Here is a 576,716-nt window from a genome sequence, read left to right as displayed (position 1 = left end):
AGCATTCCCTCCTGTCTGGGTGCTCAGTTCTCTTGGAAGGTGGCAAGTCCTGAAGGCCGTCATATTGTTCATTTAATGGTCTGATCATTATTTTTACCTCTTTCTGGAAGCTTGAATCAATTTCTCCAGGAAATAATTTAAATTTTTTCTTATAATTTGATATTCTTCTGATTTTAATACCAATGGTGCCAGGTAATTTTTTTTTTTACTTCTGTATCTCTAATTTCATTCCCTCAAAAAGAGAGAGTATATAATCTTTATCTACTGCAAATCTAACCTTGAACTTTCTGGTATTGCCCTAGGTAAATGTAAAATATTGAAGTTGGGGGCCAGAGAATTCAGTTTCCTTTTACCTTTCCTGTCTCTTTACTCTTATGTTTTTGTTGCTGTTGTTTTAGGGCAAAGAACATGATCTTCACACTGTTTTTTACTCTCCTCACCTTTCCGAGGGTTTCCATCCTTATGAAACTTGGATTTACATCAATTTCTCCAATGCTTTTTCTTTCTACCCATAGAACATAATTTCAGAGGATGTTTTTTCTTATCTTTAATCCTTGAGGTCTGCTCTTCACTTTTACACTCATGGTTCATATGTCCTGGCTTACCACAATAAAAGCATAAGCCTTTTTTTTCTTTCTATTTTTTCAAGTTCTAAACATAGACGTATAAAGACATATAAATATTGCCCTTACATCACAGCAGCATAGGTCATACCCTAAAGAACTGCTAGTGAGGTGTCTATACATGATTTGACATAGCCTTGCAGAGCCTCTCTTTTTCTGATTAGTCTAATTAGTTCCTGGCAGAGAGTATCGACATTTTTCCATTCAAGTTGTTTTACTAGCTTGTACTAACCATCAGAGGGAGGAACCATCCTGGCTAATCCTTCTTGCAATCAATCTAGCAATGAAATTTTATATGGTTCTTTTTTTGTTTAATTCCTGCTAATCCAGTTGTCTTACCACCAGCAGGATGCCTTTTCCAAGCAGCTACAGCTATCTTGTATTCTTCTTCCAGTACTTCTTGTTTTAGACCTACTTGTGCTTTAGGGGAGGCCTAGCCCTCTGTACCCAAGAGCATTGACATCCTAGGTTTATTCATTTTTATTTTGCAGGCATAATTTTTAATCTTGACTACCCTCATATTAAGTCCTCCATACTACAAAGATTCCTGGGTTAATAGTGGACTTTGTAGTCTAATGCCAATCATAACAAGTTATCCACATGCTGCCTAAAATTTCCATAATCTGCAAAGTGTGTGGAGTTCATCCTAATGCTCTTAACAGAATGTGCAGTTCTTTAAGAGTTTTCAGAGGAAGAGGTTTTCAATGGGATGTTGCTCCCTCCAGAACATTTACTGTAAGACAAAAAATCCAAATCACCCTTTTGCCTAGATTCTCTTACATCTCCTAAAAATCTCCTATTAATTGGTACTTTCTTTTAAACTTGGCTGGATTTGTTTTGAAAGGAGGAGAAACAGTAGCCAAAGCAAAAATGTCCTCATCTATTTCTATTTCTGTCCTAGGAGAATTTTTATCATAAAAATGATTCCTTCCTTCAATATCATCATACTCCTCGGCTTCATTATACAGTTCTTAATGTTTCTCATCACTTTGCCAATCATCCCTTGGCTGTACCATGAGAAAGTTAGCTGCAGATGAGAAACCACTATATGACTTAGTTTCTGTCCTCAGCGGAGCTACCTCTGAAGGCACTTGTTTTTCAAAAATACTATTTCTGGTTTTACAAAAAGAAGGTCTTTGATTTGTACCCATAATGTAAATGCTTGAACACATATCTGTTAGGAACATGGCTTTGATAAAACTTCCTCATCTCTTATTGTACCCTTTTCCCATTTTCTACAAACAGGCTTTCTTCCTCTGGGAAATCATGGACTGACATAAGTACAAAGTCATAAATATGTGTCCATGCTTCTTTGAGGTTTTCACACCACTTCTTTCTAAGAAATAACGAGATACTGTCCGTAACAGGCCTCTGTTTTTAGACTGTGAATGCCGCATGATCCTTACCATTCTCTCATCTTAACTTGATGTGTCTCTATCAAGAAGTCTGCAGTGTTCTGACAAGGTCCTATCCTTACCTGAAAAATATTGTGTTAAGAAAAGAAGAGAGAAAGCTGACCTGCCTCAAAGCCTGTCCTTGGGCACTAACTTCCTTGGACTACCCCAGCCAGATATGGATTTCCCTGGGACATGGGTTTTAGAAGACTAGTATGGTAAAGATTCACCTGTGAAAAACAGAAGCAAATACAGAGTCAGTTTGAGTGTATTTTGCTTATTTCAAACAGGATTTTATGCAAGATAAACAGGTATTACAATTCTAAAAGATGTGTCCATGGAAGCAGCTAAAAGAATAACTTTCATAATCATCTAGAGTAAGAAAATACAAAATCATTCAGGTATTACAATTTTTAAAAATTGAGTTTCAAAGAATCAGTTACGAATGAAACAGATAACATGAAGGGTTCAAATGCATTCTTAATATCTAAAGAGATGATCATGTGTTTTTTCTTTGATTTTGTTTATACACTGGATTACATTGATAGATTTCTGTATACTGAAACATACTTGCAACTCCGAGATGAAGTCTACTTTATTATGAGGAAATATTGTTCATATGTGTCTTGATTTGGTTTGCAAGATTTTATTCAGTATTTTTGAATCAATGTTCATGATGGAAGTTGGTCTAAAGTTCTCTATTTTTCTAAGGTCTAGGTGTGGATTAGTAATGAGCTTAATTGTGAAATAGAAGAATGAGTTTGGTAGTATTCCTTCTGTTTTTATTTTGTGGAATAATGTGGACAGTATTGGGATTAGGTCTTCTATGAATTTCTGATAGAATTTTGCACTAAACCTATCTGGTCTTTTATTTGGTTGGGAGGCTTTTGATGGTTGCTTCTATTTCTTTAGAGGATATAGGGTGGTTTCTAAAATTTACATGTTCCTGATTTAACTTTGATAGTTGGTATGTGTCTAGAAAATTGTCCATTTACTCTAAACTTTCCAGTTTTCTTTAGTATAGTCTTTGTAGTAGGATCTGATTATTTTTTTTTAATTTTCTCAGTTTCTGTTGTATTGTATCCTCCTTTCTTTTCTGATTTTCTTAATTTTGATACTCTCTATGTTGTCTCCCATTAGTCTGGTTAATGGTTTATCCATCTTGTTGATTTTCTCAAAGAACCAGCTCTTGGTTTTGTTGATTCTTTCTATAGTTCTTTGTATTTAAATTTGGTTGACTTCAGCTCTGAATTTGTTAATTTCCTGTAATCTCTTCCTCTTGGGTGTATCTGCTTCTTTTGGTTCTAGAGCTTTCTAGTGTGTCATCAAGCTGTTAGTGTATGCTCTCTCCAGTTTCTTTTTGGAGGTTTTCAGAGCTATGAGTTTTTCTCTTAGCACTAATTTTATTGTATCCCATAAGTTTGGGTATGGTGTGACTTTATTTTTGATAATTCTAAAATATGTTTGATTTCTTTCTTTATTTCTTCCTTGACAAAGTTATCATTGTGTAGAGCATTGTTCATCTTCTATGTGTATGTAAGCTCTTTTTTGTTTTTGTTAAAAACTTGTAATGATCAAAAATTCAAGGTTCATACTTAAACATAGTAAAGCAATATACAGCAAACTAGTAGCCTACATCAAACTAAATGGTGAGAAATTGAAGCATTCCCACTGAAATCAAGACTAGACAAGACTGCCCACTCTTTCCCTACCTTTTCAATATAGTAGTAAAAGTACTAGCCAGAGCAATCAGATAGGGAATAAAAAGTACATAGTGATACAATTGAAAGGAAAAATTCAAATATCACTATTTGCACACAATATGATAGTATAATTAAGTGATCCCTGAAAATTCCACAATAAAATGTTTACAACTGCTAAGCAACTTCAACAACGTGGCTGGATATAAAATTATCTCAGCCAAATCAGAAGCCTTCCTCCACTCAGAAAATAAACAAACTGATAAAGAAATTAGCCATGTGACACCCTTCACAATAGTCACAAAAAATGTGAAATACCTTGAGGTGACCTTATGCAAGCAAGTAAATGATCTGTAAAACAAGAAATTCAAGTTTCTGAAGAAGGAAATTGAAGAACTCAGAAGGTGAAAAGTTCTCATGTGCTCATTGATTGGAAGGATCATCATAGTAAAAATGGCAATCTTGCATAAAAGTTCTACAGGTTCAATGCAATCCCTATTAAAATACCAACCCAATTCTTCATAGAGTTAGAAATAGCAACTTGCAAGTTGATTTTTAGTAATAAAAGACTGAGAATAGCAAAAAATCCTTCTCAACAATAAAAGAATTTCCTGGAACTCACCACCCTTGACCTCAAGGTGTATTACAAATCACTTGTGAAAAAACCACATGACATTAGTACAGAGACAGGCATATAGATCAGTAGAATAGAATTAAAGACTCAGAAATAAACACACACATCTAAGGTCACTTATCTTTCACAAAGAAAGAGAAACATTCAATAGAAAGAAAAAAAAATAACCTCTTCAAAAAATGGTCCTTGTTCAATGGGCAGTCAGGTTGCAAAGGAATGCAAATCAATCCTTTAATATCTTCCTGGACAAAGATCATATCCAGCTGGATAAAACCCAAGTAGTAATAGAACAGAATGTGGTAAAGAGGTTAGAACACATAGGCACAGAAGAAAATTTTCTGGACAGAACATCAGTGCCTTATGCTGTAAGAGAAAGAATCATCAAATGAGGCCTCATAAAATTGAAAAACCTCTGTAAGGCAAAAGGATAAAATGGAAACCAACATATTGGGAAAAGACCTTTACCAATTCTACATCTGATAGAGGTCTAGTGTCCAATATATACAAAGAACACAAAAAGGTAGACTCTAGAGAATGAAATTATTCTATTAAACATGGAGTATAGAGCTAAATAAAGAATTCTCAACTGAGGAGTAATGAATGGCTGAGAATTACCTAATGAAAAGCTCAACATCACTAGTAATCATGGAAATGCAAATCAAAACAACTCTGAGATTCAAACTCACACCAGTCAGGATGGCTAAGATCAAAAACTCAGGTGACTGCAGATTCTGATAAGTATGTGGAGAAAGAGTAATACTTCTCTACTATTGGTGGGATTGTAAGATTGTACAAACACTCTAGAAATCAGCCTGGAATTTCTTCAGAAAACTGGACATAGTACTAACCGAGTACTCAGCTATACCATTTATGGGCATATACCCAAAAGAAACTCCAACACCTAACATGAATACAGGTTCCACCATGTTCATAGTAGCCTTATATATGATAGCAAGAAGCTTTTAGAACCTAGATGTCCTTCAACAGAGGAATTGTGGTACATATATACAGTGGAGTTCTACTCATCTTTTAAAACCAATGACTTCATTTATTTCCTAGGCAAACAAATGGAATTTGATGCTATCACTCAGAGTGAGATAACCCAATTACAAAAAAATCACTTATGGTATATATTCACTGATAAGCAGATACTAGCCCAAAAAGCTTGGAATACACAAGAAACAATTCTCAGAACTTATGAAGCTCCAAGGGAAGGAAGGCCAGAAGGTGAATGCCTCAAACCTTCTTAGAAGGGAGAACAAAATGCTTAATCTCAGAAATAAAGGGACAAATAGATATGCAGGGATCTGACAAAAGATCTTTTAGAGACTGCCTCATTTGGGATTCCACCCCATATGCAGGCACTAAACCGGAACACTCTTGATAATGCCAAGTAGTGATTACTGTCAGGAACCTGATATACATGCATCCTCAGAGGCTCTGTTAGAGCCATGCTGATACAGATGTGGATGCTCAAAGAGAACCATCAGACTGAACAGGAGGAACCCAATGAAGGAACTAGAGAAAGCACTGAAAGGGCTGAAAGTGGCTGCAACCCCATGAGAATAACAATATGATCAACTAACCAAAACCACCATGGCTCCCAGGGACTAAAACACCAACCAGTCTTTCACATGGGGAGACTCATGGCTCCAGTTGCATATGTAGCAGAGAATAGCATTCTCTGGCATCAATCTGAGCAGAGGCCTTTTGTCCAGGATAGTCTTGCTTTCCTAGTATAGGGGAATGTTAAAATGGGAGAGAGAGAGAGAGAGAGAGAGAGAGAGAGAGAGAGAGAGAGAGAGAGAGAGAATTCATTGAGGAAATAAGAGGGAGAGGGGGAAAGGGATTTGGGGATGAAGATAACATCTGAAATGCAAATGCAGAGAATAACCATAAAAATGTTTTTTAAAGAAATACAAATGAAACAGATAACATCATTATCACTTAACAGAACAAAGTACAAAAAAAATCACTTATACTTGATGGCAAACTTTGAGGAACAGGTTTGAAAGGTCTACAGGGGTACTTGGTTATGACCCCTAGGTCCTTAACAAGTTAGTAAATTTCCATGAGTAATCCTTATCTAACATCTAGCTTCTGTCGTATAAAAACCCCTGAAGTTCAATTTTAAAGTGTACTTATAAACAAACCTTTTTATACCAAAATGTCAGAGCCCACCTCAATAACACACACCTAGCCACAATAGTTTATATATTGTTGGGAGGGTTTTCTTCAAAGTACTATTATGGAATTATGTAAATGATTATGAAAAAAGTGTTGGATATCTTGGAGAAAAGGTCATGTGCAGTGACCCCATCTCAAAAGGTTGATTCTCATATAATTTTTTCAATTGAAATCTTAGCCCAGGCTAAAAGGAGCATCTTATAAATATAGAAAAGAAATATAAGAAGATAAAGCAGACACACTGCCATGAGAAATATGGCTCAATCTTTTTCTCTGCCATGCTCTTTGCCTGGAAGTTAAAAAAAAAAAAAAAAAAAACTGTAGGCGGTCGCGGGCTTGAGTGGCAGGGGGCGGGTGGGGGGGTGCCCTCGGAATGGGCGGAGGGGCGGGGGGAGAGAGGCGCTCCAGAGTGAGGGAGCGGAATGCTCTGGGAGCGGAAGGGGGCTGGGGGAGCTGGGCCGCGGGCGCCGCTGCCTCCACCGCCTGGGACGCAGGGGTCGGGGAAGGACGAGCCCCGATGATGGGGGAGACTGAGGAGCCGCGATCCCCGGAGCAGCAGGACCAGGAAGGGGGCCCGGTAGCGGCGGCCGACGCGGCTTCAGACGTGCTCCGGCCCGGCGCGGCGGCGGAGGCGAAGCCTGCAGAGACCGCGAACAGCCCCGTGCTGAGGGAAGGTCGGGACCACTGCCGGAGCGCTGCGGCCGCCGCCGCCGCCGCTGTGTCCCGCCGGAGAAAGGCCGAGTATCCCCGCCGGCGGAGGAGCAGCCCCAGCAACAGGCCTCCCGACGGTCCCGGGCATCAGTCCGCGGCCGCGAAGCCCCCGTCTCCTGCTCAGGGCAAGAGTCCGCGACTCCAGTGTATAGAAAAAATAACTGATAAAGATCCCAAGGAAGAGAAAGAAGATGATTCTGTCCTCCCTCAGGAAGTATCCATTACTGCTACTTGACCTAGCTGGAGCTGGAGCAGTAGTAGCAGGACCTCTATCTCTCGCCTTCGAGACCTTGAGAATACTCGGAGCTCTAGGTCCAAGACTGGCTCATTGCAACTTGTCTGCAAGACAGAACCAATTACAGATCAACTTGATTATGACGTTCCAGAAGAACATCAGTCTCCCAGTAGCATTAGTAGTGATGAGGAAGAGGAGGAGGAAGAAATGTTAATCAGTGAAGAGGAAATGCCATTCAAAGATGACCCAAGAGATGAAACTTACAAGCTCCACCTTGAAAGGGAAACCCCAAAGCCACGGAGAAAATCAGAAAAGGTGAAAGAAGAAAAAGAAAAGAAAGAAATTAAAGTGGAAGTAGAAGTAGAGGTGAAAGAAGAAGAGAATGAAATTAGGGAAGATGAGGAGCCTCCTAGGAAGAGAGGGAGAAGGCGAAAGATGACAAAAGTCCACGATTGCCCAAAAGGAGAAAAAAGCCTCCAATCCAATATGTCCGTTGTGAGATGGAAGGATGTGGGACTGTTCTGGCTCATCCTCGCTATTTGCAGCACCACATTAAATACCAGCATTTGCTGGAAAAAAAAAAAAGTATGTCCCCATCCCTCCTGTGGATGACTCTTCAGGCTCCAGAAACAACTTTTGCGTCATGCAAAGCATCATACAGATCAGAGGGATTATATCTGTGAATATTGTGCTCGGGCCTTCAAGAGTTCCCACAATCTGGCAGTACACAGAATGATTCATACGGGCGAGAAGCCATTACAATGTGAGATCTGTGGATTTACTTGTGGACAAAAAGCATCTCTTAATTGGCACATGAAGAAACATGATGCAGACTCCTTCTACCAGTTTTCTTGCAATATTTGTGGCAAAAAATTTGAGAAGAAGGACAGTGTAGAGGCACACAAAGCAAAAAGCCACCCTGAGGTGCTGATTGCAGAAGCTCTGGCAGCCAATGCCGGTGCCCTCATCACCAGCACAAATATCTTGGGCACTAACCCAGAACCCCTGACACAACCTGCAGATGGTCAGGGGCTTCCACTTCTTCCTGAGCCCTTGGGAAACTCAACATCTGGAGAGTGCATACTGCTAGAAGCTGAAGGAATGTCAAAGTCATATTGCAGTGGGACAGAACCGGTAAGCCTTATGGCTGACAGGAAGATCTTTGTGGGAAGTGGCAGCAATAGGGGCACTGAAGGGCTGGTCATGAACTCGGATATACTTGGTGCTACCACAGAGGTTCTGATTGAAGATACTACTGGACCCTAGTGCAAAGGAAGACTTTGGGCACTGGGACAGTGCAGACTTTGTATTTAAAAGATAAAAAGGACAAAAAAAAATTTTAAGCATTTAAAAACCTAGTAAAAAAATAACTGAAGGGCCTGCTCTTTGCATTGTGGATCACAACACACATACACACACAGAGAGAAACAACCCCCATTCCCTGAACTCCCTCTCCTCATCCTTAAAATATTGATGTAGCCTTTACCAGAAAGGTTGATGAAAAATCAACATAATAGGTTCCAGCCAGCAGCAGAGTTCCTGCTCATTGGCAGATCTCCTTTTCCCAACCAATAACTCTAATGTGCTCTGGATCAGCTTTGAACTCATAATAGTATATTACTATCATCTAAATCTTTTCTCCTTTACTACTGCCCTATGGCTCTGGCTTCTCCCCACTGCAACAACCAACACTTAATCCTCAAATATTATATAATTCTATTTCCTAGAAGCTGGCAGTTTAACTTGGCACTTTAGGGCCCCTTGGCAGGATGCTGTTAAAACAGCACACATCTCTCACCCCTCTTCTATTACTCACTGGGTTTGGGGAAGGAAGGATACATGGAACCACCTTTCTCCCTTTCAATGGATCCCAACACCTCAGTTCCCCCCACTCCTGAACCTCCATAATGCTCTTAATGGTGCTCACTTGCTTGGAAGCAGGCTCCCAAGAGAGGGGACTGCCCTTCGTACAGTCTTTCTGGCTGTAAGATAGGGCACTATGTCAGTGAGAAAAGTCCCAGGCTAATGGCAGAAATTTGCACTTTGAACATGTGTGTTTTTGTGTTGTGGAATCTGAGATTCCTTATTTATTAATGGAAAGTCTGATTTTGGAGGGGAGGGTCTTGTTGCTATGTTTTGGGGGGCTGGGAGAGTAGATTATTCTGACATGGGATCCTTCCTACAAGAGGTACTTTGAAGGCAAGGCTTAGAGTTTAAAAAGCACAGCCAGCCTCTAAAATCATAGTTCTCCAGTGGCTTTTAATGAAAGCTGGTCCTCAGCACTAACAAAATCACTACAATAGCCTAGTGCTTTTTTGGAAGCCTTAGGGAAGTTTGATAGGTTTGTGGTAACTAGTGTGCTCTTTGAGATTTTAAGAGCATTGAGATACAAGAGTTTTGAGGGGATGAGGAATGTTGGTCAAAGTCTGAATCACACATAAAAGATTTTCTTCTGTGAATTTATCTTTTCTTGTCTTCACCATTTCTTTGCATAAATTATATATCTCCCTGCTAGCCCCTGTTTTGATTTTGGTTTTTGTTTTGTTAGTGGTCATTCCAGCTCTCAGTGGAAGACCGGACCTTGTCATTTATGAAGGAACAAAATATAAAAGTTCTAGATATTTGGTTAAGAGTAAACTGTCTTATCTCACCTTTAGAAGAGATAAAGCTCCAATAGACAAAAACAAAAGTGAAAAATCTGTACAATAATGTTTTTTGGCTTTCCCCAGAATTATCTATTTTTCTCCGAGTAGAGATTTTAATCTAATGCCTTGTGGATTGCTTATTACTGTCAGTGGGAGCCAAGGATCGTGTTTTTACATGCTTATAAATCTCATAAACACTAAAACCCTAATTCAGCTAATTTTTTTGAAAATCAGAAGTACTGTGTACTTCAGAATCAGCCATTGAAGACTTGGCCAGTTGTTGTCAAAAATACATGATGACTACTGGGAAAAATACCAGTCTGACTGAGAATAAAATAAGGAACAACTTGTTTTTCACAAACACTAAAACTGTAGAGCTTATCAAATATTCTCTGCTAGATTTTTTTCCCCAAAAGGAGAATAACAAAATGTCATCTCTGAAAGACGCTTACTGTACACCCACCTATGTCAGTGGTTGGGAAGCCAAGGAGGAGGGAGGAAGACACCTACAGGAACAATCTTATACACATTGTTTCCTCTAGGGTATTGCAGACTTAGCCATCCCTCCCATGTGAGGGGAGAGAAGGCAGTGAAGACAGGCTTTCCTTTCCCACAGAGTTTGCAGTTGATTTTTGGTACATGGTGTAGATTTGAAAATACTGTAACGGAAAGGCGGCTCGTACAGGCTGAGCAACTGTGACCGGGAACAGATCTTAGGAACTTCTGTTCCCACCCGGAGATGACTTCAGGACGCAGAGCAGAGCCTGGTCCAACTGCCAGCCGGAAAGGCGGCTCGTACAGGCTGAGCAACTGGTGAGTGGGAGACCTAGGCTGCTGGGGAGCAGAGGGATCTCTGCAGAGTGCACATGGAAAAAGCACCCCCTGCCCTGACCTGCCCTGTCCTCCCTGATCCAGTGACCTGGAACAGATCTTAGGAACTTCTGTTCCTACCCGGAGACAACTTCAGGACGCAGAGCGGAGCCTGGCCCACCTGCCAGCCCGAAAGTTGGCTAGGAGAGGCTGAGCATCTGTGACCAGGAACAGATCTTAGGAACGTCTGTTCCCACCGGAGGCGACTTCAGTACGCAGAGCAGAGCCTGGCACAGCTGCCACCCAGAACCTGGGCTGCCGGGGAGTAGAGAGATCTCTGCGGAGTGCACACGGAAAGTGTACCAGGGACACAGACCAGATACAAGGGAAAGGCAAGAACATATCACTGACAACAAAATGGCAAGAAGAAAGAGAAAGAGTATATCCCAAGGAAACCAAGACAATCTAGCAACACCAGAACCCAGCTCTCCGATACTAGCAACCATCGGAATTCCAAACACTCCAGAAAAAGAAGACACAGACCTGAAATCATGCCTCAAGACGCTGATAGAGTTACTTAAACAAGAAAGGGAGGAAAAGCTTTTAAAGAAGAAACAAGAAAAACACTCAAAGAACTTAAAGAACGAGAGGAAAACAGAACCAAAGAAATAAAGGAATGGAAGAGGGAAATTAAAACAGAAATTGACACAATAAAGAAAGCGCTAAAAAAGATAACCCTAGAGTCAGAACACCAAAAAAAGAAATCAGGAGTCACAGAAGCAAGCATTTCCAACAGATTACAAGAGATCAAGGAGAGAATCTCGGGGGCAGAAGACAACATTGCAAACATAGACAAAACAGCCAGAGAAGATGCAAAAAACAAAAAGCTCCTAACCCAAAATGTCCAGAAAGTACAAGAAACAATGAGAAGACCGAACCTAAGGATAATAGGAATAGAAGAGGGAGAAGAGTATCAACTAAGAGGCACAGTAAATATCTTCAACAAAATCATAGAAGAAAACTTCCCTACCCTCAAGAATGAGATGACCACGAGCATACAAGAAGCCTTCAGAACTCCAAATAGGTTGGACCAGAAAAGAAATACCTCCCGACACATAATAGTAAAAACATCAAGTGCCCAAAGTAAAGAAAGAATACTAAAAGCCGTAAGGGAAAAAGGTCAGGTAACATATAAAGGCAGACCAATCAGACTCACACCCGATTTCTCCACAGAGACTATGAAAGCTACAAGAGCCTGGACAGACATCATGCACTCCTTAAGAGAGCACAAGTGCCAGCCCAAGCTGCTATACCCAGCAAAACTATCAATCACCATCGATGGAGAGACAAAGATATTTCAAGACAAATCAAAATTCACACAATATCTGACCACAAACCCAGCACTACAACGAATTATAGGTGGAAAACCCAATACAAGGAGGGAAAATACAGCCTAGTAAAAACAAGAAAACTCATAAACAAGAAAACTAAAAGAAGAAAAAAACACAGACACAACTCAACCCAAAAAAGCAAAAATGGCAGGAAATAAAAACAATTATTCCTTGATATCTATTAACATAAATGGTCTCAACTCCCCAAAAGAGACATAGACTATCAGACTGGATACATAAACAAAATCCAGCCTTTTGCTGCATACAGGAAACTCATCTCAGAGACAGAGACAGACACTATCTCAGAGTAAAAGGGTGGGAAAAAAACTTTCAAGCAAACAGCTCCAAGAAGCAAGCTGGAGTAGCTATTCTAATATCGAATAAAGTAAATTTCCAACCAAAAGTTATCAAAAAAGATAAAGAAGGACACTTTTTACTCATTACCGGAGAAATCTGTCAGGAGGAACTCTCAATCCTTAACATATATGCTCCAAATAAAAAATCACCCACATTCATAAAAGAAACTCTACTAAAGCTCAAAAAATACATTTCACCCCACACAATAATAGTGGGAACTTTAATACCCAACTCTCACCAATGGACAGATCATGGAAACAGAAACTGAACAAGGACACTGCAAAACTAGCAGAGACTTTGAACCAAATAGAATTAATACATATATACAGAACATACTATCCTAAAGTAAAAGAATACACCTTCTTCTCACCACCCCATGGCACCTTCTCGAAAATTGACCACATAATTGGACACAGAATGAGCCTTCATCGATATAAGAAGTTTGAAATACTCCCATGCATCCTCTCAGATCACCATGGTCTACAGCTGGTCTTTAACAACAACAAAGACAACAAAATGCCCACATAGACATAGAAACTAAACAACGCTCAGTTAAAGGATAGCAGGGTCAAAGAAGAAATAAAGAAAGAAATTAAGGACTTTCTAGAATTCAACGAAAATGATAACACAACATACCCAAACCTATGGGTTGCAATGAAAGCAGTATTGAGAGGAAAACTCATAGCCCTAAGTGCTTCCAAGAAGAAACTGGAGAGAGCTCACATCAGCAACCTGACAGCACAGCTAAAAGCCGTAGAACAAAAAAAAAGCAGATATACCCAAGAAGAGTAGTCGGCAAGAAATAATCAAAATTAGGGCAGAAATAGACCAAATAAAAACAAAACAAAAAAAAAACATTGAAAAAATCAACAATACAAAGAGTTGGTTCTTTGAGAAAATCAACAAGATTAATAAACCCCTAGCCAGACTAACTAAAGGGCAAAGAGAGAGTATCCAAATTAACAAAATCAAAAAGGAAAGTGGTGACATAACAACTGAAACTAAGGAAATTCAAGAAATCATCAGATCCTACTACAAAAACTTATACTTCACAAAATTGGAAAATCTGGAGGAAATGGACGAATTCCTAGACAGATACAAGGTCCCAAAGTTTAACCAGGACCAAGTAAACCATCTAAATAACCCTATAACACCTAAAGAAATAGAAGAAGTCATCAAAAGCCTCCCAACCAAAAAAAGCCCAGGTCCAGACGGGTTCAGTGCAGAATTTTATCAGACATTTATTGGGGATATAACACCAATATTCGCCAAACTATTCCAAAAGATAGAATCAGATGGAATATTACCCAACTCATCTTTTGAGGCTACAATAACCCTCGTACCTAAGACACACAAAGACCCTACAAGGAAAGAGAACTTCAGACCAATCTCACTTATGAACATTGATGCAAAAATACTCAACAAAATCCTTGCAAACCGAATCCAAGAACACATCAAAACCATCATTCATCATGACCAAGTAGGCTTCATCCCTGGGATGCAGGGATGGTTTAACATAAGGAAATCCATCAATGTAATCCACCATATAAACAAACTGAAAGATCAAAATCACATTGTCATCTCACTAGATGCTGAGAAAGCATTCCACAAAATCCAACACCCCTTCATGTTAAAAGTCCTGGAAAGAACAGGAATCCAAGGCCCATATTTAAACATAATAAAAGCAATATACAGCAAACCAACAGCCAACATCAAACTTAATGGCGAGAAACTTGAAGCAATCCCACTAAAATCAGGGACTCGACAAGGCTGCCCACTCTCTCCCTACCTATTCAACATAGTACTGGAAATCATGGCTGGAGCAATTAGACAGCAAAAGGAGATCAAGGGGATACAAATCGGAAAGGAAGAGATAAAAACATCACTCTTTGCCGATGACATGATAGTGTACTTGAGTGACCCCAAAAATTCCACCAGAGAACTCCTACAGCTGATAAACAAGTTTAGCAAAGTGGCCGGATAAAAAATTAACTCAAACAAATCAGTACCCTTCCTATACCAAAAGGAAAAACATGTGGAGAAAGAAATTAGGGAAAAGGTACCCTTCACAATCGTTACAAACACTATGAAATACCTTGGTGTGACTCTAACTAAAAAAGTGAAGGACCTGTATGACAAGAACTTCAAACCTCTAAAGAAAGAAATTGAGGAGGATCTCAGAAAATGGAAAGATCTCCCATGCTCATGGATTGGAAAGATCAAGATCTTAAAAATGGCCATCCTACCAAAAGCAATCTACAGATTCAATGCAATCCCCATCAAATGTCTGACATGCATCTAGGATCTTTTAGCTTTATGGAATCTGTTGAGAAGTCTGGCATAAACCTAATAGGTCTGCCTTGTATGTTACTTGATCTTTTTCCCTTACTAATTTTATTTTTTTTCTTGTTTTGTGCATTTGTTATTTTGACTATTATGAGACAAGATGGAATTCTTTTGTGGTCCAATCTATTGGCAGTTCTGTAGGCTTCTTGTATTTTATGGGCATCTCTTTCTCTAGGCTAGTTTTCTAGTTTTCTCTATAAAAGTTTTCTTCCATAGTTTAGTTCAAAATATTTACTGGCCTTTTTAATTGGAAATCTTCACACTCTTCTACCCCTATTATCCTTAAGTTTGATCTTCTCATTGTGTCTTGGATTTATTTGGTATTTTAGGTTAGAGGCTTTTTGCTATTCTCATTTTCTTTGACTATATTTTCAATGGTTTCAATAGTATCTTCTGCCCCTGAGATTCCCTGTTCACTCTCTTGTATTCTTTTACTTATGTTTACATCTAAAATTTCTGATCTCTTTCCAATGTTTTAAATCTCCAGGGAAACTTTTCTTTGTAATTTCTTTATTGTTTATATTTTTGGTCTTAGATCTTGGAAGGTATGGTTCAATTTCTTTACCTATTTGGTTGTGTTTTTCTGTAACTAATGGTTTTCCTGTTTCCTCTTTAAAGGCCTCTACTTATTTACCTGTGTTCTTTTGTAGTTCTTTAAGGCAGTTATTTTTGTCCTTGTTTAAGTGTTCTATCATCATTATGATGTGTGATTTTAAATCAAAGTCTTGTTTTTCAGTTGTGTTGGGATATCCAGTACTTGCTACTTTGGGAGAAGAGGTTTCCGAAGTTGCCAAATTGTCTTGGTTTTGATTATTCAGATTCTTGTGCTTGCCTCTTTCCATCTAGTTTTTGTGATGGATAGTTGATCTTGTTGTCTCTGACTGGAGTGTAGGAAGCCGTTGGCGCCAATAGATGACGCCAGCTTCCCGCCCATTGTTCAGCCTACAAAAACCTTTCTCCTCATGTTGCTTGGCAACCACATAAGTCATAGCCCAATCTTGGGGCACCTGAATGAGCTACAGGAGGATGCACCAATCAGGTAGCAACACAAGTCTCTTAGGCATATATAAGCAGTGCATTTCTCCCCCACGTGGAGAGATGGCAGAGAGATCCCACATGGAGAGAGACCCGGTGGGGAGATCGCAGAGAGAGAAGACCTGGTGAGAGGAGATCGCACATGGGAGGTCGCACGTGAGAGATCGCCCATACAGAAGACCCCGGTAGAAGTCCCCTGCTCAAAGGAGTAGTCCCCTGCTCAGGGAGATCCCCTGCTCAGAGTATTGTACAATAAAGGTTGTTCACAGAAGAATCCTGTTGTTGCACGCCTTTTCCTGCCGGCGGGAAGTGGGGCGTGCGACACTGGAGCTTATCTCTCCTGTGGACCTATGAGTGTTGATCTCAGGAGTGGACTCTCTCCTGGGAGACCAGCTCTCTCCAGGCATGTTTAGGGTCAGAAGGGCTATGGGAAAGCCTTAGTTTTGGACAGAGATGCAGGCTGGAAGGATCCTGTCACGTGGCTTCTATGGCCCATGCAATCCTGACAGGTCTCTCCTTAGAATGTCAGTGGAGTGAAAGTATGGTCCCATCTGTGGGCTTAGGCGTGAGAGTGCTTCTTTAAAACCAGCTCTCTGTGGGCAAGTTTTGGGTCCAAACGACTGGGGGGCAGCCTCAGCTCTGTGTACAGATGGCGACTGGAATGTACCATTCTCAGTTGTCCCTCTGGTTCCTGCGCCATGCGTGCTGCTGACATTTCTCTCTTTGGACAGTCAAGGGCAAGTGCGGTCCTACCTATGTTGTCCAAGCAGTGAGTGTGCTTCTGCAGGCAGCTTTTGGGTCTGAGTAGCCATGTGACAGCCATAGCTCTGGGTACCGACAGAAACCATAATCACCCAGTTCTGGGCAGCCCGACAATTCTTCTGCCCCATGTGTTCCTATCAAGTCTCTCTTTGGACAATCAGTAGAGAGAATACGGTGTCTCTCCTATGGGTTTAGGAGTGAGAATATTCCTGGGAGATCAGCTCTCTGCAGGCAGGTTTTGGGTCTGGAGGGCTATGCGACTCCCTACCACTGGGCTCAGATGGAGACCTGGACCCATGGGTGTTCTTGATGGACAAAATAGACGTTGGTTCCAAGCTGTTTATTGATAACAATGGTAAATTGCTATATATCAACTTCTCAGGATTGACTAGTGAGTAAATATCTTTTGTAGGGAAGAATGCTCAGGAAGAGAAGCTTATTTGCTGAACCCACAGTTTCTAGATTTCTCATTAACATGGAGAACATATCTGTTTTGGGCCACATGATCACAGTTAATATTGCCTTATGTGGGAAGGGTGGCATGTGTTCCAGGCCAGGAATCTGGCAGGGAATGGGGAGAAACCTGTCATTTCAATAAAAATACCAAGTTACCTAGCATGGTCCACTGTCACAAAGAATAGTACTTTTGAATTTTTCTATAATGTACTTAAATATTTCTATGTTTACCAGTGTACATGTGGAATCTCTTCCATTCTGTTTAGTAATTCAATTCATGGAGTGTGGACTTCAGTTATATAGCATGCTTTTGATAGGAGGAGATTGACTAAAACTGTACTTTCTCTTGCTGAAGCAATTGTTTTACTTTTTGAAAAAAATAAGATGACTTACCAAATTAATGTTTATTATAATATGATTTAAATACTTTGTTTTCTCAGGTAACTAGTGATTTAATTAAAATCATGAGACTTAATAAATACTGACAGTTAGCAGTTTTATCTGAACTATAAATATTATAAACATTGTAATACATGATATTATATTTAATATATTACAACCAATCATTATAGCCCAGGATAACAAGCTGATATGAATGTTAACTAAGAAAAGAAAACATAATCACTTCATATATTATTAAAATATTTATTCAAGTCTCTGCATTCCTTCTACTCCTCCCTATTTTCTTCATTCTTTTTTCACCACTTACAACTTTACTTTTTAAAAAGAGGGATACATCTACAGATTTTCATGGCATTTTGGCATACCACTACATGTATATTTTGTCAGAACTTAATTCTTTTACAGGTTTGATAGCATGCATTGAAATCCCACTAGTTACCATAAGCATAAGGTACATGTAGGACAGATAGTAACATGGATACAGATTTTTTGGTGAGTATAGATTATACGTAATTATCTTTGAATACAAAAAAAATGCCACAAAGCTATATTCTTAGCCCTTGGAATATTAATGATTTAAAGTCCATGTGTACCACAATCTGAGGAGGTGCTATACATTTTTTTTTCCTAAGTAGGAATTTTTGGCCTAACTCTCAATTTTTGGCCTTTGTTTTTCTTGAGCTTCATAGATCCTATGAGTTTTTTCTGGGTATTCAGAGCTTTCTAGGGTTAGTATCAAATTATCAGTGACTGCATATTATGTCTGTTTTTCTGTGACTGGGTTACCTCACTCAGGATGATATTCTCTAGATGCATCCATTTTCCTAGAAATTTCATAAAGACATTGTTTCTGATAGCTGAGTAGTATAATTGTGTAAGTATACCACAAATTTTGTATCTATTCATATACTGAAGGACAACTGGGTTCTTTCTCACTTCTGGTTATTATAAATATGGATGCTATAAATATTGTGGTGCATGTGCCCTTACTGTAGGTTGGAGCATCTCTGTGGTATATGCCCAGTACTGGAATAACTGGGTTTTCAGGTAAGACTATGTCCAATTTTCAGAGGAACCACCAGACTGATTTACAGTGTGGTTGTACCAGTTTACAAGCCCACCAACAGTGAAGGAGTTTTCCTTTTTCTCAGCATCCTCACTAGCATCTGCTTTCATCAGAGATTTTGATCTTAGCCATTCTGACTGGTGTGAGGTAAAATCTCAGGGTTGTTTTGATTTGCATTTCACTGATGACTATGTATGTCGAGCCATACTTAAGATGCTTCTCTTCTTTTTGATATTCCTCAATTAAGAATTTTTGTATAGCTCTGTACCCCATTTTTAATAGGATTGTTTAATGTTCTGGCATCAAACTTCTTGAATTATTTCTGTACATTAGATATTACGCCTCTATTACATGTGGGGTTGGTAGAGATCTTTTCTCAGTCTGCTGAATGCCAATTTGTTTTCTTGACAGTGTCCTTACCCTTACAGAAATTTTGCAATCTTATCAAGACCCATTTCTCAATCTTTGACCATACAGCACAAGCTATTGTTGTTTTGATCAGGAAATTTTCCCTTGTGCCTATGTGTTCTAAGGTTTTCGCTATTAGTCTCAGTGTACCTGGTTTAATGTGGAGATCTTTGGTCCACTTGCACTTGAGCTTTGTACAAGGAGATAAGAAAGGATCTATTTTCATTCCTCTGCATGCTGAGTGCCAGTTGAACAAACACCATTTGTTGAAGAGGCTGACTTTTTTCCATTCAATGTTTACAGCTCCTTTGTCAAAAATCAGGTGACTGTATGTGTGAGGGTTTATTTCTGGACCTTCTATTCTGTTCCATTGAGTAATGTGCCTATCTCTGTACCAGTGCCATATGGTTTTTAACACAATTGCCCTGTAATATAGCTTGAGGTCAGGGATGGTGATTCACACACATGTATTCTTGTTGTTCAGGATGGATTTCGATGTTCTAGGTTTTTGTTATTCCAAATCATTTTGCACATTGATCTTTCCAATTCCATAAAGAACTGGGTTGGAATTTTGATGGGTATTGCATTGAATATGTAGATTGCTTTTGATAAGATGGCCATTTTTACAATGTTGATTTTTCCAATCCATGAGCATGAGAGATCTTTCCAACTTCTGAGTCTTCTTCAATTTCCTTCTTCAGAGACTTAAAGTTCTTGTCATACATATCTTTCATTTGCTTAGTTAGAGTCACACCAAGGTATTTCATATTGTTTTTGACCATTGCAAACGGTATCTTTTCTTTGATTTCTTTCTCTGCATGTTTGTCCTTTGTGTAGAAGAAGACTACAGATTTGTTGGAGTTAATTTTAAATCCAGCTACTTTGCTGAAGTGGTTTATCAGCTGTAAAAATTTTTGGTGGAATTTTTAGGGTTACTAACGTATACTATAATGTCATCTGCAAATAGTGATATTTTAACTTCTTCCTTTTTGATTTGTATCTTTTTTTATTTCCTTTTGCTCTCTAATTTCTCCAGCCAGAATTTCCAGTACTATGTTTAATAGGTAGCAGAAGAGTAGGCAGCCTTGCCTAGTTCCTGATTTTAGTGGGATTGCTTCAAATTTCTCACCATTAAGTTTGATGTTGGCTATTGGTTTGCTGTATATTGCTTTTATTATGTTACGTATAGGCCTTTGAGTTTGTTTATAGGGTGGATTACTTTGATGGATTTCCATATGTTAAACCATCTCTGAATCCCAAGGATGAAGCCTACTTGATCATTGTAACTGATTGTTTTGATGTGTTCTTGGCTTCTGTTTGCAAGGATTGAGTTGAGTATATTTGCATCAATGTTTATAACTGAAATTGGTCTGAAGTCCTCTTTCCTTGTAGAATCTTTTTGTGTTTTAGAATGGAAGATTATTGTAGCCTCAAAAAAATGAGTTAGGTAGTGTTCCATTGGATTCTAATTTTGGAATAGTTTGGAGAGTATTGGTATTATGTCGTCAATGAATGTCTGATAAAATTCTGCACTGAACTGATCTAGACATCGCTTTTATTGGTTGGGAGGCTTTTGATGACTGCCTCTATTTCTTTAGGTGTTGTGGAATTGTTTAGATGGTTTACCTGGTCCTGATTGAACTTTAGTATTTTGTACCTGTCTGGAATTCCTCTATTTCCTCCAGGTTTTCAAGCTTACTTGAGTATCGTCTTATGTATTAGGATCTGATGATTTCTTGAATTTCCTCAGTTTCCGTTGTATTTCTCTACCTTCCTTTCCGATTTTGTTAAATTGGATAGTCTTATTTTGCCCTCTAGTTATTCTGGCTAAGGGTTTGTCAATCTTGTTGATTTTCTCAAAGAACCAGCTCTTGGTTTGTTGATTCTTTCAAAGGTTCTCTTTGATTCTATTTGGTCTATTTCTGCCCTAAAATTGATTATTTCTTGTCATTTCCTCCTCTTGGGGCTATCTGCTTCATTTTGTTCTAGAGCTTTCAGTTTTGCTGTCAAGTTGCTGACGTATGCTCTCTTCAGTTTCTTTTTGGAGCACTCAGAGCCATGAGTTTTCCTCTCAGTGCTGCTTTCATAGTATCCCATAGGTTTGGGTATGTTGTGATTTCGTTTTCATTGAATTCTAAAGAATTCTTAATTTTATTCTTTATTTCTTCTTTGACCCTGCTATCGTTTAATAGAGCATTGTTTAGTTTCCAAGTTTATGTGGGCATTTTGTTGTCATTGTTGTTATTAAAGACCAGCCTAATACTGTAGTGATCTGAAAAGATGCATGGGAGTATTTAAATCATCTTATATCGATTGAGGCTTGTTTTGTGACAGATTATGTGGTAAATTTTTGAGTAGGTGCCATGAGTGGTGAGAAGAAGATGTATTCTTTTGTTTTAGGATGATATGTTTTGTAGATATCTATTAATTTCCTGTGTAATGAGTAAAAAGTGTCTTTCCTTATCTTTTTTGATAAGTTTTGGTTGAAAATCTACTTTATTCAATATTAGAATGGCCACTTCAGCTTGCTTCTTGGAGCCATTTGCTTGGAAGTTTATTTCCCAACCTTTTACTCTGAGATTGTGTGTGCCTCTGTCTCTGAGATGGGTTTTCTGTATGCAGCAAATTGCTCGGTTTTGTTTATCTATTCATTCTGATAGTCTTTGTCTTTTTATTAGGGAATTGAGTCAATTGTGTTAACAGATATCAAGGAAGTGTGGTTGCTATTTTCTGCTATTTTTGCTTTTGGAGTTTGAATTGTGCCTGTATGTCTTTTTTCTTTTGGTTTTCTTGCTTAGGAGTTTTCTTGTTTTTCTTAGGATGTAGTTCCCATGGTTGTATTGGGTTTTCCACCTATAATTCATTGTAGTGTTGGGCTTGTTGTCAGATATTGTGTAAATTTAGTTTTGGCTTGGAATATCTTAGTCTCTCCATCTATGGTGATTGAGAGTTTTGTTGGTTATAGCAGCTTTGGCTCGCACCTGTGTTCTCTTAGGGTGTGCATGATGTCTGTCCAAGCTCTTCTTGTTTTCATAGTCTCTGTTGAGAAATCAGGTGTGTGTGATTCTGATTGGTCTGTCTTTATATGTTACCTGGCCTTTTTCCTTTACTGCTTTTAATATTTTTTCTTTGCTTTTGGCACTTGACGTTTTGAATATTATGTGTCGGGAAGAATTTATTTTCTGGTCCAATCTATTTGGAGTTTGTTAGGCTTGTTTTATGCTCATGGTCATATCATTCTTAAGAGTAGGGAAGTTTTCTTCCTAGATTTTGATGAAGATATTTACTGTGCTTCTTAGTTGATATTCTTTGCCTACTTCTATTTCTATTTTCCTTAGGTTTGGTCTTCTCATTGTATACTGGATCTCCTGGACGTTTTGGGTTAGGAACTTTTTTGTTTTTGCATTATCTCTGACTGTTTTGTCTATGTTTTCAATGTTGTCTTCGGCCCCCGAGATTCTCTCTTCCATCTCTTGTGGTCAGTTGGAACTGCTTGCATCTGTGACTCCTGATCCTTTTTTGGTTTTCTATCTCTAGGGTTGTCTCTTTTAGTGTTTTTTTTTTTTTTTTTTTTTTTTTTTTGTGTCCTCTGTTTTAAATTCCTTCTTTCATTCCTTCATCTCTTTGGTTTTGTTTTCCTTTAGTTCTTTGAGTGTTTTTCTTGTTTCCTCTTTAATAGCATCTTATTATGCTTTTCCTCCCGTTCTTGTTTAAGGATCTCTATCATCATCTTGAGGTATGATTTTAGGTCTGTGTCTCCTTTTTCTGGAGTGTCTGACATTCAGCTGCTTGCTGTGATGGGAGACCTGGGTAATGTTGTTGTCAGGTTGTCTTGGTTTCCCTGAGGTAAGTTCTTTCCCTTTCCTCTTTCCATCTTGTCTGTCTTGTGTCCCTTGGTCACTGCTGGATCACTGATGGATCACCACTGGCTCACCGTTGTTCGTGTAATATGTCCCGGAATCATCACTGGCTCACCGCTGTCCCAGTCCTGTGTCCCTGAATCACCTCTGGATCACAGCTGGCTCACAGCTGTTCCAGTCCTCTGTGCCTGGATCACTGCTGGATCACCGCTTGGGTTGTCTATTTTGTGTTTTCTTTATTGATTCTATTTTCATTTTCAGTTCCTTTTTGTCTTTGGATCAGTTTTCCTGTAGTTCTATGATTTCTTTGAGACTTTTCCATGTTTCCTTCCTAAAAGCTTTTTTTTTTTTTTTTTTTTTTTTTTTTTTTTCTGAAGTGTTTGCCAATCCACTGCTTGCTGTCGTGGGAATGCTGGGTTCTGATGTTGCCAGGTTGTCTTGGTTTCCATTGCTTATGTTCTATTTTTTTTTTTTTTTTTTTTTTTTTTTTTTGCCATCTTGCTGTCTGTGAATACACATGGTCTTGTTGTCAATGATTAGTACCTGTCTCTCCCATGGACCTAAGGGCACATGGTTTCTGGAAGAAAATTGCTTCTGAGGATTTGGCTTTTGGTGGGAAGACAGTGAGCTCTTGTAGCAGTGACTCAACTCTGTTTGTGGTCTCAGATGTGGGAACACTTGTGAGGCTGCTCTGGTAGCTCAGCCCTGCGCCCACATATCCTGAGTACTACTGGCAGGGACCTGTCCCTTTCTCTAGGCCACAATGGACCCTTTTCCAATAGTATAGTACTTTCTATTCTCTAAGGACTTCCAATTTGCTCTCCCTGCGCCTATGTGTCAGACACCCCTCTGGTCCAGGTGTAAGTGGGTCTGTAGAGTTGGACTTCAAGAACTGCCTTTCCCAGGCAAATACCAGCTTCCACTGACAAGGGCTTGTGCCTTACTGTGGGCCTGTGTGTCTACACTTTGAGCTAGGGTTTTTCAGGTGGATCCCGAGTCCCTATGGCAGAGTTCTGCCTCCACTGAACCAACAGGAGGGTCATATTTTCTGCCTGCTCTGCTTCGCCCTCTCTGTGCTTTGGTTACTTACAGTGCAGTCTTATCAGGCCTGTGTCCCTGTATCTCCACTGTTCCATGTGGCAATGGTCTCAGCGTTTGGTCCATGACCGAGGGCTTTCTGGTCAGATCCTGAGTCCCTATGCCTGAGTTCCAGCTCCACTGAAATGGAGGGCTGCATTTTCTGTGTGCTCTGCCTAACCCTGTCAGTGCTTTGGTTACTCACAGTGCAGTTTCACAAGGCCTGTGTCCCTGGATCTTCATTGTTCCATGAGGCAAATGCTCTTTTCTTCATTTTTAATATGTTTATTTCAAATTCCTCTATAGGTTAAAGCAAGCTAGATACTGTCAATGAAACTTTTTCTAATATTCGTTGTCAGGGTCTAACATGATACTTTTGTGAAATAAGAGGTATATGCAAATGCTAACAGATTGATTAGAACATAAATGTTTCTATAAAATCTTATGAACCTCGCAACATTGCATCCACCTCATGCTGTCATTTAGGAGAAAGGTGTCTTCTAATTATGTTAAAGATGTCTTACCTGTGTGACTGAAAGGAAGTGAGCAGATGCCTTTCTGGTGCTCCTACACCTCAATGGTCAGATACAAACCCATTTGGTAAAACCCATTCTTCCCAGAGTATGGGAAGACACCACAGGACATCCTTGGTAAGAAGTGTCATGTGCAGGTTTCCAATATCCTTCCTCTATTCCCAATGATAAGTGCCTGTCAGCTGGCCTGCAATTATCAATAAAACTTTCTTTTATTCCTTATTTTCTAATACTTTTGTATAATAAAATAGCTACTAGTTACGTATAGAATTATTTATCTGACTGTATATATTTGACGCATTAACAAAATTATATAGAATAATTTATGAACTAATATTATTAAGTTTAAGAGTGTTTAATAAATATTTGTTTGTTGCAAAAAACAAAACAAGTTAAATCCTATGAAAAAGATGAAATGTTGCAAGTCTACAACCAAATAACCTCAGTCCATCTTATTCCCTTGTTTGAACTTGCTCTAAACTCTGCTGTGACCTACCTTCTTTTTGACTGTTAAAGTACCTTTTCAGATATATAAATATATCCCTGCTTTCTACCAACTAAAGTGCTCAAAAAATACCAAATTTTCTAAAGCCTTTGCCTGAGATTTCTCTTCATTTTATATCCACTTTACTTAACATATCCAATGATAAATTTGACTAAGATCTTAATTCCTGGTTTCCTTTTTTTCTTTTATTATAACACTACAATTAATTTTTATTAATCATTTTATTAATTAAATTTCAAATGATATCCACCTTTCTGGTTGCTTCTTTACAATACCTCATCACATTCCCCCCTCCCCTTCCCTTTTCCTCCTTAAGGGAGCTTCTCGAACCATTCACCCACTCTCATATCACTTTTCTAGCATCCATCTAACCTGGCATTCAAGCCTCCCTTTCTTCCTATGAATGTCAAATAAGGCCATTCTCTTCTAATTGTGTGTCTGGCATCCTGGCTCCCTACATGTATACTCTTTCATTGGTAGTTTCGTTCTTGGGAAGTCTGGGTGGTCCTTTTAGTTGATATTGTTCTTCTTATGATCCACCAATTCCTTTGGGCTCCTACAGTCCTTTTCTTAGCTTTTTCTTTGGGGTGTCTGGTCTCAGTTTGGTGCTTTGCTGTGTGTGTTTTTATCTGTATTAGTCAGGAGCTGATAGAACCTATCAGGCAACAGCAATATCAGGCTTCTATAAGCAAACACCTTTGAGCATCAGTCATAGTATTGGATTTAGTATCATCAGGATTCCTAGGTAGGGTAGTCTATGGATGACCTTTCCTTCAGTATTTTTTCCATTTTGTATCCCCATCTCTCCTTTGGACAGGATCATTTCTGGATTAAATTTTTTGAGATGTGTGAGTGGCCCTATGTCCTTACTGTGGGCTATTTCTATCTACTGCAGGTGGCCTCTACAGGTTTTATTTCCTCTTTGTTGGATATTTTGGCTAAAGTCATTGCTATTGGCACATGAAGTCCAGTTGTATGGTTGTGGGACCATTGTCTACTCTGCCACAGAGCGTGTCTACTGCTTGGTAAGGTAAACTGAGGGGAGTCTAACTGTTCTTGTCTCATTCCATAATGAGCAGATGCTGGGGTATAAGGAAACACATGGGTACCACATAGCTTGGGAAAGGGCAGTCAGAGGCATGGGACAGACGGGAGGTGACTCAGGGTTTCCCTTGCCTGTGAAGAGGCTGGGTATTCAGGATCTTGAATATCCAGGCACCACTGGAAGTCACAGAATAGCTGATAATTAAATATGGCTCTGAGGGCTGTATCTAACTGAGCCAGGTGGTGGGAGCAATAGTTGGGAAGAATGTCTTGAACTATAACCACATGTCATATCTCCTTTCAATTGGCCTTGGAATGAGATGTTAGTGAGGCATCATCTACATGTGTGGGGTGTTGACCTTAAATGAGTAAAGTTCACAAATCTATGAGGGCAGTGATAGGGTCTGGTGCCCAGGAACAGGTGAAGCTCCTACCATTCTTCAGCTTCTCTGGGGCTTAAAGGAAACCCAACTAGAGTAATGGAATCCATAGGCAGCCAACATGTTTAAGAACAACCTCTTATCTAGTTGTGAGGGAACCCACTTGAAAACCAAGCTCCTTATCTCGTACATATATGCAGGGGTGGAGGCATGTTTAGCACATGCTTGTTCTTTGGTTGATGGTTTAGTCTCTGGGAATCCCCAAGGGTCTAAGTTAGTTGACTCAATTGCAGTTACCATTTTTTTGTGGTCCCTCAATACTTTCCCCAACACTTTCACAAGAATTTCAAAGCTCAATAAAAATTTTACTGTGTAGGTCTCTGTATTTGTTTCCATTGGCTCCTGGGTGGAGCCTTTCAGAGGACATTTATGTTAGGCTCATGCCTGCAAGCATAGCAAAGTATCCTGAATAGTGTCAGGGATTGGGATATGCCCATAGAATGGGTCTTAATTTGGTCCAGGCATTGGTTGTTCATTCACTTTACCTTTGATCCAACTTTGTCCCTGCACATGCTGTAGTCAGGATACCTATTAAGATGAAAGTCCTGTTGTAGAGTTGCTTTTTTCATCCACTGGGAGTCTTGCACAGCAATAAACAGTAGAAATTTCAGATCTATATCACCCACTGCTAGCAGTCTCAGGTATAGTCACTCCCACAGACTCCCTGGGGCCTTCTCTTTGTATTATTTCTTAAATAGAGATTTTAGTCTATGACATAGGAAAGGGATTATTTCAGAAGAGGAAAATGACAAATAATTATTTTAAGAAGAATCAACCTGTTAAAAATATGTGATTATAATGTCCAAGTCATAATGATATGAATAAAATAGCAGCAAAAATTCTATTAAATTATGTAATGGATATGCAGTAATGATTTTCTCATAAAATATCAAAATATTCTTAACAATAAGTGAAGATGAGCAATGAGATAAGTTAGTAAATTAAGTAAAGGGTCAAAAAATGTTTTTAAAAGAGACAATTCACATTCAATAGGTGAACTGGTGGTTCTCTATGCATCATCAACAGATCTTTTCTTTGAACTGAAAGCTAGTTTTGCACAGAGGGCCATCTATTTATAGTGTTTTACAATTCTGATATTTTATATTAAAAAATTAGACCCAAAGCTTCACACTGACATAAATAATTGAAGTTGAACCTGAACAAATATCTCTCCAGGTGAAAAAGAAACATGAGTTTGGCTGATCCATATCTCTTACTTTTGAGGTTTTTAGAGTAATAAAATATGTAAGCAGCAAATTAGTTCTTACTCTGCCATAAATAACAAAAGTAACCATGAAATTGGCTCATTGACCTTCTAAACATTACAAAATAAGCAAACATTTGACTTCTTACATAAAACAATGAATAATTAACTAGTTTCATGCTTTCTGCTAATGATAGTGGTTATGATCAATGTAGTGCTATAGTGCACAGTAAGAAATTGGAGGTATAATTGTACTGAATGCTTTTGTGTAGGGAAGGGTGAAAAATGCAACAGAATGTTACATTAGAAATGTTCCCTTTGGCTCAGTAATGGAACACTTGGCACCCAGTTGGTGGTGCTATTTGCTGATGTTATCTGGTACCAATTATTGTTACTTTGTATGGAACTGTGCTTAGTCAGTTTCACGTGTGCATCAGTGCAAAGTGGAGAATCCTCAGACTTTTCTCTAAGAATCTCTTATAAAGTCAGGGCAGAAGATCTGCTCATTAGTCACAGGGAATTCTAAATTCTTCCAGCTATGAGCTGTGAGACACTGACAGTTTTTTTTGTTTCAGCAGCTTTAGCACAAGAATACAGGTCTTTCATGCTTTATTAAAGATGTGTGACTGACATGTTTTTTTTTTCTTGGTTTTATATTGGACAAGAGTGAATTAAGAAGCTATAAAGCTTACATTATTGAACAAAATACATTGCTATGTTTAATATAGCAAAAAAATAAGTATGGGTTATCATGTGTTGCATAATTGTATTTCTAGCTATTGAGGCAATGTATCAGAAGAATTCTCAGTTAAAAACGTAACTTAAGTTATATAGGATGACTTTGTTAAATTATAAACATATTTTATAGAATATATCAATATTCACAAGTTAAATATGACATGAGTTATATATGACTACCTGGCCACTAACCTGAGATGTAATGGTTGAGGAGTTCCCTAGTACTTCAAGGTTAATCTACTACTACTTCTGAACTCACTGCACATTAGAAATGTGTTTGTTTATTTTATTAGCAGTGCTTGGACACCAATCTTTCTGTACCGTTAACCATGAATACAAATAAGCACCCTGGAAAGATTAAGACTAAATAACATCTTATTTTTATCTCTATCAAATAGACTTGTTTACTTGAGAGGAAGAGAGAGAGGAAAACAGAGAGAGCGAGTGAGCGAGCAAGAGAGAGAGAGAGAGAGAGAGAGAGAGAGAGAGAGAGAGAGAGAGAGAGAGAGAGATTTTAAAGAGATTAAAGATTTTCTAATGGATTTGTCAATGGTTCTCAAAGAGGAGCATGCTGTTTCAGTGTTATAAAAGCTCTGTTCTACCTGATCACAACTGTATTTATAAAGAGCATCTCCATGGATCTGGTTGCATTCCTAGTGCTTACTCTCTTCTCTCTCATTCTCTTCTTACTATGGAGACAGAACTCTGGGAGAGGAAATCTCCCTCCTGGCCCCACTCCTCTCCCAACTTTTAGTAATTTCCTCCAGATAGATGTGAAGAACTTCTACCAATCCTTAACCAACATAAGTATTTTTGTGCTTTTCTAATACCTTCATAACAAAGATAAAATGGAAGTTGCTTAAATTATAATGTAGTACTAGAAGCATTAAAGTTACAGCTTACCATAAGGTTATACCTCTTGCAAGGTATTGCATATCTTGGACCTTTTACAGCTGGCACTTGTTCAGAATTGATTAATGAGCAAGGTTTAATGTTGAAGAAATTTATGTCATTCCATTTATTTCATTAATTAATTTAGTTACAGCCCTACTGAAGCTTGTGCTCTATCCTCCTAGTTGTCTCCCCAACCCACTTAACGTATTATCCCTCTCTCCTCTGAGAAGTCCATGCCTGTATATCAATCAGACTAGTCATAATAAGTTACTGTTGGACTAGGAACATCTTTTCCTTTTGAGAGTAGAAATGCCACCCCCAGTTGGGGGAAATGTATCTAAAGGTAGGCTGTTGAGTCAGAGGCATCCCTTGCTTCTCCTCTTAGGTGTCTCAATGAAGATAAAGCTGCACAGCTCTTTCATATGTATTATGGGCCTAAGCCCATCCCATGCATGATCTCTGGCTTGTGGTTCACTCTGTCAGCTACTTTTTACCCAGGTTATTCTATTATGTAGATTTTCTTATGGTGTCCTCAACCTATCTTGCTTTCTCAATCCTTCCTTTCCCTCTTCCACTAGATTCTCTGAGATCTTCCTAATGTTTGGCTGTGAGATTCTATCAGTTTCTATCAGTGGCTTGGTTAACCTTGGTTATACTTCTGTCTGCAAGTATAGCATATTATCATTAATGGTGTCAGATGTGGATTCTTTCTCATAGCATAGGTCTCAGGTTTGTCTGTAATTGTTTAGCCATTCTTTCAAATTCAGTTCTATCTTTACTCCTGCATATCTTGTAGACAAATCTTGTCAAATTGTGGCTTGACATTTTGGGGACTAGTTTGGTAGCCCAGTTCCTACATTGGAAATCTTGACTGGTCATAGGAATTGGCCTATGGAATTTTAGGTTCTATATACTGTATTACTATATACTGTTAGGTACTGTATACTGTGAGTAGTTTTGGCTAGGGTCAACTTCATAAGATTCTTGAAGTTTCTATTTTCCTAGGTTTCTACTTGTCCCAGAATGATTTTGTTTTCTGTTCCAATCTAACTGGTTTTCTGTAAGCTTCTTATATGTTTACAGGCTTCTTTTTCTTTAGATTGGGAAATTTTTTTATGACTTTGTAGAAAATATTTTTATGTGCCTTGAAGTTGGCAATTTAACTTTCTTTCTTCTCTCAGATCACTGATTCTAATAAAGAAAGCTTCTGGCAATTGACTACTACTGATAGCAGTTGGGAATAAAGAAAAAAAACTTTATCACTTGGGATATTTACACTTTGACTCAGGGTCTTTTCTATTGCCAGATGAGAGACTCAGAGTTAAGTAACTTTTCCTGAGCCAGAAAGAAAGAGAAAAAATTAGGCATACACATAGAAAAACACAAACTAGATGCATTAAGCAAGGGCTACATTACTTCATTTTTGTTCTCAGATTTTTACAGCATTTTGTACTTAAATGTCTCTATGTAAAAAAAATACTTCTTAAAAGAAAGTTATAGCAGAATGTAAACTGTGAGTTCAAAAGAGTTATTTATTTTATAACTTATTCTAATTTAAAAGCAATATTTTTACATGGTCTTGCTTTATTATAATGCTCACCTCTGGCCTCATCCTTGGACCTGACCTAGAATGCATATTTTGTTGATCATTAATATGTTTTTTTGCTGTTACAATTTCATGTTTATGATTCATAGTGCTCATTGTGCTTCTTTCTCTTACTCATACAGCTTTTGCCAGTCTGTGATGAAGGGGAGGGGCATTTTGTTTTTGACTCTACTTGTAAACTTTCTATTAGCTGCATTACAGTAACTTCTCAAAACTCTCTATATCAAACTAGCTTCTTAAAACCACTTAAACCAAATCAGGAATTCTATAAAATAATTATTTTGTATAAGAAGAATTATTTCAAGAATTTTCATATTTATGCTGTTCTGTAGGAAACTTGCCCAACAGATCTGGTTATTGCCTCGATAGTAATCATACCAAGCTATTGTCAGTTTTCCAATATCTCACACCCATCCAAATGAATGAGTAATATGTTAATAACAAGCATGAGAAAGCACAGTAGAAAGAAGCAATCCTGGAGTGAAGTTTTAAGCACCATGCCTTTCAAGAGCATGCCCATTTTAGCAGAGCAAGATAGAGGGCTCTCTTCTGTAAGCCCAACACATCATGTTAGTCTGTGTCTTTTTATTAGGAACTTGAATCTATTTACATTGAGTGATATCAAAATGATCAATGGTTATGAATTCTTGTTATTTTGATGATGGTGGATGAGGTATGTGTATGTGTGTGTGTGTGTGTGTGTGTGTGTGTGTGTGTGTGTGTGCATGTGTATGTGTGTGTGTGTGTTGATTTTCTCTTCTTTTGTTTTTTTGGTGAAAAATTCTTTTTTTCTTGCGTATTGTTGGATTCAGTTGACTTCCTTGAGTTCAAATTTTACTTATAGTATTTTCCCTATGGCTGGATTTGTGGAAAGATATTGTTTTAAATTTGGTTTTGACATGAAATATATTGTTTTTTCCATCTGTGGTGATTGAGAGCTTTGCAGTGATTGGTAGTTGACCTTGTTATCTGTGGTTTCAAAGATTCTACAAGAAGTTTTCTCAGTCCATCTCACTTTTAGAATCTCTATTCAAAATACAATCCACAGACCGCATTAAGCTTAAGCAGTTGGACGACCAAAGAGTACAAGTTTCAGTCCTTCTTAGAAGAAGGAACAAAATATTCTCAGAAGGGAATACAGGGCCAGAGTCTGGAGCAGCAACTGAAGGAAAGGGCATCCAGAGACTTCCACATCTGGGGATCCATCTCATATTCAATCACCAAACCATGACAATATTTTGGAAGCCAAGAAGGTCAATTGCCTGTTATGGTTGTCCCCTGAGATTCTCTGCCAGAGCCTGAAAAATAAAGACTTAGATGCTCTCAACCAATCATTAGACTGAGAATGGGGTCCTTGATGAGGAGTTTTATTTTAGTTTAACTGTGCAAGTTTATCAAGTGCTTGCTGTACTAGGATATCTAGGTTCTGGTTGTGCCAAACTATCTTTGCTTTTGTTGATAGTGTTATTTTTTTATTTTTTTATTTTTGCTATTCCTCTGAAAATTTTTATTTTATTTTATTTTTACAGTCAAGATTTTATTCCCCTTTCTCATACTTTTCTACGTCCCATACCAACTCCCAGACTATCCCCTCTCCCACACTGACTCTATTAAAATGTCCTCACCCCACACACCCCTCCAAACCTCTAAACTTCCTGGTGCCTCTAGTCTCTTGAGGGTTAGGTTCACCTTCTCTGACTGAACCCCGACCCCTCTGAGAGTATGTGTTGGGGGCCTCACATTAGTTGGTGTATGCTGTCTGCTTGATGTCTGAGAAATCTCAGGGGTCCAGGTTAATTGAGACGGCTGGTCTTCTTACAGGATTGTCCTCCCCCTCAGCTTCCTCCAGATTTTTCATAATTCAACCACAGAGGTCAGTATCTCCTGTTGATTGTTAGTGTGCAAATATCTGCATCTTACTTTCAGCTGCTTATTGTTTTTTTGTAGTGCAGCCATGATAGGCCCCTTTTGGTGAGTGCTTGGTGCCTCCCCTTGAGCTGGATCCCCTTTTGTTCCTTTCCCTGGAACTTCTATTTAGTTTTTTCTCCACTTCCATCCTTGTAGTTTTTTGTTTTGTTTTGTTTTTGTTTTGTTTTTTTTTTCAGACAAGAACAATTGTGAGTCAGAATTTTTATTTTCGAAAACTAACCTCATCCTTCACTTGATGCCTTGTCTTCATGCTGGAGGTAGACTGTACAAGTTTCCTCTCCCAACTGTAGGACATTATATCTAGGGTTCTCCCCTCTTTGAGTCCTGAGAGTCTCTTCCCTCCCAGGTCTCAGGTACATTCTGAAGGTTTCTCCCAAGATCCTAGCTCCCAAGTGTTCTGTTTCTATTCCTTTTGTTGGCCCTCAGTCCTTTTTCCCCACAGAATGCCATATCATGTTCCCCTTCCCCATCCTGTTTCTCTCCCTTCTTCCCTCTTTATGGTTTCTTTTTTTTTATGCTTTCTTTTCAGAACCAATTGGGACTGAGGTATCCTCACATAGGCCCTTCAGATTGTCAACCGTTATGGGTCCTCTAGATGGTATCTTGGGTATTCTGTACATTTTGTTGGCTAATATTCACATTAGTGAGTACATATCATGCATGTCCTTTTGGATTTGACTTACCTCAATCGGGATGATATTTTCTAGTTCGATGCATTTGCCCACAAAACTCGAGTTGTCTTCATTTTTAATGACTGAGTGGTATTCCATTGTGTAAATGAGCCATATTTTTTGTATCCATATTTCTGTTGTGGGAAATCTCTGTTGTTTCCAGCTTCTGACTATCACTTATAAGGCCTCTATGAATGTAGTGGAACATGTACCCCTGTGGTATGGTGGTGCATTTTTGGGTATAGTCTCAAGAATTGTATTGCTGGGTCTTTACTTAGATATATTTCTAATTTTCTGAGGAAACTCTTCTATAAATTGAATTTCAGAATGGTTGTACCAGTTTGCAATCCCAAAAAAAATGGATGAGCATTCCTCTTTTTCCTCCTTCTCACCAACAAGTGTTTTCTCCTGAAGTTTTGATTTTAGCCATTGTGATTGGAATAAGGTAGAATCTCAGTGTTCTCTTGAATTGCATTTCTTTGATCACTAAAGACTTTAAACTCTTCTTTAGGTTCTCTTGAGACATTTTATATTCCTTTGCTAGGAATTCTCAGTTTAGGTCTATACACAATTTTGTGATTGAATGTTTAGTATTTTGTTGGTTAGTTTCTTGAGATTTTTATACATTTTGGTTATAATATATAATATTATACATGTTCATATATATTTGAATATAGAGTTAGTGAAATGTTTCCCAGTATGTAAGTTGCCAATTTGTTTTATTGACTATGCCCTTTGCATTACAGAAGCTTTCCAGTTTCATGAGGTGACATTTATCTTAGAGTGTGAGCCATTAGAGTCCTCTTTATCAAATTTCCCCCAGTGCCAATGAGTTCAAGGCTATTTTCCGCTTTCTCTTTTGTTAGATTCAGTACATCTGGTTTTATGTTCAGGTCCTTGATCCACTTGGACTTCAGCTTTGTGCAAGGTGACAAATGTGGAACTATTTTTATTTTTCTACATACACACAACCAGTTAGACCAGCACCATATATTGAAAATGCTTTCTATGTTTCATTGTTTGATTTTGCTTTGTTTTCAAAGATCACGTATGTATAAGTGTGTACTTTTATTTCTAGGTCTTCAAATTTATTCAATTGATCAACCTGTCTGTCTCTGTACAAATACTATGCCATTCTTTTTATCATTATTGTTCTGTTGTAGACTTTGAGGTCAGGGATGGTGATTTTCCTAGCTGTTCTTTTACTGTTTAGAATTGTTTCACTATTATATTTTATTCCAGATGAATTTGAGAATTTTTTTCTATGTCTTTGAAAAATTGTGTTGGTATTTTCATGGGGATTGCATTAAATTTGTAGGTCGCCTTTAGTAGGATGGGCTTTTATTATCTTAATTCTAACAATCCATGATCATGAGAGGTCTTCCAATTTTCTTTTCTTTTTTAATCAGATATTTACTTTTTTTTACATTGCAAATGTTATATCTTTCTAGGTTTCCTCTCTAGAATCTGCCTATGCCATTCACCCTCCCAATACATATATGAAAAGTGTTCCCCAAACAATACATAACTCCATCTCAGTTCACATCACTGAATTTCCATAGGAAGAACAATATCAGCCAACAAAACCCTCCATTTTCTAAGATTTTCTTTGACTGCCTTCTTGAGAAATGTGAAGCCATTGTCATATAGACCTTTGAGATTTTTTGGTTAGTGTTACCCCAAAATATCTTATACTATTAACATTTTTATTATTTTTTTAATATTATGTATTATATCTTAATAATATGATATTGATATTAATTATTACCTTATATTATCTTTTCATTTAAAGTTTGATAGTATGCATTGTGATTTTTCTAGTTACAATGAGCATGAATTACATGTAACATAAGATGTAACCTGGAATTAGACAAGGTTCTCTTGGTATGTAAGGATTAAAAATAATAATTTTTTCTTTTTTTTTTTTCTTAAACTTCATATAGTCTGTGCGTTGACTATGGGGTATTCAGAGCTTTCTGGAATTAGTATCCAATTATCAGTGACTGCATATTTTGTCTGTTCTTTTGTGACTGGGTTATCTCACTCAGGATGATATTCTCTACATGCATCCATTTTCATAAGAATTTTAAGTTATTGTTTGTGATAGCTGATTAGTACATTCTTCTGCATGGTGAGTGTTAGTTGAAACAACACCATTTGTTGAATAGGCTGTCCTTTTTTGCATTGAATGTTTATAGATAGCTCCTTTGTCAAAAAAACAGGTGACCATATATGTGAGCACTCATTTCTGGATCTTCTATTCTATTCCATTAATCCACATGCCTATTTCTGTAACAGTACCATGCAGGTTTCAGCACAATTGCCTTGTAATATAGCTTGAAATCAGGAATAGTGATTTCCGCAGATATTTTCTTGTTGAGTATATATTTCTCTATCCTAGGTCTTTTGTTATTCCAGATGGAATTACATATTGCTCTTTCCAGATCAATGAAGATTTGGGTTGGTATTTTGATGGGTATTGTGTTTGGTAAGATGGACATTTTCACAGTGTTGATCCTTCCAATCCATGAGAATGGGAGATCTCTCCATTTGCTGAGATCTTCCTTAATGTCCTTCTTTAGAGGTTTGAAGTTCTTATCATACAGGTCCTTCACTTGCTTAATTAGAGTCACACCAAGGTATGTCATATTTTTTGTGACTATTGTGAAAGTTATTTTTCCCTAATTTCTTTCTCCTCATGATTGTCCTTTGAGTCTAAAAAGGCTTCTGATTTGTTTGAGTTAATTTTGTATCCAGCCACTTTGCTGAACTTGTTTATCAGCTATAGATCTCTGGTGGAATTTTTGGGGTCACTTAACTACACTATCGTGTCATCTGAAAATAGTGATGTTTTTACTTCTTCCTTTCCAATTTTTATCCCTTTGATTTCCTTTTGCTGCCTAATTGTTCCAGCCAGGATTTCCAGTACTATGTTGAATAAGTAGGGGAAGAGTGGTCAGCCTAGTTGAGTCCCTGATTTTAGTGGGATTACTTCAAGTTTCCCACATTTAAGTTTGATGTTAGCTGTTGGTTTGCTGTATATTGCTTTTATTATAATTAGGTATGGGCCTTGGATTCCTGTTCTATACAAGACTTTTAACATGAAGGGTTGTTGAATTTTATCAAATTCTTTCTCAGCATCTAGTGAGCTGACCATGTGTTTTTTTTTTCTTTGAGTTTGTTTATATGGTGGATTACATTGATGGATTTCCATATATTAAACCATTCCTGCATCCCAGGGATGAAGCTTACTTGATCATGATGAATGATCATTTTGATGTGTTTTTGGATTCGGTTTGCACAGATTTTGTTGAGTATTTTTGCATCAATGTTCATAAGTAAGATTGGTCTGAATTTCTCTTTCCTTTTAGGGTCTTTGTGTGGTTTAGAAAAGAGGGATATTGTAGCCTCAAAAAATGAATTAAGTAGTGTTGCATCTGATTCTATTTTGTGAAGTAGTTTGGAGAGTATTGGTGTTAAATCGTCAATAAATATCTGATAAAAATCTGCACTGAACCCATCTGGACCTGAGATTTTTTTTTTATTTGGGAGGCTTTTGATGACTGCTTTGATTTCTTTAGGTGTTACGGGATTATTTAGATTGTTTACCTTGTCCTGATTTAACTTATTATCTTGCATTTGTCTAGGAATTCATCCATTTCCTCCACATTTTCCCACTTTGTTGAACATAGTCTTTTTTAGTAGGATCTGATGATTTCTTGAATTTCCTCAGTTTAAATTGTTATTTCTCCACTTTACTTTCTGATTTTGTTAAGTTGGATACTCTCTCTTTGCCCTCTAGTTAGTCTGGTTTTTCTTTGAATGGTTGGTTGTTTTTGTTTCTCTTTGGTCTATTTCTGCCCTAAGTTAGATTATTTCTTGCTGTGTACTTTTCTTTTGTGTATCTGCTTGCTTTTGTTCTAGAGCTTTTAATTGTGCTGTCAAGTTGCTAGTGTATGCTTTCTCCAGTTTCTTTTTGGAAACACTCAGAGATAAAAGTTTCCTCTCAGTCTTGCTTTCATTGCATCCCATAGGTTTGGGTATGTTGCATGTTCATTTTCACTGAATTCTAGAAAGTTTCTTATTTCTTTCTTTATTTCTACTTTGACCCTGCTATCATTTAATAGTGCTTTGATTAGTTTCCATGTGCATATGGGCTTTTTGTTGTCTTTGTTGTTATTAAAGACCAGCATTAGACCATGGTGATCTGAAAGGATGCATGGGAGTACTTCAATCTTCTTATATTTATTGAGGCTTGTTTTGTGAACGATTATATGTTCAGTTTTTGAGAAGGTGCCTTGAGGTGCTGAGAAGAAGGTGTATTCTTTCGTTTAAGTTAATATGTTCTATAGATATCTATTAATTTCAGTTAGTTCATAACCTCTTCGAGTTTACAGTGTCTTTGTTGAGTTTCTGTTTCCAAGATCTGTCCATGGTGAGAGTGAAGTATTGAGGTTTCCCACTATTATTGTGTGGTGCAATGTTCTTTTTGAGCTTCAGTATGGTTTCTTTTATGACTATGGTTGCTTTTGTATTTGAGCATTTGTTAAAGATTGGGAGTTCCTCCTGACAGATTTCCCCTGTAATAAGTAAAAAAGTGTTCTTCCTTATCTTTTTTGATAGCTTTTGGTTGAAAATCTACTTTATTCGATATTAGAATAGCCACTCCAGCTGGCTTCTTGGGGCCATTTGCTTGGAAGTTTGTTTCACAACCATTTACTCTGAGATAGTGTCTGTCTTTGTCTCTGAGATAAGATTCCTATATGCAGCCAAATGCTGGGTTTTGTTTATGTATCCAGTCTGATAGCCTATATCTTTTTATTGGAGAATTGAGTTCATTTATGTTAACAGATATTAAGAAATAGTGGTTGCTCTTTCCTGCTATTTTTGCTTTTGGCGGTAATATTGTGCCTGTGTGTCTTTTTTCTTTTGGTTTTCTTGCTTAAGAGTTTTCTTGTTTTTACTAGGATGTAGTTCCCCTCATTGCATTGGGTTTTCCAACTATAATTTGCTGTAGTGCTGGGTTTGGAGTCAGATATTGTGTAAATTTAGTTTTGTCTTAGAATATCTTAGTTTCTTCATCTGTGGTGATTGAGAGGTTTGCTGGGTATAGCAGCTTGGGCTGACACTTATGCTCGCTTAGGGTTTGCATGACTGCTATCCAGAATCTTCTAGTTTTCATAGTATCTGTTAAGAAATTGGGTGTGACTCTGATTGGTATGCCTTTATATGTTACCTGGTCTTTTCCCCTTACTGCTTTTAGTATTCTTTCTTTGCTTTGGGCACTTGGTGTTTTGACTATTATGTCTGGCGACGTATTTTTTTTCTGGTCCAACCTATTTGGAGTTCTGTGGGCTTGTTTTATGCTTATGGTCATCTCATTCTTAAGGGTAGGGAAGTTTTCTTCCACGATTTTGTTGATGATATTTATTATGCCTCTTAGTTGATAATCTTCACCCTCTTCTATCCCTATTATCCTTAAGTTTCGCCTTTTCATTGTGTCCTGGATATCCTGGACATTTTGGTTAGTATCTTTTTGGTTTTTGCATCTTCTCTGACTGTTTTGTCTATGTTTTCAATATTGTCTTTGGCCCACGGGATTCAGTTCTATCTCTTGTAGTCTGTTGGAAATGCTTACATTTGTGACTCCTGATTTCTTTTTTAGGTTTTCTACTTCTAGGGTTGTCTCTTTTAGTGTTTTCTTTATTGTGTCCATTTCTGTTTTAAATTACTTCTTCCATTTCTTCATCTATTTGGTTCTGTTTTCCTCTAGTTATTTGAGTTATTGAGTGTTTTTATTTTTCCTTTTTAAAAGCATCTAATTCTTTATGCTTTTCCTTCCATTCTTGTTCAAGTATCTCTATTATCATCTTGAGATATGATTTCTCATCTGAGTCTTTTTTTCTGCAGTGTTTGGTTTCCGCTGTTTGCTCTGATGGGGGAACTGGGTTCTGTTGTTGCCAGGTCATCTTGGTTTCCCTGGGGTACATTCTTTTGCTTTCCTCTTGCCATCTGTTGTCTGTGTTTATACTTGGTCTTATTTTCAGTGATTGGTTCTTGCCTTTCCCTTGTACCTGGCCTGTGTCCCTGGATTCCAAGTGTTCCTGGTGATAGATGGCCTGAGCTTCTATACTGTATGTATGGTCCACCGGCTGATAACAGACAGGCCAATGCAGGGTTCCTGATTCCCTGAACCAAGTGGGGGGGATGCACTTTCTGCGTGTTCAGCAGAGATCTCTCCTCCCTGGCTACCCGGCTACTTGGAAAACCTTCTCACCAGGCCTGTGTCTCTGGATTTTCGCTGTTCTTGGTTATGGACGCCACCTGTTCGGTACCCAAGGACCACCGGCTGGAAACAGCCCAATTCAGTGTTCCTGGTTCCCTAAACCAAACAGGGCAGGGGATGCACTTTCCACATGCTTGGCAGAGTACTCTCTGCTCCCTGGACACTCAGAATGCCTTCTGAACTGGCCTGGATCCCTGGATCTCCGCTGTTCCTCTCCCTAACTTATTTCTCAGCCTGTTTATCATTTGTATAAACTAAAGCTACAGATTTATTTCAGCTAATTTTATATATAGCCAATTTGCTGAAGTTGTTTATCCGCTAGAAAAGTCCTGGCAGAATTTTTGGGTTGTTTATTTATATTATCATTTGCACATAGTGATACTTTTATTTATTCTTTGCCAATTTCTATCTCCTTGATAAATTTTTGTTCTTTTATTGTTCTAGCTGGCATGCCAAGTACTATATTAAATAGATAAGGGGAGAGAAGGCATCAATGACTTTCCCTGGTTAATGGAATTGCTTCAAGTATCTCTCCATTTAATTTGATATTGGCTACTGGTTTGCAGTAAATTGCTTTTATTATGTTTAGGTATGGGTCTTGAATTCCTAATCTCTCCAATACTTTATTTAGCATATATATATATATATATATATATATATATATATATATATATATATATATATAGTTTTCATATGGAATGATAACTTTAAAAATAAAGATGCTATAACTGATTTGTTTAAAAAAAACAAGGAAAAAAATCCCTTTACACCTCAAGCTTCCTGCAGGCCTAACTTTATTTCTGCATCATTTTGTCTACTTAATTGGTCTATTTATTTATACTCTGTTAGTAGTATATCCCTATCGTTCTATATTACAATTTGTCATGTGGTATTGTTATACCATGTACAGTCTTTTTTCTCCTTAAGAATTCCTTGACTGGGTATTTCCTTAATCCTGAAGCTAACGCTGTTCTACAGTTCTCTATACCCAGACCATGTTGGGAGAGAGCTGGTCTCCAATAATTGCTGAAACATCTGAGAGCACAGATAAGACCACCATTTCTGCTCTGTGGATCCTACCCAGACCCTTAAGGGCACAACAAGCAATGGGCAGACTGAGACATGGTCCTTCTGCTTTACTTCTCCTCCTAGAACTGTTGTCATGCCAGAGCATATAGAACAGAGACCCACTGGAAGAGAGCCAGTCTTCAGAGCACCATCTTCTCAGCACCTCATGGTACTGTCTCCAGAGCTTACTATATAATCAGTCACAAAATAGATTTCAAGAAATACAAGAAAAATAAAAACATCCCATAAATCCTATCAGATCAGCATGTACTAAGACTGATTTTTAAAAACAACAGAAAGCTGACATATACATGGAAGATGAACAAAACACTACTAAATGACAAGTTGGTTAAGGAAGGAATAGAGAAAGAAATTAAAAACTTTTTTAGAGTGTAATGAAAATAAAGATACAACATACCCAAACTTCTGGGACACAATGAAAGTAGTGCTAAGCAAAATACTCATAGATCTGAGTACCTTCAAAAAGCAATTAGAGAGAGCATACACTAGTAGCTTGACAGCTCAACTTAAAGCTCTAGAAGAGAAAGAAGCAAATGCATCCAAGTGTAGTAGACAGCAGGAAATAATCAAACTTAGGACTTAAATCAAACAGGTAAAAACAAAAATGACTATACAAAAATCAACAAAACCAGGACCTAGTTGAGAAAAAAAAATATATATATATATAGATAGATAGATAGATAGATAGATAGATAAACCCTTAGCAAGACTAATCATAATACACAGAAACAATATTCCAATCACCAATATTAGAACTGAAAAGGGAGACATAACAAAAAAAGGAGATAATTAAAAAAAAAAAAACTCAAAGGATCCTACAATAAAAGCATGTACATAACAAAACTGGCAAATCAGGATGAAATGGACAATTTTCTAAACATATACTAGATACCAAAATTGAGTCAAGATCAGATAAACCATCTAAACAGTCCCATAAATCCTAAAAAAAAAAAAAAAAACGAAGTCATGAAACGTCTCCAAACTGAGAAACCCAGGACCAGATGTGTTTAGTGCAGAATTCTGTCATACCTTCAAAGATGACCTAGTCCCAATACTCTTTTTATCCTTTCACAAAAATAAAACAGAAGGAAAACTACCTAATTCCTTCTATGAAGCCAGTGTTCTGCTCATACCTAAACCATACAAAGATCAAGAAAGAAAACTATAGACCGATTTCCCTTATGAATATCAATACAAAAATAGTGAATAAAATTCTCAAAACCTAAGCCAAAACACATCAAAATCATCATCCAACATGGTCAAGTAGGCTTCATCCAAAGGTTGCAGAGATGCTTCAATAAGTGGAAATCCATGAACATAATCCACTGTATGAACAAAATCAAAAAAAAAAAAAGAATGATTAAAGTCATGATAATCTCATTAGATGCTGAGAAAGTATTTGACAAATTTCAACATCCCTTCATGTTAAAATTCTTGGAAAGAACAGGAATCCAAAGCCCACACCAAAACATAGTAAAAGCAATATAAAGTATGCCAGTAGCCAACATAAAACTAAATGGATTAAACTTGAAATAATCCCATTAAAATCAGGGACTAGGCAAGGTTGCCTACTCCCTCCCTGCCTATCCAATATTATACTCAATTTCTATCTTGAGCAATTAAAAAAGGAGGAGGAGGAGCAGAAGCAGAAGGAGACAGAGAAGAAAAAGGAAGAGGATGAGAAGGAAAAGAAGAAGAAGAACAAGAAGAAGAAGAAGAAGAAGAAGAAGAAGAAGAAGAAGAAGAAGAAGAAGAAGAAGAAGAAGAAGAAGAGGAGGAGGAGGAGGAGGAGGAGGAGGAGGAGGAGGAGGAGGAGGAGGAGGAGGAGGAGGAGGAGGAGGAACAAGAACAAGGAGAAGAACAAGAACAAGAAGAAGAACAAGAACAAGAACAAGAACAACAAGAACAAGAACAATAACAATAAGAGCAAGAACAAGAAGAAGAACAAGAAGAACAAGAAGAACAAGAACAAGAACAATAAAACCAAGAACAAGAACAAGAACAAGAACAAGAACAAGAACAAGAAGAACAAGAAAAAGAACAACAAGAAGAAGAACAAGAAAAAGAAAAAGAACAATAACAAGAAGAAGGTCAAAGGGATAAAAATTGGAAAGGAAAGTCAAAATGCCATTATTGCAGATAATATGATGGAACAAAAAAACTTCCACCAGAAAACTTCTAGAGCTAATAAACAACTTCAGCAAAGTGGCTGGATATAAAATTAAATTGAACAAATATATAGACTTCCCATACTCAAAAGATAAATAGCCTGGGGAAGAAACTAGAAAAATGGAACCCATCACAATCATCCCAAATAAAATGAAATACTTTGATATGACTCTAAGCAAGCAAATGAAAGATCTGTATGACAAGAACTTCAAGTCTCTGAAGAAAAATATCAAAGATGATGTCAAAATATAGTAAGATCTATCATGCTTGTGGACTGGTAGAATTAATATAGTGAAAATTGCCACCTTGCCAAAAGCAAACAACAGGTTCAATGCAATTCCCAACAAAATTCAAACTAAATTTCTCATAGAGTTAGAAAGAGCCATTTTTCAAATTCAATTGCAATAACAAAAAGCCCAGGATATGGAAAATTATTTTCAACAATAAGAGAACTTCTGGAGGAATCATCATCTCTAATCTCAGGCACTATTACAGAACAATAGTGATTAAAACTGTACAGTACTGGTACAGAGACAGGTAGATCAATGCAATAGAATTTAAAATCCAGAAATACACCTACACACCTCTTGTCACTTGATCTTTGGCAAAATAGTTAAAAACATCTAGTGGAAAGAAGATAGCATTTTAAGCAAATGATGCTGGACAAACTGGCGGTCAGCACATAGAAGTCATACTTATATCCCTGTACAAAGCTGAAGTGCAAATGGATCAAGGATATTCACATAAAACCAGATATACTCAAACTAATAGAATAAAGTGTGGAAGAACCTTAAACATATCCTTACTGGGAAAAATTTCCTGAACAGAACAATAATAACTTCTGATCTAAGATTGAGAACCAATAAATTGGACCTCATAAAATTGCAAAGCTTCTCTAACACAAAGGACACTACCATCAAGACAAAATGGCAACCAACAGATTGGAAAAAGCTCTTTACTAGTCCAACAATCGATTGAAGGCTAATATCCAATATATACAATGAGCTCAAGGCATTAGACTCCAGAGAATCAAATAATCCAATTAAAAAGGGGTACAGAGCTAAACAAAGAGTTCTCAACTGATGAATACTGTATGGCTGAGAAACATGTACAGAAATGTTCAACATCCTTAGTCATCAGGGAAATAAAAATTCAAACAACTCTGAGATTCTTTTTTACACCAGTCAGAATTACTAACCTCAAAACCTCAGGGGACAGCAAATACTGACAAGGATGTGGAGAAATGGGAACATTCCTCTTTTGTTTGTAGGACTGCACACTGGTACAACTGCTCTGGAAATCGTTCTGGCAGTTCCTCGGAAAATTAGAAATAGGACTACATGAGGACCCAGCTATACTACTCCTGGGCATATACCCATAAAATGCTCCAACATATAACAAGCACACATATTCTACAATATTTACAGCAGCCTTATTTATAATAGCCAGAAGTTAGAAGAACCCTAATGCCCTTCATCATAGAAATGGATGCAGAAAATGTGGTACATATTTACACAATGGACTACTACTCAGCTATTAAAAATAATGAGTTCAGGTAATTCTTAGGCAAATTGATGCATCTAGAAAATATCCTGAGTGAGGTAACCCAATCATTACAATCCACCCATGGTATGTACTCAATGATAAGTGGATATGAGCCCCAAAGCTCATATACCCAAGATACAATTTATGGATCACATGAAGCTCAACAAGAAGAATGACTAAAGTGTGGATACTTTAGTCATTTTTATAATGGAGAACAAATATTCTCAGGAGGAAAGATGGAGACAAATCTTGTATAAAAAACTGCAGGAAAGTCCATTCAGAGACTGCCCCACCTGGAAATCAAACCTATATTTAGCCACCAAATCCCCCAAAAATATTGCTGATGCAAAGATTTGCATGCTAACAGGAGCCCGATATAACTGTCTCCTGAAAGGTTCTGCCAGAGCACAGTAGATACACAGGCAGATTTTTGCAGTCAACCATAGAACCCAGAACAGGATCATTATTGGAGGAGTTAGAGAAAGAATTGAAGGAGTTGAAGGGGTTTGGAACCCCATAAGAACAACAATACCCACCAACCAGAGCTTTCAGAGATTAAACCACTATCCAAAGCATACATGTAGATAGACCCATGGCTCCAGCTGTACATGTAGCAGAAGATGGCATTGTTGGGCATCAATGAGAGGAGAAGCCTTTAGTCCTGCAAAGGTTTGATTCTGCAGTGTAGGTGAAAGTCAGGGTGGGGAGATGGGAGTGGGTGGATGAACACCCTCAGAAGCAGGTATAGGGGTATAAAGGTGTAAGGGTGGTGTAATATGGGATATGGAGGGTAATCCAAGAAAAACAACAACATTAAAAATGTTAATAAATATATCCAATAAAATCAGAAAAATAAATGGGAAAAAGAAATCAGAAAAAGAAACAACAACAACAACAACAACAACAACAACAACAACCACAACAACAACCAAAAAGAAACAACAATGACAAAATTTTTTTTTAATTAATTTTTGTCCTTTACAATGGAATATGAAGACCTCTGTGTAAATATGTTTTTGGAGGCTTGATATATAGCAATAAATCTGTAAATTAAATTTTGTATTATGTGTGGTTTGTTCATTGACTTCTCTTTTGTGTTTTTATTCTTGTCTGAATGGCCTGTGGTTGAGTAGAAGATCTGCCCAAGTTGTGGTCAGGAATCCTGCAGAAGATCATGTCCATGTTGAACAGGACATTTCTTTTCATGTTAGGAGATTGAACAAAATGGGGAGGGTGAGAGGCATGATTTGAGTTTCAGTTGATAGGCACTGAAAAAGTGGGCAAAATCTATAGCCGAGGCATAGCTTACCTGGAGTTCTGGTGGCTAATGGTTTGATGTAAAAATTCATTGTAATCTTTGTGTAACATCCACCTGAAGCTGAAGCTATTACATGGCACACTACAGGCAATTAATAACTGGTAATTACCATAGTCATATAAATAAGATACAGAACCATTTGAAAGCAAGTTTGCATAAATAAAAACATTAAAATAAGGATTAAGCATAATGTTTTTTATTTTCTTTTTTTTTCTTGAACTTTATATAGTCTGTGAGTTGTTTCTGGGGTGTTCTGATCTTTCTGGGGTTAGTATCCAATTATCAGTGACTCTATATTATGTCTGTTCTTTTGTGACTGGGTTATCTCACTCAGGATGATATTCTCTAGATGCATCCATTTTCTTAAAAATTTCATAAAATCATTGTTTCTGATAGCTGAGTAGTACTCCACTGTGTATATGTACCACAATTTTTGTATCCATTCATCTACTGAAAGACATCTGGGTTCTTTACAGCTTCTGGCTATTATAAATAGAGCTGCTATGAACATTGTGGTGCATGTGTCTTTGTTGTATGTTGGAGCTTCTCTGGGGTATATGCCCAGAAGTGGAATAACTGGGTCTTCAGGTAGTACTATGCCCAATTTTCTGAGGATTCACCGGGCTTATTTCCAGAGTGGTTGTACCAGTTTAAAACCCCACCAACAGTGGAGAAGTGTTCCTCTTTCTCCACATCCTCGCCAACATTTGGTGTCATCTGAAGTTTTGATCTTGGCCAATCTGACTGGTGTGACAAATTCCAGGTTGCATCCAGTTTTACATGTACTCTATGCTCATTGTAACTAGTAAGATCTGAATGCACACTATCAAACCTTAAAAAAAAAACCCAAGCACTTCAAAAATGTATTCATATACATTTATGCAAAAATGCTTAAATTTTGTACATTTATCTTTGTTTTTTAAAAAAAGTTGTTCAATAAAAAAATTAAAATAAAGAGATAGTATCAGTTTGAATGAGGATTACATTATGCAGATTAAGGTTACATTTGTTTGCCTGTATTTGCGTTTTCTTTCCTGTTTCCAGTTCTCAAAACCTATGGCCCTGTGTTCACTCTATTTGTGCTTACAACCCACTGTCATATTTCATGGGCATGAAGCAGTGAAGGAAGCTCTGATTGGTCACGGTGAGGAGTTTGTTGGTAGGTAAAAAATTCCAGTGGCTGAGAAAATTAATAACAGTTTTGGTATGTAAGAGTACATATTCATGTGTGTTCTGCTCAGTGTTTATGATGAGACATAAGATTGAAAGAAAGGGATGGACTTCCTTCTTAGGTAGTTGGGGCCTCTTTATGGTTTCCACTCTCATCTGTTCCTAGAACCTATTGTTAGTATCTTCTCATTTCTTTTTTTAAATTTGAATGCTTTATTTACATACATACATAAAAGTGAGAAATGGCAAACAAAGCAGTTTTCTACATCTTTCATGGTCAGCCTTGGTAGCAAGACTAGATTACCTGACCTACGTATCATCTGGGGGAAGAAAAACCTGATATGTTTGAATTTTTCTTAAAGGTGCCCCCATAGTGCTGTCAGATGGTGAAGAAGAAGAAATGATCATTTCGAAGCCAGAGAAGATTTCAAAGAAAATAAGGTAACAAATTTCTGGTCTCTTTCAAAGGGACATCTTGAGTTCCAGTGATCCAATCCAGGACCAATGGATACAGTGAGCTGTCATATTACTTTATTCACAGAACTCAGACCAGTGCAAGCCAGAAGGAACCAAGTAAAAGTCAAGGGAAAAGGAGGAAAAAGAAGAGAACTGCCAATTAAACTAAGGTGGCAGATTTGTATATATATAAAATATATAACTACTGAGGATACTCAGTGCTGCCAGCTCTGGATTTTTTTTTTATCTTAAAAGTCTATTATAAGCTGAACTTCTTGGACTGTTGTCTTTAACGTTAGGCTTTGAATAAACATGTGAGAGCTGAATTTCAATATCAAAATTTGAAGGTTTCTTTCTCTGAAATATTTGTTTTACGCCCCCCCACAGAACAATAAAATAAATTAGCTAATAGTGATATCATTCTCATTTTTACCTCAAATTAACTTTGACTTGCAAAGATTTCCAAATCAATTTATTCTTATCCTGACAGTTGGCAGCACCAATGTTAACAAACCAATTAAAATTAGCCAAATATCTAAGACACATGTACAAAAGATATACAATTTAAAACCATTTTAAAAGCAATGGATACCATAATTTGTCTGTGGATATACCATCTACATTCAGGAATGATTGTGAAATTAAATTCCAAGATAAAAACTGTACAGCATGGATTCTGAGCAACTCCCATTTCAAAGGCAGTCAGTCTTTTGCTCTCACAAATTTAGTGTCTCTGGTGGGTTGAGAAGAGAAACACCATGATATTTTGAATGCTTATACTTTTCCCATATTGACTGTTGGGCATGCTGTGGTGCTCTGAGGTAGGTCTGGTGAAGGTCCATGAGACAAGGCTTAAGACTTTCTAGGGTATATCCAGGCTTTTGTACCAATGACTCAGGCCAACTTTGTCCTGTTACTGTATAGAGAGCTAAGTGAAAGGCAGCTCCAGCAGTAAGTGATGGCAAATACTTGAGGTATGGGTCAGCATCTATCAAACTTAATTCTCCCTAAAAACATCGCTAAGCTTTCAACCTTGCAGTTTGCAGGCTGCAGGTGCAGGAAGTACTGGGTAAGGAACTGGTTTACTGTTGGTGCAGCCAAGTCAAAAGCAAGGACTTTCAATACTAGGTGCTCCATTCTCAAAACCTGCTTCTTTGAATAGGTATTGTCTGTAATATACACAAATTCTGCTACTTCTGGGGTGTATATTTCTTCAAACTTTGAAGCTAGCAGCATAGCAGCCGTGTCCACAAGCTGAAGCTTTCCTCTTAACACAAACATGGAGGAGAGGAATCTATCAATGTAGTTAAAAGCCAAATGCAAAGTCTCATTCTGGAGTTTATATTCTTCTCCCACTTCAACTAGCCAGTCCACAAGGATGGCCCGCATACTGTTCGTGATGTCTGACTGTCTCTTCATATAACTCACTTTAAGTTTGCGTTTAACCTCCATTTCCCTAAGGTATGTGTGAATATCTTCATGATAGTCAGATACTTCATTAACATTCACTGGCTTTTCCTCTTCTTCCAAGACAATAGACATATCCATAGCATGTAGTGATTCAAAACTGCCATCCATTAGATAATCAAGAGGTACCAGTGACTTTCTTGCTCCGGGTAAAGAGATAGCTGCATTAAAAGCCAGGGCATCTTCACACTGTGTTTCTTTATGCTCAGTTGGCCTCTTCTGAGTCTCTTCTGCTTCATCAACATGAATGGTGAAGGCAGGCTGTTTACTGACTGCTTTCCATGAAGAAACAGCAACGGATTGCTCATCATTTATAGGAAGGTCCTTAAGAGGCGCAACCCGCTGAGTCTTGGGCTTCTGCTGTGGCAGGAGTCCCCGCACATTCCTGGCCTTCATCACCACCTGCTCCCGAAGCTGCTGGGCGGGGGTTGACATTCTCCTGGTCATCCTGCTGCCAGGAGAGCAGGGCCGAGCCTGCCTAGCGACCCAACTGTCAAGAGTTGCCCAGCATCGTGACTCTGGTAGGGATCTTCGGCGGCAGAGCGTGCACTGCGCCCGCCGCTCCCGGGCTGAGCGAGAGCCTGGTGGCCAAAGCGCGGAGCAGGCGCTGCAGGCGGGAGGAGCACAGAGCCCAGATAGCGGAATTTGTGTATATTACAAAAAAGAGCTGTGCGCCTCTTGTCATTTCTTAAGGCATTACTTTTAGCAATAGAAACAGATTGAAAGAGATAAGAAGATTCACACTCATGACCCTGAGGAATTTGGGCATAGGAAAAGAACATTGAAGACCATGTTCAAGAAGAAGTACAGTTCCTTGTAGAGGAACTGAGGAAAACCAAAGGTAAATACAAATTTATATACTTGCATCTTAGTTTAAGTATGTGTAGTTTTTTTTAAATCATTTTTATTGGATATTATGTGTATTTAAATTTCAAATGTTATCCACTTTCTTACCTCCAATGCCCACTCTCCCCTCTGGCTACTTTGCTTAAGCTGTATATCAGCTGTAGAAGTTCTCTGGTAGAAGTTGGGAGGTCACTTATATACACTGTCTTATCACCTGCAAATAGCGATACAATTACTTCTTCTTTGTCTATTTGCATCCCCTTGATCTGTTTTAGTTTTCTTGTTACTTTAGCTAGAAATTTGAAAATTATATTAACTAAATATGGGGAGAGTAGGCATCCTTGTCTTCTGGATTTTAGTGGGATTGCTTCAAGTATCTCTTCATTTAAATTCATATTAGCTGTTGGTTTGCTCTATATTGATTTTGGTTTGTTTAGTTACAGGGCTTGAATTCTTGATAACTTAAATACTTGTTCAATTTGTTCAAATGTTTTTTTTTTTTTTTTTATCATCTAATGAGGTGTTTCTGTGATTCTTCAAAAATTTTAATTTGTTTATATAGTGCATTTCCTTAACGTATTTTTGTATATTTAACCAACATTCTCTGGAATGAAGCCTACTTGTTTATAGTGAATAATCATTTCAATGTGTTCTTGGATTCAGTTTGTAAGAAATTTATTGAGTATTTTTGCATTGATATTTATCAGTGAAATTGGTCTGAAGTTCCCTTTTATTGTTGGAGCTTTGTGTTGTTTAAGTATCAGAGTAATTGAGCCATAATAGGATGAAATAGGTAGTGTTTCTTCTGTTTCTGTTTTATGAACAAGTTTGAGCAGTGTTGGTATTCACCCTCCTTTGAATGCCTGTTAGAATTCTACTCTAAAGCCATATGGCCCTGGGATGTTTATGGTTAGAAGCATTTAAATTATTTCCTTCTTTTCCTGACAGGATATTAACCTGTTTAATTGTTTATGTGTTCTTTATTTAATATTGTTACATGCTATATGCCTAGAAATTTTGTCTACATTTTTAGGTTTTTTTTCAAGTAAATGTTTTGTAGTAGGATCTGGTGATTCTTTAGATTTCATCAATTTCTGTAGTTATTTCTCCCTTCTGGATATTGTCTCTAGGCCCTTTATGTGTTTGGTTTAAGGTTTATCCATCTTGGCGACTTCAGGACGCAGAGAGAAGCCTAGCCCATCTGCCATCAGGAACAGTGGCTTGTAGAGGCTGAGCAACTGGTGGGTGGGAGACCTGGGCTGCCAGAGAGCAGAGAGATCTCTGTGGAGTGCACACAGAAAGTGCACCACCTGCCTTGCCCTGCCCCGCCCTGCCTGACAAGCGACCAGGAACAGAACTTTGGAACTTCTGTTTCCACCCGACAGCAACTTCAGGACACAGAGCGGAGCCTGGCCCATCTGCCACCAGGAACAGCAGGTCCTAAAGGCTGAACAACTGGTGAGTGGGAGACCTAGGCTGCTGGGGAACAGAGAGAGTTCTGCAGAGTGCACACGGAAAGTGCACCCCTGCCTTGCTCTGCCCTGACATGCCTGATCCAGCAACCAGAAAGAGAACATTGGAACTTCTGCTCACACCCGACGACTGTGAGGCATAAAGGAGGGCTTGGCCCATCTGACACCTGGAGCAGTGGAGAACCAGAGTCACAGACCAGAGACAAGAGAAAGGCAAGAACATATCACTGACAACAAAAGGGCAAGAGGAAAGAGAAAGGGTATATCCCAAGGAAACAAAGACAATCTAGCAACACCAGAACCCAACTCTCCCATAACAGCAAACATCGGAATTCCAAACACTCGAGAAAAAGAAGACACAGACCTGAAATCATACCTCAAGATGCTGATAGAGATACTTAAACAAGATAGGGAGGAAAAGCAAAAAGATTCAGAAGCTTTTAAAGAAGAAACAGGAAAAACACTCAAAGAACTCAAAGAACTAGAGGAATACAGAACCAAAGAAATAAAGGAATGGAAGAAAGAAATTAAAACATAAATTGACACAATAAAAAAAAATACGCTAAAAGAGATAACCCTAGAGTCAGAACACCAAAAAAAGAAATCAGGAGTCACAGAAGCAAGCGTTTATAATAGATTACAAAATATCGAAGAGAGAATCTCGGGGGCAGAAGACAACATTGCAAACATAGAAAAAACAGCCAGAAAAGACGCAAAAAAACAAAAAGCTCCTAACCCAAAATGTCCAGGAAATCCAAGACACAATGAGAAGACCGAACCTAAGGATAATGGGAATAGAAGAGGGAGAAGAGTATCAACTAAGAGGCACAGTAAATATCTTCAACAAAATCATAGAAGAAAACTTCCCTACATTCAAAAATAAGATGACCACGAGCATAAAAGAAGCCTTCAGAACTCCAAATAGGTTGGACCAGAAAAGAAATACTTCCCGACACATAATAGTAAAAAAATCAAGTGCCCAAAGTAATGAAAGTATACTAAAAGCAGAAAGGGAAAAAGGTCAGGTAACATATAAAGGCAGGCCAATCAGACTCACACCTGATTTCTCAACAGAGACTATGAAAGCTAGAAGAGCCTGGACAGACATCATGCACTCCTTAAGAGAGCACAAGTGCCAGCCCTAGCTGCTATACCCAGCAAAACTATCAATCACCATCGATGGAGAGACAAAGATATTTCAGGACAAATCAAAATTCACACAATATCTGACCACAAACCCAGCACTACAATGAATTATAGGTGAAAAACCCAATACAAGGAGGGAAAATACAGCCTAGTAAAAACAAGAAAACTCCTAAACAAGAAAATTATAAGAAGAAAAAAACACAGACACAACTCAACCCAAAAAAGCAATAATGGCAGGAAACAGAAACAACTATTCCTTGATATCATTAATATAAATGGTCTCAACTCCCCAATAAAGAGACATAGACTATCAGACTGGATACACAAACAAAATCCAGCCTTTTGCTGCATACAGGAAACTCATCTCAGAGACAGAGACAGACACTATCTCAGAGTAAATGGGTGGGAAAAAAACATCCAAGCAAACAGCTCCAAGAAGCAAGCTGGAGTGGCTATTCTAATATCGAATAAAGTAAATTTCCAACCACAAGTTATCAAAAAAGATAAGGAAGGGCACTTTTTACTCATTACTGGGGAAATCTGTCAGGAGGAATTCTCAATCCTTAACATATATGCTCCAAATAAAAAAGCACCCACATTCAAAAAAGAAATCCTACTAAAGCTCAAAAAATACATTTCACCCCACACAATAATAGTGGGAGACTTTAATACCACACTCTCACCAATGGACAGATCAGGGAAATAAAAACTAAACAAGGACATTGCAAAATTAGCAGAGACTATGAACCAACTAGAATTAATAGATATCTACAGAACATATCATCTTAATGTACAAGATTATACCTTCTTCTCAGCACCCCTTGGCACTTTCTTGAAAATTGACACATAATTGGACACAGAACAAGCCTCAATCGATATAAGAAGACTGAATTATTCCCATACATTCTCTCAGATCACCATGGTCTAAGGCTGGCCATTAACAACAACAAAGAAAAAAAAAAAAGCCCTCATACATAAGAAAACTAAACAATGCTCTGTTAAATGATAGCAGGGTCATTGCAGAAATAAAGAAAGAAATTAAGGATTTTCTAGAAGTCAGTGAAAATGAAAACACAACATTCCCAAACCTATGGGATGCAATGAAAGTAGTACTAAGGGGAAAACTCATAGCTCTGAGCACTTCTAAAAAGAAACCGAAGAGAGCACACATCAGCAACTTGACAGCACAGCTAATAGCTCTAGAAGAAAAGGAAGCAAATACACCCAAGAGGCGTAGATGGCAAGAAATAATCAAACTTAGGGCAGAAATAGAACAAATAGAAACAAAAAGAAATTAGAAAGAATCAACAAAACCAAGAGCTGGTTCTTTGAGAAAATCAACAAGATGGATAAACCCCTAGCCAAATTAACTAGAGGGAAGAGAGAGTATACAAATTAACAAAATCAGAAAGGAAAGTGGAGGCATAACAACTGAAACTGAGGAAATTCAAAAAAAATCATCAGATCCTACTGCAAAGGCCTATACTCCACAAAGTTGGAAAATCTGGAGGAAATGGATGAATTTTTAGAGAGATACAATATCCTAAAATTCAACCAGCACCAGGTAAAGCATCTAAATAATCTTATAACACCTAAAGACATAGGAGTAGTCATCAAAAGCTGCCCCACCAAAGAAAGCCCAGGTCCAGAGGGGTTCAGTGCAGAATTTTATCAAACATTTATTGGGGATATAACACCAACACTCTCCAAACTATTCCACTAGGTAAAATCAGATGGAATACTACCTAACTCATTTTTGAGGCTATAATAACCCTTCTTCCTAAACCACACAAAGACCTTACAAGGAAAGAGAACTTCAGTCCAATCATACTTATGAACATTGATGCAAAATACTCAACAAAATCCTTGCAAAATGAATCCAAGAACACATCAAAATGGTCATTCAACATGACCAAGTAGGCTTCATTCCTGGGATGCAGTGATGGTTTAATATAAGGAAATCCATCAACGTAATCCACCATATAAACAAACTCAAAAAACAAAATCACATGGTCATCTCAGTATATGCTGAGAAAACATTTTACAAAATTCAATATCACTTCATGTTAAAAGTGCCGGTAAGAACAGGAATCCAAGTTTCATACCTAAACATAATTACAGCAAGATACAGCAAATCATCAGCCAGGATCATACTTAACGGTGGGAAACTTGAAGCAATCCCACTAATATCAGGGACTCAAAAAGGCTGCCCAGTCTCCCCCTACCTATTCAACATAGTACTGGAAGTCCTGGTGGGAGCAATTAGACAACAAAATGAATTCAAAGTGGTTCAAATAAGAAAGGAAGAAGTAAAAACATCACTCTTTGCAGATGACATGATAGTGTACTTGAGTGACCCCACAAATTCCCCTAGAGAACTCTTACAGCTGATAAACATGTTCTGCAAAGTGGCTTGATATAAATTTAACTCAAACAAATCAGTAGACTTCCTCTACTCAAAAGAAAAACATGTGGAGAAAGAAATTAGGAAAAAGATACTCTTCACAATAGTCACAAATATATGAAATACCTTGGTGTGACTCTAACTAAGCAAGTGAAGAACCTGTATGACAAGAGCTTCAAACCTCTTAAAAAGGAAATTGAGGATGATCTCAGAAATTTATTTTAATGTCTGAAAAAACAGTACAGACAAAAATGTATAATTTTAAGCAAAAAATGTTTAAAATCTTTACATTTATCTTATCTTTGTTTTGCAAAATAAAGTTGTTTAAAATAAAAAAAGAAAGAAAATGGAAAGATCTCCCATGCTCATGAATTCGAAGGATCAACATTTTAAAAATGGCGATCCTACTAAAAGCAATGTACAGATTCAATGCAATCCCCATTAAAATTCCAACCCTGTTCTTCACTGAGTTGGAAAGATCAATGTGCAACTTCATCTGGAATAACAAAATACCTAGAATAGCAAAATCCATCCTCAACAACAAGAAAACATCGGTGGGAATCACTATCCCTGACCTCTAGCTATATTACAAAACAATTGTGCTGAAAACTGCATGGTAGTGGTAGAGAAATAGGCACGTGGATCAATGGAATAGAATAGAAGATCCAGAAATGAGCCTTCATGTATATGGTCACCTGATTTTTGACAAAGGAGCTGCAAACATTAAATTGAAAAAGGACAGCCTATTCAACAAATGGTGTTGGTCCAACTGGAACTCAGCATGCAGAAGAATGAAAACAGACCCTTTCTTATCTCCTTGTACAAAGCTCAAGTGTAAGTGGATCAAAGATTTTCACATTAAACCATATACATTGAAACTATTAGATGAGAAGGTAGGAAAAACTTTAGAACTCATAGCCACGGGAGACAATTTTCTGAACAAAATACCAATGGATCAAGATCCAAGGTCAAAGAATAACAAATGGAACATTATGAGATTGCAAAGTTTCTGTAAAGCTAAGGATGTTGTCAAGAATACAAAATGGCAGTAAACAGATGGGAAAAGTTCTTTACCAACTACACATCAGATAGAGGCCTAATATCTAAGGTACACAAAGAACTTAAAAAGCTAGACACTACAAAATCAAACAACCCTATTAAAAATGCGGTACAGAGCTAAACACAACATTCTCAATTGAGGAAAATCGAAGGGCTGTGAGACATTTCAGGAAGTGCTCGACATCCTTACTTTTTCAGGTAAATGCAAATCAAAACAACACTGAGATTCCACCTCACACCAGTCAGATTGGCCAAGATCCAAAACTCAGATGACAGCAGATGCTGGCGAGGTTGTGGAGAAAGAGGAACCCTTCTCCACTGTTGGTGTGGTTGCAAACTGATACAACCACTCTGGAAATCAGTCTGGCAATTCCTCAGAAAATTGGACATAGTACTACCTGAAGATCCAGCTGTTCAACTTCTGGGCATATACCCCAAAGACACTCCAATATACAACAAAGATACATGCACCACAATGTTCAGTGCAGCTCTATTTATAATAGCCAGAAGCTGGAAAGAACCCAGATATCCTTCACTAGATGAATGGATACAAAAATTGTGGTACATTTACACAATGGAGTAGTGCTCAGCTATCAGAAACAATGACTTAACCAAAATCAGAATATCATGCTGAGTGAGATTACCCAGTCACAAAACACAGACATAATATGCAGTCACTGATAGTGGGATGCTAACCCTAGAGGCTCAGACTGCCCCAGAAACAACTCACAATATGTGTGAAGTTCAAGAAAAAAATAAAACAAAACAAAACAAAATACAAAAGAGATTATGCTCAATCTTTACACACCAAGAAAACATTGACTAATTCCGGGTTACATCCTGTTTTACATGTACTTTTTGCGCATTGTAACTAGTAAGACCTTAATGCAGAGTATCAAACCTTAAAAAAAAAAGCCAAGCACAGACACAATTGTATTTTTATACATTTATACAAAAATGTTTAAAAAATTTTTCTTCTATCTTTGTATTTTAAAATAAAGTTTAAAAAAACAAGTACTGACAAAAATGTATTTCTTTACTTTTATGCAAAAATGCTTAAACAGTACATTTATCATTGTTTTTTAAAAAAAAAAGTTTTTCAATTAAATAAAATAAGTTTTTGTAACTTGATTTCTCTTTGTGTGTTGTTCCAGGAACCAACGGTAATAACATCACTAACATCATTGCTTCATGACAGTAAGGAGTTCCCCAACCCAGAGATGTTTGGTACTGGACACTTTATAGATGCCAATGGAAACTTCAAGAAAAATGACTACTTCATGCCTTTCTCAGCAGGTAATAGAGACTATTTTCCATGGTTTCTGTGAGAGGAAGATTTGTGAAGACTACATAGTGCCTTCCAATTGCTGGTAGACTTGTAATTTATGCCCAATTAGCAGCGTGCTTATCCACGTCTCAGTGTCCATCCTAGGAAAAAAAAAAAAAAAAAAACTTCATTTATTCTTTACACTCTTGCCACAGAAACAAATTCATAAAAATTTATATTTATGCCTCTTTTGCTGTGTCACTCAACTTTATGGTCAGTTAGGCAATTACAGGTATCAAAAGTTATAGAAAATTATCAGAGATCCTCAAGTATTCTTGGTCAATGCATGAGAGAACATTAATTTTTATACTTCTGCAGGACAGGGTAATGAGAAAGTCTCCCAGTTCTTGCAGTTATTAAGAAGATAATGTCAAATTTCCTTCTAATACTTTATATTTTAATATTCCACAGAATATTTTGAGAAATGATATAAATGACATTCAAGCTGCCTCAGGACATGGGTAATAGATAAGTATAAGAAAAAAACCACATATCAATAAGCAACTATTAGATCACGATGTTTCTTGCAGTTCACATGCCAGAAAACTCCAGATTATCATGAGATGATGTAAGACTGTATTTGGGACAGGGTATTCTTAAATGATCATGGAAACCTGGCTTCTCCCCATTCATGATGAGGAAAATAAATTTTTGAGTGTATATTTCCAATTTTTATACTGCCTTTGGAAATGTAGAGATTTTTCCCCTCTATTTTGTTATTTTGGTAGTGAATACAGAATCTTTCTTTTTCCGTCTTCCATGTAGTTTCATTACAGGTGTGAACAAACACAGCTCCCTAAAAATAATTTTTGTACAATTTATTACTTAAGAGTATATGTTAGTTTGAAAACAAATTAGCTCCCTCTCTGGTTGTCCCGTTGTTCTTTGGTCATTCATCCATCTAACCACCAATTCAATGACTCACCATTTATTCATTATCTTTTGTGTCAGTTACAAGTACAGTGCTTTACACATTTATAAATAAGGAATAGTAATCTTCTGTGACTTTCTTTTTTATAGGAAAACCAATTTGTATTGAAGGGAGCCTAGCACGTATGGTGTTGTTTTTATTCCTGACCACCAATTTATAGAACATTAAACTGAAATCTCTGGTTTATCCAAAATACATTCATATGACACAAGTGTTGAATGTATTGGTTTCTGTGCCACACTCATACCAGCTATGCTTTCTTCCTCTCCAAAGAAATAAGATTTTCTGTCCTCTCCTGTATTATCTTTTGCAATCCACTTCAGCTTATTATGCACCTATTATCCTATCAGGGATGAGCCATCCTTCACCTTGACTCACAAAACCCTCTTCTTTCAAGACCCAGGAAACAGAGAATCTAGAGTGATAGGACAGACCCACGTTTATTTTCTCTTTTATATATCAATAGCTTGATCCCTTGTGTAATATTCCACTCTCAGAAAAGGACAGATCATGGAAAAAGAAACCAAACAGTGACACAGTAAAAATTAACAGAAAATATGAGCCAAATGGACTTAACAGATATCTACAAAACCTTTTCCCTTAAAACAGAAAGACATACATTCTTCTCACCATTTCATGGTTCTTTCAATAAAATTGATCCTTTAATTGGTTGCATAAGAGGCCTAAACAGATACAAGAAAATAGAATTAATTCAATGGATCCTATGAGATCACTGTGGACAATGATTAGTCTTTCATAACAACAACAAAATAAACAGAAAGCACACATACATATGAAAGCTGAACAAATTTCTACTCGATGATAACTTGCTCAACAGAAAAAAATCAAGAAATTAAACGCTTTCTAGAATATAATGAAAATGAACTCACAACTTACCAGAACTTATGAGAAACAATGAAAACAGTGATAAGATGAAACTAATAGCTCTTGATGTCTCCAAATATATGGAGAGAATATACACTCACAGCTTGAGAGCAAACCCAAAAGCTCTAGAACAAAGGAAAGCAAATACAATCAAGAGAAATAAACACAGCAAAATATATAAACATGGGGCTGAAATAAACTAAGTAGAAAAAAAAATAACGATACAAAAAATCAACAAAACTAAGAAATGGTTCTTTGTGAAAATGAACAAGATAAATAAACCTTTAGCCAGACTAACCAGAGGGCACAGAGACAGTATCCAATTTAACAATATCAGAAATTATAAGGTAGACATTACAACAGAAACTGAGGAAATTTAAAAAATCATATGATCCTACTACAAAAGTCTATACTCACAAAACTGGAAAATATGTATAAAATAGACACTTTTCTAGACAGATGTCAGGTACTAAAGTTAATTCAGAATCAGGTAAACCATCTAATCAGTTCCATAACTGCTAAAGAAATAGAAGCAGTCATTAAAAGTCTCAAAACCAAAAATCTAAAAACCAGATTGGTTTAGTATAGAATTCTATCATATCTTCAAAGAAGACCTTATACCAATAGTATTCAAAATATTTCAGAAATTAGAAACAGTAAGAATACCACGCAGCTCTATTAAGCCACAATTATGCTTATACTTAAAACCCCAAAAGACCCAACAAGGAAGAAGTTTAGACCCATTATCGTTAGAATGTTGATGAAAATAATCCATTAAAAATTCTCTCAAACTGAATCCAAGAACAGCAAAATAATTAACAATCCTAATTCAGTATATTTTATCCCAAAGATGCCGGAATTGTTCAATAAATTGTTCAATAAATGGCAACCATTAATGTACTATACTATGTAATCAAACAAAAAAAAACTACATGACCTTTCTATATACTAAAAAAGCATTTTGCCAAATTCAACACTCCTTCTTGGTAAAAGTCTTTGAAAGATGAGAAATTTATGCCCTATACATAAATATAATGAAATCAATATACATAAAAAAAACAGTAGCCAAAAAAAAAAAAAGACTGAATGTAGAGAAACTTGAACCAAACTTATCAAAATCAGGGACTAGACAAAGCTGCCCAATCTCTCCCTATCTATTCAATATAGTACTTGAAGTTTTAGCCAAAGAAATTAGAAAACAAAGAAAGATCAACAGGATACAAATTAAAGAGGATGATATGACAGTATAGTCAAGTGACCCCACTAATTCCACCAAAGAATTTTTATCCTAATAAACAACCTGAGTAAAATGTCTGGATATAAAATCAACTCAAACAAATCAATAGCCTTACTAGAAAAAACAGCTGAGAAATAAATTAGAGACATGACACCCTTCACAATTGTCACAAATAATATAAAAGAACTTGGTTTGACTCTTACCAAGCAAGTAAAAGATCTTTAAGACAAGAGCTCCAAGTCTCTGAAGAAAGCAATCAAAGAAAATCTCAGAAGATGGAAAGGTCTTCCAAGCTCATGGATTTGCATAGTCAGTATAGAAAAAATGGTCACCTTTCTGAAAGCAATCTAGAGATTCAGTGCAATCTCCATTGAAATTCTAACTCAATTCTTCACAAACTTGGAAAGAGCATTTTGCAAATTCATTTGGAATAAAAAAACAGTATATTAAAATTATTCTCAGCAATAAAATAACTTCTGGGGAAATCAACATCCCTATTTTCAAGCTGTACTCCATAAAAATAGTGATAAAAATGTATGGTATTGGCACAGAAACAAGAAAGAATATCAATGAAATAGAATTAAAGACCCAGAGATCAACCTATATCTTATAGTCACTTATGGTCACTTAATCTTTGACTAAGGGGCTAAAAACATCCAGTGAAAAAAAGCCAACATTTTTTCAACAAATGGTTTTGGTTCATCTTGTGGTCAGCATGTAAAACATGCAAATTGATTTATTTTTAGCTCCTTCTACAAAGCTCAAGTTCAAGTGCATCAAGAACCTCCATATGAAACCAGATCCACAGAAACTAATAGAAAAGTAAGTGTGGAAGAGCCTCAAACACATTGGCACAGGGGAAAGTTTCCTGAACAGAACAGAAATGTGTTATGCTCTAAGGTCAACAATTGACAAATAGGACCTCACGAAATTGCAAATCTACTGTAAGGCAAAGGACAGTGACAATGGGACAAAATGGTAACCAACACTTTAGAAAAAGATCCTTGCCAAACCTACATTTATTAAATGGCTAGTGTCCAATATATACAAAGAAAACAAGAAGTTAGCCTCCAGAGACTCAATTAATGCTGTTAAAAATGGGGAACAGAGCTAAACAATAATATCACAAAGAAGGAATAATGAATGGCCTAGGAGCACCAAAAGGATTATGGCATATCCTTAGTCATCAGGGGAATGCAAATGCAAACAACCCTGAGGTTCCACCTCACACCAGTCAAAATGGCTATGGTTTAAAACTCATGTGACAGCAGATGCTGGTGAGGATGTGGAGAATAATGAACACTTCTCCATTTTTGTTGGAACTGCAAGCTGGTATAACCACTCTGGAAATCAGTCTGGCTGTTCCTCAAAAATTGGACATAATCATAACTGAGGACCCAGCTAAGTGATGCTTGAGCACTCCACCATATAACAAGGGCATATGCTCCACTATGTTCATAGCAGTTTTATTTATAATAGCCAGAACCTGGAAAGAACCCAGATATCCATCAACAAAGGAATGGATAAATGAAAAAATTGGTACATTTACACAATGGATTACTAATCAGCTACTAAAAACAATGACCTTATGAACTTCTTAGGCAAATGGGTGGAACTAGAAACTATCTTCCTCAGTGAGGTAACCCAGTCACAAAAGAACAGTCATGGCATGCACTCACTAATGTGTAGATATTAGGAAAAAAGCTTAAAATACCCAAGATAAAATTCACAAGCCTTGTGAAGCTGAAGAAATAGGAAGGCCAAACTGTGTATCTCTATTTTCATTTCTGATTTTGTTAATTGGAATACTGTCTCTGTGCCTTCTGGCTAGCCTAGCTAAGGGTTTACCTATGTTGTTGGTTTTCTCAAAAACCAGCTCCTGGTTTTGTTGATTTCTTGCATACTTCTTTTTGTTTCTATTGGGTTGATTTCTGCCCTGAGTTTGATTATTTTCTGTTGTCTACTCCTCTTTGTTGTAATTGCTTGATTTTGTTCTACAGTGTTCAGGAGTATTGTCAAGCTCTTAGTAAATGCCCTCTCTAGTTTCTTTTTGGAGGAACTCAGAGCTATGCGTTTCCCTCTTATAACTGCTTTCATTACTTTAATTAAATTCTATAATGTATTTACTTTCTTCCTTTATTTCTTCCTTGAACAAGTTACTATTGAGTAGAGGATTGTTCAGCTTTCATGTGTACGTGGGATTTTTGGGTTTTGTTGTTGTTGTTATTGAAGACCAGCATTTGCCCACAATTATCTGATCAGACGTATATTACTTCAATCTTCTTGTATCTGTTTTGTGACTGGGTTATCTCAACCAGGATGATATTTTCTAGATGCATCCATTTTCTTAAGAATTTAAAAAAGTCATTGTTTCTGATAGCTGAATAGTACTCCATTGTAAAAATGTACCACAATTTTTGTATCCATTCATCTGCTGAAGGATGTCTTGGTTCTTTTCAGCTTCTGGCTATTATCAATAGCATTGCTATGAACATTGTGGTGCATGTGTCTTTGTTGTATGTTGGAGCATCAATGGGGTATATTCCTAGAAGTGGAATAACTGGGTCTCCAGGTAGTACTATGCCCTATTTTCTAAGGTATAGCCAAACTAATTTCCAGAGTGGTGGTACCAGTTTATAACTCCACCAACAGTGGAGAAGTGTTGTTCTTTCTCCACATCATCGCCAGCATCTGATGTCATCTGAACTTTTGATCTTGGCCAATCTGACAGGTGTGAGGTGGAATGTCAGGGTTATTTTGATTTGCATTTCCCTGATGGCTAATGACGTTGAGTACTTCCAAAGATGCTGCTCAGCCATTCAATATTCCTCAATTGAGAACTTTTTGTTTAGCTCTGTACCCTATTTTTAATAGGGTTGTTTGATTCTCTGGTGTCTAGCTTCTAGAGTTCTTTGTATACCTTGGATATTAGGTCTCTATCTGATGTGGGGTTGGTAAAGATCTTTTCCACTATGAACTACAGGACATCAGCCATCGCTAGAAAAGAATCCGGCCTTTTGGAGGCATCACTTCTGTTTCCGTCCTGGTGTGAAGGCCCCGGAGGTTTGGGTCTCAGCCACCTTGGACAGGGATAAAATTCAAGGAGCTGGAGAAAGGGCTGGGGTGGGGTAGGGTGGGGTCCTGTAGGGTAGGGTGGGGTGAAAGTGGGTAAGTGGAGGGTGGGGGGTGTTCTTGAAAAGGACCCAGTTGGATTTCCAGCACCCACACGGCTGAACACAGTTGTCCAACAAACCTACATCTTAACTTCCATCCCCCTCTATTCTTCCCTTCCTCCCTTTCATTCCTCCATTCCTCTTTTCCATTCTTCTCTCCCTTTCTCTCTCCTCTCCTCCCTCCCTTCCTTTCACTCTACCTTGTTGTAGCCTTTAGCTAGAAATGGGGCCACTCTGCCTTTGGTCCCAGAACTCAGGAGGCAGAGATGGGCACATCTCTGGGTTCAGGGCTAGCTTGAATATTAAGACTTTGTGTCAGAGAGAAATAGAATATTCTCTAGACAAAATGAGAGACTATGGCCCAGGAATACAGATTATAACTGCAAGTTCTACATGCAAATATGCTGTTTCATGAAGTTATTACAGTAACAAAGAGAATCATAATGTGAGTGACAGATTCCTAGAGTTTAGCACAGCTGGCTTCATGGTGGAAGTACTACTCAAGTACTATTCAGCACATAGACGGACCCACTAGACAAAATTAAAACAAAGACCTAGTCCATCCAAGTCCATATTTCAGGGATAGTCTTTAAAGGTACAAACCTTGCTTCTTAGCTTTTGTAGCGCTCCTGACTAACTGTTCTTGTTAACTGAAGTATTTCAACCAGGATATGGTTTTTGTGTTTAAAAGCTCACCCTGAGAAAGGCTCAGGACTACAGTGGAATCCCCAACACCCACTGTAATAAAGGCCCAGCTAATGAAGACATTTTTGGCTTAAAAAAAAGATCTTTTCCCACTCTCTTGGCTGCCATTTTGTTTTCTTGACAGTGTCTTTAGCCTTGCAGAAACTTTGCAATCTCATTAAGTCCCATTTGTCAAACTTTGACCTTAGAGCATGAGCCATTGGGGTTCTGTTCAGAAAATTTTCTCCTGTTCCTATGTGTTCTAAGGTTTTCCCTAATTTCTCATCTACTTGTTTCAGTGTACCTGCTTTAATGTGGAGATCTTTAATCCACTTGCACTTGAGCTTTTTACAAAAAGATGAGAAAGGGTCTATTTTTATTCTTCTGCATGCTGTATGCCAGTTGGAAAGGCACCATTTGTTGAATAGGCTCTTCTTGTTCAATTTAATGTTTGCAGCTCCTTTGTCAAAAATCAGGTGACCATATATGTAAGGTCTTATTTCTGGATCTTCTATTCTATTCCATTGATCCATGTGCCTATGTCTGTACCAGTACCATGCAGTTTTTAGCACAATTGCTTTGTAATATAGCTAGAGGTCAGGGATAATGATTCCTGCAGATGTTTTCTTGTTGAGGATGTTTATCGCTATTCTAGGTCTTTTGTTATTCCAGATGAAATTACGCATTGCTCTTTCCAACTCAATGAAGAATTCAGTTGGTACTTTGATGGGAATTGCACTGAATCTATAGATTACTTTTGGTAAGATGGCCATTTTTACATTGTTGATCCTTCCAATCCATGAGCATGGAAGATCTTTCCAACTTCTGAGTCTTCCTCAATTTTCTTTTTCAGAGACTTAAAGTTCTTGTCATACAGATCCTTCACTTGCTTAGTTGGAGTCACACCAAGTGTGACTATTGTGACGGGCATCTTTTCCCTAATTTCATTCTTCACATTTGTCCTTTGAGTAGAGGAAGGCTACTGATTTGTTTGAGTTAATTTTATATCCAACCACTTTGCTGAACTTGTTTATCAGCTATAGGAGTTCTCTGGTGGAATTTGTGGAGTCGCATAAGTACACTATCATGTCATCTGCAAATAGTGATGTTTTTACTTCTTTCTTTCCAATTTATTTTCCTTTTGAACTCCTTTTGATGTCTAATTGCTCCAGCTAGGAGTTCCAGTCCTATGTTGAATAGGGTGAGCATGGGCAGCCATGTCAAGTCCCTTATTTTAGTGGGATTGCTTCAAGTTTCTCACCATTATATTTGATGTTGGCTGTTGGTTAGCTGTATATTGCTTTTATTATGTTTAGGTATGGGCCTTGGATTCCTGTCCTTTCCACGACTTTTAACATGAAGTGGTGTTGAATTTTGTCAAATACTTTCTCAGCATCTAGTGTGACGACCATGTGGTTTTTTCCTTGAATTTATTTGTATTGTGGATTGCATGGCAGATTGTATGAGCATCTGTTCTGCACCCAAAGACTGCTGGCTGTAACAGACAGCCCAATGCCGGGGTCCTGGTTCCCTGATCCAATAGGGGTGGGGCGCACTTTCAGCTTGCTCTGCAGAGATCCCTATGCAACCCAGCTATTCAGAACGCCTCCTCATCAGGCCTGTGTCCCTGGATCTCTGCTGTTCCTGGTAGTGAAGGTTCTGTGTGCCTGTTCTGCACCCAAAGGCCTCTGGCTGGGAATAGCCCAGTGCCAGGTTCCTGTTTCCCTGAACCTAGCAAGACGGGGTACACTTTCTGCTCACTCAGCAGAGATCTCTCTGCTCCCAGACTACTTGGAACGCATTCTCACGAGGCCTGTGTCCCTGGATCTCCTTTTTGACTCCAATTTTGTCACTGACCTTTACACCTGGCCTGCAGAGAGATGTTTACGGGATCTTTGGTTGTTAATTTGCTTGTTCCTGGACTCAGAATTGATGTTACCTTTCTGCATATAATCAAAGAGATTTAAAAGAGGATAGAATAAACAAATATTCACTTCAGCCTCAAATCTGGCTGATGTCATGTGACAATTTTGATTACCCTTTTCTTTATTGTTTTCAATCCTTGCTCTGGCCCTGGGGAACCTGTTGTCTGACCAAGCTGGTCTCAGACACTGTATTCAAGTGATTAATAGTAAATGGGCATGGTTTAATATTTATGAAGTGAATCGTAATGATTGCTAGATTTTAATCTTTTAAGTTGTCTTTTGAGATTTTAATGAGTCCTTTCTATGATAACCTAACCTTGTGAGTTATATAGCATTCTCGTTTTGTGTTCTATACCCCATTGACTTCAAAACTTTGCAAAAGCTCAAGAAGTATGAGCTGCAACATTATCAGTTTTAATTCTTTTCAGCACAACTAAAGAGGAGAAGCATATGATAAGATATTATATGCCATCTTTCTCAGCCTCACCAGTTCTTGCAGTGGTCATAACCACATGAGAATAAGTATCTACAGTAATATGTACATGGGCCAATTTTCTACATTCTGAAATATGAGTCAAATCTATTTGACACAATGAGGTTTATTGGATTACCTCACAGTTTAAATGAATGATATACATGAGGACAATGTTTATGATCCTTACAATCTGCCCATCTTATTCTCTTGGTAAATTAAACATCCTTCTCAAGGACAGTGCATTCTGTTGATATAAAGTATGACTGTCTAATGCTTGTTCAGCCACACTAGCAATCAGGTGTTTCTTTGTTAATAAATCTGCCATAACATTTTCTAAAGCCAATGGACCTGGCAGGCCAATTTGTCCTCTGATATTTGCTATAAATTTTTGCCAGGAGCTGACAGAATTAAATAATTCCCTTAGCCTGAGTAACACTACTTTACATAGACCTCAGCCTAGGTTTTTGTTTCCCAAGGTAAGGCCTTTTCCCAGAAACTATGTGATCTCACTTTGGTCAGGTAGCTGGCCCAGTAGAATGGTCACCCAGGCAACAGATGCTGCATGGCAGAATATTCTCTCCTGCACCTAAGTAGTCTTCCACTTTATGTAATTCTCCACAAAGGGTATTGTGAAAAGTCCTTTAGCTGGAAAGTGTGGGGCACTGCCTGCACATTCTCCATTCCAAGATGGTGCTGACATCCGCCTGGAGTTAGCAGTAAACAAGTCTTGTGCGCATGTGCTGGGTAACTTTTCACTCCTTGAGCTCTGCCTCTCCCGTGGTGTCATAGGGCCTGATGAGTTTCAACCAATCAGGGGGCTCCACGTCCAAGGCGAGGACTGATCCCCTAATAAGGGGATGGGCTAGATAGTTCGGGGTCTTTGTCTTAACATGTTGCAAGCTTATGCTCTGCCTCTCGAGAGCATTAAAGAATCCTATTTCGTGTGCTGCTTCGTTCTTGCTGGCGAGACAGTTGCTCGTGACATCTGGTGCCTGAACCCGGGAACTGGACCACTCCATCGTCTGCACCACCGAAGACCCCCTGTCTCCGGGCAGGGAGGATCCAGAACTGCGGGGAGATAAGTTAAGCAAGGTATGTCTGACCCTGGATCTTTCTTTAAATTTGGTTTAAATCTTCCACGGGTGTGAAAAGGGTCCGTAGAGGCTCTGGTCTTTGTCAGTGCAGTTTTTATTCTCTTCCTCTTAATGTCCTCTTGTGTCCAATGGGGCTGGTGTTAATTTTGTGCTTAGGTCGGACATAGATAAGCCACAGCACCCCTGTGTTCCATAAGTATTTTGTAGATAAAAAAAGCAGAACACGCTGAGACTAGCCTTTCAGTTTCACTTTGTGCAGTGACATAAATAAGCCGCGGGCATTACATCGCTGTGATGGGATCTTCACACTCGACTGTTACAGCCCTACAGTCAATTCTTAAGCAGAGTGATCTAGAATTGCCCACCCACACCTTACAGCATTTCATAAAAGAGGTAGAGCGTGCTGCCCCTTGGTTTGCGGTCTCTGGGTCTCTCTCACCAGCCTCATGAAAAAAAATTGGGTAGAGATTTAGACTGTGCGCAGACTGCTGGAGACCTCGGGCCCGGGACCAGGGCCATTTGGACGATGGTACAAAATTGTTTAAAAGATGAGAGTTGTAGGCCCGCTATCACTGCGGGGCAAGAGGCATTGAGTGAAGTCCAGGATAGACTATCAGAAGCCGAACAGAGCAAGAGGATGGGCGCACGAAGGAAAAGATATTTCCCCCCTAAGGAAAACGCACCTCCAGGTACGCTGCACAGTGGGAGAGTTGTTACCCACAAACCTTCAGATTTTCATTCCCTTATGCCCTCTAATATTAAGAAAAGGGGAGTCAGCTTGTACCCTGTAGAAAACTTTGAGGCTCTTAACATTGATAGCCCCAAGACTTCAGATGATGATGATGAGCGAGAAGGCTTAGACCCAGAAGAAGAAGCAGAGCTAGATGAAGAAGAAGCTAGATATGAGGAAAAAAGATACTATCCTGATGAGCGGTGCAGGCCCATGTGCTTGTCCTATATTGTTCCGACAGTGCCTCTTTTACCCGTGGCCCCCCCTCCTTGTGTAGCATGAACGCCTGTAAAATCCTTCTCGTTCCTCCCAAAAGGGTGAGAAGGCAGATGTGTCTTGCTTTCCCTGTGTTTGAGACAGCTGAGGGTGGCAGCGTTGATGCCCCCATAGAATATAATCAAATAAAAGAATTGGAAGAGTCAGTCAGAAAATAAGGGGTAACCACCAACTTTACTATCACTCAGCTTGACAGATTGGCTTTCTCTGCCTTAACTCCCTCTGATTGGCAGAAAATTGCCAAGGCTGCTCTACCGAGCATGGGAAAATATATGGAGTGGAAGGCTCTTTGGTATGAAGCTGCCCAAAACCAAGCAAGAGCCAATTCTACGGCCCTGACTCCAAAGGTCCAGATTTCTGATACCGGTCAATTTCTAGGGTCTGTGGCATTCCCTGATAAGATTGTCCCTCAAAAGCTCGAGATAAGAAGAGATCACCTCCATATTCTTAATGATTTTCAAAAATTACTGGGAGACATCAATTGGCTTAGACCTTTTCTTAAGATTCCTTCTGCTGAACTTAAACACTTATTTGGTATTCTAGAAGGAGATCCTCATGTCTCCTCACCTAGAAGTTTGACCTTGCAAGCAGAAAGAGCATTACAGTTGGTAGAAGAAGCTATAAAAGATGCACAATTGGCTTGCATAGATTATGATAAACCTTTTTCATTATGTGTTTTTAAAACGAACAGACTGCCTACTGCTGTGCTTTGGCAACAAGGACCATTATTGTGGGTACATCCTAATGCCTCGCCAGCTAAAATAATTGACTGGTATCCAGATGCTGTGGCACAATTGGCGCTGAGGGGACTAAAATCTGCCATCACATATTTTGGCACTGAACCACATTTGCTAATTGTTCCCTATAATGCCATACAGGTTTCCACTCTTGCTGCCACTACGAATGATTGGGCTATCTTAGTCACCTCCTTTTTGGGAAAAATAGATAATCATTACCCAAAACATCCAATTTTACAGTTTGCTTTAACCCAACCTGTAGTTTTTCCTAAAGTAACGTACTGTAGTCCCCTAAAAGAAGGGTTAGTGATTTATACTGATGGTTCCAAGACCAGACTGGGGGCTTTTGTGGTTAAGTGACAGGTCTATTCGAGGCAGTACACAGAGGCCTCTCCACAGGTGGTAGAATGTCTAGTGGTTCTTGTGGTCTTACAACGTTTCTCAGAACCTATAAATATAGTGTCTGATTCATCTTATGTTGTTAATGCTGTCAATCTGCTTGAGGCGGCTGGCATTATTAAACTGTCTAGCAGTGTTGCCTCAATTTTTGCGCAAATCCAAAACTGCCTTCTAGTCAGAAGATCACCCTTTTTTATTACTCACATTAGAGCTCATTCTAGATTGCCAAAACTTATGACTCAAGGCAATGATTTGGCAGACAGGGCTACAAAAATGATTGATATAGCCATGTCTTTGCCTCTAGAGGCTGCTAAAAGTTTTCACAAAGACTTTCATGTAATTTCTGAAACTCTGTGACACCGCTTTTCCATTTCCCAAAAACAGGCTCGCGATATTGTTGTCAATTGCCAAAATTGCAGTCAGTTTCTGCCTGTGCCCCACTCTAGAGTTAATCCTCAGGGCATCCATCCTCTTCAAATATGGCAAATGGATATTACCCATGTCTCCTCCTTTGGTAAGCTGCAATATGTACATGTATCCATTGACACCTGTCTGGGTGTAATTGAAGCCACTCCCTTATCTGGAGAGAAGGCCTCACATGCCATCTAACATTGTTTGTAGGCTTGGAGTGCTTGGGGTAAACCAAAGTTCTTAAAGACAGATAATGGACCTGCTTATACCTCACAAAAATTTTAACAATTTTGTAGCCAGATGGCTGTGATTCATCTTACAGGTTTGCCGTATAATCTAAAAGGACAAGGTATTATGGAACGTGCTCACCGCACCCTTAAATCATATCTAATAAAACAAAAAGTGGGAATTATGCAGGCTTTGCCCCTGTGCCTAGGACCGCAGTATCCATGGCACTATTCACCTTAATTTTTTTAAATCTTGATGACCACGGCCATACGGCGGCTGAAAGGCATTGCCTACCCATGGACAAACTAAGAGAGATAGTGAAATGGAAAGATGTCATAACTAATAAATGGAAAGGACTGGATCTTGTGTTCATTAGATATAGGGGACCTATTTGTGTTTTCCCTCAGGATGAAAATAATCCCTTCTGGGTCCCCGAGAGACTAACTCGAAAAATGGTGGAGACTCCTGATGACAGCCCTGCTCCTGATGGTTTGGAACCAGAGAGTCAGAGGAGAGGCGAGATGGGCGATTCTGTCGGCATTCCCGAAACCAATTCCAGTGGAACATGACAGTCTTCCCTAAGTTTTTTACCACTGATATCAACTTGGGTGGGGGTGGGACTCTTTTGAGCAATCCTTTGCTGTGGACTTGTGTTGCTTCTCTGGCTGCTTTGTAAGCTCAAGGCCCAAACAAAAAGAGAGACAAGGTGGTTATTCCCCAAGCGCTTGTCGCTCTAGAACATGGAGCATCAGCCGATATCTGGTTGTCTATGCTTGAGCAGTAGGTCGCCAGCCACACAGCTTTTGCACTCCTAGAACTTCAGTTCATTGCACAGGATTAGAGTGTCTGGTTTGAGCAGCCCATGAGGGATGCCGAGCAAAGCATCACACTGAGAGCCCCTTGTCGCAGGGTATCTCTGGGAGATATGTCATCTGGTGTGAGAGTTGCCTGACCCTGTGTCTCTCCCTCAGAAAAATGGCAGAGTGACAGGTCAAGAGTACTACGGGCTACAAAAAGCCTAGCGGTTACTCCTGTACATGGTCTTTATACACCTTAATGAGGACTTGACTTCTATCTCCGCCCTCCTAATATGGGTGTCCTACTTTGCTTAAAGAATAAAAGAAAGGGGGAGATGTGGGGCGCTGCCTGCACATTCTCCATTACAAGATGGTGCTGACATCCGGCTGGAGTTAGCAGTAAACAAGTCATGTGTGCACGTGCTGTGTAACTTTCCACTCCTTGAGCTCTGCCTCTCCCGTGACGTCATAGGGCCTGATGAGTTTCAACCAATCAGGGGGCTCCATGTCCAAGGTGAGGACTGATCCCTTTATAAGGGGATGGACTACATAGTTCGGGGTCTTCGTCTTCACGTGTTGCAAGCTTTTGCTCTGCCTCTCGAGAGCATTAAAGTTTACCGCAGAAGAATCCTATTTTGTGCGCCACGTCATTCTTGCTGGCGAGACGGTTGGGTTGCGCGGGACAGGAAAATTCCCTTAGATCCATGACTTACTTTCCCATGCATTACTTATTCTTCTACCTGTATAAAACTAGCATGTGAAAAATAAAACTTTGTCAGCGTGATCAGTCCTCTTGACTTACTGTTTATTCTTTGGGTCTATTGTTTCCCTCATTCTTTCCTAGGTTATTCCTGGTTACTCTTACTGTTCCATGGGTCAGGGCATCTGGCATCCAATGGTGAGGCCATCTGGCTTTTCTCTGGAGAGAATGCTAGGCATCCAGTTAAGGAAGGCCTTAGGTGTTGATCCAGAGAGACATAATTTGACTACAAGACCTACCTTTCAGTAGCTCAGCTCAGAGAACATATTTGTGGCACAGATCCTTAAAAGTAAGATGATGAGACAAGCATTCTCTCAAAAATCCCTTTTTATTTCAGGACTTAAAGAATCTCTCAAGATGTGAGGAAACAGGGTTAAGAAAAAAGATCTCAAAAATTTTTTTTAAAATGTGTTGTTAACATATGTCCTTGGTTTTTACAAGAGGGCACCAATGATGAAATGGCCTGGCAGAGACTCCTTTAAGAATTATTCAACTTTTGTCCCTTAAAATATTCTGGTCACTGCTTTTAGTTATTGGAACCTTATTAATGACATACTTAGAACTATACCAGAGTGGCCAGATTTACAACAGTTAGTGTCAGAAGTGGAAAAGTCCCTCAGGGAGACTGCTTCCTATTCCACTTCAGTAACTTCCCTCAGGAAAAATGCTTTCTTCCCCTCTTCAGTAACCAAAACTAAGGCAACTCCACTGAGTCTCCTCCTACCTTTGCAATCATTGACATGAGGAAGGAGCATTAACGACTCCGCCTGACACACACTGCTTCTCCACTCACTTGATTAATAAATCCAAGCCATTTCCCAGACAGTTGAACCCCTCCATTTTAAACATCACACTGGGTCTACGGCCCAGTGATCTCTCTCCAGGGGTCAAAGGAGGCCTAGAGGAAGAGGCTTCAGAGTATAGGTCTGAAATCTATGGTCTAGACCTACCCAAGATTGCTACAATTGCCCTCCCTACAGTCCCTCCAGTCAAGGATGATTTTTCCTTTCCACCATTTAATCCGCCAACCCCCATACAAGACCCTTGATATTATTTTTGGATCCATGCCATTTCTGCCACAAGTCGGCAACTGACAACAGATTTAGTTTTACTTTGCCTCATGGTCACCACCAGGCAAGTCAAATACAGCTTCTCTTGGCTCTCAAAGAGTTAGACTCACAGTTAGCTGATCTGAGTTCCCCTCCTGGGATCCCCTCTAAAAACAGGAGAGGAAAAAAACAAGTAAAAAGGAAAAACCCATAATCCCCACTTTCCCTTTAACACACAGGAGTGGGGCTACAGTTCTGCCTGAGACCACTGCCCCTGCAGAGGCAGAGAGATCAGAGCCCAGTGATGTAGAGGAAGGAAAGGAAGAAGAAGGGACCCCTCCAGATACTCAAACTCTGTAGACCACAGAGCCTGCCACACTAGATACCCCACGTGTGTAGGACACAATAGATAACCCATGCACTGCTCATCTGGCCCGCCACTCGCAATATACTCATCAATCCCTAGATATTCAAGTCTTAGAGAAAATCAAATCGGAGGTAACTTCCTACAGTCCTGTGGCTTACTTTACACTCACCAAGCTAGAATCACTTACAGAAGGCAGGCAAATGCCAATAAAATTCGCTCAGCTGGCCAGAGTGTCCTATCAGGAGGTAATTATGTCATCTGCAGATTAGAAATGGCAATCATAGCAGATGAAATTGAAACTAAAACTGCTTGCTTTCCGAGACTCAGTTTTGGATGGCAAGAAAGATTTTAGGTGAATTCCCTTACAATTCCATAGAGGCACAAATTAAGTATTCCACAGGGCTATTGGCTGAAATCTACCAGGTCTGCCTGAGGGCTTGGAAAAAGCTGCCACTAAAATCAAGACCCTCTGCATCTATGAACAAAATCTGTCGAGACAGTGAGGCTAGCAGTACTTTTATTGACCACCTGACTCAGGCAGCAGATCACCAGTTTGGCACTCTAGACACAGGAAATCTATTTATGAAACAGCTTGTTTTCGAGAATGCCGATCCCATTTGCCACAATGTTCCTAAACACCACTGCTCAAAAGCCCTGGCTGAATATGTCCGCCTTTGTGCTGGGGTGGTTGCGAATTGCAGCATATGGCTTGCAATTGGCTCAGCCTTGCAGAAGGCTGGCATTGGTGGCTCCCCTAAGACTTGTTACAATTGTAAGCAGCCCAGAGATTTCCAATGAGAGTGTTCCCATGCCAGACCTGACTGACAGCCTGTAACTGAGCCACGAGGACAAGGACCACTGGGTCACATTCCACTGACCACTTTTTGTTCTCGCTGTTGTAGAGGACGTCATTGGGCAAGTGAGTGCAGATCCAGGACAGATAACCAAGGCCGTTCACTCCCTCCTTGCCAATTGGAAAAATTGTCGCGGGGGCAGCCTTTGGCCTCCACCACCTTAGACAGAACCCCGGGCGTTTTGGTCTGTCTCCCAATCACGACAACCTCTCTTACAACAATACCCACAATTCCCAGCTCCATCCCAGCAGTCCCACCTCCCAAACCAAACCCAATCACCCAGCTATGGCAGGCCACTAGAGGTAGCACAGTATTGGACCTAAGTACCTTCTCCTTCACAATATTGGGGCCCAAGGATGGAGTTCAGTCTCTGCCAAAAAGAACTTTTGGACCCCTTGCCCCCAATAGTTTTGGACTAATTTTGGGACCTGCTTCCCTCTCCCTTAAAGGATTTTAAGTTATACCCACTCCTGTTGACCCAGAATATCCAGACAAAGCTATGATACTAGCTAGAGTGTTAGGGGGCGCTATAGATCTCTCTCCTCCACGACCCATTTCCCAACTCTTTCTCCTACCTAAACCTAAGCTACAAAATCCCTATCATACAGATTGGCTACTCCAGTCTAATGATGACTGGGCAGTTGCCTGTGATTCCTTTGCTGGTACAATTGACAATCATTACCCAAATGATCCTCTTATACAGTTTGCAAAACCCTTTGGTTTTTCCTAAAGTAAAATCTCAGAAGCCACTTCTAGATGGCATAACTGTTTTTACTGATGAATCCTCAACCATGCTCTGTTTGTCCTCAACTTTCTAACATTGGCCAATAGAAGAAAAACAGTGGCACACTAACATTGGCATCCAACATCTCAGGATTCACACACCTTAGTGCATTGAAGAGACCCCATCACGGGACAATGGAAGGGATCTCATCCGGTCCTCAGCCTGTGTTTATGATTAAGAATACTCAGAGCCAAGGTGGCTCCCCAAGAGGCTTATTAAACCTGTTAACCCACCACTGTCGAGAACGGAGCAGCTGTCTCCTCCTGAGAATGTTCCCTTTTTTTTTTTCAGATGCTGCTCCCTCAAAGGAATGGCGATGATTCTCTAGTAGCAACCTGTACCCTACTTCTTCAAACGGCCATGCCACATAGACACATGCCATAGAATTATGTTTGAGCCGTTCTGTCAGAAAGAAAATAGGTCATCTGTTTCACCTCTAAAATATCTACCTCAACTTGGTGGCCAGAGACATTGACCCTGATTTCTGTAACCTGGTCCTTGGAGCTGCTGACCCCTGGGGTCTTGCGCACCACCTCGAAATAGATACTGCCCCTGAGGAAATCATACTCAATACACAGTCACACTTCCCCCAAAATCTTCTCATTTCAGTATTAAGGTCTGCCAAACCCAGCTGTGATAACCTATTCTGCCACACACTCCTACAAGAAACAGATTTCTATATCTGTCCAGGGTGGCTTCATGACCCTTCTCTCCAGCATAAAAGCTCTTTCCTTTGTTTGACTGATCGTTTTTTGTAAAAGCTGGGGATGTGAGACAACAAGGAGTACTTATTGCCACCCTTCTTCCAGCTGGGATTATATAACAGTGACTAGAGAATTACAAAAGCCAGCATCAACACTAATTGTCTCTTCAAAATGTAAAGCTACCAACAATACTCATGAATGGTGTTTCCCTTTAACTATTAGAATCTTAGATAAGACAAAAGATTGGACAAAAGGTTTCTCCTGGTGACATAGGCTCTACTAATATCACACCAACACAGGTCTAACTTCCACTGTCAAGCTCCTTAAAGGGCTAGTATACAGTAACAGCCCAGTTCCCATTGGACCAAGCCATGCCTTAATCCCCAAATATCTGTAAGCTTTTGACTACCCCATGCCTCACCTACAAAGGGCACTTTCTCTCCAGATTTAGGACACGCTGGCTCAGCCATACTTTCTGCTGGTCCTTTCATTACTACCTTATCTTCTCTTCCTTCCATAACCATTAAAAACATTAATGCTCAATGCAATCTCCCCCAGTGTGGTAAATGATTGTTGACTGCGTTATTACTACCAGCGACCATTTTATGAAGCTGTTGCTGTGTTTGGTGATTCTGTCTATGGCAATTCTTCACAAGCCTGTCAGTGGTAGCCCTCAAAATGGCAAAAAGAAATAAATAAAGAAAAAAAAGTCCCTATCACAAGTATCAGGCCTATGGGTCTATGCTGGCTCCTCCAATCCACCCCTTCACTACTCACACATCTGCAATGTGACCTTTACCCCTGATAAGGCCCACACTTTTGTTGTCCCCCTAATGATACATGGTGGATTTGCCTAGATAGCCTGACTCCTTGCCTTTCTACCTCTGCCTTCTATGATGACAATCTTGATTTTTGCATTCTCTTTAAGATGGTATCTGATTAACCTACTACCATGCTGGTGTATTTTTCATCTCTTGGATCAGTCTTAAGACACCTTTCCTATCCTGATTGAACAAAGGAGAGAGCCCATTTCATCTATAAACATCTCTGTCCTCCTTGACCTCAGGGAAGTAGGAACTAGAACAGGCATTTCCTCCCTCCTATTTTCACATTTAAGTTACAGAAACTATAGATAGGCATTGATGAAGATATACAATGTGTCCAACAGAGGATAAATGAATTGTCTAATTCCCTCTCCTCTTTGGCAGAAGTTGTTCTACAAAATAATTAAGGGCTCAACATCCTGTTCCTGCAACAGGGAGGCCTTTGCGCTGCCTTAGAGAAGAGTGCTGTTTTATGTAGATAAAACAAAAATAGTCAAAGTAAGTATGAAAAAGGTCAGAGAAGAAGTAGGAGAGAGAGAGAGCGAGAAGAGAGAAGAGAAGAGAAGAGAAGAGAAGAGAAGAGAAGAGAAGAGAAGAGAAGAGTTGGTACAGTTCTGCCTAGCATTCTAGGACCCGTGGTAGCATTACTTCTGCTTGCTTTTATTTTTGTTTGTTTGTTTGTTTTGGACCCTGGGCCTTTAATAGATTAATCATCTTTATTAAACAAGAAATAGATAAGTTAGCAGAAAAACCAATTCAGATACATTATTCTAGGATAACTATGGAATTTGGAAGAAGAAAATATAGGCACAGATCTCCCACAAGCCATTTTCCGTCAACCCAAAAGAAAAGACTTCATCCTAGGGATAAATAATAGGGTTCTTGTTTATATTGTGGTAAGCAGCGCCAGTTGAGAGACCCAGAACAGGGCCCTCCAAAATATCCTCTCCATAAATAACTTCCTCACAACAACAAGTATATTGAAGTCTAGATTAAAAAGTTACTTCATCTTGTAAAAAATTTTACCAGGCCATTCAGGCCACCTGCACAAATTTTGCAGTCAGGTTGCTGAGTAACATATTCTGCTCTGTTGTTTTTGCTGAAATTTTTACCCACTTCTCCAATATCTTAACACCCTTCCCCCTTTCATTCTTGGCCCATTAGTTGGTTTCCTGATACTGTTGCTGGTAGCAAATTGACTCCATGGCATGCAAACCTATACACATTAATTGCCACCAATGTGACCTAACATACCATGGTCTCAATGAACCCATAGCAAGTAGGCATCCTACAGGATGTGCATAGAACTCAGATCTATGCATGCTTGCTTATGAGCAGTGTGGACACCAGTGAGAGGTGTGAGGCAAAGCACAGTAAGAAGAGGACCATGCATTCTGTCTCTGAGTACCCTGTGAAGCAAACCTGGTTACAAAGAGGTTGGTGTTCAGAGGTCCTCCTTGGCCATTTTTGAATCTCTGACTACCACACTTAGGCCCTCTTCTCCTCAAAGAGACACCATGTAAACCCATCTAGGAGGATCAGGTCAATACTTCTACTCTCTGGTTAAAGTACACCTTCTGCAGACTGATATATGTTCCATCTCCTACATCTACATGATCATAAAACAAATAAAAATGGAAGATATGCCAGAAGCAGACAGAATTTTGAAATTACCTTAACCTGAGTAAAACCATTTTACATAGATCTCACCCTAGGTTTCTGTTTCCCATGGTAGAAGCCTTTTCCCAGAAATTACGTGAACTCCCTTTAGTCAGGTAGCTATCTGTGTAGAATGGTCACACAGGCAACAGATCCTGCATGGCACCTGGGTAGTTCCCCTCATCATGTAATCGTCCACAAATGGTATTGTGAAAAGTCCTTAGCTGGAAAGTTTCTTTAGTTTCATGCCTTACTTTCCCATGCTTTACTTACTTCATCTACCTGGTTAAAACTAGCATGTGAAAAATAAAAATGTGTCAGCTTGATCAGACCACTTGATTTGCTGACCATTCTTTGGATCTCTTGTTTCCCTCATTCTCTCCTAGGTGATCTTTGGTTCCCCTTTGACTCTCCCGTGGGTCGGGGCATTTTTTTTTCTTTTTCTTGATTGAATTATATTTTGCATTTGAAGCAAGAGTTATATAATTTTGGAACTTCTGGATATAAGGGCATTCTCTGTATCAGGAAACAAATGAACAGCTTATTTTGAATCTGTATAAAGGTTAAATTCTTCAGATACATGTTGAAGGGAAGAAATAACCTCAATAATTTTCACCTGCTGTGCAGAAACTTCTTTTTCTATTCTGATAATCACAGGTCTATCTTTTATATAAACAGCTGAAGTTTCATTTGATGATCCATATATAAATAACAAAAGGGCATTGGAAATAGGTTCCAATGCTATTTTAAAAGAAAAAAAAATTATCTAAATCTTCCCATATAATGTGCTAATACAATTCTCCAATCATCTGCAGTTTGAAGTAAATACTACAATCGTTTTTTTATTATAGGGAATGCTAATTTCCTTCATTTATTTACCAAATAATTCCCTGGATCTTAACCTTTCTTTAAAAATTAATTGGTTACACAAGGAAGAATAAAAGGATATTATTTTTATCTGAGTATGAGAGAGATGAATCCATTCTAGTATACCTTATTTTCACAAACATGCAGTAGGTGTGTAAGATGTTTAAGTAAAATAAGAGACTATGTTTTAAAATAATTATTTGCTTAACTTAGGCATCTTGCATCTTTTTCTTTATCAATTCTAGTTGTTCTAAAGCTTCTTTTGTAAGCTATTTTTCAAAATTTAGATCAGAGTCTCCTTTAGGAATTTCAAATAATTGGTACAGTTATCCTGTTGTAATCTATATAAAAGGTATAATCTAACTAATATTTCCCAATGCTTTCTGAGAATCATTAAGTGTCTTCATCTTATCAATCCTAAGTTGCAGTTTTTGAGATATGATATATCCATTATGAATTGTTCTTCACAAATAGCTTATTGTTTCATTATGTATGATTTTATTAGGAGTGATAATTAGTCTGTTCTGAGTCAATAATTCACTCAGAGTTTTCAAAATCAATTCAGTTAAACCCCTTGTTTTGCTATTAAGATATCAACCATATAATGCTGTATAAGTCTTTTTATATTTAGCCTTAATTCATCTAAAAGCCTAATCGAATATTTTCTGACAAATAGTGGGACATTTTTGCACCTTTGGAAAAAACCTTCCAGTGATACCTGTTGAAAATTAACAGAAGGGACACTAAAGGCAAACTTCTGTGTGTCTTCTAGTTGTAGTTTTGTAGTGAAAAAGCAGTCTTTTAAATATATAACTATAGGATAATAATTCTCTGGGACAGCAACTGGGAATGGAAGTACCAGCTCTAAAGCCCTGATATCATGCATTGTCGTATTAAAAACCCTAAGATCTTATAAAAATATCCACTTATGTGATTAATTTTTAATAAGAAACAAAAGAGTTTTCCATAGACTATTATTAGATTCTTTAATATGTCCAAGTTGCAGCTGTTCCTCTATCAATTGTTCCAAAGTCAGTATTTTCTGTTGAGTTAGGGGACATTGATCCAGGCAAACATGCTCATCATTGATCCATGAGACTCATCAGCATGTGACCCTTCAGTAGGTCCTATAAAAACTGATGATCATTTTATAGTTTGTCTGTTGTTAATTTACTTTCATTTTTCCAAAGATATCTTTTTCCAACATGAAAATTAGAAAGAGAAAATTATGTAAGGTTGAAAATTAATACTTTCCCTTCGAATATCCATTTTAGAATCTTTAAACTTTGAACTACAATAGAAAAACCGAATCCAAAAAAACATCAAAACAATCATTCATCATGATCAAGTAGGCTTCATCCCTGGGATGCAGGGATGTTTTAATATATAGAAATATACCAATGCAAACCACCATATAAACAAACTCAAAGAACATAACCACATGGTCATCACACTAGATGCTGAGAAAGCATTTGACAAAATTCAACATCCTTTAATGTTACAAGTCTTGGAAAGAACAGGAATTCAAGGCCAATACCTAAATATAATAAAAGCAATATACAGAAAACCAACAGCCAACATCAAACTTAATGGTGAGAAACTTGAAGCTATCCCACTAAAATCAGGGACTCGACAAGTCTGCCAACTCTCCCCCTATATATTAAACATAGTAATGGAAGTCCTGGGTGGAGCAATTAGACATTAAAGGGAAATCAAAGGGATATAAATTGGAAAGGAAGAAGTAAAAACATCACTATTTGCAGATGACATGATAGTGGACTTAAGCGACCCCACAAATTCAACCAGAGAACTCCTACAGCTGATATAGAAGTTCAGCAAAGTTGCTGGATATAAAATTAACTCAAAAAAATCAGTAGCCTTCCTCTACTCAAAGAAAAAACATGCAGAGACAGAAATTAGGGAAAGGATACCCTTCACAATAGTCAAAAATCTAAGAAATACCTTGGTGTGATTCTAACAAAGCAAGTGAAGGAAGGACCTGTATGACAAGAACTTCAAACCTCTTAAAAAGGAAATTGAGGAAGATCTCAGAAAATGGAAAGATCTCCCATGCTCATGGATTGGGAGGACCAACATTTTAAAAATAGCCGTCTTACCAATAGAAATCTACAGATTTAATGCACTCCCCATTAAAATTCCCACCCAATTCTTCCTTGAGTTGGACAGAGCAATGTGCAAATTCATCTGGAATAACAAAAGACCTAGAATAGCGAAATTCACCCTCAACAACAAGAAAAATTCTGAGGGAATCACCATCCCTGACCTCAAGCTATACAATAAGTCAATTGTGGTAAAAACCACATGGTTTTGGTACAGAAATAGGCACATGGATCAATGGAATAGAGTAGAAGATCCAGAAATGAGTCCCCACATATATGGTCACCTGATTTTTGACAAAGGAGCTGTAACATACAATTGAAAATGGACAGCTTATTAAACAAATACTGTTTTCCAATTGGCACTCAGCATGCAGAAGAATAAAAATAGACCCTTTCTTATCTCCTTGTACAAAGCTCAAGTGTAAGTGGATCAAAGATCTCCACATTAAACCAGGTACACTGTAACTATTATCTGAGAACGTAGGAGAAACCTTAGAACACATAGGCACAGGAGAAAATTTCCTGAACAAACCACCAATGGCTCATGCTCTAAGGTCAAAGACTGACAAATGGGAATTAATGAGATTGCAAAGTTTCTGTAAGGCCAAGGACACTGTCTAGAAAACAAAATGGCAGCCAAGGGAGTGGGAAAATATCTTTACCAACCCTACATCAGATACAGACCTAATAACCAAGGTATATACAGAACTCAAAAAGCTATCCTCCAGAGAATCAAACAACCCTATTATAAAAATGGGGTACAGAGCTAAACAAAAAGTTCTCAATTGAGGAATATCGAATGGCTGAGAAACATCTATGAAGTGCTTGACATCCTTAGCCATCAGAAAAATGCAAATCAAAACAACTCTGAGATTCCACCTCACACCAGTCAGAATGGCCAAGATTCAAAACTCAGATGACAGCAGATGCTGTCGAGGATGTGGAAAAAGAGGAACACTTCTCCACTGTTGGTGGGGTTGTAAACTTATACAACCACTCTGGAAATCAGTCTGGAGTTTCCTCAGAAAAATGGACTTAGTACTACCTGAAGATCCAGCTATTGCACTTCTGGGCATATACCCCATGACACTCCAATATACAACAATGATGCATGCACCGCAATGTTCATAGCAGCTCTATTTATAATAGCCAGAAGCTGGAAAGTACCCAGATGTCCTTCGGTAGATAAATGGATTCAAAAATTGTGGTACATTTACACAATGGAGTTCTACTCAGCTATCAGAAACAATGACCTAACTAAATACTAAAGAATATAGTGGAATCTAGAGAATATTGTCCTGAGTGAGATAACCCAGTCACAAAATTACAGAAATAATATGCAGTCAATGATAATGGGATACTAACTCCAGAAAGCTCTTAACACCCCAGAAACAACTCACAGACTGCGTGAAGTTCAAGGGAAAAAAATCATGCTCAATTCTTACACACGAAGAAAATTTTGTCTAATTCCGGTTACATCCTGTTTTACATGTACTTTTTGCTCATTGTAACTGTATTACCTTAATGCATACTATTAAACCTTTGAGAAAAAAAAAAAACCAAGCACTGACAAAAATGTATTCATATACTTTTGTGCAAAAAATGTTTAAAATTTGTTCTTTTATCTTGGTTTTTTAAAATAAAGTTGTTCAAAAAATTTACCATAATAAAAAAATAAAAATAAAAGTAAAAATAAAAATAGTGTCAAAAAAAGAAAGAAAATAACCCCAATCTCACTGAAGTAGAGGTCGTATAAAGTATAGGACATGTCCTAGGCCAGTTTTTTCCTGCAATGCAGGACCTACCTGCTCCTGTGTCCAATAATCCTGATTATTTTCCCTTCTACTCTTACAGTATTTAAAGGTCTTGGTTCAGTTATTTCCTGAGTTCAAACTGCCATTTTGTGGAACAAAACCCTTTATCCCTTCTAGTTTGTTATAATATTGGATTGGGTAGTTGTATATAAGGAAGTAATATCATCTAACCTTCCTCTTGGTTTTTATGTAACTGCATTTTTATTTCTTTTTGTAATGTTTCAAACCTTCTTTATTATTTTTGGTAAAATTCACTATAATTGATAATGTCTCTGCTAAAATTTCTTTATGCAATGGGCTTTGGTAATGCCCTCTGTGGCTTTCCCTCCAATTAAAGCAGTCATCTCTAAGTGATCTTCAAATAGAGGAGATCTAGGAATTTCCTATTTTTAAAATGTTAAGAAATTCCTTTTGTTAAGTTCTGTTTCATAATCTCCATTAACTCTGGTTTGTTTATCAAGTCAGGGCTTGTGTTAGTGACCAAGTCAGCCTGGTCATTAAGTTGCTGAGCACTTAATTCCTCAGATGTAAAGGAAGGTGCTACAACTCTAGGAGGCAAACCTAGAAGAACCAGAGTTACTGAGACAGATCATCTTTGTATGAGGCTCTCTGTCATAACAAAGTTTTTTTTTTCTTCTTTTTTTATTAGATATTCTCTGTACTTACATTTCTGGTGTCATTCCCTTTCTATCAATGACATCCCCGTCTCCCTCTGATTGCCTCCATGAAGGTGATCCCTCTCACAACCACCTTCTCCCTCCTCAGTGTCTTTGCATTCCCCTACACTGGGAAAATGACCATTTACTGAACCAATGTCCTCTCCTCTCATTGTTTCCAGAAAATGATATCCTTTGCTACATATGCACCTAGAGCCAAGGGTCTCTGCACAAGAACCCATTGGGTTGTGTGGTGGTTTTGGTTAGTTAATAATTTTGTTCTTCCCATGGGGTTGCAAACACTTTCAGCTCCTTCAGTCCTTTCTCTAGCTCCTCCATTGGTGTCTCTGTATTCAGTCACAGGAAAGCATCATCCTCTGTATCAGTATGGTTCTGGCAGAACCTGTGAGGTGGCATCCATAAGGGTTCTTGCCAGTAAGCACTACTTAACATTAGTAATAGTGGATGGGTTTAGTGGTTGCATAAGGGATAAATACCCAGATGCATCAGTCTCTGGATTATATGTTCTCCAATGCCTTATCTTATTTGTCCCATTATTTCCTCTCCTGCGGTTGAGTTCTCCCTTCTATAAATGGGCTGAGAGACATTCACCTCCTGGCCTTCCTTCACTTTGAGCTTCATAATTTCTGTGATTTGTTTCTTGGTTATTCCGAGCTGTCTAGGGTAGTATCCACTTAAAAGTGAGTACATACCATGAGTATTCTTTTGTGGCTAGGTTACCTCACACAGGATAATAGCTTTAAGTTCCATCCACCTGTCTAGGAATTTCATGAAATCATTGCTTTTAATAGCTGAGTAGTAATACATTATGTAAATGGACCAAAATTTCTGTATCTATTCCTCTGTTGAAGGGCATGGGAGTTCTCTCCAGCAAGTGGCTATTATTGTTAAGGCTGATATGAAACATCATGGACCATGTGTCCTTGTTAGATATTGGATCTTCTTTTGGGTATATGCCCAGTATTGGTATAGCTGGTTCCTCAGGTCGTACTATGCTATATTTTCTGAGGAACTTCCAGACTGATTTCTAGAGTGGTTTTACAAGCTAACAACCTCACCAGCAGTGGAGGAGTATTCCTTGTCCTCTAAATACTTGCCAGTGTCTGCTTTTATCTGAGTTTTTGCTCTTAGCCATTCTGACTGGTGTGAGGTGGGATCTCAGGGTTGTTTTGATTTAAATTTCCCTAATGACTATGAATGTTGAGCATTTCTTTAGCTTTTTCTCAGCCATTTGGTATTCCTCAGTTGAGAATTCTCTTTTTAGCTTTGTACACATTGTAAATAGAATTATTTGACTCTCTAAAGTCTAACTTCTTTAGTTCTTTGTATATATTGCATACTAGCCTTCTACCAGATGTAATATTGGTAAAGATCTTTTTACAATCTATTGGTTTCCATTTTGTCCTTTTGGCAGTGTTCTTTCCCTTACAGAAGCTTTGCAATTTCATGAGGTTTCATTTGTTGTTGCTCTTAGAGCATAAGTCATTAATATTATGTTCAGGATTTATTTCCCTGTGATTATGTGTTATAAGCTCTTCCTCGATTTCTGTTTTATTAGATTCAGTGTACCTGGTTTTACACGGAGATCTTTTATCCACGTGGACTTCAGTAATCTACTAGGAGATAAGAAAGGATAAATTAGCATTCTTCTGCCTGTTCTCGCCCTGTTTAACCAGCACCATTTGTGAAGAGAGTCTTCCTTTTCCATTGAAAGTTTTTAACTTCTTTGTCAAAGATCAAGTGACCTAAGGTGTGTAGGTTCATTTCTGAGTCTTCAATTCTATTTCATTAATCTAACTTCCTTTCTCTGTATCAATACCATGCAGCTTTTAGCACATTAATCAGTAATACAACTTGAAGTCAGGGATAGTGATTCCACTAGAAGTTTTTTGTTGTTGTTGAGAATAGTTTGTGCTATCATTGGTTGTTATTATTCCAAATCAATTTGCAAATTGCTCTTTCCATCTCTATGAAGAATTGAGTTGGAATTTTGATGGGGATTGCATCAAAACTTTAGACTGCTTTAGGTAAGATGGTCATTTTTACTATGTTGATCTTTTTAATTCATTAGTATGGGAGAATTTTTCCACCTTCTGATTCAAATTTCCTTCAGAGACTTGAAATTTTTGTCCTACAGATCTTTTGCTTGCTTGGTTAGGGTCACACAAAGGTATTTTTTATTTTTGTGACTATTTTGAAGGGTGTCCTATCTCTAATTTATTTCTCAACCTGTTTATTCTTTGAATAGTGGAAGGATAATGATTTCTTCAAGTTAATTTTCTATCTATCCACTTTTCTGAAGTTGTTTTTCAGCTGTAGTTCTCTGGTAGAATTCCAGAGAGGTCACTTAAGTAGACATTCATATCATCTGCAAATAGTGCTACTTTGACTTTTTCCTCCTTTCTAATTTGTATCCCTTTGACTTGTCTTTGCTTTATGATTGTTCTGGAGAGTACTTCCACTAATATATTGAATAGTTAAGAAGAGAGTGGGAATCATTGGAAAGCCCCTGATTTTGGTGGAATTGCTTCAAATTTTACACTATTGATGTTGGCTACGGGTTTGCTCTATATTGATGACTTTTCCTATGTTAAATATGAGCCTTGACTTTCAGACATTTCCAAAACATTTAACATGAATGGATTTTTGAATTTTTTCAAATGTTTTCTCAGCATCTAAAGAGATGATCATGTGGTTTATTTTTCTTAGAGTTAGTTTATATAGTGGATTATATTGATAGGATTCTATATATTGAATGGTCCCTACATCCATAGAATGAAACATACTTGATATTGGTGAATAATTGCTTTGATATATGGTTTAGAAATAAACTGTAAGTTTGATTATTCCCTGTTGTCTTTTCCTCCTGGGTGTATCTGCCTCTTTGTGTTTTATGGCCTCCATGTGTGATGTTGTTATTGTATGTTCTCTCCAGTTTCTTTTTGAAGGAGTACTGAGCTATGAGTTTTCCTCTTAACACTGCTTTTATTGTGTCTCATGTTTGGGCATGTTGTGCTTTAATTTTCATTAAATTCTAAAAAGGCTTTGATTTCCTTCTTTATTTCTCTCTTGACCAAGCTATTTTTGAATAGGGCATTGTTCGGTTTTCATGTGTTTGTGGGCATTTTGATTTTTTTTTTTTTTTTTGGTTGCAATTAAAGACCAACCTTAATCCATGGTCATCTGATAAAATGCATGGGATTATATCAATGTTCTTTTATCTGTTAAGACCTGTTCTGTGAATATTTTTTTAGTCTTGGAGAATGTGCCATGAGGTACTGAGAAGAAGGTATATTCTATTGTTTTAGATTAAAATATTCTATGGATATCTCTTAAATCCATTTGATTCATAACTTCTGTTAATTTCACTGTGTCTCTGTTCAGTTTCAGCTCTCATGATCTGTCAATTGATGAGGGTATGGTATTGAAATCCACCACTATTATTGTGTGTGGTATAATATATGCTTTGTGCTTTAGTAGAGTTTCTTTTATGAATGTGAGTGCCCATGTATTTGGAGCATAGATGTTCAGGATTGAGAATTCATCTTGATAGATTTTACCTTTGAGGAATACTAAGTGTCTTTATTATCTTTTTGATGACTTTTGGCTGAAGATCTATTTTATTTGGTATTAGGATGGCTACTCCAGCTTGTTTCTTGTGACCCTAACCTAAGGGGTGGCTTCTTATTTAATTTTCTCTCTTAAATCTTAGCCCAGTCTAACAGGAACATCTTGTAAATATAGAAAATGAATAGAAGATAAAGCAGACATACTGCCACGAAAACTATGGCTCAATATATTTATCTGGACAGAGAGTTCCACAACCAGTTCCAGGAGATCACTTACATTAGGCTCTAATAGCTTAGGCACTGGAACTTGTCACAAAGAATATACTGTGGTTGGTGTGGCAAACCTGGGCCGCAATTTGCATTCTCATAGGGTGTGTATGACGTTTGTTTAGGATCTTCTAGCTTTCATAGTCTCTGTTGAGAAGTCTGTTTTAGTTCTTACAGGTCTGCCTTTATATATTATCTTGCATTTTCCCCTTATTGCATTTAATACTTTTTCCTTGTATTGTACATTTGGTATTTTGATTATTATGTGACATGAAGAATTTCTTTACTCATCTTATCTATTTGCAGTTCTGTAGGCTTCTTGTATGTTCATGGGCCTCTCATTTTTTTTTTACCTTAGGAAAGTTTTGTTCTATAGTTTTGTTGGAGATATTACTAGCCATTTTATTTGGAAATCTTCATTCTCTTCTATACCTAATATCCTTAAGTTTGATCTTTTCATTGTTTCTTAGATTTTTTAGCTGTATTATGTTAGAAGGTTTTTGCTTTTTACATTTTCTTTGACTATTGTGTTAATGTTTTCAGTGGTATATTCTTCACCTGACATTTTATCTTCACTCTCTTATATTCGGTTGCTGATGCTGCATCTACAATTCCTAATTTCTTTCCTAGATTTTTAGTCTCATGGGATGTCTCTCTTTATGAAATTTTTATTGTTTCTATTTCTGTTTTTAGTTTCTGGATGATTTTGTTCAATACATTCACCCCTTTCTTGTGTTTTCTGTAACTAACCCATTTTTGTGTTTTTTTTTTAAGGGCTTCTACTTGTTTACCTATGTTCTTTTGTAGTTCTTTACGAGAGTTATTCATGTTCTTCTTAAAGTCCTTTACCATTATCATGAGATTTGATTTTAAATCAAAGTCTTCCTTTTCTATTATGTTGGGATACCCAGTACATTCTGTAGTGTGAGAACTTGTTTCTAATGTTGCCATATTTTCTTGGTTTTGATTGCTTCAGTTCTTGTGCTTGCCTCTTTTCATCTTGATATCTGTAATGATAATTGTTCTTGCTCTCTATCTCACTGGAGCTTGTCCCTCCTATGAAGTTGTTAGTGTTGATATCAGAAATGTTATTACTCCTGGGAGACCAGCTCTCACCAGGCAGGTTTAAGGTCTGAAAGGCTGTGGGTCAGACTTAGCTCTGGGCACAGAAGTAGACTGGAAGGATACTGTCCTGTGGCTTCTGTGGCCCATGAAATCCTGACCGGTCTCTTCTTGGACTGTCAGTGGAGTAAAAGTGGATTCCTACCTGTGTGGGCCTAGGAGTGTGTGTTCCCCTGGCAGGCAAATTTTGGGCTCTTATGGCCATGGGAAATCCTAGCTCTGGGAAATGATGGAGACCAGAATCTTCAAGTCCTAGGCAACCCCAAGATTCCTGAGCCCCGTGTGCTCCTTTCAAGTCTCTCTTTGAACAATCAGTGGAGAGAAAGTATGGTCTCTCCTGCAGGGTTTGGAGTTAGAGTACTCGTGAGAGACCAGCTTTCTGTGGGCAGATTTTGTGTCTGAAGAGCTGTGGGACATCCCATACCTGGGTGCAGATAGAGAACTAAACCTATGGGAGTTCTTGATGGACAAAATATTCCTTGGTTCCTAACTGTTTATTGACTGCTCATCATGGTAAATTGTTTTATACAACTTCTTAGGGTTGAGTAGTGAGTGAATACCTTTTATAGGTAGAAATGTTCAGGAAGATGAGCATATTGCCTAAGAACAGAAAGACTCTATATTTCTCATTAACGTGGAGAACATACCTATTTTGGGTACATGACCACAGGTAATATTTCCTTAGGTGGGAAGTGTAGCATGTGGTTCAGGCCAAAAATCTGGCAGGGAGTAGGGAGCAATCTGCCATCTCAATAAACCTATGAAATTTCCTAGCATGGTCCACTGTCACAATTTGTAGTACTCTCAAAATTTTTCTATTATGTACTTAACCATTGCCAGTTTGTCAGTATTCCTGTGGAAGTTTAGAAAGTTTCTCTCTCACTCCATTCAGTAATTCATTTCATGGAGTGAGGATTTCAGTTCTGGAGCATGCTTATGACAGGAGGAAATAGATTAAAACTGTACTTTCTCTTGCAGAAGAATTTTTTTTCTTTGTGAGCAAATAAGACAACTTACCGAATAAATGTTTATTATAATACAAGAAATGGAAGAGAGAATCATGGGGACCGAAGACAATATTGAAAACATAGACAAAACAGTCAGAGAAGATGCAAAAACCAAAAAGCTCCTAACCAAAAATGTCCAGGAGATCCAAGAAACTATGAGAAGAAGAAACCTAAGGATAATAGGAATAGAAGAGGCTGAAGAATATCAATTAAGTGGTACGGTAAATATCTTCAACAAAATTCTAGAAGAAAACTTCCCTACCCTTAAAAATGAGATAATCACGAGAATAAAAGAGCATAAAAGAAGCCTACGGAACTCCAAATAGGTTGGACCAGAAAAAAAAAATTCCTCCCAACACATAATAGTCAAAACACCGAGTGCCCAAAGCAAAGAAAGAATACTAAAAGCAGGAAGGGAAAAAGGTCATGTAACATATAAAGGCACACAAATCAGAATCACACCCGATTTCTCAACAGAGACTATGAAAGCTAGAAGAGCCTGGACAGACATCATGCAGACCCCAAAAGAGCACAAGTGCCAGTTCAAGCTGCTATACCCAGCAATACTATCAATCACCATAGATGGCGAGATAAAGATATTCCAAGACAAAAATAAATTCACACAATATATGACCACAAATACAGAACTACAATGAATTATGGGTGGAAAACTCAATACAATGATGGGAAACACCCCATAGTTAAAAAAAAAAGAAAGAAAACTTCTAACAAGAAAACCAAAAGAAGAAAGACACACAGACACAATTCAATCTACCGAAATAACAATAGCAGGAAACAGCAACCACTATTCCTTGATATATATTAACATAAATGGACTCAACTCCCCAATAAAAAGATATAAGCTATTAGAATGGAAACATAAACAAAACCCAGCATTTTGCTGCATATAGGAAAATCATCTCAGAGACAAAGACAAACACTATATCAGAATAAAAGGTTGGGAAAAAATTTGCAAGCAAAGGGCCCCAAGAAGCAAGCTGGAGTGGTCATTGTAATATCTAATAAAGTAGATTTTCAACCAAAAGTTATCAAAAAAATAAGGAAGGTCACTTCTTACTCATTACAGGAGAAATCTGTCAGGAAAATCTCTCAAACCTTAACATATATGATTCAAATACCCATATTCATAAAAGAAACCCTACTAAAGCTCAAAAAATACATTTTACCCCAGACAATAATAGTGGGAGACTTTAATACCACTCTCTCACCAATGGACAGATCATGGAAAGAGAAACTGAACAAAGACACTGTAAAACTAGCAGACACAATGAACCAACTGGAATTAATAGATATCTATAGAACATATCATCCTAAAACAAAAGAATACAGCTTCTTCTCAGCACCTCACAATACCTACTTGAAAATTGAACATATAATTGGACAAAGAATGAACCTCAATCTATACAAGAAGATTGAAATACTCTCATGCACCCTTTCAGATAACCATAGACTAAGGCTAGTCTTTAATAACAACAAAGACAACAAAAAGCCCATATGCACATGGAAACTAAACAATGCTCTATAAAATGATAGCATGATCAAAGAAGAAATAAAGAAAGATTTTAAGGAATTTCTAGAATCCAATGAAAATGAAAACACGACATACCAAAACCTATGGGATGCAATGCAAGCAGTACTGAGAGGAGAACACATAGCTCTGAGTGCTTCCAAAAAGAAACTGAAGAGAGCACACATTAGCAACCAGACAGCACAGTTGAAATCTCTAGAACAAAAGGAAGCAGATACATCCAAGAGGACTAGAGAGCAAGAAATACTAAAACTTAGAGCAGAAATAGACCAAATAGAAACAAAAAGAACCATTGAAATAATCAACAAAACCAAGAGCTGGTTCTTTGTGAAAATTAACAAGATTGATAAACCCTTAGCCAGCCTAACTAGAGAGCAAAGAGAGAGTATGCAAATTAACAAAATCAGAAAGGAAAGTGGAGAAAAAAGACTGAAATTGAGGAAATTCAAGAAATCAAAAGATCCTACTACAAAAGCCTATACTCAACAAAGCTGGAAAATCTGGAGGAAATGTATGACTTCCTACACAGATACAAGATACCAAAGTTAAACCAAAATCAGGTAAACCTTCTAAATAATCCCATAACAACCAAAGAAATCGAAGCAGTCAAAAAAGCCTCCCAACCAAATGAAGCCTAGGTCCAGACAGGTTCAGTGCAGAGTTTTATCAGATATTTATTGACGACATAATAGCAATACTGTTTAAAATATTTCAAAAAATAGAATCAGATGGAAAACTACCAAACTCAGTTTTTGAGGCAACAATAACCCTCTTTTCTAAACCACAGAAAGATCCAACAAAGAAAAAGAACTTCAGACCAATCTCACTTATGAACATTGATGCAAAAATACTCAACAAAATTCTTGCAAACCAAATCCAAGGACACATCAAAATGATCATTCACCATGATCAAGTAGGCTTCATTCCGGTGATGTAGGGATGGTTTGATATAAGAAAATCCATCAAAGTAACCCACCATATAAACAAACTAAAAGAAAAAAAATGTATGGTTATCAAACTAGATGCTGAGAAAGCATTTGACAAAATCCAACACTTCGTCATGTTAATAGTCGTAGAAAGAACAGGAATCCATGGCCCATACCTAAACATAATAAAAGCAAAATACAGCAAACCAACAGCCAGCATCAAACTTATGGTGGGAAACTTGAAGCAATTCCACAAAAATCAGGGACTCAACATGGCAACCCACTCTCCCCCTACCTATTCAACATAGTACTAGAAGTGCTTGCTGAAGAAATTAGACAGAAAAAGAAAACCAAAGAGATACAAATTGGAAAGGAATAAGTAAAATCATCACGATTTGCAGATGACGTGATAGTGGGCTTAAGCGACCCCACAACTTCCTCCAGAGAACTGCTACAGCTGATAAATAAGTTCAGCAAAGTGGCTGGATATAAAATTAACTCAAAGAAATCAGTAGCCTTCCTATACCCAAAGTAAAAACTTGTGAAAAAAAATTAGGGAAAAATGCCGGTCACAATAGTCACAAAAACTATGAAATACCTTGGTGTGACTCTAACTAAGCAAGTAAAGGACCTGTATAACAAGAACTTCAAACCTCTAAAGAAGGAAATAAGGAAGATCTCAAAAAATGGAAAAATTCCCATGCTCAAGGATTGGAAAAATCAACATTTTAAAAATGGTCATCTGACCAAAAGCAATCTACAGATTCAATGCAATCCTCATCAAACCTCCAACCCAGTTCTTCACTGACTTGGAAAGAGCACTGTGAAATTTCATTTGGAATAACAGAAGACCTAGATTAGCAAAATTCATCTTCAACAAGAAAAATACATCTGCAGGAATCACTATCCCTGACCTCAATCTATATTACAAGGCAATTGTGCTGAAAACTGCATGGTATTGGTACAGAAATAGGCACATGGATCAATGGAATAAAATAGAAGATGCAGAAATGAGCCCTCATGTATATGGTCTCCTGATTTTTGACAAAGGAGCTGTAAACATTCAATGGAAAAAGGACAGCCTATTCAACAAATAGTGCTGGTACAACTGGCACTCAGCATGCAGAATAGACCCTTTCTTATCTCCTTGTACGAAGTTCAAGTGTAAGTGGATCAATGATCTCCACATTAATCCAGGTACACTGAAACTATTAGATAATAAAGTAGGAAAAACCTTAGAATTCATAGGCATAGAGAAAATTTCCTGAACAGAACTCCAATTGTTCGAACTCTAAGGTCTAAGATTGACAAATGGGACTTAATGAGATTGCAAAGTGTCTGTAAGGCTAAAGACACTGCCAAGAAAACAAAATGGCAGCCAACAGAGTGGGAAATGATCTTTACCAACCCCACTTCAGATAGAGGCTTAATATCCAAAGTATAAAATGAACTCAAAAAGCTAGACACCAGAGAATTAAGCAACCTCATTAAATAATGGGATACAGACTGAAAAAAAAAGTTCTCAATCAAGGAATATTGAATGTCTGAGAAACATCTAAGGAAGTGCTCAACATCTTTAGCCATCAGGGAAATGCAAATGAAAACAACCCTGAATTTCCACCTCACACCAGTCAGACTGGCCAAGATCCAAAACTCAGATGACAACAGATGCTGGTGAGGATTTGGAGAAAGAGGAACACTTCTCCACTGTTGGTGGGGTTGTAAACTTATACAACCACTCTGGAAATCAGTCTGGAAATTCCTCAGAAAAATGGATATAGTAATCCCTGAAGACCCAGTTATTCCACTTCTGGGCATTTACCCCAGAGACGCTCCAACATACAACAAAGATACATGCACCACAATGTTCATTGCAGCTCTTTTTATAATAGCCAGAAGCTGGAAAGAACCCAGATGTCCTTCAGTAGATGAATGGATACAAAAATTGTGGTACATTTACACAATGGAGTACTACTACAATGACTTAACCAAATTCTTAAGAAAATGGCTGCATCTAGAGTATATCATCCTGAGTGAGATAACCCAGTCACAAAAGAACAGACATAATATGCAGTCACTGATATTGGGATGCTAACCCCAGAGGCTTGCACTCCCCCAGAAACAACTCACAGACTGTATGAAGTCCAAGAAATAAAGAAAACAAAAAAAATATACATATATTTACAAAACAAGAAGACTTTGACTATTTCCATTTTGCATTTTGTTTTGCATGTACTTTATGCTTATTGTAACTATTAGGTTTTCAATGCATACTGTCAAGCCCTTGAAAAAAATCAAGTACTGACTAAAAAAATATATTCACATGGTTTTATGTAAAAATTATTTCAATGTCTGAAAAAACAGTACTGACAAAAATGTATAATTTTAAGCAAAAAATGTTTAAAATCTATACATTTATCTTTGTTTTGTAAAATAAAGTCATTAAAAAAATTATACATTTTTCAGTACTGTTTTTTCAGATATTAAAATAATTTCTACATTAAACTATGTGAATATATCTTTTAGTCAGCACCAGAAGAAATATATTTCCAGCCCCCCCTCAAAAAATCTGAGATTGATTATTCAGCATATCTTATTTTTGAGGTTTATAGAATAATAGGATATGAAAGAAACAAATTAGTTCTTACTCTGCTATAAATAGCAAATAAATCATGATGTTATCTCATTGGTATTTTACAAAATAAGCAAACATTTTACTTCTTACTTAAAGCAATGATATATTTATTAACTAAATTCATGTTTGCTGTTACTGATAGTTGTTATGATCAAAGTAGTGTTATAGTACACATTTTAGAAATTGTGGGTGTAAATGTACTGAATGGTTTTGTGTAGGGAAGAGTGTAAAATGCTACAGGGTGTTACATCAGAAATGTGCCCTTTGGCTCAGGCATTTGAACACTTTTTACACAGCCAGTGGTGATATTTGTGGAGGTTTAGCTGATGCCAATTATTGTCATTTTTCTGTATGGAACTGTGCTTAGTCAGTTTCACATGTGCATTAGTGGAAAGTGAAGAATTCTAAGACTTTTCTCTAAGAATCTGTCATAAAGTCAGGGCATAAGGTCTTCTCATTAGTCACAGTGAATTCTAAATTATTCCAGCTATGAGCTGTGAGACACTGATAATACTTTTGATTTCAGCTGAGTTAGCAAAGATTAGAGGTCTTTAATGGTTTAGTAAAGATGTCTGACTGATATATATGTTTTCTTTTCTGAATTTTCTATTGGACAAGAATGAAATCATGATTTATAAAGTTTATTTTATAGAACAAAATATGTTGGCATGTTAAATATAGCAAAAAAATTTAAGTATGCATTACCAGGTGGTGCATAATTATTTTTTCTGGATATTGAGACAATGTAGCAGAAGAATTGTCAGTTAGAAGCCTACCTATTTTATATAGTATGACTTCGTTAAAAATAAATGTATTTCATAGAATATATCAATATTTACAAGTTATATATGACATGAGTAAAATATTACTACCTAGACACTTACCTGAGATGTCATTGTTGAGGAGTTTCTTGAATTTCAAAATTAATCTATTACTGCAAATTAGAAACATGTCTGTTTACTTTTATTTGCAGTACTTGGACACCAATCTGCACTTTAAACCAGAAATTCAAAGGACACCCTGTAAAGATGAAGAGTAAATAACATCTTATTTGCCTCTCTATAAAAGGGACAAAGTTTACTTGAGAGAGTGAGATTAAATATTTCCTATCTGATTAGTCAATGATGGTCAAAGAGGAGCATGCTGCTTCCAAGTTATATAAGCTTTGTGCTGTCTGATCACAGCTGTGTCAGTAAAGAGGATCTCCATGGATCCAGTCACAGTCCTGGTGCTTACTCTTTCCTCTCTCATTCTCTTCTCGCTATGGAGACACAGCGCTTTGAGAGGGAAGCTCCCTCCTGGCCCCACTCCTCTCCCAATTATTGGTAATTTCCTCCAGATAGATGTGAAGAACTTTAGCCAATCCTTAACCAATGTAAGTATTTTTGTGCTCCTCTAATACCTTCATGACAAAGTTAAAATGGGAGTTGTTTTAAATTAAAATATAGTACTAGAAGCTTTAAAGTTACAGATAATTATAATGTTATACCTCTTGCCAAGTATTTTGTATCTTATGACTTTTATAGCTGGGACATGTCAGGACTAGAGTAGTGAGCAAGGTTTCATTTTGAAGAAATTTAGATCATTCCATTTATTTCATTAATTAATTGAGTAACTCACATAGAGACTGAGGCATCCTCTGAGCTCTTCCTAACATTTGGCTGTGAACTTCCATCTGTCTCCACCAGCTGCTTATCAAATCCCATCAGATGACATTTATGCTAGTCTCCTGTCTGCAAGTATAGCAGTATATTATTAAAAGTGTCAGGGGTAGACTCTCTTCGAAGGCATGGAGCTCAAGTTGGGTCAGGTATTGTTTGGTAATTCCCCCAAATTTTATTCCAACTTAATCATGCAAACATTGCAGACATAATATATTGTGATTTGAAGGATTTGTGGTTGGGTTGGATCACTGCCCCTTTACTGGAAATCTTTCCTGGTCTTAACCTGTCACCATTTCAGGTTCTATATCACCTAATATGAATAGGTTTGTCTTTGGTCACCCTTGCAGACTTCTTGGAGTTTCTATTTTACTAGGTTATTGCTTGTCCTAGATGGATTTCTTCTATTCTCTTTTCAGTTATTTCAATGAAATAATTTTATTTGTAAAGTGTAATTAACACAGTAAATAAAGTGAAAAATTAATACCATATGTTATCTGCCACTAATATAGAAAACTGTACTGTGAATGCTGTTGTTGGTGTGATAACCCTTGTTATTTGCCACATGGATGAACTTCCACCCTCTGTTAGCAGGTCTAGTGGGAGCCTGGCCTCCATGGACCACAGTTGCAGCATTGTCTATGTGTAGTTAGCTTTTGTTGAGGTTGTTTATTACATCAACAGAAAAGTACAGTCTTTGCTCAAGATTGTTCATCTAACCTGGGTATATTCATGTCCATACAGTTATTAAGATTATTTTTTTACATATCTGTATAAAATAGCATTGGATTTACAAATTTTGTATTGGTTATTTTGTTTATTTCAAATGTTATTTCACTTCGTGATTCCCCCTGCAAAATTCCCCCATTCCACCCTTCTACCCCCTGAATTCATGATTATGCTATATCACCCATCCCACTTTTTCCTGGCCCATTATTCTAGCATTCTTCTTTACTAGGAAATTACTCTTCACAGGACCAAAAGCTTCTCCATACCATTGATGCCAGACAAGGTCATCCTCTGTTTAATATGCAGCTGGAGCCATGGTTCCCTACATTTATATTCTTTGGTTGGTGGTTTAGTCCCTGGGAGCTCTGGGCCATTGGTTGGTTGATTATTGTTGTTCTTCCTATGTGGATTCAAACCCCTTCAGCTTCTTTTCTTACCCTAACTCCTTCATTAGTATCTCCATGCTCAGTTCAATGGTTGGCTGCAAGCATTTGCAATTGTATTAGTCGGGCTCTAGTAGATCCTGTCAGGAGACATTCATATTAAGGTCCTATCAGCAAGCACTTTTTGCCAACAGCAAGTGTCTGGGATTTGAGTCTGTATATGGAATGGATCCCCAAGTGGGTCAGTCTCTGGATAGCCTTTTCTTTAGTCTCTGCTACACTCTTTGTCCCTGTATTTCTTCTAGGTAGGAGCAATTATGGACTTTTTTTTCTTAAACAAATAGCTTTATTATTTATGGGGATGTTATTAATAATGAGCCTCTTGTATACTTGTACAAAAATTTATTAGAACTTCAGAAAACAAGGATTCACTATCATACCTAATACATAATTTGAATAATAAAATATTCTCTGTTTTTTTAAATAGAGAAAATTTATATCCAGTAGCATGCTTACTGAAAACTGAAATATTTCATTCATTAAAAATGTATCAAGAAAATACATAATAAAGTATAATTTGTAGCATAAATATAAGCTAGTAAATTCATTTCCATTAAGTACATTATGATTACTTTTATAAACATAAAAGTCTACTATTTTAAATCATTAATAAAGGCAGAAATACAGAACTTATTTACAGGAATTCTCAAAAATAATGATTCCAATAATAGTGACTATCACAGCTCATCAGTATTTTCTTTGCACTGTGGATCCAACATCAGGAGACAGACTGGCCCTTGGCTGGCTGCTCTGTAAGAGAGTTCAGAGGGTTCTCTTAACTGTCATGTCCACAGATGTTCAGAGGACATTCTCTTTTCAGATCATGGCTTTTAAGAGAACTAAAAGTTCAAAGCAAAACAGTACATTCATCAATTTCAATAATGCTGTACCCCTCACTTTGTAGGGCATCATATGGATAGTAGTAATTCACAATCTTCATACTTTACTACAGGTAATCTGTGCTTTGAAGGAATTTCCTTTGAGTGTGCATGTGGCATGGTTGTGTGTGAGCAGATGTGATTGTCTGCATGTGCATTTGCAGGCCAGAGGTTAGCTTTAGGCAATTTTTTTCTCTTTCCAACTTATTCTATTGTTATTACTTTTTTTGGGCCAGGGTCTCTTCATTGAACCTGAAGATCACCATTTTGACTGACTGGCCAGTGGAGCCCTGAGGGCTGACCCACAGACTATAGTTACCTCTGTATAAAAGGGTGTTGGGATCTGAACTCAGGTCCTCATTCAGTGCAGTACTTCACGACCGAGTTACCTCTCCAGAGCCAGGTGTGGTGTGTACCCTATACTGTCAGAGATCAGAGGCAGGAGGACCAAGTAGTCATGGCTAGCTATATAATGTCCTGTCTCAAAACCACAACACAATGCAGACAAACGTTTTGTCCTCTGTTGTGTAAATGGCCAAGTGTAACCAACCTTCCTCCCTTCTTTCCTTCCTTCCTTCATTTTTACAGAAACACTTGGAAGCCTTGTAGGATTCTGGGGATGTTTAACATATATTTTAGGTCAAAGAAATAATTTGCTTCTTAAAAATTCATTAAATTTATTTTATTTTAAAACTAAATATGATACTCTAAAATGAAAATTTTAAGATTTGCAGGGTTTCTGCTTTGATAATTTACACCTAAGCAATTATAAGGCCATGGTGAGATCATGGTGACTTTGTTACACTGGGCAGTTCACCTGCTGTCTTGGAGCTACCTTCTTTTTCCTAGCTGTGACCCTATCAGAGTGCCAGGTGCACAGGAAGAACCAGAGTTGGTCAGACTGGAGAGAGGTCAACATGGAGAAAGCTTGGGCTGAAACTGGCTTCCCAGATGGAAGCTTGTAGTCATACAATTCCTGAAGAATGAACAGAAAAAAGGCAGGTAAGGTGGCAAGAACAATGGGGACCCCAAAGAGTGCCAGGATAGAGGACAAGTTCCCAGGGAACAGAGTGAAGCTGCAGAGACCAAAATGCCTCTATCTGGCATTAAAAATAATTTACAATTTTGCCTGCTCTTAGGATGCTTCTTCCTACTGGGTTGCCTTCTCCAGCACTGGTGTGAGACCTTTGCCTTGTCTTATTGTATCTTCTTTTGTCCTGTTTGGTTGTTGTCTCTTGGAGGCCTCATCTTTTCTGAAGAGAGCAAGTGCGGGAATGGATCTGAGGGAGAGAGGAGGTGGGAGGGGAGGAGCAGAAGTGGTATTAATTGTAAAGTATTTTTGATGGAAGGGTTTTTGCGAATTGCTTCTTGCACATAGTATAGCCTTTCATCAAGGTGATGGAGAGACTGTAAGATCTTATGCTCTTCGGCTGACAGGGCACTGATACTGGATGTTTGGGACAGGTTTGGTTTCTGTAGCAGCTTGTTGTTTATGGCAGTCAGAATTTCATCGTCAGGCACTGAAGAATTCACAAGGTTTTCTGCCACCAAAAACTCAAAAGGTCTATCTGAAACTTCTTCAGATTTGACACCTCTTGTAGCTTGTGTTGGTTCATTTGTACTTGGTGGGACATTTTGTCCAAAATGCGTTATTTGTTCAGTGTGCTTCATTCCTGTAGATCCAGAGGTTTTCCTTTCCTGCTCTAACAATTTTTTTCCATTTATTTTCAACAATTTGCTTTCTTCCTGTAACAGCAGAATCAGTGGTCCTCTCATTTTGGCGTCCATTGATTTTTCTTCTCCATTGGAGAACTAATTCCTCTTCAGTATTCTTATGAGTCAAAGACTGGTAGTTTTCTTCACAAACAGGGCTTCTTTGGGCACAATATACTGCTCCGTCTTTCTGGAAAGCTGTACCATTTGAATTAGCTTTTGCTGAGGTTTGGCACTCAGAAGTGTAAGGAGTTGGTAGCGCTGGGTTCACAGCATGGAGGTTAGAACAGGTGTCTGAGAATGGGAGATGACATTCTTGAGTCCCTCGGTTCAAATGGTACTCTGATGGAAGCTCAGATGCTGAAGTTACACAGCTCTGTGTTAGGACATTTTGAGAATGTTCAGGTATGGCTGACTGACATGGAGACATGTGCATATTTTTACCACTTTTAATGTTTGTTGGTGGTTTAGGTGGAGGACGAGGTATAGTTAGTTTACCCTGAGTTTGGGCCAGTGTGTTGGCTTTGCTTGAAGACTGTGGCTGGCTGACAGTGAGTTTTCTGTTTATATATGTAAGGCCTTTTTGGACCTTTGCAGACCCTGTTCTTCTAGTGAATTTTGTTCCTCTCTGAGGCTTAGCCTTTTGGGTCTTAGAGTCACTAGCATGTACAGGGGCTTTACTCTCTTCCCTTTTGCAAGCCGACCAGACTTGTTTGGCAAAGCTACTGTCTGAAGATACAGAAGAGTTCAAAGGTACACTGTCCATTTCATATCCTCCTAAATCAGTAACATTTTTAGAGACAGAATCAGCCTTGGCTTTCTTTCCACTAGTAGAATGTACAGGACATTCAGGAAAACTTGTCAGGTTGCAGGTACCACTGTGGTTGTAACAGTACTGTAGCCACTGTGGAGTCGTCCCTGCTCTGTTCCTCACCGTGTGGCCATCATCCACACCATTTTCTAGGTTAGCACTTTCATCAAACCACCGCAGTTTTTTACTAGTCTTTGCAATTTCTGTACCTTTTCCTTTCTGTTTTGTTAATTCAATACTATCTCTAATAGTTTCTGCCTTTTGGTGTCTAAACTTAAAAACTTGATTCATAACTAATGCTCTCAAATAATTATGTTCATATCTGGATTCTTTCTTTAATATACTCTTAAGCAGCCGCACCGCATTTTGTTCAGGGATGCCATGTTTCATGCTGTGCTGGTTTGGCAAGTCACAGTCAGGAGGGCTGTTATATAGTGGTGCTGATGGGTCACTCTTTTTTTTGGACTTTTTATGGACTATAATTTTGAGAAGTGTGGGTGGCAACATCCCTTCTCCAGGAAACTTGCCACACCTCTGGATATGGTTTCTACAGGTGCTCTTTCTCCTCTGTTGGGTATTTCAGCTAATATCATCCCCATTAGGCCCTGGTACCAACTGCTTTTCAGGGATCTGGGACTTTATGGTGGCTATGTCCAGTTCCCCATCCTCCATTCATTGCTGCACACCTCTGTTCCATTTCCTGTCCTTCTGTATATCTCCCCTATCTCCTCTCACACTTAATAGAAACCTCATTTTGCTCCTCCCCTCCTCTAATATTCCTACGTCCCTCCCACCCTCTACTTCCTTCAAGTATTCTGTTTCCTCTTCGAAGTAGGACTGAGGCATCCACATTATGGTCTTCCTTATTTTGACCTTCATATGGTCTGTAAGTAATATCATGTGTATTCTAAGCTTTTTTTCTAATAACCACTTAACAGTAAATACACCGTGTGTGTTCTAATATCCAAAATATTGAATGAACTCAAGAAGTTAGACTCTAGGGAGCCTGGCCCAACTGCCAGCCGGAAAGGCGGCTCGTACAGGCTGAGCAACTGTGACCGGGAACAGATCTTAGGAACTTCTGTTCCCACCCGGAGACGACTTCAGGACACAGAGCAGAGCCTGGCCCAACTGCCAGCCGGAAAGGCGGCTCGTACAGGCTGAGCAACTGGTGAGTGGGAGACCTAGGCTGCTGGGGAGCAGAGGGATCTCTGCGGAGTGCACACGGAAAGGGCACCCCCTGCCCTGACCTGCCCTGTCCTCACTGATCCAGTGACCGAGAACAGATCTTAGGAACTTCTGTTCCCACCCAGAGACGACTTCAGGACACAGAGCAGAGCCTGGCCCAACTGCCAGCCGGAAAGGCAGCTCGAACAGGCTGAGCAACTGGTGAGTGGAAGACCTAGGCTGCTGGGGAGCAGAAGGATCTCTGCGGAGTGCACACGGAAAGGGCACCCCCTGCCCTGACCTGCCCTGTCCTCCCCGATCCAGTGAAAGGGAACAGATCTTAGGAACTTCTGTTCCCACCCGGAGACGACTTCAGGACTCAGAGCGGAGCCTGGCCCACCTGCCAGCTGAAAAGGTGGCTCGGAGAGGCTGAGCATCTGTGACAAGGAACAAATCTTAGGAACGTCTGTTCCCACCCGGAGGCGACTTCAGTACACAGAGCAGAGCCTGGCCCAGCTGCCACCCGGAACCTGGGCTGCCGGGGAGTAGAGAGATCTCTGCGAAGTGCACACCGAAAGTGTACCAGGGACACAGACCAGATACAAGGGAAAGGCAAGAACATATCACTGACAACAAAATGGCAAGAGGAAAGAGAAAGAGTATATCCCAAGGAAACCAAGACAATCTAGCAACACCAGAACCCAGCTCTCCGATAGTAGCAAACATCGAAATTCCAAACACTCCAGAGAAAGAAGACACAGTCCTGAAATCATGCCTCAAGACGCTGATAGAATTACTTAAACAAGAAAGGGAGGAAAAGCAAAAAGAAACAGAAGCTTTTAAAGAAGAAACAAGAAAAACACTCAAAGAACTCAAAGAACGAGACGAAAACAGAACCAAAGAAATAAAGGAATGGAAGAGGAAAATTTAAACAGAAATTGACACAATAAAGAAAGCGCTAAAAGAGATAACCCTAGAGTCAGAACACCAAAAAAAGAAATCAGGAGTCACAGAAGCAAGCATTTCCAACAGATTACAAGAGATCGAGGAGAGAATCTCGGGGGCAGAAGACAACATAGCAAAAATAGACAAAACAGCCAGAGAAGATGCAAAAAACAAAAGGCTCCTAACCCAAAATGTCCAGAAAATAAAAGACACAATGAGAAGACCGAAATAAGGATAATAGGAATAGAAGAGGGAGAAGAGTATCAACTAAGAGGCACAGAAAATATTGTCAACAAAATCATAGAAGAAAATTTCCCTACCCTCAAGAATGAGATGACCACGAGCATAAAAGAAGCCTTCAGAACTCCAAATAGGTTGGACCAGAAAAGAAATACCTCCCGACACATAATAGTAAAAACATAAAGTGTCCAAAGTAAAGAAAAATACTAAAAGCAGTAAGGGAAAAAGATCAGGTAACATATAAAGGCAGACCAATCAGACTCACACCCAATTTCTCAACAGAATCTATGAAAGCTACAAGAGCCTGGACAGACATCATGCACTCCTTAAGAGAGCACAAGTGCCAGCCCAAGCTGCTATACCCAGCAAAACTATCAATCACCATCGATGGAGAGACAAAGATATTTCAAGACAAATCAAAATTCACACAATATCTGACCACAAACCCAGCACTACAACGAATTATAGGTGGAAAACCCAATGCAAACAGGGAAAATACAGCCTAGCTAGCCTACAGCAAACAGCTCCAAGAAGCAAGCTGGAGTGGCTATTCTAATATCGAATAAAGTAAATTTCCAACCAAAAGTTATCAAAAAAGATAAAGAAAGACACTTTTTACTCATTACCGGGGAAATCTGTCAGGAGGAAGTCTAAATTCTTAACATATATGCTCTAAATAAAAAAATCACCCACATTCATAAAAGAAACTCTACTAAAGCCCAAAAAATAAATTTCACCCCCACACAATAATAGTGGGAGACTTTAATATCCCACTCTCACCAATGGACAGATCAGGGAAACAGAAACTGAACAAGGACACTGCAAAAGTAGCAGAGACTTTGAACCAACTGGAATTAATAGATATATACAGTGCATACTATCCTAAAGTAAAAGAATACAACTTCTCACCACCCCATGGCACCTTCTCGAAAATTGACCACATAATTGGACACAGAACAAGTCTTCATAGATATAGGAAGATTGAAATACTCCCATGCATCCTCTCAGATCACCATGGTCTACGGCTGGTCTTTAACAACAACAAAGACAACAAAATGCCCACATACACATGGAAACTAAACAACGCTCTGTTAAAGGATAGCAGGGTCAAAGAAGAAATAAAGAAATAAATTAAGGACTTTCTAGAATTCAACAAAAACAATAACACAACATACCCAAACCTATGAAATGCAATGAAAGCAGTATTGAGAGGAAAACTCATAGCCCTAAGTGCTTCCAAAAAGAAACTGGAGAGAACTCACATCAGCAACCTGACAGCACAGCTAAAAGCCCTAGAACAAAACGAAGCAGATATACCCAAAAAGAGTAGACGGCAAAAAATAATCAAAATTAGGGCAGAAATAGACCAAATAGAAACAAAAAGAACCATTGAAAAAATCAACAAAACAAAGAGTTGGTTCTTTGAGAAAATCAAAAAGATTGATAAACCCCTAGCAGACTAACTAAAGGGCAAAGAGAGAGTATCCAAATTAACAAAATCAGAAAAGAAAGTGGTAACATAACAACTGAAACTAAAGAAATTCAAGAAATAATCAGATCCTACTACAAAAACTTATACTCCACAAAATTGGAAAATCTGAAGGAAATAGACGAATTCTTAGACAGATACAAGGTCCCAAAGTTTAACCAGGACCAAGTAAACCATCTAAATAACCCTATAACACCTAAAGAAATAGAAGAAGTCATCAAAAGCCTCCCAACCAAAAAAAGCCCAGGTCCAGACGGGTTCAGTGCAGAATTTTGTCAGACATTTATTGGGAATATAACACCAATATTCGCCAAACTATTCCAAAAGGTAGAATCAGATGGAATATTACCCAACTCATTTTTTGAGGCTACAATAACCCTCGTACCTAAGCCACACAAAGACCCTACAAGGAAAGAGAACTTCAGACCAATCTCACTTATGAACATTGATGCAAAAATACTCAACAAAATCCTTGCAAACCGAATCCAAGAACACATCAAAACGATCATTCATCATGACCAAGTAGGATTCATCCCTGGGATGCAGGGATGGTTTAACATAAGGAAATCCATCAATGTAATCTACCATATAAACAAAATTAAAGACCAAAATCACATGGTCATCTCACTAGACGCTGAGAAAGCATTCGACAAAATCCAACGCCCCTTCACATTAAAAGTCCTGGAAAGAACAGGAATCCAAGGCCCATATTTAAACATAATAAAAGCAATATACAGCAAACCAACAGCCAAAATCAAACTTAATGGCGAGAAACTTGAAGCAATCCCACTAAAATCAGGGACTCGACAAGGCTGCCCACTCTCTCCCTACCTATTCAACATAGTACTGGAAGTCCTGGCTGGAGCAATTAGACAGCAAAAAAAGATCAAGGGGATACAAATCGGAAAGGAAGAGATAAAAACATCACTCTTTGCCGATGACATGATAGTGTACTTGAGTGACCCCAAAAATTCCACCAGAGAACTCCTACAGCTGATAAACAAGTTCAGTAAAGTGGCCGGATACAAAATTAACTCAAACAAATCAGTAGCCTTCCTAGTCTCAAAGGACAAACATGTGGAGAAAGAAATTAGGGGAAAGGTACCCTTCACAATCGTTACAAAAACTATGAAATACCTTGGTGTGACTCTAACTAAGGAAGTGAAGGACCTGTATGACAAGAACTTCAAACCTCTAAAGAAAGAAATTGAGGAGGATCTCAGAAAATGGAAAGATCTCCCATGCTCATGGATTGGAAAGATCAATGTACAATTTCATATGGAATAACAAAAGACCTAGAATAGCGAAATCCATCCTCAACCACAAAAAAAACATCTGCGGGAATCACTATCCCTGACCTCAAGCTATATTACAAGGCAATTGTGCTGAAAACTGCATGGTACTGGTACAGAAATAGGAAAGTGGATCAATGGAATAGAATAGAAGATCCAGAAATGAGCCCTCATGTATATGGTCACCTGATTTTTGACAAAGGATCAGTAAACATTCAATGGAAAAAGGACAGCCTATTCAACAAATGGTGCTGGTACAACTGGCACTCAACATGCAAAAGTATGAAAATAGACCTTTTCTTATCTCCTTGTACAAAGCTCAAGTGTAAGTGGATTAAAGATCTCCACATTAAACCAGATACACTGAAACTATTAGATGAGAAAGTAGGGAAAACCTTAGAACACATAGGCACAGGAGAAAATTTTCTGAACAAAACACCAATGGCTCAAGCTCTAAGGTCAAAGATTAACAAATTGGACTTAATGAGATTGCAAAGTTTCTGTAAGGCTAAGGACATCATCAAGAAAACAAAACGGCAACCAACAGAATGGGAAAAGATCTTTACCAACACCACATCAGATAGAGGCCTAATATCAAAGGTGTACAAGGAACTCAAAAAGCTAGACACCAGAGAATCAAATAACCCTATTAAAAAATGGGGTACAGAGCTAAACAAATCATTTTCAGTTGAGGAACACCGAATGGCCGAGAAACATCTGAGGAAGTGCTCGACATCCTTAGCCATCAGGGAAATGCAAATCAAAACAACCCTAAGATTCCACCTCACACCAGTCAGATTGGCCAAGATCCAAAACTCAGATGACAGCAGATGCTGGCGAGGCTGCGGAGAAATAGGAACACTTCTTCACTGTTGGTGGGGTTGCAAGCTAATACAACCACTCTGGAAATCTGTCTGGCGATACCTCAGAAAATTGGATATAGTACTACCTGAAGATCCAGCTATTCCACTTCTGGGCATATACCCCAGAGACACTTTAATACACAACAAAGATATATGCACCACAATGTTCATAGCGGCTCTATTTATAATAGCCAGAAGCTGGAAGGAACCCAGATGTCCTTCAGAAGACGAATGGATACAAAAATTGTGGTACATATACACAATGGAATACTACTCAGCCACCAGAAACAATGACTTTACCAAATTCTTAAGAAAATGGCTGCATCTAGAGAAGATCATCCTGAGTGAGATAACCCAGTCACAAAAGAACAGACATAATACGCAGTCACAGATAGTGGGATGCTAACCCCAGAGGCTTGCACTCCCCCAGAAACAACTCACAGACTGTATGAAGTCCAAGAAATAAAGAAAACAAAAACTATACATATATTCACAAAACAAGAAGACTTTGACTATTTCCATGTTTCGTTTTGTTTTGCATGTACTTTACGCTTATTGCAACTAGTAGGTTTTCAATGCATACTGTCAAGCCCTTGAAAAAAATCAAGTACTGACTAAAAAACATATTCACATGGTTTTATGTAAAATTTATTTTAATGTCTGAAAAAACAGTACTGACAAAAATGTATAATTTTATGCAAAAAATGTTTAAAATCTTTAAAAAAATAATAAGCTGTTAGTCTTTTGTGTAGATGGAAATATCTCAAGAAACACTTCTTGTTATGATTAATAATTTGAGTCTTATTTGTAACAGATAAGAGACCAATGTATTTTCCATGTATTTTCATGTTAAAAAAAAATAAATCTTGTTTTGAAGACAAAAAATAAAAGAAAACACAAGAAACAAATAATTTCTCAACAGCAAAATCAACAAAAGGGATAACACGCACACACACACACACACACACACACACACCAGCACATGACATACACCCTCTTAAAAAAGAACAGGAATTAATTATCATTGGTCATCAAATCATTAAAGATAAATGGACTAAATTTCCTAATTAAAAAAAAAAATACCCAGGCTAACAGAATATTGGGGAGACCATACAGGAAGAGCTGCAGTGAGCAAGTAAGCTCTCAGAAGACAGCCTCTATCTTGCTTTGCTAAGATGGGTGCACTCTTGAAAGGCATGATCCCTGAGACTTCTTTTCAGAATTGCTTTTTTCTACTGATGTGCCATATCATCTTTTTCATCAACATATTACACACTCATTAACAGTGAGTGAGGGGACACTGGAAGACTTTAACTGCCAATAGCCTGGTATGGTTAACTTATGAGTGACAGTCCAGTATGTTTGTTGGGCAAGTTTCTTGCAAAATAGAATGAACATTGAAATACTAGAGATAATCTTTTAAACATATTAATTATTATACAGGATTCCTGATTTGGAATACATGGTTTTAAGAAGCTAGTTAAATTTAAATAATTTTGAGAAGTTAGAGGAACTACTAGAAAGTTTAAATCTTGAGTCAAGAACAGAATACCCCTCCCTTGTGTCACAGACTAGCAAAAGCTGTATAAGTAAGAGAAAGGAGTACAGTGAGTACTGTGATTATAAATATGGAATTGTAATAGCAAGAAAACAGGCTTGGAACACAATAATAATCCAGAAAAAATAGATTCTAGGTTAGGTTCAAGGACTTGGCCACAGCTGTGCGCTATGATAAAGCAAGGCTGTGTAAAACTATTGCTCTGAATTTAGAATGAGCAGGTAGAATTACACATTACTTTGAACTTACAATCTACATTCTGCTGTAACTTTTTGTGGGGATTTTTTTTTTCTTAAAGAGAAATGTCTGTCTAAAAGCCTAGAAAAATCTGAAAGCAAAAATAAAGGTTCAGTGTAGTCCTTGTCTGTTTCATCTAGTATGTGTTTGTCTCTCTGTGTGCCTGAGTTTTTTTCTTTTCCTTTCTCTCTTGCCCAGGAAGTGTTAATGAACTGCTCAACTCTAACCTGGCCAAGGAAATGCACCTGAGATGAAGTGTAAAAGGCCCAAGTAACTTAAGTATCCTGATTGAAAGTCTTGCTGTGTACAGTAGTTTAGGTTATATGTGTCATTTCAAAGATTGTACAAGACCTATATCTGAATTTATCTCACTATTTGAGTCTCTATTAAGAATTCGGTATTACTCTGTTTGGTATGCCTTTGCATGCTACTTGGTATTTTTTTTCATTGCCGCTTTTAATAGTCTTTGTTTGTTCTTTAGGTTTTAGGGTTAGATTAATATATGGTGGGTGGATTTTATTTTCTGACCCAATCTAGTTGGCAATTTGTAATTTTTCTTTATGTTTATACTCATGACTTTCTCTAGATTAGAGCGAATGTCTTTTATGGTTTCATTGAAATTATGTTCTAGGTATGGAGCTGGCAGTTTTCTTCTTCCATTACTCCTATTAATCTTAGGTTCATTTATAAATGTCTAGATATTCTAGATGCTTTGTATCAGAAAGTTTTAGAGTGATCAATTTTTGACAAATATATTTATTATTTCTATCATATATTTTATGTCTGGGATTATTTCTTTGATCTCTCTCTTATTTTGTGGCTCAGTTCTCTAACTTAGGATTTATCTCTAGTATTTCTGTTTATAGTTATTGTTGTTGTTGTTGTTCTTTTGTTTTCTTTTATTTTCATTTTAAGGTCTTGAACACTTTTATTCATTTTTCTCTTCTGTTTGATGGTATGTTCCTACATTTCTTTACTATATTTCTTTATTTCATTTTTAAAGGCCTCTATAATCTTTATAAGATTGGATGTTAGATCAATTTCTTGTGGTTGAACTATATCAGGATACACAGGGCTTTCTGGAATAGGAAAGCTGTGTTCCGCTGTTACCATAATGTCCCAACTTTGGTTGATTGTGTTATTATGCTGGCTTTTAGCCACGAGGTTATTCTAGGGATTGGCAGGCCTCCAGTAATGCAGACTGAGTTGTGGACTGAAAATTGGAGAACAGAAAACCAGGTGCACTTTAGGACGAGTTTGTGTGATCTAGAGAAACTTGGTCTGTAGTTAATTTGTGGGTAGTATTTTTCCTGATTTTCTCTTGTTTTTGTAGCTTAAGGGAAAGGAGAAACATGTGGAAAATGAAGGAGAAGGGACAAAATGCAGTTTATTTTTGCTCAGTGAACCTAGGTGACTTGGCAAGCATGCACAATAGGGCATGTTCCTACCAGGTTAACCCTAATGCTTGCAGGTCTCTAGAAATTCAACCAGAGCTGTGGGTCAGAAGAAATAGCTCATGGAACAGGGCATAGATCATGGGAAATGGGCATATAAGACAATGAAGTCACACATTGTAGGCAGGGTCCCAATGAGTTATTCCTAGTGCTACCAGACCTTCAATGATGCTGCTGAACCACTATGAGTAGGGATTTAGTGACCCAGTTCGATATAGATTTTTTAAAAATAAAGAGTCTACTTATACTGAAAATTTTGTGTATAATTCTTTCCTATTTAAAAGGCAGCTTATCCCATTAGCTTTATTTAAAAGGCAATAGTAACATTCAGGTCAAGAAGTCATGTATATTTTAGACATGTATCTTTACTGAGGTTATCTACTTGACACTAGACTCTAGAGAACTAACAGATGACTAACTTAACTAAATACCAACAGACATGGCATAACACAGGAAATGCAATAAAACCCCAAACTTTCAACATATTTATGATATTCATATACATTTTAGTTCATGCAAGCAGAAGTCTGGAGGTAAGAATGCTGCCAGTTAAGTGTCCATTTTTTCAGGAAGTACTGAACACCTGTGGTACAGCTTCTGGCGTGCCTGCTTTCTGTGTTTGTAGTAGTGGTAAGCCAAATTTGCACTGTTCAATAGCATCATTTGTGTTGACATAAATCTATACTTCAAACTGTAATTGGGTCTATTGTTGCTGCTTTGTTTCTTCATCATCTTTTGTACACCATTAGCCTTCTTGTCTGTGTCATGTGAGTATCAAACTATTTATAACTCTATAAATCTGCAGTATAACTTGAGATTTAGTATTGTTATAATGTGAACGGTATTTATACTCCTTAAGAATTATTTGAATATTTATGATCCTTTATGGCCCCATATGATGTCTTCTGCAGGTTTTTCTAAAACATGTAAATATTGTATCAGAATTTAATATTTATCATTAAATCTGTCAATTAAATTAAGTAATATGTGTGTTGTGTTCTTTGACTTCTGTTTAATCCTTGCTTCTCTGGCCAAAATGGCCTGTAATTGAGTAGAAGATCATCACCCAAGTTATAGTCTTGACTTCTGTAGATGAGGTAACCTCTGGTTAAGCAGAGAATTTCTGCACACTTTAGGAACTTGGAAAAACTGGTGTGGATGAGTGGGATGATTGTAGTTACAGGGGGTAGGCACTAAGAAAGTTGCAACAGATGCTGTCAATGGGGAGATATTGTGGTTCTTGTCCACCATAATGTCTTTTTATGAACATTTATTGTAACCTTTGTGTAACAGTTGCCTGTACCCTGAGTGTACATGGGCCACTGCAGGAATTAATAACCAAAATCACAATAATGTTATATAAATAGGCTTCAGAACCATTCGAAAGTATTTGCCTAAATAAAAAAAAAATCATTAAAATAATGAGATATTATTAATGTGAATGAGGTTTATACTATGTAGGTTAAGGTTACCTATGTTTGCTAGTATTTGCACTTTCTTTCCTGTTTCCAGCTCTCAAAAGTCTATGGACCTGTGTTCACTCTGTATTTGGGCTCACAACCCACTGTGATATTGCATGGGTATGAAGCAGTGAAGGAAGCTCTGATTGATCATGGTGAGGAGTTTGCTGGTCGGGGAAGCTTTCCAGTGCTTGACAAAGTTATTAAAGGTCTTGGTAAGTAAGTGAATGTATTCATGTGTGTGTTGCATAGTGTTTATGGTGATATAAGATTTAAAGAAAGAGATAGGCTATGTTATTAGGTACAGTGGGACCTCTGTATGGTGTTATTTTTCACATGATCTTAGCATCTATTTCTAGTATCTTCTCAATTCTTTAGGCATTGTTTTAAGCAATGGAAGCAGATGGAAAAAAACACGGCGCTTCTCACTTGCAACTATGCGGAACTTGGGCATGGGGAAACGAAATATTGAGGACCGTGTTCAAGAGGAAGCACAGTGCCTTGTGGAGGAACTGAGGAAAACCAAAGGTAAATACAAGTCATACATTAGCATCTTAATTTAGATGTATATGCTTAAGTCATGGTGAGAATATTCTATCTAAAACATTTTCATTTTTTTAACCACAAATAATAATATATGGTAGATTTTACTGAGTTAAAGTAATGCATTCTCCTTAGCACAAATGTAGTTTTCCAACTGTGGATCATTTTACCAGAGAAGAAATCCTACATATAAAGATGACCGGGGATATTTGTTTCCATTTTCTTGAGCTGCATAGGTTTTACTACATTCATTGAGTATTATAGATTCCTGGGTCCATATTTATATTATTATGTATCAATGCTGTGCTTCATAGTTACCATTTTATAGCAGAGAATAAAGAACTTTCATTAATTATTGTGTCTGTTATACCATGATATAAAATAAGTAGTTAATTGTTTAAAAAATATTACTACTTTGAAAATCTTGTATGTATTTTGATTGTGATCACCCCTACTCTCTTATCTACCCAACTCTATGTTCATGAAATTCAATTTATGCTGACATAAATGCTATATTAGCCAAAGGTATTTCTTGTTGGGTTTGTTATATATGATTTCAAGGCAGAGCATCTCTGCCATGCAGGAGGAAGGACCAATGGCTTTAGAACTTATGTAATGAAGCCCACCAGTTACCACAGCTATATAGGTGGGCCTGTGTTGCACTAAATATTACAATGAATTTGCTTAACTTTTTGGATGCCTCGCCAGTATAGACCGAGTGCATGGACTCTGTCACAAGTTCTGCAAGCTGAAGTCTCCACTCTATTCCTTTCACAGGCGGTTTACTTAACCTGCTCAGTTCCTTCTGTTCCGGGTGAATAAACCCACCCTGAACCCACTTGTCACTTTTCTTTACTGCTTGTCACAAACATGATGACAAAACTGGTAACTTTCCAATCAGGTTTAAGTATTAAATTCTCAGTCCACAAACCCTCTCCACAATAAGATTATAACTAATGGACAAACTGCACTTATATATGAGATAAACTGACTTACAAAAATTCTTAAAAATACTCATATTCATATCACCTATTACAACCACCTGGAAATAGATCCTCCTTCTCAGGCTCCATCTTGATTACAACCTCTGCCTTCTGACTTCACTTCCCCTCCTCATCATTTCCCCATCTATCTCTGTCCTGTGCAATAATGTATGTCCTTAACATAAATCTACAAGCCCTTGTCTGACATAGCCCTGAGGACCATGTGACCAGAGGGCTTTATGCTCTTATTAAGATTGAATTCTTAATCTAAGAGTTACATGAAAACGTTAAGGGGGCTTCCAGTCCATCAATGTGGACTCTTGGTAGCAATCAAAATATTAGTGCTTGATCTCTTTTGGGCATGGCTGCTGGAGCAGAATATGATATTATCACCACCTTATAAAAAATTGAGAGATTTAAATTGCAAACAATAACTACCACACTTAGAAAATGTTGGAAAAAATAAAGTTGTTAGTTAAGCTAGGTTGAGTTTTTTTTTAACTCTGATATAAAAATCATAGGAAACAATATAAAGTTAAGAAAGATAGACTCTTTCTTAAGCTAGGGACCTTTTATGTTTAGGAAACAAGAATATTGGTAGTACTCTCTGTTGTGACTCTCACTGAGGCTACATTGGTGAAAATTGATATTTTATAGCCATTTTTGCCCTCAGCTACCTGAGATTATTTATTAAAATTTTCGATAAGTAGTTGTGCATTTTGAGAATTCATGTTAGATATTCCTAATTTTTTTATAAAATTTAGATTTGTGATTAAGAGTTTTACAAGATTCCTTTTAAAGATAAATACTATTATAATTACTTCTTTCTTTGTAACAGCAAATTCAGCCTGGCAGTAAAAGAAATAGCCTGAAAAAAGCTCTTTTGCTCCCTTCCACTTCCTAATCTATAGAAGTTCCATGCTTATGACTCGATGTTGGTTTTTTTTAGAATAATTTGTTCCCTTTACCTGTGCTATGTAATGTTCTTTTTTCTAAAGGTGTGGGGAAACATACTGTTTCCTCATAGTCATTCATAAGAAGTAAACTAACATGTAATCACATTATAATTGTATACTGCTTGAAGATTTTGCTGGGACATATTAGCTGTAAAAGAAAGAATACTGTATGGTATTGTGTGCATGTAACATTATTTATCCCATCCACCAACTTTGTGTGTGTGTGTGTGTGTGTGTGTGTGTGTGTGTGTACAGTTTTTGTGAATGGGGGTTGGAACATTGTTCCTTATGTCCAGGAGTTGTGTGTATTTATGTATGCATGTATATAAGACTTGGAGCCTGATTTTTGAAACTTTTTTCTAAACATTCTATATGTGAATATATATGTGTATATTTATAAATCTGTATGCATGTGTGTATATCTGTATGTATATATGCATGCGTATTTGTATTTCTGAGGTTGATAAACTCTGACTTTTGTGTCATCCATTCTGAGAGAGACAGAGAGAGAGAGAGAGAGAGAGAGAGAGAGAGAGAGAGAGAGAGAGAGAGAGAGAGCATTTTATCTTCCCTTCTCTTTCTCTCTGCCACCAGGGAGTTAAAAGAGTTCATAGTCTTTGTTTGTTTGTTTTGTTTTGTGTTTTGCTTTGTGCTGGCAACACAGAGTGCCAGTCGCAGTGAATTAAGCTTCCTTCTTATTCTCAGAAAAAAAATTCTGCTGAGCATCTTCTCTAATCTGACTTTAGCAGAAGCCCCTGTAGGTTTCTGGAAACATCTTTGCCAGAGTCTTTTAGCACTGATTCCCAAATGGCTGTCTGTCTAAATTTACCCACTATGTGGATGTCAAATTCAGTAATTGGCATTTAAACACTTATAAAATTAACAATTGGGATCATCATTTGCATAGGGTAATTGTCCTTTCCAAGCAGTCATATGTAGCTCCCTATCTAAGGGTAGCATCTGAACATTTTATCTTCTCATATTAGCACATTTAATGATTCAGTCATTTTTCCAATCCAATTTGCAGACATTTCTAGGAAAATATTTTTCACAATAGATTTCTTTGACACTGTTATTCTTAAAATTTTTTGTCTTCAAGTCTGCGTGTTCTTTGAGCTATGCATGCAGTTGTGATTTAGATGTGTTTGTTGAAATTGTTATCCCAAAAAAATTGTTGGTGTCAACATTGTGGCTTTCTGTGATGGTCCCCATTTACTGTAAGATGAGACATATTTAATAAGGGGTGCCACGTATACTTACTTTTCAAGGAAATTGAATCTGTCTCTTGCAGAAAGTAATGATTTGGAAAAACTTCTTCACTAAATACAGTATATCATGCCCAACCACCATGTTAGAATATATTCTGGCTTTGGCTTGCTCAAGTATTGATCATCCTGTCACATATACTTTTTTTCTTTTTTTCTATCTTAAAAATTTATTTTAAAAAGAGGAATGCATATACAGATTTTAAAGGCAATTTAGCACAACACTATATGAATATTTTTTGTCAATATTTGATTCTTTTAGAGGTTTGTTATCATGCATTGAAATCACACTAGTTACCATAAGCATAATGTACATGTAGGATAGAACGTAACATAGAAACAGTTTTCTTGGTGAGTATCGATTAATCATAATAATCTTTGAATACCAAAGATTGCCACAAGGCTATATTCTTTGCTCTTGGATAATTAGTGATTTAAAGTCCAGGTGTACCACACTCTGAGAGGATGCTATATTCTTTTATTCCTAAGAAGGACTAAGGCTTTCACTTTTTTTAATTTTTGGCCTTTGTTTTTCTTGAGTTTCATATGGCCTGTGAGATGTTTCTGGGGTGTTCAGAGTTTTCTGGTGTACTAACCAATTATTAGTGACTGCATATTATGTCTGTTTTTTTGTGACTGGATTACATCACTCAGGATGATATTCTCTAAATGCATTCATTTTTTTAGGAATTTCATAAAGTCATCGTTCCTAATAACTGATTAGTACTCCATTGTAGAAATGTACCAATTTTTTATGCATTCATCTACTGAAGGTTATCTGGGTTCTTTCCAACTTCTTTTTTTTAAACGACTTTATTTTGTAAAACAAAGATAAATGTAAAGATTTTAAACATTTTTTGCTTAAAATTAAACATTTTTGTCAGTACTGTTTTTTCAGACATTAAAATAAATTTTACATAAAACCATGTGAATATGTTTTTTAGTCAGTACTTGATTTTTTTCAAGGGCTTGACAGTATGCATTGAAAACCTACTAGTTGCAATAAGCGTAAAGTACATGCAAAACAAAACGCAACATGGAAATAGTCAAAGTCTTTTTGTTTTGTGAATATATGTATATTTTTGTTTTCTTTATTTCTTGGACTTCATACAGTCTGTGAGTTGTTTCTGGGGGAGTGCAAGCCTCTGGTGTTAGCATCCCACTATCAGTGACTACATATTATGTCTGTTCTTTTGTGACTGGGTTATGTCACTCAGGATGATCTTCTCTAGATGCAGCCATTTTCTTAAGAATTTGGTTAAGTCATTGTTTCTGGTGGCTGAGTAGTATTCCATTGTGTATATGTACCACAATTTTTGTATCCATTCCTCTTCTGAAGGACATCTGGGTTCCTTCCAGCTTCTGGCTATTATAAATTCCAACTTCTGGCTATTATAAATAGGGTTGCTATGAACCTTATGGTGCATGTGTCTTTGTTGCATGTTTGAGCATCTCTGCGGTATATGCCCAGGAATGGAAAATGGGATCTTCAGGAAGGACTATGTCCAATTTTCTAAGGAAGTTCCAGACTGGTTTGTAAAGTGGTTGTTCCAGGTTATAACCACATGTAGAGTGGAGGAGTGTTCCTTTTTTCTGCACACTGCTCAGTATCTGCTGTAATCTGAGACTTTGATCTTAGCCTTTCAGACTGGTGTGATGTGGAATCTCAGGGTTGTTTGATATGCATTTTCCTGATGGCTAATGATATCAAGCACATCTTTAGATGTTTCTCAGCCATTCAATATTCCTCAATGGAGAATTCTTTGTTTACCTCTGTACACCACTTTTTTTAATGGGGTTGCTTGATTCTCGGGTGTCTAACTTCTTGAGTTCTTTGTATACCTTGAATACTAGGGTTCTATCAGATGAGGTGTTGGTAAAGATCTTTTTCCAATCTGTTGGCTGCCATTTTGTTTCCATTTCAATGTCTTGCCTTACAGAAGCATAGCAACCTCATTAAGGCCTGTGTATTGATGTCTGACCTTAGAGCATAAGCCACTGGTGTTCTGTTCAGGAAATTTTCTAATGTGCCCATGTGTTTTAATGTTTTCCCTACTATCTCTTCTAAAAGCTTCAGTGCACCTAGTTAAATGTGGAGATCTTTGATCCATTTGCACTTGAGCTTTGTACAAGGAGATAAGAAAGAATATATTTTTATTTTTCTCAATGATGAGTGCTACTTGGCCCAACACCAATGTTGAAGAAGGTGTTTTTTTTCCATTGAATGTTTATACGTCCTTTGTCAAAACTCAAATGATCATATAGTGAGGGCTCATTTATTGATCTTCTATTTTATTCCATTGATCCACGTTCCTATCTCTGTACCATTACCAGCAGTTTTTAGCACAATTGCCATATAATGTACCTTGAGGTCAGGGAATGTGATTCCAGGAGATATTTTCTTGCTGATGTGTATGTATTTCGGTATTCTAGGTCTATTGTTATTTCAGAAGAAATTGTACATTGATCTTTCCAACTCTATGAAGAACTGGGTTAGAATTTTATGGGGATTGCACTGAATATGTAGATTGCTTTTGGTAAGTTAGCCATTTTTACAATGTTGATTCCTCCAATACATGAGATCTTTCCATTTTCTGAGATCTTTCACGAATTCCTTGTTTAGAGGTTGGAAGTTCTTGACATACATGTCTTCAGTTGCTTAGTTAGTGTCGAACCAAGGTATTTCATATTGTTGTGACTATTGTGATGGGTATCTTTTCCCTAATTTCTTTCGCAGCATGTTTGTCCTTGGAGAAGAAAAAAATATAGTTATTAGTTTGAGTTAATTTTTTATTCAGCCACTTTGCTAAACTTGTTTATCAGCTGTAGAAGTTCTCTGGTGGAATTTGTGGGGTCACTTATGTACACTATCATGTCATCTGCAAACAGTGATGTTTTTACTTCTTCCTTTACAATTTGAATCCCTTTGATTTCCTTTTGCTGTCTAATTGCTCTGGCCAGAACTTCAAGTACTATGTTAGATAGGTGAGGGAAGAGTGGGCAGCCATGTCTAGTCCCTGATTTTAGTGGGATTGCTTCAATTTTTTCACCTTTACGTTTGATGTTGTCTCTTGGTTTCCTGTATATTGCTTTTATTATGTTTAGGTATGGGCCTTGGATTCCTGTTCTTTCCAAGACTTTTAACATGAAGAGGTCTTAAATTTTGTCAAATTCTTTCTCAGCATCTAGTGAGATGACCATGTAATTTTTTTTCTTTTTGATTGTTAATATGGTAGATTACATGGGTGAATTGCTGGTATTAAGGCATTATTGTTATCTCAATAGATTATCTCACGACTTTTCCAGCATCTGTTTTCATTTGAGTTTTAGATCTTGGCCAATCTGGCTGGTGTGAGGTGGAATCTCAGGGTTGTTTTGATTTGCATTTCCCTGATGGCTAAGGATGTCAAGCACATCCTCAGATGTTTCTCAGAAATTCGATATTCCTCAGCTGACATTGTTTTCTTTACCTCTGTAACCCATTTTTATAGGGTTGTTTGATTGTCTTTTGTCTAGCTTTTTGAGTTCTTTGTATACCTTGGATATTAGGCCTCTATCTGATGTGGAGTTGGTAAAGATCTTTTCCCATTCTGTTGGCTGCAATTTTGTTTTCTTGACAATGTCCTTAGCCTTACAGAAACTTTGCAATCTCATTAAGCCCCATTTGTTAATCTTTGACCTTAGAGCTTCAGCCATTGGTGTTTTGTTCAGAAAATTTTCTCCTGTGCCTATGTGTTCAAAGGTTTTCCCTAATTTCTCATCTAATAGTTTCAGTGTATCTGGTTAATGTGGTGGTCTTTGATGCACTTACACTTGAGCTTTGTACAAGGAGATAGAAAAGGGTCTATTTTCATGCGTTTGCATGGTTATTACCAGTTGGACCAGCATCATTTGTTGAATAGGCTGTTCTTTTTCCAATGAGAGTTTATGGCTTCTTTGTCAAAAATCAGGTTACAATATACCTGAGGGCTCATTTCTAGATCTTCTATTCTATTCCATTGATCTACATGCCTATTTCTGTACCAGTACCATGCAGTTTTCAGCACAATTGCCTTGTAATATAGCTTGAGGTCAGGGATAGTGATTCCCGCAGATGTTTCCTTGTTGTTGAGGATGGATTTCACAATTCTAGGTCTTCTTTTATTCCAGAGAAAATTGCACATTAGTCTTTCCAATTCAATGAAAAACTGGGTTGGAATTTTGATGGGGACTGCATTAAATCTGTAGATTGCTTTTGGTAGGATGGTCATTTTTAAATTGTGGATCCTTCCAATCCATGGGCATGAGAGATCTTCCATTTTCTAATATCATCCTCAATTTCATTCTTTAGAGGTTTGATGTTCTTCTCATACAGGTCCTTCACTTGCTTAGTTAGAGTCACACCAAGGTATTTCATTGTTTTTGTGACGATTGTGAAGGATATGTTTTCCCTAATTTTTTTCTCCACATGTTTGTCCTTTGAGTATAGGAAAGCTACTAGTTTGTTTGAGTTAATTTTGTATCCAGCCACATTGCTGACCTAGTTTATCACCTGTAGGAGTTCTCTGGTGGAATTTTTGGGGTCACTTAAGTACACTATCATGTCATCAGCAAAGAGTGATATTTTTATCTCTTCCTTTCTGATTTGTATCCCCTTGATCTCCTTTTGCTGTCTAATTGCTCCAGCCAGGACTTCCAGTACTATGTTGAATAGGTTGGGGGAGATTGGGCAGCCTTGTCGAGTCCCTGATTTTAGTGGGAATGCTTCAAGTTTCCCACCGTTAAGTTTGATGTTGGCTGTTGGTTTGCTGTATATTGCTTTTATTATGATTAAATATGAACTTTGAATTCCAGTTCTTTCCAGGACTTTTAACATGAAGGTGTGTTGGATTTTGTCAAATGCTTTCTCAGCATCTAGTGAGATGACCATGTGGTTTTGTTCTTTGAGTTTGTTTATACTGTGGATTACATTGATGGATTTACTTATATTAAACCATCCTTGCATTATGGTGATGAAGCCAACTTGGGCATGAAGAATGCTCATTTTGATGTGTTCTTGGATTCGGTTTGCAAGGATTTTGTTGAGTATTTTTGTGTCAAGGTTCATAAGTGAGATTGGTCTGAAGTTCTCTTTCCTTGTAGCCTCTTTGTGTGGTTTAGGTATGAGGGTTATTGTAGGGTCAAAAAATGAGTTAGGTAGTATTCCATCTGATTCTAACTTGTGGAATTGTTTGGATAGTATTTGTCTTATATTTGCAGTAAATGTCTTATAAAATTCTGCATTGAACCTGTCTGAACCTGGGCTTTTTTTGGTTGGGAGGGTTTTGATGACTTTTTCTATTTCTTTAGGTGTTATGGGAATATTTAGATGGTTTACTTGATCCTGGTTTAACTTTAGGATCTTGTATCTGTCTAGGAATTCATCCATTTCCTCCAAATTTTCCAATTTTGTGGAGTATAAGGTTTTGTAGTAGGATCTGATGATTTCTTGAATTTCCTCAGTTTCAGTTGTTATGTCTCCACATTCCTTTCTTATTTTGTTAATATGGATATTCTCTCTTTGCCCTCTAGTTGGTCTCGCTACGGGTTTATCAATCTTGTTGATTTTTCCAAAGAACCAACTCTTGGTTTTGTTGATTTTTTCAATGGTTCTTTTTGTTTCTATGTGGACTATTTCTGCCCTAATTTTGATTATATCTTGCCGTCTACTCTTCTTGGGTATATCTGCTTCCTTTTGTTCTAGGGCTTTTAGCTGTGCTGTCAGGTTGCTGATGTTAGCTCTCTCCAGTTTTTTTTGGAAGTACTTAGGGCTCTAAGTTTCCTGTCAGTACTGCTTTTATTGAATCCCGTAAGTTTGGGTATGTTGAGTTTTCATTTTCATTGAATTCTAGAAAATCCTTCATTTCTTTCTTTATTTCTTCTTTGACCCTGCTATCATTTAGTAGAGCATAGTTTAGTTTCCATGTGCATGTGGGCTTTTATTGTCTTTGTTGTTGTTAAAGACCAGCTGTAGACCATGGTGATCTGAGAGGATGCATGGGAGTATTCCAATCTTCTTATATCGATTGAGGCTTCTTCTGTGTCCAATTATGTGGTCAATTTTTGAAAAGGTGCCATGGGGTGATGAGAAGAAGGTGTATCCTTTTACTTTAGGATGATATGTTCTGTAGATATCTATTAACTCTAGTTGGTTCGAAGTCTCTGCTAGTTTTGCAGTGTCCTTGTTCAGTTTCTGTTTCCATGATCGGTCCATTGGTGAGAGTGGGGTGTTAAAGTCTCCCACTATTATTATGTGGGGTGAAATGTATTTCTTGAGCTTTAGTAGGGTTTCTTTTATGAATGTAGCTGCTTTTCAACTTGGAGCATATGTCAAGGATTGAGAGTTCCTCCTAGCAGATTTTCCCTGTAATGAGAAAAAAGTTTCCTTCTTTATCTTTTTTGATATCTTTTGGTTGGAAATTTAATTTATTCAATATTAGAATAGCCACTCCAGCTTGCTTCTTGGAACTGTTTGCTTGCAAGTTTTTTTTTCACCCTTTTACTCTGAGATAGTGTCTGTGTTTGTCTCTGATATGAGTTTCCTGTATGCAGCAAAATGCTGGATTTTGCTTATGTATCCAGACTGATAGCCTATGTCTCTTTATTGGGAAGTTGAGTCCATTTATGTTGATTGATATCAAGGAATAGTGGTTTCTGTTTCCTGCTATTATTGTTTTTGTAGGTTGAGTTTTGTCTGTGTCTTTATCTTCTTTTGGTTTTCTTGCTTAGGAGTTTTCTTGTTTTTACTAGGATGTAGTTCCCCTCTTTTTATTAGGTTTTTCACCTAAAATAAGTTGTAGTGCTGGGTTTTTGGTAAGATATTGTATAAATTTAGATTTGTCTTCAAATATCTTCATCTCTCCATCTATGGTGATTGATAGTTTTGCTGGTATAGCAGATTGGGCTGGCACTTGTGTTCTCTTAGGGTGTGCATGATGTCTGTCCAGGCTCTTCTAGCTTTCATAGTCTCTGTTGAGAAATCGGGTGTGATTCTGGTTGGCCTGCCTTTATATGTTTACCTGACCTTATCCCCATACTGCTTTTAGTATTCTTTCTTTGCTTTGGGCACTTGGTGTTTTGACTGTTATGTGTCGGGAGGTATTTCTTTTCTGGTCCATCCTATTTGGAGTTCTGAAGGCTTCTTTTATGCTCCTGGTCATCTCATTCTTGAGGGTAGGGAACTTTTCTTTTACGATTTTGTTGAAGATATTTACTGTGCCTCTTAGTTGATACTCTTCTCCCTCTTCTATTTCTTTTATCCTTAGGTTCCATCTACTCATTGTGTCCTGGATTTCCTGGACATTTTGGGTTAGGAGCTTTTTGTTGTTTGTATCTTCTCTGGCTGTTTTGTCTATGTTTACAATGTTGTCTTCTGCACCCGAGATTCTCTCTTCCTTCTCTTGTAGTCTATTGGAAATGCTTGCTTATGTGACTCCTGATTTCTTTTTAAGGTGTTCTACCTCTAGGGTTATCTCTTTTAGTGTTTTCTTTATTGTGTCAATTTCCGTTTTAAATTTCCTCTTCCATTCCTTCATCTCTTTGGTTCTGTTTTCCTCTAGTTCTTTGAGTTCGTTGAGTGTTTTTCTTGTTTCCTCTTTAAAAGCTTCAGAATCTTTTTGCTTTTCCTCCCTTTCTTGTTTATGTATCTCTATCAGAATCTTGAGGTATGATTTCAGGTCTGAGTCTTCTTTTCCTGGAGTGTTTGGCATTCCAATGTTTGCTGTTATGGGAGAGCTGGGTTCTGGTATTGCTAGTTTGTCTTGGTTTCCTTGGGACATACTCTTTCACTTTCCTCTTGCCATTTTGTTGTCAGTGATATGTTCTTGCTTTCTCTTTTATTTGGTCTGTGTCCTTGGATCTCCACTGGTCCAGGTGTCAGATTGGCCGAGCCCTGTTCTGCGCCCTGAAGTCACGGCCAGGTAGAAAAATAAGTTCCAAAGTTGCGTTCCTGGTCCCTGGATCAGTCAGGGCTGGGGGTGTTTTTACTGTGTGCACACCGCAGAGATCTTTCTGCTCCCTTGCTGCCCATATCTCCTACTCACCAGTTTTTAAAGCTATATGAGCTGCTGATCTGGGTGGCAGATGGGCCGCACCCTCGATACTTAGTATTTTGACTATTGTTCTAATAAAACACATAAGAAACCCCAAATCTTTAAAATTCACAGAGGAACTTTGAAAATATTTTTTTTGTGGGAGGAATATAAAGTCATATTTTTTTTATCTTACAACTTTATTTTTTAAAACAACAAAGATACATGCACGAATTTTAAAGGCATTTTGGCATGAATTGTATGAATATATTTTTGTCCGTATTGGATTTTTTAGACGTTTGATAGTATGAATTGAAATCTTACTAGTTAAAATGAGCATAAAGTTCTTGTAATACAAAACATAACATGGAAATAGTTAAAGTTTTCTTGGTGTGTAAAGATTACACATAATGAAAATTATGTAAAAATATTTTCTAACTAAATCATTTTTAAACTAAATATGAACACTCACACTATAGAGTACTACTTAGCTATTCAAAACAAAGACTTTATAAAATTCTTAGGATAATGTATAGGATTGGTAGATATCCTGAGTGAGGTAACTCAGTCACAAAATACACAAGGTATGCACTCCCTGATAAGTGGATATTAGCATAAAAGCTCAGAATACCCATGATACAATTCACAGACCAAATGAAGCTCAAGAAGAAGAAAAGATATAACATGTATGCTTTAGTTTTTCTTAGAAGGTAGGACATACAGAGACAAGGTGTGGATCTGAGCCTGGAGGACAGGCCATCAAGAGACTTCCTCACCTGGGTATCAGTCCATATGCAAAAACAAATTTCAGATACTATTGAGAATGCCAAAAAGTGCTTGCTTAGAGGAGCCTGATATATCTGTCTCCTGACAGGCTCTGTCTGAGTCTGACAAATACAGAGGATGATTCTCATAGTCAACCATTGGACTGAGCACAGGGTCCTAAATCAAGGAGCTAGAGAAATGACTGAAGGAGCTGAAGTGGTTTGAATCCCATAAGAGCAACAATATCGACCAAGTAGAGCTCCCCAGCTTCAGCCCTTCCAAGGATTAAACCACTATCCATGGAGTACCCATGGAATATCCATGGCTCCAGTTGCATATGTAGCAGAGGATAAACTTTTTGGCATCAGTGGGAGAAGAGGCCCTTGGTTCTGGGAAGGCTCAATTTCCCAGTGTAGAAAAAGACAGGGCAGGGAAGCAGGTATGGGTAGCTGGTTGGGTGAATACCCTCACAGAATCAGGAGAAGGGAATTAGGATGGGGATTTCTGGAGGGGAAAGCAGGAAAGGGGATAACATTTGAAATATAAATAAGTAAAATATCCAAATAGGGCATGACATTCGGCAAAATGCATTGCATTCAATGATAAAATGGAAAAAGGAAATCTCTATAACCATGGTTTTGTTTCCCCCCCTAGAATACGTAAGATATAATTTATTTTACTTAACACTATTTTAAAAATTCACAGAGAACAAACTGACTGTTCTTGATGTTGTACAATCTTCCTATGTAACAATGAGCAATTTTTTAATTTTTTAGTATTTTATTAGATATTCTATGTATTTACATTTCAAATGTTATCCCCTCCCCTCACTCTCTTCCTCCCTTCCCTTTCTTCTATGAAGATGTTCCCTCTCCCAAACACCCACTGCCACCTGATCGCCATGAAATTTGCCTACACTGAAGGAATGAGCCTTCACTAGATCAAAGATTTCTCCTCCTATTGATGCAAAACACAACCATTCTCTGCTACATATGTGGCTGGAGCCACGTGTCTTCCCATGTGTACCCTTTCAACTTCTATACTTCAGTCTTATTATATATGGATATAATATATCCATAACCACAATTTTTTTGTTACAGATTGTTGGAAAAACAGTAATGAAAAATTTTATAAGCAAAATAGAAAACAGGATAAATAGTCCTTTCTTTCCCAATTGCATTTGTGAAATCCAAGGATGAATCTAATTTTATCTCTGTTTTTTCAGCAGAGTTACTATGTGCTTGCATACCCTAATCTTTCATGCCCACTTCCTCCTTTTATACTTCCCTCCTTTTCTTTTTTCTTCTTTTTTCCTTCCTTCCTTTAACCCACCCTCTATCTTCTTATTCAATTGTGGTCATGCACATATATTAATTATATTAATTTTAAATGACAGCAAAGCAGGAAAGAGAACATTTTATTTTAGAATGTAATGATGGGTCATTTTATTAATATGTCATAATCAATGTAACGATTGTCATGTCAGACATCAGGCTTGCCTAAAATGTTGTGTTATTTCAGCATGTGACTTAAAGCTACCTTTACTGTCTACTGACGTTAAAAAGAATTCCTTATCTTTTTTAAACATGATTTTCATTATATTAACATATCCTAATTCCATATTATAAAATGAGTATGTCAGTACTGAACATACTCAAAATATATGTGATATGGCCTAGATTTTATTTGGAAAAAGATGTGACCTTGTTAAAGGAGCTCTACACTTATTTCTCATGGTAGTTTGGAATAAGAGCATGAGATGTTCATATGACAGTTTCTGACAACTCTCTAGCTGGCTGTCACACAATTTGTATTTTCCAGTTTAAACAACTCAAATATTACAAAGCTATGCGTGGCTCACTTTCAAAATCTGAGCATGTTGAGGGATACATGCCTTAAATATAGATACTTTCTGAAGATAGTCATTATTAAGCTAGTTATAAATTAATAATTTGTAATGGAACAATTTTTTCCTCTCATATGTAAACTCACCTGCAGTGTTGCTTTTTCCAATTTCTTTGGATCAAAAATTGTGGTTTTGGTTTACTGATTGTGAATACAGAACTTCCAGGTATATACTTTACTATTTCTTTCTGAGAATCATATAGCACATAGGCAGTGCAATAAGATATACTTTCTCAATTTCTGAAATTATATGATTATACTTTTTGCTTGTTTTCTGTCAGTAAAAAATAGAGCTAAAACTTTTGAAGTGGTTTGATAGATGTGCGCCCTATGATTTTTAAATATGTAAGATTATACACATCAATGTGATGCAAAATTTTAAGCATTATATCAGCATAGAAATTTGATAACAATGATTTTGGAAAATGTTTACAAACCTAAAAATCTTGGTTTTCCCCCAGAAATTCACCCCAAATTTAAGATCAAAATGATGTGTCAATTTTATATATAGCAAATAATGAGCTGTTAGAAAAAATGTAGGCAAGATATAGTTTCAAACTCCTAAAAAATTTTTAGGTGTTAACAGAAGCAATGTATGTTCTTTGTCCATTTTAATGTTATTTTTCTAATTGTTTTCTAAATCTTCAGGCTCACCCTGTGACCCCACCTTCATCCTGAGCTGTGCTCCATGCAATATCATCTGCTCCATTATTTTCAAGAATCGTTTTGATTATAAGGATAGGGACTTACTTATCTTGGTGGAAAAAATAAATGAGATTGTCAAGATTCTGAGCTCCTCATGGATACAGGTGAAGTCAAGACACATATGGTGCTTTATGATCACAGATCAAATTCAGAATGAGCAAAAAATGAGATTAAAAAAGACAACTTGGTTCTGACCAATGTATTATGGAAAGGATATCTGGAAGGGAAGCTGACGCCCTTTGTTAGGCAAATAGCAAAAGTAAAGGTCAGAGGCTATTTTGGCTCAATTCTGGCTCCCTATTCATTGACATTCCCATTAATGTACACAGAATTTTAGGTATAAAGTACATATTTACATCTAGAAGTATGACCAATCTTTCACAAGACATATTTCTGTGCAACATTCTTGTTCTCCTTAAATATTAAGCAGTGTTCGACATATTTCTGAGCAAGAATATTTTAGCTTAGAAGTAATATTCTCATAGTTGGATGAATATTAGTGGTAATGAAATCTCTCTTGAAACCAAGAGTTTTTTCAGTAGTTTGAGATTTGAGTCACAATCCTAGTAATGAGGATACGGGTGGAAATGAGAATATGCTATGTGAAGCACAGATATCCTTACATGGTTGTCCTAGCCTGAATTGGCCTCTCTTGAACTCGAGTTAATAACTATACAATCACTGAGAAACCTGTTAGAGGTAAGATGTATATTTGTATACCAAGCCCTAAGGAGCCCCGTTTTTTTCTGAATATTCACTCGATGCTGAGGCTGGTTTTCAGGAGTTAAATATACCTTCTTGCTGAAAATCAAATCACTCAACAGTTCCCTTCTTTTATCACCAGAAAACTATAAGTGACAATAATTTACATCACACTATATTTGTAACATATCAATGTGGGAACCTTATGATCTTTGACCAATTTGTCAGGAATTTTTCATCCAATATTTTGTTCTATCACATTGCATAACATTATTCCATGCATAGAAAAATACATATTTACTTATACTAAACACCATTTTGATTAATGTCTGAATGTGTAAACCCAAGTTAAACATTGTATATACTTTAGATGTATGATTTCTTCCTGTCTGTCCATTTAAAACATTTCTTTGGCAGACATATAGTGAATATTATTATTTATGTATGTAGTAAATTAGCACAGAGGCTGTTTTGTTATCTTAGCTACTTCCCCAATAATGATACTGAGAGAACAAGATAATTTCCAAATTAAAAGACAAAATCTGGGCATTATTTTCTATTATTCTCTAATCTATTCTGGCGGCCTACCAGAAAAATTCTCAAGAATTTGGACTTAGAATTGGTGTGACACTCTGGACTTTAGATGTATACTGCTTTCATGTCTCTCTAGATCTCTTCCTTATGTTAAATCCTCTCCCTTTCTCTTCCTTATCCCTTGGATGGGAAAGTCCAGTTCTATACTTTCTATAACCTTGCTAATGGTGTTTCTGCTTTTATGGAAAAGTCAGAGAATAAATGGTGATCCTTGTTTACAGAAACCTCACATGGGAGCTTCTTAATGTAAGTACTACAATGCTATGTAACCTCAAAACTAGAGAGTGGATTAAGAAAATCAGCATTTGAATGATAGGATATATTTCCACCCTACACAATACATTATTCCTATAGTCAAAGACTGGAGAGATTTATCAGTGATTAATAGTATGTCCTATCTTCAAAAAGACCTGAGTCTGATCTTCAACACCCATGTCTGGTGGCTCACAACTGCTAACTTCATATGATCTGACATGTTTGGCCTTCTAAGGCAAGCCATACATTTATCACATGGATGCATGTGTATGTGTAGACGAACACACACACACACACACACATACACAGATACACAAACACAGACAATGACACACAGAGATAGACAAACACATATTCACACACACACAAACACACACACACACACACACACACACACACATAACTAAAATTAAAGCAACACATAGTAACAAAATAAATTCTTGGTGTGATTGTAGGTCTGCAATAATTTCCCTTCACTCATTGACTATTGTCCCGGAAGTCATCAGAAAATAGCAAAAAATATTAATTATATAAAAAGTTTCCTGATGGAGAAAATAAAAGAACACCAGAAATCATTGGATGTTACAAACCCTCGTGACTTTATTGATTATTACCTAATTAAACAAAAACAGGTAAAAATTTTTAAAAATATTATTTCATTTTTCAAGCATGTTCTGGTTTGTTGAACTTTGAAATGTTTGTCAGAGATGTTTAAAGTCAATATATTTGAACAACATTTCTGTATATGTTAATTTGAGAATGAACCAAACAGATACTGTTAACAGAAAGGAAATTTGTTAACCAGATAACATTGACTTCATTGTAGTTGAAAAGAAAACAAACCAAATTTTAGGTAAGATAAAAAAAAATCTAAAGTGTAGATGCTACAGTCTTACTCAGTAGGGGGAAGAGAATAATTGCTAGGAAATAAAATGGGAGAGGTAGTTCAGAGAGAGATGGAAGAGTAAAAGTGGGCAGTTAAGATATGGGAAGAGATGGGGAGATGTACAGAGGGTCACCAATTTCAAATTAGACATACAGCTTTGGGATAGAGTGAACTGGAAATAGCCATTAGAAAAACTGAACTGCCAGGGACCCAAGAGATTCTCAAGACCCAATGTCGATATTGTTGTTAATTTTCCCAAACAATTGCTAAAAGCTTTTTGAGAATTTTTTGATGACCAATAATGTAGAAGTTCTGTAATTTGTGGTATAAGAAGATCTGTTCTAAAATAATGTCTTCCATTTGAATAATTCACTCAATAGGGGGATTAATTGGAGGCAGAAACAGCCAAATTACCATGCAGTTGGGTTCTATACAATTCTCATATGCATCATGAACTCTTTTCTAGTAAAATTAACCTTCCTTTTTTAGCTGCCTTTGTCTGTCTCTGTCTGAGTCTCTTTATAATATTTAAAACATACTACTTAACTCTTGAGTAGTTACTTCAACAGTGTGCTATAACCAATTAATATCTTTCATTAAACTTCAAAGTCATTAAGAGTTTATAACTGATATATTCTGATCTGGAATTTATGATTTTGAATTTTATTGCTGACTTATTTCATGATATAGATAGTAGATAGATTCTTTTTTTTCAGAGGCAATCTGTAATCGCTAACAAGGTAAACTTTTTTTGTGCCATTTTCTCTAAAGTATCTACATCAGAATCAGCTAACAAAATGGTATCATTGCATTGGTAAATAATAGCTTTATAAAATTGCCAAGTAAATATTTCTAGTGCTTGTGGCATGAAGTAATGAAATAAGGTTGAACTATTTAACATTCCCTGTAGAATAATTTTCTATTGATATTCTTTTAATGATCAAGCCTTATTTATTTGTAAACACTACAAAGGCATTTTTCATTATTTTGATCTTGTAAGAAAATAGTAAGAAAGTAGTATTTAAAATCAATTATTATCATAGGCCTTGCCTATGGAATAAAGAAGGTAGGTTCTTCAGGCAGTAATGAACCTATTTGTTTAAACCTGGTAACAGACTCTGTTTCAAAATAATTTTTGACAAATATAAGGAAATTACATAGGTTAGTAGGCTGGTTCTGCTATATGTTGAACTCTTGTACAGGCTGTTCAAGTGTGTACAGTTATTCTTAGTTAATGACCAATGCTCTACCCACATAAATTTTCTAGTCAACCATTTTATGGATAGGAACCTATTGGACCTCCTCTTATACAATTGAAAACTCAGTCCCTGCAGTGTTCTTTTTGGATAAACTGCAAAGTCTATAGTTGCTCTGGATGGTATTATTTTCTATATTTCCCAAGAAGTATGTTCCATTTCACTCTTTATTTTTAAAGAAAATATTTCATATTGAGGGGATATTAATGTGAGTCCCCAACCACTGTCCCAATAAATTTATGCCTAGGTCAAGCACATAAGGCCTTAACCCTCCTATTTGACCTGGTTGCACACATGTAAAGCATCACAAGTTTGTTTTATGAGAGATCAGTTTTCATTATCTAGAAATTTTCTGAAGTGACAATTTTTAAATCTAAGTATTTTAGTTAGGGTTTTCATGCTGTTAACAAACACCATGACCGAGGCAAGTTTTATAAATAGCAATATTTGATTGAGGCTGGCTTACAGGTTCAGAGGTGCAGTCCATTATCATCAAAACAAAAGCATGGAAGCATCCAGGCAGGCATGGTACAGGAGAAGCTGAGAGTTTTACATCTTCATTTAAAGGAAACCAGGAACACACTGAGTATCCTCAGGTAGCTAGGAGGAGTGTCTCAATGCCCACCCAAAGAATGACACACTTCCTCCAACAAAGCCACACCTTCTAATAGTGCCACTCCCTGGGCCAAGCATTTGCAAACCATCACACCAAGGCTTTTGTAAAATTATAGTTACATTAGTTTTTGTATACACCACATATTCTAATGCAGTATCATTCACTTGCAACTTTAATTTTGGACTCTGATGATTAACTATTGTTGGCAAGAATATTTGTTTTACTATAATTCCAAACTTCTGACCTTTCAACTGGAACATTATCATTGAAATATGGAAACAGTAACAGCCACACAATCCCATCACCTGTGCGAATTTGCACACTTTTATGTATTTATTTCTTTTTCACACTCCAGATTTTACCTCCCTTCCACTTCACCCATTCACTGTTCCACATTCTAACTTCCTCCCCTCATATCCATGAGGATGTCTGCACCACTTCACCCCCACCCCATCCCATGTTCTCTGACTGAACTCAGAATGAGCAGTCCTCTGCTGTATATGTGTTTAGTCCTCATATTAACCTGTTAGGTGATCCAGTGTCTGAGAGACCTCAGGGTCCAGAATGGTATATTTTAGAAGCCATATCATTTGTATTCTTTTTCCTATCTGTCCTTGGGCACTGCCCATGAATTTCATGGTATAATACATTTCCTACATTCTGAATTTTCAGTATTGAATGTTAAGTTATTCAACAACACCTGTCTTCATTCAGGTTAGACATGCTTTTATTTACTCCTGGGATTAATCTTTGTAAAAATAAAAAACATTTGTGAGGCCTTCTCCTGAACCTTGTATAATATTTATAAACAAAGTGGAATTTTTTTTGGTTTATCAAATTTGTTCCAAGCTCTTATACCTTCTAAACGACATAGTTCTGTGATTCTGCCTTCACACTTAACTTGTTATTGTATATTAGCATAATGACCATCAGTTATAACCTGATACCTCACTATATTAATAAATCCACTTGATCTATTGTGTTATTCCAAATTCTAGGTTTTCCTCTTAACCATGACAACCACTGAAATTCAGGGCCAGCATCTAGTATTGCTGTTACCAATCCCCTAGAGTCTTGAGGAATAATTCTACCTTGAACAGCCAAATTATTTAGAGTTTGATTCACATAGGGTGTGTGCACACCATATGACATCATTGCCTCTTTAAAATGCCTTAATTCTGTCTGTTATAAGAAAAGTCATCATATTCTTTCATAACCTTGTCGAGGATTCCCATTAGCAGGCACATGTTTCAGAACTACTTGCAATGCTATTGGAGATTTAGTGGCCTAAAATGCTGCGGATCACTGCTGATCATCCTGATGGTTTACAATGTCTTTGATTTGATAACATTTTCACATAGTTTCTTCTTCTTTCACTATCCGTAGGAAATATCTTATCTCTGGTCCAGTCTCTGGGAACACACCTATTTGTTGGTCTTTTTTTTTTTAATTTATTTTCAAAAACAAAGATAAAAGCAAAAAAAATTTTACAGTTTTGCATAAATGTATACAAATATATTTTTTGCAGTGCTTGGATATTTTTTTCTTTTTATTTCAGGTTTGATACTCTGTATTAAGGTCTTACTAGTTACAATGAGCAGAAAGTACATGTAAAAATGAATTTAACCTGGAATTAGTCAACATTTTCTTGGTGTGTAAGGATTGAGCATAATGTGTTTTGTTTGGTTTTTTGTTTGTTTGTTTGTTTTATTTTCTTTTTTTCTTGAACTTCACACAATCTGTGAGTTGATTCTGGAGCAGTCAGAGCCTCTTGGGTTAGCATTCCACTATCAGTGACTTCAAATTATGTTTGTTCTTTGGTGACTGGGTTATCTCACTCAGGATGATATTCTCTAGATACAACCATTTTCTTAAGAATTTAGTTAAGTTATTGTTTATGATAGCTGAGTACTACTCCATTGTGTAAATGTACCACAATTTTTGTATCTATTCATCTACTAAAGGATACCTGGGTTCTTTCCAGCTTCTGTCTATTATAAATAGAGCTACTATGAACATTGTGGTACATGCATCTTTGTGGTATATTGGAGTGACATGGGGTATATGCCCAGAAATGCAATAGATGGATCTTTTTTTAAACAACTTTATTTTACAAAACAAAGATAAATGTACAGATTTTAAATATTTTTTGCTTAAAATTATACATTTTTGTCAGTACTTTTTTTAGATTTTAACATAATTTTTACATAAAACTATATGAATATATTTTTTAGTCAGTACTTGATTTTTTTCAAGGTTGATAGTATGACTTGAAAATTTAATAGCTACAATGAGCTAAAGTAAAACAAAATGTAACATGGAAATAGTTAAAGTTTTCTTGTTTTGTAAATATTTTTTTGTTTTGTTTTGTTTTCTTTATTTCTTGGACTTCATACAGTCTGTGAGTTGTTTCTGGGGGAGTGCAAGCCTCTGGGATTAGCATCCCATTATCAGTGACTGAATAATATGTCTGTTCTTTTGTGACTGGGTTATGTCACTCAGGATGATATTCTCTAGATGCAGCCATTTTCTTAAGAATTTGGTTAAGTCATTGTTTCTGGTGGCTGAGTAGTATTCCATTGTGTATATGTACCACAATTTTTGTATCCATTCATCTTCTGAAGGACATCTGGGTTCCTTCCAGCTTCTGGCTATTGTAAATAGAGCTGCTATGAACATTGTGGTGCATATATCTTTGTTGTGTATTAAGGTGTCACTGGGATATATGGCCAGAAGTGGAATAGGTGGGTCTTCAGGTAGTACTATATCCAATTTTCTGAGGTATCGCCAGACAGATTTCCAGAGTGGTTGTATAACTTGCAACCCCAGCAATAGTGGTGAAGTGTTCCTCTTCCTCCCCAGCCTCGCCAGCATCTGCTGTCATATGAGGTTTGGATCTTGGCCAATCTGACTGGTGTGAGGTGGAATCTCACAATTGTTTTGATTTGCATTTCCCTGATGGCTAAGGATGTCAAGCACTTCCTCAGATGTTTCTCGGCCATTTGGTGTTCCTAAACTGAGAACGTTTTGCTTAGCTCTATACCCCATTTTGTAATAGGGTTATTTGATTTTCTGGTGTCTAGCTTTTTGAGTTCTTTGTTTACCTTGGATATTAGGCCTCTATCTGATGTGGAGTTGGGAAAGATCTTTTCCCATTCTGTTGGTTGCCGTTTTTTTTTTCTGGCAATGTCCTTCACCTTACTGAAACTTTGCAATCTCATTAAGTCCCATTTGTTAATATTTGACCTTAGAGCTTGAGCCATTGTTGTTTTGTTCAGAAAAATTTCTCCTGTACCTATATGTTCTAAAGCTTTACCTAATTTCTCATCTAATAGTTTCAGTGTATCTGGTTTAATGTGGAGATCTTTGATGCACTTACACTTGAGCTTTGTACAAAGAGATAAGAAAGGGTCTATTTTCATTCTTTTGCATGCTGAGTGCCAGTTGGACCAGCACCATTTGTCGAATAGGCTGTCTTTTTTCCATTGAATGTTTACAGCTCCTTTGTCGAACATCAGGTGACCATATACATGAGGGCTCATTTCTGGATCTTCTATTCTATTCCATTGATCCACATGCCAATTTCTGTACCAGTACCATGCATTTTCAGCACAATTGCTTTGTAATATAGCTTGAGGTCAGGGATAGTGATTCCCTCAGATGTTTTCTTGTTATTGAGAATGGATTTCACTATTCTGTGTCTTTTGTTGTTCCATATGAAATTGCACATTGATCTTTCGAATTCCATGAAGAACTGTGATGGAATTTTGATGGAGATTGCATTGAATCTGCAGTTTGCTATTGGTAGGTTGGCCATTTTTAAAATGTTCATATTTGCAAATCCATGAGCAAGGGAGATCTTTCCATTTTCTGAGATCCTCCTCAATTGGCTTCTTTAGAGTTTTGAAGTTCTTGTCGTACAGGTCCTTCCCTTGATTAGTTAGAGTCACACCAATGTATTTCATAGTTTTTGTGACGATTGTGAAAAGTACCTTTTCCCTAATTTCTTTCTCCACATGTTTGTCCTTTGAGTATAAAGAGGCTACTGATTTGTTTGAGTTAATTTTATATCCAGCCACCTTGCTGAACTTGTTTATCAGCTGTAGGAGTTGTCTGATTGAATTTTTGTGGTCACTTAAGTACACTATCTTGTCATAGGCAAAGAGTGATGTTTTTATCTATTCCTTTCCTATTTGTATCCTTTTGATCTCCTTTTGCTGTCTAATTGTTCCAGCCAGGAATTCCAGTACTATGTTGAATAGGTAGGGGGAGAGTGGGCAGCCTTGTTGAGTCCCTGATTTTAGTGGGATTGCTTCAAGTTTCCCACCATTAAGTTTGATGTTGGATGTTGGTTTGCTGTATATTTCTTTTATTATGATTAAATATGAACTTTGGATTCCAGTTCTTTCCAGGACTTTTAACATGAAGGTGTGTTGGATTTTGTTAAATGCTTTCTCAGCATCTAGTGAGATGACCATGTGGTTTTGTTCTTTGAGTTTGTTTATATTGTGGATTACATTGATGGATTTCCTTATATTAAGCCACCCCTGCATCCCAGGGATTAAGCCTACTTGGTCATGATGAATGATCGTTTTTATGTGTTCTTGGATTCAGTTTGCAAGTATTTTGTTGAGTATTTTTACATAAATGTTCATAAGAGAGATTGGAATGAAGTTCTCTTTCAATGTAGGGTCTTTGCGTGATTTTGGTTCTAGGGTTATTGTAGCCTCAAAAAATGAGTTAGGTAGTATTCCATCTGATTCTATCATCTAGAATAATTTGGAGCATATTGGTGTTATGTCCGCAATAAATGTCTAATAAAATTCTGCACTGAACCCGTCTGCACCTGGACTGTTTATGGTTGGGAGCCTTTTGATGTCTTCTTCTATTTCTTTAGGTGTTATAAATTTATTTAGATGGTTTACTTGGTCCTGGTTTAACTTTGGGATCTTGTATCTGTCTAGGAGTTCGTCCATTTCCTCCAGATTTACCAATTTTGTGGAGTATAAGTATTTGTAGTAGGATCTGCTGATTTCTTCAATTTCCTCAGTTTCAGTTGTTATGTCTCCACTTTCCTTTCTGATTTTGTTAATTTGTATACTCTCTCTTTGCCCTCTAGTTACTGTGGCTAAGGGTTTATCAATCTTGTTGATTTTCTCAAAGAACCAACTCTTGGTTTTGTTGAATTTTTCAGTGGTTCTTTTTGTTTCTATTTGGTCTATTTCTGCCCTAATTTTGATTATTTCTTGCTGTCTACTCTTCAATTCCTTTGTCTCTTTGGTTCTGTTTTCCTCTAGTTCTTTGAGTTCTTTGAGTGTTTTTCTTGCTTCCTCTTAATAAGCTTCTGAATCTTTTTGCTTTTCCTCCCGTTCTTGTTTAAGTATCTCTATCAGCATCTTGATGTACGGTTTCAGGTCTGCATCTTCTTTTTCTGGAGTGTTTGTCATTCCTATGTTTACTGTTGTGGAAGAGCTAGGTTCTGGAGTTGCCAAGTTGTCTTGGTTTCCTTGGGATATACTCTTTCGCTTTACTCTTGCCATTTTGTTCTCAGTGATATGTTCACACCTTTCCCTTGTATCTGGTCTGTGCCCTTTGTTCTTCACTGGTCTAGGTGGCAGATGGGTCGCGCCCTGTTCTGCGCACTGAAGTTGCTGCCGGGTTTAAACAGAAGTTCCAAAGTTCTGTTCCTGGTCCCTGGATCAGGCAGGGCTGAGGGTGCGCTTACAGTGCACACTCCGCAAGAGATCCCTCTGCTCCCTGGCTGCCCCGGTATCCCATTCACCAGTCTTTAAAGCTTTAAATGCTGCTGATCCATGTGGTGGATGGGCCGCACCCTGTTCTGAACGAAAAGCCTGATCTTCAGGTAGTACTATATCCAATTTTCTGAGGAATCTCCAGTCTGATTTCCAGAGTGGTTGTAACAGGTTACAACCCCATCAACAGTGGAGAAGTGTTTCTCTTTCGCCACATCCTTGCCAGAATCTGTTGTCATCTGTGTTTTGGATCTTGGCCAGTCTGACTGGTGTGAGGTAGAATCTCAGGGTTGTTTTGATTTGCATTTCTCTGATGGCTAAAGATGTCAAGCACTTCATAGATGTTTCTCAGCCATTCGATATTCCTCAATTGAGAATGTTTTGTTTAGCTCTGTACCCCATTTTTAATAGGGTTGTTTAATTCTCAGGTGTCTAGCTTTTTGGGTTCTTTGTATACTTTGGTTATTAAGCATCTATCTCATGTGGAGTTGGTAAAGATCTTTTCCCATTCTGCTGGCTGCCATTTTGTTTTCTTGACAATGTCCTTAGCCTTACAGAAACTTTGCAATCTCATTAAGTCCCATTTGTTAATCTTTGACCTTATAGCTTGATCCATTGGTGTATTATTCAAACAATTTTCTCCTGTGCCTATGTGTTCTAAGGTTTTCCCTACATTCTCATCTAATAGTTTCAGTGTATCTGGTTTAATGTGGAGATCTTTGATGCACTTACACTTGAGCTTTGTACAAGGAGATAAGAAAGGGTCTATTTTCATTCTTCTGCATGCTGAGTACCAGTTTGACCAACACCATTCTTTGAACAGGGTGTCCTTTTTCCATTGAATGTTTACAGCTCCTTTGTCAAAAATCAGGTAAGCACATACGTGAGGTCTCATTTCTGAATCTTCTATTCTATTCCATTGATCCAAGTGCCTATTTCTGTACCAGTACCATGTGGCTTTTAGCACAATTGCCTTATAATATAGCTCGAGGTCATGGATGGTGATTCCCTCAGAAATTTTCTTGTTGTTGAGGATGGATTTTGCTATTCTAGGTCTTTTGTTATTCCAGATGAAATTGCACGTTGATCTTTCCAACTCAATGAAGAACTGGGTTGGAGTATTGATGGGGCTTGCATTGAATCTGTCGATTGCTTTTGGAAGAATGGCCATTTTTAAAATGTTGATCCTTCCAATCCATGAGTATGGGAGATTTTTCCATTTTCGGAGATCTCCCTCAATTTCCTTCTTTGTTCCCTATCCTGTCTATTTCCTACTGTGCTTTTTTCTAGTAACTCATTCTTTTGTCTGATTCCACCCACATCTTTCCAGATGTTTAGTCATTGTTTTAAAGATAAATAGCCCCAAATGAAGCTAAGGAGAAAACAAAAACTGCTGCAAAAACTATGTGAGGCTTCTCCCAACAAATGCATCAGCAAATACCCTGTTTCTTTTTAGATTATTTTCTGCTGAAAAATGTTATATTTAGATTGACTTTTGTCTAATGTTTCTTCTGAAATAACTACTTACATTAGGTTGTTGTTTTTTTCTTTCTAGATTGCATGTGCTTTTCTACATATTTCATAAAGTATTTTTGATGAATTTCAGTAAATTGTATCCTTCCTTATTGGATTGTCCTAATTTGTTTTTTTAATTTAATTGTTCAGATTAAAATTTCTAGCATTATGCAAACAAATTGAAAGCATATGTTCTTAGATTTTATTTTCATACTAAATGTAGATTAAGTTATGGGTCTTCTGCAACAGAGTATACTGTTGATTTTCACTTTTTAAAGATGCTCTTTCTCATATCAAACACATTCCCTTCTATCTACATATTCTAAGTATGTATGACATAAATTCTGTATTAACAATATGCAACTGGTTTTCTGTGTCAAATAGAAAGATTATTTGATCTTGTTTCATCTGTTCTAATAATGTGTTATATCATTATGGCTGATTTTTGTTTTAAGTTAGCATTGAATTTGGATGTCATTCCTATTTGACCATAGTTCGTAACTCTTAAAGTACTTAATATTGTTCAGCTTACATATATTTTTGTTATTCTTTCATATAATTTCTCACCTAATTTTTGGGTTTTATGATTGAAAGTTTAAATTCAACACAATTATGTGTAAATGGTTTACCAGGGAAGCACAGATGATATTACAGTGAGATTTAATGCTACCAAAGTCTTTCTGGCAGTTTTTCAAAGAAAAAAAACCTACTTGCAATAATGTAATGGGATAGATACTAATATACTATTGATGGAAATATGAGTTGTTACCAGAATTGTGGAGAACACTGTCAGAGTTCCCCTCTATCTTTATGTCTATTACAGGACAAATGTACTTCACTACTGAGCACCTATTCAAAGAACATCAGCATATGGAAAACACACCTCCAGATTCATGTGTTTTTCTTACTGTGGTTCTCACAGTAGTTGAGATCATCAACCTAGAACTAAACAAGATGGGATCTTTAACAAATGTGCTGTGGACACACAATAATATATTACTTTCTAAAAATAAGAGAAAATCTAGTTATTAATTTACTAAGAAAGAATGGATGTATTTAACTTTATAGCAAAGAATCTTATTGCAGATATGACTTAGTTTAGCAGAGAAGCCCCAGGGAGTTAGAGTCTTGTACCTTACGCTGCTCTTCTCTATACTAAAACAATAAGTAATTTTATGGATGAATTTGCGTATCCAAAGATCAGACATAGAACCCATTTTTCTTCATTTTAATTTGATAAGAAAAAAATAGATAATGAATCAAATGTTTTGTTTAGGTGATTGTTTTGCCATAAAACAACAAGTACACATATACTTAAATGCAGATAAAAAAACCAAAGGAAAAGTCATGCTAGTAAGTATTCAGGGTTAAATTGAAAATTATATATAACCCAGAAATTCTCCCTTTGGAGAATTCAAACTAATAGAAGTTCTTTGCTTATTTTAATGCTCTTTCATTCAAATCTGACCTATTATTTTTCTATTGAAATTGTTTCTCAATCTGTTTCTTCAAAATTATATCTTATGCCAAATTTGCCCAATTGTATCAGTTTTACAAGTCAGAGCTTCATTTATTATTCTATGTGTCTTCATTACAACTGGCAAAATTTTGAACATGTAATGAGAAATCCACAGATATTTGCGACTGTTTTGCTTCAATCCTGTCTCATTACATTGCCAACTTATGTTTATCAAGTTCCCAAGATGAAAGCTTTCTAATAGAGGGGAAAAATATAAGAATTTTGACTATATTCTCTGGAGTAATATGTTTATTTTTCTTCTACATACTAGGATCTTTGTTACAAACACCATAAAACTTTAAAAAGTTGTACAACGTTTTTTAAAAGTAACCGTGTAAAATAATAATTATGTCATTGTGAATACTATACCCAAAGTCTATTCAACTCAGTGAATTTCTATACAGTTATAACAGATATTTGAAATTGAAACTATGTATTTTCTCCTTAAATTTTATAATTTCAATATCAAATATTTAACTGTACAACTTGTACAAATATAGACATGTAAAACTGTAGATTCATTTTCATAAGGTGTGTTGGTAAATAATTAATTAGATTTCTGCATCAAATTATTTATAGGCAAACTATATTGAACAATCAGAAGTTTCATTTGAAAATCTGGCAATCACCATCCTTGATCTACTCAGTGCAGGGACAGAGACAACGAGCACAACACTGAAATATGCTCTCCTGCTCCTCCTGAAAAACCCACATGTCACAGGTAAGGGAAAAGGTGGTGGACCAAAGTGATCATGTTAGATGCTGGAAAGATGGTATCAGTGTCCTGAATATTGTTGAATCAGACCAAGTTCTTCATATTCTGTGCTACTGACTGTAATGAACAGCAGGACATATAAATGGACTCTGGCTGTAGGAAAAACAATCAAATGCTGGTCAGTGTCTGGATTCCCTGGGAGAAATACTGGGGCCTACATATATATCCTTGTGGATACATATCCTTTCTTTTGATTTTTAATTTATTTTATAATTTATTCTCCAAGTTTTATCCCCCCCAGTCCACACTCCAACTTTCCATATTCCATGAAACCTCTTTGCTCCGATCCCTGTCATCATTAGGATGTCCCCACTTCTCAATCACCCTACCAGTTCATTAAACTCCCTGAAGCATCTAGTCTCTTGAGTGTTAGGTGAATCTTCTCTGAACCCAGACCTGGTAGTTCTCTGCTGTATATGTGTTGGGGTCCTCACATCAGCTGGTGTATGGTGCCTGGTTAGTTATCCGGTGTCTGAGAGATCTCAGGGGTCCAGGTTAAACTGAGACTGCTGGTCCTTCTACAATGTTATCCCACTCCTCAGCTTCTTCCAGATTTTCTGTAGTCAAACCACAGAGTTCAGCAGCTTCTGTTCATTGCTTTGGGGCAAATATCTGTATCTGTTTATTTCAGCTGCTCTTTGTGTTTTTCAGTGGGCAGTGAAAATAGGTCTCTCTTCATGAGTGCTCCATAGCTTCAGTAGTGTTGTTAGGCCTTGGGGCCTCCCCTTGTGCTGGATCCTCATTTGGGCCTATCAATGGACCCTCTTTTCTTCAGGCTCTTCTCCATTTCCATTTCTTCAGTTTCTTCAGGCAAGAACAGTTATGAGTCAAGTTTTGTCTGTAGAATGACAACTGAGTCCCTCACTTGATGTTCTGTCTTTCTGCTGGAGGTGGGCTATACATGTTCTCCATCCCCACTGTAGGCATTTAATTTAGGGTCTTCACCTTTGAATCATGATAGTCTCTCACTTACCAGGTCTCTGGTACATTCTGGATGATTTCCCCAACCTCCTACCTCCTGGGTTCACCTGTTTCCATTGTTTCTGATAGTGCCCAGGTCTTAATTTCTTGTTCCTCAGCAAATCAAAATCATGTTTCCCTCTACCCTGCCCCATTCCCTCAAAGGTCATCATGTCCTTCTTCCCTTACGTTTTTTTTCTTCACCCTCACAATTGAAACTGAGGCCCTTAATCTTATTGACATTTTGGTGCTCTGTGGACTGTATCTTGGATATTCTGTACCTTTTGTTGATAATATCCACTTATTTGTGAGTACATAGCATGCATGCCATTTTAGAATTAGAAGATACATATCCTTTCATTCTAAAATGTTTCCTAAAAAGTGTGTAGATTCGTCAAAATCTTATGGTCTCCTGTCCTTATTTTAAGAAATCTAACATTAGGGTGGAAAAATATTACTTCACTGAAAGATAAGCTGAAGCCTAGAATTTGATATTACTGAGATAATGTACATACTAGATTATCTAGTAATATGTTCTTCTTCATGCAGAGTATTTAGATAATTATATCACACTATAAGTCTATTTCCTTAATCTTCTCTTGTACAATGATTTTTTTCAACTCTACCAATGTTTTCATTTACAATGTATTTTAAAACAGATCCAGTTGTTCATCATAAATGAAATCCACTTTCACTCCCGTGCCCAGTATTTTCTTTAGAAAATTACAAATGTGATCTAAATTCATATATTTAATATGTGATAAAAGTAAGGCTTCTCAAATTTACTAAAGCAAAATATGATGTTCCAGAAAAGAGAAAAGCAGAGATTTAAGCATAAATGTTAAATGAAAGCACATGCATTAGTAAAACCAAGTAATGGATGTATATCTATAGACATGTAAAGACTACTGCTGTTCAACAGTAATAAAAGTTTAAGTAGAGATCAGCATTATAATAGCATGCTCATCTTACTGACACTTCCTTCCTGTTCTCATTCACCAGAGGACTTACAATTCAGATAAACTGAATTTTTGTCATTTTTATTGGATATTCTATGAACTCACATTTCAAATGTTATCCCTGTTCCCACCCTCTTGCTTCCATAAAGATGCTCCAATTCCCAATCACCCTCTCCCACCTCATCGCCTTGTCATTCCCCTACACTGGAAAAATGAACATTCACAATCTGTTTTTCCATTTTTGAAAATTATTTTTTTTCTCATATACTGGATCATGATTAGAGTTTTTCCTCCTTCTACTATTTATTATTTCTTTTTGTCTCCCTCAACATTCATATGTACTTTCTTTCTGCCTCTCATTAGAAAACAAACAGGCTTGTGAAGAACAATAATAATAAAGTAAAAATATACTAAAATAAAATGTAATAAGATTCAATGAAAAGTAACATCACAACTGGCAAAAACAAACAATGGTAAAGAGCCCAACAGAAGGCTCAAGAAGCAAGGACCCATTCATTTTCATAACAATGATACCCATAAAAACACTAAACTTTAATCCATAATATATATCCAAAGGACTTCTTAGAGACCTGTGCATACTGTTTCACTGTCTGAGTTTATATGTCTTTTGGCTATATTGATTTCATACAGCCTTTTTTTTTGTGTGTGTGTTCTCAGTTCCGGCTCTTACATTGATTGTTTGGAGATTCCCCTGGGAATTCTTTGGCTACTAACTCAGTAAAATGTGCTGTACCCCTGGACCTGAAAGTTTCATTTGGTGGCATGAGATATACAGTCTGGTTTATGAATCCCCATTACTTGGAGATTCTATTTAAGTCATCTTACTAGATGTTTTATGTATATTAAAGAAGTTTCTACTGTAACTCAATTCCATACTAAACTTTAAATGCCCCCTAAATTTTGCTGTTTCTTTCTGTATTCCTTCCCTCATCCCTCTATCCCCTCCCTACTTGTAACCTAATTTTCTTTTCATAACCCATCTATAACTGTCTATATAGTCCGTTTCTCTCTAATCCTTTGATTTCTCCATAATCTCTGTAGTTCTACAGGTTTTAGCTTAGTTCTCATTTATTTGAAAGCTAATAACCAAATATAAGAAAATAACAGTATATTTGCATTTCTGGGTCTGGATTACATGGTGATACTTTTCTAGTTTCACTAATTCACCATTCAAACTATTTCATGATTTCACTCTCTTTTTAATAGGTAAGTATTACTTTAATGTGTAATTTTTTCACTTTATAAAATCTTTACTCAGTTTAGGAAATTCTACTTTGTTTCTAAATTATGACTCTTATTAATAAGGTACTAATGAACATGTTTGTGCATGTGTATCTCTGTAGGATGAAGCACACATAATATGTATGCAAAAGAGTAGTACAGCTGGATCTTTAAGTGGGCAGACTCTCACCTCCCTTAACTTTCTAAAGTATAGTCAAAATGGTATTCATAGTGCATGGTCATGTCTGCATTTCCAGTGGCAATGAATAAGTTTTTCCCTTGATCCAATCTTCAAAACCATGAGGTGTCATGTTTTCCTTATTGATCTTCAAACTTTTTTCTGTTGTAGATGAAATCTTAATGTAGTTTTGATTTGCATTTCCCTGATGGATTTTGCAAATTCATTTAACTGCTTCTCTGACATTTGAGTTTCCTCCTTTGAGAATTTTCTGCTTAGGTCTGTCCCCCATTTATTATTGGGAGATTTGTTTGCTTGGTATGTTGCTTTTCAACTATAAAATTATTGGGTGATATGTTGTTGGTAAAGACCCTTTTCCATTATGTAACTACTATTTTATTATAATGTTGGTGTCTTTTGCCATTCAGAAGCTTTTCATTTTTATGAGGTTCCAACATTTTACTATTTATGAAATGAGAAGGAGAAATGTGTGTCTGTGTGCACATAAGTTTGGCATAAATTTCTTCAGATATGTCCATATAGATTATGTAGATTTTACTGCAACTTAATTTCTCATTATCTGAAAATCATAAATGCTGTGCATATGTGGGAAAATAACAAGCAGTCATTTTAAATAGATAGATTTGTTTCAGAAGCAACCAATTAAAAGTTGAACATTATTATCACTAGTTTGTGGGAATACAAAAGATCCTTCAAATAGTGTATATATAGTGCATGTATATTTATACATGAATGTCCATTAGAATGTGATCTTAAAAGAATGAATTTGGATACAAATTTAATATCTGAGATTATTTTGAGGTTTCAGAAATAAGATAGATGAGAAATGTTTAGAGTTAAAAGTTTGTTTCACATTAGAAATATGTACTCAATATCCTGTTGTAAGTTTGTGTAACAATCAGTTTTTTAATATTTTTATCATGATTTTCTTGAATATTTGTAACTTGTGACTATGAGGTATATTTTGTCCTAAAAGAAAAAAAATGTCTCTAAGGGTATGAAATAAAGTTGAGAGAAGATATGTCAGTAAAGCTTGTCCTTGTTTCAATCATTCTTTCTCTGTGTGTGAATGTATGATTTCCCTGAAAGCTACAGACTGTAGGTATCTGGATCCATGGACATCAGTTGCTGACAACACTGACCCTTCATCTGCCACCTCTCTCAGTTTACCCTGTGGTGTCAAAGCTGATGTTTACAAGACAGAGACAGAGAGACAAAGTGATAGAGACAGAGAGAGAAGACAGGAAACAGAGGCAGACAGAGAGACACACAGAGAGACAGAGAGAGACAGAGAGACAGAGAGAGACAGAGAGACAGACACACACAGAGAGACAGAGAGAGACAGACAGAGAGAGACAGAGAGAGAGAGAGAGAGAGAGAGAGTGAGAGAGAGAGAGAGAGAGAGAGAGAGAGAGAGAGAGAGAGGTCAACACCCTTCACTTTAAGTAGCTTGTGTGGTTCAGGCACCATCAAGATCACTCAGCAGGCCTGATGAGTTAGATTTCAGGACACTTATTTTTCTAGTTCCAGAGGAAGATTAAATGTCACTTGTCCCAAATCAAAAAGCAGTAAGAGAAGCGCTTTTAAACCATTAGAATCTGATATCAGAACCTGAAATGATTCAAACCAAAAAGAATTAAGAGAGAGACAGAAAGACAGACAGAGATGGAGTCCAAACTCATATTTGACAGCTTGGGACAATGGGTATGTTCTAAGCATAGGAGTGGGGAGAAAACAAAACCTAACACTAATGACTTTAACCAAGAACTAAAATATACTGACTATACTGTTTTATTTGATATTTCAATTACTTATGATTTCTTTGTTGTTATGGCTACAAAATAATGGGTATGTGCTTCTCTGCCAAAATATCTATGTAGAAGGATAGTGATTTAATCCAGAACACATTTTTTTTCTATAAAATGTAAGTATATATATATATATATATATATATATATATATATATATATATATATATATATATATATGAAATTTATATTTGTAATTTTTCTTTGATATCTCAAAGTAAATTTTAATTTAAAAGGGAATAGTGCCTCAAAGTTCTCTGAAATACAATCTCTATAAAAAATTTAGAACATTACACACATAGTGGCTCCAAATAGTACATTAATGTCAACTGATTTCATAGGACCCATCACACACATTATTACAGTTTATCCTCATGATGAATGAACTATTATCTGCATCCTACATTAAAGGAAATCGGGTAGCTCTGATGAGGTCATTTAGCATATAGCAGAGACGTTATTTAATCTTTGGCAGTGTGATGTTGGGGCTCATGTTTCAAGACATTAGGAAGCATATTTTTAGATTATAAAACCCTAAAATAAATTTTTTACTTTTAAATAAGAGGAAATTAACCTTAAAAGATACACAGTACTACAAGTGTCATATCAAGTGATCTTTGCCGAGAGGGTCATGGCTCTGGTTTGTGGACCTAACCAAGGTAATGCAAATTTTCTCAAGTTCTTGGTGCTAAACAAAGAGTGTGTTCTAGCCTGCTCCACCACATGACTGCCCATTTCATCCCCGTGTGCAACACAACAAATAAAGTCTGAATCTCTTTATGAATAAAAAATGAGGTTAAAACATTGAAAGGTGATTTTTTTGCTATGCATTAGTTATTAATAATGAGAATAAATGTATGGCTAGTGCATTTAAGAGATACAACAAAAAACAATGTAACAGTGTAACCCATTGATTCCAAATGTACACATTTTTGACACAGCTTTCCTCTAACATATTAAGTAATCAAAATACTTCACTGTAGCCATTATCCATAAGACAACCCCCAAGGTCCTTTCTCTCGGTATATTCAGCCTTTCAGAGGTTTGTCTGTGGCCTCTGTCTGAAGTATCTCCATTCCATAGAGTCTTTATTTTGTCTTTTTTAACAACTTTATTTGTAAAAAACAGAAATAAATGTACATATTTTTCAAAGCATTTTGGAATAAATCTATATGAATATATTTTGGTTTGTACTTGCTTTTTTAAAGGTTTGATTGTATGCATTGAAATCATACTAGTTACAATTAGCATAAAGTACACTTAAAATAAACTATTACATGGAAATAGTTGAAGTTTTCTTGGTGTGTAAAGATTAAACATAATAGTTTTAAATAGCAAGAATTGACACAAGCGTCTATTCTTACCTTTGAATTATTAATGATTTAAGGTCTTAATGTACCACACTCTGAGAGAGTGCTATACACATTTTTTCTAAGAAGGACTGAGAATTCCACTTTTTGACCTTTCTTTTTTTGAGGGCTTCACATGGTATGTGAGTTGTTTCTTGGGTATTTGGATCATTCTAGGGCTAGTGTCCAATCATCAGAGACTGCATATTATGTCTGTTCTTTTGTGACTGGGTTACCTCATTCAGAATGATATTCTCTAGATGAATGCATTTTTAAGGAATTTCATAAATGTATTGTTTCTAATAGCTGAGTAGTACCCCAATGTGTAAATATACCACAATTTCTGTATCCATTCATATTCTGAATGTTATCTGTGTTTTTTCCATCTTCTGGATATTTTAAATGAGGCTGCTATGAAGATGGTGAAGCATGTGTTATTATTATATGTTGGAACATCTTTGGGGTATATGCCCAAAAGTAGAATCACTGGGAATTCAGGTAGGACTATGTTCAATTTTCTGAGGAACCACCAGACTGATTTCCAGAGTGATTGTAACAGCTTAAAACCCCACTAACAGTAGAAGAATATTCCTCTTAATCTGTATCCGCACCAGTATCTGCTGTTATCTGAGTTTTTATCTTAGCCATTCTGAGTGGTGTGAGGTGGAATCTCAGGGTAGTTTTGATTTTCATTTCTCTGATGACTAGCAATGTCAAGGATTTCCTTAGGTGCTTTTGGGTCATTTGGTATTCCTCAGTTGAGAATTCTTTGTTTAGCTCCATACCCTATTTTTAATAATATTGTTTGATTCTCTGGAGTCCAACTTTTTGAGTTCTTTGTATATATTGGATATTAGACCTCTATCAGATGTAGAATTAGTAAAGATCCTTTCCAAGTCTGTTGGTTGCTGTTTTGTTTTGTTGACAGTGTCCTTAGCCTTACAGAAACTTTGCAATCTCATTAGGTCCTATTCATCAATTCTTGATCTTAGAGAATAAGCCATTGGTGTTCTGTTAATGAAATTTTGCCCTGTGCCTATGTTTTCTAACCTTTTCCCCATTTTCTCTTCTAATAGTTTCAGTATACCTGGTTTTATGTGGAGAAGTTTGATCCACTTGCACTTGAGCCTTGTACAAGAAGATAAGAAAGAATCTGTTTTCATTATTATGCATGGTAACTGCCAGTTGAACCAACACCATTTGTTGAAGAGGCTGTCCTTTTTGCATTGAATGCTTTTGGCTTCTTTGTCAAAGATCAAGTGACCATATGTGTGAGAGTCCATTTCTGGATCTTTTATTCTGTTTTATTAATCTATCTGCCTATTTCTGTTCCATTACCATACCATTTTAACACAATTGCATTGTAACGTTTTTCTCAAAGAGCCAGTTCTTGGTTTTGCTGATTTTTTGTATGATTTTTTTCTTACTACTTGATTGATTTCTGTTCTAAGTTTGATTATTTATGCCATCTACCCCTGTTAGGTATATCTGTTTCTTTTTGTTCTAGAGATTTCTACAGTTCTATCAAACTCTGAATGTATGCTCTGTCCAGTTTCTTTTCAAAGGCACTCAGAGCTATGAATTTTCCTCTTAGTACTGCTTTCGTTACATTTCATAAGTTTGGGTATGTTGTTTTTTCATTTTCATTAAATATAAAAATCCTTAATTTCTTTATTTCTTCTTTAACCATTGTATCTTTGTGTAGAACATTGTTCAGCTTCCATGTGTATGTGGGCTTTTTGTTGTCTTTGTTGTTATTAAAAACCAGCCTTAGTCCATGTGATTTGATAGGATGTATGGGAGTATTTCAATTTTTTTATATCTATTAAGGTTTGTTTTGTGACTGACTATATGGTCAATTTTGGAAAACATTCCATGAGGTTCAAAGAAGAAGGTGTATTCTTTTGGTTTAGAATAAAATGTTCTGAAGATGTCTGTTAATTCCAATTGGTTCCTAACTTTTGCTAGTATCGCTATATCTTTGTTCCAATACTGCTTCCGTGATCTGCTCATTGATGAGAGTGGGATGTTGAGGTCTCGCACTATTATTGTGTGTGGGGGAAATGTATGTTTTGAGCTTTTAAAAGGTTTTTTATGAATACAGGTTCTCTTGTATTTGGAGCATAGATGTTTAGGATTGAGAATTCATCCTGATAGATTTTTCTTGAAATTATAAAAAGTATCCTGTTTTTTGATAATTTTGGTTGAAAATATATTTTATTCAATGTTAGAATGGCTACTCAAGCTTATATCTTTTGGTCATTTGCTTGGAAGGATTTTCTCTCAGCTTTTGTCTCTGATGTCGTGTCTGTCTTTTTCTCTGAAATGAGTTTTCTGTATTCAGCAAAATGCTGGATTCTGTTTATGTATCCAGTCTAACAGCCTAGGATTCTTTATTGGGAAATTGACTATATTTATGCTAACAGATATTACAAAATTGTGATTGTTGTTTCCTGTTATTTTTGTTGTTAGAGGTATAATTATGTCTGTGTGTCTTTCTTCTTTTGGTTTTCTTGCTTAGTTATTTTCTTCCTTTTTCTAGGGTGTAGTTTCACTCCTTACATTGGATTTTCCATTTATTATCCCTTGTACAGCTGGATTTTTGGTCAGATATTGAGTAATTTAGTTTTGTTCTGGAGTACCTTAGTCTCTCCATGTATGGTAATTGAGGGTTATGCTGTATATAGTTACATGGGTGGCATTTCTGTTCTCTTATGATCAGGATGATGTCTGTCCAGGATCTTCTAGCTTTCATAGTATGTGTTGAGAAATCAGGTATAATTCTGATTGGTCTACCTTTATATGTTACCTGACCTTTTTACCTTATTGCTTTTAGTATTCTTTCTTTGTTTTGCACGTTTGGTGTTTTGACTATTGTGTTTTGGGAAGAATTACTTTTCTAGTCCAATATATTTAGAGTATGTAGCCTTCATTTATGCTCATGGTCATGTCTTTCTTAAGGCTAGGACAGTTTTATTCTATGATTTTGTGGAAGATATATACTGTGCCTTTTAGTTGATATTCTTTGCCCTCTTCTAAATCTATTATTCTTAGGTTTGGTCTTCTCATTGTGTCCTGTATCTCCTGAACATTTGTGGTTAGGAGGTTTTTGTTTTTTGTATTTTCTCTTACTGTTTTGTCTAAGTTTTCTATGTTGGCTTCAGCCCCTGAGATCCTGCTCACTTTCATCTTTTGTATTCTGTTGCTGATATTTGCTTCTGTGACTCATGATTTCTTTTTCAGATTTTCTATATCTGAAGCTGCTTCTTCTTGTGTTTTCTTTATTGTTTCTATTTCTGTTTTTAATTTCATCATCTGTTTGGCTTTGTTTTTCTGTAGTTCTTTGAGTCATTTCTCCTGGTTCGTCAGTAATTGTTTAAGAGAGTTATTCCCATGCTTCTCAAAGATCTCCGTCATTATCATGAAGTATGATTTCAAGTGTAAGTTTTGTTTTTCTGGTGTGTTTGGCAATCCAGTACTTGATGTGGTGGGATATCTGGGTTCTGCTGTTGCCAGGTTTCCTTGGTTTCCATTGCTAAAGTTCTTTTGCTTTCCTCTTGCCATCTTGTTATCTGTGATTTTAGGTGATCTTTTTGTCACTGACTGGTGCCTGCCTCTCTTGTGGATCTGAGGGCCTGCAGGCTCAGGAAGAAAATTGCTTCTGAGTGTTCAGCTTTTTCTGAGAACGTTGTGAGTTCTGATGGCAGTGAATCAGTTTTGTCTTTGTGGTCTCAGGTTTGGGAACTCTTGTGAGGCTATTCTGGGCACTCAGCCCTTTGCCCATAGGTCTTGAGTCCTACTGGGAGATACCTGCCTCTTTCTCTAGGACTAAAAGGACACTTTTCCAGAGAATATAGCACTCTCTGCTCTCTGAGAACTCCTGCTGTGACATCTCTGAGACAATGTACCAGGCTCACCTCTAGTCTAGGTGTAAAATCTCATGTGTAGCTGATCTTCAAGAATTGCCTTTCCTGGGCAGATCCCAAGACTGGATGACATAGGCCAGACCCTCACTGTGGGCTAAAAAAGACCTTTGTTCAGAGAGCACAGCACTCTCTGAGTCTTAGAACTACCAGAACAACCTCATAAGACTTGTGCAACAGGCTCTCTGCTATCTAAGATAAAAAGCAGTCTGTGTGTCTGTTCCACAAGCACTGCCTTTCAGGGCAGGTACAAGTTTCTGCTGACAGAGGCCCTGCCCTCATTGTGGGCCAGAATAGACCATTTTTGACAAGCACCACAAAGCATGTTCTGTGCTCTGGGTACTCATGTGCAACTTCAGCGGTCCTGTGTCCCAGGCTCTCTGCTGCTCCAGGTGGAAAATAGCCTATGAATCTCCACATTTATAATTCTTTTGGATCACATAGAATGAGCAGTGTATGACCCAACATTATGACAAACATGTCACTTTTTCTCTCATTTCCCTGCTTCTTACTATGACCAACCAGCAAAAGTCCAAGAAGAGATTGACTGTGTGGTTGGCAGACACCGCAGCCCCTGTATGCAGGACAAGATCCACATGCCCTACACAGATGCCATGATTCACGAGGTTCAGAGATTCATCAACTTGAGCCCCAACAGCCTGCCCCATGCTGTGACCTGTGATATTAAATTTAGGAACTACCTCATTCCAAAGGTAAGCTTGTGTCTTTACTGTACCTCTGTGGTCTTGGTGCCCCAGGTTCATGGTGTGGTACCAGTTCTCTGATATATTTGTGCATTCCTTCATGATCCAGAAGGAAGCTCTACTGTAGAAACAAATGCAACTTATATTGACATTTCTGTATTTGTTCAACCATCCAAACACTATTGTGCACAGCTTAGATATTTCTGTGTGAATATTTCCAATATGTTATCACTTTTCCAAAACTTTTCAAAAATTTTTATTACTGTAAAAAACTCCAAATTTGAAAAATATCATATCCTGAATACTTCAATTTATCAATGTCATTCCTTTATATATTGGGATGTTTATTTTCTATATGCCAAATTTGTTTTCCATAAAACAGAACACAAATATCTTCTTGGAGTTTTCATAAATGATGAATAACTTTCTGTTACTAATTATTCAATTTCCTCTGACATTTTATTCTATCTAATTAATGGAAACAATTATTTATTCATTTGGTTGATTTTATATCTATCTCAAGGTAATTTTACTGCAATTAATGATATGCATGTAAATGTATGTGGATTTTGAAGGTGTTGTGTGAGCCAATCCTTTTCTATGTAGTTACTGTATCCTGTGTTTTAGTTTCCCTTCAGTGTGATGAATTGTGAAGAGTTATGTGCAGACCTGCTTCAAATGGGCATGGCTTGTGTTATTTCTCATTAGGATGAAGGAACATAATTTTAACATCTCCCTATCAAATTTGATATTTTTGGAAATACAGAGTCATGTTGATCAGATGAATATTTTTAGTCTGATTTATTTAAGGGTATGATACATTTTATTTGGAACCAAGTGTGTGTGTGTGTGTGTGTGCGTGTGTGTGTGTGTGTGTGTGTGTATCCAGTATGTCCAGGAATACATGGCTTTACTTTGATATATTTATTCACAAGTTTTTACATTATTTTCAAATTTTTTTTCTGTAGTATTTTAATGGTTCTATGCAATATTTGCTTTTTAACCACTGACTCTATATGTTAGAAACATAAATATACATTGGATATTTTCTGCCACCCATCGCCTATGAGTTCTATAATAAAAAATCTCTGTCCATACTATTTTCTTCCTCAAAGCTGTTAGAACTGTGATACTAAAATGGAGCTGTCTGTTTAAAGCTTATTTGAAAATGTTTCCTGATGTGCTTGTTTTTATTATTTAATTTTTGTGGTTACATCTATGACAATGAAAAACTTCTGATTGAGTATGTAATAATACAGATAGCACATGAAAAATGTCAAATATTCATAATTATAACACCATTCAAAAAGAGTGCAATGCTATTTCCTGGACAGTCTCATATTTTTCAGTAGTTAGGGTAAAATGACACTGGTAGTGTTCCAGTCACCAATTTCATGTGGAGATGATGAAACTAAATTGCCAGGTGGCAATTGGTCTTCTTGTGTAGTGCAAGGTTTCATATAGGTGTTAGGTACCAGTTTTCACTCTTGAGTCAAATGATGTTTTCTTGAGATATTGTTTTCACTTTACAGTTGAGATTTATTGCTAATATTCAAAACATTTATGAATTTTATTTTTAAAAATCATATATATATATACATATATATATATGCCAATTTTTAAAAGCATTTTGCATTAAATTAAAGTTTTGTCAGTACATAATTTTTAAAGGCTTGATAGTATGCATTGAAATCTGACTATTTACAATGCGCATGAATTACATGTAAAACAAAATGTAACATGGAAAGAGTGAAAGTTTTCTTGGTATGTAAAGATTAAACATAATGATACACTTATTTTTTTTTCTAAGAAGGACTGAGTCTAACACTTTTGGTGTTTCTATTTCTTTTGAGCTTCATGTGGTCTGTGAATTGTTTCTTGAATATTGAGAGCTTTCTGGAGCTAGTATCCAATTATCCATGAATGCACATTATGTCTGCTCTTTTGTGACTAGGTTACCTAACTCAAGATGATATTCACTAGATGCATCCATTTTCCTAGGAATTTCAAAAATTCATTGTTTCTCATAGCTAAGTATACTTCATTGTGTAAATATACCACAATTTCTATATCCATTCATATTCTGAAGGACATTTCGGTTCTTTCCAGCTTCTGACTATTTTGAATAAGCCTGCTATAAATGCTCTCAGAGTGGGGTACACTAGACCTTAAATCAGCAATAATTCAGAAGCTCAAATCGTTTTTTTAAATTTATGTCTTTAGACCCATCTAACTGGCAAATAGAATGAAAGAAAAGATAAGAATCACTTATCTCCAGATAGATTTCGTGAGTTAGGAGTCTAGCATGAGGCTAGTGTTGCATCAGCTAAACTTAACACCCTTCATACTGCTGTTGGTTCATGATATGATTCTAAATATGATAGCATACCTCTACTCAGGCACCTAGCCCTGCCTTTACATTTCTACCATATAAATACAGAAATTGATGGATGAATAAGTAGATGTTGTACATGAGGGAAATGTGTAGTATTTGTACTTCCATATGCTTCCTAATATGCTCAATGAATGAACTATATTATTTAGAACACTTGATGAATTATTTCTTTTGAAATCGATTTATTTGAGGAGTATAGAGACAAATGTAATGAGGTAGAATAGTCAATGATAAGATAAGTAAGAGTCTAATCTGTAGAAAGAGGAAAGAAATTCAGAAATTTTATTTCAAGAACTCATGTGAAATGTCACTAAAAGGCACTGGCCTCAGACTCTTTCCTATGCCTCTCCATAGTGTGTACTTTGAAATGACACTTCTGTTTTTTGTACTTATCAACTTCTAAATAGCAGATTGTGAATAAAATTATTTTCCTACATACTTCAGCTCTAGGAATTTTTATAACTTGGTTTCCTTTTGTGTGTTGTTCCAGGGAACAACAGTAATAACATCACTGACATCAGTGCTGCATGACAGTAAGGAGTTCCCCAACCCAGAGACATTTGACCCTGGACACTTTCTAGATGCCAATGGAAACTTTAAGAAAAGTGACTACTTCATGCCTTTCTCAACAGGTAATAGAAACTCATTTCCATGGTTTCAGTGACATGAAAATCTGTGGAGACTTAACAGTGGCTCTGAATTGTGGGTAGAGTTGCAGTTTAACTATCAGCAGCAGCATGCTTATCCACTTCTCAGTGTTAATCCTAGAATGCAAACTTCATTTACACTTTACTCTCTCACCATAGAAATGATGAAATACATCGGAATTTAAATTCATGTTTCCTTTGCTGTGTCTCTCACCTTCATGCACAGTTAGGCAATAACAAGTCTCAAAAATATAGAAAATCATCATCAGAGTGCCTCAAGGACACTTGGTAATTACATGAATGAATACTACTTGTTACATTGCCAATGGACAGGACAATTAGAAAATCTCTCAGATTTCTGGATTATTGAGAATATATTAGAAAATATCTTGCTGAAACCTTAATTTTTACAAAATATATGAGCATTTTAATAATTGGCTTCCTAATTGTTTCACATGGATATTAAAGAACTATAAGAAAAAACTACATATCAATAAGGAGACATTACATCAGGACATTTCAATGTGGTTTGAATCCTGAAAAATGAAAGATCATTATTGTGTGAGGGAGACGTTGTATTTGTGCCAGGATGTCCTGCAATGATCGCTGAGAAACCTGACCTTCTTTGTTCAATCTGAGAGTAATGAATATTGAGTATAAATTTGCAGTGTATGGACTAACTTTAGATATGTAGCTTTTTTCTTTGTGTATGATTTTGATTGTAAACACAGAATCATTCTTCTTGAGTCTTCCAGGTAGTTTTATTAGAAATGTGAACAGCCACAATTTGTTAACATGTATTATGAACAAATGTAATACTCAAGATTATATGTTATCTAGAAAACAAATTTGTTCTGTTTAACTGTTGAGTTGTCCTTTCAGCTAGCCACTCATCTAACCACATATACAATGACTCACCATTCATTCATCAAATTGTGTGTCATACAGTGTTTTGCAAATTTAAGAAGAAGAAATCGTAATCTTTTTTACCATTTTTTTTTGTAGGAAAACGGATTTGTGCTGGAGAGAACCTGGCCCGCATGGAGTTGTTTCTATTACTGACAACCATTTTACAGAACTTTAAAGTGAAATCTCTTGTTCACCCAAAAGACATTGATACAACCCCAGTGGTGAATGGACTTGCCTCTGTGCCACCCACTTATGAGCTTTCCTTCATTCCTCTCTAAAGAGATCAGACTTTCTGGGCCCTGTGGTATTATAGTCTGCAATCCCCTTCTCATCTGCATTCACCTCCTTCCCTCTATTCTCCATCCTAGCACAGAGAACCCTCTTTTCTCAAGATCCAGCAATCACATGCAGTTTCCAGATGTTTAGTAGAAATGCCCTTTTACTTTCTCCTTTAAATAACAGTTGTATGATCCCTTGTGCTTATGTGTATCTATTCTTAATTTGAAATAAACCTTCACCTTAAAATAATAATTACCATAAAATAATTCCTAGACTTTTTGCATATTTTCAGTAATAATTATACTTGGTTTGTATACTTGTTCTCAGATTTGCTTACAATATTGGTAAGAAAATATTATCCTAACACATCTTTCTGGTTCACATCAAAAGAAGCATAGAAAATGCAATGGGAGTTAATAGTTATGAATATTATTTGCTAAAGTTCTATTGTGCAAACATGAAAAACTGGATACAATCTCTACTCTAGCACACACACACATGTGTGTGTATATATATATATATATATATATATATATATATATATATATCAATTTAAATTATATATATGTATGTATGTATATTAGACATTTTATTTATCAAAAAATATAAGGAAGGATACTTTATACCCATCATAAAATCAAGCAAAATGAATTCTCAATTCTGAACATATTCACTTCAAATGCAAGGGCACCCACATTCATAAAAGAAACTTTATTAAGCTCAAAGCACACATTGAACCTAACACAATAATAGTGGTAGGCTTTTACACACCACTCTCAGTAAAGAACAGATCATAAAAACAGAAACTAAAAAAGAACATGTTCTCAGTTTCTGTTGTATTGTATCCCCCTTTCTTTTCTGATTTTGTTAATTTTGATACTCTCTCTGTTCTCTACCATTAGTCTGGTTAATGGTTTATCCATCTTGTTGATTTTCTCAAAGAACGAGCTCTTGGTTTTGTTGATTCTTTCTATAGTTATTTGTATTTATATTTGGTTGACTTCGGCTCTAAATTTGTTAATTTCCTGCCATCTTTTCCTCTTGGGTGTATCTGCTTCTTTTGGTTCTAGAGCCTTCTAGTATGTTGTCAAGCTGTTACTGTATGATCTCTCCAGTTTCTCTTTGGAGGTTTTCAGAGCTATGAGTTTTTCTCTTAGCACTACTTTTATTGTATCCCATAAGTTTGGGTATGGTGTGCCTTTATTTTTGATAATTCTAAAATATCTTTGATTTTTTTCTTTATTTCTTCCTTGACAAAGTTATCACTGTGTAGAGCATTGTTTGTCTTCTATGTGTATGTGGGCTTTTTTTTGTTTGTTTTTGTTAAAAACTTGTAAAGATCAAAAATTCAAGGCTCATATTTAAACGTAGTAAAGCAATATACAGCAAACTAGTAGCCAACACCAAACTAAATGGTGAGAAATTGAAGCAATCCCACTGAAATCAAGACTAGACAAGGCTGCCCACTCTTTCCCTACCTATTAAGTATAGTGGTAGAAATACTAGCCAGAGCAATCAGATAGCGCATAAAAAGTACATAGTGATACAATTGAAAGAAAAAAGTCAAATATCACTATTTCCACACAATATGATAGTATAATTAAGTGATCCCTGAAAATTCCACAATAAAATGTTTACAACTGCTAAGAAACTTCAACAACGTGGCTGGATATAAAATTATCTCAGCCAAATCAGAAGCCTTCCTCCACTCAGAAAATAAACAAACTGAGAAAGAAATTAGCCAAGTGACACCATTCACAATAGTCAAAAAAATATAAAATACCTTGAGGTGACTTTATTCAAGCAAGTAAATGATCTGTAGAATAAGAAATTCAAGTTTCTGAAGAAGGAAATTGAATATCTCAGAAGGTGAAAAGTTCTCACGTGCTCATTGATTGGAAGGATCATTATAGTAAAAATGGCAATCTTGCATAAATGTTCTACAGGTTCAATGCAATCCCTATTAAAATTCCAACCCAATTCTTTATAGAGTTAGAAACAGCAACTTGTAAATTGATTTTTAGTAATAAAAGACTGAGAATAGAAAAAAAAAAAAAAAACCTTCTCAACAATAAAATAATTTCCTGGAACTCACCACCCTTGACCTCAAGCTGTATTAAAAATAACTTGTGAAAAAACCACATGACATTAGGACAGAGACAGGCATGTAGATCAGTAGAATAGACTTAAAGACCCAGAAATAAACACACACATCTAAGGTCACTTATCTTTGTCAAAGAAAGACAAACATTCAATAGAAAGAAAAAAATAACCTCTTCAAAACATGGTCCTTGTACAACGGGCAGTCAGGTTGCAAAGGAATGCAAATCAATCCTTTATTATCTTCCTCAACAAAGATCATGTCCAACTAGATAAAACCCAAGTAGTAATAGAACAGAATGTGGTAAAGAGCTTAGAACACATAGGCACAGAAGAAAATTTTCTGAACAGAACATCAGTGGTTTATGCTGTAAGAGAAAGAATCATCAAATGAGGCCTCATAAAATTGAAAAACCTCTGTAAGGCAAAAGGATAAAATGGAAACTAACAGATTGGGAAAAGACCTTTACCAATTCTACATCTGATAGAGGTCTAGTGTCCAATATATACAAAGAACACAAAAAGGTAGACTCTAAAGAATGAAATTATTTTATTAAATATGGAGTATAGAGCTAAATAAAGAATTCTCAACTGAAGAATAATGAATGGCTGAGAATTACCTAATGAAAAGCTCAACATCACTAGTAATCATGGAAATGCAAATCAAAACAACTCTGAGATTCAAACTCACACCAGTCAGGATGGCTAAGATCAAAAACTCAGGTGACTGCAGATGCTGACAAGAATGTGGAGAAAGAGTAATACTTGTCCACTGTTGGTGGGATTGTAAGTTTGTACAAACACTCTAGAAATCAGCCTGGAATTTCTTCAGAAAACTGGACATAGTACTAACCGAGTACTCAGCTATACCATTTCTGGGCATATACCCAAAAGAAACTCCAAAACCTAACAAGAATACATGTTCCACCATGTTCATAGTAGCCTTATATATAATAGCAAGAAGCTTTAAGAACCTAGAAGTCCTTCAACAGAGGATTTATGATACATATATGCAATGGAGTTCTACTCATCTTTTAAAACCAATGACTTTATTTATTTCCTAGGCAAATAAATAGAATTCTATGCTATCACTCAGAGTGAGATAACCCAATTACAAAAAAATCACATGTGGTATATATTCAATGATAAGCAGATACTTGCCCAAAAAGCTTGGAATACAGAAGAAACAATTCACAGAACTTATGAAGCTCAAAGAGAAGGAAGGCCAGAAGGTGAATGCCTCAAACCTTCTTATAAGGGAGAACAAAATGCTTAATCTCAGAAATAAAGGGACAAATAGATATGCAGGGATCTGACAAAAGATCTTTTAGAGACTGCCACATTTGGGGATCCACTCCATATGCAGGCACTAAACCGGAACACTCTTGATAATGCCAAGTAGTGATTACTGTCAGGAACCTGATATACATGCATCCTCAGAGGCTCTACCAGAGCCATGCTGATACAGATGTGGATGCTCAAAGAGAACCATCAGACTGAACAGGAGGAACCCAATGAAGGAACTAGAGAAAGCACTGAAAGGGCTGAAAGTGGTTGCAACCCCATGGGAATAACAATATGATCAACTAACCAAAACCACCATGGCTCCCAGGGACTAAAACACCAACCAGTCTTTCACATGGGGAGACTCATGGCTCCAGTTGCATATGTAGCAGAGAATAGCATTCTCTGGCATCAATCTGAGCAGAGGCCTTTTGTCCAGGATAGTCTTGCTTTCCTAGTATAGGGGAATGTTAAAATGGGAGAGAGAGAGAGAGAGAGAGAGAGAGAGAGAGAGAGAGAGAGAGAGAGAGAGAATTCATTGAGGAAATAAGAGGGAGAGGGGGAAAGGGATTTGGGGATGAAGATAACATCTGAAATGCAAATGCAGAGAATAACCATAAAAATGTTTTTTAAAGAAATACAAATGAAACAGATAACATCATTATCACTTAACAGAACAAAGTACAAAAAAAAATCACTTATACATAATGGCAAACATTGAGGAGCAGGTTTGAAAGGTCTACAGGGGTACTTGGTTATGACCCCTAGGTCCTTAACAAGTGAGTAAATTTCCATGAGTAATTCTTATCTAACATCTACCTTCTGTCTTAAAAAACCCCTGAAGTTAAATTTTAAAGTGTACTTATAAACAAAGCTTTTTATACCAAAATGTCAGAGCCCACCTCAATAACACACACCTAGCCATAATAGTTTATATATTGTTGGGAGGGTTTTCTTCAAAGTACTATTATGAAATTATGTAAATGATTATGAAAAAAAAGTGTTGGATATCTTGGAGAAAAGTTCATGTGCAATGACCCCATCTCAAAAGGTTGATTCTCATATAATTTTTTCAATTGAAATCTTAGCCCAGGCTAAAAGGAGCATCTTATAAATATAGAAAAACAATATAAGAAGATAAAGCAGACACACTGTCATGAGAAATATGGCTCAATCTTTTTCTCTGACATGCCCTTTGCCTGGAAGTTAAAAAAAACTGTATCCTCTAGGCGCTGTATTTAATACTTTAAGATTACATAGAGCAACTCCCCAAAGTATGAGACATCTCATAAATATAGAAAAAAATAAAAGATAAACCAGACACATTACCATGAGAACTATGAAACAATCTTTATCTTTGGCCAGAGAGTTTCACATCCACTTCCAGGAGACCTCCTCCCATAGAAGACTAACATCTCAGTCTGTGGAAATTGTCACACACAAGCTACTGGGGGTGGTATGTTAAGTGTGGGCTGCTGTTTGATTTCTGTTAAGAATGTATGACACGCATCTAGGATCTTTTAGCTTTATGGAATCTGTTGAGAAGTCTGGCATAAACCTAATAGGTCTGCCTTGTATGTTACTTGATATTTATCCCTTACTAATTTTAATATTTTTTCTTGTTTTGTGCATTTGGTATTTTGACTATTATGAGACAAGATGGAATTCTTTTGTGGTCCAATCTATTGGCAGTTCTGTAGGCTTCTTGTATTTTATGGGCATCTCTTTCTCTAGGCTAGTTTTCTAGTTTTCTCTATAAAAGTTTTCTTCCATAGTTTAGTTCAAAATATTTACTGGCCTTTTTAATTGGAAATCTTCACACTCTTCTACCCCTATTATCCTTAAGTTTGATCTTCTCATTGTGTCTTGGATTTATTTGGTATTTTGGGTTAGAGGCTTTTTGCTATTCTCATTTTCTTTGACTATATTTTCAAGGTTTTCAATAGTATCTTCTGCCCCTGAGATTCCCTGTTCACTCTCTTGTATTCTTTTACTTATGTTTACATCTAAAATTTCTGATCTCTTTCCAATGTTTTAAATCTCCAGGGAAACTTTTCTTTGTAATTTCTTTATTGTTTATATTTTTGGTCTTAGATCTTGAAAGGAATGGTTCAATTTCTTCACCTATTTGGTTGTGTTTTTCTGTAACTAATGGTTTCCCTGTTTTCTCTTTAAAGGCCTCTACTTATTTACCTGTGTTCTTTTGTAGTTCTTTAAGGCAGTTACTTTTGTCCTTCTTTAAGTGTTCTATCCTCATTATGATGTGTGATTTTAAATCAAAGTCTTGTTTTTCAGTTGTGTTGGGATATCCAGTACTTGCTACTTTGGGAGAAGAGGTTTCCGATGTTGCCAAATTGTCTTGGTTTTGATTACTCAGATTCTTGTGCTTGCCTCTTTCCATCTAGTTTCTGTGATGGATAGTTGGTCTTTTTGTCTCTTACTGGAGATTATCTCTCCTGTGGACCTGTGAGTGTTGATCACAGGAGTGGTCTCTCTCCTGGAAGATCAGCTCTCTCCAGGCATGTTTAGGGTCGAAAGGGCTGTAGGAAAGCCTTAGTTTTGGACAGAGATGCAGACTGGAAGGATCCTGTCATGTGGCCCATGCAATCCTGACAGGTCTCTCCTTAGAATGTCAGTGGAGTGAAAGTATGGTCCCATCTGTGGGTTTAGGCGTGAGAGTGCTTCTTTAAAACCAGCTCTCTTTGGGCCAGTTTTGGGTCCAAATGACTGGGGGTCAGCCCCAGCTCTGTGCACAGATGGCAACTGGAATGTGCCATTCTCAGTTGTCCCTCTGGTTCCTGTACCATGTGTGCTGCTGACATTTCTCTCTTTGGACAGTCAGTCAAGGGAAAGTGCAATCCTACCTATGTTGTCCAAGCAGTGAGTGTGCTTCTGCAGGCAGCTTTTGGGTCTGAGTAGCCATGTGACAGCCCTAACTCTGTGTATCGACAGAAACCATAATCACCCAGTTCTAGGCAGCCCGACGATTCCTTTGCCCCATGTGTTCCTATCAAGTCTCTCTTTGGACAATCAGTAGAGAAAATACGGTATCTCTCCTGTGGGTTTAGGAGTGAGAATATTCCTGGGAGATCAGCTCCCTGCAGGCAGGTTTTGGGTCTGGAGGGCTATGGGACTCCCCAACACTGGGCTCAGATGGAGACCTGGACCCATGGTGTTCTTGATGGACAAAATAGACATTGGTTCCAAACTGTTTATTGAAAACAATGGTAAATGGCTATATATCAACTTCTCAGGATTGACTAATGAGTAAATATCTTTTGTAGGGAAGATTTCTCAGGAAGAGAAGCTTATTTGCTGAACCCACAGTTTCTAGATTTCTCATTAGCATGGAGGACATATCTGTTTTGGGCCACATGATCACAGTTAATATTGCCTTATGTGGGAAGGGTGGCATGTGTTCCAGGCCAGGAATCAGGCACGGAATGGGGAGAAACCTGTCATTTCAATGAAACTACCAAGTTTCCTAGCATGGTCCACTGTCACAAAGAATAGTACTTTTGAATTTTTCTATAATGTACTTAAATATTGCTATGTTTAACAGTGTACATGTGGAATCTCTTCCATTCTGTTTAGTAATTCAATTCATGAAGTGTGGACTTCAGTTATATAGCATGCTTTTGATAGGAGGAGATTGACTAAAACTGTACTTTCTCTTGCTGAAGCAATTGTTTTACTTTTTGAAAAAATAAGATGACTTACCAAATTAATGTTTATTATAATATGATTTAAATAATTTGTTTTGTCAGGTAACTAGTGATTTAGTTAAAACCATAAGACTTATTAAATACTGACAGTTAGCAGTTTTATCTGAACTATAAATATTATAAACATTGTAATACATGATATTATATATGATATATTACAACCAATCATTATAGCCCAGGATAACAAGATGATATGTATCTTAAGTAAGAAAAAAAACATAATCACTTCATATATCATTAAAATATTTATTCAAGTCTCTGCATTCCTTCTACTCCTCCCTATTTTCTTCATTCTTTTTTTCACCACTTACAACTTTATTTTTTAAAAGTAGGGATACATATACAGATTTTTATGGCATTTTGGCATACCACTACATGAATATTTTGTCAGAACTTAATTCTTTTACAGTTTTGATAGCATGCATTGAAATCCCACTAGTTACCATAAGCATAAGGTACATGTAGGACAGATAGTAACATGGATACAGATCTCTGTGGTATATGCCCAGTACTGGAATAACTGGGTTTTCAGGTAAGACTATGTCCAATTTTCAGAGGAACCACCAGACTGATTTCCAGTGTGGTTGTACCAGTTTACAACCCCATCAACAGTGAAGGAGTTTTCCTTTTTCTCAGCATCCTCACTAGCATCTGCTTTCATCAGAGATTTTGATCTTAGCTATTCTGACTGGTGTGAGGTAAAATCACAGGGTTGTTTTGATTTGCATTTCTCTGATGACTATGTATGTCGAGCACTACTTAAGATGCTTCTCATCTATTTGATATTCCTCAATTAAGAATTTTTGATTAGCTCTGTACCCCATTTTTAATAGGATTGTTTAATGTTCTGGCATCAAACTTCTTGAATTATTTCTGTACATTGGATATTACTCTTCTATCAGATGTGGGGTTGGTAGAGATCTTTTCCCAGTCTGCTGAATGCCAATTTGTTTTCTTGACAGTGTTCTTACCCTTACAAAAATTTTGCAATCTCAACAAGACCCATTTCTCAATCTTTGACCATACAGCACAAGCTATTGTTGTTTTGATCAGGAAATTTTCCCTTGTGCCTATATGTTCTAAGGTTTTCCCTATTAGTCTCATTGTACCTGGTTTAATGTGGAGATCTTTGATCCACTTGCACTTGACTGAGCTTTGTACAAGGAGAAAAGAAAGGATCTATTTTCATTCTTCTGCATGCTGAGTGCCAGTTGAACAAACACCATTTGTTGAAGAGGCTGACTTTTTCCATTCAATGTTTACAGCTCCTTTGTCAAAAATCAAGTGACCATATGTGTGAGGGTTCATTTCTGGACCTTCTATTCTGTTCCATTGAGTAATGTGCCTATCTCTGTACCAGTACCATGTCGTTTTTAACACAATTGCCCTGTAATATAGCTTGAGGTCAGGGATGGTGATTCACACACATGTATTCTTGTTGTTCAGGATGGATTTTGATGTTCTAGGTTTTTGTTATTCCAGATCAATTTGCACATTGCTCTTTCTATCTCCATGACAAATTGGGTAGGAATTTTGATGGGTATTGCATTGAATCTGTAAATTGCTTTTGGTAAGATGGTTATTTTTACAATGTTGATCCTTCCAATCAATTATCAGGAGAGATCTTTCCAAATTTTGAGTCTTCTTCAATTTCCTTCTTCAGAGACTTGAAGTTCTTGTCATACATGTCTTTCATTTGCTTAGTTAGAGTCACACAAAGGTATTTCATATTGTTTGTGACCATTGCAAAGGATATCTTTTCTTTGATTTCTTTCTCCGCCTGTTTGTCCTTTGAGTAGAGGAAGACTACAGATTTGTTGGAGTTAATTTTAAATCCAGCTACTTTGCTGAAGTGGTTTATCAGCTGTAAAAGTTTTTTTGGTGGAATTTTTAGGTTTACTAATGTATAATATAATGTCATCTGCAAATAGTGATATTTTAACTTCTTCCTTTCTGATTTGTATCTTTTTGATATCCTTTTGCTCTATAATTGCTCCAGCCAGAATTTCCAGTACTGTGTTAAATAGGTAGGGGAAGAGTAGGCAGCCTTTTCGAGTTCCTGATTTTAGTGGGATTGCTTCAAATTTCTCACCATAAAGTTTGATGTTGGCTATTGGTTTGCTGTATATTGCTTTAATTAAGTTACGTATAGGCCTTTGATTTCTGTTATTTCCAAAACTTTTAACAGGAAGGCATGTTGAATATTGTAGTGTATGCGTCTTTGTTGTATTTCAGGGCAACTCTGGGGTAAATGCAGAGGTGGAATAACTGGGTCTTCAGGTAGTATTATGTCCATTTTTCTGAGGAACCACCAGGCTGATATCCAGAGTGGTTGTATCAGTTCACAACCCCAGCAACAGTGTTGAAGTGTTCCTCTTTCTCCACATCCTCGTCAGCATCTGTTGTCATCTGAGTTTTGATCTTGGCCAATCTGACTGGTGTGAGTGGAATCTCAGAGTTCTGTTGATTTGCATTTCCCTAATGGCTAAGAATGTTGAGCACTTCCTTAGATGTCTCTCAGTCATTCGATATTCCTCAATTGAGAACTTTTTGTTTAAGTATGTACCCCATTTTTAATAGGGTTTTGATTCTCTGGTATCTAGCTTTTTGACTTCTTTGTATACCTTGGATATTAGGCCTCTATCTGATGTGTGGTTGGTAAGTGTCTTTCTTTTCCCACTCCATTGGCTGCTGTTTTGTTTTCTTGACAGTGTCTTTAGCCTTACAGAAACTTTGCAACCTCATTAAGTCCCATTTGTCAATCTTTGACCTTAGAGCTGGAGCCATTGTTGTTCTGTTCAAGAAATTTACTCCTGTGCCTATGAGTTCTATGGTTTTCCCTACTTTCTCATCTAATAGTTTCAGTGTACCTAGTTTAATGTAGAGATCGTTGATCCACTTACACTTGAGCTTTTTATAAGGAGATAAGAAAGGGTCTATTTTCGTTCTTCTGCATGCTGAGTTCCAGTTGGCCAAACACCACTTGTTGTATAGGCTGTTCATTTTCCATTGAATGTTTACAACTCCTTTGTCATAAAATGGGTGAGCATATATGTGAGGTCTCATTTCTAGATCTTGTATTCTATTCTATTAATCCACGTGCCTATTTCTGTACCAGAACCATGCAGTTTTCAGCACAATTGCCTTGTAATATAGCTTGAGGCCAGGGATAATGATTCCAGAAGATGTTTTCTTGTTGTTGAGTATGGTTTTCGCTATTCTAGGTCTTTTGTTATTCCAGATGAAATTGCACATTGATATTCCCAACTCAATGTAGAACTGGTTTGATAATTTGATGAGAATTGCATTGAATCTTTAGATTGCTTTTGTAAGTTGGTCGTTTTTTAAAATGTTGATCCTTTCAATCCATAAGCTTGGGAAGTCTTTCCAATTATTGAGACCTACCTCTATTTCCTTCTTTAGAGGGTTGAAGTTCTTGTCATACATGTCCTTCACTTGCTAGGTTGGAGTCATACTAAGTTATATCATAGTTTTTGTGCCTATTGTGAAGTGTATCTTTTTCTTTTTTCTTTCTTAACATGTTTGCCCTTCGATTATAAAAAGGCTACTGATTTGTTTGAGTTAATTTTATATCCAGATACTTTGCTGAACTTGTTTATCAGCTGTAGAAGTTCTCTGGTGGTATTTGTGGGGTCACATATGTACACTATCATGTCATCTGCAAACAGTGATGTTTTTACTTATTCCTTTTCAATTTGTATCCCTTTGATTTACATTTGCTGTCTAATTGTTGTGACCAGGACTTCCAGTACTATGTTGAATAGGTAGGGGGAGAGTGGGCAGCCTTGTAGAGTCCCTGATTTTAATTGAATTTCTTCAAGTTTACCACCATTAAGTTTGATGTTGGCTGTTGGTTTCCTGAATATTGCTTTCATTATGTTTAGGTATGAGCCTTGGATACTTGTTCTTTCCAAGACTTTTAACATGAAGGGGTGTTGAATTTTGTCAAATGCTTTCTCAGCATTTATTGAGAGAACCATGTGGTTTTTTTCTTTGAGTTTGTTTATACGGTGGATTACTTTGATGAATTTCCATATGTTAAACCATCTCTGCATCCCAGGGATGAAGCCTACTTGATCATTGTAATTGATTGTTTTGATGTGTTCTTGGCTTTGCAAGGATTTAGTTGAGTATATTTGCATCAATGTTTATAACTGAAATTGGTCTGAAATTCTCTTTCCTTGTAGGATCTTTTTGTGTTTTAGGATGGAGGATTATTATAGCCTCAAAAAATGAGTTAGGTAGTGTTCCATTGGATTCTATAGTGTGGAATAGTTTGGAGAGTATTTGTATTATGTCGTCAATGAATGTCTGATAAAATTCTGCACTGAACCAATCTAGACATCACTTTCTTTTGTTGGGAGGCTTTTGATGACTGCCTCTATTTCTTTAGGTGTTGTGGAATTGTTTAGATGGCTTACCTGGTCCTGATTGAACTTTAGCATCTTGTACCTGTCTAGGAATTCCTCCATTTCCTCCAGGTTTTCCAGCTTAGTTGAGTATAGTCTTATGTATAAGGATTTGATGATTTCTTGAATTTCCTCAGTTTCAGTTGAATTTTTCTACTTTCCTTTCTGATTTTGTTAATTTGGATAGTCTCTTTTTTGCCCTCTAGTTATTCTGGCTAAGGGTTTATCAATCTTCTTGATTTTCTATAAGAACCAGCTCTTGGTATTTTTTATTCTTTCCAAGGTTCTTTTTGTTTCTATTTGGTCTATTTCTGCCCTAAGTTTGATTATTTCTTGTCGTTTCCTCCTCTTGTGGTTATCTGCTTCCTTTTGTTCTAGAGCTTTCCGCTTTGCTGTCAAGTTGCTGATGTATGCTCTCTCCAGTTTCTTTTTGGAAGTACTCAGAGCTATGAGTTTTCCTCTCAGTGCTGCTTTCATAGTACCCCATAGGTTTGTGTATGTTGTGTTTTCATTTTCATTGAATTCTAAAGAATTCTTAATTTCATTCTTTATTTCTTCTTTGACCCTGCTATCTTTTAATAGAGCATTGTTTAGTTTCCATGGCTATGTGAGCATTTTGTTGTCATTGTTGTTATTAAAGACCAGCCTAAGACCTTAGTGATCTGAAAGGATGCATGGGAGTATTTCAATCTTCTTATATCTATTGAGGCTTGTTTTGTGACATATTATGTGGTCAATTTTTGAGTAGGTGCCATAAGTGGTGAGAAGAAGATGTATTCTTTTGTTTTAGGGTGATATGTTTTATAGATATCTATTAATTTCCTGTGTAATGAGTGAAAAGTGTCCTTCCTTATCTTTTTTGAATACTTTTGATTGAAAAATTACTTTATTCGATATTAGAATGGCCACTCTAGCTTGCTTCTTGGGGCCAATTGCTTGGAAGTTTTTTTCCCAACATTTTACTCTGAGATTGTGTGTGTCTCTCTCTCTGAGATGGGTTTTCTGTATGCAGCAAATTGCTGGGTTTTGTTTATGTATTCAGTCTGATAGTCTTTGTCGTTTTATTAGGAAATTGAGTCCATTTATGTTAACAGATATCTAGGAGGTGTGGTTGCTGTTTTCTGCTATTTTTCCTTTTGGAGGTTGAATTGTTTCTGTATGTCTCTTTTCTTTCGGTTTTTTTTTTTTTGCTTAGGAGATTTGTTGTTTTTCTTATGATGTAGTTCCCATGGTTGTATTGGGTTTTCCACCTGTAATTTGTTGTTGTGTTAGGCTTGTTGTCAGATATTGTGTAAATTTAGTTTTGGCTTGGAATATCTTAGTCTCTCCATCTATGGTGATTGAGAGTTTTGCTGGTTATAGCAGCTTTGGCTCACACCTGTGCTCTCTTAGTGTGTGCATGATGTCTGTCCAGGCTCTTCTTGCTTTCATAGTCTCTGTTGAGAAATCAGGTGTGATTCTGATTGGTCTGTCTTTATATGTTACCTGGCCTTTTTCCTTTACTGTTTTTAATATTTTTTCTTTGCTTTGGGCACTTGACGTTTTAAATGTTACTTGTGGGGAAGAATTTCTTTTCTGGTCCAATCTATTTGGAGTTTGGTAGGCTTGTTTTATGCTCATGGTCATCTCATTCTTAAGGGTAGGGAAGTTTTCTTTCTCGATTTTGATGAAGATATTTACTGTGCCTCTTAGTTGATATTCTTCGCCCTCTTCTATTCCTATTTTCCTTAGGTTTGGTCTTCTCATTGTAACTTGGATCTCCTGGACATTTGGATTAGGAACTTTTTTGTTTTTGCATTTTCTCTGACTGTTTTGTCTATGTTTTCAATGTTGTCTTCGGCCCCCGAGATTCTCTCTTTCATCTCTTGTGGTCAATTGGAACTGCTTGCATCTGTAACTCCTGATTCTTTTTTGGTTTTCTATCTCTAGGGTTGTCTCTTTTAGTGTTTTTTTTTTTTTTTATTGCGTCCATTTCTATTTTAAATTCTTTCTTCCATTCCTTCATCTCTTTGGTTCTGTTTTCCTCTAGTTCTTTGAGTTCTTTGAGTGTTTTTCTTGTTTCCTTTTTAATAGCACCTAATTCTTTATGCTTTTCCTCCCGTTCTTGTTTAAGGATCTCCATCATCATCTTGAGGTATAATTTTAGGTCTGTGTCTCCTTTTTCTGGGGAGTTTGACATTCAGCTGTTTGCTGTGATGGGAGACCTGGGTACTTTTGTTACCAGGTTGTCTTGGTTTCCCTGAGGTAAGTTCTTTCCCTTTCCTCTTTCCATCTTGTTGTCTGTCTTGTGCCCCTTGATCACTGCTGGATCACTGCTTGATCACCACTGGCTCGCAGTTGTTCCTGTAATATGTCCCTGGATCATCACTGGCTCACCGCTGTCCCAGTCCTGTGTCCCTGAATCACCTCTGGATCACAGCTGGCTCACCGCTGTTTCAGTCTTGTGTCCGTGGAACACTGCTGGCTCACAGCTGACTCACCGCTTGGGTTTTCTCTTTTTGTGTTTTCTTTATTGTTTCTATTTTTATTTTTAGTTCCTTTTTGTCTTTGGATCAGTTTTCCTGTACTTCTATGATTTCTTTGAGACTTTTACATGTTTCCTTCCTAAAAGCTTTTTTTTTTTTTTTTTCTGAAGTGTTTGCCAATCCACTGCTTGCTGTCGTGGGAATGCTGGGTTCTGATGTTGCCAGGTTGTCTTGGTTTCTATTGCTTATGTTCTTTCTTATTTTTTTTCTTGCCATCTTGCTGTATGTGAATACACATGGTCTTGTTGTCAATGATTAGTACCTGTCTCTCCCGGGGACCTAAGGGCACATGGTTTCAGGAAGGAAATTGCTTCTGAGGGTTTGTCTTTTGGTGGGCATACAGTGAGCTCTGGTAGCAGTAACTCAACTCTGTCTTTGTGGTCTCAGATGTGGGAACACTTGTGAGGCTGCTCTGGTAGCTCAGCCCAGCGCCCACATATCCTGAGTACTACTGGCAGGGACCTGTCCCTTTCTCTAGGCCACAATGGACCCTTTTCCAATAGTATAGTACTTTCTATTCTCTAAGGACTTCCAATTTGCTCTCCCTGCGCCTATGTGTCAGACACCCCTCTGGTCCAGGTGTAAGTGGGTCTGTAGAGTTAAACTTCAAGAACTGCCTTTCCCAGGCAAATCCCAGCTTCCACTGACAAGGGCTTGTGCCTTACTGTGGGCCTGTATGTCTACACTTTGAGCCAGGGTTTTTCAGGTGGATCCCGAGTCCCTATGCCAGAGTTCTGCCTCTACTGAACCAACAGGAGGGTCGCATTTTCTGCATGCTTTGCTGAGCCCTCTCTGTGCTTTGGTTACTTACAGTGCAGTCTCATCAGGCCTCTGTCCCTGTATCTCTGCTGTTCTATGTGGCAATGGTCTCAGCATTTGATCCATGCCCGAGGGCTTTCCAGTCAGATTCCGAGTCCCTATGCCAGACTTCCAGCTCCACTGAAATGGAGGGCTGCATTATCTGTGTGCTCTGCCTAACCCTGTCAGTGCTTTGGTTACTCACAGTGCAGTTTCACAAGGCCTGTGTCCCTGTATCTTCATTGTTCCATGAGGCAAATGTTCTTTTCTTCATTTTTAATATGTTTATTTCAAATTTCTCTATAGGTTAAAGCAAGCTAGATACTGTAAATGAAACTTTTTTCTAATATTCGTTGTCAGGGTCTAACATGATACTTTTCTGAATTAAGAGGTATATGCAAATGCTGACAAATTGATTAGAACATAAATGTTTCTATAACATCTTATGAACCTCGCAACATTGCGTCCACCTCATACTGTCGTTTAGGAGAAAGGTGTCTTCTAGTTTTGTTAAAGATGTCTAACCTTTGTGACTGAAAGGAAGTGAACAGATGCCTTTCTGGTGCTCCTACAACTCAATGGTCAGATACAAACCCATTTGGTAAAACCCATTCTTCCCAGAGTATGGGAAGACACCACAGGACATCCTTGGTAAGAAGTGTCATGTGCAGGTTTCCAATATCTTTCCTCTATTCAAAATGATAAGTTCCTGTCAGCTGGCCTGCAATTATCGATAAAACTTTCTTTTATTCTTTATTTTCTAATACTTTGTATAAGAAAATAGCTACTAGTTACATATAGAACTATTTATCTGACTCTATATATTTGATGCATTACCAAAATTATATAGAATAATTTATGAACTAATATTATTGAGTTTAAGAGTGTTTAATAAATATTTGTTTGTTGTAAGAAACAAAACAAGTTAAATCCTGTGAAAAAGATAAAATGTTGAAAGTCTAGAAACAAATAACCTCAGTCCATCTTATTCCCTTGTTTGAACTTGCTCTAAACCCTGCTGTGACCTACCTTCGTTTTGACTGTTAAAGTAGCTTTTCAGATATATGAATATATTTCTACTTTCTACCAACTAAAGTGCTAAAAAAAATACCAAATCATCTAAGGCCTTTGCCTGAGATTTCTCCTCATTTTATATCCACTTTACTTAACATGTCCAATGATAAATTTGACTAAGACCTTAATTCATGGTTTCATTTTTTTCTTTTATTATAACACTACAATTAATTTTTATTAATCATTTTATTAATTACATTTCAAATGATGTCCACCTTTCTGGTTGCTTCTTTACAATACCTCATCACATTTCTCCCCCTCTCCCCTTCGTTTTGCCTCTTTAAGGGTGCTTCTCGAACCATTCACACACTCCCACATCACCCTTCTAGCATCCATCTAACCTGGCATTCAAGACTCCCTCCCTTCCTATCAATGTCAAATAAGGCCATTCGCTTCTAATTGTGTGTCTGGCATCCTGGCTCCCTCCATTTATACTCTTTCATTGGTAGTTTCGTTCTTGGGAAGTCTGGGTGGTCCTTTTAGTTGATATTGTTCTTCTTATGATCCTCCAATTCCTTTGAGCTCCTACAGTCCTTTCCTTAGCTTTTTCTTTGGGTGCCTGGTCTCAGTTTGGTGATTTGCTGTGCGTGTTTTTATCTGTATTAGTCAGGAGCTTATAGAACCTCTCAGGCAACAGCAATATCAGGCTTCTATCAGCAAACACCTTTGAGCATCAGTCATAGTATTGTATTTAGTATCAGCAGGATTCCTAGGTAGGGTAGTCTCTGGATGACCTTTCCTTCAGTATTTTTTCCATTTTTTATCCCCATCTCTCCTTTGGACAGAATTATTTCTGGATTAAATTTTTTGAGATATGTGAGTGGCCCTATGTCCTTACTGTGGGCTATTTTTATCTACTGCAGGTGGCCTCTACAGGTTTTATTTCCTCTTTGTTGGATATTTTGACTAAAGTCATTGCTATTGGCACATGAGGTCCAGTTGTATGGTTGTGGGACCATTGTCTACTCTGCCACAGAGCGTGTCTACTGCTTGGGGAGGTAAACTGAGGGGAGTCTAACTGTTCTTGTCTCATTCCATAATGAGCAGATGCTGGGGTATAAGGAAACACATGGATACCACATAGCTTGGGAAAGGGCAGTCGGAGGCATGGGACAGAGAGGAGGTGACTCAGGGTTTCCCTTGCCTGTGAAGAGGCTGGGTCTTCAGGATCTTGAACATCCAGGCACCACTGGAAGTCACAGAATAGCGAAGAATTAAATCTGGCTCTGAGGGTTGTATCTAGCTGAGCCAGGTGATGGGAGCAATAGTTGGGAGGAATGTCTTGAACGATGACCACATGTCATATCTCCTTTCATTTGGTCTTGGACTGAGATGTTAGTGAGGCATCATCTACATGTGTGGGGATGTGTGGGGTGTTGACCTTAAATGACTAAAGTTCACAAATCTATGAGGGCAGTGATAGGGTCTGGTGCCCAGGAACAGGTGAAGCTCCTACCATTCTTCAGCTTCTCGAGGGCTTGAAGGCAACCCACATAGAGTAATGGGTACCATAATCAGCCAACATATTTAATAACAACCTCTTATCTAGTTGTGAGGGAACCCACTTGAAAACTAAGCTGCTTATCTCATACATATATGCAGGGGTGGAGGCATGTTTAGCCCATGCTTGTTCTTTGGTTGATGGTTTAGTCTCTGGGAATCCCCAAGGGTCCAAGTTAGTTGACTCAATTGCAGTTACCATTTTCTTGTGCTCCCTCAATACTTTCCCCAACACTTTCACAAGAATTTCAAAGCTCAATTAAAAATTTGACTGTGTAGGTCTCTGTATTTGTTTCCATTGGTTCCTGGGTAGAGCCTCTCAGAAGACATTTATGTTAGGCTCATGCCTGCAAGCATAGCAAAGTATCCTGAATAGTGTCAGGGGTTGGGATATGCCCATGAAATATGTCTTGATTTGGGCCATTGGTTGGTTGTTCATTCACTTTAGCTTTGATCCAACTTTGTCCCTGCACATGTTGTAGTCAGGATACCTATTAAGATAAAAGTTCTGTTGTAGAGTTGCTTTTTTTTTCATCCACTGGGAGTCTTGCTCAGCAATAAACAGTAGAAATTTCAGGTCTATATCACCCACTGCTAGCAGTCTCAGGTATAGTCACTCCCACAGACCCCCTGGGGTCTTCTCTTTGAATTATTTCTTAAATAGAGATTTTAGTCTATGACATGGGCAATGAACTATTTCAGAAGAGGAAGATGACAAGTAATCATATGAAGAAGAATCAACTTGTTAAAAATATGTGATTATAATGTCCAAGTCATGATATAATGATATGAATAAAATAGGAGCATAAATTCTATTAAATTGTGTAATGGATATGCAGTAATGATTTTCTCATAAAAATATCGAAATATTCTTAACAATAAGTGAAGATGAGCAATGAGATAAGTTAGTAAATTCAGTAAAGGTTCAAGAAATGTTTTTAAAAGAGACAATGCACATTCTATAGGTGAACTGGTGGTTCTCTATGCGTCATCAACAGATCTTTTCTTTGAAATGAAAGCTAGTTGAGCACAGAGGGCCATCTATTTTTAGTGTTTTACAATTCTGATATTTTATATTAAAAAATTAGACCCAAAACTTTACACTGACATAAATAATTGAAATTGTACCTGAACAAATATCTCTCCAGGTAAAAAGGAAACATGAGATTGTCTGATCCATATCTCTTACCTTTGAGGTTTTTAGAGTAATAAGATATGAAAGCAGCAAATTAGTTCTTACTCTGCCATAAATAACAAAAATAACCATGAAATTGGCTCATTGACCTTCTAAACATTACAAAATAAGCAAACATTTGACTTCTTACATAAAACAATGAATAATTAACTAGTTTCATGCTTTCTGCTAATGATAGTGGTTATGATCAATGTAGTGCTATAGTGCACAGTAAGAAATTGGAGGTATAATTGTACTGAATGCTTTTGTGTAGGGAAGGGTGAAAAATGCAACAGAATTTTATATTAGAAATGTTCCCTTTGGCTCAGTAATGGAACACTTGGCACCCAGTTGGTGGTGCTATTTGCTGATGATATCTGGTACCAATTATTGTTACTTTGTATGGAACTGTGCTTAGTTAGTTTCACGTGTGCATCAGTGCAAAGTAGAGAATCCTCAGACTTTTCTCTAAGAATCTCTTATAAAGTCAGGGCAGAAGATATGCTCATTAGTCACAGGGAATTCTAAATTCTTCCAGCTATGAGCTGTGAGACACTGACAGTTCTTTTTGTTTCAGCAGCTTTAGCACAAGAATACAGGTCTTTCATGCTTTATTAAAGATGTGTGACTGACATAGTTTTTTTCTTGGTTTTATATTGGACAAGAGTGAGTTAAGGAGCTATAAAGCTTACATTATTGAACAAAATACATTGCCATGTTTAATATAGCAAAAAAAATAAGTATGGGTTATCATGTGTTGCATAATTGTATTTCTAGCTATTAAGGCAATGTATCAGAAGAATTCTCAGTTAAAAGCCTACTTATGTTATATAGGATGACTTTGTTAAATTATAAACATATTTTATAGAATATATCAATATTCACAAGTTAAATATGACATAAGTTATATATGACTACCTGGCCACTAACCTGAGATGTAATGGTTGAGGAGTTCCCTAGTATTTCAAGATTAATCTACTACTACTTCTGAACTCACTGCACATTAGAAATGTGTTTGTTTATTTTATTAGCAGTGCTTGGACACCAATCTTTCTGTACCATTAACCAGGAATACAAATGAGCACCCTGGAAAGATTAAGACTAGATAACATCTTATTTTTATCTCTATCAAATGGACTTGTTTACTTGAGAGGAAGAGAGAGAGGAAAACAGAGAGAGTGATTGAGTGAGCAAGAGAGAGAGAAAGAGAGAGAGAGAGAGAGAGAGAGAGAGAGAGAGAGAGAGAGAGAGAGAGAGAGAGAGATTTTAAAGAGATTAAAGATTTTCTAATGGATTTGTCAATGGTTCTCAAAGAGGAGCATGCTGTTTCAGTGTTATAAAAGCTCTGTTCTACCTGATCACAACTGTATCTATAAAGAGCATCTCCATGGATCTGGTTGCATTCCTAGTGCTTACTCTCTTCTCTCTCATCCTCTTCTTACTATGGAGACAGAACTCTGGGAGAGGAAAGCTCCCTCCTGGCCCCACTCCTCTCCCAACTTTTGGTAATTTCCTCCAGATAGATGTGAAGGACTTCTACCAATCCTTAACCAACATAAGTATTTTTGTGCTTTTCTAATACCTTCATAACAAAGATAAAATGGAAGTTGCTTAAATTATAATGTAGTACTAGAAGCATTAAAGTTACAGGTGATCATAAGGTTATACCTCTTGCCAGGTATTGCGTATCTTGGACCTTTTACAGCTGGCACTTGTTCGGAATTGATTAATGAGCAAGGTTTAATGTTGAAGAAATTTACGTCATTCCATTTATTTCATTAATTAATTTAGTTACAGCCCTACTGAAGCTTGTGCTCTCTCCTCCTAGTTGTCTCCCCAACCCACTTAACCTATTATCCCTTTCTCCTCTGAGAACGAAGTCCATGCCTGTATATCAATCAGACTAGTCATAATAAGTTACTGTAGGACTAGGAACATCTTTTCCAATTGAGAGTAGAAATGCCCCCCCCAGTTGGGGGAAATGTATCTAAAGGTAGGCTGTTGAGTCAGAGGCATCCCTTGTTTCTCCTGTTAGGTGTCCCAATGAAGACAAAGCTGCACAGCTCTTTCATATGTATTATGGGCCTAAGCCAATCCTATGCATGATCTCTGGCTTGTGGTTCACTCTGTGAGCTAATTTTTACGCAGGTTATTTGATTATGTAGATTTTCTTATGGTGTCCTCAACCTATCTTGCTTTCTCAATCCTTCCTTCCCCTCTTCCATTAGATTCTCTGAGCTCTTCCTAATGTTTTGCTGTGAGATTCTATCTGTTTCTATCAGTGGCTAGGTGAAGCCATCAGTTAATAATATTGCCAGTCTTCTGTCTGCAAGTATAGCAGATTATCATTAATGGTGTCAGATGTGGATTCTTTCTCATGGCATAGGTCTCAGGTTTGCCTGTAATTGTTTAGCCATTCTTTCAAATTTGACTCTATCTTTACTCCTGCATATCTTTTAGACATGTCAAATTGTGGCTTGAAGTTTTGGGAACTGGTTTGGTGGCCCAGTTCCTACATTGGAAATCTTGCCTGGTCATAGAAATTGGCCTATGGAATTTTAGGTTTTATATAGTGTATTACTATATACTGTTAGGTACTGTATACTGTGAGTAGTTTTGGCTAGGGTCAACTTCATAAGATTCTTGAAGTTTTGATTTTCCTAGGTTTCTACTATTCCCAGAAGGACTTTCTTTTCTGTTCCAATCTAACTGGTTTTCTGTAAGCTTCTTGTATGTTTACAGGCATCTTTTTCTTTAGATTGGGGAAATTTTTTATGACTTTGAAGAAATATTTTTATGTGCCTTGGAGTTGGCAATTTGACTTTCTTTCTTCTCTCAGATCACTGAGTCTAATAAAGAAAGCTTCTGGCAATTTACTACTACTGATAGCAGTTGGGAATAAAGAAAAAAAAACTTTATCACTTGGGATATTTATACTTTGACTTGGGGTCTTTTCTATTGCCAGATGAGAGACTGGGAGTTAAGTAACTCTTCCTGAGCCAGAAAGAAAGGAAAAGAAAATCAGGCATACACACAGAAAAACACAAACTAGATGCATTAAGCAAGGGCTACATTGCTTTGTCATTTTTGTTCTCAGATTTTTATAGCATTTGTACTTAAATGTCTCTACGTAAAAAAACAAAACTACTTCTTAAAAGGAAGTTACAGCATAATGTAAATTGTAAGTTCAAAAGAGTTATTCATTTTATAATTTATTCTAATTTCAAAGCAATATTTTTACAAGGCCTTGCTTTATTATAATGCTCAGCCCTGGCCTCATCATTGGACCTGACCTAGAATGCGTGTTTTGGTTGATCATTAATATGTTCCAAGTCCATTTTCTTGCTATTACAATTTCATGCTTAAGATGCATAGTGCTCTCTGTGCTCCTTACTCTTACTCATACAGCTTTTGCCAGTCTGTGATGAGGGGGAGGGGCATTTTGTTTTAACTCTACTTAGCTACACTAACTTCTCAAAACTATCTATATCAAACTAGCTTCTTAAAACCACTTAAACCAAATCAGGAATTTTATAAAATAATGAATTTGTATAAGTAGAATTATTTCAAGAATTTTCATGTTTATGCTGTTGTGCAGGAAACTTGCCCAACAGATCTGGTTAATACCTAGATAGTAATCGTACCAGGCTATTGGCAGTTTTCCAATATCTCACTCCCAGCCAAATGAATGAGTAACACATTAAAAACAGCATGAGAAAGCACAGTAGAAAGAATCAATCCTGGAATAAAGTTTTAAGCACCATGCCTTTCAAGAGTGTGCTGGTCTTAACAGAGCAAGGTAGAGGGCTCTCTTCTGGAAGCCAACCACATCCTGATAGTCTGTGTCTTTTTATTAGGAACTTGAATCTATTTATATTGAGTGATATCAAAATGAAAAATGGTTATGAATTCTTGTTATTTTGATGATGGTGTATGAGGTGTGTGTGTGTGTGTGTGTGTGTGTGTGTGTGTGTGTGTGTGTGTGTGTTTGTGCATGTGTGTGTGTGTCTGTCTGTGTGTGTGTGTGTGTGTGTGTGTGTGTGTGTGTGTTTGTGTGTGTGGTAAGTTTCCCTTCTTTTGTTTTTATGGTGAAAAATTCTTTCTTTCTTGTGTGTTGTTGGATTCAGTTAACTTCCTTGAGTTCAACTTTTACTTGTAATATTTTCTCTATGGCTGGATTTGTGGAAAGATATTATTTTAAATTTGGTTTTGACATGAAATATATTGTTTTTTCCATCTATAGTGATTGAGAGCTTTGCAGTGATTGGTAGTTGACCTTGTTATCTGTGGTTTCAAAGATTCTACAAGAAGTTTTCTCAGTCCATCTCATTTTTAGAATCTCTATTCAAAATACAATCCACAGACCACATGAAGCTTAAACAGTTGGACGACCAAAGAGTACAAGTTTTAGTCCTTCTTAGAAGAAGGAACAAAATATTCTCAGAAGGGAATACAGGGCCAGAGTCTGGAGCAGCAACTGAAGGAAAGGGCATCGAGAGACTTCCACATCTGGGGATGCATTCCATATCAATCACCAAACCATGACAATATTTTGGAAGCCAAGAAGGTCAATTGCCTGTTATGGTTGTCCCCTGAGATTCTCTGCCAGAGCCTGAAAAATACAGACTTAGATTCTCTCAACCAACCATTAGACTGAGAATGGGGTCCCTGATGAGGAGTTTTATGTTGGTTTAACTCTGCAAGGATATCAAGTAGTTGCTGTACTAGGAAATCTAGGCTCTGGTAGTACCAAACTATCTTTGCTTTTCATGATAGTGTTATTTTTATTTTTTAATTTTTGTTATTCCTCTGAAAATCTTTTATTTTATTTTATTTTATTTTTACAGTCAAGATTTTATTCCCCTTTCTCAAACTGTTCCACATCCCATACCACCTCCCAGACTATCCCCTCTCCCACACTGACTCTATTAAAATGTCCTTACCCCACCCACCCCTCCAAAGCTCTAAACTTCCTGGTTCCTCTGGTCTCTTGAGGGTTAGGTTCACCTTCTCTGACTGAACCTCGACCAATCTGAGAGTATGTGTTGGGGACCTCATATTAGATGGTGTATGTTGTCTGGTTGGTGGCTCAGTGTCTGAGAAATCTCAGGGGTCCAGGTTAATTTAGACTGCTGGTCTTCTTACAGGATTGTTTTCCTCCTCAGATTCCTCCAGCTTTTTCATAATTCAACCACCGAGGTCAGCAGCTCCTGTTGATTATTAGTGTGCAAATATCTGCATCTGACTTTCAGCTGCTTATTGGTTTTTTAGGAGTGCAGCCATGATAGGCCCCTTTTGGCAAGTGCTTGGGGCCTCCCCTTGAGCTGGATACCCTTTTGGTTCTTTCCCTGGAACTTCTCTTTTGTCTTTTCTCCACTTACATCCTTGTAGTTTTTTGTTTTGTTTTTTTGTTTTGTTTTTTTTTTTTTTTTTTTTTTTGCGGGCAAGAACAATTATGAGTCAGAATTTTTATTTTGGAATACTAACCTCATCCCCCACTTGCTGCCTTGTCTTTATGCTGGAAGTAGACTGTACAAGTTTCCTCTCCCCACTGTAGGACATTATATCTTGAGTCCTCCCCTCTTTGAGTCCTGAGAGTCTCTTCCCTCCCAGGTCTCAGGTACATTCTGAAGGTTTTTCCCAAGATCCTAGCTCCCAAGGTTGCCTGTTTCTATTCCTTTTGTTGGCCCTCAGTTCTTTTCCCCTACAGAATGCCATATCATGTTCCCCTTCCCCATCCTGTTTCTCTCTTCTTCCTTCTTTATGGTTGATTTCTTCTCAGGACCAATTGGGACTGAGGTATCCTCACATAGGCCCTTCAGATTGTCGAACGCTAAGGGTACTGTAGACGGTATCTTGGGTATTCTGTACATTTTGTTGGCTAATATTCACATTAGTGAGTACATACCATGCATGTCCTTTTGGGTTTGAGTTACCTCACTCGGGATGATATTTTCTAGTTTGATGCATTTGCCCACAAAACTTGGGTTGTCTTTGTTTTTAATGACTGAGTGGTATTCCATTGTGTAAATGAGCTACATTTTTTGTATCCATATTTCTGTTGAGGGACATCTCTGTTGTTTCCAGCTTCTGGCTATCACTAATAAGGCCTCTATGAACATAGTGGAACATGTACCCCTATGGTATAGTGATGAATTTTTGCGTATAGTCTCAATAATTATAGTGCTGGGTCTTTACTTAGATCTATTTCTAATTTTCTGATGAACCTCTAAATTGAATTTCAGAGTGGTTGTACCAGTTTGAAATCCCAAAAAATGGATGAGCATTCCTCTTTTTCCTTATTCTCACCAACAAGTGTTTTCACCTGAAGTTTTGATCTTAGCCATTGTGATTGGAATAAGGTGGAATCTCAGTGTTCTCTTGAATTGCATTTCTTTGATCACTAAAGACTTTGAACTATTCTTTAGGTGCTCTTGAGACATTTTAGATTCCTTTGGTGTGAATTCTCAGTTTAGGTCTATATCCAATTTTGTGATTGAATGTTTAGTATTTTGTTGGTTAGTTTCTTGAGTTTTTTATACATTTTGGTTATAATATATAATATTATACATGTTCATATATATTTGAATATAGAGTTAGTGAAATGTTTCCCAGTGTGTAAGTTGCCAATTTGTTTTATTGACTATGTCCTTTGCATTACAGAAGCTTTCCAGTTTCATGAGGTGACATTTATCTTAGAGTGTGGGCCATTAGAGTTCTCTTTAGCAAATTTCCCCCTGTTCCAATGAGTTCAAGGCTATTTTCTATTTTCTCTTTTGTTAGATTCAGTACATCTGCTTTTATGTTCAGGTCCTTGATCCACTTGGACTTGAGCTTTGTGTAAGGTGACAAATGTGGAACTCTTTTAATTTTTCTACATACACACAACCAGTTAGACCAGCATCATATATTGAAAATGCTCTCTATGTTCCATTGTTTGTTTTTTGCTTCCTTGTCAAAGATCAAGTATGTATAAGTCTTCAGTTTTATTTCTAGGTCTTCAATTTTTTTCAATTGATCAACCTGTATGTCTCTGTACAAATACTATGCCTTTCTTATTTTTAAACAACTTTATTTTACAAAACAAAGATAAATGTACAGATTTTAAACATTTTTTGCTTAAAATTATACATTTTTGTCAGTACTTTTTTTCAGATTTTAACATAATTTTTATATAAAACTATATGAATATATTTTTTAGTCAGTACTTGATTTTTTTCAAGGTTGGGTTGTATGCCTTGAAAATTTAATAGTTACAATGAGCTAAAGTACATGTAAAACAAAATGTAACATGGAAATAGTTAAAGTTTTCTTGTTTTGTAAATATTTTTTGTTTTGTTTTGTTTTCTTTATTTCTTGGACTTTATACAGTCTGTGAGTTGTTTCTGGGGGAGTGCAAGCCTCTGGGGTTAGCATCCCACTATCAGTGACTGCATATTATGTCTGTTCTTTTGTGACTGGGTTATCTCACTCAGGATGATATTCTCTAGATGCAGCCATTTTCTTAAGAATTTGGTTAAGTCATTGTTTCTGGTGGCTGAGTAGTATTCCATTGTGTATATGTACCAAAATTTTTGTATCCATTCATCTTCTGAAGGACATCTGGGTTCCTTCCAGCTTCTGGCTATTGTAAATAGAGCCACTATGAACATTGTGGTGCATATATCTTTGTTGTGTATTAAGGTGTCACTGGGATATATGCCCAGAAGTGGAATAGGTGGGTCTTCAGGTAGTACTATATCCAATTTTCTGAGGTATCGCCAGACAGATTTCCAGAGTGGTTGTATTAGCTTGCAACCCCACCAACAGTGGAGAAGTGTTCCTATTTCTCCGCAGCCTCGCCAGCATCTGCTGTCATCTGTGTTTTGGATCTTGGCCAATCTGACTGGTGTGAGGTGAAATCTTAGGGTTGTTTTGATTTGCATTTCCCTGATGGCTAAGTATGTCGAGCACTTCCTCAGATGTTTTTCGGCCATTCGGTGTTCCTCAACTGAAAATGATTTGTTTAGCTCTGTACCCCATTTTTAATAGGGTTATTTGATTCTCTGGTGTCTAGCTTTTTGAGTTCCTTCTACACCTTGGATATTAGGCCTCTATCTGATGTGGTGTTGGTAAAGATCTTTTCCCATTCTGTTGGTTGTCGTTTTGTTTTCTTGACGAAGTCCTTAGCCTTACAGAAACTTTGCAATCTCATTAAGTCCCATTTGTTAATTTTTGAACTTAGAGCTTGAGCCATTGGTGTTTTGTTCAGGAAATTTTCTCCTGTGCCTATGTGTTCTAAGGTTTTCCCTACTTTCTCATCTAATAGTTCCAGTGTATCTGGTTTAATGTGGAGATCTTTAATCCACTTACACTTGAGCTTTGTACAAGGAGATAAGAACGGGTCTATTTTCATTCTTTTGCATGTTGAGTGCCAGTTGGACCAGCACCATTTGTTGAATAGGCTGTCCTTTTTCCATTGAAGGCTCACTGCTCCTTTGTCAAAAATCAGGTGACCATATACATGAGGGCTCATTTCTGGATCTTCTATTCTATTCCATTGATCCACTTGCCTATTTCTGTACCAGTACCATGCAGTTTTCAGCACAATTGCCTTGTAATATAGCTTGAAATCAGGGATAGTGATTCCCGCAGATATTTTTTTGTTGTTGAGGATGGATTTCGCTATTCTAGGTCTTTTGTTATTCCATATGAAATTGCACATTGATCTTTCCAATTCCATGAAGAACTGGGTTGGAATTTTGATGGGGATTGCATTGAATCTGTAGATTGCTTTTGGTAGGATGGCCATTTTTAAGATGTTGATCTTTCCAATCCATGAGCATGGGAGATCTTTCCATTTTCTGAGATCCTCCTCAATTTCTTTCTTTAGAGGTTTGAAGTTCTTGTCATACAGGTCCTTCACTTCCTTAGTTAGAGTCGCACCAAGGTATTTCATAGTTTTTGTAACTATTGTGAAGGGTACCTTTTCCCTAATTTCTTTCTCCACATGTTCGTCCTTTGAGTATAGGAAGGCTACTGATTTGTTTGAGTTAATTTTGTATCTGGCCACTTTGCTGAACTTGTTTATCAGCTGTAGGAGTTTTCTGGTGGAATTTTTGGGGTCACTCAAGTACACTATCATGTCATCGGCAAAGAGTGATGTTTTTATCTCTTCCTTTCCGATTTGTATCCCCTTGATCTCCTTTTGCTGTCTAATTGCTCCAGCCAGGACTTCCAGAACTATATTGAATAGGTAGGGAGAGAGTGGGCAGCCCTGTCGAGTCCCTGATTTAGTGGGATTGCTTCAAGTTTCTCGCCATTAAGTTTGATGTTGGCTGTTGGTTTGCTGTATATTGCTTTTATTATGTTTAAATATGGGCCTTGGATTCCTGTTCTTTCCAGGACTTTTACCATGAAGGGGTGTTGGATTTTGTCGAATGCTTTCTCAGCGTCTAGTGAGATGACCATGTGATTTTGGTCTTTAAGTTTGTTTATATGGTGGATTACATTGATGGATTTCCTTATGTTAAACCATCCCTGCATCGCAGGGATGAAGCCTACTTGGTCATGATGAATGATGATTTTGATGTGTTCTTGGATTCGGTTTGCAAGGATTTTTTTTATTATTTTTGCATCAATGTTCATAAGTGAGATTGGTCTGAAGTTCTATTTTTTTGTAGGGTCTTTGTGTGGCTTAGGTACGAGGGTTATTGTAGCCTCAAAAAATGAGTTGGGTAATAGTCCATCTGATTCTATTTTTTGGAATAGTTTGGCGAATATTGGTGTTATATCCGCAATAAATGTCTGATAAAATTTTGCACTGAACCCGTCTGAACCTGGGTTTTTTTTGATTGGGAGTCTTTTGATGACTTCTTCTATTTCTTTAGGTGTTATAGGGTTATTTAGATGGTTTACTTGGTCCTGGTTAAACTTTGGGACCTTATATCTGTCTAGGAATTCATCCATTTCCTCCAGATTTTCCAATTTTGTGGAGTATAAGTTTCTGTAGTAGGATCTGATGATTTCTTGAATTTCCTTAATTTCAGTTGTTATATCACCACTTTCCTTTCTGATTTTGTTAATTTGGATACTCTCTCTTTGCCCTTTAGTTAGTCTGGCTAGGGGTTTATCAATCTTGTTGATTTTCTCAAAGAACCAACTCTTTGTTTTGTTGATTTTTTCAATGGTTTTTTTTGTTTCTATTTGGTCTATTTCTGCCCTAATTTTGATTATTTCTTGCCATCTACTCTTTTTGGGTATATCTGCTTCCTTTTGTTCTAGGGCTTTTAGCTGTGCTGTCAGGTTGCTGATGTGAGCTCTCTCCAGTTTCTTCTTGGAAGCACTTAGGGCAATGAGTTTTTTTCTCAATACTGCTTTCATTGCATCCCATAGGTTTGGGTATGTTGTGTTATCATTTTCGTTGAATTCTAGAAAGTCCTTAATTTCTTTCTTTATTTCTTCTTTGACCCTGCTATCCTTTAACAGAGCGTTGTTTAGTTTCCATGTGTATGTGGGCATTTTGTTGTCTTTGTTGTTGTTAAAAACCAGCAGTAGACCATGGTGATCTGAGAGGATGCATGGGAGTATTTCAATCTTCTTATATCGATGAAGGCTCGTTCTGTGTCCAATTACGTGGTCAATTTTCGAGAAGGTGCCATGGGGTGGTGAGAAGAAGGTGTATTCTTTTACTTTAGGATAGTATGTTCTGTATATATCTATTAATTATAGTTGGTTCAAAGTCTCTGCTAGTTTTGCAGTGTCCTTGTTCAGTTTCTGTTTCCCTGATCTGTCCATTGTTGAGAGTGGGGTGTTAAAGTCTCCCACTATTATTGTGTGGGGTGAAATGTATTTTTTGAGCTTTAGTAGAGTTTCTTTTATGAATGTGGGTGATTTTTTATTTTGAGCATATATGTTAAGGATTGAGAGTTCCTCCTGACAGATTTCCCCGGTAATGAGTAAAAAGTGTCCTTCTTTATCTTTTTTGATAACTTTTGGTTGGAAGTTTACTTTATTCGATATTAGAATAGCCACTCCAGCTTGCTTCTTGGAGCTGTTTGCTTGGAAGTTTTTTTCCCACCCTTTTACTCTGAGATAGTGTCTGTCTCTGTCTCTGAGATGAGTTTCCTGTATGCAGCAAAAGGCTGGATTTTGTTTATGTTTCCAGTCTGATAGTCTATGTTTCTTTATTGGGTGTTGAGACCATTTATGTTAATAGATATTAAGGAATAATTGTTTCTGTTTCTGGCCATTTTTGCTTTTTTGGGTTGAGTTGTGTCTGAGTTTTTTTCTTCTTTTAGTTTTTTTGTTTAGGAGTTTTCTTGTTTTTACTAGGCTGTATTTTCCCTTCTTGTATTGGATTTTCCACCTATAATTCATTGTAGTGCTGGGTTTGTGGTCAGACATTGTGTGAATTTTGATTTGTCTCGAAATATCTTTGTCTCTCAATCGATGGTGATTGATAGTTTTGCTGGGTATAGCAGCTTGGGCTGGCACTTGTGCTCTCTTAAGGAGTGCATGATGTCTGTCCAGGCTCTTCTAGCTTTCATAGTCTCTGTTGAGAATTCGGGTTTGAGTCTGATTGGTCTGCCTTTATATGTTACCTGACCTTTTTCCCTTACTGCTTTTAGTATTCTTTCTTTACTTTGGGCACTTGATGTTTTTACTATTATGTGTCAGGAAATATTTCTTTTCTGGTCCAACCTATTTGGAGTTCTGAAGGCTTCTTTTATGCTCGTGGTCATCTCATTCTTGAGGGTAGGAAAGTTTTCTTCTATGATTTTGTTGAAGATATTTACTGTGCCTCTTAGTTGATACTCTTCTCCCTCTTCTATTCCTATTATCCTTAGGTTCGGTCTTCTCATTGCGTCTTGTATTTCCTGGAAATTTTGGGTTAGGAGCTTTTTGTTTTTTGCATCTTCTCTGGCTGTTTTGTCTATGTTTGCAATGTTGTCTTCTGCCCCCGAGATTCTCTCCTCGATCTCTTGTAATCTGTTGGAAATGCTTGCTTCTGTGACTCCTGATTCCTTTTTTTGGTGTTCTGGCTCTAGAGTTATCTCTTTTAGCGCTTTCTTTATTGTGTCAATTTCTGTTTTAATTTCCCTCTTCCATTCCTTTATTTTTTTGGTTCTGTTTTTGTCTTGTTCTTTGAGTTCTTTGAGTGTTTTTCTTGTTTCTTCTTTAAAAGCTTCTGAATCTTTTTGCTTTTCCTCCCTTTCTTGTTTAAGTAACTCTATCAGTGTCTTGAGGCATGATTTCAGGTCTGTGTCTTCTTTCTCTGCAGTGTTTGGAATTCCGATGTTTGCTACTATCGGAGAGCTGGGTTCTGGTGTTGCTAGATTGTCTTGGTTTCCTTGGGATATACTCTTTCTCTTTCCTCTTGCCATTTTGTTGTCAGTGATATGTTCTTGCCTTTCTTTTGTATCCGGTCTGTGTCCCTGGTACACTTTCCGTGTGCAATCCGCAGAGATCTTTTTACTCCCCGACAGCCCAGGTTCCGGGTGGCAGCTGGGCCAGGCTCTGCTCTGCGTACTGAAGTTGCCTCTGGGTGGGAACAGACGTTCCTAAGATCTGTTCCTGGTCACTGGATTGGGAAGGACAGGGCAGGGCAGGGCAGGGGGTACCCTTTCTGTGTGCACTCCGCAGAGATCCCTCTGCTCCCCCGCAGCCTAGGTCTCCCAATCACCAGTTGCTCAGCCTGTAACAGCCGCCTTTCCGGCTGGCAGTTGGGCCAGTCTCCGCTCTGCGTCCTGAAGTCATCTCCGGGTGGGAACAGAAGTTCCTAAGATCTGTTCCAGGTCACAGTTGCTCAGCCTGTACGAGCCGCCTTTCCGGCTGGTGGTTGGGCCAGGCTCTGCTCTGCGTCCTGAAGTCATCTCCGGGTTTGAACAGAAGTTCCTAAGATCTGTTCCAGGTCACAGTTTCTCAGCCTGTCGTATGTTGCTTTTCTTATGTTTAAGTATGGACATTGGATTCCTGTTCTTTCCAGGACTTTTAACATGAAGGGGTTTTGAATTATGTAAATTACTTTCTCAGCATCTAGTGAGATGACCATGTGATTTTGATATTTGAGTTTGTTTATATGGTGGATTACGTTGATGGATTTCCTTATGTTAAACCATCCCTGCATCCCAGGGATGAAGCCTACTTGGTCATGATGAATGATCGTTTTGATGTGTTCTTGGATTCGGTTTGCAAGGATTTCGTTGAGTATTTTTGCATCAATATTCATAAGTGAGATTGGTATGAAGTTCTCTTTTTTTGTAGGGTCTTTGTGTGGTTTAGGTATTAGGGTTATTGTAGCCTCAAAAAATGAGTTGGGAAATATTCCATCTGTTTCTATCTTTTGGAATAGTTTTGAGAGTATTGGTGTTATATTCCCAATAAATGTCTAATAAAATTCTGCACTGAACCCATCTGGACCTGGGCTTTTTTTTGGTTGGGAGTCTTTTGATGACTTCTTCTATTTCTTTAGGTGTTATAGGGTTATTTAGATGGTTTACTTGGCCTGGTTTAACTTTGGGACCTTGTATCTGTCTAGGAATTCGTTGATTTCCTCCAGATTTTCCAATTTTGTGGAGTATAAGTTTTTGTAGTAGGATCTGATGATTTCTTGAATTTCCTCAATTTCAGTTGTTATGTCGCCATTTTGTTAAGTTGGATACCCTCTCTTTGCTCTCTAGTTAGTCTGGCTAGAGGTTTATCAATCTTGTTGATTTTCTCAAAGAACCAACTCTTTGTTTGTTGATTTTTTCAATCATTCTTTTTGTTTCTATTTGGTCTAGTTCTGCCTTTATTTTGATTATTTCTTGCCGTCTACTCTTTTTGGGTATATCTGCTTCCTTTTGTTCTAGAGCTTTTAGCTGTGCTGTCAGGTTGCTGATGTGAGCTCTCTCCAGTTTCTTTTTGGAAGCACTTAGGGCTATGAGTTTTCGTCTCAATACTGCTTTCATTGCATCCCATAGGTTTGGGTATGTTGTGTTTTCTTTTTCATTGAATTCTAGAAAATCCTTAATTTCTTTCTTTATTTCTTCTTTGACCCTGCTATCCTTTAACAGAGCGTTGTTTAGTTTCTATGTGTATGTGGGCATTTTATTGTCTTTGTTGTTGTTAAAGACCAGCCGTAGACCACGGTGATCTGAGAGGATGCAAGGGAGTATTTCAGTCCTCTTATATCGATGGAGGCTCATTCTGTGTCTAATTATGTGGTCAATTTTCAAGAAGGTGCCATGGGGTGGTGAGAAGAAGGTGTATTCTTTTACTTTAGGATAATATGTTCTGTATATATCTATTAATTCTAGTTGGTTCAAAGTCTCTGCTAGTTTTGCATTATCCTTGTTCAGTTTTTGTTTCCAAGATCTGTACATTGGTGAGAGTGGGGTATTAAAGTCTTCCACTATTATTGTGTTGGGTGAAATGTATTTTTTGAGCTTTAGTAAGGTTTCTTTTATGAATGTGGGTGCTTTTTTATTTGGAGCATATATGTTAAGGATTGAGAGTTCCTCCTGACAGATTTCTCCGGTAATGAGTAAAAAGTGTTCTTCCTTATCTTTTTTGATTATTTTTGTTGGAAATTTACTTTATTCGATATTAGAATAGCCACTCCAGCTTGATTCTTGGAGCTGTTTGCTTGGAAGTTTTTTTCCCACCCTTTTACTCTGAGATAGTGTCTGTCTCTGTCTCTGAGATGAGTTTCCTGTATGCAGCAAAAGGCTGGAGTTTGTTTATGTATCCAGTCTGATAGTCTATGTCTCTTTATTGGGGAGTTGAGACCATTTATGTTAATAGATATCAAGGAATACTTGTGTCTGTTTCCTGCCATTATTGCTTTTTTTGGGTTGAGTTGTATCTGTGTTTTTTTCTTTTTTAGTTTTCTTGTTTAAGAGTTTTCTTGTTTTTACTAGGCTGTATTTTCCCTCTTTGTATTGGGTTTTCCACCTATAATTCGTTGTAGTGCTGGATTTGTGTGAATTTTGATTTGTCTTGAAATATCTTTGTCTCTCCATCGATGGTGATTGATAGTTTTGCTGGGTATAGCAGCTTGGGCTGGCACTTGTGCTCTCTTAAGGAGTGCATGATGTCTGTCCAGGCTCTTCTAGCTTTCATAGTCTCTGTTGAGAAATCGGGTGTGGGTCTGATTGGTCTGCCTTTATATGTTACCTGACCTTATTCCCTTATTGCTTTTAGTATTCTTTCTTTGCTTTGGGTACTTGATGTTTTTACTATTATGTGTCGGGAGGTATTACTTTTCTGGTCCAACATATTTGGAGTTCTATAGGCTTCTTTTATGCTCGTGGTCATCTCATTCTTGAGGGTAGGGAAGTTTTCTTCTATGATTTTGTTGAAGATATTTACTGTGCCTCCTAGTTGATACTCTTCTCCCTATTCTATTCCTATTATCCTTAGGTTCAGTCGTCTCATTGTGTCTTGTATTTCCTGGAAATTTTGGGTTAGGAGCTTTTTGTTTTTTGCATCTTCTCTGGCTGTTTTTTCTATGTTTGCAATGTTGTCTTCTGCCCCCGAGATTCTCTCTTCGATCTCTTGTAATCTATTGGAAATGCTCTCTTCTGTGACTCCTGATTTCTTTTTTTTTTTTTTTGTTTTCTGACTCTAGGGTTATCTCTTTTAGCATTTTCTTTATTGTGTCAATTTCTGTTTTAATTTCCCTCTTCCATTCCTTTAGTTCTTTGTTTCTGTTTTTCTCTAGTTTTTTGAGTTCTTTGAGTGTTTTTCTTGTTTCTTCTTTAAAAGATTCTGAATTTTTTTGCTTTTTCTCCCTTTCTTGTTTAAGTATCTCTATCAGCATCTTGAGGTATGATTTAAGGTCTGTGTCTTCTTTTTCTGGAGTGTTTGGAATTCTGGTGTTTTCTGTTATGGGAGAGCTGGGTTCTGGTGTTGCTACATTGTCTTGGTTTCCTTGGGATATACTCTTTCTCTTCTTGCCATTTTGTTGTCAGTGATATGTTCTTCCCTTTCCCTTGTATCTGGTCTGTGTCCCGGGTTCTCCACTGGTCCAGGTGTCAAATGGGCCGAGCCCTGTTCTATGCCTCAGAGTCATCGGTTGTTACCAGAAGTTGCAACGTTCTGTTTCTGGTCACTGGATCAGGCATGGCAGGGCAGGGCAAGGCAGGGGGTGCACTTTCCGTGTGCACTCCACAGAGATATCTCTGCTCCCCTGCGCATAGGTCTCCCACTCACCAGTTGTTCAGCCTTTACAAGCTACCATTACAGGTAGCAGATGGGCCGGGCTCCGCTCTGCGTCCTGAAGTAACCTCCAGGTGGAAACTGAAGTTCTAATTTTCTGTTCCAATTAGCTGGATCGGGCAAGGCAGAGCAAGGCAAGGCAGGGGGTGCACTTTCCGTGTGCACTCTGCAGAAATCTCTCTGCTCCCCTGCAGCCTAGTTCTCCCACTCACCAGTTGTTCAGCCTTTACGAGCTGCCGTTCCGGGTGATGAATTTCTTTTCTAATCCAACCTATTTGGAGTTCTGAAAACTTCTTTTATGCTCGTGGTCATCTCATTCTTGAGGGTAGGGAAGTTTTCTTCTACAATTTTGTTGAAGATATTTACTGTGCTTCTTAGTTGATATTCTTCTACCTCTTCTATTCCTTTTATCGTTAGGTTTGGTCTTCTCATTGTGTCCTGGATCTCCTGGATATTTTGGGTTAGGAGCTTTTTGGTTTTTACATTTTCTCTGGCTGTTTGTCTATGTTTACATTGTTGTCTTTGGCCTCTGAGTTTCTCTCTTCAATTTCTTGTAGTCTATTGGAAATGCTTGCTTCTGTGACTCCTGATTTCTTTTTTAGGTGTTCTACCTCTAGGTTCATCTCTTTTTGTGTTTTCTTTATTGTGTCAATTTTTGTTTTAAATTTCTTCTTCCATTCTTTCATTTCTTTTGTTCTGTTTTCCTCTAGTTCTTTGAGTTCTTTGAGTGATTTTCTTGTTTCCTCTTTAAAAGCTTCTGATTTTTTTGGCTTTTCCTCCCGTTCTTGTTTAAGGATCTCTATCATCATCTTGAGATATTATTATAGGTCTTCTTTTTCTGGAGTGTTTGGCAATCCAATGTTTTGTGATTGGAGAGCTGGGTACTGGTGTTGCCAGGTTGTCTTGGTTTCCTTGGGATATGCTCTTTCGTTTTCCTCATGCCTTCTTTTTGTCAGTGTTATGTTCTTGCCTTTCCCTTGTACCTCGTCTGTGTCCCTGGATCTCCACTGGTTTAGGTGGCAGATGATCCAAGCCCTGTTCTGCACCCCAAAGTTGCCAGGTGGGAACAGAGGTCACAATACTGGGTTCCTGGTCCCTGGATCAGGCAGGGCAGGGGTGCGCTCTCTGTGCGCACTCTGCAGAGATTTCTCTGCTCCCTAGCTGCTCAGATCTCCTTCTCACCAGACCTTAATCTTTGTGAACTGCTGGTCCAGGTGGCAGATGGGCCTAGCCCTGTTCTGCGCCCCAAGGCGCCGGGTGGGAACAGAGGTTCCAATGCTGGGTTCCTGGTCCCTGGATCAGGCTGGGCAGGGGTGCACTTTCCGTGCACCACCAGGTGGGAACAGAGGTCCCAATCTGCCAAGGAATTTCATGAACTTGTTTATAATAGCTGAGTAGTACTCCAATATGTAAATGTACCACAATTTCTGTATTCATTCCACTGTTGCAGGAAATCTTGGTTCTTTCCAGCTTCTGGCTATTTTAAATAATGTTGCTTTGAACATGGTTTAGCATGTGTCCTTGTTAAATATTTGAGCTACTGTTGGATCTATGGCCAGGAGAGGTAGCTCTGGGTCCTCAGGTAGTACTATATCCAATTTTCTAGGGAAAGACCAGTCTGATTTACAGAGTGGTTGTACCAGCATACAATATTACCAAGAGCAAAGGAGTGTTTCTCTTTCTCCACGTCCTTGCCAGCATCTGTACTCACCTGAGCTTTGGATCATAGTCATTCTGACAGGTGTGAGGTGGAATCATAAAATTGTTTTGATTTGCATTTTCTGATGACTAGGGATGGTGAGCATTTCTTTAGGTGCTTCTCAGCCATCAAATATTCCTCCACTGAGAAGTCTCTATGTACCTCTGTACCCCATTTTAATAGGATTATTTGACTCTCTCAAGTTTAACTTCTTGAGTTTATTGTATATATTGAATATTAGGCCATTATCAGATGTAGGATTGGTAAAGATCTTTCTCCAATCTGTTGGTTGCTGATTTGTCATATTGACAGTGACCTTGACCTTACAGAAGTTTAGCCATTTTATGAGGTCCCATTTGCCACTTCTTGATTTTAAAGCATGAGCCATTGGTATTCTGTTCAGGAAAATTTCCCCTGTACCTATGTGTTCTAAGCTCCATACTTTCTTAATTTCAATGTACTTGGTTTGAGGTGGACTTGAGATTTGTACATGGAGATAAATGAGGATCAATTTGCATTATTCAACATGCTGACTGTTGAAATAGCACTGTTTGTTGAAGAAACTGTCCTTTTACTATCGAATATTTTTAGCTCCTTTGTCAAAGATCAACTGACCATAAGTGTATGGGTTCATTTCTGAGTCTTCAATTCTACTTCATTGGTTTACATGCCTAACTCTGTACCAATACAAAGCAGTTTTAACACAGTTGGTCTGTAATATCAGGGATGGTTATTTCCCTGGAAAATTTTTTATTGTTGAGATTCTGTTTGCTACCCTGGGATTTTTATTATATCAAATATATTCACAAATTTCTCTTTCTAACTCTATAAAGAATTGAGTTGGAATTTTAAAGGGGATCTCACTGAACCTGTAGATTGCCTTAGGCAAGATGATCACCTTTACTATGTTGATCCTTTCAAACCTTTAACATGGATGATCTTTCCACCTTCTGAGGTGTTCTTCAATATCCTGCTTCAGAGACTTGAAGTTCTTGTCTACAGATCCTTCACTTGCTTGGTTAGTGTTAAACCAAGGTATTTTATAATCTTTGAGATTAATGTGAAGGGTGTTGATTCCCTAATTTCTGTCTCTGCCTGTTTATCTTTTCAGCTGAGAAAGGCTATTAGTTTGTTTGATTTAATTTTATATCCAGCCATTTTGCTGAAGGTGTTTATTAGCTGTAAATTTCCCTGGTGAAATTTTTGGGTTGAACTAAGTTTATTATCATATCATTTGAAAATAGTTTCATTTTGACATCTACCATTCGAATTTGTAACTCTTTGATCTCTTTTTGTTTTCTCATTGCTCTGACCAGTACTTCCAGTATTGTATTGAATAGATAATGAGAAAAAGGACTGCCTTGTCTAGTCTCTAATTTTAGTAGGATTGCTTAAGTTTCTCACCATTTAGTATGATATTGATAATGCTTTATTATATATTTCTTTTGCTATGTTTAAGTATGAGCCTTTAACACCTGACCTTTCCAAGATTTTTAACATGAAGGGGTGTTAAATTTTGTAAATGCATTCTAAGCATCTAAAGAGATAATCATGTGATTTTTTTTATTGAAGAACATTATGTAAAAAAAAGAAAATGTACAAATTTTAAGCATTTTTCATAAAAGTAAACAAATATATTTTTGTCTTTTCTTGGCTTTTTATTAATGTTTGGCAGTGTGCATTAAGTTCTTACTAGTAACAATGAACATAAAGTACATGTAAAACAGGATGTAACCTGGAATTAATCAAAGTTTTCTTGATATGTAATGAGTAAACATAATGGTTTTTTCTTTTCTTTTTTTCTTGAATTTCACAGTCTGTGAGTTGTTTCTGGGGTGTTCAGAAATTTCTGGGGTTAGTATCCAATTATCAGTGACTGCATATTATGTCTGTTCTTTTGTGACTGGATTATCTCACATAATATTCTTTAGATGCATCCATTTTCTTAAGAATTTCATTAAGACATTGTTACTGATAGCTGAGTAGTACTCCATTGTGTAAATGTATCACAATTTTTGTACCCATTCATCTAGTGAAGATCTTCTCCAAATCTGTTGGCTGCAGTTTTGTTTTCTTGTCAGTGTCCTTAGCCTTACAAAAAATTACAATCTCATTAAGTTCCATTTGTCAATCTTTGACCTTAGAGCATGAGGCATTGATGTTCTGTTCAGAAATATTCTCCTGTGCCTATGGGTTCTAAAGTTTCCCTACTTTCTCATCTAATAGTTTCAGTGTATCTGGTTTAATATGGAGATCTTTGATCCACTTACACTTGAGCTTTGTACAAGTAGATAAAAAAATGGTCTATTTTCATTCTTCTGCATGCTGTATGCCAGTTGAAAAACACCATTTGATGAATAGGCTGTCCTTTTTCCGTTGAATGTTACAGCTCCTTTGTCAAAAATCAGGTGACCATATATGTGAGGGCTCATTTCTGAATCTTCTATTCTATCCCATTGATCCACGTGTGTATTTCTGTACTAGTACAAAGCAGGTTTTAGCACGATTGCATTGTAGTATAGCTAGGGGTCAGAGATAGAAATTCCCTCAGATGTTTCTTGTTGTTGAGGATGGATTTCACTATTCTAAGTCATTTGTTATTCCAGATGAAATTACATATTGCTCTTTCCAGCTCAATGAAGAATTGGGTTGGTATTTTGATGAGTATTGCATTGAATCTGTAGATTATGTTTGCTGAGATGGACATTTATTTTTACAATGTTGATCCTTCCAATCCATGAACATGGGAGATCTTTCCATTTTCTGAAATCTTCCTCGATTTCCTTCTTTAGACATTTGAAGTTCTTGTTATACAGGTCCTTCACTTGCTTAGTTAGTCACACCAAGGTATTTCATATTTTTGTGACTATTTTGAAGGGTATCTTTTCCCTAATTTCTATCTCCACATGTTTGTTCTTTCAGTAGAAAAAGGAAACTGATTTGTTTGAGTGAATTTTATATCCAACCACTTTCCTAAACTTGTTTATCAGCTGTAGTAGTTCTCTGGTGAAATTTGTGGGGTCCCTTAAGTCCACTATCATGTCATCAGAAAATAGTGACGTTTTTACTTCTTCCTTTACAATTTTTATCCCTTTGATTTTCTTTTGATCTCTAATTGCTCTGTCCAGAACTTCCAGTATGTTGAATAGGTAGAGATAGAGTGGGCAGCCTTTTCTAGTCCCTGATTTTAGTGGGATAGCTTCAACTTTCTCACTGTTAAGTTTGATGTTGGCTGTTGGTTTGCTGTATATTGCTTTTATTATGTTTATTTATTGACCTTGGATTCCTGTTCTTTCCAAGACTTAACATGAAGGGGTGTAGAATTTTGTCAAATGCTTTCTCAGCATCTAGAGAGATGGCCCTGTGGTTTTTTGATGAAGCCTACTTGATCATGGTGAATAATTGTTTTGCTGTTTTCTTGGATTCAGTTTGCAAGGATTTATTTGAGTATTTTTGCATCAGTGTTCATAAGTGAGATTGGTATGACGTATTCTTTCCTTGTATGGTCTTTGTGTGGTTTAAGAATGAGGTTTATTTTAGCCTCAAAAAACGTGTTAGGTAGTGTTCCATCTGAATCTATTTTATGGAATAGTTTGGAGAATATTGGTATTATGTCATCAATAAATGTCTGATAAAATTCTGCACTGAACCCATCTGGACCTGGGCTTTTTTTGGTTGGGAGGCTTTTGATAACTGCTTCTATTTCTTTAGGTGTTATGGGATTATTTAGATGGTTTATCTGGTCCAGGTTAAACTTAATATCTTGTATTTGTCTAGGAATTCATCCATTTCCTCCAGATTTTCCAGCTTCGTTGAGTATAGGCTTTTCTAGTAGGATCTGATGATTTCTTGAATTTCCTCATTTTCAGATGTTATTTCTCCACTTTCCTCTCTGATTTTGTTAATTTGGATACACTCTCTTTTCCCTCTAGTTATTCTGGATAAGAGTTTATCAATCTTGTTAATTTTCACAAAGGACCAGCTCTTGGTTTTGTTGATTCTTTGAATGGTTCTTTGTTTCTTTTTGTAAAATTTCTGCTCTGAATTTGATTATTTCTTACCATCTACTCTTCTTGGGTATGTCTGCTTCCTTTTCTTCAAGAGCTTTCAACTGTGCTGTCAAGTTTTTAGTGTATGCTCTCCGGTTTCTTTTTGGAAACACTCAGAGCTATGCATTTTCCTCTAGTACTGCTTTCATTGCATTTCTTAAGTTTAGGTAATGTTGTTTTCATTAAATTCTAGAACATCCTTAATTTCTTTCTTTATTTCTTCTTTGACCATGCTATCATTTTATAGAGCCTTGTTTAGTTTCCATGTGCGTATGGACTTTTTGTTGTCTTTGTTGTTATTAAAGACCAACCTTAGACAATGGTGCTCTGAAAGGAATCATGGGAGTATTTCAATTTTCTTATATATATTGAGGCTTGTTTTGTGACAGATTATATGGTCAATTTTGAGAAGGTGCCATCAAATGCTGGAGAGAATGTGTATTCTTTTGTTTTAGGATGATATGTTCTGTGCATGTCTATTAATAACAATTGGTTCATAACCTCTGCTAGTTTCAGAGCATCCTTGTTCATTTTCTGCTTCTATGACCTGTCCATTGTGAGTGTGGAATGTTGAGGTCTCCCACTATTATTGTGTGGGATCCAATATATTTTTTGAGCATTAGAAAGGTTTCTTTTATTAATATGTATTCTCTTGTATTTGGAGTACATATGTTAAGTATTGAGAGTTCCTCCTAACAAACTTTTCTGGTAATGAATAAAAAGTGTTCTTCCTTATCTTTTTTGATAACTTTTGGTTGAAAATCTACTATATTCAATATTAGAATTGCTACTTCAGCTTGTTTCTTGGGACTGTTTGCTTGAAAGTTTTTTTCCCAACATTTTACTCTGAGATAGTGACTGTCTTTGTCTCTAAGATAAGTTTCCTGTGTGTAGGAAAATGCTGGATCCTTGTCGCCACCATCTCTGACCAGCAGAAAAGGACTACACAGCATTCTTCTCATAGCAGTTTATTCAAGAACCTTACAGCATGCTAGTGAAAAATCTTTCTGTCCCCCATCTGTCTCTCTTTCTCTCTTCTACTTTCTCTATCTGTTTCTCCTTCTCTTTCTCTTTCAGTTTCTCTTTCTCTTTCTCCCTGCCCCCAAGTGCAGTACTATATTCTGATCTTGAGTCATGGGTGCACCTGCGCAGCTCACATGGTGGGAGTAGCTAATCTCGGGGGCAGGTGTAAGTCAGGTGCTAATTCAGGAGTCCCAAGCATCATCTTGGGACTGCCGCCATACCTGCTCTCCACATCTCCCTTTTCTTTATAATTTTGGCCTAGAGAATGTCTGCCTTTGGTTGCCCCCTGTGGCAGTACCCCTTTTCCGTCATTGGGAGAATGAACTGCATTGGTTCGATCCCTGTCCCTGTCGTAGGTTGATGACATTCCCAGGGAGTCTTTCCCATAACTACTTCTCTAGCATGCCAAGCCACACTTGAGGAGACTGCCCTGTTTCCACCACTGCAAAAACCTGTATCATTAAGGCTTGAGTTCTGTGCTGTCGAAATTGTATACAGCACATGCACCAGAATGGCAGGACACTTATGAGGACCGAGAAAAGGGCTAATCTAGCTTGTCCAGCCCACTCTTTCAGCCTTGAGGTGGTGGTAGTAATCAAAAATTCCTTTTAGGCCTGAATAAGGTCATAGCTGAGGGGTCCTGTACAGGCCAGGGAAGAAAGTGCGACATTCTAGTCTCCACAGTCAAATGACGTATGGATGCATTCAAACACATGCTATAAAAACAATTATCATTACTACAATTTAAAATCCTATCCTCGACGCAGAACGGAGCCTGGCCCATCTGCCACCTGGAACGGCGGCTCGTAGAGGCTGAGCAACTGGAGGGTGGGAGACCTGGGCTGCCAGGGAGCAGAGAGATCTCTGCGGAGTGCACAGGGAAAGTGTACCCCCTCCCTTGCTCTGCACTGTTCTGCCCGATCCAGCAACCAGGAACAGAAATTTCGAACTTCTGTTTTCACCCGGTGGTGACTTCAGGACGCAGAGCAGAGCCTGGCCCATCTGCCACCCGGAACGGCAGCTCGTAAAGGCTGAACAACTGGGGAGTGGGAGACCTAGGCTGCTGGGGAGCGAAGGGATCTCTGCATAGTGCACACAGAAAGTGAACCCCCTGCCTTGACCTGCCCTGTCCTGCCCGATCCAGTGACCTGGAACAGAACTTGGGAACTTCTGTTTCCACCTGGCGACTCTGAGGCATAGAACAGGGCTCGACCCATCTGCCACCTGGACCAGTGGAGATCCAGGGACACAGACCAGATACAAGGGAAAGGCAAGAACATATCACTGACAACAAAATGGCAAGAAGAAAGCAAAAGAGTATATCCCAAGGAAACCAAGACAACCTGGCAACACCAGAACCCAGCTCAGCCACCAGAAACAATGACTTAACCAAATTCTTAAGAAAATGGCTGCATCTAGAGAATATCATCCTGAGTGAGATAACCCAGTCACAAAAGAACAGACATAGTATGCAGTCACTGACAGTGGGATGCTAACCCCAGAGGCTTGCACTCCCCCAGAAACAACTCACAGACTGTATGAAGTCCAAGAAATAAAGAAAACAAAAAAATATATATTTACAAAACAAGAAGACTTTGACTATTTCCATGTTGCATTTTGTTTTGCATGAACTTTACGCACATGGTAACTATTAGGTTTTCAATCCATACTGTCAAGCCCTTGAAAATATATTCACATAGTTTTATGTAAAAATTATTCTAATATCTGAGAAAACAGTACTGACAAAAATGTATAGTTTTAGGCAAAAAATGTTTAAAATCTGTACATTTATCTTTGTTTTGTAAAATAAAGTCGTTTAAAAAAAAGAAAAAAATAAAATAAAATCCTATCCTCAGACTGATTATACAATTGAATACAATTACTATTCTGAAAAATATTGGTAATGATCTGAAAACATAACAATATTTTAAGGGAGGATATTGCATCCCCAAGGGGTGCTATATCCTCATCCCAGGGTAAGAAAGGCAATTGCAAGGAGGTATTAGATGCAAAGAATCGAGGGAAAACTTGTGCTGAATGAGTGAGATGTAAAGGCTTAGAGAACACTGATAGGAGCCTCCATCGCAGATCTTCAGTCTTCACCACCAGGAGCATCAACAGCATCAGACTCATCCACAGGGTTGTTGCTCCACTCATCCTGAGCCAATCTGGTCAACCTCTCTGGGACCCACAGTGGCTGTTGATGTTCATGAGGAAACACACAAACAGACCCTTTCACCCAAACACACACACAAACAGATTCTCTCACCCAAACCAACACCAGATTGGGACCCTGCCATTTGTCAGTCAGGACATCTTTCCACATAACCAGGCCTTTGGAGGAAACATCAAGATTGGTGTGATGCTCAGCAGTGACATGCCCATGCTTGTCTTCATTTAAAAAATTTAAGGTAAAAGAAGCAATAGCCAGTCTCTCCTTAGGCAAAGAACCTACATGGGCAATTCCCCCCTTTTGTTTAACTAGACATACTTTGAGGGTGTGGTAAGCATACTCAATGATTCCTTGTCCTTGAAGATTATAGGGCAATCCATGAGTTACTCCAACTCCCATCATTTTGCAGAAGGACACAAAAGAAGCAGAAGTATAGGCAGGCCCTTTATCTGTTTTTAATTCTTTGGGCTGCCCCCAGGCACTCCATGCTTCAGAACAATGCACACTTACATGATGTGCCTTTTCCCCTGTATGTAGAGATGCAAAAATAATCCTAGAGGCTGTATCAATAGAAACATGGAGATACTTTAATTTTCCAAATACAAGGAAATAAGTGACATCCATTAGCCAGAGCTGTAGAGGGCACAACCCATATGTGTTAACCCCCAAACCAATCTGGGGTAGCATAGGGGCACACTTCTGACACCCTTTTACAATATCCCGTGCCTCATCGCATGTGATCTTAAAGCATGAGGACAGGGTCTTGGAATTAACATGAAACTGTGAATGAAATTCTTGAGCCAATGAAATAGGTGATGTATCAAAAAAAATCAAGCAAGCCCAGGTGTCTTTATTTGCAATATCATTTCCCTCATCTAGGGGACCAGGTAAGTTAGTATGGGCATGGATATGCTGTACAAAAAAGCATGAAGTTCTTTTTAAAATCAAGTCACGAAAGGTGACAACAAGATGTCCAATAGTAGATTTTGAATTGATTTTACCAACTACTTCTAAGCAGAACATCATGTTAACAACATACTGGCTATCAGAAATAAATTTAAAAGGACCTGGAAACAACTCAAATACCTTAATCACAATTTGCAATTCAATAACTTGGGGTGATGCAGGAGGAAATTGTATGGTAACCGGAGAGGAACCTGCCACCACATATGCTCCTTGTCCTGTCTTGGAACCAACTGTAAAGATAAGTGGGGCATCTGGCAAAGGATCCTTTGAAGTGATGCAAAGGAAAACTACAAGATGAGTGGTAATCAACTGTAGGATAGGGTCCTTAGGGAAATGATTATCAAAGTTACCTTGAAAACTGCATCTCAGAATAACCCAGTCACCTATAGTAGATGACAATACTTCTAGTTGTCTCACATTATAAGGGATTATAAGATCCTTAGGTGGAATGCCAAAATACTGTATGCATTATTGAATACCTAGCAAAGCCAATTGTGCCACTGAAGGGGATAATGCACAAGTGTCTTGGCCAGGGTTATCATGGGATGTATCCAAAGCAAAGGATCTCCTTGACATAGAACTCCTGTAGGCTGCACCTCTGTGGGCAGAATACACAGCAAAATGGGTTGTGAATCATACCAGCATTTTAAGGCCATAGTCTAGATGCCCTGCTCTACCAGTTGTAATGCAGCTCCGGCAGCATCAGTGAGTTGTCTGGGAGAGTCAAGAGCAGAATCACCTGGCAGAATATCACAGAGTGGTTGCAGCTGTCTACTAATCAGAGATAAATAGGGTCAAATCCATTGAATACCTCCTAATAATTTTTGAACTTGTGACATCTGCATAACTGCAGCTGCTAGGCCTGCATTAGCCAGCGGCCCTCCTAGGTTGCTGCACAACTTCATCCAGGCTTCTAACCCTTTGCTCTTATATGAGGTGATCACTGCCTACACTCCTTAGTACACTGTTCAAATATGAGCTGTTTCAGTAGAGGCATGGCAGTATCGGGATCTCCAAAAATGCGCCCCCGCTTCCATCATCCTTGCCACAAAGTCTGCAAATGGTTCTGTGGTTCCTTGGAAAATCATAGTCGGATTTCTACTTACCTCCCCTCTATTTGGGAGGGATGTCCAAGCTCTAGTGCCTAGGATATTGATCTGATCGTAAGGATGCAAACTACACCCTTCTGCTCTACTTGGGGCAAGAGGAGGCAGAGTTGGCGGCCCTGGAGCCGACAGTTCAGTCCTTACTGTCACTTTCTCCAAAATGTCGGCTATGCTCTCCAGATCGTCTTCTGACATTTCTTCCTCACTAGACACTTCTCCTGCTTCTTAATTCTGGGAGCACTCTTCCCTAACCTTATACAGAGCCTCATTTCCCTTCTCCAGCTCCGCACTACATGATTCCTCATCTCCTATACATTTTTCATCAATTTCAATACTGGCAGCACTCCTTTAGCTCATACCCCTTGCTCTTCAGCAAACTGCAAATCCTTTCCTAATTTTTTCCAACTAGACATTATAAGATGTCCAGATACCGGGAACCAGGGAGCCATCTGGTCCACTGCTTTTAAAAAATTCTCTACGGTCTTCTGTTTTAGCCCGATTCCTTTCATTTTCAGTAAATACTTCAGAGCTTGGCGAACTGTCTGAACAGTTGTTGTGTCTCCCATAGTGCCAGGTGCAATTTGTCCCTGTACTGGGAAGTTTATTGTCTCAAACCAAGAACTTTCCTTGTCCCCTTTACGGAGAGCTTTATAGTCTCAAACTGAGAACTTTGATTGTCCCACTCACCTGGGAGCTTATGGACTAGTCACCCTGACCACGATGAGTTCTGAACATCAAAGGGGAGTTTCACTGTATGGGACACCACTTGTTGCCACTGTCTCCAACCAGTAGGAAAGGAGTGACTACACAGTGTTCTTCTCAAAGCGGTTTATACAGGAACCTTACAGCATGCCAGTGAAAAATCTTTCTGTCCCCCGTCTGTCTCTCTTTCTCTCTCCTACTTTCTCTATCTGTTTCTCCTTATCTTTCCCTTTCAGTTTTTCTTTCTCTTTCTCCCTGCCCCCAAGCACAGTCCTATATCCTGATCTTGAGTCATGGGTGCACCTGCGCAGCTCACATGGTGGGAGTGGCTAATCTTGGGGGCAGGAGGAAGTCAGGTGCTAGTGTTGGAATCCCAAGCATCATCTTGAGACTGCTGCCACACCCCCTCTCCACAGATTCTGTTTATGTATCCAGTCTGATACCCTATATGTTTTTATTGGGGAAGTGAGACCATTTATGTTAACAAATATTAAGGAAGAGTGGTTACTGTTTCCTGCTATTTTTGCTTTCAGAAGTAGAATTGTGCCTGTGTCTTTCTTCCTTAGGTTTTTCTTGCTTAGTTGCTTTCTTGTTTTTACTAGGATGCAGTTTCCCCCCTTATATTGGGCTTTCCACCTATTATTCTTTGTAATGCTGTATTTGTGGACAGATATTGCATAAACTTAGTTTTGTCCTGGAATATCTTTGTCTCTCCATCTATGGTGATTGAGAGTTTTGCTGGGTATAGCAGCCTGGGCTGACACCTGTGTGTCCCTGGATCTCTGTTGTTCCAGGCATCAAATGGCTTGAGCGTTTGGTCTGCACACAAGGCTTTCTGGGAAGATATCAAGTCCCTATGGAAGAGTTCCTGCTCCCCTGTACCAACCAGAGAACTGTGGTTTCCACATGCTTGGCCTAGCCCTCATGGTGCCCCAGCTACTCACAGTGCAGTCTCACAAGGCCTGTGTCCCTGGATCTCTGCTGTTCCCAGTGGTAAATGGCCTGTGCCTTTGGTCATCATCTCAATGGCTTTCCGGGTGGATACCAAGTCTCTATTACAGGGCTCCTGCTCCCCTGAACCAACTGAGGGGTGGCTTTTCATGCCCTTGGCCCAGACCTCTCTGTGTCCTGGCCACTAATGGCACAATCTCACTAGGCCCACATCCCTGGATCACCACTGTTCAGGCTTAGGACAATCTAATGATCAAAGTAACCACACAGACTGAGTGGACCTGAGTTCCTTGATCTTGTGATTCAGGGATGTGGTAACAGGTTTTTAGTGTACACCAGGTAATAATAATGTTATGAAGAAAAAATAATTCCGGTATAAATATAAGAACAAAAAACATGGTTATTTAGCTTAATCAAACATAACCACAAAAATAAGATGAAACAAAGACAATTTTCTCCTCTGTAAGTACAGATTGTTATAAACCAAACATAGTAAATAAATTGCTACCATACACCTGACTTTTTAAACTTTTTTAATCAGTGACTAAAAATTTCTGCTTTGGGGTCACTTTGAGGCTTTGGAAAGAAAGATAGATGAAAATTGTTTAGTTAGATATAAGTTTTATATTAGAAACACATGCTTTATTTTCTTTTGTTTCATTTTATTTTATTTTATTTCTCCTTTCAAATATTTTCTCTATTCCTTATTTTTATTTGCTCAAATAGTCCTCATCCTGCTTTTCTGTGTATATAGATCCATAAATACATATGTGTATTCGTACACATATATTTTATATATATGTGCATGTATACACATATATTTCTGTATATGTCTGTCTGTAAATTCATATAAATGTACAAATTGCATATATGATAGGAAACATCTACTCTTGAATATACCTCTTCACTTACATTCTTACCATATAAATACAGAGATGGAGGAATAAATTCTGCACATGGAATAAAAGTGCTATTTTTTTAAAATAAATACTCCTTATTGTGCTTAATGAATATTCTATTCCATTTAAAGTTCTTGATGAACTATTTCATTTGGAGTCTGACAAATCTGAGTCAGATGCAATGAGCTGATATAGCCAGTGTTAAGAGAAGCATGAGCCTAATCTCTAGGAAAGAGAGAAGTGACATCAAAATTTTAGTTCAAGTATTCATGTGAAATGTAACTGGAAGGCACTTTGGTCACACCAAACTCAGACTAATTCCCACCCTCCCTCCCCAAATTTTGGCAGTAAAATGTTGCTGCTATTCTTTGTACCTTACTCCTTCTATGGAGCAGAAGGTGAGTTAAGTACTTGTACAGGGATAGGCACGTGGATAAATGGAATAGAATAGAAGATGAATAAATGAGCCCTCACATATATGGTCACTTGATTTTTGGCAAAGTAGCTGTAAACATTCAATGGATAAAGGAAAGTGTCTACAAGAAATGGTGTTGGTCCAACTGGCACTCAGCATGGAGAAGAATGAAAATTGACCCTTCCTTATCTTCTTGTACAAAACTCAAGTGCAAGTGGATCAAAGATCTCCACTTTAAACAAGTCCACTGAAATTATTAGAAGAGAAAGTAGAAAGATCTAAGAACACATAGAAACAGAAGAAAATTTCCTAAACAAAACATCAATGGCTCATGCTCTAAGGTCAAATATTGACAAATAGGACTTAATGAGATGGCAAAGTTTCTATAAGGCTAAGGAAACTGTCAAGGAAACAAAACGGCAGCCAAGGGAGTAGGAGAAGATCTTTAACAAGCCCACATCAGATAGAGGCCTAATATCCAAGGTATACAAAGAACTCAAGAAGCTAGATACCAGAGAATCAAACAACCCTATTCAAAAATGGGGTACAGAGCTAAACAAAACGTTCTCAATTGAGGAATATTGAATGGCTGAGAAGCATCTAAGGAAGTGCTTGACATAATTACCCATCAGGAAAATGCAAATCAAAACAACCCTAAGATTCCACCTCACACTAGTCAGAATGGCCAAGATCAAAAATTCAGATGACAGTAGATGCTGGCAAGGATGCAGAGAAAAAGGAACTTCTCCACTGTTGCTGGGGTTGTAAACTGGCACAACCATTCTGGAAATCAGTCTGGGGATTCCTCAGAAAATTGGACATAGTACGTTCTAAAGACCCAGTTATTCCACTTCTGGGCATATACCCTAGAGAAGCTCCAACCTACAACAAATACACATGCACCACAATGTTTATAGTAGCCCTATTTATAATAGCCAGAAGCTGGAAAGAACCCAGATGTCCTTCAATAGATGAATAAATACAAAAATTGTGGTACATTTACACAATGGAGTACTGCTTAGCTATCGGAAAAAATGACTCAAGCAAATTCTTAAGATAATGGTTGCATCTAGAGAATATCATCCTGACTGAGATAACCCAGTCACAAAAGAACAGACATAATATGCAGTCACTGATCATTGGATAATAACACCAGAAAGCTCTGAACTCCCCAGAAACAACTCACAGACTATATGAAGTTCAAGAAAAAAAAAGAAAGAAAAGAAAACAAAAAAAATAATTTAAAATCATTATGGTTAATCTTTACTTGACTAATTCCAGGTTACATCTTGTTTTACATGTACTTTATGCTCATTGTAACTAGTAAGATATTAATGCACACTATCAAACCTTTAAAAAAAACCAATACTGACAAAAATGCATTTTTTATGCAAAAATGCTTAAAGCATGTACATTTATCATTGTTTTTAAAGTAAAGTTGTTCAATTAAAATAAAATAAATTTTTGTAACTTGGTTTCTCTTCATGTGTTGTTCCAGGGAACAACAGTAATAACATCACTGACATCAGTGCCGCATGACAGTAAGGAGTTCCCCAACCCAGAGACGTTTGACCATGGACAATTTCTAGATGCCAATGGAAACTTTAAGAAAAGCTACTACCTCATGCCTTTCTCAGCAGGTAATAGAGACTATTTTCCATGTTTTTTGTGAGAGGAAGATTTGTGAAGACTACACAGTGCCTCCCAATTGCTGGTACACTTGTAATTTATGTACAATGAACAGCGTGCTTATCCACATCTCAGTGTCCATCCTAGGAAAAAAAAACTTCATTTATTCTTTACACTCTTGCCACAGAAACAAATACATAAGAATTTAAATTTATCTCTCTTTTGCTGTGTCACTCAACTTCATGCTCAGTTAGGCAATCACAAGTATCAAAAGTTACAGAAAATTATCAGAGATCCTCAAGTATTCATGGACAATGCATGAATGTACATTAATTGTGATACTTTTGTAGGACAGGGTAATGAGAAAGTCTCCCTGATCTTTCAGTTATTAAGAAGATAATGTCCCTCGTACATAAACCACACAAAGACCCTACAAGGAAAGAGAACTTCAGACCAATCTCACTTATGAACATTGATGCAAAAATACTCAACAAAATCCTTGCAAACCGAATCCAAGAACACATCAAAAAGATCATTCATCATGACCAAGTAGGCTTCATCCCTGGGATGCAGGGATGGTTTAACATAAGAAAATCCATCAACGTAATCCACCATATAAAGAAACTGAAAGACCAAAATCACATGGTCATCTCACTAGACGCTGAGAAAGCATTCGACAAAATCCAACACCCCTTCATGTTAAAAGTCCTCAAAAGAACAGGAATCCAAGGCCCATACTTAAACACAATAAAAGCAATATACAGCAAACCAACAGCCAACATCAAACTTAATGGCGAGAAACTTGAAGCAATCCGACTAAAATCAGGGACTCGAAAAGGCTGCCGACTCTCCCCCTACCTATTCAACATAGTACTGGAAGTCCTGGCTGGAGCAATTAGACAGCAAAAGGAGATATAGGGGATACAAATCAGAAAAGAAGAGATAAAAACATCACTCTTTGCCGATGACATGATAGTGTACTTGAGTGACCCCAAAAATTCCACCAGAGAACTCGTACAGCTGATAAACAAGTTCAGCAAAGTGGCTAGATACAAAATTAACTCAAACAAATTAGTAGCCTTCCTGTACTCAAAGGACAAACATGTGGAGAAAGAAATTAGGGAAAACGTACCCTTCACAATCATTACAAAAACTATGAAATACCTTGGTGTGACTCTAACTAAGCAAGTGAAGGACCTGTATGACAAGAACTTCAAACCACTAAAGAAAGAAATTGAGGAGGATCTTAGAAAATGGAAAGATCTCCCATGCTCATGGATTGAAAAAATCAACATCTTAAAAATGGCCATCCTACCAAAAGCAATCTACAGATTCAATGCAATCCCCATCAAAATTCCAACCCAGTTCTTCATGGAATTGAAAAGATCAATGTGCAACTTCATATGGAATAACAAAAGACCTAGAATAGCAAAACCCATCCTCAACAACAAAAAAACATCTGCGGGAATCACTATCCCTGACCTCAAGCTATATTACAAGGCAATTGTGCAGAAAACTGCATGGTACTGGTACAGATATAGGCATGTGGATCAATGGAATAGAATAGAAGATCCAGAAATGAGCCCTCATGTATATGGTCACCTGATTTTTGACAAAGGAGCAGTAAACATTCAATGGAAAAAGGACAGCCTATTCAACAAATGGTGCTGGTCCAACTGGCACTCAGCATGCAAAAGAATGAAAATAGACCCGTTCTTATCTCCTTGTACAAAGCTCAAGTGTATGTGGATCAAAGATCTCCACATTAAACCAGATAGACTGAAAGTATTAGATGAGAAAGTAGGGAAAACCTTAGAACACATAGGTACAGGAGAAAATTTCCTGAACAAAACACCAATGGCTCAAGCTCTAAGGTCAAAGATTAACAAATGGGACTTAATGAGATTGCAAAGTTTCTGTAAGGCTAAAGATATCATCAAGAAAACAAACGGCAACCAACAGAATGGGAAAAGATCTTTACCAACACCACATCAGATAGAGGCCTAATATCCAAGGTGTACAAGGAACTCAAAAAGCTAGACACCAGAGAATCAAATAAACCTATTAAAAAATGGGGTACAGAGCTAAATAAAACGTTTTCAGTTGAGGAACACCGAATGCCCGAGAAACACCTGAGGAAGCACTGGACATCCTTAGCCATCAGGGAAATGCAAATCAAAACAACCCTAAGATTCCACCTCACACCAGTCAGATTGTCCAAGATCCAAAACTCAGATGACAGCAGATCCTGGCCAGGCTGCGGAGAAAGAGGAACACTTCTCCACTGTTGGTGGTGTTGCAAGCTAATACAACCACTCTGGAAATCTGTCTGGTGATACCTCAGAAAATTGGATATAGTACTACCTGAAGACCCAGCTATTCCACTTCTGGGCATATACCCCAGAGACACTTTAATACACAACAAAGATATATGCACCACAATGTTCATAGCGGCTCTATTTATAATAGCCAGAAGCTGGAAGGAACCCAGATGTCCTTCAGAAGATGAATGGATACAAAAATTGTGGTACATATACACAATGGAACACTACTCAGCCACCAGAAACAATGACTTAACCAAATTCTTAAGAAAATGGCTGCATCTAGAGAATATCATCCTGAGTGAGATAAAAAAAAAAGAACAGACATAATATGCAGTCACTGATAGTGGGATGCTAACCCCAGAGGCTTGCACTCCCCCAGAAACAACTTACAGACTGTATGAAGTCCAAGAAATAAAGAAAACAAAAAAATATACATATATTTACAAAACAAGAACACTTTGACTATTTCCATGTTGCATTTTGTTTTGCATGTAGTTTACGCTCATGGTAACTATTAGGTTTTCAATGCATACTGTCAAGCCCTTGAAAAAAATCAAGTACTGACTAAAAAAAAAATATTCACATGGTTTTATGTAAAAATTATTTTAATGTCTGAAAAAACAGTACTGGCAAAAATGTATAATTTTAAGCAAAAAATGTTTAAAATCTGTACATTTATCTTTGTTTTGTAAAATAAAGTCGTTTAAAAAAAAGAAGATAATGTCAAATTTTCTTCTAATACTTTATATTTCAATATTCCAAAGAATATTTTGATAAATGTAATAAATGACATTCAATCTGCCTCAGGACATGGGTAATAGAGAATTATAAGAAAAAAAAAAAAAAAACCCATATCAATAAGCAACTATTAATTCACGATGTTTCTTGCTGTTCACATGCCAGAAAACTCCAGTTTATCATGAGATGATGTAAGATTGTATTTGGAACAGGGTATTCTTAAATGATCATAGAAACCTGGTTTCTCCCCATTCATGATGAGAGAAATAAATTTTTGAATGTATATTTCCAATTTCTATACTGCCTTTGGATATGTAGAGTTTTTCCCCTCTGTTTTATTATTTTGGTAGTGAATTCAGAATCTTTCTTTTTCAGTCTTCCATGCAGTTTGATTACAGGTGTGAACAAACACAGCTCCCTAAAAATAATTTTTGTACAATTTATTACTTAAGAGTATATGTTAGTTTGAAAACAAATTAGCTCCCTCTCTGGTTGTCTGGTTGATCTTTGGTCATTCATCCATCTAACCACCAATCCAATGACTCACCATTTATTCATTATCTTTTGTGTCAGTTACAAGTACAGTGCTTTACACATTTATAAATAAGGAATAGTAATCTTCTGTGACTTTCTTTTTTATAGGAAAACAAATTTGTGTTGAAGGAAGCCTAGCACCTATGGTGCTGTTTTTATTCCTGACCACCAATTTATAGAACATTAAACTGAAATCTCTGGTTCACCCAAAATACATTGATATGATCCAAGTGTTGAATGGATTGGTTTCTGTGCCACCCTCGTAACAGCTATGCTTCATTCCTTTCTAAAGAAATAAGATTTTCTGTCCTCTCCTGTATTATCTTTTGCAATCACCTTCAGCTCATTATGCACTTATTTCCCTATCAGGGATGAGCCATCCTTCACACACAAAAAACCCTCTTATTTCAAGACCCAGGCCACACAGAATCTAAAGTGATAGGAGACACCCACTTTTATTTTCCCTTTTATATATCAATAGCTTGATCCCTTGTATAATATTCCACTCTCAGAAAAGGACAGATCATGGAAAAAGAAACCAAACAGTGACACAGTAAAAACTAACAGAAAATACGAGCCAAATGGACTTAACAGATATCTACAAAACATTTTCTCCTAAAACAGAAAGACATACATTCTTCTCACCATTTCATGGTTCTTTCAATAAAATTGAACCTTTAATTGGTTGCATAAGTGACCTAAACAGATATAAGAAGATAGAATTAATTCAATGCATCCTATGAGATCACTGTGGACTATGATTAGTCTTTCATAACAACAACAACAAAAAAAACAGAAAGCACACATACATATGAAAGCTGAACAAATTTCTACTCGATGATAACTTGCTCAAAGAGAAAAAAATCAAGAAATTAAAGGCTTTCTAGAATTTAATGAAAATGAACTCACAACTTACCAAAACTTATGAGACATAATTACAGCAGTGATAAGATGAAACTAATAGCTCTTGATGTTTCCAAAAAATATGGAAAGAGTATACACTCACAGCTTGAGAGCAAACCCAAAAGCTCTAGAACAAAGGAAAACAAATACAATCAAGAGAAATAAATACAGCAAAATATATAAATATGTGGCTGAAATAAACTAAGTAGAAACAAAAATAACTATACAAAGAATCAACAAAACTAAGAAATGGTTCTTTGTGAAAATCAACAAGATAGATAAACCCTTAGCCAGACTGGCCAGAGGGCACAGAGACAGTATCCAATTTAACAATACCAGAAATAAGAAGGTAGACATTATTACGGAAACTGAGAAAATTTAAAAAATCATATGATCCTACTACAAAAGCCTATACTCACAAAACTGGAAAATCTGTATAAAATAGACATCTTTCTAGACAGATGTCAGGTACTAAAGTTAATTCAGGATCAGGTAAACCATCTAATCAGTCCCATAACTGCTAAAGAAATAGAAGCAGTCATTAAGAGTCTCAAAACCAAAAATCCAAGAACCAGATTGGTTTAGTATAGAATTCTATCAGATCTTGAAAGAAGACCTTATACCAATAGTATTCAAAATATTTCACAAACTAGAAACAGTAAGAATACTACGCAGCTCTATTAAGCCACAATTATGCTTATACTTAAAACCACAAAAGACCCAACAAAAAAGAAGTTTAGACCCATTATCCTCAAGAATGTTGATAAAAACAATCCATTATAAAATTCTCACAAACTGAATCCAAGAACAGCAAAATAATCAACAATCCTAATTCAGTATATTTTATCCCAATGATGCAGGAATTGTTCAATAAATGGCAACACATTAATGTACTATACTATGTAAACAAACAAAAAAAACTACATGACCTTCTTTTTATATACTGAAAAATTTACCAAATTCAACACTCCTTCATGGTAAAAGTCTTGGAAAGATGAGGAATTTATAGCCCATAAATAAACATAATAAAATCAATATACAGAAAAAACAGTAGCCAAAAAATAAATAAATGTAGAGAAACTTGAAGCACACTTATTAAAATCAGGGAATAAACAAAGCTGCCCATTCTCTCCCTATCCATTCAATATAGTACTTGAAGTTTTATCCAGAACAATTAGAAAACAAGGAAAGATCCACAGGATACAAATTAAAGAGGATGAAGTCTGATGTCACTATGTGCAGAAGGTATGACAATATAGTCAAGTGACCCCAAAAAGTCTACCAAAGAACTTTTAAACCTGATAAACAACCTGAGTAAAATGTCTGGATATAAAATTAACTCAAACAAATCAATAGCCTTGCTCTATTCAGAGACATGACACCCTTCACAATAGTCGCAAATAATATAAAAGTACTTGGTTCGACTCACCAAGCAAGTAAAAGATCTTTAAGACAATAGCTTCAAGTCTCTGAAGAAAGTAATCAAAGAAAATCTCAGAAGATGGAAAGGTCTTCCATGCTCATGGATTTGTATAGTCAGTATAGAAAAATGGCCATTTTTCTAAAAGCAATCTAGAGATTCAATTCAATCTCCATCAAAATACCAACTCAATTCTTCACAAACTTGGAAAGAGAATTTTGCAAATTCATTTTGAATAAAAAAAAAGTATATTAAAATTATTCTCAGCAATAAAATAACTTCTGGGGAAATCAACATCCCTAATTTCAAGCTATATTCCAGAAAAATAGTGATAAAAATGTATGGTATTGGCACAGAAACAAGAAAGTATGGCAATGAAGTAGAATTAAAGACACAGAGATAAACCTTTATCTTAAGGTCACTTATGGTCACTTGATCTTTGACTAAGGGGCTAAAAACATCCAGTGAAAAAAAGCCAACATTTTTTCAACAAATGGCTTTGGTTCGTCTTGTGGTCAGCATGTAAAACATGCTAATTGATTTATTTTTAGCTCCTTATGCAAAGCTCAAGTTCAAGTGCATCAAGAACCTGCATATGAAACCAGATACACAGAAACTAATAGAATAGTAAGTGTGGAAGAGCCTTGAGCACATTGGCACAGGAGAAAGTTTCCTGAACAGAACAGGAATGTGTTATGCTCTAAGGTCAACAATTGACAAATAGGACCTCACGAAATTGCAAATCTACCATAAGGCAAAGGACAGTGACAATGGGACAAAATGGTAACCAACAGTTTAGAAAAAGATCCTTGCCAAACCTACATCTATTAAAGAGCTAGTATCCAATATATACAAAGAAAAAAGAAGTTAGCCTCCAGAGACTCAATTAATGCTATTAAAAATGGGGATCAGAATTAAAAAATAAAATCACAAAGGAGGAATAATGAATGGCTGAGAAGCACCAAAATGATTATTGAATATCCTTAGTCATCAGAGGAATGCAAATGCAAACAACCCTGAGGTTCCACCTCACACCAGTCAGAATGGCTAAGGTTTAAAACTCAGGTAACAGCAGATGCTGGTGAGGATGTGGAGAATAATGAACACTTCTCTATTTTTGTTGGAACTGCAAGCTGGTATAACCACTCTGGAAATCAGTCTGGCTGTTCCTCAAAAATTGGACATAATCATAACTGAGGACCCAGCTAAGTGATGCTTGAGCATATGCCAAAAGATTCTCCACCATATATCAAGGGCATATGCTCCACTATATTCATAGCAGCTTTATTTATAATAGCCAGAACCTGGAAAGAACACAGATTTCCTTCAACAAAGGAATGGATAAAGAAAAAATGTGGTACATTTACACAATGGATTTACTAATCAGCTACTAAAAACAATGACCTTATGAACTTCTTAGGCAAATTGGTGGAACTAGAAACTATCTTCCTGAGTGAGGTAACCTAGTCACAAAAGAACACTCATGGCATGCACTCACTGATGTGTAGATATTAGGGAAAAAAGCTTGAAATACCCAAGATAAAATTCACAAACATTATGAAGCTAAAAAAATAGGAAGGCCAACCTGTGTTTGCTTCATTTCTTCTTAGAAGGATGAAAAAACTATTCAAGGGAAGAAATAAGAAGATAAAGTTTGGAGCAGATCATGAAGAAAAGGCCATTTAGAGAATGTTCCACCTAGGAAATTTTTCTGTACACAGTGACCAAACTTAGCCAGTATTCTTGATTCTGGGTAATCCTTGCTGACTGGAATTTGATATGTATATTTTCTGATTGGCTCTGACAGATCCTTACAGAATAAGATGCTAGCAGCTCACCATCATACTGAGCACTGTGACCACAATGGAGGAGGTAGAGTAAAAGCTGAAGGGGCTGAAGGAGTTTGTAACCTCATAGAAAGAACAACAGTATTAAATAATCATACCACTCAAAACTTTTAATTACTAAACTAACAACCAAAGAGTACACATGGAGGGATCCTTGGCTCCATCTGCTTATGTCCCAAAGGATAACATTGGCTAGTATTAACAGTAGAAGAAGTCTTTGGAGCTATGATCCCTCCTTTCCCCAGTGTAGGAAAATGCAAAGATGGAGAAGTGGTAGTGGGTGAATAAAAGGGAAACATCCTTCTAGAAACAGGGAAAGGATCAACGGGAGAGTGGTGACACAGGATAGGAGCTATCATTTAAAATACATAACTTTCCAATAAAAAGGAGGGACAAAATACAGGAGGAGGAAATACAGAGACAAAGTATGGAGCAGAGACTGAAGGAAATGTCATCCACAGAATGCCCTACATGGCGATCCATTCTACATACTGTCACCAAACTCAGAGAATATTGTAAATGCCAAGGAGTACATGCTGAGAGAAGCCTAATACAGATGTCTCCTGAAAGTCTCTACCAGAGTCTGATAAATACAGAGACGAATGCTCACAGCCAGCCTTTGACCTGAGCACAGACGCCCCAATGGAGGAGTTAGAGAAAGACAGAAGGAGATAGAAAGGTTTGCTACTCATAGGAAGAACAACAATATCGACCAACCATACACATCAGAGCTCCTGGGACTAAACCCAAACAAAGAGTACACAGGGGAGGGGTGGCAATAGATGCTCTAGTGTAGGAAAATGCCATGGCGGGAAGCATGAAGAAGTGGGTGGGTGAGTGGGGGAGCACCCTCATTAAAGCAGGGGGGGGGAGAATTCTGAGTGAGGCAACTCAGAAACTAAAGGACATGAATGGTATATACTCACTAATAAGTGGATATTACCCAACAACAACTAAAAAGTGTAGGGAATACCCAGGATACAGTCCACAGAACTTAAAAAGCTCAACAAGCTGAATGGCCCAAAATAGAATGCCTCAATATTATTTGGGATGGAGAAGACAGCAACCATAAGGAGGAAAGCTAGGGAGGGACATCAGATGGAAAGGGAATCAGGCAGGAGTATTGATTGGAGGAAAAGACTGAAGCCCTTAGAGCTAGCAGAAAGAATTGTAAGAGGCAATCTCAGGAGGTAGGAGGTTGGGAGGATGGGCACAGACTGGGTGGTGATCCTTCCTATGGCATTGTTTAGGACCACTTAACAATAGCCCCCCATTTCAATATAACTCCCTTCCAGATCCTTTATGTAATCCCAACTCCCTTCACCCCAGCTCTTGACCCCCCACCCACATAGTGCCTTTTCAGGCTGACAAAAATTGTATGGCTTTATTGCAAGCTTTCCAGATCAGCCACAATGAATTATGTCCTAAACTTAGTGATCTAAAATCCCAGAGATTCCACAGGAGTACCAAGCTGGAGATTGGGTGTTGTAAAAGGCATCATGCACAAATCTTGAAATCAAAGTTGAACACCTGCCTTATACCTTGTGTCCAGTGATTTTCGTTGATCTCTCTAGTGGTGGGCCTTGACTCTTGAGATATCCCCACCCTAGAGACACAGAGGGTGGAATTACCCAAATGTAGGGGACAACAAACTTGAGAATCTAAACCACGTCCCAGAAGCAATCTTGGGAGGTGGGGTTTAAGGTGTGGACACCTGAAGTTGAGGAATATCCTGCAAGAAACCCCCATATATTAATGCCCTAAGAAGGGAGAAGCCATGAGCAGGCCCATCAATGTGGGGGGGGGGGCAACCTATTTTTCTGTGCTACTAGGGGTGTGAAAATTGGGAAGTACATACTAGAGACCTAGTTCTTCATGGGATATGATCACAGTGAGGAGGAACCAGATGGGAGCCAGGCTTACTAAGAATCAATGTGAGGAAAGAGAGTAATCAAAGTTGATTTGAATCTCGGTTTAATATCACCCCATGGATGAAAACTTTAATCTCCCCTTTATTGGTTCCCATTTTTATTTTGTTGCTTTCACTAACATTTAGTCTTACATTATTAACAAGCTGATTGCCTTAGAATAAGTACTGTAAAGCTGATGGTTATAAGACAGCAATATAAATTCTTAACTTCACGAGAAGAGTGTGGGCCAGCAAAGCCTTATCCCCCCCCCCCAAAAAAAAAGAAAAAAAAAGAAAACTCCATGATTGGAGGTCACACAAGAAAGGGGGAGGAATAAAAAGATTAAGAAACTTGGGCTGGAGAGATGGCTCAGTAGTTAAGAGCAATGACTGCTCTTCTTCTCTTCCAGAGGTCCTGAGTTCAATTCCCAGTAATGGCATAGTGGCTCACAGCCATCTATAAGGGGATTTGATGCCCTCTTCTGGTGTGTCTGAAGACAGTGACAGCGTTCTTACATACATTATACACATAAATTAAAAGAAAAAAAGATTAAGCAACTCTGACTCAACCCTGAGATCTCTCCAGGAAAGGACATTAGGCCCTAAGGGAGAGTTTCATACTCTTGGCCCCAGGACAATTTTCCAGAATCAAATCTGACAAACCCTTCACAGAAAAATTATAAAATATACTAGCTGACAGCATGTGAGCCCTCTGGGTAACAAAGGTCCCTCCCAGGATGATTGCTGTTACTGTAGTCTGCCCTCTTAAAAATGTATAAAAGTTGGTTGTATCTTAGAATCAGGATTGCCTCTGGTCTCTTGCTTGAGAGACTGCAGAAGATTGATTCTGGTGCACCAGAAAACTAAACCTTTTGCTTTTGCATTAAAAAAAAAAAAAGTTTGTTTACATCAATTCTTGTAACTTACCTGTTGGCTTTGATAATCTGTGAATTTTATTTAGTATAAAATTGCTATTAAATATAGATTTTCAGTTAGTTTTTTGGGACTGCATTGTGTGGGCCAGCATCGGGGTTTGAGACTTTGCTGCTGGTCAGGTGAAAGGTGGGAAGTTTTAGACTGCATTTTTCTAATCTGTGCCCATGACATGTTGTGCTATAGGTTGGGAAAACCCAGTCTAAAATTCAGGAAGTAAAAGCTTGGGTTCCCTGACTCATAGGCATCCAGTTGCAGATGGGAAACCGCACAGAAAAGTCAGGAACTAAGTGTGTATGTCTGTGTGTCTCTCTGTGTGTGTTTCTCTCTCTCTCTCTCTCTCTCTCTCTCTCTCTCTCTCTCTCTCTCTCTCTCTCTCTCTCTCTCTCTCTCTCTCTCTGTGTGTGTGTGTGTGTGTGTGTGTGTGTGTGTATGTGTGTTCAGGGGGTTCGTGGACCCACAATGACCAGACACTGACAAACTCCAGGAAATCCAGGCACAGCTGAGTCCCAAGAGTTGGGAGCAGATTCAGGAGACCTCTGTTAGCTCAGCAGAAAAACTACTCATCTCCCTAAAGCGGTGAAATTTTATTTATAAAAGTTACATTGTATTATAAAATATTACATCCAATTATAAAATTTACTTTTTCTTAAGAAATAATTTTAATTTTAATAATTAGAAATGTGTGGAGAGAGCAAAGGAGAGAACAAAGCTATAAACCCAGGTTGAAGATAAATACATATAATATATGCATACAATCAAGTAGTCTACACATGCATATTTATTCAACAGTGTATAGTGCTTGTTTTACACTTAGTGTCTGGTATATTTCAACTATATTATTTACTTTGTACAATGTTTCATCAGAATACCTTTTAAAAATATATTTAGTTTGGATAGTTTATGGATTGACATTTCAAATGTTATCTTCCTTTCTTCCTCCCCCATGCCTCCCTCACTCCTCCCCTCACTTCCATGAAGATGCTCTCACTCTCATGCACTCTCTCCCACATCATCACCCTGGCATTTCCCTACACTGGGGAAACAAACCTTCACAGAACCAAAGGCTTCTCCTTCTATTGATGCCAGGCAATGCCATCCTCTGCTACATATGTGGCTACAGCCATGAGTCTCTGAATGTGTACACATTGATTAGTGGTTTAGACCCTGGGAGATGTGGGGATGGGGTTTGGTTGATGATTTTGTTCTTGCCATGAATTTGTGAAACCTTTCAGATCCTTCCGTTCTTTCTCTGACTCCTTCATTTGGGTTCCCATGCTCAGGCTAAATGTTGGCTGCAAATATCCAAATTTGTATCAGTATGGCTCTGGGAGGGCCTCTAGTAGACATCCATATCGGTATCTTCTCAGCAAGTACTTTTTGACATCAGCAACAGTGACTTGACTGCATATGGGTTGGATCCCCTGTGGAAGCAGTCTCTGAGGAACCTTTTCTTCAGTATTCTCTACATTTTGTCCCTGTTTTTCCTACTCTGAATATTTTGCTCTCTATTTTAGAAAGGACTGAAGCATCCACATTTTATTTTCTTGAACTCTGTATGGTCTGTGAATTTTTTCTTAGGAATTACAAGATTTTGGACTAATATCACTCTTCTGTGAGTGCATAAAGTGTGGGTTCTTTTGTAAAAGGGTTATCTCACTCAGAATATTATCTATTTCCATCCATTTGCCTAAAAATTTATGTACTAGTTTTTAATAGCTAGTAGTACTGCACTGTGGAAATGTACCACATTTTCTGTATCCATTCCTCTGCAGAAGGACATCTAAGTTTGTTACAGTTTCTGGCTACTATAAATAAGACTGATAAGAACATACTAGAGCATGTGTGATTGTTATATGTTGGAGTGTTTTTTGGGTAGAAGCCCAGGAGTTCTAAAGCAGGGTCCTCAAATATTACTATGTCCAATTTTCTGAGGAACATTTAGACTAATTTCCAGAGTGGTTGTACCAGCTTACAAACCCACCAAGAGTGGAGTCTTCCTGTTTCTCCTCATCCTCACCAGGTGTACTGTTACCTAAGTTTTTGATCTTAGCTATTCAGACTGGTGTGGGGTGGCATCTCAGGGTTCTTCTGATTTGTATTTCCATAATAACTAGGTATGTTAAACATTCCTTAGGTGCTTCTCAGCCAGTTGGCATTCCTCAGAATACTTTAATAAAATATTCCTGAGAAAACTTTATTTAGCACTGTACCACATTTTAATAGGATTATTCATATCTCTGGAGTCTAACTTCTTGAGTTCTTTGAATATATTGGATATTAGCCCTCTATCAGATGTAGAATAGCTAAAGATCTTTTCCCAACTGTTCCTTGCTTTTTTGTCTTATTGAAAGTGGGTGTTCTTTGCGTTATAGAAGCTTTGTAATTTATGATGTTTAATTTTTTGATTCTTGATATTAGAGCATAAGCCATTGTTTTTCTCTTCAGGAAATTTTCCTGTGCCTATGTTTTCTAAATTCTTCCCCACTTTCTCTTCTATTTGTTTTAGTGAATCTTCTTTTATGAGGAGTTCTTTGATCAAATGGAATTTGAGCTTTGTGCAAGGACATAAAAATGGGCAGATTTGTATTCTTCTGCATGCTGAGTGCCAGTTGAAGCTCACCATTTGTTGAAATGCTGTCTTTTTTCTTAGATGTTTTTAGTTCCTTTGTCAAAGAACAAGTGACCATAGATTTGTGCATTTGTTTCTGGGTCTTCAATTCTATTCCACTGATCAACTTGCTGGTCTCTGTAACAATACCATATATAGTTTAAATCACTACAGCTTGATGTCAGGGAAGGTGATTCCCCCGGAAATATTTTTGTTGTTGAGAATTATTTTCACTATCCTGTATTTTTTGTTATTCCAAATGAATTTAAAAATTTCTCTTTCTAACTCTACAAAGAATTAATTTGGAATTTTGCTGGGAATTACATTGAATATGTAGACTGCTTTAGGCAAGATGGCCATTTTTACTCTATTAATCCTGTCAATCAATTGTCTTAGGAGATCTTTTATCTTCTGAGATCTTCCTCAATTTTTTTATTCAGAGACTTAAAGTTCTTGTTATACAGATATTTCAATTGCTTGCTTAGAGTCCCTCCTAGTTATTTTTTTTTTCATTTGTGACTATTGTGAAGGGTTATTTCTCTAATTTCTTTCTCAGCCTGTTTATTCTTTGATTAGAGTAGGTATTGTGATTTGAGAGAATTTTATATCCAGCTACACTGCTGAAGTTGTTTTTCAAGTTTAAGAATTCTCTCAGGAAAGCTTTTACCTTTCATAAGTATACTGTCATATCATCTGCAAATAGTGTATTTTGACTTCGTCCATACCAATTTGTATGTCTTTGACCTCTTTTTGTTGTCTAATTGCTCTGGTTAGAAATTCAAGTACTATATTAAATAGGTAGGGGAGAGTGGGCACATTCGTCTAGTCCTTGAATTTATGGAATTGCTTTAAGTTTATAATCATTTAATGTGATGTTGGCTACTGGTTTTTTGTTTGTTTTGTTTTTTTATTGCTTTCACTATATTTAGGCATGGGCCTTAAATTCCTGATTGATCACAGACTTTTAACTTGAAGGGGTATTGAGATTTTGTCAAATTCTTTCTCAGCACCTAATGAGTTGATCATAATTTTTCTTTTGTTTTTTTATAGAGTGAATTATGTTAATGGATTTCTGTATATTGAACCAATCCCTGCATCCCTGAAATGCAGCCTACTTAATCGGTATGAATGCTTATTTTGATATGTTCTTGGATTTGCTTTGAAAGAATTTTTTGAGTAATTTTTTTATTTATATCCATGAGGGAAAGTAATCTGAAATTTTCTTTCTTTGCTGGGTGTTTGTGTGTTTTATGTATAAATGTTATTGTAGATTTGAAAAAAATTAGGACATGTTTCTTCTGTTTCTAGTATGTGGAATAATTTGAAGAGTATTGGTGTTAGATATTTTTTGAAAGTTTGATAGAATTTGGAACAAAATGCATCTCATCCTGGGATTTTGTTTTGTTAGAAGACTTTTTGTGACTGATTATGTTTCTTTAGTAGTTATGGAACTTTTTAGATATTAGGATCTGGTAATTTTATAAATGAGCCCATATATATATAAGGGCTCATTTCTGGATTTTCTATTCTATTCCATACATCCACGTGCCTATTTCTGTACCAGTACCGTGCAGTTTTTAGCACAGTTGCTTTGTTATAGCTACAGGTCAGGGATAGTGATTACCTAGGATGTTTTCTTGTTATTGAGGATGGATTTCGCTATTCTAGGTCTTTTGTTATTCCAGATGAAATTATGCATTGCTCTTTCCAACTCAATGAAAAATTCAGTTGGTACTTTGATGGGAATTGCACTAAATCTATAGATTGCTTTTGGTAACATGGCCATGTTTACAATGTTGATCCTTCCAATCCATGAGCATGGGAGATCTTTCCAACTTCTGAGTCTTCCTCAATTTCCTTCTTCAGAGACTTGAAGTTCTTGTCATACAGGTTCCTTCACTTGCTTAATTGGAGTCACACCAAGGTATTTCATAGTTTTTGTGACTATTGTGAAGGGTATCTTTTCCCTAACTTCATTCTTTACATTTGTCCTTTGAGTAGAGGAAGGCTACTGATTTGTTTGAGTTAATTTTATATCCAGCCACTTTGCTTAACTTTGTTATCATCTGTACAATTTCTCTGGTGGAATTTGTGAGGTCCCATAAGTACACTATCATGTCATCTGCAAATAGTGATGTTTTTACTTCTTCCTTTCCAATTTGTTTTCCTTTTGACTTCCTTTTACTGTCTAATTGCTCATGCTAGGAGTTCCAGTCCTATGTTAAATAGGTAAGGTGAGCATGGCCATCCATGTCAAGTCCCTTATTTTAATGGGATTGCTTCAAGTTTCTCACCATTATATTTGATGTTGGCTGTTGGTTTGCTGTATATTGCTTTTGTTATGTTTAGGTATGGGCCTTGAATTCCTGTTCATTCTAAGACTTTTAACATGAAGGGGTGTTGAATTTTGTCAAATGCTTTCTCAGCATCTAGTGAGATGACCACGTGCTTTTTTTTTCTTTGAATTTGTTTATATGGTGGATTACATGGCAGATGGTCTGAGCATCTGTTTTGCACACAAAAACTGCTGGCTGTAACAGACAGCCCAATGCCAGGGTCCTGGTTCCCTGAACCAATCGGGGTGGGGCACACTTTGAGCTTGCTCTGCAGAGATCCCTCTGCACCCCAGCTATTCGGAATGCTTCCGCATCAGGCCTGGGTCCCTGGACTTCTGATGCTCCTGGTAGTTGATGGTCTGTGTGCCTGTTCTGCACCCAAAGGCCTTCAGCTGGGAATAGCCCAGTGTCAGGTTCCTGGTTTCCTGAACCTAGCAGGGTGGGGTGCACTTTCTGCTCACTCAGCAGAGATCCCTCTGCTCCCCGACTACTTGGAACACATTCTCACCAGGCCTGTGTCCCTGGATCTCCCCTTGGACTCCATTTTTGTCACTGACCTTTACACCTGGCCTCCAGAGAGATGTTTACGGGATCTTTGGTTGTTAACTTGCTTGTTCCTGGACTCAGAATTGATGTTACCTTTCTGCATATAATCAAAGTGATTTAAAATAGGATGGAATGAACAAATATTCACTTCAGCCTCAAATCTGGCTGAAGTCATGTGACAATTTTGATTATCCTTTTCTTTCTTTTTTTCAATCCTTGCTCTGGCCCTGGGGAACCTGTTGTCTGACCAAGCTGGTCTCAGACACTGTATTCAAGTGATAGTAAATAAGCATGGTTTAATAATTTATGAAGTGAATAGTAATGATTGCTAGATTTCAATATTTTAAGTTGTCTTTCAATATTTTCATGAGTCCTTTCTATGATTGCCTCACCTTGGGGGTTATATAGTATTCCTGTTTTGTGTTCTCTACCCCATTGAATTCAAAACTTTTCAAAAGCTCAAGAAGTATGAGCTGCAACATTATCAGTTTTAATTCTTTTTGGCACATCTAACGAGGAGAAGCATATGATAGGATGTTATATGCCATCTTTCTCAGCCTCACCGGATCTTGCAGTGGTCATAACCACATGAGAATAAGTATCTACAGTAATATGTACATGGGCCAATTTTCTATGTTCTGGAATATGAGTCAAATCTATTTGCCATAATGGACTTACGGTTTCCTGGATTAACTCACATTTTAAATGAATGATATACATGAGGACAATGTTTATGATCTCTACAATCTGCCCAAACTATTCTCTTGGTAAATTAAACATCCTTCTCAAGGACAGTGCATTCTGTTGATATAAAATATGACTGTCTAATGCTTGTTCACACACACTAGCATTCCGGTGTTTCTTTGTTAATAAATCTGCTATAACATTATCTAAAGCCAATGGACCTGGCAGGCCAATATGTCCTCTGATATTTGCTATAAATTTTTGCCAGGAGCTGACAGAATTAAATAAATCCCTTAGCCTGAGTAAAACTATTTTACAAAGACCTCATCCTAGGTATTTGTTTCCCAAGGTAAGGCCTTTTCCCAGAAGCTAGGTGATCTCACTTTGGTCAGGTAGATAGCCCAGTAGAATGGTCACCCAGGCAAGAGATCTTGCATGGAGAATATTCTCTTCTACACCTGGGTAGTCTTCCTATACATGTAATTCTCCACAAAGGGTATTGTGAAAAGTCCTTTAGCTGGAAAGTTCCCTTATTCCCATGCCTTACTTATTCTTCTACCTATATAAAACTAGCATGTGAAAAATAAAAATTTGTCAGCGTGATCAGTCCTCTTGACTTACTGTTTATTCTTTGGGTCTATTGTTTCCCTCATTCTTTCCTAGGTTATTCCTGGTTACTCTTACTGTTCCATGGGTCAGGGAAACTGGCACCCAATGGTGAGGCCATCTGGCTTCTCTCTGGAGAGAATGCCAGGCATCCAGTTCAGGAAGGTCTTAGGTGTTGATCCAAAGAGAGACAATTTGACTACAAGACCTACCTTTCAGTAGCTCATCTCAGAGAAAATATTTGTGGCACAGATCCTTAAAAGTAAGATGATGGGACAAGCATTCTCTCAAAAGTCCCTTTTTATTTCAGGACATAAAGAATCTCACAAGATGTGAGGAAACAGAGTTAAGAAAAAGGATCTCAAAAACTTTTTTAAAATGTGTTGTTAACATATGTCCTTGGTTTTTACAAGAGGGCACCATTGATGAAATGGCCTGGCAGAGACTGCTTTAAGGATTATTATTCAACTTTTGTCCCTGAAAATATTCTGGTCACTGCTTTTAGTTATTGGAACCTTATTAATGACATACTTAGGACTATACCAGAGTGGCCAGATTTACAACAGTTAGTGTCAGAAGAGGAAAAGTCCCTCAGAGAGACTGCTTCCTATTCCAGTTCAGTAACTTCCCTCAGGGAAACTGCTTCCTTCCCCTCTTCAGTAACCAAAACTAAGGCAACTCCACTGAGTCCCCTCCTACTTTTGCACTCATTGACATGGAGGAAGGAGCATTAACGACTCAGCCTGACACACTCTGCTTCTCCACTCACTTGATTAATAAATCCAAGCCATTTCCCAGAAAGTTGAGCCCCTCCATTGTAAACATCACACTGGGTCTAGGGCCCAGTGATCTCTCTCCAGGGGTCAAAGGAGACCTAGAGGAAGAGGCTGCAGCCTATAGGTCTGAAATCTATGGTCTAGACCTACCCAAGATTGCTACAATTGCCCTCCCTACAGCCCCTCCAGTCAGGGATGATTTTTCCTTTCCACCATTTAATCCGCCAACCTCCATACAAGACCCTTGATATTATTTTTGGATCCATGCCATTTCTGCCACCCTTCGGCAACTGACGACCGATTTAGTTTTACTTTGCCTCATGGTCACCACTAGGCAACTCAAATCCAGCTTCTCCTGGCTCTCAAAGAGTTAGACTCACAGTTAGCTGATCTGAGTTCCCCTCCTGGGATCCCCTCTAAAAACAGGAAAGGAAAAAAAACAAGTAAAAAGGAAAAACCCATAATCCCCACTTTCCCTTTAACACTCAGGAGTGGGGCTACAGTTCTGCCTGAGACCACTGCCCCTGCAGAGGCAAAGAGACCAGAGTCCAGTGATGTAGAGGAAGGAAAGGCAGAAGGGACACCACCTGATACTCAAAATCTGGACACCACAGAGCCTGCCACACTAGATACCCCCACGTGTGCAGGGCACAATAGATAATCCATGCACCGCTCATCTGGCCCGCCAGTCGCAATATACTTATCAATCCCTAGACATTCAAGTCATAGAGAAAATTAAATCGGAGGTAACTTCCTACAGTCCTGTGGCTTACTTTACACTCACCAAGCTAGAATCACTTACAGAATACAGGCAAATGCCAATAAAATTCGCTCAGCTGGCCAGAGTGGCTATCAGGAGGTAATGATGTCATTTGAGATTCGAAATGGCGATCATAGCAGATGAAATCAAAACTAATACTGCTTGCTCTCCGAGACGCAGTTTTGGATGGCGAGAAAGATTTTAGGTGAATTCCCATACAATACCATAGAGGCACAAATGAATTATTCCACAGGGCTATTGGCTGAAATCTACCAGGTCTGCCTGAGGGTTTGAAAAAAGCTGCCACCAAAATCAAGACCCTCTGCAGCTGTGAACAAAATCTGTCGAGACAGTGAGCCTTACAGTGCTTTTATTGACCGCCTGACTGAGGCAGCAGATCACCAGTTTGGCACTCTAAACACAGGAAATCTATTTATGAAACAGCTTGTTTTCGAGAATGCCGATCCCATTTGCCAAAATGTTTTTAAACACCACTGCTCAAAAGCCCTGGCTGAATATGTCCGCCTTTGTGCTGGGGTGGTTGCGAATTGCAGCATGTGGCTTGCAATTGGCTCAGCCTTGCAGAAGGCTGGCATTGGTGGCTCCCCTAAGACTTGTTACAATTGTAAGCAGCCCAGAGATTTCCAATGAGAGTGTTCCCATGCCAGACCTGACTGACAGCCTGTAACTGAGCCACGAGGACAAGGACCACTGGGTCACATTCCGCTGACCATTTCATGTTCTCGCTGTTGTAGAGGACGTCATTGGGCAAGTGAGTGTAGATCCAAGACAGATAACCAAGGACGTTCACTCCCTCCTTACCAATTGGAAAAATTCTCACGGGGGCAGCCTTTGGCCTCCACCACCTTGGACAGACCCCTGGTGTTTGGGTCTGTCTCCCAAACATGACAACCTCTCTTATAACAATACCCACAATTCCCAGCTCCATCCCAGCAGTCCCACCTCCCAAACCAACCCGAATCACCCAGCTATTGCAGGCCACTAGAGGGAGCACAGGATTGGACCTAAGAACCTCCTTCACAATATCAGGGCTCAAGGAGGGAGTTCAGGCCCTGCCAACAAGAACTTTGGACCCCTTGCCCCCAATAGTTTTGGACTAATTTTGGGACCTGCTTCCCTCTCCCTTAAGGATTTCAAGTTATACCCACTCCTGTTGACCCAGAATATCCAGACAAAGCTATGATACTAGCTATAGTGTAAGGGGGCGCTATAGATCTCTCTCCTCCACGACCCGTTTCCCATCTCTTTCTCCTACCTAAACCTAAGCTACAAAATCCCTATCATAAAGATTGGCTACCCCAGTCCAATGATGACTAGGCAGTTGTGGTGATTCCTTTGCTGGTACAATTGACAATCATTACCCAAATGATCCTCTTATACAGTTTGCAAAACCCTTTGGTTTTTCCTAAAGTAAAATCTCAAAAGCCACTTCTAGATGGCATAACTGTTTTTACTGATGAATCCTCAACCATGCTCTGTTTGTCCTCAACTTTCTAACATTGGCCAACAGAAGAAAAACAGTGGCACACTAACATTGGCATCCAACATCTCAGGATTCACACGCCTTAGTGCATTGAAGAGACCCCCTCACGGGACATTGGAAGGGATCTCATCCGGTCCTCAGCCTGCGTTTATGATTAAGAATACTCAGAGCCAAGGTGGCTCCCCAAGAGGTTTATTAAACCTGTTAACCCACCACTGTCCAGAACGGAGCAGCTGTCTCCTCCTGAGAATGTTTCTTTTTTATTCCAGATGCTGCTCCCTCAAAGGAATAGCAATGATCCTCTAGTAGCAACCTCTACCCAACTTCTTCAAACAGCCACGCCAAATAGACACATGCCATGAAATTATGTTTGAGCAGTTCTGTCAGAAAGAAAATAGGTCATCTGTTTCACCTCTAAAATATCTACCTCAACTTGGTGGCAAGAGACATTGACCCTGACCTCTGTAACCTGGTCCTTGGAGCTGCTGACCCCTGGGGTCTTGCACACCACCTCAAATTAGATACTGCCCCTGAGAAAATCATACTCAATACACAATCACACTTCCCCCAAAATCTTCTCATTTCAGTCTTAAGGTCTGCCAAACCCAGCTGTGATAACCTATTCTGCCACACACTCCTACAAGAAACAGATTTCTATATCTGTCCAGGGTGGCATCATGACTCTTCTCTCCAGCATACAAGCTCTTTTTTTTTTTTTGTTTGACTGATCTTTTTTTTTTTTGTAAAAGCTGGGGATGTGAGACAACAGGGAGTATTTATTGTCACCCTTCTTCCAGCTGGGATTATATAATAGTGACTAGAGATTTACAAAAGCCAGCCTCAACACTAATTGTCTCTCCAAAATGTAAGGCTACCAACAATACTCATGGATGGTGTTTCCCTTTGACTATTAGAATCTTAGATAAGACAAAAGATTGAATAAAATGTTTCTCCTGGTGACTTAGGCTTTATGAATAGTACACACCAACACAGGTCTAACTTCCACTGTCAAGCTCCTTAAAGGGCTAGTATACAGTAAGAGCCCAGTTCCCATTGGACCAAACCATGCCTTAATCCCCAAATATCTCTAAGCTTCCTACTATCCCCTGCCTCACCTACAAAGGGCACTTTCTCTCCAGATTTAGGACATGCTGGCTCAGCCATACTTTCTGCTGGTCCTTTCATTACTACCTTATCTTCTCTCCCTTCCACAACCATTAAAAACATTAATGCTCAATGCCATCTCCCCCAATATGGTAAATGATTGTTGACTGTGTTATTACTACCAGCCAGCATTTTATGAAGCTGTTGCTGTGTTTGTTGATTCTGTCTATGGCAATTCTTCACAAGCCTGTCAGTGGTAGCCCTCAAAATGGCAAAAAAAAGAAAGAAAAAGAAAAAAAGGTCCCTATCACAAGTATCAGGCCTATGGGTCTATGCTGGCTCCTCCAATCCACCCCTTCACTACTCACACATCTGCAATGTGACCTTTACCCCTGATAAGGCCCACACTCTTGTAGTTCCCCTAATGATACATGGTAGATTTGCCTAGATAGCCTGACTTCTTGCCTTTCTACCTCTGCCTTCTATGACGATAATCTTGATTTTTGCATTCTCATTAAGATGGTACCTGATTAACCTACTACAACTCTGGTGTATTTTTTAATCTCTTGGATCAGTCTTCAGACACCTTTCCTATCCTGATTGAACAAAGGAGAGAGCCCATTTCAGCTATAAACATCTCTGTCCTCCTCGGCCTGAGGGACGTAGGAACTAGAACGGGCATTTCTTCCCTCATATTTTCACATTTAAGATACAGAAACTATAGATAAGCATTGATGGAGATATACAATGTGTCCAAAAGGGGATAAATGACTTGTCTAATTTTCTCTCCTCTTTGGCAGAAGATGGTCTACAAAATAAGTGAGGGATCGACATCCTATTCCTGCAAAGGGAGGCCTTTGCGTGGCCTTCGGAGAAGAGTGCTGTTTTATGTAGATAAAACAAAAATAGTCAAAGTAAGTATGAAAAAGGTCAGAGAAGAACTAGGAGAGAGAGAGAGAGAGAGAGAGAGAGAGAGAGAGAGAGAGAGAGAGAGAAGAGAAGAGAAGAGAAGAGAAGAGAAGAGAAGAGAAGAGAAGAAAAGAGAAGAGAAGAGAAGAGAAGAGTTGGTACAGTTCTGCCTAGCATTCTAGGACCCCTGGTAGCGTTACTTCGGATTGCTTTTATTTTTTTTGTTTGTTTGTTTGTTTGTTTGTTTTGGACCCTTGGCCTTTAATAGATTAACCATCTCTATTAAACAATAAATAGATAAGTTAGCAGAAAGACAAATCCAGATACATTATTCTAGGATAGCTATGGAATCTGGAAGAAGAAAATATAGGCACAGATTTCCCACAAACCATTTCCAGTCAACCCAAAAGAAGGGACTTCATCCTATGGATCAAATAATAGGGTTCTCATTTATATTGTTGTCAGCAGCCCCAGTTGAGAGACCCAGAACAGGGCCCTCCAAAGTAGCCTCTCCACAAGTGAGTTCCTCACAACAATAAGTATATTGAAGTCTGGATTAAAAACTTACTTCAGCTTCTATGATTCAGCTTGTAAAAAATCTTACCAGGCCATTCAGGCCACCTGCACAAATTTTGCAATCAGCTTGCTGAGTAACATGTTCTGCTCTGTTGTTTTTGCTGAAATTTTTACCCACTTCTCCAATATCTTAACACTCTTCCCCCTTTCATTCTTGGCCCATTAGTTGGTTTCCTGATACTGTTGCTGGTAGCAAATTGACTCCCTGGCATGCAAATCTATACACGTTAATTGCCACCAATATGATTTAAAAGATCATGGTCTTGATGAACACATAGCAAGTAGGCATCCTACAGGATCTGCATAGAACTCAGATCTATGCATGCTTGCTTATGAGCAGTGTGGACACCAGTGAGAGGTGTGAGGCAAAGCACAGTAAGAGGAGGACCATGCATTCTGTCTCTGAGTCCCCTGTGAAGCAAACCTGGTTGCAAAGAGGTTGGTGTTCAGTTGTCCTCCTTGGCCATTTTTGAATCTCTGACTACCACACTTAGGCCCTCTTCTCCTCAAAGAGACATCCTGTAAACCTATCTAGGAGGATCAGGTCAATACTTCCACTCTCTGGTTAAAGTCCAACTTCTCCAGTCTGATATATGTTCCATCTCCTACATCTACATGGTCATAAAACAAATAAAAATGGAAGATATGCTGGGAGCAGACAGAATTATGAAATTACCTTAACCTGAGTAAAACCATTTTACATATATCTCACCCTAGGTTTCTGTTTCACATGGTAGAAGCCTTTTCCCAGAAATTAGGTGAACTCCCTTTAGTCAGGTAGCTAGCTGTGTAGAATGGTCAAACAGGCAACAGATCCTGCATGGCACCTGGGTAGTTCCCCTCATCATATAATCCTCCACAAAGGGTATTGTGAAAAGTCCTTAGCTGGAAAGTTCCTTTAGTCTCATGCCTTACTTTCCCATGCTTTTCTTACTTCATCTACCTGGTTAAACTAGCATGTGAAAAATAAAAATGTGTCAGCTTGATCAGACCACTTGACTTGATGACCATTATTTGGACCTCTTGTTTCCCCCATTCTCTCCTAGGTGATCTCGGGTTCCCCCTTGACTGTCCCGTGGGTCAAGGCAATTTTTTTCTTTTTGTTGATTGAATTATATTTTGAATTTGAGCAAGAGTGATACAATTTTGGAACTTCCGAATATAAGAGCTTTCTCTGTATCAGAAAACAAATGAACAGCTTATTTTGAATCTGTATAAAGATTAAACTCTTCAGATACATGTTCAAGGGCAGAAATAACCTCAATAATTTCCACCTGCTGTGCAGACTTCTTTTTCTGTTTTGATAATCACAGGTCTATCTTTTATATAAACAGCTGAGGTTTCATTTGATGATCCATATATAAATACCAAAAGGGCATTGAAAATATGTTCCAATGCTATTTTATTTTTTAACAAATTTATTTTACAAAACAAAGATAAAATGTACAGATTTTAAGCATTTTTTTTGCATAAAATTATACAATACATTTTTGTCAGTACTTTTTTCAGATTTTAAAATAATTTTTACATAAAGCTGTATGAATATATTTTTAGTCAGTACTTGATATTTTTAAAGGTTTGATAGTATGCATTGAAAACTTAATAGTTACAATGAGCATAAAGGACATGTAAAACAAAATGTAACATGGAAATAGTCAAAGTTTTCTTACTGTATAAAGATTTTTTAGTTTAGTTTTATTTTATTTTATTTATTTCTTGGACTTCATACAGTCTGTGAGTTGTTTCTGAGTCAGAGAAAGCCTCTGGGGTTAGCATCCCACTATCAGTGACTGCATATTATGTCTGTAGTTTTGTGACTGGGTTACCTCACTCAGGATGATATTCTCTAGATGCAGCCATTTTCTTAAGAATTTGGTCAAGTCATTGTTTCTGGTGGCTGAGTATTATTCCATTGTATAAATGTACTACAATTTTGTATCAATTCATCTTCTGAAGGACATCTGGGTTCTTTTCAGCTTCTGGCTATTATAAATAGAGCTGCTATGAACATTGTGGTGCATATAACTTTGTTGTGTACTAAGGTGTTCTGGGGTATATGCCCAGAAGTGGAGTAGCTGGTTCTTCAGGTAGTATTATGTCCAATTTTCTAAGGTATTGTCAGACTGATTTTAAGAGTGGTTGTATTAGTTTGCAACCCTACCAACAGTAGAGAAGGGTTCCTCTTTCTCTGCAATCTCAACAGCATCTGTTGTCATCTGAGTTTTGGATCTTGGCCAATCTGACTGGTGTGAGGTGGAATCTCAGGGTTTTTTGATTTACATTTCCCTGATGGCTAAAGATGTCGAGCACTTCCTCAGATATTTCTCAGCCATTCGATATTCCTCAAATAAGAATGTTTTGTTTAGCTCTGTACCCCATTTTTAATAGGGTTATTTGATTCTCTGGTGTCTAGCTTTTTGAGTTCTTTGTATACCTTAGATATTAGGCCTTTATCTGATGTGGAGTTGGTAAAAACCTTTTCTCATTCTGTTGGCTGCCGGTTTGTTTTCTTGACAATGTCCTTAGCCTTACAAAACTTTGCAATCTCATTAAGTCCCATTTTTTAATCTTTGACCTTAGAGCTTTAGCCATTGGTGTTTTGTTCAGAAAATTTTCTCCTGTGCCTATGTGTTCTAAGGTTTTCCCTACTTTCTCATCTAATAGTTTCAGTGTATCTGGTTTAATGTGGAGATCTTTGATCCACTTACACTTGAGCTTTGTACAGGAGATAAGAAAGGGTCTATTTTCATTCTTTTGCATGTTGAGTGCCAGTTGGACCAGCACCACTTGTTGAATAGGCTGTCATTTTTCCATTGAATGTTTAAAGCTCCTTTGTCAAAAATCAGGTGACAATATATGTGAGGGCTCTTTTCTGAATCTTCTATTCTATTCCATTGATCCACATGCCAATTTCTGTACCAGTACCATGCAGTTTTCAGCCCAATTCCCTTGTAGTATAGCTTGAGGTCCGGTATAGTGATTCCCACAGATGTTTTCATGTTGTTGAGGATGGATGTAGCTATTCTAGGTCTTTTGTTGTTACATATGAAATTGCACATTGATCTTTCCAATTCCATAAAGAACTGGGTTGGAATTTTGATGGGGATTGCGTATAATCTATAGATTGCTTTTGGTAGGATGGCCATTTTTTAAATGTTGATCTTTCCAATCCATGAGCAAGGGAGATCTTTCCATTTTCTGAGATCCTCCTCAATTTCCTTCCTTAGAGATTTGAAGTTCTTGTCATACAGGTCCTTCACTTGCTTAGGTAGAGTCACACCAAGATATTTCATAGTTTTTGTGACGATTGTGAAGGGTACCTTTTCCCTAATTTCATTCTCCACATGTTTGTCCTTTGAGTATAGGAAGGCTACTTATTTGTTTGAGTTAATTTTGTATTCAGGCACTTTGCTGAACTTGTTTATCAGCTGTAGAAGTTCTCTGGTAGAGGTTTTGGGGTCACTTAATTACACTATCATGTCATTGGCAAAGAGTGATGTTTTTATCTCTTCCTTTCTGATTTGTATCCCCTTGATCTCCTTTTGCTGTCTAATTGCTCCAGCCAGGACTTCCAGTACTATGTTGAATAGGTAGGGGGAGAGTGGGCAACCTTGTTGAGTCCCTGATTTTAGTGGGATTGCTTCAAGTTTCCCACCATTAAGTTTGATGTTGGCTGTTGGTTTGCTGTATATTGCTTTTATTATATTTAAGTATGGACCTTGGATTCCTGTTTCTTCCTGGACTTTTAACATGAAGGGGTGTTGAATTTTGTCAAATGCTTTCTCAGCTTCTACTGTGATGACCATGTGATTTTATTCTTTGAGTTTGTTTATATGGTGGATTACGTTGTTGGATTTCCTTATATTAAACCATCCCTGCATCCCAGAGATGAAGCCTACTTGGTCATGATGAATGATCATTTTGATTTGTTCTTGGATTCGGTTTGCAAGGATTTTGTTGAGTATTTTTGCGTCAATGTCCATAAGTGAGATTGGTCTGAAGTACTCTTTCCTTGTAGAGTCTTTGTGAGGTTTAGGTACGAGGGTTATTGTAGCCTCAAAAAATGAGTTGGGTAGGATTCGATCTGATTCTATCTTTTGGAATAGTTTGGAGAGGATTGGTGTTATATCCACAATAAATGTCAGATAAAACTGCACTGAACCCATCTGGACCTGGGCTTTTTTTGGTTGGGTGGCTTTTGATGACTTCTTCTATTTCTTTAAGTGTTATAGGGTTATTTAGATGGTTTACTTGGTCCTGGTTTTACTTTGTGATCTTGTATCTGTCTAGGAATTCATCCATTTTCTCAAAATATTCCAATTATGTGGAGTATAAGTTTTTGTAGTATTATCTGATGATTTCTTGAATTTCCTCAGTTTTAGTTGTTATGTCTCCACTTTCCTTTCTGATTTTGTTTATTTGTATACTCTCTCTTTGCCCTCTAGTTAGTCTGGCTAGGGGTTTATCAATCTTCTTGATTTTCTTAAAGAACCAACTCTTGGTTTTTTTGATTTTGTCAATGGTTCTTTTTGTTTCTATTTGGTCTATTTCTGCCCTAATTTTGATTATTTCTTGCCATCTATTCTTTTTGGGTATATCTGCTTCCTTCTGTTATAGGGCTTTTAGCTGTGCTGTCAGGTTGCTGATGTAAGCTCTCTCCAGTTTCTTTTTGGAAGCACTTAGGGCTATGAGTTTTCCTCTCAGTACTGCTTTCATTGCATCCCATAGGTTTGGGTATCTTGTGTTTTCGTTTTTGTTGAATTCTAGAAAGTACTTAATTTCTTTCTTTATTTCTTCTTTGGCCCTGCTATTGTTTAACAGAGCGTTGTTTAGTTTTCATATGTACATAGGCTTTCTGTTGTCTTTGTTGTTTTTAAAGACCAGCTGTAGACCATGGTGATCTGAGAGGATGCAAGGGAGTAATTCAATCTTCTTATGTCGACTGAGGCTCATTCTGTGTCCAATTATGTGGTCAATTTTCAAGAAGGTGCCATTGGGTGGTGAGAAGAAGGTGTATTCTTTTACTTTAGGATGATATATTCTGTATATATCTATTAATTCTAGTTGGTCCAAGGTCTGTGCTAGCTTTGCAGTGTCCTTGTTCAGTTTCTGTTTCCATCATCTGTCCATTGGTGAAAATGAGGTATTAAAGTCTCCCAGTATTATTTAGTGGTGTGAAATGTATTTTTTGAGCTTTAGTAGGGTTTCTTTTATGAATGTGGGTGATTTTTTATTTTGAGTATATATGTTAAGAATTGAGAGTTTCTCCTGACAGATTTCCCTGGTAATGAGTAAAAAGTGTCCTTTCTTATATTTTTGATAACTTTTGGTTGGAAATTTACTTTATTCGATATTAGAATAGCCACTCCAGCTTGCTTCTTGTGGCTGTTTGCTTAGAAGTTTTTTTTCCCACTCTTTTACTCTGAGATAGTGTCTGTCTTTGTCTCTGAGATGAGTTTCCTGTATGCAGCAAAAGGCTGGATTTTGTTTATGTACCCAGTCTGATAGCCTATGTCTCTTTATTGGGGAGTTGAGTCCATTTATGCTAATAGATATCAAGGAATAGTTTTTTCTGTTTCCTGCCATTAATGCCTTTGTGGGTTGAGTTGTGTCTGTGTCTTTTTCTTCTTTTAGTTTTCTTGTTTAGGAATTTTCTTGTTTATACTAAGCTGTATTTTTCCTCATTGTATTGGGTTTTCCACCTATAATTCTTTGTAGTGCTGGGTTTGTGGTCAGATATTGTGTAAATTTTGATTTGTCTTGAAATATCTTCATCTCTCCATCTATGGTGATTGATAGTTTTTCTGGGTATAGCAGCCTGGGCTGGCACTTGTGCTCTCTTAGGGTGTTCATGATGTCTGTCCAGGCTGTTCTAGCTTTCATAGTCTGTTGAGAAGTCGGGTGTGATTCTGATTGGCCTGCCTTTATATGTTACCTGACCTTTTCCCCTTATTGATTTTAGTATTCTTTCTTTGTTTTGGGCACTTGTTTTGACTATCATGTGTCGGGAGGTATTTCTTTTCTGGTCCAACCTATTTGGATTTCTGAAGTCTTCTTTTATGCTCGTGGTCATCTCATTCTTGAGGGTAGGGAAGTTTTCTTCTACGATTTTGTTGAAGATATTTACTGTGCCTCTTAGTTGATACTCTTTTTTCTATTCCAATCCTATTATCCTTAGGTTAGGACTTCTCATTGTGTCCTGGATTTCCTGGACATTTTGGGTTAGGAGCTTTTTGTTTTTTTGCATCTTTCACTGGCTGTTTTGTCTATGTTTACAATATTGTCTTCTGCCCCCATGATTCTCTCTTCCATCTCTTGTAGTCTATAGGAACTGTTTGCTTCTGTGAGTTCTGATTTTTTTTTTAGGTGTTCTACCTCTAGGGTTATCTCTTTTAGTGTTTTCTTTATTGTGTCAATTTCTGTTTTAAATTCCCTCATCTTTTTGGTTCTGTTTTTCTCTAGTTCTTTGAGTTTTTTGAGTGTTTTTCTTGTTTCCTCTTTGAAAGCATCTGAATCTTTTTCTTTTCCTCCCGTTCTTGTTTAAGTATCTCTATCAACATCTTCAGGTATGACTTCAGGTCTGCGTCTTCTTTTTCTGGAGTGTTTGGAATCCCAATGTTTGCTGTTATGGGAGAGCTGGGTTCTGGTATTGCCAGGTTGTCTTGGTTTCCTTGGGACATCCTCTTTTGCTTTTTTCTCGCCATCTTGTTGTCAGTGATATGTTTTTACTCTTTCCTTGTATCTGGTCTGTGTCCCGGGATCTCCACTGGTCCAGGTGTCAGATTGGCCAAGCCCTGTTCTGAGCCCTGATGTTGCCGCAGGGTGGAAACAGAAGTTCCAAAGTTGTGTTCCTGGTCCCTGGATCAAGCAAGGCTGGGGGTGGGCTTACTGTGCACACTCCGCAGAAATCTCTCTGCTCCGTGGCTACCCAGATCTCCTACTCACCAGTCTTTAAAGCTTTAGGATCTGTTGATCCGAGTGGCAGATGGGCCGTGCCCTGTTCTGCGCCCTGAAGTCATCACCGGGTGGAAACAGAAGTTCCAAAGTAGTGTCCCTGGTCCCAGACTTTAAGCCTTTAGGAGCTGCTGCTGGGGGGGGGGGGCAGGTGGGCCAGGCCCTGTTCTATGCCCTGAAATCGCCTCTGGTTGGAAACAGAAGTTCCAAAGTTCTGTTCCTGGTCCCTGGATCAGGCAGGCCTTGGGGTGCGCTTACTGTGCGCACTCCGCAGAGATCCCTCTGCTCCTTGGCTGCCCAGACCTCTTACTCACCAGTCTTTAAAGCTTTAGGAGTTGCTGATTTGAGTGGCAGATGGGCTGCTTTTTGTTCTGCGCCCTGAAGTCGCCTCTGGTTGGAAACAGAAGTTCCAAAGTTCTGTTCCTGGTCCCTGGATCAGGCAGGCCTGGGGTGCGCTTACTGTGTGTACTCCACAGAGATCCCTCTGCTCCCTGGCTGCCCAGACCTCCTACTCATCAATCTTTAAAGCTTTAGGAGAAGCTGATCCGTGTGGCAGATGGGCTGCGCCCTGTTCTGAGCCCTCCCAATGCTATTTTAAAATAAAAAACAATTATCTAAGTCTTCCCATATAATGTGCTAATACAATTCTCCAATTATCTTCAGTTTGAAGTAAATACTACCGTTTTTCTTTATTATAGGAAATGATAATTTCCTGCATTTCTTAACAAAGTAATTTTCTGGATCTTAACCTTTCTTTAAGAGTTAATTGGTTACACATGGAAGAATAACATAATATTATTTTTATCTGAGTATGAGGGAGATGAATCCATTCTAGTATACCTTATTTTCCTAAACATGCAGTAGGTGTGTAAGATGTTTTAAGTAAAATAAGAGATCATGTTTTAAAATAATTATTTCCTTAACTTAGGCATCTTGCATCTTTTTCTTTATCAATTCTAGTTGTTCTAAAGCTTCTTTTGTACTCTATTTTTTAGATTTTGGATCAGAGTCTCCTTTAGGAATTTTAAATAAATGGCTCAGTTATCCTGTTGTAATCTATATAAAAGGTATAATCTAACTAATATTTCCCAATGCTTTCTGAGAATCATTAAGTGTCTTCATCTTATCAATCCTAAGTTGCAGTTTTTGAGATATGATACATCCATTATGAATTGTTCTTCCCAAATAGCTTATTGTTTCATTATGTTGGATTTTATCAGGAGTGATAATTAGTGTGTTCTGAGTCAATACTTCACTCAGACTTTTCAAAATTAATTCAGTTAAACCTTTTGTTTTGCTATTAAAATATCATCCATATAATGCTGTATAAAAGCCTTTTTATATTTAGCCTTAATTCATCTTAAAGCCTAATCAAAAATTTTCTGACAAATAGTGGGACAATTTTCACACCTTGGGGGAAAACCTTCCATTGATACCTGCTGAAAATTAACAGAAGGGATATTAAGGTAAACTTCTGTGTGTCTTCTAGTTGTAGTTTTGTAGTGAAAAAGAAATCTTTTAAATATATAACTATAGGGTAATCATTCTCTGGAACAGCAACTGTGAATGGAAGTACAAGCTCTAAAGCCCCAATATCATGCATTGTCTTATTAATAACCCTAAGATCTTATAAAAAATATTCACTTGTGTGATTAATTTTTAATAAGAAACAAAGGAGTATTCAATAGACTATTATTAGATTCTTTAATATGTCCTAGTTGCAGCTGTTCCTCTATCAATTGTTCCAAAGCCTGTATTTTTTGTTGAGTTAGGGGCTACTGATCCAGGCAAACAGGCTCATCATTGACCCGTGAGACTTTATCTGCATGTGACTCGTCAGTAGCTCCTATAAAAATTGATGATCATTCCATATTTTGTCTGTTGTTAATTTCTTTTCCTTTTTCCCAAGATATCTTTTTCCAACAAAAAAAATGAGAAAGAGAAAATTATGTAAGGTTGAAAAGTACCCACTTTCCCTTTGAATATCCATTTTATAATCTTTGAACTTTGAACTACAATAGAAAAACTGAATCCAAAAAGAACATCAAAATGATCATTCATCATGATCAAGTAGGCTTCATCCCTGGGATGCAGGGATAGTTTAATATACAGAAATCTATCAATGCAAACCACCATATAAACAAACTCAAAGAACAGAACCACATGGTCATCTCACTAGATGATGAGAAAGCATTTGACAAAATTCAACATCCTTTAATGTTAAAAGTCTTGGAAAAAACAGGAATCCAAGGTCCATACTTAAACATAATAAAAGCAATATACAGCAAACCAACAGCCAACATCAAACTTAATTGTGAGAAACTTGAAGCTATCCCACTAAAATCAGGGACTTGACATGGCTGCCCACTCTCCCCCTATATATTCAACATAGTACTGGAAGTCCTGGGTGGAGCAATTAGAGACCAAAGGGAAATCAAAGGGATATAAATTGGAAAGGAAGAGGTAAAAACATCACTATTTGCAGATGACATGATAGTGGACTTAAGAGACCCCACAAATTCCACGAGAGAACTCCTACAGCTGATAAAGTAGTTCAGCAAAGTGGTTGGATATAAAATGAACTTGAACAAATCAGTAGCCTTCCTCTACTCAAAGAAAAAACATGTAGAGAAAAAAATTAGGGAAAAGATATCCTTCACAATAGTCAAAAATCTATGAAATACATTGGTGTATCTCTAACTAAGCAAGTGAAGGACCTGTATGACAAGAACTTCAAACCTCTTAAAGAGGAAATTAAGGAAGATCTCAGAAAACGGAAAGACCATCCATGCTCATGGATTGAAAGGACCAGCATTTAAAAAATGGCCATCTTCCCAATAGAAATCAACAGATTTAATGCACTCCCCATTAAAATTCCCACCCTATTTTTCATTTAGTTGGAAAGAGCAATGTGCAAATTCATCTGGAATAACAAAATCATAGAATAGCAAAATCCATCCTCAACAACAAGAAAACATCTGAGGAAATCACCATCACTGACCTAAAGCTATACTATAAGGCAATTGTGCTAAAAACCACATGGTTTTGTTACAGAAATGGGCACATGGATCAATGGAATAGAATAGAAGATCCAGAAATGAGCCCACACATATATGGTCGCCTGATTTTTAACAATGGAGCTGTAACATTAAATTGAACAAGGACAGCTTATCCAACAAATAGTGTTTTTACAATTGGCACTCAGCATGAAGAAGAATGAAAATAGACCCTTCCTTATCTCCTTGTACAAAGCTCAATGTAAGTGGATCAAAGATCTCCACATTAAACCAGGTACACTGAAACTATTAGATGAGAAAGTAGGGAAAACCTTAGAACACATAGGCACAGGAGAAAATTTCCTGAACAAAACACCAATGGTTCATGCTCTAAGGTCAAAGACTGACAAATGGGAATTAATGAGATTGCAAAGTTTCTGTAAGGCCAAGAACACTGACAAGAAAACAAAATGGCAGCCAATGGAGTGGGAAAAGATATTTACCAACACTACATCAGAGAGAGGCCTATTATCCAAGGTATATACAAAACTCAAAAAGCTAGACTCCAAAGAATCAAACAACCCTATTAAAAAAAAATGGGGTACAGAGCTAAACAAAACATTCTCAAATGAGGAATATCAAATGGCTGAGAAACATCTAAGGATGTGCTCAACATCTTTAGCCATCAGAAAAATGCAAATCAAAACAACCCTGAGATTTCCACCTCACACAAGTCAGATTGGCCAAGATCCAAAACTCAGATGACAACAGATGCTAGAGAGGATGTGGAGAAAGAGGAACACTTCTCCACTGTTGGTGGGGTTAAAAACTTATACAACCACTCTGGAAATCAGTCTGGCAATTCCTCAGAAATATGGACATAGTAATCCCTGAAGACCCAGTTATTCCACTTCTAGGCATTTACCCCAGAGACGCTCCAACATACAACAAAGATACATGCACCACAATATTCATTGCAGATCTTTTTATAATAGCCAGAAGCTGGAAAAAACCCAGATGTCCTTCAGTAGATGAATAAATACAAAAATTGTGGTACATTTACACAATGGAGTACTACTCAGCTATCAGAAACAATGACTTAACAAAATTCTTAAGAAAATGTTGGCATCTAGAGAATATCATCCTGAGTGAGATAACCCAGTCACAAAAGAACAGACATAATATGCAGTCACTGATAATAGGATCCTAAACCCTCAAAGCTCTGAACACCCCAGAAACAACTCACAGAGTGTGTGAAGCTCAACAAAAAAAGAATATATTTTAATTAAAATGAACTGTATCACATCCCCCTTTCCTCCCTACAGCCCTTCCTTGTCTCTCTCCTATCGTCTCAAAATGATAGCCACTTTTCCTATTTTGTTGTAACATGTATACATATGTATGTATATATATCCACAAATAGCTAATTGCCTTAAATACCTTAAAATGAATACTTATACTTTGATGCGAAAAAGTTTAAATTTTTATATTTATTTTTGTTTTTTAAAATAAAGCAAAAAATTTTTTAAAAAAACTGTAAATTCTCTTCTGGAAGAATTTTTTTCTTTTTGAGCAAGTAAGATGACTTACCAAATAAATGTTTATTATAATATGATCTCATAGAGTGGAGCCTGGCCCACCTGCCACCCGAAACATAGGCTCATAGAGGCTGAGCAACTGGGAACGGGAACAGATCTTAGGAACTTCTGTTCCCACCCAGAGGCAACTTCAGGACTCAGAGCAGAGCCTGGCCCACCTGCCACCCGGAACAGCGGCTCGCAGAGGCTGAGCAACTGGTGAGTGGGAGACCTAGGCTGCTGGGGAACAGAGGGATCTCTGCGGAGTACACAAGGAAAGTGCACCCCCTGCCTTGACCTGCCCTGTCCTGCCCGATCCAGTGACCTGGGCCAGATCTTAGGAACTTCTGTTTTCACCCAGAGGTGACTTCAGGATGCAGAGCAGAGCCTGGCCCATCTGCCACCCGGAACAGCGGCTCGTAGAGGCTGAGCAACTGGTGAGCAGGAGACCTGAGCTGCCAGGGAGCAGAGAGATGTCTGCGGAGTGCACACGGAAAGTGCATCCCCTGCCTTACCCTGCCCCGCCCGGTTCGATCCAGCTACCAGGAACAGAACTTTAGAACTTCTGTTCCCACCTGGCATCTCTGAGGCATAGAACAGGGCTCGATCCATCTGCCACCTGGACCAGTGGAGATCCAGGGACACAGACCAGATACAAGGGAAAGGCAAGAACATATCACTGACAACAAAATGGCAAGAGGAAAGCGAAAGAGTATATCCCAAGGAAACCAAGACAACCTGGCAACACCAGAACCCAGCTCTACCATAACAGCAAACATCATAATTCCAAACACTCCAGAAAAGGAAGGCACAGACCTGAAATCATACCTCAAGGTGCTGATAGAGATACTTAAACAAGGACGGGAGGAAAAGCAAAAAGATTCAGAAGCTTTTAAAGAGGAAACAAAAAAAAACACTCAAAAAACTCAAAGAACTAGAGGAAAACAGAATCAAAGAGATGAAGGAATGGAAAAGGGAATTTAAAATGGAAATTGACACAATAAAGAAAACACAAAAAGAGATAACCCTAGAGGTAGAACACATAAGAAAGAAATCAGGAATCACAGAAGCAAGATTTTCCAATAGATTACAAGAGATGGAAAAGAGAATCTTGGGGGCAGTGGATACATTGTAAACATAGACAAAACAGCCAGGGAAGATGCAAAGAACAAAAAAGATCCTAACCCAAAATGTCCAGGAAATCCAGGACACAAAGAGAAGACCGAACCTAAGGATAATAGGAATAAAAGAGAGAGAAGAGTATCAACTAATAGGCACAGTACATATCTTCAACAAAATTGTAGAGGAAAACTTCCCTACCCTCAATAATGAGATGACAATGAGCACAAAAGAAGCCTTCAGAACTCCAAATAGGTTGGACCAGAAAAGAAATACCTCCCGACACATAATAGTAAAAACATCAAGTGCCCAAAGCAATGAAAGAATACTAAAAGCAGTAAGGGAAAAAGTTCAGGTAACATATAAAGGCAGGCCAATCAGAATCACACCAAATTTCTCAACAGAGACTATGAAAGCTAGAAGAGCCTGGACAGACATCATGCACACCCTAAGAGGACACAAGTGCCAACCCAAGCTGCTATACCCAGCAAAACTATCAATCACCATCGATGGAGAGATGAAGATATTTCAAGACAAATCAAAATTTACACAATATCTGACCACAAACCCAGCACTACAAAGAATTATAGGTGGAAAACCCAATACAATGAGGGAAAATACAACCTAGTAAAAACAAGAAAATTCCTAAACAAGAAAACTAAAAGAAGAAAAAGACACAGACACAACTCAACCCACAAAAGCAATAATGGCAGGAAACAGAAACAACTATTCCTTGATATCAATTAACAGAAATGGACTCAACTCCGTAATAAAGAGACATAGGCGATCAGACTGGATACATAAACAAAATCCATCCTTTTGCTGGAAACAGGAAACTCATCTCAGAGACAAAGACAGACACAATCTCAGAGTTAAAGGGTGGGAATAAACTTCCAAGAAAACAGCTCCAAGAAGCAAGCTGGAGTGGCTATTCTAATATCAAATAAAGTAAATTTCCAACCAAAAGTTATCAAAAAAGATAAGGAAGGACACTTTTTACTCATTATCGGGGAAATCTGTCGGGAGAAACTCTCAATCCTTAACATATATGCTCCAATTAAAAAAGCACCCACATTCATAAAAGAAATCCTACTAAAACTCAAAAAATACATTTCACCCCACACAATAATAGTGGGAGACTTTTAAACCCCACTCTCACCAATGGACAGATCAGGGAAACAGAAGCTGAACAAGGACACTGCAAAATTAGCAGAGACTTTGAACCAACTAGAATTAATAGATATATTCAGAACATATTATCTTAAGTAAAAGAATACACCTTCTTCTCAGCACCCCATGGCACCTTCTCGAAAATTGACCACATAATTGGACACAGAGCGAGCCTCAATCGATATAAGAAGATTAAAATACTCCCATGCATCCTCTCAGATCACCATGGTCTACAGCTGGTCTTTAACAAAAACAAAGACAACAAAAAGCCCACATACATATGGAAACTAAACAACGCTCTGTTAAACGATAGCAGGGTCAAAGAAGAAATAAAAAAAAGGAATTAAGGATTTTCTAGAATTCAAACAAAACAAAAACAAAACATAACCAAACCTATAGGATGCAATGAAAGCAGTACTGAGAGGAAAACTCATAGCCCTAAGTGCTTCCAAAAAGAAACTAGAAAGAACTTACATCAGCAACCTGACAGCACAGCTAAAAGCCCTATAACAGAAGGAAGAAGATATACCAAAAAAAGTAGAAGGCAAGAAATAATCAAAATTAGGGCAGAAATAGACAAAAAAAGAATCAAAAAGAACCATTGAAAAAATCAAAAAAACCAAGATAGGTTCTTTAAGAAAATCAACAAGATTGATAAACCTTTAGCAAGACTAACTAGAGGGCAAAGAGAGAGTATACAAATTAACAAAATTAGAAATGAAAGTGGGGACATAACAACTGAAACTGAGGAAATTCAAGAAATCATCAGATCCTACTACAAAAACTTATACTCCAGAAAATGGGAAAATCTGGAGTAAATGGTTGAATTCCTAGACAGATACAAGATCCCAAAGTTAAACCAGGACCAAGTAAACCATCTAAATAACCCTATAACACCTAAAAAAAAAAAATAGAAGAAATCATCAAAAGTCTCACAACCAAAAAAAAGCCCAGGTCCAGACGGGTTCAGTGCAGAATTTTACCAGACATTTATTGGGGATATAACAACAATACACTCCAAACTATTCCAAAAGATAGAATCAGATGGAATTCTACCTAACTCATTTTTTGAGGCTACAGTAATCCTCGTACCTAAACCACACAAAGACCCTACAAGTAAAGAGAACTTCAGAACAATCTCTCTTATGAATATTGATGGAAAAATACTCAACAAAATCCTTGCAAACCGAATCCAAGAACACATTAAAACGATCATTCATCATGACCAAGTAGGCTTCATCCCTGGGATGCAGGGATGGTTAAATATAAGGAAATCCATCAATGTAATCCACCATATAAACAAACACAAAAATCAAAATCACATGGTCATCTCACTAGATGCTGAGAAAGCATTTGACAAAAATCCAACACCCCTTCATGTTCAAAGACCTGGAAAGAACAGGAATCCAAGGTGCATACCTAAACATAATAAAAGCAATATACAAGAAACCAACAGCCAACATCAAACTTAATGGCGAGAAACTTGAAGCAATCCCACTAAAATCTGGGACTCAACAAGGCTGACCACTCTCCGCCTACCTATTCAACATAGTACTGGAAGTCCTGGCTGGAGCAATTAGACAGCAAAAGTAGATCAAGGAAATACAAATCGGAAAAGAAGAGATAAAAACATAACTCTTTGCCGATGACATGATAGTGTACTTGAGTGACCCCAAAAATTCCACCAGAGAACTCCTACAGCTGATAAACAAGTTCAGCAAAGTGGCTGGATACAAAATAAACTCAAACAAATCACTAGCCTTCCTATACTCAAAAGACAAACATGTGGAGAAAGAAATTAGGGAAAAGGTACCCTTCAAAATCGTCACAAAAACTATGAAATACCTTGGTGTGACTCTAACTAAGCAAGTGAAGGACCTGTATGACAAGAACTTCAAACCTCTAAAGACAGAAATTGAGGAGGATCTCAGAAAATGGAAAGATCTCCCATGCTCATGGATTGGAAAGATCAACATTTTAAGAATGGCCATCCTACCAAAAGCAATCGATAGATTCATTGCAATCCCCATCAAAATTCCAACCCAGTTCTTTATGAAATTGGAAAGATCAATGTGCAATTTCATATGGAACAAAAAAAGACCTAGAATAGCTACATCCATCCTCAACAACATGAAAACATCAGTGGGAATCACTATCCTGGACCTCAAGCTATACTACAAGGGAATTGGGCTGAAAACTGCACGGTACTGGTACAGAAATTGGCATGTGGATCAATGGAATGGAATAAAAGATTCAGAAAAGAGCCCTCACATATATGGTCACCTGATTTTTGACAAAGGAGCTGTAAACATTCAATGGAAAAAGGACAGCCTATTCAACAAATGATGCTGGACCAACTGGCACTCAGCTTGCAAAAGAATGAAAATAGACCCTTTTTATTTCCTTGTACAAAGCTCAAGTGTAAGTGGATCAAAGATCTCCACTTTAAACCAGATACACTGAAGCTATTACATGAGAAAGTAGGGAAAACCTTAGAACATATAGGCACAGGAGAATATTTTCTCAACAAAACACCAATAGCTCAAGCTCTAAGGTCAAAGATTAACAAATGGGACTTAATGAGATTGCAAAGTTTCTGTAAGGCTAAGGACATTGTGAAGAAAACAAAACGGCAGCCAACAGAATGGGAAAAGATCTTTACCAACACCACATCAGATAGAGGCCTAATATCCAAGGTAACAAGGAACTCAAAAAGCTAGACAACAGAGAATCAAATAACCCTATTAAAAAATGGGGTACAGAGCTAAACAAAACGTTTTCAGTTGAGGAACACCTAATGGCCGAGAAACACCTGAGGAAGTTCTCGACATCCTTAGCCACCAGGGAAATGCAGATCAAAACAACCCTGAGATACCACCTCACACCAGTCAGATTGGCCAAGATCCAAAACTCAGATGACAGCAGATGCTGGCGAGGATGCGGAGAAAGAGAAACACTTCTCCACTGTTGGTGGGGTTGCAAGCAAATACAACCACTCTGGAAGTCTGCCTGGCGATACCTCAGAAAATTGGATATAGTACTACCTGAAGACGCAGCTATTCCACTTCTGGGCATATACCCCAGAGACACTTCAATACACAACAAAGATATATGCACCACAATGTTCATAGCGGCTCTATTTATAATAGCCAGAAGCTGGAAAGAACCCAGATGTCCTTCAGAAGATGAATGGATACAAAAATTGTGGTACATATACACAATGGAATACTACTCAGCCACCAGAAACAATGACTTAACCAAATTCTTAAGAAAATGGCTGCATCTAGAGAATATCATCCTGAGTGAGATAACCCAGTCACAAAAGAACAGATATAATATGCAGTCACTGATAGTGGGATGCTAACCCCAGAGGCTTGCACTCCCCCAGAAACAACTTACAGACTGTATGAAGTCCAAGAAATAAAGAAAACAAAAAAATATATATACATATATTTACAAAACAAGAAGAGTTTGACTATTTCCATGTTTCGTTTTGTTTTGCATGTACTTTACACTTATTGTAACTATTAGGTTTTCAATGCATACTGTCAAGCCCTTGATAAAAATCAAGTTCTGACGAAAAAAATATATTCACATGGTTTTATGTAAAAATTATTTCATTGTCTGAAAAAACATTACTGACAAAAATGTATAATTTTAAGCAAAAATGTTTAAAATTTGTACATTTATCTTTGCTTTGTAAAATAAAGTCCTTTAAAAAAAAAGAAAAAGAAAATGGCTGCATCTAGAGAATATCATCCTGAGTGAGATAACACAGTCACAAAAGAACAGACATAATATGCAGTCACTGATAGTGGGATGCTAACCCCAGAAGCTTGCCCTCCCCCAGAAACAACTCACAGACTGTATGAAGTCCAAGAAATAAAGAAAACAAAAAAAATACATATATTTACAAAACAAAAAGACTTTGACTATTTCCATGTTCTCTTTTGTTTTGCATGTACTTTACACTTATTGTAACTATTAGGTTTTCAATGCATACTGTCAAGCCCTTGAAAAAAAATCAAGTTCTGATGAAAAAAATATATTCACATGGTTTTATGTAAAAATTATTTCAATGTCTGAAAAAACATTACTGACAAAAATGTATAATTTTAAGCAAAAAATGTTTAAAATCTGTACATTTATCTTTGTTTTGTAAAATAAAGTCGTTTAAAAAAAAAAAAAGTAAAGATCAACATCTTAAAAATGGCCATCCTACCAAAAGAAATCTACAGATTCAATGCAATCCCCATCAAAATTCCAACCCAGTTCTTTAAGGAATTGGAAAGATCAATGTGCAATTTCATATGGAATAACAAAAGACCTAGAATAGCAAAATCCATCCTCAACAATAAAAAAACATCTGGGGGAATCACTATCCCGGACCTCAATCTATATTACAAGGCAATTGTGTTGAAAACTGCATGGTACTGGTACAGAAATAGGCATGTGGATCAATGGAATAGAATAGAAGATCCAGAAATGAGCCCTCATGTATATGGTCACCTAAATTTTGACAAAGGAGGCGTAAAAATTCAATGGAAAAAAGACAGCCTATTCAACAAATGGTGCTGGTCCATTCAGCATGCAAAAGAATGAAAATAGACCCTTTCTTATCTCCTTGTACAAAGCTCAAGTGTAAGTGGATCAAAGATCTCCACATTAAACCAGATACATTGAAATTATTTGATGAGAAAGTAGGGAAAACCTTAGAACACATAGGCACAGGAGAAAATTTTCTGAACAAAACACCAATGGCTCAAGCTCTAAGGTCAAAGATTAACAAATGGGACTTAATGAGATTGCAAAGTTTCTGTAAGGCTAAAGACATCGTCAAGAAAACAAAAAGGCAACCAACAGAACTGGAAAAGATGTTTTCCAACAACACATCAGATAGAGGCCTAATATCCAAGGTATACAAGTAACTCAAACAGCTAGACACCAGAGAATCAAATAACCCTATTAAAAATGGGGTACAGAGCTAAACAAAACGTTCTCAGTTGAGGAACACAGAATGGCCGAGAAACATCTGAGGAAGTGCTTGACATCCTTAGCCATCAGGGAAATGCAAATCAAAACAACCCTGAGATTCCACCTCACACCAGTCAGATTGGCCAAGATCCAAACTCAGATGACAGCAGATGCTGGTGAGGCTGCGGAGAAAGAGGATCACTTCTCCACTGTTGGTGGGGTTGCAAACTAATACAACCACTCTGGAAATCAGTCTGGCTATACCTCAGAAAATTGGATATAGTACTACCTGAAGACGCAGCTATTCCACTTCTGGGCAAATACCCCAGAGACACTTTAATACACAACAAAGGTATATGCACCACAATGTTCTCAGCAGCTCTATTTATAATAGCCAGAAACTGGAAAGAACCCAGATGTCCTTCAGAAGATGAATGGATACAAAAATTGTGGTACATTTACACAATGGAATACTCCTCAGCCACCAGAAACAATGACTTAACCAAATTCTTAAGAAAATGGCTGCATCTAGGGAATATCATCCTGAGTGAGATAACACAGTCACAAAAGAACAGACATAATATGCAGTCACTGATATTGGGATGCTAAACCCAGAGGCTTGCACTCCCCCAGAAACAACTGACAGACTGTATGAAGTCCAAGAAATAAAGAAAAGAAAAAAAAATATTTACAAAACAGGAAGACTTTGACTATTTCCATGTTGTGTTTTGTTTTGCATGTACTTTACGCTTATTGTAACTATTAGGTTTTCAATGCATACTATCAAGCCCATGAAAAAATCAAGTACTGACTAAAAAATATATTCACAGAGTTTTATGTAAAAATTATTTTAATATCTGAAAAAACAGTACTGACAAAAATGTATAATTTTAAGCAAAAAATGTTTAAAATCTGTACATTTATCTTTGTTTTGTAAAATAAAATTAAAAAAATAATAATAATATGATCTCATCAAATTATATTTTCAGAAAACTCTTAATTTCCTTTAAATATGAAGGCTTACTAAACACTGATTTTTAACTGTTTTTCTTAATTATAAATATTATAAGCATTATGATACATAATATTATATATAATGTATATTACAATCAATCATTATAGCTCAGAATAACAAACTGATAGAAGTGTTAACTAAGGAAAGAAACCGTACTCAATTCATATATTAATATAAAGTATTTATTCAAAGCTTTGCATTTCTACTTTTCCCTCATTTCTTCATTCTTAATGTGTTGGTTTCAAATTTCTGTATGTGTTAAAGCAAGCTAGATCCTATCAATGAGAACATTTTTCTAATATTAGTTGTCACAGTCTACTATGATAATTTCCTGAAAGAAGAGGAATATGCAAATGCTGACAGACTGATAACAGCATAAATATCCCCATAACATTTTATGAACTTTGCCGAATTTCATCTAATAGAACATACTATTCTTTAGGAGAAGTGTGTCTTCTGGTTATGTTAAGGATGTCTTACATGGGTGACTGAGAGGAAGTGAGCAAATGTTTTTCTGGTGCTCCTGGCCTTCACTAGTCAAATACATACCATTTGACAAACTCTATTCTTCTCAGAGTGTGGGAAGTCACCTCATGACATTCTTGGTAAGAGGTGTCATTTGCAGGTTTCTGATGTCCTTCATTCATTCTCACTGAGGAGTACTGGACAGCTGGCCTATAATTATCAAATGGGATGAGAAATCTTTTTTATGCCTTATTTTCTAATTATTTTGTATAATAAAAAGCAATGATTTATGTATATACCTTTTTATGTGAATTCATGTATTTGACCCAGAAACAAAATTATGCAGTCTAATTTATGAAATAATATTATTGAGTTTAGAAGTTTTTAATAAGCATTTTTTATTTGTTTTAAGAAAAAAGCATTAAATCTCTAAATAAATTAAAATGTTGCAAGTGTGAAACCAAATAACCTCAGTCCATCTTATTCCTTTGTTTTCAATTGCTCCAAATTCTGATGTTACCTATCTTCTTTATGACTGTTAGAGTAACTTTTCAGATATATAAGTAGATCCCTACTTTCTACCAACCAAAATGCTCAAGAAGTCACAAAGCATCTAAAACCTATGCCTGAGCTTTTTCCTTAATTTTATATCCAGTTTACTTAACACATCCAATGATAAATTTGACTAAGATCTTTATTCATGGTTTCCATTTTTCTATTATAATACTATAATTATTTTTATTAATCATTTTATTCATTACATTTCGAATGTTATTCTTTTTCCTGATTGCCCCTCCACAAATCTCATCACACCCCTGCCCCTCCTCCTTGCCTCCATAAACATGCTCCTATACCCATTCACCTACTCCAACTTACTTCTCTAGCATCCACCTAAACTGGGGGTTGAAGCCTCCCTCCCATTCCATTGATACCAAATTAGACCATTCATTTCTAATTATGTGTCTGAGGCACTGCCTCACTCCTTGTATACTCTTTGCTTTGGAGTTTAGTCCTTGGGAGCTCTGGGTTCTCAGGTAGTTGATGGTGTTCTTCTTATGAGGTTGCAATCCCCTTGAGCTCCGTAAATCCTTCCCTTAGCTATTTCATTATAGTGCCTGATCTCAGTTTGGTGATTGGCTGTGAGTATCTGGATCTGTATTAGTCATGTGCTGATAGAACCTCTCAAGAAATAGCCATATCAGGCTCCTATTAGCAAGCTCTTCTTGGCATTAGCAATAGTATAGAGGTTTGGTGTCTGCATATGGATCCCTAGGTAGAGTATTCTCTCAGATGGCCTTATCTTCAATATTTTTTCAGTTTATGTCCCACCTTTCCTTTGAACAGGAACATTTCTGGGTTAATTTTTTGAAATGTATAGGTGCCCCCATTTCATTACTGGGGACTATGCCTATCTACTGGAGGTGGTTTTTGCAGGTTTTATTTCCACTTTGCTGGATATTTTCACTAAAGTCATTTCTACTGGCTCCTGTAAGCTCCAGTTGCAAGGTTGTATGTCATTTGTCTGTTCTGCTACAGGGCATGGCCACTGCTCAGGGATGTGGACTGAGGGGAGTTTGACTGTGCTTGTTGCATTCAATGATGGTCAGGTAATAGACTGTAGGAAAGCAAAGAGGTACCACATAGGGTGGGAAAGGGCAGTCTGAGGCATGGGACAGCTGGAGGTGATTCAGAGGTATCCAGGCCTATGATGAGTCTGGGACTAAAGGATCTTAGACATCCAGAAACCACTGGAATTTACAGAATAACTGAGAATGAAATCTGGGTTCGAGGGCTGGATCTAGCTGGGCTAAAAAGGGGGTGTATGTGAGGGGAATACTGTTTGGTCCCATGGGATTGATTCCTTGGCTTGACAGTAGCAAACTTGGTGGTGAGAGATTGTGTCTTGGTGTGCAGAGATGCCTTCCATGGGACCTTAGACACTGGTTCTATAGATGCCTTCTCCATTTCCCTTCACTACACTGCCCATTTTGGATCTCAATAAAAAGAAACCGTTTTTGGTTCCAAACTACTTATTGCCATGATGGGTAGTGGATGTGTAACACCAAATGCCATTTCTCAGGGTGGGCTTTTTGCAGAGAGAAATATCTGGGAAGGAAATCTTACTGGCTATGCCTTCAAGGAATCTATGTATCTCATAAGTGTGGAAATTTCTGTCTAAAGCCTATGACTGCAGGTCACATCTCTTTTCATTTTGCTTTGGTCTGAGATGTTAGGGAGGCATCATCTACGTGTTGGTGTGTGGGGGTGTTATCCTTAAATAAGTATAACCACAAATCTATGAGGACAGTGACAGGGCCTGGTGTCCAGAAACAAGTGAAGCTCCTACTATTCCTTCTGGTTCTCCGGGGCTTCTAGTCTTAGCTCAACTAGTCACAAGGCTACCTTTCCCAGTTTACTTCCCTACAACCATCTAACCACTGAGGCAAGACAAAGTAGCACAACTGGGCCAATGGGATCCATACGCAGCCAACAGGTTTAGAAACAGCCTCTTCTCTAGCTATGGGTAAACACACTTGAAAACCAAGCTGATTATCTGCTGAATATATGGGGGGTAGAGGTATATTTAGCCCATGCTTGTTCTTTGGCTGGTGGTTGAATTTCTTGGACTCCCCAAGTATTCAAGTTAGTTGACTCTATTGCAGTTCCCATTCTCTTGTGGTCTCTTAATCTTTTCCCCAACACTTTCACAAGTCTTTTCAAGTCCTATTTAATATTTTGCTGTGTGGGTCTCTGTATTTCTTTGCATTGGCTCTGGGTGGAGCCCTTCAAAGGACAGTTATGTTAGGCTCATGCCTGTAAGCATAGCATAGTATCCTTAATGATGTCAGGGATTGGAGTTTGCCCATGGGTTGGGTCTTAATTTGTGCCAGTCCTTTGTTGTCCTTTCACACCAGCTTAGCTCTTTGTTTCTGCACATGTTGTAGGCAGGATACAATTTAGTTTGAAAATTCTGTGGGTGAGATGATGTACTTATTCTCCACGCCAAGTCTTGCCTGTCAATAGGCACCACATCCCCCCTGCTATCAGTCTCAGGAAGAGTCACTCCCATAGACGCCCTGGAACCTCCACTCTGAATTATTTCTTAAATAGAGAGTTTATTCTATGACATGGTAAAGGCAGTATTTTAGGAGAGGAGGATGACTGGTAATCATAATGATGAAGAGCCAACTTATTAAAAAATGTGACTATAATGTCAAAGTCATGATATAATTACATGAATAAAATGGCAATATTAATTCTATTTAATAGTTAATGAATAAGCAGTAATAACTTTTTCCTTAAAATATCAAAACTTTTTCAAAAATAATGAAGATGAGCAACAAGACCAGATAATAAATGAAGTAAAAGGTCAAGAAAAAGTTTTCACAAGAGATATTTTATTTTCAAAAGGTAAATTGGTGGGACTCCATGCATCCTCACTAATTCATTTCTTAAAAAGAAAAAAAACTAGAATATAAAAAGAGACTTATCTCATTTTAGTGTTTTACAGTTATGATACTTTATATTAAAAGATGATCAGAAACTTCTTACTTACTTATGTATAAATAAAATTGTACAAGAAGAAATATATTTCCAGCCCCCATCAAAAAATCTGAGATTAATTAATCAATATATCTTATTTTTGAGGTTTATATAATAATAGGATATGAAAGCAACAAATTAGTTCTTACTCGGCTATAAATAGCAAAGAAATCATGATGTTGTCTCATTGGTATTCTAAAAATTACAAAATTAGCAAACATTTCACTTCTTACTTCAAGCAATGATATAATTATTAACTAAATTCATGTTTGCTGTTAATGATAGCTGTTATGATCAAAGTAATGTTATAGTACACATTTTAGAAATTGTGAGTGTAATTGTACTGAATGGTTATGTGTAGGGAAGAGTGTAAAATGCTACAGGGTGTTACATCAGAAATGTGCCCTTTGACTCAGGCATTTGAACACTTTGTACACAGCCAGTGGTGATATTTGCGGAGGTTTAGCTGATGCTAATTATTGTCATTTTTCTATATGTATCTGTGCTTAGTCAGTTTCACATGTGCATTAGTGGAAAGTGAAGAATTCTAAGACTTTTCTCTAAGAATCTGTTATAAAGTCAGGTCAGAATGTCTGCTCATTAGTCACAGTAAATTCTAAATTATTCCAACTATAAGCTGTGAGACACTGACAATATTTTTTGATTTCAGCAGCATTAGCAAAGATTAGAGGTCTTTAATGGATTAGTAAAGATGTCTGACTGATATATATGTTTTCTTTTCTGAATTTTCTATTGGACAAGAAAGAAATCATGATTTATAAAGTTTATTTTACTGAACAAAATATGTTGGCATGTTTAATATAGCAAAAAAATTAAGTATGCATTACCAGGTGGTGCATAATTGCTTTTCTGGATATTGAGACAATGTAGCAGAAGAATTGTCAGTTAGAATCCTGCCTATTTTATATAGTATGACTTCATTAAAATAAATGTATTTCATAAAATATATCAATATTTACAAGTTATATATGAGATAAGTTAAATATTACTACCTAGCCACTTATCCGAGATGTTATTGTTGAGGAGTTTCTTGCATTTCAAAATTAATCTATTACTGCAAATTAGAAACATGTCTGTTTACTTTTATTTGCAGTACTTGGACACCAATCTGCACTTTAAACCAAAAATTCAAAGGACACCCTGTAAAGATGAAGAGTAAATAACATCTTATTTGTCTCTCTATAAAAGGGACAAAGTTTACTTGAGAGAGTGAGATTAATTATTTCCTATCTGATTAGTCGATGATGGTCAAAGAGGAGCATGCTGCTTCCATGTTATAAAAGCTTTGTGCTGTCTGATCACAGCTGTGTCAGTAAAGAGGATCTCCATGGATCCAGTCACAGTCCTGGTGCTTACTCTTTCCTCTCTCATTCTCTTCTCGCTATGGAGACACAGCTCTGAGAGAGGGAAGCTCCCTCCTGGCCCCACTCCTCTCCCAATTATTGGTAATTTCTTCCAGATAGACGTGAAGAACTTGAGCCAATCCTTAACAAATGTAAGTATTCTTGTGCTCCTCTAATACCTTCATGACAAAGTTAAAATGGGAGTTGTTTTAAATTAAAATATAGTACTAGAAGCTTTAAAGTTACAGATAATTATAATGTTATACCTCTTGCCAAGTATTTTGTATCTTATGACTTTTATAGCTGGGACATGTCAGGACTAGAGTAGTGAGCAAGGTTTCATTTTGAAGGAATTTAGATCATTCCATTTATTTCATTAATTAATTGAGTAACTCACATAGAGACTGAGGCATCCTCTGAGATCTCCCTAACATTTTGCTGTGAACTTCCATCTGTCTCCACCAGCTGCTTATCAAATCCCATCAGATGACAGTTATGCTAGTCTCCTGTCTGCAAATATAGCAGAATATTATTAAAAGTGTCAGGGGTAGACACTCTTTCAAGTCATGGAGCTCAAATTGGGTCAGGTATTGTTTGGTAATTCCCCCAAATTTTATTCCAGCTTAATCATGCAAACATTGCAGACATAATGTATTGTGATTTGAAGGATTTGTGGTTGGGTTGGATCACTGCCCCTTTACTGGAAATATTTCCTGGTCTTAACCCATCGCCATTTCAGGTTCTATATCACCTAATGTGAATAGGTTTGCCTTTGGTCACCCTCGCAGACTTCTGGGAGTTTCTATTTTACTAGGTTATTGCTTGTCCTAGATGGATTTCTTCTATTCTTTTTTCAGTGATTCCAATGAAATAATTTTATTTGTAAAGTGTAATTAATACAGTAAATAAAGTAAAAAATTAATACAATATGTTATCTGCCACTAATATAGAAAACTGTACTGAGAATGCTGTTGTTGTTGTGATAACCCTTGTTATTTGCCAAATGGATGAACTTCCACCCTCTGTTACCAGGTCTAGTTGAAGCCTGGCCTCCATGGACCACAGTTGCAGCATTGTCTATGTGTAGTTAGCTTTTGTTGAGGTTGTTTATTACATCAAAAGAAAAGTACAGTCTTTGCTCAAGATTGTTTATCTAACCTGGGTCTATTCCATGTCCATACAGTTATTAAGATTATTTTTTACATATCTGTATAAAATAGCATTGGATTTACAAATTTTGTATTAGTTATTTTGTTTATTTACATTTCAAATGTTATCCCCCTTTGTGATTCCCCCTGCAAAATTCCCCCATTCCACCCTTCTACCCCCTGACTTCATGAGCATGAAAACATCACCCATCCCACTTTTTCCTGGCCCATTATCCTAGCATTCTTCTATACTTGGAAATTGAGCCTTCACAGGACCAAAAGCTCTTCCATACCATTGATGCCAGACAAGGTCATCCTCTGTTTAATATGCAGCTGGAGCCATGGTTCCCTACATTTGTATTCTTTGGTTGATGGTTTAGTCCCTGGGAGCTCTGTGCCATCTGGTTGGTTGATATTGTTGTTCTTCCTATGTGGATTCAAACCCCTTCAGCTTCTTTTCTTACCCTAACTCCTTCATTAGTATCTCCTTGCTCAGTTCAATGGTTGGCTGCAAGAATTTGCAATTGTATTAGTCAGGCTCTAGTAGAGCCTCTCAGGAGACATTCATATTAAGGTCCTATCAGCAAGCACTTTTTGCCAACAGCAAATGTCTGGGTTTTGAGTCTGTATATGGAATGGATCCTCAAGTGGATCAGTCTCTGGATGGCCTATCCTTTAGTCTCTGCTCCACTCTTTGTCCCTGTATTTCTTCTAGGTAGAAGCAATTATGGACTTTTTATGGACTATAATTTTGAGAAGTGTGGGTGGCAACATCCCTTCTCCAGGAAACTTGCCTCACCTCTGGATATGGTTTCTACAGGTGCTCTTTCTCCTCTGTTGGGTATTTCAGCTAATATCATCCCCATTAGGCCCTGGTACCAACTGCTTTTCAGGGATCTGGTACTTTATGGTGGCTATGTCCAGTTCCCCATCCTCCATTCATTGTTGCACACCTTTGTTGCATTTCCTGTCCTTCTGTATATCTCCCCTATCTCCTCTCACACTTAATAGAAACCTCATTTTGCTCCTCCCCTCCTCTCTTATTCCTAAGTCCCTCATGCCCTCTACTTCCTGCAAGTATTTTGTTTCCTCTTCTAAGTAGGACTGAGGCACCCACATTATGGTCTTCCTTATTTTGACCTTCATATGGTCTATAAGTAATATCATGGGAATTATAAGCTTTTTTTCTAATAACCACTTAACAGTAAATACACTATGTGTGTTCTAATATCCAAAATATTTAATGAACTCAAGAAGTTAGACTCTAAAGAACCAAATAACCTTGTTAAAAATAGGGTTCAGAACTGAACAGAAAATTCTCAACTGAAGAATCTGGTATGGGTGTGAAGCACTTAAGGAAATGTTTAACATCATTAGCCATCAGGGAAATGCAGATGAAAATGACCCTGAAGTGACACTCCATACCAGTCTGAGGGGTTAAGATAAAAAACTCAAGTGGCAGCAGATCCTGAGGAGGATGTGAATAAAGAGGAGCACTTCTCTAATGCTGGTGCAATTGCAAGATGGTACAACCACTCTGGAAATTAGTCTGGTGGTTCCTCTGAATATTGGAGATAGACCTACCTAAGGACCCAGTTATATCACACCTAGGCATATATTCAAAAGATGCTCCAGAATTTAACAAAGGCACATGCTCCGATATGTTCATAGTAGCCTTATTTATTATAGGTAGAGGGTGGAAATAACCCAGATATTCCTCAACAGTGGAATGAATACAAAAAAATGAGGTACATTTACACAATGGAGTACTTCTCAGCTACTAAAAACAATGACTGCATGAAATTCCTAGGCAATGAATGTAACTATAAAATATCATCCTGTGTGAGGTAACTTAGTCATAAAGAAACAATTTTATTGGATTTTTTTGTACTTACATTTCAAATGATATCTTTTTCTCTCTTTCTCCTTCGGTTTCTTCAGTCTTTTTTCTGTTTCCTTTATTGGGTACCCGATTCTTAGTCCAATGGTTGGTTGATAGCATCTGACATTGTATTTCTCAGACTTTAGAATTGAGATTTTTTATAAACAATTTTAATTTAAATACAGAGATAAATGTACATATTTTATAAGAATTTTTGCATAAAACTATATGAATATATTTTTGTTAGTACTTGATTTTTTAAAGTTTGATAATATGCATTGAAATCTTACTACTTACAATGAGCATAAAGTACATGTAAAACAAAACATAACATGGAAATAGTCAAAATTTTCTTTGTGTGTAAAGATTAAACATAATGATTTTTAAATACCAATAATTACCATAAGCCTCAGTCCTTCTTAATAAAAAAAATAAATGTAGAGCACCCTGTCAGAGAGTGGTACACATAGACCTTAAATAATTAAGAATTGAAGAGATAAGAATATAGTTTTGAGATTTTTAACTGATGTTGCTTTTGATATGTTGATTGTTTTTGGTAGGATGCCTATTTTCATAACATGAATTTTTCTGATACATGATCATGTGTTGCTCTAGTTCTGGAAATATATGTCTATACTTTGTTATGATTGTAATAATAAATCAGCATTACTTGTGTAAATCACAACTAGCAATCACCAGGTTGCATTTTACCATTATAGTCAAAAATGCCCTGGAACTGAATTGTAAGCCTGAAAAGTAACTATAATGAGGATGCTATGATTGAGAAACAGGTTTGATGAGAAATTTTGACAAAAAGTAATGACAATTACCAGCAAGATGGCTCAGCTGCTACCAGTTCATCCAGAAGAGAGCAGATGACCTGAATTTGATTCCAGAAACCTAAAGTAGAAGGGAATTCACTTCTACTTGACACTTGAAAGTTGTCCTCTGACTAACCTACACATACTATGACATGAATACTTGTGTGTTCATGAATGCACATGAGTGTGCAAGCACCCAAATGTTTGTGTATGAACATATATATTATATATAAGTTTTTAATATTAAAATGATTTTAAAATAAGATTGAGTTTGAGAGCAATATTTTTTTGTGTCTCACACTTTGATAAAAGGCATATTTCTGTGTTAATCCAAACCAAATACATGCTGTGCCAAATAGATTTAGCATTCTGTGAGCAGCTCTTCCTGGTGACTTACTTTGAGACTGTGGAAAAATGTATTTAGGTCCAGTGTTTTTTCTTCGACATGTTTTCAAATAATACAAGTAACTGAATGTATCTACTTTCTAAAATGCATATACACACAGACACATTTTTTACTAAAACCATTTTGTGAGCTTAAGAACACAACTCTTAACTAAACGGATGGGGCCAAACACCCACAGCAACATCTTGGTTTCCATAACCCATGGCTGAGAAGTACAGCTTGTTAGGAGGCATAATTGTAACTGATGAGGCTCTGATTTTAGCTACATCTCTTGATAAATGTTCAGAAAAATAATTTTTCCCAACTTAATTTTCTTTTCTCTTCCAATCAAACTGGTTTTCTCTTTGATACTTTTAATTTATAGGATTTCTTCCCTTAGGTTGGGAAATTTTTGTTTTATGATTTCGTTGAAAATATTTTTTGGGACTTGAAACTGGCAATTTAACTCTCTTGCTCTCTAGGACTAGAAGCTGATGGCTTCTGGCAATTCACTCTTGCTGATTGCAGCAGGAGATAAAGAAACTTAAGTTACTTGGGCATTTTACACTGCATCTCAGGTGCATTTCCTTGGCCAGGTGAGAGTTGGGCAGTTCATTAACACTTCCTGGGCAAGAGAGAAAGGAAAAGAAAGAAACTCAGACACACAGAGAGACAAACACATACTAGATGAAGCAGACAAGGACTACACTGAACCTTTATTTTTGCTTTCAGATTTTTCTAGGCTTTTAGACAGACATTTCTCTTTAAGAAAAAAATTCCCCACAAAAAGTTACAGCAGAATGTAGATTGTAAGTTCAAAGTAATGTGCCCTTCTACCTGCTCATTCTAAATTCAGAGCAATAGTTTTACACAGCCTTGCTTTATCATAGTGCACAGCTGTGGCCAAGTCCTTGAACCTGACCTAGAATCTATTTTTTCTTGATTATTAATGTGTTCCAAGCTTGTTTTCTTGCTATTACAATTACATATTTATAATGAACAGTACTCACTGTACTCCTTTCTCTTACTTATACAGCTTTTGCTAGTCTGTGACACAAGGGAGGGGTATTCTGTTCTTGACTCAAGATTTAAACTTTCTAGTAGTTACCCTAACTTCTCAAAATTATTTAAATTAAACTAGCTTCTTAAAACCATATATTCCAAATCAGGAATTCTGTATAATAATTAATATGTTTAAAAGATTATCTCTAGAATTTCAATGTTCATTCTATTTTGCAAGAAACTTGCCCAACAAACATACTGGACTGTCACTCATAAGTTAACCATACCAGGCTCTTGGCAGTTAAAGTCTTCCAGTGTCCCCTCACTCCCTGTTAATGAGTGGGTAATATGTTGATGAAAAAGATGATATGGCACATTAGTAGAAAAAAGCAATTCTGAAATGAAGTCTCAGGGACCATGCCTTTCAAGAGTGCACCCATCTTAGCAGAGCAAGATAGAGGCTGTCTTCTGAGAGCTTACTTGCTCACTGCAGCTCTTCCTGTATGGTCTCCCCAATATTCTGTTAGCCTCGGTATTTTTTTAATTAGGAAATTTAGTCCATTTATCTTGAATGATATGATGACCAGTAATAATTAATTCCTGTTCTTTTTTAAGAGGGTGTATGTCATGTGCTGGTGTGTGTGTGTGTATGTTTGTGTGTGTGTGTGTGTGTGTGTGTGTGTGTGTGTGTGTGTGTGTGTGTGTGTTGTCCCTTTTGTTGATTTTGCTGTTGAGAAATTATTTGTTTCTGGTGTTTTCTTAATTAACATTCTTGAGTTGAAGTCATTCTTCTAGTATCTTCTGTATTGCTGGAATAGTAAAAAGATATTTTTTAAATTTAGTTTTGCCACAGATTATCTTGTTTTCTTAAAGTATCCTGATTGAAAGTCTTGCTGTGTACAGTAGTTTAGGTTATATTTGTCATTTCAAAGATTGTACAAGACCTATATCTGGATTTATCTCACTATTTGAGTCTCTATTAAGAATTCGGTATTCCGTTTGGTATGCCTTTGCATGCTACTTGGTATTTTTTTTCATTGCCGCTTTTAATAGTCTTTGTTTGTTCTTTATGTTTTAGGGTTAGATTAATATATGGTGGGTGGATTTTATTTTCTGACCCAATCTAGTTGGCAATTTGTAATTTTTCTTTATGTTTATACTCATGACTTTCTCTAGATTAGAGAGAATGTCTTTTATGGTTTAATTGAAATTATGTTCTAGGTATGGAGCTGGCAGTTTTCTTCTTCCATTACTCCTATTAATCTTAGGTTCATTTATAAATGTCTAGATATTCTAGATGCTTTCTATCAGGAAGTTTTAGATTGATCACATCTTGACAGTTATATTTATTATTTCTATCATATATTTTATGTCTGGGATTATTTCTTTGATCTCTCTCATATTTGTGGCTCAGTTCTCTAACTTAGGTTTTATCTCTAGGATTTCTGTTTATAGTTATTGTTGTTGTTCTTTTGTTTTCTTTTATTTTCATTTTAAGGTCTTGAACAGTTTTATTCATTTTTCTCTTCTGTTTGATGATATTTTCCTACATTTCTTTACTATATTTCTTTATTTCATCTTTAAAGGCCTCTATAATCTTTATAAGATTGGATGTTAGATCAATTTCTTGTGGTTTAACTATAACAGGATACACAGGTCTTTCTGGAGTAGGAAAGCTGTGTTCCGCTGTTACCATAATGTCCCAGCTTTGGTTGATTGTGTTATTAAGCTGGCTTTTAGCCATGAGGTTATTCTAGGTACTGGTAGGCCTCCAGTAATGCAGACAGAGTTGTGGGCTGAAAAATGGAGAACAGAAAACCAGGTGCAGTTTAGGACGTTTTTGTGTGGTCTAGAGAAACTTGGTCTGTAGTTAATTTGTGGGTAGTATTTTTCCTGATTTTCTCTTGTTCTTGTAGCCTAAGGTAAAGGAGGCACATGTGGAAAAAGAAGGAGAGGGGACAAAATGCAGTTTATATTTGTTCAGTGAACCTAGGTGACTTGGCAAGCATGCACAATAGGGCAGGTTCCTACCAGGTTAACCCTAATGCTTGCAGGTCTCTAGAAATTCAACCAGAGCTGTGGGTCAGAAGGAAGAGCTCATGGAACAGTGCATAGCTCATGGGAAATGGGCATATGAGACAATGAAGTCACACATTGTAGGCAGGGTCCCAATGAGTTATTCCTAGTGCTACCAGACCTCCAATGATGCTGCTGAACCACTATGAGTAGGGATTTAGTGATCCAGTTCTATATAGATTTTTTAAAAATAAAGAGTCTACTTATACTGAAAATTTTGTTTATAGTTCTTTCCTATTTAAAAGGCAGCTTATCCATTAGCTTTATTTAAAAGGCAAAAGTAATATTCCATTCAAGAAGTCATGTATATTTTAGACATGTATCTTTACTGAGGTTATCTACTTGACACTAGACTCTAGAGAACTAACATATGACTAACTTAACTAAATACCAACAGACATGGCATAACACAGGAAATGCAAAAAAAACCTCAAACTTTCAACATATTTATGATATTCATACACATTTTTAGTTCATGCAAGCAGAAGTCTGGAGGTAAGAATGCTGCCAGATAAGTGTCCATTTTTTTAGGAAGTACTGAATACCTGTGGTACAGCTTCTGGGGTGCCTGCTTTCTGTGTTTGTAGTAGTGGTAAGCCAAATTTGCACTGTTCAATAGCATCATTTGTGTTGACATAAATCTATACTTCAAACTGTAATTGGGTCTCTTGTTGCTGCTATGTTTCTGGTCTTTTTTGTACACCATTAGCCTTCTTGTCTGTGTCATGTGCGTATCAAACTATTTTTAACTCTATAGATCTGTAGTATAATTTGAGATTTAGTATTGTTATACCATGAATGGTATTTATACTCCTTAAGAATTATTTGACTATTTATGATCTTTTATGGCCCCATATGATGTCCTCTGCAGGTTTTTCTTAAATGTGTAAATATTGTATCAGAATTTCATATATATCATTAAATCTGTCAATTAAATTAAGTAATATGTGTGTTGTGTTCTTTGACTTCATTTTAATCTTTCCTTCTCTGGCTTGAATGGCCTGTCATTGAGTAGAAGATCATTACCCAAGTTATTGGCTTGACTTCTGTAGATGAGGTAACCTCTGGTTGAGCAGAGCATTTCTGCATACTTTAGGAGCTTGGAAAAACTGGGGTGGATGAGTGGGGTGATTGTAGTTACAAGGGGTAGGCACTAAGAAAGTTGCAACAGATGCTGTCAATGGGGAGATATGGTGGCTCTTGTCCACCAAAATGTCTTGTTATGAACATGTATTGTAATCTTTGTGTAACATTTGTCTGTACCCTGAGCCATTACATAGTCCACTGCAGGCATTAATAACCAAAATCACCATAATGTTATATAAATAGGCTTCTGAACCATTTGAAGGTATTTGCCTAAATAAAAAAATCATTAAAATAATGAGATATTATTAATGTGAATGAGGTTTATACTATGTAGGTTAAGGTTACATATGTTTGCTAGTATTTCCACTTTCTTTCCTGTTTCCAGCTCTCAAAAGTCTTTGGCCCTGTGTTCACTCTGTATTTGGGCTCACAACCCACTGTGATATTGCATGGGTATGAAGCAGTGAAGGAAGCTCTGATTGATCATGGTGAGGAGTTTTCTGGTCGGGGAAGCTTTCCAGTGCTTGACAAAGTTATTAAAGGTCTTGGTAAGTAAGTGCATGTATTCATGTGTGTGTTGCATAGTGTTTATGGTGATATAAGATTGAAAGGAAGAGATAGTCTTTGTTATTAGGTACAACGGGACCTCTGTATGGTGTTATATTTCACATGATCTTAGCATCTATTTCTAGTATCTTCTCAATTCTTTAGGCATTGTTTTAAGCAATGGAAGCAGATGGAAAGAAACACGGCGCTTCTCACTTGCAACTATGCGGAACTTGGGCATGGGGAAAAGAAATATTGAGGACCATGTTCAAGAGGAAGCACAGTGCCTTGTGGAGGAACTGAGGAAAATCAAAGGTAAATACAAGTCATACATTAGCATCTTAATTTAGATGTATATGCTTAAGTCATGGTGAGAATATTCTATCTAAAACATTTTCATTTTTTTAACCAGAAATAATAATATATGGTAGATTTTACTGAGTTAAAGTAATGCATTCTCCTTAGCACAAATGTAGTTTTCCAACTGTGGATCATTTTACCAGAGAAGAAATCCTACATATAAAGATGACCGGGGATATTTGTTTCCATTTTCTTGAGCTGCATAGGTTTTACTACATTCATTGAGTATTATAGATTCCTGGGTCCATATTTATATTATTATGTATCAATGCTGTGGTTCATGGTTACCATTTTATAGCAGAGAATAAAGAATTTTCATTAATTATTGTGTCTGTTATACCATGGTATAAAATAAGTAGTTAATTGTTTAAAAATATTAAAACTTTGAAAATCTTGTATGTATTTTGATTGTGATCACCCCTACTCTCTTATCTACCCAACTCTATGTTCATGAAATTCAATTTATGCTAGCATAAATGCTATATTAGCCAAAGGTATTTCTTGTTGGGTTTGTTATATATGATTTCAAGGCAGAGCATCTCTGCCATGCAGGAGGAAGGACCAGTGGCTTTGGAACTTATGTAATGCTGCACACCAGTTACCAAAGCTATATAGGTGGGCCTGTGTTGCATTAAATATTACAATGAATTTGCTTAACATTTTGGATGCCTCTCCAGTATAGACCGAGTGCATGGACTCTGTCACAAGTTCTGCAAGCTGAAGTCTCCACTCTATTCCTTTCACAGGCGGTTTACTTAACCTGCTCAGTTCCTTCTGTTCTGGGTGAATAAACCCACCCTGAACCCACTTGTCACTTTTCTTCACTGCTTGTCACAAACATGATGACAAAACTGGTAACTTTCCAATCAGGTTTAAGTATTAAATTCTCAGTCCACAAACCCTCTCCACAATAAGATTATATCTAATGGACAAACTGCACTTATATATGAGATAAAATGACCTACAAAAACCCTTAAAAATATTCATATTCATATCACCTATTACAACCACCTGGAAATAGATCCTCCTTTTCAGTCTCCATCTTGATTACACAATCTGCCTTCTGCCTTCACTCCCACTCATCATTTCCCCACCTATCTGTGTCCTGTGCAATAATGTATGTCCTTAACATAATTCTACAAGCCCCTGTGTGACATAGCCCTGAGGACTATGTGACTTGAGGGCTTTATGCTCTTATTAAGATTGCATTCTTAATCTAAGAGTTACATGAAAACGTTAAGGGGGCTTCCAGTCCATCAATGTGGACTCTTGGTAGCAATCAAAATATTAGTGCTTGATCTCTTTTGGGCATGGCTGCTGGAGCAGAATATGATATTATCACCACCTTATAAAAAATTGAGAGATTTAGATTGGAAACAATAACTACCACCCTTAGAAAATGTTGGGAAAAATAAAGTTGTTAGTTAAGCAAGGTTGAGGTTTTTTTTTTAATCTGATATTTAAAAAAATCATAGGAAACAATATAAAGTTCAGAAAGATAGACTCTTCATTAAGCTAGGGACCTTTTATTTTCAAGAAACAGGAACAGTGGTAGTACTCTCTGTTGTGACTCTCACTGAGGCTACACTTGTGAAAATTGATATTTTATAGCCATTTTGCCCTCAGCTACCTGAGATTATTTATTAAAATTTTTGATAAGTAGTTGTGCATTTTGAGAATTCATGTTAGATATTTCGAAATTTTTTATAAAATTTAGATTTGTGATTAAGAGTTTTACAAAATTCCTTCTAAAGATAAACACTATTATAATTACTTCTTTCTTTGTAACAGCAAATTGCTGCTTGCCAGTAAAAGAAATAGCCTAAGAAAGCTCTTTTGCTCCCTTCCACTTCCTAATCTATAGAAGTTCAATGCTTATGACTCGATGTTGGTTTTTTGTTAGAATAATTTGTTCCCTTTACCTGTGCTATGTAATGTTCTTTTTTCTAAAGGTGTGGGAAAACATACTGTTTCCTCATAGTCATTCTTGAGAAGTAAACTAACATGTAATCACATTATAATTGTATACTGCTTGAAGATCTTGCTGGGACATATTAGCTGTAAAGGAAAGAATACAGTATGGTATTGTGTGCATGGAACATTATTTATCCCATGCACCAACTGTGTGTGTGTGTGTGTGTGTGTGTGTGTGTGTGTGTGTGTGTGTGTGTGTGTACAGTTTTTATGAATGGGGGTTGGAACATTGTTTCTTATGTCCAGGAGTTGTTTGTATTTATGTATGCATGTATATAAGACTTGGAGCCTGATTTTTGAAACTTTTTTCTAAACATTCTATGCGTGAATATATGTGTGTATATTTATATATCAGTATGCATGTGTGTATATGTGTATGTATATAAGCATGCATATTTGTATTTATGAGGTTGATAAACTCTGACTTTTGTGTCATCCATTTAGAGAGAGAGAGAAAGAGAGAGAGAGAGAGAGAGAGAGAGAGAGAGAGAGAGAGAGAGAGAGAGAGAGAGCATTCTATCTTCCCTTCTCTTTCTCTCTGCCACCAGGGAGTTAAAAGAGTTCATAGTCTTTGCTTGTTTGTTTTGTTTTGTGTTTTGCTTTTTGCTGGCAACACAGAGTGCCAGTCACAGTGTACTAAGCTTCCTTCCTATTCTCAGAAAAAAATGCTGCTGAGCATCTTCTCTAATCTGACTTTAGCAGAAGCCCCTGTAGGTTTCTGGAAACATCTTTGCCAGAGTCTCTTAGCACTGATTCCCAAATGGCTGTCTGTCTAAATTTACCCAATATGTGGATGTCAAATTCAGTAATTGGCAATTAAACACTTATAAAATTAACAATTGGGATCATCATTTCCATAGGGTAATTGTCCTTTCCAAACAGTCATATGTAGCTCCCTATCTAAGGGTAGCATCTGAACATTTTATCTTCTCATATTAGCACATCTGATGATTCAGTCATTTTTCCAATCCATTTTTGCAGACATTTCTAGGAAAATATTTTTCACAATAGATTTCTTTGACATTCTTATTCTTAAAATTTATGTTTCCTAGTTTGTCTCTACTTCTGCGTGTTCTTTGAGCTATGCATGCAGTTGTGATTTAGATGTATTTGTTGAAATTGTTATCCCAAAAAATTTGTTGGTGTCAACATTGTGGCTTTCTCTGATGGTCCCCATTTACTGTAAGATGAGACATATTTAATAATGGGTGACAGGTATACTTACTTTTAGAGGAAATTGAATCTGTCTCTTCCAGAAAGTAATGATTGGCAAAAACTCCTTCACTAGATACATTGTATCATGCCCAACTACCATGTTAGAATATATTCTGGCTTTGGCTTGCTCAGGTATTGCTCATCCTTTCACAAATACATTTTTCTTTTTTTCTCTCTTAAAATTTATTTTAAAAAAAGGAATATATATACAGATTTTAAAGGCAATTTAGCAAAAACACTATGTGAATATATTTTGTCAATACTTGATTCTTTTAGAGGTTTGTTATCATGCATTGAAATCACACTAGTTACCTTAAGCATAAAGTACATGTAGGATAGAACGTAACATGGAAACATTTTTCTCGGTGAGTATAGATTAAGCATAATAATCTTTGAATACCAAAAATTGCCACAAGGCTATATTCTTAGCTCTTGGAAAATTAGTGATTTAAGGTCCAGGTGTACTGCACTCTGAGAGGATGCTATATACTTTTATTCCTAAGAAGAACTAAGGATTTCACTTTTTTAAAATTTTTGGCCATTGTTTTTCTTGAGTTTCATATAGCCTGTGAGATGTTTCTGGGGTGTTCAGAGTTTTCTGGTGTACTAACCAATTATTAGTGACTGCATATTATGTCTGTTTTTTGTGACTGGATTACATCACTCAGGATGATATTCTCTAGATGCATTCATTTTCTTAGGAATTTCATAAAGCCATTGTTTTTAATAACTGATTAGTACAACATTGTAGAAATGTACCACTTTTTTATGCATTCATCTACTGAAGAACATCTGGGTTCTATCAAACTTCTGGCTATTATAAATAGGGTTCCTATGAACCATATGGTGCATGTGTCTTTGTTGTATGTTTGAGCATCTCTGGGGTATATGCCCAGAAATGGAAAATGGGATCTTCAGGAAGGACTATGTCCAATTTTCTGAGGAAGTGCCAGAATGGTTTATAGAGTGGTTGTACCAGTTTATAACCACACCTAGAGTGGAAGAGTGTTCCTTTTTTTCTGCACACTGCTCAGTATCTGCTGTAATCTGAGACTTTGATCTTAGCCTTTCAGACTGGTGTGACAAGGAATCTCAGGGTTGTTTGATATGCAATTCCCTGATGGCTAATGATATCAAGCACTTCTTTAGATGCTTCTCATCCATTCAATATTCCTCAATGGAGAATTCTTTTTTACCTCTGTACACCACTTTTTTAATAGGGTTGTTTGATTCTCGGGTGTCTAACTTCTTGAGTTCTTTGTATACCTTGAATACTAGGGCTCTACCAGATGAGGGGTTGGTAAAAATCTTTTTCCAATCTGTTGGCTGCCATTTTGTTTCCATGACAATGTCTTGCCTTACAGAAGCATAGCAACCTCATTAAGGCCTGTATGTTGATATATGACCTTAGAGCATAAGCCATTGGTGTTCTGTTCAGGAAATTTTCTAATGGGCCTATGTGTTCTAAAGTTTTACCTACTATCTCTTCTAAAAGCTTCAGTGTACCTAGTTTAATGTGAAGATCTTTGATCCCTTTGCACTTGAGCTTTGTACAAGGAGATAAGAAAGGATCTATTTTCATTTTTCTCCATGCTGAGTGCCAGTTGGACCAACACCAATGTTGAAGAGGCTGCCTTTTTTCCATTGAATGTTTATATGTCCTTTGCCAAAACTCAAATGATCATATAGTGAGGGCTCATTTATGGATCTTCTATTTTATTCCATTGTTCCACGTGTTTATCTCTGTACCATTACCATGCACTTTTTAGCACAATTGTCATGTAATGTAGCTTGAGGTCAGAGAATGTGATTCCAGGAGATGTTTTCTTGTTGTTGTGTATGGATTACAGTATTCTAGGTCTATTGTTATTTCAGATGAAATTGTATATTGATCTTTCCAACTTTATGAAGAATTGGGTTGGAATTTTTATGGTTATTGTACTGAATATGTTGATTGCTTTTGGTAAGTCGGCTATTTTTACAATGCTGATTCCTCCAATACATGAGATCTTTCCATTTTCTGAGATTTTGCAGGAATTCCTTGTTTAGAGGTTTGAAGTTCTTGACATACAAGTCTTCACTTGCTTAGTTAGAGTCAAACCAAGGTATTTCATATTATTTGTGACAATTGTGAAGGGTAACTATTCCCTAATTTCTTTCGCAGCATGTTTGTCCTTTGAGTAGAAAAAAATATAGTGATTAGTTTGAGTTAATTTTTTAATCAGCCACTTTGCTAAACTTGTTTATCATCTGTAGAAGTTCTCTGGTGGATTTTGTGGGGTCACTTATGTACACAATCATGTCATCTGCAAACAGTGACGTTTTTACTTCTTCCTTTACAATTTTCATCCCTTTGATTTCCTTTTGCTCTCTAAATGCTCTGGCCAGAACTTCAAGTACTATGTTAGATAGGTAGGGAAAGAGTGGGCAGCCATGTCTAGTCCCTGATTTTAGTGGGATAGCTTCAATTTTTTCACCTTTAAGTTTGATGTTGTCTCTTGGTTTCCTGTATATTGCTTTTATTATGTTTAGGTATGGGCCTTGGATCCCTGTTCTTTCCAAGACTTTTAACATGAAGAGGTCTTGAATTTTGTCAAATGCTTTCTCAGCATCTAGTGAGATGACGATGTATTTTTTTTCTTTTTGATTGTTAATATGGTAGATTACATGGGTGGATTGCTGTTATTAAGGCATTATGGTTATCTCACTACATGTTGAGAAAGCATTTGACAAAATCCAACATCTCTTCATGTTAAAAGTCTTGGAAAAAACAGAAATCCAAGGCCCATACCTAAACATAATAAGAGCAAAATACAGCAAACCAACAGTCAACATGAAACTTACCGGTGAGAAACTTGAAGCAATCCGACTAAAATCACGGACTCGACAAGGCTGTCCATTCTCTCCCTACCTATTTACCATAGTACTAGAAGACCTGGTTGGAGCAATTAGACAGCAAAAAAAAAAAAATCAAAGGAATACAAATTGGAAAGGAAGAAGTAAAAATATCACTATTTGCAGATGACATGATAGTGTACTTAAGGGACCAAATAACTTCTACCACAGAACTCCTACAACTGCATTCAATGGAAAAAGGACAGCCTATTCAACAAATGGTGCTGGTCCAACTGGCACTCAGCATGCAAAAGAATGAAAATATACCTTTTCTTATCTCCTTGTACAAAGCTCAAGTATAAGTGGATCAAAGATCTCCACATTAAACCAGATACACTGAAACTATTAGATGAGAAAGTAGGGAAAACCTTAGAACACATAGGCACAGGAGAAAATTTCCTGGACAAAACACCAATGGCTCAAGCTCTAAGGTCAAAGATTAACAAATGGGACTTAATGAGATTGCAAAGTTTCTGTAAGGCTAAGGACATCGTCAAAAAAACAAAACGGCAACCAACAGAATGGGAAAAGATCTTTACCAACACCACATCAGATAGAGGCCTAATATCCAAGGTGTCCAAGACACTCAAAAAGCTAGACACCAGAGAATCAAATAACCCTATTAAAAAATGGGGTACAGAGGTAAACAAAACGTTTTCAGTTGAGGAACACCGAATGGCCGAGAAACATTTGAGGAAGTGCTCGACATCCTGAGCCTTCAGGGAAATGCAAATCAAAACAACCCTAAGATTCCACCTCACACCAGTCAGATTGGTCAAGATCCAAAACTCAGATGACAGCAGATGCTGGCAAGGCTGCGGAGAAAGAGGAACACTTCTTCACTGTTGGTGGGGTTGCAAGCTAATACAACCACTCTGGAAATCTGTCTGGCGATAACTCAGAAAATTGGAAATAGTACTACCTGAAGACCCAGCTATTCCACTTCTGGGCATATACCCCAGAGACACTTTAATACACAACATAGATATATGCACCAGAATGTTCATAGCGCCTCTATTTATAATAGCCCCAAGCTGGAAAGAACCCAGATGTCCTTCAGAAGATGAATGGATACAAAAATTGTGGTACATATATACAATGGAATACTACTCAGCCACCAGAAACAATGGCTTCACCAAATTCTTAAGAAAATGGCTGCATCTAGAAAATATCATCTTGAGTGAGATAACCCAGTCACAAAAGAACAGACATAATATGCAGTCACTGATAGTGGGATGCTAACCCCAGAGGCTTGCACTCCTCCAGAAACAACTCACAGACTGTATGAAGTCCAAGAAATAAAGAAAACAAAACAAAAGAAAAAAAATATTTACAAAATAACAAAACTTTAACTATTTCCATGTTACATTTTGTTTTACATGTACTTTATGCTCATTGTAACTATTAAGTTTAAAGGCATACTATCAAACCTTGAAAAAAATCAAGTACTGACTAAAAAATATATTCATATAGTTTTATGTAAAAATTATGTTAAAATCTGAAAAAAAGTACTGACAAAAATGTATAATTTTAATCAAAAAATGTTTAAAATCTGTACATTTATCTTTGTTTTGTAAAATAAAGTTGTTGAAAAAAAAAGTTAAGCAAAGTGGCAGGATTTAAAATTAACTCAAAAAAATCAGTAGCCTTCCTATATCCAAAAGAAAAACATGTGGAGAAGGAAATTAGGGAAATGATGCCCTTCACTATGGTCACAAAAACCATAAAATACCTTGGAGGGACTCTAACTAAGCAAGTGATGGACCTCTACGATAAGAACTTCAAACGTCTAAAGAAGGAAATTGAGGAACATCTCAGAAAATGTAGAGATCTCCCATGCTTCTGGATTGGAAGGATCAACATTTTAGAAATGACCATATTACCAAATCAATCTACAGATTCAATGCAATCCCCAGCAAAACTTAAACCCAGTTCTTTTTTTTTAACAACTTTATTTTACAAAACCAAGATAAATGTACAGATATCAAGCATTTTTGCATAAAATTATACAATACATTTTTCTCAGTAGTTTTTTTTCAGATTTTAAAATAATTTTTACACAAATCTATATGAATAGTCAGTACTTGATCTATTTAAAGGTTTGACAGCATGCATCAAAAACCCAATAGTTACAATGAGCACAAAGTACATGCAAAACAAAATAAAACATGGAAATAGTCAAATTTTTCTTGTTGTGTAAAGATTAATTTGTTTTGTTTTGTTTTGTTTTCTTTATTTCTTGGACTTCATACAGTCTGTGAGTTGTTTCTGGGGCAGTGCGAGCCTCTGGGGTTAGCATCACAATATCAGTGATGCATATTATGTCTGTTCTTTTGTGACTGGGTTATTTCACTAAGGATGATCTTCTCTAGATGCAGCCATTTTCTTAAGAATTTGGTCAAGTCATTGTTTCTGTTGGCTGAGTAGTATTCCATTGTGTAAATGTACCACAATTTTTGTATCCATTCATCTTCTGAAGGGCATATGGGATCTTTCCAGCTTCTGACTATTATAAATAGAGCTGCTATGAACATTGTGGTGCATATATCTTTGTTGTGTACTAAGGTGTCTCTGGAGTATATGCCCAGAAGTAAAATAGCTGAGTCTTCAGGTAGTATTATGTAAAATGTTCTGAGGTATCGCGAGACTGATTAACAGAGTGGTTGTATTAGTTTGCAACCTCAATAACAGTGGAGAAGTGTTCCTCTTTCTCCACAACCTCGCCAGCATCTGTTGTCATCTGAGTTTTGGATCTTGGCCATACTGACTGGTGTGAGATGGAATGTCAGGGTTGTTTTGACCTGCATTTACCTGATGGCTAAGGATGTGGAGCACTTCCACAGATATTTCTCAGCCATTTGATATTCCTCAACTGAGAACATTTTGTTTAGTTCTTTACCCCATTTTTAATAGGGTTATTTGATTCTCTGGTGTATAGCTTTTTGATTTATTTGTATACCTTAGATATTAGGCCTCTATCTGATGTGGAGTTGGTAAAGATTTTTTCACATTCTGTTGGCTGCCGTTTTATTTTCTTGACAGTGTCCTTAGCCTTACAGAAACTTTGCAATCCCATTAAGTCCCATTTCTTAATCTTTGACCTTAGAGCTTGAGCCATTGGTGATTTGTTCAGAAAATTTTCTCCTGTGCCTATATGTTCTAAAGTTTTTTCTACTTTCTCATCTAATAGTTTCAGTGTATCTGGTTTAATGTGGAGATGTTTGATTCACTTACACTTGAGCTTTGTACAAGGAGATAAGAAAAGGTCTATTTTCATTCTTTTGCATGCTTAGTGCCACTTGGACCAGCACCATTTTTTGAATAGGCTGTCTTTATTCCATTGAATGTTTAGGGCTCCTTTGTCAAAAATCAGGTGACCATATACATGAGAGCTCATTTCTGGATCTTCTATTCTATTCCATTTATCCACATACCCATTTCTGTACCAGAACCATGCAGTTTTCCTCACAATTGCCTTGTAATATAGCTTGAGGTCAGAAATAGTGATTCCCACAGATGTATTCTGGTTGTTGAGGATGGATTTAGCTACTATAGGTCATTTGTTATTCCATATGAAATTGCACATTGATCTTTCCAAGTCCATGAAGATCCTTGTTGGAATTTTGATGAGGATTGCTTTGAATCTGTAGATTGCTTTTGGTAGGATGGCCATTCTTAAAATTTTGATCTTTCCAATCCATGAGCAAGGAAGATCTTTCCATTTTCTGAGATCCTCCTCAATTTCCTTCTTTAGAGGCTTGAAGTTCTTGTCATACAGGTCCTTCACTTGCTTAGGTAGAGTCACACCAAGGTATTTCATAGTTTTTGTGACGATTGTGAAGAATACCTTTTCCCTTATATCTTCCTCCTCATGTTTGTCCTTTAAGTATAGGAAGGCTACTGATTTGTTTGAGTTAATTTTGTATCCAGCCACTTTGCTGAACTTGTTTATCAGCTGTAAGAGTTTTCTGGTGGAATTTTGGGGTCACTTAAGTACACGATCATGTCATTGGCAAAGAGTGATATTTTTATCTCTTCCTTTCTGATTTGTATCCCCTTGATCTCTTTTTCTGTCTAATTGCTCCAGCCAGGACTTCCAGTACTATTTTGAATAGGTAGGGGGAGAATGGGCAGCCTTGTTGAGTCCCTGATCTTAGTGGGATTGTTTCAAGTTTCCCACCATTAAGTTTGATTTTCGTTGTTGGTTTGCTGTATGTTGCTTTTATTATGTTTAAGTATGGACCTTGAAATCCTGTTCTTTCCAGGACTTTTAACACGGAGGGGTTGTGAATTTTGTAGAATGCTTCTTCAGCATCTAGTGAGATGACCATGTGATTTTGTTCTTTGAGCTTGTTTATATGGTGGATTACATTGATGGATTTCCTTATATTAAACCATCCCTGCATCCCAGGGATGAAGCCTCTTAGGTCATGATGAATGATCGTTTTGATGTGTTCTTTGATTCTGTTTAAAAAGAATTTGTTGAGTATTTTTGCATCAAGGTTCATAAGTGAGATTGTTCTGAAGTTCTCTTTCCTTGTAGGGTCTTTTTGTGGTTTAGGTACTAGGGTTATTGTAGCCTCCAAAAATGAGTTAGGTAGTATTTCATCGGTTTCTATCTTTTGGAATAGTTTGGAGAGTATTGGTGTTATGTCCACAGTAAATGTCTGATAAAATTCTGCAATGAACCCATCTGGACCTGTGCTTTTTTGGTTGGGAGGCTTTTAATGACTTCTAGTATTTCCTTAGGTGTTATAGGGTTATTTAGATGGATTACTTGATCTTGGTTTAACTTTTGGATCTTGTATCTGTCTAGGAATTCATCCATTTCCTCCAGATTTTCCAATTTTGTGGAGTATAAGTTTTTGTAGTAGGATCTGATGATTTCTTGAATTTCCTCAGTTTCAGTTGTTATGTTGCCATTTTCCTTTCTGATTTTCTTAATTTGTATACTCTCTCTTTGCTCTCTAGTTAGTCTGGCTAGGGGTTTTCAATCTTGTTGATTTTCACAAAGAACCAACTCTTGGTTTTGTTGATTTTTTCAATGGTTCTTTTTATTTCTATTTGGTCTCTTTCTGCCCTATTTTTGATTATTTCTTTCCGTCTACTATTTTTGGGTATATCTGCTTCCTTTTGTTCTAGGGCTTTTAGCTGTGCTGTCAGGTTGCTGATGTAAGCTCTCTCCAGTTTCTTTTTGGAAGCATTTAGGGCTATGAGTTTTCCTATCCATACTGCTTTCATTGAATCTCATAGGTTTGGGTATGTTGTGTTTTCGTTTTTGTTGAATTCTAGAAAATCCTTAATTTCTTTCCTTATTACTTCTTTGACCCTTCTATAGTTTAACAGAGCGTTGTTTAGTTTTCAGGTGTATGTGGGCTTTTTGTTGTCTTTGTTACTGTTAAAGACCAGCCGCAGACCATGGTGATCTGATAGGATGCATGGGAGTATTTCAATCTTATATATCGATTGAGTCTTGTTCTGTGTCTAATTATGTGGTCAATTTTCGAGAAGGTGCCATGGGGTTCTGAGAAGAAGGTGTATTCTTTTACTTTAGGATAGTATGTTCCGTATATATCTATTAATTATAGTTGGTTCAAAGTCTCTGCTAGCTTTGCAGTGTCCTTGTTCAGTTTCTCTTTCCATGATCTGTCCATTGGTGAGAGTGGGGTATTAATGTCTCCATTATTGGGGGGGTGAAATGTATTTTTTGAGCTTTAGTGGGGTTTCTTTTATGAATGTGGGTGCTTTTTTATTTGGAGCATATATGTTAAGGATTGAGAGTTCCCCCTGACAGATTTCCCCGGTAATGAGTAAAAAGTGTCCTTCCTTATCTTTTTTGATAACTTTTGGTTGGAAATTTACTTTATTTGATATTAGAATAGCCACTCCAGCTTGCTTCTTGGAGCTGTTTGCTTGGAAGTTTTTTTCCCAGCCTTTTACCCTGAGATAGTGTCTGTCTTTCTCTCTGAGATGAGTTTCCTGTATGTAGCAAAAGGCTGGATTTCGTTTATGTATTCAGTCTGATAGTCTATGTCTCTTTACTGGGGAATTGAGTCATTTTATGTTAACATATATGAAGGAATAATTTTTGCTCTTTCTTGCTATTTTTGCTTTTAGAGGTAATATTATGTCTGTGTGCCTTTTATTTTGTGTTTTCTTGCTTAGTTATTTTCTTCTTTTTTCTAGTATGTAGGTTCCATCCTTTTGTTGGGTTTTCCATATATTATTCTTTGTAGGGCTGGATTTGTGTTCAGATATTGTGTAAATTTAGTTTTGTCCTGGAATATGTTGGTCTCTCCATCTGTGGTGATTGAGAGCTTTGCTGTATACAGCAGCCTAAGCTGACTTTTGTATTCTCTAAGGGTCTGTCTGATAAATGTCCTGGATCTTCTAGCTTTCAAAGTCTTTGTTGAGGAGTTGGGTGTAATTCTGATTGGTCTGCCTTTAGATGTACATGACCTTTCTTCACTTTCTACTTTCAGTATTCTTTTTTTGTTTTGAACACTTTGCATTTTGACTATTTTTTGTCAGAAAAATTTATTTTCTGGTCCATTCTATTTGGATTTTTGTAGGCTTCTTTTATGCTCATGGTCATCTCATTCTTAAGAGTAGGAAAGTTTTCTTCTATGATTTTGTTGAAGATGATTACTGTGCCTCTTAGTTGATATTTTTTGCCCTTTTCTATCCCTATTATCCTTAGTTTTGCTCTTGTAATTGTGTCCTGCATCTCCTGGATATTTTGTGTTAGGAACTTGTTGGTGTTTGCATTGTTTCTAAATGTTTTGTCTATGTTTTCAATATTGTTTTTGTCCCCTCAGATTCTCTCTTCCGTCTCTTATATTCTGTTAAAGATTCTTGCATCTGTGACTCCTGGTTTTTTTTTTTTTTTTTACGTTCTCCACTTCCAGGTTTGTTTATTTTGTGTTTTCTTCATTGTTTCTACTTCCATTTTCTATTTCTTTATCTCTTTGTTTGTGTTTTTCTGTAATTCTTTTATTTCTTTGAGTTTTTTTTTTTGTTTTTCCTCTTTTTTTATTTTTTATTTTTTAAACAACTTTATTTGCAAAACAAAGATAAATGTACAGATTTTAAACATTTTTTGCATAAACTATACATTTTTGTCAGTACTGTTTTTTCAGACATTAAAATAAATTTTACATAAAACCATGTGAATATGTTTTTTAGTCAGTACTTGATTTTTTTCAAGGGCTTGACAGTATGCATTGAAAAGGTACTAGTTGCAATAAGCGTAAAGTACATGCGAAACCAAACGCAACATGGAAATAGTCAAAGTATTCTTGTTTTGTGAATATATGTATATTTTTTGTTTTCTTTATTTCTTAAACTTCATAAAGTCTGTGAGTTGTTTCTGGGGGAGTGCAAGCCTCTGGGGTTAGCATCCCACTATCAGTGACTGCATATTATGTCTGTTCTTTTGTGACTGGGTTATCTCACTCAGGATGATCTTCTCTAGATGCAGCCATTTTCTTAAGAATTTGGTTAAGTCATTGTTTCTGGTGGCTGAGTAGTATTCCATTGTGTATATGTACCACAATTTTTGTATCCATTCGTCTTCTGAAGGACATCTGGGTTCCTTCCAGCTTCTGGCTATTATAAATAGAGCCGCTATGAACATTGTGGTGCATATATCTTTGTTGTGTATTAAAGTGTCTCTGGGGTATATGCCCAGAAGTGGAATAGCTGGGTCTTCAGGTAGTACTATATCCAATTTTCTGAGGTATCGCCTGACAGATTTCCAGAGTGGTTGTATTAGCTTGCAACCCTACCAATAGTGGAGAAGTGTTCCTCTTTCTCCGCAGCCTCACCAGCATCTGCTGTCATCTGAGTTTTGAATCTTGGCCAATCTAACTGGTGTGAGGTGGAATCTTAGGGTTGTTTTGATTTGCATTTCCCTGATGGCTAAGAATGTCGAGCACTTCCTCAGATGTTTCTCGGCCATTCGGTGTTCCTCAAATGAAAATGATTTGTTTAGCTCTGTACCCCATTTTTAATATGGGGATTTGATTCTCTGGTGTCTAGCTTTTTGAGTTCCTTGTACACCTTGGATATTAGGCCTCTATCTGATGTGGTGTTGGTAAAGATCTTTTCCAATTCTGTTGGTTGCCGTTTTGTTTTCTTGACAATGACCTTAGCCTTACAGAAACTTTGCAATCTCATTAAGTCCCATTTGTTAATCTTTGACCTTAGAGCTTGAGCCATTGGTAGTTTGTTCAGGAAATTTTCTCCTGTGCCTATGTGTTCTAAAATTTTTTCTACTTTCTCATCTAATAGTTTCAGTGTATCTGGTTTAATGTGGAGATCTTTAATCCACTTACACTTGAGCTTAATACAAGGAGATAAGAACGGGTCTATTTTCATTCTTTTGCATGTTGAGTGCCAGTTGGACCAGCACCATTTGTTGAATAGGCTGTCCTTTTTCCATTGAATGTTTACTGCTCCTTTGTCAAAAATCAGGTAACCATATACAAGAGGGCTCATTTCTGGATCTTCTATTCTATTCCATTGATCCACATGCCTATTTCTGTACCAGTCCCATGCAGTTTTCAGCACAATTGCCTTGTAATATAGCTTGAGGTCAGGGATAGTGATTCCCGCAGATGTTTTTTTTGTTGTTGAGGATGGATTTCGCTATTCTAGGTCTTTTGTTATTCCATATGAAAATGCACATTGATCTTTCCAATTCCATGAAGAACTGGGTTGGAATTTTGATGGGGATTGCATTGAATCTGTAGATTGCTTTTGGTAGGATGGCCATTTTTAAGATGTTGATCTTTCCAATCCATGAGCATGGGAGATCTTTCCATTTTCTGAGAACCTCCTCAATTTCTTTCTTTAGAGGTTTGAAGTTCTTGTCATACACGTCCTTCACTTCCTTAGTTAGAGTCACACCAAGGTATTTCATAGTTTTTGTAATGATTGTAAGAGTACCTTTTCCCTAATTTCTTTCTCCACATGTTTGTCCTTTGAGTATAGGAAGGCTACTGATTTGTTTAAGTTAATTTTGTATCCGAACCACTTTGCTGAACTTGTTTATCAGCTGTAGGAGTTCTCTGGTGGAATTTTTGGGGTCACTCAAGTACACTATCATGTCATCGGCAAAGAGTGATGTTTTTATCTCTTCATTTCTGATTTGTATATCCTTGATCTCCTTTTGCTGTCTAATTGCTCCAGCTAGGACTTCCAGTACTATGTTGAATAGGTAGGGAGAGAGTGGGCAGCCTTGTCAAGTCCATGATTTTAGTGGGATTGCTTCAAGTTTCTCGCCATTAAGTTTGATGTTGGCTGTTGGTTTGCTGTATATTGCTTTTATTATGTTTAAATATGGGCCTTGGATTCCTGTTCTTTCCAGGACTTTTAACATGAAGGGGTGTTGGATTTTGTCGAATGCTTTCTCAGCGTCAAGTGAGATGACCATGTGATTTTGGTCTTTAAGTTTGTTTATATAATAGATTACATTGATGGATTTCTTTATGTTAAACCATCCCTGCATCCCAGGGATGAAGCCTACTTGGTCATGATGAATGATGGTTTTGATGTGTTCTTGGATTCGGTTTGCAAGGATTTTGTTGAGTATTTTTTCATCAATGTTCATAAGTGAGATTGGTCTGAAGTTCTCTTTCCTTGTAGGGTCTTTGTGTGGCTTAGGTACGAGGGTTATTGTAGCCTCAAAAAATGAGTTGGGTAATATTCCATCTGATTCTATCTTTTGGAATAGTTTGGCGAATATTGGTGTTATATCCCCAATAAATGTCTGATAAAATTCTTCACTGAACCCGTCTGGACCTGGGCTTTTTTTGGTTGGGAGGCTTTTGATGACTTCTTCTATTTCTTTAGGTATTATAGGGTTATTTAGATGGTTTACTTGGTCCTGGTTAAACTTTGGGACCTTGTATCTGTCTAGAAATTCATCCATTTCCTCCAGATTTTCCAATTTTGTGGAGTATAAGTTTTTGTAGTAGGATCTGATGATTTTTTGAATTTCCTTAGTTTCAGTTGTTATGTCACCACTTTCCTTTCTGATTTTGTTAATTTTGATACTCTCTCTTTGCCCTTTAGTTAGTCTAGCTAGGGGTTTATCAATCTAGTTGATTTTCTCAAAGAACCAACTCTTTGTTTTGTTGGTTTTTTCAATGGTTCTTTTTGTTTCTATTTGGTCTATTTATGCCCTAATTTTGATTACTTCTTGCCGTGTACTAGTTTTGGGTATATCTGCTTCCTTTTGTTCTAGGGCTTTTAGCTGTGCTGTCAGGTTGCTGATGTGAGCTCTCTCCAGTTTTTTTTTGGAAGCACTTAGGGCTATGAGTTTTCCTCTCAATACTGCTTTCATTGCATCCCATAGGTTTGGGTATGTTGTGTTGTCATTTTCGTTGAATTCTAGAAAGTCCTTAATTTCTTTCTTAATTTTTTCTTTGACCCTGCTATCCTTTAACAGAGCATTGTTTAGTTTCCATGTGTATGTTTACATTTTGTTGTCTTTGTTGTTGTTAAAGACCATCCGTAGACCATGGTGATCTGAGAAGATTCATGGGAGTATTTCAATCTTCCTATATCGATGAAGGCTCGTTCTGTGACCAATTATGTGGTCAATTTTCGAGAAGGTGCCATGGGGTGGTGAGAAGAAGATGTATTCTTTTACTTTAGGATAGTATGTTCTGTATATATCTATTAATTCTAGTTGGTTCAAAGTCTCTGCTAGTTTTGCAGTGTCCTTGTTCAGTTTCTGTTTCCCTGATCTGTCCATTGGTGAGAGTGAAGTGTTAAAGTTTCCCACTATTATTGTGGGGGGTGAAATGTATTTTTTGAGCTTTAGTAGAGTTTCCTTTATGAATGTGGGTGATTTTTTATTTGGAGCATATATGTTAAGGATTGAGAGTTCCTCCTGACAGATTTCCCCGGTAATGAGTAAAAAGTGTCCTTCTTTATCTTTTTTGATAACTTTTGCTTGGAAGTTTACTTTATTCGATATTAGTGTAGCCACTCCAGCTTGCTTCTTGGAGCTGTTTGCTTGGAAGTTTTTTTCCCACCCTTTTACTCTGAGATAGTGTCTGTCTCTGTCTCTGAGATGAGTTTCCTGTATGCAGCAAAAGGCTGGATTTTGTTTATGTATCCAGTCTGATAGTCTATGTCTCTTTATTGGGGAGTTGAGACCATTTATGTTAATAGATATCAAAGAATAATTGTTTCTGTTTCCTGCCATTTTTGCTTTTTTGGGTTGAGTTGTGTCTGTGTTTTTTCTTATTTTAGTTTTCTTGTTTAGGAGTTTTCTTATTTTTACTAGGCTGTATTTTCCCTCCTTGTACTGGGTTTTCCACCTATAATTCGTTGTAGTGCTGGGTTTGTGGTCAGATATTGTGTGAATTTTGATTTGTCTTGAAATATCTTTGTCTCTCCATCGATGGTGATTGATAGTTTTGCTGGGTATAGCAGCTTGGGCTGGCACTTGTGCTCTCTTAAGGAGTGCATGATGTCTGTCCAGGCTCTTCTAGCTTTCAGAGTCTCTGTTGAGAAATCGGGTGTGAGTCTGATTGGTCTGCCTTTATATGTTACCTGACCTTTTTCCCTTACTGCTTTTAGTATTCTTTCTTTACTTTGGGCACTTGATGTTTTTACTATTATGTGTCGGGAGGTATTTCTTTTCTGGTCCAACCTATTTGGAGTTCTGAAGGCTTATTTTATGCTCGTGGTCATCTCATTCTTGAGGGTAGGGAAGTTTTCTTCTGTGATTTTCTTGAAGATATTTACTGTGCCTCTTAGTTGATACTCTTCTCCTTCTTCTATTCCTATTATCCTTAGGTTCGGTCTTCTCATTGTGTCTTGTATTTCCTGGACATTTTGGGTTAGGAGCTTTTTGTTTTTTGCATCTTCTCTGGCTGTTTTGTCTATGTTTGCAATGTTGTCTTCTGCCCCCGAGATTCTCTCCTCGATCTCTTGTAGTCTGTTGGAAATGCTTGCTTCTGTGACTCCTGATTTCTTTTTTTGGTGTTCTGACTCTAGGGTTATCTCTTTTAGCGCTGTCTTTATTGTGTCAATTTCTGTTTTAATTTCCCCCTTCCATTCCTTTATTTCTTTGGTTTTGTTTTCGTCTCGTTCTTTGAGTTCTTTGAGTGTTTTTCTTGTTTCTTCTTTAAAAGCTTCTGAATCTTTTTGCTTTTCCTCCCTTTCTTGTTTAAGTAACTCTATCAGCGTCTTGAGGCATGATTTCAGGTCTGTGTCTTCTTTCTCTGGAGTGTTTGAAATTCCGATGTTTGCTACTATCGGAGAGCTGGGTTCTGGTGTTGCTAGATTGTCTTGGTTTTCTTGGGATATACTCTTTCTCTTTCCTCTTGCCATTTTGTTGTCAGTGATATGTTCTTACCTTTCCCTTGTATCTGGTCTGTGTCCCTGTTACACTTTCCGTGTGCACTCCGCAGAGATCCCTCTGCTCCCCAGCAGCCTAGGTCTCCCACTCACCAGTTGCTCATCCTGTACGAGCCGCCTTTCTGGCTGGCAGTTCGTTTTTCCTCTTTAAAAGCTTCAATTTGTTTATGGTTGTCTTCCTGAACTTGTTCTTCACTTCTTTGTATTAATTGCCATCTACTACTAGTAGATGTGGGTTAGGAGATGCATTAAGAAATGTATATTATAAACAGCTATTTTGAGGTGATTAAAATAAAGTCCATTTCAAGTGATAATATTAGATTCTTTCTCAAGTTGCATGATATGTTGAGCCACAGAGTCTTGGCATGATAATAATGGCAAAGACCTGTTTTATGTCATGGAACAGGCTTGAAACTAGAAGAAAAAATTCTGTAAATTCCATAATGTGCATGATTCTGTGGCACCAGTTTATGTCCTTTCCCTACAGTCTGTTACTGTAACTCAAAGTGTTTTTGATCTAGGTAAACTTGTTCAAAAGATTATATTCTAGTAGCCCATAGTGTACTTACAAATACTATGATATTTAGCCTCTATCAACAGTTTGATAAATATAAAATTTAAAACTTAATGATGCAACTGAAAACCTTCAAAAATACCATAAAATAGTTTCATAAAATGTACACAAAAAGAAGGTTTGGTGTGTAGGTACATGTTCTTAATTCCAGTGCTCAGGGTTCATCAACAGGTGGAACTATAGGAATAAAAGAAAAGGAAAGGAAGGAATCCATCCCAAGTTTCAGGGATGTTTTAATATAAATTAACAAATTAAATCACTTTAAATATGTCTTCTTCTATGTTACTTAGCATTTTGACAATTTTTCTAAAAAAAACATATCAGCCCAGATCTTTAAAATGCACAGAGAAACTCTGAAAATGTTTTCTCACTAAATCATTTTTTAAACTAAATTTGAATATTTACACTATGGATAGGACTAGTACATATCCTGAGTGGTAGCTGGTCACAAAAAAATACAAAATGTATACACTCCCCAACAAGTGAATATTAGACCAAAAGCTATGAATATCCAAGATAAAATTCACAGACCACATGAAGCTCAAGAAGAAGGAAGACCTAAATGTGTATGCTTCAGTCCTTCTTACAAGGGGGAACAAATTACTCAAAAGAAAAAAATTACAGAGATAAAATGTGGAACTGAGCCTGAAGGAAAGGCCATCCACATACTTTCTCATCTGGGGATCCATACCATATACAAAAAATAAAAACAATTCCAGATACTAGTATGATTGCCAAGAAGTGCTTTCTGAGAGGCGCCTGATATAGCTGTCTCCTGACAGGCTCTGCTAGAGCCTGACAAATACAGTATCAGATCCTTGTAGTCAAACATTGAACTGAGCATAAAATCCTCATTCAAGGAGCCAGAGAAAATACTGAAGGAGCTGAAGTTGTTTGCAAACCATAAGAACCACAATATCAACCAACTGGACCTCTCCCACCCCAAACCTCCCAGGGACTAAACCACCATCCAAAGAGTACACATGGAAGAACCAATAGTTCCAGCCATATATCTTGCAGAGGATGGCCTTGTTGGCATCAGTGGGAGAAAAGGCCCTTGTTTCTGGGAAGGCTCAATTCTCCAGGGTAGTGATAAGTCAGGGCAGGAAGGCAAAAGTGGCTGGGGCATTTGGGGATTATCCTCATAAAAGCAGAAGAAGGAAGGATGAGATGGGGCTTTCTGGAGTATAAACCAGAAAATGGGATAACATTTGAAATATAAATAAATAAAATATTCAAAAAAGGGACATGTCACCCAGCAAAATGCATTACATTTAATGATAAACCAAAAAAGAGAAGTCTCTATTACTTTCTTAATATTTGTTTCCCCTCCTAAAATATGTAATATAAAATTTATTTATTTAATATTATTAACAAATTCACAGATAAATGGCTGTTCTTGACATTTCAAAATTTTCCTGTGTAATAAAAAGCACTTTTCATTATAGTTTTGCTCGCATATATAAACTCACCTGCAGTTTTGATCTTTCCTCTTTCTTTGGATCAATAGTTACATTTTTTGTTTACTGATTGTGGATACATAATTTCCAGATATACACTTTTCTATTTCCTTCTGAGTATCATATAACACATAGGCACTGCAATACGATGAAATTCCACTCTGAATTTCTGATTTTTATTTTATCGTTATTTTATAACGATAGTTTTGTTTTGTTTTCTTTTAGTAAAAATAGAGCTAAAACTGTTGGAGTGGTTTAATAGATATACTCCCTATGAGGATTAAATCTGTAGGATTATACACATCAATGTGATGCAAACTTTTAAGCATTATGTTAGCATAGAAATTTGAAAACAATGATTTTGGGAAATGTTTGCAAACCTATAAATCTAGGTTTTCCTCAGAAAATCACCTCAAATTTAAGATCAAAATGATGTGTCAATTTTATATATAGCAAACACTGAGCTGTTAGAGAATTTGTGGGCAAGATATAGTTTCAAACTCCTAAAGAATTTTTACCTGTTACCAGAATCAATGTGTGGTTTTTTCCTTTTTAATGGTATTTTTCTAATTGTTTTCTAAATCTTCAGGCTCACCCTGTGACCCCACCTTCATCCTGAGCTGTGCTCCATGCAATGTCATCTGCTCCATTATTTTCCAGAATCGTTTTGATTACAAGGATAAAGACTTTCTTACCTTGATGGAAAAGCTAAACGAGAATGTCAGGATTATGAGCTCCCCATGGATACAGGTGAAGTCAAGACTTTCTTTCCATCTGTGGGAACACATATGGTGCTTTATTGTCACACATTAAATTCAATATGAACCAAAAAGTAAGAATAAAAAAGACACCTTATTTCTGACCAATGTATTGTGGAAAGAATATGTAGAACAGTGGCTGAACCCCTTTGTTAGGCCAATAGCAAAACTGAAGTGCAAAGGCTAGGTTGGCTCAATCCTTCTAGCTCCCTATTCATTGACTTTCCTATTAATGTATGCAAAATTGTTGATATAATGTACAGTTTTTACATCTAGAAGCTTCTATGCAAACATCTTGTTCTCTTTAAACGACTAAGCAATGTTCAACATATTTCTAGGCAGGAATATTTTAGTTCAGAAGGAATATTCTCAAAGTTGAAAAAATATTAGTGGTAATGAATTCTTTCCTGAAACCCTAAGTATTTTCAGTGGTTTGATATTTGAGTCACAATCCTCTTGATGAGGAGACTTGTAGAAATTAGAGTATGGTATCCGGACCACAGATAATCTTACATGCTTGTCCTGGACTGAAATAGCATCTTCTGAACTCAGCTTAATAACTTTGTAACCACAGAGAAACCTGTTAGGGGTAAGATGTGATGTACATTTGTAATCAAGGCTCTTTGGTGTCTCACTCACTTCTGAATCATCACTTTATTCTGAGACTGGTTTTCAGGAGTTACATATACCTTCCTGCTGCAAATTAAGTCACTCAACACTTCCCTTATACTATCACCAGAAAACTGTAAATGACAATAATTTACATCATATCATACTTGTAACTTATTAATGTGGGAAAGTTATGGTATTTAATCAATTGGTCAGAAATTTTTATACAATTATTTCTATTATCACGGAGAATTATATTACTTCATGCATGAAATGAAACACTTTTATAAATATTAGATGCCATTTTTATTAATGTCTGAGTGTATAAACCCAAGTTGGACATTGTATATATTTTAGACATGTTATTTCTCAACATCTGTCTATTTAAAAACTTTCTTTTGCAGATGTATAATGAGTATTCATATTTATATATGTAGTAACATAACAACTAGTTTTTAGCTACTTTCCCAAATAATGACACAGAGAGACCAAGATAATTTCCAAGTTAAACCAAATTATCTAGGTATCATTTTCTATTCTTATTCTCTAATCTAAAATGGCTGTCTACTAGAAAAACCACAAACATTTGATTTTTTACATTGATCTGGTTCTCAGAACCTCAGATTTATAATGCTTACATGTCTCACTAGATTCCTTCCTTATGCTGAATCCTCTCTTTCTTTTTCTTATCTTATAACTGGGAAGTCCTGTCCTATACTTTCTGTTGCCTAGTTATTTGCTTTTCTGCTTTTATGAACAACTCAGAGAATAAATGGTGAATATTGTTTACACAAACTTCATACAAGAGATTCTTTACATATGTTTTACAGTGCTCTGTCACACTGAAACTGAGTGGAATAGGAAAATCATCATTTGAATGAAAAAGGTTACATTTTGCAGAAACACAATATATTATGCCTACAGTCAAGGATTGGAGAGATACATCAGTCATAAATTGTGTGTGTTATATTCCAAAGTACCTGAGTCCAATCTTCTACACCTATGTTGGGTGGCTCACAGCTGCTAGGTTAAGGGTCATGACATGTCTGTCCTTCAAAGGCAAGCCATACATATTTAACATGCATGCATCGGTATGTATACACACACACAGCTACACAAACACAGACAATGTCACACAGAGACAGACACACACATTCACAGACATCTACACACACAACTAAAATTAAAGCACAACATCTTAACAAAATAAATTCTTGGTCTGATTTTGTAGGTCTGCAATAATTTTCCTTCACTAATTGACTATTGTCCTGGAAGTCATCATAAAATAGCAAAAAATATTAGTTATATGAAAAATTACATGCTGGAGAAAATAAAAGAACACCAGGAATCATTGGATGTTACAAACCCTCGGGACTTTATTGATTATTACCTGATTAAACAAAAGCAGGTAAAATTTTAATATAGATTATTTTATTGTTCAAGCATTTTCCAATTTGTTGAACATTGACATGTTTTTCAGAGATGTTTCAAATCATAATACTTTGAAATACACTTCTGTATATGATAATGTTGAAATGAGCCAAAAAGATACTGGTAATATAAAGGGTATTTGTTAACAAGGTAACATTGATTTAATTGTAGTTGAGGAGAAAACAACCCCAAGGGTAAGATGAGAATAAAATTAAAATGTGGATGCTACATTCCTACTCAGTAGGGGGAAGAAAATAATCTCTGGGAAGTAAAGAAAGAGAGGGAGTTGGGAGAGAGAGAGGAGAATGAGGGAAAGGTGGTGGCAGTTCAGATACAGGAGGATATGGGGAAGAAATACAGAAGGTCAGGAATTTGAAAGTAGACATGTAGCAGTGGGGTAGGGTGAACTGGGGATAGCCACCAAATGTCCTACATGCCAGGGACCCAAGAAATTTTCCCTTAACTGGGGGCTGTGCCTATACACTGGATATGGTTTATACACATTTTTATCTCATCTTTGTTGGGTATTTTAGCTAAAATATATACCCAGCCAACTCAAGAAATATTAATCCAGAATTGCTCCTATCATGAACAAATGCCAGGACAAAGGGTGAAACAGAAAGTGAAGGAAAAGCCATCTAGAGACTGCCCCACCTAGAGATCTATCCCATCGGCTTACACCAAATCATGGCACAATTGCTCCTTCTCCATTCCTTCCAATGTCTTTTTCACAGTTCATAGTTTTTTTGCTGTGATTGTTCTGTTGACCTTTCAGTAGCCTATTCACAACTGAGATAAAATCTAACAGAGATTGGTCTCTTTGCTCTAACATGCCTTAGAAACTTTTGAATCTTCTAGAATATTGTGTTCTGGAGTTCATTGCTGATGTTTCTTAGTCTATGCACCCTGCTCTGTGATCCTTTGGGTTGTCTCAACTTGGTTGTGCAAGACACAGTATTCCGCATAGTCTGCTTTAAAAGGCTAGTTCAGAGTCCTATTGCTGCTCTGCATTGTGGATGGCTCTGTGATGCAGGAAAATTCCGGGTTGTACCCTGTATTACATGTACTGTCTGCTCATTGTAAAAAAAAAAAAAAAAAAAAAAAAAAAGAATCTCTAAACACCAAGAAAACTTTGACTATTTCCAGGTTGCATCTTGTTTTACATGTACTTTATGCTCATTGTTACTGGTGGGATCTTTATCACACTATCAAACCTTTAAAAAAAATTACTGACAAAAATGTATTGTATAATTTTATGCAAAAAAATGCTTAAAATCTGTACATTAATCTTTGTTTTGTAAAATAAAGTTGTTAAAAAAAAAAAAACCCTGCTCATAGGCCTGTCAGTAATAGGTGGTAAATGTTTCTCATTCAGACTTTTGTGTCTTGCAGGAGAAGGCAGTGACTTGTTAGGCTCTGTTTTTTTTTTTTTTTTTTTCTTATTGGGACCAATAGACAAGGTTTTCAGAAGATTTCCCATGCTTAAGTCTGAGCTTTATTAGTTTTCATACTATTCATAACTTCTTTCTCTGGATGATATAAACAAATCCACAACTTCAACAAAAAACATTCTCTGACTTACATTTTGATGGTAACACATTCTTATAAAACAGAGGATGATTCAATTCCCATTTTTTCTATAATTCAGTGTTTTTCAGCTGCTGGGTTTTTTTTATTATTAACATTCAAAAAGTTTAAAGCTCAGAGAGCAAATTTAGTCCATCTTTAGGGAACTTTATTCTTCCTTTTCATTTTATAAGCATTTATTCTAAGGTCTAATTAGAACTTTTTATAAGTCCTTGTCCTGTAGGATTGTGTGGAAGAACTATAGTATGTTTTATATGATACAGTAGAAAGGACTAATTTCATGCACCTATAGATGTATGAGGGAGCATTTTTAGTCTTAATGTGTATCAATATCCCTATGATAGCCATTACTTCCAGTAAGTGTATAACTACAAAAGAATAATTCTCAGCTGTCAAAGCAGTTGCCCATAAAAAACATGAGTATGTATCCTAATGTGTATGGCATATATATTTTAGTTTCCCAATTATGCAAAATTAAACACATCCATCTGACAGTTTACATTTCCTTTTTTCTTACAACTTTATTTTAATAAGAGAGATACATGTACAAAATTTTAAAACATTTTGGCAATTCTTTTAGATGTTTAATCGCATGCATTGAAATCCCACTAATTACCATAAGAATAAAGTACATGTAGAACAGAATGTCACATGGAAACAGTCAGAGTTTTCTTGGTCTATATAGATTAAACATAATGATCTTTGGATGACAAAAATTGCCACAAGGCTATATTCCTAGCTCTTGATTATTAATGATTTAAGGTCTAGGTCTACCACACTCTGAGAGGGTGCAATACACTTATTTTTTTTCTAAGAAGGACTCAGGCTTTCACTACTTGGCCTTTGTTTTTTGTGAGCTTCATATGGTCTCCAAGTTATTTCTGGGGTATTCAGAGCTTTCTGGGACTAGTATTCAATTATCAGTGACGGCATATTATGTCTGTCTGTTTGTGACTGGGTTACCTCACTCAGAATGATATTCTCTCGATGCATCCATTTTCCTGGGAATTTTATAAAGTCATTGTTTGTAATAGCTGAGTAGTACTCCATTGTATAAATATACCACAATTTTTGTATCTATTAATCTACTGAAGGACATCTGGGTTCTTTCCAGCTTCTGGCTATTATAAATAGGGCTGCTATGAACATTGTGTTGTATATGTCCTTATGGTATGTTGGAGCATCTTTGGTGTATATACGTAAAGGTGGGATAACTGGGTCTTCAAGTAGTACTATGTCCAGTTTTCTGAGGAACAATCAGACTGATTTCCAGAGTGATTGTACCAGTTTACAACCCCACCAACAGTGCAGTGTTCCTCTTTCTCTGCATCCTCGCCAGCATCTGCTGCCATCTGAATTTTTGATCTTAGCCAATCTTTCTGGTGTGAGGTGGAAGTTCAGGGTTGTTTTGATTTGCATTGCCCTGTTGGCTAATGATGTCAAGCACTTCCTTGGATGCTTCTCAACCATTGGATATTCCTCAATTCAGATCTTTTTGTTTAGCCCTGTACCCCATTTTTTAAATAGGGTTGTTTGATTCTCTGGTGTCTAGCTTCTTGAGTTCTTTGTATACCTTGGATATTAGGCCTCTATCTGATGTGGGGTTGGTAAAGATCTTTTCCCACTCTGTTGGCTGCCATTTTGTTTTCTTGACAGTGTCCTTAGCCTTACAGAAACTTTGCAATCTCATTAAGTCTCATTTGTCAATATTTGACTTAGAGCACCAGCCATTGGTGTTCTGTTCAGGAAATTTTCTCCTGTGTCATTTTCTCTTTAAAATGCCTTAATTCTGTCTTTTCTAGAGAAAGTCATCTTACTTTGTCATAACCTTCTGAATGATCCCAATTAGCAGGGACAAATTCTTTATAACTACTAGTAATACCTTTAGTGATTGTGTGAACCGGAACTGCTGTGGATTTCTGCTGTCAATTTTGATGGTTTTTCATTTCCTTGACTTGATTTCCTTTCAACACAGTTCCTTCTCTCTCTATCTGTAGAAAATACCTGCTTCTGGTTCAGTGTATGGGAATACACCTATTGCTTTGTCTTTTTTTCAGATGTTTCCCTTTTTATTCCCTATCATCTCTTTTTCCACCTGTGCTTTTTTTCAGTTACTCGGAGAATTTTTCTTCTGTTTCCTCCCACATCTTTGAAGCTGCTTAGGTGGTGTTTTATGAGATAAATAGCCCCAATTGAGGCAAAGGAAAGAACAAAATCTCCTGCTAAAAACTTTGTGAGGCTTGTTCTAAAAACTGCATCAGCCAAAACCATGTTTCATTTCATATTGTTATTTTCTGATGAATAATGTTATAACTGGATTAAATTTTTCCCTAAATTTCGGCTGAAATAACTTATTAGATTAGATTAGATTGACTTTTTCTGTCTATTGGCATAGGCTTTTCTACATAATTCACCAAGTATTCTTCATAAATTCTAGAGTATCTTATCCGTTCTTATTTGAATTCTCTTAATTTATTTTTTAATTTAATTGATCAGGTCAAAATTTCTAGCAGTATTAAACTGAGTTGCAGGCATATGTTCTTAGTTTTTATTTTTATACTAAATTTAGAATAAACCTTTGGGGGTTTTTTTGCAATAGTGTATACTTTGGATTTTCACTTTTCCTAGATGGTCTTCCTCATAACACATGCATTGTCTTCTATGTAAATGCTCTCCATATGTATGCCATAAAGTCTGTATAAAGAATTTCAAGTACTTTTCTGTGTCAAATAGAATGATCATGTGATCTTGCTTCATTTTTTCTAATAATGTGTTATATCATGGTGACTGATTTTTGTTTTAAGTAAGTATTGAGTTTGGGGATCATTCCTATTTGACCATAGTTTGTAACTCAAAGTATTTTACACTGTGCTGCTTACATTTATTTTTGTTATTCTTCCATAAAAAATCACACATAGTTTTAGATTTTATACTTGTATTATAAACTCAAAACCATTATGTATAAATGTTCTCCCAGAAAAGCACAACTGATATTACAGTGAGCATTAATGCTATTAAATTTTATTAATGTCATTCTGGCAGTTTTTCAGCAAAAACCTACTGGCCATAATCTAATGGGATACATACTAATCTAATATTACCAGAATTGTGGAGAACAATGTCAGAGGTCTCTAGAAAACTTATGTCTGTCATGGGACACATGTACTTTACTTTTTAGGCTCTATTCCAAGAACATTAGCCTGTGGAAAACACACCTGCAGATTCATGTCTTTCTTACTTTGGCTTTCAGAGTAGTTGAGATAATAAACCCAGAACTAACCAAAGTTTGGATAGATAAGAAATGTAGTGTGCACACACAATAATAGGATACTTTCTAAAAATAAGAGAAACTATAGTTATTAATGTACTAAGAAGGAATAAATTTATGTAACTCAATGGTAAAAAATATTATTACAAATATGATTTAGTTTGGCAGAGAAGCCCCAAAAAGTCAGAGTCATATACTTTACACTGCAGTTTACTATACTGATATAACATATTTATGGATAAGTATGCATATCCAAAATCAGACCTAGCACACATTTATCTTCATATTAATTTGATATGAGAATATAGATAATGAATTGAATGTTTCATTTAGGTGTTTTTCAGGCATAAATCTACAAATACATTCATACATAGATGCAGATAATCACACTAATGGAAGAGTCAGGCTAGAAAGAATTTAGGGTGAAACTAAAAATTATGTATAACCCATCAATTTCTCCTTTAGAGAATTCAAATTAATGAAATTTATTGGTTATTATTAAATATTCCCTCATTTAAATCTGACCAATTATTTATCTAAATTTGATTCTTAAACATTACATTTTTGCTAATTACATTACAATGATCATTGCATTGCTACCTGATGTTAATCAAGTTCCCAAGATGAAACCTCTTAAATAAAGAGGGAAAATGATATTATAAAAATCTGGACAATAGTCTCTGAAGTGATATGTTTGTTTTACCCCCTACTATACGTTCTATGATTTTTGTTACCAATACCATAAAACTTTTAAAAGTTTCATAAGGTTTATTACAAAGTAACCTTGTAAATTAATAATTATGTCATATGACAAACTATACCCAAAGTCAATTATACTCAGAGAATTTTTATACAGTTATAAAAGCTATTTGAAATAGAAGCTATGTAGTTTCTCCTTAAATTTTACAATTTCAATCTCAAATACTCAACTGTAAAACCTGTAGAAACATACACATGTACAACTGTAGATTTGTTGTCATAAAATGTGTTGGTAAATATTTAATTAGATTCCTGAATCAAATTATTTATAGGTAAATCATATTGAACAATCAAAATTTTCAATTGAAAATCTGGCAAGCACCATCATTGATCTCTTCGGTGCAGGGACAGAGGCAACGAGCACAACACTGAGATATGCTCTCCTGGTCCTGCTGAAAAACCCACATGTCACAGGTGAGGAAAAAGGTGGTGGACCAAAGTTGTCATTTAAGATGCTGGAAAGATGGTAGCAGTGTCCTGAATATTGTTATTCTTGAAGCAGTCTCAGTTCTTCATCTCCTGTGTTACTGACAGTAATGAACAGCAGGAAAGACAAATGGACTCTGGTTGTAGGAAAAGCAGTCAAATGCTGGTCAGTGTCTGGGTTCCCTGGGAGAAATACTTGGGCTAGCTTATATTGCCTTCTGGATACATATTCTTTTCTTTTTACTTTTACATTACTTCAATTTTTTTACACTGCAGATTTTATTTCTCTCCAAGTCCACCCTCTGACTATTCCATATCCCATTCACCCATTATGCCTCCCCATCCCTTTCTTCATGAGGATGTCTCCACTTCACTCTCAACCCACCATATCACTAAAATTTCTGGGGCCTCCAGTTTTAGTAGGTTAGGTGCATCTTCTCTGATTGGTAATCCTCTGCTGTATATGTATTGGGGGCCTCATATCATCTGGTGTACATACTACCTGGTTGGCTATCCTGTGTCTGAGAGTTTTCTGGAGCCCAGTTTAAACTGAGACTTCTGGTCTTTCTACAGTTTTCCTCCTCCTCAGCTTCTACAAGATTTTCCCAAACTCAACCATTGGGTTTAGCAGCATTACTGTTCATTAGTTGGGTGCAAATATTTCTATCTGACTCTTTCAGCTGTTTGTTGGGTTTTTCAGAAGACAGCCACAATAGGTCTGTTTTTGTGAGTGCTCCATAGCCTCAGTTATGTTGTTAGACCTTGGACCAGTGGAGACCCAAAGACACAGAACAGATACAAGGGAAAGGCAAGAACATATCACTGACAACAAGATGGCAAGAGGAAAGCCAAAGAGTATATCCCAAGAAAACCAAGACAACCTGGAAACACCAGAACCCAGATCTCCTATAAAAGCAAACATTAGAATGCCAAAAACTCCAGAAAAAGAAGACGCAGACCTAAAATGATACCTCAAGATGCTGATAGAGATACTTAAACAAGAACAGGGGGGAAAGCAAACAGAATTAGAAGCTTTTAAAGAGAAAACAGGAAAAACATTCAAAGAACTCAAAGAACTAGAGGAAAACAGAAACAAACAGATGAAGGGATGGAAGAAGGAATTAAAAACAGAAATTGACACAATAAAGAAAACACTAAATGAGATAACCCTAGAGGTAGAACACCTAAAAAAGAAATCAGAACTCACAGAAGCAAGCATTTCCAATAGACAACAATAGATGGAAGAGAGAATCTCATGAGCAGAAGACAACATTGTAAACAGACAAAACAGACAGAGAAGATGCAGAAAACAGAAAGCTCTTAACCCAAAATATCCAGGAGATCAAGAACACAATGAGAAGACCAAACCTAAGGATAAGAGGAATAGAAGAGGGAGAAGAGTATCAACTAAGAGGCACAGTAAATATCTTCAACAAAATCGTAGAAGAAAACTTCCCTAAGCTTAAGAATGAGTTGACCATGAGCATAAAAGAAGCCTTCAGAACTCCAAATAGGTTGGACCAGAAAAGAAATTCCTCCCGACACATGCTAGTCAAAACACCAAGTGCCCAAAGCAAAGAAAGAATACTAAAAGCAGTAAGGGAAAAAGGTCAGGTAACATATAAAGGCAGACCAATCAGAATCACACCCGATTTCTCAACAGACTAAGAAAGCTAGAAGAGCTTGGGCAGACATCATGTGCACATTGAGAGAGCACAAGTGCCAGCCCCAGCTGCTATACCCAGCAAAACTATCAATCACCATAGATGGAGAGATGAAGATATTTCAAGACAAATCTAAATTTTCAAAATATCTGACCACAAACCAAGCACTACAATGAATTATATGTAGGAAACCCAATTCAATGAGGAGAACTACATCCTAGTAAAAACAAGAAAACTCCTAAGCTAGAAAACCAAAAGAAGAAAAAGACACAGACACAACTCAACCTACAAAAGCAATAAACAGTAACCACCATTTCTTAATATCTATTAAAATAAATGGACTCAACTCCCCAAAAAAGAGACATAGATTATCAGTTTGGATACATAAACAAAATCCAGCATTGTGCTGCATACAGGAAACTCATCTAAGAGACAAAGACAGACACTATCTCAGATTAAAGGGTTGGAAAAAAACTTCCCAGCAAACAGACCTGGGAAGCAAGCTGGAGTGGCTATTTTAATATCAAATAAAGTAAATTTCCAACCAAAAGTTATCAAAAAAAAATGTTAAGGAAGGACACTTTTTACTCATTACCAGGAAAACCTATCAGGAGGAACTCTAAATCCTTAACATATATGCTAAAAATACAAAAGCACACACATTTATAAAAGACACCCTACTAAAGCTCTAAAAATACATTTTGCCCCACACAATAATAATGAGAGACTTTATTTTTTGTAGTAAAATGAAACTTTTTATTTTACAACATAAAGCATATTGTTGATAGACCAAAAAGTTCTATGACAAGCATTTATAGAAAGATCTAATCTCACTTGAAAAGTCATGCTTGAAGAGGTAAGAGAAAGGTCTCAGCGATATATTTCACAATACTTTATTAACTTTTCCATCAAAATAAGCTAATGAGAAAGGAACAACAGCTTTAGAGAGACGGTGGATAGTAAAATAAACCCGCTGAATTAAATCAGCCTATATATTTAAAAAATACATTGACCTCAGAATGAGAAATGAGATATTTGTTTTGTTGAGGAGGAGATTTCATCTTTTTTTAAAACGACTTTATTTTACAAAACAAAGATAAATGTACAGATTTTAAACATATTTTGCTGAAAATTATACATTTTTGTCAGTACTGTTTTTTCAGATACTAAAATAATTTTTACATAAACCTATGTGAATATATCTTTTAGTCAGTACTTGATTTTTTTCAAGGGCTTGACAGTATGCATTGAAATCCTAATAGTTACAATGAGCATAAAGTACATGCAAAACAAAATGCAGCATGGAAATTGTCAAAGTCTTCTTGTTTTGTAAATATATTTTTTTCTTTATTTCCTGGACTGCATACAGTCTGTGAGTTGTTTCTGGGGGAGTGCAAGCCTCTGGGGTTAGCATCCCAATATCAGTGACTGCATATTATGTCTGTTCTTTTGTGACTGGGTTATCTCACTCAGGATGATATTCTCTAGATGCAGCCATTTTCTTAAGAATTTGGTTAAGTCATTGTTTCTGGTGGAAGGACATCTGGGTTCTTGCCAGCTTCTGGCTATTATAAATAGAGCCGGTATGAACATTGTGGTGCATATATCTTTGTTGTGTATTAAAGTGTTTTTGGGGTATATGCCCACTCTCACCAATGGACAGATCATGGAAACAGGAACTGAACAAGGACACTGCAAAACTAGCAGAGACTTTGAACCAACTAGAATTAATAGATATCTACAAAACATATCATCCTAAAATAAAAGAATACACCTTCTTATCATCACCCCCATGGCACCTTCTCGAAATTGACCACATAATTGGACACAGATCGAGCCTCAATCGATATAAGAAGATTGAAATACTCCCATGCATCCTCTCAGATCACCATGGACTACAGCTGGTCTTTAACAACAAGAAACAACAAAAATCCCACATACACATGGAAACTAAAAAACACTCTTTAAACAATAGCAGGGTCAAAGAAGAAATAAAGAAATGAATTTAGGATTTTCTAGAATTCAATGAAAATGAAAACACATCATACCCAAACCTATGGGATGCAATGAAAGCAGTACTGAGAGGAAAACTCATAGCCCTAAGCACTTCAAAAAAGAAACTAGAAAGAGCATACATCAGCAACTTAACAGCACAGTTAAAAGCCCTAGAACAAAAGGAAGCAGATACACCCAAGAAGAGTAGACGGCAAGAAATAATAAAAATTCGGGCAGAAATAGACCAAATAGAAACAAAAAGAACAATTGAAAAATTCTACAAAACAAAGAGCTGGTTCTTTGAAAAAATCAACAAGATTGATAAACCCCTAGCCAGACAAATTATAGGGCAAAGAGATTATACAAATTAACAAAATCAGAAATATAAGTGGAAACATAACAACTGAAACTGAGGAAATTCAAGAAATCATCAGATCCTACTACAAATCTTATACTCCGAAAAGTTCGAAAATCTGGAGGAAATGGATGAATTCCTGGACAGATACAAGTTCCTAAAGTTATACCAGGACCAAGTAAACCATCTAAATAATCCCATAACACCTAAAAAATAGAATAAGTCATTAAAAGCCTCCCAACCAAAAAAAGCCCAAATCCAGACGGGTATAGTGCAGATTTTATGAGATATTTTTTGCAGACATAACACCAATACTCTCCAAACTGTGTCACAAGAAAGAATCAGATGGAATATTACCTAACTCATTTTTTGAGGCTACAATAACCCTTGTTCCTAAACCGCACAACGACCCTATAAGTAAAGAGAACTTCAGACCAATCTCAATTATGAACATTGATACAAAAATACTCAACAAAATCCTTGCAAACCGAATCCAGGAACACATCAAAAGAATTATTCAACATGACCAACTAGGCTTCATCCCTGGGATGCAGGGATGATTTAATATAAGGTAATCCATCAATCTAATCTACCATATAAACTAACTCAAAGAACAAAAGGACATGGTCCTCTCACTAGATGCTGAGAAAGCATTTGAAAAAATTCAACACCCCTTCATGTTAAGTCTAGGAAAGAACAGGAATCCAAGGTCCATACCTAAACATAATAAAAGCAATACACAGCAAACCAACAGCCAACATCAACCTTAACGGTGGGATAATTGAAACAACCCCACTAAAATCAAAGACTTGACAAGGCTGCACACTCTCCCCCTACCTATTCAACATAGTGCTGGAATACCTGTCTGGAGCAATTAGACAGCAAAAGGAGATCAAGGGGATACAATTCAGAAAGAAAGAGGTAAAAACATCACTCTTTGCAGATGACATGATAGTGTAGTTAAGTGAACCCACAAATTCCACCAGAGAACCCCTAGAGCTTATAAACAAATTCAGCAAAGTGGCTGGATACAAAATTAACTCAAACAAATCAGTACCCTTCCTATAATCAAAGGACAAACATGTGGATAAAGAAATTAGGGAAAAGATACCCTTCACAATAGTCACAAAAACTATGAAATGCATTGGTGTGACTCTAACTGAGCAAGTGAAGGACCTGTATGACAAGAATTTCAAACCTCTAGAGAAGGCAATCGAGGAAGATCTCAGAAAATAGAAAGCTCTACCATGCTCATGGATCAGAAGGATCAACATTTTAAAAATTGCCATCCTATCAAAAGCAATCCACAGATTGAATGCAATCCCCATCAAAATTCCAACCCAGTTCTTCATTGAGTTGGAAAGATCAATGTGAAATTTTATATGAAAAAACATAAGACCTAGAATAGCAAAATCCATTCTCAACAACAACAAAACATCTGCAGGAATCACTATCCCTGACCTCAAGCTATATTACAAGGCAATTGTGCTGAAAACTGCATGGTACTGGTACAGAAATAGGCATGTGGATCAATGAAATAGAATAGAAGATCCAGAAATGAGCCCTCACATATATGGTCACCTGAGTTTTGACAAAGGAGCCGTAAATATTCAATGAAAAAAGAACAGTCTATTCAACAAACGGTGCTGGTCCAACTGGCACTCAGCTTACAAAAGAATGAAAATAGACCCTTTCTTATCTCCTTGTACAAAGCTCAAGTGTAAGTGGATCAAAGATCTCCACATTAAACCAGATACACTGAAGCTATTAGATGAGAAAGTAGGGAAAACCTTAGAACATATAGGCACAGGAGAAAATTTTCTGAACAAAGCACCAATGGCTCAAGTTCTAAGGTTAAAGATTAACAAATGGGACTTAATGAGATTGCAAAGTTTCTGTAAGGCTAAGGATATTGTGAAGAAAACAAAACGGCAGCCAACAGAATGGGAAAAGATCTTTACCAACTCCACATCAGATAGAGGCCTAATATCCAAGTTATATAAAGAACTCAAAAAGCTAGACACCAGAGAATCAAACAACCCTATTAGAAAATGGGGTACAGAACTAAACAAAACGTCTTCAATTGAGGAATATCGAATGGCTGAGAAACATCTGAGGAAGTGCTCGACATCCTTAGCCATCAGGGAAATGCAAATCAAAACAACCCTGAGATTCCATCTCACACCAATAAGATTGGCCAAGATCCAAAACTCAGATGACACCAGATGTGGCGAAGTTGAGGAGAAAGAGGAACACTTCTCCACTGTTGGTGGGGTTGTAAACTGATACAACCATTCTGGAAATCAGTCTGTTGATTCCTCAGAAAATTAGACATAATACTACCTGAAGACCCAGCTATTCCACTTCTGCACATATACCCCAGAGACATTTTAATATGCAACAAAGATACGTGCACCACAATCTTTATAGCAGCTCTATTTATAATAGCCAGAAGCTGGAAAGAACCCAGATGTCCTTCAGAAGATGAATGGATACAAAAATTGTTGTACATTTACACAATTACTCAGCCACCAGAAACAATGACTTAACCAAATTCTTAAGAAAATGGCTGCATCTAGAGAAGATCATCCTGAGTGAGATAACCCAGTCCCAAAAGAACAGACATAATATGCGGTCTCTGATAGTGGGATCCTAACCCCAGAGGCTCAGACTGCCCCAGAAACAACTCACAGACTGTGTGATGTTCAAGAAAATTGAAAACAAAACAAAAAAAAGTGCTCAATTTTTACACACCAAGAGCACACTGACAAATTTGGGTTACACCCTGTTTTACATGTACTTTTTGCTCATTTAAAAAAAAAGAAAGAAAGAAAGAAAAAAGCCAACCACTGACACAATTGTATTTGTATACATTTATGCAAAAATGTTAAAAAATTTTTATCTTTGTTTTTTTAAAATAAAGTTTAAAAAAATAAAAAATAAAAACATTTAGATTATTTTTTAAAAAGTTGTTTGTTATTATATCTATGAATGTATAGGCTTCACATGTGTGTCTGGTGTCTGAAAAGGTTAGATATGACCATGGATCCCCTTGAACTGGAGTTGGGGATAGTTATAAGCCACTGCATGGGTTCTGAGAATCAAACGTGGGTCTTTTGCAGGAACAGTAAATGCTCTTAACCATGGAGCCAACTCTCCAGAGTAGAGGACATGAAAACATGTCTCATCATTTACAATGGCTTGATTTCACTTCTTCAGGTTGCTGATGTCTTACATCACAGTTTTCCAAGAAGCCGTTGGGCATCCTTCAGCAGTTTTCCAGGCTGAGCTCATTTGCTCATGTTGTCAGTCTTGAGGTCATTCTCCCAGGCCTGGGCCAACACTCTGATCCTCTGCCTGTACTGTGCTCCTATTCAGCCTTGTCCAGTCTTAGCACCCAGTTGCCATCTTCTTTCCCTTTTAGAGCATCTGCATTGCACTTACAGATTTAGGGTTTATGGTTTCTTTTGATTAATATTTCTCTGTATGACCCAATGTGAAATGGTCTTGTCTTTCAAAAACCGAAGTCTCTGCCATTTTGATGCATTTCCTTGTAACTCACATATCTTTGTGTCATTTAAGTGTTTGTTTTATTGTAAACTAGTGAAATGATATGCCCAGGTTGTAAACTTGCAATCTCTTTAAATAAAAGTTTAGTTCAGCTCATTAAAAAAAAAAGTGGAGACAGAACAACTGAAACTGATGAAATTAAAAAAAATCATCAGCTCCTACTACAAAAGCCTATACTTAACAAAACTGGAAAATATGGAGGAGATGGATAAATTTCTAGACAGTTACCAGATACCAAAGTTAAGCCAGAACCAGATAAACATTCTAAACAATCCCATAACACCTAAAGAAATAGAAGCAGTCATCAAAAGCCTCTCAACCAAAGAAAGTCTAGGCCCAAACGGGTTCAGTGCAGAATTCAGTCAGACATTTATTGACAACCTAATTCCAATACCCTCCAAACTATTCCACAAAATATAGTCAGATGGAACACTACCCAACTCATTTTTCTAAGCCACAATAACTCTCATCCCTAAACCAAACATACCCTACAAGGAAAAAGAATTTCAGACAACTCTCCCTTATGAACACTGATGTAATAATACTCACAAAATTCTTGGAAACCAAATCCAAAAACACATCAAAATGATCATTCACCATAATCAAGAATGCTTCATCGCTGGGATGCAAGGATGGTTTAATGTACAGAATTCCATTAACGTAATCCACCATATAAACAAACTCAAAGAAAAAAACCACACAGTCATCTGAATAAATGCTGATAAAGCATTTGACAAAATTCAACACCCCATTATATTAAGAGTCTTGGAAAAAGCAGGAATCTAAGGCCCATACCTCAATATAATAAAAGAAATATACAGCAAACAAATAGCCAACATCAAACTAAATGGTGAGAAATTTGTAGCAATCCCACTTAAATCAGGGATTAGACAAGTCTACCCATTCTACCCCTATCATTTCAACACAGAACTGTAAGTCCTGGTGAAGCAATTAGACAACAAAAGAAAATAAAAGAAAAATAAACCAGTAGGGAGAAAGTAAAAATATCGCTCTTTGCAGGTTACATGATAGTATACTTAAGTGACCCCAAAATTCTACCAGAGAACTTTTGCAGCTGATAAAAAACTTCAGTAAAATGACTGGATATAAAATTAACTCAAGCAAATCAGTAGCCTTCCTCTACTCAAAGGGCAAAAATGCTGAGAAAAAAATTAGGGAAAAATACCCTTCAAAATAGTCATAAACAATACAAAATACCATTGTGTGACTCTAACTAAGCAAGTGAAGGACCTGTATGACAATAACTTCAAATGTCTGAAGGAGATGGAAGATCTCAGAAGATGGAAAGATCTCCCATTCTTATAGATTAAAAATATCAACCCTGTAGAAATGGACATCTTACCAAAAGCAATCTACAGATTTAATGCAATCCCCATCAACATTCCAACTCAATTCTTCATAAAGCTGGAATGAGCAATTTGCAAATGTATCTGAAATAACAAAAAAACTAGAATATCAAAATTTATTCTCAACAACAAGAAAATATCTGTGGGACTCATGATTCCTGACCTCAAGCTATATTACAAGGCAATTGTGTTAAAAACCACATGGTACTGGTACCAAAATAGGCAGGTAGATCAATGGAACAGAATAGAAGATCCAGAATTGAACTCCTACACATATAGTCACTTGAATTTGACAAATGAGCTTTCAACACACAATGGAAAAGAAACGGCCTCTTCAACAAATGGCCTTGGCTCAACCGGATTTCAGTATGCAGAAGAATGAAAATACACCCTTTCTTATCTCCTGTACAATGCTGAAATGCAAGTAAATCAAAAATATTCACATTAAGCCAGGTACACTGAAGCTATTAGAAAAAGTAGGGAAATCCTAAGAACACATAGCCACAGGGGAAATTTTCCTGAACAGAACACCAGTGGCTTGTGCTCTAAGACCAAAGCTCAAGAAATGGGACTTAATGAGATTGCAAAGTTTCTGTAAGCCTAAGGACACTGTCAAGAGAAAATAAAAATGGCACCCAACAGATTGTGAATGTATCTTTACCAACCCCACAACTGGTAGAGGTCTAATATCAAATAAATACAAAGAACTCAAGAAGTTTGATGCCAGAGAATCAAACAATCCTATTTAAAAATTGATACAGTACTACAGAACAAGATACCCAGGCACTCTGGCACCTAGACCAGCAGGTAACCTGGGTTGTGCAGTAAGTACCCAGAGCACAGAAAGGGCTTGGCGGTTGTGCTTGTGGAAAAGGTTCCTTTTATGCTGACAGTAAGAGAGTACCCAAATCTGCTGCGAAAGACTGTTTTCCAGGACTTTAAGCCTAGTCACTCTGCCATTTAGACCAGCAGATAACCTGGGGCACAGGCCTGCGGAGGCTTTGGCATGAGCACCCAGAATACAGACTTTGCTTGGAGGCAGTACTTGTGGCAAAGTTTCTTCCAGATCCACAATAAGAGGGTATCCAGATCTATCTGGAAACGCTGTGCTCCCAGAACAGACTCCAAGGCACTCTGCCACCTAGACCAGGTGGTAACCTAAGGCACAGAGCTAGTGAGGTTGTGTAGTAAATAACCAGAACACAGAGAGCACTTGGTGGTGGTGCTTGTGGCAAAGGTTCTTTTCAGGCCAATAGTAAGGGAGTACCCAAATCTGCTGGGAAAATCTGTGCCCCAGGACCAGAAGCCCAGGCACCCTGCCAATTTGGTCAGCAGATAACCTGGACACAGGCCTCAGGAGGCTGCAGTATGAGCACCCAGAACATAGACAATGCTTGGAGGAGTTGCTTGTGACAGTTCTTTTTCAGCCCACAATAAGAGTATCTGGATCTGCTCACCGGAAAGGCTCTGCTGGTGGACCTGAAACCCGGGAGCTCTTCTACCTAGACCAGCAGGTAACCTGGGGCACAGACCTAGTGAGGTTGTGCAGTGAGTACCCAGAGCACAGAGAGTGCTTTGAGGCAGTGACCTTGACTGTGTCAGAGAGAATTATGATCAGCATGGAGAAGGTGGTTCTGGAATATAAGTCCACAGGTGCTTTTACACCTGAACCAGAGGTGAACTGACACAAAGGTCCAAAGAGGGCAAACAGTGAGTTCTCAGTGAGCAGAGACTGCTGTACTTAATGGAAAATGGTTCATTTTGACCTGAAGAAAGAACCACATCCCCACCACTAGTATTCAGGATCAGTGGGCAAAGGGCCAAGATCCCAGAGCAGCCTCACTAAAACTTTCCAATCTGAGCCCACAAAGACAACTGAATACTTTCCACAGAACTCACTGCTTACTCACAAAAAGCCAAACACTCAGAAGCAATTTTCTTCCTGAGCCCATGGGCCCTCAGATTCATGGGAGAGACAGGTGCCGGGAACTGACAAAAAGACCACATATAACCACAGAAAACAAGATGGCAACAGGAACGTGTAAGAACTTAAGCAATCAAAACCATGATAAGCTTGCAACATCAGAACCCAGTTCTCCTACCACAACAAGTAGTGGAGTTCAAAATCTTAAGAAAAACAAGACTCAGACTTGAAATCATACTTCACGGTTATGAAGGTGGTCTTGGGGAAGAGCATGAATAACTCTCATAAACAATTTCAGAAAAACACAGAAACAAATAGAAGCATTAAAAGAGGAAACACAAAAAAACACTGAAAGAACCAAAGGAAACACAACCAAAAAGATGAAAAAAAATTGAAAATGGAAATAGAAACAAAAAAAACACAAAAAAGAGACAACTCTGGAGATGAAAAAGCTACAAAATTAAAATAAGGAGTCACAGAAGCAAGCATCTCGAACAGACTACAAGAGATAGAAGAGAGTATCTCAGGGGCTGAAGACGACACTGAAAACATAGACAGAGCATGCAGAGAAAATGCAAAACCCAAAAAGCTCCTAACTCAAAATGTTCAGGATACCCAGGACACAATGAGAAGACCAAACCTGAAATAATAGGAATAGAAGAAGGAGAAGAATATCGACTAAGAGGCACAGTAAATATATTCAACAAAATCATAAAAGAAAACATCCATACCCCTAAGAATGAGATGACCATGAGCATGAAAGAAGCCTAAAGAACTCCAAATGGGTTGGACTAGAAATTCTTCCTGACATATACTAGTAAAAACTGCAAGTGTTCAAAACAAAAAAAGAATACTAAAATCAGTAAAGGAAAAAGTTCTGTACATATAAATGCAGACCAATAAGAATTATACATGGCTTCTCAACAGAGGTTATGAAAGCTAGAAGACACTGGACAGACATCATAAATGATTTTTTACATTTAATGAAAATGAAAGGAAAACATACCTAACCCTATTGAATGCAATGAAAGCAGTACTGAGAGGAAAACTCATAGCTCTGAGTGCCTCCAAAAAGAAACTGGAGAGAGCATACATTAGCAACTTGACAGCACAACTTAAGCTCTAGAACCAATAGAAGCAGATACACCCAAGAGGAGTAGACAGAATGAAATAATCAAATTCAGAGCAGGAATCAACCAAGAAGAAACAAAAAGAAATAGACGAAGGATCAACAAAATCAGGAGTTGGTTCTTTGAGAAAATTAACAAGATTGATAACCCCTTACCAGGACTAATTAGAGGGCAAAGAGATTATCCAAATTAACAAAAATCAGAAATTAAAAAGGAGTCATAACAACTGAAACATAAGAAACTAAAGAAATGATTACATCCTTTTATAAAAGCCTATACTCAACAAAACTGAAAAATATGGAGGAAATAGATAGGCTTCATCCACAGGATGCAGGGATTGTTTAATATACAGATATCCATCAATGTAATCCACCATATAAACAAACTCAAAGAAAAAAGCAACAAGGTCATCTTACCAGATGCCAAGACAGAATTTGACAAAATTCAACACCTCTTAATGTTAAACTCTTGGATATTGCTTGATTCCAAGACCCCATGCCACAACATAATAAAAGCAATATATAGCAAACCAATAGCCAACATCAAAACTATACAGTGAGAAACTTGAAGAAATCCCACTAATATCAGGTACTAGACAAGGCTGCCCACTCTTCCCCTACCTATTCACAATAGTACTGGAAGTCCTGGTGAGGCAATTAGAAAGCAAAAGGAAATCAAAAAGATACAAATCCAAAAGGAAGAAGCAAAAATATAATTACTTGCAGATGACATGATAGTATACATAAGTGACCCCAGAATTTCTACCAGAGAACTCTTACAGCTGATAAACAACTTCAGCAACGTGGCTGGATATAAAGTTAACTCAAACAAATCAGTATCCTTTCTCTACTCAAAAGACAAACACTCTGAGAAAAAAATTAGTGAAAAGATACCCTTCACAATGGCCACAAACAACATGAAAAAACTTGTTGTGACCTAACTAAGCACGTGAAAGACCTGTATGTCAAGAACTTCAAAACTGTGAAGAAGGAAATTGAAGATTTCAGAGGATAGAAAGATCTCCCATACTCATGGATTGGAAGAATAAACATTGTAAAAATGTCCATCTTACCAAAAACAATATACAGATTCAATAAAATCTCCATAAAAATTTCAACTCAGTTCTTCATAGAGTTGGAAAGGGCAATTTGCAAATGGATCTGGAATAACAAAAAACCTATAATATACAATTCCATCCTTAACGACAATAAAACATGTACAGAAATTACCATTCCTGACCTCAAGCAATATTAGAAGACTATTGTGTTAAAAACCTCAAGGTACTTTTACAGAGTTAGGCACATAGATCAGTGTAACAGAACAGAAGATTGAGAAATGAATTCTCACAGATATGGTCACCTGATTTTTGACAAAGAAGCGGAAAACATTCATGCGAAAAGGGAAAGCCTCTTCAACAAAAGGTGTTGGCTCATTTGGCGGTCAGCATGCAGAAGAATGAAAATAGATCATTTCTTATCTCCTTGTACAAAGCTCAAGGGCAAGTGGATAAAAAATCTCCACATTAAACCAGGTGCTTTGAAACTATTAGAAGAGAAAGTAGAGAAAACCTTAGAACAAATAGGCACAGGGGAAATTTTCCTGAATAGAATACCAGTGGCTTGTTCTCCAAAATCTATAATCGATAAATGGGACATAAGGAGTTTCCAAAGTTTCTGTAAAGCTAATATCACTTTTAATTAAATAAAATGACAACCAACAGATTGGGAAAAGATCTTTACCAGTCACACATCCCATTTTGCACTATTCTACATGCTGACCTTCAATTGACAGTTGAACCGCCACCATTTATTGAAAATACTGTCTTTATTTCAATGGATATTTTTATCCTCCTTTGTTAAAAATAAAGTGACCATAGGTGTGTGGGTTCATTTCTGGGTCTTCAATTTAATTCTATTGGTCAACTTTCCTCTCTCTTTACCAGTACCATGCAATTTTTGTCACTATTGCTCCACATTACAGCGAGAGGTCAGAAATTGTGATTTTTCCAGAAGTACTCTTATGGTTGAGAATAGTATGTGCAATCCTGGGTGTTAGTTTTTCCAAATAAATTTAAGAATTCCTCTTTTCATGTCTTTGAAAAATTGAGTTGAAATATTAATGGGGATCACATTGAATATGTGGCTTGCATTTGATATGTTTGCAATTTTTACTATATTAATCTTGCCAATCCATGAGCATGGGAGATCTTTCTATCTTCTGAGGTTTTATTCAATTTCTTTCTTTAAGGACTTGAAGTTCTTGTCATACAGATTTTTCACCTGCTTGGTTAGATTCCCAACCAGATATTTCATATTAGTTGTGACTATTGTGAAAAGAGTGTTGTTTCCATAATTTCTTCCTCAAACATTTTAATCTTTAAATTGAGGAAGACTAATAACTTGGTAGAGTTGATTTTATATCAATACTTTTGCTAAAGTTGTTTATAAGCTGTAGGAACTCTCTGTTAGAAATTGTTGGATTACTTATATATACTATAGTATCATCTGAAAATAGTGATATTTTGCATTTTTCTTTCCAATTTTTGTTTCTCTGATCCAATTTTCTTGTCTAATTGTTCTGGATAGAACTTTTAGAACTTTATTGCATAATTAGTGAGAGAATTGGTATCCTTGTCTTGTCCCTGATTTTCATGGGATTGTTTCAAGTTTCTCTCCACTTAGTATGATGCTGGCTATTTGTTTACTATGTATTGCTTTTATTCTACTTAAATATGGACCTTGAAATCCTGGTGACTCTAATATTTTTAACATGAAAAGGTGTTTCATTCAGCATCTATTGAGATCATGTATTTTTTTGAATTTGTATATAGTGGATTACATTCATGGATTTCTGTATATTGAACCATCCATGTATTCCTAAGATCAAGCCTACTTGATCAAGGTGAATAATTTTTTTCACATGTGCATTGATGTGGTTTGAGAGTATTTTATTGTATATTTTTCATCGGAATGTATAAGGAATATTCCTTTGAAATTTTTGTTCTTGGTGGGGTCTTTTTGTGGCTTTCCTCTCAGTATAACTGTGGCTTCATAAAGAGAATTGTGTATCATTCCTTCTCTTTCTATTTTATAGAATAGTTTGAGAGGTAATGCTATTTGATTGTCTTTGAAGTTCTGATAGAATTCTGCACTAAACCCATCTGGTTCTAATATTTTTTGGTTCAGAGGCTTCTAATGACTGTTTCTATTTCCTCAAGGGCTATGAGACTATTTAGATGGTTTATCTGACACTGATATAATTTTGTACGTGAGATCTGTCTAGAAAATCATCTGTGTTATCCACATTTTACAGTTATTTGAGTGTAGGCATTTGTAGTATGATCTAATAATTTTTTGGATTTCCTCAGTTTCTGTTGTTATGTCTCTCATTTCATTCCTGATTTTGTTAATTTGCAAAGTGTCTCTGTGATCTGTAGTTAGGTTGGCTAAGGTTTTATCCATCTTGTTGATTTTTTTCAAGAAAACAGCTCCTAGTTTTGATGATTTTTTTTTTTGTATAGTACTCTTTGTTTCTAGTTGGTTAATGTCAGCTATGAGTCTGATTATTTCTTGCTGTCTTCTTATCTTGGGTGTATTTACTACCTTTTCTTCTAGAACTTTCATGTGTGCTCTCAAGCTGTGAATGTATACTCTCTCCAGTTCCTTTTTGGAGGCACCCAGAGCTATGAGTTTTCCTCTCAGCACTGCTTTCATTGTGTCTCATAAATTTTGGTATGTTGTGCCATCATTCTCATTAAACTTCTAAAAATTGCTTAGTTTTCTTCTTTATTTTTCCCCAACCAAGCCATTATTATGTAGATATTTGTTTGGGTTTCATGTGTATGTGGGATTTGTTATTTTTTATTGTTATTGAATATCAGCCATAGTCTTTAGTGGTCTGTTGGGATCCATAGAATTGATTCCATGTTTTTAATATCTGTTCAGATCTGTTTGCTGTCTGATTATATAGATAATTTATGAGAAGGTACTGTACTGGCTGATTTTGTGTCAACTAGACACAAGATAGACCTATCACAGAGAAAGGAGCCATCATAGTGTCTGTATGAGATCTTTCCAAGATCTTCTGTCCTTTAGAGCCTCTATTGAGAAGTCTGTTATTCTGATAGCTCTGCCGTTATGTGTTATGTGACCTTTTTCATTTACTGCCTTCAATATTCTTTCTTACTTCTGTGTATTTGGTGTTTTAATTATCATGTGATAGGAATAATTTCTTTTCTGTTCTCACATGTTTGTTGTTTGTAGGCCTCTTATATGTTTATGTGCATCTTTTTTTTTAGGTTGGGAAGTTTTCTTCTATAATATTGTTGAAGATGGTTGCTGGCCCTATGAGTTGGGATTCTGTTCTCTACCTATTATTCTCTGGTTCAGTCTTTTCATTGCCACCTGGATTTCTTGAATTTTTGGAGTTAGAAGCTTTTTGCTTTCTGTATTTTCTTTGATTATTGTGTCACTGTCTTTTATGGTATCTTCTGCACCTGAGATTCTCTCCTCTACCTCTTGTCTTCTATTGGTAATGTTTGCAGCTGTGACTCCAACCCTCTTTTTCTAGGTTTTCCATCTCCAAGCTCGTGTTCTTTTCTGTTTCATTTAATGTTTCTGTTTTCTTTTTTAGTTCCTGGATGATATTCTTCAATTTCTTCACCTGTTTGTCTTTTCCTGAATTTCTTTAAGGTATATGTGTGTTTCCTCTTTAGGAATTTCTGCGTGTTTTCCTGTGTTCTCCTGTTTTTCTTTAAGGGAGTTATTTATGTATTTTTTAGAGTCCTCAACCTTTTTGATGAGATGAAAATTTAGACTTGTATCTTCCTTTAGAGGTATGTTGGAGTATTCATGGCTTTCTGTGGTGGGAGATCTGGGTTCGGATGTTGCCATCAGTATTGGTTTGAGTTGCTTGCCTCTTGACATTTTGTTATTTCTGGTGTTAATTGGTCTGGTTATCTCTGACTGAAGCCTGTGATTCTGGATTATTCAGAACCCCTGGAGATTGATCTGCTACTGCAATGTGGACTGAATACATTGGAGTCTAGAGCAGAGGCTCTCTACTCTTGGTATAGTTGCAAACTAAAAGGATTGAAGGACTCAGGCTATATGGTGTGTCTGCATCTCAGAGTCCTTGTTCCTGGGTTCAGGGTCCATGAACCTTGTTCTGCCAAGTATTGGGGTGGGGTATGAGGGTCTCACCTGTGATCCTGGATGTGTCAGAATACCTGGGGAATCAAGTTGCCACTGGGGTATGGCAGGATTTGTTGGGATCTAGAGCAGAAGCTCTGCTCACAGCAAGGGTGAAAAGAAGAAGAAATGCAGGTTTGGGTAGAATTTTGAGTTTGAATCCTAACACTATATCATAATGTAGTGAACAAATCACTGACCTTCAAATTCCTGTCATGTTTATATCATCTTCCTGGTCACTAATTCATCTTTAAAAAGGGGAGTGGCTATCAAAATGCAAAAAGGTATTGAGAATACAGTGGTTTGGTGCATTGATTGTCAGAAGCTATCAGGGCTTCCTCAGTTTCTGGTTTTGGTGTCATGATCTTTCCCTTGTACCTGGTACTCTTGTAAAAGACCCTTTCCTGCCAAATCTTTTTTTTCACTTATCACCCAGAATACAAAACATGGTGGGACATGAAGGTTTCTTTTGTTTTCTTTTTGATTTTATTGGATATGTTTTATTTAAATTTAGAATGCATCACATTTCCTGCATTTCTCTTTGTATCCCCTATCTCATCATCCCTCCCTCTGCTTCTAGTAGGGTATTCACCATCTCACCCACCCAGCATAATGGTTCCCTACATTTCAGCATCAAGCCACGGCAGGACCAAGGGATTTTTCTCTCATTGATTCCCATCAAAGATGTCCTCTACTACATGTGCAAATGGAACCTTGGGTCAAACTGTGTGTATACACTGGATAGTGTTTTAATCTCTGGAAGAACTGGCTTGTTGGTATTGTTGTTCTATGGGATTGCAAGCCCCTTCTTCTCTTTCAAATGGCCCCTGCAGAGCCCTGTGTTTATCATCTCTTGGCTTCTTGAGTTGCTACCAGACTTCCCTAAACTCCAGCTGTCAAGGTACCTTCCATATTCTAACTGTGATCCTAGCATTCCTAGCATGTCACATACACACACACACACACACACACAAACACACACACACACACACACACACACAAAGGCACAAAGGGAGAGATAAAGAGATAGAGAGAGAGAGAGAGAGAGAGAGAGAGAGAGAGAGAGAGAGAGAGAAACAGTCTTCAAAACTATGGTTCAGGTTCCAGCATAGCCACTTTACAGACATGATGAGTTAGATTTTAAGACACCTTTTCTAGTTCACAGAAAGATTAAGTCACTTGTCTCAAATCAAAAAAACAGTAAGAAGAGCCCCATTTATCTAAATGGAACCTGATTTCAGAACCTGAGATGACTCAGAACAAACAGAGTTAAAGGAGAGAAACAGATAGACAAAAATAGAATTGAAAACTATATCTGACAATTTGGGACACTGGATATGTTATAAACACAAGGGTGCGGGAAAAATAAGCTAAAACTAATGACTTTAACCAAGGACTAAAATATGTTGATTTACTGTTTTATTTGATATTTCAAATAACTATACTTTCTTTGCTGTTACGGATAAAAATAAGCATATGCTGATCTGTCATAATACCTATGTAAAAGGATATTGATTTAATCCAGAACACGTTATTTCTGTATAAATGTAAGTTTATACAATTTTATGCATGAACATTAAATTCACAATTATAACTCTTTTGGCACACTTATATTAATCTGGTTATGGCCTTACATTATGACAAACATATTATGTTTTTCCCATTTCTTTGCTTTTTACTATGACCAACCAGCTAAAGTTCAGGAAGAGATTGAGCGTGTGATTGGCAGACATCGCAGCCCCTGCATGCAGGACAGGAGCCAGATGCCCTACACGGATGCCACAATTCACGAGATTCAGAGATTCATCGACCTCAACCCCAACAGCTTACCCCATGCAGTGACCTGTGATATTAAATTCAGAAACTATCTCATCCCAAAGGTAAGCATTTTTGCTGCACCTTTGTGCTCTTGATGCTCCCAGGTTCACAGTGTAGTACCAGTCCTCTGATATATTTGTGCATTCCTTCATGATCCAGAAGCAGCTCTACTCCAGGAACAAAAATGCCTTGTATTGACATTTCCATATTTTTCAGCTTTCCAAACACTACTTTGCAAAGCTTGAATATTTCTGTGTGAATTTTTCAAAAGTTTATCAATTTTCCAAGTCTTTTCTGAAATTTTTATTATTGTGAGAAAATAAATCTCCAAATTAAAAAAATATCCTGAATTCTTCAATTTATCAGTATACATCTTTATTTATTGGGGATGTTCGTTTTCTCTATGCCATGTTTGTTTTCCATAAAGTAGCCCACAAATATCTTCTTGGATTTTTCATAAATGATGAATATCATCCTGATATTATTTCTCCAAACACCTCTAATATATTATCTATCTGCTTAATGGAACAATTATTTATTTATTCTGATTTTTATATTTATCTCAATGTAAATTTATTGCTTCTACTGATATGCATGTAAATGTATAGGCAATTTGAAGGTATTATGTGAGAAAATACTTATCTGTGTACTTACTGTATTATCTGTTATAAGTTTTTCTTCGGTGTGATGAATTTTGGAGTGATATGTTCAGAACCATTTCCAATGGGTCTTGTTTCTGCTTAGGATGAAAGAACATAATTTTAACATCTCCCTATCAAATTTGATGCTTTAGAAATACACAGTCATGTTGATCAGATGAACATTTTTAGTTTTATTTATTTAAGGGTATAAGAGCCAGTTAATTTTTGAAGCAAATACATATCAGTATGGCCAGGAATACATGTCTTACTTTCATATATTAACTCACAAGCCTTTACATTATTTTCAAAATCGGTCTCTCCAGTATTTTAAATGTTCTATGCATTGTTTACATTTTATCTACTGACTGTGTTTGTTAGAAACATTTATGTACACTGGATAGTTCTGCAACTGATTTTCTATGGCTTCAATGGAAATAAATCTCTGTCCACACTTTTGTTACCTCAAATTTTCTAGAATTTTGAAACTAAAATGGAGCTGTCTACATAATACTAATTTGAAAATATTCCCTGATGTGGTTCTATATTGATTTATTTAATTTTTGTGGTTACTTAGTATTACTTTGAAGACAATGAAAAACTTCTGAATGAGTATGTGGTAATACAAATATCACATGAAAAACCCAAATTATTATAACAATAACTCCATTCAGAGAGAGCTCAATACTATTTCTTGGGAAGTCCCTTATTTTTCAATAGTTGGAGAAAAATGATACTGGTAATGTTCAAGTTACATATTTTATGTGGAGTTGATGGATCTAACTTTGCCAGGTGCAATGGGTCTTTCTGTGTAGTGCCAGGTTTGGTATAAGTGTTAGGAGACCAAGTTACTCTCTTTAGCCAAATGATATTTTATTGAGATATTGTTTTTACTTCTTACAGTTGAGATCTATTGGTAATATTCAAAACTTGTTTTTATCTTTATGCCTTTGGACCCATCTAAATGGCAAACAGAATGAAGAAAAGATAGAAATGACTTACCTGTATATAGATTCCATGAGTTTAGGGCCTATCCTGAGGCTAGTGTTGTATCAGTTAAACTTACCACCCTTCCTAATGCTGCTGGCTCATATTTTTCCAAAGATCTTGATGAAATATTCTTTTTTTTAAACGACTTTATTTTGCAAAACAAAGATACATGTAAAGATGTTAAACATTTTTTGCTTAAAATTATACATTTTTGTCAGTACTGTTTTTTCAGACATTAAAATAAATTTTACATAAAACCATGTGAATATGTTTTTTAGTCAGTACTTGATTTTTTTCAAGGGCTTGACAGTATGCATTGAAAACGTACTAGTTGCAATAAGCGTAAAGTACATGCAAAACCAAACGCAACATGGAAATAGTCAAAGTATTCTTGTTTTGTGAATATATGTATATTTTTTGTTTTCTTTATTTCTTAAAATTCATAAAGTCTGTGAGTTGTTTCTGGGGGAGTGCAAGCCTCTGGGGTTAGCATCCCACTATCAGTGACTGCATATTATGTCTGTTCTTTTGTGACTGGGTTATCTCACTCAGGATGATCTTCTCTAGATGCAGCCATTTTCTTAAGAATTTGGTTAAGTCATTGTTTCTGGTGGCTGAGTAGTATTCCATTGTGTATATGTACCACAATTTTTGTATCCATTCGTCTTCTGAAGGACATCTGGGTTCCTTCCAGCTTCTGGCTATTATAAATAGAGCCGCTATGAACATTGTGGTGCATATATCTTTGTTGTGTATTAAAGTGTCTCTGGGGTATATGCCCAGAAGTGGTATAGCTGGGTCTTCAGGTAGTACTATATCCAATTTTCTGAGGTATCGCCAGACAGATTTCCAGAGTGGTTGTATTAGCTTGCAACCCCACCAACAGTGGAGAAGTGTTCATATTTCTCCGCAGCCTCACCAGCATCTGCTGTCATCTGAGTTTTGGATCTTGGCCAATCTGACTGGTGTGAGGTGGAATCTTAGGGTTGTTTTGATTTGCATTTCCCTGATGGCTAAGGATGTCGAGCACTTCCTGAGATGTTTTTCGGCCATTTGGTATTCCTCAACTGAAAATGATTTGTTTAGCTCTGTACCCCATTTTTAATAGGGTTATTTGATTCTCTGGTGTCTAGCTTTTTGAGTTCTTTGTACACCTTGGATATTAGGCCTCTATCTGATGTGGTGTTGGTAAAGATCTTTTCCCATTCTGTTGGTTACCGTTTTGTTTTCTTGAAGATGTCCTTAACCTTACAGAAACTTTGCAATCTCATTAAGTCCCATTTGTTAATCTTTGACCTTAGAGCTTGAGCCATTGGTGTTTTGTTCAGGAAATTTTCTCCTGTCCCTATGTGTTCAAAGGTTTTCCCTACTTTCTCATCTAATAGTTCCAGTGTATCTGGGTTAATGTGGAGATCTTTAATCCACTTACACTTGAGCTTTGTACAAGGAGATAAGAACAGGTCTATTTTCATTCTTTTGCATGTTGAGTGCCAGTTGGACCAGCACCATTTGTTGAATAGGCTGTCCTTTTTCCATTGAATGTTTACTGCTCCTTTGTCAAAAATCAGGTGACCATTAGGGCTCATTTCTGGATCTTCTATTCTATTCCATTGATCCACTTGCCTATTTCTGTACCAGTACCATGCAGTTTTCAGCACAATTGCCTTGTAATATAGCTTGAGGTCAGAAATAGTGATTCCCGCAGATGTTTTTTTGTTGTTGAGGATGGATTTTGCTATTCTAGGTCTTTTGTTATTCCATATGAAATTGCACATTGATCTTTCCAATTCCATGAAGAACTGGGTTGGAATTTTGATAGGGATTGCATTGAATCTGTAGATTGCTTTTGGTAGGATGGCCATTTTTAAGATGTTGATCTTTCCAATCCATGAGCATGGGAGATCTTTCCATTTTCTGAGATCCTCCTCAATTTCTTTCTTTAGAGGTTTGAAGTTCTTGTCATACAGGTCCTTCACTTCCTTAGTTAGAGTCACACCAAGGTATTTCATAGTTTTTGTAACTATTGTGAGGGGTACCTTTTCCTAATTTCTTTCTCCACATGATTGTCCTTTGAGTATAGGAAGGCTACTGATTTGTTTGAGTTAATTTTGTATCTGGCCACTTTGCTGAACTTGTTTATCAGCTGTAGGAGTTCTCTGGTGGAATTTTTGGGGTCATTCAAGTACACTATCATATCATCGGCAAAGAGTGATGTTTTTATCTCTTCCTTTCCGATTTGTATCCCCTTGATCTCCTTTTGCTGTCTAATTGCTCCAGCCAGGACTTCCAGGACTATGTTAAATATGTAGGGAGAGAGTGGGCAGCCTTGTCGAGTCCCTGATTTTAGTGGGATTGCTTCAACTTTCTCGCCATTAAGTTCGATGTTGGCTGTTGGTTTGCTGTATATTGCTTTTATTATGTTTAAATATGGGCCTTGGATTCCTGTTCTTTCCAGGACTTTTAACATGAAGGGGTGTTGGATTTTGTCCAATGCTTTCTCAGCGTCTAGTGAGATGACCATGTGATTTTGGTCTTTAAGTTTGTTTATATGGTGGATTACATTGATGGATTTCCTTATGTTAAACCATCCCTGCATCCCAGGGATGAAGCCTACTTGGTCATGATGAATGATGGTTTTTATGTGTTCTTGGATTGGGTTTGCAAGGATTTTGTTGAGTATTTTTGCATCAATGTTCATAAGTGAGATTGGTCTGAAGTTCTCTTTCCTTGTAGGGTCTTTGTGTGGCTTAGGTACGAGGGTTATTGTAGCCTCAAATAATGAGTTGGGTAATATTCCATCTGATTCTATCTTTTGGAATAGTTTGGCGAATATTGGTGTTATATCCCCAATAAATGTCTGATAAAATTCTGCACTGAACCCGTCTGGACCTGGCCTTTTTTTGGTTGGGAGGCTTTTGATGACTTCTTCTATTTCTTTAGGTGTTATGGGGTTATTTAGATGGTTTACTTGGTCCTGGTTTAACTTTGGGACTTTGTATCTGTCTAGGAATTCGTCCATTTCCTCCGGATTTTCCAATTTTGTGGAGTATAAGTTTTTGTAGTACGATCTGATGATTTTTTGAATTTCCTTAGTTTCAGTTGTTATGTCACCACTTTCCTTTCTGACTTTGTTAATTTGGATACTCTCTCTTTGCCCTTTAGTTAGTCTGGCTAGGGGTTTATCAATCTTGTTGATTTTCTCAAAGAACCAACTCTTTGTTTTGTTGATTTTTTCAATGGTTTTTTTTTGTTTCTATTTGGTCTATTTCTGCCCTAATTTTGATTATTTCTTGCCGTCTACTCTTTTTAGGTATATCTGCTTCCTTTTGTTCTAGGGCTTTTAGCTGTGCTGTCAGGTTGCTGATGTGAGCTCTCTCCAGTTTCTTCTTGGAAGCACTTAGGGCAATGAGTTTTCCTCTCAATACTGCTTTCATTGCATCCCATAGGTTTGGGTATGTTGTGTTATCATTTTCGTTGAATTCTAGAAAGTCCTTAATTTCTTTCTTTATTTCTTCTTTGACCCTGCTATCCTTTAACAGAGCGTTGTTTAGTTTCCATGTGTATGTGGGCATTTTGTTGTCTTTGTTGTTGTTAAAGACCAGCCGTAGACCATGGTGATCTGAGAGGATACATAGGAGTATTTCAATCTTCTTATATCAATGAAGGCTCGTTCTGTGTCCAATTATGTGGTCAATTTTCGAGAAGGTGCCATGGGGTGGTGAGAAGAAAGTGTATTCTTTTACTTTAGGATAGTATGTTCTGTATATATCTATTAATTCTAGTTGGTTCAAAGTCTCTGCTAGTTTTGCAGTGTCCTTGTTCAGTTTCTGTTTCCCTGATCTGTCCATTGGTGAGAGTGGGGTGTTAAAGTCTCCCACTATTATTGTGTGGGGTGAAATGTATTTTTTGAGCTTTAGTAGAGTTTCTTTTATGAATGTGGGTGATTTTTTATTTGGAGCATATATGTTAAGGATTGAGAGTTCCTCCTGACAGATTTCCCCGGTAATGAGTAAAAATTGTCCTTCTTTATTTTTTTTGATAACTTTTGGTTGGAAGTTTACTTTATTCAATATTAGAATAGCCACTCCAGCTTGCTTCTTGGAGCTGTTTGCTTGGAAGTTTTTTTTTCACCCTTTTACTCTGAGATAGTGTCTGTCTCTGTCTCTGAGATGAGTTTCCTGTATGCAGCAAAAGGCTGGATTTTGTTTATGTATCCAGTCTGATAGTCTATGTCTCTTTATTGGAGAGTTGAGACCATTTATGTTAATAGATATCAAGGAATAATTGTTTCTGTTTCCTGCCATTTTTGCTTTTTTGGGTTGAGTTGTGTCTGTGTTTTTTTCTTCTTTTGGTTTTTTTGTTTAGGAGTTTTCTTGTTTTTATTAGGCTTTGTTTTCCCTCCTTGTATTGGGTTTTCCACCTATAATTCGTTGTAGTGCTGGGTTTGTGGTCAGATATTGTGTGAATTTTGATTTGTCTTGAAATATCTTTGTCTCTCCATCGATGGTGATTGATAGTTTTGCTGGGTATAGCAGCTTGGGCTGGCACTTGTGCTCTCTTAAGGAGTGCATGATGTCTGTCCAGGCTCTTCTAGCTTTCATAGTCTCTGTTGAGAAATCGGGTGTGAGTCTGATTGGTCTGCCTTTATATGTTACCTGACCATTTTCCCTTACTGCTTTTAGTATTCTTTCGTTACTTTGGGCACTTGATGTTTTTACTATTATGTGTCAGGAGGTATTTCTTTTCTGGTCCAACCTATTTGGAGTTCTGAAGGCTTCTTTTATGCTCGTGGTCATCTCATTCTTGAGGGTAGGGAAGTTTTCTTCTATGATTTTGTTGAAGATATTTACTGTGCCTCTTAGTTGATACTCTTCTCCCTCTTCTATTCCTATTATCCTTAGGTTCGGTCTTCTCATTGTGTCTTGTATTTCCTGGACATTTTGGGTTAGGAGCTTTTTGTTTTTTTGCATCTTCTCTGGCTGTTTTGTCTATGTTTGCAATGTTGTCTTCTGCCCCCGAGATTCTCTCCTCGATCTCTTGTAATCTGTTGGAAATGCTTGCTTCTGTGACTCCTGATTTCTTTTTTTGGTGTTCTGACTCTAGGGTTATCTCTTTTAGCACTTTCTTTATTGTGTCAATTTCTGTTTTAATTTCCCTCTTCCATTCCTTTATTTCTTTGGTTCTGTTTTCATCTTGTTCTTTGATTTCTTTGAGTGTTTTTCTTGTTTCTTTTTTAAAAGCTTCTGAATCTTTTTGCTTTTCCTCCCTTTCTTGTTTAAGTAACTCTATCGGCGTCTTGAGTCATGATTTCAGGTCTGTGTCTTCTTTCTCTAGAGTATTTGGAATTCTGATGTTTGCTACTATCGGAGAGCTGGGTTCTGGTGTTGCTAGATTGTCTTGGTTTCTTTGGGATATACTCTTTCTCTTTCCTCTTGCCATTTTGTTGTCAGTGATATGTTCTTACCTTTCCCTTGTATCTGGTCTGTGTCCCTGGTACACTTTCCGTGTGCACACCACAGAGATCTCTCTACTCCCCGGCAGCCCAGGTCCCGGGTGGCAGCTGGGCTAGGCTCCGCATTGCGTCCTGAAGTCACCTCCGGGTGGGAACAGACGTTCCTAAGTTCTGTTCCTGGTCACAGATGCTCAGCCTCTCCAAGCCACATTTCTGGCTGGCAGGTGGGCCAGGCTCTGCTCTGTGTCCTGAAGTCGTCTACGGGTGGGAACAGAAGTTCCTAAGATCTGTTCCCAGTAACTGGATAGGGGAGGACAGGGCAGGTCAGGGCACGGGGTGCCCTTTCCGTGTGCACTCCGCAGAGATCCCTCTGCTCCCCCGCAGCCTAGGTCTCCCACTCACCAGTTGCTCAACCTGTTCGAGCAGCCTTTCTGGCTGGCTGTTGGGCCAGGCTCTGCTCTGTGTCCTGAAGTCGTCTCCGGGTGGGAACAGAAGTTCTTAAGATCTGTTCCCAGTCACTGGATCGGGGAGGACAGGGCAGGTCAGGGCAGGGGGTGCCCTTTCCGTGTGCACTCTGCAGAGATCCCTCTGCTCCCCCGCAGCCTAGGTCTCCCACTCACCAGTTGCTCAGCCTGTTCGAGCCGCCTTTCCGGCTGCCAGTTGGGCCAGGCTCCGCTCTGCGTCCTGAAGTCGTCTCCGGGTGGGAACAGAAGTTCCTAAGATCTGTTCCAGGTCACAGTTTCTCAGCCTGTACGAGCCGCCTTTCTGGCTGGCAGTTGGGCCAGGCTCCGCTCTGTGTCCTGAAGTCGTCTCCGGGTGGGAACAGAAGCTCCTAAGATCTGTTCCAGGTCGCAGTTTCTCAGCCTGTTCGAGCCGCCTTTCCAGCTGGCTGTTGGGCCAGGCTCTGCTCTGTGCCCTGAAGTCGTCTCAGGGTGGGAACAGAAGTTCCTAAGATCTGTTCCCAGTCACTGTATCGGGGAGGACAGGGCAGGTCAGGGCAGGGGGTGCCTTTTCCGTGTGCACTCCGCAGAGATCCCTCTGCTCCCCAGCAGCCTAGGTCTCCCACTCACCAGTTACTCAGCCTGTTCCGAATTATTCTTTTTGTTGTCTAAATTATGTCAGGTGTATGAAGTCAGATATGATGAGGTATAATAGTCAATATTAAGAGAATGAAGACTCAGGGAATGTATGCTTCCAGACCAAAGCCAGACCTGGGTCAGCTTCACCAGGACTTCCAGCCTGCCAGGAGTGAGAATGAAGACTCCCAACTGAAAAGCTCAGTAAATATCTTCAACAAAATTATGGAAGAAAACTTTCCTACCCTAAACAACGAGATGACCACAAACATACAAAAAGTTTTCAGAACCCCAAAGAGATTAAGCTAGAGAAAAATTTGTTCGGAAACATAATAGTCAAAACAACAAACGTTCAAAAGGAAAAAAGAATACTAAAACCATTAGAAAAAAAGAACAGATAACATATAAAGGCGGATCAATCAGAATTACACCAGAGTTTTCAACAGAGTCTATAAAAGATAGGAGATCTTAGACTGACATCATACAGACCATAAAATCACACAAATGGCAACCAAGGTTACGATATCCAAGCAAACTCTCAATTACAAAGATGGAGAAGGTATTTCCATACAAAAGCAAATTTACACAATATCTGTCCATAAATCAAGCACTATAAAAATAATAAATAATAACAAAAAGTGAAACTTCACCCTAGGAAAAGCAAGAAATAATTTTTTTGCAAAGAACCCAAAATTAGAAAAGCACGTAAATATAATTTTAAATCTAACAAATAGAAGAAGCATATACCCAGGAGAAGAAGATGAAAGAAATGAGGGAAAATACAGCCTAGTAAGAACAAGAAAACTCCTAAACAAGAAAACTAAAAAAAAAAAAAACACAGACACAACTCAACCCAAAAAAGCAATAATAGCAGGAAACAGAAACAACTATTCCTTGATATCTATTAACATAAATGGTCTCAACTCCCCAATAAAGAGACATAGACTATCAGACTGAATACATAAACAAAACCCAGCCTTTTGCTGCATACAGGAAACTCATCTCAGAGACAAAGACAGACACTATCTCAGAGTAAAAGGGTGGGAAAAAAATTTCCAAGCAAACAACTCCAAGAAGCAAGCTGGAGTGGCTATTCTAATATCGAATAAAGTAAATTTCCAACCAAAAGTTATCAAAAAAGATAAGGAAGGACACTTTTTACTCATTACCGGGGAAATCTGTCAGGAGGAACTCTCAATACTTAACATATATGCTCCAAATAAAAAAGCACCCACGAATGGATACAATAATTGTGGTACATATACACAATGGAATACTACTCAGCCACCAGAAACAATGACTTAACCAAATTCTTAAGAAAATGGCTGCATCTAGAGAAGATCATCCTGAGTGAGATAACCCAATCACAAAAGAACAGACATAATATGCAGTCACTTATAGTGGGATGCTAACCCCAGAGGCTTGCACTCCCCCAGAAACAACTCACAGACTGTATGAAGTCCAAGAAATAAAGAAAACAAAAAAAATACATATATTTACAAACAAGAAGACTTTTACTGTTTCCATGTTTTGTTTTGTTTTGCACGTAGTTTACGCTTATTGTAACTATTGGGTTTTCAATGTGTACTGTTGGGCCCTTGAAAAAAATCAAGTACTGACTAAAAAAAAAATATATTTACATGGTTTTATGTGAAAAATTATTTTAATGTCTGAAAAAACAGTACTGACAAAAAAGTATAATTTTAAGCAAAAAATGTTTAAAATCTGTACATTTATCTTTGTTTTGTAAAATAAAGTCGTTTAAAAAAAACTATGGACAGGCTGAGCAACTGTGACCAGGAACAGATCTTAGGAACTTCTGTTCCCACCCAGAGACGACTTCAGGACGCAGAGCGGAGCCTGGCCCAACTGCCAGCCGGAAAGGCGGCTCGTACAGGCTGAGCAACTGTGACCGGGAACAGATCATAGAAACTTCTGTTCCCACCCGGAGACGACTTCAGGACGCAGAGCGGAGCCTGGCTCAACTGCCAGCCGGAAAGGCGGCTCCTACAGGCTGAGCAACTGGTGAGTGGGAGACCTAGGCTGCTGGAGAGCAGAGGGATCTCTACGGAGTGCACGCAGAAAGAGCACCCCTTGCCCTGACCTGCCCTGTCCTCCCCGATCCAGTGACCAGGAACAGATCTTAGGAACTTCTGTTCCCACCCGTAGACGACTTCAGGACACAGAGCAGAGCCTGGCCCAACTGCCAGCCGGAAAGGCGGCTCCTACAGGCTGAGCAACTGGTGAGTGGGAGACCTAGGCTGCTGGAGAGCAGAGGAATCTCTACGGAGTGCACACAGAAAGGGCATCCCCTGCCCTGACCTGCCCTGTCCTCCCCGATCCAGTGACCAGGAACAGATCTTAGAAACTTCTGTTCCCACCCGTAGACGACTTCAGGACAAGAGCAGAGCCTGGCCCAACAGCCAGCCGGAAAGGCGGCTAATACAGGCTGAGCAACTGGTGAGTGGGAGACCTAGGCTGCTGGGGAGAAGAAGGATCTCTGCGGAGTGCACACGGAAAGGGCACCCCCTGCCCTGACCTGCCCTGTCCTCCCCAATCCAGTGACCGGGAACAGATTTTAGGAACTTCTGTTCCCACCCGGAGACGACTTCAGGACACAGAGCGGAGCCTGGCCCACCTGCCAGCCGGAAAGGTGGCTCGGAGAGGCTGAGCATCTGTGACCAGGAACAGATATTAAGAACCTCTGTTTCCACCCGGAGGCAACTTCAGGACTCAGAGCGGAGCCTGGCCCAGCTGTCACCCGGAACCTGGGCTGCCAGGGAGTAGACAGATCTCTGCGGAGTGCACACGAAAAGTATACCAGGGACACAGACCAGATAAAAGGGAAAGGTAAGAACATATCACTGACAAAAAAATGACAAGAGTAAAGAGAAAGAATATATCCCAAGGAAACCAAGACAATCTATCAACACCAGAACCCAGCTCTCCGATAGTAGCAAACATCGGAATTCCAAACACTCCAGAAGAAGAAGACACAGACCTGGAATCATGCCTCAAGACGCTGATAGAGTTACTTAAACAAAAAAGGGAGTAAAAGCAAAAAGATTCAAAAGCTTTTAAAGTAGAAACAAGAAAAACACTCAAAGAACTCAAAGAATGAGAGGAAAACAGAACCAAAGAAATAAAAAAATGAAAGAGGGAAATTAAAACAGAAATTGACACAATTAAGAAAACGCTAAAAGAGATAACCCTAGAGTCAGAACACCAAAAAAAGAAATCAGGAGTCACAGAAGCAAGCATTTTTAACAGATTACAAGAGATCGAGGAGAGAATCTCGGGGGCAGAAGACAACATTGCAAAAATAGACAAAACAGCCAGAGAAGATGCAAAAAACAAAAAGCTCCTAACCCAAAATGTCCAGGAAATACAAGACACAATGAGAAGACCAAACCTAAGGATAATAGGAATAGAAGAGGGAGAAGAGTATCAACTAAGAGGCACAGTAAATATCTTCAACAAAATCATAGAAGAAAACTTCCCTACCCTCAAGAATGAGATGACCACGAGCATAAAAGAAGCCTGTAGAACTCCAAATAGGTTGGACCACAAAAGAAATACCTCCCGAAACATAATAGTAAAAACATCAAGTGCCCAAAGTAAAGAAAGAATACTAAAAGCAGTGAGGGAAAAAGGTCAGGTAACATATAAAGGCAGACCAATCAGACTCACACCCGATTTCTCAACAGAGAATATGAAAGCTAGAAGAGCCTGGACAGATATCATGCACTCCTTAAGAGAGCACAAGTGCCAGCCCAAGCTGCTATACCCAGCAAGACTATCAATCACCATCGATGGAGAGACAAAGATATTTCAAGACAAATCAAAATTCACACAATATCTGACCACAAACCCAGCACTACAACGAATTATAGGTGGAAAACCCAATACAAGGAGGGAAAACACATCCTAATAAAAACAAGAAAACTTCTAAACAAGAAAACTAAAAGAAGAAAAAATCACAGACACAACTCAACCCAAAAAAGCAAAAATGGCAGGAAACAGAAACAATTATTCCTTGATATCTATTAACATAAATGGTCTCAACTCCCCAATAAAGAGACATAGACTATCAGACTGGATACATAAACAAAATCCAGCCTTTTGCTGCATACAGGAAACTCATCTCAGAGACAGAGACAGACACTATCTCAGAGTAAAAGGGTGGGAAAAAACTTCCAAGAAAACAGCTCTAAGAAGCAAGTTGGAGTGTCTATTCTAATATCGAATAAAGCAAATTTCCAACCAAAAGTTATCAAAAAAGATAGAGAAGGACACTTTTTACTCATTACCAGGGAAATCTGTCAGGAGAAACTCTCAATCCTTAACATATATGCTCCAAATAAAAAATCACCCACATTCATAAAAGAAACTCTACTAAAGCTGAAAAATACATTTCACCCCACACAATAATAGTGGGAGACTTTAATACCCCACTCTCACAAATGGACAGATCAGGGAAACAGAAACTGAACAAGGACACTGCAAAACTAGCAGAGACATTGAACCAACTAGAATTAATAGATATATACAGAACATACTATCCTAAAGTAAAAGAATACAACTTCTTCTCACCACCCCATGGAACCTTCTCGAAAATTGACCACATAATTGGACACAGACCGAGCCTTCATCGATATAAGAAGATTGAAATACTCCCATGCATCCTCTCAGATCATCATGGTCTACGGCTGGTCTTTAACAACAACAAAGACAACAAAAATCCCACATACACATGGAAACTAAACAATGCTCTGTTAAAGGATAGTAGGGTCAGTGAAGAAATAAAAAAAGAAATTAAGGACTTTCTAGAATTCAACAAAAACCATAACACAATATACCCAAACCTATGGGATGCAATGAAAGCAATATTGAGAGGAAAACTCATAGCCCTAAGTGCTTCCAAAAAGAAACTGGAGAGAGCTCACAACAGCAACCTGACAGCACAGCTAAAAGTCCTAGAACAAAAGGAAGCAGATATACCCAAAAAGAGTAGATGGCAAGAAATAATCAAAATTAGGGCAGAAATAGACAAAATAGAAACAAATAGAACCATTGAAAAATTCAACAAAACCAAGAGATGGTTCTTTGAGAAAATCAACAAGATTGATAAACCCCTAGCCAGACTAACTAAAGGGCAAAGAGAGAGTATCCTAATTAACAAAATCAGAAAGAAAAGTGGGGACATAACAACTGAATCTAAGGAAATTCAAGAAATCATCAGATCCTAGTACAAAAAATTATACTAGACAAAATTGGAAAATCTGGAGGAAATGGACGAATTCCTAGACAGATACAAGGTCCCAAAGTTTAACCAGGACCAAGTCAAACATCTAAATAACCCAATAACACCTAAAAAAATAGAAGAAGTCATCAAAAGCCTCCCAACCAAAAAAAGGCCAGGTCCAGACGGGTTCAGTGCAGAATTTTATCAGACATTTATTGGGGATATAACACCAATATTCGCCAAACTATTCCAAAAGATAGAATCAGATGGAATATTACCCAACTCATTTTTTGAGGCTACAATAACCCTCGTACCTAAGCCACACAGAGACCCTACAAGGAAAGAGAACTTCAGACCAATCTCACTTATGAACATTGATGCAAAAATACTCAACAATATCCTTGCAAACCTTATCCATGAACACATCAAAACCATCATTCATCATGACCAAGTAGGCTTCATCCCTGGGATGCAGGGATGGTATAACGTAAGGAAATCCATCAATGTAATCCAACATATAAACAAACTTAAAGACCAATATCACATGGTCATCTCACTAGATGCTGAGAAAGCATTGGACAAAATCTAACACCCCTTCATGTTAAAAGTCCTGGAAAGAACAGGAATCCAAGGCCCATATTTAAACATAATAAAAGCAATATACAGCAAACCAACAGCCAACATCAAACCTAATGGCAAGAAACTTGAAGCAATCCCACTAAAATCAGGGACTCGACAAGGCTGCCCACTCTCCCCCTACCTATTCAACATAGTACTGGAAGTCCTGGCTGGAGCAATTAGACAGCAAAAGGAGATCAAGGATATGCAAATCGGAAAGGAAGAGATAAAAACATCACTCTTTGCCGATGACATGATAGTGTACTTGAGTGACCCCAAAAATTCCACCAGAGAACTCCTACAGCTGATAAACAAGTTCAGCAAAGTGGCCGGATACAAAATTAACTCAAACAAATAAGTAGCCTTCCTATACTCAAAGAACAAACATGTGGAGAAAAAAATTAGGGAAAAGGTACCCTTCACAATCGTTACAAAATCTATGAAATACCTTAATGTGACTCTAACTAAGCAAGTGAAGGGCCTGTATGACAAGAACTTCAAACCTCTAAAGAAGGAAATTGAGGAAGATCTCAGAAAATGGAAAGATCTCCCATGCTCATGGATTGAAAAGATCAACATCTTAAAAATGGCCATCCTACAAAAAGCAATCTACAGATTCAATGCAATCCCCATAAAAATTCCAACCCAGTTCTTCATGGAATTGGAAAGATCAATGTGCAATTTCATATGGAATAACAAAAGACCTAGAATAGCGAAATCCATCCTCAATAACAAAAAAACATCTGCGGGAATCACTATCCCTGACCTCAAGCTATATTACAAGGCAATTGTGCGGAAAACTGCATGGTACTGGTACAGAAATAGGCATGTGGATCAATGGAATAGAATAGAAGATCCAGAAATGAGCCCTCATGTATATGGTCACTTGGTTTTTGACAAAGGAGCAGTAAACATTCAATGGAAAAAGGACAGCCTATTCAACAAATGGTGCTGGTCCAACTGGCACTCAACATGGAAAAGAATGAAAATAGACCCGTTCTTATCTCCTTGTACAAAGCTCAAGTGTAAGTGGATTAAAGATCTCCACATTAAACCAGATACACTGAAACTATTAGATGAGAAAGTTGGGAAAACCTTTGAACACATAGGGACAGGAGAAAATTTCCTGAACAAAACACCAATGGCTCAAGCTCTAAGGTCAAAGATTAACAAATGGGACTTAATGAGATTGCAAAGTTTCTGTAAGGCTAAGGACATCGTCAAGAAAACAAAACGGCAACCAACAGAAAGGGAAAAGATCTTTACCAACACCACATCTGATAGAGGCCTAATATCCAAGGTGTACAAGGAACTCAAAAAGCTAGAAACCAGAGAATCAAATAACCCTATTAAAAAATGGGGTACAGAGCTAAACAAATAATTTTCAGTTGAGGAACACCGAATGGCCGAGAAACATCTGAGGAAGTGCTCGACATCCTTAGCCATCAGGGAAATGCAAATCAAAACAACCCTAAGATTCCACCTCACACCAGTCAGATTGGCCAAGATCCAAAACTCAGATGACAGCAGATGCTGGCGAGGCTGCGGAGAAAGAGGAACACTTCTCCACTGTTGGTGGGGTTGCAAGCTAATACAACTACTCTGGAAATCTGTCTGGCGATAACTCAGAAAATTGGATATAGTACTACCTGAAGACCCAGCTATTCCACTTCTGGGCATATACCCCAGAGACACTTTAATACACAACAAAGATATATGCACCACAATGTTCATAGCGGCTCTATTTATAATAGCCAGAAGCTGGAAGGAACCCAGATGTCCTTCAGAAGACGAATGGATACAAAAATTGTGGTACATATACACAATGGAATACTACTCAGCCACCAGAAACAATGACTTAACCAAATTCTTAAGAAAATGGCTGCATCTAGAGAAGATCATCCTGAGTGAGATAACCCAGTCACAAAAGAACAGACATAATATGCAGTCACTTATAGTGGGATGCTAACCCCAGAGGCTTGCACTCCCCCAGAAACAACTCACAGACTGTATGAAGTCCAAGAAATAAAGAAAACAAAAAATATACATATATTCACAAAACAAGAAGACTTTGACTATTTCCATGTTGCGTTTTGTTTTGCATGTACTTTACGCTTATTGCAACTATTAGGTTTTCAATGCATACTGTCAAGCCCTTGAAAAAAATCAAGTACTGACTAAAAAATATATTCACATGGTTTTATGTAAAATTTATTTTAATGTCTGAAAAAACAGTACTGACAAAAATGTATAATTTTAAGCAAAAAATGTTTAAAATCTGTACATTTATTTTTGTTTTGCAAAATAAAGTCGTTTAAAAAAAGAAGAACTAATTTACTGATTTCTTAAGTATTAAATATTAAAATAAAAAAAACTATAAATTATTGCTACCATAAATTTCAGTAGATCTAAGTTAACAGACTGTCATGTTATAAGTAGTAAGATTTAATACTGTTATGATGTTGGTATTAACATAATTTATTTACATATTCAATGCAGTTCATTAAATGTCCACTGCCTTAAAAATAAATAAATAAATAAATAAATACAGTGAATAAATAAATAAATGAATAAAAATAAAAGATAAAAGGAAAAAAAAGAAAATAAGTTTAACTCAGAGCTGAAATCAACTAAAGAAAAAAAAACTAAAGAAAGAATCAACATAACCAAGTGCTGGTTCTTTGAGAAAATCAACAGGATCAATAAATCCTTACCCAGACTAACTAGACCGCACAGAGGGAGTATTCACGTTAACAAAATCTGTAATCAAAGGAGATATATAAAAACAAACACTAAGGAAATTCAAGAAATCATCAGATTTTACTATAGGAGGCTGTACTCAACAAAACCAGAGAATCTAGAGGAAATTAAAATTTTTCTAGACATATACCACGTACCAAAGTTATGTCAGGATCAGATTAAACATTTAAACAGACACATAACACCTAAAGAAACAGAAGCAGTCACCAAAACCCTCCCGACTAAAAAAATTCCAGGACCTAATAGTTACAGGGCAGAACTCTATCAGACATTCATAGAAGACCAATATCCTCCAAAATATTCAAAAAAATAGAAGAGAGAATGCTACCCAACTCATTCTTCAATCCCACAATTATGTTCATTCCCTAAACCACAGAAAGCCCATGTTTAAAAAAAAAAAAAAGAAATTTAGACCAACTTCCCTCATGAATATTGAGGCAAAACTACTCAATAAAATTTTTGCACTCTGAATCCAAGAACACATCAAACTATTCATTCACCCATGATCTAGTAGAGTTCATGCCAGGTATGCAAGGATGGATCAATACATGGAAACCTATCAATGTAATCCACTATATAAGCAAACTCAAAGAAAAAAAACGCATGACAATCTCTCTAGATGATGAAAAGCATTTGACACAATTCACAACATCTCTTCATGTTAAAAGTCTTGAAAAGATCAATAATTCAGGACTCATACTTAAACATAGTAAAAGAAATATACAGAAAAACTGTAGACAGCATCAAACTAAATGGTGAGAAATTTAATGCAATACGACTAAAATCAGAGACTACAACACAGTTATCTGCTCTCTCCCTACCTATTCAGTAAAGTACTGTAAGTACTAATCAGAGCAAGCAGACAGCAAAGAGTGGTCAAAAAGATACTAATTGGAAAGGAGGAAGTCAAAATATCACTATGTAAGATGATAGGATATTATACATAAAGAACCCCAAAAGGGAACCAGGGAACTTTTTCAGCTAAAAAACAACTTCAGCAATATGGCTGAATAGATAATTAACATGAAATATCAGTAGCCTTCTTCTAATCATAGGATAAACAGGCTGAGAAAGAAATGAGAGAATCAACACCTTCACAATAGTCACAAAGAATATGAAATACGATTGGGTTACCCTAACCACACAAGTGAAATATCTGTATGACAAGAACTTCAAGTCTCTTATGAGGGAAATTGATGAAGACCTCAGAATGTGGAAATATGCCCCATGCTCATGGATTGGAAGAATCAATGTAGTACAAATAAATATTTTTGTAAGGAAATCTACAAATTCAATGCAATACCCTCCAAAATTCCAACCAAATTATTCATAGAGTTAGAAAGAGCAATTTGCAAGATCATTTGGAACAATATAAAACCCAGGATGTAAAACTTTACACAACAATAAAAAAATCCAGGAAAATCACCATCCCTCACTTCGAGCCATATTACAAGTCAATGATGATTAAAAACTGCATGATATTGGTACAGACACAGGATGTTAGATCTATGAAATAGTATTGAAGTTCCAGCAATAAACCCACACACCTATGGTCACTTGATTTTTGACAAAGGAGCTACAAACATTCAATGGAAAAATGACTGCCTCTTTAACAAATGGTACTGGTTCAACTGACTGATAATTCAAGGGGCAGTTAGCATGCAGAAAAATGCAAATCCATCCATTCTTATCACCTTGTACAAAGTTCAAGTACAAGTGCATCAGAGATCTCTACATTAAACCAGGTATACTGAAACTAACAGTGGTGAAGAGCTTAGAACACATAGACACAGGAGGAATATCCTAAAGAGAACACCAATTGCTTATGTTCTAGTATCAAGAATGGACAAATAAGACCTCATGAAAAATCAAAGCTTCTGTAAGGCAAAGGACAATGTCAAAAAAAAAAAAAAAAAAAAAAAAAAAAAAAAAAAAAAAAAAAAAAAACAACCAAGAGATTTAGAAAAAAATTTTATTAATCGTACATCAGGTAGAGGACTAGTATACAATATATACAAAGAACACAAGAAGAGAGAATGTAGATACTCAAATAATCCTATTTAAAAATTGGGTACAGATCTAAACAAAGAATTCTCAACTTAGAGATATCAAATGGCTGAAAAGCTTCTAAAGAAATGCCGAACATCTCTAGTCATCGGGGTAATCCAAATAAAAACAACCCTAAGATTTCACCTCATACCAGTTAGAATGAATAAGGTCAAAAACGCAGGTGAACAGCAGATTCTGGCAAAAATGTAGAAAATAAGGAACATTCCTACACTGTTGCTGGGAGTGTAAACTGGTATAACAACTCTGGAAATCAGTCTGGCTCTGGTGGTTCCTCAGAAAATATAACAGAATACCACCTCAGGACCCAGCTATACCACTCCTGAGCATATACCCAAATATGGCTCCAAAATCTACCAAGGATATATGCTCTACCATGTTCATGGGAACCTTATTTATAGTATCCAGAAGTTACAAAAGTCCAGAAGTCTTTAAACAGAAGAATGAATAAACAAATTATGGTACATATACACAATGGAGTATTACTCAGCTATTAAAAACAATAACTTTATGAAATTACTAGGCAAATCGATTAAACTTGAATTTACAATCTTGAGTGAGGTAACCCAGTTACAAAAAAATAAACAACATTCATAGTATGTACTCACTTATAAGATGATACTAGCCCCAAATGCTTGGAATACCCAAGAAACCATCCACACAATTTATCAAGTGCAAAGAGAAGGAAGGCTAGAATGTGGATGCCTCAATCTTTCTCAGAAAAAAGAAGAAAACATTCATTGCAAGAAGTAAAGGGACACAGAGGAGTAGGGATTGGAGAAAAGCTCATCCAAAGACAGCCTCACCTGGACATACACCCCATATACACCAAACAAACTGGAACAATATTGTTAATGCCAAGTAGTGCTTACTGGAAAGAACCTGATAAGGAAGCCTCCTTAGAGACTGTACCAGAGCAATACAGATACAGAGGAGAATGCTTGTAGCTAACGATGGCCCCAAGTGCATATGCAGCAGAGGATAGCATTTTCTGACATCAGTGGGAGAAGAGGCCTTTGTTCCAGTTAAGGCTCATTCTCCAAGTGCAGAAGAACAAAAAATTACAAAGGTGGGATAGGGTGGTTGGGAGAGGGAGCATCATCATGGAGACAATTGTAAAGAGAGTAGAAATGGGATTGTGGAAAAGAGATAACATCTGAAAAGTAAATGCAGATGATATCCAATAAAAATAATTTGGAGAAAAAAAGAGAGATGCAAGAGACTAATCTGTAGGAAACAAAGAAGAAATTTTATCTCAACTACTCTTTTGAAATGTCACTGGAAGGCCATTTGGCCACATCAATGTTACTGGCCTCAGACTTAATGTACCTCTCCCTACTATGTGCATTGAAACGATGCTGCTGTTCTTTGTACTTAACTACTAAGAAGCAGAAAGTGAGTTGTTATTTTCCTACATACTTTATCTCTATGGTTTTTAATAACTTGGTTCCCTTTTGTGTGTTGTTCCAGGGAACAATGGTAATAACATCACTGACATCAGTGCTGCATGACAGTAAGGAGTTCCCCAACCCAGAGACGTTTGACCCTGGACACTTTCTAGATGCCAATGGAAACTTTAAGAAAAGTGACTATTTCATGCCTTTCTCGACAGGTAATAGAGACTCATTTCCATGGTTTCAGTGACATGAAAATCTGTGGAGACTTAACAGTGCCTCTGAATTTTGGGTAGAGTTGCAGTTTATGCACGATCAGCAGGATGCTTATCCACTTCTCAGTGTTCATCCTAGAAGGCAACCTTCATTTACACTTTACTCTCTCACCATAGAAATGATGAAATAAATCAGAATTTAAATTCATGTTTCCTTTGCTGTGACACTCAACTTCATGCACAGTTAGGGCACTACTAAGTCTTCAAAATATAGAAAATCATCAGCAGAGAGCCTCAAGTACCCTTGCTAATCACATCAGCAAACATTACTTGTTAAGTTGTCACTGGACACTGTGAGGAGAAAATCTCCCAGATTCCTGGATTACTGAGAAGAATTAGCAAATTTCTTGTTGAAACTTTAATATTTACAATGGGAAAATATATTATCATTCTAATAATTGGATTTACAATCACTTAATTTTATAGATAACAGAGACTCACAAGAATAGCATACAAATCAATAAGGAAACATTTGATCAAGATATTTCTATGTGGTTTGAATGCCGAAAAAAATTAAAGATCATTATAGGATAATGGAGACATGGTATTTGTTCCAGAATGTCATCAGTGATCACCGAGAGACCTGTTCTTCTTCATTCAAACTTAGAATAATGGATTTTGAGTATTAACTTGCAGTGTATAAACTGCCTTTGCATTTGTAACTTCTTTCCTTGGGTTTGATTTTGATAGTAAACTCAGAATCATTCTAATTGAGTCTCCTACACAGTTTGATTATAAATATGAACAACCACACCTTGCTACAAAGTATTATTGAACAATCTAATTCTCAAGATTATATGTTATCTAGAAAACAAATTTGTTCTATGTTTGACTGTCTAGTTGTCCTTCCACCTAGCCATTTGTCTAATCACATATACAAAGACTCACAATGCCTTCATTAATTCTTGTGTCAGTTAAAAGAACATTTAATAATAAAATATAGTAATTTTCTTTGACTGTATTTTTTCTAGGAAAACGGATTTGTGTTGGAGAGGGTCTAGCCCGCATGGAGTTGTTTCTATTCCTGACAACCATTTTACAGAACTTTAAACTGAAATCACTTGTTCACCCAGAAGACATTGATACAACCCCGATAATGAATGGATTTGCCTCTATGCCACCAACTTACCAGGTCTGCTTTATTCCACTCTAAAGGGATCAGACATTCTGGGCCCTGTGGTACTATTTTCTGCATCCCCTCCTCATCTTCATTCACCTCCTTCCCACTATCCTCCATTCTTGCTCAGAGATCTTTCTTTTCTCAAGATCCAGCAAACACATGCTATGTCTAGAGTTATAGCACAAATGCACTTTTATTATCTCTTTTGTATAACAGTTCTCTGATTCCTTGTGCTTATGTTTATCAATTCCTTCGTGAAAATAAAATTTCACCTTAAATTATAATTATCATAAAATAATTCCTAGTAATTTTTTATTTTGCATACTTTCAAATATAATTATTCTTTATTTGTGTGCCTGTACTCATATTTGCTTACAATTTAGGTAAGAAAATAGTAGTGTAACAAATCTTTCTTGTCCAAATAAAAAGAAGCATAGAAAATTCAAGAGAAATTGCTAGGATATATATTGTTCGCTAAAGTTGTTTTGTGCAAACATGGGAAACTGGATACAATCTCTAGCACATTTTAAATATATGTATGTGTGTGTGTGAGTGTGTGTGTGTGTGTCTGTGTGTGTGTGTCTGTGTGTATCTGTGTGTATCTGTGTGTGTGTATCTGTGTGTGTGTCTGTGTGTCTGTGTGTCTGTGTATCTATGTGTGTATCTATCTGTGTATCTGTGTCTGTGTGTATGACCAAGCATGATATTGTGTGCTTGTTATACCAATATTGGAGGGCAGGGATCCTGTTTATTGTTTAACACCCAGAAAAGCTAAATTACTGAGCCTCATTTTTCAGAAATATATACACTCTCAAAATTAACTTTGCTTTCACCTCTAACAACAAAAACAACAGTAAACTACAATCACTTTTCCTTAATGTTTTTTAACATCAGTGGACTCAATTCCATAATAAAGAAAAGAGACTAACTCACAAGACAAATAAACTGGACCCAGCATATTGCAGAGTACAGAAATCATACCTCAGTGACAAAGACAGACAAGAATTCAGTGTAAGATGCTGGAAATAATATTACAAGCAAATTATCCCAAGAAACAACCTGGAGTAGCTATTCTAATATCTAATAAAATTAACTTTCTACCAAAATTTATCAAAAAAGATGAGGAAGGACACTTTATACCCATTTTTAAAAATCTACCAAGGTGAAACCTCAATTTTGAACATCTATGTTCCAAATGTAAGGTCACCCACATTTATAAAAGAAATTTCACTATAACTCAAAGCACACATCGCACCTAACACAATAATAGTGGTAGACTTTAATATTCCACTCTCACAAAAGGACAGATCATGGAAGCTGAAACCAAACAGAGACACAGTAAAGACTAACTGAAATTATGAACCAAATAGATTTAACAGAAATCTACAAAATATTTTATCCTAAAACAAAAGATGTACATTAAACAAAATTGACAATATAATCAGTCACATAAGAGGCCTAAACAGATACAAGTAGGTAGAAATAATCCAATGCATTCTATGAGATCACCATGGACTATGACTTTTCTTCAAAAACAACAAAGAAAAATATAAAGGATACATAAACATGAAGGATAAAGAAAAATCTTCTCAATGATAACTTAGTCAAGGGAATAAATAAAGAAATGAAAGGCTTTATAGAATTTAGCAAAAATGAATGAAAAAATACCAGAACTTATGAGACTCGATGAAAGCAGTGATAAGAAAAAACTCATAGCTCTGGGTAGCTCCAAAAAGAAACTGGAGAGAGTATACCCTCTCAGCTTTAGAGCACACCTCAAAGGTCCAGACAAAAGGAAGTAAATACATTCAAGTAAATAGACAGCAAAACATAATGAAATTCGGGTCTAGAATCAACCAACTTGAAAGAAAAATAACTATACAAGGAATCAACAAAACCAGGAACTGATTATTTATGAAAACCAACAAGATATAAAAACTATTAGCCAGACTAACCAAAGGGGACAGAGACGATATCCAAATTAACATAATCATACATGAGAAGGTACACATTAGAACAGAAACTGAGGAAATTTTCAAAAATCATAAAATCCTACTACAAAAGCCTATACTCACAAAACTGGAAAATATGTATGAAATGGACACATTCCTAGACAGATGCCAGGTACTAAAGTTAATTCAGGATCATAAAATCATCTAATCAGTACTATAACTGCAGAAGAAATAGAAGCAGTCATTAAAAGTCTCAAAACCAAAATTCCAAGAACCAGATTTATTTAGTATAGAATTCTATCAGATCTTCAAAGACCTAATACCAATAGTCTTCAAAATCATCAACAAATTAGAAACAGAAAGAACACTACCCAGTTCTATAAAGCAAATATTATGCTTATACCTAAAAGCACAAAAGACCCAACAAAAAAGAACGTCAGACCAATTTCTCTCAAGAATAATTATGGAAACAATCCATTATAAAATTTTCACAAACTGAATCTAAGAAGAGCAAAATAGTCAACAATCTTGATCCAGTAAGTTTTATCCCAGTGATGCAGGAATAGTTCAATAAATGGAAACCCATCAATGCAATACACTATGTAATCAAACTAAAAAAAACTACATGAACTTCTTATTAGATGCTGTGAAAGCATTTTTAAAAATTCAACAATCTTAATGGTAAAAGTCTTGGCAAGAACAGGAATTAAAGGTCCATGCGAAAACATAGTAAAAGCGATATACAGCAAACCAGTAGCCAAGATAAAATTAAATGGAGAGAAATTGAAGTAGCCACACTAAAATCAGGGACTAGACAAGGCTGCACACTCTCTTCCAATCTATTTAATATAGTACTTGAAGTTTTAGCCAAAGCAATTGGAAAGAAAAGGAAAGTCAAAGAGATAGAAATTGAAAAGGAAGAAGTCAAATATCACTATTTGCAGATGCAATGACAGTAAAGTTAAGTAACCCCAAAAATTACACCAAAGAACAATTAAACCTAAGAAACAAATTTAGTAAAAAGGCTGAATATAAAATTGACACAAACAAATCAGTAGCCTTTCTCTAATCAAAAAATAAACAAGCCGAGAAATAAATTGGAAAAAAGACAAACTTCACAACAGTCACAAATGATATAAAGGAACTTGATTTGACACTCACCAAGCCAGTGAAAGATCTATATGACAAGAACTTCAAGTCTCTGAATAAGCAGTCAAAGAAAATCTCAGAAGATGAAAAGATCTCCCATAATCGTGGACTGGCATAGTTAATACAGTAAAAAATTTCCATCTTTCTGAGAGCAATGTAGAGATCCAATGGAATTCCAATCAAAATTCCAACTCAATACTTCACAAACGTGTTAAGGGCAATATGCAAATTCATTTGGAATAACAAAAAACTAATATATTAAAAAATACTCTCTTTTGGTTTTCTTGCTTAGGAGTTTTCTTCTTTTTACTAGGATGTAGTTGGAAAATCTGAAGGAAATGGATGAATTCCTAGACAGATACAAGATCCTAAAGTTAAACCAGGACCAAGTAAACCATCTAGATAATCACATAACACCTGAATAAATAGAAGTCATCAAAAGCCTCCCAACACAAAAAAGCCCAGGGCAAAACGGGTTCAGTGCAGAATTTTATCAGACATTTATTGCGGACATAACACCAATACTCTCCAAATATTCCACAAGATAGAATCAGATGGAATACTACCTAACTCATTTTTTTGAGGCTACAATAACCCTCATCCCTAAACCACACAAAGACACTACAAGAAAGAGAACTTCAGACCAATCTCAATTATGAACATGGATACAAAAAAACGCAACAAAATCCTTGCAAACCAAATCCAGGAACACATAAAAACGATCATTCACCATGACCAAGTAGGCTTCATCCCTGGAATGCAGAAATTGTTTATTATAAGAAAATCAATCAATGGAATCCACCATATAAACAAACTCAAAGAACAAAATCACATGGTCATCTCACTAAATGCTGAGAAAGCATTGGACAAAATTCAACACCCGTTCATGTTAAAAGTCCTAGAAAGAACAGGAATCCAAAGTCCATACCTAAACATAATAAAAGCAATATACAGCAAAACAACAGCCAACATCAAACTTAACAGTGGGAAACTTGAAGAAATCCCACTAAAATCAGGGACTCGACAAGGCTGCTGACTCTCCCCCTACCTATTCAACATAGTACTGGAAGCCCTGGCTGGAGCAATTAGACAGCAAAAAAAGATCAAGGTGATACAAATCAGAAAAGCAGAGGTAAAAACATCACTCTTTGCCGATGACATGATAGTGTACTTAAGTGACCCCAAAAATTCCACCAGAGAACTCCTACAGCTGATAAATAAGTTCAGCAAAGTGGCTGGATACAAAATTAACTCAAACATATCAGTAGCCTTCCTATACACAAAGGACAAACATATGGAGAAAGAAATTAGAGAAAAGGTATTCTTCACAATAGTCACAAAAACTATGAAATACTTTGGGTTGACTCTAACTAAGCAAGTGAAGGACCTGTATGACAAGAACTTCAAACCTCTAAAGAAGGAAATTGAGGAAGATCTCAGAAAATAGAAAGATCTCCCATGCTCATGGATTGGAAGGATCAACATTTTAAAAATGGCCATTCTACCAAAAGCAATCTACAGATTCAATGCAATACCCATCAAACTTTCAACCAAGTTCTTCATTGAGTTGGAAAGATCAATGTGCATTTTCATATGGAAAAACAAAATACCTATAATAGCGAAATCCATCCTCAACAACAAGAAAACATCTGCAGGAATCACTATCCCTGACCTCAAGCTATATTAAAAGGCAAGTGTGCTGAAAACTGCATGGTACTGGTACAGAAATAGGCACGTGGATCAATAAAATAGAATAGAAGATCCAGAAATGAGCCCTCACATATATGGTCACCTGAGTTTTGACAAAGGAGCCGTAAACATTCAATGGAAAAAGGACAGCCTATTCAACAAATGGTGCTGGTCCAACTGGCACTCAGCATGCAAAAGAACGAAAATAGACCCTTTCTTATCTCCTTGTTCAAAGCTCATGTGTAAGTGGATCAAAGATCTCTACATTAAACCAGATACACTGAAACTATTAGATGAGAAAATAGGGAAAACCTTAGAACACATAGGTACAGGAGAAAATTTTCTGAACAAAGCACCAATGGCTCAAGCTCTAAGGACAAAAATTTACAAATGGGACTTAATGAGATTGCAAAGCTTCTCTAAGGCTAAGAACATTGTCAAGAAACAAAAGGGCAGCCAACAGAATGGGAAAAGATCTTTACCAACTCCACATCACATAGAAGCCTAATATCCAAGGTATACAAAGAACTCAAAAAGCTAGACACCATAGAATCAAACAATCCTATTAAAAAATGGGGTACAGAACTAAACAAAATGTTCTAAATTGAGGAATGTGGAATGGCTGAGAAACATCTGAGAAAGTGCTCGACATCCTTAGCCATCAGGGAAATGCAAATCAAAACAACCCTGAGATTCCACCTCACACCAGTCAGATTGGCCAAGATCCAAAACTCAGATGACAGCAGATGCTGGCAAGGTTGTGGAGAAAGAGGAACATTTCTCCACTGTTGGTGTGGTCGTAAACTGATACAACCACTCTGGAAATCAGTCTGGCGATTCCTCAGAATATTGGACACAGTACTATCTGAAGACCCAGATATTCCACTTCTGGGCATATACCCCAGAGACACTTTAATATACAACAAAGATACATGCACCACAATGTTCATAGCAGCTCTATTTATAATAGCCGGAAGCTGGAAAGAACCCATATGTCCTTCAGTAGATGAATAGATACAAAAATTGTGGTACATTTCCACAATGGAATACTACTCAGCCACCAGAAAAAATGACTTAAACAAATTCTTAAAAAAATGGCTGCATCTAGAGAATATCATCCTGAGTGAGCTAACTCAGTCACAAAAGAACAGACATAATATGCAGTCACTGTTAATGGGATGCTAACCCCAGAGGCTCGGACTACCCCAGAAACAACTCACAGACTGTGTGAAGTTTAAGAAAAAAAGAAAAAAAAAAACAAAACAAAACAAAACGTCATGCTCAATCTTTACACACCAAGAACACATTGACAAATTCCTGGTTACACCCTGTTTTACAAGTACTTTTCGCTCATTGTAAAAAAAAAAAAAAAAAAAAAAAAAAAAAAAAAAAAAAAGAATGAAAAAGAAGGTTGGAAAATATCAGACTATAGAGAACTGTGTAGGTGCTTATGTAAGTGACAGATGAGTATATCTATTTTTTATTAAATAAAGGCAGCATTGTGCAAAAAAAAATATGATGTTAAAAAAAATAAATCTACAGAAAGGCGGCTCGTACAGGCTGAGCAACTGGTGAGTGGGAGACCTAGGCTGCGGGGGAGCAGAGGGATCTCTGCGGAGTGCACACGGAAAGGGCACCCCCTGCCCTGACCTGCCCTGTCCTCCCCGATCCAGTAACCGTGAACAGATCTTAGGAACTTCTGTTCCCACCCGGAGAGGACTTCAGGTCGCAGAGCAGAGCCTGGCCCAACCACCAGCCGGAAAGGGGGCTCCAGCCAGAAAGGCGGCTCGTACAGGCTGAGCTACTGAGACCTGGAACAGATCTTAGGAACTTCTGTTCCCACCCAGAGAGGACTTCAGGTCGCAGAGCAGAGCCTGGCCCAACCACCAGCCGGAAAGGCGGCTCCAGCCAGAAAGGCAGCTCGTACAGGCTGAGCAACTGGTGAGTGGGAGACCTAGGCTGCGGGGGAGCAGAGGGATCTCTGCGGAGTGCACACGGAAAGGTCACCCCCTGCCCTGACCTGCCCTGGCCTCCCCGATCCAGTAACCGTGAACAGATCTTAGGAACTTCTGTTCCCACCCGGAGACGACTTCAGGTCGCAGAGCAGAGCCTGGCCCAACCACCAGCTGGAAAGGCGGCTCGTACAGGCTGAGCTACTGTGACCAGGAACAAATCTTAGGAACATCTGTTCCCACACGGAGGTGACTTCAGTACACAGAGCAGAGCCTGGCCCAGCTGCCACCCGGGACCTGGGCTGCTGGGGAGTAGAGAGATCTCTGAGGAGTGCACACGGAAAGTGTACCAGGGACACAGACCAGATACAAGGGAAAGGCAAGAACATATCACTGACAACAAAATGGCAAGAGGAAAGAGAAAGAGTATATCCCAAGGAAACCAAGACAATCTAGCAACACCAGAACCCAGCTCTCCGATAGTAGCAAACATAGGAATTCCAAACACTCCAGAGAAAGAAGACACAGACCTGAAAACATGCCTCAAGACGCTGATAGAGTTACTTAAACAAGAAAGGGAGGAAAAGCAAAAAGATTCAGAAGCTTTTAAAGAAGAAACAAGAAAAACACTCAAAGAACTCAAAGAACGAGACGAAAACAGAACCAAGGAAATAAAGGAATGGAAGAGGGAAATTAAAACAGAAACTGACACAATAAAAAAAGCGCTAAAAGAGATAACCCTAGAGTCAGAACACCAAAAAAAAAAAAATCAGGAGTCACAGAAGCAAGCATTTCCAACAGATTACAAGAGATCGAGGAGAGAATCTCGGGGGCAGAAGACAACATTGCAAACAGACAAAACAGCCAGAGAAGATGCAAAAAACAAAAAGCTCCTAACCCAAAATGTCCAGGAAATACAAGACACAATGAGAAGACCGAACCTAAGGATAATAGGAATAGAAGAGGGAGAAGAGTATCAACTAAGAGGCACAGTAAATATCTTCAACAAAATCATAGAAGAAAACTTCCCTACCCTCAAGAATGAGATGACCACAAGCATAAAAGAAACCTTCAGAACTCCAAATAGGTTGGACCAGAAAAGAAATACCTCCCGACACATAATAGTAAAAACATCAAGTGCCCAAAGTAAAGAAAGAATACTAAAAGCAGTAAGGGAAAAAGGTCAGGTAACTTATAAAGGCAGACCAATCAGACTCACACCCGATTTCTCAGCAGAGACTATGAAAGCTAGAAGAGCCTGGACAGACATCATGCACTCCTTAAGAGAGCACAAGTGCCAGCCCAAGCTGCTATACCCAGCAAAACTATCAATCACCATCGATGGAGAGACAAAGATATTTCAAGACAAATCAAAATTCACACAATATATGACCACAAACCCAGCACTACAACAAATTACAGGTGGAAAACCCAATACAAGGAGGGAAAATACAGCCTAGTAAAAACAAGAAAACTCCTAAACAAGAAAACTAAAAAAAGAAAAAAAACACAGACACAACTCAACCCAAAAAAGCAAAAATGGAAAAATACAGAAACAATTATTCCTTGATATCTATTAACATAAATGGGCTCAACTCCCCAATAAAGAGACACAGACTATCAGATTGGATACATAAACAAAATCCAGCCTTTTGCTGCATACAGGAAACTCATCTCAGAGACAGAGACAGACACTATCTCACAGTAAAAGGGTGGGAAAAAAACTTCCAAGCAAACAGCTCCAAGAAGAAAGCTGGAGTGGCTATTCTAATATCAAATAAAGTAAATTTCCAACCAAAAGTTATCAAAAAAGATAAAGAAGGACACTTTTTACTCATTACCGGGGAAATCTGTCAGGAGGAACTCTCAATCCTTAACATATATGCTCCAAATAAAAAATCACCCACATTCATAAAAGAAACTCTACTAAAGCTGAAAAATACATTTCACCCCACACAATAATAGTGGGAGACTTTAATACCCCACTCTCACCAATGGACAGATCAGGGAAACAGAAACTGAACAAGGACACTGCAAAACTAGCAGAGACTTTGAACCAACTAGAATTAATAGATATATACAGAACATACTATCCTAAAGTAAAAGAATACACCTTCTTCTCACCACCCCATGGCACCTTCTCAAAAATTGACCACATAATTGGACACAGAACGAGCCTTAATCGATATAAGAAGATTGAAATACTCCCATGCATCCTCTCAGATCACCATGGTCTACGGCTGGTCTTTAACAACAACAAAGACAACAAAATGCCCACATACACATGGAAACTAAACAACACTCTGCTAAAGGATAGCAGGGTCAAAGAAGAAATAAAGAAAGAAATTAAGGATTTTCTAGAATTCAACGAAAACGAAAACACAACATACCCAAACCTATGGGATGCAATGAAAGCAGTATTGAGAGGAAAACTCATTGCTCTAAGTGCTTCCAAGAAGAAACTGGAGAGAGCTCACATCAGCAACCTGACAGCACAGCTAAAAGCCCTAGAACAAAAGGAAGCAGATTTACCCAAAAAGAGTAGACGGCAAGAAATAATCAAAATTAGGGCAGAAATAGACCAAATAGAAACAAAAAAAAACCATTGAAAAAATCAACAAAACAAAGAGTTGGTTCTTTGAGAAAATCAACAAGATTGATAAACCCCTAGCCAGACTAACTAAAGGGCAAAGAGAGAGTATCCAAATTAACAAAATCAGAAAGGAAAGTGGTGACATAACAACTGAAACTAAGGAAATTCAAGAAATCATCAGATCCTACTACAAAAACTTATACTCCACAAAATTGGAAAATCTGGAGGAAATGGACAAATTCCTAGACAGATACAAGGTACCAAAGTTGAACCAGGACCAAGTAAACCATCTAAATAACCCTATAACACCTAAAGAAATAGAAGAAGTCATCAAAAGCCTCCCAACCAAAAAAAGGCCAGGTCCAGACAGGTTCAGTGCAGAGTTTTATCAGACATTTATTGGGGATATAACACCAATATTCACCAAGCTATTCCAAAAGATAGAATCAGATGGAATATTACCCAACTCATTTTTTGAGGCTACAATAACCCTCGTACCTAAGCCACACAAAGACCCTACAAGGAAAGAGAACTTCAGACCAATCTCACTTATGAACATTGATGCAAAAATACTCAATAAAATCCTTGCAAACCGAATCCAAGAACACATCAAAACCATCATTCATCATGACCAAGTAGGCTTCATCCCTGGGATGCAGGGATGGTTTAACATAAGGAAATCCATCAATGTAATCCACCATATAAACAAACTTAAAGACCAAAATCACATGGTCATCTCACTAGACGCTGAGAAAGCATTCGACAAAATCCAACACCCCTTCATGTTAAAAGTCCTGGAAAGAACAGGAATCCAAGGCCCATATTTAAACATAATAAAAGCAATATACAGCAAACCAACAGCCAACATCAAACTTAATGGCGAGAAACTTGAAGCAATCCCACTAAAATCAGGGACTCGACAAGGCTGCCCACTCTCTCCCTACCTATTCAACATAGTACTGGAAGTCCTGGCTGGAGCAATTAGACAGCAAAAGGAGATCAAGGGGATACAAATCGGAAAGGAAGAGATAAAAACATCACTCTTTGCCGATGACATGATAGTGTACTTGAGTGACCCCAAAAATTCCACCAGAGAACTCCTACAGCTGATAAACAAGTTCAGCAAAGTGGCCGGATACAAAATTAACTCAAACAAATCAGTAGCATTCCTATACTCAAAAAACAAACATGTGGAGAAAGAAATTGGGGAAAAGGTACCCTTCACAATTGTTACAAAAACTATGAAATACCTTGGTGTGACTCTAACTAAGGAAGTGAAGGACCTGTATGACAAGAACTTCAAACCTCTGCAGAAAGAAATTGAGGAGGATCTCAGAAAATGGAAAGATCTCCCATGCTCATGGATTGGAAAGATCAACATCTTAAAAATGGCCATCCTACCAAAAGCAATCTACAGATTCAATGCAATCCCCATCAAAATTCCAACCCAGTTCTTCATGGAATTGGAGAGATCAATGTGCAATTTCATCTGGAATAACAAAAGACCTAGAATAGCGAAAACCATCCTCAACAACAAAAAAACATCAGCGGGAATCACTATCCCTGACCTCAAGCTATATTACAAGGCAATTGTGCTGAGAACTGCATGGTACTGGTACAGAAATAGGCAAGTGGATCAATGGAATAGAATAGAAGATTCAGAAATGAGCCCTCATGTATATGGTCACCTGATTTTTGACAAAGGAGCAGTAAACATTCAATGGAAAAAGGACAGCCTATTCAACAAATGGTGCTGGTCCAACTGGCACTCAACATGCAAAAGAATGAAAATAGACCCGTTCTTATCTCCTTGTACAAAGCTCAAGTGTAAGTGGATTAAAGATCTCCACATTAAACCTGATACACTGGAATTATTAGATGAGAAAGTAGGGAAAACCTTAGAACACATAGGCACAGGAGAAAATTTCCTAAACAAAACACTAATGGCTCAAGCTCTAAGGTCAAAGATTAACAAATGGGACTTAATGAGATTGCAAAGTTTCTGTAAGGCTAAGGACATCGTCAAGAAAACAAAACGGCAACCAACAGAATGGGAAAAGATCTTTACCAACACCACATCAGATAGAGGCCTAATATCTAAGGTGTACAAGGAACTCAAAAAGCTCGACACCAGAGAATCAAATAACCCTATTAAAAAATGGGGTACAGAGCTAAACAAATCTTTTTCAGTTGAGGAACTCCGAATGGCCGAAAAACATCTGAGGAAGTGCTCGACATCCTTAGCCATCAGGGAAATGCAAATCAAAACAACCCTAAGATTCCACCTCACTCCAGTCAGATTGGCCAAGATCCAAAACTCAGATGACAGCAGATGCTGGCGAGGCTGGGGAGAAATAGGAACACTTCTCCACTGTTGGTGGGGTTGCAAGCTAATACAACCACTCTGGAAATCAGTCTGGCGATACCTCAGAAAATTGGATATAGTACTACCTGAAGACCCAGCTATTCCACTTCTGGGCATATACCCCAGAGACACTTTAATACACAACAAAGATATATGCACCACAATGTTCATAGCGGCTCTATTTATAATAGCCAGAAGCTGGAAGGAACCCAGATGTCCTTCAGAAGACGAATGGATACAAAAATTGTGGTACATATACACAATGGAATACTACTCAGCCACCAGAAACAATGACTTAACCAAATTCTTAAGAAAATGGCTGCATCTAGAGAAGATCATCCTGAGTGAGATAACCCAGTCACAAAAGAACAGACATAATATGCAGTCACTGATAGTGGGATGCTAACCCCAGAGGCTTGCACTCCCCCAGAAACAACTCACAGACTGTATGAAGTCCAAGAAATAAAGAAAACAAAAACTATACATATATTCACAAAACAAGAAGACTTTGACTATTTCCATGTTGCGTTTTGTTTTGCATGTACTTTATGCTTATTGCAACTAGTACGTTTTCAATGCATACTGTCAAGCCCTTGAAAAAAATCAAGTACCTACTAAAAAACATATTCACATGGTTTTATGTAAAATTTATTTTAATGTCTGAAAAAACAGTACTGACAAAAATGTATAATTTTAAGCAAAAAATGTTTAAAATCTTTACATCTATCTTTGTTTTAAAAAATAAAATCGTTTAAAAAAAATAAATAAATAAATCTACTCTCAGCAAAAGAAAAAAGAAAAAAAAATCTGGAGAAATCACCATTCCTAACCTTAAGCTGTACTCCAGAGCAATAGTGATAAAAATGTATGGTACTGGTACAGAAACAAGAAAGTATATCAATGGAATAAACTAAAAGACCTAGAAATCATCCTACACACCTATGGTCACTTGTTCTTTGACTTAGAATCTAAAAACATCCAGTGGAATAAAAGGCAGTATTTTTTAACAAGTTTTGGTTCATCTGGTGGTCAGCATGTAGAAAAATGCAAATTGATATATTCCTAGCTTCTTATACAAACTCAAGTCCAAGTGCATCAAGAACCTCCACAGAAACTAACAGAATAGTAAGTGTGGAAGAGCCTTGAACACATTGGCACAGGGGAAAGTTTCCTGAACAGAACACCAATGGATTATGCTCTAAGGACAACAATTGACAAAATGGTTGTCTAAGATCATAAAATTTTAAATCTTTTGTAAGACAAAGGACATTGACAATGGAATAAAATGGCAACCAACAGTTTAGGAAAAGATCTTTAACAATCCTACATTTGATAGACGGCTAATATCCAATATATACAAAGAAATCAAGAAGTTACCCTCTAGAGACTCAATTAATTGTGTTAAAAATGGGGAACAGAGCTAAACAATGAAAATTCAACTGAGGAATAATGAATTGATGGGAAGCTCCTAAAGAATTATTGAAAATCCTTAGTTATCATGAAAAGGAAAATGCAAACAATCCTGAGAATCCACCTCCCACGTGTCAGAATGGCTAAGGTTTAAAACTCAGGTGACGGCAGATGCTGGTGAGGATGTGGAGAATAATTAATACTTCTCCATTGTTGGTGGGATTGCAAGCTGGTGTAACCACTCCTGAAATAAGTCTGGCTGTTCCTCAAAAATTGGACATATTCCTACATGAGGACCCAGCTATACGATGACTGAGCACATGTCAATAGATTCTCAAACATATAACAAGGACACATGCTCCACTATGTTCATAGCAGCTTTATTTATAATTGCCCAAACTTGTAAAGAACCCAGATGTCCTTCAACAGAAGAATGGATAAAAAATATGGTACAATTACAAAATAGATTACTCCTCAGCTACTAAAAACAATGACTTCATAAAATTCTTAGGCAAATGAATGGAACTAGAAACTCTCATATTGAGTGAGGTAATCCAGTCACAATAAAACACACATGGTATGCACTCATGGATGTGGGGATAGTAGGAAAAAAAGCTGGAAATACCCAAGATACCATTTACAGATTTTATGAAACTAAAGAAATGAAAAGACCAAATTGTGCATGCTTCAGTACTTGTTAGAAGGGTGTAGAAAATACTCAGATTTAAAATAAGGAGATAAAAGTATGAAGCAAATCCTTAAGGGAAGTACGTCTAGAGACTGCCCCACCTGGAGATTTATTCCATATTTAGCCACCAAACCTAATCAGTATTCTTGGTGCCAAGAAATTCTTTATGACAGGAATTTGATATGTATATCTTGTGAGAGGCCCTGACAGGTCCTTACTGATATATATCAAGACACTTGCAGCTCACCATCACACTGAGCACTAGGACTTAGAGAAAGGGCTGAAGGAACTGAAGGAATTTGTAACCTTGTAGGAAGAACAACAATATCAAATAACCATACCACTCAAAGAATTAGAAACTAAACTACCAACCAAAGAGTACACAGGGAGGGAGCCTTGGCTCCAGGTGCTTATGTCGCATAGGATCGCATGGGCTAGCATTAACAGGAGGAAAAGTCTATGGTCCTATAATGGCTTCTTTCCCCAGAGTATGGAAATGCCAGGATGGTGAGGTGGGAGTGAGTGGATGGAAGAGGTACATCCTAATAAAAACAGCAGAAGGATGAATGGAATAGAGAGGGGGACCCATGAAAGTGGATATCATTTGAAATACATGAACTTTCCAATAAAAAAAAAAGAGAATACTCATAAGAGGAGGAAAGACAGAATCAAAGTATGGAGCAGAGACTTAAGGAAATGACATCCATAGAATGCCCCACCTTGGGATCCATCCCATATATAGTCACCAAACCCAGACAATATTGAAAATGCTAAGGAGTGCATGCTAATGTTAGCCTAATATGAATGTCTCCTGACAGGCTCTGCCAGAGCCTGATAAATACAGAAGGGAATGATCACAGGCAACCCTTGGAACGAGCACAGAGATCCCAGTGGAGAAGTTCGAGAAAAGACCAAAGGAGCTAAAGGGGTTTGTAACCCACAGAAAGAAAAAAATACTAACTAACCATACATCTAGTACTAAAGTCAACCAAAGAGAACATATGAAGGGGGGGAATTGGTTTCAGTCACATATGAAACTGAGGATGGACATGTCTGACAATAGTGGGAGGAGATGTTCTTAGTCCTGTGAAGGCTAGATGGTCTAGTGTAGAGGAATGCCAGAGGGGCATGAGAGAGTGGGTGGGTGGGTAGGTGGGTGGGGGAGCACACTCATAGAAGCAGGGGGGGGAGTATTGGGATAGGGGTCTTCCAGGGGGAAAACTAAGAAAGAGGATAACATTTGAAATATAAATATATATCCAAGAAAATTAATTAAAATAAAAGGAAACCTTGAGATTGCCAGAAATTACAAACAAAGCAGATGCCCAAGACAGACAAGGAGATTCAGAAAATGTGGTTAATTACGTCAATGGAATACTGCTCAGTCTTTAAGAACAAGGACATCCTGAGTTTTGCAGGCATATGAATCGCAATAGAAAATGTCATCCTGCGTGAGGCAACTCAGAAACTAAAGAACATGCATGGTATGTACTCACTAATAAGTGGATATTACCCAGCAACAACAACAACAAAAAGTAGTGAATACCCAAAATACAGTCCACAGAACTTGAAAAGTTCAACAAGCTGAATGGCCCAAGCTAGTACACCTAAATCTCATTTGTGAGGAAAAAGAAAGCAACCACAAGGGGTTAGAGCTAGGGAGGGGCTTGGGATGGAAAGCGAATAGGGCAGAGGTATTGGTAGGGGGAAAAGACTGAAGCCCTTAGAGCTAGCAGAAAGAATGGCAAGAGGCAATTAATGAGGTCGAAGGTTAAGGAAACTGTAACAGACTGGTTAGTGCTCCTTTCTATGCCATTGTTTAGGACCACCTAAACAATACCCCCATTTCAATATAGCTACCTTCCAGATCCTATATGTGACCACAATTCCCTTAACCCCAGCTCTTGACCCCCTTTAGTGACTTTTTAGGCTGACAATGTCCTATGGCTCAATTGCAAGTTTACCAGATCAGCCACCAGGAATTGTAGCCTAAATTTAGTGTCCTGTATAATGCAGGAAACCCAGAGATTCCAAACAAGGACCAAGCTGGAGATTGGGTATATGTTAAGAGGCATCATGCTGAAAACTTGGAAGCAAACTGGAAAGGACAATTCCTTGTGTTGTTGACCACTCTGGTAACAGTTAAAGTGGATAGAGTAACTGCTTGGGTTCATGTAAATCACATCAAACAAATACCTGCACCTGATACCAACTGGATAGCAGCCAAACACCTCAGCAACACCAAAAACTCAAGACCACCTACCCTTCTGCAAGGCCAGGGAAACCAGGAGATGACTATGTTGTATCTCCCTTCCTGTACTGAGCCTCAGCATCCCCTCACAACCCACCCAAAGTAACTTGGCAAGGGCTCTCAGTCACTTGGGATGTAGTTGGTCCACTACAGAGGAACACCTGCCTTATACCTGGTGTACACTGATTTTCTTTGATCTCTATAATCTAGTGATGGGCCTTGACTCCTGGGATATTTCCACCCTGGAGATGCAGGGGAACGGAATATCCGAATGTGGGGGACGGAGACTTGCAAATCTAAACCATATTCCAGAAGCCGCCTTGGAATGTGGGGCTTAAGATGTGAATACCCAAAGTTGAGGAATGTCCTGCAAGAAACCCCCATATTCATGCTCCTGAGATGGGAGAAGCTGGCAGCAAGCCCATAAGTTTTCGGAGTCACATATTTTTCTGTGCTACTTGGGGTGTGAAACATTGGGAAGTACATATTAGAGACCAAGTTCCTCATGGGATCTGATCACATTGAGAAGGAACCATATGGGGGCCAAGCTCAGTAAGAATCAATGTGAGGAGAGAGAAGAAATAAAGTTGATTTGGATCTCAGTTTAATAACTCTCCATGGATGAAAACTCTAATCTATGCTTTATTGGTTCCCATTTTTATTTTGCTGCTTGTGCTAACCTTTAATCTTTGCATTTTTTACACGCTGATTGCCTTAGAATAAGTACTGTGCAGCTGATGGTTTTAAGAAAACAATATAAATCCCTAAGATCAGGAGAAGAGTATGAGCCACCAAAGCCTTATTACCAAGAAAGAAGAGCTCTATGATTGGAGCTCACACGAGAAAAAGGGAGGGAATGAAAAGATTAAGCAACTTAGGCTGGAGGGATGGCTCAATGTTTAAGAGCACTGTCTCCTCTTCCAGAGGTCCTGAGTTCTATTCCCAGAATCCACATGGTGGCTCACAGCCATTTATAAGGAATCTGATGCACTCTTCTGCTGTGTCTGAAGAAAGCTACAGTGTACTCACATACATAAAATAAATATTTTTTTAAAAGATAAAGCAATTCTGACTCAACCTTGAGATGTCCCTAGGGAAGGGCACTGGGCTCCAAAATAGAGTTTTATAATCCTGGCCCCAAGACAATTTCCCAGAAACAACTCTGACAAACCCGTCACAAAAAAATAAATAAGTAAAATAAAGAAACATAAAATGTACTAAACGACAGCACCTGGGCCCTCTAAGGAATGAAGAACCCTCCCAGGATGATTGCTGTTACTGTTATCTTCCCTCTTAAAAATATATAAAAGGTGCTTGTAACTTAGAATCAGAATCAGCTCCAGTCTCTTGCTTGAGAGACTGCAGAAGATTGATTCTGGTGCACCAGAAAAATAAACTTCTTGCTTTTGCATCAAAACAAAAGTTTGTTTACATTTATTCTTGTAACTTGCCTATTGGCTTTGAAATCCATATTGTTTACTTTACTTGCTTAGTTTTATTATATCAGTTTGTATAATGTAACTCATATTTTTGCATACTCGAGATGATAATTTTGTAGATTTCATTCAGTATAAACTTGCTATTAAATTTAGATTTTCAGTTAGTGTTTTGGGACCAAGTAGTGTGGGTCTCCAGTTGGGGTGTGAGACATTGCTGCTAATCAGGTGACAGGTGGGGAGCTCTAAACTGCATTTTTCTAATCTGCCCCCCATGAGGTACTGGGCTATAGCGTGGGAAAACATAGTCTAAAATTTAGGAGGGAGAAGCTGGGGTTCCCGGACTCCTAGACATTCAGCTGACAGAAAACTACAAAGAAAAGTCAGGAATGAAGTGTGTGTGTGTGTGTGTGTGTGTGTGTGTGTGTGTGTGTGTGTGTGTGTGTGTGTGTATGTGTGTGTGGGTGTCTGTCTGTCTGTCTGTCAGACTGTATGTATGTATGTATGTATGTATGTATGTATGTATGTATGTATGTGTGTGTGTCTGTGTGTGTGTCTGTCTGTGTGTCTGACCAGACACTCCAAAACTCCTGGAAATCAGACACAGCTGAGTCCCAAGAGTTGGGAACAGATTCAGGAGCTTTCTTATTAGCTCAGCAACAAAAGTTCTCATCTCCATCCTTCCCATGGTGGTTAATGTTTTTATTTAGAAATATTATGTTATCCTTTGTTTTTCTTAAAAAGTAATTTTAATTTTAATAAGTAGATATATGTGGAAGAGAGCAAAGCAGAGAACAAAGCTATAAACTCATGTTGAATATCAATATATTTAATATATGTAGATGATTGAGTAGTCTACATATGCATATTTATTCAACAGTGTATAGTGCTTGTTTTACACTTAGTGTCTGGTATATTACAACTATATTATTGACTGTGTATAAAGTTTCATAAGAACACCTTTTTAAATATATTTATTTTGGATATTTTGTGGATTTACATTTCAAATGTTATCTTCCTTTCTCCCTCTCCCATGCCTCCCTCCCTCCTCCTCTCGCTTCCATGAAGATGCTCTCACTCTCACCCACCATCTCCCAACTCATCACCCTGGCATTCCTCTACACTGAGAAAACAAGCCTTTATAGAACAAAAGGCTCTTTTTCTTACTGATGCCAGACAATACCATCCTCTGATGCACATAAAAGTTAGTAGTTCACTCCTTGGGAGTTCTGCATGAGGAGGGTATTGGTTGGTTGATCTTCTTCTTTCTGTGGGGTTGCAAACCCTTTCAGCTCCTTCGGTCCTTTCTCTAGCTCCTCCATTGGGGACCTCATGCTCAGTCTGATGCTTGGTTGCAAACATTCTTGTCTGTATCAGTATGGCTCTGGCAGGGACTCTGAGGAGACATTCATATCAGGCTCCTGTCAGCAAGTAATTTTGGCATCAGCAATAGTGACTGGGTTTAGTGGCTGAATATGGGACAAATTCCCAGGGAAAGCAGTCCCTGGGTGATTTTTTCTTTAGTCTCTGCTCCTTCTTTGTCCCTGTATTTCCTCCTATGAATATTTTGTTCTCCCTTGTAGAAAGGATTGAAACATCTACATTTTGGTATTTCATGTTCTTGAGCTTCATATGGTCTGTAAATTTTTTCTGAAATATTCTGAGATATTGGACTAATCTCCACTTACCAATGATTGCATAGTGTGTTCTTTGGTGGAAAAGTTATCTCATGTGAAATGATATTTTCTAGTTTCATCTATTTGCCTAAGAATTTGTGTACTTGTTGTTTTTAATAGTTTAGTAGTACTCCATTGTGTAAATTTACCACATTTTCTCTATCCATTTCTCTTTAGAAGGATATTTAGGTTTGTTGCAGCTTCTGGCAACAATAAATAAGACTGCAAAGAACATAGTGGAGCATGTGTCCCTGTTATATGTTGGCACATCTTTTGGGTATCTGCCCAGGAATCGTAAAGCAGGGTCCTCAGGTAGTAGGTACTATGTACAATTTTCTGAGACACAATTGACTCATTTCAGGAGTGGATGTACCAGCTTACAATCCCACTAACAATGGAGGAATATTTCTGGTTTCCCTTATCCTTGCCAGGTCTGCTGTCACCTGAGTTTTGGATTTAGCCATTCAGACTGGTGAAGTAGAATCTCTGGGTTCATCTCATTCGCATTTCCTGATGACTGAAGATGCTAAACATTTCTTTAGGTGCTTCTCAGCCAGTTATTCCTCAGCTGACAATGCTTTGTTTAGCTCTGTACAACATTTTAATAGGACTTTTATTCTCTGTAGTCTAATTTCTTGTTTACTTTGTACATATTGGATATTAGCCCTCTATCAGATGTAAAAGTGGTAAAGATCTTTTCCCAACTGCTCTTTTCTGTTTTGTCCTATCAACAGTGAGTGTCCTTTGCCTTACAGAAGCTTTGAAGTTTTATGAGACTTAATTTTTTGATTTTTGATCTTAGAGCATAAGCCATTGGTTTTATTCTCAGGAGCTTCTCCTCTGTGCCTATGTTTTCTATGTTCTTCCCCACTTTCTCTTCTATTTGTTTCAGTGAATCTGGTATTTGAAATTATTTGATCAACTTAGACTTGATCTTTGTACAAGAAAATAAAAATGGGTCAATTTGGATTCTTCTGCATGCAGAGTGCCTGTTGAAGCTCACCATTTGTTGAAAATGCTATATTTTTACTATTAGAGGTTTTAGCTCATTTGTCAAAGAACAAATGAGCATTTCTGGGTCGTCAATTTTATTCCATTGATCTAATTTCCTGTTTCTATGCCAATACAATACAGTTTTATTACTACTGCTCTGAAACACAGCTTGAGGTCAGCGATGATGATTTTCCCCAGCAGTACTTTTGTTGTGGCGAATCATTTTCACTATCCTGTCTTTTTTGTTATTCCAAATGAATTTGAAAATTGCTCTTTCTAACTCCAGGAAGAATTAAGTTATAATTTTTCTGGGGATTGCATTGAATCTTTAAATTGCTTTAGGCAAGTTGGCCATTGTTACTGTATTAATCCTGTCAGTCAATGAGCTTGAGAGATCTTTTATCTTTTGAGATCTTCTTAAATTTTTTTTCTTCAGAGACTTGAAGTTTTTAATCATACATATTTTTCTCTTCTTTGGTTAGAGTGACTCCTACTTTTTTTTTTCATTTGTGAATATTGTAAAGAATATCATTTCTCTAATTTCTTTCTCTGCCTGCTTATTCTTTGAGTCGAGGAAGTCTAGTAATTTAACATAATTTTATGCCCAGCTACTTTGCTTAAGTTGTTTATCAAGTTTAGGAGTTCTCTGGTGGAATTTTTGTGGTCTCATAATTATACTATTATATCATCTGCAAATAGTAATATTTGCACTACTTCCTTATCAATTTGTATCTCATTGACCTCCCTTTGTTGTCTAATATCTCTAACTAGAAATTCAAGAACTATATAAAATAAGTAGCGAGAATGGGCATCTTTGTATAGTCCTTGAATTGGTGGGATTGCTTCAGTTTTAAGACCATTTAGTTTGATATTGGCTACTGTTTGATTGTTTATTGCTTTTACTGTGTTCTGGTATGAGCCTTGAATTCCTAATATATCCAATACTTTTAACTTGAAGGGGTGTTGAATTTTGTTAGATGTTGTCTCAGCATCTAATGAGTTAATCATAATTTCTTTAGTTTGTTTATATAGTAAATTATGTGATGGGTTTTGGATATTGTCTCATCACTGCGTCTTTGGGATGAAGCCTACTTGATCTTGTTGAATTTTCATTTTGATGTGTTCTTGGATTTGATTTGCAAGAATTTTATTGTGTATTTTTGCATCAATATTCATGAGTGAAATTGATCTGAAAATTTCCTTCTTTGTAGGGTCTTTTGTGTTTTATATATAAGCATAATTGTTGATTTGAAGAACAAATTAGGTAGTGTTTCTTCTGTTTTCAGTGTGTGGAATAATTTGAAAAGTATTAGTATTCAGTGTCCTTTGAAAGTTTTGTAGAATTTGAAACTTTACTCATCTCATCCTGGGTTCTTTTGATTAAGAAACTTTTAGTAAATGCTTATATTTCTTTAGCTGTTAAGGAATTTTTAGCTGGTTGATATAATACTGATTTAACTTTGATACCTGGTATCTATCTAGAAATACTTTATATCCTTTAAATTTTTTAGTTTTGTTGAATATAGGCTTTTGTAGTAGGATCTGGTAATTTTATGAATTTCCTCAGTTTCTGTTGTTATCTCTCCCTTTTCATTTATTATTAGATACACTGTATTTACATTTGAGATCTTATCTTTTTACCCCGCGCCCTGCTTCCATCCCCCTCCCCCTTCAGTAGTCTTCACAAAAGTGCATTCCCTTCTGATACCTCTCTCCACCCCATTGCCATGTCATTTCCCTACACTGGAAAAATGTGCCTTCTTTGGGAAAAAAAACCTCTTGTCAGATTGACACCAGACACTGCTATCTTCAGCTACATATGCAACTGGATCAATAGGTCTCTCAAAGTGCACACAGAGTTTGGCATTTTACTCCATGTGAGTTTTGGAGGGTTTGATTGGTTTGTAATGCTATTATCTTCCCATGAGGTTGCAACCCCTTTCAGATCTTTATGTCCTTACTTTAGCAACATCTTTGGGATCCCCTAGTTCAAACTGATGGTTAGCAGCAATCATGTTCAGCTGTATGTGTATGACTCTAGCATACTCCCTGAGGGGGCATTTCTGTCTGTTTCTTACAGTAAGTACTTTTTGGGACCAGCTATAGTGCATGGATTTGATGACAGCATATGTGGTGGATCCCCAGGTGAGGCAGCTTCTGAGTGACCCTTTCATCAATCCCTGTTCTTCTATTTGACATTGCATTTTCTCCCATGGGAGTTTTGTTCTCTTTTCTAAGAAGAGCTGAGGCATCCCCATCTTGGCCTTCCTTTTTTTTGAGCTCCATAATGTCTGTGAATTGTTTCTTGGGTATAGGGTATTCTGAGCTTTTGATTTGCCTTGCCCTAATGATTAAGGAGGATGAGCATGTATTGAATATGTAGGAGGATAGTGGGCAGTCTTGTCTAGTCCCTGATTTTAATGGGATGGCTTAGAGTTTCTCTCATTTGGTTTGTTTATATGGTGGGCACTGCTAGATTTCCAGGTGTTGTACCGTCCTTGCCTCCCAGAGATAAACCCCAATTTGTCGTGGTGGAAGACTGTTTTAATGTGTTCTTGGATTCAGTTTGCAAAATTTTTATTGAGTATTTTTGCATTGATGTTCATGAGAGAAAATGGTCTAAAGTTCTCTTTCTTTGTAGTGTCTTTGTTTGGTCTAGGTATGACAGTAATTGTGGCTTCAAAGAATGAGATTGGTAGTGTTCCTTCTGTTTCTATTTTTTGGAATACTTTGGAGAGTATAGATATTAGGTCTTCTATAAAAGTCTGATAGAAATCTCCACAAAACCCCTTTAGTCCTGAGCTTTTTTATGAGGGTGGGAGCTTTTGATGACTGCTTCCATTTATTTAAGGGTTTATGGGACAGTTTGGATGTTTTATCTGATCCTCATTTAACTTTGGTATCTGGCATCTGTCTTGAAATCTATCCATTTCCTCCAGATTGTCTAGTTTTGTTGAGTATAGGCTTTTGTAATAGGACGTGTTGATTTTTTTTTTAATTTCCTCACTTTATGTTGTTATGTCTCCAATTTAATTTTGGTTAATTTGAATACTCTCTTCTTCCCTCTACTTAGTCTGGCTAAGACCTTATTGATCTTGTTGATTTTCTTAAAAAAAAAAAAAAAAAAAAAAAAAAAAAAAAAAAAAAAAAAAAAACAGCTGTTGGTTTTGTTGATTCATTGTATAGTTCTTTTTGACTCTATTTGGCTGATTTCTCCTCTGAATTTGATTATTTCCTGCCATTTACTCCTCTTGGGTGTGTCTGCTTCTTTATGATTTGGACCTTTCAGCTATGCTTTCAAGCTGCTAGTGTATGCTCTCTCTAGTTTCTTTTGGAGGCACTAAAAGCTAGGAGTTTTTCTATCTTTACTGTTTCATTGCATCTCATAAGTTTGGGTATGTAGTAGTGTAATTTTCATTAAATTATAAAAAATCCTTGATTTCTTTATTTATTTCTTTCTTGACCAAGCTATCATTGAGCAGAACATTTTTCATTTTTCAGCTTCCATGTTTATGTGGGCTTTTTTTGTTTTGGGGGGGGGGTTTGTTATTAAAGACCAGCCTTAGTCCATGGTGATCTGATAAGATGCATGGGAGTATTTAGATGTTCATGTATCTGTTGAGGCCTGTTTTGTGAAAGAGTATGTGGTCAATTTTGGAGGAGGTACTGTGAGGTGCTAAGAGGAAAGTATATTCTTTTTTGGGATTAAATGTCCTGTAAATGTCTGTTAATTCCACTTGGTTCATAACCTCTGCTAGTTTAGCTGTGTCTCTGTTCAGTTTCCATATCCATAATCAGTCCATTGATGAGATTGGGCTGTTGAAGTCTCTCACTCTGGATGTGTGTGTTGTGATATATTCTTTGATCTTGAGTAGGATTTCTCTTATAAATGTGGGTGTCATTGTATTTGGAACATAGATGTTCAAGATTGAGAGTTTATCTTGATATATTTTTCCTTTGATGTGTAAAAAGTGTCCTCCCTTATCTCTTTTGATAACTCTTGGTTGATAAACTATTTTATTTGATATTAGAATAGCCACTCCAGAATGTTTCCTGGGCCCATTTGCTTGGAAAGATTTTTCCAGCTTTTTACTCTGAGATAGTGTCTGTCTTTGTCTCTTAGATGACTTTCCTGTATGTAGCAGAATGCTAGGTCATGTTTACATATCCAGTCTGATAGTCTATGTCATTTCATTAGGGAATTGAGTCCATTGATGTTAAGAAAAATTATAAAAGAATGATTTTTGTTTTCTATTATTTTTTGTTGTTAGAGGTAGACTTATGTTTATATGTTTTTCTTATTTTCATTTCCTTTGGTGATTTTTTTTTTTTTTTTTTTTTTTTTTGCTTTTTCTTGGATGTAGTTTCCTTCCTTGTGATGGATTTTTCCATATATCATTCTTTGTTGTACTGGATTTGTGGACAGAAATTGTGTAAATTTGGTTTTGTCCTAGAATATCTTGGTTTCTCTATTTATGGTGATTGAGAGTTTGTTGGATATCACAACCTGGGTTGGCATTCGTGTTTTCTTAGAGTCTGCATGATGTCTGTCTAGGTTCTTCTAGCTTTTAGAGTCTCTGTCAAGAAGTCTTGTGTAATTCTGATTGGTCTGCCTTTATATGTTATATGTCCTTTTCTATTTACAGGTTTTAGAATTCTTTTTTGGTTTCAAATATTTGGTATTCTGACTATTATGTGTTGAAAGGAGTTTCTTTTCTGGTGCAATTTATTTTAAGTTCTGTAGGCTTACTGTATGTTCATGATCATCTCGTTCTTAAGGGCAAGAAGGTTTTCTTCTATGATTTTCTTGAAGATATTTACTGTAATCCTTGGTTGATATTCTTCGCACTTTTTTACACCTATTGTTTTTAAGTTTGGTCTTCTCATTGTGTCCTGGATCTCATGGACATTTTGGGTTAGGGCCTTTTTGGGTTTTGATCTTCTATGACTGTTTTGTCTATGTTTACTATGTTGTCTTCAGACCCTGAGATATTTCTCTTCGTCTCTTGTAGTCTGTTGGTGATCCTTGCATTTCTGAAATCTTTTTTTGGTTTCCCATCTCCAGGACTATCTCTTTTTGTGTTTTTTTTTTTTTTATTGTTTCAATTTTCCATCTCAATTTCTTTTTTGTTTGGTTGTGTTATTCTGTAGTTCTTTGAGTAATTTTTCATTGTTCTCCTGTAATTGTTTCAGGGAGTTATTTATGTGCTTCTCCAATTCTCCATCATTATTATGAAGTATGATTTCATGTCTGAGTCTTTTTTTTTTTTTTTTTTTTTTTTTTTTGGTGTGTTTAGCAATTCACCACTTGCTGTGGTGGGAGAGCTGGGTTCTAAAGTTGACAGGTTGTCTTGGTTTCCATTGCTTAGGTTCTTTCTCTTTCCTCTGGCCATCTTATTATCTGTTATTATAAGCGATCTTAATGTCTTTGTGTGGAGCCTTTCTCTCCTGTGGATCCTTCCACTTAGTATGGAAAGCATTCCTGCCGATCTTCCAAGCTCCCAGGAAACACTTGAACCAAAAGAGTTCTTCTGTGGAGCTTTCCCTGAGGTAGAATGTGGGCAGAAGTTGACTCACCTTTCTGCTTAGGATGAAGAGCATTCCTGCTGCTCTTCTGAGCTCCCAGGGACGGTCTCCATTTTCATTTCTGATTCCCTAAATTAGAATGCTGTCTCTGTGACCTCTGGTTAGCCTAACTAAGGATTTACCTATGTTGTTGATTTTCTCACAAACCAGATCCTAGATGTGTTGATTGCTTATATAGTTCTTTTTGTTTCTATTTGGTTGATTTCTGCTCTGAGTTTGATTATTCCCTGCTGTCTACTCCTCTTCACTATAGCTGCCTCTTTTTGTTCTACACCTTACAGGTATGCTATTAAGCCATTAGTTTATGTTCTATCCAGTTTCTTTTTGAGGCACTCATAGCTATAAGTTTTCCTCTTAGCACTGCTTTTATTGTATCCCATAAGTTTGAATATCTTATGCCTTCATTGTAATTAAATTATATCATATATTTAGTTTCTTCTTCATTTTTTCTTTGACCAAGTTATCATTTTTCAGAAGATTGTTCATCTTTCATGTGTATGTGGGCTTTTTGGTTTTTGTTGTTGTTGTTTTTATTGTTGTTATTATTGTTATTGACGACCAGCCTTTGTCCACAATAATCTGAGAGGATGCATGGGATCATTTCCACCTTTTTGTATCTGTAGAGTCCCATCTTGTGACCTATTATATGGTCAATTTTGTTGAAGTTATTGTGAGGTGCTAAGATGAATGTATTTTCTTTTGCTTTAGGATGAAAGGTTTTATGGCTATCTGTTAAATATATCTGGTTCATAGTTTCTATTAGTTTTAATGTGTTTCTGTATAGTTTCTATTTCCATGCTCTATCCATTAATGAGAGTTGGGTGTTGAAGTCTCACGCTATTAATGTGTGTTGTGCAATGTATGCTCTGAGCTTTAGTACAGTTTATTTTATGAATGTGTGTGCCCTTGCATTTGGAGCACAGATGTTCAGGATTGAAAGTTCATCTTGATAAGTTTTTTTCCTATGATGAGTATAAAGTGTCCTTCTTATCTTTTTTGATAACTTTTGGTTGAAATTCAATTTTATTTGATATTAGAATGGCTAGACCAGCTCATTTCTTGGAACCATTCACTTGAATTATTTTCCCAAGCCTTTTACCCTGAGTAGTGTCTCTCTTTGTCACTAATATGAATTTCCTGTATATTTCAGATGGCTGGGTCCTATTTATGTATCCAGTCTATTAGTCAATGTCTCTTAATTGGGGAAATGAGTCCATTGATGTTAAGAGATATTAAGGAATAGTGATTGTTGTTTCCTGTTATTTTTGTTGTTAGAGGTAAAATTATGTTTGTTTGGCTATCTTTTTTTGGGTTCATTGCAAGATTACTTTTTTGCTTTTTCATTAGTGTAGTTTCCATTTTTATGTTGAAGTTTTTATCTAACAACTTTTGTAGGCTTAAATTTGTGTGTGTGTATGTGTGTGTTTGTATTTGTGTGTGTGTGTGTGTGTGTGTGTGTGTGTGTGTGTGTGTGTGTGTGTGTGTATAAAATCTTGTTTTCTCCATCAATAGTAATTGAGAGTTTTACTGTATATGAGTCTGTGCCACAGACTTCTCCAGCTGGGTATGAGCTTCCCTGGAATGTCAGTCCTTAAATACTAGGTGAGTGACAATTCAGTAGTGACAATCAGAAACAAACATGAAGGCATTTTGAATTCAAATGTATTTTGCATCTTTCAAAAAGTGGTTTTGATGCAGGAGAAACAGATATTACAACTCTAAGGAAGAGAACTGGGGCTCAATATTTTTCTCTGGCTAGAGAGTTCCACAACAGGTTCCATAAGACCTTTGACCTTAGGAGTCTAACACCTCAATCTGTGGCACACAGAATCTACTTTGATTAGGGTGGCATCTCTCCCTTTTGTTTTAAGTGAAGCTCTTAAATACCTGTTTTGGCAGTGGAAATGGAGCCTGAAAATGACTGTAGAATCAAGGAGAAGAGGAATTATTTCTATGGCTATGGTGACAATAATAATCCATTGTAGACATTTTACACAGTTCAGTGACCACAAACTAGAGCTAATAGACTGAGCCAAACATTCTAAACCAATAGATTCTTCACACACTTTACTCATAGCTATGATTGAGTTTGTAATTGAGCTACATCATGAGTAAAATCACTGTCTTTTCAAATTCCAAACAAATGATTTTTGGTAAGACTTCAATTATGATTTTTAGTATAAGATGTCGGCATTACACATATGTATCAAAAGATGGCATGGCTCTTGGTAGAAATCCGAACTTAATATTTTCTATCTTTTGTCCTAATTCAAAAACTACATACTCTAAATCATCAAGCTTTACATGTAATTTTATCTATAATTTGTTGCCTTGCAAGTACTGAAGAAGCATTTTTATTTAAATCATTTTCAAAATGTGAAGTCTTCATATCTGAGACTAGAGCAACTGATGAGATGATAAGTGAAGTGATAACAGCTATTAAAGCACTAATACCAAAAATCAAGGCTGTCACAAAATTTTTCATCTAATAAGCTCATTAACTCTTTTAAGTGTATGTAAGCCTTCATTATGAAACCAAGCATCAGTATATTTACACAATGGACTACTTACTCAGCTATCAGAAACAATGACTTTATGAAATTCTTAAGAAAAAATGCATCTAGAGAATATTATCCTGAGTGAGATAACCCAGAAACAAAAAAGAAGACATAATACGCAGTCACCGATAATTGGATACTAACCCCATAAAGCTCTGAATACACAAAATACAACTCACAGACTATATGAAGTTCAAGGGAAAAAAAGAAAATGAAAAACCAAGAAAACTTTAACTAATTCCAGATTACCTCTTGTTTTACATGTACGTTATGCTCATTGTAACTAGTAAGATCTTAATGCACACTAACAAACCTTTAAAAAAACCAAGTACTGACAAAAATGTATTCATATACTTTTATGCAAAAATGCTTAAAATCTGTACATTTATCTTTGTTTTGTAAAATAAAGTTGTTCAATTAAAAAAAAAAAAGAAACCAAGCATCATCTTTCAAATGCATAGGAAGTATAACCTAGGAAGGTATTTGTAATATCAAACTGACTGAAAAACTTTTAGCTAATTAGGATCAATACAATTATTTATAATACAACTGGAACAGTTAATCCAATAAGATTTGCCTAATTTAATAATTTTTAGTCTGAAGATTGTCCAGCTAGTATACCAAAGTCTAAACAATCCTGGGAAATGTTTCACAATATCAGCTGGAGGAGAGTGACTCATATAAATATGATGAGTTCTACCCATCCTGGTGTGAATCATATATTACTAGGCCCATTTGTAAATATCTCAGACTTGTATCCATGAAAAAGTAATTCCTGTTTAAGTAAATATGTTCTAAAATTATTAATTGGAGAAACTATAGAATGATCATAAATTATTTCTTGAGTCTTCTAAGGACTACATATTTCAGTAGTCAAACCCAAATTTAGGCCAAATTGATCTTACATCATTGAACAATGTTGCCCACATTGTATCTTTATCCTGATACTTTCTTAGACATGATTACAGACGCATAGTCTCTGATAGTCTAATCATAGTGTCATTATAGTTATCATTCCCCAAAATTTTATTTTAATGTCCCATATAAACATTCTATGATGTGGAGGCAAATTCTCTGGAGCAAATCCATATGGAGCATCAGGAAGGAAAATCATAAAGAATCTGAAGGGGACCCATGGGAGGGGTTCCCTTTACAGCAAATACAAATAAGAGCTGAATCAGACATCTCCTCACATATCCCTGCATAATAATTACAGTAGAGGCCAAATGGGAGGAAAAATCAGCGTGTCCTCCCATCAACCCAGTGTCATTAGTCATGACCCTGATGTTTGCATAATCTCCCCAACCAATGGGATTAAGAAGTGGAGGATCAGGAACATACACCCAAGAGGAGACTGCAGAAGCAGGATATACCTGCATAACAACTATGGCAAGCATAGATAAAAAAATGTGTTTAACTAATGATCATTTTCTCATATTGGAGACCACTTGCTGTGCTTTTAGAGTGAGCTTCTTTAGCTATCCCAAAGTGGGTGGATCTGTCCTTGCAATGGGTGACAGTACAGGTGGAGTTGAAGACACCTAGAAAGAACAGAAATCAAGCTTCCTCTTTTTCTTTATTGCTTCTTTCACCTATTTTCCCCTTCTTTTCTGGCTTCTTGATAGAAGTTCTTTGGTGGAAAGTTCAAATGAGTCTTCCTTGAATCCTGATTGGAGATTCTTCATTCTGTGGAAAAACAAATGCATATCTTCTTTCTGAGATGACTAGTACATCTGGCTCTTTCCAAATGCCTGTCAAAAATCTTTCCAGATTACTAAAGGAGAAACACTCTGTTGTAGAGGATCCCAGTGCTTTTGCATGGGAGTAAAATCTTTATCATCTGTATTCCAGTGATTAAAAGTAAATAAAGCATGGCTTAATAATTGAAGTGAATAGTGATGATCCCTAGATTTTAATCTTTGAAGTTGTAGCTTAAGATTTTAATGAGTCCTTTCTATGATAGCCTGGCCTTATGGGTTATATAATATTTCCATTGTGTGTTCTGTACCCCGTTAAATGCAAATCACTGCAAAATCCCAAGAGGTATATGCTTCAGCATTATCAGTTTTAATTCTTTTTGGCACACCTAATGAGAAGAAGCACATGAAGCGATGTTGTATGGCATCTTTCTCAGCCTCACCGGTTCTTGCAGTGGCCATAACCACATGAAAATAAATATCTACAGTAACATGTACATAGCCCAATCTTCTAAATTCTGGGATATGTGTCACATCCATTGGCCAAAAAACCTGTGCCTTTAGGCCTCTTAGATTAACTCCCATTTTTAATGGATGATATACATAAGGACAATGTTTATGGTCCTTCACAATCTGCCCAGCCTCTTCTCTTGTTAGATGAAATATTCTTCTCAAGGACAATGCATTCTGATGATGTAAAGCATGATGTTCTTATGCTTGTTCAGCCACATTAACAATCAAGTGTTCCTTTGTTAAGAAATCTGCCATAACATTTCCTAAAGCTAATGGGCCTGGCAGGCCAGTATGCCCATTGATATGTTCTATATTTTTTTTCTTTTTCTTGATTGAATTTTATTTTGCAATTGAAGCAGTAGTGATACAATTTTTGGAACTTCTAGATAGAAGAGCTGTCTTTATATCAGGAAAAAATGAACAACATATTTTGAATCTGTATAAGAGTTAAACTCCAGATACATGTGCAATGGCTGGAATAACTGCAATAATTTCCATCTGCTGTGCAGAAATTCCTTTTGGTATTTTAATGATTATAGGTCTATCTTTTATATAAGTAGCTGAATCTCCACTGGATGACCCATCTGTAAATATCTAAAAAGCATGGAAAAATAGGTTCCAATGCTATTTTAAATAGAAAGATTATCTAATTTTCTGATATAATGAGACAATATAATTCCAAAGTCATCTTACTTTGAAGTAAATACTTCAATTGCTCCTAATTATAGGAAATAATAATTTTGTTGCATTTCTTTGATAAATAATTTTCTGGGTTTTAATATTCTTTAATAATTAATTGGCTACACATAAAAGAATAAGAGATTTTTTTGAGTATGAGTGAGATAAAACCATTATAACACACCTTACTGCCACAACATGCCATAGGGGTGTAGAATGTTTTAAGTAAAATAAGAAACCATGTTTTTAAATAATTTATTTGCTTTACTATTGCATTTTTATCTTTTGTTCTATCAATTCTAGTTGTTCTAAAGCTTAATTTGTAAGCTGTTTTTCAGATTTGGGATTAGGATCTCCATTAAGAATTTCAAATAAATGATGCAGTTATCCTGTTGTAATCATTAAATAAGGTCTAATTCAATTAATATATCCTAATAATTTCTGAAAATCATTAAATATCTTTAACTTATCAATTCTAAGTTGCAATTTTTGAGATGTGATATATACATTATGAATTGTTCTTCCCATATAGCTTATTGGTTAATTATGTTGGATTTTATCCAGAGTGATAATTAGTCCATGCTGAGTCAATACCTCCATCATGTTTTTCAAAATTAATTCAGATAAATCCTTTGTTTTTTCTGGTACTAAAATAAAAGCCTCCTTATATTTAGCTTGAATGGATCTTAAATCCTAATCCACAAATTTCTGAAAAGTAGTGGGACTATTTTTCATACCTTGGGGAAAAACCTTCCATTGATACCTTTGAAATGTTCTTTGAAAATTAACAGAGGGGACACAGAAGGCAAACCTCTATGTGTCTTTGTCACCATCATCTCCGACCAGCAGAAAAGGAGCGACAACACAGCATTCTTCCCAAAGTGGTTTATTCAGGAACCTTACAGTATGCTCATGAAAATCTTTCTGTCCCCCATCTGTCTCTCTTTCTGTCTCTTTCCTAGTTTTACTTTCTGTTTCGATTTTTGTTCCCCTTTCGCTTTCTCTTTCCCCTTCCCCTGCCTGCAGGAGCACTCCTATTGTCCTGATCTCAAATCATGGGTGCACCTGTGCAGCTCACATGGTGGGAGTGGCTAATCTTGGTAGCAGGAGGAAGTCAGGAGCTAGTAACAAGACCAGGCTGGAATCCTGAACATCATCTTGGGACTGCCACCACACATCAGCTTGCCACATCTCCCCCTTCATTATAATTATGGCTGAGAGAATGTCTTCCTTAGGTTGCCTTCTGTGGCAGTGCCCCTTACCCGTCGTAGGGAAAACAAACTGCATTGGTTCTATCCCTGTCTTAGGTTGGTGACACACCCAGGGAGTCTTACCCATCACTGACTACTTCTCTAGCATGCCAAGCCACACTTGAAGAGACTGCCCTGTCTCCACCACTGCAAAAGCCTGTATCATTAAGGCTTGAGTTCTGTGCTGTCGAAATTGTATACAGCACATGCACCAGAATACCAGGACGCTTATGAGGACCAATCCAAGGGCTAATCTAGCTAGTCTAGCCCATACTTTCAGCCTTGAGGCAGCAGTGATGATCCAAAATCCCTATTAAACCTGAATAAGGTCATAGCTGAGGGGGTCTGTACAGGTCAGGGAACAAACTGAGAAACAGAAGTCTCAAATCCCACAGACCCATTCCAAAGAAAGTTTGCATAACCCCCTCTTAAAGAGCATACTTAAAGAAGATAAATCTGTGCAACTACCACTAACATCACACAGCAACCATACATTAAAGGGATTGCTGAGCAGGACTTTGATATATCCAATTATGTCCTGAAAATGATAATCATCTGAAAACATAACAATCTTGGAAACACTGATAGGAGATCGCAGATCTTCAGTTTTCACCACCGGGAGCATCACCAGCATCAGGCTCATCCACAGGGTCATTGCTCCACTCATCATGGACCATTCTGGTCAACCTCTCTGGGACCCACAGTGGCTGTCGATGTTCCTGAGGAAACACACAAACAGACCCTCTCGCTCAAACCAACACCGGATGGGGACCCTGCCATTTGCCAGTCAGGACATCTTTCCACATAACCAGGCTTTTGGGAAAAACATCAGGATTGGCGTGATGCTCAGCAGTGACCCGCCCATGCTTGTCTTCATTTAAAAATTTTAAGGTAAAAAGAGCAATAGCAAGTCTCTCTTTAGGGGAAGAACCTGCGGAGGCAATTCCACCCTTTTGTTTAACTAAACACTACTTGAGGGTGCAGTGAGCACCGTCAATGTTTCTTTGTCCTTGAGGATTATAGGGCAATCCGAGAGTTACTCGAACGCACATCATTTTGCAGAAGGAAACAAAAGAAGCAGAAGTATAGGCAGGCCCATTATCTGTATTTAATTCTTTGGGCAGCCCCAGGCGCTCTATGCTTCAAAGCAATGTGCAATTACATGATGTGCCTTTTCCCCTGTATATAGAGATGCAAAAATAATCCTAGAGGTTTTATCAACAGAAACATGAAGATATTTTAATTTTCCAAATTCAAGGAAATGAGTGACATCCATTTGCCAGAGGTGTAGTGGGCGCAACCCACATGGGTTAACCCCAAACCTAATCTGGGGTAGCATAGGAGCACACATCTGACACCCTTTTACAATATCCCATACCTCATCGCCCGTGATCTTAAACCATGCGAACAGGGTCTTGAAATTAACATGGAACTGTGAATGAAATTCTTGAGCCGATGAAATAGGTGATGTATCGAAAAAAATCAAGCAAGCCCTGGTGGCTTTATCTGCAATATTATTTCCCTCCACTAGGGGACCAGGTAATTTAGTATGGGCACGGATATGCTGTACAAAAAAGAGAAACGTTTTTTTCAAAATCAAGTCACACAAGGTGACAATAAGATGTCCAGTAGTAGCTTTTGAATTGATTTTACCCACTACTTCCAAGCAGAACATCATGTTAACAACATACTGGTTATTAGAAATCAAATTAAAGGGGCCTGGAAACAACTCAAATACCTTAATCACAATTTGCAATTCTATAACTTGGGGTGATGCAGGGGGAAATTGTATGATAACCGGAGAGAACCCTGCCACCACATATGTTTCTTGTCCTGTCCTAGAACCATCTGTAAAGGTAAGTGTGGCATCTGGCAAAACATTCTTTGAAGTGATGCGAGGGAAAACTACAGGATGAGTGGTAATCAACTGTAGAATAGGATCCTTAGGAAAATGATTATCAAAGTTACCCTGAAAACTACACCTCAAAATTGTCCAATCATCTATTGAGGCTGATAAAACTTCCAATTGTTTTACATTATAGGGAACTATTAAATCCTTAGGTGAAATGCCAAAATACTGTATGCATAGTTGAATGCCTAGTAAAGCCAATTGTGCCACAGAAGTGGGATAATTTTTTTGACCATTTCTTCCCTGTGACATCTGCATAACTAAAGCTGCTAGGCCTGCATTAGTTAGTGGCCCTCCCAGGTTCCTGCACAACTTCATCCAGGCTTCTAACTCTTTGCTCTTGTATGGGGTGATCGCTTGCCTACACCCTTTAGTACACTGTTCAAATATGAGCTGTTTCAGTAGAGGCATGGCAGTATCGGGATCTCCAAAGATGCGCCCCCCACTTCCATCATCCTTGCCACAAAGTCTGTAATGGCTCTGTGGGTCCTTGGAGAATCTTAGTCAGATTTCCACTTACTTCCCCTCTATTTGGGAGTGGTTTACAAGCTCTAGTGCCTAGGATATTGATCTGATCGTATACCTGAGGTGAATAATTAGTCTGAGCTGCTGCAAATCTTTCTTGTCTCATCAGCATATACTGATCCCAGGCAGGCTGACCATTGCAAGCATTAAGAACGGCCTGCTCCGTGGCAAATTCAATATAGTATGCCTCCCAATCTAAATATTGACCAGAGGTCAGGCAAGCACAAGCTAAATTTTGCCAGTCACAAGGGGTCATGCAATACCAGTGTAGGTGTTCAAATTGTGCCACAAAATACGCAGCACTATCCCTCAGCTAGCCTCTGAAAGATTTTCCAGTCTAGCGGCTCATGATAACGATTACCCTGCACATCCTGAAATACAGGAAAGCACTGGGCTCATAGCTCTCTCCAAGTTTCAGGATGCAGACTACGCTCTTCTGCTCTGCCTGGGGCATATGGAGGCAGAGTTGGCAGCCCTGGAGCCGATGGTTCAACCTGTACTTTCATTTTCTCCAAACTGTCGGCTATGCTCTCTAGATCATCTTCCGACATTTCTCCCTCACTAGACACTTCTCATGCCTCTGAATCCTGGGAGGGCTCTTCCCTAACCTGATTTAGAGCCTCATTTCCCTTCTCCAGCTCCGCACTTCACCATTCCTCATCTCCTATACAGTTCTCCACCAATTTCCATACTGACTAAATAAAATAAAGAACTCTTTTATTTAGTACTCCTTGCTCTTCAGCAAACCCCAAATCCTTTCCTACGTTTTTCCAACTAGACATTGTGAGATGTCAAAATACCGGGAACCAGGGAGCTACCTGGTCCAATGCTTTTAAAAAATTCTCTACAGTCTCCTTTCTTAGCCTGATTCCTTTCACTTTCAGAAAATCCTTCAGAGCTTGGTTAACTGTCTGAACTGATGTTGTTTTTCCCATAGTGCTTTGTGCAACTTGTCCCTGTACCAGGAACATTATCGTCTCAAACCGAGAGCCTTCCTCTCCCCTTTACTGGCGAGCCTTATAGTCTCAAACCAAGAACTTTCCTTGTCCCCTGAACCAGGGAGCTTTATAGTCTCAAACCAAGAACGTTCATTGTCCCACTTACCTGGGAGCTTACCGACTAGTCACCCTGACCGTGATGAGTTCTGAATACCAAGCGGGAGTTTTGCCATATGAGCCACCACTTGTCGCTGCCGTCTCTGACCAGCAGAAAAGGAACAATAACACAGCGTTCTTCTCAAAGCAGTTTATCCAGGATCCTTACAGCATGCTCGTGAAAATCTTTCTGTCCCGCGTCTGTCTCTTTTTCTGTCTTTCTCCTAGTTTTACTTTCTGTTTCTCTTTTGTTCCCCTTATGGTTTCTATTTCCCCTTCCCCCCAACCCCAGGCACAGTCCTATTGTCCTATTGTGAAGCTCCACAGTAAGAGTGGCTAATCTCGGGGGCAGGAGGAACTCAGGTGCTAGTCACAAAACCAGGCCGGAGTCCTGAACATCATCTTGGGACTGCCACCACATACCCGCTCTCCACATGTCTTCTGGTTGAAGATTTATTATGAAAAAACAAACGTTTGTATCTATAACCATAAGATAAAAATTCTCTAGTACAGCCACTGAGAATGGAAGTCCCGGCTGTAAAGCCTCCTATCATGCATTGTCTTATTAACAGTCCTAAGACCTTGTAAAATCTCCACTTACTTGATTTCTTCTTAATAACAAAAACAGGTGTATTCCATGAATTACTACATTCTTCAATATGTCCTAATGGCGGCTGTTTGTATATCAATTGTTCCAAATTCTGTATCTTTTTCTTGAGTTAGGGGGCATGGATTTAGCCAAAAACGTTGTTCTATGATACATGAAATTTTATCTACATATAACTCATCAGTGGCCCCTATAAAAATGCTGATCATTCTATATTTTGTCTGTGGTTAATTTTGCTTTCCTTTTCCACAAGATATCTTTTTCTCATAAGTAAAATGACAAAGAAAAAATGATGTAAGTTTGAAAAGTACCCACTTTGCCTTCACATCCCCATGTTAGAATCTTTGAACCTTGAACTACATTAGAACCTAGCCCCAATCCCACCGAAGTAGAGGTGGTATAAAGTATAGGACATCTCCCTGGCCAGGCCTTTCCTGCAATGCAGTTTTATCTGCTCCTGTGTCCAATAATCTTGAATACTTTCCCTTTTACTCTTATAGTTTGTAAATGTCTTTGTTCAGTAATTTCTTGAGTCCAAGAAGCCACTTCTTGTTTTGTCTAGCTTCTTTTACATCCCCTAAAAATCCCCTATTAATTGGCACTTTCTTTAAACTGGGCTGTATTAGTTTTGAAAAACAAGAGGAGCAGTAGCCAGAGCAAAAATGTCCTGATCTATTTCTATTTCTATCCTAGGAGAATTTTTATCATAAAAAATGATTCCTTCCATCAATAGCATCACACTCCTCTGCTTCATCGTACAGTTCTTGCTGTTTCTCACCACTTAACCAATCATCCCATGGCTGTGCTTTGAAGAAGTTAGCTGCAGATGAGGAATTATTATATGATTTAGATTCTGTCCTCAGAGGAGGTAGCTCATCCTCTGAAGGCACTTATTCTGAAAAAAAAAAAAAAAAAAAAAAAAAACAATTCCATGGTGATTTTTTACAAAGAAAGTCTTTTATTTGTACTCATAAAGTAAATGCCTAAACTGGCACCTTTTTAGGGACATGGCTTTCATAAAACTTCCTCATCATTTATCCTACCTTTTTTCCAATTTTCTTATTTATTTATTTTTATTTTCAATTTTATTGGATATTCGTTGTATTTACATTTCAAATATTATACCATTTCCTCCTCTCTTCTTCCCCGCAACTTGCTTCCATGAAGATGCACCCTCTCCCAATCACCTTCTCCACTTCAGTGTCTTAGCTGATTGATGCTAAAGACAGGCTCCCTTCCCCCTGAGAATCATAAACTGACACTCAGTGCAAGGTCATAAAAATTCTGTCAATCACCTCTTTGAGCCTCTAACACTGCTGCTTTCTAACATGTGACTCAGTACTGCCAGGAAAAAACCTCTGTTTTTGGACTGTGAATGCCCTGTGATTCTTAACCTTCTTGGCCTCTTAACTTGATGTTTATCTATCAAGGAGTCTACAGCAATTTGACAAGGTCCAGTACTTATATGACAAAATACTGTGTTAAGAAAAGAATTAAGAAACCTTACCTACTTCAAGCCATGAGCTTGGACGCCATCTGCCACGGACAACCCCAGCTGGATGTGAGGATCCCTGGGACATGAGTCCTCAAAGACTAGGTGGGTAAGGATTCTGTAGTGACAAATGGAAACAAACACAAAGGCAGTTTGTATCTGAATGTATTTTGCAGATTTCAAACAGGAGTTTTAATGCAAGAGAAATGGGTATTACAACTCTAAAAGATGTGTCCATTGAAGCAGCTACAAAAAGTAATTATCGTAATCATTTGGCATGAGAAAATACAAAATCATTCAGGTATTACAATTTCTAAAAAGTGAGTTTCAAAGAATCAATTACAAATGGAAGAGATGACATCATTATCATTCGACAGAACAAAGTATAAAAAAATCACTTATAGTTAATGGCAAACTTCTAGGAGTAGGTACAAAATGTCTTCAGTGACACTTGGTTATGACTCCTGGGTTCTGAACAAGTTAATAATTTCCATGGGTAATTATTATCTAACATCTAGCTTCTGTCTTCTAAAAATCCTCAAAATTCAATTTAAAACTGTACTTTAAAACAACACTTTCTATATCAAAAGATCTGAGGCCACCTCAGTCACACACACATAGCCATAAAAGTTCATATATTGTTAGGACAGTTTTTGTCAACATACTGTTATGTAATTAAGTAAATGATTATGAAACAAAGCATTAGATCTTACAGAGAAAAGGTCATGGCCAGTGACCGTATCTCAAGGGGCGGCTTCTTATCCAATTCTCTTACTTAAAATCTTAGCCCAGCTAACAGGAACATCTCATAAATAAAGAAACAGAATAGAAGAAGATAAAGCAGACATACCTCCATGAGAACTACTGGTCATTATTTTATCTGGTCAGAGAGTTCCACAATCGGTTCCAGGAGATCCCCTACATTAGGAGTCTAAGACTTATTATTACACAGGATCTACTGGCAGTAGTGTGGCAAGCCTGGGCTGCCATTTGCTTTCTGTTCACATCTGTATGACATGTGTCCAGGATCTTTTAGCTTTCATGGTCTCTGTTGAGAAATCTGGTATAATTCTGATAGGTCTGCTTTGTATGTTACTTGACCTACTTCCCTTACTGCTTTTAACATTTTTCTTTGTTTTTTGCATTTGGTATTTGACTATTATGTTACAAGAGGAATTTCTTTTCTGGCCCAATTTATTTTGAGTTCTGTATGCTTCATGTATGTTCATGGGCATCTGGTTTTTAATGTTAGAAAAGTTTTCTTATATAGTTTTGTTGTAAATATTTGCTGGTCATTTTATTTGGAAATCTTCACCCTCTTCTACACCTATTATCATTAGGTTTGATCCTGTCATTGTATCTTGGGTTAGAAGGTTTTTGCTTTTTACATTTTTTTGACTATTGTGTTAATGTTTTCAATGATATCTTTTGCACCTGACATTTTCTCTTCGGTCTCTTGTATTCTGTTGCTGATACTTGAATTTACAATTCCTGATTTCTTCCCTAGATGTACAATCTCCAGGGATATCTCACTTTGTAACTTTTTATTGCTTGTATTTCCATTTTTAGATCCTGGATACTTTTATTCAATTTTTTCACCTGTTTGGTTGTGTTTACCTGTAACTACGGGTTTTGTGCTTCCTATTTAAGGGCTTCTAATTGTTGGCCTGTGTTCTTTTGTACATCTTTAAGGCAATTATTTATGTCCTTCTTAAAGTGCTCTATCAACATCATGAGATGCAATTTTAAATCAAAGTCTTGTTTTTCTGGTATTTTGGGATATCCAGTACTTGCTTTGGTAAAAGAATTGGTTTCTGATGTAGCCACATTGTCTTGATTTCAGTAGCTCAGGTTCTTGTTCTTCCCTCTTCTCATCTTGTAACTGTGATGATAGTTGGTCTTGCTGTCTCTGACTGGAGCTTGTCCCTCCTGTGGGTCTCTGAGTGTTGATAACAGAAATTCTTTCACTCCTGGAAGACCAGCTCTCTCCAGGCAGTTTTAGGGTTTGAAGGGCTGTCGGACAGCCTTGGCTCTGAGCACAGATACAGACTCGAAGGATCCTGTCCTGTGACTTCCCTGTCCCATGAAATCCTCATGTGTCTTTCCTTGGACTGTCAGTGGAGGGAAAGTGGAGTCCCACCTGTGTGGGCCTAGGAGTGAATGTGCTCCTGGGAATCCAGTTTCTCTGGGCAGGTTTTTAGTTCAGGTGGCCAAGCAAAGTAAAGCATAGCTCTGATCACAGATGAAGACCAGAATCATCCAGTACTAGGCAGCCCCAAGATTCCTGTGCACTGTGTGCTCCTACCAGGTCTCTCCTTGTACAGTTAGTGGAGAAAGAGTGGGGTCTCTCCTGTGGGTTTAGCAGCAAGAGTGCTCTTGGGAAACATGCTCTCTAGGAGCAGATTTGGGGTCTGGAGGGCTGTGAGACACCCACCTCTGGGAGTAGTTGCAGACCATAACCCATGGCAGATCTTGATGGACAAGATAGTCATTGGTTCCAAACTATTTATTGTTCATCATGGTAAATGGTTTTGTACAACTTCTCAGGGTGGACTAGTGAGGGAATAACTTTGGAGGGGAAAATGTTCAAGAAGAGAAGCTTATTGGTTAAATCCACAGTCTCTAGATTTCTCATAAACATGGAGAACGTATCTGTTTTGGGCTACACGACCACAAGTGACATTTTTCTTAGGTAGGAGGTGTGGCAAGTGTTCCAGGCCAGGAATCCGGCAGGGAGTGGGGAGCAACCTGCCATCTCAATCAAACTACCAATTTTCCTAGCATGGCCCACTGTCAGGATGTGTAGTATTTTTGAAATGTTTCTATTATGTACTTAACCTTTGCCTAGTTTGTCAATATTCCTGAAGAAGTTTAAAAATTTTTCTCTCTCACTCCATTTAGTAATGCATTTCATGGAATGTGAACTTCAATTATGAAACATGATTATGATAGGAGATTGATTAAAACTGTACTTTCTCTTGCTAAAGCAAGATATTTTTTAATGAAATAAATGACTTACCAAATAAATGTTTATTACACTATTATCTAATCACATTATTTTGTCAGAGATTTGGTAATTTACATAATATATAAAGGCTTATTAAATACCAAGATTTTTCTCTAGATGATAAATATTATAAACATTATGATATACAATATTATATATATATACTTATTAGAACCAATCATTACAGCCAAGAATAACGTACTGATACAAATGTTAACTAAGAAAAGAAAACCATGCTTAATTCATATATTAATATAAAATATTTATTCAAGTATATGCATTTCTTCAACTCCTCTCTCTTTTCTTCATTGTTACTATGTTGGTTTCAATTTTTCTATGGGTTAAAGCAAGCTAGATATTGTCAATGAAACTTTTTCTTTAATATTAGTTATCAGGGTCTACCATGAAACTTTCCTGAAATAAGAGGATTATGCAAACGCTGACAGACTGATTACAACATAAATGTCCCCTAAAATCTTATGAACTGTACAGCATTGCATCCAACCATACACTGTCCTTTAGGAAAATGGTGTCTTCTGGTTATATTAAAGATGTCTTACCTGTGTGACTTAGAGGAAGTGAGCAGATGCATTTCTTGTGCTTCTGATCCTCACTAGTCAGATACTAACCCATTTGGCAACCTCTATTCTTCTCAGAGAGTGGCAAGTCACCACATGATATCCTTGGTAACAAGTGCTATGTGCGAGATTCAGATGCCCTTCCTCCCATCCCACTGAGAAGCACCTGTCAGCTGGCCTGCAATTATTACATGGGATGAAAACTCTCTTTTATTCCTTATTTTCGAATTCTTTTGTACAATTAAAAAAAGCAATGATTTATGTATATACCTATTTATTTCACTCCATGTATTTGACCCAGTAACAAAATTATATAGTCTAATTTGTGAAATAATATCATTAAGTTTAGAATTGTTTAATAAACATTTGTTTATTTGTTTAAAAAAGAACATTAATGATGTGAAAAGTTAAATGTTGCAAGTCTAGAAACAAATAACCTCAGTTCATCTTATTACCTGGTTTGCACTTGCTCCAAACTCTGATGTGCACTATTTTCTTTATGACTATTAGGGTAACTTTTCAGATATATGAATAGATCCCTACTTTCTACCAATCAAAATGCTCAAAAAGTCACAAAGCATCTAAGGCCTATGCCTGAGATTTCTCTTCATTTTCTATTCACTTTAATTAACACATCCAATGATAAATTTGTCTAAGAACTTTATTAATGGTTTAATTTTTCTTTTATTGTATTTCAATTATTGTTATTAATTGTTTTATTCATTACATTTCAAATGATATGGCCTCTTTATGATTGCCCCTCCACAAAAGCCCATCAAACTCCCTTGCCCCTGCCTTGCCTTCATCAACATGCTCCTTTACCCATTCAGCAAGTCCAACTTAACCCTCTTGCATCCACCTAAACTGGGGGTGAAGCCTCCCTCCCTTCCCATAGATGTCAAACAAAGCCATTCTCTTCAAATTATTTGGCTGAAGTCCTGGCTCACTCCATGTATACTCTTTGGTTGGGAGCTTAGACCTTGGGAGTTCTGGGTACTCAGGTACCTGATATTTTTCTTCTTATAAGGTTGCAATTCCCTTGAGCTTCTTCAGACCTTCCCTTAGCTTTTTCCTTGGGGTTCCTGGTGTCAGTTTGGTGATTGGCAGTGAATATCTAGATCTATATTAGTCAGATGTTGATAGAACCTGTCAGGAAACAGCCATATCAGACTCCTATCAACAAGTTCTTTTGGCATTAGCAATAGTGTAGGGGTTTGGAGTCTGCCGATGGATCCATAGGTAGGGTAGTCCCTGGATGGCATTCTCTTCAATATCTTTTCCAGTTTTTCATCCTCACCCTTCCTTTGTATGGGAATATTTCTGGGGTAAATTTTTTGAGATGTGTGGGGAGCCCTAGCCCTTTACTGAGGGCTATGCCTATCTACTGGAGGTGTTTTCTACATGTTTTACTTCCCCTTTGCTATATATTTTGGCTAAAGTCATTACTATTGACTTCTGTGAGCTCCAGTTGTAGGGTTGTAGGTCCTTTGTCCATTCTGCCAGAGGGCATAACCACTGCTCAGGGAGGTGGGCTGAGATGAGTTTGACTGTGTTTGTTCCATTCCATGATGATTAGGTAATAGACTGTAGGGAAGCACAGAGTTACCACATGTAGTGGCAAAGGGCAGTCTGAGGCACGGGATAGCTGGAGGTGACTCATCGGTTTCCAGGCCTGTGAAGAGGCTGGGACAACAGGATCTTGAATATCCAGGCACCACTGGAAATCACAGAATAGCTGAAAATTGGGTCCACAAACTGAATCTAACTGGACCAGGACAGGGGTGGATGTGAGGAGAATACTGATTGGTCCCATGGGATTGATTTTTTGGCTTGACAGTAGCAAACTTGGTGGTGATAGATTGTAGCTTGGTGTGCAGAAATGCCTTTCATTAAAGACATGACACTGGTTCTATAGGTAAAGGCCATCTCCATTTCACTGCACTACACTGACCATTGGGGTTCTCAATGAAAAGAGAAAATCTGTGGTTACAAACAAGCCATGATGGAGAGTCGATGTGTAAAACCAAATGCCATATCTCAGGGTAGAATTAAGATTATAAAACTTTTGAATGGAATAAATGTCTGGGAAGGAAAGCTTACTGGCTATGCCCTCAAGGAATCTAGGTCCCTCAGAAGCATGGGAATTTTAGTCTAGAGCCTATGACCACAGGTCACATCCCTTTTCATTTTTCCTTGGTCTGAGATGTTAGGGAGCATCATCTACATGTGTGGGCATGTGTGGGGTGTTGCCCTTAAATGAGTATGGCCACAAATCTATGAGAGCAGTGACAGGGGCCTGGTGCCCAGGAACAGGTGAAGCTCCTACCATTCCTTCAGGTTCTCCAGGGCTTCTAGCCTTAGCATAACTAGTGACAAGGCTACCATTCCGGGTCTACTTCTCTACAACCCTCTCACACTGAGGCAAGACAAGGCAGACCAGTTGGGTGAACACAATGCATAGGCAGCCAACAGGATTCAAAAGAGCGTCTTCTCTAGCTGTGAGAGGATACACTTGAAAACCAAGCTGATTGTCTGCTACATATGTGCAGGTTGGAGAGATATTTAGCCCATGCTTGTTTAATGGTTGGTGGTTTACTCTCTTGGATCCCCAAGTATCCAAGTTAGTTGAATCTATTGCAGATACCATTCTCTTGTGCTCTCAATCATTTACCCAACTCTTTCACAAGATTTTCAAGCTCTATTTAATTTTTTTTTGTGAGGGTCAATATACTTGTTTGCACTGGCTGCAGGGTCGAGCCTCTCAAAAGACAGTTATGCTAGGCTCATGCCTTAACAGTGTCAGGGATTGGAATTTGCCCATGGGATGGGTTTTAATTTGGGCCAGCCATTGTTTATCTATTCACTTCAGCTTTGCTCCAACTTTTTTTCTGCACATGTTGTAGGCAGGATATCTTTTAGGTTGAAAGTTCTATGGGTGAGTTGTTGTCCTTATTCCTCTAGGTGAATTGTTACCTGGCAATAGGCACCACATACCACACTGCTAGCAGTCTCAGGTATAGTTACTCCCATGGATGCCCTGGGACCTCCACTTTGAATTATTTCTTAAATAGAGATTGTAGTCTATGACATGGGAAAGTGACTATTTCAGAAGAGAAAGATGTCTGATAATCAAAATGATGAAGAACCAACTCATTGAAAAGTGTGATTATCAAGAGTAAGTGGATCAAAGATCTCCACATTAAACCAGATACACTGAAACTATTAGATGAAAAAGTATGGAAAACCTTAGAACACATAGGCACAGGAGAAAATTTCCTGAACAAAACACCAATGGATCAAGCTCTAAGGTCAAAGATTAATAAATGGAACTTGAGATTGCAAAGTTTCTGTAAGTCTAAGGACATTGTCAAGAAAACAAAATGACAGCCAACAGAATAGAAAAAGATCTTTACCAACTCCACATCAGATAGAGGCCTAGTATCCAAGGTATACAAGGAACTCAAAAAGCTAGACACCAGAGAATCAAACAACCCTATTAAAAAATGGGGTATAGAGCTAAACAAAACATTCTAAATTGAGGAATATGGAATGGCTGAGAAACACCTAAGGAAGTGCTGGACATTCTTAGCCATCAGGGAAATGCAAACAAAAAGAACCCTGAGATTCCACATCACACCAGTCAGATTGGCCAAGATCCAAAACTCAGATTACAGCAGATGCTGGCAAGGTTGCAGAGAAAGAGGAACACTTCTCCACTGTTGGTGTGGTCGTAAACTGATACAACCATTCTGGAAATTAGTCTGGCAATTCCTCAGACAATTGGACATAGTACTACCTGAAAATCCAGCTATTCCACTTCTGGGCATGTACCCCAGAGACACTTTAATATACAACAAAGATAAATGCACTACAATGTTCATAGCAGCTCTATTTATAAGAGCCAGAAGCTGGAAAGAACCCAGATGTCCTTCAGTAGGTGAATAGATACAAATATTGTGGTACATTTACACAATGGAATACTTCTCAGCCATCAGAAACAATGACTTAAACAAATTCTTAAGAAAATGGTTGCATCTAGAGAATATCATCCTGAGTGAGCTAACCCAGTCACAAAAGAACAGACATAATATGCAGTCACTGAGAATTGAATACTAACCCCTAGAAAGCTCTGAACACCCCAGAAACAACTCACAGACTATATGAAGTTCAAGAAAAAATAAAGGCCAAAAAAGAAGAAGAAGAAAAGAAAATGAAAAATCATTATGTTTCATCTTTATACACCAAGAAAACTTTGACTAATTCCAGGTTACATCTTGTTTTACATGTACTTTATGTTCATTTTAACTAGTAAGATATTAATGTATACTATCAAACCTTTAAAAAAAATCAAGTACTGACAAAAATGTATTCATATACTCTTTTGCAAAAATGCTTAAAATCTGTACACTTATCTTTGTTTTTTTTCAAAAATAAAGTGGATTAAAGATCTCCATATTAAACCAGATACACTGAAACTATTAGATGAGAAAGTAGGGAAAACCTTAGAACACATAGGCACAGGAGAAAATTTCCTGAACAAAACACCAATGGCTCAAGCTCTAAGGTCTAAGATTAACAAATGGGACTTAATGAGATTGCAAAGTTTCTGTAAGGCTAAGGACATCGTCAAGAAAACAAAACGGCAACCAACAGAATGGGAAAAGATCTTTACCAACACCACATCAGATAGAGGCCTAATATCCAAGGTGTACAAGGAACTCAAAAATCTAGACACAAGAGAATCAAGTACCCTATTAAAAAATGGGGTACAGAGATAAACAAATCATTTTCAGTTGAGGAACACCGAATGGCCGAGAAACATCTGAGGAAGTGCTCCACATCCTTAGCAATCAGGGAAATGCAAATCAAAACAACCCTAAGATTCCACCTCCCACCAGTCAGATTGGCCAAGATCCAAAACTCAGATGACAGCAGATGCTGGCAAGGCTGCGGAGAAATAGGAACACTTCTCCACTGTTGGTGGGGTTGCAAGCTAATACAACCACTCTGGAAATCTGACTGGCGATACCTCAGAAAATTAGATATAGTACTACCTGAAGACCTAGCTATTCCACTTCTGGGCATATACCCCAGAGACACTTTAATACACAACAAAGATATATGCACCATAATGTTCATAGCGGCTCTATTCATAATAGCCAGAAGCTGGAAGGAACCCAGATGTCCTTCAGAAGATGAATGGATACAAAAATTGTGGTACATATACACAATGGAATACTACTCAGCCACCAGAAACAATGACTTAACCAAATTCTTAAGAAAATGGCTGCATCTAGAGAAGATCATCCTGAGTGAGATAACCCAGTCACAAAAGAACAGACATAATATGCAGTCACTGATAGTGGGATGCTAACCCCAGAGGCTTGCACTCCCCCAGAAACAACTCACAGACTGTATGAAGTCCAAGAAATAAAGAAAACAAAAAATATACATATATTCACAAAACAAGAAGACTTTGACTATTTCCATGTTGCGTTTTGTTTTGCATGTACTTTACGCTTATTGTAACTAGTAGGTTTTCAATGCATACTGTCAAACCCTTGAAAAACAATCAAGTACTGACTAAAAAATATATTCACATGGTTTTATGTAAAATTTATTTTAATGTCTGAAAAAACAGTACTGACAAAAATGTATAATTTTAAGCAAAAAATGTTTAAAATCTGTACATTTATCTTTGTTTTACAAAATAAAGTCGTTAAAAAAATAAATAAATAAAGTTGTTCAATTTATAAAAAAAGAAACTATAAAAAAGTGTGATTATAATGTCAAAGTCATTTTATAATGACATGAATTAAATGGCAAAATGAATTTCATTTAATTGTGTAATGAATAAGCAGTAATAATTTTTCATAAAAATATTAATTTTTTTAAAAAATAAGTGAAGATGAGCAACAAGACTAGCTAAGAAATGAAGTAAAAGGTAAAGAAAAAGTTTTCACAAGATACAATTCATGTTCAATAGGTAAATTTGTGGTTCCCCATGCGCTATCAATGAATCCTTCCTTAAAAAGCTCAGTAAAATGGAGAATAGTTGAGCTCAGAGGCCTATCTCTTTTTAGTGCTTCACAATTCTGATATTTTATTTAAAAAAGGTTATCATAAACTTTACACTAACTTATAAATATGTGAAAATGTACCATAACAAATATATCTCCAGGCCAAAAAAAAAAAAAAAAAAACTGAGATTAACCAAACGCTCCTATTTTTGAGATTTTTTTAGAGTAATAAGATATGAAAGCAACTAATTCGTTCTTACTCTGCCAAAAATAACAAGAATAACCATGATATTGACTCATTGATATTCTAAGCATTACAAAATAAGTAAACATTTGACTTCTTTTAAAACAATGATATAATTATTAACTAGATTCATGTTTTCTGTTAATGATAGTAGTTAAGATCAATGTAGTGTTATAATACACAGTCAAGAAATTTGGGCTTAATTGTAATGAAAGCTTTTGTGTAGGGAAGAGTGAAAAATTCTGCAGGGGTGTTACATTAGAAATGTCCCCTTTAGCTCAGACATTTGAACACTTGGTACCCAGTAGGTGGTGCAATTTGGGGAGGTTTGGCAGTGCCAATTATTGTTATTTTGTCTGTATGGAAATGTGCTTAGTCAGTTTCACGTGTGCATCAGTGCAAAGTGGAGAATCCTAAGACTTTTCTCTAAGAATCTATCATAAAGTCAGGGCAGAAGGTCTGCTCATTAGTCACAGTGAATTCTAAATTATTCCAGCTATGAGCTGTGAGACACTGAGTTCTTTTTGTTTCAGCAGCTTTAGCATAAGAATACAGGTCTTTCATGCTTTAGTAAAGAAGTGTGACTGGCATATATGTTTTCTTTTTTTAGTTTTATATTAGTCAAGAATAAAATAAGAAGCTATAAAGCTTAACTTATTGAACAAAATATGTTGGCATGTTTAATATAGCAAAAAAATTAAGAATGCATCAACATGTGGTGCATAATTGTATTTCTGGCTATTGAGAATAGTCAGTTAGAAGCCTACTTATGTTATATAAGATGACATTGTTAAAAAATAAATATATTTCATAGAATATATCAATATTTACAACTTTTATGTGACATAAATTATATCTGACTACCTAGACACTAACATGAGATGTAATGGTTGAGAATGTCCCTTGTATCTCAAGATTAATTTATTATTCTGAAGATTTTCAGCACGTTAGAAACATGTTTGTTGGAGCCGTAAAAATTTAATGGAAAAAGGACAGCCTATTCAACAAATGGTGCTGGTCCAACTGGCACTCAGCATGCAAAAGAATGGAAATAGACCCTTTCTTATCTCCTTGTAGAGAGCTCAAGTGTAAGTGGATCAAAGATCTCCACATTAAACCAGATACACTAAAATTATTAGATGAGAAAGTACGGAAAACCTTAGAACACATAGGCACAGGAGAAAATTTCCTGAACAAAACACCAATGGCTCAAGCTCTTAGGTCAAAGATTAACAAATGGGACTTAATGAGATTGCAAATTTCTATAAGACTAAGGAAATTGTCAAGAAAACAAAAAGGCAACCAACAGAATGGGAAAAGATCTTTACCAACACCACATCAGATAGAGGCCTAATATCCAAGGTATACAAGGAACTCAAAAAGCTAGACACCAGAGAATCAAATAACCCTATTAAAAAATGGGGTACAGAGCTAAACAAAACGTTCTCAGTTGAGGAACACCAAATGGCCGAGAAACATCTGAGGAAGTGCTCCACATCCTTAGCCATCAGGGAAATGCAAATCAAAACAACCCTGAGATTCCACCTCACACCAGTCAGATTGGCCAAGATCCAAAACTCAGATGACAGCAGATGCTGGCGAGGCTGCAGAGAAAGAGGAACACTTCTCCACTGTTGGTGGGGTTGCAAACTAATACAACCACTCTGGAAATCAGTCTGGCGATACCTCAGAAAATTGGATATAGTACTACCTGAAGATCCAGCTATTCCACTTCTGGGCATATACCCCACAGACACTTTAATACACAACAAAGATATATGCACCACAATGTTTATAGCAGCTCTATTTATAATAGCCAGAAGCTGGAAAGAACCCAGATGTCCTTCAGAAGATGAATGGATACAAAAATTGTGGTACATTTACACAATGGAATACTACTCAGCCACCAGAAACAATGACTTAACCAAATTCTTAAGAAAATGGCTGCATCTAGAGAATATCATCCTGAGTGAGATAACCCAGTCACAAAGAACATACATAATATGCAGTCACTGATAGTGGGATGCTAACCCCAGAGGCTTGCACTTCCTCAGAAACAACTCACAGACTGTATGAAGTCCAAGAAATAAAGAAAACAAAACAAAACAAAAAAAAAATATTTACAAAACAAGAAAACTTTAACTATTTCAATGTTACATTTTGTTTTACATGTACTTTAGCTCATTGTAACTATTAAGTTTTCAAGGCATACTATCAAACCTTGAAAAAAATCAAGTACTGACTAAAAAACATATTCATATAGTTTTGTGTAAAAATTATGTTAAAATCTGAAAAAAATACTGACAATAATGTATAATTTTAAGCAAACAATGTTTAAAATCTGTACATTTATCTTTGTTTTGTAAAATAAAGTTGTTTAAAAAAAAGAATCAATGAAACCAACTGCTGGTACTTTGAGAATATCAAAAAGATCAATAAGTCCTTAGCCAGACTAACTAGAGGGCACAGAGACTGTATCCACATTAAAAAAATCAGGAATGAAAGTAGAGATATAGCAACAGAAACTGAGGAAACTCAAGAAATTATCAGATCTACTATAGGAGCCTATTCTCAAGAAAATCAGAAATAGGACCTCATAAAATTGCAAAACTTTAGTAAGGCAAAGGGCACTGTCAAAAACACAAAATAGCAACCAAGAGATTTAGAAAATATTTTACCAATCCTACATCAAATAGAGGGGTAGTATACAATACATACAAAGAACTCAAGAAGTTAGACTGTAGATAATTAAATAATCCTATTTAAAAATGGGGTACAAATATAAACAAAGAATTCTCAACTTAGAGATATCAAATGGCTGAGAAGCTTCTAAAGAAATGCCCAAAATCTCTAGTCCTCAGAACAATGAAAATCAAAACAACCCTAATATTTCACCTCATTTGAGTCAAATTGGATAAGATAAAAACTCAGGTGAACAGCAGGTGCTGGCAAAAATTTAGAGAAAGAGGAACACTCCTCAACTATTGGTTAGATTGTAAACTGGTAAAACAACTCTAGAAATCAGCCTGACTCCGGTGGTTTGTCAGAAATTTGGACATAGTACCACATCAGGACCAAATTATACCACTCCTGAGCATATACTCAAATGTGGCTCCAAAATCAACCAAAAATATATGCTCTACCATGTTCATAGGAGACTTATTTATAATATCCAGAAGTTACAAAAAATATCCAGAAGTCCTTAAACAGAGGAATAGATAAACAAATTGTGGTACATATAAACCATGGAGTACTAAACCTGAGCATATACCCAAATGTGGCTCCAAAATCAACCAAAAATATATGCTCTACCATGTTCATAGGAGACTTATTTATAATATCCAGAAGTTACAAAAAATATCCAGAAGTCCTTAAACAGAGGAATAGATAAACAAATTGTGGTACATATAAACCATGGAGTACTAAACAGCTATTAAAAACAATAACTTTAGGAAATTACTAGGCAAATTACTAGGCAAATAAACTTGGATCTACCATCCTGAGTGTGGTAACCCAGTCACAAAAGAAGGCACATGGTATGTACTCACTTATAAGCCGATACTAGCCCCAACTGCTCAAAATACCCAAGAAACCATCCACATAACTTATGAAGCGCCAAGATATGGAAGGCTAGAATGTGGATGCATTAGTCTTTTTTAAAAGAAAGAACAAAATGTTCATTACAAGAAGTAAAGGAACACAGAGGAGCAGGGATTGGAGAAAAGCTCATCCAAAGACTGCCTCACGTGGAGATACACCCGATAGGCACCCAATAAACCAGAGCAATATTGCTGATGAAAAGTAGTGCTTACTGGCAAGAACCTGAGAAGGAAAGCTCCTTAGAGACTCTACCAGAGTAATACAGATACAGAGGTGAATGCTTTCAGCTAATCATGGCACCAAGAGCATCTGCAGCAGAGGATAGCATTCTCTTACATTAATGGAAGAAGAGGCCTTTTTCCAGTTAAGGCTCATTCTCCAAATGTAGAAGAAAACAAAAATTGCTGAGGTGGGATAGGTTGGTTGAGAGAAGGAGCACAATCATCGAAAAAATTGGAGGAAGAGGAGAAATGGGATTGTGGAAAATGGATATCATCTGAAAAGAAAATGCAGAGAATATCCAGTAAATATAATTTGGATAAAAAAATGAGAGAAAAGCAAGAGACTAATCTGTAGGGAATAAAGAAGAGACTCGGAAATTTTATTTCAACTACTCTTGGGAAACGTCACTGGAAGCCCATTTGGCCATGTCAATGTGACTGGCTTCAGACTTATTGTGCCTCTCCCTACTGTGTGCATTGACACGACACTGCTGTGCTTTGTAGTTAACTACTAAGGAGCAGAAGGTGAATTATTTTCTTGCATACTTCACCTTTATGGTATTTTATAACTTGGTTTCCTTTTGTGTGTTGTTCTAGGGAACACTGGTAATAACATCACTGACATCAGTGCTGCATGACAGTAAGGAGTTCCCCAACCCAGAGATGTTTGACCCTGGACACTTTCTAGATGCCAATGGAAACTTTAAGAAAAGTGACTACTTCATGCCTTTCTCATCAGGTAATAGAGACTCATTTCCATGGTTTCACTGACATGAAAATCTGTGGAGACTTAACAGTGGCTCCCAATTGTTGGTAGAGTTTCAGTTTATGCCCAATCAGCAGCATGCTTATCCACTTCTCAGTGTTCATCCTAGAATGCAAACTTTATTTACACTTTACTCTGTCACCGTAGAAATGATTAAATACATCAGAATTTAATTCCATGTTTCCTTTGCTGTGACACTCACCTTCATGCACAGTTAGGGCAATACTAAGTCTTCAAAATATAGAAAATCATCAGCAGAGAGCCTCAAGTACACTTGCTAATAACATCAGCAAACATTACTTGTTAAGTTGTCACTGGACACTGTAAGGAGAAAATCTCCCAGATTCCTGAATTACTGAGAAGAAATTAGCAAATTTCTTGTGAAAAATCTTGGTATATTTTGGGAAAATATATTATAATTCTAATAATTGGATTTACATTCATTTTATTTCATAGATAACAGAGAATCACTAGAGTAACATACATATGACACAGGCCTGGTGAGATAGATTTCCAAGTAGCTGGGGTGCAGAATTCTGTGCCGAACACACGGAAAGTGCGTTCCTCCCTCCAATTGGTTCAGGAAAGCAGGTACCCTGCTTTAGGATGTCTGTTTCCAGCCGGCGGCCTGTGCATGGAGAACAGGTGCTCAGGCCATCAGCAACCAAAACAGCAGAGGTCCAGGGACACAGGCCTAGTGAGATGGTGCTCAGAATAGCCAGGGAGCAGAAAGATCTGTGCAAAGCTCTGGGAATGTGTGCTGCTGCCCAGATTGTTTCAGGGCAGCAAGAACCCTGCCTTAGGGTGTCTGTTTCCACCTAGCAGCCCTTGCATGCAGAACAGGTGCTCAGGCCATCTCCCACCAGGAACAGTGGAGATCCAGGGACACAGGCCAGGTACAAGGGAGACAAGAACCAATCACTGACAACAAGACCACCTATAATCAGACACAAAAAGATGGCAAGAGGAAAGTGAAAGAACATACCCCAGGAAAACCAAGACAACCAGAAAACACCAAAACCCAGTTATCCCATCACAGCAAACAGCAGAATGCCAACACTCCAGAAAAATAGACAACTCAGAACCGAAATCATACCTCAAGATGATGAAAGAAATTCTTAAACAACAATAGGAGAAATAGCACAAATAATTAGAAGCTATTAAAGAGAAAACAAGAAAATGTCCAGGAGATCCAGGACACAATGAGAAGACCAAACATAAGGATACTAGGAATGGAAGAGGGCAAAGGATATCAAGTAAGATGCACAGTAAATATCTTCAACAAAATCATAGAAAGAAACTTCACTACCCTTAAGAATGAAATGAACATGAGCATAAAAGAAGCCTACAGAACTCTAAATAGAGTGGCCCAGAAAAGAAAATCCTACTGACACATAATTGTCAAAATGTCAAGTGCCCAAAGCAAAGAAAGATTACTAAAAGCAGAAAAGGGAAAAGGTCATGTAACATATAAAGGCAGACCAATCAAAATCACTCCCGATGTCTCAACAGACTATGAAAGCTAGAAGATCCTGAACAGACATCATGCAGACCCTAAGAGAACACAAGTGTCAGGCCAAGCTGCTATACCAAGCAAAACTCTCAATCACCTTAGATGGAGAGACCAAGATATTCCAAGACAAAACTAAATTTACACAGTATCTGACCACAAACCCAGAACTACAACGATGTATAGTTGGAAAACCCAACACAACAAGGGGAATGACATCCTAGTAAAAACAAGAAAACTCCTAAGCAAGAAAACCAAAAGAAGAAAGGCACACAGGCACAATTCAACCTCCAAAACCAAAAGTAGCAGGAAACAGCAACCACTATTTCTTGATATCTGTTAACATAAATGGACTCAATTCCCCAATTAAAAAAAATAGTCTATCAGACTGAATACATAAACAAAACCCAGCATTTTGCTGCATACAGGAAACTCGTCTCAGAGACAAAGACAGACACTAACTCAGGGTAAAATGTTGGGAAAAAACCTTCCAAGCAAGCGGCCCCAAGAAGCAAGCTGGAGTGGCCATTCTAATATCAAATAAAGTATATTTTCAACCAAATGTTATCAAAAAAGATAAGAAAGAACACTTTTTACTCATTAGAAGAGAAATTTCTAAGGAGGAACTCTTAATCCTTAACATATATGCTCCAAATACGAGAAACCCCATTAAAGCTCAAAAACTACATTGCATTCCATACAATAATAGTGGGAAACTTCAACACCCCACTCTCAACAACGGACAAATCATGGAAACAGAAACTGAACAAGGACACAGTAAAATTAGCAGAGGTATTTCTGTTCCTTATTTAAAATAAAGTTGTAAAAAAATCTGCACTTTTTCTTGCTGAGGCAATTGTTTGCTTTTTGAGAAAATAAGATGACTTACCAAATAAATGTTTATTAAATATAATCCAACACATGATTTTATCAGAAAACTAGTGAGTTAGTTAATGTAGGAAGGCTTATTAAATACTGAGATTTAAATGTTTTGTCTGAATTATAAATATTACAAACATTATAATATATAATATTATATTTGATATATATTACAACCAATCATTAGAGCCCAGAATAACAAACTGATAGAAATGTTAACTAAGAAAAGAAAAACAATAAATTCACATATTATTAAAATATTTATTCAAGTCTTTGCATTCCTTCTACTCCTTCCTCTTCTCTTCATTGTTAATATGTTGGTTTCGATTTCTCGATGGGTTAAAGCAAGCTAGATCCTGCCAATGAACCTTTTTTTTTAAATATTAGTTGTCACGATCTAACATGATACTTTCCAGAAATAAGTAGAAAATGCAAATTATGACAGATTGATGACAACATAAATGTCCCCATAAAATCTTATGAACCTTGTAGCATTGCATCCACCATATACTGTAATTTACGAGAAGGGTGTCTTATGATTACGGTAAATACGTCTCACCTGTGTGACTCAGAGGAAGTGAGCAGATGCCTTTCTGGTGCTCCCGGTCCTCACTGGTCAGATACAAATCCATTTGGCAACCTCCATTCTTCTCAGAGTGTGGGAAAGCACAACATGACATTTTTAGTAACAAGTGTCATGTGCATGTTTCAGATGATCTTCCTCCATTCCCACTGATAAGTACCTGTCAGTTGGCCTGAAATTATCACATGGAATGAAAACTCCCTTTTAACCCTTATTTTCTAACTTTTGGTATAATAAAAATAGCTAATATATATATATATATTAGCTATATATATATATATATATATATATATATATATATATATATATATATATATATATATATATCTGACTCCATATATTTGATGCAGTAACAAAATTATATAGTCTAATTTACACAATGACATTTTTGGGTTTAGGAGTGGTTAATAAATATTTGTTTCTTTTAAGAAAAGAAAGAATTTTAATGCTGTGAATAAGTTAAAATGTTTCAAGTCTAGAACCAAATAACCTCACTCTGTGTTATTCCATTGTTTGAATTTGATACAAACTCTGATGTGAAGTATATTCTTCATGATTGTTAGGGGACATTTTCAGATATATGAATATATCCTACCAACCAACCAACATGCTCAAAATGTCACAAAGCATCTAAGGCCTATGCCTGAGATTTCTCCTCATTTTATATCTACTTTACTTAACACATCCAATGATGAATTTGACTAAGATCTTGATTCACGGTTTCCTTTTTTATTTTATTATACTATAATTAATTCTTATTAATCATTTTTATTACATTTCAAATGATAATTTCCTCTTTGGTTGCCCCTCCACAATACCCCATCACATCTCCTCTTCCACTCCCCTTTGCCTCCTTAAAGGTGCTCCTCTACCCATTCACCCACTCCTGCATCACAATTCTAGCATTCACTGAAGCTGGGGGTCAAGCCTCCTTTCCCTTCCAACTGACATCAAATAAGACCATTCTCTTCTAATTATATGTCTGGTGTACTGGATCCCTTCTTGTATACTCTTTTGTTGGTAGTTTAGTCTTTGAGAGATATGGGTGGTCCAGATGGTTGATATTGTTTTCCTTATGAGGTTGTTATCTACTTGGGCTCCTTCAGTTCTTCCCTTATCTTTTTCATTGGGCTGCCTGGTCTCAATTTGGTTATAGGCTTTGAGTGTGTTCATTGTATTATTCAGGTGCTGGTAGAACCTCTCAGGGAACACACATATCAGGATCCTATCAGCAATCTCTTCTTGACATCAGCAAAAGTGTGGGGGTTTGGTGTCTGCAGATGAATCCCTAGGTAAGGGAATCTCTGGATGTTCTTTCCTTCGGTATCTGTTCCATTTTTGTCCCATTTTTTTGCTTTTGAACAGGATCATTTCTGGGTTAAATGTTTGGAGATGTATGGGTGGTCCCATCTGTTTACAGGAGTCTATTCCTAAATATTGGAGGTAGTCTCTACAGGTTTTACTTCCTCTTTGCTGGATATTTTGACTAAAGTCAATGATAATGTCTTCTGTGAGCTCCAGTTGTATGTTGTGGAACCTTTGTCTGCTCTGCCACAGGGGATGGCCAATGCTTGGGGTAGTGGGCTGAGGGGAGTTTGACTGTGCTTGTCTCATTTATTTATGGGCAGCTGACGGGTTATAAGGAAGCAAAGAAGTACCAAATGCTGTGTTAAAGGGCAGTCTGAGGCATGGGATAGCCAGTTGTGACTCAGGGTTCTCTAGGCCTGTGAAGAGGCTGGGATGTTAGGATCTTGGACAACCAGGCACAACTGGAAGTCACATAATAGTTGAGAATTGAATCTCGGTACAAGGACTTTATCAAGCTAATCCAGTTGGGGTGGATCGGGGAAGCACTGGTTATTCCCATGAGTCTGAGTCCTTGGCTTGACAGTAGCAGAATGAGTGGTGATAGATTGTGGCTAGGTGTGCAAAGCTGCCTTTCACTGAAGAGTGGTCAGACACTCTATAATGAAGGCCTTCTCCAATTTTTCCCCAAACCTGATGGTGAATCTCAAAGAAAAGAGACAGTCTCTGGTTCCAAACTATTTATTGCCATGATGGAGAGTGGATGTATAAAACCAAACACCATTTCACAGGGTGGGTCTGAGATTAAATACCTTTTGCAGGGAGGAATGTTTGCACAGGAAAGCTTACTGACTATGTCTTCAAGGTCTCTATGTACCTCATAGGCATGAAAATTTCTGTTTTGAGCCTATGACCAAAGGTCACGCCTCTTTTCTTTGGCCTTGGTCTGAGATGTTAGTGAGGCATCATCTACATGTGTGGGCATGTGTGGGGTGTTGCCCTTAAATGACTGTTGTTCACAAATCCATGAGGGAAGTGACCAGGCCTGCTGCCCAGGAAAAGGTAAAGCTTCTACCATTCCTTCAGTTTCTCCAGGGCTTCAAGCCTTAGCTCAACTAGGGACAAGACTACCTTTCCTGGTCTACTGCCCTATAACTCTCTTTCACTGAGGAAAGACAAGGCAACCCAATTAGGGAAATGACATTCATAAGCAACCAACAGATGTAAGAACAACCTCTTCTCTAGTTGTGAGGGGACATACATAAAAATCAAGCTGCTTATCTGGTACATATGTGCAGGTAGAGAGGTAAGTTTAGCTCATACTTGTTCTTTGGTTGGTGGTTTAGTCTCTGGGAATCTCCAAGCGTCCAAGTTAGTTGAATCTATTGCAGGTACCATTTTCTTGCGGTCCCTCAATACTTTCCCCAAATCTTTCACAAGACTTTCCAAGCTCTATTTAATATTTGACTGTGTGGGTCTCTGTATTTGTTTCCATTGGCTCCTGGGTGGAGCCTCTCAGAGGACACTTATGTTAGGCTCATGCCTGCAAGCATAGCAAAGTATCCTGAATAGTGTCAGGGATTGGGATATGCCCATAGAATGGGTCTTAATTTGATCCAGTCATTGGTTGTTCATTCACTTTAGCTTTGATCCAACTTTGTCCCTGCACATGTTATAGGCATGACACTTGTTAAGATGAAAGTTCTGTGGTAGAGTTGCTATTTTTTTTATCCACTGGAGTCTTGCTCATCAATTAATAGAGAAAATTTCAAGTCTACATCCCCCACTGCTAGCAGTCACAGGTAGAGTCACTACCACAGACTCCCTGGGACCTCCACTCTGAATTATTTCTTAATTGTCCCAGAACACATATACCTCCAGGCAAAGAAAAATCTGAGACTGACTAATCCAAATATTTCATTTTTGAGGTTTTTAAGAGTAATAATATATGATAGCAACAAATTAGTTCTTACTCTGCCATAAATAACAAGGATAACCATGATATTGGCTTGTTGACATTCTAAACATTACAAAATGAGCAAAGAGTTGACTTCTTACTTAAAACAATGATATAATTATTAACTAGAGTCATGTTTTCTGTTAATGAAAGTGGTAAAGATCAATGTAGTGCTATAGTGCACAGTTAAGAAATTGTGGGTAAAATTGTACTAAATGGTTTGTAAAAGGAAGAGTGCAAAATGCTACAGAAATGTTCCCCCCTTGGCTCAGGCATTTGAACACTTGCAACCCAGTCGGTGTTGCTATTTGGAGAGGTTTATCTGGTGCCAATTTTTGTTATTTTTTATGTAGGGAACTGTGTTTAGTCAGGTTCACATGAGCATTGGTGGAAAGTGAAGAATTCTAAGACTTTAAGAATCTATCATACATTCAGGGTAGTAAGTCTGCTCAGATTTCACAGTGAATTCTACATTCTTCCAGCTATATGTGAGACAGTAATGATTCTTTTGTTTCAGCAGCTTTAGCAAAATAATACAAGTCTTTCACTGTATAGTAAAGATGTCTGATGGACATATATGTTTTCCTTTCTTAGTTTTACATCAGACAAGACTGAAATAAGAAGCTATAAAATTTACATTTTTGAACAAAATAAGTTTGCATGTTTAATATAGCAAAAAGTTAAGTATGCATTAGCATGGGGTGCATAATTGTATTTCTGGCTATTGAGGCAATGTAGCAGAAGAATTGTCAGTTAGAAGCCTACTTTTGTTATAAAGGATGACTTTGTTAAATTATAAATATATTTCATAAAATATACCAATATTCACAAGTTATATATGACATAAGTTATATATGGCTACCTGGATACTACCCTGAGATATAATGGTTTTCTTTAATTTCAAGATTAGTCTATTACTTCTGAAGACTCGCTGCACATTATAAACGTGTTTGTTTATGTATATTGGGAGTACTTGAAAACCAGTCTGTACTGTTAACCAGAAATTCAAAATGGCACCCTGTAAAGAGCAAGAGTAAATAACATCTTATTTGTATCTCTGTCAAAGGGACAAAGTTTACTTGAGAGAGTGAGATTAATGATTTCCTATCTAATTAGTCAACGATGCTCAAAGAGGAGCATGCTGCTTCAGTGTTATAAAAGCTTTGTGCTGCCTGATCACAACTGTATCCATAAGGAGGGTCTCCATGGATCTGGTCACATTCCTGGTGCTTACTCTCTCTTCTCTCATTCTCTTCTCACTATGGATCCAGAACTCTGGGAGAGGGAAGCTTCCCCCTGGTCCCATTCCTCTCCCAATTATTGGTAATTTCCTTCAGATAGATGTGAAGAACTTCAGCAACTCCTTAACCAATGTAAGTATTCTTTGTGCTCTTTAAAACCTCATAACAAAGATAAAATGGATGCTTCTTTAAATGAAAATGTAGTATTAAAAAAATATTAAAGTAACAGATAATTACAAGGTTATACCTCTTACTAAGTATTTTGTATCCTATGCCCATTACAGTTGGGACTTGTCAGGAATTGAGTAAAAAGCAAAGTTTCATGTTGAAGAAATTTAGGTCATTCCATTTATTTCATTAATTGATTTAGTAAGTCACATCCTAACTGAAGTTTCCTCTGAGCTCTTCCTAATTTTTGGCTGTGAACTTCCATCTGTTTTCACCAGCTGCTTATCAAATCCCATCAGATGACAGTTATGCTAGGCTCCTGTGTGCAAGAACAGCAGAAGATCATTAATGGTGTCAGGAGTGGGGTCTCTCTCTAGGCATGGAGCTCAAGTTGGGCCAGGTATTGTGTGGTCATTCTCTCAAATTTTGTTTCAGGTTTTCCCATGCACACATTGTAGACATGACAAATGGTGATTTGAAGGTTTTATGGCTGGATTGCTGTCCCTGCTCTTGCCTGGTCTTAACAGGTGGCCATTTCAGGTTCTATATCTATAAAGTCAAAAGGCAATAGTAACATTTGTTCAATAAGTCAGGTGTACTTTTAGATATATATCTTCACTGAGGTTATCTACTTGACACTGGACTCCAGAGAAACAAAAGATACCTAATTTAACTAAATACCAACAGACATGGCATAACACATGCAATGCAAAAAAATAAGCCAAGCTTTCAGCATATTTAGTGATATTCATGTCCATTTTTAGTTCATGCAAGCCTAAGTCTAAAGGTAAGAATGCTGCCACATAAATGTCCATTTTTCCAGGAAGTACTGCATACCTGTGGTACAGCTTTGGAGGTGGGTGCCTGCTCTCTCTATTTGTAGTAGCATTATGCCAAATCTGGACTGCTCAATAGCATCATTTGTGTTGACATAAATTTGCACTTTAAACCTTAATTGGGATTATTGTTGCTGCTTTGTTTCTGCATCAACTTTTCTACTCTATTAGACTTCTTTTGTTTCATGTGAATATCAAACTATTTGTAACACTATAGCTTTGTAGTATAATTTCAAGTGTGGTATTGTTATACCATAAACAGTAGTTTTACTCCTTAATAATTATTTGACTATTGTTGGTCTTTATGGCCCCATACAATTTCTCTGAATGTTTTACTTAAACCTGTAAATATTGTGTGAGAAGTTTGATATATAACATTAAATCTGTCAATTAAATTTAGTAATATATGTGTTGTGTTCGTTGACTTCTGTTTAATCTTTGCTCCTTTAGCCTGGATAGCCCGTCACTGAGTAGAAGATTTTTATCCAAGTTAATGCCTGAATTTCTGAAGAAGAAGTAGCTTCTGGTTGAGCAGAGCATTTCTGCTCACATCGGGAGCTTGGACAAAGTGGGGTGAATGAGCAGGGTGATTGCAGTTTGAGTGGGTAGGCACTAAGAAAGTTGAAACAGATGCTGCCAGAAGGAACATGAGGTGGCTCTTATCCACCTGAATGTTTGGTTATGAAAATTCATTGTAATCTTTGTGTAACAAATGCCTGAATTAATGCCATTATATGGTTCACTGGAGGCATTAAAAACCAATAATAACCATAATTTTATATAAAAAGGCTTTGGAACCATTTGAAGGTATTTGCCTTACTAAAAAACATTAAAATAATGAGATATTATTAATGTGAATGAGGTTTTATACTATGTAGATTAAGATTACATATGTTTGCCTGTATTTGCATTTTCTTTTCTGTTTCCAGTTCTCAAAAGTCTATGGCCCTGTTTTCACGCTGTATTTGGGCTCACAACCCACTGTCGTATTGCATGGGTATGAAGCAGTAAAAGAAGCTCTGATTGATCATGGTGAGGAGTTTGCTGGTCGGGGAAGCTTTCCGGTGCTTGACAAAATTTATAAAGGTTTTGGTAAGTAAGTGCATGTATTTATGTGAGTTGCATAGTGTTTATGGTGATATAAGATTGAAAGAAACAGATAGGCTTTGTTACTAGGTACAATGAGTCCTCTCTATGGTGATATTTTTCATTGTTCCTAACACCAATGTCAAGTATCTTCTCCATTATTAGGCATTGTTTTTAGTAATGGAAGCAGATGGAAAGAAACACGGCGCTTCTCACTTGCAACTCTGCGGAACTTGGGCATGGGGAAAAGAAATATTGAGGACCGAGTTCAAGAGGAAGCACAGTGCCTTGTGGAGGAACTGAGAAAAACCAAAGGTAAATACAAGTCATATATTTGCATCTTAATTTAGGTGTACATGCTTAAGTCATCCTAACAATCTTGTATCTAAAACATTTTCAATTTTTAACCAGAAATAATAATATAGGTTTCATGTTAATTTTTGCTGAGTTGTAAAATAATCCATTTCTTTAGTACAAATGTAGTTTTTCCATCATGGATCATTTTACCAGAAAAAAAGTGCTACTGATAAAGATGACCTAGGATATTTATTTCCATTTTCTTGAACTAAGTTGGTTTTGCTACATTCATTGTGCACTATAGTTTTCTGGATCCATATATATATATTTCTGTGTATCAATGATGCATTTCACAGTTACAATTTTGTAGCAGAGCATAAAGAATTTTTATAAATTATAGTGTCTGATATAGCATGATGTAAAATGAATAGTTATTTATTTAAAAATATTACAACTTTGAAAATCTTCTACATGTTTTGATTGTGATCACACCTACTCTCTTATCTACCCAAGTTTATTTTCATGAAATTCAATTTGTGCTGACATAAATACTATGTTAGACAAATTTTTATTAATGTTCTTAGAATTTTGTACTTGTTTTGAATTTTTTAAGTGAAATAGAGTTATATATACTTGCTTTCCTTTCTTCATTCCTTCCCAGATGTCTTCCATTTTCCCCATCTCATGCTTCTCCCATCCTCCAGTTGACAGCCTCATTTTCTTCATGTTTGTGTACATGTATGTTCATGCTCAAGTACATATCCATTGAGTAGGTCTTTCTTGTTAGGTTTGTTATATATGATTTTATGGCATACCATCTCTGCATAGGGTCATGCAGGAGAAAGGACCAATGGTTTTGGAACTTATGGAATGCGGTCCACCAGTTACCACAGCTACATAGGTGGGCCTTTGCTGCATTAAGGAATTGGCTTAAGCTTTTATCGGCCCCTGCAGTTCCATTCTGTTGATGCCTGTCCTGTGTGGAGTCAATTGCAAGAACTCCGTCACATGGTCTGGAAGCTGAACTCTCCACTCTATTCCCTTCCAAAGCAGTTCACTTTGCCCACCCAGTTGCTTCTGTCCTGTGTGAATATAATCTCCCTGACCCTGTCTGTTTGTTTCCTACACTGCCTGGCATAAACACAACTCCAAAACCTGTAGCTTTTCGAGCAGGTTTATAAATTAAATTCTCAATCCACAAACCCTCTACACAAGAAGATAACATGCAGTGGACAAACTACCCTTCTATATTAGATAAAATGACCTACAGAAAACTTAAAAATAGTCACATCTTTCTATAGCCAATTACTACTACCACCTGGATCTATATCCTGCTTCTTGGGCTCCATCTTGATTAACCCCTCTGCCTGCTTCCATTTCCACTCATCATTTCCCCAAGTCTCTCTCTCTCCTATGCAATAATGTTTCACTTTAACATAAATCTACAGGCCTCTGTGTGACATATCCCTGAGGACTCTGTGACCTGAGAACTTTATACTCTTATGTGGTTGTTCTCTGCCTGCTGCATTCTTAATCTAAGAGTTACATAAAAAGGTTAAGGAGGCTTCCAGTCCCTCAATGTGGGGTCTTGGTGCAATCAAAATATTAGTGTTTGATGTCTTTTGGGCATTGCTGCTTGAACAGATTATGATTCTATCACTACCTTATTAAAAAACTTAGAGATTTAGATTACAAACAATAATTACCACCCTTAGAAAATGTTGGGAAAAATAAAGTTGTTAGTTAAGCTAGGTTGAGATTTTTTTTTTACTTTGATGTAAATACTCATAGGAAACAATATAAAGTTCAGAAAGGTAATCTCAAGGTAAAGCTACGGACCTCTTATGATCAGGGTACAGGAACAGTGGCAGTACTTTCTGTTGTGACTCTCACTGAGGCTTGACTAGTGATAATTGATATTTTATACATATTTTGGCCCTCAAATTTCTGATATCATTTACTAAAAATTTTTGATAAGTAGATGTGCATTTTGAAAATTCAAATCATATATGACTGAATTTTATATAAAACTTTAGATTTATAATTAAGAGTTTTACAAGATTCCGTTTAAAGATAAAATTATAAATAAATCTTTCTTTATAACAACATTTGCCGCTTGCAAGTAATAGAAACAGCCTGAGAAAACTATATTGCTTCCTTAAAATTTTTTAACCTACAGAAGTTTCTTGTTTATGAATGTATGTGGGTTTTTTTGGAATAATTTGTTTTCTTTACAAGTGCTATGTAATTTTATTTTCTGAAAAGTTATGGGAAAACATATTGTTTCCTCATAATAATTCATTGGGAGAAAACTAAAATGTAATCACATTGTAATTGTATACTAATGAAAGATTTTTCTTGTATCTATTAGCTGTAAAAGAAAGAATAAAGCGTGGTACGGTGTGGCTGGAACATTATTTGTCCCATGCATCAACTATGAGTGTGTGTGTGAATGATTTGGCTGGGACATTGTCTTTTGCATCCATAACTCTCTCTCTGTGTGTGTGTGTGTGTGTGTGTGTGTGTGTGTCTGTGTAAAATTTGTGTGAATGGGAGTTAGAACATTGTTCCTTACATCCAGCACTGTGTGTATTTATGTATGGATGTGTGGAACACTTGGAACCTGTTTGTTTGAGCTTTGTTCTAACCATTCTATGGGTGAATATGTATGTGTATTTTGTACATCTGTATGCATGTGTGTATTTGTGAATGTATATACGCATGCATATTTGTGTTTATGAGGTTGGTGGACTCAGCCTTTTGTGTCATCCATTTAGATAGATGAGAGAGAGAGAGAGAGAGAGAGAGAGAGAAAGAGAGAGAGAGAGAGAGAGAGAGAGAGAGAGAGAGAACATTCTTTCTTTACTTTTCCTCTGTCACAGAGGAGTTAGAAGAGATCATAGTTTTTGTTTCTTTCTTTGTTATGTTTTTACTAGCCACAAAGTATTCAAGTCCCAGGGAATTAAGCTTCCTTTCTATTTTCAGAAAAAATTCTACCAAACAACTCTCATCTGCCTTCAGCAGCAGCCCCTGTGGGTATCTGGAAACATCCTAGTCAGAGAATTTTAGCACTGATTCCCTAATGGCTGTCTGTCTAAGTTTACACTCTATATGGATGTCAATCCAGTCATTGGCAATTAAAAACTTATAAAACCAACAAGTGGGTTCATCATTTGCAAAGGGTTATTGTCCTTAACCAGCAGTCATATGTAGCTCCCTATCTAAGGGTGTCCTCTGAAATTTTTATTTTTCTCTCATTCACACATCTAATGGTTCAATCATTTTCCCAATCATTTTTGCAACCATTTATAGGTAAAGATTTTTCACAATAGATTCCCTGATACTCTTATTGTCACGATTTTTATTCCTCTGTTTCTGCATGTTCCATGAGCTATGCATGAAGTTGCAGTTTATATGTGTTTGTTGAAGCTGGTATCCCCAAAATCAGTTGGTGTCAACATTGTGGCTTTCTGTGATGGTCTCCCATTTACTGTAAGAAGAGACATATTTAATAAAAGGTGGCAGCCATACTTACTTCTAGAGGATTTTTATCCTGCTTCTTCCAGAAGCTAATAATAACAAATAAATCCTTCACTAGATACAGTACATCATGCCCAACAACCACGTTAGAACATTTTCTGGCTTTGGCTTGACAGGTTTTCCTCATCCTGTCACATTTGCTGTGAGATCATATAAGTATCTCTCCTGCTATTTCACGGAAGGGGCATAGCACATGACTTATATTTAGGACTAAACATTTTGAAGTCTCTTATTCTCTGCAGCTTATCCTTTTGTTGTCTCAGTGTTGGTCATCATCTACTGTAAACAGAAGCTTTTTTAACAACGGTTAAGAAATGTCTTGTATCACTTTCTATTGGATCATGATTGACATTTTATAGGCTGTACTCTTAAAGGAAACAAAATAACTCTGCCTTAAAAACTAAGAAGTGCCAGTACTCTTTTGACTTTGTAGCCATCACTCCTTTTCATACTGGGATTATGTCTGGCTTTAGTTTGTGTGGGTCTTATGAATGTTCTCATTGTCACAGTAAGATTATAAGTGTAGATCCATTGCTGTGTCCATGTGACAGTCTTTCCTTTGTCCAAGAGACACTGTTTTCTTGCAGTCACTCAATCTGACTTTTATACTTTTACTCACAGTGTTCTATAATGACCCCCAAGTCACAAGAATAATCCATGAGATGTAAATGTCTCATTTAATGCTGAGTATACAATAGTTTCTTTTTGCTCTGTTATTTGAGTTTCTTCAGGTTTTTCTGTTGATGGCCATCTACTACAAGTAGGTGTGGGTTGTGAGATGCATTGAGAAATGGATATTATAAACAGTTATATGGAGTTGATTAACATTAAGGCCATTTAGACTGATAATATTAGATTCTTTCTCAGGGTGCATGATATCTAGCCACAGAGTCTTGGCCTGAAAGTGATGCCAAATGTGGATTTTTATCTCCTCAAGCAGGCCGTAAACCAAAAGAAAAAACTGTAAATTACACAATGTGCATGACATTGTGGCACCAGTATGTATGCCTTGCCTGCAAGTTGTTACTGTAACTCAAAAACTTTCTAAGCTGGGTAAACTTGATCATTGCTTTCCATTGTAGTCACTCACATAGTACCTACAAGCACTATGATATTTATCCTATATCAACAATTTGATAAATTTGTAACTTAACGATGCACTTGAAAACCTTCAAAAATACCAAAAAATAGTATCATAGGATGCAGAAAAATATAAAGCTGGGTTGTAGGTGCATGTTATTAATTCCAGCACTCAGGAGTCATCAACAGGTAGAGCCATAGAAAAGAAAGGAAAAGAAGGAAAGGAGGGAAGAATGCAAAGAAGGAAAAAAGGAGGAAGAAACTCTATAGGCAAACATCTCTGAAGATTATAGAGATATTTTTTATACAATACTTCTAAAAACTCTGAAATGGATCAAATATAGCATTATCTATGATCTACTAATATTTATCCCAGAGTTTCTGGGAAGATTTAACAAATACAAATCAACAAATTTAATCAATTTTGTTTCTTCTTCTATGATACTTAGTATTTTGACTATTGTTCAAATAAAACACACAAGAAACACCCAATATTTAAAATTCACAGAGGAACTTTGAAAATATTTTCTTTTGTGAGAGGAATTTAAAGTCATATTTCTTTTTTATCTTACAACTTTATTTTTTAAAAAAGCAAAGATACATGCACAGATTTTAAAGGCATTTTGGCATAAATTGTATGAATATATTTTTGTCCATATTTGATTTTTTAGAGGTTTGATAGTATGCATTGAAATCTTACTAGTTAAAATAAGCATAAAGTACATGTAAAACAAAACATAACATGGAAATAATCAGAGTTTTCTTGGTGTGTAAAGATTAAACATAATGAAAATTATGTGAAAATATTTTCTAACTAAATCATTTTTAAACTAAATGTAAACACTTACACTATGGAGTACTACTCAGCTATTCAAAACAAAGACTTTATAAAATTCTTAGGATAATTTATAGGATTAGTAGATATCCTGAGTGAGGTAACTCAGTCACAAAATACACATGGTATGCACTCCCTGATAAGTGGATATTAGCCTAAAAGCTCAGAATACCCATGATACAATTCACAGACCACATGAAGCTCAAGAAGAAGAAAGGACATAACATGTATGCTTTAGTTTTTCTTAGAAGGGAGGACATACAGAGACAAGGTGTGGAGCTGAGCCTGGAGGAAAGGCCATCAAGAGACTTCCTCACCTGGGTATCAGTCCATATGCAAAAACAAATTTCAGATACTACTGAGAATGCCAAGAAGTGCTTGCTGAGAAGACCCTGATATGTCTGTCTCCTGACAGGCTCTGCCTGAGTCTGACAAATACAAAGGCTGATTCTCGTAGTCAACCATTGGACTGAGCACGGGGTCCTAAATCAAGGAGCTAGAGAAATGACTGAAGGAGCTGAAGTGGTTAGAATCCCATAAGAGCAACAATATCGACCAACCAGAGCTCCCCAGACTCAGCCCTCCCAAGAATTAAACCACCATCCATGGTGTACACATGGAATATCCATGGCTCCAGTTGCATACGTAGCAGAGGACACTTTTCAGCATCAGTGGGAGAAGAGGCCCTTGGTTCTGGGAAGGCTCAATTTCCCAGTGTAGGATAAGACAGGGCATGGAAGCAGAAGTGGGTAGCTGGTTGAGTGAATACCCTCACAGAATCAGGGGAAGGGAATTAGGATGGGGATTTCTGGAGGGGAAAGCAGGAAAGGGGATAACATTTGAAATATAAATAAGTAAAATATCCAAAAAGGGGCATGACATTCGGCAAAATGCATTGCATTCAATGATAAAATGGAAAAAGGAAATCTCTATAACCACGTTTTTGTTTCCCCCCCTAGAATATGTAAGATAAATTTTATTTTATTTAACACTATTTTTAAAATTCACAGAGAACAAACTGACTGTTCTTGATGTTGTACAATCTTCCTATGTAACAATGAGCAATTTTTAAATTTTTTTAGTATTTTATTGAATATTCTATGTATTTACATTTCAAATGTTATCCCCTCCCCTCACTCTCTTCCTCCCTTCCCTTTCTTCCATGAAGATGTTCCCTCTCCCAAACACCCACTGCCACCTCATCGCCATGAAATTCCCCTACACTGAAGGAATGAGCCTTCACTAAATCAAAGATCTCTCCTCCTATTGATGCCAAACATAACCAATCTCTGCTACATATGTGGCTGAAGCCATGTGTCTCTCCATGTGTACCCGTTCAACTTATATACTTCAGTCTTATTATATATGGATATAATATATCCATAACCACAATTTTTGTTACAGATTGCTGGAAAAACAGTAATGAAGCATTTTATAAGCAAAATAGAAAACGGGATAAATAGTCCTTTCTTTCCCAATTGCATTTGTGAAATCCAAGGATGAATCTAATTTTATCTCTGTTTTTCAGCAGAGTTACTATGTGCTTACATACACTAATCTTTCATACCCACTTCCTCCTTTTATCCTTCCCTCCTTTTCTCTTTTCTTCTTTTTTCCTTCCTTCCTTTCACCCACACTCTATCTTCTTATTCTGTTGTGGTCATGCGCATATATTAAATATATTAATTTTAAATGACAGCAAAGCAGGAAAGAGAACATTTTATTTTATTTTAGAATGTAATGATGGGTCATTATATTGATGTGTCATAATCAATGTAACGATTGTCATGTCAGACATCAGGTTTGCCTAAAATTTTGTGTTATTTCAGCATGTGACTTAAAGCTACCCTTACTGTCTACTGACATTAAAAAGAATTCCTCATCTTTTTTAAACATGATTTTCATTATATTAGCATATCCTAACTCCATATCCTAAAATGAGTATGTCAGTACTGAACAGTATGTTTAAATATTCTGTCAAGTGCAAAATATATGTGATATGGCATAGATTTTATGTGGAAAAAGATGCGACCTTGTTGAAGGAGCTCTACACTTATTCCTCGTGGTAGTTTAGATTAAGAGCATGAGATGTTCATACAACACTTTCTGACAATTGTGTAGCTGGCTGTCACACAATTTGTATTTTCCAGGTTAAACACCTCAAATATTACAAAGCTATTCGTGGCTCACTTTCAAAATCTGAGCATGTTGAGAGATATATGCCTTAAATATAGATACTTTATGAATGTCATTATTAATCTAATTATAAATTAATAATTTGCAATGGAACAATTTTTCTTCTCATATGTAAACTCACCTGCAGTGTTGCCCTTTCTTCTTTCTTTGGATCAATAATTGTGGTTTTGGTTTACTGATTGTGGATACAGAACTTCCAGGTGTACACTTTTCTATTTCCTTCTGAGTATCATATAGCATATAGGCACTGCAGTAAAATATAATTCTTCTCTAAATTTCTTAAAATTTATGATTATAGTTGTTTTTTTTCTTTCCATAAAAAATATAGCTAAAACTTTTGAAGTGGTTTAATAGATGTATTCCCTACAAAGTTTAAATCTGTAAGAACATACACATCAATGTGATGCAAAATTTTTAGCATTATATCAGCATAGAAATTTGATAACAATGATTTTGGAAAATGTTTATAAACTAAAAATCTTGGTTTTTCCCCCAGAAAATCACCCCAAATTTAAGATCAAAATGATGTGTCAATTTTATATATAGCAAATACTGAGCTTTTAGAAAAATTGTAGGCAAGATATAGTTTCAAACTCCTAAAGAATTTTTACGTGTTAACAGAAGCAATGTATCTTCTTTGTCCATTTTAATGTTATTTTTCTAATTGTTTTCTAAATCTTCAGGCTCACCCTGTGACCCCACCTTCATCCTGAGCTGTGCTCCGTGCAATGTCATCTGCTCCATTATTTTCCAGAATCGTTTTGATTATAAGGATAAAGACTTTCTCACCTTGATGGAAAAAATAAATGAGAGTGTCAAGATTCTGAGCTCCCCATGGTTACAGGTGAAGTCAGGATGTTTTCCATTTGTGAGAACACATGTGGTGCTTTATGGTCACAGATCAAATTCAGAATGAGCAAAAGAATTCAAGTTATAAAAAGACACCTTGGTTCTGACCAATGTATTACAGAAAGAATATCTGGAAGGGAAGCTGAAGTCCTTTGTTAGGCCAATACCCAAACTGAAGGGCAAAAGGCTAGGTTAGCTCAATTCTTCTAGCTCCCTATTCATTGACCTTCCCATTAATGCACACAGAATTTTTGGTATAAAGTACTTATTTACATCTAAAAGTATGAACAATCACTCACAAGACATATTTCTGTGCAACATTTTGTTCTCTTTAAACTACTAAGAAATGTTCAACATATTTCTAGGCAGGAATGTTTTAGATTTGAAGTAATATTCTCATGGTTGAATGAATATTAGTGGTAGTGAAATCTCTCTTGAAACCCTGAGTCTTTTCAGTAGTTTGATATTTGAGACACAATACTAGTAATAAGGAGACTTGTAGAAATGAGAATATGCTGTGTGGACCAGAGATATCCTTACATGGTTGCCCTAGGCTGAATTGGCCTCTCCTGAACTCTGCTTAATAACTGTGTCATTACTGAGAAAGCAGTTAGGGGTAAGATGTATATTTGTATGCAAAGCCCTAAGGAGCCCCATTCACTTCTGAATATTCACTCCATGCTGAGGCTGGTTTTCAGGAGTTAAATATACCTTCTTGCTGCAAATCAAGTCACTCAACACTTCTCTTCTGCTATCACCAGAAAACTGTAAATGACAATAATTTACATCATACAGTATTTGTAACTTATTAAAGCAGGAACCTTATGATCTTTAATCAATGGGTCAGGAATTTTTCATCCAATTTTTTGTACTATCACAAAGCGTAACATTACTCCATTCGTGGAATAAAATATATTTATTTATATTAGACACCATTTTTATTAATGTCTGAATGTGTAAACCCAAGTTGGACATTGTATATACTTTAGATATATGATTTCTTCACATCTGTCCATTTAAAATGTTTCTTTGGCAGACATATAATAAATATTATTATTTATGTATGTAGTAAATTAGCACAGAGGCTGTTCTTGTTTATCTTAGCTACTTCACCAGTAATGATACAGAGAGACCAAGATAATTTCTAAATTAAAAGACAAAAATCTGGGCATTATTTTCTATTCTTATTCTCTAATCTAATATGGCTGCCTACAAGCAAAATGCCCAAGAATTTGCACTTTTGGATTGGTCTGACTCTTTGGATTCAGATGTACACTGTTTTCATGTCTCTCTAGATCTCTTCCTCGGGCTAAATCCTCTCTCTTTCTCTTCCTTATCCCTTGGCTGGGAAAGCCCTGTTCTATACTTTCTATTACCTAGTTATTGGTATTTCTACTTTTATTGAAAAGTCAGAGAATATGATGATCCTTGTTTACAGAAACTTCACATAGGAGCTTCTTAATGTAAGTATTGCAATGTCACATTGAAACTAGAGAGTGGATTAGAAAAATCAGCATTTAAATAATAGAAGGATACATTTCCACACTACATAATACATTATACCTATAGTCAGCGACTGGAGAAATATATCAGTGAATAATAGTATGTTTTATCATCCAAAGGACCTGAGTTTAATCTTCAGCACCCATAACCAGTGGTTCACAACTGCTAGTTTCAGAGGATCTGACATGTCTGGCCTTCAAAGGCAAGTCATACATATATCACATGAATGCATGTGTATGTACAAACACACAGAGAGAGATACACAAACACAGACAATGACACACAGAGACAGACACACACACATATTTACACACATACACACACACATAACTAAAATTAAAGCAACATATAGTAACAAAATAAATTATTGGTCTGAATTTTAGGTCTGCAATAATTTCCCTTCAATCATTGACTATTGTCCTGGAAGTCATCACAAATTAAAAAAAAATATTCATCATATAAAAAATTTCCTGTTGGAGAAAATAAAAGAACACCAGGAGTCAATGGATGTTACAGCCCCTTGTGACTTTATTGATTATTACCTGATTAAACAAAAACAGGTAAAATTTTAAAATATTTTGTTGTTCAAGCATTTTCTGGATTGTTGAACATTGAAATGTTTGTCAAAGATGTATCAAGTCAATATACTTTAAAAAACATTTCTGTATATGTTAATGTTTTAATTAACCAAACAGATACTGGTAACAGAAAGGGAATTTGTTAACCAGAACATATTGACTTCATTGTAGTTGAAGAGAATACATCACAAAGTATAGATAACATGAAAAAATTTAAAGTGTGGATGCTACAGTCTGACTTAGTAAGAGGAAGAGAATAATCATTGGAAAGTAACGTGAGAGAAGGTGTTCAGAGAGAGATAGGAGAGTAAAAGAGGGCAGTTCAGATATGGGAGGAGATGGGGAGACATACAGAGGGTCAGGAATTTGAAATTAGACATGCGGTAGTGGGGTACGGTGAACTGGGAATATCTATCAGAAAGGCCCATCTGCCAGGGACCCAAGGGATTCTCAAGACCCAATGTTGATATTGTTGTTAATTTTTCCCAAACAATTGCTAAAAGCTTTTTGAGAATTTTGATTACCAATAATGTAGAAGTTCTGTAATTTGTGAACTAAGAAGATCTGTTCTAAAATAATGTCTTCCATTTGAATAATGCACTCAATAGGAGGATTAATTGGAGGCAAAATAACCAAAATACCATGCAGTTTGGAATCTAGACACTCCTCATATGCATCCTGCAATCCCTTTTCTAGTAAAATTAACCTTCCTTCGTTAGCTGCCTTTGTCTGTCTATGTCTGACTCTCCTTATAACATTTAAAACAAACTACTTAACTCTTGAATAGTTAATTCAACAGTGTGCTATAGCCAATTAATATCTTTCATTAAACTTCAAAATCATTAAGAGTTCATAACAGATATATTCTGATCTGTAATTTCTGCTTTTGAATTTTATTGCTGACTTATTTTATGATATAGATAATAGATAGATTCTCTTTTTTCAGAGGCAATCTGCAATCTCTATCAAGGTAAACTTTTTGTGCCATTTTCTCTAAAGTATCTACATCAGAATCAGCTAACAAAATGGCATCATTGCATTGGTAAATAATAGCTTGATAAAATTGCCAAGGAACTATTTCTAATGCTTGTTGCATAAAACTGACATAGTGTTGGACTATTTAACATTCATTGTAGAATAATTATCCATTGATATCCATTTATACGTCAAGCATTATTTATCAGTAGGCACTACAAAGGCATTTTTTCATTATTTTGATCTTGTAAGGAGATAGTGAGAAAGCAGTATTTAAAATCAATTATTATCAAAGGCCTTGGCTAGGGAATAAAGAAGGTAGGTTCTACAGGGAGTAGTGAACTTATTGGTTTAAACCTGGTAACAGTCTCTATTACAAAATTATTTTTGACAAATGTAAGAAAATTACATAGGCTAGTAGGCTGGCTCTGCTATATGTTGAACTCTTGTACAGGCTGTTCAAGTGTGTACAGTTATTCTTAGTTAATGACCAATGCTCTACCCACATAAACTTATTAGTCAACTATTTTATGGGTAGGACCTGTTGTCTAATAATGAACCTCCCTTTATACAATTGAAAACTCAGTCCCTGTGGTGTTCTTTTTGGATACACTGCAAATTCTATAGTTGTTCTGAATGATATTTTTTCTATATTTCCCAAAAATATGTTCTATTTCACCCTTTATTTTTAGGGACTATATTTGATATTGAGGGCATATTAATATGAGTTCTCAACTGCTGTACTAAATCTCATCCCAATAAATTTATGGCTAGGTCAAGCACATAAGACCTTAACTTTCCTATTTGACTTGGCCCCACACATGTAAAGCATCACAAGTTTGTTTTATGAGAGATGACTTTTCATTACCTGGAAATTTTCTGAAGTAGCCATTGTAAAATCTAAGTGTCCTAGTTAGGGTTTTATTGCTGTTAACAGACACCATGACTAAGGCAAGTCTTGTAAATATCAAATTTAATTGGAGCTGGCTTACAAGTTCAGAGGTGCAATCCATTATCATCAAGAAAAGAGCATGACAGCATACAAGCGGGCATGTTGCAGGAGAAGCTGAGAGTTTTACATCTTCATTTGAAGGAAACCAGGAACACACTGAGTATCCTCAGGCAACTAGGAAGAGTGTCTCCAAGCCCACCCCAAGAATGACACACTTCCTCCAACAAAGCCACACCTTCTAATAGTGCCACACCCTGGGTCAAGCATATGCAAGCTATCACACCATGTACTTTATGCCCATTGTAACTGTTAAGATCTTAATGCACACTATCAAACCTCTAAAAAAAAAAAAAAGCCAAGCCCTAAAAAAATGTATTTGTATACTTTTATGCAAAGATTCTTAAAATTTGTACATTTATTTATCTTTGTTTTTGGTTTTTTTAAAATAAAGTTGTTCAATAAAAAAATCAACCACTGACAAAAATGTATTCATATACTTTTATGCAAAAATGCTTTTAAAATCTGAAAATATATCTTTGTTTTTAAAATTCAGTAGTTCAATTTAAAAAATATTCCATGGAAAAAATTATAGTTACATTAGCTTTTGTATTAACCAAATATTCTACTTCAGAATCATTCACTTGCAATGTTAATTTTAGACTCTGATGATTAACTACTGTTGGAAATGATAAGTGTTTTCCTGTAATCCCAAAGTCCTAATCTTTCAAATGGATCAGCTTAATTTTTTTTAAAAATTGAACACCTTTATTTTTAAAAAAACAAAGATAAATGTACAAATGTTAAGCATTTTTGCATAAAATAATATAAATACATTTTTGTCAGGACTTGGTTTTTTTAAAGGTTTGATAATGTGTATGAAAAACCTACTAATTACAATGAACATGAAGTACATTTAAAACATGATGTAACCTGGAATTAATCAAAGTTTTCTTGGTGTGTAAAGATTAAGCATAATGATTTTTTCTTTTTTTTTTTTTTTTGGCCTTTGTTTTTCTTTAACTTCATATAGTCTGTGAGTTATTCTGGGGTGTTCAGAGGGTTCTAGAGTTAGTATCCAATTAGAAGTGACTGCATATTATATCTGTTCTTTTGTACTGGGTAATCTCACTCAGGATGATATTCTCTAGATGAATCCATTTTCTTAAGAAATTCACAAAATCATTGTTTCTGTTAGCTGAGTAGTACTCCATCATGTAAATATACCACAATTTTTGTATCCATTCATTTACTGGAGGACATCTGGGTTCTTTCCAGCTTCTGGCTATTATTGATAGAGCTGCTATGAACATTGTAGTGCATGTGTCTTTGTTGTATGTTGGAGCTTCTCTGGGGTGTATGCCCCTAAGTGGAATAAGTGGCTCTTCAGGTAGTACTATGTAAAATTTTCTGCAGAATCGCCAGACTGATTTCCAGAGTGATTGTACAAGTTTACACCCCCAACAACAGTGAAGAAGTGTTCCTCTTTCTCCACATCCTCGCTAGCATCTGCTGTCATCTGAATTTTTTGAACTTAGCCATTCTGGATGGTGTGAGGTGGAATCTCAGGGTTCTTTTGATTTGCATTTCCCTGATGGCTAAGAATGGCAAGCACTTCCTTAGATGCTTCTCACCCATTCGATATTCCTCAATTGAGAACTTTTTTTAAGCTCTGTTCCCCATTTTTAATAAGGTTGTTTTATTCTCTGGTGTCTAGCTTTTTGAGTTCTCTGTATACCTTGGATATTAGGCCCCTATCTGATGTATATTCTACTCCTCATGGGTGTATCTGCTTCCTTTTGCTCTAGAAGTTTCAACTGTGCTGTCAAGTAGCTAGTGTTTGCACTCTACAGTTTCTTTTTGGAAGCACTCAGAGCTATGAGTTTTCCTCTTAGTACTACTTTCATTGGATCCCATAGTTATGGGTATGTTTTGTTTTCATTTTCACTAAATTCTATAAAATCCTTAATTTCTTTTTTTATTTCTTCTTTGACCATGCTGTCGTTTAATAGAGCATTGTTTAGCTTCCACATGTATATGGGCTTTTTGTTCTTGTTGTTATTGTTGTTAAAGACCAGAATTAGAGCATGGTGATCTGAATGGACGCATGGGAGTGTTTCAATCTTCTTATATCTATTGAGGCTCATTTTGTGACAAATTATGTGGTCAATTTTCAAGAAAGTACCGTGAGGTGCTGAGAAGAAGGTGTATTCTTTTGTTTGAGGATGATATGTTCTGTAGATATTGATTAATTGCAGTTAGTTCATAACCTCTGCTGGTTTTACAGTGTCCTTGTTCAGTTTCTGTTTCCATGATCTCTCCGTTGTTGAGAGTGCAGTATTGAGCTCTCCCACTATTATTGTGTGGGCTGCAATGTATCTTTGGAACTTTAATAGAGTTTCTTTTATGAATATGGGTGCTTTTGTATTTGGAGCATATATGTTAAAAATTGAGAGTTTCTCCTGACAGATTTCCCCTGTAATGAGTAAAAAGTGTCCTTCCTTATCTTTTTTGATAACTTTTAGTTGGAAATTTACTTTATTTGATATTAGAATGGCCACTCCAGCTTACTTCTTGGGGCTCTTTGCTTGGAAGGTTTTTCCCAAACTTTTACTCTGAGATGGTGTCTGTCTTTGTCTCTGAGATGAGTTTCCTGTATGCTACAAAATGCTGGGTTTTTTTTTTTTTTTTTTTTTTTTTTTTTTTTTTTTTTTTTTTTTTTTTTTTTTTTTTTTTATGTATCCAATCTGATAGCCTATACCGATGTACTGGGGAAATGAGTCCATTTATGTTAACAGATATCAAGAAATAGTGGTTGCTGTTTCCTGCTACTTTTGCTTTTGGAGGTTGAATTGTGCCTGTGTGCCTTTTTTCTTTTCGTTTTCTTGCTTAGGAGTTTTCTTGTTTTTACAAGGATGTCATTCCCCTTGTTGTGTTGGGTTTTCCTCCTATACATCGTTGTAGTGCTGGGTTTGTGGTGAGATATTGTGTAAATTTAATTTTGTCTTGGAATATCTTAGTCTCTCCATCTGTGGTGATTAAGAGTTTTGCTGGGTATAGCAGCTTGGGCTGGCACTTGTGCTTTCTTTGGGTCTGCATGATGTCTGTCCAGGATCTTCTGCTTTCATAGTCTCTGTTGAGAAATAGGTTGTGATTCTGATTGGTCTGCCTTTCTATGTTACATGACCTTTTTTCCTTACTTCTTTTAGTATTCTCTCTTTGCTTTGGGCACTTGATGTTTTTACTATTATGTGTCTGGAGGTATTTCTTTTCTGTTCCAACCTATTTGGAGTTCTGTAGGATTGTTTTGTGCTCATGGTCATCACATTCTTAAGGGTAGTGAAGTTTTCTTCTACGATTTTGTTGAAGATATTTACTGTGCCTCTTAGTTGATATTCTTTACCCTCTTCTATTCTATTATTCTTAGGTTTGGTCTTTTCATTGTGTAGTGGATCTCCTGTACATTTTGAGTTTGGAGCATTTTGGTTTTTTCATCTTCTCTGACTGTTTTTTCTATGTTTTCAATGTTGTCTTTGGCCCCCGAGATTCTCTCTTCCATCTCTTGTAGTCTGTTGGAAATGCTTACTACTGTGACTCCTGATTCCTTTTTGAGGTTTCTTCCTCTATGATTGTCTCTTTTAGTGTTTTTTGTATCCATTTCCCTTTTAAGTTCCCTCTTCCATTCCTTCATATCTTTGGTTCTGTTTTCCTCTAGTTCTTTGAGTTCTTTGAATGTTTTTCTTGTTTTCTCTTTAAAAGCTTCTAATTCTTTATGCTTTTCCTCTCGTTTTGTTTAAGGACCTCTATATCATCTTGAGGTATAATTTTGTGTCTGAGTCTTCTTTTTCTGGAGTGTTTGGCATTCCACTGTTTGTTGTGATGGGAGAGCTGGGTTCTGGTGTTGCCAAGTTGTCTTGGTTTCCCTGAGGTACGTTCTCTCACTTTCCTCTTGCCATCTTGTTGTCTGTGACTATACGTGGTCTTGTTGTCAGTGATTGGTTCCCGTGTCTTTTGTGTACCAGACCTGTGTTCCTGGATCTCCGTTGTTCTTAGTGGCAGATGGCCTGGGCGTTTATTCTGCCCGCAAGGACCCTCCGGGTGGAAACCGAGTTTATGACAGAGTTTCTGATCTCCTGATTTATATCAGGGGTGAGGGGCATGCTTTCCTGTTTTTTGTCCCAGAACTCTCCAAGCCCTGGCTACTTCCAGTGCAGTCTCACCAGGCCTGTGTCCCTGGAACTTTGCCGTTCCTGGTGGAAGATGGCCTGATTGCCTGTTATGCATGCTTGGATCCTCTGGTTGCTAACCAAGCCCCTAGGGCAGAGTTTCTGCTCCCTTGAATCAATTGGGGGGGTCGCACTTTCTGTGCACTGGACCCAGACCTCTCTGAGCCCTGGCTACTCCCAGCACAGTCTCTCCAGGCCTGTGGCCCTGGATCTCAGCTGTTCCTGATGGCAGATGGCCTGAGCGCCTGTTTTGCACTCACGGGCCCACCGGGTCTAAACAGAAACCCTATGGCAGTGTTTCGGCTCCCCTGAACCAATGGGGGGCGTACTTTCCAGGCACTCAACCCAGTCCTCTCTGTGCCCTGGCTACTCCCAGCACAGAATCACCAGGCCTGTGTCCCTAGATTTCTGCTGTTCCTGGTGGCCAGAATTTTCTTTTATACTAAATTTAGAATAGGCCTTTGGTCTTTTGCAATAGAATATGTTTTCGATTTTCACTTTTCAAGATGGTCTTCCTCATAGCATATGTATTCCCCTCTATCTAGCTATTCTAAGTATGTATGCCATGAAAGTCTGTATTAACAACTTTAAACAGCTTTTTTGTGTCAAATATAATGATCATTCGATCTTGTTTCACTTGTTCTAATATCATGGTGGCTGATTTTTCACTTAAGTAACTATTGAACTTAGGGATAATTAATATTTGATCATAGTATTTTACATTGTGCTACTTACACATATTTTTGTTATTGTTTCATATAGTTCTCACCTACTTTTTGGTTTTTATGCTTGAAAGTATAAATTCTACACAATTATGCATAAAAGGTTTACCAGGGAAGAACAAGTGATATTACAGTGAGATTTAATGCTACTACAGTCATGCTGGCAGTTTTTCTTTTTGTTTTTTTAACTTTATTTTAAAAAACAAAGATAATAGAAAAAATTTTAAACATTTTTTGCAAAAATGTATACAAATACAATTGTGTCAGTGCTTGGCTTTTTTTTTAAGGTTTGATACTCTGCATTAAGGTCTTACTATTTACAATGAGCAAAAGTACACGTAAAACAGGGTGTAACCTGGAAATAGTTAACTGGTTCTTGATGGGTAATGATTGAGCATGACTTTTTTTTGTTGTTTTTTTGTTTTCCTTTTTTTTTTTTTTTTTTTTTTTTTTTTTGAACATCACACAGTCTGTGAGTGGTTTATGGGGCAATCCGAGTCTCTAGGGTTAGCATCCCACTATCAGTGACTGCATATTATGTCTCTGTTTTCTGACTGAATTATCTCACTCAGGATCATACTCTCTAGACACAGCCATTTTCTTAAGAATTTGCTTAAGTCATTGTTTCTGATGGCTGAGTAGTATTCCATTATGTAAATGTAACACAATTTTTATATCCATTCATTTACTGAAAGACATGTGGGTTCTTTCCAGCTTCTGGCTATTATAAATAGAGCTGCTATGAACATTGTGGTGCATGTATCTTTGTTGTATAATAAAGTGTCTCTGGGATATATGCCCAGAAGTGGAAAACATGGATCTTCAGGTAGTACTATGTCAACTTGTCTGAGGAATTGCCAGACTGATTTCCAGAGTGGTTGTATCAGTTTACAACCCCACCAAAAGTGGAGAAGTGTTTCTCTTTCTCTGCAACCTCGCCAGCACCTGCTGTCATCCAAGATTTGGATCTTGGCCAATCTGACTGGTGTGAGGTGGAATCCCAGGGTTGTTTTGATTTGAATTTCCCTGATGGCTAAGGATGTCGAGCACTTCCTTTGATGTTTCTCAGCCATTCGATATTCCTCAATTGAAAACCTTCAGTTTAGCTCTATACCCCATTTTTTAATAGGGTTGTTTGATTCTCTGGTGTCTAGCTTTTTGAGTTCCTTGTATACCTTGGATATTAGGCCTCTATCTGATGTGGTGTTGGTAAAGATCTTTTCCCATTCTGTTGCCTGCCGACTTGTTTTCTTGACAATGTCCTTAGACTTACAGAAATTTTGCAATCTCATTAAGTCACATTTGTTAATCTTTGACCTTAGAGCTTGAGCCATTAGTGTTTTGTTTAGAAAAATTTCTCCTGTGCCTATGTGTTCTAAGGTTTTTCTTACTTTCTCATCTAATAGGTTCAGTGTATTTGGTTTAATGTGGAGATCTTTGACCACTTACACTTGAGCTTTATACAAGGAGAAAGGAAAGGGTTTATTTTCATTCTTTTGCATGCTGAGTGCCAGTTGGACCAGCACCATTTGTTGAATAGGCTGTCCTTTTTCCATTGAATGTTTACAGCTCCTTTGTCAAAAATCAGGTGACAATATACGTGAGGGCTCATTTCTAGATCTTCTATTCTATTCCATTGTTTCATGTGCCTATTTCTGTACCAGTACCATTCAGTTTTTAGCACAATTGCCTTGTAATATAGCTTGAGTTCGGGGATAGTGATTCCCGCAGATGTTTTCTTGTTGTTGAAGATGGATTTCACTATTCTAGGTCTTTTGTTATTCCAGATGAAATTGCACATTAATCTTTCTAATTCCATGAAGAACTGGGTTGGAATTTTGATGGGGATTGTGTTGAATTTATAGATTGCTTTTGGTAGGATGGCCATTTTTAAGATGTTGATCCTTCTAATCCATGAGCATGGGAGATCTTTCCATTTTCTGAGATCTTCCTCGATTTCCTTCTTTAGAGGTTTGAAATTCTTATCATACAGGTCCTTCTCTTGCTCAGTTAGAGTCACACCAAGGAATTTCATAGTTTTTCTGACTATTGTTAAGGGTATCTTTTCCCTAATTTCTTTCTCCACATGTTTGTCCTTTTGGTATAGGAAGGCTACTGATTTGTTTGAGTTAATTTTGTCTCCAGCCAGGTGGCTGATACAAAATTTATCAGCTGTAGGTTCTATGGTGAAATTCCTGGGGTCACTTAAGTACACTATTATGTCATCTGCAAAAAGTGATTTTTTTACCTCTTTGTTTCCGATTTGTATCCCCTTGATCTCCTTTTGCTGTCTAATTGCTCCAGCCAGGACTTCCAGTACTATGTTGAATAGGTAGGAGGAGAGTGGGTAGCCTTGTCAAGTCCCTGATTTTAGTCGGATTGCTTCAAGTTTCCCACCGTTAAGTTTGATATTGGCTGTTGGTCTGCTGTATATTGCTTTTATTATGTTTAGGTATGGACCTTGGATTCCCGTTCTTTCCAAAACTTTTAACATGAAGGAGTATTGAATTTTGTCAAATGCTTTCTCAGCATCTACTGAGATGACCATGTGATTTTTTTCTTTGAGTTTGTTTATATGGTGGATTACATTGATGGACTTCCGTATAATAAACCATTCCCTGCATCCCAGGGGTGAAGCCTACTTGGTCATGGTGAATGATCGTTTTGATGTGTTCCTGGATTCGGTTTGCAAGGATTTTGTTGAGTATTTTTGCATCAAGGTTCATAAGTGGGATTGGTCTCATATTCTCTTTCTTTGTAGGGTTGTGTGGTTTAGGAAGAAGTGTTATTGTAGCCTCAAAAAATGAGTCAGGTAGTATTCCATCTGATTCTAACTTTTGGAATAGTTTGGAGAGTGTTGGTGTTATATCTGCAATAAATGTCTGATAAAATTCTTCACTGAACCCGTCTAGACCTGGGCTTTTTTGTTTGGGAGGCTTTTGATGATATCTTTTATTTCTCTAAGTGTTATGGGATTACTTAGATGGTTTACCTGGTCCTGTTTTAACTTTAGGATCTTGAATTAGTCTAGGAAGTCATCCATTTCCTTCTGATTTTCCAACTTTGTTGAGTATAGTTTTTTGTAGTAGGATCTGATGATTTCTTGAATTTCCTCAGTTTCAGTTGTTATGTCCCCACTTTCTTTTCTGATTTTGTTAATTTGTATACTCTCTCTTTGCCCTCTAGTTAGTCTGGCTAGGGGTTTATCAATCTTTTTGATTTTCTCAAAGAATCAGCTCTTAATTTTGGCGATTCTTTCGATGGTTCTTTTTGTTTCTATTTGATCTATTTCTGCCCTAATTTTGATTATTTTTTGCCATCTACTCTTGGGTGTATCGACTTCCTTTTATTCTAAAGCTTTTAACTGTGCTGTCAAGTTGCTGATGTATTCTCTCTCCAGTTTCTTTTGGGAAGCACTTAGGGCTATGGGTTTTCCTCTCAATACTGCTTTCATTGCATCCCATAGGTTTGGGTATGTTGTGTTTTCGTTTTCATTGAATTCTAGAAAATCCTTAATTTTTTTCTTCATTTCTTCTTTGACCCTGCTATCGTTTAACAGAGTATTGTTTAGTTTCCATGTGTATGTGGGCTTTTTGTTGTCTTTGTTGTTGTTAAAGACCAGCCGTAGACCATAGTTTCCTGAGAGGATGCATGGGAGTATTTCAATCTTTTTATATGGATTGAGGCTCATTCTGTGTCCAATTATGTGGTCAGTTTTTGAGAAGGGGCCATGGGGAGCTGAGAAGAAGTTGTATTCTTTTACTTTGGGATGATATGTTCTGTAGATATCTATTATATCCAGTTGGTTCATAGTCTCTGCTAGTTTTACAGTGTCCTTGTTTAGTTTCTGTTTCCTTGATCTGTCTAATGGAGAGAGTGGGGTATTAAAGTCTTCCACTATTATTGTGTGGGCTGAAATGTATTTTTTGAGCTTTAGTGGGGTTTCTTTTATGAATGTGGGTGCTTTTGAATTTAGAGCATATATGTTAAGGATTGAGAGTTCCTCCTGACACATTTCCCCAGTAATGAGTAAAATGTGTCCTTCCTTATCTTTTTTGAAAACTTTTGGTTGGAAATTTCCTTTATTCGATATTAGAATAGCCACTTCAGCTTGCTTCTCAGGGCTGTATGCTTGGAAGTTTTTTTCCCAACCTTTTTCTCTGAGATAGTGTCTGTCTTTGTCTCTGAGATGAGTTTTCTGTATGCAGCAAAAGGCTGGATTTTGTTTATGTATCCAGTCTGATAGCCTATGTCTCTTTATTGGGGAGTTGAGTCTATTTATGTTAATAGATATCAAGGAATAGTGGTTTCTTTTTCCTGCTATTATTGCTTTTGTAGGTTGAGTTGTGTCTGTGTCTTTTTCTTCTTTTGGTCTTCTTGCTTAGGAGTTTTCTTGTTTTTCTAGGATGTTGTTTTCCTCATTTTTGGTTTTCCACCTATAACTCTTTGTAGTCCTGCATTTGTTGTCAGATATTGTGTAAATTTAGATTTGTCTTGAAATATCTTCATTTCTCCATCTATGGTGATTGATAGTTTTGCTAGGTATAGCAGCTTGAGCTGACACTTGTGCTCTCTTAGGGTCTGCATTATGTCTGTCCAGACTCTTCTAGCTTTCATAGTCTCTGTTGAGAAATCAGGTGTGATTCTGATTGGTATGCCTGTATATGTTACCTGACCTTTTTTCCTTACTGCTTTTAGTATTCTTTCTTTGCTTTGGGCACTTGGTGTTTTGACTATTATGTGTCGGGAGGAATTTCTTTTCTCATCCAACCTATTTGGAGTTTGAAGGCTTCTTTTATGCTTGTGGTCATCTCATTCTTAAGGGTAGGGAAGTTTTCTTCTACAATGTTGTTGCAGAAATTTACTGTGCCTCTTAGTTAATATTCTTCTCCCTTTTCTATTCCTATTATCCTTCTCATTGTGTCCTGGATCTCCTGGACATTTTGGGTTAGGAGCTTCTTGGTTTTGCATCCTCTCTGGCTTTTTTGTCTATGTTTACAATGTTGTCTTCTGCCCCCGATATTCTCTCTTCCATCTCTTGTAGTCTATTGGAAATGCTTGCTTCTGTGACTCCTGATTTCTTTTGTAGGTGTTCTACCTCTAGGGTTATCTCTTTTAGTGTTTTTTTTTTTTTTTTTTTTATTGTGTCAATTTTTGTTCTAATTTTCTTCTTCCATTCCTTCATCTCTTTGGTTCTGTTTTCCTCTAGTTTTTTTAATTTTTTGAGTGTTTTTCTTGTTTCCTCTTTAAAAGCTTCTGATTTTTTTGGTTTTTTTTTTTCCGTTCTTGTTTAAGGATCTCTATCAGCATCTTGAGGTATGATTTCAGGTCTGCGTCTTATTTTTCTGGAGTGTTTGGCATTCCAAAGTTTGCTGTGATGGGAGAGCTGGGTACTGGTGTTACCAGGTTTTCTTGGTTTCCTTGGGATATATTCTTTCGCTTTCCTCTTGCCATCTTGTTGTCAGTGATATGTTCTTGCCTTTCCCTTGTACCTGGTCTGTGTCCCTGGTTCTCCACTGCTCCAGGTGGCGGATAGTCCGAGCCCTGTTCTGCATGCCAAAGCCGCCGGGTGGCAACAGAAGTCCCAATTCTGGGTTCCTTGTCCCTGGGTCAGGCAGGTTAGTGGAGTGCTTTCCATGTGCACTTGGCAGAGATCTCTCTGCTCCCTGGCTGCCCAGATCCCCTCCTCACCAGTCTTTAAACCTTTGAGAACTGTTGGTCCAGGTGGCAGATCGGCCAAACCCTGTTCTGTGCTCCAAAGTTGCTGAGTGGGAACAGAGTTCCCAATGCTGGGTTCCTGGTCCCTGGATCAGGCAGGGCCTGGCAGTTTTTCAAAGAAAAAAACCTACTGGCAATATTGTGGTGGGATAGATACTAATATAATATTACTGGAAATATCAGTTTGTACCAGAATTCTGGAGAACAATGTTAGAGGTCATCTGCAAACTTTATGTCTATTACAGGACACATATACTTCACTTCTGAACATCTATTCAAAGAACATCATCATATCTAAAACACACCTGCAGATTCATGTGTTTTTCTTACTGTGGCTCTCACAGTAGTTGAGATCATCAACCTAGTACTAATCAAAGATTGGATATTTAACAAATGTGGTGTGCACACACAATGATATGTTATTTCTAGAAATTAGAGGAAATCTAGTTATTAATTTACTAATAAAAAATAAATGTAGTAAACTCCATAGCAAAGAATATTTTTGCAGACATGGTTTAGTTTATCAGAGAAGCCCCCGGGAGTTAGAGTCACATACATTACAATGCTCTTCACTATACTAAAACAATAAGTAACTATTATGGATAAATTTGAATATCCAAAGATAAGACCTAGCACACACTTTTCTTTCATATTAATTTGATAAGAGAAAATATATAATGAATCAAATGTTTCATTTAGGTGTTTTTCAGGAATAAAACTACAAATACACACATACTTAGATGCAAATAATCAAACCAAAGGAATTTAGGCTAGTAAGAATTAGGGTGAACAACTCACAGACTGTATGAAGTTTAAGAAAAGAAAAGAAAAACAGTATGTTTAATCCTTACACACCAAGAGAACTTTGACTAAGTTCAGGGTACATCCTGTTTTACATGTACTTTATGCTCATTGTAAGAAGTAAGATCTTAATGCATACTATCAAACATTTAAAAAAATAGCACTGACAAAAATGTATTTGTATACTTTGAGGCAAAAATGCTTAAAATTTGTACATTTATCTTTGTTTTATAAAATAAAGTTGTTAAAAAAGAATTAGGGTGAAATTGAAAATTATATATCACCCAGCAATTCCCCCTTTGGAGAATTCAAACTAATGGAAGTTCTTTGCTTATTTTAATGAGCTTTCATTCAATTCTGACCTATTATTTATTCTATTGAAATTGTTTCTCAATCTGTTTCTTAGAAATTAAATCTCTTGCCAATTTTGTCAAATTTGATCATTTCTACAAATGAGAGCTTCGCTTATAATTCTGCGTGTCTCTCATTACAACTGGCAAGATTTTAAACATGTAATGAGAAATTAACAAATAGTTGTTACTGTTTTGCTTCAATTCTGTTTCAATACATTGGCAGCTGATGTTTATCAAGGTCCCAAGATGAAAACTTTCTAATAGAGTGGAAAAAGAATATTATAAAAATCTGTACTATATTCTCTGAAGTGATATGTTTATTTTTCCTCTACATTCTAAGATCTTTGTTACCAATGCCATAAAACTTTAAAAAGTTGTATAGTTTTTTTAAGTAACAGTGTAGAGTAATAATTATGTCTTGTGAAAAATTATACCCAAAGTCTATTGAACTCAGTGAATTTCTATAAAGTGATAACAGCTATTTGAAATAGAAGCTATGTAGTTTCTCTTTAAATTTTACAATTTCAATCTCAAATATTTAACTGTACAACATGTACAAATATAGACATGTAGGACTGTAGATTCATTTTCATAAGGTGTGTTGCGAATAATTAATTATGTTTCTGCATCAAATCATTCATAGGCAAACCATATTGAGCAATCGGAATTTTCACTTGAAAATCTGGCAATCACTGTCGTTGACCTCCTCGGTGCAGGGACAGAGACAACGAGCACAACACTGAGATATGCTCTCCTGCTCCTCCTGAAAAACCCACATGTCACAGGTGAGAGAAAAGGTGGTGGACCAGAGTGGTCATGTAAGATGCTGGAAAGATTACACCAGTGTCCTGGATATTGTAATTCTTGGAGCAGTCCCAGTTCTTCATCTTCTGTGCTACTGACCGTAATGAACAGCAGGACATATAAATGGACTCTGGTAAAACAATCAAATGCTGGCCAGTGTCTGGGTTCCCTGGGAGAAATGCTTGAGCCTACATATATAGCCTTGTGGATACATGTCCTTTCTTTTTATTTTTACTTTATTTTATACTTTATGATCCAAGTTTTATCCCCCCACCTCACCCTCCAACTTTCCATATCCCATGCAACCTCTCTGCGCCCATTCCTGTCTTCATGAGGGTGTTGTCACTTCTCCCTCACCCTATAAGTTCGCTAAACTCCCTGAAGCATCCAGTCTCTTGAAGATTAGTTGCATCTTCTGAACCCAGACCTGGTAGTCCTCTGCTGTATATGTGTTGGAGTCCTTATATCAGCTGGTGTGTGGTTCCTGGTTAGTTATCCAGTGTCTGAGAGATCTCAAGGGTCCAGGTTAAATTGAGACTGCTGTTTCTTCTACAGGATTTTCCCACTCCTCAGCTTCTTCCAGTTTTTCTGTAGGTCAACCATAGGGTTCAGCAGCTTTTGTTCATTGGTTGGGGGCAAATATATGTATCTGACTATTTCAGCTGCTCTTTGTGTTTTTCGGCGGGCAGTGATAATAGGTCTCTCTTCATGAGCGCTCCATAGCCTCAGTAATGTTGTTAGGCCTTGGGGCCTCCCCTTGTGCTGGATCCCCATTTGGGCCTATCAATGGACCTTCCTTTCCTTAGGCTCTTCTCTATTTCCATCCCTTCAGTTTCTTCAGGCAGGAACAATTGTGTGTCAAGTTTTGTCTGTAGAATGGCAACCCTGTCCCTCACTTGATGTTCTGTCTTTCTGCTGGAGATGGGCGGTACAGGTTCTCTCTCCCCATTGTAGGCATTTCATTTAGAGTCCTTTCCTTTAAGTCCTGATAGTCTTTCACCTACCATGTCTCTGGTACATTTTGGATTGTCTTCCCAATCACCTACATCCTGGATCACCTGTTTCTGTGGTTTCTGCTGGTACCCAGGTCTTAATTTCTTTTTCCCCACCAATACAAGATCATGTCCGCCTCTACCGTCCCACTTTCCCTCACAGATAATCCCATCTTTCTTCCCTTACAGTTTCTTTCTTCACCCTCACAACTGAAACTGAGATCCTTCATCTCATTGACCTTTTTGGGGTCTGTGAACTGTATCTTGGCTATTCTGTACCTTTTGTTGATAATATCCACTTATTCATGAGAACATAACATGTGTGTCCTTTTATAACTAAAAGAAACATATCCTTTCATTCTAAAAAGTTTCTTTAAAAGTCTGTAGATTCGTTAAAATCTTATGGTCTCCTGTCCTATTTTGAGAAATCTACTTTAGGGTGGGAAAAATAATACTTCACTGAAACATAACCTGAAAACCTAGAATTTTATATTACTAAGATAATGTACATACTGAGAAATATTCAAAATATTTAGATTATCTAGTAATATGTTTCTATTGATGAATATTATTTAGATAATTACATCACACTATAAGTCTACTTTCTTAACCTTCTCGTGGACAATGATTTTTTTATAATTCTACTAATGTTTTCTTTTAAAATGTACTTTAAAACAGATCCAGTGGTTCAGCATAAATGAAATCCATTTTCACTCCGGTGCCTAGTATTTTCTATACAAAATTATAAATGTAATCAAAATTAATATATTTAATATGTGATAACAGTAAGACTTCTCAAATATACTAAAGCAAAATATGATGTTCTAGAAAAAAGAACAGCAAAGATTGAAACTTAAATGTTAGATGAAAACACATGCATTACTAAAAACAAGTTATGGATCTATATCTATAGACCTGTAAAGACTACTGCTTTTCAACAGTAATAAAAGTTTAAGAAGAGATCAGAGTTATAATAGTATGCTCATCTTCCTGACATATTCTTCCTTCTCCCATTCACCAGAGGACTTGCATTTCAGATAAACTGAAATTTTTATCACTTTATTATATATTCTATGAATTTACATTTCAAATGTTATCTCTGTACCCCTCCTCTTGCTTCCATAAAGATGCTCCAACTCCCAACCACGTGCTCCCACCTCAGTGCCTTGTCATTCCCCTACACTGGAAAAATGAGCCTTCACAATCTGTTTTACCTTGTATTGAAAGTCATTTTTTTCTCACAAACTGTATCATGATTAGGGTTTCTCTTCCTTCTACTATTTATTATTCCTCCTTGCCTCCCTCAACATTCACATCTACTTTCTTTCTTCCTCTCATTAGACAACAAAGAGGATTATAAAAAACAATAATAATAAAGTAAAAATATACTAAAATAAAATGTAATAATATTCAATGAAAAGTAACACATCACAACTAGTCAAAACAAACGAAGGTAAAGAGCCCAACAGAAGGCTCAAGAAGCAAAGACCCATTCATTTTCATACCAAGGAAACCCATAAAAACACTAAACTTAAACCATAATATATATTTAAAGGACTTCTTAGAGACCTGTGCTTACTGTTTCACTCTGTATGAGTTTATATGTCTTTTGGCTATATTGATTTCATACAGCCTTGTTTTGTGTGTGTGTGTGTGTGTGTGTGTGTGTGTGTGTGTGTGTGTTCCCAGCTTGGCTCTTACATTGATTGTTTGGAGATTCCCCTGGGACTTCTTTGGCTACTAACTCAATTAGATGTGCTGTAACCCTGATACTGAAAGTTTCATTTGGTGACAAGAGATAAACAGTCTGGTTTATTAATCCCTATTATTTAGAGATTTTTATTTAGGTCATCTTACTATATGTTTTATGTTTATTAAAGAAGTTTCTACTGTAACTCGATTCCATACTAAACTTCAAATGTCCCCTAAATTTAGCTGTCTCTTTCTGTATTCCCTCCCTCAGCCCTCTCTCCCCTCCCTACTTGTTACCTAATTTTCTGTCCACAACCCATAGATAACTGTCTGTATAGTCTGTTCCTTTCTAATCATTTAATTTCTGCATAATCTCTGTATTTCTACAGATTTTAGCGTAGTTATCATTGATTTGACAGCTAATATCCACATATAAGAAAATAACGGCATGTTTGCATTTCTGGGTCTGGATTTCATGGTGATACATTTCTAGTCCCACTAATATACCATCCAAACTATTTCATAATTTTACTTTCTTTTTAATGACTAAGTATTACTTTATTGTGTAAAAAATGTTTCATTTTATAAAAATCTATACTCAGTTTAGGGAATTCTCCTTTGTTTCTAAATTCTGGCTATTATGAATACAGTACTAATGAACATGTTTGTGCATGTGTATCTCTGTAGGATGATGCGCACATTATATGTATGTACAAGAATAGCACAGTTAGATCTTTAAGTGGGCAGACTCTCACCTCCCTTACCTTCCTAAAGTGCAGTCAAAATGATATTCATAGTGCATGGTCAGGTCTGCATTCCCAGTAGCAATGAATCAGTTTTTCCCTTGATCCAATCTTCAACAACATGAGGTGTCACGTTTTCTTTATTGATCTTAAAATTTATTTTCTGTGTTAGATGAAATGTTTATGTAGTTTTGATTGTATTTCCCTGATGGGTTTTGTAAATTTATTTAAGTGCTTCTCTGCCATTTGAGTTTCATTCTTTGAGAATTCTCTGCTTAGATCTGTCCCCCATTTATTATTGGGGCATTTGTTTGCTTGGTATCTTGGTTTTTCAACTATAAAAATATTTGGGGATGTGTTGTTGGTAAGGACCATTTTCCCATTCTGTAACTACTATTTTGTTATAATGTTTGTGTCTTTTGCCATTCAGAAGCTTTTCATTTTTATGAGGATCCAATATTCTACTATTTATGAAGTGAGAATGAGAAAATGTATGTCTGTGTGCACGTAAGTTTAGCATAAATTTCTTCAGATATGTCCATATAGATGATGTAGATTTTACTGCAACTTAATTTTTCATTATCTGAAAATCATAAATGCTGTGCATATGTGGGAAAATAATGAGCAGTCATTTTAAATATATAGATCCATTTTGGAAGCAAACAATTAAAGGTTGAACATTATTATCACTAGTTTGTTGGAATACAAAGGATCTTTCAAATTGTGTATGCATAGCACATGTATATTAATACATACGCATCCATTAGAATGTGATCTTAAAAGAATAAATTTGGATACAAATTTAATATCTGAAATCATTTTGAGCTTTCAGAAATAAGATAGATGAGAAACGTTTAGAGTTAGATATAAGTTTCATATAAGAAACATGTACTGAATATCCTGTTGTAAGTTTGAGTAAGGACGACCAGTTTTTTAATATTTTTATCATGATTTTCTTGGATATTTGTAACTTGTGATTATGAGGTGTTTTTGTCCTAAAAGAAAAAAAAATGTCTCTAAGGGTATGAAAAAAAGTTAAGAGAAGATATGCCACTAAAGCTTGTCCTTGCTTCAATCATTCTATGTGTGTGTGAATGTTTGAATTCCCTAACAGCTACAGACTGTAGATGTATTGATCCATGAACATCAGTTGCTGACAACACTGACCCTTCACCTGCCACCTCTCTCAGTTTACCCTGTGGTGTCAAAGCTGATGTTTACAAGACAGAGACAGAGAGACAGACAGAGACAGACAGAGAGAGACACACACAGAGAGAAAAAGAGAAAGAGGGGATCAACACCCTTCACTTTAAGTAGTTTGTGTAGTTCAGACACCAGCGAGATCACTCAGCAGGCATGATGAGTTAAATTTTAGGACACTTGTTTTTCTAGATCCACGGGAAGGTTAAATGTCACTTGTCCCAAATCAAAAAGCAGTAAGGGAGGCCCTTTTTAACCATTAGAATCTGATATCAGAACCTGAAATGATTCAGACCAAAAAGAGTTAAGGAAGAGACAGGCATACAGGCAGAGATGGATCCAAACCCATATTTGACAGCTTGGGACACTGGCTATGTACTAAGCACAGGAGTGGAGAGAAAACAAAACCTAACACTAATGACTTTAACCAAGGGCTAAAATATGTTGACTATACTGTTTTTGCTTGATATTTCAATTACATATAATTTCTCTGCTGTTATGGCTACAAAATAATGAGTATATGCTGATCTGCCATAATATCTATGTACCTCTTAGTACTGCTTTCATTGCATCCCATAAGTTTGGGTATGTTGTCCTTTCATTTTCATTAAATATAAAAATCCTTAATTTCTTTATTTCTTCTTTAACCATTCTATCTTTGAGTAGAGCATTGTTCAGCTTCCATGTTTATGTGGGCTTTTTGTTGTCTTTGTTGTTATTAAAAACCAGCCTTAGTCCACGCTGATTTAATATGACGCATGAGAGTATTTCAATCTTTTTATATCTCTTAAGGCTTGTTTTGTGACTGACTATATGGTCAATTTTGGAAAATGTTCCATGAGGTGCAGAGAAGAAGGTGTATTCTTTTGGTTTAGAATAAAATGTTCTGAAGATGTCTGTTAATTCCAATTGGTTCATAAATTCTGCTAATTTCACACTATCTTTGTTCCGTTGCTGCTTCCATGATCTGTCCATTGATAAGAGTGGGATGTTGAGGTCTCCCACTATTATTGTGCGTGGTGAAATGTATGTTTTGAGCTTTAGTAGGGTTTCTATGAATATGGGTGCTCTTGTATTTGGAGTATAAATGTTAGGATTGTGAATTTATCCTGATAAATTTTTCCTGTAATTAATAAAATGCATCCTGTTTTATTTTTTTGATAACTTTTGGTTGAAAATCTATTTTATTCAATATTAGAATGGCTACTTCAGCTTATATCATGTGGCCATTTGCTTGGAAGGATTTTTTTTCTCAGCCTTTTTCTCTGAGGTCATGTCTGTCTTTGTCTCTGAGATGAGTTTCCTGTATATAGCAAAATGCTGGATTCTGTTTATGTACTCAGTCTAATAGTCTATGTTTGTTTATTGGGAAATTGAGTGCATTTATGTTAACAGATATTACAGAATAGTGATTGTTGTTTCCTGTTATTTTTGTCGTTAGAGGTAAAATTATTTCTGTGTGTTTTTCTTCTTTTGGTTTTCTTGCTTATCTATTTTCTTGCTTTTTCTAGGGTTTAGTTTCACCCTTATGTTGGGTTTTCATCTATTATCCTTTGTATGGCTGGATTTTTGGTCAGGTACTGTGTAAATTTAGTTTTGTTTTAGAATATCTTGGTCTCTCCATCTATGGTAATTGAGAGTTATGCTGGATATAATAACATGGGCTGGCATTTGTGTTCTCTTAGGGTCTGTATGATGTCTGTCCAGGATCTTTTAGCTTTCATAGTATGTGTTGAGAAGTCAGATATAATTTTGATTGATCTGCCTTTATATGTTACATGTCCTATTACCCTTCCTGCTTTTAGTATTCATTCTTTGTTTTGAACATTTGGTGTTTTGACTATTATGTGTTGGGAAGAATTTTTTTCTGGTCCAATCTATTTGGAGTAGGTAGGCTCCATGTATGCTCATAGTCATCTCTTTCTTAAGGCTCACAGAGTTTTCTTCTATGATTTTGTTGAAGATATTTACTGTGCCTTTTAGTTGTTATTCTTCGCCCTCTTTTAAATCTATTATTCTTAGGTTTGTTCTTCTCATTGTGTTCTGGATCTCCTGAACATTTGGGGTTAGGAGGTTTTTGGTTTTTGCATGTTCTCTTACTGCTTTTTCTATGTTTTCTATGTTGTCTGCAGTCCCTGGAATTCTCCCCCTCTTCCATATTTTGTAGTCTGTTGCTGATTCTAGTATCTGTGACTCACGATTTCTTTTTCAGGTTTTCTATATCTAAGGTTGTTTCTTCTTATGTTTTCTTTATTTTTTCTATTTCTGTTTTTAATTTCATCATCTGTTTGGCTTTGTTTGTCTGTAATTCTTTGAGTGATTTCTCCTGGTTCTCCTCTAATTGTTTAAGAGAGTTATTCACATGCTTCTCTAAGCTCTCCATCATCATCATGAAGTATGATTTCAAGTGTAAGTCTTGTTTTTCTGGTGTGTTTGGCAATCTACTACTTGCTGTGATGAAAGAGCTGGGTTCTACTATTGCCAGGTTTCCTTGGTTTCCATTGCTAAAGTTCTTTTGCTTTCCTCTTGCCATCTTGTTATCTGTGATTATAGGTGATCTTGTTGTCACTGACTGGTGCCTGCCTCTCTTGTAGATCTGAGGGCCTGTGGGCTCAGGAAGAAAATTGCTTCTGAGTGTTCAGCTTTTTCTGAGAAAGCAGTGAGTTCTGATGGCAGTGAATCAGTTTTGTCTTTGTGGGCTCAGGTGTGGGAGCTCTTGTGAGGCTGTTCTGGGAGTACATCCCTCTGCCCACAGGTCCTGAGCCCTACTGACAGAGACCTGCCTCTTTCTCCAGGACGAAAAGGACCCTTTTCCAGAGAGTACAGTACTTTCTGCTCTCTGAGAACTCCCAATGTGACCTCTCTGGGCCAATATACCTGGCTCACCACTGGTCCAGGTGTAAAATCCCCTGTGGAGCTAATCAAGCACTGTCTTTCCTGGGCAGATCTCAAGACTGGGTGACAGAAGCCAGGCCTCCACTGTGGGTCAGAAAAGACCTCTTTTCATAGAACACAGCACTCTCTGAGTCTGAGAACTCCCAGAACAACCTCACCAGACTTCTGCACCAGACTCTCTGCTAGCCAAGATAAAAAAGAGCCTGTGTGTCTGGTCCACATGCACTGCCTTTCCAGGCAGATACTGATTTCTGCTGACAGAAGTCCGGCCCTCACTGTGGACCAAAATGGACCAATTTTAACAAGCCCCATAAAGCACATTCTGTGCTCTGGGTATGTACAACCTCACTGGACCTGTGTTTCAGGCTCACTGCTGGTCCGGGTTGAAAAGAGCCTGTAAATCTCCACATTTATAATTCTTTTGGAACACATAGAGTGAGCTGTGTATGGACTGACATTATGACAAACATGTCACTTTTTCCTCATTTCCCTGCTTTTTACTATGACCAACCAGCTAAAGTCCAAGAAGAGATTTACCGTGTGGTTGGCAGACACCGCAGCCCCTGCATGCAGGACAGGATCCACATGCCCTACACAGATGCCATGATTCACGAGGTTCAGAGATTCATCAACTTGAACCCCAACAGCCTGCCCCATGCTGTGACCTGTGATATTAAATTTAGGAACTACCTCATTCCAAAGGTAAGCTTGTTTCCTTACTGCACCTCTGTGGTCTTGATGCTCCCAGGATCACAGTGTGGTACCAGTCCTCTGATATATTTGTGCATTCCTTCATGATCCAGAGGGAAGCTCTGCTGCAGGCACAAATACACCTTATATCTACATTTCCATATTTGTTCAGCCTTCCAAACACTATTTTGCACAGCTTAGATATGTCTGTGTGAATATTTCCAATATGTTATCAGTTTTCCAAGTCTTTTCTGAAATTTTTATTATTGTGAGAAAAAAATCTCCAAATTTCAAAAAAAAATCATATCCTGAATTCTTCAATTTATCAATGTCCTTCCTTTATATATTAGGGATGTTTATTTTCCCTATGCCATGTTTGTTTTCCATGAAGCAGCCCACAAATACCTTCTTACAGTTTTCATGTATGAAGAATATCTTTCTGTTATTATTTATCCATTTTGTCTCTCTACTTAATGAAAACAATTATTTATTTATTTGGTTGATTTTATATCTATCTCAAGGTAAATTTATTGCTTTTAATGATATGCATGTAAATGTATGTGGATTTTGAAGGTGTTGTGTGAGCCAATCCTTTTCTATGTAGTTACTGTATCCTGTGTTTTAGTTTCCCTTCATTGTGATGAATTGTGAAGAGTTATGTGCAGACCTGCTTCCAATGGGCATGGCTTGTGTTATTTCTCATTAGGATGAAGGAACATAATTTTAACATCTCCCTATCAAATTTGATGGTTTAGAAATACAGAGTCATGTTGATCAGATGAACATTTTTAGTCTGATTTATTTAAGGGAATAAGAGACACTTTATTTTGGAACCATAAATATATGAATACATGTCTTCATTTTGATATATTTATTCACAAGTTTTTACATTATTTTCAAAATTGTTCTCTGCAGTATTTTAATGGTTCTATGCAATGTTTGCTTTTTAACCACTGACTATATATGTTAGAAACATGTATGTACATTGGATATTTTCTGTCACCAATCCCCTATGGGTATACTTTTATGCAAAAAAATGCTTAAAATTTGTACATTTATCTTTGTTTTTTTTTAATAAATTTCTTCAATAAAAAAGAACATTTTATCAGCACAGAGTTTTGGTGGCAACCCTCCCCAAAAAGAAATCTCTGTCCATACTTTTTTCTTCCTCAAAGGTGTTAGAATTTTGATACTAAAATAAAGCTGTCTGTTTAAAGCTAATATAAAATTGTTTCCTGATGTGGTTCTGTTTTTATTATTTAATTTTTTTGGTTACTTAGTATTATTTCCAAAACAATGAAAAACTTCTGATTATGTAGTAATACAGATACCACATGAAAAATGACAAATTTTTATAAAGATAACTCTATTCAGAAAGAGTTCAATGCTATTTCCTCGACAGTCTCATATTTTTCAGTAGTTAGGATAAAATGACACTGGTAGTGTTCTAGTTACCAATTTCATGTGAAGATAATGGAACTAACTTGCCAAGTGGCAATGGGTCTTGCTGTGTAGTGCCAGGTTTGGTTTAAGTGTTAAGATACCAGTTTTCTCTCTTGAGCCAAATGATGTTTTCTTAAGATATTGTTTTTACTTATTACAGTTGAGATCTATTGCTAATATTAAAAACTTTTTTTCAACTTTATTTTTAAAAAACAGAAATACACATGCAGATTTTAAAGCATTTTTGCATAAAACTATGTGGATATATTTTTGTCAGTACTTAATTTTTTAAAGGTTTGATAGTATGCATTGAAATCTTACTAGTTACAATGAGCATAAAGTACATGTAAACAAAATGTAACATGGAAAATGTCAAAGTTTTCTTGGTGTGTAAAGATTAAACATAATGATAAAGTTATTTTTTTCTAAGAAGGACTGAGTCTTACATTTTTGTCATTTCTATTTTTTTTTTTTTTGAGCTTCATTTAGTCTGTGAGTTGTTTCTTGAAGATTCAGAGCTTTCTGAGGCGAGTATCCAATTATCAGTGACTGCATATTATATCTACTCTTTTGTGACTGGGTGACCTCACTCAGGATAATATTCTCTAGAAGCATCCATTTACCTAGGAATTTCATAAAGTCATTGTTTCTAATAGCTAAGTAGTACTCCATCGTGTAAATATACCACAATCTCTGTATCCATTCATATTCTGAAGGACATCTGGGTTCTTTCCAGCTTCTGGCTATTTTAAATAAACCTACTATGAACCCTCTCAGAGTGGGGTACACCTAGACCTTAAATCATCAATAATTCGGGATTGCCAATCTTTTTTTATATTTATGCCCTTAGACCTATCTAACAAGAAAATTAGAATGAAAAAAAAAGATAATGATTTATCTCAAGATAGATTTCATGATTTAGGAGTCTAGCATGAGGCTAGTGTTGCATCAGCTAAACTTAACACCCTTCATACTGCTGTTGGCTCATGATATGATTCCAAATATGATAGCATACCTCTACTCAGGCATGTAGCCCTGCCTTTAAATTCCTACCATATAAATACAGAAATAGATGATGAATAAGTAGATGTTTTGCATGAGGCAAACGTACTTCTGTATGCTTCCTAATACACTCAAAGAATGAACTATACCACTTAGAACACTTGATGAATTATTTCTTTTGAAGTTTGATTTATTTGAGGAGTATGGAGACAGATATAATGACATAGAATAGTCAATGTTAAGAGTAATAAGAGTCTAATCTGTAGAAAGAGGAAAGAAACTCAGAAATTTTAATTTCAAGAACTCATGTGAAATGTCACTGAAACACACTGGCCTCAGACTCCTTCCTATGCCTCTCCCTAGTTCGTACATTGAAATGTCACTGCTGTTCTTTGTACTTATCAACTTCTAAAAAGCAGAAGGTGAATTAAGTTATTTTTCTACATACTTCAGCTCTAGGAATTTTTATAACTTGGTTTCCTTTTGTGTGTTGTTCCAGGGAACAACAGTAATAACATCACTGACATCAGTGCTGCATGACAGTAAGGAGTTCCCCAACCCAGAGACGTTTGACCCTGGACACTTTCTAGATGCTAGTGGAAATTTTAAGAAAAGTAACTACTTCATGCCTTTCTCGACAGGTAATAGAAACTCAGTTCTATGGTTTCAGTGACATGAAAATCTGTGGAGACTTAACAGTGGCTCTGAATTGTGGGTAGAGTTGCAGTTTAAGCATGATCAGCAGCATGCCTATCCACTTCTCAGTGTTAATCCTAGAATGCAACCTTCATTTACAATTTACTCTCTCACCATAGAAATGATGAAATATATCTGAATTTAAATTTATGTTTCTATTGCTGTGTCTCTCACCTCAATGCTGTTAGGCAATAACAAGTCTCTAAAATATAGAAAATCATCACCAAAGAGCCTCAAGTACACTTGGTAATTACATGAATAACTACTACTTGTTACATTGCTAATGGACAGGACTATGAGAAAATCTCTCAGACTTCTGGATTATTGCGAATATATTAGAAAATATCTTGCTGAAACCTTAATTTTTACAAAATATATTACTGTTTTAATAATTGGCTTCCTTGTTGTTACACATGGATAATAGAGAATTATAAGAAAAAACTACATATCAATAAGGAAACATTACATCAGGACATTTCTATGTGGTTTGAATCCTGAAAAATGAAAGATCATTATTGTGTGAGGGAGATGTTGTATTTGTGCCAGGATGTCCTGCAATGATCGCTGAGAACCCTGATCTTCTTTGTTCAATCTGAGAGTAATGAATATTGAGTATAAATTTGCAGTGTATGGACTAACTTTGGATATGTACCTTCTTTTCTTGGATTTGATTTTGGTAGTAAACACAGGATCATTTTTCTTCAGTCTTCCAGGTAGTTTTATTATAAATGTGAACAGTCATACCTTGCTAAAAAGTATTGTTAGCAATGTAATTCTCAAGATCATATGTTATCTAGAAAACAAATTTGTTCTGTTTGACTGTCGAGTTGTCCTTTCAGCTAGCCATTCATCTAACCACATATACAATGACTCAGCATTCATTCATCAAGTCTTGTATCATACAGTGTTTTGCACATTTAAGAATAAGAGATAGTAATCTTGTTTTACTGTTTTTGTTTTTGTTTTTCTTATTTTGGGTTTTTATGGGTTTTTTTGTTTGTTTGTTTGTTTGTTTGTTTTTGTAGGAAAACGAGTTTGTGCTGGAGAAGGCCTGGCCCGCATGGAGTTGTTTCTATTCCTGACAACCATTTTACAGAACTTTAAAGTGAAATCTCTTGTTCACCCAAAAGACATTGATACAACCCCAGTGGTGAATGGACTTGCCTCTGTGCCACCCACTTACCAGCTTTGCTTCATTCCTCTCTAAATAGATCAGAATTTCTGGGCCCTGTGGTATTATTTTCTGCAATCCCCTTCTCCTTTTCATTCACCTCCTTCCTTCTATCTTCCATTATGGCTCAGAGAACCCTCTTCTCTCAAGATCCAGCAAACACATGCAGTTTCCAGATGTTTAGCACAAATTCCCTTTTACTTTCTCCTTTATATAACAGGTGTATGATCCCTTATGCTTATGTGTATCCATTCCTAATTTGAAATAAAGCTTTACCTTAAAATAATAATTATCATAAAAAAATTCCTAGTCTTTTTGCATATTCTCAGTAATAATTATACTTTATTTGTATAACTGTTCTCAGATTTGCTTACAATTTAGGTAAGAAAATATTATCCTAATACATTTTTCTGGTTCACATCAAAAGAAACATAGAAAATGCAAGGGGAATTGATAGGTATAAATATTTTTATAGCAACTGGTAGACTTTAATATTTAACAAAAAATTAAGTCCATGTACACAGTAAAAATATAGGAAATTTCATGCAGACATGAAGCCTCCAATTCAACTTTTCTGGTGACATTTAGAATGTGAATTACATATAAAATCTTATACACTTTACAGTTCCCACATATGATCATTTCATACTGTGAGTTCTGTAGCCTCTCTGTATATTTCATATGCCCTATCTTGCTAATTGATTAGAACCAAAATCTTAACCTCAAAAAATGTAAATTTAAAAACAACAAGCATCTGCCACCCAGAACGGCAGCTCATAAAGGCTGAACAATTGATGAGTAGGAGACCTAGGCTGCCAGGGAGTAGAGAGATCCCTGTGGAGTGCACACAGAAAGTGCAACACCTGCCTTGCCCTGCCGGATCCAGCGACTGGGAACAGAACTTTGTAACTTCTGTTTCCACCTGGTGGCGACTTCAGGGCACAGAACACGGCTCGGCCCATCTGCCACCCGGAACGGCAGTTCGTAAAGGCTGAACAATTGGTGAGTAGGAGACCTAGGCTGCCAGGGAGCAGAGAGATCCCTGCGGAGTGCACACAGAAACTGCAACCCCTGCCTTGCCCTGCCTGATCAGTGACCAGGAACAGAACCTTGGAACTTCTGTGCCCACCCGGCAACTCTGAGGCATAGAACAGGGCTCAGCCCATCTGCCACCTGGACCAGTGGAGAAGGAGGGACACAGACCAGATACAAGGGGAAGGCAAGAACATATCACTGACAACAAAAAATGGCAAGAAAAGCTAAAGAGTATATCCCAAGGACACCAAGACAATCTAGCAACACAAGAACACAGCTCTCCCATAACAGCAAACATCAGAATGCCAAACACTCCAGAAAAAGAAGACACAGACCTAAAAGCATACCTCAAGATGCTGATAGAGATAATTAAACAAGAACGGGATGAAAAGCAAAAAGATTCAGAAGCTTTTAAAGAAAAAACAAGGAAAACACTTAAAGAACTCAAAGAACAACAGGAAAACACAACCAAAAAGGTGAAGTAATAAAAGAGAGAACTTAAAACGGAAATTGATACAATAAAGAAAACACTAAAAGAGATAACCCTAGATGTAGAACACCTAAAAAAGAAATCAGGAGTCACAGAAGCAAGCATTTCCAATAGATTACAAGAGATAGAAGAGAGAATCTCGGGGGCAGAAGACAACATTGCAAACATAGACAAAACAGCCAGAGAAGATGCAAAAAACAAAAAGCTCCTAACCCAAAATGTCCAGGAAATTCAGGACACAATGAGAAGACCGAACCTAAGGATAATAGGAATAGAAGAAGAAGAAGAGTATCAACTAAAAGGCACAGTAAATATCATCAACAAAATCATAGAAGAAAACTTCCCTACCCTCAAGAATGAGATGACCACGAGCATAAAAGAAGCCTTCAGAACTCCAAATAGATTGGACCAGAAAAAAAATACACCCAGACACATAATAGTAAAAACATCAAGTGCCCAAAGCAAAGAAAGAACACTAAAGGCAGCAAGGGAAAAAGGTCAGGTAACATATAAAGGAAGACCAATCAGACTCACACCCGATTTCTCAACAGAGACTATGAAAGCTAGAAGAGTCTGGACAGACATCCTGCACACCCTAAAAGAGCACAAATGCCAGCCCAAGCTGCTATACCCAGCAAAACTATCAATCACCATCGATGGAGAGACGAAGATATTTCAAGACAAATCAAAATTTACACATTATCTGACCAGAAACCCAGCACTACAACAAATTATAGGTGGAAAACCCAATACAATGAGGGAAAATACAGCCTAGTAAAAACAAGAAAACCCCTAAACAAGAAAACTAAAAGAAGAAAAAGACACAGACACAACTCAACCCACTAAGCAATAATGGCAGGAAACAGAAACAACTATTCCTTCATATCTATTAACATAAATGGACTCAACTCCCCAATAAAGAGACATAGGCTATCAGACTGGATACATAAACAAAATCCAGCCTTTTGCTGCATACAGGAAACTCATCTCAGAAACAAAGACAGACACTATCTCAGAGTAATAGAATGGGAAAAAACTTGCATGCATACAGACCTGAGAAGCAAACTGGAGTGGTTATTCTAATATCGAATAAAGTAAATTTCCAACCAAAAGTTATCAAAAAAGATAAGGAAGTACACTTTTTACTCATTACCGGGGAAATCGGTCAGGAGGAACTCTCGTTCCTTAACATATATGCTCCAAAAAAAAAGGACCCACATTCATAAAAGAAACCCTACTAAATCTCAAAAAATACATTTCACCCCACACAATAATAGTGGGAGTTTTAATACCCCACTCACACCAATGGACAGATCATGGAAACAGAAACTGAACAAGGACACTGCAAAACTAGCAGAGACTTTGAACCAACTAGAATTAATAGATATATACAGAACATATCATCCTAAAGTAAAAGAATACACCTTCTTCTCAGCACCCCATGGCACCTTCTCGAAAATTGACCACATAATTGGACCCAAAACGAGCCTCAATCCATATAAAAAGATTAAAATACTCCCATGCATCCTCTCAGATCACCATGGTCTATGGCTGGTCTTTAACAACAACAAAGACAACAAAAAGTCCACATACACATAGAAACTAAACAACGCTCTGTTAAACAATAGAAGGGTCAAAGAAGAAATAAAGAGAGAAAGTAAGGATTTTCTAGAATTCAACGAAAACGAAAACACAACATACCCAAACTTCTGGGATGCAATGAAAGCAGTACTGAGAGGAAAACTCATGGCCCTAAGTTTTTCCAAAAAGAAAATGAAGAGAGCTTACATCAGCAACCTGACAGCAAAGCTAAAAGCCCTTGAACAAAAGGAAGCAGATATACCCAAAAAGAGTAGACGGCAAGAAATAATCTAAATTAGGGCAGAAATAGACCAAATAGAAACAAAAAGAACCATTGAAAAAAATTAACAAAACCAAGAGTTGGTTCTTTGAGAAAATCAACAAGATTGATAAACCCGTAGCCAGACTAACTAGAGGGCAAAGAGAGGGTATACAAATCAACAAAATCAGAAAGGAGAGTAGTGACATAAAAACTGAAAATGAGGAAATTCAAGAAATCATCAGATCCTACTACAAAAACTTATACTCCACAAAATTGGAACATCTGGAGGAGATGAATGAATCCCTAGACAGATACAAGATCCTAAAGTTAATCCAGGACAAAGTAAACCATCTAAATAACCCTATAAAACCTAAAGAAATAGAAGAAGTCAGCAAAAGCCTCCTAACCAAAAAAAGCTCAGGTCCAGACCGGTTCTGTGCAGAATTTTATCAGATATTTATTGGGGATATAACACCAATACTCTCCAAACTATTCCAACAGGTAGAATCAGATAGAATACTACCAAACTCCTTTTTTGAGGCTACAATTACCCTCGTACCTAAACCACACCATGACCCTACAAGGAAAGAGAACTTCAGACCAATCTCACTTATGAACATTGATGCAAAAATACTCAACAAGATCCTTGCAAACCGAATCCAAGAACACATCAAAATGATCATTCATCATGACCAAGTAGGCTTCATCCCTAGGATGCATGGATGGTTTAATATAAAAAAATCCATCAATGTAATCCATTATATAAACAAACTCAAAGAACAAAACCACATGGTCATCTCACTAGATGCTGAGAAAGCATTTGACAAAATCCAACACCCCTTCATGTTAAAAGTCCTGGAAAGAACAGGAATCCAAGGTCCATACTTAAACATAATAAAAACCATATACAGCAAATTAACAGCCAACATCAAACTTAATGGTGAGAAACTTGAAGCAATCCCACTAAAATCAGGGACTCGACAAGGCTGCCCACTCTCCACGTACCTATTCAACATGGTACTGGAAGTCCTGGCTGGAGCAATTAGACAGCAAAAGTAGATCAAAGGGATACAAATCGGAAACGAAGAGATAAAAACGTCACTTTTTGCCGATGACATGATAGTGTACTTGACTGACCCCAAAAATTCCACCAGAGAACTCCTACAGCTGATAAACAAGTTCAGCAAAGTGGCTGGATACAAAATTAACTCAAACAAATCAGTAGCCTTCCTATACTCAAAGGACAAACATGTGGAGAAAGAAATTAGGGAAAAGGGACCCTTCACAATGATCACAAAAACTATGAAATACCTTGGTGTGACTCTAACTAAGCAAGTGAAGGACCTGTACAACAAGAACTTCAAACCTCTAAAGAAAGAAATTGAGGAGCATCTGAGAAAATGGAACGATCTCCCATGCTCATGGATTGGAAAGATCAACATTTTAAAAATGGCTATCCTACCAAAAGCAATCTACAGATTCAATGCAATCCCAATCAAAATTCCAACCCAGTTCTTCATGGAATTGGAAAGATCAATGTGCAATTTCATATGGAATAACAAAAGACCTAGAATAGAGAAATCCATCCTCAACAACAAAAAAAAAAAAAAGTTTGTGGGAATCACTTTCCCTTACCTCAAGCTATATTACAAGGCAATTGTGCTGAAAACTGCATGGTACTGGTACAGAAATAGGCATGTGGATAAATGGAATAGAATAGAAGATCCAGAAATGAGCCCTCATGTATATGGTCACCTGATTTTTGACAAAGGAGCCATAAACATTAAATGGAAAAAGGACAGCCTATTCAACAAATTGTGCTGGTCCAACTGGCACTCAGCATGCAAAAGAATGAAAATAGACCCTTTCTTATCTTCTTGTACAAAGCTCAAGTGTAAGTGGATCAAAGATCTCCACATTAAACCAGATACACTGAAACTATTAGATGAGAAACTAGGGAAAACCTTAGAACACATAGGCACAGGAGAAAATTTTCTGAACAAAACACCAATGGCTCAAGCTCTAATGTCAAAGATTAACAAATGGGACTTAATGAAATTGCAAAGTTTCTGTAAGGCTAAGGACATTGTCAAGAAAACAAATCGGCAACCAACAGAATGGGAAAAGATCTTTAGCAACACCACATCAGATAGAGGCCTAATATCCAAGGTATACAAAGAACTCAAAAAGCTAGACAACAGAGAATCAAACAACCCTATTAAAAAATGGGGTACAGAGCTAAACAAAACGTTCTCAACTGAGGAACATTGAATGGCTGAGAAACATCTGAGGAAGTGCTCGACATCCTTAGCCATCAGGGAATTGCAAGTCAAAACAACCCTGAGATTCCACCTCACTCCAGTCATATTGGCCAAGATTCAAAACTCAGATGACAGCAGATGCTGGCAAGGTTGCGGAGAAAGAGGAACACTTCTCCACTGTTGGTGGGGTTGCAAACTAATACAACCACTCTGGAAATCTGTCTGGCGATACCTCAGAAAATTGGATATAGTACTACCTGAAGACCCAGCTACTCCACTTCTGGGCATATACCCCACAGACACTTTAATACACACAAAGATATATGTACCACAATGTTCATAGCAGCTCTATTTATAATAGCCAGAAGCTGGAAAGAACCCAGATGTCCTTCAGAAGATGAACTGATACAAAAATTGTGGTACATTTACACAATGGAATACTACTCAGCCACCAGAAACAATGACTTAACCAAATTCTTAAGAAAATGGCTGCATCTAGAGAATATCATCCTTAGTGAGATAACCCAGTCACAAAAGAACAAACATAATATGCAGTCACTGATAGTGGGATGCTAACCCAAGAGGCTTGCACTCCCCCAGAAACAACTCACAGACTGTGTGAAGTCCAAGAAATAAAAAAAAAATATTTACACAACAAGAAATCTTTGACTATTGCCATGTTACATTTTGTTTTACATGTACTTTATGCTCATTGTAACTATTAAGTTTTCAATGCATACTATCAAAGCTTTAAAAAAAATCAAGTACTGACTAAAAAATATATTCATATAGTTTTATGTAAAAATTATTTTAAAATCTGAAAAAAAGTACTGACTAAAATTCATTGTATAATTTTAAGCAAAAAATGCTTAAAATCTGTACATTTATCTTTGTTTTGTAAAATAAAGTTGTTAAAAAATAAAAAATATAAAATAAAAACAACAAGCACATGACCACCTTATAAAAATGAGAACATTTGTGTACAGCACTAATCTAAGAAAAAAATTTTAAATTTCAAGACTTTCACACTTCAATAGCTAGACCTAAATATAAAAAATACAAAATTAAATTCCTTCAGGGACACTTCTTTTATTGATTTATACCATATCTTCAAGTTTAGAATATATTAACTTCAAAAGCCAGAAGAGAGAAAGTGATGCAAATTTATAAGAAATATTTTTAAAATATTCGTGATATGAAAAAAAAAATAAATGAAATAACGGATTTCAGAGTTAAGTAAAATACATAATTTAGAGATGTCAGTAATAATATTAAAGAGTAAAACATAACAGAAAAAAATACCCTTAGGTAACAAACCCACTGGTGTCAGTCTGTTCTTACTTTTGTTAAAAATAAACAAACAAAAAAAAAAAAAAAAAACAACTCAATGAACAAAAGCATTCCTAAATACAACTAAAAGCATGCATTCCTTGCCGTTCACTGGATGTCTTTTAAAATACATTTTTTAGGTTAGTTTTTTCCCTTTAAAAAAATAATTGAGAGATTTTTCCCCCTTGTACATAGTAATAAGAATTTCCACCAAATGAAAGTAGTGAGCAATGGAAGAACAAGAAATGATATTAAAGAAAACCAAACTATGGATTTACATACCCGGCAAAATAAAATTTGCTCTGTGGAGCCATGTACTGCATAATGGAAGGACAGATGACAAAATTTCATACTGTGTAGAGCTCCCCTAACTAGAAAGATGCCAGAGCCTATAGACTCTGAACCTAAGCAATACGAAGGCTCAAAGACAGACAGTAAGGTTCCTGTCAAAGCATGGCAACGAGCAGTCAGTCACAGTACATGTTAAATCCATCTGATCCAGAGGTCTCAGAGGTCACACATTTGTAAAACACTCAGCAAGAACTTTCTTGTACAAGTTAAAATACCACCCACCTCTGCGTTCCTGGCTAATGGAAATGGAGTAACAAACTTTAAAACTAACAAGGAAAACTAAAACTCCCACTGAACAAGCCTCCCTAGAGGTAGAAATTAAAGCAGCATGCACTGTCTCAATTCCAACTCTATTAGGGAACAAAATTAGTTTTAATCTGAAATTCCATGAATGGCTGCTGCCTAGGATACTGAATACACAGACCACAGGAATTAATTTTTCCCTGAATTTCATACTCAGAACGTCTCCCATTCTTCTATTATAATTTTCACTAGAATACATGTTAACTAAAAAGTGCTTGCTTTCATAAGTCACATAAGTCACTTTATAAAGACATCATTGTAAATACCACACTGACAAGCTTTGTAATTTCTAATTCAAAATTATGTATTCAGATGGGCAGATTTTATTCTTATTTTACCAGTTTCTTAACACTGCTTTTAAAAAAGAAACTTTTGGGCCTCCAAATATTTATATTTATACATTCCAAAGGGATCCAGGAATATAAGTTTCAGTTTAATACAAGACTTTCTCTATTACTGTAGTTCATGAATTTTAACCTCTGATAAAACTGACTTAGCATTTCATACATGACATGTTTGATGCTTTCTAAATGCAGCTGAGCTAAAAAAAAACTAATTTGAATGATGAAAGAATAGTTTCAAATTCTCTTAGTATACTTTACTTAGGTCCAATGAGAACAAAAGTTCCAGTTCCAGATGCTGAATGACAGAAGATCCTTTCAGAGTAGCACAGGCAGTGCTAACGCAGCAAGCAGAGCACTGCAGACTTCAGTACCAGTCATTACGTAAGATGGCAGACTTGCAATAGCTTCATGAAAACTAGTTTGTTTCTTTTCTTAAAGAAAGAAAATTCTGGGCTTCAAAAAATAAAGTACTTGAAGATAGTTCCTCCATTAGATATCTGCAAGGGAGATATTTTCTTTATATATATTGTGTGTTATAAATTTGCATGGTATAGTATATTTCTGAAAAAAGCAATAGACATCATTAAGAAAATAGACACTATTTTTAAATTTTGTTAGGAATAAGAAGGCACCACTGATTTGAGGTTGTGTCCTGCTGTCATTGACAGTTGACTGTGAGTTGTTTATTTTAGCACTTACTCTTATTAAATGTTCTTCTGGGTAATACCACTATTGTGGTTTCCGGACCACAAACAAAACACATTCATAGTAGTATTTCATCATAGAGAGATCATTCACAGTATATGTTGACAATACAGATTCTTTTTCCACCTCTAGCTGGAATCCATACTGCAGAACAACGTTTTTAATATCCTCATAGCTCAATTCTATAGACAGTTCATTTGCCAGATTTTCAAAACGGTATAGTAGAGGACCAAGATTTATCCAAATTCCACCTGCCTTGAGTATTCTCCTTATCGTATCAATATAATCAATTACATTGTGAGCTGTGTCTATGAAGAAACAGGTGGCAATACAGTCCCAGGTATTGCATTCCGAGTAAATCTCCTGAAAGTCTCCTGCTGTCATTGAAAAGTTCGAACCAGGAGGAAGACTGTGGGGGTCAACATCAGGGAAAAAAATGGGTCGAATCTGATCAGCTGATCTCCGATTATTGCTAAACTGATGGATCCAGGAATAAAGTTTGTATTTGTCAACTTCAGAACATCTGTTGAGTACAAAGTTGGAAGAAAAGAGCATAAAAAAACTCCATTCATTTCCTTGACAAGCATAACCTAGCATAGATATTTCCCAGGCCAGTCTTCCTAGTCCAGCACCAGGTACCAGAATATTTACTTTAGAAGGATCCCATCTCTCTTTTGGAAAATTTTTGATAATCTCTTTAATGATTGGCTTATAGCAGGCATCCCTTTCTGCTTTCCCCGTTTCACTCCAGTCTCTTACAAACTGTTTCAGTGTAGATTTTAACTTATTCATGTCAAATGTAGATGCTGGCATAATCTTTCCATTGGCGTCTTCTCCATATTCCTTATTTTCAAACATATGTATGCAATCATTCACAATGGTCAGCAGTATTTCCTGATTGTGGTCAATGCATTTCCAGACCTTGTCCAAGTGAAGAGGGAACTGAGGAAGCAGTTTCTGCTGGTTATCTGGAAGTGATCGAAACTGTCTTTCCGTCCTGTTCACTCGTTCGTGCATACTGGTGCCATAGTAGCGGAACGCGTTGATGACCTTCCAAAAGTGCTCGCGCTCCAGCCGCTCCTCATCCTAGGTGTGTGGGGGGGGGGGGGGGAGCGGCAGGCGCGGCCGAGCCCAAACGCCCGACGGAGAACTGCACCTCCACCTCCTCCCCGCTCCCGCCATCCTGGGCCGGCTGAGACGCGGGCGGAGCGCGCCATCCTCGCTGCATCGCCACCACGGCCCACGGCGTGACCCGCCTGCGCTTCACCGCTCCCGAGTGCGTGGTGGCAGACGGCGGCCGGGCCTCCTCTAGACGGCGCCCGCCCTGGCCAAGGTCCCCGCTCGCGGCACGCCCCGCCCCCGCCGCCCTCAGGCCTCCATTCCCGCTGTGCTCCGCCAGAGTTTTGGGGACCCGCGCCCGATAGGTATAAATATTGTTTGCTAAAGTGCTATTGTGCAAACGAAGAACTGGATACAATCTCTAGCATATTTACCAATTATATATATATATATATGCTAGACATTGTATTTATCAAATGTTATAAAAACTATAAGGAACGATTACTTTATACCCATCAAAATAATCTAGCAAAATGAATTCTCCATTCTGAACATATTCACTCCAAATGCAAGGGCAACTACATTCACAAAAGAAACTTTACTTATGCTCAAAGCACACATTGAACCTAACACAATAATAGTGGTAGGCATTGACACTCCACTCTCAGTAAAGAACAGATCATGGAAACAAAAACTAAACAGGGACACAGTAAAAACTAACAGAAATTATGAACCAAATGGATGTAGCACATATATCCAGAATATTTTGTCCTAAAACAAAAGGACATACATTCTTGTCAGCATTTCATGGTACATTCACCTAAATTGATAATATAGTTATAATATAGTTGGACATATAAGAGGCCTAAACAGATATAAGGAGATTGAAATATTCCTATGAATCTTATCAGATCATCATGGACTAAGGCTGGTCTTTAATAACAACAACAGAAAGCCCACATATACCTGGAAGCTAAACAAATCTACTCAATGATAACTTGGTCATAGAAAACAAATCATGGACAAAAATGCAGGTAGGGTTGAAGACACCTATAAAGAAGAGAGATCAATCTTCCTCATTTTTTTTATTGTTTCTTTCACTTTCTGTTTCTTCCTTCTTTTCTGGGTTCTTGGTAGAGGTTCTTTGGTGGAAACGTCGAATGGAATCCAGATTGGGGTTTCTATATTCTGTTGAATAACACATGCATATCATCATCCCGGGGTGATAACACATCTGGCTCTTTTCAAATGCCTGTCAAAAAATTTTTCCACATACTAAAGGAGTAACAATCTATTGCAGATGATCCCAATTCTTTTGCATGGGAGTAAACTCTTTGTCATCTGAATTAATAGTAAATAAAGCCTGGCTTAACAATTGATGAGGTGAATAGTAATTACCACTAGATTTTAATCTTTGCAGTTGTACCTTATTATGTTGATGAGTTCTCTCTATGATAGCCTGACCCTGGGGTTGTATAGAATTCCCATTGTGTGTTCTATACACCACTGAATGCAAAACATTGAAAAAGTTTGAGAAGTGTAAGTTAGAGCATGAACAATCTTAATACACTTGGAACACATAACAAGGAGAAGCATATGCTAAGATGTTGAATGGCATCTTTCACAGCCTCACCCGTTCATGCAAAGCCCATAACCACATAAGAATAAGTATCAACTCGGAACATCCGCCAGCAGGAAGAGCAGATATCCAGACAGACAGGACTGGCTAGAACCGGGTGAGAACAGATTCCAACTAGCCAGGGAGCAGAGAGATCTCAGCAGAGCACTCGAAAAGTGTGTGCCCACTAGGCTTGATCCACGGATCCAGGAACCCGGCAGTGGCATCGGGCCCATTGTTCCCTCACAGCGGTTTCAGGGTGCACAACAGCCACTCGGAAATATACACCACTAGGAAGAGCAGACACCCAAAAAGACAGGACTGGCGAGAACCAGATGAGAAAGGATAATGACTAACTAGGGGGCAGAGAGATCTCAGCAGAGCACACGAAAAGTGTGCTCCAGCCCGGCTTGATCCAGGGACCCAGGAACCCAGAGGCATTGGGACCTCAGTACCAAGCAGACTGCATTTGGGTGCACAACAGGCGCTTGGACCATCCACACCAGGAACAGCAGAGATCCAGGGACACAGGCCAGGTACAAGGGAAAGATGAGAACCCAGCTCCTCCATCACAACAAACAGCAGAATGACAAACACTCCAAAAAAAGAAGACTCAGACACGAAATCCTACCTCAAGATGATGTTAGAGATCCTTAAGCAAGAACGGGGGGGGGGGGGCATAAAGAATTAGAAGCTTTTAAAGATGAAACAAGAAAAACACTCAAAGAACTAGAAGTAAACAGAACCAAAGACATGAAAAAATGGAAGAAGAAATTTAAAACAGAAATGGACAGAATAAAAAAACACTGAAAGAGACAACTGTAGAGGTAGAAATGCTAAAAATGAAATCAGGTGTCACAGATGCAAGCGTTTCTAACAGACTATAAGAGAAGGAAGAGAGAAACTCGGGGGCCGAGGACAACATTGAAAACATAGACAAAACGGTCAGAGAAGATGGAAAAGCCTAAAATCTCCTAACCCAGAATGTGCAGGAGATCCACATCACAATGAGAAGACCAGACCTAAGGATAATAGGAATAGAAGAGGGAGAAGAATATCAACTAAGAGGTACAGTAAATATCTTCAACAAAATCCTGGAAGAAAACTCCCCTACCCTTAAAAATAAGATAACCACAAACATAAAAGAAGCCTACAAAACTAAAAATAGGTTGTAGCAGAAGAGAAATTCCTCCAGACACATACTTGTCAAAACACAAAGTGCCCAAAGCAAAGAAAGAATACTAAAAACAGTAAGGGAAAAAGCTCAGGTAACATATAAAGGCAGACCAATCAGAATCACACCCGATTTCTCAATAGAGACTATGAAAGCTAGAAGATCCTGGACAAACATCATGGATACTCTAAGAGAGCACAAGTGCCAGAACAAGCTGCTATACCCAGAAAAACTATCAATCACCATAGATAGAGAGATGAAGATATTCCAAGACAAAATTAAATTCACACAATATATGACCACAAACCAAGCACTACAATGAATGATAGGTGGAAAACCCAATACAATGAGGAGAACTAATCCTAGTGAAAAAAAGAAAACTCCTAAGCAAGAAAACCAAAAGAAGAAAGAGACACAAACACAACTCAACCTACAAAAACAATAATAGCAGAAAACAGTAACCACTATTCCTTGATACCTATTAACATAAATGGACTCCACTCCCCAATAAAGAGACATAGACTATCAGACTGGATACATAAACAAAATCCAGTATTTTGCTGAATACAGGAAACTCATCTCAGAGACAAAGACAGACACTATCTCAGAGTAAAAGAGTGGGAAAAAAACTTCCAAGCAAACAGTCCCAAGAAGCAGGCTAAAGTGGCTATTTTAATATTGAATAAAGTAAATTTCCAAACAAAAGGTATCAAAAAAGATAAGGAAGAACAATTTTACTCATTACAGGAAAAATCTGTCAGGAAAAACTCTCAATCCTTAACATATATGTTCCAAATACAAAAGCAACCGTTTACATAAAAGAAATCCTACTAAAGCTCAAAAAATACATTTCAGCCCACATAATAATAGTGGGAGACTTTAAAACCCCACTCTCACCAATGGATAGATCATGAAAACAAAAATTGAACAAGGACAGTGTAAAACTAGCAGAGACAATGAACCAACTGGAATTAATAGATATCTACAGAACATATCATCCTGAAGTAAAAGAATACACCTTCTTCTCAGCACCCCATGGCACCTTCTCGAAAATTGACCACATAATTGGACACAGAATGAGCCTCAATCGATATAAGAAGATTGAAATACTCCCATGCATCCTCTCAGATCACAATGGTCTAAGGCTGGTCTTTAACAACAACAAAGAAAACAAAAGCCCACATACACATGGAAACTAAACAAAGCTCTGATAAAGGATAGCAGGATCAAAGAAGAAATAAAGAAAGAAATTAAGGATTTTCTAAAATTCAATGAAAACAAAAACACAACATACCCAAACTTATGGGATGCAATAAAAGCAGTATTGAGTGGAAAACTCATAGCACTGAGCACTTCGAAAAAGAACCTGGATAAAGCATACATCAGCAACTTGAAAACACAGCTAAAAGCTCTAGAACAAAAATAAGCAGATACACCCAAGAAAAGTAGACGGCAAGAAATAATCAAAATTAGGGCAGAAATAGACCAAATGGAAACAAAAAGAACCAACGAAAGAATCAACAAAACCAAGAGTTGGTTCTTTGAAATAATATACAAGATTGATAAACCCCTTGCCAGACTAACTAGAGGGCAAAGAAAGAGTATACAAATCAACAAAATCAGAAAGGAAAGGGGAGACATAACAACTGAAACTGAGGAAATTCAAGAAATCATCAAATCCTACTACAACAGCATATACTCCATAAAATTCGAAAATCTGGAGTAAATAAATGAATTCCTAGACAGATACCAGATAGTAAAGTAACACCAGGTCCAGGAAACTATCTAAATAATCCCATAAAACCTAAAGAAATATAAGAATTCATCAAAGGCCTCTCAACCAAAAAAAAGCCCAGGTCCAGACAGGTTCAGTGCAGAATTTTATCAGACATTTACTGTGGACATAACACCAATACTCTCCAAACTATTCTAAAAGATAGAATCAGATGGAATACTACCTAACTCATTTTTTGAGGCTAAAATAACTATCGTTCCTAAACCACAAAAACACCGCACAATGAAAGAGAACTTCAGACCAATCTCATTTCTAAACATTGATGCAAAAATACTCAACAAAATCCTTGCAAACTGAATCCAAGAACACATCAAAACAATCATTCACCATGACCAAGTAGGTTTCATCCCTGGGATGCAGGGATGGTTTAATATAAGGAAAACCATCAATGTAACCCACCATATAAACAAACTCAAAGAACAAAATCACAAGGTCATCTCACTTGATGCTGAGAAAGCATTTGACAAAATTCAACACCCCTTCATGTTAAAAGTCCTGGAAAGAACAGGAATTCAAGGTCCATACTTAAACATAAAAAAAGCAATATACAGCAAACCAACAGCCAACATCAAACTTAATGGTGGAAAACTTGAAGCAATACCACTAAAATCAGGGACTTGACAAGGCTGCCAACTCTCCCCCTACCTATTCAGCATAGTAAGAAAATGTTGACTAATTCTGGGTTACACCCAGTTTTACATATACATTTTGCTCATTGTAACTAGTTACACCTTAATGCAAAGGATGAAACCTTTAAAAAAAGGGGAAAAAAGCTAAGCACAGACACAATTGTATTTGTATACATTTATGCAAAAATGTTTAAAATTTTTTTATCTTTGTTTTTTATAATAAAGTTTAAAAAAGAAAAAAAAAAACAAGAATACTTCTAACCAAAAAAACCAAAAGAAGAAAGACACACAGGCACAATACAACCTACCAAAGCAAAAATAGCAGGAAACAGCAACCACTATTCCTTGATATCTATTAACATAAATGGTCTCAACTCCCCAATAAAAATATATAGGCTATCATACTGGATGCATAAACAAAACCCACCATTTTTCAGCATATATGAAACTCAACCCAGAGACACAGAAAGACACTATCTGCCCTAAGTTTGATTATTTCTTGCCTTCTTCTCCTTTTGGGTGTATCTTCTTCCTTTTGTTGTAGAGCTTTTAGCTGGACTGTCAAGTTAGTGATGTATGCTCTCTCCAGTTTCTTTTTGGAAGCTCTCAGAGCTATGAGTTTTCCTATCAGTACTGCTTTCATTGCATCCTATAAGTTTGGCTATGTTGTGTTTTCCTTTTCATTGAATTCTAGAAAATCCTTAATTTTTTCTTTATTTCTACTTTGACCCTGCTATCCTTTAACCGAGCGTTGCTTAGTTTCCATGTGTATGTGGGCTTTTTGCTGTCTTTGTTGTTGTTAAAGACCAGCCGTAGACCATGGTGATCTGAGAGGATGCATGGGAGTATTTCAATCTTCTTATATCGATTGAGGCTCGTTCTGTGTCCAATTATGTGGTCAATTTTCCAGAAGGTGCCATGGGGTGATGATAAGAAGGTGTATTCTTTTACTTTAGGATGATATGTTCTGTAGATATCTATTAATTCAAGTTGGTTCATAGTCTCTGCTAGTTTTACACTGTCCTTGTTCAGATTCTCTTTCCATATTCTGTCCCTTGGTGAGAATGGGAAATTAAAGTCTCCCACTATTATTGTGTGGGCTGAAACATATTTTTTGAGCTTTAGTAGGGTTTCTTTTATGAATGTGGGTACTTATGTATTTTGAGCATATATGTTAATGATTGAGAGTTCCTCCTGACAGATTTCCTCTGTAATGAGTAAAATGTGTCCTTCTTTATCTTTTTTGATAACTTTTGTTTGGAAATTTACTTTATTAGATATTAGAATAGCCACTCCAGCTTGCTTCTTGGAACTATTTGCTTGAAAGTTATTTTCCCAACCTTTTACTCTGGGATAGTGTCTGTCTTTGTCTCTAAGATGAGTTTCCTGTATGCAGTAAAAGGCTGGATTTTGTTTATGTATCCAGTCTGATAGCCTAGGTCTCTTTATTGGGGAGTTGAGTCCATTTATGTTAATAGATATCAAGGAATAGTGGTTACTGTTTTCTGCTACTATTGCTTTTGTAGATTGAGTTGTGTATGTGTCACTTTCTTCTTTTGGTTTTCTTTCTTAGAAGTTTTCTTGTTTTTACTAGGATGTAGTTCCCCTCGTTGTATTGGGTTTTCCACCTATCATTCGTTTTAGTTCTGGGTTTGTGATCAGATATTGAATGAATTTAAATTTGTCTTGAAATATCTTCATCTCTCCATCTATGGTGATTGATACTTTTGCTGGGTATAGCAACTTGGGCTGTCAATTGTGCTCTCTTAGGGTCTGCATGATGTCTGTCCAGACTCTTCTAGCTTTCATAATCTCTGTTGAGAAATAAGGTGTGATTCTGATTGGTCTGCCTTTATATGTTACCTGAGCTTTTTCCCTTACTGCTTTTAGTATTCTTTCTTTGCTTTGGGCACTTGGTGTTTTCACTATTATGTGTTGGGAGGTATTTCTTTTCAGGTCCCACCTATTTGGAGTTTTGAAGGCTTCTTTTATGCTAGTGGTCATCTCATTCTTGAGGGTAGGGAAGTTATCTTCTACAATTTTTTGAAGATATTTACTGTGCTTCTTAGTTGATACTTTTCTCCCTCTTCTATCCCTATTATCCTTAGGTTCGGTCTTCTCATTGTGTCCTGGATCTCCTGGACATTTTGGGTTAGGAGCTTTTTGGTTTTTGCATCTTTTCTGGCTGTTCTGTTTATGTTTACAATGTTGTCTTTAGCCCCGGAGATTCTCTCTTCCATCTCTTGTAGTCTATTGGAGATGCTTGCTTCTGTGACTCCTGATTTCTTTCTTTTTTTTTAAATGACTTTATTTTACAAAACAAGGATAAATGTATAAATTTTAAACATTTTTGGCTTAAAATTATACTTTTTTGTCAGTACTGTTTTTTCAGACATTAAAATAATTTTTCACATAAAACCATGAGAATATTTTTTTTTTAGTCAGTACTTGATTTTTTTTAAGGGCCCGACAGTACACATTGAAAACCCAATAGTTACAATAAGTGTAAAGTACATCCAAAACAAAACGAAACATGGAAACAGTCAAAGTCTTCTTGTTTGTAAATATATGTATATTTTTTTGTTTTCTTTATTTCTTGGACTTCATACAGTATGTGAGTTGTGTCTGGGAGAGTGCAAGCCTCTGGGGTTAGCATCCCACTATCAGTGACTGCATATTATGTCTGTTCTTTTGTGACTGGGTTATCTCACTCAGGATGATATTCTCTAGATGCAGCCATTTTCTTAAGAATTTGGTTAAGTCATTGTTTCTGGTGGCTGAGTAGTATTCCATTGTGTATATGTACCGCAATTTTTGTATCCATTCATCTTCTGAAAAACATCTGGGATCCTTCCAGCTTCTGGCTATTATAAATAAAGCTGCTATGAACATTGTGGTGCATATATCTTTGTTGTGTATTAAACTGTCTCTGGGGTATATGCCCAGAAGTGGAATAGCTGGGTCTTCAGATAGTACTATATCCAATTTTCTGAGGTATCTCCAGACAGATTTCCAGAGTGGTTGTATTAGTTTGCAACACCACCAACAGTGGAATAGTTTTCCTCTTTCTCCACAACCTCACCACCATCTGTTGTCACCTGAGTTTTGGATCTTGGCCAATCTGCCTGGTGTGAGGTGGAATCTTAGGGTTGTTTTGATTTGCATTTCCCTGATGGCTAAGGATGTCGAGCACTTCCTCAGATGTTTCTCGGCCATTCGGTGTTCCTCAACTGAAAACGTTTTGATTAGCTCTGTACCCCATTTTTTAATAGGGCTATTTGATTCTCTGGTGTCTAGCTTTGTGAGTTCCTTGTACACCTTGGATATTAGGTCTCTATCTGATGTGGTGTTGGTAAATATCTTTTCCCATTCTGTTGGTTGCCGATTTGTTTTCTTGACGATGTCTTTAGCCTTACAGAAACTTTGCAATCTCATTAAGTCCCATTTGTTAATCTTTGACCTTAGAGCTTGAGCCATTGGTGTTTTGTTCAGGAAATTTTCTCCTGTACCTATGTGTTCTAAGGTTTTCCCTATTTTCTCATCTAATAGCTTCAGTGTATCTGGTTTAATGTGGAGATTTTTGATCCACTTACACTTGAGCTTTGTACAAGGAGATAAGAACGGGTCTATTTTCATTCTTTTGCATGCTGAGTGCTAGTTGGACCAGCACCATTTGTTGAATAGGCTGTCCTTTTTCCATTGAATGTTTACTGCTCCTTTGTCAAAAATCAGGTGACCATATACATGAGGGCTCATTTCTGGATCTTCTATTCTATTCCATTTATCCACATGCCTATTTCTGTACCAGTACCATGCAGTTTTCAGCACAATTGCCTTGTAATATAGCTTGAGGTCAGGGATAGTGATTCCCGCAGATGTTTTTTTGTTGTTGAGGATAGATTTCGCTATTCTAGGTCTTTTGTTATTCCATATGAAATTGCACATTGATCTTTCCAATTCCATGAAGAACTGGGTTGGAATTTTGATGGGGATGGCATTGAATCTGTAGATTGCTTTTGGTAGTATGGCCATTTTTAAGATGTTGATTTTTCCAATCCATGAGCATGGGAGATCTTTCCATTTTCTCAGAGCCTCCTCAATTTCTTTCTTTAGAGGTTTGAAGTTCTTGTCATACAGGTCCTTTACTTGCTTAATTAGAGTCACACCAAGGTATTTCATAGTTTTTGTAACGATTGTGAAGGGTACGTTTTCCCTAATTTCTTTCTCCACATGTTTGTCCTTTGAGTACAAAAAGGCTACTGATTTGTTTGAGTTAATTTTGTATCCAGCCACTTTGATGAACATGTTTATCAGCTATAGGAGTTCTCTGGTGGAATTTTTGGGGTCACTCAAGTACACTATTATGTCATCAACAAAGAGTGATGTTTTTATCTCTTCGTTTCCGATTTGTATCCCCTTGATCTCCTTTTGCTGTCTAATTGCTCCAGCCAGGACTTCCAGTACAATGTTGAATAGGTAGGGGGAGAGTGGGCAGCCTTGTCCCTGATTTTAGTGGGATTGCTTCAAGTTTCTCACCATTAAGTTTGATGTTGGCTGTTGATTTGCTGTATATTGCTTTTATTATGTTTAAGTATTGGCCTTGGATTCCTTTTCTTTCCAGGACTTTTAACATGAAGGGGTGTTTGATTTTGTCCAATGCTTTCTCAGCGTCTAGTGATATGACCATGTGATTTTGGTCTTTGAGTTTGTTTATATGGTGGATTACGTTGATGGATTTTCTTATGTTAAACCATCCCTGCATCCCAGGGATGAAGCCTTCTTGGTCATGATGAATGATCGTTTTGATGTGTTCTTGGATTCGTTTGCGAGGATTTGGTTGAGTATTTTTGCATCAATGTTCATAAGTGAGATTGGTCTGAAGTTCTCTTTCCTTGTAGGGTCTTTTGTGGTTTAGGTACGAGGGTTATTGTAGCCTCAAAAAATTAGCTGGGTAATATTACATCTGATTCTATCTTTTGGAATAGTTTGGCGAGTATTGGTGTTATATCCTCAATAAAAGTCTGATAAAATTCTGCACTGAACCCGTCTGGACCTGGGCTTTTTTTGTTTGGGAGGCTTTTGATGACTTCTTCTATTTCTTTAGGTTTTATAGGGTTATTTAGATTGTTTACTTGGTCCTGGTTTAACTTTGGGACCTTGTATTCGTCTAGGAATTCATCCATTTCCTCCAGATTTTCCAATTTTGTGGAGTATAAGTTTTTGTAGTAGGATCTGATGATTTCTTGAATTTCCTCAGTTTCAGTTGTTATGTCCCCACTTTCCTTTCTAATTTTGTTAATTTGTATACTATCTTTTGCCCTCTAGTTAGTCTGACTAGGGGTTTATCAATCTTGTTGATTTTCTCAAAGAACCAACTCTTGGTTTTGTTGATTTTTTCAATGGTTTTTTGTTTCTATTTGGTCTATTTCTGTCCTAATTTTGATTATTTCTTGCTGTCTACTCTTTTTGGGTATATCTACTTCCTTTTGTTCTAGGGCTTTTAGCTGTGCTGTCAGGTTGCTTATGTGAGCTCTCTCCAGTTTCTTTGTGGAAGCACTTAGGGCTATGAGTTTTCCTCTCAATACTGCTTTCATTCCATCCTATAGGTTTGGGTATGTTGTGTTTTCATTTTCGTTGAATTCTAGAAAATCCTTACTTTCTTTCTTTATTTCTTCTTTGACCCTGCTATCCTTTAACAGAGCATTGTTTAGTTTCCATGTGTATGTGGGCTTTTTCTTGTCTTTGTTGTTGTTAAAGACCAGCTGTAGACCATGGTGATCTGAGAGGATGCATGGGAGTATTTCAATCTTCTTATATAGATTGAGGCTCGATCTGTGTCCAATCATGTGGTCAATTTTCAAGAAGGTGCCATGGAGTGCTGAGAAGAAGGTGTATTCTTTTACTTTAGGATGATATGTTCTGTAGATATCTATTAATTCTTGTTGATTCAAAGTCTCTGCTAGTTTTGCAGTGTCCTTGTTCAATTTCTGTTTCCATGATCGGTACATTGAGGAGATTGGGGTATTAAAGTCTCCCACTATTATTGTGTGGGATGAAATGTATTTTTTGAGCTTTAGTAGGGTTTCTTTTATGAATGTGGGTGCTTTTGTATTTGGAGCATATATGTTAAGAATTGAGAGTTCCTCCTGACAGATTTCCCCGGTAATGAGCAAAAAGTGTCCTTCCTTATCTTTTTTTGATAACTTTTGGTTGGAAATTTACTTTATTCGATATTTGAATAGCCACTCCAGCTTGCTTCTTGGCGCTGTTTGCTTGGAAGTTTTTTTCCCACCCTTTTACTCTAAGATAGTGTCTGTCTTTGTCTCTGAGATGAGTTTCCTGTATGCAGTAAAAGGCTGGATTTTGTTCATGTATCCAGTCTGATAGTCTATGTCTCTTTTTTGAGAGTTGAGTCCATTTATGTTAATAGATATCAAGGAATAGTTGTTTCTGTTTCCTGCCATTATTGATTTTGTGGGTTGAGTTGTGTCTGTGTCTTTTTTTTTCTTTTTGTTTTCTTGTTTAGGAGTTTTCTTGTTCTTACTAGGCTGTATTTTCCCTCATTGTATTGGGTTTTCCACCTATAATTCGTTGTAGTGCTGGGTTTGTGGTCAGATATTGTGTGAATTTTGATTTTTCTGAAATATCTTCGTCTCTCCATCGATGGTGATTGATAGTTTTTCTGGGTATAGCAGCTTGGGCTGGCACTTGTGCTCTTTTAAGGAGTGCATGATGTCTGTCCAGACACTTCTAGCTTTCATAGTCTCTGTTGAGAAATCGGGTGTGAGTCTCATTGGTCTGCCTTTATATGTTACCTGACCTTTTTCCCTTACTGCTTTCAGTATTCTTTCTTTACTTTGGGCGCCTGATGTTTTTACTATTATGTGTCAGGAGATATTTCTTTTCTGGTTCAACCTATTTGGAGTTCTGAAGGCTTCTTTTATGCTCGTGGTCATCTCATTCTTGAGGGTAGGGAAGTTTTCTTCTATGATTTTGTTGAAGATATTTACTGTGCCCCTTAGTTGATACTCTTCTCCCTCTTCTATTCCTATTATCCTTAGGTTCAGTCTTCTCATTGTGTCTTGGATTTTGTGGACATTTTGGGTTAGGAGCTTTTTGTTTTTTGCATCTTCTCTGGCTGTTTTGTCTATGTTTGAAATGTTGTCTTCTGCCCCCGAGATTCTTTCTTTGATCTCTTGTAATCTATTGGAAATGCTTGCTTCTGTGACTCCTGATTTCTATTTTTGGTGTTCTGACTCTAGGGTTATCTCTTTTAGTGTTTTGTTTATTTTGTCAATCTCTGTTTAAATTTCCCTCTTCCATTCCTTTATTTCTTTGGTTCTGTTCTCCTCTAGTTCTTTGAATTCTTTGAGTGTTTTTCTTGTTTCTTCTTTAAAAGCTTGTGAATCTTTTTGCTTTTCCTCCCTTTCTTGTTTAATTAACTCTATCAGCGTCTTGAGGCATGATTTCAGGTCTGTGTCTTCTTTTTCTGGAGTGTTTAGAGTTCCGATGTTTGCTGTTATGGGAGAGCTGGGCTCTGGTTTTGCTAGATTGTCTTGGTTCCCTTGGGATATACTCTTTCTCTTTCCTCTTGCCATTTTGTTGTCAGTGATATGTTCTTACCTTTCCCTTGTATCTGGTCTGTGTCCCTGGTTCTCCACTGGTTGAGGTGTCAGATGGGTCAAGCCCTGTTTTATGCCTCAGAGTCGTCGGGTGTGAGCCGAAGTTCCAACGTTCTGTTTCTGTTTGCTGGATCAGGCACAGTTGCTCAGCCTCTATGAGCAGCCACTCCGCCTGGCAGGTAGGCCAGGCTCTGCTCTGCATCCGAAAGTCGCCTCCGGGTGGAAACAGAAGTTCTGGTTTTCTGTTCCCAATCGCAGTTGCTCAGCCTCTATGAGCTGCCACTCCGCCTGGCAGGTAGGCCAGGCTCTGCTCTGGGTCTGGAAGTCGTCTCCGGGTGGAAACAGAAGTTCTAATTTTCTGTTCCCAATGGCTGGATCGGGCAGGGCGGGGCAGGGTGAGTTATGATGTGCACTTAACGTGTGCACTCCGCAGAGATCTCTCTGCTCCCCTGCAGTCTTGGTCTCCTACTCACCAGTTGCTCAGCCTCTATGAGCCGCCGTTCTGCCTGGCAGGTAGGCCAGGCTCCGCTCTGCGTTCGGAAGTCGCCTCCAGGTGGAAACAGAAGTTCTGATTTTCTGTTCCCTTTCGCAGTTGCTCAGCCTCTATGAGCCGCCACTCCGCCTGGCAGGTAGACCAGGCTCTGCTCTCTCCTGATTTCTTTTTTAGGTGTTCTACCTCTAGGGTTATGTCTTTTAGTGTTTTCTTTATTGTGTCAATCTCTGTTTTAATTTGCTTCTTCCATTCCTTTATCTCTTTGGTTCTGTTTTCTTCTAGTTCTTTGAGTGTTTTTCTTGTTTCCTCTTTAAAAGCTTCTGATTCTTTTGTGATGGGAGAGCTGGGTATTGGTGTTGCCAGGATGTCTTGATTTCCTTGGGATATACTCTTTCGCTTTCCTCTTGCCATTTTGTTTTCAATTATAGGTTCTTGCCTTTTCCTTGTACCTGGTCTGTATCCCTGGATCTCTGCTGGCCCAGGTGGAAGATCGTCCAAAGCCACCGGGTGGGGAACAGAGGTTCCAATGCTGGGTTCCTAGTTCCTGGATCAGGCAGGGCAGGAGCACGCTTTCTGTGCACACTCGGCAGATATCTCTCTGCCCCCTGTTGCTAAAATCTCCTTCTCACCAGGCCTTAACCTTTGGGAACTGCTGGTCCAGGTGACAGATTGGCCGAGCCCTTTCGCATGTACTCTTAATAACTGAGCCATCTATAAAGACCTTGATTAGCGTTGTAAGAATGTTAAATACCATCCAAAGTCCTATCAATGACTGGCAATGTACTCACAAAGCCTCAGTCCTAACAAAGAGGTACTTCAAGCTGCAGGCTACCAAGAGAGGGAAAGCCAATTTTATTCATCTGTTAGGCCATCTGGGTTACTTTTTCCCCAGAGGTTGTAAAAACATATATTAAAACATAGGATAATCAGTACTTTTTAAAAGGTATACAATGGTAAAAAAATCAAATTTACTGATTATGTGTTATGGACATGTAATGGTTGTCTTGAAATATTGGGGTGGTTTTGATCAAAGGCCTTGTATGCATGTATAAAACTAAAAAAATAAAAATGAGCCCTAAAAGTATTATTCCCTTTTTCTGCCGTTAATTACGTATGTGTTTTGTGGCAGGTAGAAATTTATCCATTAAATGCTGATTCCCTTTTGCATTTCACATTTGAAATATTAGCAAAAATTATAGAGAATTCTCCCAAGCAGCACACTTGCTCAGTGATACGTAATTCTATCCAACCACAAGTCTATCAACCTGTTTGGTCACTGACATCCCTATATGGATTTTATGCTTATTGGAGCATTTCTGATGTTTTTATTTTATTCTTTAACTTTGTAATTTTTATGTATATCTGAGCCTGAAGGAGAATGACACGATTAAGGCATACATTGGAATTATAGTTAATTCTTTATCTTAATGTTGATTGATCAAAGGCAAAGTGACATTTATACTCTAAGATAATGTCTTTTGTGTCCCCAGCTTGTACATTAAGGAAAATTGCAAGGCTATAACTACTAGGATGGCTAGGAATGTGAGAACAACATTAATCCTTAATATTTTATTCTATTAAGGAAAAAGTGTCATCATTATCAGGGACAGTGCCTGGACACTGCGAATAATACTGATGATTATGCACAAATTGCAAGTCCACCAGCAGTTGTAAGCAACTGTATAAGTCCCCACAAATGCTCATATCACTGGAGCCTTAGAATAAGTTTCTATTACCTGTTGAGAAAGGCATGAAATACTCCCTTTTTTTAAAATCTCCGTTGGCATCTAGAAAGTGTCCAGGGTCAAACGTCTCTGGGTTGAGGAACTCCTTACTGTCATGCAGCACTGATGTCAGTGATGTTATTACTTTTGTTTTCTGCAAACAACACCCGCCCCCAAAAAAAGCAATATGCAAATATATCAAAGTGCTAAGCATTAATCTCCACAGAGAAAGTACAAAGAATCGAAGGGACATTTCAACACACAGCGCGTGCAAGGAGCACAGAAGGAATCTAAGATTAGCCACAGGGGTGAGAGTAAGGTGCCTTCAGTGACATTTGAGTTCAGAAATGGGCATTTGGTACTAATGCTGTGTTGTACTCTATTCGGGTCACGCACTGATCCTCTGAGGGAAGGTAGCTTCTCACTGACAGTCTGAGGGAAGGCAGCTTCTTGTGTGCTGGAGTTCTGGCTAAGAAGCATGGAAACAAATTTCAGTGGGGTGCTGCCAGGCCTATGAACTCTGGAGGGGGGTGTCAATGCTCAGCCGGGTGCTGAGATTCCAGTACTGCCAGCGGGGCTATTAACCCCAGCCTGGCTGTCTGGTAACAGTGCAGGTCTGACAATAAGGTTCTAGAATAGAGCGTTCACAGAGCATAAAGGAGCCATAACCACAAAGAAGCAAGGACCAAGGAGAAGGTTTCAATGTGTGTCTTTATTTTCGCATGCTTCTCTGCTTTGTTCTGTCCTTTTTAAACAGCCCCGAATTCAACCACCCACTTCTCATTCATTTGCCTCTGATATTGGCCATAGTTGTTTTTCTAACACTACCTGTGTGTGCAGGAGAGGAACTTGGGAAATGGCTGATCTAGCAAGAGTCTACATCATTCCTGTGAAGGTGGGAGTTTAGGGAGTGGCTAGAGCCTTGCACATCTGCCCCATGGTGGTGCGTCCAAGTAAAGTGGATTTATAATCAGAAGTTCAGAAAGCACCTACTGGTTTATGGCTATTTGCACAGTCGTTTCTGGGTTTCGACTGACCTCAATCTTTCATATTTCCAGCTTTTATCTTTTTGCTCTAAAATGCTGGTGACTTTTTTCTCCTTTTTTACAGGTTAGTTTCATCATATGTCACTCTAGTTAGTCACGTGGTTTTAATACATGTTACATCAGTCATGCTTTCAAATGGAGACTTGTTTTCTATGTGAAGAAAGCAGGAAGTCATTCATGCTACTACATAAACAAGGTCTAGAAAGATGAATTTTACTTATATTCCTTCATAAACATGATTAATGTCTTACATATCATTGACGGAAGAGTTTGCTCTCTGACACAGAATTTATGTATATAAAGACAGATGCAAATATGAAAACAGAAGGAACACTGAGAAAATAAATTAATCATAAGAAATAATAGAACCACTTTTCCTATTTTTCTTTGTATTTATTCTTGTCTCATAGAATATGTCTTTACAGGATACTCCCCTCCCTCTATGCATCCCATTCTTCTCTTAACCTCCCCTTTACCCAAGATCTACTTCCCTGCTTTCTTGGTTTTGTTCAACCTTCATAGAGTTTTTTTTTTAATTGCTTGATTTTAACTCTGAGTTGGATTATTTCCTACTGTCTATTCTCCTCTTGGGTGTATCTGCTTCTTTCTGTTCTAGAATTTTTAGGTGTGCTGTCAAGCTGTTAGGGAATGTTCCCTCCAGTTTCTTTTTGGCAGTGCTCAGAGCTATGAGTTTTTCTTTTACCACTGCTTTCACTGTATTCCATTGATTTGGGTATATTATGCCTTCAATTATATTAAATTCTAAAAAGTATTTGATTTCTTTCTTTATTTCTTCATTGACCAAGCTATCATTGAGTAGAGAATTGTTAAAGTTCCATGTGTATATGAGCTTTTTGTTGTTTTTATTGTTGTTGAAGACCTGTCTTAGTCCATAGTGATCTGATAGGATGCATGAGATCATTTCTATGTTCTTATATCTGTTGAGACCTGTTTTAAGACCAACTATATGGTCATTTTTGGAGAAGGTACTGTCAGGTGCTGAAAATAAGGTATATTCTTTTGTTTTAGAATGAAATATTCTATATATGTCTGTTAAATCTATTTGGTTCCTAAATTCTGTTAGTTTCACTGTGTCTCTGTTCAGTTTCTGCTTTCATGATCTGTCCATTGATGAGAGTGGTTGTTGAAGTCTCCCACTATTATTGTGTGTGGTGCAATATATACTTTGAGCTTTAGTAAAGTTTCTTTTATAAATGTGTATAAAATGTGCATTTCCTTGTATTGGGAAGAATTTCTTTTCTTGTCCAGTCTATTTGGAGTTCTGTAGGCTTCTTGTATGTTCATGGTCATCTCTTTTTTAGGTTAAAAAAGTTTTCTTCTATAATTTTGTTGAAGATATTTACTGGGCCTTTCAGTTGGGAGTTGTTGCTCTCTTCTACACCTATTATCCTTAGGTTTGGTCTTCTCATTGGGTTCTGGGTTTCCTGGATGTTTTAAATTAGGATCTTTTTATTGTTGCATTTTCTTTAACTGTTGTGTCAGTGATTTCTATGGTGTCTTATGCTCCCAAGTTTTTCTCCTTCATCTCTTGTATTCTGTTGGTGATGCAAGCATCTAGGACTCCAGATATCTTTCCTTTGTTTTCCATTCTCAGGGTTGTCTCCTTTTGTGATTTCTTCATTCTTTTTATTTCTGTTTTCAGTTCCTTCACCTGGTTGTCTGTGCTTTCCTGTAACTCTTTAAATGATTTTTGTGTTTCCTTTTTAAGAGCTTCAACTTGTTTGCATGTGTTGTCCTAGCTTTCCTCCTCTTTTTTAAGTATGTCATTTATGCACTTCTCAAAGATTTCCATCATCATCATGAAGTATGATTTGAATTCTAAATCTTGTTTTTCTGGTGACTTGGGATATCCACTATTTGCAGAGGTGGGAGAACTGGGTTCTGATGTGGGCAGGTTGTCTTGGTTTCTATTTCTTAAAGTCTTGTGTTTGCCTCTTGACATCATGCTATAGGTGATGCTAGGTGATCTTGTTGTGTATTACTGGGGCTTGTCTCTCTTGTGGGTCTAGAGGAAGATTGTTCCTGGGTGTTCATCTCTCTGAGTCGGCTGTGAGTTCTGATGGCAGTGCACAGTTCTGATGAATCTGGGCTGGGTCTGGCCATGGGCTGGAAGTGTGTGTTGTCAGGCACCACTGCCACGTGGGCCCTGAGAGTTCTGGGCAACCTCTCCCGGGGTGGACAGTGGGGAATAGATACTGACTCAACTTTCCACTTAGGATTGAAAGCCCTCCTGCAGCTCTTCCTTTTTTTTTTTTAAACTTCATATAGTCTGTGAGTTGTTTCTGGGGTGTTCAGAGCTTTCTGGGGTTAGTATCCAATTATCAGTGACTGCATATTATGTCTGTTCTTTTGTGACTGGGTTACCTCACTCAGGATGATATTCTCTAAATGCATCCATTTTCTTAAGAATTTCATAAAGTCATTGTTTCTGATAGCTGAGTAGAACTCCATTGTGTAAATGTACCACGATTTTTTTTATCTATTCATCTACTGAAGGACATCTGGGTTCTTTCCAGCTTCTGGCTATTATAAATAGAGCTGCTATGAACATTGTGGTGCATGTGCCTTTGTTGTACGTTGGAGCGTCTCTAGGGTATATGCCCAGAAATGGAATAACTGAGTCTTCAGGTAGTACTATGTCCAATTTTCTGAGGCATCGCCAGACTGATTTCCAGAGTGTTTGTACCAGTTTACAACCCCACCAAGAGTGAAGAAGTGTTCCTCTTTCTTCACATCCTCACCAACATTTCTGTCATACTCCTGCAGCTCTTTTGAGCACCCAGCAACCTGTGGGGAGGCTGCCAGTCCTGATGAGACTGGGTTGGTTCTCCTATTTCTAGTGATTAAAATGAATCATTTTACTAGTTTCAATGTGGGCATAAATTTTGAAAATTTTATTAAAGTTTGTTTTATCAAATGCTATAAGTAGAACTATTAAATGCCATGTAAGAAAAATAATAACATTTTGAAATCATGCTAAAAATCAGAGATACAATAATTGATATAAATCAATTAAAATCAACTGAGAAATTAAAATAATATATCACCAATTTTATGGCTAACTACAGACATTATTGTAGGAAGAGAATTAAAAACTTGAGGGAAAAAATGCTATCCATTGTTCTTAAGAAATGAAAGAGAATGAAAGGAAAAAGAAAAGAAAGGAGGGGAGAGAAGAGAGAGAGACAGAGACAGAGACAGATAGAGCAATACCACATGATTTAGGATCCTTACTTTTTTATAGTAGGTATTGTCATTGGTAACCATCTTCTCCTGATGCTATGCAAAGAACTAATCGCATTTATGATCAGGGGAATTTATGGTTAATAATCAAATAAAAATTATCATGATACCTATATTCATGACATCTCAGAAAAAAATCTTAGAATAAGATAAAAACGGAACCCAGCAGTGGGACCTCTGTTCCCACCCAGCAGGGCACGGAAAGCGCGCACCTGCCCTGCCTGATCCAGGGACCAGGAACCCAGCATTGGGACCTCTGTTTACACCTGGAGGCTTTGGGGCTCAGAACAAGGCTCGGCCCATCTGCCACCTGAACCAGCAAATCGCAAAGTTTAAGGCCTGCTGAGTAGGAGAACCTAGCAGCCAGGAGGCAGAGAGATTTCTGCCAAGTGCTCACAGAAAGCATGCCCCTGCCCTGCCTTTTCCAGGGACCAGGAACCCAGCATTGGGACTTCTGTTCCCACCTGGTGGCTTTGGGGCACAGAACAGGGCTCGAAACATTTACACCTGGATCAGTAAAAATGCAGGGACACAGACCAGGTACAAGGGAAAGGCAAGAACATATCACTGACAACAAGATGGCAATAGGAAAGCAAAGAGCATATCCCAAGGAAACCAAGACAACCTGGCAACACCAGTACCCAGCTAACCCATCACAGCAAACAGCGGAATGCCAAACACTCCAGGAAAAGAAGACACAGGCCTAAAATCATACCTCAAGACGATGATAGAGATCATTAAACAAGAACGGGAAGAAAAGCAAAAAGAATCAGAAGCTTTTGAAGAGGAAACAAGAAAATCACTCAAAGAACTCAAAGAACTAGAGGAAAACAGAACCAAAGAGATGAAGAAATAGAAGAAGGAATTTAAAACGAAAATTGACACAATAAAAAAATCACTAAAAGACATAACCCTAGATGTAGAACACATAAAAAAGAAATAAAAAGTCACAGAAGCAAGCATTTCCAATAGACTACAAGAGATGGAAGAAAGAATCTCGGGGGCCGAAGACAACATTGTAAACATAGACAGAACAGCCAGAAAAGATGCAAAACCCAAAAAGCTCCTAACCCAAAATGTCCAGGAGATCCAGGACACAATGAGAAGACCAAACCTAAGGGTAATAGGAATAGAAGAGGGTAAAGAATATCAACTAATAGGCACAGTAAATATCTTCAAAAAAATTGTAGAAGAAAACTTCCCTATCCTTAAGAATGAGATGACCAAGAGCATAAAAGAAGCCTGCAGAACTCCAAATAGATTGGACCAGAAAAGAAATTCCTTCCAACACATAATAGTCAAAACACCAAGTGCCCAAAGCAAAGAAAGAATACTAAAAGCAGTAAGGGAAAAAGGTCAGATAACATATAAAGGCAGACCAATCAGAATCACACCTGATTTCTCAAGAGAGACAATGAAAGCTAGAAGAGCCTGGAGAGATCATCATGCAGACATTAAGAGAGCTCAAATGCCAGCCCAAGCTCCTATACCCAGCAAAACTATCAGTCACCATAGATAGAGAGATGAAGATATTTCAAGGCAAATCTAAATTTACACAATATATGACCACAAACCCAGCACTACAACGAATTATAGGTGGAAAACCCAATACAATGAGGGAAACTACATACTAGTAAAAACAAGAAACCTTCTAAGCAAGAAAACCAAGAGTAGAAAGAGACACAGACACAACTCAACCTACAAAAGCAATAATAGCAGGAAACAGAAACCACTATTCCTTGATATCTATTAACATAAATGGACTCTACTCCCCAATAAAGAGACCTAGGCTATCAGACTGGATACATAAACAAAATCCAGCCTTTTTTTGCATACAGGAAACTCATCTCAGAGACAATGACAGACACTATCCCAGAGTAAAAGGTTGGGAAAAAACTTCCAAGCAAACAGTCCCAAGAAGCAAACTGGAGTGGCTATTCTAATATCAAATAAAGTAAATTTCCAAACAAAAGTTACAAAAAAGATAAAGAAGGACACTTTTTACTCATTACAGGGGAAATCTGTAAGGAGAAACTCTCAATCCTTAACATATATGCTCCAAATACAAAAGCACCCACATTCATAAAAGAAACCCCACTAAAGCTCAAAAAATACATTTCACCCCAAACAATAATAGTGGGAGACTTTAATACCCCACTCTCACAAATGGACAGATCATGGAAACAGAAACTGAACAAGTACAGTGTAAAACTAGCAGAGACTATGAACCAACTGGAATTAATAGATATCTACAAAACATATCATCCTAAAGTAAAAGAATCTACCTTCTTCTCAGCACCCCATGGCACCTTCTCGAAAATTGACCACATAATTGGACACAGAAGGAGCCTCAATTGATATAAGAAGATTGACATACTCCCATGCATCATCTCATATCACCATGTTCTAAGGCTGGTCTTTAACAACAAAGACAACAAAAAGCCTACATACACATGGAAACTAAACAACTCTCTGTTAAACAATAGCAGGGTCAAAGAAGAAATAAAGAAAGAAATTAAGGACTTTCTAGAATTCAATGAAAATAAAAACACAACATACCCAAACCTGTGGGATGCAATGAAAGCAGTACTGAAAGGAAAACTCATAGCCCTGAGCGCTTCGAAAAAGAAACTGGAGAGAGCATACATCGGTTACTTAACAGCTCAGCTAATAGCTCTTGAACATAAAAAAGCAGATACACGGAAGAGGAGTAGACTGCAAGAAATAATCAAACTTAGGGCAGAACTAGACCAAATACAAACAAAACAAAAAACAAAAAAAAAAAAAAAACAAAAAAATGTCACGCTCAATCCTTACACACCAAGAAAACGTTGACTAATTCCAGGTTACCTCCTGTTTTACATGTACTTTTTGCTCATTGTAACTAGTAAGACCTTAATGCAGAGTATCAAACCTTAAAAAAAGAAAAAAAAAAGCCAATCACTGACACAGTTGTATCATTTATTTATTGTATCATACATTTATGCAAAAATATTTAAATTTTTTTCTTTTATCTTTGTTTTTTAAAATAAAGTTTAAAAAAAGAATAAGATAGAAACAACATGACTCATAAATAGCCATGCATACACTAAGATATAAAAGTCAGATTCTGACCTGCACTTACCATTGGTTTTCTTCAGTTTCTTCACAAGACACTGTGCTTTCTCTTGCACTTTGTGGTGTACTCGATGGTACTTTTTCCTATTCCCAAATTTCTCAGGGTATTGACTGTGACGTGCCTTATGGTTTTCCATACATTTCCATTGCTAAAAGCAATGCCTGAAGAAATTAGAACAGAAGCTGGAAATTGCATATACAGAAGGAGCTGACAGGTGGCAGTCTTAGAATCCCAACATATGTGTGAAAATCAAACATGGCCTCTACTCTCCACCTTTCATCAGCTCACCCTGGAAACTGCACAGTACACACACACACACACACACACTTGCCAAGTCCTTTAGTAACCTTATAAAACATTGAAAAACTTTCTCTAGCAGAGAATTCTTCCCCCTAACAAATGAGGGCTTCTTTCCATGCCTCATAGCCATACAATACCACAGTAGACTGTGAGCCAAAATATAGAGTGTACACAGGGACATAGCTTTTAGAAAACTGGAAAGAAATGATAAACATGGATATTAATTTAAAATGTCATTGTATTTTCCATCTAGTCAACTTATTTAGTTTGATGATAGTATTGTGTTATAATGATTTTATTCTGAAAAACTCACTTTAAAGTCTGTATAATTCTTTACATTATTATCATAAATTGAAGCCCTTTATTGTGCCAGAAAATTCCTCCTGTTGCTGATACACTAAAACCCACAAATTTATCATGCAAAGATATTAATATAGTCTGTTCCTCACATTACACAAAGAAACTGAAGTAAAATATCCACATTTATTTCCTGGATTTCACTGCAAATAATGGGTTCATATTGGACAATCTTTTTATTCATTCTTGGATATTGAGCATCACTTCATAATAATTTCATAATAAAATGAATTTCAATAGTCAGTTGATGCAGAACCATCTAGGAAACACTTTCTGCTAAAACTAGATAGCCCTGTGATGAAATGTAGACATCTAAAACCTTAGATTAACACGAATGTTCCACTTCTGTCCTTATCTATCATCACAAATGTACTTAGAGTGAGCATCATACAAACTATACCATAGCATGAAGCATCATAGAAAAAAACACATCCTCACTAATCAGTATTCTAGGCCCAAGTTACAGGCTATGAATAAAATAAAAAGTGATTGGGAAAACACCACATATGTGACCACACAATGTTCATGGCTTTTATTCCATGTATGAGCTCATGCATATTGAATTTACATCAAATGAGGCACCAGTAAAGTCTTCAGAGTACAACATTAATGTCAAATTTAAGAACAATGCATGTCTAAAATTATGATTTATTAAATTTAATATTTCTTAATTTTCATCTTCAGTCAAAATAATAGAAAATGCTTATAAGGAATACTATATAATTACCTGCATTTCAGGTTCTTCTATATGAAAGCCAGGGCATTAATAATTTTATGAACAAAACTAAAGGCAAAAGTCAAAGAAAAACATAAAATTTTACAATTTATGGTATCATACTGTAGTTCACAATATTTTCTCCAGTAATAGAATTTTATAAAAACAATGTAACTTATGTCTCCCTTTGCAATGTACTTGAAAAGCATAAGGCATACTCGCATTGTATAAGGATTGGCAGATGTCCTTCATAGCTATCTGAAATAAATTTTCAATAATTGGGAGAAAAATGGGGCTAGGAGGGAGTTTCCCTCTCCCAGAGCTCTGACTCCACAGTGAGAGGAGAAGCAGAAAGGAGAGACTGAACACCAAGACCACAACCAGATACTTGGAGACCCTTCTGACTGACACAGGTGTGATCAGGAACTCCAGAGATTTTATAATGCACCATCAGAATCAACATTTTGTGTTTGGGCATCTTTGTAAAAACAACTAATCACTGTTTACCTCTCTTCCATTGTCTCGATGATAAGACAAAAATATTATATGGGGTAACATAGGATATTACATTTACCTTGCCCCTAGAGCCTGCTCTGTTTTTATTTTATGTTGTCTGACCAGCAGGTTCTGGAATCTATTATTTTCTTTTCATTGGCATTTAAAGTTAAATTTAAAAAGTGATCTATCTCCTCTTCATTACTCTTTTTTGTTTATTGAGCATATCTCTAAAAGTATAATTAAATCTTTCTATAACTGTTTGTCCTGGAGGTATTTCTGTAATGTGTTTTAAGTTGTGATATGACTAGGGATGTTGAGTATTTTCTTAGGTGCTCCTTGGCCATTCAATATTCCTCAGTTGAGAATTCTTTGTTTAGCTCTGTACTCCATTTTTAATAGGATTGTTTGATTCTCTGGAGTATAACTTTTTGAGTTCTTTGTATATATTGGATAGTAGGCCTCTATCAGGTGTGGGATTGGTAAAGACAGTTTCCCAGTCGGTCAGTTGCCATTTTATTTTCTTGACAGTGTCCTTAGCCTTACAGAAACTTTGAAAGCTCATGAGGTCCCATTTATAGATTCCTGTTCGTGTTCTGTTAACCTGTGCCTGTGAGTTCTAATATATCTTCCCCCACTTTTTTAATAGTTTCAGTGTACCTGGTTTTATTTGGAGATATTTTATCCACTTACACTTGAGCTTTGTACAAGGAGATTAAAAAAAGAATCGATTTGCATTCTTCTCATACTGACTGCCAGTTGAATCAACGCCATTTGTTGAAGAGGCTGTTCTTTTTCCATTGAATGTTTTTAGCTCCTTTGTCAAAGATCATGTCTCCATATGTATGAGTATCTTCTAGGTCTTCAACTCTGTTCCATTGATCTATCTTCCTATCTCTGTACCAAAACTATGAGATTTTTAATGCAATAACTTGAGGTCAGGGATGGTGATTTCCACAGAAGATTTCTGGTTGTTGAGAATAAATTTGCTCTTTTAAGTTACTATTACCTGTGCATTGGTCATATTCAGTCAAACTGGAGAGGAGGATGTTTTTAGACGGAGACCATGTATCTCACTTTTCAGATGAAAACATTGTTATAACATGTACTGAAGGACACATGGCAGCAGTAAACAGAAAAGCAATACTATACAAGTGTGATAACAACAGCCACACTGTGTTTAAGGGTGCAAGTCAAGAAGTAAACCAACACTGCAACTATCATATTAGATCTCAAGTTGATTGAGCTGCATCAAAATGTAGAGGTTCTGATTTTACTAAATTAATAACTTCTTGGTGTAATTTTAATATGTCCAAATGACTTCAAACACCTTGCTAGTGGTATTGCACATGCTTCCAACTATATATAGTATCATTAAAAAATTTTGGCGTTACACAAATCTATTGATAATTAGCATGACATCTCAATCTAGTTCGTATTTTTAATCCCTGTATTTCTTTCCCTAAGAAGTTAGCCACCTCAAATAAGGCATCTAATTTCTGTTGCATTTTATCATCCATATCCTCCTGTGTATTCAATGCCATGGAAATATTTCTGGATAAATTATATACAAAATGAGCAGTTTGAACACTTTGGCATAGGGCAAACACAGCTGTAGTAGTAGTGGCTGTTAAGGTAATGAAAGCTACAACACCTGTTATATATAATAAAACCAATACCCTTGTTAATACCTCAATTACCTGTAAACTCTTGTCATCAAACAAATATTCAGTACTATTTACAGGAACCATCATAAAGCATGTTATTGTAAAATAATTACAGAATGCACCCAACTTCCATAGTATCCTTGCTTGTATACTATGCAAGTATAACCTGTGCAGCTCCACCAGAGTCCAGCAGACAAAGCTGAGGATAGGTTGAGGCAAAGAGCAAGGAGCATAATTAATGATACTAACCACTCTCCTATATTCCTACCAGTCCAAAATCTTGAGGTCAGTTCTATGAGGCAGATAAAGAACAGGTTTATTCTTCACACATCCTTTCCAGGGATTCGTGATATTTGTGCATTTCATCATCCCACAATGCAGAAAATTCTGTGGTTTCTACATGGTATCCCTCAGCCTCTAGGCCAATAGGTAAAGTTACTCAGATACCATTTAAACAATCTTTGCATGAGTCAAGATCTTTTCCCTGCAATGTAGTAGGGGATACTCTCTGATATCCAGTAGCATTTTTTGCTTTACAATGCACATGGAGACACAAGTTAACAATCTTTGGCAATTAATTTCTCTACTGATAGTGAAATTTCCTCCAGCAATCATATCCACCAATTTATTGTTGTTTACTATTACCACAACTTCAGTCCTTTCCCATACCATTAGATATAAAAGGGGTATTTCAATGAAGAAGACCCAATACAGCTCTTCTATCATTATTGTAAGAGCACTCTGAAAGATCAAGATCAGCAACATTCTTTGTCCCAGTTTCAGCACCACTCCCCAACCATTCTGGCAGCTAGCATGTTCCTTCAGCGTCCTGCAGAAAAAAAAAAAAAAAAACACAAACATGCCCACATTAATACCTAATTGGAGTCACACCATATGCCAGTAATTTGGTCCTTTCATTTTACCTAGGCATAAGCACTCAAAGAGTACCGTGGCATTCAAATTTAAATTTCTAAAATAAAAAGAGCATGGTTTAAATAATTTTGTGGTTTGTGAGGATAAAGTTGCCCTTTTTTAATTTATGAAAGTATTGATTTAAAGTTTCATGGGCCTGTTTCACAATACCTTACCCTTGGAAACTAAAAAAAAATTCACAATAACGGGTGTAATAAAAAAAAATTATCGTACTACAAATAAGTTAAAGAGCTAAACGACGGATTCTCAACTGAGGAATATTGAATGGTTGAGGAAAACCTAAGGAAATGCTCAGGAGAAATGAATTACAGACAAAAATTGCAGAATGATACTAACTGGCTAAAAACAATAATTAGAATGACTACTCAAGATCTAAGTAATTTATTTTAAACCGATAAGTTAATGCAGACTGAAATAGTCCAAGAATTATTGGCTGAGGCTGAGAGAGAATTGGCTGTGGTAGAAAGTAATTACAGAATGTACTTTTGGAGCATTTGGATCCAAAGCTGGTTTATGACTTGATTATTTTGCCCTCTACACATACTTCCACAGGAATTCTTTTTCAGAGAGATGATAATATCTTATAGTGGACAGTTTTTAGTGCACAAAGAGAGTAAAATTTAAATACCTATGTAAAAAATATTTATGACTTGGTTCTTAGAGGAAAAATTAAGATTCATTAATTAGTAGAAATAGACCCAGAAGAAATTGTGATTCCTTCTATAATGCTAAAACTGCCTCATTATGGGCAGAAAATGAATATTGGTAACCACCTTGCAATATTTTATGTGAGGAGATATTAGCAACAAATATCCACAAAAGATTTCAGTTTATAAAATAAGCTAAATATATTCTCTCTTGTACAGTAAATGGGACAGTAATTTCTAGAGAGACTACATTCTATAATGATGTGAATAAATCGGGAAAGGTGGGTTATGAATCAGGAATATTAAGAAAAGTGGATCAGACCACTTATGATTCAGTTTAAAAATTAGAATCATATGCTATTTTTATATTCTTCCTGATTCTCTTAATATACTTATTTATTCTCAATATGGAGACTAAGTGGTTTAAGATATTGAAACTGCTGAATTGTTTATTATGGGTATTTCAGAATTAAGTTTGCTATTCAAATACAACAAGTAATCAGAAATAGGGGCAATTCATTTTATATAACACATGTTTAGCCCATATGTCTCTACCAGATACATGAGCACAAGATAATGATGAAATTAATTAGCTGTTAATAGAAAATGAGCTGGACACTTGTCATTTTTATAAGAAACACCATGTTAACACAAAGGTTTGGAAAAAAGTCTTCTTATCACTTGCCAACAATCCAAGAAAATTGTAAGAAAGTTGTGTTTCCCTGGTGCTGTTTGTATTCTGATGTTAATTTTGCTTCCTCAAGAGGGACTGCCCAGAAGTAGAGTAGATCACTTACTCAGATGATCTCATGTGAACCTTCTTTCCATTTTAACTGGTCAAATAAAGGCTACAGCCTGTGACTGGGTGATAGAAAAGAAAGGTGTTGATGGAGGTTTTAGAGACTGGAAGAGAAAGATGTTGGAAAAGAGGTGGATGGAAGATGGATCAGAACTACATGGCCTAGAGAAGCTGCAAGTAACGAGGGATCTTATAGCTAGATAATAGATTAGTGTAGTTGTAGGTCTGACCAATCTATATGTACAGTTTATAAATATTGGAACTGAGTTGTCTGGTTTGTGCATTTGTAAGTTTGCTGCAACAAACTGGCACCCATCTTACTGCTTAGAACCTAATTAACCTGAAATAAAAGTCCACCCCACACCTCAATAAAACTGGGGCAGCAATCTAAGGCCACAGCAGAGTTTGGACTGAAAGCTTACTGAGGATGAGAGGGTCTACAAAAAGCAACAGAGAGTCCTCCTCCCCAAGCCCTAGGCAGATAGCTACCACCAGGGAGGAGTATGAGACTTGGACAGTCCTGGTGTCAGATTCCCTCAGTCTAGTGAGGAACAGGTGACCCTGGAGTGCAACTGTCTTTGAGGTAGTTTTCTGGAAGACACCATGACCTGATCCGGGCATCTACATCTGAGGGATACTTTCTATGCTTGCTTCCCAATATCTTTTCCCCTCTCTTGCCCCCTACCTCTCCACCCCACCCTCCAACCCACTTCAAAACAAGACAGAGGACAGACAGAACCAATCTCCTGACTGCTTGCACTGCAGGCTGACTGAGATCAGAGCACAGGCTGCCAGCTGCAACCCAAAAACTCGAACAAAAACAGAGCTGACTCAGAAGCACAGAAGACTTGGGTCTTTCTACAGTCAGCTCCTCCCAGCAAATAAAAAATTGGAGAGGGCTGCATTGCCCCGAATCGAACAGCAGAGGGAGATAAAGGTACAAAAGATCTGTTTCAGGTAATAACTATAAAATTGATAATAAAGATATATATACTTAAAGATTAGAAACACAATAAATACTTTTGGGGGATTTATGAGATGATGACAATTCTTCAAAAATATGGAAAAAAATTCTCAAATACATTTGAAAAGGCAAAAAACCCAGAATAGCAAAAACAATACTCAACAATTAAAAAAATAATGGCTGAGAGGATCACAATCCCTGACCTCAAGCTCTATACAGAGCAATAGTCATAAAAACTGAATGGTACTGTTATGGAGACAAACAGGTTGATCAATTAAATAGAATTGAGGACAGAAATAAAACCACACACTTATACACACTTCATCTTTGACAAAGAAGCCAAAAATATACAATGGAAAAAAGAAAGCATCTTCAAAAAATGGTGCTGGTCTAACTGGCTGTCAGAATGTAGAAAAATTAAATTAGTCCCATATTTGACACCCTGCACAAAGCTCAAGTCCAAGTGGATCAAGGACCTGAACATAAAACCAAACACACTGAATCTAAGAGAAGAAAAAATGAGAAAGAGCCTTGAACTCATTCGCACAGGGGGAAATTTCCTAAACAGAACTCCAATGGCTCCACTCTAATATCAAGAATACATAAATGGGTCCTCGTGAAACTGGAAAGATTTTGTAAGACAAAGAATATAGTCAATAAGACAAATCAGCAACCTACAGACTGAGGAAACAATCTTCTCTAACCCCACATCTGATAGAGATGTAATAACCAAAATATATAGTGAACTCAAGAAACTAACCACCAAAATACCAAACAGCCCAATAAAGATGGGGTATAGAAATAAACCAAGAATACACAACAGAAGAATCTTTTGGGTGGCTGAGAAGCAACTAAAGAAATGCTGAGAGTATTTAGTGATCAGAGAAGTGCAAATCAAAATGACCCTAAGATTCCATCTTACACCAATCAGAATGGCTAATATCAAAACTTCAGGTGACAACACATGTTGGTAAGGATGTGGAGAAAGAGAAACACTCCTCCATTGTTGGTGGGATTGCAAACTGGTACAAGCACACTGAAAATCAATTTGGAGGGTCCTCAGAAAATTGAGAATAGATCTACCTAAAGACCCAGCAATATCACTCTTGGGAATATACTCAGAAGATGCCCCACCATGCCACTGGAGTGCATGTTCTACTATGTCCATAGTGGCCTTATTTTTGACAGTCAGAAGCTAAAAACAACCCATATTTCCCACAGCAGAAGAATGGATACAGAAAACATGGTTCTTTTACACATTGGAATAGTATTCAGCCATTAAGAACAAGTGCATCCTGAGTTTTGCAGACAAATGAATAGAACTAGAAAATGTCATCCTGAATGAGGTAACTCAATCCCAAAAGACATGCATGGTATGTACTAACTAAAATGTAGCTATTAGCAAAATCAAAAAAAAAAAAAAAAAAAAAAAAAAACAAAAGACCCAAACGTACAGAATAGTTGAAAGACCCAAGTGAGGATGCTTCAGTCCCACTCAGGTGAGAAAAGAAAGCAACCACAACGCTGGAAGAAGGGAGAGAGTGAGGAAGAGAGGGAGGGAGGGAGAGAAGGAGGGACGTAAAGGGGACAGGTTGGAAATAATCTGCTATGTGGTGTGGGAAAAGGACTGAAAACCTTAGGATCAGCAGAAAGAATAGATATAGGCCACCTCGAGAGATATGATGTTTGGAAGATCCTCCAGAATGTAACAGAGCCCTGGGAGGTAAGAAAACTGTAGGAAGGTGGACAAGGAGGAGAATAAAATCTTGAGTGTAAAAATAAAATAAGAAATAAATAAGTATTTTTTTAATGTAGGAGAGTTAGTTTTCTTAAAGGTCGTAGCTTTTGGTAGGCACGCTACTCTCCAATAGAGAGACACATGCCCAGAATAACTGACAGCAAAAATAAAAATGTATGTGGCATTAAATAAAAAGGTAAAATAGGACAAGAATTTCTGCAAGAATAGTGGAGATGGATCAGTAATTAATAAAAGGAAAGATTAGTTAGAAGAGAATATAGTCTAGTTTTTAGCTAGTAGAAATAAAACTGCTATGACCACAGTGGGACGTGTATCCTTATTATATGTTGCAGCATCTTTCCAGTATATGGTCAATTTTGGAGAAGGTATACTCTTTTGTCTTAGGATGAAATATTCTATATTCATCTGTTAAATCTATTTTGTTCATAACTTCTGTTAATTTCACTGCGTCTCTGTTCAGTTTCTGCTTCCATGATCTGTCCATTGATGAGAGTGGGGTGGTGAAGTCTCCCACTTTTGCTGTGTGTGCTGTAATATATATACCTATAACTTTAATAGAGTGGTTATTATGAATGTGAATGCCCTTATATTTACAGCATCGATATTTAGGATTGAATGTTCATCTTGATAGATTTTTTTCCTTTGAGTGAAAAGTTCCTTCCTTTTCTTTTTTGATAACTTTTGTTTGAAAATCTATTTTATTCAATATTAGGATGGCTACTTCAGCTTGTTTCTTGGGGCCATTTGCTTGTCAAGTTTTTCCCAACCTTTTACACTGAGGCAGTGTCTATTTGATAGGAGACAGTTTCCACTAGAGAACTTTTACAGCTGATAAACAACTTCAACAAGGTGATTGGATAGAAAGTTAACTCAAACAAATCAGTAGCCTCCTTCTACTGGAAGGACAAACAGGCTGAGAAAGAAATTAGAGAACACACTTCACAATAGTCACAAAGAATAAAAAATACCTTGGTGTGACCCTAACCAGACAAGTGTATTATCATATGACAAGAACTTTAAGTCTCTGAAAAAGGAACATGAAAACCTCGGGAGAAGGAAAGATCTCCCATCCTCATGGATTGGAAGGATCAACATAGTAAAAATGACCATCTTCCCTATGGCAGTCTACAGATTAAATGCAATCCCAATCAAAATTTCAACTCAATTCTTCATAGAGTTAAAAAGAGCAATTTACAAATTCATTTGGAATGATAAAAAAAAAAAACCCAATATAGCAAAAACTATTCACAACAATAAAAAAACTTCCCGGTGAAATTACGATCCCTGACCTCAAGCTGTATTACGGATATATTGTGGTAAAAACTGCATGATATTGGTACAGAGAACAGCAGGTAGATCAATGGATTAGAATTGAAGAGCCTGAAATGAACCCACACATATATGGACATATATGGTCATTTAATCTTTAACAAAAGAGCTAAAATCATTCAATGGAAAAAGGACAGCCTCTTCAACAAATCGTGTTGATTCAACTGGCAGTCAGCATGCAGAAGAATGCAAATCATTCCTTTTTTATCTCTTTGTACAAAGCTCAGATCCAAGTGGATCAAAGATCTCCACATATAACCAGGTACACTGAAACTAATAGAGCAGAAAGTGAGAAAGATGTTAGAGCACGCAGGCACTGGTGAAAATTACATAAACAGAACACCAATGGCTTATGTTGTAAGATCAAAGATCAACAAATGGGACCTTATGAAATTTCAAAGCTTCTGTAAGGCAAAGGACACTGTCAAAAGGACAAATAGAAACCAACAGATTGGAAAAGATCTTTATCAGTTCTACATCTAATAGATAGCTAGTATCCAATATATACAAAGAATTCAAAAAGTTAGGCTTTAGGGAATCAAATAATCCTATTAAAAATAAAGTACAGAGATAAGCAAAGAATTCTCAAATGAGAAATATGCAATGGCTGAGAAGCACCTAAAGAAATTCTCAACATGCCTAGACATCAGAGAAATGCAAATTAAAATAACCTGATTTCACCTCACACCAGTCAAAATGGCTAAGATCAAAATGGTGCAGGCAGTCTGGAAATCAGTCTGGAAGTTTCTCATAAATTGGACATAGTAGTACCTGAGGACCCATTTATATTAGTTCTGTACATATACATACCGACAAGAGCTTCATGTCCTAACAAGCACACATGCACAACCCTGTATATAACAGCCTTATTTATAATAGCCAGAAGCTGGAAAGAACCCAGATGTTCTTCAACAGAGAAATGAATATAGAAATTGTGGTACATATACACAATAAAGTACTACTCAGCTATAAAAAAAAAAAAAAAAACAATGACTCCATGAAATTTCTAGGCAAATGGATGGAACTTGAAGCTATCATCCTGAGTGAGGTAACCCAGTCACAAAAGAACACTCATGGTATGTACTCACTTATAAGTGTATACTAGCCCAAATGCTCATAATACCCAAGAAACTTCACAGAACTTAGGAAGCTCAAAGAGAAGAAAGGCCAGAAAGTAAATGCCTCAGTCTTTCTTAGAAGTAACAACAAAACGTTCATAAGAGAAAATAAAAGGACAAATAAAGGAGCAGGGATTGGAGAAAAGATCATTCAGAGACTGCCTTACCTGGGTATATACCCCAGATGTGCCAAATAAACCCAAGCACTGTTGCTGATGCCAAGTAGTGCTTACTGGCAAGAACCTGATATGGATGCCTCCTAAGAGGCTCTGCCAGAGCCATACTGATACAGAGGTGGATGCTTGCTGCTAACCATCAGACTGAACACTGAAACCCCAATGAAGAAACTAGATAAAGGACTGAAGGAGCTGAAAGGGTCTGAAACCTATGGGAAGACCAAAATTATCAACTAACTATACCCACTACAGCTCCCATATACTAAAACACCAACCAAGGAGTTCACATGGAGAGACTCTTGGCCTAAGGTACACATGCAGCAGAAGATAACATTTTCTGACATCAATAGGAGGAGAGGTCTTTGGTCCAGCTTGTTTTTCTAGTGTAGAGGAACACCAAGTTGCTGATTTGGAAGAGGGTGTTTGAGAGAGGGGGCACCTTCATGGAGGCAATGTGAGGGGAGGGAGGATAGGATTGTGGGGAAATGACAACATCTGAAATGTAAATGCAGAGAATTTCCAATAAAAATTTTGGGGGGAAAAATACAAAAAGAAATCGTCAATATTATCTATGAATCTGAAAGCTACAGTGAAAACCATTCTGACAAAACAAGGTCATTAGTCTAATAACAACCTAAATATTCTGGGAGTCACCAACCACTTTCTGAGTGGATTTAAGGCTCACTCTACAAGATAGAATTCATACTTGAAACTATTTCAAGAAGCAAGACCCATAGATACTATGAGAAAGCCAACTACTATAACTTTAAAAAACATAGTACCTAACAGACTCCTAAAGAAGAAAGTTGGTTTTATTTTTTTAACTGAATGACATTTAACATAGTGACCCAAAATGGCTCAGAGTGAAGAGACCAAGATGACTAAGATATTGCAGACTATTTAGTACTAAGTCAGACTTGTTTTCACAACCTCACCCTCTAAGAGTCTGGAGTCACTGAAAAACGGGAACCAATAGGATTGTAAGAGCCAAAGTTGAGAGAGGTGAGCAACAGCATGTATGAACTCAGAGATGTCAGAATAAATACAAGACATCTGGACATTCAAGCTATACAAAAAATGCCAGTGAGTATGTGTTGGTTGGGGATGATCAGTCTGTGTCACCACTAGCTGAGGATCTATTATTAATTGAAAGCTTCTAGAAATAGGAACTTGATTTTCTTTCAAAGTGTGTTCCCAATTAGGTAAAATACTACATACCCAAAAGTATGTACAGGACATGATGGGTTAAAAAAAAATGAGAATGAGAAGTTGGTGGTTGTGGAGTGAAAGGTTGATTTGTGAGAAGTTAACGCAGAGGTGAATGTAATCAAAATGTGATTTATGAAATTCAAGGAATTAACAAAAACACATTGGAAAGGATCCCCTCTCTATAAGTGATTTATTTCTTGCATTATAGGAGTGGAACAGCCACCAGGAAAAGGATAAACTGAGAAGAAACAACCATTTATTCACGTGTAAAATGATGCTGCTATTAAAGGAACATACAGAACTTACTTATCCAACATAAGGTGTCGGGATTCAGGGGAATACAGGTTAATGTGTGTCACCACAAATTACTTCTTACTTATGTGTCATACACTGCCAAGAGTCTGTCTCACTAGAGTTCAGTGAATTATAAAAACAAACTTTTCTGAACTTCATGCAATAAAAAGATGATGACATTATTGACCAGATCTTTGTTTATTTTGTTTGTTTCTGGTTAGAGTAGGTTTGGAAACATAGGGCAAAGTCGGTAAATGTGGGAGTTACATGTGAATGGAATGTTTCTGTTCAGGGAAAGAGGTGAGGTTCAAGTCCTTCTGCACCATCTTTAGTCTCTGGTTTCATTGACGTTATGAACCTACAAAGTCCGGTTTCTCATTCACAAGTGGAAATAATCTTTCCTTAGAATAGAAAGTTGAGGAGCTAGAGAGATGGCTCAGCGGATAAGAGCACTGGCTGCTCTTCCAGAGGTCCTGAGTTCAAATCCCAGCAACCACATGGTGGGTCACAACCATCTGTAATGGGATCTATGCCCTATTCTGGTGAGTCTGAAGACAGCTACAGGGTACTCATATATAATAAATAAACAAATCTTTAAAATGTGTGTCAAGCACTGTTAGGTTCATTAAAAAAAAAAAAAAAAAACAAGATAAAAAGGGAGAATTTCTACCCCAGAGAAAGCATTTAAATAAAAAAAGAAAGTTGAACACGCATAAAAGAGTAAATGAGTAAAAATTGACTGAACCACCTCAGGAATATGTAACATCTTTACAGAAGAAGCCTTTGGCTAAACATTGTCATTACCATTAATATAATACCCATCATTCTTCTAGTAATCAAGTTTCTTTGATAACTTTCCCCAGGCATTCAATTCTTTACACCTTGCTTTTTTTTTTTATAGGAACAGGTTTAATCCTTAAAAAGAAATAACAGCAATACCTCTGGAGATGTTTTAAAGTCTAGAAGGTACACTTCTCTAAAAGCTTTTTTACCCCACAGAAAGACTGAGGCTTTCACTTTTTGGTCTTTGTTTTTCTTGAGCTTTATATGGCCTGTGAGTTGCTTTGGGGGTATTTGGAGCTTCTGGGTACTAGCATCCAATTATCAGTGACTGCATATTATGTCTGTTCTTCTGTGACTGGGTTACCTCACTCAGGATGTTATTCTCCAGATGCATCCATTTTCCTAGGAGTTTCATAAAGTCATTGTTTCTAATAGCTGAGTAGTACTCCATTGTGTAAATGTACCACAATTTTTGTATCCATTCATCTACTGAAGGACATCTGGGTTCTTTCCAGCTTCTGGCTATTATAAATAGGGCTGCTATGAACTTTGTGGTGCATGTGTCCTTATTGTATGTTGGAGTATCTCTGGGGTATATGCCCAGAAGTGGAATAACTGTGTCTTCAAGAAGGACTATGTCCAATTTTCTGAGGAACCGCCAAACTGAATTCCAGAGTGGTTGTACCAGCTTACAATCCCACCAACAGTGGAGGAATGATCCTCTTTCTCTGAATCCTCACCAGCATCTGCTGTCATAAAATGTTTTTGATCTTAGACATTGTGACTGGTGTGAGGTGGAATTTCAGGGTTGTTTTGATTTGCATTTCCCTGGTGACTAGGGATGTCAAGCACTTCCTTAGATGTTTCTCAACTATTCAATATTCCTCAATTGAGAATTCTTTGTTTAGCTCTGTACCCCATTTTAAATAGGATTGTTTGATTCTCTGGAGTCTAACTTATTGAGTTCTTTGTATATATTGGATAGTAGACCTCTATCAGATGTGGAATTGGTAAAGATCTTTTCTCAATTTGTTGGCTGCCGTTTTGGGGTTTTTTTTTTTTTTTTTTTGCACTGTCCTTAGCCTTACAGAAACTTTGCAATCTCATTAAGTCCCATTTCTCAATCCTTGTCTTAGAGCACAAGCCATTGGTGTTCTGTTCAGGAAAATTTCCCCTGTGACTATGTGTTCTAAGGTTTTCCCTGCTTTCTCTTCTAGTAGTTTCAGTGTACCTGGTTTAATGTGGAGATCTTTGATCCACTTGCACTTGAGCTTTGTACAAGGAGATAAGAAAGGGTCTATTTTCATTCTTCTGCATGCTGAGTGCCAGTTGATCCTACACCAAAGCTTTTTTATATTGTCTTCTGCTTAGTTATGGTGATCCCAGTTCACCTCTGAAATAGTGGGACATAGAGAATCTTAGTACTTTGAGAAGCTGTGGTAAAGCCAGAGGAAGTACCAAAAAACATGAGATCATCACATTGAATCCTGAGTTAGTCAAACTATAAGCTGTTAGACACTGGCTGTCCTTCTTTTAAACCATTACAGATAGAAAAATACAGTATATTCTATCTTCTACTGTTGGGTTCCACAGTACTAAAAGCCACACAGTCTTCTCTATATGACAACACTATGTTTTCTTACTTAAAAATGTGCTACTAATAAATGAGAGTTTTTGCTTTAGTTATGTGGCTCCAAGCATAATGTAGGGGAATGCCAGGGTGATGAGCTGGGAGTGGGTTGGAAGTAGGGGGAGCATCCTCAAAGAAGCAGGAGAAGAAGGTTTGGGAGAAGAGGAAACTAGGAAAGGGGGTAGCATTTAAAATGTAAATCATAAAATATCCAATAAAAATCAAAAACTACATGGAACAGGGAAAAATAGAAAATTATAAACACATTTAAATCTTAAGTAAATAAGTTAAAAGTATGGTTAAAGCAAGTTCCAAAGCATCAAGAATAGTGTTCTGGCTAGTTTAATGTCAACTTGGCACAAACTAGGGTCATTTGAGAGAGCCTCAACTGAGAAAATGCCTCAATAAAACTGGCTCTGGGAAAGCTTGTAGGGTATTTTCTTAATCAGTGATTGATGTGGGAGAGCCAGTCCATTGAGGAAGGGGCTGCCTCTGAGATGGTGGTCCTCAGTTCTATAAGAAAGCAGAATGAGCACACATGGAGAGCCAGGCAGGAAGCAACACCCTCCATGCCTTTGCCTCAGCTCCTGTATTCAGGATTTTCCCCCATTTGAGTCCCTGCCTTTGACTGTCCTCAGTGGACTTTGGTTCCAGACATGCCAGCCAAATAAATCCTCCTCCCCCCCCCCACACACACACAAATAGAAACATTCAGATTGTAATGTGTACATATGATGGGAGGAAAGAAAATAGGAACGTTGAGTTTGAGGCTATCCTGAACTACATAGGGAGACAAAAAACATCAGTAAAACATAAATTCCTACATAAACACAAACCTGAAAATAGAGACTTTTCATTTATTTGAAAGTTAATTAAAACGAGTGTGTCTCCTAGGAAATGCTACATCCATTGTTTCAACAAAGCTTCTCTCCAAACTCAATGTAGAGTACAACAGCAATAGATCCACTTACACTGGAATTGGAAGGCTCAGGAGGTCTCAGCCCTACCCAAAGAACAACAGGAAACTAAAGAAAGTTGACAGCTGCAAAAACAGTTTTTCCAAGGTAGAGCATAATTGGCTATCCAATTTTAAATGGTCAGTCCTGAAAACATGCAAACAATTATCACTGTACAGATAAATGTTTGTTGTACTTATATCTCTAGGAATATATATATATTTTATATATATATATATATATATATATATATATATATATATATAAACACCCATTAAAGAGAAAAGAGGTCATGTATTAAGAAAAATTGAGGAATGAGAGGTTTAGGATGAGGAAAAAAAGGGAAAAAACATAATGATACTATAAATCTCAAAAAAATAAAATAATTTTTAAAGATTAAAGTATTTTCAAGAAATATTAATATTGTAAACATTTTATTGTTCATATTTATCAACAATATTTGGTCATAGACCACTCAAGAAAATTAAGGTGAAATCTCTAATGGGCACCACACAAAGTAAATGAAGTTTTTGTTTGTCTTATTATTGCAGCAAAGTCTACTTGGAAGAGAGATTAAACAATGTTTGATTAATCAAATGTCCCAAAGTGCAGCGTGTTGGTCCATAACAGCACTATAAAAATTCTGCCCCTGATCATAGCTCTGTCAGTAAGAAGCATCCATGGATCCAGTCCTGATCCTGGTGCTCAGTCTCTCCTGTCTGCTTCTCCTCTCACTCTGGAGACAGAGCTCTGGGGTAGGAAAGCTCCCTCCTGGCCCCACTCCTCTTCCAATTATTGGCAATTTTCTCCACATAAATGTGAAGGAAATTCACAAATCCTTCACCAAGGTAAGTATGACTTATACTCTTCCAGTATTTTTTGCCTGGGGAAATATATGTCATGCTGCTTTCAATGAAAGTCTGTTACTGAAGGCGATATTATGTTGTAAATGTTCATTAAGTAAAAGTGATAATGTTTGTGTCTTTTCTGTCTTTTGCCTCTAATCCTGGTTAGGAAATTAGTGAGGAATGAGGTTACAGGTTGAAGAACAGACATGTCATTGTATTTTATAGTATGGTCACAGAATTTCAAAGTTATGTTTATTCAAATCCTCGTTTTCCGAACATTTTCTTTTATTTTTGGCCGAAGGTAAAGACTTTTGAATATTTCATTCAATTAGTCAGAAGTTTAGATGTTCATTGTTCTTAGATTAGAGTGTGGTGCTTAACTCAAGGACTAACTCATGACTGATATGAAGTAAAACCTATGGACAGAAGCTCACACAGGAAATGAAAGTCACAATGTGCCATAATATATGCGGTATCTTTCCAATCTATTTTTATTACTTACAAGACCTGTCTCTTGGGCCAAGAACAGTTCATGATGAGAATGTCTTTTCTCCACAAGTGCTGCATTTTGTAGTGCAGTTGCTATGATGCCTGCTTTCTGTAATTTTGTGACAATTGTCGAGAAACAGAGTCTCCTTCATTACTAGTGACTGAAGATTTTAGGTTTTTGTGTCACAGGGTTCTGCAGTTGCCACAGGACAAGTTTCACATCTGTTCCTGCATCCGTCATATGACTACTGGTGTCTATTTCTGTGTGACATGGGCATGAACATCCAACAGTAAATACGAAGAGTGCTTATTTTGCATCTTTACTTGTTGGCAATAGGGACCTGAGAATGAAAGTAAAATTACCTATCTTCATTTTCTCTGTGTAAAAAGATGAAGAGAGCTACCTAATATCATAGTGTGACAGTTTACTGCCATCAGTGTGTCAGCTGTCTGGATGGTTTCTTGTCACACTATATGTCATCCACATATGATAAATCCTAAAAATTCAAGGTATATGCACTTCAAACTGAGTCTTTCTAGATAGGAATATCATAGCAGTAATATTACCAGTCTTAAAGTGTTTCAAACCTTTGAGAATAAAGTGACATTTGTCTAATATTTCTATTTTCTTCCTATTTCTAGTTATCAAAAGTTTATGGCCCTGTGTACACTCTGTACTTGGGCAGGAAGCCAACTGTGGTGTTGCACGGCTATGAGGCCGTGAAAGAAGCTCTGGTTGACCATGGGGAGGAGTTTGCTGGAAGAGGAAAGGTCCAAATTTTTGATAAAGCTAGTAATGGGATGGGTAAGTGCACATGTACTTATCTGTGCAGTGCCAGTGAGCTAGAGGATGGGAAGCAGAGGCCATGCTTGCTCCTCGGGTACAGTTCGTGACTCTATGGCCACCTGAGTCCTCCTCCTCCTCGTCCTTTTTCCTCCTCCTCCTCTTCCTCCTCCTCCTCCTCCTTGTCCTCTTTCTCTTTTTCTTCCTCTTCTTCTTCCTCTTCCTCCTCCTTGTCCTCTTCCTCCTCCTTGTCCTCTTCCTCTCCCTCTTCCTCTTCCTCTTCTTCCTCTGCCTCTTCCTTTCCCTCTTCCTCTTCCTCTTCCTCTTCTTCTTCCTTTTTCTCTGCCTGTTCCTCTCCCTCTCCCTCTTTCTCTGCCACTTTCTCTCCCTCTTCCTCTTCCTCTTCTTCCTCTTCCTCCTCCTCCTCCTCCTCCTCCTCCTCCTCCTCCTCCTCCCCCTCCTCCTCCTCCTCCTCCTCCTCTTCTTCTTCTTCTTCTTCTTCTTCTTCTTCTTCTTCTTCTTCTTCTTCTTCTTCTTCTTCTTCTCCTTCTCCTCCTTCTCCTTCTCCTTCTCCTTCTCCTTCTCCTTCTCCTTCTCCTTCTCCTTCTCCTTCTCCTTCTCCTTCTCCTTCTCCTTCTCCTTCTCCTTCTCCTTCTCCTTCTTCTTCTCCTTCTTCTTCTTCTTCTTCTTCTTCTTCTTCTTCTTCTTCTTCTTATCTCTGGGATATACTTTCTACTATATGTTATTATTTTTTATCTTATAAAAAGGTTTTTGTTGCATTGTTGGATTATAAATCGAAGACTGAGGAATTTACAATGAGTGTATACATGCTGAAGAGACAGAGAACCTGGTAGCTACTCAATTTGTGAAACTGGATTCTTGGTAGTACCAAGCCTGTGCTATGTCTCTTTAATTTCTCTAGAGAGCTGTTTTAGTCAGGCAAAATAAACTGTTCAAAATATTCAAGCTCATTGACCTGAGTCTCATCTTGTTCTTCTACGTGTTCATCCCAAGTTTCAGGTTTCCACTCTTTCATGACATTCAATATGTTACTTTAATTGAAGATAAACTTTGAGGATAAGGCATAAACCTGCATTGTAAGTCAAGCACAAACAGGTATTTTGTTTTGGTTTGCTTTGATTTATCTTGGTTTTTGGCAATATTGGCTTTGTAGTTGCTAGAACGAAGTGTCTCTCTCAAGGTACACATAGGATCTCTCAGAATATATAGGCCCATCTGGACCTGATAAATTGCATCTGAGCTCATTTTCTTCCTTTGGGACTCTATTCAAAGACTCTAAATTCAACTATCCAGTATCATTATTCTCCTTAACTTTCCAGAAATGCTCAAAATCATTTTGTAGAAAGTTTTCAAATTTCTTGCCCCTCACAAGGGCTTGATTCAGAATATTAAGTGTATTTATATTGCTTACTTCATTAATCAGTTCACACCATGGATTATCAGTGATCTCCATAAAACCAGGCAATTATTGGCAACTTTTATGGCAATCAGATTAGGAAGAGTGTTTCATACACTATCAAGCACATTAGAGAAATCCATTCTTATAACCACTTCACTAGTACCATTCCACTTCTGCTACTCAAACGGGTATAAAACAGCTGTCTCGACAGTGTTAGGAATCATACAATATATATTGCAAAAGGGAATTTAAGAGAATGATGAAAACAGTAAGGGGTTGGTAGTCTAACAGTGGCCATCTGCATATGGGCAAGAGAGAACTCTAGCTATTTAATCCAAAAGACTAGTTGGCAAAGCAATTAAAGAAAAAAAACTGTGTTGATGGACTAGAATTTCCCTAATAAGCTGCTAGTAGTCACTGCATATTAAAGACCAAAGAAGCTATAGTTTGAAACCCACAAAGATTGGTAGCATTATCTAACTTGAGGATTTACCTTCCCACCTCAGTTACTCCTCTCTGGTAATGCCCTTATAAGGTCTTCCAGAGACTTTATAATAATTTGACTCTATATCCTATCATGCTGACAATGAAGACCAATCACCACATTGTTCTTCCAGTGTTCCCTATAGTCACAAATGCTGTATTCTGAATGTATTTCACTGTGTCTTGCAATGCTTCATTTACTGAAATTCTTCATCCTAAGATTTTAAAAGGGTAGAATTGTCAATAACTATTGTGTTTAAAATTTGGGCCTTTTGAAGTTACCAAGATTAGATTATATCATTAGTGTGAGTCTCAGCAACTCTGTAAAAAGGAGAAAGACTAGAAGAGAAACAAACATACTACTTTTGTTTAATCAGCTCCCAATCATAGATTCTATAGATTATCCACGTTTATTGTTTTGTTTTGGAAAAGATGTTGTTTATAACTCACCCTGCCCAGAATTCCTATGCATCTGATTCCCAAGTACTGGGTTTACGAATATGCATGGCCACACCCAGCTTACAGTAAATATTTCTTGATTCTTTAATGTTTTTCTACTCTTGTTGTCACTACACAAACCTAAAATTGCAACTTCAGACACTACACAGTCCAGGTTTCTTGGTTTTTTATACTAATTTCAATGAACTTTTGAAAGAATAAATCTATCACACACTTGATTTCCTTGTCCTAATGACTTGTCCATTGTGTTGAATAGAAAATATTTATTTTGAATGAAGCCTCTAGGCCTCCAGTGATAAGTGTCCTGTCTTCTTTGCTTGCTACTTTTTCCATAACCCTATCCTATACTGGGCCACTAGAGGAAGCCTTTATCTCTTTACTGCAACCTTTTGACATAATATTATTTTACCCTCCCTCTGCTAGAATCACAATTTACAGTTTCAATTTTTTCTCTCAATTAATTTATTCATTTTACATTTTCATCACTGCCCCTTCCTGTTTTCCCTCTTCCAATCCTCTCTCTTGTTTCCCCCTCCTACCAATTATAATCCCCCCCAACACAACAAGTCTCTGCAGGGTTAGGGTCATACTGATGCCAGACAACGCAGAGTTGGGAAACAGAGCAAGAGACTCTGGGGAAGAATATGGTGGATCCAAACAAAGAAGCACTTCATGTTAAGCTACTTAGAGTACCAAAGGTATTCCTAAGGTCTTCAGGAGGAGACATGTGTTTACTGTATCTGTAAGAGGTAAGAACTAGGCACATTGAAAGAATTCCCAGAATGCTGGTGTGGTGGCTCAGTGGTTAAGATTGCTTGTTTACTCATTCAGAAGACAGTAGTTTGATTCTAAGTGCACATATTAGGTAGGTTCCAAATAGGTGTTAATGACAGCTTCAAATGATTTGACATCCTATTCTGGCTCCCTTGGGCACCAATAGAGGTAGAATACAAGCACAGAGACACATAAATTAAAATTTTAAAACTCAAAAAAGAATCTCCAGAGAATCATTGGGAAGTGGGAGTAAACAGTCACTTTCTATCTGACCTCCAGCAAGCAGCACAATGTATCCAGCAGACACTCTGAAAATACAGTCAATCATAATCAACCTAGCATCAGTCAAGTCTTATTTAATAAAATAACATGACCCTATAAGTCTTTTCTTTTTTTTTCTTTTTTTTTTTTTTTAGGCATTGTGTTTAGCAGTGGAAATATGTGGAAATACACGAGGCGTTTCGCACTCATAACTCTGCGGAACTTGGGCATGGGGAAAAGGACCATTGAGGAACGTGTTCAAGAGGAAGCACAGTGCCTTGTGGAGGAACTGAGGAAAACCAATGGTAAGTGCAGGTTTAGAATCTGACATTTACTTCTTGATCTAGCTTTGGGATATAAGTAATGTTTTTCCTATCCCATTTTACTTTTTCTAATGAGGTGTATAGGTCTCATGTTAATGTTCCAATGTATTGCCAAACCATGCATTCCCTTAGCATAAATGTAGCACAAAATTTCTAAAGCATCTTAACGTATTAACAGGAGCAAAGCATCTTCTATGTATATTTTAATGATATTTTACATTTTTTTCCAATTTTTTCAGGCTCACCCTGTGATCCCACCTTCATCCTGAGCTGTGCTCCCTGCAATGTCATCTGCTCTATTATTTTTCAAGATCGTTTTGATTATAAACATCAGGATCTTCTTAACTTGATGAAAAAACTGAATGAAAATACCAGGATTGTGAGCTCCCCCTGGTTTCAGGTGAAACTATGATCCTTTCTTTCTGAGAACACACTTAGGCTCTTTCTTACTCACAGGTCAGATTGCACAGGGACCAAGTAATGAGGTGACCAGACATCAGAGTTTTGACCAATGTATTAGAGAATGAATATTTGGAAGGAATTTCTAAACCTTTTGCTATACAAATAGAAAACCAGAAGGGCCAACGCCAGAATGGCTTTAGCCTGCTAGCTTCCTACCCAATAATTTCACCATTAACTTCCAGAGGAATGTTTTGATCAAGTATTGTATTCACTTCTAGAAAGCTGGTAAATCAATCATAGGTAAATCTGTTGTCCTCTTTTCAAAAATTACACACATCTTCATCATATTACCAGGAAGGAATATCTTAATATAGAAAGACTATTCTCTTTTTTTTTTTATTTTATTTTTTAAACGACTTTATTTTGCAAAACAAAGATAAATGTACAGATTTTAAACATTTTTTGCTTAAAATTATACATTTTTGTCAGTACTGTTTTTTCAGACATTCAAATAAATTTTACATAAAGCCATGTGAATATGTTTTTTAGTCAGTACTTGATTTTTTTCAAGGGCTTGACAGTATGCATTGAAAACCTACTAGTTGCAATAAGCGTAAAGTACATGCAAAACAAAATGCAACATGGAAATAGTCAAAGTCTTCTTGTTTTGTGAATATATGTATAGTTTTTGTTTTCTTTATTTCTTGGACTTCATACAGTCTGTGAGTTGTTTCTGGGGGAGTGCAAGCCTCTGGGGTTAGCATCTCACTATCAGTGACTGCATATTATGTCTGTTCTTTTGTGACTGGGTTATCTCACTCAGGATGATCTTCTCTAGATGCAGCCATTTTCTTAAGAATTTGGTTAAGTCATTGTTTCTGGTGGCTGAGTAGTATTCCATTGTGTATATGTACCACAATTTTTGTATCCATTCGTCTTCTGAAGGACATCTGGGTTTCTTCCAGCTTCTGGCTATTATAAATAGAGCCGCTATGAACATTGTGGTGCATATATCTTTGTTGTGTATTAAAGTGTCTCTGGGGTATATGCCCAGAAGTGGAATAGCTGGGTCTTCAGGTAGTACTATATCCAATTTTCTGAGGTATCGCCAGACAGATTTCCAGAGTGGTTGTATTAGCTTGCAACCCCACCAACAGTGGAGAAGTGTTCCTCTTTCTCCGCAGCCTCGACAGCATCTGCTGTCATCTGAGTTTTGGATCTTGGCCAATCTGACTGGTGTGAGGTGGAATCTTAGGGTTGTTTTGATTTGCATTTCCCTGATGGCTAAGGATGTGGAGCACTTCCTCAGATGTTTCTCGGCCATTCGGTGTTCCTCAACTGAAAATGATTTGTTTAGCTCTGTACCCCATTTTTTAATAGGGTTATTTGATTCTCTGGTGTCTAGCTTTTTGAGTTCCTTGTACACCTTGGATATTAGGCCTCTATCTGATGTGGTGTTGGTAAAGATCTTTTCCCATTCTGTTGGTTGCCGTTTTGTTTTCTTGACGATGTCCTTAGCCTTACAGAAACTTTGCAATCTCATTAAGTCCCATTTGTTAATCTTTGACCTTAGAGCTTGAGCCATTGGTGTTTTGTTCAGGAAATTTTCTCCTGTGCCTATGTGTTCTAAGGTTTTCCCTACTTTCTCATCTAATAGTTTCAGTGTATCTGGTTTAATGTGGAGATCTTTAATCCACTTACACTTGAGCTTTGTACAAGGAGATAAGAACGGGGAAAGACTATTCTCTTAAAGGAGGAAAAATATGTGTGACAATGAGAGCTGCCAGGAAGAAGTTACTTCAGAGGCTTAGTGCATCAACTAGAATTCTCATTGATGGGGTGAGAGGAAGAAGTAACAAGGTGTATGATTTAACTCTCTGTGGATCATAAACATCCTCTCAGAGTTGTCTTCAGCTGAATTGGCCTTTTATGCAAACTGAATAAAAAATGACTGTGTGCAAAACCCCACAAGTTTTGGTATATAATTTATTTTAAGGCATTTACTCTTTGGCATAAAAAGGTGCTTGGTAGGAATAAAATCTTCGGGTACTAAATTACTTCTATAAATTAAGTCACCCAACCATTTTAACTTCTTCTGTAGAGGATGGGTACAAGTAATTTACATATGTGGTATTTAAATTGTGAGATTAAAGTTTATTAGCGCTATCTATGTACTGACATGAATATACTTTGCCCTAAAAAGTTATGTGAATGTGAAAATTTGACTATGATCTTTGGTCATTTGGGCAGAAATTTCTTCCACAAATTTATTAAAATAGAAAATTAGTATTATGAAAACAAACTAACTCCTTAACAAGAATGTTGTACATATTTTGATCTAACTGCAAATCAATCATGTTGTACAATATAAATATATATTAATTACTTCATTGTGATATATTCATTTAGTAAATTATTGCATTTCCCTATAGGTTTACAGTACATTTCCTGCTCTGCTTGATTATTGTCCTGGAAGTCACAAACAATTTCTTAAAAATTATGCTTGTATTAAAAATTACCTTTTGGAGAAAATAAAAGAACATGAAGAATCATTGGATGTTACAACGCCTCGGGACTTTATTGATTATTTCCTAATTAAAAGAGGGCAGGTAAAGAGTTTATATACATTTATACAATTACTGAATAGATGAAGTTCTTTATAGTTCACTGAATACTCACTAATTTCCAGTGATGTTTAGAACCATGACTGTATCATTTGAAAAACAATTTAGTATTTTTTATTTTGTTTCAGTATGCCTGAAAGAAATAGAATAAATTTGTTAATTGAGCCTGGCTTTTTAATTACAAATGAAAAAGAAAATTTAAAACTATCTTATGAGAAGGAAAAGCAAAACAAAAGGCAGATAAGATGAAACAAATTTCAGTTTAATCATACATCATAAACTGCCCTGTCTTAACATGAAATGGACATCAGCATCCCACACTTGTGGATCATTAACATGTGCTGTAGGTTACAATTGATCTTGACATGCTTGTATTGATCTACAGACATCTTGAAATATATAATCTTGAATGATATAGTGAGAGGTGTACCATGGTCAGAGTGGGTAGACAGAAGTATAGACCTCTGAATATAATTTGAATAAATTTGCCACAAAGGGATAGAGATGGGAATTATTTGAATATGTTGTCAGGATTGACTGTTGGCACTGTGTAATTTAGGAAAACCACAGTTTCCTTACAATTTCTGAGGCACTCTGATTTTAAAACTAATCATCAGTGATAAATATCCATGATTATTGGAGAGAATCTGTTCTGCTCCCTTTATCTCCCTTTATGTCTTTAGCTAGCAGTCCAGTGTTCACAGGTATTCACCCCTGAAACACTTTAACAGTATTTAAAATGTAAGTTTCTCAACTTCAATATTGCTTTTGCCAGACTGGTTGACCATTCTGCACTTTTTAAATTCCCATTTGAATTTTAAGATATGTTAACACTTTCTCCAAAAAGACCAGTGGGTATTCATACAAAACTTACACTTAATCTCTTAATCATTTTAAGGGTTTTTTCCATTTTCAAAACAGAGATAAAATTAGCATATGATGCTAATAAGTGTATTTTGAATACGCTGTGGTGGTATTTAATGCATTTGCAAATACTGCACCTGCCAGGAATCTAGTTTCAAAATGCTGTATCATTCTACAAAACATACCACAGCCATTAACAACCACTCCTCAAACTCTACCACATCATTAGCAACGGTTAGAGTGATTTCTATTTTCTTTGTCTCTCTGAGAGTTAACTGACATCTAAACCAGTTCTTAGGATACAAGACTTTACTTTTGTCCTCTTGCAATTGCATAAAATCTTGGATGATAGGATGATCCCTTTTGATCTTCATATGGTTTGTGAAATGTATCTTCATTTTTTCTGAGCTTTGGGGCTAATATCCATTCATCAGTGGACAAATACCATGTGTGTTCTTTTGAGATTGGGTTACCTCACTCAGGATAATACTTTCTAGTTCCATTTCTCTAAGAATTCCATGAAGTCATTGTTTCTAATAACTAAGTAGTACTCCATTCTGTAAACAAACCAGAATTCCTTTATCTATTCCTCTACTGAAGGACATCTGGGCTCTTCCCAGCGTCTGGCTATTATAAAAAAGGTTGTTATTAACATAGTAGAACATGTGTTCTTGTTATACGTTGGAGCATCTTTTGGATATATGCTCAAGAGTAGTATACCTTGGTCTTCAGATAGTACTATGTCCAATTTTCTGAGGAATCACCAGACTAATTTTTAGAGTGGTTGTACCAGTTTGCAGTCCCTCCAAAAATGGAGGACTGTCCCTCTTTCTCCACATCCTCAACAGAATCTGCTGTCACCTGAGTTTTTTTTTTTTTTTCTTTTTTTTTTTTTTTTTTTTTTTTTTATCTTAACCATTCTGACTGGTTAAGTGAGGTGGAATCTCACGGTTGTTTTGGTTTCATTTTAGTTAACTAATTTTTATTGTAGAGAGTCATAACTAAGTTTTTTAACCTTGAAATTATGCTGACACAATTTACTAATTTTATGGTATTTTCTTCTTTTGCTTTACATGGGATTTTTTTATTTATGCTTCGTATGACATTGATGCAGTTAATTTTGTTGAGATTAGCAAAACTAACATTTGTCTTTCCTGAAGAATGTGTATTTCTGTGTCGAATGGAGTGTTCTATATATGTGTTTTAGGTTTAGATAACTTCTAGTGTTCTAAAAGTAATTTATTTAGCAATCAATAGATTTCTTTCTAAATGTTGTATATATAATTAGTTATCAATTATTGTGATTTTCATACTTTTATTGTAAAAATGTCCATTACTACTTAGAATATCTGCTTAATGTTTATTGGAGTTCACTCATTTGATGGATACACATTTACAATTCTATAATTTTAATTAATTTATCATACTTATAAGATAAACTCTACATTCTATTTTGTTTTTTAAACTATTCCTATTAATTCTTTGACAAGTACACAACTGTTTTGACTATATTCACTTCTAATTCATCTATCCTTTTCTTCATTCCTGTTCCATCTCTACATTCTATGGCCAAATTCCTGACCTATTTTATATTTTTATTTAGTATCACATAAATTTTGATTTTTGATGGCATTTATTCTGGGTGTGGGCCTCTCTATTCTAAAGTGATGTAGCTACCAAAAGCTACAGTCTTTAAAAAAACTAACTCTCCCCACCTTTAGAAGTCATCAAATACCCTCAGTTCAGGGTTGGAGTTGACACTCCCTTTTCCTCCCCAGACTGTGTTGTTCTTAAACAGGTCTTGTGGAGGTAAACACAACTGCTGTGAGTTCTGTCCTATACAGAAGACACAATTGTAGGAACTATGGTTCAAATGATGAAATGACCATGTGATTATTTAAATGGTCCATGAATCTATTTAAATGGTGGATTACATGTGTTTCTGTCCCCTTGCATATCTAAAACTGACTTGATCATGGTAGATGATCACATTGAGGTTACCTAGAATTCAACTAGAAAATATTTTATTCAGAATTTTTGTGAGTCTGTTAATCATAGAGATTAGCCTATAATTTTCTTTTTTCCCTTTTGGTCTTTCTCTGCTTTGTGTTATCACGGTAATACTGGATTCCTACAAAAGACTTAAAGATTGTCCTTCCTTTCCATTTTATGAAGTAACATGAGAATCATTGGTGGTATCTTCTCTCTAAAGTTCGGGTAAAACTCTGCAACTGAAATTCTGGCAGTAGGACTTTTGTAATTAGGGAAATTTTGATTACTGCCTCTATGCCGTTGATTGTTATATATCTGTTGCCTTATTCCTTTCATTTTTGGCAAGTCATTGCATCTAAAAATCACCCTCTTTGGTGTTTTCCAGTTTAGTGGAATATATTAGAGTATATCTTTATGGTTCTCCATATTTGATACTGTCTGTAGTGATATCTCCTTTGCTTCTCTGATTTTATTAATCTGGACTTCTGTCTCTTAGATATGTGAGCCAAAAGTTTGTCAGTCTTAGTAATTGTCTTCTTTTTAATTTAATTTTTATTTTTTAGATTATAACTCCTTACAACATTACTCCCGTACCTTTACTCTCAGCAAAACTTCACATATATTCCCCTACACTCCCATTTAGGTTCATGGTAATATTATGAAACAAACAACTCCTCGTTTAATTGATTCTTTGCATGCTTTTTTGTTCCTTTCTTCACCATTATTTTATTAATTTAAGCCCTGATTTTAATTATCTCTTTTTTTTAATTCAACAACTTTACTTTAAAAAACAAAGATAAATGTACAGATTTTAAGCATTTTAAGATTTGCATAAAAGTATACGAATACATTTTTGTCAGTACTTGGTTTTTTTAAAGGTTATCTCTTATTATCTACTTTTTGAGGGATTTTGTTTGTTCTTATTTTTCCAAGGTTTCAACAGTCTCATTTAGTTATTGACATCACTTAATTTTTATATAGGCATTTACAGCTATGATCATTCCTTTTAGGACTGCCTTCCTGTGTCCCAAAGATTTCAAAATGTTCTATTTTACCTTATAGAGATAAAAATCATTTTAGTTTATTTATTTTATTTTATTTGAGTGAAGTTATTTTTCTGTCTGCATGTATGTATGTGCATCACATAAATGCTTAGTGCCTAAAGAGGTCAGAAGTGGTCATCAAAGCCCCTGAAACTGGAGTTAAAATGGTTGTGAACCAACACAAGTGTGCGATGAACCAAAACAAGATCTTTTTAAGAGAAAAAGTACTTTTAACTGCAAAAGTGACTCTACAGCCCAAAACCTTGAAATCTATTCATTTCCTTTTTGGTTGCTTCACTGACAGAATTGCCATTCTGTGTGGTAAGATGCTGTTTGATTATTTATGAATGTGTATTCTTTTCCTTGCTGTTAGTAATTAGCTTTATTTCACTGTGCCCTTAGAGCATTCAGAGTTTTATTTCAGTTTACCTAATTTGTTGAAAATTGAATTGTCAACACTCTGCTCAGCAGTACGGGTTGCTGAGAAGAATGTTGATTTCTCAGTGCTTTGTTGAAATATTCCTTTGATGTTCAATAGGACAAATTGATCTTAAATGTTGTTCAACTCTACTGTTTTTTGTTTGGTTGTTGTACAGATGATCTGTCTGTACAGTGGGTAGTAGTGTCACTCACTATCACTTGTGATGGGGTTAATACATGGTTTTAGATATGATATTTCCTTTGTGAAATTGAATGTAGCTGCCTTTAGGAGTGATTAGATTTTTGTTGCAGATTTTAATGACCTTTTTCTACTCTCTTATTTTAGTGGTTTAATTGTAATATATCATGAGTGTAATTTTTCTGATCCTATGTATTTCAAATTCTGTAGACCTCTTCTACTGAGATTGACATCTCCTTCTCTAGATTTCTTCTAAGCTATTCTAGAGATCATTTTCTGTTTAGCTGTAGTATCATCCTTCTATGCCCATAATCTCACCATTGGGTCATTACACTTTATTCAACTGCTCCTTTAATTTCAGTTTATATTTATTTTTTTAATTTATCATTGATTTGTATAGATTAATCTATTTGTTCTATCTCTTTTTGTTCCTGGTCAATTTGCTAAAACAATCAGAATCAATTTTTTAAATATTTTATTTAAACAAATATAACTATATTGCTTCCTCTCACTCTTTCTATCTACCAATATCTTCATTGCCCCTTATGCCCTTTGATATCAATGGTCTCATTTTTTAATTATCATGGTGTGTGTGTGTGTGTGTGTGTGTGTGTGTGTGTGTGTGTGTGTGTGTGTGTTGTTAGATATATAAGTGCAAACAGCTGAGTTTATTTAGTGCTGATTTTATGTATATATTTTAAGACTGACCACTTAATATGGGATAACGTTTAGGGTGTTCACCTCTGAGAAAGGCTAAATCTCCCCATCTCTGCAGTTTTAAACTGCCTGGATCTCTTCATTTAGGGCTGAATTCCCATGTCATCTTTCTCATCAGCATCATCATCTCCACTGATGTTATCATTGCTCAGACCCTTTAAAGCAACAACATTTGTGAGATTTTTATGGCCAGTTTTTCTCTCTCTTATCTAGAAAAAGCCATCTTGCAGCAGATATCCTACTCCCCTGGCTCTTACAATCTTTCTTTTCCTTTTTCCAACATATGGCCTGAGTTTTAAATGTAATGATTTGGGGGAAGGAAAGCTGTAGTCAGTTCTTCTGTGCAATTTAACTAGGAGATTCTCCATTTGCCTCACAGAGAAGCTTTATTGATAAGATGTGAAGCTGTGCTAGTCTAATGGTATGAGGAAAATTATTTATAACACAGATAAGAATTTTATCAGTTTAAGAAGTCTTACCTCATTAAAGTGGTGGGCTAGGTTCCCAGTAACAGCATGACACTCCCCTGTTGTTGAGCAATCCTTAAATCCAAATAGACACTGGTTGGTTACTATTAAGATATAACTTCCACAACTGAACCATTTTATATCCAAATGAATACCAACATATGGAAATAAAATTACCATTTCAATATATGAACATAAAATTATTAGTGTTTTAGTTTAAAACTTTATAGGGTTGGAAGTTAATTTTGATGCAAGCAATACTATATGTATGGTTAAAAAGTGACTTGGAGCTTCATTACAAAGAGAGATGAGGGTTTTGTATGGCAGATATGATTTCAGAGAAAGCTATGATTTTAAAAGTGTTGGTTATACAATATTAAGTGTGTCAGAAGACATCTAGAGATTATGAAAATATAATCAATTTTATATTTTAAAATAACGATAATGGTGTTTTATCTATAATTTCCTGTCTGAACATTTGAAGCTGTAACCTTGTTGATAATTCTGTAGCACATTATCTTTTCTGCTTCATGAACTGCATTTCTACTAGTCTCTCTGTTATCCCTGGAGAGTCATGAGTGGTTCTCCCTCTTTCTTTGGGACAGAAATCTCCTCAGTTCAGGTAGTTCATCCATACCTCCTCCTATTCCACAACCCATGTTACCCATTGATAACACATGCAATAGTCCCAGGTCATCTTCATTGTGACAATCTGATCTTGTTAGCTATGTTTCCTTATGTCTTTTACACAATTTGAACTTGAAGGTAAAAGTACAATATGAATCCATGAACGACCTTTTGAAAAGTTAATAGCAAATTCTTCACAAGAGGTTTGCCACAGCTCTAATACCAGGTCTGTAATTTTCCACTTGTTATTAATTAAAATTAGGCTTTCTCAGAAATGAAGAGAAATCTACTTAGAAATGCTTTATCAAAAAGCTATTGAACTCAGGTACAAAGAGACTTCCTGTAACCCAGTCTTGAAATAGTAGATTAGGCATAAAGCATTAGAATCAAATGCCTGCCAATGTTGTTATTTTGTTTATCATATAAACATACTGAAACAGATTTTAATAAGAGAAAATATACATAAATAAACAAAATCATCTTTTTCATATTTTCCATAGACTTATCAAGCATTGTATACACAAGCATACACACACCTGGGCAAACAATCTTTGAAATGCAATTTTAGACAGACAAGAAATATGAATATAAAAAATGATATTTAGAACATCTACACTACAGTCTCTGAAATGTTTGTTATTTTTAGTTCCCACCACTATTGTGCATTTAGAGACTCTGGGTGAGCCACAAAATAAAGTTGCCTAATATTGTAGACTTGTTGCAGTTTGGGGTTCAGTACAAAATAAGTAAATAAAAATTACTGTATCAAACCATTCTTAGGAAGACTGTGATCAACTGCTGAACTATACGCATGAAAACCTTGCAATACTCGTGACTGATCTGTTTTCTGCTGGGACAGAGACAATAAGCACTACGCTGAAATATGCTCTCCTGCTCCTCATGAAGCACCCAGATGTCACAGGTGAGGCGGATACAGGTGATGAACCACTGCATCCCTGTAAGATGCTGATGAGATGTTGGCTAGCGGCCCGTATGTTGTCATTTGACATCTCAGTATTTCACTTTCTGTTCTACTGTCTGTAATTAGGAGAGTGACTGAGGAAAGTAGATACCATGTGTTCTGGGTTCCTGGGCAGGTGGTAGGCACCATCTGCCTATATTGGACTGTGGTTGCATATTGCTTTATTCCCCAAATTGAGGATTTGGGAACACAGAAAGAGTTGTTACTTGAATCTTGTCACTGTCACATAATGAGAAAATAGCTGGAGAAAAATAATTTTAAACTATGTGTTCATGCACATAATATTTAAGATATTTAACTAATTATATTTTATCGTGACTCTAAATAATAAATATAAGCTAATGAGTAATGATCCTAATTTATAGGACAGTACCATAAATCTATATCATAGCAGTTCTATATACTTAAATTTACTTTTGATCATGTATATTTATAAACTGCTGAGGCACATTCTCCATGCCCTGGGTAACCTTGCATTAATGTAACAAACATTCCACATTTCCCAGAGCCCCAGTTTTTTATTGGATATTTTCTGTATTTACATTTTAAATTTTCCTGGTTTCTCCCTCCGGAATCCCCCTATTCCATTCCACCTCTTCCTGCCTCTTTGAGGGTGTTCCCCCACCTACCCACCCACTCCCTCCCGCCTCCCTGCTACAGCATTTCCATACACTGGGCATCAAGCCTTTGCAGGACCAGGGGCCTCACCTTTCTTCTTCCACTAATGCCCAACAAGGCCATCCTCTGCTACATATGCGGCTGGAGACATGGGTTGCTCCATGTGTACTCTTTGGTTGGGGATTAGTCCCTGGGAGCTCTGGAGGGTCTGGTTGGTTGATATTGTTGTTCTTCCTATGGGGTTTCAAATAGCTTCAGCTCCTTCAGTCCTTTCTCTAACTCCTCCATTGGGGACCCCCGTTCTCAGTCCAGTGGTTGGCTGTGAGCATCTACCCCAGAGCCCATTTTAAAATGTCTGACATAGCGGCGTATGCTTATAATCTTAACACTGGAGATATGAAGACAACAGAACTGAGGTGTTCACTGGGTAGATATGGTCTAGCCTAATCAATTCACTGAAGGTTCTCAGAAAAGAAACGAGGAGAATGACTCTTGAAGAACATCTGAGATTTTCATCCTGACTCCAGTACCTAAACAAATGCATGCAAATGCAGATCTATAAATATGCATTTATAGACAAAAACACAGAGGCAAATTCTTTACATACAGGTAGTAAATATTTAGTAAACAAGTGCTATGAATACCATTGCCATATGTATGGTAAGTGTGGTGTGTGTGTGTGCACGCACGCATGTTTGTACTGATCAGAGGTCTTTTCAATTTTTCTATTAATCAATAACACTTTAGGGCACCTTCATTATGCCCTAGATATCCTGCCTTGTTGTAAAAAATATGTTATTTCTCTCCCTTTCCAACACTTCTCACTGTGACCAATTAGCTAAAGTCCAGGAAGAGATTGAGCGTGTGGTCGGCAAAAACCGCAGCCCATGCATGCAGGACAGGAGCCACATGCCCTACGCAGACGCCGTGATTCATGAGGTCCAGAGATTTATTGACCTCGTCCCCAACAGTCTGCCCCACGAAGTGACCTCTGACATTAAATTCAGGAACTACTTCATCCCTAAGGTAAGCTTATGTTTTTGCATCACAATGCCTTTGATGCTTTGAGATTCACAATGTGGCCCCAGTCATAGTCTTATAGTGCTGTGAGTGCCTTACGCTGATCCATCTTACACTGATCCACGCTCTGGACTGCAGGTCTCCAGCAGGCAGTGGGAGAGTAGAGACACTTGCACATTTGCCCTGCTTACCAAATCATTTGGTAAGCAAAGGTGCTTACATTTTCCATGTTTATTTTCCAATCTCTTATCCATGTCACCAAAAACTCCTCTGGAAAGCTTTAGAATTTCAAAAATATTACCAATTAATTAGAATGAATTTATATCTGTATTCTTTAATTCATCCATAAGTTTATGTCTTTATTTTATTTGGTTTACTTTTCTGTCTAATATGTTCTTCTCAGTGACATAGCTTATTTTCTTAAGTTTTTACTGAAATATTTCATCACTTTTACTGAATAATTAATGATCTCTTACTATAATTTTTCTAATACCTTTGCATTTCTTTTTAGTTTGTAAAAACAGTTGATTTCATTATTTTGTTTTTCTTTAATTACCCTTGCAAAATTAACTATTAGTTTCTAATTATTTATTTGTAAAAGTATGTGGAATTTCAAGGTGTTTTCCTTAACTTTGCTTACATTATTATTGTACCTATCAATAAATTACAGATAGCACTTAATAGAGATGCTTTTTAATTTCTAGACTCAGTCAAAACCCAATAATGATGACACATAATAAATAAAATGAAGTTAAAAAACACAAATAAATAACCCAAGTAAAAACTCAATTCACATAACCCACTCAGAAAACAGATCCGTTTTCTATCGATATAAATACTGTAAGATAGAAATAATTTAATGAAAAGGTTCAACTAATCTAATGAACAAACCAGTTTTATTTCTAATCAACAAGGAGTATAACTTGAAGAATTAAGCCTGTGGTCAAAGTTGATGTTTAAGATTTTTAGTTGTATCAGTTTACAACCCCACCAACAGTGGAGAAGTGTTCCTCTTTCTCCACAACCTTGCCAGCATCTGCTGTCATCTGAGTTTTGGATCTTGGCCAATCTGACTGGTGTGAGGTGAAATCTCAGGGTTGTTTTGATTTGCATTTCCCTGATGGCTAAGGAAGTCGAGTACATCCTTAGATGTTTCTCAGCCATTCCATATTCCTCAATTGAGAAGGTTTTGTTTAGCTCTGTACCCCATTTTTAATAGGGTTGTTTTATTCTCTGGTGTCTAGCTTTTTGAGTTCTTTGTATATCTTGGATATTGGGCCTCTATCTGATGTGGAGTTGGTAAAGATCTTTTCCCATTCTGTTGGCTGCTGTTTTGTTTTCTTGACAATGTTCTTAGCCTTACAGAAACTTTGCAACCTCATTAAGTCCCATTTGTTAATCTTTGACCTTAGATCTTGAGCCATTGATGTCTTGTTCAGAAAATTTTCTCCTGTGCCTATGTGTTCTAAGGTTTTCCCTACTTTCTCTTCTTTTTTTTTAAACAACTTTATTTTAGAAAACAAAGATAAATGTACAGATTTTAAACATTTTTTGTTTAAAATTATACATTTTTGTCAGTACTTTTTTTCAGATTTTAACATAATTTTTATATAAAACTATATGAATATATTTTTTAGTCAGTACTTGATTTTTTTCAAGGTTTGGTTGAAAGCCTTGAAAACTTAATAGTTACAATGAGCTAAAGTACATGTAAAACAAAATGTAACATGGAAATAGTTAAAGTTTTCTTGTTTTGTAAAAATTTTTTTTTGTTTTGTTTCTTTATTTCTTGGACTTCATACAGTCTGTGAGTTGTTCCTGGGTAAGTGCAAGCCTCTGGGGTTAGCATCCCACTATCAGTGACTGCATATTATGTCTGTTCTTTTGTAACTGGGTTATCTCACTCAGGATGATATTCTCTAGATGCAGCCATTTTCTTAAGAATTTGGTTAAGTCACTGTTTCTGGTGGCTGAGTAGTATTCCATTGTGTATATGTACCACAATTTTTGTATCCATTCATCTTCTGAAGGACATCTGGTTTCCTTCCAGCTTTTGGCTATTATAAATAGAGCCGCTATGAACATTGTGGTGCTTATATCTTTGTTGTGTATTAAAGTGTCTCTGGGGTATATGCCCAGAAGTGGAATAGCTGGGTCTTCAGGTAGTACTATATCCAATTTTCTGAGGTATCGCCAGACAGATTTCCAGAGTGGTTGTATTAGCTTGCAACCCCACCAAGAGTGGAGAAGTGTTCCTCTTTCTCCGCAGCCTCGCCAGCATCTGCTGTCATCTGAGTTTTGGATCTTGGCCAATCTGACTGGTGTGAGGTGGAATCTCAGGGTTGTTTTGATTTGCATTTCCCTGATGGCTAAGGATGTGGAGCACTTCCTCAGATGTTTCTCGGCCATTCGGTGTTCCTCAACTGAAAACGTTTTGTTTAGCTCTGTACCCCATTTTTTAATAGGGTTATTTGATTCTCTGGTGTCTAGCTTTTTGAGTTCCTTGTACACCTTGGATATTAGGCCTCTATCTGATGTGGTGTTGGTAAAGATCTTTTCCCATTCTGTTGGTTGCCGTTTTCTTTTCTTGATGATGTCCTTAGCCTTACAGAAACTTTGCAATCTCATTAAGTCCCATTTGTTAATCTTTGACCTTAGAGCTTGAGCCATTGGTGTTTTGTTCAGGAAATTTTCTCCTGTGCCTATGTGTTCTAAGGTTTTCCCTACTTTCTCATCTAATAGTTTCAGTGTATCTGGTTTAATGTGGAGATCTTTGATCCACTTACACTTGAGCTTTGCACAAGGAGATAAGAAAGGGTCTATTTTCATTCTTTTGCATGCTGAGTGCCAGTTGGACCAGCACCATTTGTTGAATAGGCTGTCCTTTTTCCATTGAATGTTTACTGCTCCTTTGTCAAAAATCAGGTGACCATATACATGAGGGCTCATTTCTGGATCTTCTATTCTATTCCATTGATCCACATGCCTATTTCTGTACCAGTACCATGCAGTTTTCAGCACAATTGCCTTGTAATATAGCTTGAGGTCAGGGATAGTGATTCCCGCAGATGTTTTTTTGTTGTTGAGGATGGATTTTGCTATACCAGGTCTTTTGTTATTCCATATGAAATTGCACATTGATCTTTCCAATTCCATGAAGAACTGGGTTGGAATTTTGATGGGGATTGCATTGAATCTGTAGATTGCTTTGGTAGGATGGCCATTTTTAAGATGTTGATTTTTCCAATCCATGAGCATGGGAGATCTTTGCATTTTCTGAGATTCTCCTCAATTTCTTTCTTTAGAGGTTTGAAGTTCTTGTCATACAGGTCCTTCACTTCCTTAGTTAGAGTCACACCAAGGTATTTCATAGATTTTGTAACGATTGTGAAGGGTACGTTTTCCCTAATTTCTTTCTCCACATGTTTCTCCTTTGAGTACAGGAAGGCTACTGATTTGTTTGAGATAATTTTGTATCCAGCCACTTTGCTCTACTTGTTTATCAGCTGTAGGAGTTCTCTGGTGGAATTTTTGGGGTCACTCAAGTACACTATCCTGTCATCGGCAAAGAGTGATGTTTTTATCTCTTCCTTTCCGATTTGTATCCCCTTGATCTCCTTTTACTGTCTAATTGCTCCAGCCAGGACTTCCAGTGCTATGTTGAATAGGTAGGGAGAGAGTGGGCAGCCTTGTCGAGTCCCTGATTTTAGTGGGATTGCTTCAAGTTTCTCACCATTAACTTTGATGTTGGCTGTTGGTTTGCTGTATATTGCTTTTATTATGTTTAAGTATGGGCCTTGGATTCCTGTTCTTTCCAGGACTTTTAACATGAAGAAGTGTTGAATTTTGTCGAATGCTTTCTCAGCGTCTAGTGAGATGACCATGTGATTTTGGTCTTTGAGTTTGTTTATATGGTGGATTACGTTGATGGATTTTCTTATATTAAACAATCCATGCATCCCAGGGATGAAGCCTACTTAGTCATGATGAATGATCGTTTTGATGTGTTCTTGGATTCGGTTTGCAAGGATTTTGTTGAGTATTTTTGCATCAATGTTCATAAGTGAGATTGGTCTGAAGTTCTCTTTCCTTGTAAGGTCTTTGTGTGGTTTAGGTACGAGGGTTATTGTAGCCTCAAAAAATGAGTTGGGTAATATTCCATCTGATTCTATCTTTTGGAATAGTTTGGCGAGTATTGGTGTTATATCCCCAATAAATGTCTGATAAAATTCTGCACTGAACTTGTCTGGTCCTAAGCTTTTCTTGGTTAGGAGGCTTTTGATGACTTCTTCTATTTCTTTGGGTGTTATAGGGTTATTTAGATGGTTTACTTGGTCCTGGTTTAACTTTGGGACCTTGTATCTGTCTAGGAAAACATCCATTTGATCCAGATTTTCCAATTTTGTGGAGTATAAGTTTTTGTAGTAGGATCTGATTATTTCTTGAAATTTCTCAGTTTCAGTTGTTATGTCACCACTTTCCTTTCTGATTTTGTTAATTTGGATACTCTCTCTTTGCCCTCTGGTTAGTCTGGCTAGGGGTTTATCAATCTTGTTGATTTTCTCAAAGAACCAACTCTTTGTTTTGTTGATATTTTCAATGGTTCTTTTTGTTTCTATTTGGTCTATTTCTGCCCTAATTTAGATTATTTCTTGCTGTCTACTCTTTTTGGGTATATCTGCTTTCTTTTGTTCTAGGGCTTTAGCTGTGCTGTCAGGTTTCTGATGTGAGCTCTCTCCAGCTTCTTTTTGGAAGCACTTAGGGCTATGAGTTTTCCTCTCAATACTGCTTTCATTGCATTCCATAGGTTTGGGTATGTTGTGTTTTCGTTTTCGTTGAATTCTAGAAAATCCTTAATTTCTTTCTTTATTTCTTCTTTGACCCTGCTATCCTTTAACAGAGCGTTGTTTAGTTTCCATGTGTATGTGGTCATTTTGTTGTCTTTGTTGTTGTTAAAGACCAGCCTTAGACCATGGTGATCTGAGAGGATGCATGGGAGTATTTCAATCTTCTTATATCGATGGAGGCTTGTTCTGTGTCCAATTATGTGGTCAATTTTCAAGAAGGTGCAATGGGGTGGTGAGAAGAAGGTGTATTCTTTTACTTTGGGATAGTATGTTCTGTATATATCTATTAATTCTAGTTGGTTCAAAGTCTCTGCTAGTTTTGCAGTGTCCTTGTTCAGTTTCTGTTTCCCTGATCTGTCCATTGGTGAGAGTGGGGTATTAAAGTCTCCCACTATTATTGTGTGGGGTGAAATGTATTTTTTGAGCTTTAGTAGGGTTTATTTTATGAATGTGGGTGATTTTTTATTTGGAGCATATATGTTAAGGATTGAGAGTTCCTCCTGTCAGATTTCCCCGGTAATGAGTAAAAAGTGTCCTTCTTTATCTTTTTTGATAACTTTTGGTTGGAAATTTACTTTATTCGATATTAGAATAGCCACTCCAGCTTGCTTCTTGGAGCTGTTTGCTTGGAAGTTTTTTTCCCACCCTTTTACTCTGAGATAGTGTCTGTCTCTGTCTCTGAGATGAATTTCCTGTTTGCAGCAAAAGGCTGGATTTTGTTTATGTATCCAGTCTGATAGTCTATTTCTCTTTATTGGGGAGTTGAGACCATTTATGTTAATAGATATCAAGGAATAGTTGTTTCTGTTTCCTGCTATTATTGCTTTTTTGGGTTGAGTTGTGTCTGTTTTTTCTTCTTTTAGTTTTCTTGTTTAGGAGTTTTCTTGTTTTTACTAGGCTGTATTTTCCCTCATTGTATTGGGTTTTCCACCTATAATTCGTTGTAGTGCTGGGTTTGTGGTCAGATATTGTGTGAATTTTGATTTGTCTTGAAATATCTTTGTCTCTCCATCGATGGTGATTGATAGTATTTATACAAATATGTAGATTTCTTATAAGAGAGTATACTTCTCTATCTATCACAATATTATATTTGTATATATGAATGAAGCAAAAGAGCAAAAATAAATTATATTTGTTCTTCTAAATTTTGTATACTATGCTTAAGTAATCTTTTCATTACTAACCACACAAAGCACAGTATTCCATTTGAAACCATAATCTATGTGACTCATGAAGACCACATGATGAACTGAAAATGCCCAAACCATAGAATTGGCAGTGTTTGTAATTGATTCCAGAGTTGTGATGTTAAATGTCAGTAATTGCATTTTAGCCACATCACTGAGATTGACCTCAGATTCCACCTTGATTCTTACCTGTTCTTTGTGTTGAAATATCACTTTTCCATTTTATATTAACCCCTTCTTCCTCTGGATTTTCTATTCTACTCTATTGATCAACCTGTCTGTTTCTGTACCAGCGTCATGTAGTTTTTATCATCATTGTCCTGTAGTACAACTTGAAGTCAGGAATGGTGATTCCTTCAGAGGTTCTTTTATTGTTCAGAATTGTTTTGACTATCCTGGATAGTTTTTTTATATGAAGTTAAGAATTGCTCTTTCAATGTTTCAACACAAAATTGTATTGGAATTTTGATGGGAACTACATTAAATCTGTAGATTGCTTTTGGTAATATATCCATTTTTCACTATGCTAATCCTACCAATCCATGAGCATGGAAAATGTTTACCCCTTCTCAAGTGTCCTTTGATTTCGTTCTTCAGTGACTTGAAGTTCTTGTCTTAGAGGTCTTTCATTTGTTTGGTTAGAGTTACACCAAGATATTTTGTATTATTTGTGGCTATTATTAAGGGTATTGTTTCTCTAATTTTTTTCTCAAACCAATTATCATTTGTATAAAGGAAGGTCACTCATTTTTCGGAGTTAATTTTATATGCACACACTTTGCTTAAGTTGTTTAACACCTGTAGGAGTTCTCTGTTAGAACTGGGAGTCACTTGTGTATACCATCATATCATCTGTAAATAGCAATATCTTGGTTCTTTTTTTCCAATTTGTATCCTTCTTATCTCCTTTTGTTGTTTGTTGCTCTAAGTAAAATTTCAAGTACTATATTGAATAGGTAGGGAGAGAGCAGGCAACCTTGTCTTGGCCTTGGTTTTAGTGGGATTGCTACAGTTGACTATTGGTTTGCTGTATATTGCCTTTATTAGGTTTAGGTATGTATATTGAATTTCTGATCTTTCCAATATCCCTAACATGGTCATTGGATTCTGTTGAAGGCTTTTTCAGTCTCTAAAGAGATGATCTTGTAACTGTTTTTCTTTTGAATGTGTTTATTTAGTAGATTGTGGTAAACAAAACCAAGCCAGGAAGCTTAGTGGATAAAGCAAGTTGAGACCCAAAGACTTGGTGGGCACACACCTGAGACTTAGGCAAATCCTCATTTCCTGCCAGACTCCTGGCCTGAAACAGGTGCTATGCTCCGCACATAAAAGAATCTTTCCCTGTGGTCACATAGGCCCAAAACAGAGATCTCCATGCTAACTGATAACAAGGTACCTATAGGCCCTGGAGGCTTAGTCAATAAGCTACCTCTACCAGACTTTTCTCCCTGCAAAAGGTATTTAATTTAAGGTCATACCCTGAGAAATGGGTCATACATCCATTTTTCACCATGAACAACTAATACACTATATGGTTAAACATACACTGTCCCTTTTATCAGGACCATTAAGATTTTGAAGAGCCGGCTCGTACAGGCTGAGCAACCGGTGAGTGGGAGACCTAGGCTGCGGGGGAGCAGAGGGATCTCTGCGAAGTGCACACGGAAAGGGCACGCCTTGCCCTGACCTGCCCTGTCCTCCCCGATCCAGTGACCGGGAACAGATCTTAGGAACTTCTGTTCCCACCCGGAGACAACTTCAGGACACAGAGCAGAGCCTGGCCCAACAGCCAGCCAGAAAGGCGGCTCAAACAAGCTGAGCAACTGGTGAGTGGGAGACCTAGGCTGCGGGAGAGCAGAGGGATCTCTGCAGAGTGCACACGGAAAGGGCACCCCCTGCCCTGACCTGCCCTGTCCTCGCCGATCCAGTGACCGGGAACAGATCTTAGGAACTTCTGTTCCCACCCGGAGATGACTTCAGGACACAGAGCAGAGCCTGGCCCACCTGCCAGCCAGAAAGGTAGCTCGGAGAGGCTGAGCATCTGTGACCAGGAACAGATCTTAGGAACGTCTGTTCCCACCCGAAGGCGACTTCAGTACGCAGAGCGGAGCCTGGCCCAGCTGCCACCCGGAACCTGGGCTGCCGGGGAGTAGAGAGATCTCTGCGGAGTGCACACGGAAAGTGTACCAGGGACACAGACCAGATACAAGGGAAAGGCAAGAACATATATCACTGACAACAAAATGGCAAGAGGAAAGAGAAAGAGTATATCCCAAGGAAACCAAGACAATCTAGCAACACCAGAACCCAGCTCTCCCATAGTAGCAAACATCGGAATTCCAAACAATCCAGAGAAAGAAGACACAGACCTGAAATCATGCCTCAAGACGCTGATAGAGTTACTTAAACAAGAAAGGGAGGAAAAGCAAAAAGATTCACAAGCTTTTAAAGAAGAAACAAGAAAAACACTCAAAGAACTCAAAGAATGAGACGAAAACAGAACCAAAGAAATAAAGGAATGGAAGAGGGAAATTAAAACAGAAATTGACACAATAAAGAAAGCGCTAAAAGAGATAACCCTAGAGTCAGAACACCAAAAAAAGAAATCAGGAGTCACAGAAGCAAGCATTTCCAACAGATTACAAGAGATCGAGGAGAGAATCTCGGGGGCAGAAGACAACATTGCAAACATAGACAAAACAGCCAGAGAAGATGCAAAAAACAAAAAGCTCCTAACCCAAAATGTCCAGGAAATACAAGACACAATGAGAAGACCGAACCTAAGGATAATAGGAATAGAAGAAGGAGAAGAGGATCAACTAAGAGGCACAGTAAATAACTTCAACAAAATCATAGAAGAAAACTTCCCTACCCTCAAGAATGAGATGACCATGAGCATAAAAGAAGCCTTCAGAACTCCAAATAGGTTGGACCAGAAAAGAAATACCTCCCGACACATAATAGTAAAAACATCAAGTGCCCAAAGTAAAGAAAGAATACTAAAAGCAGTAAGGGAAAAAGGTCAGGTAACATATAAAGGCAGACCAATCAGACTCACACCCGATTTCTCAACAGAGACTATGAAAGCTAGAAGAGCCTGGACAGACATCATGCACTCCTTAAGAGAGCACAAGTGCCAGCCCAAGCTGCTATACCCAGGAAAACTATCAATCACCTTCGATGGAGAGACAAAGATATTTCAAGACAAATCAAAATTCACACAATATCTGACCACAAACCCAGCACTACAACGAATTATAGGTGGAAAACCCAATACAAGGAGGGAAAATACAGCCTAGTAAAAACAAGAAAACTCCTAAACAAGAAAACTAAAAGAAGAAAAAGACACAGACACAACTCAAACCAAAAAAGCAAAAATGGCAGGAAACAAAAACAATTATTCCTTGATATCTATTAACATAAATGGTCTCAACGCCCCAATAAAGAGACATAGACTATCAGACTGGATACATAAACAGAATCCAGCCTTTTGCTGCATACAGGAAACTCATCTCAGAGACAGAAACAGACACTATCTCAGAGTAAAAGGGTGGGAAAAAAACTTCCAAGCAAACAGCTCCAAGAAGCAAGCTGGAGTGGCTATTCTAATATCGAATAAAGTAAATTTCCAACCAAAAGTTATCAAAAAAGATAAAGAAGGACACTTTTTACTCATTACCGGGGAAATCTGTCAGGAGGAACTCTCAATCCTCAACAAATATGCTCCAAATAAAAAATCACCCAAATTCATAAAAGAAACGCTACTAAAGCACAAAAAATACATTTCACCCCACACAATAATAGTGGGAGACTTTAATACCCCACTCTCACCAATGGACAGATCAGGGAAACAGAAACTGAACAAGGACACTGCAAAACTAGCAGAGACTTTGAACCAACTAGAATTAATAGATATATACAGAACATACTATCCTAAAGTAAAAGAATACACCTTCTTCTCACCACCCCATGGCACCTTCTCAAAAATTGACCACATAATTGGACACAGAACGAGCCTTCATCGATATAAGAAGATTGAAATACTCCCATGCATCCTCTCAGATCACCATGGTCTACGGCTGGTCTTTAACAACAACAAAGACAACAAAATGCCCACATACACATGGAAACTAAACAACACTCTGTTAAAGGATAGCAGGGTCAAAGAAGAAATAAAGAAAGAAATTAAGGATTTTCTAGAATTCAACGAAAACGAAAACACAACATACCCAAACCTATGGAATGCAATGAAAGCAGTATTGAGAGGAAAACTCATTGCCCTAAGTGCTTCCAAGAAGAAACTGGACAGAGCTCACATCAGCAACCTGACAGCACAGCTAAAAGCCCTAGAACAAAAGGAAGCAGATATACCCAAAAAGAGTAGACAGCAAGAAATAATCAAAATTAGGGCAGAAATAGACCAAATAGAAACAAAAAGAACCATTGAAAAAATCAACAAAACAAAGAGTTGGTTCTTTGAGAAAATCAACAAGATTGATAAACCCCTAACCAGACTAACTAAAGGGCAAAGAGAGAGTATCCAAATTAACAAAATCAGAAAGGAAAGTGGTGACATAACAACTGAAACTAAGGAAATTCAAGAAATCATCAGATCCTACTACAAAAACTTATACTCCACATAATTGGAAAATATGGAGCGAATGGATGAATTCCTAGACAGATACAAGGTCCCAAAGTTTAAGCAGGACCAAGTAAACCATCTAAATAACCCTATAACACCTAAAGAAATAAAAGAAGGCATCAGAAGTCTCCCAACCAAAAAAAGCCCAGGTCCAGACGGGTTCTGTGCAGAATTTTATCAGACATTTATTGGGGATATAACACCAATATTCGCCAAACTATTCCAAAAGATAGAATCAGATGGAATATTACCCAACTCATTTTTTGAGGCTACAATAACCCTCGTACCTAAGCCACACAAAGACCCTACAAGGAAAGAGAACTTCAGACCAATCTCACTTATGAACATTGATGCAAAAATACTCAACAAAATCCTTGCAAACCGAATCCAAGAACACATCAAAACCATCATTCATCATGACCAAGTAGGCTTCATCCCTGTAATGCAGGTATGGTTTAACATAAGGAAATCCATCAATGTAATCCACCATATATACAAACTTAAAGACCAAAATCACATGGTCATCTCACTAGACACTGAGAAAGCATTCGACAAAATCCAACACCTCTTCATGTTAAAAGTCCTGGAAAGAACAGGAATCCAAGGCCCATATTTAAACATAATAAAAGCAATATACAGCAAACCAACAGCCAACATCAAACTTAATGGCGAGAAACTTGAAGCAATCCCACTAAAATCAGGGACTCGACAAGGCTGCCCACTCTCTCCCTACATATTCAACATAGTACTGGAAGTCCTGGCTGGAGCAATTAGACAGCAAAAGGAGATCAAGGGGATACAAATCGGAAAGGAAGAGATAAAAACATCACTCTTTGCCGATGACATGATAGTGTACTTGAGTGACCCCAAAAATTCCACCAGAGAACTCCTACAGCTGATAAACAAGTTCAGCAAAGTGGCTGGGTACAAAATTAACTCAAACAAATCAGTAGCCTTCCTATACTCAAAGGACAAACATGTGGAGAAAGAAATTAGGGAAAAGGTACCCTTCACAATAGTTACAAAAACTATGAAATACCTTGGTGTGACTCTAACTAAGGAAGTGAAGGACCTTTATGACAAGAACTACAAACCTCTAAAGAAAGAAATTGAGGAGGATCTCAGAAAATGGAAAGATCTCCCATGCTCATGGATTGGAAAAATCAACATCTTAAAAATGGCCATCCTACCAAAAGCAATCTACAGATTCAATGCAATCCCCATCAAAATTCCAACCCAGTTCTTCATGGAATTGGAAAGATCAATGTGCAATTTTATATGGAATAACAAAAGACCTAGAATAGCAAAATCCATCCTCAACAACAAAAAAACATCTGCGGGAATCACTATCCCTGACCTCAAGCTATATTACAAGGCAATTGTGCTGAAAACTGCATGCTACTGGTACAGAAATAGGCAAGTGGATCAATGGAATAGAATAGAAGATCCAGAAATGAGCCCTCATGTATATGGTCACCTGATTTTTGACAAAGGAGCAGTAAACATTCAATGGAAAAAAAACAGCCTATTCAACAAATGGTGCTGGTCCAACTGGCACTCAACATGCAAAAGAATGAAAATAGACCCGTTCTTATCTCCTTGTACAAAGCTCAAGTGTAAGTGGATTAAAAATCTTTACATTAAACCAGATACACTGGAACTATTAGATGAGAAAGTAGGGAAAACCTTAGAACACATAGGCACAGGAGAAAATTTCCTGAACAAAATACCAATGGCTCAAGCTCTAAGGTCAAAGATTAACAAATGGGACTTGATGAGATTGCAAAGTTTCTGTAAGGCTAAGGACATCGTCAAGAAAACAAAACGGCAACCAACAGAATGGGAAAAGATCTTTACCAACTCCACATCAGATAGAGGCCTAATATCCAAGGTGTACAAGGAACTCAAAAAGCTAGACACCAGAGAATCAAATAACCCTATTAAAAAATGGGGTACAGAGCTAAACAAATCATTTTCAGTTGAGGAACACCGAATGGCCGAAAAATATCTGAGGAAGTGCTCCACATCCTTAGCCATCAGGGAAATGCAAATCAAAACAACCCTGAGATTCCACCTCACACCAGTCAGATTGGCCAAGATCCAAAACTCAGATGACAGCAGATGCTGGCGAGGCTGCGGAGAAAGAGGAACACTTCTCCACTGTTGGTGGGGTTGCAAGCTAATACAGCCACTCTGAAAATCTGTCTGGCGATACCTCAGAAAATTGGATATAGTACTACCTGAAGACCCAGCTATTCCACTTCTGGGCATATACCCCAGAGACACTTTAATACACAACAAAGATATATGCACCACAATGTTCATAGCGGCTCTATTTATAATAGCCAGAAGCTGAAAGGAACCCAGATGTCCTTCAGAAGACGAATGGATACAAAAATTGTGGTACATATACACAATGGAATACTACTCAGCCACCAGAAACAATGACTTAACCAAATTCTTAAGAAAATGGCTGCATCTAGAGAAGATCATCCTGAGTGAGATAACCCAGTCACAAAAGAACAGACATAATATGCAGTCACTGATAGTGTGATGCTAACCCCAGAGGCTTGCACTTCCCCAGAAACAACTCACAGACTGTATGAAGTCCAAGAAATAAAGAAAACAAAAAATATACATATATTCACAAAACAAGAAGACTTTGACTATTTCCATGTTGCGTTTTGTTTTGCATGTACTTTACGCTTATTGCAACTAGTACGTTTTCAATGCATACTGTCAAGCCCTTGGAAAAAATCAAGTACTGACTAAAAAATATATTCACATGGTTTTATGTAAAATTTATTTTAATGTCTGAAAAAACAGTACTGACAAAATGTATAATTTTAAGCAAAAAAAAAAAGTTGATTGCTACTATTGTTGACATTATATCTTTCATGCATATTCATGGCATAAATTAATAAATTGTATTCTTTGTGTTCTTAAAAAAAAAAGATTTTGAAGAGCCTGGAAAAAGCCTTTATCTATAGACCTGCAGCATTATTCTGCTGATCAAGACCCCTCTGTGCTTTCAGCCTGCATCCACCAAGCTAAGGACAATCTCCCACCTCTTGGACAAACCAGAGCTCCCTTTTCCTTGGCCCCAGGCTAGAGGCTGTCCCTTGCCCACGGCTCCAATTTCATTCTCAGCTATTCTGCAGCTCCCATCAGGGTCTAGATACTCAATAGTCTGAGAACACGATGTCACCACCTGCTTTGTAGGCCTGGGGACCCCCTAAACAGTTGTGGCTTTCCCACATCTCAAACTGTGCTTTTCCATCCTTGGATTAGTGTCTTGGTGCTTCCCAGCTGCAGCATGATATAAACTCAGTCAAACTCTCAGCATTCTGCCTCCCCAAGGGGTCATGCCCACCCGACAGGCCAGACACAGCACACAGCAGATTACATCAATAGGTTTTTATATACTGAACCATCCCTGCATCCTTTTGATGAAACCCACTTTATTATGGGGAATGGTGTTTTCAATGTACTCATGGATTCCTTTTGTAAGTATTTTATTGAGTATTCTTGCATCAATTTTCATAAGAGAAGTCAGTCTGAAGTTCTTTCTTCATTGAGTCTTTGTGTAATTTAAGTATCAGAATGAATGTGGCTTTATAAAATAAGTTTATCAGTGTTCCTTTTGTTTCTATTTTGTAGAATAGTTTGAGGAGTATTGGTATTAGCTCTTCTTTGAAAATCTGCTAGAATTCTGCACTTAAACCATCTGGTCCAGGGCTGTTTCAGATTAGAAGGTTTTAATGACCAATTCTATTTCCTTAGGAGTTGTGAAACTGTTAAGAGAGTTTACCTGATCTTGATTTGACTTTGGTACATGGTATCTGTCTAGAAAATAATCCATTTCATTCCAATTTTTCCATTTTGCTAAATATAAGTTTTTGAAGTAAGACCTGGTGATTTTTTAAAGAAATATTTAGCCCTTTTTATGGAAAAGAGAGAAAACTACATTATTATTACAAGTTTTAGCTCAATGACTTTTTTATAACTTGGTGTCTCTGTGTATTCTTCCAGGGAACAACGGTAATAACATCACTGACATCAGTGCTGCATGACAGTAAGGAGTTCCCCAACCCAGAGACGTTTGACCCTGGACACTTTCTAGATGCCAATGGAAACTTTAAGAAAAGTAACTACTTCATGCCTTTCTCGACAGGTAATAGAGACTCATTTTCACACCTCTGAATCACGGTTTCAGTTGTTGTGATAAAACACAATGTCCAAAAGCAATTTAGAAAGAAAACTATTTTATCTTGCAAGTTGTACTCTAACATCAGGAAAGTCTGGACAGAAATTCAAGACAGGTACCTAAAGTCTGGAAATAATGCAGAGGCCATGGTGGAGTGCTGCTAACAAGCTTCCTTCAACCTGCTTTCTAATGAAACCCAGGACCACCAGCCCAGATGTGGCACTACCCAGATTGAGATGGATCCTTCCACACCAATTGTCAATCAGAAAACGACCACACAGACTTGCCTACAGGGCCAGTCTGGTCAAGCATTTCTTAAATGAGGTTCCCTGTTTCCAAATAACAGGAGCTTTGTTCACGTAGACATAAGATTATCCAGCATACATTGGCCAGGGGGAAGGCACATTGTGGATATGTTGGGACTTACACGTACATAATCAGAAACATGATTCCAAGTGCCCATGCACTGCCCTTGTTGATACATGTTCCCTGTCAAATGATAAAGAAATGAGACCTTAGTTCTCACAATCATTTATGACAAGTTAAGAAAACTACAGTGTGTGTCATTTGCATTCTTCCTTTAACTATATCAGAAAGACACCAAGGAAGTCCTTAATGACTTCACTTGATAACCACACACTTACCGTATATATTGAGATTACCATATCTTGGCCTCATCATTCTTGTTGCTCCTTCCTCCCCTACTGGCTTAGAAACAACTTTCTGAAAACACAGAAAAGCTCCAAAATCAAGAATAGTCAGAAAAACAGATGAGTGAATGTGGTGTTACAGTTGGACTAGTGCAGTGAGAGAACCACATATCACTATCCAAGGTAACTGCTAAGAATTACCACATTTTTTGAGAGTGAATTTATTTATTTTGAATTGATATATCTCTAATTTTTTAAATTCTTTAATCTCTGTTTACAGTCCAGACTTTATCCCTTTCCTGGTTCACACTCTGACTGTTCCAAGTCCTGTTATTTTATTCATTTACATTTCAAATGTTATCCTCCTTCCTAGTGTCTCTTCTTCAGACTCCTTATCCCATCCCCCTCACCCCTGCTTCTATGAGGGAACTTCACTTATCCACCCATTAGTGACAGAGATAAGAAACAAAAGAAATGCAGAGTACTTTAAAAATGTATTTATTATTAATATTCCTTGCTCATATCCAATATGTTTTAAACAAGTACATTCCCATTACATCCCTCCAGTCCTCCCATAAGCCTCAGTACCATTCAGTCTCCCAATCTCACGTACCCATTGAGTCTATATGCTGCTAGTGTATGTATGGGTGTAGAGCCATCCACTGCAACTTTGATAACCTACCTGGGGTCACATCCATGACTAAACTACCTCTCCCTCTCCCAATAGCCATCATTTGCCAATAGCTCCTCAGTTCGAATAAGTCATTATGAGCATATTACTAGAATTTAGTAGAATTGGTTGGGCCGTTTTTACAAAAGTAAGAATAGGTTTGAAGGTATGACTTGGCAGTCAGGATAACTTGTTCCACTTTTAAAGAACCTGAATTGAATGTTCTGCACTCATCTTCTATAGCTCTTGCAATTTCCTTAAGATCACGTGCTATTTAGAAAAATGAATGTGTCCCACCTTGTCAACTTGCCTGACATGGTATCCTCTCAGCCGTTCATCCATCTAACCACATAACAGTTATTCTTAATCTCCAATATTAGTTAAGAACACTGGGTGTCTTGGTTGTGAATAAGACATAGTTACCTCTTTGATTTTTTTTCCACAGGGAAACGGATTTGTGCAGGAGAAGGCCTGGCACGAATGGAACTGTTTCTATTCCTAACCACCATTTTACAGAACTTCAACCTGAAACCTCTGGTTCACCCAAAGGACATAGATCCAAGTCCAGTGCTCAGTGGAACAACCTTAGTTCCTCCTGATTACCAGCTCTGCTTTATTCCCGCCTGAAAATTAAGTGTCTGGCTCCAGCTGGGACATCCTCTGGGATCATCCTGGGGTTTTAATTCACTGCTTTCCAGGCTGGACACACTGCATTTTAGTCATTTCTTTTGCTTCTCCATAATTTCATATGGACACACATTTTCCAATCTATAGTTTCTGCCCAAATATTTCTTATAGTTCATATTTTCTAAAACACTGTTACCATATGCTATGAAGATATGTACCTGATCCGAATTTAAGTGTGGACTCATTATAAAATAGAAATTACTATTGTAGGATAATTCACAGTCATTTCTCTTCTACACTTTCTTAATAATAAATTGTTTTGGCATACCTATTCTCAGACTTTTCTTCCAATTCAAGTAATAAATGAAAGAAAATGGAGTTCTATTACATCATTTTGGTCCACTTAGTCAGACACACATAGGATATAATAAGATAGTGCCAGAGAAGACAACAAATTGATACACCTGCCACATCCTTCTTTGAAAACATTACACTGGATTATGCTTTCTAGCCTTGGAAGAATATTTTGGACAGTCCCATGTACAACATATTGAACATGGTCTACTATGAGCTCTGAGACCAGCATATACTACAGTAAGGATATGTCTATACCACCATGCTGCACTCTACCATGTACACACTGTAAGGACAAGACACAAGGAAAAACACACCTTTGTAGGGTGGTGGTCATGGCCTGTGTTGCTTTTACCAGAAAGGTAAACATTTTAAATGTACTTCTCTCTACCTGTTTTGACCTTAGAACCAGTCATGTTATTGCTAACCATAAGCTCGGTGTTCCTCTCTTCTTTCTCAGCAAGAATAATGTTCCCAGGAAGTATCAGTTTGTTATTATTTCTAGTTGCTGCTTTCCTTAACCTCTGCACTGAAAGTTAGTAAATAAAAAATGAATCACTCGTGAGCCCTTTCGGTCTTCCTCCCAAAGGAACCTGTTCTCACTTAGCCATTATGTTACTACTTAATGTAGGCATATGTCTGCACATACATCAGTACTCAGACATAAATTCACACAAGGTATGGAACTGATGGTTGGTGTAGAGAATGTGGGTGTTTAAACGCTAAATAATTATATTTTATAGAATTAGCTAGGTATTAGTTTGAAGGTAAGCCTAAAAGGCCCATCCAAAACTAGAAATATGGATTCAATTGTAATATGGTTAAACTTACTTTAAACCAATATATAAAAAAATAAAATTATATTTGGCATATTTTACTACAATTACCAACTGACCATCATACAGTGCAGAAACACAACTGGACAAAAGACAATTAAAACAAGATATATTGAACTCAATATCAGAGCCAATAACAAGGGAACATTACCAATTACTAAAATATTAGGTGGGGTAACTAAGAATGTTATATTTACCTTAACCCTGGGACCTGTTCCACTTTTATTCTGTGTTGACAGACAAGCAAACTCGGGTAGCAATTATTTCTTTTTCATTGCCATTTAAAGTTAAACTTTTTCAAATGTGATTTATTGCTGGGGTTCTTTATTACTACTTTCTGGTTATTCAGCATATCTTCTAAAGTGTGATTAAATCTTTCTATAACTGCCCTGAAGGATTGTGATATATTGCTATACTGTGCTTTATGCAGTAATGTGAAAAACAATATTTCATTTTGCACTGGGATATTTTCAGTCATAATTTGCACAGGTGGTCCCATCATAGACACTTCTAATAAACTGTGTAACTACAGAATCAGCCTTTTCAGAACTTCAAGCAGTTGCCATTGAAATCCTGAGTATTTATCTATGTTACGGTGCAAATACTTTAATTTTCCAGACTCTGAAAAATAGAAGCCATTTATCTTCCAAACTTCATTTCTTTGTGTACCTTTTGAGATACTTCCTGGAGTTAATGCAGTTTGCTTATACAAAGAACAAGTAGGTCATTTTCTGTGGCAATAAATCTCCAACTCCAATAAACCCATGCAGAAAACACACAACTCAGTTATAATATTTATAAGCTGTATGACTACATTGGGCAGACCTACTAATACACTAATTTATTCCCCAGCTATGAGCTTCCTTGTTATTGTGGCTTCATCAGGTCATGTGGTTCTGCTGGATCTTCCATCCACCTCTTTTCCTCCACTCTCTAAAAACTCCAGCCCTACTTGTTCCTTCCACGGCCCAGTCACAGGCTGTAGACTTTATTTGACCAGATAAAATGGAAAGAAGGTTTACATGAAATCATCTAAGCATGTGATCCACTCCTCATCAAGCAGCCCCCCTTGAGGAAGCAGAATAGACATCAGTATACAGAGATCGACAGAAAGTGAGAAAATCCAAAATAAAAAAATCATCATATCCTACTACAAAATCTATACTCAACAAAACTAGAAATTCAACATGAAATGGATAATTTTGTAGACAAATACTGCATACCAAAGTTATATCAAGAGCAGGTAAATTATCTAAGAATCCCATAAGAAAATAGTCATTTTAAAAACCTCCCAAAAACAACAACAACAAAAAAAAAAAAAAAAAAAAAAAAAAAAAAAAAAAAAACAGGACCAGATGGCTTTAGTGCATAATACTACCAGAACTTCAAAAACAACCTAATACCAACATTCCTCAAACTATTCCATAAAATAGAAAGAACACTACTTAATTAATTCTGTGAAGACACAATTACTCTGATACCTAAACTACAAAGTACCCAACAAAAAAGAGAACTTCAAACCAATTTCACTTATAAATATTGATGCAAAAATACTCAATAAAATTTTCACAAACCATATCCAAAAGCACATCAAAAGCATCATTCACCATGATCAAGTAAGATTCATCTCAGGGTTGCAAGGTTGGTTCAATATTAGGAAAATCCATTAACATAATTATCTTTATAAACAAAACTCAAAAAATTTAAATGATTATCTCCTTAGGTTCTGAAAGTTATTTGACAAAATACAACATCCCTTCATGTTAAAAGTACTAGAGAGGCTGCTTGCATGTGAATCTTGGGAGATAGCAGTTTTGACCATCAGCTAGGAGCTGTCAGGAAAGCGGAACGACCTAGGAATCCGCACCATGGCTGCACTGACCTATGAGGATGTGCATGTGAACTTCACTTGTGAGGAGTGGGCTCTGCTGGATCCCTCCCAGAATAGTCTCTACAGAGATGTGATGCTGGAGACATGCAGGAACCTCACTGCTATAGGTATTATATCTGTTATGCTGGACCTCAGCCTTGTGAGTATAAGGAATATGGAAAGAAGCAATGTACCTTCACAAATAACAGTGTCCTTCAAACGAACATAAGAGTCCATACAGAAGAGAAATCCTATAAATGTAATCAGTGCAGCAAACCCTTTCCAAATTTTAGTAGTCTTCAACAACATGAAAGAAATCATCCTAGGAAAAAACTCTATGAATGTAATCACTGTGGTAAAGCCTTTTCAAGTCACAGTTCTCTTCGAATACACAAAAGAACTCATACGGGAGAGAAACCCTATGAGTGCAATGAATGTGGTAAAGCCTTTTCAACTCGTAGTCATCTTCAAATACACAAAAGAACTCACACTGGAGAAAAACCTTATGATTGTAGTGAATGTGGTAAAGCATTTGCAAGTAAAGGTAATCTTCAAACACACTAAAGAACTCACACAGGAGAGAAACCATATTGTTGCAATGAATGTGGTAAAGCCTTTGCTACTCACAGTAATCTTCAAATACATGAAATAATTCACACTGGAGAAAACCCCTATGAATGTAATGAATGTGGTAGAGCCTTTGCATACAGCAGAGCTCTTGAAGCACATGAAAAAACTCACACTGGACAGAAACCCTATGAATGTAACCAATGCAGCAAAGCCTTTGCAAGCCATGCTAGTCTTAGAAATCATCAAAAACATCATACTGGAGAAAAACTCTTTGATTGTACCCAATGTGGTAAAGCTTTTACAAGTCAGAGTATTCTTCACAGGCATGAAAGAACTCACAGTGGTGAGAAACCTTACAACTGTGATCAGTGTGGCAAAGCCTTTGCACTTTGCAGTTATCTTCAAATACACAAAAGAACTCACACTGGAGAAAAACCATATCAATGTAATCAGTGTGGTAAAGCCTTTACAAGTCGTGCTAATCTTTAAAACCATGAAAAACATCACACTGGAGAGAAACCCTATGGATGTAACCAATGTGGTAAAGCCTTTGTATGTAGTAGTAGTCTTCAAGTACATGAGAGAACTCACACTGGAGAGAAACCTTATGAGTGTAATCAGTGTGGCAAAGCCTTTACAAGTCGCAGTTATATTCAAATACATGAAAGAACTCACACTGGAGAGAAACCCTATGGATGCAAGCAATGTGGTAAAGCCTTTGCATATAGCAGTAGTCTTCAAATACATGAAAGAAGTCACACTGGAGAGAAACTTTATGATTGTAATCAGTGTGGTAAAGCTTTTGCAAGTCACAGTTATCTTCAAATACACAAAAGAGTTCATACTGGAGAAAAACCGTATGGATGTAACCAATGTGGTGAAGCGTTTGCAATTCGTGCTAGTCTTCAGAATCATAAAAATATTCATACTGGAGAAAAACCTTATGGATGTAACCAATGTGGTAAGGTGTTTGCACGTTGTAGTAACCTTCAAATACATGAAAGAATTCATACTGGAGAAAAACCCTATGGTTGTAAGCAGTGTGGTAAAGCCTTTTTATTAAAGCGTGATCTTCAAATACATGAAAGAATTCACACTGGAGAGAAACCCTATGGTTGTAAACAATGTGGTAAAGCCTTTGTATGTAGTAGCAGTCTTAAAATGCATGAGAGAACTCACACTGGAGAGAAACCTTGTGAATGTAATCAGTGTGGCAAAGCCTTTGCAAGTCACAGTTATCTTCAAACACACAAAAGAGTCCATACTGGAGAGAAACCATATGAATGTAATCATTGTGGTAAAGCCTTTGTAAGTCATAGTTATCTCCAAGTACACAAAAGGGTTCACACTGGACAGAACCCAAATGAATGCAATCAGTGTGGTAAAGTCTTTGTAAGTCACAGTTATCTTCAAATACACAAAAGACTTCACACTGGAGAAAAACCGTATAGATGTAATCAATGTGGTAAAGCCTTTACATATAACCGAGATCTTCATAGGCATGAAATAATTCACACTGGGGAGAAGCCGTATGGATGTAATCAGTGTGGTAAAGCCTTTTCAAGTCACAGTTATCTTCAAACACACAAAAGAGTTCATGCTAGAGTGAAACCTTAAGAATGTAACCAATGTGGTAAAGCCTTTGCATATCGCACTAGTCTTTGTAATCACACACACACACACACACAAACACACACACACACACACACACACAAAATCATACTGAATAGAAATCCTATGCGCAATAAAAGCTTGGCTCATGAGTATAATCTTGAAACACATCACAGACCCAATATTGAGAAAAGTCAGTGACATAATGCCTCTATGTGTCGTAGTCTTCTTTAAAGTCATGAAAGTATTTATACTGGAAATAATCACTATTAATCTAATAAATGCACCATGCCTTGCACACCAAGCACATTTTTCCCACTGAGCCATCTTCTGGTGCTTATAGAAGATGAGCAGAACTATTTCATCCTGAAAATTTGTCTTGTTTTCTTATTATGTACAAATTGTCACCCAAGAATAGAAGACGTCAATAATTTGAATAATAAAATGTATTTGCAAATGAGAAAAAAAACAAAAAAAAAGTACTAGAGAGATCAGGAATTTAAGGCCCATATCTAAACATAGTAAAAAGCAATTTACAGCTAACCAAAATCCAATATTAAATTAAGTGGAGAAATATTGAAGGAATCCCACTAAAATCAGGGACAAGACAAGGATGACCACTCTCCCAATATGTATTCAATATAGTACTAGAAGTTGTAGCTAAAGCAATAAGACAACAAAAGGAGGTTGGGGGATACAAATTGAAAAAGAAAAATTCAAGGACTCACAGCCTGCTGGGCACCCAGAAGACCCTCAGAAGGACTCTCGCACCTGAACCCACTATGAGTTCCCAATTCTTTTGCACTTACTATTCTGGGAGAAGCTGGCAGGAACTCTAAGGGCACAAATAGCATGGGGATGACTGGAAACGGTCTGCTTTACCCCAGAAACAAATTTGGGCCACCATCATCAGGAATAACAGATTACCTGCAGAGAGCTGAACACCCAGGAGCAATTTTTCTCCTGAACCCAAGGGCCCACAGACCCACAGCTTAGACAAGCTCCAGTTAGAGACAACAAGATGACCTAACATCACAGATAATAAGATAACAAGAGTCAAGCTCAATAACCTAAGCAATGGAACCAAAACAACCTGGCAACATCAGAATCCAGTTCTCCCACCAAAGTAAGTAGTGGAAATCCCAACACACAAGAAAAAGAAAATTTGAACTTAAAATCATCCTTCTTGATGATGATGGAGGTCCTCGAGAAGTATATAAATAACTCCCTTAAAGAATTACAGGAGAACCAAGAGAACACACAAAAACAAGTAGAATCCCTTAAAAAGGAAACACAAAAATCACTTGAAGAGTTACAGGAAAATACAACCAAACAGGTGAAGGTATTTAAAACAGAAATAGAAACAATAAAGAAATCACAAAAGGAGACAAGCCTGGAGATAGAATACCTAAGAAAGAGATCAGGAATCATAGATGCAAGCATCACCAATATACAAGAGATGGAAGAGAGAATCTCAGGGGAAAATGATAACATAGAAAACATTGACAGATCAGTCAGAGAAAGTGCAAAAATCAAGCAGTTCCTAACCCAAAATATCCAGGGTATCCAGGACACATGGATAATAAGTATAAAAATGTAAGGATAATAAGGACATAAGAGAGCAAAGACTCCAAAGTAAAAGGCATACTAATACCTTCAACAAAATCATACACAAAAACTTCCCTAACATAAAGAAAAAGATGTCCATGAACATACAAGAAGACTACAATAACTCCAATTAGATTGGACCAGAAAAGAAATTCCCCCCAACATATAATAGTCAAAACACCAAATATGCAAAAGAGAAGGATAATAAAAACAGGAAGAAAAAGAGAACAAGTAACATATTCAGGCAGACGAATCAGAATTACACCAGACTTCTCAAAAGAAACTATGAAAGTTAGAAGATACTGGACAGATGTCATACAGACACTACCAACAAAGGCTACTTACTATATCCAGCAAACTCTCAATTACCAGAGATTGAGAAACCAAGATATTACAAGACAAAACCAAATTTCCACAATATTTGTCCACAATCCCAGCCCTAAAAAGGATAATAAAAGGAAAACTCCAGAAAAAAAAGAAAAACTACACCTTAGGAAAAGCAAGAAATTATCTTCTTGCAACAAAACCAAAAGAAGAAAAGCACAGAAACAAAATTTTTCCATTAACAACAAAAATAGCAGGAAAAACAATCACTATTTCTTAATATCTCTTAATACCAATGGACTCAATTTTCCAATAAAAAGACATAGACTATCAGACTGGATATGTAAACAGGACCCAGCATTTTGCTACATACAGGAAACTCATCTCAGCAACAAAGACAGGCACTGCCTCAGAGAAAAGCGCAGGAGTATCCATCCTAATATTGAATAAAATAGATTTTCAACCAAAAGTCATGCCAAAAAAGATAATGAATGACACTTTTTACTCATCAAAGGAAAAAATCTATCAAGATGAACTTGCAATCCTGAACATCTATGCTCCAAATACAAGGACACCCACATTCATTAAAAAAAAAAAAAACTCTATTAAAGTCAAAGTATGTATTGCACTATACACAGTAATAGTGGGAGATTTAAACACCCCACTTTCATCAGTGGACAGATCATGAAAGTAGAAACATAACAGAGACACAGTGAAACTAAAAAAAGTTATGAAACACATAAATTTAACAGACAACTATAGAATATTTCATCCTAAAACAAAAGAATATACCTTCTTCTCAGCATATCACACTTTCCCCAAAACTGACCATATAGTTAATCACAACACAGGCCTCAACAGGTACAAGAACATTGAAATAACCCCATGCATTCTTTCAGATCACTATGGACGAAGGCTTGTCTTCAACAACAAAAAGTCCACATACACATAGAAGCTGAACAATGCTTTACTCAATGATAGCTTGGTCAAGAAAGAAATAAAGAAAGAAATCAAAGACTTTTTAGAATTTATGAAAATGAATGCACAACATACCCAAATCTATGAGATACAAGAAAAGCAGTGCTAAGAGGTAAACTCATAGCTCTGAGTGCCTCCAAAAAGAAACTAAATACAGCATAGACTAACAGCTTGACAGCACACCTGAAAGCTCTAGAACATATAAGAAGGACACAAGCACCATAATGTTTATAGCAGCTTTATTTATAATACCCAAAGGCTGGAAAGAACCCAAATGTTATTCAACAGTGGAATGAATACTGAAATTGGTTCATTTACACAAAGGAATACTACTCAGATATTAAAAACAATGACTTTGTGAAATTCCTAGGCAAATGGATGGAACTTGAAGCTATCATCCTGAGTGAGAAAACCGGTCACAAAAGAATACAACATGGTATGCACTCACTAATAAGTGGATACTATTCCTAAAAAGCTCTGGATACCAAGAAACAATTCACAGACCTTATGAAGCTCAAAAAGAATAAAGGCCAGAATGTGGATGCCTCAGTCCTTCTTAGAAGGGGAAACATATCACTCATGGGAAGAAATAATGGGACAAACAGAAGCAGAGATTGAAAAAAAAATCCAGAGACTGACTCACTTGAAGATTCACCCCATATGCAGTCACCAAACCCAGGCACTGCTTATGGTGCCAAAAAGTGCTTACTGTCAGGAGCCTGATATGGTTGCCTCTTTAGAGATTCTGCCAGAATCATACAGGTACAGTTGAGGAATCTTGCAGCTAATCATTAGACTAAGCCTGGGGATCTAATAAGGGAGCTGGAGAAAGAACTGAAGAGCAGAAAGAGTTTGCAACTTTATGGAAAGAACAACATTATCAACCAAACAAACCCTCCAGAACTCCTAGAGACTTAAACACCAACCAATCAGCACACATGGGACCCATAGCTCCAGATGCGTATGTATCAGAGGAGAGCATTTTCTGGAATCACTGGGAGAAGAGGCCTTTGGTCTGGTGAAGACATGTTCTCCCAGTATAGGAGAACACCGGGGAGCTGAAGTGGGAGAGAGTGGTTGAAAGAGGGAGCACCTTCATGTAAGAAAGTGAAGGAGGCTTGGACTGCCCCAGAAACAACTCACAAACTGTGTGAAGTTCAAGAAAATAAAACATTATGCTCAATCCTTACACACTCAGAAAACGTTGACTAATTCTGGGTTACATCCTGTTTTACATGAACTTTTTGCTCATTGTAACTAGTAAGACCTTAATGCAGAGTATCAAACCTTAAAAAAAAAAAAAAAAAAAAGCTTAAAAATTTGTACATTTATCTTTGTTTTTTTTTAAATAAAGTTCTTCAATAAAAAAAGAAAAAAAAGAAAGTGAAGAAGGAGGGGAATGGAATTGAGGGAAAGATGATAATATTTGAAATGTAAATACAGAGGATATCCAATAAAAATGTTAAAAAATAATTTTAAAAGAATATTTTTAGGAAAAATTAGACTCAGGCAAAAATAATTAATTTTAAAAAACAAAAAAAAGTTTTATCCATCATGATCATGTAAGTTTCATCCCAGGGACTCAGGGATGGCTCAATATATAAAATTCCATCAATGGAATCCACTATATAAACAAACTCAAAAAAAAAACAAAACACATGATCATCTCGTTAGACCCTGACAAAATTCAATACCCCTTCATGATAAAATTTTTGGAAATATCAGAAATTCAAGGCCCATACCAAAACATAGTAATATGTAGCAAACCAGTAGGTAACATCAAAATAAATGGAGAAAAACTGGAAGCAATCCCACTAAAATCGGGGACTAGACAAGGCTGCCCACTCTACGCCTACCTATTCAATATAGTACTGAAAGTCTTATCTAGAGCAATTAGAAAACAAAGGAGGTCAAAAGGATACAAATTGGAAGAAAAAAAGCCAAAATATCACTATTAACAGATGATATGATAGTATACTTAAGTGACCTCAAAAATTCCACCAGAAAACTCCTATAGCTGATAAACACCTTCAGCAAAGTGGCTGGATATAAGGTTAACTCAAACAAATTAGTATGCTTCCTCTACTCAAAGGATTAAAGAAATGAAACCCTTCACAATAGTCACAAACAATATAAAATACCTTACTGTGACCCTAACCAAGCAAGTGAACAATTTGTATGAAAAGAACTTTAAGTCTCTGAAAAAGAAAATTGAAGAAGACCTCAGAAGGTTCAATGATCTCTCATGCTCATGGATTGGAAGGATCAACATAGTAAAAATGGCCATCTTGCCAAAAACAATCTACAGATTCAATGTAATTCCCATCAAAATTACAACTCAATACATTATAGAGTTAGACAGAAAAATTGCAAATTCACTTGGAATAACAAAAAAACAGCATATGTACAAGAGGATGGCCTTATCAAGCATCAAAGAGAAAAGGCCCTTGGCCCTGTGAAGGCTCAATGCATTCAATGTAGGGGAATGCCAGGGTGGAGATATGGGAGGGAGTTGCTGAGAGGGTGGGGATTCACTCTAATAGAGGCAAGGGGAGGGAGAAGTGATATGGGGATTCTAGAGGAGAAACTGGGAAAGTGGCTAATACTTGAAATGTAAGTAAAGAAAATATCCAATAAAAGGTTTAGGTTAAAAAAAACATTATAGAGCCAGAGAACAGAGAGATCTCTGCTGAGTGCACATAGAAAGCGCACCACTGCGCTCCCTGATCCAGGGACGAGGAACACAACACTAGAACCTCTGTTTCTACCCAGCGAATTTGGGGCTCAGAACAGGGCTCGGCCCATCTGCCACCTGGACCAATGGAGAACCAGGGACACAGACCAGATACAAGGGAAAGGAAAGAACATATCACTAACAACAAGATGGCAAGAGGAAAGCAAAAGAGTATATTCCAGGGAAACCAAGACAACCAGGCAACAGCAGTACCGAGCTCTCCCATAACAGCAAACATCGGAATGCCAAACAATCCAAAAAAAGGAGATGCAGACCTGAAATCATACCTCAAGATGCTGATAGAGATACTTAAACAAGAACGGGATGAAAAGCAAAAAGATTCAGAAGCTTTTGAAGAGGAAACAAGAAAGACACTCAAAGAACTCAAAGAACTAGAGGAAAACAGAACCAAAGAAATGAAAGAATGGTAGAGGGAAATTAAAACAGAAATTGACACAATAAAGAAAACACTAAAACAGATAACCCTAGAGGTAGAACACCTAAAAAAAAAATCAGGAGTCAGAGAAGCAAGCATTTCCAATAGATTACAAGAGATGGAAGAGAGACTCTCGCGGGCAGAAGACAAGATTGCAAACATAGACAAAACAGCCAGAGAAGATGCAAAAAACAAAAAACTTTTAACCCAAAATGTCCAGGAAATCCAAGACACAATGAGAAGACCGAACCTAAGGACAATAGGAATAGAAGAGGGAGGAGAGTATCAACTAAGAGGCACAGTAAATATCTTCAACAAAATCATAGAAGAAAACTTCCCTACCCTCAAGAATGAGATGACCACGAGCATAAAAGAAGCCTACAGAACTCCAAATAGGTTGGACCAGAAAAGAAATACCTCCTGACACATAATAGTCAAAACACCAAGTGCCCAAAGCAAAGAAAGAATACTAAAAGCAGTAAGGGCAAAGGTCAGGTAACATATAAAGTCAGACCAATCAGAATCACACCCGATTTCTCAACAGAGACTATGAAAGCTAGAAGAGCCTGGACAGACATCATGCACACCCTAAGAGAGCACAAGTGCCAGCCGAAGCTGCTATACCCAGCAAAACTATCAATCACCATAGATAAAGAGATGAAGATATTACAAGACAAATCTAAATTTACACAATATCTGACCACAAACCCAGCACTACAACGAATTATAGGTGGAAAACCCAATACAATGAGGGAAAAAACAGCCTAGTAAGAACAAGAAAACTCCTAAACAAGAAAACAAAAAAAAAAGACACAGACACAACTCAACCCACAAAATCAATAATGGCAGGAAACATAAACAACTATTCCTTGATATCTATTAACATAAATGGACTCAACTCCCCAATAAAGAGACATAGGCTATCAGACTGGATACATAAACAAAATCCAGCCTTTTGCTGCATACAGAAAACTCATCTCAGAGACAGAGACAGACACTATCTCAGAGTAAAAGGGTGGGAAAAAGACTTCCAAGCAAACAGCTCCAAGAAGCAAGCTGGAGTGGCTATTCAAATATCGAATAAAGTAAATTTCCAACCAAAAGTTATCAAAAAAGATAAGGAAGGACACTTTTTACTCATTACCGGGGAAATCGGTCAGGAGGAACTCTCAATTCTTAACATATATGCTCCAAATACAAAAGCACCCACATTCATAAAAGAAACCCTACTAAAGCTCAAAAAATACATTTCATCCCACACAATAATAGTGAGAGACTTTAATACCCCAATCTCACCAATGCACCGATCATGGAAACAGAAACTGAACAAGGACACTGAAAAGCTAGCAGAGACTTTGAACCAACAAGAATTAATAGATATCTACAGAACATATCATCCTAAAGTAAAAGAATACACCTTCTTCTCAGCACTCCATGGCACCTTCTCGAAAATTGACCACATGATTGGACACAGATCGAGCCTCAATCTATATAAGAAGATTGAAATACTCACAGGCATCCTCTCAGATCACCATGGTCTACGGCTAGTCTTTAACAACAACAAAGACAACAAAAAGCCTACGTTCATATGGAAACTAAACAACGCTCTGTTAAACGATAGCAGGGCAACAGAAGAAATAAAGAAAGAAATTAAGGACTTTCTAGAATTCAACAAAAATGGAAACACAACATACCCAAACCTATGGGATGCAATGAAAGCAGTACTGAGAGGAAAACTCATAGCCCTAAGTGCTTCCAAAAAGAAACTGGAGAGAGCTTACATCAGCAACCTGACAGCACAGCTAAAAGCCCTAAATCAAAAGGAAGCAGATATACCCAAGAAGAGTAGACAGCAAGAAATAATCAAAATTAGGGCAGAAATAGACCAAATAGAAACAAAAAGAACCATTGAAAAAATCAACAAAACCAAGAGTTGGTTCTTTGAGAAAATCAACAGGATTGATAAACCCCTAGCCAGACTAACTAGAGGGCAAAGAGGGAGTATACAACTTAACAAAATCAGAAAGGAAAGTGGAGACATAACAACTGAAACTGAAGAAATTCAAGAAATCATCAGATCCTACTACCAAAATTTATACTCCACAAAATTGGAAAATCTGGAGGAAATGGATGAATTCCTAGACAGATACAAGTCCCAAAGTTAAACCAGGACCAAGTAAACCATCTAAATGACCATAAAACACCTAAAGAAATAGAAGAAGTCATCAAAAGCCTCCCAACCAACAAAAGCCCAGGTCCAGACGGGTTCAGTGCAGAATTTTATCAGATATTTATTAGGGATATAACACAAATACTCTCCAAACTATTCCAAAAGATAGAATCAGATGGAATACTACCCAACTCATTTTTTGAGCCTACAATAACCCTCGTACCTAAACCACACAAAGACCCTACAAGGAAAGAGAACTTCAGACCAATCTCACTTACGAACATTGACGCAAAAATACTCAACAAAATCCTTGCAAACTGAATCCAAGAACACATCAAAACCATCATTCATCATGACCAATTAGGCTTCATCCCTAGGATGCAGGGATGGTTTAATATAAGGAAATCCATCAACGTAATCCACCATATAAACAAACTCAAAGAACAAAATCACATGGTCATCTCACTAGATGCTGAGAAAGCATTTGACAAAATTCAACACTTCTTCATGTTAAAAGTCCTGGAAAATTCAGGAATCCAAGGTCCATACTTAAACATAATAAAAACAATATACAGTAAACCAACAGCCAACATCAAACTTAACAGTGGGAAACTTGAAGCAATCCCACTAAAATCAGGGACTCGACAAGGCTGCCCACTCTCCCCCTACCTATTCAACATAGTACTGGAAGTCCTGATTGGAGCAATTAGACAGCAAAAGGAGATCAAGGGGATACAAATCAGAAAGGATGAGGTAAAAACATCACTCTTTGCCTATGACATGATAGTGTACTTAAGTGACCCCAAAAACTCCACCAGAGAACTCCTACAGCTGATAAACAAGTTCAGCAAAGTGGCTGGATACAAAATCAACTCAAACAAATCAGTAGCCTTCCTATACTCAAAGGACAAACATGTGGAGAACGAAATTAGAAAAAAGGTACCCTTCACAATTGTCACAAAAACTATGAAATACCTTGGTGTGACTCTAACTAAGCAAGTGAAGGACCTGTATGACAAGAACTTCAAACCTCTATAGAAGGGAATTGAGGAGGATCTTAGAAAATGGAAAGATCTCCCATGCTCATGGATTGGAAAGATCAAAATCTTAAAAATGGCCATCCTACCAAAAGCAATCTATAGATTCAACGCAATCCCCATCAAAATTCCAACACAGTTCTTCATGGAATTGGAAAGATCAATGTGCAATTTCATGTGGAACAACAAAAGACCTAGAATAGCGAAATCCATCCTCAACAACAGAAAAATATCTGCGGAATCACTATCCCTGACCTCAAGCTATATTACAAAGCAATTGTGCTGAAAACTGCATGGTTCTGGTACAGAAATAGGCATGTGGATCAATGGAATAGAATAGAAGATCCAGAAATGAGCCCTCACATATATGGTCACGTGTTTTTTGACAAAGGAGCAGTAAACATTCAATGGAAAAAGGACAGCCTATTCAACAAATGGTGCTGGTCCAACTGGCACTCAGCATGCAAAAGAATGAAAATAGACCCTTTCTTATCTCCTTGTACAAAGCTCAAGGGTAAGTGGATCAAAGATCTCCACATTAAACCAGATACACTGAAACTATTAGATGAGAAAGTAGGGAAAACTTTAGAACGTATAGGCACAGGAGAAAATTTCCTGAACAAAACACCAATGGCTCAAGCTCTAAGGTCAAATATTAACAAATGGGACTTAATGAGGTTGCAAAGTTTCTGTAAGGCTGAGGACATTGTCAAAAAAACAAAACAGCAGCCAAAAGAATGGGAAAAGATTTTTACCAACTCCACATCAGATAAAGGCCTAATATCTAAGGTATACAAAGAACTCCAAAAGCTAGACACCAGAGAATCAAATAACCCTATTAAAAAATGGGGTACAGAGCTAAACAAAATTTTCTCAGTTGAGGAATATCGAATGGCTGAGAAATATCTGAGGAAGTACTCGACATCCTTAGCCATCAGGGAAATGCAAATCAAAACAACCCTGAGATTCCACCTCACACCAGTCAGATTGGCCAAGATCCAAAACTCAGATGACAACAAATGCTGGTGAGGTTGCGGAGAAAGAGGAACCCTTCTCCACTGTTGGTGGGGTTGCAAACTAATACAACCACTCTGAAAATCAGTCTGGCGATACCTCAGAAAATTGGACATAATACTACCTGAAGACCCAGCTTTTCCACTTCTGGGCATATACCCCAGAGACACCTTAGTACACAACCAAGATATGTGCACCACAATGTTCATAGCAGCTCTATATAATAGCCAGAAGCTGGAAGGAACCCAGATGTCCTTCAGAAGATGAATGGATACAAAAATTGTTGTACATTTACACAATGGAATACTACTCAGCCACCAGAAACAGTGACTTGACCAAATTCTTAAGAAAATGGCTGCATCTAGAGAATATCATTCTGAGTGAGATAACCCAGTCACAAAAGAACAGACATAATATGCAGTCACTGATATTGGGATGCTAACCCCAGAGGCCTGCACTGCTCCAGAAACAACTCACAGACCATATGAAGTCTAAGAAATAAAGAAAACAAAACAAAACAAAACAAAAAAATCTTTATACAACAAGAAAACTTTGACTATTTCCATGTTGCATTTTGTTTTACATGTGCTTTATGCCCACTGTATCTATTAAGTTTTCAATGCATACTGTCAAGCCTATGAAAAAAACCAAGTACTGACTAACAAATATATTCATACAGTGTTATGTTAAAATTATTTTAAAATCTGAAAAAACAGTACTGACAAAAATGTATAATTTTAAACAAAAATGTTTAAAATCTGTACGTTTATCTTTGTTTTGTAAAATAAAGTTGTTTTTAAAAAATGGGATACAGAGCTACACAGAGACTTCTCAATGGAGGAATATCAAATGACTGAGAAGCACCTAAGGAAATGCTCAACATCCCTAGTCATCAGAGAAATGCAAATCAAAGCAACCCTAAGATTCCACCTCACACCAGTCAGAATGGCTAAGATCAAAAATTCAGGTGACTGCAGATGCTGGCAAGGATTAAGAGAAAGAGGAACACTTTTCCACTGTTGGTAGGATTTTGAACTGGTACAATCACTCTGGAAATCAGTCTGGCCATTCCTCAGAAAATTGGACATAGTACTGCCTGAGAACCCATATATAACACTCCTGGGCATATACCTAAAAGTAGCTCCAACATCTAACAACAACACATGCTCAACAATCTTCATAACAGGCTTATTTATAATAGACTAAAGCTGGATAGAACCCAGATGTTCTTCAACAGAGGAATGGAAACAGAAATTGTGGTACATATACACAATGGAGTACTAGTTAGCTATTAAAAACAACGAGTTCATGTAATTCCTAGGCAAATGGATGGAACAGGAAGCTATCATCCATAATGATGTAACCCAGTCACCGAAGAACACTCATGGTATGCACTCATTTATAAGGGGATACTAGACCCCCCAAAAAAACAAAGCTCAGAATGCCCAAGAAACCATCCACAGAACTTATGAAGCTCAAGAAGAAGGATGATCAGAATGTGGATGCCTCAATCCTTCTTAGAAGGGAGAACAAAACAGGGGAGAAAATACAAGGTCAAAGAGAAGACTGGGATTGAAGAAAAGATCAACAGAGACTGTCTCACATGGAGAACCACCCCATATGCGGCCACCAGTCCCAAGCACTATTGCTGACACCAAAAAGTGTTTACTGGCAGTAACCAGACATGGATGTCTCCTCAGAGGCTCTCCCAGAGTCATGTAGCTACAGATGAGGATGTTTGCAGCTAACCATCAGACTGAACACGGGGACCCTAATGAAGGAGCTAGAGAAAAGGCTGAAAGAGCTAAAAGGTTTGCACCCTCATTGGAAGAACAACATCATCAACAGCCAAGGCACTGAGATGGAGAGGGTGATTGGGAGAAGTAACACCTTTTTGAAAGCAAGTTGAGGAGGAGAAGGGAAGGGATTTGGAGGAGGTGTCACATTTGAAATAGAGAATATCCAATAAAATTGGGAAAAGGAGAGGGAAAGGCTGTCTTACTCTGATGCATTCAAGACACTTTCCTCCTACTTGATTGCCTCATCTAGACTAAATAAAAGAGAAGGTGCCAGGTCTTACTGCAATTAGATATACCATGGCTGGTTAATCTCTATCATGGCCAGCACTTTTCTGAAGAGAAACAGAGGAGAAGTGGATGGGAAGGTGGGGAAAAGAGAGGTGAAGCAGAAAGGGATGTGGGAGAGTAGGCTTTTTGCCTTGACTGAGCATCAGAGTGGAACTGACTCTGGAGACATGGGTGCAAGTGACCCTGCCTCCTGCCAATGGCTGCATTGAATTGCTTAACCAGAGCAGTGCTAAAGAGCTCGCACTGGCATGGATAAGGGAGAGCAGGCAGGCTGACAAGCTCAGCTGCCACCTAGGTCCAGGTCCAGGGCTTCAGTTGGCCCACTCAAAAATCTACATCATCTGTGAACTGTTGGAACACATGAAAGGGCTGATCCCACCAATCCAAAAACTGCAGAATCTCCATGACACAGAACCAAACCAGGATAACCAGAATGGAGCCCAATATTGATGGTGTCTCAGAAGCAAGAGACCTTGAACCAAACCAATGACACACAGTGAACACATGAAAGTGATGAAATATTTTCTCTGCTTTGTTTTGCTTGTTGGGTTTCATTGTTGTTGTTGCTGCTGCCGCTGCCGCTGCCACTGCCACTGCTGCTGTTTGTGTGTTATTTCTTTGGTGTGGAGAGGTTATAAAGGTAGAGGACGGATATGAGGGACAGGGACAAGAATGGAACTGGGTAAATGATATGAAGCTTACAGAAAATCAACAAAGATTTTTTTAAAGGGAAGTTATAGAGTAGCCAATCTATAAGATATTATGAGTTATGGTTATGTGGTTTTGTTTTACATCTATGATATGTTACAATATAACATATCAAATCATAATTAACTTTAAACCCACAAGTGCACATTTTTCAGTTTGTGTATTAGGTTATATGAAATTGTGTGGAGAGTTAGCTCTGGAGGAAGATAAGGGCAGGGGATCCTTGAAAACTAAGAATTTCAAATTTTATCTCATGTTACTCCCCTTGGTAGGCATGATTTTCCCTTGTTATCTCCCTGTGTGCACATACATCTGCCTATGTGTTTACATACATAACCACACATATTACTTATGAAGAAATCTACAAAAGAAATGTAACAAATTATGGAGAAAAGGGGAAATGTATACAAGTCACACTGTTGAGAGATTATTCTTCTAAATAGTGACATAGGAACCTTGTCAAATAAACATAAAATACGTGTTTTAAAAAGTATTACAGGGGCTGGAGAGATGGCTCAGCAGTTAAAAGCACTGACTGCTCTTTCAAAGGTCCTGAGTTCAGTTCCAAACAACCATATGGTGGCTCACAACCATCTGTAACAGGGTCTAATATCCTCTTTTGGTGTGTCTGAAAATAGCTACAGTGTACTCATATAGATATAATAAATAAATAATTTTTTAAAACCATGGGATACGTGCCAATTAATAACTTTAGCTAAAATAAGGCGTGAGATTGATAATTCAATTTTCACTAAGATTCAAATGAAAATGTGGCTAATGGTCTGATGCACACTATAACAAAAATTTTATTAGTGCTGAAACAGTGAGGTTTTTCATATATGAAAATTAAAACTGGTCCTTAAAGATCTGAGAACATTTTGGATAGTTCAGAGGTATCATTCTTGCCATTCAGGAAGGACTGCCAGATACGGGCACATAGGACAGGAGGACCTGTTTGTTCACAAGTCATCCATGTGAAAGGGCTTCAGTCATCCATGTGAAAGACTATGCAGCTTCAGACTGGAATGAAACGAAGCTCAAATGGTGGGGGTAAATGCAATAGTCCAGTTTGAACTGGGGTGATGTCAATGTCCTCTATATTGACCAGAGGTTTTAAAGTAAAATTCTGTAAAATGTTGGTCAGGGTTAAAAACATCTCCATGCGGGCCAGACCTTCTCCAATACAAGCTCTTCTTCCTAAAAGGGACATGCAACTGATAAGTCACTGAGTCTGCATAATTCAACACACATAAAAAATAGTTTTACCTAATTACTGATTGCATTTTTTGCACTGTCCTGATTCCCTTCCTTTCCTTCCCTCATAATAAATGTCTTTTCTAAGAGAGAGAGAGAGAGGGAGAGAGAGAGAGAGAGAGAGAGAGAGAGAGAGAGAGAGAGAGAGAGAGAGAGAGAGAGAGGGAGAGAGAGAGAGAATTAGAGTCCAGTGGAAATCTGAAGGAACTCACATTTCCTGCACTTTACCTTATTGTTAATGACTGTCTACAAGAACAGGAACTTTCTATTCATATGTCTGAGTCAATGGTTTCCAATGGGACATTTATTGGTTGTATTTTCTTGATATTTGTCAATAACAAAATATTATGGAAAGTTGTGTTAATTTTTTAAACATCCTTTGAAACATGATATGTGGTCTCCATAATTTTTTAACATATTTTAAAAGTGCACAATACTAGACTACTGGTGCATTGAGACTGGTTAATTTTGAAATGTGGTCACAAATTGTCATGGTCTAGTGGTGAAATAGTAAGACTACCATTAACTGGTTAGTGTTTCACAGCACTTGTCAGCTTATCCCTAGAGAATGTTCATATATATATATATTCCATGTTCTTTATAAGTGGATAATTGAACAAAATAGAGAAAATCTTGAGTAACCACTATAGTTAAGACACTATCATATAGATAGCTTTGATTAATGACATGACTTCATAAATATATATATATATGACATGACTATATATATTTTATCATATATATTTGTGACTAGCTCAAAATCTTATACTTTTGCTAAATTCTTGAAGGAAAAATGAAAGAAAATATCATATTTCCCAAAACTGTTTCATGTCTCTCCTCCTCCCTTCCACTTTATTGATAATTAAATCTAGGATATTGTGCAAGTTTGGCAAGCACATTAACACTAAGCTACTTCCCCAGTTCTCTTCTGTTTAAAATATCTGTTCCACAGAGTTGTAGAATCCCAGGAAAAGTTACTGTAAGCCAATCAATGCCAATTGTGGTCATGCTTTGAGTTTAGCTAAAAATAAGGAATCTTCTTACTATTCCAATAATGGTCCTCATTCCTCTAACCTTAAAATAATAAATAAATATTTTAACATGTACAAAAAAATAAATGCCTTTTCTTATTTTAACCACTGCAAGGTTAAATTTTAATTACTGCAAGGAAGACAGTGGCTAGACAGCAGTGTGCTTTTCCATCCGTTAAGAGACTTCCTCAGTATTTCTCAGTGTGGAGTTTGACAAGAAGCATTGACAAACACACATTTCTTACAAAACTTAAAGCAAACTGACTTTTCTGTTCATTTTGGTTAACACTTCAGAAAAGGATATTCAGCCTCCACTCTTCCTCCTTTTCTTAATCCCCACCTTGACTGCGATGGTTACTCTCCCTTTCTGCATTTGATTGTTACCCGCCCTATATCCAGGAAGTAGCTTTCATGGACTCCCTTAGCCTAAGAGTTAACTCCTTCAGGGGTCTGGATAAACTCAGAGGATTGGATGCTGAGAATGTGTTTCTTCCTTTGGTTTAATGCCAGGGCCTGACTCTGGCTGCTACCTATATCACTCTACAATACATGAGTTTACAGTGAGGAAACTATGTCTAAACAGGAGAGGATCCAGCCCCACCAGGTTATTGTCCACTACAACCCTTTTGCTTGTGTGAGTCTTAAGGATTTTTTCATACTCCATCACTTCCTCTGTTCCCATGGAAACAGTCACTTCATTAAACTCCTTATTCACACATTAGAGTAGAACAATGTTTCTTTTCTGAGACCATTTCAAATTGAAAGGTAATTAAACGTTACTTTCTGCAAGCAATTTAACTTACAGTCTGATCTCTCAGAATGGTGTCCTTCAAAAACACAAGAGTTTCAGCTACTCAATCTGGGCTCCCTTAAAGGACTTGAGCATGGCACACTTTCACAGAATTGTCTTTTCCTATTCATTTATCACCTTTGTTTCTTTCACACACTGTGCCCCTGGATATGAGCACTGAGTTGTTGAATGTAAGATGTTCCTTGGGTTAGCAGTGACTAGCTCCTTTGGGTGGAAAAGAAGTCCAAACTAAAATAGATTTTTTCCAGTAGGAGCCCTTGAGAAGTTCAGCCCTGGGTCAGGAAGCAGAATCAGGGGGTGGATCCTCTAATCCAATAAGAAGCACCCATTACCTTGGCAGTGCTGCCTCTGGCTTCATGGAGATGACTATTCATGCCACCCATGGGATTCTTTATGCACAGCCCTGCTCACCTCACCTGGGCCCTAACACACATGGACACAAAGTTTGCTTGCCTGCAGAGAAAGCCATGAAGTAGTCACTCTTTTTGAAGTTGCCCTTCTCATCAAGAAAGTGTCCAGGGTCAAACTTCTCTGGGTTGGGAAACTCTTTGTCATCATTCAGGGCAGAAGTCAGACATGCCATTACACTTGTGCCCTGAAAGAAAAATAGCAAAAGTCATTTATGAAGTAGGACATAGAATCTGAAAACAATTCAGACATCTCTTTTTTGATCTCTTTGCTCTTGGATGAAGAGATTGAAACACAAAACTGAAGTCATTTGTTCCATGTCAGGAAAGCACATCAATACCAGTCCTAACAAGTCTAAATCCTATAATGCTCATTCAAGGTCTCACTACCCATTGACTTTACAGCCATCCTCATGAGTCTGTGGTCTGAGGCCAGCAGGTTGCAGAATCAAAGTGCTCTTTGGAGTGCATGAATCTTGGTACACATTCAGCTTGTCATCTCACAGGGCAATGTAACTGGAAATTCATCTCAACTTGGTGGAAGAGGGAGTACAAAGACTGTTAGAGACAGCAGGGCAGAGGACATCAAGGAAGGAAGGCCTTTTAAACACAAGAGGGCTTACATACCATATAAATTTGCAGAGACTATGACATCACGCCCAAGACCTTCACAGATCTAAGCCAGATGTGTTCATAGTGCCAAGAAGAAAAGTTAACACAAGTCCCAACCCTACCCAGAAGCAATCTCAAATTAACAATCACTTGTATGATTAAAAAAAAAAGTATTTTCTTTTTTTTCTTTTTTTTTTACAACATTCTTTTCTTTCTGTTAAACTCTCTAAAATGTTTTTCTAAAGTCTTGGACAACCAGGGGACTATTGCCTACAAATTTTTCACTGCCTTATTTACCATGTGGAAAGAGTTTGGTTAAATTTTGTGTATTAGAAACACTATGCTTCTCCTTTAGAAGTTTTGTGTACTATTGTTTTTTTTCTAGGAAACCCCATTGTGGTTTTTATTGTTTCTATGTGCCCTTTTACCAATAAAAGACGGTCTATGAAAAAAAATAGTATTTTCTAATAGGTTCTCACTAGGAAAATAAATGCCACTTAGGGCAAGCAGAAGACAGCCAACAGAAAAAGAAACTCAATGGTAACTGGGAGGGTTTCATTCCTGATTTGGTTTGGTGTGGTGTGGTGTGGTGTGGTGTGGTGTGGTGTGGTGTGGTGTGGTGTGGTGTGATTTTTGGATTGGTAGTGGTGGTGGTGGTTGGTTTGTTGGTTTTTGTCTCTTAATACTTTCTCTGGGCATGTTTTTTACTATTAGGCCTTTAGTTTATATATAATAGTTTCTGGGTTTGAGTTTTTAGGAGATTTCTGTGTGCAATTTTTGCATCTCTCTATCTGGTGTCTTTCATGTGCTTTTTGGCACTTTTTTCCTATTTGCTTTGGTCTATGATTGTTTGTTTGCTGGTTGTTACTGGGTTCTTTTCTGTTTTGTTTTGGTTTTGTTCTTAGTTGCCTAACTATTATCTAATGAGAGAGAAAAGGAAAGGATATAATATGGAGGTGAAGAGATCTGGAGAGAGTTGGAGAAAAAGAAAATGGCTGGAATATATTTTTCAATTATGTAAATTATATAAAAGAAGAAATTTAGTTTATCTCATTGACTTTGGAATGTAATGTGAGTCATTCTCAAAGCTTCCTTGGCATTTTCCTCAGCAACCTTCAGTTCCATCAGGGGGGCATCTAGGAAGAAGTTCCCATAGCCAGCATGAAAAAAGGAGAAACGTGAGCCATGAAAAATGAAAAATGATTGGTCAATGTGAAAGGAAAGTATGCTTGTCTAGATTTAGAGCAATCATACAAAACTTCTAAATATAGCTATTATGAGTATATTTGAGGGAACCATTGTAAAAGAATGTACAGGAGACAAAACATTTCTAAGTCACAGGAGTTATAATTAATATAGCCAAATACTAAAAAGTATCAAGTTATTCATAAACGTAAACAATAAAGACATAAATTCTAGAATTTACAAAATCAGATTGAAATTTTACTACATGAAATTGAAAGCATTAGAAGACTAAACATAAAGACATGAGTTTAGAGACCTATAAATAGGATTCAGCTGAGACAATTTTCCTGATAGTCTCCAAATACACACACATGTGCTTAAAAAAGTAAAACTTGGGTGAAACTATAACTATTCTGGAACATGGAAAGTTTTTTAAAAAAGAAAACAGTACAAATTGGGTTTTCAATTATAGTGGTATTATCCAAAGAGCAGGATCAGGGGGAGGAGAACTGAATGATTATATCTTAGCTATATAGCCTTAGTCTCCCTGATTAAAGAACCAGTGACAAGCCTCCCATGTAAGGCTCACATGGAAGCCAAAAGGGAGATGGAGAATGACCAGAGTAGGAGAGCCCAAAACTTCCTGGGTGAGATCACCAACATCTCTAGAGACATCATGAACTAGGCATGTTTGGGTCAAACATTAAAATGTCTAATGAATCACTCAAAACATTCCCTCATGGAAAACCTTAGAACACATAGGCACAGGAGAAAATTTCCTGAACAAAACACCAATGGCTCAAGCTCTAAGGTCAAAGATTAACAAATGGGACTTAATGAGATTGCAAAGTTTCTGTAAGGCTAAGGACATCGTCAAGAAAACAAAACGGCAACCAACAGAATGGGAAAAGATCTTTACCAACACCACATCAGATAGAGGCCTAATATCCAAGGTGTACAAGGAACTCAAAAAGCTAGACACCAGAGAATCAAATAACCCTATTAAAAAATGGGGTACAGAGCTAAACAAATCATTTTCAGTTGAGGAACACCGAATGGCCGAGAAACATCTGAGGAAGTGCTCGACATCCTTAGCCATCAGGGAAATGCAAATCAAAACAACCCTAAGATTCCACCTCACACCAGTCAGATTGGCCAAGATCCAAAACTCAGATGACAGCAGATGCTGGCGAGGCTGCGGAGAAATAGGAACATTTCTTCACTGTTGGTGGGGTTGCAAGCTAATACAACCACTCTGGAAATCTGTCTGGCGATACCTCAGAAAATTGGATATAGTACTACCTGAAGACCCAGCTATTCCACTTCTGGGCATATACCCCAGAGACACTTTAATACACAACAAAGATATATGCACCACAATGTTCATAGCGGCTCTATTTATAATAGCCAGAAGCTGAAAGGAACCCAGATGTCCTTCAGAAGACGAATGGATACAAAAATTGTGGTACATATACACAATGGAATACTACTCAGCCACCAGAAACAATGACTTAACCAAATTCTTAAGAAAATGGCTGCATCTAGAGAAGATCATCCTGAGTGAGATAACCCAGTCACAAAAGAACAGACATAATATGCAGTCACTGATAGTGGGATGCTAACCCCAGAGGCTTGCACTCCCCCAGAAACAACTCACAGACTGTATGAAGTCCAAGAAATAAAGAAAACAAAAACTATACATATATTCACAAAACAAGAAGACTTTGACTATTTCCATGTTGCGTTTTGTTTTGCATGTACTTTACGCTTATTGCAACTAGTACGTTTTCAATGCATACTGTCAAGCCCTTGAAAAAAATCAAGTACTGACTAAAAAACATATTCACATGGTTTTATGTAAAATTTATTTTAATGTCTGAAAAAACAGTACTGACAAAAATGTATAATTTTAAGCAAAAAATGTTTAAAATCTTTAAAAAAAAAAAAAAAAAAAAAAACATTCCCTCATAGCCCTAGCCAATACAATTTCAAACAGAAAGGTGTTGTGTCTTATCTCCAGCAATGTTAATCAATATTCAATAATATGAATAATGTAGAGGCTAGGGAGCTGGCTCAATGGAGAAAGTGATTGCTAAGCAAATATGAGGACTGGGCATATGTTTGTGGGACTTCCTAAAACTAGCCGTGTAAAGTTTTAAATTTCTAAATTAATTGGAATAAAGTGGTTTTATGTATTGATAAAATACTAAGTATTGGTTAAAAATAAGTAGGAAGTGCCAGCAGAAGTCTCTAAACTCCACTGCTCAGGAGGCTGGAGCTGGAATATTATGTTGAAGTCCAAAATAAAATCAAGTCTCCAAACAATCGTGTAGAATGATACATATATAAAAACACTACCAATATATAAGGTATAATACCAACTTACTGAGCTTCATAACTGAGTTCCCGCGCAGCAAAGATAAGAAAAGATGTACTTAGATTGTACTTTGCCCAAGTAAGTCAAACAGAAAATATTGAGGGAGGGGGGCATACAGAATTGTGGTAAATTGTGGTAAAAACCCACTGGAAAGCAAGGTTGTGAACAGCAGCTTAGATTAAGCAACAGAAGTGGTATGGACATATCAGGGAACTGAAAAGTTTGTGAGAGTGCAATCATATTAGACAACTGTATCAACAGAAATCAGGCAAAGAAGTATGGAGAGGACCATGATGCCTAGGGTATGCTTCTGGAACCCTTCTAGAAGGTCAGGCTATCTGTAATCACATTACTTAATTATTGACAGGCAAACTGACTGATGAGGAGCAACGATGAAATGCATCTCACCTTGGGAATGTGGTACCCTCTGAACTCCACATCCTGTGTGGTTTTACGAGGCACGGGAATGGGAACAAAGTCAATGTATCTCTGAATCTCGTGCAGCACAGCTTCGGTATAGGGCATGTGATTCCTGTCCTGCATGCAGGGTTTCCGATGTCTACCAATTACACGAGCAATTTCTTCCTGAATCTTAGCTTAGAGGGTAGAAATCACGGTTTTTATACAATGAAAGAGAATTGTCTTTTATATTATTTTTGATCGTTTTTCAAGTTGTGATAAGAAGTAGAGAGTTAAATTTCTTTATTTTTCAAGAGAAGAAAACCTAATATATAGATGTCAAGATTCTTTATATGAGACACTAGTAGATCCACCATAGAATATCTAGAGACTATAAACACTTTCAGAAAAGTAGTAGATTAGAAAGTTAATGAGTGAAATCAATACCTTTTTCCATATGCCAATAAGCACATTGAGAATAGGAGAATAGTATCTCTCTCTCTCTCTCTCTCTCTCTCTCACACACACACACACACACACACACACACACACACACACACACACGGTATGCAGTGGGCAAAAAAGGACAGCTTATTCATTAAACATGGCGACTCAGCTGGGTTTCAGAGAGAAAGGTATAGCAGCCCAACTAGCCTTGTGAATTTGGATGTATGGGGCTCTTGTGGTAGCGACCAGCCATGGGAACATAGCAGTCAGGTGGAGAGATTTCAGAGCACCTGGCCAGAGAGTCTACCGCTGGCCTGCCCACGGGTGGATTTTTTTATTATTTAAGGCAACAGTAGCCACCTCTATTCAACAGGATGGGAGAAAATCATTTTAAGCTACACAACTGATGCAGGACTGATATCTAGAATTTACAATGAATTTAACTATTACATTTGTTCTTTTCTCTGATCTAGTTCGAGTTGAATTCATCCAATGGTAGGTAAGTGTTCGTGCAATTATTGCTAGTACAATGTCTATTCAAAGAAAAAGTGAAGCAGTTTCTAATGCTGTCCATCCATTTCTACTGGACATTCCTCTGCCCATCTGATCATACCTGTGACCTCTGGGTGCTTCAGCAGGAGCAAAAGCCCGTATTTCATCGTGGTACTCGTTGTCTCTATCCCTGCTCCAAAAAGATCACCTATGGTGACAACCAGGTTGTCCATGGTAAATTCAGACGCTTCATTGTCTTTCTCCTAATAATTAATTGTAGATAACAGAAATTAGTTTTTTGTTTGTATGTTTGGTTGCTTTAAACGTTTACAGGTAATAAAAATAATATGATGCAAGCATTTTGTAGAAAACCTAGACATTAGAGTGTTCTAGCTTGGGATTCATTCACGGGGTTATAAAAAAATCAAAGGGACAAAATTCCAAGGTTTTTCATGTCTCATTTCTCACCCACTAAGGAAATTAATTCCTGTTATCTTTTTCAAGTGTAATATATATCAAGGCACTTAGAAACACCATCAGCTCTAGCACCTGTTGACTACAGTGACAAAGTCTCTGAGACCACACACATACAAACTCTATTGCTTTTTCTATCTCTTCATTCCAAACATCTATTGCATAATTCAAATTAATGTCACTTTTTCAAAGTTAGCTAACTCCATGACCACAATTACATCTTCCAGCTTATCTTCCTGTTGATCTAAATTGGAGTTTCCTCAAAGTCTAGCTCAACTGCAAATAGTTCCTAGAGTCTCTTTAAAGAAAACTCGTGTGTTCCCTAAGTCTTAACACCCGCTGTTCCCATAGATTCGTTTACATAGAATGACATGTTCTCATCACTCTTGAATGGGTATATATATGTTTACATTTGCCTCAAAGTAAAGAACTAACCTAGAGCATGGTAAGCATAAATTTCCCAATTCTAAATAAGCTGAGAATCTTAAAAATCCCCAGATATTCTATTTGCCTAAGAAATTGTTTCCACAAGCATCGAATATGTCAGTAGAATGAACATTAGTTGGAACATCCCACTTTCACCAAGACAACACGAGCTGAGTTGAACACCCACAAACATGAAATAGCAAGTCCAGGTCACTTGTACCTTTTCCATTTTAATCAGGAAATGGTCGATAAAGTCCTGAGGCTCACTGAGGTTCAGAGACATTTGATGCCTATTTATTTCTGACAAGATGAACTTTTTCTGTTCAGACACCTCTTTGAAGAATGTGTTATGGGTTCCCGGGAGATAGTATAAAACAGGATAGGCACTGCACAGCTAGAAGAGAAACACATGCATCCACACAATCAGCACACCTTCCAGGCCATAGCTCGCTGTCCAATACTTCATAAAGATGAGTTTCACACACCTCCCTATGCTCTTATATGCCTGTCTATTGGAGAAAAAGATACAGCATGGATCAAATAACCAGATCTACCATGGATCAAATGACCAGATCTACCATGGATCAAATGACCAGATCTACCATGGGTCAAATGACCAGATCTACCATGGGTCAAATGACCAGATCTACCATGGATCAAATGACCAGATCTACCATGGGTCAAATGACCAGATCTACCATGGGTCAAATGACCAGATCTATCATGGATCAAATGACCAGATCTACCATGGATCAAATGACCAGATCTATCATGGATCAAATGACCAGATCTACCATGGGTCAAATGACCAGATCTACCATGGGTCAAATGACCAGATCTACCATGGGTCAAATGACCAGATCTACCATGGGTCAAATGACCAGATCTACCATGGATCAAATGACCAGATTTACCATGGGTCAGATGACCAGATCTACCATGGGTCAGATGACCAAATCTACCATGTGCATGCAGCCTGTACAGCAACTCCAAATCACATTTAATTTCTGACAGTGGATTTTTCCAGAGGAATGTGTGGACTGATGCTACTGTCCCCTCTGTCCCGTTGATGGAGATGAGGAGTGAGTAATCAGAAATTATGAGACAACAAACTATAGTGATACAGAGGTAGAAGCGGTCTGTATCCCAGTTTACCCCATGCATATTTCACCAGTCCTGTGAAAAAAAATGGAAACACTAATAGGTATGCCAAAGTAGAAATAGAAATTTCACAAGGTTCCACCACTACATGAGTAAAAACTGCAAAGAAAGGGAGTAAGTCTTCTCTGAGGATGTCTCCTAATTGGTTACCTAACATAAAGTTATTAGGCCTGAAATATATATATATATATATACACAAGCAACACTTAACAAACTAGGCAGGTTTTACTAATATATTGATATGTATCTTTGTATATGTGTAACAAAATTTAAAGGAAAAAAACCTTGAATTTTTAATAAGAGAAAGGAGAGGTTCAAGTACATGGAAGGAACTGAATGGAAAAAAAGAAAAGGAAAAATGATGTGATTATAATTGCAAATATATGTGTATATGTATACATGTGTGTATATGCACATACTTGTACACACACATACACAAACATATAAAACATATAAAACACATATAAAACACACCAAGTGCCTAGCTATTGAAAATCTGTACTTTTTTTAATTTTTGGAAAAGTATGAAGTTGGGACGTTCTATACTCAACTGCCATCATATTATGAAATGTTATTTAGACCCTTTTAATGAAATAAAGCAAGCCAGAGCTGCTTTGAATAATATGCTACATTATGGCTGGGATTCAACTTCTTGCTCAAATACTAAAGTAGGTAAACTTAGTTTGCTCTCCACTACCCTTTGTTTTGTGGAACATATTTTGCCCTTATAATCTATAGCAAAAGATGGTGTTCATGGTCGTACAGTATCGGTTAGAAACTTCTGGACATGCATCATAGTAAGAAATATATTCTGTAGCCTAGATCACTAGTCCCCAAATATTGGGAAAAATCAAAAAATTGTTGTTGTTACTGCTGCTGCTGTTGTTGTTTTCCAAAAGAAATGCATGCGTTGATAAAATTGTAGCCCTCTGATACTACAATTTTTTCTACTCTTATTTCATATTTTCCCTTAAGCTTTAAATGAGGCAGATAATTCACAAATTGCTTAGGAATTATAAAACATAAAAATGAACAATAATAAATAGCCTAGAAATTTTGTAAACAAGAGGAAACCTAAAACCATCTAAACCAGCTTGATATACTTTTGGTTGGCTTTTTCTTTGCAGTTTTCTTGTTTTGTTCTGCCTGTCTGTCAGTCTGTCTGTCTGTCTGTTTAGAGGTGTTTATGACAGGGTAGACCACGATGGCCTGAACCTTACTATGCAGCCCAGGCTACATCACTACACCCAGCAATTTAGTGACCTCTAGAAAAACAGTAAGTTAATATTGGATCTAGAGAGATGGTGCAGAAGTTAAGAACATGTCCTGCTCTTACAGAGGCCCCATGTTCAGTTCTGAGCACTTGGGTCATGTAGCTCACAAGAACCTATAACTCCAGTTCCACTTGATCTAACAGCTTCTCCTGGAGAATGAGAGAACAGACTAGAGTACATAACATTTTTATATATAAATAGAACCGAACCTTACCTGGGCCCAAGGAGATACTAAGATTTTAAGTTTCTTATGAAAATTTTCCACAAAGTATTGGAATTTCTCATCACTGTAGTCAAAACGATGCTGGAAAATAATGGCAGAGATCACATTGCAGGGAACACAGGCCAAAAGGAAGCCAGGGTCACAAGGAGAGCCTAGAGCAAAACAAATTAGAAGTTAGTATACAATCCTCATACAGGCTTTAGATTTTCAAATTGAAACCGTTAGTGTAAGCTACCTGATGCAGAATCATCCCTGTGACCTCTGAAGACCCGAGAGACACTTTACTCTGGGTTCCCCAAATAAACTGTTGGATGTGCCCCATCTACTTTGCAGACTCCAACTGTTCTCTTTCTTTTACCACACTCTTAAAGTCCTCATTCTGAAGAGGACAAAACACAAAAATAGATCATTTAAAAATATTTATAAATGTGTGCAACTTAAATCTAAGTGTGGATAGTTCCTCACAGTGCCTACACAAACTTTAATACCTTAATTCTTTAAATCAATTTGTTTTCTTCTAAATACTTTTACATTTCATTAAATCCAAAACAGCCAATGTGTGTTACATGTTTTAAACTTGTGAAAGCAATAAGTCACGCTCTTGTCTCAGTACATTTTACATTTACAGCCCATCTACTTCCACGATGCCCTGGGAAGTTTCATGACAATGGGGGCTCCTCAGTTTCTTAGGGAAGTGTGGCATGCAGAAAGTGGGGCAGGCTGACACAAAGCAAAATGCAGAGCACATAGGCTGAGATCTACTGTGGGGGAAAAAGTTTTTTCTATTTATGGGAAGGCTATGAAAGCAAGGCAGAACTTTCTGGTGTTAAAAGAAGTGAAAAAAATAATAATTTCTAATTGTCTTCTAAATACAAATCTCAACTATTTACTTAAAATTAATTTCTAACCATATTGTGCATGCTAATCCTTACATTTCAACCTTTATCAACAGATGGAGAGGATTACGGTGACCCACAACTGGTCAAACTGCAGAGAATAAATGTTGTGAGGTACCCAACCCTAACTGCTACATCCGCAGTGTACTCTCTACAGCTAAGGCTTAGGAGAAGCCACAGAAAAGGAAGGATACAGTGTAAGAGCTGGAGAACAGGCACACCTGCTGCTACAGAGCGTCCCCTAATCATGACAGGAGTAATGCACCCATGGACTCTCAACAGTGGGGCTGCCTGAATAAGAACAGCATAATGACCCAGTTGACATAGCAACCATACGGGGGAAATCCCACATATTCCTATCTCTAGGTGAGTTTAAATTTCCATATTGATTAAGAGGTTGGTCTAGGCTGAGGAGTCAGCCCAGTCTACAAGAAATTAATAGCTGCTGAGAGCACAGGAATCATTCTTCCAAGAATAGAATCCCACAAAGGTTTCCCAGTCACAGTAGTCAGCTCTGGATGTCTGGACATGTGTACACACAAGCAGTACTACATAGATTCAATAGGTTGTGCATACATGTGTACATATATGTATGTATGCATGTAACAAGAGCAACAATAAGAGAGGATCATATATGGTGGAAGGGCTGGGAGTGATATAAGCTAGGACTCGTGTGTCAAATTCTCAAAAAAATATTTTTTGGGTCTGAAATACTTCCAACTTTTGTAACACAAATTCTCAAGAGTTGTTTTCCACAAAATCCAGCATAAAATAAAGACAGCAGTAATTGGGGCTAGAGAAAATCAACAGACACAGGATACATGCAATACGTTTAACAAAACACACTTAAGATAATTCAAATGGGCTTTTCTTACATGACAGTGATAGAAAGTGCAAATATACTTATATGTTCGAAAATATACATGGTAGGTTAGGGAGCATACTAAAGAACGTAATGCACACATTACCAGTTCTTAGATTCTTCCTTTACTCATTCTCTTGCACCTCTAGACACATGGACTAAAAGACCCAGTGTTCATTCCTTTAGCACTGGAAGGGAGGTCAACCCATTCTACTATGGCCAATACATACTAGACCCACCTCTCAATCAATATGGGAATTCAAAGTATGAGCCCTTCCCTGACCTTTTCAACCATTTACAGATCAATGGTGGCATCACCCTGATCTCCAGAAAGTATGAAACCATTCTTGTGCTGTCAAGTGTGCAGCATCTGCACAGGGTCTCTGTCTTTTTCAGTCATCACATTATAACCTCAAAAGGACATAAACAGCTGGGTATAAAAATAAAAGTTACAGAGAACAATAGGTCTATGCAACCTGCAAAGAAACTTTCAGTGTTGTGAGCTATGCAATGCAGAAATGGCATTGCTAAGAGTGTAAGGTCTGTGGGGTACAGAGCTAAACAAAAATTTCTCAATTGAGGAATGTTGAATGGCTGAGAAGCATCTAAGAAAGTGCTCCACATCCTTAGCCATCAAGGAAATGCAAATCAAAACAACCCTGAGATTCCACCTCACACCAGTCAGATTGGCCAAGATCCAAAACTCAGATGACAGCAGATGCTGGCGAGGTTGTGGAGAAAGAGGAACACTTCTCCACTGTTGGTGGGGTTGTAAACTGATACAACCACTCTGGAAATCAGTCTGGTGATTCCTCAGAAAATTGGACATAGTACTACCTGAAGACCCAGTTATTCCACTTCTGGGCATATACCCCAGAGAAGCTCCAACATACAACAAAGACACATGCACCACAATGTTCATAGCAACTCTATTTATAATAGCCAGAAGCTGGAAAGAACCCTGATGTTCTTCAGTAGATGAATGGATAAAAAATTGTGGTACATTTACACAATGAAGTACTACTCAGCTATCAGAAACAATGACTTTATGAAATTCATAAGAAAATTGATGCATCTAGAGAATATCATCCTGAATGAGATAACACAGTCACAAAAGAACAGACATAATATGCAGTCACTGATAATTGGATACTAACCCCAGAAAGCTCTGAACACCCCAGAAACAACTCACAGACTATATGAAGTTCAAGAAAAGAAAAAAAAAGAAAAGAAAAAAACATTATGCTTAATCCTTACCCACCAAGAAAACTTTGACTAATTCCAGGTTACATCCTGTTTTACATGTACTTTATGCTCATTGTAACTAGCAAGATCTTAATGCACACTATCAAACCTTTAAAATAAAAAAATAAAAAACTTTTAAAAAGTAATAAAAAATAAGCTATATGTATTTTTTTAGTAAAATGATGCGTGAATGTCTGATAGGTCCATTTAGTTCATAGTAATAGTTAGCTCTAGCATATCAGATTAGTTTTTATCTGCATGATGTGTCTATTGGTAAGGGTGGGTTTTCTCACTTTTTATGTGAGAGCCAACATGTGATGTAAATTGTAGTTATGTTTCTTCTATGAACTTGTTTTCTCTTGTGTTTGATGCATAGATATTAAAAATTGTAATGTCCTCTAGGTGGATTTTTTTTTGTGATAAATGTGACGTGAACTTAAAAAAAAAAGTGTGAATTCCAATAGAGAGGTTGGATGAAGGTAAATGTAAGTGAATGTGAACCAGGAGATGATAGAAAGTCATGATCAAGTATAAGTTTCAATGTTCTTTCACACCATTTTCAGACAAGATTTGTATTGTATTTCATTATAGCATATCATATTATTATATTATTACATTGTATTGTATTATATATATATGAAATCACTTTCCATATGTGCATTGTTTTACTTACTCAAAATATCTTTTATTTCAAATATTTACTTATTTCAAAATATTTTTTATTATGGTGGAAAAGAACAGAGCCAGAGCCAGAGACTCTGGGAGGGTCTACAGTGAACATAAAGTGAGCCAAGTCATGTAAGACGGAAAAGGAAAAAAAGGGAGAACTAGAAGAATAAAGGGTACATACACACACACACACACACAAAATGGGCCAAGTAATCAAAATGGCCTGATTATATAGAGAAGAGCTAGGGAGAAGTCAGCCCAGTCCCTGGGCTGGAGAAATTTATGGTAGAGGAGCAGGGTATGTCAGCATACCCTGTGGCAGGTAGGAACTGAAGGATACTTGGAGAGCCTGGTGGCCAGGTCTGTTTTGTTATATCAAGTCAGCTCATCAGATAGGCATTTGTCCCAGGGTTTGAGACCTAACATCCAAGCTTTTCCGTTGATAATGAGTAACAAGAAGCAATGTGATATTTTCTATGACTATTTCCTGATGGCAATGGGGCTTTGTTGTTGGGGACCCAAGAAAACTGGAGTGCTGACCAAAACCTGGGGAAAAAAAGACTGTGGAGTGCAGGCTGTTCCACTTTCTGTCCAGACTAGCCTGGACTGGGACTGGGACATTAGAGGCTTCTTTGGAACAATTCGTGGGGCTGGACCATCTGGAGCTAGCTATATGCAAATGTTCTAGGACTAAAAATCCCGGGGAACACCTAGAGCTGGTGAATTGCTGGAACAGTCTGTGGTTGATTTGAAATATTCTGGGACAGATAGATTAGGGACAGAAAGTATATCTGAAACTTTTGGTCCTTAAATTCTTAAAGTATTAAGGTCCTGATAGATGTGGATAGGGAAAGCCCAAGATCAAAGATCCCACTGTCAGGAATCGGCAGGTGGGGAAAAAGGCATACTTATCTGAAGTACATTTGATCTGCTACAGGTGAATCCAAGTTGACTCCCTGAAGCTTATCAGAATCGTTTAAGTATATAAAAGGAGACTAAAAAAATCTTTAGATGTGTTTGTAAATTAATACATTTACTTTTATACCTGGCTGGCTTCCAAATGAGTGAGACCAAGTCTAATGTTAGCTTTAGCTCGATTACTGGGGAAATTATCCCTACTCTATTTTTCTAACACAAACTGGCTACTTCCCAGCTGAGCTTTCCAAGTACTTGCTGTTTGAGTCTTACCTGGGTTATTTCTGCTCCATCAGTCTGTCCGTGGGATAGAAGGGTGAAGCATTTTACTCAGGCACATGTTCCTGGTCCCTCACATCTAATGGAAACCTCCTTTTCTCTAAGCCTTCTTTCTCCTTCTCTTTCTCCTTCTTTTCTCCCTTTCTTCTTCTTCTTACTCTCCTTCTCCTCATGATCCCTACCTGCACCCACTGGCCTGGTTAGAGAAGCTCTGCTTACTTCTATTCTCCACAGTAATTATCTGGAGCCATTTTTATTTAGCCAATAGCTTTGAATCGGGGAGCAATGTTTATACAACAAAGGCTGGTGTGCATGAGAATTCACTTGTCTTAGAGCAACCAGAACTTGGGGTTCATAAATTAGCATTTGTATGCACAGCACAGACCAACCCCCAACATATGTTGTCATTGCCACTATATAAGGTCTGTACTGAAATTCACATTTCAGAAAAGGCAGTAGACTTGTGTCTTTGAGTCATAGTAAAAGCTTGGGGACCCAAAACTGACTCTTGGTTAAAAGCATTAGCCCTTTCCAGAGGGCTGGATATGTAGATTGGACAGAGATGATTTTAGCTCAATCAAGAAGTATTTTTATGTCTCTTCTTAGAAGACAACCAAAGATAACTTAAAATCTTGAATTTGTCACTGATAATAATATTCAGTGCCTTATTAGCTTATCAGAACTTCATTGATTGGATTTTGAACTTTAAAAGTTTTAGTGTAACAGTAGCAAAGGGAGAAAGAACAATGAAACAGTCTTTTTTCTAACTTGTACATTTAAACCTTCCCATCCTAAGACCTTTATATACCTTACATTACTTTGTTAGACCTTCACAAACTACATTTGTATATCTTGGAACACTTTTTTAGACCTTCAGAACATCTATAAATTTTAAACTTCTATCCAACCATTTACCATGAGAAACAGGTGGTTGATTTCTGGGAACAGTACTTGTAAAAAAAAAAAAAAAAAAAAAAAAAAAAAAAAAGGTTCTAAACTGCTTTTAAAAATATGTACATGTATCTCTGTTTCATTAAATAAAGTTGTAAGGGAAAAAGGTTACTTTGAAACTTGTTTTGTGTGTTTGTCTTTTCAGTAAAAACACAGTGACATTCCCAAGCAGAATGAAAAAAAATGAAAACTTCCAAATCACAGATGAAAGGCAACCTTACTTGTGGGACTGTGGACCAGGCCAGGAAATTTGGTATGGTTGAGTGGGTTCAGAGACCCCAGAACCCATCTGGGGTTCTTCTCCCTACCAGAATCTTGGCCTGGAACATATGACACACTACCCACATAGGAACATTATCTGTGATCAGCTAACTAAAACTGAGTTCTCCATACTTATGAGATATTTAGAGGCCCTGGAGGTTTAACCGAAAAGCTTCCCTTCCTGGACATTCCTTTTTACAAAAGGTATTCAATCTCTGGTCCATGGTGGAAAATGCACCCATTTTCCACAATGAACAATCAATAAACAGTTTGGGACCAAAGGCTGTTTCTCTCATCAAGAACTACCAAGGGGAGCATGGAGCAGGCCTTCATCTACAGAGCAGTCTCCCACAGAAGGCCCCTCTGCACTCCCAGACAATCACCCTTAAGCTAAGAACAATCACTGATGTGCTAGGCTGGAGTCCCCCACCCCACCCCTTCCTACCCCACTCTGTTCCTGCCTCCCCCAAGACTTCCAGTGGTGTCTAGATGTCCAGGAGTCAAGGAACCTTAGATTTGGCCTCAGCCTATCTTGTTTTACACTCAGGCAGAGGCAAATCTTAGTCTGTGTTTTCCCACCCCCAGAGCAGTGTATCCCCCTGTTCTCACGAGCCTAGTATCTGATGGTGATGTAAGGTAAATGCAATCTAGTGTGTCCATTTTTGCCTGTCCAAACGGCGTTCCCACACCCCAGTAGCAAGGCAGAACTCAAGACCAAACTTACCCTTATGACTGAAGAACAAGTAGGGCAAGAAGAGCTTCCTGTCACACTGGCATGACTTTTGTAGTAACAGCAGACAAAACAGACAGGTCAGCCAGCAGAGAGATGAGAAAGCAGGCAAAAGGGACACAGTATCTTCAGCAGAGATACCCAGAAAGGTGTAGCAGAGCTAGAGAGACACGTATGGCATAGCTAAAGGGTGGAATGGTTAGAACAGGTACAGGGGAGAAGTAGCTCAGAAAGTGGACTCTAGAAATTGGGGTCAGAGTTGATGGATGGCAGGAGCCAGCAGAAACAAATAATCTGCCCGTCTCCGGCCGCCATGTCCGCACATCTGCAATGGATGGTCGTTCGGAGCAGCTCCAGTTTCTTAATCAAGAGGAATAAGCAGACGTACAGCACGGAGCCCAATAATCTCAAGGCCCAAAACTCCTTCCGCTACAACGGGCTAATTCATCGCAAGACCGTCGGAGTGGAGCCCGCGGCTGATGGCAAAGGGGTCGTGGTGGTTATGAAACGCAGATCTGGTTTCTTACGTGCCTGCCACTTCTTACGTGAGGACCACCATCAATAAGAATGCTGAGGCCACCCTCAGCCGCATCAGGCACATGATCCGAAAGAACAAGTACCGCCCTGATCTGCGTAAGGCGGCCATGCGCAGGGCCGGTGCCATCCTTCGAAGCCAGAAGCCTGTGGTGATGAAGAGGAAACTGACCCTCCCCACCAAGAGCTCCTGAGCCCCACACCCCAGAAGCAATAAAGAGTCCACTGACTTGTTCAAAAAAAAAAAGAAAAAGAAAAAGAAAAAAGAAAAGAAACAAATAATCTGCACATACTGAATAGTCAGACCGGCAACTTGGTTCAGAGAGGCTGAGTTCCTTGAATGGGAACTTACATATGCCAATCCCAGGATTCAGTGCCAGATGAATAAACAAAGAAATAAAAAAGGAAGGACATGACTACTCCTAGGTATGGTGAAGGAGATATAAGAGCATAGCCAGAAGTGAAGACATCTGGGAGATTCAGGAATGGACATGACCCTCGGCTGAACCATGTGAGGAGAGAAGGAAAGGGAGACAGAAGAGACAGGAGAGTAAAGAGTAGATTTTAAGAAAGAAAAAAAAAGACCAGGAAACCAAAATGGCTGCTGAATTATATAGAGAAGGGCAGCTGGGAGAAAGGCAGCCCAGCCCCCATGCTGGAAAAGTTTAGGGAAGGGGACAGGAAATGTCAGCTCTACCCAGTAACAGGTAGAGATTATGGGGCAGAGATTACAGGATGCTCAGAGAACCTGCCACCCAAATCTGCTGTGGTATGTTAAATAGGTACCTCAGTCAGCCACAAAATATTATTCTAATAAAAGGAGAACTCAAAGATCTGCAGTGACTTTCAGACACTGTAAATTTTATATTACTGACGTCAAAGGCTGAGGTAAATCACTACTAATGTCCTCCTAAAATCCATCAAAAGTTAAAACCATGAGGATAATCAAGACAATACATTTGAAAATGAACTCAAAAACTAATATACACAATATATGGCGTATATTCTTTTCCTTTTCTGCGCTTGTCTGCTGCATACATTGGTACTATATATCACCTTTTACTGACACACTCACTTCATTTCCAAAAATTATCCTCAGGTCAACCAAATTATACAAATACTCTCTGTAATAACTGTATCCTATGTAGTTCCAAAAAACTGGTAAATATGCATTTAAAAATTATAGAATATTGGTTTAAAACATAATTCTCCATAGAAAATAAAATAATATGTTAATGATATTCTTACAAAACATTTAGATTGTGGAGTTTTATGGACACACTCAATATATATATATATATATTGGCCCTGTTCTTATCCCCCCTGCCCGCTTTCAAGCCCACTTTCTCCTCCACCACACCCCACACCTGCATGTGCACATACATTCATTTGCTGAGCTTTGTACTGAGGCAGCTCCATCATTACAAACTTCCCCACATGAACAATTGTACCTGACACTTTACACAGTTTGGTCACCCTGTAACATCTCTCAAAAAGTCACCAGAAACTTTCTTACTTTTCAGGGTTAATACAACCAAGATGCATATTTTCCTTCTGGTGTGGAGAGTCTGTCAGTTAGATGTGGACCTGTTGCTAGATACAGCCTACTATTGTAGTGCGAATGTTCTGTGCTACTTCCTTGTCTAACTTAAAAACACATTTTCTGTTGTCTCTACCTTTGTTTCCTTCCACAATCACATGAAAACAAGAACTATGGATAATATTTAAAGCTAATTGCACAGAAGTTGTTCAGTGTGGGTCCTGGAAAGGCTGACATCATAACTGCCTCATTTCTTACTGTTGTCATGGGAGCAGAGAAACCTTCAATTATACGCTGACTCTATGTTTATAAAAAGCCTATTTGTAATTTTAAAAAATCATCTTCCATATCTGTTAATTATAGAAATAGATACACACCATTGGTTTTTCTCAACTCTTCCAACAGATAAGTGACTTCCTCCTGAATCCGGTCTTCGATAGTTTTCTTTCCCATCCCCATAGACCTTAAGACCATGAGGGAGAAACGACGTGTTTGCTTCCATACTTTTCCATTGCTGAAAACGATGCCTGTTGGAACAAAAAAAAAAAGTCTATTACCATGAATTCTAGTTGAGAGTACTCATCTCTGGAAATAATACTGACCCCTGTGCGGGCATCAAAGACATGATTGTCAGCCCCACCTTACCTAACACCTCTCTCATTTTATTTTCCTCCTTTTTTTATTGGATATTTTCTTTACTTACATTTCAAATGTTATCCCCTCTCCCAGTTTCCCCTCTGGAATCCCCCTATCCTACCACCCCTTCCCCCGCCTCTATGAGAGTGTTCCCCACCCCACTCCCATTCCCTCCTATCTCCCTGCCCTGGCATTCCCCTACACTGGGGTATTGAGCTTTCATAGGGCCCAGGACCTCTCCTCTCCTTGATGTGTGACACCTCTCTTAATGCAACCTAGTATTTCACCACTAGGGTTCTAGATTTCACATACTTGAAAGAGCTTGTTTCCACCAGTTCTCAAAACCTCAGAATAACTCTGTGAATCTTTGGTCTCCTCCATTTTGCTTAAAAGGAGGATGTCAGCAAAGTATCTCCTCTATGATCACATAGATTATAAATTGTAAGGAGGCAAAGTCAGAGCTAGCTTTTCTGCTTGTGAATTTTATAAATATCAAGTGATGATTCTCCAGGGAAAAAAAGGAATATTGAATTATGATCAGGTGGTTGAATGGTTGCTTAATATGTCCAAGACCTTGAGTGGAGACGAGAGTTGGGTACAGAAACTTCAGCTTTGGAAGAGATCTCACAACATTGTGTTCCTCAGAAAAGGAGTATGTATAGTAATTGACAAGTTCCTCTTTGTGGATTAAAATTCACTCTCTACTTGCTTAAAATATTGGATGTTCTTTGAGATATTCACATCTTAAAAGTTCAACAAAAATTCTCTAAATTAGAAAACAGGATCAGGGTAAAAGATAAGCCCATTAAAAATAAACTTGTCAGGAAAGTTTTAGGGAATGGTACAGAGGAGCAAAAGATTCCTTTGACTTTTTCCAGAACTCAGTTCTCTATCAGAACACTTGACAGCTTTATACCAGCTCCAAAAATCAATAGCTGATAGACAGTTGATCTCTCCAACTAGCACAGTTTCAACTTGTGGCTCATCTGCTATGAATTAGAAAATAGCTACCCAATCAGTGTAAACCTTAATAAGGATATTGAATATTACTCTTTTCCTAGGTTATTGACATGTGTTATAATATACCCTCCTAATCTTGGGCAGTATGCCAGACAGCCTAATCAGCCGTGCAACCATGGAAGACAATAGCCCATACTCTGCAATGTGCTATTTGGGGTTATGATGGTTTGTAGGTTAATTATTGTAACTACACTTTCAACTTAGGCTAATTTTAGCACAGATGGGTTTGCTGGGATATAATCTCATTGTGACTTGAGAAACATCTTCACTTAAGTTTCAAAAACATTTCCAAGTGGTTGGATTAGTTTTCTGGGGAAAACTATTTCTTCCACTCCCAACATTTCTCAGTTGCCTATAGTTCTTTGTGCCAAGATGGGGTAGAGAAGGAAAAGGAGCCAAATTCACCAATGGGCACTGTGTACAGACATATCACACCAAAGGCCACTAAAATCTATTACTACACATTAGTCAAGATTTATGCAAACATAAAGAAAATGAAGTCACATTTACAGGAAAAAAAGTGTAAATTATTATTTCAAGTAAAAAAAGTCTAGACTTTTAAAGAGAAATACATTTTTTCCGTTATAGGGAACCTAGAGATATATGTTTGTGTGCATGTATTTGTGTATGATGTATGTGAGCATGTCTGTATGCATGTGTTTCTCTGTGTGTATGCATGTGTATGTGCATGCATGCACATGTGTACATGCATATGAAAGAGAGAAGAAGAAGGTATGTAAGAGGAGAAGATGAAAAGAGAGTGTGTATGCAGAGATGGGACTCCAGGGGAGAGGAAAGCAATCAGTTAGAGGGACAGGAATGGGAGAGGTCAGTCAGATGGTGACTAGCGCAAAGGTTTCAGAAAATAAATAATATAAGAAAGTGTGTTTCATGTGCTACCTTTAAATTGTTCTGAATTTTTACGAAGTCCCTCATGGACTCATCATTACTTCTAGCTTCTCAGTTTTCTTCCCTATATAGCTTCATTGCCACTTGTGCAGACCTGGATGTGCCCCAACAAAGAGCCATACCTAACCCTTGGCTGATTTTACTGAGTAACGACGTGTCCACTTTATCAGAAAACTCATCTCCCCGGTCAATCAGGGCTTCCTTCAATGCTTCGTATCCATACAGCACCACAGTGGGCTTCATGCCCAGATACACGGTGAATACAGAGCCATACTCTTTGGCTAGCTGAAAACAGAGCAGAGTGACCAGAGAGGGTGATGTTTTCACTCATACCAAAGAGACATTTCAATATTCACCCACTCACTGACTTTAAACCCAGGAGTTTAGTAAGAAACGACATTCAAGCCGCCATTGTCACTGTGCTCTTGCTGACATTGCTGTTACTACTGTTCTTCAGAGCAACAGAGACTGTGATACATATTCACTCAAATTGTACTTTTACTTTTTCCTGATAAACCTGCATTTCCATCAGATTTCTATTTCTGCCTACTCTTACAATGAACACTGCTTCTCTTCCTGAGTTCTGGACATGTCTCTCGGTCACCACCTGTACACTAGAAATCATCTCCTGCCGTCCCTTCTCCATGTCATCCATACTCTAACGGTTCTGAGTTCTAACAGTATTGAGAATGAAGCACGCTGGACATGCTTGCTCTCCAGGCTGTACCTTCTACAAGGTCTTATACATTGTAATCTCTCTTAAAACCCGCTGCATGCACAGAGAAATACCTGATGCCAGGCAGCCATTCATTGCTGGTAAATGCAAAAACAGTCAACTCCCCTGTGCATGCTAGAGAAATAGAAAGTAAAGCTCAGAGAGATTTTACGGTTTGCCTCAAACCATGAGTTAATTCTGAGCTCCCAGCCCAGAAAGAAGAATCTATGGAGGCAGTCAGTTCCCTGGTCTCAGAGAAAAGATACATATCTGGTCACTCCTTCATGTTTCAGGGGATGACAGCCATGTGAATGAATGATAGAGAAGTCATTGACTCATTATTTATAAAATTTGACAAGGACTCTCAGAATTATTGGAAACTTGGTTATGTCCTTAGCTCCAAATCATTATATGTTCTAGAAAAAAAAATGTGTAGACTTGAGAACGTATAAATTAATATATTTTGTAACTGCACACAGTTCCACCTGCACTGCAGTTTGTCAGAGGATGATGGATGTACTAAAAGGGACCTGGGACACACTGTGAGCCTGGACTCTGCTACTCCTGACTGTCACAAATCGCTTCCAGATTCTGTTTCCTTCTAGCTCTACACAGAGTACAGATTTAGGGGCTGACTTGGACTTGCATTGAAAAAAAATTGTTTTTATTCTTGGGTTGGAAATATAGTTCCCTATATAAAGTACTTGGTGTTCTTACATAAAACTGAGCACAGTCGTGCATACATGCAATCTTAGTGTTCTCACCACTAGAAAAGAGACAGACAAGAGACTCCCCAGAAGCTCAGAGCCAGATATCCTGAGATACACACAGCAGTAACTGATAAAAACACTGTCTCAAATAGGGTGACAAGCAAAACAGACACCCAAGGTTATCCTCTGACTGCCACCGGACTATTGTAGTAAATATGTGCTCACACTCAAACACATGTATCCATATACATATGCATGCATAATAATATATATTATACACACATTTACTCTTGAGTTGGGGCTTCAGATAGAGGCCTGAGAAACTAAAACAGGATAAATACATCTCTACCTTTAGTTCATACCTATCTCCTCGACCTTAAAGTGTAATTCGATTACTGTTGGACTCTGAGTGTAGGCTAGGAAAGCATTCAAGTGGCTAGGAAAGCATTCAAGTGTTTATCCTAAGAGTAATTCTCCCACTTGAATATTGAAGCCATCAGCATGAGATTCTGTTTCAGAGTCTCTATAGTTGCCCTGGAAGCCTTCAACAATGATCTTAAACCACCAGGAACAGACAAGCTCTGCAGGCAGCTCACTCTGTGAAGAAAATACCCTCTAATCAAGGGCAGACATTTCCTGGGAACCAAAGCACCACAGCCAGAACACCAAGAGATTATCCCTGAGCTGTTTAACAACTTCCTGGTCACAAAAAAAAGCAGTTCCTCTGCACAAAATGGGCATTGCTCCCTACCCTCAAGAACCAGAAGCTTCCTCTACACTGATAATAAGACCATACTATCCAAACACCTCAAGCCTTGTCTTTGTTTTTTACTGTATAAAACCTCAAGACTGGCAACTCAAAGGAAACCTCTGAATCTATCTCTTTAACTATATATATAGCCACTGTGTTAGTAAAATATTTTTCCTTGCTGTACTGTAAACCTGTATTCCTACACTTAAAAAGAAGACTTCTTGCTTGGCTCCTGGTAGCATCTGCATGCAGTGTGGAACCAATATTATTTGTACTAAGGATGTATAATTCACTCATTAAAAACCACTATGGGAGTGGGGCAGCTGTAGAGATGGTTTAGTGGTTAAGAACACTTACTGTTCTTCTAGGGGTCCTGATTTCAACCTCCAGCAACCACATGGTGGCTCACAACCATCTATAATGGAACCTGGTGCCCTCTGCTGGGGTGTCTGAAGACAGCAACGGTGTACTCATACATAAAATAAATAAATAAATAAAAATTCTCTTTAAAAAAAAAGAAGAAGAAGAAAAGAAAGAGAGAGAAAGCCACTGAAAGGAAACAGATCACACTTACCATGTTTATAGATTTGCTAATATTTTTAACATCCACTTGCAAAATATTTCCAAAGAATGGTAGAGGAGTGGGACCAGGTGGGAGTTTCTTTCTGTCACGGTGCTGAATCCATAGAAAAAGAAAAGTCAAACAAGAAAGCCAAATCCCCAGAAAAATGAAGAAAGCCATTGGCTCACTAGGAACAAACACACTGGAAAGCTTACACTCCAAGGGACTATAAATGCAGCTTCAGAAAGTACACAGTGGTTGGACTTTGAGTGTGACCTCTTTATCTTTAGTACACTTTGATCTGTTTAAACAAAACTGCCCATTTCCTAACATTACTTTTTCTAATATTAAGAATTTTTTAAATGTGTGTCATTTCAACATAACTCTCCCTTCCTTAGAGGGCAGTACAGATGTCTACTTTTTTTTTCTTTTTATTTTTTTTCATCTCACATACACTGCCTTCTGACCACAATCTTCATTCTTCCCAGTCCTCCCCACAACCTCATCTCTCCTCTTGACCCACTGTTTTTCCATTTTGCTTCAGAAAATTCCTTCTGAAATCCCAGGAATTCAACCAAATAAAGATGCTATAAGACTAGACACAAACCGTCATATAAAGGCTGTATGGGGTAACCCACTAAGAGGGACAGGATCCCAAGAGCAAGCAAAAGGATCCCTGTTCAGTCTCTGTGAGCTTTTATAAGCCCTGCTTAGTTGATTCTGTGGGCCATGTTCTCCTGGTGTCCTTGACCCCTCCAATCTTACAATCTTTCCTTCCTGTCTTCTTCAGAGTTCCTTTGAGCTCTGCCTAATGTTTGGCTATAGGTCTTTGAATCTGTTCCCATCATCTGCTGGAGGAAGCCTCTCTGATAACTGGTCTGTGAAACCACCTATGAGTGTAGGAGAACACCATTAGGAATTATTTCATTAAAGTTTCCTCTTTGAGGATGAGAGAATTGTGTTTGGTTTTATCCTATGTCTCTGGGCCATCCGGCTTCCAGTTCCTGGCCATTCATTCAATGTCAGACAAGGGCTCCCACTTCTGGTGTGAGTCTCAAGTTGGCCAGTCCCACAAGCTCTGAGCCACCATTACTCCAGCAAATCTTGCTGGCAGAACAGATTGTCATTCAAAGGCTTTGTGGCTGGTTTAGTGTCCCAGTTCTACTGCTGGAAGTCTTGCCTGGTTACAGACAATGGCCAGTTCAGGCTCTGTATCCTCAATTACTAGTCTTCACAAATGTCACCCTCATAGGTTCTAGGAAACTTCACCACCCAAATGTCCCACAATTCCAGTTGCCTCTCCCCATACTCTCTCCACCCTCATCCCTCAATCCCATGGATTTTACCAGTGAAGTTAAACAACTATCTGTAACTGTCCTGAAATGAGTGAAGACCTTCTAAACAGAGGTGCATATGGCCCTCCCTTTGGCCATCAGAATGTTAATGCTATGATCTTATTTTTCTAGTTAGAACTTCAAGTCCTATGTAGAGTGGTCATATCTGCCTTGTTTATGATTTTAATGGAATTGCTTAGAGTTTCTCTCCATTTCATTTGGTGTTGACACTAGGCTTGCTGTAAATTAATTGCCTTTTTTATTTTTGCTACTAAATTTTTATTCATTTATTTATTTATTTTTACACTCCAGATTTTATTCCCCTCCCTGTTCACCCTCCAACTGTTCCACATCCCATACCTCAGCCCCGTTCACTCAATCACGAGGTGGGAGGGAGGAAAGGACCTGAGAGGGAAAGGAGGGGGGAGGAGTGAACCTGAGCTGGTATTGGGTGGAGGGAAAGGACTGACAACTGGAGGCCCAGCAGGAAGGATGGAAACAGGCGACCTCGGAAGGTAGGAGGTTGGGAGGACCCTCCAGATGTAAATTTCCTTTATTTTGATGTTTATCCCTTGTGCTTTATCCCCCCAAATTTTATCATTAACAGGTATTGAATTTTGGCAAAAGTTTTTTCAGCATCTCATGATTGTGTGGATTTTTTTTTCCTTTTATTTGTTCATATAGTAGTTTACATTGACAAATTCTCATATAGTGAACTATCTCCACATTTGAGAGACGAAGCTTACTTGACCATGGTGGGTGATCTTTTTGGTGTGTTCTTGGAATTGGTTTACATGTATCTTATTGAGTATTTTTCCATCTATGTTTATAAGGGAGATTTCTCTGTAACTTCGTATTCATTGAGTCTTTGTGTGGTTCAGGTATCAGGGTGACTGTGGCCTCATAAAATAAATTAGGAAATGTTCCTTCTGTTTCTATTTTGTGAAATAATATGAAAAGTTTTGACATTAGAGCCCTCTTTGAAAGTCTTGTAGAATTCAGTGCAAAACTGTCTGGCCTGGAGCTTCTTTTTGTTGGACAACTTTTGATGACTATTTCTGTTTCCTTAGAAGTTAAATGTAGAGCTCGCAGATCAGCTGCCCAGCGGCTTACACCTGGACCAGAGGTGAGCCTGACACATAGGCCCGGCGAAGTCACACTGGGTGTTCTCGGAGTGCAGAGAGCACTGTGCTCGTTGAAAAAGGGTCCTTTCTGGCCCATGGTGAGGGCCAGATCTCTGTCATCAGGACTCAGGATCTGCCTGGGGAAGGGCTGAACACCCAGATCAGCTGTACGTGTGCTTTTACACCTAAACCAAGAGTGAGCCTGACAAATAGACCCAAAAAATGTCCAGCAAGGGAAGGGAAAGAGTTCTAAGCGTGCAGGGAGCATAGTGCTCTAGGAAAAGGGTCCTTTTTGGCCTAGAGAAAGAGCTGGGTCTCTGCCAGTAGTACTCAGGACCTGTGGGCAGAGGGCTGAGCTCCCAGAACAGCCTCACAAGAGCTCCCACACCTGAGCCCATGAAGACAGAACTGAGTCACTGCCATCAGAACTCAGTGCTTGCCCACAAAGAGCCGAACATAAGATTGTCCTGAAGCTGTTTGTATTTTAATGATAATTTCACTTTCCCAAGAAGAGCTGCCTAGTCATATGACTCCAACTGAACCTTCTTATTTTAATTAGTTAAATAAAGGAAAGCCAGTGACTGGGCAGGGCAAGGGAGGTGAAGGGGCTGAGAGGGCTGAGGAGGTAAGTATTTCTTAGAATCAGCAATAGTGCTTGGATTTGGTGGCTGCATATGGGATGGATCCCCAGGTGAGATAGTCACTGAATGATCTTTTCTTCAATACCTGCTCCTCTATTAGTACTTGTATTTCCTCCCATGAGTGTTTTGTTTTCCCTTCTAAGAAGGACTAAAGCATCCACATTCTGGCCTTCCTTCTTTTTGAGCTTCATAAGGTCTGTGAATTGTTCTTGGGTATTTTGAGGTTTTGGGGTTAGTATTCGCTTATCAGTAAGTGCATACCATGTGTGTTCTTTTGTGACTGAATTACCTGACTATGGATGATAGCTTCTAGTTCCATCCAATTGCCTAAAAATTTCATGAAGTCATTGTTTTTGATAGCTGAGTAGTACTCCATTGTGTAAATGTACCACAATTTCTGTATCCATTTCTTTGTTGAAAGACATCTGTGTTTTTCTAGCTTCTGGCAATTATAAATAATGCTTCTCTGAACATGGTGGAAGATGTGTCCTTGTTAGATGTTGGATCATCTTTAGGGTATATGCCCAGGAGTGGTATAGTTGAGTCTTTAGGTAGTACTATGTCCAGTTTTCTGAGGAACCACCAGACTGATTTCCAGAGTGGTTGTACCAGCTTGCAATCCCATCAACAGTGGAGAAGTGTTCTGCTTTCTCCACATCCTTGCCAGTATCTGCTGTCATCAGAGCTTTTGATTTTAGCCATTCTGACTGGTGTGTGGTGGAATCTCAGGGTTGTTTGATTTGCATTTCCCTGATGACTAGAGATGTCCAGCATTTCTTTAGGTGCTTCTCACACATTTGGTATTTTTCAGTTGAGAATTTTTTGTTTAGATCTGTACCCCATTTTTAATAGGATTGTTTGATTCTCTGGAGTCTAACTTCTTGAGTTCTTTATATACTGGATATTAGCCTTCTATCAGATGTAGGATTGGTAAAGATTCTTTCCCAGTCTGTTAGCTGCTGTTTTGTTTTCTTGACAGTGTCCTTACCCTTACAGAAAATTTGCAATTTCATAAGGTCCCATTTGTCGATTCCTGATCTAAGAGTATAAGCCATTGGTGTCTGTAAATAATTTTTTTCCTGTGCATACATGTTCTAAGCTCTTCCCTATTTTCTCTCCTAATAGATTCAGTGTATCTGGTTTTATGTGGAGGTCTTATATCCACTTGTACTTGAACTTTGTACAAGGAGATGAGAATGGGTGGATTTTCATTCTTCTGTATGCTGATTGCCAGTTGAAGCAGCAACATTTGTTGACGATGCTGTCATTTTTCCATTGAATGTTTTTAGCTCCTTTGTCAAAGATCAAGTAACCTTGGGCATGTGGGTTCATTTCTGGGTATTCAAACTGTTTCATTGATCTACCTACCTGTCTCTGTACCAATACCATGCAGTTTTTATCATTATTAATCTGTAATATAGCTTGAGGTTGGGATGGTGATTCTCTTGGAACTTCTTTTATTGTTGAGAATACTTTTCGCTATCCTGAGCTTTTGTTATTTCAATAAATTAACAAATTGTTCTTTCTAACTCTATGAAGAATTGAGTTGAAATTTTGATGGTTTTGCATTGGTTTTGTTAAGATGACCATTTTTACAAAGTTGATCCTTCCAATCCATGAGCATGGGAGATCTTTTCAACTTCAGAGCTCTTCTTCAATTTTCTTCTTCAGAGATTTGAAGTTCTTGACATACAAATCTTTCACTTGCTTCGTTAAGGTCACACCAAGGTATTTCATACTTTGTGACTATTATGAAGAGTATCTTTTTCTTTTTTTTCTTTCTCAGCAGTTTTATCAATTGAGTAGAGGGAGGCTACTGATTTGTTTGAGTTAATTTTATATCTAGACACTTTGTTTAAGTTGCTTATCAGCTCTAAAAGTTCTCTGGTGGAATTTTGGGGTCATTTAAGTGTACTATCATGTCATCTGCAAATAGTGATATTTTGACTACTTCCTTTCTAATTTTTAACCCTTTGACTTCCTTTTGTTGTCTAATTGCTGTGGCCAGGACTTCCAGTACTATATTGAATAGGTAGGGGAGAGTGGGCATCCACTGATTTTAGTGGGATTGCTTCAAGTTTCTCACTGTTTAGTTTGATGTTGCCTAATGGTTTGCTATATATTGCTTTTACTATGTTTATGTATGGGCTTGGATTCCTGCTCTTTCCAAGACTTTTTATGTGAAGGGGTGTTGAATTTTGTCAAATGCTTTCTCAGCATCTAGTGAAATAATCATGTTGATTTTTTCTTTGAGTTTGTTTATATGGTGGATTATGTTGATGGATTTCCATATAGTGACCCATCCCTGCATCCCAGGAACGAAGCCTACTTGATCATGGTGAATGATTGTTTTGATGTGTTCTTGGATTCAGTTTGCAAGAATTTTGTTGAGTATTTTTGCGTCAATGTTTATGAAGAAGATTGGTCTGAAGTTCTCTTTCCTTGTAGGGTCTTTGTATGGTTTAGAAATGAGAGTAATTGCTGCTTCGAAGAATGAGTTGGGTGCTGTCCCCTCTGTCTCTATTTTGTGGAATAGTTTGGAGAGTATTGGTATTTAGATCTTCTATAAATGTCTGATAGACTTCTGCTCTGAACATATCTGGTCCTGGCCTTTTTTGTTTGGGAGGCTTTTAATGACTGCTTCTACTGCTTTAGGTGCTATGGGATTGTTTAGATGGTTTATCTAATCTTGATTTAACTTTGGTTTCTGGAATCTGTCTAGAAATTTGTCCATTTCCTCCAGGTTTTCCAGTGTTGTTGAGTGTCTTAGCCAGGGTTTCTATTCCCGCACAAACATCATGACCAAGAAGCAAGTTGGGGAGGAAAGGGTTTATTCAGCTTACACTTTCATATTGCTGTTCATCACCAGAGGAAGTCAGGACTGGAACTCAAGCAGGTCAGTAAGCAGGAGCTGATACAGAGGCCATGGAGGGATGTCACTTACTGGCTTGCTTCCCCTGGCTTGCTCAGCCTGCTTTCTTATAGAACCCAGGTCTACCAGCCCAGGGATGGCACCACCCACAATGGGCTGGGCCCTCCGCCCTTGATCACTAGTTGAGAAAATGCCTTACAGCTGTATTTCATGGAGGCATTTCCCCAACTGAGGCTCCTTTCTCTGTGATAACTCCAGCTTGTGTCAGGTTGACACAAAACCAGCCAGTATATTTAGTATAGGCTTTTGTAGTAGAATCTGATGATTTCTTGAATTTCCTGTTTCTGTTGTTATGTCTCTCCTTTCATTTCTGATTTTGTTACTTTGGATAATCTCTGTGCCCTCTAGTTCGTCTGGCTAAGGGTGTATTGATCTTGTTAATTTTCTCAAAGAACCAGCTCCTAGTTTGGTTGACTTTGTGTGTGTGTGTGTGGTTCTTGTTGTTTCTACTTGGTTGATTTCTGCTCTGAGTTTGATTATTTCCTGTTGTCTACTCCTCTTGGTGTATTTTCTTCTTTTCATTCTAGAGCTTTCAGCTGTGCTGTCAAGCTGCTAGTGTATGCTCTCTCTCTGGTTTGTTTGCTTGTTTGGTTGGTTGGTTGGTTTTGGTTTGTTTGTTTGTTTGTTTGTTTGTTTGATTGATTGATTTTGGAGGCACTCAGAGCTATGAGTTTTCCTCTTAGTACTGCTTTCATCGCATCCCATAGGTTTGGGTATGTTGTGCTCTCATTTTCATTAAATTTTAAAAGATCCTTAATCTCTTTCTTTTTTCCTTCCTTGACCATGTTATTGTTGAGTAGTGCACTGTTCAGCTTCCATATGTATGCAGGCTTTTTGTTGTCTTTGTTGTTATTTAAGACCAGCCTTAGTCCATGGTAATCTGATAGGATGCATGGAAGTATTTCATTCTTCTTATATCTATTGAGGCTTGTTTTTGACTGACTATAGAGTCAATTTTGGAAAAGGTGCCATGAGGTGCTGAGACGAAGGTATATTCTTTTATTTTAGAATGCAATGTTCTGTAGATGTCTGTTAATTCCAATTGGTTCATAACCTCTGCTAGTTTCTCTGTGTCTCTGTTTAGTTTCTGCTTTCATCTGTCCATTGATGAGAGTGGGGTGTTGAAGTCTCCCACTATTATTGTGTGTGGTGCAATATATGCTTTGAGCTTTAGTAGGGTTTCTTTTATGTATGTGGGTACTCTTTTATTTGGAGCATAGATCTTCAGGATTGAGAATTCATCTTGATAGCTTTTTCTGGCAATGAGTAAAAGGTGTTCTTCCTTATCTTTTTTGATAACTTTTGGTTGAAATTTTATTTTATTCAATATTAGAATTACTATTCCAGATTTTTTCTTGAGGCCATTTGCTTGGAACTCTTTTTCCCAGCCTTTTCCTCTGAGGTAGTATCTGTCATTGTCTCTGAGATGAGTCTCCTATATGCGGCATAAAAATTTCATGAAGTCATTGCTTTAATATCTGAGTAGTACTCCATTGTGTAAATGTATGACAATTTCTGTATCCATTCCTCTGTTGAAGGACAACTGGGTTCTTTCCAGCTTCTGGCTTTATAAATAAGGCTGCTATGAACATAGTGGAGCATGGGTCCTTGTTATATGTTAGTTATATACCCAAGAGTAGTATAGCTGGGTCTCAGATAGTACCACGTCCAATTTTCTGAGACACCACCAGACTGATTTCCAGAGTGGTGGTACCACCTTGAATCCCACCAACAATGTAGGAGTGTTCCTCTTTCTCCATATCCTCGCCAGCATCTGCTGCCACCTGAAATATTTTTTCTTTCTTTCTTTTTTATTTAATGTACAGGGAGGGGGTGTCTTTGTTTATTTAAGATTTTATTTTATTTATATGAGAAAACTGTAGCTATCAGACACACAGAAGAGGGCATCAAATCCCATTATAGAGGGCTGAGAGCCACCATGTGGTTGCTGGAAATTGACCTCAGGACCTCTGAAAGAGCACTCAGTGCTCTTAACCACTGAGCCATCTCACCAACCCATCACCTGAGTTTTTTAATCTTAGCCATTCTGATTGGTATGAGGTGGAATCTCAGGGTTGTATTGATTTACATTTCCCTGATGACTAAGGATACTGGACATTTCTTTAGATGCTTCTCAGCCATTCGGTATTCCTCAACTGAGATTTTTTTTTTTTTTGTTTAGCTCTCAACACCATTTTAATAGGGTTATTTTGATTCCGTGGAGTCTAACTTTTTGAGTTTTTTATATATATTTGGATATTAGCCCTCTATAACATGTAGAATTGATAAAGATCTTTTCCCAATCTGTTGTTCGTTGTTTTGTCCTATTGAGTGTCCTTTACCTTACAGAAGCTTTACAACGTTATAAGGTCCCATTTATCAATTCTTCATCTTAGAGCATAAGCCATTGGTTTTTTGTTCAGGAAAACTTCCCCTGTATCCAGGTGGTTGAGCACTTCCCCACTTTCTCTTCTATTAGATTTGGTGTATCTGGTTTTATTTGGAGATCCTTGATGCACTTGGACTTGAGCTTTGTACAAGGAGATAAGGAAGAATCAATTTGCATTTCTCTACATGCTGACCTCCAGTTGAACCAGCAACATTTGTTGAAAATGCTATGTTTATTCCCCTGGATGGTTTTAACTTCTTTGTCAAAGATCAAGTGACCAGGGGTGTGTGGATTCATTTCTGGGTCTTCAGTTCTATTCCATTGATCTGCCTGCCTGTCACTGTACCAATATCATACAGATTTTATCACTATTTCTCTGTAATACAGATTGAGGTTAGGCATGGTGATTCTCCCAGAAGTTCTTTTATTGTTGAGGATAGTTTTCCTTATCCTGAATTTTTTGTTATTCCAAATGAGTTTGCAAATCCGCAATGATCAAGTAGGCTTCACCTCAGAGATTCAGGGATTGTTCAACATGCAAAAACCAATAAATTTAATTTACTATTTAAATGAACTTAAGGATAAAAGCAATTTGATCATTTCATTAGATACCAAAATACCTTTGATAAAATCCAATACCTTTTCATTATAGAAGTCCTGGAGAGATCAGGTATACAAGGGACATATCACAACATAATAAAGGTAATTTACAACAAGAATTACTGTTGGAAAATTATGTATTTGTCAAAATAATTCAAGCACTTTTGTGGAAGAGAAAGATGATCTGTTGTTATCACAGGTTGACATGTCCTGGACATCTCCAGAATGGCAGGGGTGGTTGTTGAGCTTTGGTGCATGACTTCATCTTGTATAGCCCATTGTAAATTGCTCCTATACTCTCTTTTTCCCACAAAAATCCTTTGGCATACTTGATAGCCCTGAGATGCTCTTCATTTTCCTTTGAGACAGTAGACTTACTCCACACTTTCTTCAGATGCCAGATCTAGAATGTCCACTTTCCTTCCCATCCACTTGCATAATGCACAAAACAGCTCCTGAGATATGAAAAAATGGACCAGTTACAATTTCACGTGTAAATAAAATTGGATATTGCCTGGATAGCACTATAAGGTGCTTATAATTTTGTGAGAGAGATTACATGCAGTACTGCATCCTGCCTCTCTGCTAAGGGTGCCCAAGCATCACTGGCATGCCACAGAGAGGAAGCGGGGCAAAGTCTGAAGTAGGGCATCCACAGTGGTCTTCAATCTCTTCTCTGTGTACCCAGGCACCCACCACTAGTATACTGCCAGGAGGGAAAGTCAGGAGTGGGGAGGGTGGTCCAATGCCTACGTTTCTGCTTTTTAGAATAACAAGGACACATGCTCCACAATGTTCATAGCAGCCTTATTTATAATAACCAGAAGCTGGAAAGAACCCAGATATTCTTCAACAGAGGAATGGATACAGAAAATGTGGTACATTTATACAATGGAGTACTACTCAGCTATTAATAACAATGACTTCATGAAATTCTTAGGCAAATAGATGGAACTAGAAAATATTATCCTGAGTAAGGCAACCCTATCATAAAAGAATACACATGGTTGTACTCACTGATAAGTGGATACTAGCCCAAAAGCTCAAAATACCCAAGAAACAATTCACAGACCATATGAAGCTCAAAAAGAAGAAAGACCAAAGTGTAGATGCTTTAGTCCTCCTTAGAAAGAAGAACAGAATACTCATAGGAGAAAATACAGGGACAAAGAGTGGAGCAGGAACTGAAGAAAAGGTCATCCAGAGACTGTCCCACCTGGGGATCCATCCTATATACAACTACCAAACCCAAGCACTATTGCTGATGCCAAGAAGTTTTTGGTGATAGGAGCCTGATATTGATGTCTATGGAGAGTCTCTACCAGAGCCTTACTGATACAAATGAGGATGCTTGCAGCTAACCATCAGACTGAGCACAGGGACCCCAATGGAGGAGCTAGAGAAAGGACTAAAGGAGCTGAAGGGGTTTGCAACTCCATAGGAAGAACAACAACATCAACCAACCAACCCTGTCCCCAATCTCCAAGGAACTAAAATACCATCCAAAGAGTACACATGGAGGGACCCATGGCTCCAGCCACATGTAGCAGATGATGGCATTGTCTGGCATCAATAGGAGGAGAAGCCCTTTGTTTTATGAAAGCTCATTTCTCCAGTGTAGGGGAGTGCCAGGGTGATGAGGTAGGAATGGGTGGATGGGAGTGGGAGCATCTTCATAGAAGCCAGGGAGGGGGAAAGGACATAAGAGAGGGAGTAAGGGGGATAACATTTGAAATATAAATATATAAAATAAAAGGGTTGCCTTGTCTGTGATGTCTCTTCCCAGCAATGGAAACCCTAAGTAAGGCGGTTATATTTGCCTAGATGATGTCATTTCACAAAAAGATGTGGAATTACCATCCAATGTGGAAAGCAAGAAATGACTGTGGCCTTCCTTGCCATGTGAAAATATTGACAGTCTTTCCTGAGAGCCTATTTTTGTTAGATAAGATGCTTTTTAGTTAGGGTTTTACTGCTGTGAAGAGACACTGTGGCCAAGGCAATTCTTTCAAGAATCATATTTAATTGGGGCTGGCTTACAGGTTCAGAGGTTCAGTCCATTATTATCAACGTGGGAACATGGCAGCATCCAGGTAGGCATGGTGCAAAAGGGGCTGAGAGTTCTACATCTTCATCTGAAGGCCACTAGGAGCAGGCTAGTTTTCAGGCAGCTAGGACAAGGGTCTTAAAGCTTTATTCGGGGTCAACCAGGGATTATATACCTTTTGGGGAAAGGAATACCCAGGAAGAGAAGCTCACTGGCTGAAGTCCCAAGGCTATCTAAATACCTCATTAGCATAGAGAAGAACTCCAGCTACTGGACTGAGTGCCCATGGTCCTCTCAGTGGGGTGTCCTGCTTATGTGTTTCAGAGCCAGGAGCAGAGTCTATAGGCTCCACTCCCAGCATTCTCAAATCTCTGAGACTCCCAGGGTTTGAGTTCATTCAACCTTACCAGTTCTTATGCCTGTCTGGTAGCCTGGTCCCTCATCCCCTACAATCACATTGCAGGGAACATAAGCCAGAAGGAAGCTAGGATCACATGGAGACCCTAAAACAAAGGAAGTTAGAAGTTGATATGCAATCCGCATTCAGACCTTAACTCTAGAAATTAAAACAGGAGTATGACATAGGTACCTAGTCAGGCATCACCACTGTGTCCTCCGTGGGCCTCAGAGATATTTTATTATGGGTTTCCTAAATAAACTACCTAATGTGCTTCATCTTATCTGTTAATTGTTTGGTCATTCATTTTCCACATGTTCTTTTTTTCCTCAATATTCCAAATGTTCATAAACTTCATAAATTCATAAAATAAAAACACGTAAGTCCAGGACAGTTCCTTGCTGCACTAATATCTATCTTAACAACCTAACTTTTTTTTAACAATGGACTAAAATTTTACATTCAGATTAGATTACGTTAGCGTTTACCCTTATAGGCCCAACCCAACTGTGCTGTAAGCAGCCACCATCACAACATACTCCCGAATCCAAACTAACTCATCCCAGAGTCAACTTTGGGCTGCTTCCTCCATCTCAATAAAGTCACAAGAGGTGATCATCAGTCACAGGAAAGAGCCAGGGGAGAGGCGGGGAACCAGCAGACACAGGTGATAGAAGGGGTCAGGGTAACGTAGTTTGCACAATATCTTCGTCCCTTCGACCCCATGAAGGGTCAGTCTTGCAGATAGATGCCTGACCTCATGGATGAGATGACAGAATTCAAGTCATAATTAGCCATTCCACCACCTGTATCTCAGTCAGGGTGTGTGTCCTCAGACATTGTGTAGAAGCGTGCCATGAGCTATCATATGAAAGGTGTAAAGTTCTTTCAATAGCCCTGGTCAGGAACTTAAGTAAGCTGCCTTTTGACTCTCCCACAGGTGTCCTATCTTGGAAACTCTAAGGTCTCAGGATATGTGAGGTCATGAGCACATTCCATCACACACAGCCTGACCTGCTTCAGTACACTTTCCCACACTGGACATCATCCAAGCTGGCAGTCTTTGTGTTACCCCAGCGTGTTGATTTTGACACCGTGTTCCAAGGTAGGAATATTCCATGCCCACAGCCCAAAGAGATTATCTCTCTGATGAGACGCAATAATTACAATCATTTCCCCTTTGTAGAACTTCCTCGCTTCTCAGACCAAGTGCTCACATAATAGGAACTGGAGACCACCTTGGTCAGGTCAGCTGTCTGCGGAGATACTAGTGTAGCAGCCAAAATTGCTGCAACTTGCTGGTGGAGTTGTCCCGGGTTCATTGCCTTTTCCCAGTACCTGCCTTGTCATAACATGAACCAGAATGGGAACAGAGATCACTTGCTTAACAAGCACAAGCCCTAGGTTTGACCCCAGCAGTGCAAAATAAGTAAACACATTACTGAACACTATTAATTCTAGACCCTTGAATCTTTTAAAAATGACAAAATTGTGCCATTTCAAACCTACCCCCTTCCTTGATACACAATGATTGGTTTATATATGTGTTTATTTCTGGACTGTGATTCTTATGAATTTTAAATAATATTTCTTTAGGAGCTGAGATTCTTTTTCCAGGTTTTAAAAATTATTTTATTGGATATTCTCTGTATTTACATTTCAAATGCTATCCCCTTTCCCCCTCCCATCCCCCCTCCCCCTCCACTTATTTCCATGAAGGTGCTCCCTCTCCCAAACACCCTCTCCACCTCAGTGCCTTGGCATTCCCCTACACTCAGAAGACATGAGCCTTCACTGGACTAAAGGCCTCTTCTCCCATTTGATGCCAGACAAAGCTGTCCTCTGCTACATATGTAACTGGAACCATGGGTTTCTCCATATGGACTCAGTGGTTGGTGTTTTAATCCCTGGGAGTCCTGGAAGGCTTGGTTAGTTGATAATGTTGTTCTCCCCATGAGGTTGCAAACACTTTCAGCTCCTTCAGTCCTTTTTCTAGATCCTTCATTGGGGTCCCCATACTCAGTCCAATGGTTAGCTGCAAGCATCCTCAACTGTATCTGTATGACTCTGGCAAAGCCTCTGAGGAGGCATCCATATCTGGCTTCTGCCAGTAAATACTTTTTGGCATCAGCAATAGTGTTTGGGTTTGGTGGCTACACATGGGGTGGATCCCCCTGTCAAGGAGGTGGGGATGTAGGAGTGTTCCTCCATTGTTAGTAGGATTGAAAATTGGTTCAGCCACTCTGGAGATCAGTCTGGTGGTTCATCAGAAAATTGAACATAGTGCTGCCTGAGGACCCAGTTATACCATTCTTAGGCATGTACCCAATAGACGCTCCAGCATGTAGCAAGAACACATGCTCCACCATGTTTATAGCAGCCTTATTTATAGTGGCCAGAGGCTGAAGAGAACCCAGATATCCTTCAACAGAGAAATGAATTCATAAATTGTGGTGCATTTACATAGTGGAGCACTACTCAACTATTAGAAACAATGACTTCATGAAATTCCTGGGCAAATGGATGGAGCTAGAGACTTGTCATCCTTAGTAAGGTAACCCAGTCACAGAGGAGCGCATATGGTATGCACTCACTAATGATTGGATGTTAGCCCCAAAGATCTCTGAATACCCAAGAAACAATCCACAGACTTTATGAAGCTCAAAAAGAAGGAAGACCAGAATGTGGATGCCTCGATCCTTCTTAGAGAAAAAACAAGGGAGGAAATGCAAGGTCAAATAGAGGAGCATGGATTGAAGAAAAGATCATTAAGAACGGAGCTTTTCCAGGTCATTTTGTTATTCAAGGGGAGATGAGATGTTTCAAATTTCTTATTAGCTATCATAGATTTTAAGATTTATTTATATATTACATATAAGCACATAGCTGTCATCAGACACCAGAAGAGTGCATCGGATCCCATTACAGATGGTTGTGAGCCACCGCGTGGTTGCTAGAATTTGG

The 576,716-nt window shown here is 37.3% G+C and overlaps 7 protein-coding genes and 2 pseudogenes across 19 annotated transcripts; 5 read left to right on the top strand and 4 right to left on the bottom strand.

Annotated features, from left to right (window-relative positions):
- Nucleotides 1-7,055: 7,055 nt before the first annotated feature.
- On the top strand, nt 7,056-8,750 carry LOC308417119 (E3 ubiquitin-protein ligase ZFP91-like; the record flags this gene model as incomplete). Its single annotated transcript, XM_080912235.1, is given in 5 exon segments — nt 7,056-7,481; nt 7,485-7,911; nt 7,914-8,056; nt 8,058-8,093; nt 8,097-8,750. Coding segments are annotated over 5 exon segments (1,686 nt in total).
- A 39,662-nt stretch (nt 8,751-48,412) lies between these two features.
- On the bottom strand, nt 48,413-49,945 carry LOC308417018 (cyclin-A2-like; the record flags this gene model as incomplete). Its single annotated transcript, XM_080912103.1, is given in 4 exon segments — nt 48,413-48,703; nt 48,705-49,590; nt 49,592-49,641; nt 49,712-49,945. Coding segments are annotated over 4 exon segments (1,461 nt in total).
- A 46,215-nt stretch (nt 49,946-96,160) lies between these two features.
- LOC308417120 (cytochrome P450 2C29) lies at nt 96,161-434,246 on the top strand (the record flags this gene model as incomplete). 10 transcript variants are annotated; one of them, XM_080912241.1, is made up of 9 exons in its annotated part: nt 96,161-96,328; nt 111,946-112,108; nt 112,272-112,421; nt 285,301-285,461; nt 287,310-287,486; nt 293,396-293,537; nt 312,436-312,623; nt 386,527-386,668; nt 434,065-434,246. In XM_080912241.1, 9 exons carry the CDS (start codon nt 96,161-96,163, stop codon nt 434,244-434,246), a joined length of 1,473 nt encoding a protein of 490 aa, XP_080768367.1. The 10 variants fall into 10 exon arrangements, with proteins under 10 accessions (XP_080768367.1, XP_080768362.1, XP_080768368.1 ...); XM_080912236.1 differs by lacking the exons at nt 285,301-285,461; nt 287,310-287,486; nt 293,396-293,537; ... (1 more) ...; nt 386,527-386,668; nt 434,065-434,246 and adding exons at nt 127,007-127,167; nt 129,070-129,246; nt 140,739-140,880; ... (1 more) ...; nt 154,964-155,105; nt 156,126-156,307; XM_080912240.1 differs by lacking the exons at nt 96,161-96,328; nt 111,946-112,108; nt 112,272-112,421; ... (1 more) ...; nt 312,436-312,623; nt 386,527-386,668 and adding exons at nt 254,894-255,061; nt 263,695-263,857; nt 264,021-264,170; ... (1 more) ...; nt 429,723-429,910; nt 432,843-432,984.
- LOC308416928 (centrosomal protein of 126 kDa-like) lies at nt 98,474-101,695 on the bottom strand (the record flags this gene model as incomplete). The annotated part of the gene is given in 3 exon segments (XM_080912050.1): nt 98,474-98,536; nt 99,976-100,380; nt 100,382-101,695. Coding segments are annotated over 3 exon segments (1,782 nt in total).
- Nucleotides 434,247-442,890: 8,644 nt separating the features above from the next.
- On the bottom strand, nt 442,891-444,099 carry LOC308417129 (carnosine N-methyltransferase-like; the record flags this gene model as incomplete). The annotated part of the gene is given in 2 exon segments (XM_080912256.1): nt 442,891-443,957; nt 443,959-444,099. Coding segments are annotated over 2 exon segments (1,203 nt in total). The 3' UTR covers nt 442,891-442,895.
- Nucleotides 444,100-483,224: 39,125 nt separating this feature from the next.
- LOC308417124 (cytochrome P450 2C37-like) lies at nt 483,225-517,193 on the top strand (the record flags this gene model as incomplete). 2 transcript variants are annotated; one of them, XM_080912250.1, is made up of 9 exons in its annotated part: nt 483,225-483,392; nt 484,524-484,686; nt 488,218-488,367; nt 488,625-488,785; nt 491,220-491,396; nt 498,521-498,662; nt 500,179-500,366; nt 515,072-515,213; nt 517,012-517,193. In XM_080912250.1, 9 exons carry the CDS (start codon nt 483,225-483,227, stop codon nt 517,191-517,193), a joined length of 1,473 nt encoding a protein of 490 aa, XP_080768376.1. The 2 variants fall into 2 exon arrangements, with proteins under 2 accessions (XP_080768376.1, XP_080768377.1); XM_080912251.1 differs by lacking the exon at nt 491,220-491,396.
- A 3,058-nt stretch (nt 517,194-520,251) lies between these two features.
- On the top strand, nt 520,252-522,440 carry LOC308417017 (annotated as a pseudogene). The gene is made up of 3 exons: nt 520,252-521,166; nt 521,790-521,952; nt 522,127-522,440. The product of its transcript is annotated as an uncharacterized misc_RNA (transcript).
- A 14,105-nt stretch (nt 522,441-536,545) lies between these two features.
- On the bottom strand, nt 536,546-562,468 carry LOC308417128 (cytochrome P450 2C70; the record flags this gene model as incomplete). The annotated part of the gene is made up of 9 exons (XM_080912255.1): nt 536,546-536,727; nt 539,080-539,221; nt 543,616-543,803; nt 544,667-544,808; nt 545,666-545,839; nt 548,095-548,255; nt 557,363-557,512; nt 559,673-559,835; nt 562,301-562,468. 9 exons carry the CDS (start codon nt 562,466-562,468, stop codon nt 536,546-536,548), a joined length of 1,470 nt encoding a protein of 489 aa, XP_080768381.1.
- Nucleotides 555,225-555,639, top strand: LOC308417131 (large ribosomal subunit protein eL28-like; annotated as a pseudogene). The gene has a single exon. The product of its transcript is annotated as a large ribosomal subunit protein eL28-like (transcript).
- Nucleotides 562,469-576,716: the final 14,248 nt, after the last annotated feature.

Source organism: Micromys minutus (genome assembly GCF_963924665.1).
Source record: "Micromys minutus genome assembly, chromosome: 2".
Classification (NCBI taxonomy): Eukaryota; Metazoa; Chordata; class Mammalia; order Rodentia; family Muridae; genus Micromys; species Micromys minutus.
This window is presented reverse-complemented; position numbering and strand designations above follow the sequence as displayed.